Source organism: Plodia interpunctella, chromosome 7, assembly GCF_027563975.2.
Source record: "Plodia interpunctella isolate USDA-ARS_2022_Savannah chromosome 7, ilPloInte3.2, whole genome shotgun sequence".
Taxonomy (NCBI): Eukaryota; Metazoa; Arthropoda; class Insecta; order Lepidoptera; family Pyralidae; genus Plodia; species Plodia interpunctella.
In genome coordinates this window covers 1,010,121-1,586,836 of record NC_071300.1, presented here as the reverse complement: position 1 = coordinate 1,586,836, position 576,716 = coordinate 1,010,121, and the positions used below count along the sequence as shown (strand labels likewise).

The 576,716-nt window shown below is 35.3% G+C and overlaps 22 protein-coding genes, 2 long non-coding RNA genes and 1 other non-coding gene across 49 annotated transcripts in view; 13 read left to right on the top strand and 12 right to left on the bottom strand.

Moving 5' to 3' along the window:
* Positions 1–776, top strand: part of LOC128671199 (leucyl-cystinyl aminopeptidase-like) — a 26,882-nt gene extending 26,106 nt beyond the window's left edge. For all 4 annotated transcript variants that reach the window (XM_053747500.2, XM_053747498.1, XM_053747499.1 and 1 more), the window contains one exon: positions 1–776. This exon is cut by the window's left edge and continues 734 nt beyond it. The gene's annotated coding sequence lies outside the window, so the exon portion shown is untranslated.
* Positions 777–1,260: 484 nt separating this feature from the next.
* On the top strand, positions 1,261–11,200 carry LOC128671203 (uncharacterized protein). The gene is made up of 12 exons (XM_053747507.2): positions 1,261–1,791; positions 1,892–1,995; positions 2,550–2,705; positions 3,619–3,721; positions 4,470–4,623; positions 4,950–5,030; positions 5,201–5,300; positions 6,023–6,150; positions 6,914–7,060; positions 7,223–7,325; positions 9,601–9,825; positions 11,001–11,200. The coding sequence occupies exons 1-12, from the start codon at positions 1,643–1,645 to the stop codon at positions 11,132–11,134; spliced, it is 1,584 nt and encodes a 527-aa protein (XP_053603482.1). The 5' UTR covers positions 1,261–1,642; the 3' UTR covers positions 11,135–11,200.
* On the bottom strand, positions 9,600–14,851 carry ova (ovaries absent). Its single transcript, XM_053747508.2, has one exon. It carries the CDS (start codon positions 14,532–14,534, stop codon positions 13,071–13,073), a length of 1,464 nt encoding a protein of 487 aa, XP_053603483.1. The 5' UTR covers positions 14,535–14,851; the 3' UTR covers positions 9,600–13,070.
* Positions 14,852–15,711: 860 nt separating this feature from the next.
* TBC1D5 (TBC1 domain family member 5) lies at positions 15,712–39,301 on the top strand. 3 transcript variants are annotated; one of them, XM_053747503.2, is made up of 13 exons: positions 15,712–15,919; positions 16,006–16,076; positions 16,907–17,041; positions 17,273–17,372; positions 17,455–17,571; positions 18,650–18,777; positions 19,745–19,795; positions 20,484–20,586; positions 21,391–21,509; positions 22,402–22,544; positions 24,561–24,785; positions 25,411–25,544; positions 36,744–39,301. In XM_053747503.2, exons 1-13 carry the CDS (start codon positions 15,917–15,919, stop codon positions 36,999–37,001), a joined length of 1,587 nt encoding a protein of 528 aa, XP_053603478.1. In that variant the 5' UTR covers positions 15,712–15,916; the 3' UTR covers positions 37,002–39,301. The 3 variants fall into 3 exon arrangements, with proteins under 3 accessions (XP_053603478.1, XP_053603479.1, XP_053603481.1); XM_053747504.2 differs by having other exon boundaries at positions 25,401–25,544; positions 36,744–36,968; XM_053747506.2 differs by lacking the exon at positions 25,411–25,544 and having other exon boundaries at positions 36,744–36,968.
* A 133-nt stretch (positions 39,302–39,434) lies between these two features.
* On the top strand, positions 39,435–42,071 carry Vps51 (Vacuolar protein sorting 51). Its single transcript, XM_053747502.1, has one exon. The coding sequence runs from the start codon at positions 39,861–39,863 to the stop codon at positions 41,961–41,963; it is 2,103 nt and encodes a 700-aa protein (XP_053603477.1). The 5' UTR covers positions 39,435–39,860; the 3' UTR covers positions 41,964–42,071.
* A 224-nt stretch (positions 42,072–42,295) lies between these two features.
* On the bottom strand, positions 42,296–54,101 carry LOC128671198 (uncharacterized). 2 transcript variants are annotated; one of them, XM_053747496.2, is made up of 5 exons: positions 53,944–54,101; positions 53,069–53,716; positions 51,833–51,896; positions 45,666–51,507; positions 42,296–45,012 (listed from the first exon to the last, which is right to left on the bottom strand). In XM_053747496.2, exons 2-5 carry the CDS (start codon positions 53,701–53,703, stop codon positions 44,642–44,644), a joined length of 6,912 nt encoding a protein of 2,303 aa, XP_053603471.1. In that variant the 5' UTR covers positions 53,704–53,716; positions 53,944–54,101; the 3' UTR covers positions 42,296–44,641. The 2 variants fall into 2 exon arrangements, with proteins under 2 accessions (XP_053603471.1, XP_053603472.1); XM_053747497.1 differs by having other exon boundaries at positions 53,858–54,089.
* Positions 54,102–54,771: 670 nt separating this feature from the next.
* On the top strand, positions 54,772–57,159 carry LOC128671451 (uncharacterized). The gene is made up of 2 exons (XM_053747906.2): positions 54,772–55,046; positions 55,680–57,159. The coding sequence occupies exons 1-2, from the start codon at positions 54,902–54,904 to the stop codon at positions 55,910–55,912; spliced, it is 378 nt and encodes a 125-aa protein (XP_053603881.1). The 5' UTR covers positions 54,772–54,901; the 3' UTR covers positions 55,913–57,159.
* Positions 57,160–69,562: 12,403 nt separating this feature from the next.
* On the top strand, positions 69,563–77,785 carry CAH9 (Carbonic anhydrase 9). The gene is made up of 6 exons (XM_053747889.1): positions 69,563–69,696; positions 74,220–74,423; positions 74,888–74,989; positions 75,368–75,537; positions 75,957–76,187; positions 76,417–77,785. The coding sequence occupies exons 1-6, from the start codon at positions 69,651–69,653 to the stop codon at positions 76,627–76,629; spliced, it is 966 nt and encodes a 321-aa protein (XP_053603864.1). The 5' UTR covers positions 69,563–69,650; the 3' UTR covers positions 76,630–77,785.
* On the bottom strand, positions 76,809–79,396 carry Vha14-1 (Vacuolar H[+] ATPase 14kD subunit 1). The gene is made up of 5 exons (XM_053747891.2): positions 79,238–79,396; positions 79,043–79,124; positions 78,667–78,872; positions 78,025–78,048; positions 76,809–76,964 (listed from the first exon to the last, which is right to left on the bottom strand). Exons 1-5 carry the CDS (start codon positions 79,289–79,291, stop codon positions 76,932–76,934), a joined length of 399 nt encoding a protein of 132 aa, XP_053603866.1. The 5' UTR covers positions 79,292–79,396; the 3' UTR covers positions 76,809–76,931.
* A 276-nt stretch (positions 79,397–79,672) lies between these two features.
* LOC128671435 (uncharacterized protein) lies at positions 79,673–108,267 on the top strand. The gene is made up of 12 exons (XM_053747884.2): positions 79,673–79,981; positions 80,240–80,510; positions 80,717–80,876; positions 81,220–81,335; positions 81,944–82,047; positions 83,236–83,343; positions 84,671–84,779; positions 85,868–86,022; positions 86,495–86,628; positions 87,382–87,526; positions 88,846–88,922; positions 108,071–108,267. Exons 1-12 carry the CDS (start codon positions 79,811–79,813, stop codon positions 108,246–108,248), a joined length of 1,728 nt encoding a protein of 575 aa, XP_053603859.1. The 5' UTR covers positions 79,673–79,810; the 3' UTR covers positions 108,249–108,267.
* Alas (Aminolevulinate synthase) lies at positions 108,263–110,260 on the bottom strand. Its single transcript, XM_053747888.2, has one exon. It carries the CDS (start codon positions 109,917–109,919, stop codon positions 108,399–108,401), a length of 1,521 nt encoding a protein of 506 aa, XP_053603863.1. The 5' UTR covers positions 109,920–110,260; the 3' UTR covers positions 108,263–108,398.
* Positions 110,261–110,410: 150 nt separating this feature from the next.
* PIG-F (Phosphatidylinositol glycan anchor biosynthesis class F) lies at positions 110,411–112,662 on the top strand. Its single transcript, XM_053747890.1, has one exon. The coding sequence runs from the start codon at positions 110,493–110,495 to the stop codon at positions 111,207–111,209; it is 717 nt and encodes a 238-aa protein (XP_053603865.1). The 5' UTR covers positions 110,411–110,492; the 3' UTR covers positions 111,210–112,662.
* Positions 112,663–113,908: 1,246 nt separating this feature from the next.
* Gdap2 lies at positions 113,909–185,847 on the bottom strand. 3 transcript variants are annotated; one of them, XM_053747887.2, is made up of 12 exons: positions 185,694–185,847; positions 157,937–158,102; positions 154,831–154,973; positions 152,520–152,652; positions 151,648–151,757; positions 149,565–149,729; positions 141,367–141,523; positions 118,104–118,257; positions 116,201–116,340; positions 115,449–115,503; positions 115,187–115,330; positions 113,909–114,666 (listed from the first exon to the last, which is right to left on the bottom strand). In XM_053747887.2, the coding sequence occupies exons 2-12, from the start codon at positions 158,083–158,085 to the stop codon at positions 114,622–114,624; spliced, it is 1,395 nt and encodes a 464-aa protein (XP_053603862.1). In that variant the 5' UTR covers positions 158,086–158,102; positions 185,694–185,847; the 3' UTR covers positions 113,909–114,621. The 3 variants fall into 3 exon arrangements, with proteins under 3 accessions (XP_053603862.1, XP_053603861.1, XP_053603860.1); XM_053747886.1 differs by lacking the exon at positions 185,694–185,847 and adding an exon at positions 177,657–177,813; XM_053747885.1 differs by lacking the exon at positions 185,694–185,847 and adding an exon at positions 164,253–164,280.
* Positions 185,848–186,508: 661 nt separating this feature from the next.
* Positions 186,509–187,714, bottom strand: LOC128671320 (uncharacterized). Its single transcript, XR_008404834.1, has 2 exons — positions 187,601–187,714; positions 186,509–186,772 (listed from the first exon to the last, which is right to left on the bottom strand). It is a non-coding gene; the product is annotated as an uncharacterized LOC128671320 (long non-coding RNA).
* Positions 187,715–191,656: 3,942 nt separating this feature from the next.
* On the top strand, positions 191,657–194,080 carry LOC128671266 (uncharacterized). Its single transcript, XR_010369939.1, has 3 exons — positions 191,657–191,950; positions 193,008–193,124; positions 193,771–194,080. It is a non-coding gene; the product is annotated as an uncharacterized LOC128671266 (long non-coding RNA).
* A 624-nt stretch (positions 194,081–194,704) lies between these two features.
* Positions 194,705–196,464, top strand: LOC128671274 (uncharacterized). Its single transcript, XM_053747618.1, has 2 exons — positions 194,705–195,033; positions 195,706–196,464. The coding sequence occupies exons 1-2, from the start codon at positions 194,806–194,808 to the stop codon at positions 196,384–196,386; spliced, it is 909 nt and encodes a 302-aa protein (XP_053603593.1). The 5' UTR covers positions 194,705–194,805; the 3' UTR covers positions 196,387–196,464.
* An 8,227-nt stretch (positions 196,465–204,691) lies between these two features.
* Positions 204,692–411,180, bottom strand: LOC128671554 (terminal nucleotidyltransferase 5C-like). Of its 4 annotated transcripts, none has more exons than XM_053748137.1 (4): positions 411,046–411,180; positions 380,403–380,833; positions 211,399–212,348; positions 204,692–211,094 (listed from the first exon to the last, which is right to left on the bottom strand). In XM_053748137.1, exons 2-4 carry the CDS (start codon positions 380,760–380,762, stop codon positions 210,803–210,805), a joined length of 1,602 nt encoding a protein of 533 aa, XP_053604112.1. In that variant the 5' UTR covers positions 380,763–380,833; positions 411,046–411,180; the 3' UTR covers positions 204,692–210,802. The 4 variants fall into 4 exon arrangements, with proteins under 4 accessions (XP_053604112.1, XP_053604111.1, XP_053604113.1 ...); XM_053748136.2 differs by having other exon boundaries at positions 410,930–411,167; XM_053748138.1 differs by lacking the exon at positions 411,046–411,180 and adding an exon at positions 382,552–382,623.
* On the bottom strand, positions 314,661–314,732 carry TRNAD-GUC (transfer RNA aspartic acid (anticodon GUC)). The gene has a single exon. It is a non-coding gene; the product is annotated as a tRNA-Asp (tRNA).
* A 17,102-nt stretch (positions 411,181–428,282) lies between the features above and the next one.
* BckdhB (Branched chain keto acid dehydrogenase E1 subunit beta) lies at positions 428,283–433,347 on the top strand. The gene is made up of 8 exons (XM_053747532.2): positions 428,283–428,482; positions 428,877–429,013; positions 430,001–430,144; positions 430,556–430,711; positions 431,337–431,508; positions 431,854–431,999; positions 432,383–432,469; positions 432,945–433,347. The coding sequence occupies exons 1-8, from the start codon at positions 428,359–428,361 to the stop codon at positions 433,083–433,085; spliced, it is 1,107 nt and encodes a 368-aa protein (XP_053603507.1). The 5' UTR covers positions 428,283–428,358; the 3' UTR covers positions 433,086–433,347.
* Positions 433,348–433,426: 79 nt separating this feature from the next.
* On the bottom strand, positions 433,427–437,009 carry MAN1. Its single transcript, XM_053747531.1, has 2 exons — positions 436,897–437,009; positions 433,427–436,820 (listed from the first exon to the last, which is right to left on the bottom strand). Exon 2 carries the CDS (start codon positions 436,810–436,812, stop codon positions 434,473–434,475), a length of 2,340 nt encoding a protein of 779 aa, XP_053603506.1. The 5' UTR covers positions 436,813–436,820; positions 436,897–437,009; the 3' UTR covers positions 433,427–434,472.
* Positions 437,010–438,576: 1,567 nt separating this feature from the next.
* LOC128671356 (fatty-acid amide hydrolase 2-A-like) lies at positions 438,577–474,240 on the bottom strand. 6 transcript variants are annotated; one of them, XM_053747767.2, is made up of 13 exons: positions 474,024–474,201; positions 473,905–473,942; positions 473,734–473,785; positions 455,352–455,520; positions 452,297–452,522; positions 449,264–449,481; positions 446,863–446,974; positions 445,577–445,755; positions 443,339–443,461; positions 442,774–442,875; positions 441,620–441,787; positions 441,057–441,236; positions 438,577–440,542 (listed from the first exon to the last, which is right to left on the bottom strand). In XM_053747767.2, the coding sequence occupies exons 4-13, from the start codon at positions 455,517–455,519 to the stop codon at positions 440,447–440,449; spliced, it is 1,572 nt and encodes a 523-aa protein (XP_053603742.1). In that variant the 5' UTR covers position 455,520; positions 473,734–473,785; positions 473,905–473,942; positions 474,024–474,201; the 3' UTR covers positions 438,577–440,446. The 6 variants fall into 6 exon arrangements, with proteins under 6 accessions (XP_053603742.1, XP_053603744.1, XP_053603748.1 ...); XM_053747769.2 differs by lacking the exon at positions 473,905–473,942 and having other exon boundaries at positions 474,024–474,240; XM_053747773.2 differs by lacking the exon at positions 455,352–455,520 and having other exon boundaries at positions 474,024–474,196.
* Positions 474,241–474,737: 497 nt separating this feature from the next.
* Amph (Amphiphysin) lies at positions 474,738–523,760 on the bottom strand. Of its 6 annotated transcripts, none has more exons than XM_053747777.2 (10): positions 523,537–523,760; positions 485,266–485,401; positions 484,556–484,746; positions 483,852–483,956; positions 483,048–483,218; positions 482,406–482,547; positions 480,598–480,873; positions 479,480–479,632; positions 477,442–477,584; positions 474,738–476,836 (listed from the first exon to the last, which is right to left on the bottom strand). In XM_053747777.2, exons 1-10 carry the CDS (start codon positions 523,603–523,605, stop codon positions 476,756–476,758), a joined length of 1,467 nt encoding a protein of 488 aa, XP_053603752.1. In that variant the 5' UTR covers positions 523,606–523,760; the 3' UTR covers positions 474,738–476,755. The 6 variants fall into 6 exon arrangements, with proteins under 6 accessions (XP_053603752.1, XP_053603753.1, XP_053603754.1 ...); XM_053747778.2 differs by having other exon boundaries at positions 479,480–479,608; XM_053747779.2 differs by lacking the exon at positions 479,480–479,632 and having other exon boundaries at positions 523,537–523,759.
* An 812-nt stretch (positions 523,761–524,572) lies between these two features.
* Positions 524,573–530,235, top strand: LOC128671358 (meiosis-specific nuclear structural protein 1-like). The gene is made up of 9 exons (XM_053747776.2): positions 524,573–524,762; positions 524,936–525,112; positions 525,634–525,864; positions 526,636–526,865; positions 527,256–527,420; positions 527,953–528,031; positions 528,278–528,481; positions 528,766–528,950; positions 529,884–530,235. Exons 1-9 carry the CDS (start codon positions 524,760–524,762, stop codon positions 530,101–530,103), a joined length of 1,494 nt encoding a protein of 497 aa, XP_053603751.1. The 5' UTR covers positions 524,573–524,759; the 3' UTR covers positions 530,104–530,235.
* A 4,504-nt stretch (positions 530,236–534,739) lies between these two features.
* LOC128671354 (IQ and AAA domain-containing protein 1-like) lies at positions 534,740–548,397 on the bottom strand. Of its 3 annotated transcripts, none has more exons than XM_053747764.1 (19): positions 548,222–548,397; positions 547,310–547,476; positions 546,155–546,360; positions 545,553–545,721; positions 544,709–544,843; positions 544,017–544,128; positions 543,370–543,518; positions 543,001–543,160; positions 542,714–542,881; positions 542,498–542,646; positions 542,244–542,397; positions 542,051–542,154; positions 541,372–541,517; positions 540,466–540,623; positions 539,370–539,472; positions 538,218–538,341; positions 536,713–536,832; positions 536,170–536,242; positions 534,740–535,073 (listed from the first exon to the last, which is right to left on the bottom strand). In XM_053747764.1, exons 1-19 carry the CDS (start codon positions 548,303–548,305, stop codon positions 534,900–534,902), a joined length of 2,655 nt encoding a protein of 884 aa, XP_053603739.1. In that variant the 5' UTR covers positions 548,306–548,397; the 3' UTR covers positions 534,740–534,899. The 3 variants fall into 3 exon arrangements, with proteins under 3 accessions (XP_053603739.1, XP_053603740.1, XP_053603741.1); XM_053747765.1 differs by having other exon boundaries at positions 548,122–548,236; XM_053747766.2 differs by lacking the exons at positions 534,740–535,073; positions 536,170–536,242 and having other exon boundaries at positions 536,741–536,832; positions 538,201–538,341.
* Positions 548,398–569,211: 20,814 nt separating this feature from the next.
* LOC128671357 (solute carrier family 22 member 3-like) overlaps positions 569,212–576,716 on the top strand; it is a 19,834-nt gene continuing 12,329 nt past the window's right edge. The window contains exon 1 of one of the 2 annotated variants that reach the window (XM_053747774.1): positions 569,212–569,340. The gene's annotated coding sequence lies outside the window, so the exon portion shown is untranslated. The remainder of the gene's footprint in view (positions 569,341–576,716) is intronic. The other variant, XM_053747775.2, reaches the window with a different exon arrangement.

The following is a 576,716-nucleotide window of genomic DNA, read 5'->3' as shown; positions in this document are numbered from 1 at the left end:
ATTAAAAAAAAATTAATCTAATATAAGTAATATAGCGGATATTATTGAAATAAACACATATTTTTATCATATATATTTTTGTCACATTGTATTTATTTTTTGTTATTATGTTTATATATTTTTGAGTGAATTTTGAAGTACTTATACCAAATTTTAATTTTGTATTAAGAATTATTAAGTGTTTTCTGTCAGTATAATGTGTAATTTTATCCTGAACATTTATATGTTAGTTGCCAATCTCATTTAAAAATAATTGATAATTATTAGGGTTTAAATTTTAAAACCTTTGAATTTATACTTAATTTCTCTGTGCAATTTAATAATTTATACACTTTATTTATATAAAACTGAAGTTTGTATACTTTTCTGTGCTAAGCTTTTACATAATGTTAAAAAATTAAAATTTTACCTTGAATACATCGCATTAATTAAAGATCACAATCTCAAATATGCTATTTTATTAACTATACAGTAGAAAGTACGTGATATCAATGTATCAGTTCCTATTTTTAGTGTGTAACTTCAGTAAATGTATTGCAAAATGATTTCTCAAATTAAAATCTAAATTATTGGTTTGCTTAATACAATTCTAATCTAAAACTAAGCATTGGTACAAAACATTGTCAATATTAGAACATTGAGTTCTTAGTATACTATATTTTTAAGAGCAGATATATGTATAATTTTGACACCGTTTTGTAATAAGGCTGTTTATATTTAAACAAGTATGTTTTGTCCGTGTTCAATATTAGTGAAATAAATAATTTCTATTCTTATTTTTTCTTTCTTTTAATCCGTACAAGTAACAAATCTTAGTCGTATACCTTTCCAAAAAAAAAAATATATTTGTCAGCGATCAGACTGTATTTGTAATGTACGGTTTAGAGTCATGGATTTAGTAAGTACCTACTTCGCCTACTAATTCCATGTTACCTCTTGCATCTCACTCGACTGACTGAACTTTGGCAAAGTTTATATTCAATGTTGCCATCCTGCTATTTAAATTATGAATACCGCATTTTCATATATACCAATGTCGATGTTGCTAGGAACCTACTACCTATGCTTCAAACCTCACGCGAAACAAATTGCTAAAAATTAAATTAATATCCAAATAAACAAAAAATCTCCAGAAAACAAAAAATCTCCAGAAAACATTCAGATTTTCAGGCTAAACAAAAACGGAAAGTGGGGCAAAAAACATCCCCCGACCTTGAATAAAATCAATAAGCGCGAAAGAGACATTTGATATAACATTCGAAGCCTTTCGTAATCATGGCCGACTGAACTGACATGGCGGGAAAAAATCAAACTTCATTTCGTCAAGATCTGCAAACACTATTTCACATCTTATTGATATCTCTCATAATAAGTTAAATTTAATGTTTTTGGAGTTATTATGCAATGAAATAGAAATATTTAGCCTGCCACGTCGCGGCACCCCTCCCGATCGCGAAGCGACGGTCGTTGGCGTCCGTAAAATCAATAATCCACTTGTAAACAAGACTTCATGCGGAGCAAACAATTTCCTACGTAGAAACGTTTTATACATTGTTATTTTCCGTTTAATGTGTTTATTTCCTAATAACAATCAATTAAATTGTTGAAAAATCTAGATAGTCTATTAGAGTGTACGTGAACCATGGATTCGGCGAATGTGGGATATTCCTACCACTTGCCATCAGGCGGATGGAATTACAAAATACGTAATACGCTGTCACAGTTTAGCGATTTGTTTAGTGAATTCAATAAATATATTGCGCCGGCATATCACCACGATCGTTGTGAGAGGTAAGACCTTTCGTTAAGAAGTCAAGCAAGAAGTACTTAATATATTTTTTTGAAGAACTTAAGCAATTATTTAGATGTTCTAAATTATTTCCTATTACAGATCAGTCCAAATGAGGATATATTCGATGCACAAAGGAGAGTTTGTGATGGTTTTTATAGCATTTTTTGCTTGCTTTGGATTGGGTGTGTTCATAGGATTAGCAGGTTAGTTTATTATGCTTATATTGGGTGAGACAAATATTAGTTCGTTGACCCTTGTGTAATTTTCCGTGTGGATTTTGCCGGAACGTCATTTGATCTCAAAATAACTACCAGTATTTTCCGTTACCGTTCCGGCAAAATTCATATGTAGTATGATGTAGAGTACTACATTAGATTACGCAGAAAATAACGTATCTTTTTTAATTTTATTTAATTTGTATTTGTCGAATCGGTTGTTATAATCAATGCGTTTTAATTTTAATAATCTGCTGTTTTTTCTACATGTGTATTTGTAACAGTCGTATAAAGGATATTGAGATGTTGCCCGGGGATTCGCTCCCGTTGGAATTTTGAAAAAAAAATAGCCTATAGCATAATGTACCTACCTTTCTAATGGTGAAGGGTAATTTGAAATCGGTTTAGTAGCTTTGGAGATTACCCGCCTCAGACATACAAACTCACAAACGCTTACCTCTTTTTGATATTAGTATAGATTTATATATCTATTACATATAGATCTCCAAGTTAAAGATTATAATAACATTTGTCAACATCAGGGCCATCGCCAACAATGACGACGTCAGTCGCAGCGTCAACACTGATCACAAACAGTAGCGACATCTGTCGCGGTCCCTTCCACCTTCACAGCCCGCCGCTGGGCAGTGTGCAGCAGCTGTGGTTGCTCGCTGAGATTCTGACCAATAATAATGATGGTGAGACCCTGGCGTGTTTATTTATTTTTTCTTCAAACAATTTTACATTATTTTGACATATAAAATGTAAGACAAATAGTGTAAATTAAACGTTAAAACCAGCACCGTTAACCACAGTTTAAATAAAGAATGAGTTGAGAGAGTACACGCACAAATAAAAAAAAAGAAGTTTAAAGAATTACAAACATTTTTTAAGAATCACTAATAAGAGTACAGATATCAACATGATTTAGAATTAAGTAGGTTTTTTGTCATTTTTCGACAATCAATTTTTTGAAAGCACCTATGCGCAGTGAAAATATATCTATAAGTGGTTAAAATTTGCAGTAATAATAACTGTGAGAGTGTATACCAACTTTAACGACTTTATACAAACAAATATTCTGTTTATTTGTAAAAAATATAAGATTATGTAGTTTAGTAACTTGTGTTTTCCACCTTTCTAATATACTTACTATTCACATTACAAAAACAAAAATGCTTTATTTTAGTGCTAAAATAAACAATTAGTTTAATGAAAGTACTGTACGCAAAATAAACTGTATGCATTATTAATACAATCGTTAAATCATTTAATTTTAGTGATATCGAACTCGGTGCGTTTATATTGACGACTTCATCGCAACGTCAATTTTAATAGTAAAATTCTATCTGAATATTTAAAAAATCGTCAAAAAAGTTTTAGAGACATTCGAAATTTATTTTTATGCACATATTACCTAGATATGGTCGTTTCAGTTTAAATTGCTAGGATTTTTAAGTGAATGGAATACTGTACGAATTAAATGTTAAATATTTAATACAGCAAAATATATTTTTAAGTGATTTCTATAAATGAACTGTTATTGATATAATAAAATATTCGAATGTTGTCAATAATGGTCACACATTAATAAGTTTTTTTTTTATTCAGAGGAAATATTCGATAAGAGTTTTCAAATAAGTATATCAATAGATGGAGTTCTAAGTGACCATACATCAATTAATTTAATACCAGAAAGTTCAACCACAAATAGGTAAGTTTGCAGAAGATATGATATTTTTTTAATCTACATGTCTTGTTTTATTTATAACGAGCGGCCCGCCCAGCTTCGCTCGGGTAATACCATACCATAAAAAGCGATCCTGAAGGTTGAGTATCTCTGTGCCAAATTTCATCAAAATCGGCCCAGTAGTTTTTGAGTTTATTCATTACAAACAAAAATACAAATGTTTTCTCTTTATAATTTTACTATGGATGAAAAAGTTTGAACCCTACAAGTAATTTAATTGTGATCTAAAGGGTTTCAATCACATATTTCATTTCAACCCAATGGACTAAATAATATTGATTGATTTGTTATTTTTTAAATTCTTTATGGATATTATAATATCCATTAAGAATTTAGATTCTTTATGGATATTATAATATCCATAAAGAATTTAGATTTTATGTATGTATGTTCAGGTGGAATATTGTAACTTAGTTTTGAAGCAGATATTTTCAAACGACTTAGCTGAAATTTTGTACACATGTTTAGATTGGATGACAATGCATTATTATTATAGATTATGGCCTGATGGCCATGCTCATCATAATAATGCATTGTGTACCATCTGGTAGGTACACCCTGAAAAGGCTGCCGACGAGGGAACTCCTCAACCATTTACTATATGAACATGATTTTTTGTCAAACATTGAATGCAATAAGATCTCTCTGACAATAATAAAAGCTTGTGTCAAAAATGACATTTTTGTAAAAAAAAAAACTTATTTTATTACAGAACTCAGCATTTAAAATGTAAAAAGCAGGTGTGCGATGAAGTGATGGTGCTCCACCTAGGGTCCTTGGAATACACACATTATATCCTAAACATACACTTTTACGGTCTTAGAGAGTTCCACAAAAGATATTATATTAGAGAAATTATATTCTATGTAAGTTTAAAAGTTTAATAAAGTAGTTGTAAGTTTAAAAGTTTTATAATCTTATATTCGTTTTATAAGTTTAATAATCTTATGTTGAACATATTACAATAGCTAGCTACTTAATATTATATTATATATTAATGTGTTCGAAAACACGTGAAACAAATTTAAAAAGAGAAACCTTTTTATTTGTTTAATTTTAGAAGATTCGAATGCTTTACTTACTGGCACGCGTGATTTATTTGAAAGTGAAGAAACATATTTAAAAAATATATTTTTATAATGTTCCAGGCTGAATATACTGACGAACTCATTTTATTTTTTTTATTTTACAGTTTAAAATGTATAACCCAGCGTTTACGCAGATGGAGACGTGGTTCAGATTTATTTTTCTACTAACGACGTTTTCTATATCTGTAAGTAACGTTTTAATTTTAATGTTGGTAGTTAGCATACACAATTTTTTTTTTTCATTATATGATGATATATGGTCATTTTTAGAGGAAAATTTATAAACTTTTGAAATTACTTATTACAATAATTTAGTAAATGGTTTGTAATGATTCCAATTTTGATTTTATTTCAGTGTTGGTTCGCGCATTCTCTAAGAAAGTACTCGACCCACGATTGGGCGATAGAGCAGAAATGGCTGTCCATATTGTTACCGCTCTTGTTACTTTACAATGGTAACTCATGTCTCTAGTAACACATTTTTTTTAAAATTAATTTACGTTTTTGGGGCAAGCTTCAGTCTGGTATGTGTGTAAAATTTCCGAAGAAGAAAGAAATGTGTTCCTTTGATGTCTAATCTTAGGAGACACAGCCACAAAATCAAGAGCCACACTACTTTTAAAATTCATTTAGGATGGGGTACTTGGACCGTAATTAACTTGAACCGCGATCCCAGTCGCCCAAGCACTATTTCTGAATAGGTTCTTTTTTTTGTCTGGACTGCTCCCACAACTGCTATCCCAATAAACCCATTCAGGTTTAAAGATTTAGATCCATTAGATTTAGATTCAGAGTGGATAGAATGTTTGGGCAACTGCGGTCCCAACTTACTGCGGTGCCAGTAGCCCAACGTGTCCTATAACTTATTGATACGGCAATTTAAAAGTTCGTTATTTTTTTTTAATTTGTTGAAATCAATAAAAATATTTCATGAGAAAAAGAGCGAGAAACATGCTTATACTAACATGGTCTATTAATTTCTCAATAGGTTTGCCTGAACAAAAATATTTACAGCGATAAAGCCGCCATTTGCACAATTTATACTTTTTGTGATACATTTGTACTTACTATAAAGTACTAAGTACGTAGTAACTAATTAATGCAATATTTAACGTAATATTTTCTTGTTGTGGTAACCACAAATTTAAATTTCTTGGGACATAACGTTTACTTGCAGATCCGATATTCCCGCTACGCTTGGTGTCGGGCAGTTGTTTTGCGCCTCTCGTGGACACCATTTTCCAAACGCTGTTCCTAACATGTGTTCTGCTATCCTGGTTGGCCCAATACCATGGACTGAGACAGGTAATCTAATTACTATAGTAACTTTCCGTACATAAACATACAAAATTTTCTCTTCGATTCGTATAATAACTTTGGAACATCAACATTTTCTATTCAACCCGAATTTCATACGAACCCAATAGATTGGTTTATGCCTGAGTTTTTAAAAAATAAACTGGACGTAAAGCCATATAATAATGTTCCTAATTTTACATTTTATCCGTTGTCCAATAGTCGATTTGACAATATCTTGGTATATAAAAAAAAAAAACGAACTTGTCACTCCACTATAGCATGCGTGCCAATAGTCTGACAACTAGGTACTGCCGATGACTGAACTGAAGATGAAAAAGGAGGAAATGGTACCTACCCTGGGGTCCGACGCTCAACGGCTGAAGTAACCGGGAGACGCTGATGAGAGAGAGAGAGAGAGAGAATATAATCCGAATCATTTAGAATACCTACGGGCAAAGTTCAGAACCGTCGTCCTAAATTATTAGTATTATTCTATAGCGATGCTAGTAGTAGATTTGAATCCTAATCCTAAAATTATGAATGCGAAAGTAAGTTTGTTTGTTTGTCACCTCTTCACGCTTTATCCACTCAACCAATCTTCTTGAAATTTTGCATATATGTAGTTTGAACTATGGAGAAGGACCTACCTTTCATCCCGGAAAAATAACTGCTCCCGTGGGAAATTCACGCGGGCGAAGCCGCGGGCAAAAGCTAGTTTCTTATAATTATGAGTTTAGAGAGAGATAGATGATAAATATGTTTTTTACAGAATGAGAGAGGATTCATATCGTTTTACTTATCAAAAGTTATAGTGGTGGGGCTGGTGTGGATACCAGCCATGATCATCACAATTTGGCAAAAATATTACGCCTTTTACGACCCTACGTTCAACTACAACTTGAATCCCAATTATTCCGTAAGTATAATAAACAATTTATGAGAATATTTGTAATATTTATAAATTATGTTGTTAAGACTGAAACAATATAATATTTCATAGAGGACCTAGTACAGTGCCCTGAGGCCCTCCAAATTTTATAAGATGATGTATGAATCTTTGAAACACTTTTTTTTTCAGGTTGTTAAAGTGATGTTCTTCTGTGCTATTGTTGTATATTTCCTATATTTATTGATATTGATTATAAAAGCATACAGCGACTTGAGAAATATGCCGTTTTTTGGTAAGTCTGCTTTTATTCTTATCGAGTGTGTCCGATTTTATTCAAGTCGTCTAAAGGCATGTCACATGACTTTTACGACTACCTCCCGCCATCTAGTGGCAAGTAGTCCGATACACATGAACTGAACTGTCCAACAATGTGCTGGTTTCCTCACGATGTTTTCCTTTACCGGAAGCAAGTGGTGGTCTATGAAAACTACTATAATCTAGTCATATTGGTATACAAACTCATGTGGCACGAGTAGGATTCAAACTTGAACCTTTCGATCTCAGACGGACGTTCCTAACCACTGAGCCACCACAACTTCGTTTGCTATTCACAGTAATGTAATAATTTAGCTTACATTCGGGAAATATTTATAATTGCAATAACATATTGTCATGTACCGGTGAAGGAAAACATCGTGAGGAAACCTGAACACTGGTTGATTATTAACTTGTATGTGAAATGAAGAAGGCAATGGCAAACCACACTAATGCCAAGAAAGTTGTTGTGTGTGTTTAATTCCACGTAATGATCACGACCCTCAGCCATGAGGAATACGACTATGAAGAGAAGATTGTCATGTTCAAGATTATCACGTCACAAAAGGAAATAAAAACGCAAAAAAAATATTTATGCATGCTTTTTTTTTATTAAAAATGATAGATGAAATTAATGTAGGTATGTATATGTTTTTTATTTACATAGTTTTACACACTATTCTATAGCTGACTACTTGCGTTGTCGATTTATCACATAGCTTCTGAGAAAATTTCTCTTTCATTGTATAAATACAAATAATATCATGCATCTAAATAAAAAACTGTTGGAAAAAATATAATGAGTACTTGCTTAGCTTTAGCATTACAATTCGTTTTGTTGTGAACGTTATTTCCCACCATTTTGAGAAATAAATGCGCTAGAATTTAATCATTAAAAAATCATTACAAAGTCGCTTCACGCTGTCTGTGTCCTTATGTACGCTTAGATCTTTAAAACTACGCAACGGATTTTGATGCGGGTTTTTTTAATAGACAAAGTGATTCAAGAGGAAGGTCTATATATGACATGCATAATATTGCAGCCGTGTCGCTAATGTTTTAATAAAAAAATACTAAGCAAGGGATATTTTTTCCAGAAACGCAAGTACCCAACCATAGAAATTACAGTCTCAACGGTGAGCTTTAAAACTAGGGCATAACTTAACATAAATAAGTCAATACTGTGTAAAATCACAATAATAAAAAAATGCAGCCATGCTATTTAACAATGAAATGATATAAATTAAAATGATAACAGATTTAACTAGAAAGTAGGTTACTGTATCAGTCGAACATGACTTTGATGGTGATTTTTTATGTCTAACAAATGAAATAAATAAAATTTACTAATATTTTCGATTACCAACACGTGTAGTCATTTCTTTGACCAAAATATACAATCGATGGCAAAAGTGTTATAACGTAATTAAGTCAAATCACAGCAGTTGCAAAATACGCTGCATGATTACGTAGGTACTTCTGGTATCGATTGTACATAAATTACATAATTAACTTCCAATTGCTTTGAAAAAGATTTGTTGAGCATTTATCCCCTTTATAGTTAGATACGTATATTTTTTATTGTTCTAGTTATTCAAGCAGAAAAATGTATGCATTTCATTTCACTCTATGGCAAGTTATCCTAGATATAACAACGCTTGTTGCATATTTCCTGTAGTCAATTAGTGCTTACGTATTATTTGCGCAATGATATAGTTTTTTAGTGCCAGTTTACTTTGCCGCGTAATGAAATCAAGCAGTATGAACACTTTAGATGGTATACATTATATTCTATTCCTTACCTCAATCTAATTTAAATAAAATCGGGACCTGAACTGAGTAAAAAATAAAATCTCAGATAAAACGGGCCTAGTTTTGCTGAACTCTTAATTTTCGCGAAATCGATGTAGATGCCAGAGTTAATTTACAAAACAACCTTTATTGCAACAAGAGTTGCCATAAACATTCTAAACCCATTTTAAAAATTAACGGTATAACTACCTTCATAAGCTAATGATATGTAGTTATTTGTATACACCTTACGTCTCAGACAACAAAATGGCGCCCATATCCGCATAAATCTATTCCTCCCTGAAATGTTATCCCACATTCCGTCTGCCAAAATAAATGACCATTACGTATTTTATGCAAGCTCAACTAACGAAAGATTTGTCTGATAAATAATACAAAGGCAAAACGTCAAAAGTCACTATATTCGAATTAGCATCAATTGAAATGACTTTTTGTTCCAGATATAAGACTCCGATGCCTGTCCATAGTAGTGGCTACGGTAACGGTGATAACTACGCTGCTCGCGTTGCAAGGCTGGGGCCCCGCAGCTCTGCAGGATCACTGGGCTTCGCAGCCTAAAGTTCATTACGACACGTCCGCTCCGTTCATGGCTATGTACGGCCTGTTCAATTTCAAGATGTACATATTAGCCTATCTGTTCTCGCCTGGTGGTGGATCGGTACACGGTAAGACCCTTTTCTAATACGAGTAGTTCTAATGGTAGCTTTTTTGAGTAAATACTACATAAAATTTTACGTAAAAAAGAGCCAGTGCAGGCAGTCTAATTTCTGAAATGCGTTGTCTACCTCGGTTTTCAATTTCCAATGCTTTCTGTGTCTCACATATCACCAGAATCAGATCTTTCTAAAAAACTGTTTAAAGAAAAAGAAAATCTAGAGGTATCAGAATGTGATGCTGAAGAATATGAAACAACTGTTCATACTGTGACAATACGACTCTATGTCTCCAAAGACATACTAGCGTTTACATTGGCACGTGGAAAAAAACGCCCTTTGCATTAGAGAATTTCGTTTAGTGATTCAACACCTCCAACATTCCAGAATGTAAATACAAAATAATCCAAAAACCAAAGAAATTCTATAAACCAAAGAAATAGCTACTCATATGAAGAAAAAGTTCCATTCGAAACAAAAGACTATATACAAGCGAAACAATGACACAATCCAATGTAAGCATAAATATTACACCACAGTGGTTCTCTCGATACGAAAGAGTAATATTATATGTTTGGAGTCTGCAATTTTCTACAAAGTTCTAGATGATATAGGATTGCGTTCAAAAAGATTAATCAAATCGAACAATACAGCTATATCACGTATAATTACACTAAACTCCATTATTTCATTACCCATGTCGTGTCGATTAGAGAAACCTAATTGTTTTATTGATTGTATTCTCTCTCCTAAGATTATGAATGAATTTTGTAAGACATTGTTATTCTGACATCTAACTAATGTTGAACCAGTGATTATTACAGTCATTAATTCGATCAATTGTAAGATTTTATTTAGATAATATTTCACACACACAATTTGTTACGTATCAACCGTTAGTTTGTTGAGTAACCAAATCTTGTAGGTATAGAATATGTATTAGTTTTGCTAGCAGTTGCAATATTGCGCTTGCACCTACGTGACTTCGCCTACGTTTCCTCTGATAATACCTAATAAGATTTGCTGTATTGCATGACCTGACCTATTTATTTAAAAAGAGTATCACAGAACATGTATACGGATGAGCTTGTGTGGAAATTTCCAGACTCTACCACATAATATGTGGCTGAACTGTATAAGACATGACTTCTAGTGTTATTTAAGGATAACGATGAATTTCTTTACAGAAACGGCTATAACTAAAGATAACCCTGCGTTTTCTATGATCAACGATTCCGACGAAGAAGTTATTTATGGCTCAGATGAGGAAAGTCGACGGCCGCTCAACTCACACCACAGAATCAACAATGAGGACATATGATTCATTAGACAACTTATATTTTTCGTGTTTCAATGTTCTTTCTTATTATAATATTATTTAAGATTAGTGGAGTTTTATTATACTTGGGTTGTTAATAATTAATTAATTAATAATTCCAATGGGAGTAATATCAGTCGAGACACGTCAGAACGGAGTCTTTTCTGGTCGAGACACATCAGAACAGAGCAGGTTATCTGGGCTAAAGAAGATATATAAATTTGTTCCTTTTCAAACTATGCTGCGCATATATCGCGTTACTTTTGAGTTATGTTTAGTCGTATTATCCTTATCGAAGTCCGTACTGAAACGACGTCATTACAAGAGCTTGTTGATAATTCGAAAAAAAATGTTTTATTATGGAAAATACACTTAGTATCGTGTAGATGACAAGCGATATTATTCGCATTGCAAAGGCAACATGGAATAGAAATTCGCGTAGCAACTTTTTCACCGCCAAGTTTAACTGTATTCACTATTCTAAAACTCTTCTCATTTTCCCAAAATATCCATATATACCAACAATCATTGTACTAATATTTGGAATATCCACGACACATAGCCCGCACCGTCGAGGCAATTAATTTGTAGCACCAGTATAAATATATTTATTGATATATTCCACCTATACATTGCGTACTTGATTGCTTTTAAGTCTGGGAGAGAGAGATTGCTGTAACTATCGCGAAAAATTCGTTCTAAAGTTGTTACAATTTTTCCTGCTTTCAAATAATAAATTCAGTCTCATCCTGTAACAATTGGTGTCAGTAATAGTCACGTACCGTACCAATACTAAAAGTACTTCTTAAATATATACTCATTTATAAAAAGGCTTACAAAAACCACATTGTACAAAATGTAAACTCATGTTTTTGTAAATAAATAATCTTTGTCTTGTCTTTACAAATCTCGATACTATTTTAAAATAAAGATGGCTAATGATTAAGATGTCCGCTGCGTGACATGAACCAAACCGCGTTCAGTCTGTCTCAGTCTTACATATCGTGCGAATTGTCCATTCCTGTCGCTCAAGGCGTATTTCTTCACGATTTCTCAAAAACGTAGTTCAAACAGCTACGAATGTTACCGAAACAGACTAAATGAACGCTACGTTTACGCGTCACTCAGGGGATGCCCTTAAGATCAAGAGCAGAAAATTAGCTATTTAAAACAAAACGAATTTGTTACGAGAATATATCTTATAGATACTGCTCATGTTTCCTTAATTTGGCGGCAAAATTATCTTGGCAGCATGTTGGCAGCTATATTTAGGAAACAATATAAATTTTGCTCAGAATTTATCTCTTTCCTAATAATTAATAACAGTTTGTTAGGCAATAACAGTCAGTCGTCGCAAAAGATGGACAAGTAAATACAATAAAAACATTGTACATTAAACTGCTGCATGTAAATGTGCAACAATCCAGCGCCTTTTTCTTTAAAATAAATTATATAGTTCAAAATAGTAATGCCAAGCGCATGCGCATTTACAAGAATTTTGAAATTTAAACAACCTAGCATAGATTTATATCATCAGCTGTTAATGCGGAGGGCGCCATTTTGTCGTGCGCATTATCATTCACGCGGCTTGAATGTTGACCTCGATGGCATGTTAATCAATATTGTACCTTACAACATTCAGATAAAGATTATGCCTCATAAATAAAAGATACTGTTCCTATGGATCTTTCTATTTTGTATTCAAGCTTATAATGTTGAGCGAGAAACAGTGAGACATGTTTCTCAATGTCAAGGAAAAGTAGAGAAAACATCAATAACATAATAATTTAGCTTCCAATAACTAGTAAATTCACCAAAATTCCTAAGATCTATTTCAACAACTTTGATACTGTAATGAAAGATTGAAATGGAACATTAATTTTTTATTCATGAAGGAATAATAAATAATTCATAACTCACTAATATAAAATACACAAAGTCAATCTAGAGAAATTGTCTGTAAACTGTTCAATGAGTGGGTGATAAGGATTACGGGATGTGGCTGCAAAACAGCAGTGGAAAGAGGGCGCTGACGAGCTCCACAGGGCTGTGCAGGCTGTGCTAGAGGAGTAGCAGCCGTCCGTCTTAACACCGCTCCTCCACGCATCACACATGCCACCCCAGCAACCCCAGTCACTGATGTTAACCCCGCAATACTTGCTTGAGGATCACAGTTCTCATTCACTATTGAACTCTCATCATCTGAACACAGGTCAATCACTTCACAGTCACCCTCTGGCCGCTTTAAAGGATCACCATTTTTCTCAATTTCTGCTGGATTGTCACAGTCTAGTCCATCCACAAAAATGATATCTTTATCCTGAGAATATCTTAATTCCGCCTCCTCTCTCAAATTGTCTATATACTCTTTGATTTTCTTCTCTGACATTCTTTCTATATTGACAGAAATAGGTCTACACTTCAATAAAAGCAACTGACCATTCACATCGAGTATTTTTTTGTTCCTTTGATTAGGAAACACATGACTTCTATTCCAGTAGTCTATAGGTCTTCTGTATCTTACAGGAAACTGTTGATTTTTACTTTTGCTACCTACATTTTTACTAATTGGAATAGAAGTGCAGCAATACCGTTCCACTCTTTCTCTTGAATAACTTGTGTCTCTTGGAACACTTTGTTTGACATTCTTCAAATATGCAAGAGAAGAGAATGGGTAAGGAGGTCCTCTGTCAATATTTGCTGCTGTCCTAGAATTCCTTGGTCGAGTATCATCATCAACATCAATATCTTGAATTGTCTTAACACCAATAGGTTGTAACTTCAGTGCGGAGAGAAACTCTGGCAGGCTACTGCAAGGTGAACTTGAACTTTCCACTGGAGTAGAAGCAGTCTCACTATTGCAAAGCCTCTCGTGAGCTTTCAATATTTCCAAATTATCAAAATGGCTGTCACAGTTATCACACAAATATATGTCTGCAGATTTAACCTGTGGTTTCTCTACATTTGCTGCTGGTTTTATTGGCTTATCATAGAAAAGATTTTCGTTTCTAAATGTTACTAAAAGTCTGCCACTGGGCCTGTAATAGAGAGACGTTGTTTGATCACGGTTGTCGACATACCTGAGCCTTTTGCGAGGGTAACGTGCCAGCTGCGCGGAAAACACAAGCAGAAATGCGCTCTTGTGATAATCGTAGCATCTTTTCACCACATTCTTCAGTCTAGCCTCCCAATCTTTGGGTAACTGATGTTTTGGTCGAACAAAAGGGTGGGAAAATTTGACATCCTTCGGCCACCAAGGCGGCTGCCGTATCTCTTTGGCCGTGTCGTGGCCCCAGGAACATGTCACCATGAAAGTTATGAACTTCTCCAATTCGCTGGCGGTGATCTTTGAGAGCGCCGATGGAGCGCCACTCGCGAACAGAAGCGGCAGGTTGGCGATCATTGTTCCCGATGTCGCTTATGGTCATCGCTGTCTGAACGCAATCAGCGCTTGCGATGTCGTCCCGCGTATCAGGACCATAACGGTTAATAAGTAAGAGTCCATCGTAACCAGCCTACTCGATACCATTCGACACACATAAGAACCGACACTGAAGCTGAATTTATAACAGAACGATCCAAAACTTGATCCGGAGTCAAAAAAATCACAAAAATGCGAGAAGCGAGAGCATTCGTTGACTAAAAAGAGAAAGATCCATCCATAGATCCACAGACTACAACAATAGTTTTTGTGCAATGAAATCGTGCGTAGATCGGCTATACAAACTTAAATTTACAGTTAAGGATGGCGCTGTCGTCGCTATTAAAATAAAAGAAAATGAAAACATATGATCTAAAAATCATTTATATTTTTTAAAATATCGTTAATCAATATTTAAATTGCTATTTTTAATATAAAACTAACATTTAGGAAGCTAGAAAAAATATAAACTACTTATTAATTGCATATTCTAAGTGGCATCCACCGCAAAATAAAGTTTGCGACGCCATTTGCTTTTTATGCACTTGAAGCACAGCAGCACAGCCAAAATCAGCAAAAAAAACCATTTGGTTTAGTTTTTCCAATATGGTCGGCCAGCAATAAATTTGTTGTCGTAAACATGCATTGTTTGTTGTAAACAAACTAGTTAAATACTACTATTATAGTTACTACTTATGTTGGAAATGAATCATGCATGGCATGCATGATCCATGACTTTATCGGCCTTAGACGACTTCATGAAACGGGACGAAAATGTGTAACAGTCATCGAAAATCGGATGTTTGAAGTGAGAATGGTAGGTGTCTTGTCCGTGTCTTGTCACATGCTGAGCTGATACCTTTTTGAAAAAGTATTAAATTTATTCATAACATAACAATATACATTTTTATAGCTTTGTTGTTAGTAACATGTTATGTACGTACTTATTTTTATGCTACAAATTAATGTCTGTAGTACTTTTATTCTCGTGAGGAACTACTTCTCACACATTACCATTGTGACCGGTAAAAGAAAAACCGAGAACACGGGAGAGAATACCGAACGGAGAACAGAATAGACAAAGCTGGATATAAATGAGATTCTAAAATAGTAAAAAAAGTTTAAAAAAAAAACAGAAAATGACATGGATTCTAATGTCAGTCAGTTAAGTCAACGTCAGGTCCTGCACGGCACGCACAGCTGAGCTGGTTTTTGTGGCTCAAGCAAGAAAAATAGTTCTGTTGAATTGTAGCATGAAACTATTTAATTTATTGCAAGAAACTGAAACATATTAATCATGATTGATTATTAAAAATACAAACGTTGATTGCGTGTACACTTGTTTGTTTTTGTTACTGGGGAAAATGGTAGGGTAATCTATATGTAGTTGTTATCAGTGAATTTTATTTTATTTGAATGTTTCGGAGTAATTACCTATGTTTTTGTTTATCAGGACAACAACAATCACTCAGATCACTCGCCGAGTTCACCAACTAAGGAGAGAATAGAAATCCGCGATTACTAGTAAGTTTTTTCTTTGTTCAAGTTGAATAGCTTTTTTATTTTTTTGCCAGTATCATTTTCTGTTTGAACACTACTTAAGACTTTGTGTAAGTATTTTAATAGTATCTAAAAAAAACAGAGCCTACATTGTGTTGATAATTGTCCAGTTGGACTAGACTAATTAAGTTGAAATATAATAAATTACACATATGTGTAACCTGAATGAATAAGTTTAAATATGGAAATGAATTAGAAAATTAATGAATTTATTTCAATAATTGGATAGGTATTTAGTATAAGCCTCATCACACTGTTTTAAAGTTATTTACTCGTATGTAGAAATCTCAAAACATACAAAAACTTCCCTGACCTAGACTGATTATGATGATTGCGAGAAATTATTTAATTACTAGGATCTTGTCAAGCTGATAGTCAGGTGGTTCGACAATCCGTAATTTTTTTTGAGGAAGGGATCATTTCCAAAATCAATCATTCATAAAATTGACATTACTACAGTACAGAGTAATTAATATACAGTCATAAGGTAAAACTCATTCTTGTCTTGTTAAAATTTGAAAAATAATAATGACAACGCGACCGCAGCATTCGAAACACTCTGCAAACCACCGATGTGTATCTTGAAGTTTGGTGATTTTATCTGGTGATTTTATTTATATAATTTATTTATGCCTAGTTACTAAACATGTTTTTTAAAAGCTTGTGAAGTACAAAAGGTAGGAAAGCAAACCCTGCGTTCTGGCACTCAATAATTGAGGATGGAACCGGGAAAACACTTTAATGAGGGAGAGATTAAACTAAAATAAACTAGTGACCACTCTTTCTGTCCACAGTTTGCAACTGCCAGAATGGGGGTTGGAGAGTCTGAAGAATGCAGCAATACAGCAGCGGCTGCCGAGGCCCAGAAGCTTGGCGTGGGCAATCTTGTTGAATGCTGTGCCTCCACCTAACCAAGATATTGTATCTAGGTGTTTATCTTCGTCTTTTAGTCATATTCCCAACTAGCTGTAGCCTGAAGCTCTGCACAGAAGCCTATGCTTGTCTCTAGGTCATTAACTATATCTATTTCAAATTGCATCAAAATTAGCCCTGTGTTTTAACTGTGAGCCCAACACTGCTTGGGAGAATACCCATCTGTTGGCATTTCTACAATTTAATATTAAAATCAATTGCAATATTAAAAGCAATTTTTTTTTCAGTGTCCAAACTCACAGGAAATTCTACAATGACTTGAAGTTGAAGTTGTCTATGGACCCTCGCGCGGTCATCGGCGATGATCCTCTGTCACAAAATGATGAGGTAAAATTTATTAACAATTGTGTGTACATTGCACGTATCCACACATAATAATGTCTATCTGAATAGTACCTTTGTGTTTCAGAGTGCATGGAAGCAACATTTTTGCGACAATGAACTGAAAGCCCTGATCCTACAGGATGTTGTGAGGACTTTCCCTGACGAGTTGTACTTCAGAGAGAAGGATGTCCAGGATATTATGGTAATGCACAAGCATAAATACTAAAATTTTAATCCAAAACATTTACAAAGAATTGAAATTGAGATTTTTAAAGTATTAAAAAAATTTTTTAATGATCAGGAATATTTTACATGTAAAGCTAATTAAGTTTTTGATACATATAATTTGCACAAACAGTTTCAACAATTTTTTTTTTATAAATTTTACATATTTTTATTTATTTTTAAAATATTTTTTCTTTCCATATAATAGTCCATAGTGTGAAAAGTATGTATAATACTATATATTAAAGGGACGCAATACAATATTATAATGATGTACTTATTTAAATGATGTACTTATTTAGAAATTTACTACAAATATACAGGGTGATTTTTTATACATTGGCATTATTTTATCTACATGCTCAGTCAGTCATGGTATTGAACAACTTTTCGTATGGAAGTATCAAGCAACCTTGAAATCGCGAAACAAAATCAGCTGATTCATACATTTAGATTTCTTTTTTCGCGATTTCGGAGTTACTCCCATGGTCCCATGGTCTGAGCATGTAGACAAAATATTGCCAATGTATAAAAAGTCGCCCTGTATACCCTGAATAAATAGAAAATAAAATAAGATTTGTTCTAAACCGTTATGTAGATATTGTATTACTATTCTATTTAAGCGAATAAAATGATTTGATTTGAATAAAATACAGTTGTTAAGACAGGTCCAACGCTCAACCGACCACCAGCAATCTAGGAATTAACCCGTATCTTGCTTTTAAACAACTATAAATTGGTATGTAAACAATGTGTGTGTAAACAACGGCTGACTGAGCGGTATATTTTGACGACCTCAGTGGCGCAGTGGTAAAGTTCTTGCCACTGAACCGAGAGGTCCCGGGTTCGATCCCCGGTCGGGTACGTGATGGAAAATGATCTTTTTCTGATTGGCCCGGGTCTTGGATGTTTATCTATATATGTATTTGTTATAAAATATATATCTATCGTTGAGCTAGTATCCCATAACACAAGTCTCGAACTTACTTTGGGGCTAGCTCGACTGTGTGATTTGTCCTAATATAGTTATTTATTATTTATTTATTTATTGTCAGGTGGAAGTGCTATTCTTCTGGGCGCGGTCTCACTCTCACGTGGGGTATCGACAGGGCATGCACGAGATATTGGCTCCGGTGATGTTCGAACTCTATTTAGATAGGAAATTCGCTCCCAACAACCTGAGGTGAGGGAAATTTCTTCATCCTTACATTTTATAAAACAAAAAAAATATTTTAAAAAAATTTACAAAAAATACAGATTGACAAACGCATCAGGGAGTTTTTTGCCGCATCTGTCAATTCTGCTTGCGATAAATTCAATAACTACTGCACGGATTTTCATGCGGTTTTCCTCAATGATCCCTGAGGAAGGTTTATGTGTAAATTCGAATAAGTTTTTACACGAGCGAAGTCGGGACAGGCCGCTAACACTAAGTTAGTGAAGCGGGGGTGAAATGTCGCTTTACTGTCGAGGTGTATACTCTCTGGTTATATACTCTTTCTGCTTTTCACTTCGATTGCGAGGAAATAACAATATTATAATTAAGCGTTCTAATATAGATGGGTGTACGCACATGTGTTATCTTGGCTAATTCAATTCCTGGCCACTTCTAAGGTGACTAGCGGCTCGCCCCGGCTTTGCTCGGCCTATGTCACTCTTTGGTTTGCTTGGTTTCGCCTATATCTATGCCAAATTTCATCAAAGTCGGCCTAGTAGTTTTTTTTTTCATTACAAACAAAAATACAAATCATTCCTCTTTATAATATTTGTATGGATTAGACGAAGCCTTGAGTCATTTACTTTTGTGTGAAATTTTATTTTAAGCTCTTGATCAAAAGAATAAGTTTATAGATGAAGATTATATTTTATGAATTGTAGGTAAGGTATAGTCCAACCATAATGTCAAATTTTACGAGCATGAGAAGTAAATGATACTTAACGAAACATTTTTTAAAAATCTAGATCATCTTAGCCCAGTTCACATTTCGATCAGTGTTAAGTGCGAATGTAGGTCGGTGCACAGTCTAGACAGGCACTGATTAGAGCCGAGATCAAGTATAATTACTTAACACTTACACTGATTAAAATGCTAACCGGGCTTACATAAGTCCTCGCTAGGTCAACATAGTTTTTTTTCTTTTTTTTTTCAGTGACACACTAAAATACGTTTTGCAAGAAGAATATCTTGAACATGACAGTTAGTAAGTAATATTTATGTTATTATAATTTATTTTCATATAATTTAGTATAAAAAAGAATGCTTTTAAACAAATTTTATATCACAGGTGTGGATAGTGTTAAACGTCGTATCTTCTTCATAGTCGTATTCCTCATGGCTGAGGGTCGTGGTCATTACGTGGAATGAAGCACACACAACAACTTTCTTGGCATTATTAAAGGAGTGGTTTGCCATTGCATTCTCCATTTCACACACAAGTTGTCCTTCAACGGAAGCAAGTGGTGGTCTATGAAAACTACATGAGTCAGATTGGTATACAAACTCATGTGATACTAGTAGGATTCGAACCTGGGACCTTTCGATCCACAGGCGGGCGTCTTAACCATTACACCACCACCGCTTCGTCGTACGTCGTATAACCGACTCGTATATTTGCATGATTGTATTATAATGTACTATTATTTACTTTGTACAGTCAACAGCACATTAGCCTACCAAAATTCATTGCAAACTCGCCGCTATTACCACGCCATAGACGTTTGACTGTACCATGACGTGTTTTTCGGAATGTTTACGTTTGTCTTGTTTGAACTTTATTTAATCAAAACTATTAGCTACGCTGTGAAAGCGTTACACAGTACATATTTACATATATAATATTAGAAATGGAATCAATTTTCTTGTATTCAAATGACATGTTTTATTCACAGCATGTTATTCAACTCAGTAATGAAGGGATTGGAGAGGTTCTACACAACAGGCGACGTCGTGCCCACCTCCGAGGGGAGAATGCCCACTTCAAACGTAGTCCACGTGCGTATTGTGCAATCACGAGGATAATTACCGTCTATCCCACTAGTCCCATTGAGTTGTCCCATAATGGGACAGCTCGATTTCCTCCCAGTAATCAAAGGGGGCAAGTGACACTAATATTTTAGACGCAAAAGTCTTATTACCGTCGTCACTGTGTCAAGGAGGCTCTGTAGATGAAAAATAGGGTCACTTACGTGTGCTTATCGTCGAAAAAGTAGTACTTGTATAGTTTGGATCTAGTACCTAGTAGATTTTTTTCAAGAAGTATTCTTCTGATACCAATTTCAAGCAAAACCAAAAGGTTTAAGTCACCTTTTGGTTTAGCTTGAAATTGGTATTATTATCATTCCTCTAAAAAGTTGTGTGATACGCGGGGCTAAGACAGACGTTTGGGGAAACGATTTGCATTCTGCTGTCATTTGAACGTTCTTCAGCCGCAGAGCGTCCGGAGTTTGTATCGTCCAGCGCTGCGTTTGCTGGTACGTACGCCATTCTAGAATGTTTTAAATGAGATCGAAAACTATTGTACATTAAAATTATAAGGGCGTGTGACACACAAACGTACATACATAACAAGAAGGTAATTATATATTGGCGGACTTATCCCATGAACGGAGGGCGAAGTGATGTTTTGCATTTCACTTCTCACTATCGAATCGATTCGAAATGAGACGCAGCGAACCAATCGCATTGCGGTGTGGTTGTCGTTGCGTCGCGATGGCACGCTGTGATTGGTTAGCTGCGTCTCACTGCGAATCTCACGGCAAAGCCGATAGTTCGAGAGGATATTTATATTTGTTCCAGAATCCCAACGAAGTAGTGAGATATTTAGAGAAGATTAAGGACGAATACTTGGTGCCGCTCGACGCTGAGTTGGCCTCCCACTTGAACGACTGCAATATCTCCCTAGAATTGTTTGGAATGTAAGCGAGTCTTTTTTTAACCTTCTTTTCGAGTCGTCATGGCAATTTATATGTGAAATGGGTCTCTATCTATATGTATTAAAATTTAAGCCATAATGTAACATAGTATTATGACATAATGGTTTTTAAGCGTAACGTTCTTACTCTATTCGAAGCATAGCTAACCTAACCTAAAAGTTAATTATGTCAAATTTACCCTTATGCCAAAAATCAATTATGCCTTAGACCTATTTATTATTATGCCAAAATATTTTATGGCGGGATCGCCACATGATGATCCACGGAATATTTCAATTATAATATATTGTCTAGCATTCATACTCGTACGTAATTTAGTACGTCAATTGCACTGGCCACCAAAATTGCATTAGAGAAAGTTAAAACTGTTCGTTCTAATTTTAAATATTTTTTCATTTGTCAAAGTCATTCCCGCCGATTGTTGTGAGCTATTAGTTTTTTTTTTTTTACTTTGAAACGGCGGTGGTTAAGACGTCCGTCTATGGATTGAAAGGTCTCAGGTTCGTATCCTACTCGTGCGAATGGATTTGTATATCAATCTAAGTCATATGAGTCAGATTGGTTTACAAACTCATAGTTATTTTCATGGACCACCACTTGCTTCCGGTGAAGGAAAACATCGTGAGGAAACCTGCACATTGGTGGACAGTTTAGTTCCCTAGTGTGTATGCGACTACCTGCCACTAGATGGCGGAAAGTAGTCGTAAAAGTCATGTCAGACGCCTTTAGGCGACTTGAATAAAATCTGACACCAAGTGTTAGCAATAACGCACTCGATATGATGATGATGATGAGTATTTTTACTCATATTTTAATTGTCATTATACATTGTTTTATTTATTAGGACATATATTATAATATTAAACGTTTTCAGTCGTTGGCTACGTTTGCTGTTCGGCCGAGAGTTCCCTCGTTCGGAAATCCCGCATCTCTGGGGATTCCTGTTCGCGGACGGCCCCACACTGCCTCACATACATTTTGTTGTCATCGCCATGCTCATCTCTATTAGGAATATACGTAAGTGTATCATTTTTATTTATATACATATATATTAAGTGTGTACGTATGTGTATAAGTTTATATTATTTAACACTAGCAACCTTGCAGCACTACAAAGATGACATCATGAACAACATTTGTTGTACGACTTCTGATATAACTGAATACATTAAATAAAAATTATTTTCTAAGTTACTATTGTCCTTTGCTAATATCCGTACATATGTTTGCGATTTTGCGTTAGCGACGCCGTCCCACGTCACGCGCGATCCACGTCGCGCTTAGCATTGAAACTGATAAAGATTTATTTTTCTGTGAATTTATAATTTTACGAATTATCAAATTTTGTCGAACAAACATGATTGTTTATTAGGCCATCTATATAGTCCTGGGAGGTTGCTGGTGTTTTAAAAAGCTGGTGTTATAGTCTATTGCCACATTTACACTCAGCCCTATTGGGCAGGGAAGTCCTATTGGGCAGAATTGACGACCTCGGTGGCGCAGTGGTAAGGTTCTTGCCACTGAACTGAGAGGTTCCGGGTTCGATCCCCGGTCGGGTCATGATGGAAAATGATCTTTTTCTGATTGGCCCCGGTCTTTAATGTTTATCTATATATGTATTTGTTATAAAATATAGTATCGTTGAGTTAGTATCGCATAACACAGATCTCGAACTTTGGGGCTATTTCAATCTGTGTCATTTGTCCTAATATATTTATTTATATATTTTATTTAAGTAAGCACCCCAGTGCGCAGCGCGAGTATGGAAATAGTTTACTCGCACTGTCCCTGCTCGTGTCACTGCCGCTGCCCGGCGCACAGGAGTGGAGTAATAATTTTAGAACTTTATGAAATGGACAATACGACAAAACAAACTAGCGTTTTTTATTTTATTTTTTACGTACAGGAGAGTAAAATAAGCGACCCATATCTTTTAAATTTTTTATCCGACGTTTATTTACAAAGATATAATTTTTTGAATATTAAATTATTTTTCCGGCAGTGACGTAACTCTGAGACCAGTTTGTTAAACGATGTCAGTGCTTACTTTTCTTAATTTCCGGAAAAAAAATTGTATGACTGACATATATGTCAAACGTCAAACCAGTCCAGTACCTACTACCTACCTACCTACACATTTGATTTTAGAAACCAAAATTGTAAACGTATACAAAAGGCGAACGATGGAGCATTAACACAAGAAAAATACCTTCTACGAAAACAAACAGTACTTAAAAAAATTTCGCGTTCTTTTTTAACCACGCTTGCATATTCATTAACCGCCATTATAACATAATTTGTTTGGTTACTTTTATTATCTCATGATGAAGACCAGCGAGGGATTTGTACGCGCCGACGCGAAAGCCGAAATCTTCCAAAAGTAGATCTTCTGATGCTTCTGGAATATATGCACAATAATGAAATGTACAACGCTATCGAAATAAGAGGAGCGAAAGTACTCATGTTGCCTCGAGATTCCTACGTTGACTCTGCGATTTTATATATTATTAGAAAGAAAAAAAAAACATTTCATTTCTGGCATTTCTTCTCAGCAGTGGTCGTTCCGAAATGCCAGTAGTTTGTAGCTTGTGAGAAATAACTATAAATATAAAGATTGACGAGAAAAAGTGCCTGTGAAGGTCTAATTTCTGAATAAATGATTTGAATTTGAATTTGCGATTGGTTACGTAGAAAGAGGGATGGAAACAGCTGCATTATGAAAAGTGACTCCGGAGCGCAGGGTTTTATTCAAGATGTATTTTTTGTCGTATTGTCCATTGAGCACATAATATGGGATGACTTATACTGATCAGACATAATGCTTCGAACCAGCAACCTCGACGAGATCGACGTCAGAAACTTTTGCGAGTCGATAAATAAAGAAGAGAGACAGAGAGAATAAGACTATGAAGACTGAGTGTGAACGCTCACTCGCGTCGTTATCGCCGCAGAAGTATTTAGAGAAATATTTCCGGCAGCGGCAGGAGAAGTGGCAGCGGCTGAGTGTAAATGTGAGGTATGATATTCCTCCAGTGGTAGACCCCGACGCAGGCGTGGTGCTGTCGGCGCTGATGCGGCCGTCGCCCCTGTCCGCGGGCCACGTGAGCGCGCTGGCGCTGCACCTGCGGCGGCCGCTGGACCACCCGCGTCCGCCGCCGCCGCCGCCGCCGCCGAGACACGTGGCCGTCCCCGTCAATGGGGATTGGTCTTCGGAAATACCACCTGATGAAGATTCCGGCTCCGAAGGTGTGGCCGAAGGTAAGTGATTTTTATCACATGATTGAAAGTCTAAATGGTTCGATTAAATATCAAAATCTCATGTGGTATGTGTAAGATTCGAATCTGGAACATATTCGAATCTTACACATAGATGGAAGCTTATACACAGGTATCTTTACCATTGGATTATCATTGTTTTTAGAGAAAGAATAAGCAAAAAAATAAAAGTACTTTTTGATTAAGTCGAATTGAGTGAATTGAAGTAGTTTGGTTTTGGCAAGTAAGGATTTAGTAGCCATCGGCGTAGAGTTTTGGTTTTGCCATAGGGACGTTAAAAAAAAAGAAATAAATACATATCGGATACATACCGATATATGTATCGGAACAGAAAATAAAACTAGTTGTGATCGGCTTTCTAGCTAGACTGAGTCGACTGCCATAAAGAGCATCTAAAAAAGTTAAGTCAATCGGTTTTCTGCTGCAAAAGGAATCTAAGACGTCCGATGTGATGTCTGTCTGTTTGTTCGTTCGTTTGTTTGTTTGTTTGTTTGTTTGTTTGTTTGTTTGTTTGTTTGTTTGTTTGTTTGTTTGTTTGTTTGTTTGTTTGTTTGTTTGTTGATTTGACGTTCGAAAGAGACGAAACAAACGCTGTAGTGTGTGGCAGGCGCGGACGTGGCGCGGGAGCTGGCGACGCTGGCGCTGCTGCGCGCGCAGCTGCCGCGCGCCGCCGCCCGCCTCGCGCGCGCTCTCCCGCGCCCGCCCTCCGCCGCCGCGCAGCCGCTGCGCCACATACTGCAGGTCTGTCTTCAATATTGACTCGTGTTCGTACGAGCGTACAGGTCTACCACTTTTATAAGTTACACCGATGTACCTGCGTAGAAGTCTAATTTTTGTACGGCGCGAAAATATTTTAACTAATCAGAGCGCGCCATGTTTGTTTACCCGCTAACAGAGCTGTCCGCTATTGGCTGACGCGTACGCGCCATGTCTGAGTCCGCGCCGTCGCGTCGTACGCACGAATCATTAATATTGCCAGTGTAACTTATAAACGTGGTAGTACTGTAATAGGCTAGAATATGACAAAAATAAAATCACACTCCATACTAAATAAATGACATGAACGAGTGACGTAACAACTTGCTATAATAATAGAACCGTTTTTCCCCCAAAGGGTAGAAAACGGATATTTAGGTTTCAGCCGTAGCTTGAACCATTTGAGATGACGCTTACGTTAAATACATAATACACACTTGTTTCCCACGTCTTATCTGTACGAGTACAAGAGACGACGCATATCGCTATCTCGTTCCCCCGGTGTGAGCAGCGCGCGGCTGGCGGAGAGGGGACCGATTTGGTTTCAGTACCTCTCGAATGAGCCGGCAAGGTAATTGAAGGCATGGTTCAAGCTACGGCTGAAACCTAAATATCCGTTTTCTACCCTTTGGCGGAAAAACGGTTCTATTTAGGTGTTCGAGCCTATGCTTGAACCATTTGAGATGTGTTTATATTCTGCCGGCGCTGCTATAAGCGTACTGTGAATAAATGTAATGCTAATAGTTATTATGGGATGAAATAGTACCTAGTAAGGGGTTTGAATTGAAAGAGACTTAATAAAATATTTGTATGTATGTAACCAAATTATATATTATAAGTATAAACTTCTTCACTATTTTGATTATGAAAAATTAACAGAGATTATTAAACAGTAGAAAAATTTTTGCTTAAATTATCATTATTCATTTGAGATTCCGGAGGTAATTCTCGAAAATAATGTTTAAATATTGTATTTTTTTATTTCCAATTACCTTTCTTCATAATTTCGTCAATATCAAATCTATTATTTACCCAATTGTCAGATGCCACCACTGCTCTAAAGCTTCCGGCCGGACAGCCTGACATACCCGCTTGACGGAAGAGGGTTCGAATCCATCCAGCAATTACCGCTCGTGATGCATTCTTTATAGTGCCTCTTGTAGTGATAAAAAGGCTCTCCGTTGCTGATCCCCGGCGGCGCTCTTTTGAAGCATCAATGGATTTCCTAATCCACAATGGTACGTTGAGACGAGGGTCATCAAGGTCATTATTCTTTAAAACCCAACCACTGTCTATGTGTGGCAGAATCAGTTTTGGACCCGAACTGTGGTGTAAGAATAATTTCACTTCCGTTATCTACGAATGATTTTTGGTTGACACTTAACAACGTAAGGTCGTAAACTCTTCGTCCCGAGGCCAATAGGAGAAGGACACAGGTATGCCGAAAAACTTGAAAGAGACTACTTTCATCTAATTTGTAAGAAATCTAAGAGATCGCCCATTTTCCATGGTAGTGGTTTTTTGGTTGGCGGGTTTTTGGAAAATATTGCCTTAAGTGTATGCCTCACCAGATTGTGTGAGCTAAATTTCTCAGAACGTTCGGGATTAGCGAAGGTAGCTACTACTGATTTATGAAGAGCTATAGTGCGGGGAGCAAGTTTAACACGATAATATAAATGACAGAGATATTTCGCTAAATCGGATGGACTTGGGTCGTTGGTTGAAATGTTTTTCGATGTGGACCATTTTTTCCACTGTTCCATACAGGTGTATATGTTTTTATGGTTGATTTTCGCCAGGCTGTTTCTAATAAATTCACGTCATCGTGAGACCAGTGGCTTACTTGTTTCGACCAGCCTGTATCTTCCAGACCAATAAATTTAAGTTCTCTACATTCTGCGGTGGGCGATTTGTCCGTAAGTCTATGAGATTGGATTTCAGGTCTACTAGTTGAAGTGGTTGGTCCAGGGCTCGTCTTCTCAACTCTGGTTCCCAAAATGCTTTCTCCCATTTGGGAGCTACGATCAGATAGGTCCCTTCCGAGCCCTCCAGATGACGCAGTACTCTTGGAATCATTGATGGAGGGGGAAATACCCAACCTAACTTGAAGCGCCATGGGCGACTGAATGCGTCCGTGAAGTGACTTTGGGTGTCCTTTGCATCTTCGCTGACATACATTGGAAGTACTGCAGAAGTTGCTGATGCGAATAAGTCTATTTCTGGTGTCCCAAATTTTTGAAAGACTTTTGAAGTTATTTCTTTGCTCAGATGCCATTCTGGGAGACATTTTTCGCGTGATAGAACGTCTGCTAGTCCATTGTAGATTCCGGGAATATAGCGGGCTATTAAATAACATTCCGATTGTTGGCAGAATTCTAGTATTTTTGTGGCCGTGCTCAACAGTTTTTGGGATTTGGTTCCGCCTTGTTTCATTATGTACGCCACCGTCGTTTTGTTGTCGCATTGAAACATTATTGTTTTGTGCTTCAAATATCTGGAGCTCATTCTGATTAGTGTTTCGTACAAGGCGTGCAGTTCTTTCTGGTTGCTGTGCCAACTTCTTTGTGCTGTGGTCCATTGACCCGCGAGATGCCGTCCATTTATTACTGCACCCCAACCATTGCCTGCTGCATCTGTCGTTATGAATATGGACGGGTCTGGGATGTGTATTGGTGCTACATTGTGGATGTTTTTTCTCCACCACTTTATTTCTTCCAGCGCTTTGTGAGAAATCATCATTTTTGAATGTGGTTTGTCTAGTGGGAGATGCCTTGACTCCCTCTGGATAATTCGACAATGTAGGCGACCCAGTGGAACGACAAATGAGGCAAAGTTGAGTTTTCCTAGTATGCTTTTTGTACCACGCCAAGTCCAGCGGCCTTCCTTCAGCAGTTTGTCCAAGTGACGTACAATGCCCAACTTTTTTTCCTCTGACAGGGATTTGACATTTTCTTTGGTGTCCCAAATGATACCGAGGTATTCCATCCTCATTGATGCTGTTGTCGACGACTTGCTCCGATTTACGTTCCATCCAAGTTCTGTCAAGAAATTGGTGACGTAAGCAGCTTGATCTTGTAAAGTTTTTGAATCCTTGTGTATTAGCAGAAAATCGTCCAGGTAAACGACTACACGGATGCCTTTCATCCTGATCACATGGGCGATCCAATTTGTTATCTTGGTGAAAGCTGCTGGAGCGCTCGCCAGACCAAAGGGCAGGCATGTCATTTGGTAAACCATACCTTGGTAACTGAGAGATAAAAAACGGCGATGACTGGGGGTCACTGGTAAGTGGAAATAAGCCTGAGAAATATCCAATTTCATCACGAAGACTTCTTTGTCTAGCAATGACGGGAGTTTTAAATGGTTTAGAAGACGGAATTTGGGTGTTATTACGTGACGATTTAAACCTTTTAAATTGAATATAGGACGGAAAGACCCATCGTTCTTCTTTCTCAGGAACATTTCTGACAAAAATCCTCTTTTGTATGGGCTTTCTTCTAAGGCTCTCGATTTTAATAGGTCTTGAATTTGTCTTGACATTTCTGGATTTACCTTTGTCCGAAATCTCCTGATGTTTCGGAAAGTGAACTTTCTTAATGGAGGTATTGTTGAAAAAGGAATTCTGTAGCCTGCGATAAAGTTTTTTATAAGTCTTGGTGCAGATTTCCACTTTCGGACATAATATTGGAGGCATCCCGCCTTGAAATAGTCATTTCCTTTTGTTATCCCCCCCCCCCCATTTTTTCTTATACTGATGTTGTTGTTGCTGCTGTTGTTGCTGCTGTTGCTTAGGGTGGGGGTTATATTGTTTCGATGATGGTCCTCGTCCGGCTTCATTTCTTCCTGTTTTGTTGTATTTCTTGTAACCGTACGATTTCGACACGTGTAACGGTTGCGGACGCTCCCCATATTTATCTGTTCGACGTGTTTTTGTTGTCGCGTGTTTCTTGGTGAACGGAAAAAACTTCTTAATGTCTCCAGTGGAGCAATCTTTTATGGTTTGCGATAGAAGGTTATCGCAAAATAAGTGCGTTTCTGAAGGTGGGATGTTATGTAAGGCTTCATTAAGAGCTTTGTTCGGTACCTTATATACTGCCCTTCTTTGCTCAATTACTTCCGCCCTTCGACCACAGACGTACTGCAGGAGAGAGTCGGCATTAGCTTTATACTTTGATGTCCCAAAGTCTCGCGCCACTGTATTTTGGGCGTCGGGGGATAAACCGTTAACGAGATCGTGAAAATCTTTTCTCTGTTGTAGAAGGCCATGCGTAATTGCTCCCAATACCGTGTCGAACTTCTCAAGTGTCATTGTCGATTTCCAGGTACGAGGGGAGGTCAAAAAGTTCGCGGAATAAGGGGGAAGCGGGTTGAAATTAAACATTAAACTATTTTTCCTTTTCAATATATTCTCCCTTAACTCTAATACATTTTTCAGATCTCTCAAATAACTTATTTATACCATCGAAAAAAAATGATTTATCTTTGGTGTCAAAATAGGTCGAAATTGCCGACTTCACTTCTTCATCGTCGCCAATTTTTTTTCCACGCAGCTCTTTTTTCATTTTTGGAAATAGATAATAGTCACTGGGTGCCAGGTCTGGACTGTAGGGTGGGTGGTTCAATTGTTCGAAGCCGCATCGGTGAATGGCAGCCATCGTAACATGGCACGTGTGAACGGGTGCGTTGTCAAGCAGAAGGAGCACACCTTTTGACAACTTTCCTCTTCTTTTTTCCTTAATAGCTTCTTTTAATCTTTCCAGTAAAGAAGCGTAGTACTGTCCCGTTATAGTCACACCACGTTCTTTGTAATCGATCAATAAAATGCCTTCTGTATCCCAAAAGACAGTCGCCATGATCTTGCCAGACGATTGTGTCACTTTGTACTTCTTTGGAGGAGGTGTGCCTTTTTTATGCCACTGCATCGACTCTTGCTTCGACTCAGGTTCATAGTGGTGAACCCAGGTTTCATCACCAGTAACAATCCGGGCCATAATTTCTTCCTTTCTCTCCACAGAGCTCCAAAAACTGACGAGAACACTCGACACGTTCACGTTTTTGAAGTGGCGTGAGCATTCTCGGAACCCATCTTGCACTGACCTTAGTCATGCCAAGATGATCATGTAGAATATTCAAAATACTGGTTTCGGATACTCCATTACTGCAAGCTGCTTCTTCGTCAACCGGGCATCTTCCAATACAAGTTTTTCTACTTTTTGGACGATTTCCGAAGTGGTGGCCTCAATTGGCCGTCCGGAGCGTGGGTCATCTTCAATGGACTCTCTTCCTTGTTTGAAAAGACCATGCCACTTGTGTTTACAAGTGGCATGGTCTTCATGGTTTTTCCAGGGGCAGAGTCCCCGTAAACAGCCAACAGCTCTTGAAAAATAATCTGAGCGGATTTTCCTTGCTTTGTAAGGAACTTAATAACGGCGCGGTGTTCAATTTTCTCCATACTAGCTGATTTCTTCCGGATTCAGTTGTTTACAGGTCGATAACACAAAAGTTAATGACCCGATTCGTGGGCTTTCGTCTCATTCCGGTAAGGGGATGGGGAATCAGTGACGAGGCAACGGCCTCTTTACTGAGGTGTCGGTCGCTGTCTGTCAAAACAGACAGGTCGTTGGGTTGGGAAAGTGCCACAAGAATGGGGTCTGTCCTACTACCTATCTCAGGTCGCGATATCCGCTCAAGCCGGGAGAGGCCGGCGAGCGATCTCAGCGGGCGGGATAAGAAGAGACAAACCTATGTAATGGGGGGGGGGGTCACTGGGGGTCTGTTATGAGGTCTCTAGGGAACTGCTTGGAGTCGGGAGGACGGGCGTGGTACGGGGCCAACTCCTGTATGTGTGGCAGGGTCGACTCGTCTACACGCTTCAGTAGCCTCCTCGTTAGATGCCTAATATGGGCATCTAGGCTTTCCATCTGCAATCCTTTTTGGATCGTAGAGTTCCTCACGTAACGGGGGGCTTTCGTGATGACTCGGAGTGAAATCGATTGTTGGGCCTCCAGCTGATTTTTGCGCGTCTGGTTAGTGAGCGCGTACCACGCTGGGGCGGCGTATGTCAGTCGGGGCCGTATGTATGTTTTATACACACCGAGTTTCACTTTTAAGGGGAGAACTGAGTTTAAGACGGGACGCAAAACGGCTCGGGCAGCACGAGTAGAGTTGATAACGGCGTTAACTTGATCCTTCATCGTCAGGCGCCGATCGATTTGGACGCCCAGGTATTTAACCGGGCTAGTCCAAGCGATGTCTTGGTCCTGTAGACGGAGAGGAGGGGGCAAAGCGGTGCGGCTTACCACAATGGCTTGCGTTTTAGCTACATTGATCGACAGCCTCCAGCGGGATAACCATTCGGGGAGGGCATCGAGGGTTCTCTGGACTACCTTGGCGGCATGTATCGGACTGAGTGACGAAGCGTAGTACGCTGCGTCGTCGGCATACAGGGCTAGGTGAGAACCTTTTTCTAAAGGGATGTCATCGGTGTATCGCGCGTAGAGTACGGGAGAGAGGCAACTGCCTTGGGGAACGCCGGCCTCTATGGTGCGTACTGTAGAGGTGGCGTCTTCGACTGCTACTTGGAACTGTCTGTCTACGAGGAAGTTGGCCACGGTCTTGACGATTCGACGGGGAGTCGTAGAGGTGGACAATTTGTAGATCAGACCTGGGTGCCAGACACGGTCGAACGCTCCTTCCATGTCGAGAAAAACACCTACGGTTTTTTCCCCTTTATTGAAGGCTGTCGTCATATGGTGTAGTACCCTTGTGAGTTGGAGCGTGGTGGAGTGCTCGGCTCGAAAGCCGAATTGCTCGTTTCTGGGGGTCAAGTGAGGTGTGAGATGTAGTAATAACAATTTCTCGAACACCTTGGAGATGGTAGCGAGTAGCGTAATGGGGCGGTAACTCCCTGGATTCAAGACATTTTTGTGGGGCTTGGGAAGCATGATGACACGACCTAGTTTCCAAATGGAGGGGTAGTGGCCCGTGCGCAAGACTCCGTTATAGAGTCGCGTCAGAACTGCGATTGCTCGCGGAGGGAAGTGTCGCAGGGCTTCGTTGGGGATGCCATCGGGGCCTGGGGCTTTGCGTAGCTTCGTTTTCTTGACCATCCTAAGGACTTGACCCGGGGTAAAGACTATGGGGTCTTCGTCCGGGGGAATGGGACGACGGAAGTACTCGTCCAGGAGCTTCTGGATGTCTTCAGCTTGCTGAGGGTCATCAGAGGGGTTCGGTTTGAATCGCTGCTCTAAGTTATCCGCGAAGATTTCCGCTCTATCTTCCGCTCTGTACCGGGGGGTACCGTCGGAGGCGTTGAGGGGGCGAATAGGCTGAGGCTTATTGGAAACTTGCCTGCAGAGCCTGTGAATAGACGTCCAGTCGTCACTCGCCGACTCCATGGTCCGTAGCCAAGACTCGGAAGCCTCTGTTTCCAGAGCTTTCGCAATCTTTGCTGACATAGAGTTCACTCGAGTTTTGAGGGATGGGCATCTGGTTCGTTGCCAGCGTTTTCGCAGGGTTCTCTTTTCGGCTATCATCTCTAGAATGTAGAGGGGGGTAGGGCGTCTCTTGGGGGTACTAACGGTGTCAGAAGTAGCTTGTTTTAGGGCCTCTTGTGTTATTTCACAGATGTGGGAAGCTAACTGCTCTACGTCAGCCGCATTGCTGACCGGTGTCGAAGAGAGGTGCTGCTCTACATACGTGCTGAACTTAGCCCACTCAATTCGGGGTTTGGGGGGAGGGGTTGGCTTGGCAGTGTGGGACTCATCCACTGTTACGAGGACAGGCTGATGGTCGGAGTCCATGTTGTCGTTGAGCACTTCGGTGGTAACCTTTGACGCTGAAATGCCTTTGTACAGCGTGAGATCGATTACGTCCGGTAAGTAGGCGGCGGCTCCGGGGTAGTGAGTCGGTACTTCCGCGCCTCTCACCTCGTAACCCACTCTTTCAGAGTCGTCAAAGAGGCGGCGTCCATTTGGGCATATACGCGAGGAGTTCCAGGCGGTGTGTTTGCAGTTAAAGTCGCCGGCTACGATCGTTGGAAGGGACGAGTCCAGTAGGAGATGGATATCGGCCACTTTTAATTGATCGTTCGGTGGTTTATAAAGTGCGAACACACGAGTCGGAGTAGAGTCAATACATATCTCAACGCCTAGTGCGTAGATAGACTGAAGTTGCGCGCGTGGTATCGGTTGATGGATAATTTTCCTCTTGACCAAAACGGCGAGGCCTCTGTAAGCTGCGCCGTGGTCGGAGACTGCATCAAAACGATAGACATGATAATTTGGGAACTTCAGCTGATCCGATGCTCGCAAATGCGTTTCTGAGATCAGAATGATATCGGCGTTATGCTCGGTTACCAATGATTTCAGAAGGCTGCGTCTGACTTTGTTAAGTCCGTTGGCATTCCAGTGGATGATTTTAAGGGGTTTGTCACACACTGTTGGGCAGTAGTGAGGCCATTCCTCTGAGCACTATGGGGACGATGTCCTGGTCGGCTTGGTACGCAACCAGGATCTCGACTAGAAGGTCGATGACCGGCTGGACGTTCATCCTTCCCGTCTTGGTAGCGTCCTTTGCCTGTTCGGGACGTTGGGGCTCGGGTTGCTGAGGGGGGGTGGCCTTTCTAGGGGCGGGCTTCGGTTTGCCTCCTACAGCTGTGGGGCGCGGTTTGAGGGCGGGCTGCTCTGCCTGGGGCTGGGGTTGTTCGACTGGGGGGGAGCCCTTGGCTTTCCTACCTCGTCGCCTACGGCGCTTCGGTTTATCCGTGCGCTCAGTGGGGGCATTGGCCTCTGCCATGAGGGAGGTGGGCATCGTTTCTGCGGCGGGGGTTGTTGCAGCTTTTGGGGGGCGGCTGGGGGCGGCGGTCAGGAGGACCGTACCTGCCTTCTTATTGCGCATCTCCTTACGGAATACGGGGCAGGACACGTTGTTTGCCGTGTGCGAGCCCTTGCAGTTGGCGCAAGTTGCCGGTTCCTCTAGCGGGCGGGGGCATTCTCTAGCGAAATGCTCTTCGCCGCAGCGGACACAGGCGGGGCGGCGGTGGCAGTTGTGGGAGCTGTGCCGAAACTGCTGGCATCGGTGGCATTGGGCGGGGCCTTTTTTGCCACGCCAGGCTTCAATGGTGATCCCCGGCATGCATAGAAGTTCGCTGACTTCATAAATGGCGGGGATGGTCTCAGCATTCCGTTGGAGCTGCGCGAAAAATATGCAGCCCGGGCGGCCTTGACGCGCGCGTATGGGGCGCACGTATTCGGGCAGGAAGCCTAGGATGCGAAGTTCGTCCTCTATGTCGGACGGCTTCGTGTCGGCTGGTAGACCTCTAATGGCTACCTTTAGGCTGCGTTCTGCGGGGAGGGAGTAAGAGAACCAGGAAATACCTGCTTCCTTTTCTAGCTGCGTGAGGTACCGCTGGACTGCGCGGTACTCGTCCTCTTCGCGCGGCATAAAACGCACTCCTAATGACCCGATTACGTTCAAACTTGATATATATACTCTTAATGAGGTGCTCAACTAGTCACTACCTGGACGAGTAAACCTACCCCCACCAACACCTCCATTCCGCGAACTTATTGACCTCCCCTCGTAGGTGAAACGCTCGTCAGTATATTATTAACTTTAAGGGCATGGAAAGCTGGTGTGGCTTGATATTGTTTTTGTTTTTCACTATATCTTATGTTCTTCCAACCCTCCTGGCCAAACCGCTGGCACTGAATACACTGAGCAACAAAATATGGGTCGGCCTTGGTTATTTTTGGGTCGCCTTCTACGGTGTTTGGTTCGAAATTAAACGTTTCCACCTTTTCGTTTTGCAATTTAATCAATTCCCTCTGCGCTTCGCATATTCTTTGCCTCAAATCCGTTTCGCGCTTTGAAACAGACCCTGCTCCTAGGCTTGGGCTATCGATTAAATTAGTTGAGTAAATTTCTTCCACAGTTTCCTCGTCTGCCTGGGTGCTGTCTAGTACGGAATCGAACGAAGAATTGAGCATCTCCTGATCTGTGGGCTCGGGTCCTGTTCTTGGTGTTAAGTCGGTAGGATTTTTTCTTAATGCTAAAGCACAAACGTCATCGAGTTTTTTATTGTGGTCTTGTTGAGATCTAATCAACTGGTTGAACATTTCCATCTGTTGGTTAAGGACAGAGGCAAGAAGGTGTTCGCTATTATTTAAATCTCGCGAACTGGTCTTTTGTTTCGAAGGTGGAGCGTCCTCGTTAATTACAGACTTTCTTTTTCGCGAAGAATGTTCCCTATCCCCACGACCCTCATTATGTGAGGAATATGGCGATGTTAAAGATTCCACACTGGAGTCTCTTAACTCAGCGGATGCGTTTCGTCTGGTGGTTAATTTAGTTTTGATTTTATTAACAGCTTCTCTAAATCGTTTATAATTATCCCCTGATCCGTAGAGTCTTTCAGAGTAATGTTGAGGGGTGTATATTAAGGCTAAGTCTGTAGTCGGGATAGCAAACCTTATTTTGCTATCTAAACTTGTGAGGGAGTCTTCACCGAAGAGATCTTTAAAAGAGATATCAGCAATCTCCCATATGCGCCAATCCTCTGGGAAATTCTCATCAAGACATTTTATCACATCAGTAAATGCATCTTCATCACCGTTCGGGAAGGGCCTGACAGCTAACTCACCCAATGTCGTTTTGGCCATTTTCTGTAACCAACGGGAGTGATAAAGTTAATAAGTTGCCTTGGTGAATCGACCTTATCATCTTGATGAGATGACTGTGTCGTCTCGATGGAGCGACATCGTGTCGCCTTACGATTTACATGAATAATTATATATATATATATTACTTGTATACGTGTGCACTGTTCTAACGTTCAAAGCGTACTGAAACCAAATCGGTCCCCTCTCCGCCAGCCGCGCGCTGCTCACACCGAGGGAACGAGATAGCGATATGCGTCGTCTCTTGTACTCGTACAGATAAGACGTGGGAAACAAGTGTGTATTATGTATTTAACGTAAGCGTCATCTCAAATGGTTCAAGCATAGGCTCGAACACCTAAATCTTACTTTTAAATTAATAACATCGAAAATCCAGATAGTAAATATCATAAAGAGCATTGTTTCTTCTAAGAGTTTTTAAATAATTCATCAAATATATATTTTTTTTATCCTACAAGAAATATAAACAAGTATATTACTTTTACCTGTCACATTTCATCCACAGTTGGCAGCCCTAATCCAATGTCGGAACCACGCATTAATCGACGTCGAAACAGCCCTAGAAGCGGCCGAGGGTCAGTCTACAACACAAACTGACACCCGCAAACAAATAGTCCCAGTAGCTTTGCCCCTCCGAAGGGGAACTACCCAACGGCCGGTCGCGCCAAAACTGAAAGAAGTACAATTGAAAGTGTTCAACCAATCAGAGTGCAAACCCAGTAACTTACCATTCATGGACCCTTTGAGGTCCAGAACAGAGTGACTAAGAAGAAAATTTATGTTATATAGTTTTTATCATTAAGATTGTGATTTCATAAGCAAATGTTGAGCAAGAAGTCCTAAATTGCATTTTTAATTCACGTTTTTGTAAAATTTGGTGATTTTTAACACCTGTATCTGTGTATGTATTCCATAATAAGTAAAAATAAGAGCGGATCCAGTATTAAAATTGCCCTTAAAAATAATGAGAATATCTAGCTTCCTATAAGATCGAAGTTAAACCGTGTATAAAATACATTCCTCTTAAGCGTCTGTCGCTAAAATTAATGAATTTGGTTTGCTTCATAATTTTATATGGAAATTTGTTTTTTAAATGAAATGAAGAAGAAGAAGTAACAGAAATGAAGTTAAAACCTTTTTTGTGATTATCTGAAATATGAAACAAAATCGATCGACTCAAGAAAAACATACTTGTCCAGTATTAGAAACAACAAATTAAATTTATAGCAATAAAAATTAGTAAACATTTTACGTGTCAAGCAAGCTGTGTGTCGAGTTAATAACGTCTACCACATTTTTTAGTACCGCTCCCACAACGCAAATTGTCGTTCATTGGAAAGTGAGCTTTAAAGCGTGCACTGTAGACTTGTTTTACGTTGACAAATTAGCGGACTTCTCGCTGTCAGCTCTCAATTTGTTAATATAAGTATAGACGCTTTAAAGAACACTTTTCATTTAACATCATCTTGTCGGGTAGTTTGGGGCAGTGGTCCAACTGCTTCGTCCAACTAGTTGGACTATGGGTCTTTCTTTACCATGTAAATGCAGTTTTCCAACCCGCTATTTTATCTTTCCTTCAAACAACGAGACAAAACATATTTATACTAAAATGGTCTTAAAATATTCGTTAATTTTTCACGAGTAATTCTATTTACACATAATATTTTCGGTAATACGGAGAACAATAAAAATTTCACAAAACATAGATTTCTTTTGGAAACAAACTAAACATTTGGGAGATAAATATAAGTTGCTGTATTGAATACGCACGTCACGTAACTCCTCTATAGTTCCTAGTTGTAAGGAAACCAAGTAACCGTTATGTATAACATATAAAATAATTTCTGAATTAAGAACCAACATATCCAGATACGTGCAAAACAATACTTCAGTGTTTTTATAGTTTTTTTTTAATGTGTTTATAAAATTAGTAGTTCACAAACAGCAACTTACTCCGAAAGTCGAAGTACGAAATTAAAAATTTGTATATTTACTAAACGTATTACGCAGTCAGTTTAAGTGAGGGCGCTGTCTCCTGTTGGCAGCATTGGGTGGTTTATCAACCAATCTAAACTGTTATATTTGTTACTTTTGTTATTAAAGGTTCTCAAAAAGCCGGAAACGCATCGGTGACTCGTATAGAGTTTTTGGTATCATCAGGCAACGGCAAGCCATAGCTTTTTGCCCACTATACTATTTAAAATGTTGAATTTATAGTCCACGCCGCGGAAGAAGACCGCGGCAATATGTGTAACTGTCAATAACAGCTCGGCCACGTAGTTGTTGTTAGCGACTGCAGCGCCGCCTCCAGGAACTTGTTTTTAGCGCGGACTCTTGTTTTTTATGTTCATATGTTGAAGCATACCTACTTTAAGCTGAAATATGTACTATCACTATCACGATTTAGAATATTAGAAATAGAAAGAGACAAAACATACTTTATGTTTTGTCTCTTTCTACAGCCACAGATATGTTCTTATATCTGTGACTTTAGCTTAAAATGATTGAATTTATGATTATGGGGGTTAATAACTATATTTTGTGTCTATCGAAAAAAAGTTTGATTATGTATGGATTTTACACGGTAAACATTTTGTATGAAATACGATGTGATATTCCTTTTTGTGGTAGCATTTTTGTTTTCATTATCATTTCATTATCTTAGTTACCTTAGTTTATAAAAAAAATTGTGGCTGTTATGGTTGTGTTTGTACAAAGAACGGAACTGAAGTTCAAGTTTAAATTGTAAAAAATAATAAAACAAGGCCAGAACATAAAGCAACTTGTTCGTTTCGCAGACTTTAAATTGAATGAGCAGGACAGTACTCAAAACCAATGTGAAAGTGTCGCATGATTTTATGGGTATAGCTATCAGTTATTTCCGAAAAATGTGAAATTGGCCAAGAATTTAGTTTTAAGACCAAAGAACAATTATGATATATCAGAATTTATGTACTAAATATACTGCCTTTTCTTTATTTTGTTAAACATAATTAGTATAGCATATTATAATGTGAAAGTCTGCTTGGATATAGTTAGCAAAATTGTAATAAACTGGAGACATAAGAATGTTTATTTTTTATTTGTATCTACTTTTCTTATTTTTTCTAATGCTGATATAAACGATTTACCTATTCTGAACTTTGTTGGATACTCTGGATTATTAAACCACAAATATAGTTTGCGAAAACTGGCCATAGGCGATTGCCAGGTCAACCGGTGACTCAACAGCCTTAGCATTCATTCGCTTGTTCTAAATCAGCTGTGAATATTTATACAAGTTTGTGAGGATTTGTGTATGTTTGTGCCTATAGGGCGGAAAATAAATTTCAAAAGGTTATTCAAAAGGTCATTTGGGGCTGTAACTCAGCGAATCCCGGGATCAGCTATAAAAATAAATAATAGGACTCTTTGCCTTTTCATATATTAAAAAAGTGGTATTTGACATTGACACTAATAATAACATGACTTTGACAGCCAATCCAACACTACAAAAAAACATTTATTTTAGATTGGTTTTTGGTAAAATTATGAAAAATACGAAAAAATAATTAAGTACTGATTGGAAGTTTTTTGATTAATTAATTTAAATTTAAGCTGGAAATTTTGCCACCTAGAAAATATGGCAGAATCTCAAGCAAATGGAGATAATCCGCTGGATATCGACGGGAACAACTTTAACGCTGACTTATATCTTGAAAATGTCCTGAAACGAGCTACTCTGCGACAAATCATGGACAAGGAGGCCGAAGTGGTCACCCAGAGCCAGTTTCTCCAATCAGAAATGCAGACCTTAGTCTATGAGAACTACAACAAATTCATTTCGGCAACTGAGACTGTACGCAAAATGCGTTCAGATTTCAAGATAATGCAAGAAGAAATGAACAAGCTGAGTGAGAACATAAACAAAATTACTACCTTCAGCTCCCAGATCTCAGAATCCTTGAAGGACAGTGGCAACAATGTGAGTAGACTTTGTGGAACACGGCAATTGTTGGACAAACTTCAATTTCTTTTTTTATTGCCCACTCAGTTGAATAAAGCCATAGACGAAAACAGGTACGCTGATGCTGTCCACGACTATACCCATGCTCAAAGAGTGTTGCAAAAATATGGCAACCAACCTTCTTTTCAAAGCATCCAAACTGAATGTTCTGAGATTATTTATGGCTTAAAAAAAACTTTGAGAGATAGATTGTTAAGTCCAGAAACTTCGGCTTCTGAGTTAGCTGAGAGTGTGGGCTTATTGAGACAGCTTCAGGAAACTGATTCATCCCTGAAAGACATCTTCTTGAGCTGTGCTGAAAGTAGACTCGACAAACATCTACAGACATTAAGTGGCATGGTTGAAACAACAGACATTTTGGAATGGGTAGAGAAATGTAACAATACATTGCTAGCGGACTTGGGAATAGTTATATCCTGCTACCATGAAATGTTTCAAGACAAAGAGGACACAAATATCCCGGAGTTTGCTGATAAAATTGTGATGCAACTGTTCCATCTCTTTGAAGAAGTCGTTAAAAGACCAGAGAATGTTGGCACTGAAATTTTGATTAGAGGACTGGATAAATTCTTCAGGAAGTTACAGGCTATGACTGAAATAATTTCGAGTGATGCAATGTCCAATAAAGCTGTAGAGTTAGTAGTGCAGTGTATAGATCACAAAGCCACAATTCAGTACCAATCAATACAGTCACATTTCAAAGATAGCTTGATGAAAGTCCGACAATCTTTAGCCAGCAAAGGAACTGAAAATGCAGACTTGAAAGATATCCTCAACTCTTTGCAAGTGTATCTCATGCAGAAAGTCCAAGCTTCTCTTCTAGATCTGATGGCATTTTTGCAAAACAATCTGTCTTTTGGTCTCAAGCAATGGTGTGCCAAATCTGTGTCAGACGCTTGCTGGAAGATTGTCTCAGAAACCATGGTGAATCTGTCAGATATAGTCAAGACATCCTGTTTGCAGACTTCAAACAACAACATTCCATTTGAATTACTACTGATTCTTGCTAAGTTATGTTTAGAAATGCAAGACAGTGGAGTAACAACATTACATAGTCACTTGTTGAAGCTATTAGAAGAATCAGCACCTGGCTTGACAATAGAGAATAGAGATACCAACAGTATAATGGTACATTTATCGACAGCAGCACAAGCAGCATTAGATTCAGAGGTAGTATTTATAGGGCAGACTGCAGCTCAGATGCTGAGGGTGTCCGTTTTAGCGAGAGATTGGTTACGAGCACCTGAACCACGAGGGCCTAGAGCTGTTTGCCGAAGAGTCGTGGAAACATTAGCCAGTGCCGACAATGCTGCAGCTCAACTTTTCCCAACTAGTGTGAAACCATCCAGTGATTCAAGTAGGAGAACTATTTGGTCTCGCGCACCATCATCCTTCTCACCAATAAATAGGATTTTCTCTGAAAGAATTGAGGTTTTCAGTCCGGCTGGTGCGGATAGAGCGGCGTTGTCAAATGGAGCTTTAAAAGTCGCGTTAAAGGCCTTGGTGGAATGCGTACGGCTGCGAACATTTGGGAGGCACGGATTGCAGCAGTTGCAAGTTGATGTGCATTTCTTGCAACAACGCTTGTCGTGCATGGGCAATGACGAGCGATTGCTTAATGCACTATTAGAGGATGCTTTAGCCTCTGCTCAGTTGAGATGTGTGGACCCTCAGTTGATGGAGCCTAGTATTGTAGACATTATTTGTGAACGGGGTTGAAGTTTTTTTATTATTAAGTAAAATGATATATAAATATTTATTCTCAATACTTATATGTTAAAATTAAGAATGTAAATATATTTTAATAATAAAGCCGTTGTAATTTTACTTTTTTGTTTTTTCTTGATACAAAATTTAATTCAACATGAGAGAAACTCGAATAGGCATTCTTGGCATGACATTTTTATTACCTACCTACCAAGATAAAATCAATAAGCACCATAAATTATCACTCTCAGTCTCAAAAGTGCAATTCCCTACATTTCCGCGGCGCAAACTTTTCCTAATGTTATGACTTGGTTATGACATTCATAATTAAAGAAAAGAAGTCATTATTATTTATAGACAATTTATTTATAACCCATTAATGAAAATTGCATCATCATATTAAAAATAATGATATCATCTACATATATAAAATTTATTTTTTTTATGTTAAATGCTTCTAAAACATAAATCTCACGACACGGTCTACTTTTTATTTATTACATATACACTGTTAGTCTAGACAATAAACATCATTTAAAATTAAAAACAACATAATATAATCATTACAAACAGAATTGTTATAGATATATATTTTGGTCCTAGTTCTCTATTTCTGAGAGCATCATTCTATGAATACCCACACACTGCAATCAAAGATGGTTGCCAGCAAGACATTCGATTTTATGCTACAAACTTAATATACGCTGGATAACTATTAGAAAAATTACTAAAACATAGCCTAAGAGCAAGATCAAAAGATCATTAACTAAAGATGAGTACATCAATGCAGTATTTAATATTTTGCACTTTATTACCACATTTACAAAAATGTAGAATTCGGAAGGAAAGCAACAATGAGCATTTTCCTTCTGGATTCTACATGTGTAACAACTTTCGCAATGTTTGTGTATATCACGTCAAATGTGATTAGGCTTTATTTTTTAAATTAAGTGTGTCAATACAGAATAGCTTCAAAATCGATGTCGTTCTGATCAAATTCCGCTTACTATGTATGTTTATAGTAACAACAATTTCTATACCTACTAACTTACTCTCATCAGGGGCCGGATTTTAGACGTTATTTGAATGGCCGATTCTCAAAAGATCGGTGCAAGCATGCGCTTTGGTAAGTGTATGTGGATCTTGATGTGGATTTATCAAATACCTACGAAAGATATTTCTTTATTTTTTTTGCCAACTGAATCAATGCTGTGTAAAACGCATATGCTGTAGTTACCCAATCAATAAGATAAAACTATCCGGTCCCTGAAATTCTCATATTCCCAAAATGGAACTTAATTTTGTTCCATAACCACCACCACAGACCAATCCAGAGTACCAAAACAGATAAAATTTTGAAAACAGTTATATCTTGGTCTAATCCTACAATCTACATCAAAATTGTATCCGAATTGAGGTTTATCGTCATTTTTCATTGTGCGTCAGATGTCTGACAATAAATTTTCCTAATTCCTAGTCTCAAAACATACTATGAAGCACAAAACAAACACCAATAAATTGGGAAGCTCATATTATATAGCGTAATTATATTACTTTGAATTTCTCCAAATCAAAGTGGAATTATTTTTAAGTAAGCTCTTAAATTCCTTTCTTTATATTACATTACTGTAATGATGATAAAGATATGTATGGAAAATATCAACATATCCTGCGCCCCGATCGAAACGTGAAATTATGTCAATTTATTTATGGCATAGAAAAAAAGAATTATATTTTTCTATTTTCGGTTCTATAGGCCATTTTGTTTAGGCAAAATATTTTTACTAAAACAATATAAAACTTAAGATATACTTGTTTCTTGGGGCATAAGATATATTTATGACTAAAATATATTTCAACTCAAAGATTCGGTAACATTACCAACTAAATGTGTCAAACTATTACAAAATGGTGAACAATATTATGTATCAAATACAGTACTTAATAACAATTGCACTGTATGGAAAAAATATAATGCCGAAAATATTATCACTTAAAACTAATAAAATATTTAAATTATTATTTCAATCATGCATTTACTTAGAAACTAGAACAAATTGACAACATATCTATAATGTTAAGTTCCAATTTACACATTTAGACAAGATCAACGCTTTACAGATTAAAAATATTGTTTGACGTCGCGCATCATTTGTAAAAATATTTCATTTATACATGGTCCGCCTGTTGCTTGGGAGCGTTGAGACTAGCGAGGTGTCCCTGAGATATTTTCTGTTCTCGAAAATTTCCTCTCTTGAGATTTCACGCAGATTTCGGAAATATTACGGGAACGATCTGAGCGATCACATCGCTATTTGTGATGTATCTCATCTAGAAAGTCTAGCGCTTCGCCTATCTTACCTTATTCTACCATCCCGAAGTATCCCCGGGATTGTGGATTCAGTCCAATCGCTTTCAACAACTAGGGTTTGCCAAATTCTTCATTCCAGATACTTCAAACTAGTGATAGGATGAACAGATAATATTGTTGATAAATTCTTAACATAAGTTTTTGCCCGAAATCAAGGAAAAGTTCCTGCAGTTATCTATTTTGTCGGTATTTGATGCATTGATTCAAACCAGAACATTCCCAAGTTATGGTTGTACCACGAATATTGTGTTCAAAGTATCCGGGTTCCGCAATCCCTATATATATAACCCATTCACGAATTACATTACACAAAACATGACTATTTCATTTTCTCCATGAGTTTCCTCATCTTCTCCGGCACGGGCACGCCGCGATGGGCATTGGACCGCCTGACTTTCGTACTCGTCTTTTTCGTAGATTCCTCAACTTTAATCGACTTGCGCACTTCACTTTTAGCACTCGGTTTTTCACTGTTTCTTTCTTTGTTGGAGGTGTCGCTTCGGGTGCTGGACTTGCGGGATTCCGCGTGGGGTCGCGAGGCTGCGGCTGAGGCTGAGGCTGCGGCGGGCGGCGGCGAGCGGCGGCGGCGCACGCGCGGCGGCGTGTGGGCCAGCGAGGTGTGGCGGCACAGCAGCGCCGCGCTGCTGAACAGCTGGCCGCAGTCGCAACGGTGCTCAATCTCTGCTGTGCCTATTTCAAACACATTTTTGTTATCTAAATTACCATTGAATTAAATTTATTTAATCTAAAAATACTTTATTTCAAAATGCATTAGCGACTCCTCAACCACAGAAACCCTGCGAGGTTTATGCTTCAGTAACTGTTGTATTTGTGATGTTTTTAAATGTCAAAAGATTCGTATATTTCTAATGTAACAGAGCCACTGTACCAAGTAACATATTTTGTCGAACGAAATTTCGGGTGGCCGCTAGTTAAGAAAGAAAAAAAAAAGAAACAACACACAAACTGAGATCCAAATTATTATACAGGAATTAACTGTATAATAATTTAAATTTAGTTACTTATTATGCATTCTAACAAGAATATGAAATAAATGTATTTGCACAAAGCCACATTTATGAATTCGGGCTCAAAATAGCCAAAGAGATAAAAGTGTTATTTATGGGATTTTCCGTGGTTACCCGCGAAATTTGAAATACTCCTTTATATTTTCATAAATAATAACCACTAAATATCCTTTCCAATACTTTCATCTCTAATTAAACCTGAGCCGGCCGCCATTTTGGTTCAACTTACGTGCCGAGGATTGTAATCGATTTTGTTCTCAATATACTTTTAGCAGTTCAGAAAACATTGGACATAAGATTAAAAGTAATACTCACGTCTTTTAATCGTCTTCAAAGGCGAAGGTTTCACTTTGTGCTTCGCGATAATGGCCTTCCCCATAGACTTCCGCTTGGCTATGCCTCCGAGAGATTTCCTCTTGTCCGCCAACGATTTTCTTGGCGTGCTCTTAGCTTCTTTCGGTGTTTCTTGTGACGCGAGCTTTGCTTTCTCAACAGTTGGTTTTGGGAAAGAGTATTTGACGTCACTATCGTCAGAATCCGTGGAAGGCACTGGATCTAAATCAGGCTTGGATTTGACTGGTGCGACTGTACTAACAGGAACTTTAGGCACAATAGGTTTTGGCTTCAAACGAGGGATCTTGGGCGGATGTTGTAGTGATATTCGTCTTTTGACTAGATCTTTAGAATTGGGCCGTTCGATTTGTAGCGAGTTGCGTTTCTTTGCTTTAACTTTCATGAATATTTTGGCTTCAGCTGTTTCCTCCACTTTGAAGTCGGGGTTGAGCATGTATCTGACTTCGTCGTCGTCGCTCGATTCGGCTGCCTTCACCTCGGCGACGACTGGAAGCGGAGCACTTATAGATTTCTGACGTTTAGCAACGGTAGCAGATTTTTCTTTGGCCAATGTTTTCTTTTTCGCCGTCTTTCCAGTCTCTTTTTCATCTGTTTTCGGTATTTTCACAGGTATTTCTGAATCTACTTGCACTTTGGAAGCATTTTCTATCTGCTTAGTCTCTTTTAAAAGCTTTGTATCAGGTTCCTTCGATGTAGTTTCCTTTTCGCTTTCTTTTACCGTTATCGGTTCTGGTTTATCTACTTCTGGAGTGATTTGAGATTTTTGTTCAGAAGCACTATTGATATTAGATTCAGTCGATTTTCTTTCAGGCACAAATTTTGAAATTGGGATATCGCTGTTCTGTGTATCATCTGAAGCTATTTCCTCAATAGTCTTCAAATCTTCGTCTTGTTTAGTTGGTTCAGAAACTGTGTCTTCTTTCTGGTCTTTTGTGACTTCAGAACCGTCTTCAAGTTGCTTCAAAGCTTTGGTCGCAGATTGTTTCTTCTTTTTCTGGCATATAACTGTGTGTTTCGTAAGTGAATGTTCATTAGGGAACACCATATAACACAGGGAACATTCGTGGATGATATCTTTAGTAGACAAAGAACTCTTAACACTTTTGTCATCAGATTTTTCAGAACTAGTTTCCAAGTGTTGTTCTTTGTGTTCAATCAAATGATGCAGTTTCCTGAATGTTTTCTTGCAAACCTCGCACTGAGGCGGAGGAGGTAGTTTGTCATGTACTGGCGGTGCCGGTACAATCTTTTGCCGGTTGATTCCATCATGCGTTTCTCTGTGTTCAACAAGATGATGCAGTTTCCTAAATGACTTATCACAAGGTTCACAACGGAAGCCTGCGCTTGGATCTTCGCTTTGTTTAGAAACTTGGTCCTTATCAATTTTATTGTCCTTTTGTTCTAATGAACTTTTTCTCGATAATCTAGCGGGCATCGCATTAGGATTGTGTATTATACGGTGTTGAACTAAATGGTGGAGTTTTCTGAACTCTTTTTTGCAGACGTCGCAACTAAACACAGATTTAGATTGGTCTTGTGCAGGCTCGACCTTCTTTTGTTCATCTTTGCCATGTAGCAGCTTGTGACTCACTAAGTATGATAACTGTCTAAATGTCTTGCCACAAATTTCACAAACCAAGTTGTTGACTTTATTATCTTGTACTTTATTTTTGACAACTTTTTTTGTTTCATGAGTCTTAACTTCACGTTTTTCAATTCTTTCTTTTATAGGCGTGTCTTCAATAACAATGATGTCGTCTTTTTCTGTCGCGGGCTTGACAGGGCTTTCTTTGGACTTACGTTTTTTGGGTGCTATCTTTTCTATTTCAAAGTCCGTATCATCCGTTGTCTTGCTCTCTGTGGATTCGGATTCCTGCGAAAATCTTCCTCTCCTTGGACTTCTTTTGTCAGAGTCAGATCGGTTCGGCGAAGGACCTGTGCAATGTTTTACGTGTTTAAAAACAACGTTTTCCGACCTAAACAACTTGCTACAAATTGGACATACAATATTCTCGTTTATTTTTCCCATCGTCCAATTTTCCTTAATAACTTCATCTTCACTACTATCATCATCGGAAATGGGTTCGGGTTTCTTTATTTTGGCGTCTATCAACCGCGGTTTCTTTTGTGGACTAGGTGCTTTATTTTTGTCAGCTGCTCCTTCAGGAAGTGGATATTTTCGTGGCCGACCACGACCTCTTTTTGCGGGAGTAACAGTTGGTGAATCTGTGCTTGGAGTATCACAAACATTGTTTAATACATTTTCAGACTGAGTCTCAATTAAAGCTGCAGCTTTTACTAAACTGTCAATAGCTGAAGCAGCATTGTGCGTTTTAGGGGGTTCTTCTTTGTTCAATGACTCTTTGAAAGTGTTTTGAGATAAATCGACTGTCTTTGCCACTTTATCCTCTGTATTGCGTCCAAGCAAATATGACTTCTTTGGCACGAGAGCCCTGGGGCTTTTTTCATGTCTACTTTCTTCTGTCCGCCGCTTCTTTTTAGGTGATACAATATAACCGAGATCTTCAGGCTCGATTAGCTCCAAGTCGGGGTTGTCCACAGGCGTCAGAACTTGTTTTCTTTGATGTTTAGTTTTTGACCTTATTTCATCTTGTGACTTAGCATCATCAACTATACCAAGGTCAGAATCCAGTGAATCACAAGAGCTAGCAGTGTTAGCATCGATTTCTGGTATATGTATGCTTGGCGGTGTAAGTTCTTTTCCTTGGACATTTAGGGTATGAGGATTAAAGTCCATATTAGAATCCACATACATGACTTTCACAGGTTTATCTTCAATAATAGTAATTGGACGTTCTAGTTGTCTTTTAGCAGTCATTACAGATTGGTAAGCCATTTTAACTTTAGACGGATAGTGCTTATTTGGATCATTATCAGTAAACATTAGATTCTGTTTTTTGACTGGTTTTGTATTAATTAGATCTTTTTGAGCTGTTTTACTATCAGCAGATACTGTTTCAGTTTTGGGTCCAATTTTTAAATTATCTTTTTCTACAACAGTTTGAATTACGTTATGTGATTCGCTGCCATCAAAGTTGACTTTTAAGCAATTTTCATAAGTTTTAGAATTCCTCCTAGCAAATTTATCGAAATCATTTTCGGTTATAATTGCTTCTTTCTTTGATGAATCTGTAGTCGTAGAGGGTACATAAATTGGAGCATTTGAAGATTTAGTTGGTAGTTCTTTCTTGTTCATCTCTATGTCTCCTGTAATAGGCTCATGTTCTATAATCTCTTCTTCAGAATCAAGATCTATTGTACTATCTTTGATCATCTTTTGTTGAGCTTTATTAACGAAAGGTAATAATTTAGGAACTTTAACATTTTTATCTGTATCTTTCTCACTTTCAGCTTTGCTATAAGTTCTAAAAGGCTGTCTTTGAGAAACTTGCGGTAATTCGTGTTGAGGCCGTTCTACAAAAGGGATGCCGTGCAATTTATTCATTTCCATTTCAATATCATCTAGTAAAGTCATTCCGGTTTTTATCGCACCTTGTTTAACGACGGGTTTTGGTGGATCAACTGGTTTTGGTTTCTCAGTCGGTTTAGGTCTTTCAATAGGTTTGGGTCTATGAACAGGTAAACGCTTCTCAATTGCTTTTCTTTCATTTATTTTAGGTTTTTCTACTGGCCGAGGTTTCTCCTCTCGTTTTGATTTTGCAGCTGACTCCTTAACAGTGTTCTTTTCAGCGTTTGTATCATCCTGGTCCTTTACTGTAACCGCCTTCCCTATAATATCGTCGATGGTTTTGTCAATCAGATCTTGATTATTTATTTCTGTCCTCAATTCTTTTTTCACAGCATTAGCAGATGTTGCAGTGGCGGTTGTCATTTCTGGCACAGGATTTGGAACAGTTTCATGTTTAGCTGTCTTTCTACTAATTATTGCTGGCTTACTTTTTATATCCTGCGTCTCAGATTTCATAGGAATTTTAGTGTCGTGACTGACTGAAGATTTGTTAATAAATATAGGTGCCTCTTTTTTCACTCCTTGTCCTAATTTTGCTATGTTCGCGATTTCTTGAGCTTTCGCCGTAGCAATATTACTTCTTTGGCTGTCTATTTTCTTCAAAATATCTCTTCTATTTAAATCATTGGAATTCTTTATTTGTTTTCCATTAGAATGGTTAGTAGGAACCTTCGATTCTTTTATTTTGTTTAGAAATTCTTGTCTATTGGCTTCTGTCCATTTACCAAAAGGTACTGCAGCATGATTATTATTAATTGGTTTAATAGGTGCAGGTTTAGTTAGTTTAGGAATTTCTTTTTTATCTATATCGGCGCTTGGGGCTACAACTTTATTTATTTCTACAGGTTTAACGTCTTTACTTTTGTTACTATCGACAGGAGGCAAATTTGGTTTAACTTCATTAACCACTTTCATAGATTGTTCAGTTTCCTTGGATAATATGTCAGTTTTCATTTTCTCTAATATTTCAGGTTTCACATGATCTGAAAAAGTTTGTAACTCCGGTTTTTTACAATTTATATCTAAAATGGTATCTTGTTTATTATTTACATTGTCAACTTTTGCCATTTCATCCGCGGCTTTGGATTCTGCTGGCTTTTCAGAGGAAACAGTTGCCTGTGCGGTAACTACTTGAAGCGAAACAGGGCTCTCTTTAGAGGTATTCTGTTCAGGTCTCAAAATATCTGATTTGGCACATTCTTTTAAGTCTTCTGAAGTAGCTTTTTCTACATCCTTGACCTTCTCTTTTCTTTCAGGAGTTTCTGTGTTTAATTTGTCACTATCTTGATCAACATTATCGATAACTTCAACGTTTTCACTCTTAGTTTTCTCGGTAATATGTGCCTCTTGTGAAGAGGATACTTCACCAACTTTGACTTGCTGTGAGCCTCCAGTCTCCTTTTCAGGTTTTAGTAACTTAACATCCTTCATTGACTCTTTATGCAATGAACTTGCTTCTTTAGTTTCAGTAGAACTGCTTACAACATTTGAATTTTCATTAATTTTAGGCACAGATTCTTCAGTAATTTTGCATGAAATAATATTTGAAGGTTTAACCTCAGAGTTTCTTTTTTCTAAGTTACTTTGGGAAGGCAGGTTATCAGTAGGATTAGATTTAACTTCATTTTCAATGACTTTAATATCTTCTTTTGTATCATGTCTTTTTTCAGTGGTATGTAATTCTTTTGATATCTCAATACCAGGTCTAACAGCTTCAGTTTTTGGAGTATTAGTATCAGAACTTTTGTCTGCTTTATCTTCAATAGATGTCTGGTTTTCTGCTGAAACTTCAGACTCTTTGGTCTTTTGTTCACAAACAGTATTTTTTACTTCCGATTCTTTCAATTCAAACTTACTGTCAGGAGATTTGCTCTCATTGTCTTTTGCACTCTTGCTAGGAATTTCAGACGATTTTTGTTTTGAATTATCAGTATGTACTTCAATAGTTTTCTTCACATTATCAGAATGCCTGCTTGGATGTAGTTGAAGATCTACCATGGTTTTTGTCAATGGTTTACCTTCTTTGTTAGGTGTTGAATGATATGTCATTGGTGTGAAGCTCCCAATAACAGGTGACTTCCTTGCTTCACTCAATTTAATTTTCGTATTTAAATTGACTTCTTTAGATTCTGATTGTAAATCTTTATTTGAATCTGCTTCTAAATCTTTGGATGGAGTAGCGAAGACTTCTACTTGTGGTATTTTGGTTGCCTTATCTACAACATCGCTAGTTGGTTCACTTATCACCTTGTTTATGTCCTTGATGGGGAGATGTGAAATATTCTTATCAGTATTCTTTCCTCCTTTAGCAGGCTGGAAAAAAGAAAAAATAGATGACAAAATACAGTCAATAATTTTTCAGGTTTCCGAAGAAATAGTAATTTGATAACACATAGTCAAATATTGAGACAAGAGAGACTACATACAATGGTACTAACTAAAAAATTGGATTTTTAAAAATATATCTATATTTTTTCTATATCACACAAATTAAAAATTTTGATTACGGTACTGTTTTCTTAAATGATTTAGAAGTCAACAATCAAATTTGTATCTTCAAAAATGTATCTTTTAAGTAGGTAATCTAAGTTAATGTTACCTATTACAGTGCTCATAATATTATGTTAACATCACATACCAATTCTTTTGGAACTTCTATCTGTATTTCTTCATACACCTCCAGATTGCCTTCAGCATTTTCCCTGGAAAAGAAAACATTAAGTGATTACAACACAAGACTCAAAACTCAATTTGGAATTCACTAAATCTGTATGATTTGTTCCTATATAATAATTGCAAACATTTTGGTATGCTCATCTACACTAATATTATAAAGAGAAAGTCACTCTACAGGGCCATTTCTTTGACACAGATAAGCTACTTTTTATCTCAATATTCCTATAGGAGTGAAGCCCCAAAATACATCTACATACGATATTCCTATAGGAGTGAAGCCCCAAAATACATCTACATACGAATTTCCTATAGGAGTGAAGCCCCAAAATACATCTACATACGATATTCCTATAGGAGTGAAGCCCCAAAATACATCTACAAATATTTTAAACTAACAATGCCCTTGCATTACAATTTCAGAATAAAAAGTCAATGTGCTATTTTTTACATTTATTCTATCTGTGTACCAAATTTAATCAAAATCTATCCTGTAGAATTTGCATAATCGATCAAACATACTATAAACACACATACATTGAATCTTTCACATATTTATAATATTAGTTGGACATTTAAAACATTTGTGTAAAATAACTAGCTTGCTGCACGCTTTACTTAAATTAATTTAAATAATTATTGTTTTACTTGTGTAATTTTCACAAATCAACGTGTTAGAAAAATTACAAATCATAAAGTTGCTTCTAAAGATATCTTTAATGGCTTTTTACATATTAACTCATGCCACTGCAACTATATAATGAAAATAAAATTTTAACAACAAAAACATTGGTAACACACTGGTAAGTACTATTATTCTAGAAATGACAGCAAACATAAAACTGATTCAATAAAACAAGTAAAAAAAATTTGTGCAAAGGTGTTTCTTCGTGTAAACCTAATGCTTAATGCTGTGATAAATATGAAGAAATTCATTATTTCTTCACATTTATCATAGCATTTACTCACCCGTCATTCAAAAAATTTTTATTCTCTGATAAGGCCCGGAAATCTTTAATTTGTCTTGTGCTTTCAAAGTTAATACTGAAAAGATTGATAGATCAAAACAAAGAAACTAAAACTATTCTGAGGCTAATCAGATTATAACATTTTTATTTTATGGGTGTTAAAGCTTTTTCTTATTAATCTTTGGATCCTGGTATGACATAACATTATACAGGGCTTAAACAATTCAACTCACCGTACTTTCAGGAACTTGAAGCTGGGCTGATGCTGGTCATCGTCAATTATCTGAACCGCAGCCAGTTCTTCCTCCCCCTCCTTCCTATACAAATACAGTCCGTTGCCAATATCTATTGCATCTACATTTTTACCATCTATCTGCAGCACTACCTCAGTGTCCTTAATGGGTGTATCAGTCTCCGAAACATTCTCTAAAGTTTCTTCATCACCCTTGAACTCTGCAGTATCAACTAATATCAATTCATTAGATTTATCTTCATCAGCGTTATCATCAATTATCAGTTCATTGCCGTCATTAGAATTGTCATTATCCTCAAAAATATCTACCCCACCAGACAGTATATTAGCTGCTTCAATTTGCTTCCCAATTTTATAACTATCTAAGTCAGACTTCTTTCCAATAGGAGACAGGTTCGATATCAGATGGTCATCGGTTACAGTTGTTTCAGGATCCGGGGCCGCTAAAGACGTGTCTTTTATTGGAGAAATGTCGAATTCAGAGTCTTCCGACAGGGAAAAGTATTTGGAGCTCTCATTAGCCGTCATAAAGGCCTCGCTTGGAGGCGACGAGGTGTCCAAGGTGGAGTCCCGAGATCCACCCGCTTCACCTCTCAACTGGTTCAATCTATCCATTTGAACTCTTCATCTGTCGAACAATAAGAATATAGGTACTACGACATTACTAAAATCCACGATTTATTTCCGATAAATAAATGAGTGAAAATTTCGTACGTCGATTTATCGACAGTTAATGTAAACATGTGAAGGTTGTACAATTAATTAATACCTAGGTCAATAGCAAAGAATACAGTGAAACTTTTTTGTAGAACACGATAATCATACTGTGACACTTTTGATAAACACCATACATACTTGACTGTAACAAGTGGAGAATAGGTGGACGAGTAGGAGATTAATTTTCTTTTTACGTAATTTTTGGTTTTAATCTATGAAGAAGTTAATAATATTTTTGTAACAATTTTTGTTAACAACACAACACATCAAAGATTAAAAGATGGACGCCAAATAGCAATGTTGCCATTTTTTCAGTTGCGTGTCCTACTTTCGTAAAAAAAATATCAACCATATTCTATTTAAAATGAAATAATAGGTAGTTCGTTCTTAGTTACATTTACACATGATTTTCTGATATCACAAGTATTATTTCTGTTATCAATTTATAAATATTCCAATGTACATACGGAAAAGTTGCCAGGTCACCGCAGCATGCTCAAATCGAGATCTTCAACAGGTCAATCCTTCCGTCAAGTCGACGCGACTTGGCGTTTGGGTGACAAAATAATAAAATAACGAGAGTATAGAATGGAGTCGCATTTCATTTTTCACTATATATTTACCCCAGGGAATATATACACCTCGGTCTGCTCTGCATTCGGACGTGCGGAAATTCACATTTGAACATGAAGCTCGAATTTTTTGAGATGATGAAAACTTCACTTCCTCCGCCTGTGAGGCTCCAGGGGCCCGATTCTTGAGCAATAGAAAAAAGTTCACATTCGTATAAAACAAATATATTGTACATACACACATACATCCTAACAAACTTTCACATTACATACATTAAGTTGTACACACGGAGTACCTAGAAACAAAACGTTACTAACCTAAATAAAATACAATAGAGCAAAAGAGCAAATTACAAAATGCAGTTGACAATAATGTCTGGGTGACAGTGACAGACTCATAGACGTCAATCAAAATGACAATTACCGTTTCAGTTCAGATATAATTTGAAAACTGCGTTTATTGTTTTGTTTGTGTTTATCCATGTTTTTTCAGTTTGTCCCTGTTTTTCAAGTGTGAGAAAAAAATGGCTCCTCGAGAAACGCCTAAAGCTACACCGAAAGTGCAACGCACCATTGTAAAAACGGCATCAAAACTACGATCAACTCCAACTTCAACTGTTAAAAAGACCATGTCAACGAAAAAGACAGGGGATAAGATACCCCTAAAAGGTAATATTGTCATCTACTTATCAGATCCAAGAATTGTGAAACACGTAGGTCACATTTATTTATTTATTTAGGCATTAATATTAGAACAACCTAGTAATTACAACCTGTAATTACCAGGTTACTAGTCTGTCGCCTATGAGAAATATTCAGTTTATGGCTCTTTCAATTGATTTACTTTAGCCTTATGAATTCAGTGGGTATACCTACTTATTTAACATAGTAATGGAAACAAAAAATATGCTCCAGGTTTTCTATGTTACAAGAATAGTAACTATTCATATACACTAGGTACATAAATCGTATAAGTTTTATTTATTGTAGTTCTATTTGTATATAGATCTGCATGTGTACCGGAGATTAATAATTCTTCTATATTCTAATTCTCATATACTACTTTTTAGGAGAAAATACCTATATTGATGTAGTAAATAACATACTCTGCATGCTGTTCTGAATTGTCAATTTAAGCAACAGCCGAACACAGGTTGACTACATATTTAAAAATTATATTTGAACTAACATTAACAATAAAATGTGTACTGTAGAAAAATATTCATCTTCTATACATTTATTCTGAAAAAACATTGGGCTGAATATGGGCCTATATTTAAATACCCAATATTTGTTTTTCAGTTAGTAACATGACAGAAGTTAACATAAGACAAAGGACCAGCACAGTCCCGAAGGTATCCACTCCGAAACCAAAAGAGAACAAGTCAGTTCCTCTCCCAGGCAGCGTCGTGAAGAGTGCCAAGAAGGCGACCTGGAAACGGAGACCCAAACCGGCACATTCCGGAGTTCCCGTTCCTGAGAAAATGAAGAGGTTGTTCGAAAAACAGCTGCAAGATGCAGATTGTAGTCTTTGAGAAATTTATTGATTTTAAAATTCAATGTACAGTAATAGGGGCAGATAAAACTCACCAAATTCTTATTTTTATTTTCCTCATTGAGGATGCCAGCACAGTACATGCATGTTAATCTGAGTGTACAATTCACATTTATCATCTGATTACTTGAGACTTTGAATAGAAAATCTCTGAAGAGATAATCTTATTTTTAAAATGTCAATTTATTATGACTTAATTGATAAACTCCTTTGCCTAAAATAATTATTTCTGAGGTACTTAGTAATTATTTATCAGGCTAATTGTTAACATAACCAATTTCATTGAGGAGCACAAATAAAATTTACTTAGTTTGAAGCTGATCTAAATGTACTAAGTTTCTTAGTAATTGGTAGTCAGCCAGTATTTCTATTCCCTGCACTTTTCAAGGCTTTTTTCTAGGACTCATCTCAATTTGTCTTTCTTCATAATATGAAGAATTAATATATTATATGAGTAGTAATTACCCTGTGCCATCAAATTTGATTGTAAGATAAAGGCAGAAAAGTTGACAATCCCATTTCAATACTATAGTAGACTATTAACAGTAATACTTGAATATTTTTTGACATAAGTTTTTTCTGAAAGAAGGACATTACTTTCTTTTGAGAATTTTTTCCCATTTATGTAAAGAGAAAATAACAATAAGCAAAGCGGGATTTTGAGACCTAATGAGTAAAAAAGCGAGATTATTTCGTAAATCTCTGTCTCGAAATAATCTCGCTTTTAATAATTGAAATAATCGTATATTAATATCTATATGTTGTTTTCATATAATTTGTTTCATAAACACAATAAATACATTTTATTAAATGTTTGGACACAAAAAATCTGGACAAAGCTATATATAGCCCTACCCTGTGCCCATAAATCGGGACGTCCCGCCAGAATTGGGACGTCTGGCAACGCTGAGAGTAATGTATCTTATCAAAGAAGAATATTTTTGATGTGTTATCCTATCTGTCTCTCTTATCCTCGCATGTTTTTACTTTCACCCGGGGTCTACCTAAAAAAAACCTACAAACATTGAAGATTTTACAACCGGCCGCCTAACTGATGTTAACCCTCTTTAGGAATGCTATTGTTTCCAATTGTCCCTAATCGCCTTGGTCGATATCTACAAGATTAATTTGATACTTTAGTTGTATTTAGCATTTATTATAATTTTAATTAGATTTTGCATAACTATATTATCATGTAATTAGCCGATTAAAGATTTTATAATAATATGACTTGCTTGCTAACATTTCTGCAAATGCTTTTCCCGCCGGAGCTTCGTTTGTATATATTCTGTGTTGCATATAGGTACAGTCAACAGCACATTAAGGCCCTTTGTATACATCCTTTAGCAGCCCGTTCCAGCCTCGTTCGGGGTAAAAACAATAAATACCTAAACCTACCTCAGGAATCTCACTGAAAGCCGCACGAAAATTCGTGCAGTAGTTTTTGAGTTCATCGCGAACAGACAGACGCCGTAGAGGACTCTGTTTTATAATATGTAAGGATAACGATAAATGGACAACACTCAACGGTCCACACTAAGCACTAAGCTTGTATTGCGGGTCCAATGGACACAAACACAGAAACGGGCACAACACACCCAGAACCGCAGACAACGCGTTGTCCACGCTGGGCATCGAATCCAGGACCCCCAGATAGTAAACGGGCATGGTGACCATTACATATGCAAGGATAAGGATATAAAATGATGATGAATACAAATTTGTATGTTACTATAGTGATGCTGCATCTATTTAAATTAAAACTGCGTGCGTCATCCCGCGCATAAGGCTGTATGATTTATTGCAGTCGTAAAAATGTATCTGTAGACAGAACTACAGTACCTATTACATTTTGTAGACTAATAGTTAAGGGGAGTCCAACTTGTGCAGAAGATTTTCAATCGAAACGATATTTTCGAAAGTGAAAGAAGCCTTTACATATTGTCTTCATCATATGTATTTTCGGTGTGGCGGCGGCGTGTGGTCACGCCCGATTCTCCCCGTGTATAACGCACGAGGCGATTATAGGACATTATCATGGCAACCTATATATTTAAATTTGCATAGGTGCCCTTAGACGGTGAAACATGTAGGATTAAGGTTTTCTTTTAACACCACATTGTAACAAATGTCAACTCATGTTTTTTGCAAATTAATAATCTTTGTCGGCTCAAGGAAATGCTAGATGAATATTTCCAAATTCATTACTTTTGTAGTACAATATATTTATGTTATGTAATTACCTAGACAAGTACATAGGTATAGGTACATATCTACAGCTCTCCTGTGACGTGCAATTCCTTACCTTTTCGTAACTTTTCTGTATCTTTATCTAGAGTATTATTATATTTATCTATTTTTAGTAGCTACGTCGACTTTTCTGCGTGGTTGCATTCGACTTTTAGTTAGATACTCCTTTAATTTTTTAAAGTATGTACTTACTTACCAAGTTTTGATTAGTTGATGACATGTTAAAAGTATTTTTTACACGCCCTTAACCGATTCCTGTTTTAGATGCGCTGTTCGAGCCATTTAGGAACATTGTCTGGCTGGCGCTATGCGTGAGTCGAATCTTATCATGCTATTTCTTCTTGTTTCATTACTACAGACAGAGTGATTAGTGATCAGGGCTAGATTCGGCGGTGATTTATTTAATTTTAATTACTCATTCACCTAAGATTACTAAACACTATCCTAATCCGTTGTAACTAACATTATAAATGCGAAAGTATTTAAATTTGTTACCTCTGATAATAAATAGAATGAAGGGACTGTCCTCAAATAATCATGTGTAAATTGTTGTAGAAAAGGGACCCTGACCACAAGTAACTGTTACGAATACCAAGATAAACATAGTTCTTTTGGAGACACTGCCATTCTAGCTTGAATATGTTTTTCTACCAGCGGTTGCATGACGTTAATCCGTGTTGAAAATGCTGTTGTTTCCTATCGGCTGTTAAGGGTATTTATCTTTTAGTTGTATGATATGATATCCACGGGGGGAGAGCGAGTGATCCATATCAGAGTGGCATATCTGTACGTGTATATGGCTAGTATTTTAGAGCACAGGAAACAAAAGCATTTCTATTTAACATTTTTCCTTACTGGTACTTATCACACAATGATGATGATGTTCGTTTGTCTGTGCTAATATTACAAACAGGCGAACATTCATATAATATTAGTCAGTATGATGTAAGTATTGTCTAGGTTTCTGTTGTTTACAAATTCACGACTAACAGTCTTTTATAGATCGAGATTAGGTAGATCCTAAAATTATGCAGCTAGTGGTGGTTATATTCAATGCTCGGCGCCATTTCTCTTTTTGTTGCATTCATTAACAATTCATTTACTATATATATATTACTATATTCATTTACTATAGAATTAGAACCCTTATGGTTCAGTAGTATAAACCCTCAACCTACGGTTCTCGAGGATATAATAAATAATAAATAAATAAATATATTAGGACAAATTACACAGATTGAACTAGTCTCAAAGTAAGTTCTAGACTTGTGTTATGGGATACTAACTACTATATATTTTATAACATATACATATATAGATAAACATCCAAGACCCGGGCCAATCAGAAAAAAAACATTTCCCATCATGACCCGACCGGGGATCGAACCCGGGACCTCTCGGTTCAGTGGCAAGAACTTTACCACTGCGTCACCGAGGTCGTCAGAATGATTCTCGAGGATATAAATTCGGTTACTCCTCCATGTGACTCCACTGGGATAAGAAATTTCTATTTCTCATCCTTGCGTGTTCCTGGATGAGATCTTGGTCCTGAAGATTTAATTATTCTCCATTCTCTCCTCTCATCTGAGCGTTTCCCGGTTTCTTCCTCAGCCGGTGAGCGTCAGAGCAAAGGCAGTAGGTATGTGACGAAAGAGCGTAGGCAACAAAAAATCGACACCAATCTTTGCTAACACACCAATGGTTGTTGTAGCATTTTTCTTGCCTAAAGGCATCTGACATGACTTTTACAACTGCCTAGTTACCGCCATCCATATAGTACCAAGTAGTATACACACTAGTAAACTAAATAGACAACCAATGTGCAGGATTCCTCAAGATGTTTTCCTTCCACTGGAAGCAAGTAGGGGTCTAAAAAAACTACCATACATCATCTCTTGTTATCAAACTGCAACTACCCACGGTCAAGGTCCTAGAAATATTATTTTTCAATTAAAATGGGAATCGAACCCAAATAGATAAGCGAACTTATTACGCCGCAGAAGTTATGAGAAAAATCAAATTCTCTCATCGCCACGCCCCCGTCCATATACGGCCATAAATTATGTGTCTCACGTCGGCCGCGTCCACACAACCATTGACAATTAGCTTGGACACTAGAACATTATTTATGGCTGCCAAGCTCCGCCTGTCCGTGGATATATCTGATGGACGAGGTGCGAATAGAAATCAGGTCGCTGGTGTAATTTATTAACTTATTGCGATGTTATTTTGAGGTTTTAAAGGCTATAGTCACCGCAAAGTAACTAGGTATATACAAAGTGGCTTCCCGCTATCTGTATGGATGTTGATCTTTTTAATTGAAAGCGAAAGTAAGTTTGTTACCTTTTCACGCATTATCTACTGGACCGATTATTATGAAATTTAGTACACAGGTAGAAAATAACCTGGAATAAGACATAGAGTACTTTATATTACAAAATTCCAACGGGAGCGAAGCCCAAGGGCGCAGCTAGTAAGTAAGTATATAATTTCGAGCAAGCTTCGGGCCCGAGTTTACCACCTATCCTTATCGACGAACTGTTCGGCGAATTTTGCGCTTTTGACGTACATGGCTGGTTTTTCGTTGCGGCGATAAAAAGTTCATATACCAACTACACAATGTACCTTGATTCTCGTCGGCATAGTGTGTAGTCGACATTATCTGTTTTCTGCACGTTATTACCAAGAGTTCAGTATATACCAGTTATGTTTAAGTTTGTCGATAGATTTGGACTGTGTATTTAGTATAAGCATCCACTGAAAGTAAAGTCTAATCAGTGGTATAAGTATATTATGAGAAGGGTTTCAGGGGTGTAAGAAAAGGAGGTAGTCTCATATAAAATGTATTGTCTGTCACACACACACACACGGTGGAGGAGGTTACAAAATACAGAAGGGTTCGGAAAAATCCCTTAAAATTATAAAAGTCGCGATAGATATGGGAGCGCGCGGATCGCGGCACATCATTGCCGGTTAATGGCTGACTGCCGAGCAAATAGGCGTCGGGGCAAACGGCGCGCTATATGACGTAGTACGCATGCGCGATGTATCACGCGATGCGCGCGCAGGTGTTTGAAAGAGATAGCGATACATTGCTATTCTCTATATCGCGTCGGCAACCGACCGCGGGAGGCCCGAGTGGGAAGGTCAGATGTACGGTGGTTTACTATAATATTTATTTATTTATAAGTACACAAAACAGTAAGTTAGGTGGGCACATACGATATTTGAACATTACCTACATTGTTTCTACGAATTAACCAAACTGACCAACAATGTAAAGTGTACATAACATGTTAAATTTTGCTCACATTACAGTTAAGTGAAAACAATACAATACATATATAGGGAAAAAGAGGGATACAGTACAAAAATGATAATTTAATCTATTATAACATTACGGCACTTCCTTTTGAATGACATTAGTGCAGTGCAAAAAATGTCGGGTAGTTCTGTTTATGAGCAAAGGCATTTATAAAATCGACACATTCTCTTGTAAAGGATTATCGTGGCCAATTCTAATCACACAAGCGGGAATTAAAAACAGTATTATCTTAGTATAAGAGTGGGTGCCAGTGTGTTGTTTTCAGACGTTCACTGCATGGGATAGGGCCACCCCTGGCCCCCCCTGGCAAGTTTACGGCAAGTTGACTTCAGCTCTCATTGAACGTGATTCAGATACTTTGTACCTAGTTACTTTGGACTTTAATAGAAAGTAGTTTTCCTGTGTTCCATCCTATCCTTCTATAACTTATACCACGCTCTAAAGATGAGTTAATTTATCACTCAATAAAGAAGTAATAAATTCTGTTGAATAATCATACTTACCAACTTACAGCTACAAGTTGAGTGATTTTACTGTCGATCATGCACCGAGGCTTAATGGTTGTCCTGCTACGGAGGTCCTGGGTTCGATTTTGGACACAAGATTTTCTTATCTACAATATTTATATATATATATATATATTTTTTTCGAAATTAGTTTAGATATGTAGATTTTGCTAACATTTTTCAAGCAGAGGACTGGAGCAGACACAATGCATAGAATTGAGGCGAGTACGCGTACACGCATCCTAACTAATATTAATAAATGAGAAAGTAAGCTTGTTTGTTTGTTCATCTTCACGCTCTATCTACTCAACTAATCATCTTGAAATTTTGCATACATATAGTTTACAGTGTTGAAAAGTACATAAGGTACTTTTCATTCCGGAAAAATAACTGTTCCCGTTGAAAATTTACACGGGCGAAGTCACGGGCAACAACTAGTACTATATAAATTCCATATGCGCGAATGTCTGTTATGACAAATCGATGATAATGATAATATGAGTCTGGCCATAAATTACCTAATTTGTGCAAAATATGAAAAAAAATCATTATTTACAATCCAAGATTTTGATCGCTACCGACCGCGCTTGACGTCACATAACGTGAATGTCATTACTTGCCGATTGAACAATATCTGCAAAAAATGCCACGCCCACCTCGTTGTCCCATGCACCTCTATTTTTATCCCCCCCGACGCAAAAAGAGGGGTGTTATAAGTTTAACGTGGCTGTCTGTGGCATCGTAGCTCCCAAACGTATGAATCGATTTTCGTTTAGTTTTTTTTCGTGTCATAGATAATTTTATCCCGAGTGTTCTTAGCCATGTTTCATGAAAATCGGTACAGCCGTTCAAAAGTTGTAGCGAAATGAATATTAAAAGTCGGGGGTTTTTTTTTATTTGTCTAACAAATAAACTTGTCTGTGTCTGTTTTACATGCAAGGATTTAGTAAGTACTTCGACGGAGTACCTACTAATTCCATGTTTATATCATGTGACATTTTCGAGGTTAGAAAATTCGCCAGGTTAAAATGTACTTGATCAGAAGATAGCATAGATGGGTTTGCGTCTAGTGTTTGCCCAGTTTCTTCCTATAAAGTCGGGCAGGACTTTGTTAATTGAGTGGTTGAAAAATATTTGACAAGCATTTTTCAACTTCTCCTCTGAAGTGGTGGTGGTGTAATGGTTAAGCCTGTGGATCGAAAGGTCTAAGATTCAGATCCTACAGCCACACGAGTCTGTATACCAATCTGACTCATATGGTAATTTTCATCGATCACCACTTGCTTCCGGCGAAGGAAAACATCGTTAGGTAACCTACACACTGGTTGACAGTTTAGTTCCCTAGAGTATATGCGACTACCTGCCACTAGATGGAGGTAAGTAGTCATAAAGTCATGTCAGATGCCTTTAGGCGACTTGAATACGATTGTATTGACACCAGTGTTAGCAATAACACACTTGATATGATGATGATGATCACCTCACCTCTCCATTCTTTTGGTGCAACAGTACACACACTTTGTTATTGAAGAGCGGGAACATAGGTATTGTAACAATTTAACTATATTTATCTTATACTAGCGGCCAATCCCGGCTTCGCTCGGGTTAAAACATAGTAAAATTTTCACCTAAACCTTCCTCAAGAATCACTAACTGTCTGTACTATTATTAAAAAAAGATAAGCGTTTGTTTTTTAATCTCATTAATCTCGGAAACTATCGAACCGATTTCAAAAATTCTTTCACCATTAGAAAGGTACATTATCCAAGATTGATTAGGCTCTCTATTCTCTCACAATTCTCTCACAACTCTATTTTTATCTCACAATTCCCACGGGAGCGAAGCCCCGGGCAACATCTAGTTTAAAATAAAATACATCAAAATCCGTTGCGTAGTTTTAAAGAGCTAAGCATACATAGGTACAGACAGACTGCGGGAAGCGACTTTGTTTTATACTATCTAGTAATTATATGTTAGGTTTTATCATACTATAGAACACATGTAGGTACATACGTCTTAATTAACTGTATAAACGTCCTTTCTACTAGATCAGGAAGGTACAATCGCTTTAACAATTAAATAATATGACAATGTGAATTTGTCCAAACATTTAGATTAAGAAAGTAAGTTTGTAAACTAACGTCTTCAGAGACAGTGATGTTGGATACAGAAGGACTATCGCGGAACTTGCTAGCGTTCACACGCTGTCTCTTATTACCATACTAGCTTCTGCTCACGACTTCGTATGTGAGTAATAATCCGTTTCCCGTGGGAATTTCAGGAAATATTCTTAGTGCTCACCTACACTCCCCAGGGAACCTACATGCCAAATTTCAGCTTCCTACGCCCAACAGTTTCGGCTGCACGTTGTCCGTCAGTCAGTCACTGAGTAACGCAAGAGTTTTATATATAGATCGTGTACGCATCGTGGAAAGAAAGAGAATGTATGGACGCAATTGCGCGCTACGTGTTTTATTTTTCATGGAGCTGATGGGTTGGCGGTACAAAATAGGTGTGGTACAAGGAAACAAGGAAGCGGTGGTGGTGTAATGGTTAAGACCCCCGCCTGTGGATCGAAAGGTCCCAGGTTCGAATCCTACTCGTGCCACATGAGTTTGTATACCAATCTGACTCATGTATAGTAGTTTTCATCGACCACCACTAGCTTCCGGTGAAGGAAAAACATCGTGAGGAAACCTGTACACTTGTTGATTGTATTAACTTGTGTATGAAATGGAGAAGGCAATGGCAAACCACTCCATTAATAATGCCAAGAAAGTTGTTACGTGTGTTTCATTCCATGTAATGACCACGACCCTCAGTCATGAGGAATAGGCTATAAAGAACAAGGAAACAACAACTCTAACAAGCAGACTAGCTGCGCTCTTAGGCTTCGCTCCCGTGGGAATTTTGGGATAAAAAATACCTAATGTTTATTGCAGGTTATATTCTACCTGTGTACCAAAAAAATCCGTCTACTAGATTTTGCGTGAAAGAGAAACAATCATACACACATCCTCACACACTTTTGCATTAAGTAAATTAATAGGATTTGTTGATCGAATGACAACTGTAAAGTTGTCATTCGATCACTAGCATATTAAATATTCAGCGTTTAAAATACAACTGTCTGTAAAACCGCTCGCACGTTCTACTAATATTATTAATGCGAAAGTTTGGATGATTGTTACTCAATCACGCTAAATCTCATGAACGGATTCCTATGGTATTTGGTACAAAATTGTACGGAACCGTGATATAAATCACATCACATTTGTTTTACAACTAGGTACACTATTTATAATCAGGTACAATATTAACCCCGTAGGGTATTTGCAAAACAAGCAAGCGTAACAGCAAGGCGGTTTAAATAATAAAAGTTGAATTGTTAAGGTTAATATAAGTCTTTGGTTAAATTATACGCGTGCTAATTTTATTATTAGCGATTTATAGTCACGTATTGGTCATGGAATAAAACATATTCAATCTTTGTTAACATTGCCAGTTGTATTTCACAATAAAATATTTCAAATAATGATTTTATTTGAAATAATCTTAATCCAAAAGTAAATTTGTTTGTTACCTCTTCACGCTCTGTCTACTCAATCAATCCTCTTGAAATTTTGCGTACATGCACTTTGAAGAAGGACATTTAATACACTACAAGGGTACCTTTAATCCCGGAAAAATTACTGCTCCCGTGGGAAATTCAAACGGGCGAATTCGCGGGCAAAAGCTAGTTTATTATGAAATCAAATTAAATGTGAAAAAAAATAGCTAGGTTTAAAAAATTACCAAATTACAGTTCGAATACAAAATAGGATCGTAGTTCCTTCGAATGACTACGAGACGCGTGTCTACGATAATCGTAGGCTTTCGTAGCAGAGCCTCTACGCGCACGCTACGTGGCTACGAAGCATCTACGAATGAACTTAGTGTGGAGAGGCGATTAGTGTTTGTTTTCTCATTCGTTTATTTCACAATAGGTTGGTACTGTGTAATTTGTTATTGGTGTAGGTTACAATATTTATAAAAAAAATATATAACTAACCAAATACATTGATTATTAAAAATAACTGTTTAAAAAAAGAAAACAAAAAAGATTAGAATTATGTACATAATATACAAAAATGCCAGTCCCTGCAATTATTATTATTATTATTGTTTGTAATAACTTTATTGTACGATATAAATAAGTACATTAATCAAAATTAATACAAGAAATCTATTATTTTTAGTTATAATTTTGAAATTAAATTTTTAATTTCATGATTACTATCTACTGATGGTGTATTTCCAATAGATTATGAAAAATACATTATAAAAACAATTATAAAATGCTTTTTGATTTTTTTTCCACAAAAAAGAGAAAAGTTAAGTGAGTAGTTAACTTTGTTTCAATTTACTTTAATTTTACTCACAAAAATCACAGCATAATCTTCAAAATTTTGTTAGTACTTTGGTATTATTACATAACTTAGTATGCACATTTTATTTGCACCGGTAAATAGAAATATATTTATTTCTATTAACAAACGTTTATTTAACTTGCAATGTAAATATGATTTAAGTAATATGGCAATACATGTGGCCTTCGTTTCGTTGGCAATGCATTATTGTAAATCACTATCTGATGGATTGACCAGGATCGGCTCCCAACGAGGAAACACCTCAACACGCTGATTTTATTTGGCACGCGTTGGATGAAATTATTTGTATTACATTAGATGAATTTGAAGACAATTTCCAATCGTTTTTTATTTGCTATGTAATATCTATTTTACATTGAATTAGTAAAAAAAAATGCGGAAAAAAAAATCAAAATTCTTCATTCAATTTAGGATGATATACATCACTTATTGACGTCAAAAAACTAAACATCTTTGACAGAATGAAGACAAAAGCTTGTGACAAAATTGATATTTTTAATAAATAATATTAAAACGGATAGCCTAATCGCAACTTAGTAAATGTAATACAAATTAACTAATAATACACTAACTTACTATGAAGTTACCGTAATATTACGATCTACTAAATTCGAAATTAACATGTAAGGGACAGCGGAAAAAAAAATGTCTTTGACATTTATTTATTTAGCCTATAAACTGAGCGCAATTCAACTGGAAAGTTAAGACATGATTAGGCTAAAAAAAGTAACTCTGTACCAGCCAGGATACGCCGACCAAACGTGTCTTGTAAAGACCACTAATAAAACAAAACTGTCGAACAAAGATTCAAAAGCAAAACTGAAACTAAATGGACATTAACAATTGCTCAATTCTTACGTTGATGTTATAATATCTTTCTCATCCCATTTATTTTTTATTTATGCCCTAGAGAATGAATGTTTAGATGTAGCCCAAGTGATTTACATCATCGTGACACAATGTTATCATTCTATTGTTCGGGGCTCCGTCTACCCCGCGACTGAAGACGCAACCCGTCCAATGCCGATGCTTTCTTTTCGCCAATTGAAATATTTTGTTGGTACTTTTTGTCCATATGATTATACTAGCCGCTGTACTCTAATGGTGTTATCTGTGGTTTAACATTCGTTATAATTATATAAACGTTCGTATTATTTGTTTAAAAATAAGCTTTTAATTTTATGCACAGTAGCGCCATCTACTAACAGAGTTTTAGACCGAATCTTACGGGAATCACGTATTTTCGGGATAAAAAGTACCGTTTGTGTCCAATCCATGATATCAGCTACCTTAACACTAAATTCATAAAAAAATACCCGACCGTTTGAACGTGAACAAGCAATAATAATACACAAACATTCGCCTTTATAATATTAATGGGAAATAGTAGCCGTTTAGATTATTTCTTTCATCCTATGGTTCAATTATTTACCATAGAAAAATATTACACAGCTTATAACTATAGTCATGCGAACATGTAATCTCAGTTTACGTAGATATTATAAAATAGACGTTATAAAAATTATGTTAATAGGTATAGTAGAAATTGTAGAGCCAGAACGAGAAGAGCCAACCAAGAGATAAGAGAACAGGTAAGGAAGGAGAGTAGATAAGGACTGTCTAATATGAATTTCATACTATAAACAGTAATAATATTGGACATAAAAAGACTAACATAAATTTTAGACTCGAATTCGTAATAGTCAATGTTTTAGGCGACATGAATAAAATTTGTCCCCAGTGTCAGCACACATTTAATAAGAATATGAGCATATTGAGCATTGCTAGTAAAAATATAGCTAAGCTAATGTGAATTGTGTACTATTTGAGGAATATACTTTAAGTATTTTAATTTGATCGTGTTTTTTCAAGCTGGTATTATTCTATATAACGTTTGTATCCTCTCAAAATTTTTGATAATGACGGCAGTAAATTATTGTTTTTCGACAAATAATAAGGTATATTACAAATAATTAACCTACAACCATTTCACAAATATTGATTTATTTCATAATTTCGATAAATATAAACACTTTTTAATTAGTTATTCGACTGTGGTTCTTCATATAACATTTAATACTTATAAGGTTCTATAGAGGTATATATAGTCTGTGCTAAATAAATGAGGTTATGTATTCACTTTCCTGGCAACATTTTGTGTTTTTCAACCAATCACAGCCATTTAGATATGGCATTGCAATGTTAAAAAATGCACTTCGTCAAAAATCCGTTTTTAATTTTTATAGATAGAGTGTATTCGATACAAAAGAAACAGTATTGATTTAATGCAACAATATAGGAAAAGGTAACTAACTATTTATGCGTCACTATTACGAAATCAGGAAACACACATCTACGTCACAGCAATGGGTTAAGTAGTAGTAATATTCATATGATTAATTTTAGCGAGTAGCTATATTTCAATCAAATTTATATAAATTTTGATTATCAACAAATTTTCTTTGTATTGCATAGATTATCTCAGTTTTTTAATTGTTGAATAGGGAATATTCTTAACTTGATTTTAAAAAAATAAAACGACGTGTACTTGCACATATTTTTTTCTGGGCTAGGTATAAACATTGAAAAAATGTTGCTAGGTATTTTAATAGTTTACTGCCCATAAAACTATACATAAAGTCTCCTTAAAATGACATTCTTCCTATTAAAATTTAAATATGCCTTCACGTAGTTCACCCTAGTTTACATGACATCTGAGTTACTTAAGCTAATTTAGGATGTAACTTTAACTTTTGCCGTAGGCAGAGTCATGAGTAATAGCACTAGTATATTAATTTGTGTTTTAAAATGAATGTTATAATATAGCAGTTGGGTCTGAGGTAACATATATCGATTTGCGTCTGATCCAAGTAGTATACTCCAATTGAAAATAATAAATAGCGCGTGATTTATCATAATTTTTATGTTTAATTGTAAAAATGTCTGAGCCACGTGTCAAACAGATTTAAAAAAAGAATTAAATGATGAAACCAGAATATTTTGGCGGGTCGGGTAAGCCCAGCACCACGCGTCGTTCCGTCCGAATAGTCATCCAAAGGGTTGATGCTCACGTCATGGCGCGGCGTGGTAATGAAAACGATGTGGTCAAGAACTTCTGTTGTAGTATATAAACTGCCGCCGGCGCGGCAGGATCATCAGCCAGTTCTTGTTTCATTTATCATATAATTAAAAATAATTTAGTGAAAAATGAACGCGTCCATACTATTAGCTGCGGTGTTAATAGCGGCAAATGGTGAGTTAAAAAAAAAAAAGAAAAAAAAAAACATAAATTAATATATTGCAAACGTTTAGGATTAGTGGAAATTGATTTTAATTATAAATAAAGAGCCTTCTGTGTGCTATTTATTTTTAATACAACAAATATATAAATGAAAAAAAATATTACATTTTATCAAACACTCTTCAATATTTCGTTCCAAATGTCATAGGTATATATTGTATAAATAGAACGTTAGTTATTTTAAAAAATATTTTTATATTATAACATATCAGAAAGTATCTATTTCGAAATTAAAAGTTAATAATATTAAAAGATAATAAACTACAAAGTATTTAAATAGTTCTAAATGTTTAAATACTTTAAAAAAATAAAAACGGGCACTTTTAACTCTAATTTGTACTTTTATTTATTTTTGACCAGCATCCGACTGAGTCCAACAATAACAGTTAGAAAATAAAAATAATATTTTAAATTCACATATAAATTAATTTTAAAATTAATTTGAAAAACATTGACTTGAATGATGTATGTTTTGTTATCGAGTGTTATAGCTAACACGGGTATTTTTTATTATTATATTAATAAAGTTTGTATAATTTGATTATATAAGTACATACATAGTATTAACAATTCAAAAATAAATTGACCATTTAATTCTACTTTCCCATTTTTTCACAAAGCCTTACTTTAACGAATCACATCTAGTAAAGATCAATCAAAACTAAATCCATAAAAATTACCATTTAGATAAATAAAAACTGTATATAGTTTTCGAATTTAAACGAACATATGTGTCTTTCGCATAAGTTTGTTTTTTTTCAGTGCTATATCATAATCATACTTCACTGATGAGCGAAATCATCCCAAAATTAACATTCATCTTGAAACAAATTTATAAACGAGTAAACAAAACAACATCGAAGTAAACTTGCTTAGATCTATGTAACGTATGCGCATGCCTATGCATTTGATACAAACACACTTGTTTGCGCATGTGCGGATTGCGTAAACATCCGACTGCAGGCTTCCCTTGCCGCCACTTTTTATTGTTTACCGCATTTTCGTAAATCTGCTGTGGCAACAGAAGAAAGTATTATGTCAAAATATTATCGAATTCCGCAGTCGTGGAAGGAAAACTTTTGACATGTTTTTTTTTTCTCTATTCAAAATTGTTATTTACGATAAATTCAAAAGTTGAAAACGCAAACAAGATATTAAATAAATTTTGTTTGTATTTTCTACATAAATAATACGGAGCAGAATATAGTAATAGGTACTTATTTTAAAATCGGATATAGGATCGAAGTTTTGCGTGCTAATAGGCCAATACAAAAATCTGCTTCCGGTTTCGATAAAATATATTTCAGGAAATTAATATAAGATTTTATATCATTAACGCGTAGTTTGCGCCATTCCACGGGATTAGATTAATATTGCATACAGCTTTCAATAGTTTTCACAACTATCGCACGTAAAATTGGGAAATATTCGTTAGATAAAACTGCGTGTGTATACCTATACAAAAACCTGATCTATATTTTTTTAAATCGTACAAATATCTGCGAGGTCTAAAAAGTGGTACATTTATAAGCTATATAGGTACTTAATAGACATATACATAAGATATATCCCAGCAGCCTGCCATTATTTAAGAATCTCATCCACAAATAAGTTCGCTATCCAACCAACTAAACGTGGCCTCCGTGGCTCTGTCCACCCCGCATGGAATAAAGACGTGATACAGCATCACATTTAATTGTCATTTGAATCCTTGTTAGTGTTCCACCGCAAAAAATATTATCTTTCTATGTTGACAATTAATCAAATTGGAAACGCACACGCCGTAAAATCTTCGTCCGTATATTAAAAACATAAAACGATCCTTGTTACAAAAATCATGTTTGTTATACTCATATTAACACTAGCTGTATATTAGATATCAGCAACCTAAAAATGTCTTATCTCGCATATCCTATTTTAGAATCGGAACAGACCAAAATCTATGGCAAATTATGTAATAGAAAAATCTAGTTCATACTTAGTTGTTTATTAAACTTGGGCATCTAGAAAAGGGCTGACATGGCCCCTTCCTAGTTGGCAAAGATTCGCAATACACTCCCAACGCGGTCCCAACGCAGGCAAATATTTGTTCTAGTTTTCACAGATATTTTTGTCTGCAGTACTTTGTATGTTATATTAATTTCTATATCTGTGTCCATTGATGCCGCACATAAGCTTACTGCTTAATGAGTGTTGTCAATTTAGCCACGTGTCTGTTGAGTGTTGTCCATTTTTCTGTTAAGTGTTGTCCATTTTCCATGTCCGCATAGTGTATCAATTTCTTGCAATTTATAGTTTCATATATTACGAGTAAACTGTAATAGGATCATCACTTCCTTCCTAGTTATATTCATATCGTCTTTGATGACGTCCACTCAATTGGTTTGTAGATATCCTCAAACCCTACACTTTCATTGTGTATTCTCTCTAAACATACTCTTCTTACTCATTCGTCAATTCAAAAACAATTTCCTCAAATCGCAATTTTTTTTCTAGTTCTAACCCTAATTATAAAAAAATTAGATCTTCAATTTGGTAGTAATAAAAATACGAAATCTATCTTGTGCATGCGATGCACGTAATGCATGTTGCTTGGCCTTAAATGTCAGACGATCCTTCGTAACGATATATTTGCTTAATTTCTAAAATCACATACGTGAAGATATTTTATGAATGAAAATTTAAATTCCACGTCATTCTCGAAATATTTTTTAAAATATATCATTAGGTAATATTAATTTGAAGACGAGAGACCATGGACTCGCTTCTGATCGACTGGTCCATATGAGTTGGCAATACCAAATTGATTATTGTTTATTACACTGGTTGACATAGGTGACTGGCATAAAATCTGACACCAATATTTGTAACAATACACTAGATAAAACTATAATAATAATCCTTACTTGTAACCTGTTATTCAAAAATCTCAGTTCTCGATGCGAGTGCGTAATGACCATCAATTAACGTCAACATTGTAACGACAATACCGCGTAATAAAAAAGTCATAAATTCTTTTTCGCATATAATATGCATTATTATGCATATTCCTTGGCCAGTAGACGTATAATAAATGCTTGATTTTAAGTTGTGGGATCATCACGAGAATTGGTAATGTTTTTGAAATGTTAATCTTTGTTTTATGACTCCGATTTGAAATAGACACACGTATGATTCAATGGATGTTGTAAATTACTATTTTATTATGCATCTTGCGGTTAATTGGTTACTAAGTAGGCATTAGTTGTTATGAAGAGATTTTTAATTTAAATTAATGATTACGTTTTGTGGGATGACTCCCACAAAATGTTAACACATTTTGACGGCTGAAAATGCACGCTGCGTATATTCAGTCTTAGGAATTTATAGACAGCAGTCCACGTCTTTTAAATGTCACAAACGATGTCATAAATAGTATTAAAATTAAGTTAGTAGATTCAATGCTGTTTTTAAAAATAGTAAAACACGACTTTTGTGGCACTTAAAGTGAGTTTGGGCGTCGACTCATTTTTTGGCTGGTAAGTGTTTTGTCCAGCAGTGATGTGGGGAAAAGTCACCTCTTTCAGTTTGTCAGTATCAATGTCTTTCTATCAATCTTTCCCTAGTTGTATGCTTACAAAGGGCTGAACATTTGTCAGAGCGAACTCACTCTATGAGTAGCGCACCAAGTATTAGTTAATTAGTTAGTTGCCGTATCTAGTGGTTAGCCACTTCATAGCCAAGGACTAGGTGTGTCCCAGGCTTTAGGTTGTCTGATCCTGGCCTGAGGTAAAATCTTCGGTGCTTCGGTAGGTGGTTTATTCTCATCATATACGGTAAGATCCAATCCTCCGAGTTCTTCCCAAAATCGTTATTTTAAAGTAATAATCGTTATAAATGCTTTGTCGCGAATTGGGTATTTATCGACCATTTATAAATATTATCTGGGTAGATATATTTATACTAGCTTCCCGAGTACCAATGTTGAAACAGGGTGCATAGTAAATGAAAGACAATTACAATTATACAACGAACGCACAAAGTAAGTACGTGTTATGAAAATAAAGCAAAATGAAATTCATTGTTTTAATAACATTAATATCTTAAGAAAGTAAAACACCGCCGCCATGTCATTACAATCCATGGGAATGTTTTGAAACCTTAACAGCAACCCATTCATGAATACGTGAACAATTAGATAGATAGAAATGTCTCTATGAGAAAGCTAGATGATTATTTTTTGCACACATCGTGAGAGATTAAATTAAAATTACAAATACAGTACTTAATTCAAAATACACATCATATCCCTTACCGGGTAGACATAGTCAGGAGTTTAAAACTCCAAGAGCAAGTAACCTGCTTGCGATTTTGGCTCCAACCCAGTCAAATTTCATTTCCACATGGCGCGTATAGATACATCTGTTAGATGATATGGACCGGTGTTCTAATACGGGAACCACATGCCGCATATTCAATTGTTACTATAATTCCAGTGGCTCTAGTCGTCGGTTGGGGTTACCGAGCATCAGATCAGAGGCGATGGGCCGTGCTGCACCCAGCCTGCGGCGGCCGGCAACAGTCGCCCATCGCCATCGCAGCCCGACAGGCGATCCCCATATCTATCCCAGCCATGGAACTCATCGGATACCAGAATCCATTACCAGGGCCGCTGACCATCACTAACAATGGTCATTCAGGTGTGTGAACTAATAATCTCAAAATTTCTATACGTTTTCTTCTTACCACATGAATTCCTGAAAATAATACAAATGGACGCGGAGATATACGCGTGATTGCGTTTGACTCAATTCCAAAACACGCGACTCTATCACAGATTGTACCCATAGGTCCCTGTACTTGAAATTGATTTGAAAGGTATTTGTTTCTGTCATTATGAGATCATTCCACCCAGTTCTACATGACCTTTTCTAAGAGAGCGGGTTTGCGGGAAATCCTATATTTGTGGCAACGTAATTCTTAGCAGAACCTAATAATAACCAGACAAGACATCTGCTTTAAGCTGCAACACACGCAAGAGGCGAAAGCTGGTTTCCACTCCTTCCTCGTAGCTTGGAGAATGGGTCCAGTTTAGCTGACAGTGTCTTGAAGGACTGTCTCTGCCATACTTCATGTACTTACTAATGTAACGTTATGTTCACAGTTGCTCTGACTATCCCGAAATATAGTTCTGAAGAGGAAAAGAAGGGCTTCCGTTTGCCTTACATCTTCGGAGGTCCCCTTGACAACGAATACGAGATTGAAGGTGAGTTCATTTTGTAGAAATCACTACCAAAAGCTTTAAACAGTCATTTGTAGTTTGTATTAAAATTTGTGTATAGTAGCTAGCAATACGAGTAGGCCTACGAGTACTCATCTGTAGAAATAATATTAATTAAAAAAGAACGTGTAAAAATTCAACCGACTCTCCCGACATCATCCTACAATCGTACTGGAGGTACTTATATTCTATGGATGTGGATGTGATGAAAGCGGGATGTATATGCCACTTTGAATGATGGATAAACCAGATTTCGATTCGGTGCAAGAGAATATGACGTGGAATACTGCTTTTTTAACCCGACAACCAGGTGGTGCAGACATGATACCGTGGCGCGTTACCATAATTGTGTTTCTTTCGAAGGCCTACACTTCCACTGGGGAGACAAGAACAACCGCGGCTCGGAGCACACTCTCAACGACATGCGTCTTCCGCTGGAGATGCACATTATCCACAGAAACAAGAAGTACAGGAGCCTTGCTGAAGCACTGCAGCACCCTGATGGGCTTTGCGTGCTTGCTTTCTTCTATCAGGTAGTTATGGTCTTATAGGTAGTTTGTTATTGCTAGTGTCCGATTTCATTCAAGTAACCTAAAGGCGGATTAGTTTTAAAAATAAATACATCCTCTTGTTGCACGAGTATGTTTCGAACCTGGGATCTTTCGATCTCATGAAATAAACACTCGAACATCCCAAACTTAAATCCCAAAATATTAGTTCGTAATGGGTATTAAACTCAGGACGCTGCATGGCGCACGGGTTTGGTGACCACTACTCGTTTGCGAACAAAATACGCAAAATTTTAAGTGACCCTGGTATTGCAAGCATTCATTGGCTGCGGTGACCGGTTTCCATCCCGTGAGCCACACGTTTACCTACTTATTAGTATAGATACAATATAATCTACTACACACAAAGCAACTCGGTCCATCTAATTAACTTTTCTATTTAGGTGGTTGAATTTGACGCCAAGCTCCTCACACCGATAGTCAAGAACCTGTCAGCGATTGAGAACTACAACACCACCATGAAGCTCCCGCACACGTTCTCCCTGTCATCCATCCTCACCGGACTCGACACTGAGCGCTTCTACACCTACAAGGGATCCCTCACGACCCCGCCTTGCGCTGAAGCCGTCACATGGGCCGTCTTCTCCGACTACCTCCCGATCTCCGTGTTCCAGGTTTGAAATATTTCATTTATGTTATCAGCCAGCGATTTCGTCAAAAAAAGCTAAATTTTGTAAACTGCAGATGTTATAATATTCAGTCAACATTTCTGTTTAAAATTTAAATCTAGTTTTGCTTCAACTATAAAAAAAAATATATTTTCAGCCAGCTATTTTCTCAAATTCCATCAACTTTTCTTGATTGCAACAAGTTACTAAAACGTCTACCTAATTACTCTTTCAGATGGACAACTTCCGTGGCCTCCTGTCGAACCTGAACCTCCCACTTGTAGACAACTTCAGACAATTACAGCCGCTATTTGGTCGTCGAGTCTTCGTCCGCATCACATCGAAGAATCCCAAATTTAAGAAAACCAAGCTTCACTACTCCAAATGGGACTGGGTACATAGTGGCCACAAGAAGGTCGAAAATGAAGTAAACGAATTCGATGAATAAATCGTTCGCAATTCAAACTAACTAAATATTGTTCTCTATTACGGGTAAATGAATATCTCGTTGATACCAAATATTGTTACCATTTTTTTCTACTCTATGGTTGTGTGCACTCTACTTGTATATTTGTGTGAATATTAATTAGGTGAATAATTAAGAATTGTTATTACTAAAATAAATACTTATATAACATATGAGATTTTATTTCTATAATTTGTATACCACTTATAACATTATTAACACATATTTATAATATGACTAATGGATAAGTAAATATTATAACATTAATTGGATCTGTAACTTAGTTAATTACTGTAGTTGTCTGCTCCAAACATAGACTGAAAAATAAAATAAAAATATATTTAAAAAAAGAAAAACGAAAAAAAAAACAAGAAATAAATAAAATACTCCTACCTTTTAGGCCGACAAGTCAAAACCACAGCAATATTTAATTTTCTCAAATGCAAAACACCTCTAGCCAGAACCATAAACACACTGAAACTTGCTTTAATTGAAACAACAATTCAAAAACAAATATTTTACTCACAATCTGTACAATGTTAAATGGTCGTATTATTAATAATTAAAAAAAAAAAAACAAAAATCATTCACCATCGACTTCCTGAAAAACTTCACAAATACTACATGCACATTTAGAAAAACAAAAATAAAACAATTTAATTGGATGACATTTTATATTCTATTTTAATATTAACATCAACAAATCTATACAAGATTAATACTCTGTATTACATAATTAAATATTTTAATTAATTTATATCATATGGAGAATAAATGTTGTGTTCATAGCGGTTAACAGATTATAAAAAAAATTGGCTTTGGAATGTATTGTGAACTGCTTTAGTTTAAATTGCACACGGAAAACAGACTTATTGATTGGATTCTAGTATATTCCCATCTAAAAAAGTGTACAATTTTTCGACTTCATGTGCTAAAGCATATTTTTCGTTTTTTCACATTTTTTTTCTTCTACAGTTATATAGGTGACTTTTAATATATTAGCGATATTTTGTCTATATGCTCAGTCCATGATTCTGAACAAGTTTTAGTTGTAGATTAGAGTAAATTAAATACCTAACTTGTGGAAAATGTATGGATCAGTTGATTTGTTTTCGCGATTTCAAGGTTGCTTCCATACTTTCAAAGTTGTCCAGTTCAATGGACTGAGCATGTAGATAAAATAATGCCAATAATATAAGAAATCACCCTGGAAATATCTGTAGAAATAAAGAGTTACTAGAATGAAATGTGTGTACATATTTTTAGATGTGATTATATGTTAAATGGTTAGTTTTGGTTATATAGATTGGCGTATTTACAGAGCGCCAGGGCTGCAAATGCCAACAGAATCATGCAATATGACTAAATTTAGTGTACCAAGTCCTCGGGGTTGAACATGCCCTGGAAACAAAAGAAAAATTCATGTTTAAATTTAAAAAACATAATTTTTGAGTATATGTAATTACGAAAAATTGGAAATGAAACAAGCCTTTCCGTTTGCCAGCCAGTACACTTGATGCTACAATATAATTGGTCCATGACTATGCTGGGATTAAAAAATGTATACATACTATTATTGTAAAGAGGTAAGCATTTTTGAGTTTGTATGTTTGAGGCTTTGGTAGTTTCGGAGATTACCCAATCTCTGAAACTACCAAAGGGATTTAAAAAATTCTTTCACCATTACAAAGGTACATTATCCACGATAGCTATAGGCTATATTCTATCTCAAAATTCCAACAGGAGCGAAGCCCCATGCAACATCCAGTCTTCAATATTTTAAGATACATATATTTTTAAGAGAATCCCAGTATAGTCACATGAGAGAGAGGTATATTATATGAAATAAAAAAAATACAACCTATGAAGCATGTAAAAATGTATGATTTTCTTCGACATTTTGAGGAAATCTGCACTCTACTTGATGAGATTTTCTGAGATTGTCTGTAATATCTTAGACCATCTTTGCTTCCATCAAGCTAGATTGAGGTCAAACACTCAAATTATTAATAAAATCACCTTAGCGCGACGAAGAATAGAATCTTTGCTGGCATCATATGGGTGGTCTTTAGATGGGATCTCAAGGACTGCCGGTACTGGTGCAGAGTGTGCATCGATGACATGTCGGATCAGCTCGGCTACATTCTGATTGATCAGAATAATGTCAATGTCATCACGCTTGACGAATCTCTTGAAACACTCCTCGATTTCACTCACTGGTGTGTCTGTAAGGATATGTTTATGTATGAATTTATTGATTGAAGAGAAACACATTAGCAACAATTATGGGAAAAATGCGAGCATCTTTCAATCGATCTTTGTGGAAGTCATTGGGATAGACCAATGTCCTGCACTTGCGACTGAGATAATGATGATGATGTTGCAACAAACTTACTCTTGTCAACAACCATGAAGTTAGGATGTCTGTTCTTGTTGATTTCACCAATACCGCCCAATAGGAATCCTACGCAAGTATCCTGAAATTATACGAATCATGTTTTGATCAATATAATATTGAAAAGTAAGCATCATTCGTAGGATAAACAGAACAAAAATGTTGTATACAAATATCAGGTTTAGGAAAATTTACCTCATCGCCAATAACGCTGATTAATTTCCCCTTGATAGCTGCGTGGAGGGCCATTTTTATGAATTTTTGCAATTTATTTTTGGTGATTTTACAAACACAAGAACTGTCACAAGAACTCGTCACCTGACTATAGATTATTTGAAGAATGTTGGTAGCATTGCTTTTATGTCATTTGATTTATTTTTTACTATTGAATCGGTAAAATGTACTCGCTATATAAAAAAAATCATGTTTGATTTCATAATCACACGAGGACAAGTATATCAAAAGTAAAAGCAAAACTGGCTTACATTACAAATTAGGTACATATCAGCGGTGCATGCAACGAGTGAAGGCATAGCTTTATAAATATAAATTTGCTCAGTAGGTGCCTAAGTTCAGTACCTACAACTACAGTAGGCAGGTATGTCAATGTCATGTCTTTGTCATTTGACAATGTAAATGTATCACGTTCGACGTTGTTGTTGAGTCTATTGAACTGAATATGCGTGTTTGTTTTTTTAGTATTTTGGTTTATTTAAGTTCCTTTGTCACTAATAATAACAAGTTACGCAGTTGCTGGTAATTTCAAAGATGTTAAATATACAAAATTATGGCAGTAGTTCGGAAGACGAAAGCGATACTAACCCAAAAACTAGGGAACACAGCAATGAAACTTTGTTGACTCATTTAAAACCTGTTGATCCTAGTTTATCCGTGGCAAAAAGTATGCAAATATGTGCTGCTCCCGTAGTTATGCCCACAGTGAGTATATATATATATATATATGTTAAATATTATTATAACTTCATTGCAATAGGTACCCTATCATAACCTCAAGGCAGGACGATTTACCTTTATCAGCTCTTTCTCCAACGTATGTTCAATAAAATTAAAATATTTCAGCATTACATAATCACAAATACAATATAAAATATATAATTTGCTTATATAGTATAATTTGCTAATATAGTTTTACTATGTTAACATAGAATTTACATAAATTCGCTTTTACTGTTTTAGAATAATGACGATACAAGAGTTTTAATACCGAACAATGACGAACTTATGCATAATCCAAAATACGAGGAGTTATTTGCCCCAACATTTGGTCCAGAAAACCCATTTCAAACACAGCAGATGAAGGCAAACAGAAATATGTTGTCAGGATATGTGGAGAAGGCTCATATCAGTGACTTTCAGTTTGAGAACCAACGACGGACATTTACAAGTTACGGGTATGCTGTAGACCCATCAACAGAAGTAGACAGTGGGAGTGGGGATCCCATTGTTTGTAAGTATCTAAGATTTTTCTGAAATGCCATGTTGGAAAATTATTTAATTTGTTGGTATCCTTTAGCAAGAAAGTTTATTCCAATCATGAACACACTTGAGAATTACAAAGTGAATATGTCTTGTCTCTATCATAGTGTGATATGGAAGATAACATATCACAATTTTGGTGCCAAAAGCCCAGTTACTGATTACATTTTTTTCTAGTATCAGCAATGGTGGCACCCCCTGAAGAATCAGAAGGCAAATCAGTTTTCGAGAGCATAAAGAAAAGGCCTCTGGATAAGAAGAAACGGAATAAAAATGACAACCCAGAAGATGTTACTGGTTTCCTGGGGCCTTGGGGAGGGTATGAGGGGGAAAAAAGGTGGGTAGAATGGTGGTCAAACATCTATTGTAATATCTGATTTTTCTGATTTAATAGAATTTAAATAACTTAATCTGCAATCTCTACTATTTAATATTTCCCAGTATCTTCCTCAGCCATATAGCCCAGAGTAAAACATGTACCTATGAAATCTGCATAGTTAATAATATTAATCAGCGAACACATTTTTCATGTGGCCACGAGTAGAATTCGAATCTGGGACCTTTCAACTTAGAGGCAAGAGTCTCAATCATTACACCACAACTGCATGAACTACTTTTGTATATTCAAAATTTTTCACTTTATATATTTTGTGTACATTTTTATTTTATGGATTCTCCAGAATAATGAAGCCAGAGGGAGATGAAGCTAAAGAACTAGAAGAGATATTAGCCAAGAGACAGAAGAAGGGCAAAGTGGAGGAAGACAAACCATTGGAAGAGAAATCTATATTCCACAGTATGTATACATTATGCAACTTATTATACACATACAAGCATTGTATAGGGGTTATATTAAATGTTAATTTGTTTAAATAAATAGGACAAATCACACAGATTGAGCAAGCCTACAAGTAAGTTCTAGACTTGTGTTATGGGATACTAATTCAACGATACTATATTTTATAACATATATATATATATATATATATAGATAAACATCCAAGACACGAGCCAATCAGAAAAAGATCATTTTCCATCATGACCTGACCGGGGATCGAACCGGGACCTCTTGGTTTAGAGGCAAGCACTTTACCACTGCGCCACCGAGTTCGTCAAGATTAAAATATCATATTTCATCAGAAAATGTTTGGCATCGGATATAACTGCTTGGAAGGATTTGGAGAGACCTTTGCCCAGCAATGGGATAGATAATAAAAAAAAACAAAGTGATGAAACAGGCATGGATTTGGACCGAACAAGGAGCAGTTTATGCAATAAAAAGTAAAAAACGAAATCTATACTTGTGCATTTTACTTTTTGCCTAGTCAAGTAGACACAAACTCAACTTAGTGGTATATCAACATAAGTTTAATAAATACATGTAATAAATGTATTGTTGTCCAGTCGACAACGCTACAGACTACCAGGGCCGGGCGTGGACGAGCGCGCCGCGCGCGGAGCCGCGTCTGCGCAGTGACGCGCCGCCGGACAAGTGCTTCCTGCCCAAGGTTTCTCGTGTGTTCCCGGTATCATACCGGGCTGTCACTCTTCTCTTAGATAGATATAACATAAAAAAACCATACATTCCTTATTTAAAAATATAATTTAAAAAAAGAACAGATTTTTTTTGTGTTTATTGAATATTGACCGCAGGTCTATAAAATTTAATCTTATCTAGAACTAGCTTGGGGGCTTACCATCATCTCTTAATGCGATCCAGTTCAGGACCTAAACTGATCAATATAAACATAACGATCCATTATAGGTAGTCACCAAAACAATACGCCGTTTCGATTTCATTCACTAATTTTGCATACAATTCGGTACCATGATGTGCATTGAGAACGTAAACTGGATCGCGTATCTGTCAAAATTCGCGATTCAAAAAAAGTTCCAATTTCTGATTGATTACCACGAAAGAAGTCCCACAGACGTGGCGCTACTGTCGCTGAAAACAATGACGTGGTCTATCTGTTATTGATAGTTCCTAGTTTTGCCACCGAAACTCCATCGTGGTACAGTTTTATGTTCCGAAGTTTGTGTTTAGTGTTATGATTATGATCGACAAATTTGTTAGTCTAAATTATATTGCATTTATTGTAATTGAAATATACATTTTAATTTTAAGAAACAAAAAAATACATATTGTTTGCTCAAAATGGTAAGAATTTGATATCGGAACGCAAATCTTGAAACGAGATAAAATATATAGAGATCGTATAGCCTTATCTCTTTCTTTAATTTGGCTGCTGTCACTGGGGTTTACGATTCAGAGACAATTTTTACTTTTTTTATGAATTTCATTTACTCCTTACGATTCAAATGAGACTTTGTTAAGATAAGTTGGTGGTACCAAATAACGCGATTAATTTTAGGTTCCTAAACTGAACTGCCCTGCATTTGAATCATTGTGTATTAGTTGATGGTAGGCGCCCTGATGTCTCACGTCAACCCTCTTTGGCAATGCTATTGTTGCCTATCAAAGTCAAAGCGTCAAACCTCACATTCTGAATTAATTATGATGTAGACGAGTACAAATTAATGAGAATTTCGAAATAGAATCAGAAACACATTTAAGGACAAATGCACTATATCAAACTTTTTGCAGGCTTTCAATACAATTTTGCTGTGCACATGCCTTTAAACAGTTTGTAAAACATGAATTGTAAAATCTAACCCATAATATATACTTCCAGGCACACATCCACACATGGAAAGGGCACACAAAAGGCATTGCCACAGTGCGGTGGTTTCCCGGCACTGCACATCTCATGTTGTCTGCTGGCATGGATTGTAGGGTTAAGGCGAGTTGATTGTTATACTTTCTCTCTCTCTCTATTATCTGAGCGTATTCCCGGTTTCTTCTTCAGCCGTTGTGCGTCGGAGCCCACGGTCCGTTTGATTGTTATACCTTTTAACACATTTAAACACTGTTGGGTTATTAGTACAGTCAACGGCAAATTACCCTGCATGAACATCTATGGCGCGATAATAGCTCCGAGTATGCAATGAATATGGGTAGGTTGATGAGCTGTTGACTGTACTAGTTAATGGTCTAGGTGCTAACACAAGTAATTCATAATAATTAATTTATTTATTGTGAATTCATTGGAATAAGGTAGTTGACAAGGTCAGAGAATTGTTAAAAATATGTCTAGGTAAAATAGATATATTTATGATCATTGTGATAATTCATAGACTGTAACAATGCAGCGGGATCATTATACGAAGATTTAAACTTAGTTGGAAAGTCCATTCAGTCCAAAAAAAAAACTATATCACCATAAAAAACCAAAAAATGTTAACAACTTTTATTAAGAAGTCATCACCATAAACGTAATATTTAATGTGGCGATGTATGTCGAACAAACATATCTTTCTTCGCGAACATTTTCGCACGTTGTGACGTCACTAGTTCGTGTCATTTAGTATGGAGCGTTTGGACGAGTCTATGAAAAAATGTGTGATTTTATTTTTGTCATATCTTTGAAAGAATTGTCATTGTCACAGTATTTTACACAGTAATAATATAAGGGCGTTCGAATATAGTCATAAAAACAAAAAAAAAAACGTATATTTATTTATTTTCTTACAATTTATAGTCTTCTCTGTTCATGTTGTACGTTATTACTTCTGACTAGCCTGCTACTGTATACACGTCCTCTCAACCTATCACCGGTTGACTGTAAGAGATCCCTACATGGGATAAGTCCGCCGTTGTACATGTATCTTTCTTGTATGAATTTTGACTAATATACTTATTTTCGTGCAATAAAGTTATTACGGAACCTGAACGTGATGTGTTTGCAGATCGATGTAAGACGCTTTTCAGAAGTTGTTTGCGGTTTTGGAATGACGAATGCGAGTCGACTTGCTTGTATTAAAAATACAATAATGTTTTTTTTATGTTTATTTTTAATGTGATATTGATAGAAAATATTTTATTTTCTTTTATAAATACTGTAATAGGATACACGTGTACTGTTGAATTTAAATAAAAATAAATAAATTACAAAATAAATAAATATATTAGGATAAATCACAAAGAACAAACAAAATTTGTCAACTAGCCTATTATGTGCAACAAATGTTTAAATAAGTAAATAGGTAATAGTCCCACTGTCCCGTCAGATCTGGGAGGTGTACGGCGAGCGCCGCTGCGCGCGCACGTACTTCGGCCACCGCCAGGCCGTGCGCGACGTCAACTTCAACAACTCCGGCGCGCAATTCCTCTCCGCCGGTAACCGTTATATACTATTCTACTAATATTTAGTATGTTTTGATAGAAAGAAAAAAATGTTTATTTGGTACACAAGAACATTACAAAAAAACAGAAACATTGTTACTTTTTCACGCAAAGTCTACTGGACATCGGATTGTTATGAAATTTTGTACACGGGTGGAATATAACCTGGAATAACACGTAGGGTACTTTTTATCCCGAAATTCTCACGGGAGCGAAGCCCCGGGGCGCGGCTAGTAATATTATACATGCGAAAGTCTATTCCGCTTTTTAGGATAAACCACTGAACCGATTTTGATGAAATTTGGAATAGATATAGTTATGTCCCGAGGTCAAACATAAGTGGAGCCGAGACAACCGCTAGTTCAAGATACAAATATAAGAAAAAGGCGCAAAATATAGCCATGTCAGATGCCTTCAGGCGATATAAAATCTGACACCAGTGTTAGCAATAATACACTCAATAAAAAATAAGACTAAGGCGTAGAAACAGTAGCATTCAATAATTATGTTTCAACCATAGACAGAGATCTATAAATTCCATCATATCTTCCATTTCACTCATACGGCAAAGAAACACACATGAGAAGAAACGAGACACCTGACTTCTTTGTCTGTCATCACCCAATCTGCTACTTTGTATGAGATTCGTCGTAGACGGGGAAGTTGTATGGAAATCTTCTAATGTCATTTGTCTGTGACTCATCTACTGTCTGTACAGGGTTATTGGTATCAAATGCATAACCTCCTAAAGACTACTTGGGTACATCGAAATAAGCAACTTTTATTCTACGACTTTTCATGATTCGTAGTTTTTTTATCATATAAAAAAATACAATCTAATTTGCGATTCTTAACTCTATGTAATAGCCAAGCAACACGATTCAGTACAGTAGCGTTATGTAGCGGAATCGAACACATACTTAACGTTTTATAGAAACGACATTAAAACTAAAAAAAAAGGAAATATTTTGTATTTATTACGTTTAGTCGTAGAACAAAAGATGTTAGTCTCTATGTACTTTATGCGCCTTTGGAAGGTTATAACAGTAACCCTGTATAACATTCTTGGTCTTTGGTTTCAGCTTACGACCGCTACATAAAGCTGTGGGACACTGAGACCGGCGAGTGTATATCGCGGTTCACGTCCCGTAAAGTGCCGTATTGCGCTAAATTCCATCCCGACGAGGACAAGCAACATTTGTTTGTGGCCGGCACTTCGGATAAGAAGATTATCTGTGTAAGTTAAATACATTCAAGCAGATATGGACTGTTAACTAAGTGTATTAAAGGTCGTTTTACTTCGCAGCAAAATGGCTAACTTGCTTTTTAGATATAATATGATATAATGTTTGTTACTCTTTCACGCAATATCTACTGGAAGGATTGTTCTGATAAATTTGGTACACGTACTTCAAACTAGAAATAATCTATTGCTATTTGTGAGAATCTTTAATTGGCTCTGTATTTAGATATTTATATGTTTTACTAGATTTTGGCCGCGGCTGCGCACGCGTTAATTTCCCCACGGGAACATTTATTTTTCGCGATGAAAATGGTTTACTTTTACGTAGTTAAAACTACATGTATGCAAAATTTCACGAAGATAGGGTAGAAGCAGAATCAGAATCTTGAAGAAGCAGATAAAGCGTGAAGAGGTAACAAATAAATTTACTTTCGAATTTATGATATTATTTGGGATTTATTCTCAGTGGGACGTCCGGAGCGGGGAAATAGTACAGGAATACGACCGCCATCTTGGGGCCGTCAACACGATCACGTTCGTGGACGAAAATAGAAGATTCGTGACCACCTCGGACGACAAGAGTCTGAGGGTTTGGGAGTGGTAATATTTTTATTGCTTGCTACTACAATAACATATCAATTAATTCGTATCTCCATACTTATAAATGTGAAAGTATGTGAAAAATACTATATTAAGGTGGCGCTAGTGTGCAGTTATGTATCAATCTGAATACTAGCGCCACCATCGCATTTTGATCAATTTGTTTTTTTTATTAGCGAAAACTAAAAAAAAAAAACACTTTTCAAATTATTCTACATTAGATAATGGAATTGATTGCAAAGTATTATAGTTTTACATTACACATTGTAGTCACAGTCTACTAAATCCTCATAGTAGAACTTCATGCTTGGTAATTTGTCTGCGGCTTCGTCCGCGGCTTCGTCCGCGTGATTTCCCACGGGAGTAGTTATTTTTCCGGGATGAAAGGTACCCTATGTCTTTCTCCGTAATTCAAACTATAGGTATATGTATGTAACATTTCAAGAAGATTGGTTGCGTCTCTATCTACTCAAAGTGAGAAGAAGTGAAGATGTAACAAACAAACTTACTTTGGCATCCTAACTTAATATTATAAATGCGAAAGTAAGTTTGTTCCCTTTTCACGCATTATCTACTGGACCGATCGTTATGAAATTTGGTACACTGATAAAAAATAACCTGGAACAACACATAGGATAGTGTACTTTTTTTTATTCCGAAACTCCCACGGGAGCGAAGCCGCGGGGCGCGGCTAGTTTCTAATATTGGTTAGGACTAGGATAGGAATTGAATTGGATAGGAATTGGTCCGCAGGGATATCCCTGTAGACATGAAGTACATAGCGGAGCCGTCGATGCATTCGCTGCCGGCCGTGACGCCGGCGCCCAACGGCAAGTGGCTCGCGTGCCAGTCCATGGACAACAAGGTCGTGGTCTTCAGCGCGCTCAACCGGTTCAAGGTTTGTTTTTACAACTTTTACGTGTCTGTCTGTCTGTCTGTCTGTGTATCTGTGTATCGTAGCTCCCAAAGTAATATAATTTGAAAGTTCAAATAATTTATTCAGAAATTAGACCTTGGCAGGCACTTTTTCACGTTAATTTTTATATTAAACAGTTACTTCTCACACGCTAACACAAACTACTGGCATTTCGGAACGACCACTGCTGAGATGAAATGCCGAAAGAAACTCATTTGAACAGTGTTGGTCCCTATCATGCCAGAAGGGCTCACCATTATTGTACATGCATATATATATATATCGATAAATAATAAATAAATATATTAGGAGATACACAGATTGAGCTAGCCCCAAAGTAAGTTCGAGAATTGTGTTCTGTGATACTAACTCAACGATACTATATTTTATAACAAATACATATATAGATAAACATCCAAGACCGGGGCCAATCAGAAAAAGATCATTTTCCATCATGACCCGACCGGGGATCGAACCCGAGACCTCTCGGTTCAAAGGCAAGCACTTTACCACTGCGCCACCGAGGTCGTCAATCGATGTGAAACACAAAAAATATATGAGAAACGAGATGACCAGTTCCCGTTTAATTTAGAATATGACGTGAAAAAGTGCCTGTGAAGGTCTAATTTCTGAATAAATGATTTGATTTAGATTTTCAAACGGTTCATCCGATTTTCGTTTGGTTTTTTTTTTCTTGTGTCATAGATAATTTTATCCCGAGTGTTCTTAGCCATGTTTCATGAAAATCTGTTCGGCCGTTCAAAAGTTGTAGCAAAATGAGTATTGAAATCGGGGTTTTTTTTTAATTCGTCTAACAAATACTACTTGTCTACCCGTTCTATCGCATTCTATCTAATACATACATATATGGATGTTTATCTATATATGTATATGTTATATTATAACACAAATTTCGAACTTACTTTGGGGCTAACTCAATCTCTGTGATTTTTCTCTATATATTTATTTATTTAATATTATAAATGCGAAAGTTTGTGAGGATGTATATTTGTTACACTTTCACGCAAAATCTACTCGACGGATAATTATGAAAATTGGTGAACAGGTAGAATATAACCTGGAATAACACATTGGGTACTTTTTATCTAGAAATTCCCACGGGAGCGAAGCCCCGGGGCGCAGTTAATATTATAAATGTCAAAGTTTGTGATATGTGTGTGTGTGTATATAGTTTTTCCTCTTTCATGCAAAATCTACTGGACAGACACAAACGCGGGCCGTTGAGTGTAGTCCATTTTTTTTTTAAATTCCGAATAAACAAATATTCTTTGATTTTCTAGATGAACAGAAAGAAGACTTTCACTGGACACATGGTCGCTGGATACGCGTGTTCTGTCGACTATTCACCGGATATGAGGTATGTTTCTTTATTATATACATTTACACGCGGCTTTGTCCGCGTCCGCGGTGAAATTAGCCTTTTTTTGAAGATAAAAAAAAATCAAACATTCAAAACATAGAAAAGATCTAATGAAATAGGGTCTACCGTAAGAGATTTCGTTTGAAAGGTGGAGTAATGGTTCAGACGCCGGCCTGTGGATCGAAAGGTCCCAGGTTTGAATCCTACTCGTGCCACATGAATTTGTATAACAATCTGACTCATGTATAGTAGTTTTCATCGACCACCACTTGCTTCCGGTGAAGGAAAACATTAGGAGGACACACTGCACACTGGTTGATTATTAACTTGTGTGTGAAATGGAGAAGGCAATGGCAAACCACTCCATTACTAATGCCAAGAAAGTTGTGTGTGTTTGATTCCACGTAATGACCACGACCCTCAAGCCATGAGGAAGCCAGCGACTATGAAGAAGAATAGAACCCGTTGAGGGCGTATTTACCACTAGGCTGAGTATGCTGAAGCTTAGCGGCAAATTTGGACCTGTGGAAAGGTTATGCGGTCAAACCTAATAACATAAATTGTGGAATATGACGTTTATTTATACCACGAATTTGCGCATGTATATTTCTAATTATAAAAGGTATAAAATGTTTTAACTGTCTGACTTTAAAATAACTAGTTGTTCGCCGCGAACGTAGACGCTCGCGAACACTATTTTTTTTTTTTACAAAATTGTGACTATTTTGTCGCCCCACGAACTTAAAAATTCTATTGACAGATCCTATCGATACCTTTTAAATTTTATCAAAATCAGACCAACGGTTCGAAAGTCATCGCGTTACATTTTTTGTGTGAATGTTACATACAAAAAATTGTATTTTTGCCCCAAGTTGATTTGTAGACCTCGTTCCTTTCGCTCGCTCGGTCAATTACTCTGTAATGTAAATTTTATGAATGATTGATTTTGGAAATTGGATTCCTTCCTCAAGAAAATTGACGGATCGTAATGACAGCGCGGCCGCAGCAGTCGAAACGCTCTTGAGATCCACCCATTTATCGCTTCTACTGGAAATCGTCATAACTTCCATTTTTCTCATACATGTCAAACATATATGAAATATAAGAGCTAACTGGTTCTAACTATAGTTTTATTTGTCTTTGGTACCTACAATATTGGGATATGTATAGAACAAGTTTATTTGTTGGACAAATTAAAAATCCCGACTTTCAATATTCATTTCGCTACAACTTTTGAAGGGCTTAACCGATTTTGATCAAACATACCACTAAGGCAGGCTACTCACACACCTGCCGCAGGGGCAATCATGGGTCTAAAGAAGGAAATGCACGTATTTAATAGAAAAGGAAGGTCGTCTTACATCTCTTTCTTTTAAATACCTGCATCCCTTTCTGTAGTCCATTAAATCGGTGCGTGTGTAGCAATCAAATTAAAAAAAACGCATCTAAATCGGTTTACCCGTTGATGAGCTACGGTTCCTCGTACACAGACAGACATACACACTTAGAGGTCAAACTTATAACACCCCTCTTTTCGCGTCGGGGGGTTAAAAATATAATGCAGACTTGAGTGTGTAGACACATTTAGTACAATAAATCAAAATCAAATATTTTTTTATGAAATTAGGCCTTCACAGGCACTTTTTCACGTCATATTCTAAATTAAATGATGTTTACCAAAGCTACAAACTACTAGCATTTCGGAACGACCACTGCTGAGTAGAAATGTCGAAAGAAACTCATTCAAACAGTGTTGGTCCCTATTATGCCAGAAGGGCTTACCATTTTTTAAATATAAATTTATGTATAATTTTTTATCAGTAATATAACAATGTAAGTACACAATAAAATACATGGTCAAAAGGTATACTGAAACATATTATGATTGTGATCAAGTGCTGATGAAAGGAAAATATATATACCTATATAGGCGTTGTTTAGACTATCGTTTCGAATACAAGTTATATATATATATATATACATAATTAACCAAAAAAAATATTTAAACAAAGCCTGGCGTTGTTTAGACTATCGTTTCGAATACAAGTTCAATTGGAGGAGGTTTCAATTTGATAACATCCGATCGGCCGACCGGACGCAGATCTGCGACAAGACATGCACCAAAATATAGTAGGTATGTTGATAGTAGTATATGATTAACCAACTCTTCTTCATCTTCATAGTCGTATTCCTCATGGCTGAGGGTCGTGCTCATTACGTGAAATGAAACACACAACAACTTTCTTGGCATTATTAATGGAGTGGTTTGCCATTGCCTTCTCCATTTCACACACAAGTTAATAATAATCAACCAGTGTCCTCGCGATGTTTTCCTTCACCGGAAGCAAGTGCTGGACGATGAAAACTACTATACATGAGTCAGATTGGTATACAAACTCATGTGGCACGAGTAGGATTCGAACCGGGGACTTTTCGATCCACAGGCGGGGTTCTTAACCATTACACCACCACCGCTTCCTTGTTTCCTTGTACCACACCTATTTTGTACCACCAACCCATCAGTTCCATGAAAAATAAAACACGTAGCGCGCAATTGCGTCCATATATTCTCTTTCTTTCCACGATGCGTACACGATCTATATATAAAACTCTTGCGTTACTCAGTGACTGACAGACGGACAACGTGCAGCCGAAACTTTTGGGCGTAGGAAGCTGAAATTTGGCATGTAGGTTCCCTGGGGAGTGTAGGTGAGCACTAAGAATATTTCCTGAAATTCCCACGGGAAACGGATTATTACTCACATACGAAGTCGTGAGCAGAAGCTAGTATGGTAATAAGAGACAGCGTGTGAACGCTAGCATGTTCCGCGATAGTCCTTCTGTATCCAACATCACTGTCTCTGAAGACGTTACTTTACAAACTTACTTTCTTAATCTAAATGTTTGGACAAATTCACATTGTCATATTATTTAATTGTTAAAGCGATTGTACCTTCCTGATCTAGTGGAAAGGACGTTTATACAGTTAATTAAGACGTATGTACCTACATGTGTTCTATAGTATGATAAAACCTAACATATAATTACTAGATAGTATAAAACAAAGTCGCTTCCCGCAGTCTGTCTGTACCTATGTATGCTTAGGTCTTTAAAACTACGCAACGGATTTTGATGTATTTTATTTTAAACTAGATGTTGCCCGGGGCTTCGCTCCCGTGGGAATTGTGAGATAAAAATATAGCCTAAACAATCTTGGATAATGTTCCTTTCTAATGATTTTATAGAATTTTTGAAATCGGTTCGGTAATTTCCGAGATTAAAAAACAAACATACAAACTCACAAACGCATATCTCTTTATAATAATAGTATAGACAGTTAGTGATTCTTGAGGAAGGTTTAGGTGAAAATTTTACTATGTTTTAACCCGAGCGAAGCCGGGATTGGCCGCTAGTATAAGATAAATATAGTTAAATTGTTACAATACCTATGTTCCCGCTCTTCAATAACAAAATGTGTGTACTGTTGCTCCAAAAGAATGGAGAGGTGAGGTCATCATCCACATCATATCAAGTGTGTTATTGCTAACACTGGTGTCAATACAATCGTATTCAAGTCGCCTAAAGGCATCTGACATGACTTTACGACTACTTACCTCCATCTAGTGGCAGGTACTCGCATACACTCTAGGGAACTAAACTGTCAACCAGTGTGTAGGTTACCTAACGATGTTTTCCTTCGCCGGAAGCAAGCGGTGGTCGATGAAAACTACTTACTATACATGAGTCAGATTAGTATACAAACTCATATGGCACGAGTAGGTTTCAAACCTGGGACCTTTCGATCCACAGGCGGGCGTCTTAACCATTACACCACCACCGCTACCAACTCAATAAATATCAAAACAAAAAGGTATATGTTATTTATCTATATATATGTATGTATATGTTATAGAATATATCATCGTATTCGTTTCTTCATTGGACGTCGAATCGTATTCGGTTTTTTTCTCAGCCGCCGGGCGTCGGAGCCCAGGGTCCGCTTTCCTACTTTTTCGTCTGCACTTCGCGCACGGTTCTGTATACTTAGTTGTTAGACCGTTGTTGGCATATCATCACTATCATTATATAAGTATAGTATACAACAAAGTCGCTTCCCGCTGTCTGTCCCTACGTATGCTTAGATATTCAAAACTACGCAACGGATTTTGATGCGGGTTTTTTAAATAGACAGTGTGATTCTTGAGGGAGGTTTATGTGTATAATTTACTATGGTTTAACCCGAGTGAAGCCGGGACGGGCCGCTAGTCTTATATAAAAGTTAAAAAAACACTCACTCACTTACGTATCACGAAATCTCGAAAACTACTGAGCTCATGAAGATGAAATTTGGCAGGAAGGTAGATTGTGACTAGGAGACGTCCGCTAAGAAAGGATATTTCGAAATTCCATCCCTAAGGGGGTGAAATAGGGGTTGCCAGTTCGTAGTATCATAATACTTCGTAATTTTTGAAGTGAGCCACATGAGAACTGAAATTCACTGCAGCAGAAGCTAGTATTTGAAAACATTGTAACACACTGAATCGTTAAGTCATGGTGACGCAGAAATCACATACTGGGGGCTTACCATTATCTCTTAACGCGATCCACATTGCGACTAAACTGAACTGCATCGCAAATTCGTACCATCGACTTAATTTTTAGTATGAATGCCTTTCATTTTAGGTTCCTAAATCGAACTGAGTTGCATTGGAATCGTTATGTAAAAGTTGATGTTAAGACTGCTGTTAGTATATGTACATTACCGCTGACGCGAACGCTGCGCGTGCTTAATTTAGTGGCCGAGAAAATTGATATTTTCTCCTGTTCTCTGTATGAATTCACAATAACGTCTTTAAATATCATATGTTTTACATATATAATGTAACAGGTTAACCTGTCGTATTAGAATATGTTTTCTGTAATGGTAGGTTAAGTTTGGTGAAATAAATAAATATATGTCTACCATGATATTATACTATATAATGACAATGCAATATTTATTGACTACTGTAACGTGATTGTAGATTATTAGATCATGTAAATGGGGTAGAAGTGGCGTTGTCACGCCAATGTCGCAATAAAATATGTCAATATTATTGCTTTACCTAATAAACCTTTGTCATGGCGTGACTCTTAATATTTGTTGTACTTCAACTTTTATAGAGTTTATCGTCGTGTATCAGGGACACGTTCTAATCATACTTTTGCTTAGCTTTTGCCCACGGCTTCGCCCGCGTGAATTACATAGTAAAATCTCGGTCGTTCTTTAAGAAAAATGATGAAGAGTATGGTTTCTAATTTTCACCTTTTTATCTTGAAAATTGTATTAAGTCCCATACAATCTTTCACCCCCCTTTTGAAGGGGTTGAGGGTTTATTTTCAGAAAAATCTGAAACACGTATTCATTAACTTGTTGTAAACAACTAAAATCCAAATTTTCAAGTCACTAACTTCAACGGTGTTAGAACTTTCACATAAAAAAATTTCACCCCTAAAAATTTTCCCTGGGAACCAACATTCCAAATTTCAGCTTCCTAAGTACGCCTAGTAGTTAAGATATCGGAAAAAATTACTTGAAAGAAATATAGTTTTACTTTAATAGTTTAATTAACATTTTATTCATAACTAATAAATAAATTACAAGAAGTAATATAGGAAATTAAATAATGTGAAACAATTATTCATTGATTATTTCATATGATTTAAGTTAATTCCCGCATTTGTATACTTGTTTGTTACTAGTTATACTTTGACGACCTCGGTGGCGCAGTGGTAAAGTGCTTGGCTCCGAAACGAGGTCCCGGGTTCGATCCCCGGTCGGGTCGTGATGGAAAATGATCGTTTTTCTGATTGAAGACCCGGGTCTTGGATGTTTATCTATATATGTATTTGTTATAAAATATAGTATAGTTGAGTTAGTATCCCATAACACAAGTCTCGAACTTACTTTGGGGCTAGCTCAATCTGTGTGACTTGTCCTAATATATTTATTTATTTATTACTTATTTATACTTGTTTATCTATACTATTATTATAAAGATGCGTTTGTGAGTTTGTATGTTTGAGGCGGGTAATCTTCGAAACTACCGAACCGATTTAAAAAATTCTTTCGCTATTAGAAAGGTACACTATCTAAGATTGCTATAGGCTATATTTTATCTCAAAATTCCCACGGGAGTGAAGCCCCGGGAAACATCTACTTATATGCTTGTTTATTTTTCTTCACATCTCATCCCATACCATTAATATTATAAAAGCGAAAGTTGGTGAGTATGTCTTTGTTGTTATATCTTCACGCTCAAACGGCTGAGAATTTTTGAATAAAAGTCGGTATCGAATCCCGTAGGATTTGGTGAAAATATCTGATAGTCTATGGCGCTTTAAAAAGAAGATGGCGATACTGTGCATAAAAATGTAACATTTTTTAAAATAATTACTCGGGGTGCAGTTAGTAATATCTTTGAAAAGTTCAAAAATAGAATAGACCTCATCGCAGTATTAAGTATTAAGGCCGTATTTGTATGGATGTGAAACGGGACACCAAAAAAATATCACAGATTTATATCGTACTAGCTGCGCCCCGGGGCTTCGCTCCTGTGGGAATTTTGGGATAAGAAGTACCCTGTGAACACACAGGGTACGCGGGTAGAATATAACCTGGAATAACAATTCCAGGTTATATTCTACCCGCGTACCAAATTCCACAACAATCGGTCCAGTAGATTTCGCATGAAAGAGTAACAAACATATAATACATCCTCACAAACTTTCACATTTATAATATTAGTAGGAAGTATGCACTTATACAAGTCTTAAACATATAGTTCGTTTTTTCTTACAAGTTATATTATGTAAACAATCTTCCATGTTTTTATGATTTTACAGGAATGTAAATTAAAATAGACTTTTCGTTTTATTAGCATTTTTTTAACATAAAATATACGGTTTGTAGTACTTAATAGATTTTTTTTAACAAAATCCAACGAATCTGTGTAGATTGTTGACATGATTTTTTGTCGTAAGAAAAAACAGACTTTAGTTTGCCGTTGTTTTGTATTCGAACAACGGCAATAAAGACCTAAGTGCCGGCCGCCATAAAGTCCCTTTTTATTTGGACTACAACAATTTTTTGTATTCTATTTGAAAAAGGAAGAGAAAAAACATTACCATTTAAGAAGGAACTATTTATAGGCGTACGAGTATATGTGCAATAAGAACCAATTTGCAACGTATTCGGAGAGATTAATAATTTATTAAACCAGATATTGTAAAATACTGCGTATATTCATGCCAGATTGACTTAATTAAGCATTACTAAGCATATTTTTTTCCACCATATTTGAATATTTTAATATCAGCGAAAACAAATATCTAGTCATTGTATGTATATATTTGCGTGTTAAACTGGTTGTCACCGGTTTTTATAGTAACTAAGTTAAACACGTGTATTAGTTTGTATGAAAAATTTCTATACATATACGTAACGACTGTAAAGCTATAGATAATACGGGAGACATTTTGCGCAAGGGGCATTATGCGATCAGGGGACATTTTGCGCAAGGGGCATTATGCGATCAGGGGAAATTTTGCCCAAGGGGCATTATGCGATCAGGGGACATTTTGCGGAAGGGGTATTATGCGATCAGGGGACATTTTGCGGAAGGGGCATTTTGCGAAGAAGCGCCAAGAACTTTTCTATCGAAAGTACATGTATTGCTATCCCTTTCATCTGTAGCCCGACCTCTCCTTCTTGCGTTATAAAAGTTACATACAGTGATTATACGTTATACCTATGTGTATTGTGTATATATACCTATATAGTATAACCTCGCAAGACATAAAAATATATGGTCTGAATCAAAAAGTTCTTAGTACACATATACTTAGTATTGCTACCTATAGTTTTATAATAACGACTGAGTAGCTTTTGTCTTAGGTTACGCTCGTATTCATGTCAACAAGAGTCCTTTTTGTGTAAGAGAGGACGTGTCCTTTTAGTACTAGTAATAAAACAGAATATATCATACATATGTACATAAATTATTATTTATGTTTGACCTATTTACTGTTTTTATTTCTCGCGGTCACTGTATGCATAAGATATTTGAACGGTTATGTGTAAATCCAAACAAAAACTGTGGTTCTTGTTGAATCAATACATTTAAAAACAAACTATGAATTCATCTAAGTTACTAATTCGAATGCTGTTGTCAGTATTTAATATAATATTCATGTTGTTCGCCACGAACTTGACATAGCGAAAACAATAAATTTTGACGTAACGAACTTAAAATTTCTATTGACCGATCATCAAAATCAGACCAACGATTCGAAAGTTATCGCGTTACAAACATACATACAAAAAATGTGTTTAAGTAGAATTGTAGACCCCGCTCGCTAGAAATGCGAAAGTTTGTGAGAATATATGTGTATTTATTTATTACTCTTTCACGCAAATTCTACACATGAAATTTGGCACAACAACAAATAGGGTACTTTTTATCCCGAAATTCCCACGGGACCGAAGGCCTCCGACTCAGCTTATTTCCATGTTTTTAGGCCGCGACGCTGGTCTTCCGTGGGTGATTAGCACTTAATCACTTTGAAACTAAGGTTAACCTGTGTGTACCTGAGACATTCGCGAAACAAATGTCAATCTAAAAATTATTATCTAGTAAATGTTACGTTCGTTAGACGTTCGAACGTGAAGCCGAGGTTGATAGCCAAAGATAACTATCTGATTTACTTCAGAATCATCACGTAAAATATGTTATAGCATCAATTGATACGATCTTTTACTCGGTGAGTCTGTAATCAAATCTTTCTGACAAGTTCAAATTCACCCAATTCTGATTGTCTTACATAGTTGAAAATTTTCGCTTCAATTCCCTGATGAAGTAACCAGGATCGGCGTCCAACGAGGGAACTCTATGCATGGCCATGACACGCTTTTTGTCACGCGTTGAAAGTAACAAGATTGTGGCGACAACAAAAGCTTGTGTCAAAAAAAATGCTTAAAATCTATATTTTTTTTTAAATCTTAAAACCTAATTTATGGTTATTTATTCTTGTCTCTGTAACTATGACAACATGTTATAATTAGTAATCAGTGTGATAAATATAGGAAAAATATCTAATTATGTCGTTATCATCAAGGTAAATGATAGATAAAGTATAATATATTAGTTTCCATGCAGGATATAGGTTTTAAATTGTAGGAAAACTTTTCAGAAAATCAATTTGTCTTAAAATAAATAAGATAATCTTTTTAAATGTAGGTGTTAATTATAATACAATACAAAGTTGGCGAAAATTATTCTATCGCGAAAATTACTGATAATTAAATAAAATAAAATAATAAAGTTATATAATATGCACAGAAACGAGGTGGCATAATGGAAAATATTGAAATTTTGAAAGAGCACACCTTAAATTGCAAGTCCATGACTGACGAACCTACGTAATTAGTGGATTATAAATATTATTAGCTTTACTAAAGTATAAATAACTGACGGACCTACCAAATTACTGGAATATAAATATCATTAGCCGACGTGATGACATTTAAATTTATTACGTTTAAAACGTAATAAATTAAATATTGATCACGGTACGAAAGGATGATCTCTATGAAGACACGTGACAAAACAAAATGGCGCTGGTGGGTTGCAAAGCTATTTCGAAACTCCTCTCTGCTCACCTTGTGTTTTGTTTTGACTTTGTATGCCATATAGATTTGTTATACAACAATTTGACATTTGTTATCGTAAGACCATGGATTTAGTAAGTACTTCGTTGTACGGAGTACCTACTAATTCCATTGCGGGCGGGACGACATTGACAAATTTCTATCTGGATCGCCAGAACTTACTATGGAGATAGATGAGTGGAAAAATAAGAGGGAGGCCTTTGCCCAGCAGTGGGACACAATACCTACAGGCTAGATAAAAAAAAGACTTACCGAAGGTTGTCTACCTTTGGTAAATTATGTACGATATCTTAAGCACATAATTTAGAATACTAGTTTTTCTTAATTTAAGATCAAGAGGTAAATCTCGCTACAAAAGTCGTCTGCATGGGTACCTCTATCTCTATCTATTCGGTCGCCAAACAGCAGTGCTTGCTTTGTTGTATTCCGGTTTGAAGGGTGAGAGAAGCAGTGTAATTACAGGGTGCAAGAGATCCTAGGCCACGAAGTTATAGTGCGTGTGTCACGTAATGCATGATTGCCTGCTTGCCGGCTGTGTGGGCAGCACACGACTTTACTGCAAGGACCTGATGTTTTACCGGTCTCGAAATTTTCGCGAATGCGCGGAAACGCTTCGGAAATATTCTCGGAAATTCCCGAGAATTATCTTCAGGTCGATCCCGTGAAATTTCCAATCAGAATTTCTCTTGGAAACTTCGAGAACAGAGAATTTCTCAGTCCCATCGCTAGTTACAAATTTATTATTATCAGCTTTTTATAACTTTTTACGAGTAGTTATTAAACATATGTTTCGACAAAAGGACAAGGGCACACATTAAAAACAGATTAAGATCTAGAACATGTTGCTAAGTTGTCTATTGTATTTGTATGTCAATGAATATGCAGACAAAACCGGTGTGTGTGGTACAACTTTCTCTGTTACGTTGGCGACCTCCTGTCTCAATGGAACGTCAACAAGACTCATTGAACGGTTGTCGTGTCCATTACCTTCCTTACCGATTGCCAACGTGTAGGTACATATGTACAGAAATATAATATTAATAGCAGGAGTTACTAGCAGGCTTAGCTCCATGTTGGTAATTTCTTTATAAGTTATTTTCAAGTTATACCATTTTCGCGAAACAGCGACAATTATGTGTTCTAAACATAAATCTTATTTAAAAAAATAATTTGCTTTGAATTTAAAAAGGCGCACTGGCATGCTACCATTGACTTTTAAAAACATTTAAATTAAGATTTCGAATAAATCGCCATCACAAAGAGACTGGCCGGTCAGACCTTTATTTTTTTTTTTTCATTTCTTGGATGTTATCTAATTCTTGGATGTGAGCAAATTTATTCCATAAGTCCAAGAACATTGGACTATGAGCTGGACTAAATTACTGTGCGAAGACAATTCAGAGTAAATTGCATTACATCCTTATTCATTTCTATGAATAAGTAAAGCATTTTGTTTAATAAACATGGCTGGTTAGTTCCAAGGAATGCTGCACAATTTGCAATAAAGAAAATTTAAAATTTATAACAAAACATTTAGGTATATTTCAAAATGTTTAATAATTTTGTTCGACCTAATGTTTAATATGTAACTCAGGCCTAACATCAACTTTTACGGAACGATCCAAATGCAACCCAGTTAAATTTTGGAACCTGAAATTAATCGTATTAGTATGGTACGAATTTGCGATGTAGACCAGTTTAGGTCCTGAACTGGACCGCACTAAGAGACGATAGTAAGCCCCCTGGTCATTCAACTGTACAGTGCATGTGTTATTGACATTTGGCCTGGATAGATAACATTAATAGCCTCTGGCACCTTTTGTTATTAACCTACTTTCGGAAAAGGAGGTTGTGAGTTTGTGAGCTCATGGTTTACATTTTGTGCTGGTATTAATTATCAGTATTTGCTGTTGTTATATTTAGGGTGGGTTGCACCGTCAAATTTGACGTTAACTTTAACGTGCGCGGAAAAAGGCAAAACACGACATTTTGTCTGAACGTCAGTGGCGCGCTGCCGCGCCGGTTAAAATCGACGTCAAATTACTGTTGATTTTTGTAATAATACAATTTTTTTTTATATCTTTTTCTATTTTTTTTAAGAGTGTTAATATTTAGAACAATATTGTTTGTGCATTATGATCTTCAAAACTCTTCAATACTAGCTGCATCTTAGGCCTTTGTTCAGTTAGTAATATCAGAAATATTAATTTATGTACTGGAGAAAGAATTTTGGGAATTTTAGTAGTTGGAAAAATATTTTCATACCCCAATGTAGGCATTTCGGGGTTGATTTTTTTTTTTAAAGTAGCCTATGTTTGCACTTTCTTTAACTATGTACATGCATACCAATTTTCATCAAAATCGGTTCGGCTGTTTAACCGTGAAAGCGGAACAGACAGACATACTTTCGTATTTATAATATTAGTATGGATATAATGTTATTGCACACACAAATAAAAAAAGTGAACTTTAGATTTAATGCCAAACAGAAAATAACAAAAGGCGACATGTCCAAAACGGTCTAGATATCTAGAGAATTGAAAAACTGAACATATTACAGACAATAATATTTTCACAATGATATCTGAGTTTTAATTGGCTCATTAACGTAAACAGTCACGATGAGTTTGTCTGTAAAGAGTTATCGTTAAAATTGAACTTGACTGATAAAATGTGTATGTTATGTTTTTTTTTTTACAACAAACACATGGGTCAATCGTGAGTCCATGAATTATAAGCCAGAGAGATGCTTCAGCCTGTGATCAAAAAGTCCTACTCGCGCCACATGAGTTTGTATACCAATCTGACTCGTAGTTGTCATAGACCACGACTTGCTTCCGGTGATGGAAAGCATCGTGAGGAAACGTGCTCACAGAGCGACAGTTTAGTTCACTAGTGTGTATCCGACTAAATGCCACTAGATGGCGGGGTAGGTAGTCGAAGTCATATGATGATAAATGCTAAGTTTTGTAAAGTGACAAAACATAAGTATGCTTTATCTTTTTTATGAATAACAGCGTCTGTTCAGAAAAATATAGGTAATGATGAACGGACACAGACGGAACGAACCTGAACAGGTTTGACGTCAATAAGTGGTGTATATCATCCTATATTGAATAAAGAATTTTGAATTTGAATTTGAACCTCGAACGATTCCGTTCGAGGTTCAAATTCAAATTGCAAATGGAATGCAGCAAAAGGTCACACCGACCTTCGCTGACCTACAATACTGTAACCGTGAAGATAAAGGTTTAGCGATTAATTTGTTTATTTACAATGCGATTACGAAGCTAATGCTAGATATATGTATACAATAAAAACGACGACGAACCTTAATGTCAAATTGTAACATGAAAAGGCAAGTGTATTTAACTAAACATTTTAACTTTATTGCACGTAAATAAGTACATAAATTGAAAGTTACATGTCCAACGGCGGACTTACACCATGTGGGGATCTCGTACAGTCAACCGGCGACAGGTTGAGAGTACCTACTTCCATGTATGTAAGTGCGGCCCCCAAGTGCGGCTAGACTTAAGCCATGTAGCCTGCTTACGTTTGGATAAACCTAGATTTTGGCCTTTATCATTTCGGCTAGACTTAGGCCAAGGAAAACCGGCTGCACGGTTTTCCTTGGCTAAACCTATGTATGACAACAACATAAATATGAGTGCAAACGATTTTCGACCTTACTAAATAAATACGTATTAAATACATTATATAAATGGCTTCAAGTTAATGGTATATTCCCAACTTTATTAGTCCATTTTATAGTAAAACTGTAATTATTGGTGTATATCCGTACAGTCAACGCCACATTATCCTCCCCAATTTCATTGAAAATTCGCCTTTATTGCCGCCGCATAAAGGTACCATGGTTATTGGCGTGTTGTTATACGTGCACTTAACTACAGATCTAAACACCTACGTACATATCCTAACCGTTTTTATCTTAAGTTCGTGACCACCGCACGCAACTGAATATTTTATTTTTAGCGCCAAAATGGAACGGATCTTGAGGTATTGTGTTCCAAATGGTGCGCTAAGAGTATAGCATGCAAATCGGATTAAAGTGTGAATGAGTTATTTTTACTATTAATGATTTTAATTGTTTTTTTTTAATTAACGCGTCCCACTGCTGGGCAAAAGCATCCCCACTCTATTTCCATGTATTATATAGGGATTAATTGATTGAAAGTATATATTTTTTGAATGTGTTATGGAGAAGGTTATTATTGCCAAGAAAGTAGTTGTGTTTCATTCCACATAATAATTGCTACTCTCAATCATGATTTAAAATACAGGCGAAGGATTTTGTTATATCTATCATTTAATTATGCAAATTTAATTTTTATTCTACTGTGATTTTACGCCCGCCCGCCAGCCCTATGTCAATTCTCTTTGGTAATGCTGTTTGATGGTGTTTACGGGGGGCAAAAAATCGATTTAACTAGGTCCCAAGTCTGATTTTTTTTTAAATACAGTGTAGAGCTCGCGGTCACCTGGATATGTACTTTTAAACGTTCTAGTTTTTATTTGTCCAATCAATCAATACTGCGTTCGGGTTTTGAAATTATGACACTCAATTTTTTGTCTTGTGCTGTTGAAAAAAAAAAACAAATTGTCATTGAAATATTCATATTATTCCATAAATAAGCCACCTCCGTCAATCTATTTTCAAACAAAAACCATAAACACTGCACGCGATAAATGATTAGGCCAAGTTCGTAAAAATACCCAAATGACAATGCAGTTTATGCATTTTTTTTTTTAATATTTCTTTGTCATCGTAACGAAAATGCAAAGCAATGAACTTAGTGCCTATATTGATAATCTGGTATTTTTAACCCCCGACGCAAAAAGAGGGGTGTTATAAGTTTGAGCGATAAGTGTGTGTCTGTCCTGTCTGTGCACGTGGCTGAAGCTCATCAACGGGTGAACCGATTTGGATGCGGTTTTTTTTATTTGACAGCTAATTTTTTTGCGGTGGTTATTAGATTGATCAAAATCGGTTCAGCCGTTCAAAAGTTGTAGCGAAATAAATATTGAAAGTTTGTCTTAACAAACTATTGTACTGTTGGTAGTGTGGTAAGTAACTTGGCATTGTTTTGACATTTATATGAGTGCTTACATTCAGATAAGTTTTAATGACCTGTGTTCATGCATTGTTCGTAAATAACCTCATGTGTCATAATATTTAATTGACAGTTTTATGAACACTGAAAATTGACATCTTTTACGTTATAAGTACTTATAACAAACTTCCAAAATAGGTTAATTTTCATACGTCGCTTTTGTTTACATTATATAGTTATTTTGTATTAATTATTAATTTAAAAAGATGTAGATTTGTTACCTGGTATTAGATGGTACCTACCTACATAATTTTTTTCATGTCGAATTGACTTTTATGCCAAATGGACATACACACGTGTTTGTGTATGCCTTGAAACAGAAAATACTCTGGTATTTTTCGAAAAGGAAACAATTTAGATCGGCTAAACAATTTTATGTAATTATAATTATAATCTAAACACCAATCGTTTTGAGTACCTATACTTAATGATACGTTCTTTTGTAATTACTAATCGTGATTTTAAATTTACAAGTGTTTATCTGTTTTTAACGAACTAAATTTTTAACGAACTCATTTTTAAAATAAAAAAATAAAATAAAATGCGTTTATTTGACAAAAAAAAAAAGTACACAGTAAATATAAAACATCGACTCCCAAACTAGGAAAACCCTGTCTCTTGGGAACCTGGAGCACCGTTCCTGTAGAGGTTTATTGTGGCACAGTGATCATACTAGAGTATAATTGACTAGTAATACTATCAATATATCTTACATCAGTTATCATTTGTATACATCATTTTAATTTTATTTTATTCATTTATTTATTTTATTTATTACATACATACAATATTTTCAGTTTATTTTTAGTTTTTGCCATGGCATTACAGATCGCGCCAAACTTCTAGTACGCTCTGAAGTTGCTTCGCGCAGGTGTACAGTCGGTTTTGAGCTACTGCGACGCGACTCGCCTCGACTTCAGAGCGAACTAGAAGTTTGGCGCGATCTGTACCATGGTCGGAGTGGTCAATATTGGTGGATAAGCATCAAGTGTTGCCAGCCAACAGGCGCCCTCGTTTGTTTCTTTCACTTTCTTGACAGACTGTAACTTAAAATTGTATTTATACTTGTAAGACATTTGCAGATTATAGTAAATAGAAATAGAAATAAATTTATTCATAACATACTAATATACCTACATCACAGGAAATGATCAAAATGTTAATATTACAAAGGTACATGAAATATGCTACAATAGGGTACCCAAGGGTACTCTCAGCTTGTGCCATGACGAAGAGCCATGACGCTGATTGTCAGTCTATCTTGTTAAGTTAGGTGTGCTTTATTAATGCTTTGGTTGGTAATAAAGGTAAATTTACAATGATTTTGAGCGTATCGATATGCTGTTGACTTTCGATAATATATCTCAGATTATATTCGGTTTATCTTATCGGGAATCATAATACATACATTGTATTTATACTAAACATCGTTCTGAAGCGTGCCATTATTTTATATATGACTAGCGACCCGCTCCTGCTACACACGGGTCATATAAACCTTCCTATAAACCTACTTATATAACTCGTTATCTATAAAATCCGCATCAAAATCCGTTGCGTAGTTTTAAAAGCAAGCATACAAAAAGTAGCTTATATAACGGCACAGTATCACGGCTTCAAATAACATTAATTCATTGCGTGAAATATGAACAAACAAACACACATTCTCATTATTAATTTTGATGGATATTGTAGTCTGTCAAGAAAGCGAAGAAACGATGTCTTTTGTTGGCAGGCACTGGATTGTCGATCAACCAATGATGACCATTGTATTTGGTGTTGCAATCGTAAAAAATGTAGTTCGTCCGTCAAAAATCCGTTTTGTTCACATTCTTGGCAGAGTGAGGTTAGGAGTCTTGCCAGTGTTAGTATGTATGGATCGCTATTTCACTTGATTTGTTGATGATATGATGTCTTTAAATTAACTAACTTATCCTCTTACATATTATAAAGCAAAATCATCTGCTGCGTCTGTCTGTCTGTTCGCGATAAACTCAAAAACTACTGCACGGATTTTCATGCGATTTTCACCAATAGATAGTGTGGTTCCTGGGGAAGGTTTAGGTGTATAATTTTTACCCGAGCGAAGCCGCGACGGGCCGCTAGTGATGAAAATTTAATACTAATGATTTGGTAAAATAGTAATGATATTTACCGGTCCTGAAAGAACAAAAAAAAAACCTCTTAAGATATTTCATAAGAGCAATTCTTGTCTCCATGCCATAAAAATGTTATTACAGATTAATTAAAACTTTTTGTTCTATAACGTTTACATAAAAAAGACCATTAACTGAAAGTAACGGTTGAAGTTAAAGCTGCCGTTGTTACGCCGCGAAACGAATTTTCATTAAACGGATATTTTAATTAACAGTAAATTAACTGTGTTTTGCATTCTTCTATCTTCATTTAATTTGGCTTAAAATTGCTTTTCAGTGCTAGATGCTATATTTAAATTTCTTTATTGGTTTTATTATTAGGCAGTTTATATCAAGAACTTTGTACAGGATGTATCAAAATAACAAAGTAGTAAGATTGTTACCTTGTTGTAACATGTAATATTAGTACGATAATTAAAAGGAATGCATCTCTGGGAGAGCCATACATATTTATGCCTTTTGCTGTAGAGACCCTGGGATCTTGGGGTGCGGATGCAAAAACCCTTTACAAAGAAATTTCCGCACGCCTGGTCGATATCTCTGGGGACCCAAGGGCTGGACGTTTGAGTTTGGCCATATAAAGAGGAAATGTCGCCAGCCTTCTGGTAACTTTACCGCACGACGACGGCGATTTAGTATCAATTTTTTATTTAAATTTATTTAGTGTTTATTATTTAGTTTTAATTTTAACTTACCTATAGTACTTTATGTTGTAAATACTTTTCATCTTTTAGTAAGTATATATCGTTGTTTCTAATATCTATTAAAATTGTTAATGTATTGAATTTGAATTGTTTATCTGTAATGATAGATTTAAGTTAACGATTAAATAAATAAATAACCATATATCTGCTTAAACTCTAATCAAATTTAATAAAATCGCCAAATCAGTCTAAGCATTTTATTATCAATCGATCGAAGTTAGATTATATCTCCGCGCTTGCTCGTTCGTGATCGTCGGTCGACTTGTTCAGTGACTATTATTCAAATGAAAAACCTAACAAAAGTCGGACCAGCTAGCACAGACACAGTTTCTTTTAGCTGGACACGCAATTGAAAACCTAAATCTATGTCCGGTTTTATCCGCATGTCTGGCATCACTATTTCCACCGGTTGGTTTGGTTTTGCTCAAAGTTCGTAGTCATACCACATTACACTAGGTAGGTATATGTTAGCCTAGATAAAATTCTTATATATCTGCCCAATAATTGTATTCTATTGTATTGTAAATCGATTTATTACAACGATTTGATTTGATAACGTTACGTTACTATAGGCAGGTCGATGTTATTTTTATCAGTCTAGTAGCGAAGGTCGTGTAAAGTACCTTTGGACGTCCTCAAACTTGACACAGTAAAATTGATCTCTATTCTATAGCAGTAGGGTTTATATTATTTTTGCAATTTACTATGTTTGAAGAGTTAAAAGATGATAGATATGATTTTACACTTTACAAGAGGGAAATCACTAGGTATATGAGTTTAAAATAATTTTCCAATTCCTAAGTGTAGTTATTTATTGGAAAACGTTCCGGATATGTTCTGGGAAATTCCCAAGAATTTTCTTCAGATTGTTCCCATTCTGGTGAGAATTTCTCGTGGAAATCTCCAGGAATTCTCAATGGAGGAAAATTTCAAGAACAGTTAATTTCTCAGTGGCACATTACTACCTATTCATTATACCTTAGTGCTTTCTATTTATAAACTTAGCTCTTTGTGATCATCAAATTTGCATTTTATTATGTTCTATTCATCTTGAACGATGTCAAAGCGGATGCGATCTGTTTAGTTATGACTGACATTACTATAATGCGAGGTAGGGGACACATAGGATGTTATTATAAGGGGAGACTTTTATCACATAGACGTTCAAGACATGGGAATTTACACGAATTTTCTAATATAAATCTGAAGAATTGTAAATATATACAGTCATGTGTTTCATAATTATTATGTGTGTACGTTTTTGCCTGCGATCTATCATTACGTAAACTTTAGTTCAGCTCTCGCGTTTTAGGGTTATTAAAGAGCCGAATAATGAAACAGATGCCAAACGTTTTGTGCCAGCTAATTCTGTTCTGTTGTTAGTTTGTTATGTAATTTATCATGTGATCGGATTTTATAATTTTATCTAATTTTGTTGCAGTTATCTGGTGTCGGGGGACGCAGACGGGAAATGCTACATCTGGGATTGGAAGACGACGAAACTGTACAAGAAATGGAAAGCGCACGACGGCGTTTGCATCACATCCCTCTGGCACCCACACGAGCCCAGCAAACTGCTCACTGCGGGCTGGGACGGCGTCATCAAGTATTGGGACTGAATAAAACCACAGAATCATTTGCCACGAATTTAATTTAACCCCTACCAAGAACCACGAACCATAAAATAACTCAATAAACTATATAACACCGATTAACATATTTTTTAGCTTTTTCTCATGTTGCGCGCGATTGTCATGGTTTGGCCAAGGCTAAGCTACTTGCGCCGTGTACTGCACGTCGTCAAGGTTGAAATCAACCTTGTACTCCATGCTGCATTCACGACAGGTGCCATTTTTCATAAATTCGTTGAATCCTATATTATTTTCATGGAATGCTTCAGTGAGGGCAGTGATGAGGCTGTCGATCATGACAGGCGTGTGGTACGGCCCCGGCGCGAACCTCAGCCGCTCTTCCCCACGCGCCACTGTAGGGTAGTTTATCGCCTGTACGTAATGTCCTCTCTTCATGAGGGATTCGGCCACAAGTGCCACTTTATCTGCACCCACTATAGGAACAGGTACAATGTGACTCACTGAAGGCAACTGAGGTAGACCAGCTACCAGCAGAGACAACTTCAGATATCTTACTATAGACTGATGCTTGGCTCTCAAGTTTCTCCCTTCCTCGCTAGCAAGGAGTCTAATAGCAGCTAAAGAGCCAGCTAACACAGGTGGAGGCAGTGCAGTAGTAAATATAAACCCTGGGGCATAGCTTCTAATTGTATCCACAAGGAGGGATGATGCAGCAATGTAGCCGCCCACATTCCCATAGGCCTTCCCAAGTGTTCCAGACACTATATCTATCTTATCTTGGATCCCTCTCTCTTCTGCAATGCCAGCACCATGCTTCCCGTACAACCCAACTGCATGTACTTCATCAACAAAGGTTAAAGCTCCATACTCATGTGCAATATCACACATTTCCTTTAAAGGACAAATAGCTCCGCTCATAGAGTGGACAGTCTCAAACACGACTAGCTTCGGTACTCCAGCAGGGGACTCTGCCAATAATTGTCTAAGGTGGTTCGGATCGTTGTGCCTAAATATATGTTTAGGTGCTCTGCTGTTTCTTATGCCTTGTATCATTGAGGCATGGTTCCCAGCATCTGAGTAAACAATACAACCTGGTAGAATCTTGGCCAAAGTTGACAAAGTTGCATCATTCGCAACAAAACAAGAACTGAAGATCAAAGCCGCAGGTTTATTGTGAAGTTGAGCAATCTCTGCCTCAAGTTTTTCAGTCATTTGGGAGTTGCCAGCGATGTTACGCGTGCCACCTGCCCCAGTACCATAAGATTTTATTGCATTGATTGCAGCATCTTTGACTTCAGGATGTCGGGAAGCTCCGAGGTAGTCATTAGCACACCAAACTGTCACACGGCGGTTCTCAGCGCCCTCCAAAGCTTGGGGGTATACTCCATCAGCTGCTAAACGAGACACTTTCCTGAACACCCTGTATGAGTAATCCCTCTTCTTGGCACTGATTTGATCATGGAAGAACTTCTCGTACTTGTAAGGAGGAATGGTCTCCACAATGTCTTCGGACATCTCCTTGGGCGCCTCCGACACTATAGCGTTTTCCTGGATGAAGGGGCATTTCGTTTCGTCGTTGCCAAGAGAGCGGAATCCACGAGAGATCACAGGACAAAAATTCCCATACTGTTTCATCAGTGCAGCTCCATAGTTTCGAGTAAAAGCTTGATTCAATGACCCCAAAAACGGACAGGGCATCTTTATGTTATCCTGTATTAGCACTCAGGAAAACAAAAAATGTGAATAACACAACACAATGTATTGAAGAATTCGATGTTTTTCAACGTTGGCTCTCACTGTAGCCGAACGTTTCTCAAGATGGGTTCGGTCGTTTCAACTGGTGGCTCCAGCGACGGCACCTTTCATTTATAAAGTTCGTGTCGTCATATCGATTACGTTTGATTGTACTAACTTCACGCGTACAATTTATTCAGATTTCGCAACATGACGTTTTTGTTCAGTGTTGGCCTAAAATATTATGAGTTTAACATTTTTTTGTAGAAAAATTCCAAAATATTTTGAAAAATCTAAAAAGTTGACAAATTGACAGATTTCATAAGCACTATTTTTAATTTAAAAAAATATTAAATCGGTAAATTCTGATAAATATCGTAAAACATTTCTTTGTCAAGTTAAGGCTGCCAACACTACGGCAATTTCTTAGCTACAATGCCAATGTCAGATACGAATGACTTTGACAATGACATTTTAAAAATTGTTAAAGAAAGGAAAGGACAAAATAAAAGTAAAATAATTTCAATTCTGCATACAATGACAATGTTTTCTTTAAATAATCAATTGGAATTACGAAAAATTACTGTATCTAGTTTAATTACATGCATTTATTTACCTAGTATCGTCACATTTATTTCATACAAGGGCGTACTTTACTCGATTGGAGAAGGATCATCATTCTACATTTTAGTTCTAATATTTGTGGCAGAATGGCTAAAATCATTTTACTTAGCCAGTTCAAATGACTCGCAAGGGAAGAAGAATAAAGCTAACAAGAGCAGACTTAGTGATATATTGAAGTCCTTTGCATTTATGCTAGTAGTTCTATTTAGCTTTTTCGTGGGTATTATATTGTTCGGTGCGCCGGCTTTGGATTGCCACGAGCAGACATTGATGCTATCCGCTTTGATGACGCTCTTGACTGTGTTTCCCCTGATAGCTCATTCAGGAGTCGAATCGTCCATGCAGTTATTATTTGGAATAAAAAACTATGGAAGGAATACTATTATGGAGATGCTTGTGAATAATTCTATAGTGACGGTTTGCGGGGCATGGCTGGGCGCAGTGGTCATCCCCCTGGACTGGAATACTCCTTGGCAGCAGTGGCCCATACCATGCTATCTTGGAGCGATTGGAGGCTACCTATTATCTAACGTCTTCACAGTGTTTAAAGTGGCTATGTTGTCAGCAGTGCACAGATACCCAGTGTTGAAATGTATTGTAGACTTTATCAATGACCCACATAAGATGTAATACATTTTGTTATTCTAAATTCCAAGTAATGATTGTTTTGTTGTTGTTTTTGGCCTTAAATGTAGCAAAACATTGCTATTTATGAAATAACTGAATATACCATCCCAAGTTATAGAAAGATATTATATTCAATACTCACTGCCATGTTTCTTTCAAAAGATCTTTTGTTTTACTTGTATAATATTTTGCTATAAACTGGAGTTTGATGATAAAATTGATTAAGAAAGTATTTTACGTTTTAGCTAATAAATTATCATAATTTAAAGTTTTGAAAGTGAATGCTATTGCATAGTCTGTTATTCATGATTCAACTGGGTAAGCTGAACCAGAGTACCTTGGTATATTTTAACCAGTGATGTCAGAAAGAGGAATTTAGAAACCTGTTTATTAAAAAAATGGGATCATCCAAAGCGTGTCGTAATAGAAAAAATATGTAAGTGGTGAGTTTTATTGCCTCTGTCCACAAGCCCAGTAAAGCGAGACTGCATGGAACAGTCAATTCTGGGTTTAATAATCGGGACATCTGGCATAACTGGTTAATCCTACCAATATTTGCCTTATGTATGCAAAACATATTTGAGCCTTATCTTTATAATTTATCAGTATCTAAATATATTTGACTAACAAGAAAAATTAAAAAATGCTAGTTAGACTATGTATTGACTGTGTATTTAATTTATGATGAATTACTGTTATAATTTTGATAAAGAAAAGTAAATTTATAAATTTACTTTTGAATATAACATCAAATGAATGCCGTTGACATAATTTTTGAATGATGTCGAATTTCAACATTTATCTTTTATGATGCCATTGTTATATTTATCTATATTAAATATTATCAAAACGCTTCATTATCTCACCAGTATATAAGGAACTTACTTTTAAAATACCAGTATTTATGAATTTAACTTTAGCACATCTAACAAGTTTAGCACTTTGTATGTCCACGTATTGGGAGCGAGGTTTTATGCCCGACCGTCATAATGGGAAGACTTTCCCGCCATTATGCGGATGCTACCGGAAATTGTAAGGAAACATGTATTTACTTGTCTCCTTTCTGGGGATTCCTTTAATTAATTGTATAAAGAGAGATTTGATCTTTACGATTGAAATAGCAATAGGATCAATCATGAATGTCGTATGTCTAAACAGGGATCAAAATTTTCTAAAAAGGATGATAAAAATTCACTAAACGTTACTTTATGAATTACTAACGTTAAATTATGAATTACAACGCAATTCATATCCTTGTTGTCTGAATAAAAGCTTGTAAAACCATTTAATCCTATTTTCTCAGTTTTTTGGGTGATACGCCCATCTCTTTCACACGTAAAGGTGCCGATAAAAAAAAAACTGAATTAGTAAATTAATAATTTTATTTTTTTCTTTTTTAAATATTTACATAGCCTATTTATTTAACGCTCTATTTAATAAAAAATATGAAACTTAACTAACACTTTGCTTGATCACATTTTTCACGTAACTCCTAAATTAGCAACCTTAAAATATGTGGTGACCGATTTCTTTTAAACTACTTACAGAAGTACTGTCAACAGCAATATATTTGCAAAAACGAAGATGTTATAAACAACAATAGTTAACACATCTAAGGCCTTGTTGATATAGTTTAAAAGTTCTTCTAGTGCATTATTTCACAATGAAAAACGTACAATTTCAACTTGATTCTTATTAAATTCATTAAAATTATAAAATATAATATATAATTTAAAATATTAATTTGAAGCGATTTTTATTACATATGAACTTCAAAGTCGCGACAAAGTATTAACAATTAGCAATTACTATACACATCACACTAACAAATTGCTCTTAAAGACAAAGATCGTAATAACTGAATCTTGGAAAATCTTATATTTAGATCAGATTTAAATTACATACATACACATTGCTAGGCTCAATTTTGACACACACAACACACTTTGTATTGCAACTTCTACAAATATTTGAAAATTTTTCTTTTTAAAAGGTGGCACATTGTAGAAAAATGTAGTGGTTACATTAAAATGTCTAAGTATACATTGCAGAACTCTGTCTAACATCTTAGCAAGGGATATCCCATAACAACTATTAATGAAAATATATTTTATTTACCAGTTAGCGACTAATTTAAGGAGGTATTTTAATACACAACTGCATTGCGAGTAGTGGTCGCTTCATTTTAGCAATCGTGGCAGTGGTAATTGAAGATTTAAATTTGGCAACACTACTGAAATGCGAACATCTGTGTAAAAATTATTGAATTACTCTTTTTTTCAGACTTTAACGTTGCTTTGCTCACTTTTATCATTTGCTGTTCGTGCTCTTAAAAATGTGTAGAGAGGTGAAATAATGTTATTTGGCTGGATAATATGACGTTTGACATTTGGTGTTGCAGTAAGGTAGTTAGTGTTGAGGGCAAATGCCATAACATTGAAAATATTTAACAGCGTATATACATTTCTAAATATCTATACAATTTAGCCTATGCTCGAACAACTAATGTAAAAATAAAAATCTAATTTTCCGATTAATTAAGCACCTTTATTAAATTATTTTTCTACAAAAAAATTCTATGGCTCAATATAGATTTAAAAGTAATAAGTGTTATCTATGCGCTAAATAAATATGTCGTACGATTGTTTGGTACTATCGAAGGGGTTTATTGAAAAATGTCAGACTGCCGTTTTATTATCAAACAAAGTATTGATTGATATAGTGAACATTTCATATTAGTTACGTATATATAGAAAATTGAATGAGAGAACAAATTTCAAATTTATAAAAAGAGCAGTCCACTGCGGTTCTCCCAAATGTAATGTACCCACGTCTAAAAGAAAATGTATGTAGATAAACCACTGTAAAAGACTTATAAAATAATTAGAATACTTAGTGGGATATGTTGAAATATTTGGGGTTTACAAAAAGATGCAGACATCGATCGATTTAATCTTAATTTTACAATTATAATTAAAATAATATAAAAATGCACCTCTAATACTAAGTTACATGATATACTTTCAACAATTTAAAAAGTTTCTTTTGGGATTTTTATACAATTGAGTACATACAACAGTTTTAGCTGAGCGATTCGAAAAATGATATGCTAGCGATTAAATAGTCATTAACGTACACACAAATAGTAAATTAGTTATTATGCATAACAATTGGATATAAATCCCACCAAAAACCATAACAGTGACCATGGAAAATTACTTCAGGGTTGCCAGTTGTGAAAACTTCTACTATTTTGGTTGTTTTTACAAATGTCAATCTGAAAATACTTTGCCTTAACACCTTTGTAGCTTAGAGTTTAAATTTATAGAGAATGGATTTAAGCTACAAAGGGAATGGCATGAGGCCATACGAACGCGCAATAACAAGGAGCATTTTAACAAAACGCGGTGGCGATTTACGTATTGTTCGTGTCCGGTTGGAAGTAATGTAGACCATTTATCTGAAAGAGAAAGAAAAAGTTAAACATAAATATGTTAACAAAATAGCTGTATTATCTCATTTGGTTACGCTATGTCCCCTGTTGTCTTTAGTGTGTTGCCTTTGTCTTTGTGTGGTTCCGTCCTAGAACAGTACCGCTCCATATCAATATGGATGTGGTACGTGTCGATTAAGAGACACACATACGCAATAAACGTGTTCTCATAGAGGATTGATATCACCCAGCAGGCCGGTTGTAAAGTCACAGTCAAATCTTCAACACTTTAAGGTTATGTTTTTATATTGACTGGCAGGGCTTATAGGCGATATGGTTCTCGTCACAGCGCCGAATGAAAACAACACGCTCATGAAACACGCGTAGATGAAACAAAGAGAAAGATAATTTATTTGCAAAAACGAGTTTACATTTTACAATATTATGTTTAAAAAAATCTTCTATTTATTTTGGTGACGCTAGCTACTGTCCTGTACTGTGAGAGAGAGGGAGGGAGGGGGAGAGAGAGAGAGAGAGAGAGACCGACCGTCATGTCGTGTTCGGTGACGAAGGCGGGCAGCTCCAGCTGGTCGCGCGCCATGACGCTGTAGAGGAACTCCACGCCCGGGAGGCTGTGCACCTTCGCCTTGATCGCCGGCGCCATGAACGTCGTGAACCACCACGTCATCATCTGGCACAAATATTATAAAACTCGATTCAAGGTCAAATACTAAAGAAGATTTTTGTACCACCTACTGTAGTTAAATTCATAGTATTAGGTGCACAAGTGTCCTGAAAAAAATACTTACTTTTGTCCAAAACGTCGGGTGCACGATGTAAAACGCTTTCAAGTTTTTCTTGTATCTGGAAATAGAAACAATGGGAATTTTAGAGCACAGTTATTAATACTCAACAGGTTAAGGCAATCACGTAGGTACCTACAGTTACAGTGATTTCCATGAAATACTTTCGATAGGTAGTTTCTGTAAACGTCGCGTGCTCTGCAGATAATAAAATGAGACAAAATAGAACAAAAAGTTGTCTCCCTTTACGTAAGAAGTTGCATTGACGTAAATCCATAAATTTTAATTTATTTTACCTTGGTTTTGTGTAAAATGTACCTAAGCGTTGTCACTAGGTATTAGGTAAACTTAATAATTTAATTAGGTTAATTGTTTGATTTAGGTAAAAGATTTCTTGTCAAGTAAGGTCTTTGCTGGAACGAGTTATTCTATCTTATTTTATTTTAAGAATAATAATGTGCCTTATAGATCTTGGGTACTTTTTTACATAGATAGTTATTTACTAGAAAAATAATGAGTAGGGTACATCGTTTCACACTATCAGAAAGTCCTTTAGGCCTTTCCTGTCCTATAAACTATTAAAATGTTGTCGATGTCATACGGGGCCAGCAAATACAGTCGTGAACTCGTGACAAACCGATGGGAAGCAGTGGCACTCCGTAAAGCTACAGTCGATATTTCAATATATTTTTACGGCGTCAATTACGAATACAACCGAGAAGAGAGGGAGAGACAGAGATCTGAGTAACGATGCTTACTTGTAAGGCAGTACGGTATAGACCTCCTTCAGCCAGGAGAACGGCGGGTGGTTGGCGGAGGAGGCCAGCGTGTGGAAGTATGCGATCACGTAGTCCCCGCGGACTATCGGGTCCAGCAGCTTGATGAGGTACAGGAGAGCCTGGAATGGAAGACATTAGAGGTTAGTCGTGTAATCAGCCGTTGGCATGGTTGGGTTTACGCCCAGTAAGTATTTGACCAATTTTTATTTTTCTGTCTAAAAATCCGGGTGGGTAAATACTCCATCTATGGTAGTTATCGTGTGGTTCGTCCTAGAAGAGGACCACTCCATATCCTATTGTGAAATAAGGTAACTATGGGACACATAACCTTGGCAGCGGATAGATATATCTACAATTCCTATGGAGGGTGGACGTAAGGCTGGCGACCTGTTGTAAATCTTGTGGCTATCGAGAATTGCACATTTTGCGAAGTCGCTTATTTTGCGAAATGTCCGATCCTAGATAGGCACTTTGATTAATCGCCCATTTGTAATTTTGTTTGTAAGTATGCAATTGTAGAAATAATACGAACACAAATTATAATGCACAAAATGGTCTGGTGTTGGCAACGGAGGGATGCAAGATTGTAATATCGGTAATTATATCGAGGTAATGAAATTAACGATAATTGATAATACCTATCGATGATTTTGGTCGACAATATCGATTTTAATAAAAATATATGCAGTTAACTGAATGACTGCTTCTCACTTGATTTTTACATAACGTGCACACAACAATACTTCCTTCTTTTTGGAAGGAACTACTTCTTTTAGCTTCTACTTATACTTATTTTCATCTTAATACAAGGAAAGGCTAATGTTCAAAGTCCATACATCCATATCTAAGGCCGTCATATCGATTTTTTTTTCTTAAGATATGATATCGATATTATCGTATCGTTATAGCGCAAATATCGATATTTTAGCGCCGATATTATCGGTTTGCCGATATGTCGTTAAACCACAACGAGTGTCATTTATTCATATCTATAGTTTAATTTGTCTTTATACATTATACATCTATATGTTTCGTAGTTTGTTTTTGCAATTTTTTTCATTTGTGTACGTCATTTTAATAGTGTTTGAACGTTACACGATTCGCCAAGGGGCAGGAAATGACTGGGCGCTTGTTTTATAAACGGCCCACAATCGAGTTTACGTGTGAACATGTATTGTTATGGAGCACGCGACGCAGTGGCAGTGATCAGTTGTTTTATAGTATTTTAGTGTCCAGTAATTGTCGGTATCATGATTGGCGACAACACATTGTGTTGAGTTTCTTTGATATTGTTATGGTTTTGACTTGAATTTTGTTTTGTAGATTTTTCGGGATTTGCAGAATCAAGGATTTACTTACTTATTTACTACTTAAACTAAGATTGCCAAGTTTATATTGAAACAGAAGTGTTAAACTTTACCGTTTATTAGATCTATTAAATAGTTCTTTAATCGTTTTAATAAGAATTGATGCAAAATCGCACCAATCTAATAAGATTGGCGCGATTTGTGGCAATTGTTTAACTATTTACAGAAGACTTAAAGTTGTAGTAGGTAGGTACCTAGTTTTATAAAAACATAAAAGTTATACTACCTATCTAAGTACTTAGTTTTATACCAAATCATGTATATGAATGCTCAAACCAAAATAATCTTAAGTTATTTCTCTGTAAATGAAATGAAAATTTCTTTGAGAAAATACTTTAACCACAATCTATACTATTATTATAAAGAGGTAAGGTAATTCGAGGCAGGTATCTCCGAAACTACCGAACCTTTGACCATTAGAAAGATACATTATTCAAGATTGCTTTAGGCTATATTTATCTCAAAATTCCCACGGAAGCGAAGGCCCGGGCAGCTTCAATTTTTTATAAACTCACCTTATCCAAGTCAATGTCTCCAATCGGGAACCACTTCCCGATGAAGATGACCACAGGCCTGCCCAGCCGGTCCACGCCGCTCTGGTACAAGCAGCCGATGCCCGACACTTCGCTCAGGTCTTCAGTCCTCGCCCTCCGGAGGAGACGGTCGTATCTGGTGAAGAAGAGAAGACAGTGTTAAGGGATTCGAGAGGAAAAGTCATTTTAATGTGTGGCGACATCTACCACGCCACATGCACAACGGCGCAGATGTAAAAAGCCGACCAAACGCAACTAATAACAAGCCACACAAGTGATCCAGGACCCTACGGACAGATGGCACGACGGTCGACTCACTATGGACAGCTAACAAGCCTAGACCGCGCAGACAGTGCGTTTTCTATTGGAACCATAAATACAACCTCCGACATGACACCGTCGGAGCCGAGCGGTTCCCCAGGCGCAACACCTAGCCTGGCGGGAAGGTCTTCCCTTTGTGGCGGTCGAGCATAATCGCCTAGCTCCCGCTACAAATGTTTAGTATAGGCACATGCCGTCACGTACGTCGATCGCATGTCAAGTTGCCCATGATGGATCTTTACGCCACTGTTATAGGGGCGAATTTGTAATTGAATTTGAGTAGGTGATGTTGTGTCGGTTGTACATCGTTCTGTACATTTGTAAATAAAAAATTTTGTTTATATTTCATCATATAAAAAAAAACTGAAACGCATCAGTGGCACTTATTGTTGTTCGTGTTTAGTTAAAGACGCCAGTTCAAATATAGGCTCCTTTTTTTCAAATATCCACCCCCAAATGACTATAATGAGGGGTGAAAGTTGTATGAAATTCATGTCTGTTGTTGCTTTCGCAGAGAAGTTCACGCGGGCAAAGCCGCGGGTAAAACTCAGTATTTATGTTCAGATTTAAATGCGTTACGATAAATGTCGTCAAGAAAATAACAAGAAGGATATTTTAAAATACGCCAATCTATTATTAACGCAAATAAGTATATATACACAGTTACAGGTGATGTAAGTGCCCACAATACAATACGCAACGAGAAAGAGAACGTAAATGCATTAAAATTATAAGGTTTACAATATTATTTGCACATATTCAGGATGTTTGTGTGCGGATCTTGTGAACTAATACTTGTATATGTAACGTCTTTGTTTGAAATACTTAAATACTTTTTAAGGTAATGTCAACGTTTGTACGGTATAGAAAACAAAAGAACGTATAAATTATTACCACATTAATAACTAATACCTACTCAAACTTATTTAAAGAGGCAACATAACTTATTTATATAACAGAACTAGCGGTCCATCCCGGCTTTGCTCGGGTAAAAATATAATAAATTATACTTTCAAACCTTCCTCAGGTATCAGACTAAGTATTAGCAAAAAGCCGTGCTGTAGTTTTTGAGTTTATCGCGGACGAGACAGACAGATGCGGCTGAGGTCTATGTTTTATAGTATGTATGAGAAAAAGGGTAAAGATTAACGAGAGAATAACGTCTATTAGAATCTGGCAAATATGAGAAAAGTTTAGCCGTCATAACACGTATTAAGTATTACTCAAATACTTTTTTTTAATACAGTCTATCCCACATATTTACTACGTTTTAAACACGAAGGAATTTGCGTAGGATGTGTTTATAACTCATTACATTAATGTGATTTTTTATTAAATAATTTGCATTGCAGATGTGGTAGAATATTCTAAACATACTGGAACAAATTGAAAACATACTGGCCATAAACAATAGAGGTGCTTACTTCTTTATATACTTTGTCATTTTAATTGAAAATTAATAATTTAATTTTTTGTAAACTTAATATGAATCCATATCCATATACTTACATATTGTAAAAAGAAGTCACGTCTGTCTGTTTGTATATGAGCGCGATAAACACAAAAACTACTAAACTGATTTTTGAACAGTTTTCACCAATAGGTATTGTGATTCCTGTGGAAGATTTGGTGTACAATTTATTACGGTTTTACTAGAGCGACACATCAAGCACATCGTTTTTTGTATGGAAGTGTAAATTTGCAACGCAAGTTGACGTAATTAAAATATTATAGGTGAACAATAGGTACTGGGGCAAAATGGGGGCCCAGCCTAATTTTCCGTAGTTGGTAAAAAAAGCTATAAGGATAAATAATAATTTTTGATAATTATAATTGAAGCGGTGGTGGTGTAATGGTTAAGACGCTCGCCTGTGGATCGAAGGATCTTAGTTTCGTGTCCTACTCGTGCCATATGAGTTTTACACCAATCTGACTGATATAGTAGTTATCATAGATCACCACTAGTTTTCAGTGAAGGAAAACATCGTGAGGAAACCTGCACATTGGTTGCCAGTTTAGTTCACTAGTGTGTATGCGACTACCTGCCACTAGATGGCGGTAAGTAGTCGTAAAGTCATGTCAGATGCCTTTAGGTGATAAAATCAAGATGAATAAAATCTGCCATGGTTGTTAGCAATAACACACGCGATACGATGATGATAGGATTTCGATGAAGATAGGATTTTTTTTGTAGATAATAATGAAAAACATAAGAACAAAAATGGATCACATAGGACCCAACCGAAGCTCTTCGAGTTTTATTAATCAAAATGACAATTTGTGTCACAAAAGCAATAGTTTACGAAGAGCCTCTTTCGGTTGCCCAATAAATAAATAATAAATAAATGAGGACAAACCACACATATTGAGCTAGCCTCAAAGTAAGTTCGAGACTTGTGTTATGGGATACTAACACAACGATACTATATTTTATAACAAATACATATATGGATAAACATCCAAGACCCGGGCCAATCAGAAAAAGATCATTTTCCATCATGACCCGACCGGGGATCGAACCCGGGACCTCTCGGTTCAGTGGCAAGAACTTTACCACTGCGCCACCGAGGTCGTCAATGCATGCACCAACAGCTCCTTGATAAACAACGCCACATATTAATATAGTAATCTATAGTTCAGCACATAGAGAAAACTTTTAGGCCAAGGCCACCGCCGTCCGTCAGTCAAAATATGGATTATTAAGTAGTTATTCAGTGACGTGTCATTACACATAGTTTGTCGGCAATCGTCAATCAATCGTCAATATACGCTATTTGTATGTACATGTTGTAGTCTAGTTACGTATGTTAATTGTCTATGAATAAATATGTTATTATTTCTAGCAGTCGTGAAGCAAAATTCTATGAATTTAAAGAAGACCGAAAATCCGTACTTAGTATTTTAGTCTTCTTTATCAATATAAATATTGAGTGTACTTGTAATTTTGCCTGTTCAGTGATTTTGAAATGTGGTCGGTTAATGATGTAGCCATTTAGATACCCAGTCGTTTTGCTACTTTGTAAATTTTAGACAAAGACTTCTTACAGTCTTGGTCGTTTTCAGATGTAGTAATTCCAGCGATTAGGTGAATTTATGGACTTAGTCATGATGATACTAACCCGATTGAAGGGTTTATATAGTGAGAGCTAGGGTCTCGTGCCTTAACAGCCCTAAAATGTAAGGACCGGACTCAACATTTGATGGAGTTTAAAACAGCACACCAAGTTACTATCCAAGTTAACCAAGTTTATAAGATAATAGTAACGAAATAATCTATTTCCCAGAATAAATCTAATCAAAACCAGCCGTACACAGGCTTTGGCAAATTTACTAGGAGGCTGAGTAGGCTGGCGCCTCGGGCGGCAGGTTTAAAATGTAATTAATAGAATGACATGACCTTACAGATCTGACACGGCAAAATTGGAATATTATAAAGAAGAAGAATTCTATTATCGTGTTTTTCTTTTGAACGAATAAACTCAAAACAATTCCATCAATTTTAATTATATTTTACCACAATCATACACTAGTAGTAGTTTTTAAAAAACGAATGAAGCCGCAGGCTATATTGCTTCTCGTTTATAAAGTACTTAGAAGAAAACCATATAAAAAAATATATGTGTTATGTAATGTTGTGTTGTGCCTACTTTATCATAACCGCTGAAGGCTGACGTGAAGAAGATGGATGCACAGAATAAACAACTAATGGAGTTTTCATTAGCGATTCCTTGGCACTTTCCACGGTCTAATTAGAAAGTCTAGTCCTCAGACAATAACAAGGTCAGAGTAAAATCCTTGCACAATGTCTTTAGACATCGATCGTATTCTGAGATATTTCTAATGAAACATCGAATCATAAGACAGATACAACAATTGAAGAAGATGCTTATTTTAGATAAGTTTTAGAGTTCTTAAAATAGATTCATTTCATAATAACAAGAGACATGTTTATTTGAAAAAAATTCTTCTATGTGTGTCGATGTTCGAACAAGTGTTGTGTGTGAAGGAAATAGTAGAGGAACTATTAAGAACAAAGGGTTTCAGTGGTTACTTAGTCCTTTTGAATGAACTACATAAAAGTGTCTGTTAATCTTCTGAAGAGACTACTGAATGCGCTATTGAGAACTATCTGCCTTTAATACTCGCGTGTTCACGATGTCGAAGCTATCACACATTAAAAAATTAAAAGTAAAAATTTTGAACATACACTTGTGATTTTACAGTCGCCTGCCTGAAAACAACCCTCTTTAGGAATGGCAATTTTAGGCCATTGTGATCCTTGCAATCAATACATTTCGATGACATCCACAGGAGGATATGGAGTGCTCCTATTTTACATTTTTTGTGATAATTTGAGAAAGACAACAGACTGCAACATTTTCATTAGGAAGTTCTCAATGAACTAATTAAGGAAACAACAATCATTAATAACAAACTTGTGGTACGCGATTCCTATTTGAACGACTGACGCACGAGTCACCAGTCGTATTTATATCTCGGTTATTATTGGCAGTAAGGTCGCAGTGGGTCGAGGTGGTCGTTTCCAAGATGACCAAGGAAAGCATCATTGATATTTCATGTTGGTAATTACATCAAAAGGTTGTGTGATTATAGATCGGTTTACTGAACGATGAAAATGGTAAAGGTCACTGAAGCTATATATCTGTTGGTAAAATAATGATGGTGAAAGAAGTTCAAGCAAGAAAATTCGCTAGTGTGTATTAACATATGTGAAGAAGCCAGAGAGGCAGGTTGATTAGAAGTAAAGGAATAAAAAAGGCAGCTGTTGGAGGTAGAAGATATTAAACTTGAGATGTATAATAGCATCGATGCAATTTGTAGTCATGAATACAAATATCCTGATGTATTTATAATTGAAAGAATCATACCGATTCCTCGATACATAATAGATGAGCTGATTCATCTATCTGGATAAACATTTAAGAGTAGAAAAATGGCTTATTGTGTGGTAAATGCCTTAGGTGATGGGGGAAATTGCGCAGACTCCGATCGGGCATTGACCTCTGTACTTGTAAGGTTATTCGGCATCTAAGTAGGCTATATACTTATAGATAATTTTGTCTAGTCCGAGTACTATCTTATGGTTACAACGTGATTTTATTGTTCAAAATAAAAATAAAATCATTTATTCAGAAATTAGGCCTTCACAGGTACTTTTTCACGTCATATTCATATACCAAAGCTATAAACTACTAGCATTTCGGAACGACCACAAACCAACCACGACCAAATGCCGAAAGAAACTCATTCAAACAGTGTTGGTCCCTATTATGCCAGAAGGGCTTAACATTTTTTCAATATAAATTTATGTACGTATAATTTTATCAGTAATATAACAATGTAAATACACAATAAAGTACATGGTCAAAAGGTATACTGAAACATATTATGATTGTGATCAAGTGCTGATGAAAGGAAAAAATAAAAATTGAATTGTTTGAAAGAGGAGTCCGCAATATATCTGTCTTCTTCTTTGATAATTTCAACTCTGTGTTCATTGGTAGCATTAAGTCATGGTGTTTACATATAAAAAAATAAAATAAACAAAGAATAATTTTATTGATAAATGAGACAGAAAAGGCGGAACTGTAATTGAGAAAAATAATGGTCATGAAGCAACATAATTTCATAATACCTGACTACTTGATGTTAGTCATAGAATGAATAATGGTCTAGTGTTGACTGAACTGCAAAATGATGTCATTATTGTATTATTTTACGACGAAGCTAAGACAGAAGCTGAAAGTAATACGAATGAGTTAAATGCAAAGATGTTAGATATTTCAGAAATAAAATACTGCCTCTTACATTATTTTATATTCTTCATATTGCTAATTATATTCAAACTACATTTAACCGTAGTTTTCGTGATTGAGATTATTGTAAATCCGAAGAAAATTACAGAAAAATTCATTACGAAACAGTTCGCATTAAAACGACTGGGGAAAAAAGTGGGCGTAAATCATTTAAATCTCAAAGAAGTGGAAAATCTTGCGATGGTCCAAAGGATTCTTTCTTTGCAGAAGTGTTTACTCGAAAAGTCGATACCACCGACCGACATTGTATCGCGGTGGGTGCTGAGGGCCCTGGCGTCTCGCCGCGGCGCCGCCTCTCACTGACGTGTGACGTCACTGCATCTCCAACGGATGCAGTATGTACTGGACTTCTGGTGGTATGGGGTGAAGTTAGGAATCAAACAGGTCTAGTTTCAGCTATCTTACTCAATATTCCACACTATAGAACATTACAAGCAATTGGGATAAAAGTGTTTTTATTAACTAGTTGTTTTTAAAAAAATGAGAATATTTCAAAATGGCTTAACCAATTGTGTCGCCCCATGAACTTAAAAATTCTATACGCAGATAAATTTCATCACAATCGGACCAACGGTTCGAAAGTTATCGCGTTACAAACATACGTACATACAAAAAAGGAATTTTTGCCCCAAGTAGAATTGTAGATCTCGCTCGCAATTACTAGATGCTGTCCTCCTACGGCAAATAGTTGCTTGTGTGATTTCCAGCTCTAGAACTACACTCCACTCCAAAAATCACCTCAAGATTCTTCGTTTTGATGCAAATGATTGACTGACAAACAAACGTTCACAACACACTTTCGCTATATAATATAGTGGGGATAAATTACCATAGACTATAGCGTGACATAATAACTGTATGCGTTTATTTATTCTATACGAAGTTATTGAGTTAGGTACTTTATAGTACTATAATCTAGGTTAATCTAAAATAACTGATCTGATTTTTTCATTCGATACTTGCTTTAATAAGCTCAGAATATCTTAAAAATATAAAAAATATAATTGAGGAAAGTAACTCAAAATAGTTTTATATATTTATAAATTAGTATTCATAGAAAAAATTAAAGTCGATAAATGAATGAAAATTAATGGATAACATTCAGTTTGTTCACGGAGGAAGATGTGAGTATTATTGTTTTGACAGCACTCCCCTTGAAACCAATTAATCAGAATCACAATAAACGCAAAGCTATATCAACCTTGACCTTAAATAGCACGGGAAAGGTCACTACACATACCCTACGATGTCTCCCAAATGCGAGCAACAGATAGGTACCTAGTGTAGTCGTAAGATTTTTCAGACGATGCCAAAAAAATACTGCGTGAAATCCTACTTCCTACTAATATAAGAAATGCGAAAGTTTTTAAAGATATGTGTATGTATATTTGTTTCTCTTTCACACAAAATCTACTGGACTGATTGTTATGAAATACATGATACACGGGTAGAATATAATCTGGAATAAAACATAGTACCTACTTTTTATCCCGAAATTCCCACGAGAGCGAAGCGCCGGGGCGCAGCTAGTGAGTGTAGATAAATATTTCTCAAGAAATTTCCGCAAAAATATAATAGTAAAAATTCAAGAATTGAATAAAATAGATGTATAAAAAAAAAGAGTTACAGAAATTTATATTAATTCAACATAACTATTTATTTGTTTGGTAAGAAAATATTAATTAATATTGTATTTCTACAGGCTCGTGGAAATTACATAGGGTAGGTATTAATATATAGCGATGCCGCTTTTACTAGGCATATGGGACAAACCCTGTCGGCTTGATGTCTTCAAGGACGATATGACCGTGCGAAATGGAGAAGAAAAGGCAGAAAAAGCAGCCGGAGAAACGTTCAGATGAGACAGAGAGATTGTCACGTGCTCAAAATACCAAATATACGAAATAAACATTTGGTAATTTGTAACTGTTTAATTACTTTTGATAATCTTCTGAGTTGTATACGATTGAAATGAATAATGAAACGGGAGATACGAGAATGAAAGTGAATATTTAACGTAGGTATTTTCGTTAATAAAAGCCATACTTTTATTGAAATCAATAGCTATTTTCGAACGAAGGAGAGAGAAAGACAAAAACAACGTTGAAGGAAAAACGCTACACTATTCTCCAGAACGGCGAAATAAAATTATTAACCCACATCCCATTTCAAATACGTAAACAAAGTCGCGGTTTTAGAAATGTCCTATCGATTAAATTGTGGTTATCACCAGAAGGTCTATCACATGTAAACACATAGCACGTCACAACGTCCATAAGCAATCTCTCGTGTACGCATCGTGTGAAAAAACGGAGAACGCGTGGACGCAATGACGTGCATCGTGTCTAATGTTTCATGGTAGTTCCCCAGTTTTTAACTACGCACTAGATAGACGAAGGAAGCCATAGGAAGCATAGTACATTCTCTAATCAGCAAAAATAGATGGAACGCGCTGCGTGTACAGTTCGCAAAGAAAGTGTTGGTGTTGTATTCAATTTTCTACCTTACTGTGTAGACATAAGACGCATTTTTTTTAATTTAACTACTTCCTATAATGTTTTCTTGTCGCTTATACTATTTATGAATACTTTACTGTGTAGACATAAGAGGCAATTTTGTTATTTAACTACTTCCTATAATGTTTCCTTATCGCTAATACTACATATGAGCAATTGTCCTAACTAATATTATAAATGCGAAAGTAACTTTGTTAAGCGTTTGTTCACGCTCTATCTACTCAACATACATCTAGTTTGAAGTATGGAGAAGGACATAGGATACCTTTCATTCCGGAAAAATAATTGTACAATTAAGCGTGCGTAAAAGTTGTACAGCAGTTTTTTTAATGTCTCTTGTGCTGAAATAAAAACTACTTATTCAGCTTATTGACTTTTTACGATTACAACACTGCAACTGTGACTAAAACATTTTGGGTAATCAACATAATAAGAATCCAACATTTTGCAATAATTCAACCTTGTGGTTTAGAAGGGATAAGAATGCTAGAACATACGAAAAGGCGTTGAAGATCCCACGTGCTCAAATAAAATCTAGGTTCTGAGAAATATGATATTAAGTTGTTTACCACTATAAAACTGGCCTTAAAATGATCTAGATAAATTATAGTATTATTACCGCCGAGGTAACAGTGTAACTTAATGGTTCTGACTAACACGTCGGTGGGTATTTAGTTCAACATGTGTTCATTGAATAGGTACATTATATACCAACATACCTACAAGGTTTTGAAATAATGAAATATTTTTAATTGCAACTACTGCACTGTTATTTACTTACGTGTGTACCTACACTTTAAACAGTAAATATTTAAAATGTCATGGTTAAAGCTTAAAATGTTGCTTTAATCATAAATTATTATTAAGTATAACAAGTTTATTTGGACAAAAAAAATATACCCCGACTTTCAATTATTAATTTCGCTACAACTTTTCAACGGCTCAACCGATTTTGATCAAACATACCTAAGAACCACCGCATAAAAATTAACTATCAAATAAAAAAAAAACCGCGTCCAAATAGGTTCACCCGTTGATGGGCGTCTGCTCACAGACACACTTGGCGGTCAAACTTATAACACCCCTCTTATTGCGTCGGGGGTTAAAATTAAAAGTAATTATTTAATAATTATTTTAAAGAATCTTCTAATGGAACTGAATGCTCATGGGATCAGTTGTGCTTGTTTGTTAGTTCGTCTATAATTATTACGTAAGTGTATACAGGTGTTGGTTACAAGTGGATATAATCAATTATATACTCACTTTTCCTCTGGAGTTTCCTCGGCTGGGTGTTGCGGCGCATGCGTCGTGAGATCTGGCAACTCTACGGCCATTGTGTCCAATGTTGCCATTTTTTTTATTTTAATTCTACTGATTTTATTATAAACACATTGATTCTTCTAGTATTTCAGGGTGATTGAACGGTTGGTAACTAGGAGGGAAAAATTACAATGACTTTTTTGGAGAAGATTTTGTGGAAGTTCTTTGTTTTACGTGGAATGAAACACACACAAAGGAGTGGTTCCATTTCACACACAAGTTAATAATCATCCAGTGTGCAGGTTTCCTCACGATGTTTTCCTTCACCGGAACTAAGTGGTCTATGAAAACTACTATACATGAGTCAGATTGGTATACAAACTCATGTGGCACGAGTAGAATTCTAACCTGGGACTTTTCTATCCACAGGCGGGCCTTAACCATTACACCACCAACGTTTCCTTTCGTAAACTAGATTGAGCCTATGGAAATCATTCATGTTGAAGTGGCAAGAATCAGAAGGAAAGAAGGTGGTTAAAATGCGCGAACTTTTAATGAAAAGACGAACATCGCTGTTTATTTTCACGAGTCACCTTGGTTCGAGGTCGGCGCGCAGAGCCACACTCGCGCGCACTATCGTACACCCAATTTTCACGGTTCATTCATAAAACGGGACAATTCTGTATATTTTCACAAAAGTTCTCGTAAACATTGTGTGTTTACGCTACAGTTTTAAAGCGTTCATAGAATTTCTGTTTTCTCTTGAACACTTTACGGACAAAATTGGTTATTTGCCAAGAATTTCTTTTCTACTTAATCTTTTATAATAATTCATATCTTTCTGTACAGGAACAAAATTAATGTCTCATAATAATATGAAAAACTTTCTCATAATAATATGGATTTTTATAGCATAATGGGAAAAAGAGAATACGGGTTTCTGATGTTGAAATCACCGCAGCACTTGAACACCTGCGGGACTACCATGAAACATAAAACACGTAGCACGTACTTGCGTCCATGCGTTCTCTCTTTTGTTTTACACGATGCGTACACGTTATGGGGAAAAGAGACAGAATGTGGAGGTTAGTAACGTGCTACGAGTTTGTATGTTTCGTGATAGGCCTTCTGATACGAAACACCGATGGGTTGGCGACGTTTTTAATAAATCGACTTCGACTGGACTCTTGTTTATTAAAACTCTGTTTTTTACTTCTCTTATGCACAAACAAATACGAAATAAATTAATCGATATTTTAACCTGGATTTTTAGAAGGTCGTTTCATTGGAACAGAGTATAAACTAGATCATGATATAAAATTAGTGCGTCCAACAGAAAACGAAGAAACACCAAGGTTAATTAATAATTATATATACCTACATTGTTTATAGCCCTCTATAAGCATTGTAGGTTTGTTTAGTATAGTAACTAGATCGCAAATATAAAATATTTATTATAATTAATTGGGCAACAAGGAAGTTTGCAAATAGATCCGCTTCTACGGTCTGAAAGGTCCTTCTCCATACTTCAAACTACATGTATGCAAAATTTCCAGAAGATTGGTTGAGTAGATAGAACAAGAAGAGGTAACAACAAACTTACTTTCGCATTTATAATATTAGTTAGGAAACAAACACAAAACTCACTACCTATAAATGTCAATACAAATCGATTTTGACGTTGTGTACGTCAGTCAAATGGTCCGCCCCGAATTGAATTTGATGCAAATGTGCCCATGACGCTTGCGGCGTAGAAGTTTAATCGAGTCGATGTAGTGCGATGCATTCAAGACTCGGCAAACGACGCAAATATGCCAGAAATAGTATTCGAAGTAAGGAACAGTAGCATTAACAATGTTATCAGACATCTGCGATTGATAACAGCTGGTATTATTGTATGTATCGCGGTCGTTTGCTTGAGGAGCCCATTCAACTGTTTGCAAGGTGTCCGTACACTGGTCAAGGCCTGCACATCCTCAGATGAGGTGATCACAATCCTAACTATCCTGATTCTAAGTGATATTAAGCCCCTGGGTGGTTCCCAGAGCGTATCGAAACTGACCAAATCGGCCGCGCTGTCTGACCTTAAAATAATTAATCTGTGCTGTGGTAATGACGATTTTATAAATGATTTAAATTGAAAATGATTCCTTCCTTAAGAAAACGTAATGACAGTAACGGCCGGAACTCTTTGACGAAACATATTATTGTTTATGCTTATCCTTGTATGTCAAATTTGTGCAATAAATTATTATTTACAAACAATTATCCTATAACAATTATTACCCTAATATTATAAATGCGAAAGTAAGTTTGTTTATTATACCTCTTTATGCTTTTTCTACTCAATCTTCTTGAAATTTCGCATACATATAGTTTGAAGTATGTAAAAGAACATAGGGTACCTTTGTTGGAAATAGCAACATTTTAGTAAGAAATAAAGTCGTGCTGGACCGTTAGTGTATAACTGTCTACACTCGCGGAACCTCCCTTGTCGAAGGACCAATGTTAATGGATGACAATATTATTAGGACTGTAATTAAATAAGGCTGTTGTAATAAAAAGTCCAGAGGTGACAAAATGCGTGTATCGTCAAGAAAGAGAAGGGGAAGAGAGAGCGAGAGAGGGAGAGCACGCGGGAAATATATCCAAAGACAATGACATACACAATGCTAAAATGTCGCTATTTCCAACGCCCTTTCATCCCGGAAAAATAACTGTTCCCGTGGGAAATTGCCGCGGGCGAAGCCGCGGTCAAAAGCTAGTAATATTACGAACACGAAAGTAACTCCGATAATACGTCCGTAAATTTGTGCTCAAAACATTTACCTTGGGATCATAAACATTGACGGTAGTCACTAGTCAGGCAACTCATAAAACAAACAATGACAAATTTAAAAAATTCTAATTATTTATAAATCTATAATGTGAAAAACGTGAATAGTGAATTAATCAATTAAATATAAATGGTGATTTTTTTAAAACTTTTAAACTTATAAAATTAACTGGCTAGTTCGTGTTGGAATTTTGCATTTCTATTTTGAAGCAGATACGAGTAATATCTGTTCAACCGATTGACCTGAAATTTAGTATAACGTTTAGTTTGAATGACAATCCATTATTATGATATGCGTGACTTGATGGTGCACCTAGGAACGGTTACCGATGAGGGAACTCCTCAACGGTTTACTGCGCGGACATGATTATTTACATGCCGAATGCAATAGAATCTCTCAGACGACAATAAAAGCTTGTGTTTTAAAGACATTTTTATAAATAAATCTTGTTTATTATTAGATACCAAGTGTATCAATAAAAAAATTACTGGAAGATACTGAACAATTTAACTTAAAATATTCTTTACTAGCCAAACGTGTTCAACAGGTTTTGGTTACAAACTACAAGCGTTTAGAAACAAACAGTTCTGTGAAGAAACATTGCAAGAAACTCATTATGCCTACGTATTATTTAACTAAAATTACTCATACCCTAAAAAATATTTTTTAACAAAACACTAGATTAAAAAAGGAAGCGGTTGTGGTGTAATGGTTAAGACGCCCGCCTGTGAATAGAAAGATCCCAGGTTCGAATCCTACTCGTGCCACTGAGTTAGTATACCAATCTGACTCATGTATAGTAGTTTTCATCGACCGTCACTTGCTTCCGGTGAAGGAAAACATCGTTAGGAAACCTGCACACGGGTTGATTCTTATTAACTTGTGTGTGAAATAGAGATGGCAATGGCAAAGCACTCCATTACTAATGCCAAGAAAGTTGTTGTGTGTGTTTCATTCCACGTAATAACAACGACCCTCAGCCATGAGGAATACGACACGACTATGAAGAAGAAGATTAAAACATATATTCAGTTTAAAAATAAAATGCCCAGTAATTAGTGATGGCCGTTTTCACGCAATTAAATTGAACATCCATAAAAATAAACGAGTAACGCAACGTTGCAATTTGGATTGCAATTTCACAGCGCATGCGTCACGATTTGCAGTATTACACACGCAAACTAAACAAAGAACTGTCTTATTCATAAAATAATAACTACCAATTAACCTATATTTTAGCTTCAATATGTTTTGTCTCGTTTCAATATCGCGCGGGTACCTCGGATTGCTGCTAGATAAATATGAAATGTTACAAAATTATCTTAGAGATACTAATTAACTACCTCAAGATAGGAAGCGTATGTTTTTATGTAAGTATATAAATTTTAATGAGATGAATTGATATAGAAAGTAAACGTAGTTTTATAAACAATGATTTAAAAAAAGATTTCATCTGATAGGGCAAGAAATACATAAACTACTAAAATTAGGATAAAGAGCTTTTTCATTATATGTATTGATTATTAAAAAAAAAATTAATATTTAGGTAATTTAATTAGATTGTTAGAAAATAACCAAAGATATTTCGTGGATATTTCCACGCAATTGTGATAAATTTTGCGGGCAGAGTGATGCTAGTGCAGTAACAAATTTCGATTAATATTCCAGCCTCTAAAATCTCCCTTTTTTCGTGTAATATGCTGCAGTTACCACTTTCCCTCATGTGAGCCGCATGTCTGTATGCTTCCTCATTAGTATAAAAAAAAGATTGTTTTCTAACTGAAGTGCATCCTAAGGAAACATATTTCAATAATTGTTTATATCAATTTTAGCTTAGGATCCTTCATTTCTACCTAACCCATGGGTATGTTAGATAAGTTTTAATTAATGCATTCTCCTATTATGTAGCTACCTGTAAAATATGCCTCGGGTACAGCACTTTTCATAGATCGCCAGTTTGTTGAAAGAATCATTGTTTGAAAGAAAACATCGTGAGGAAACCTCTAGATGACGGTAGTCGTAAAGTGTTAGACCGGCTACACACGCACCGATTTAAGGGACTACAGAAAGGGATGCAGGTATTTAAAAGAAAGAGATGTAGGACGACCTTCCTTTTCTATTAAATACGTGCATTTCCTTCTTTAGACCCATGATTGCCCCTGCGGCAGGTGTGTGAGTAGCCTGCCTTAGATCTCTTTAGGTGACATGACTGAAATCGCGTTACTATAAGAATACTTACAGTGTTAATTACACAGACAATAACATGTAGCTACAGATAACAGGGTAAAAGCAACAATAATGAATAATCTTTGAATGATTTCAGAAGAATTGGACTATATGTGATTTGCTACAGATTACAATAGGCTCATTCTAACGCATTAGGTAATAACCTGTAATGTTAGATGTAAGAAATGTTAATAAATAAATAAAATTAAAAAAAAATAAAGGGTACACTTAGTTGACTTGCGCTTAACAGTTACGCGGTTACCGGAAAAGTCAATTTTAGTAACGTAGATGTTTTGGCAACAGCTGCGGGTAATGATCGTGTAACCATAACATGAGGCCGGCGTATGGTCAACTGTTATTTACATAAGAATCGAGTATGGGTGACAAACTGGTATGGATAGTAAATATATAGTATTTTATGATACCATGTTGAAGTTTGGGCTATTTGTTGGCAGACTTTTCTTAATGGTATTGGAATTATGATACTTTTAGGATAGTCTAAGGTTACATCATTATTTTTATATAAGTACCTATTTGTAAATAAATTTTTCTAGACTATATTTGTGACCCACAATGTTATTAAAAAAATTACTAAAAGAAAAATTTTATTCAAGAAAAAAAAAATCTTTTTATTTGTTTAATTTCAGTTTTTATTGTAAATATAAATTTTAATTATTTGTAATATTTTTTGTGTATTCAATACTTTAAATATTTCTGGAAAAATATTTTCATAAGGTAATACAAATAGAAATAATCTCGAGAAAGGAGTTTTTCTAAAAAACCCATGAAACGAACTTCCAATAAAACGTAAGGAATGTTCCATCCAGTAGCCGATGTCGGAAGCATACCATAAAAACCTTTCATTTTATATCAACATTTTCCATTATTTATGTACCTACAACATAAATTTAACAGTTTCATTCACTATTTAACTATTTCCGTTCAAATATAAATAGTAATTACCGAAAACTGTAGTTTCCACCGTTCAATTACCCATTAAAACACTGATAAAAACCACATTAAAGTTCACTGTTTTAGTTAAAATTTGAAGGAAAAATACACAAAACGTTCACAGTATTTGAATAGTGTCGTTTAAAATTGTTTGTTCGCGGTCGATATGCGGGACGTGTGCCTTGCGCAGTGTTCGGCGAGTTACTGGATGAGGGCAGAGGAGGCTACGACTCGACGCCGAGCAAGGCGTGACGTGACGCGGCGCCCTCCAATAGGGAGATTACCCTATAGTAGGGGTGTTAATATATTGTGCATTTTTGGGAAAATGTATATTGAAAACTTGCTGTTGTTCACAGCTGTGTTTGACCCTGGATCGTTTCTATTACTTTCGTTAAAATCTGCTCAACCACGGCCTAGTCGCGAATGCTGCCCAGAAGAGGTATGTCCATGTGACTGACGGACACACTTTGGCATATATAATTTTGGTTTGATATCAATACAAAACTGCTACAGGTAGGTATTCTACTAGCAGATTAGAGAAAACCAATTTTAACTAATACACAAGTTAAGGAAATCTTGTTAAAAAGAGAATATTTAAAAAAAGTTTAAAAATCTGAAAAAAATCTTGTTAAAAAGAGAATATTTAAAAAAAGCATTAATTTATCAATGATACTTAAATTCCATCATATACGGTATACTGTTACTGAGTGTCGCACAATTTATTTCAGATCTAAATTCATAGATGTTTTAAAATCAAACATAATAAACTTAAGATTTCCTTGTTTCCAATACCAAACGAGATTGTATTGTATTGAGAGTATCGGAGAGTCAATACTTAAGGCTGTGTTAGAGCTTTCTCTAAGCTCTCCCCGCCCAGTTGGGCGGCCGCGTGGGCAGTCGGTCGATAGGTCGGGCGACTGGTCGGCCGATAGTGACGTCCGCGTGACGTCATCATGACATATAGTGAGTGACATTGAAGTAGTGCTATAAGAGCTTTCAGGAGTTGATCGACGAGCATGTTAATATGTATATTATGTAATCTAACTCGATATTATGGCCCATATACTGAAGGCACATAGTCTAATTCAAACATTAAATGTATTTTCTTTACTATATTGTTAAATATAGGATAGAAATGTTACAAGAGATATAAAATAATAGTAATTTGACAATACTCAACGGCCCATATTAAATTTGTATCGCGGGTGCGATGGATGGAAACGAACATAACGAACAAATTATACACACAGAACCGCAGATGTGAAAACAGGTGCAACTATTGACCTGAGGACTTCTAAATGGCGTGACCTCTACGTCATTGAGGTCGTCAAAAAGGAATCCAGAAGTATAACTTTGCGCATATAGCATTATGAATGTTAAGTGTCACACCAACGCGGGTAGTTTCCGACCAGGATGCCATGTCAACCCTGGACAAACAAACAGAACATGACACTCACGTCATGTTCCGCGTCATGCTTCATGCCTCGTATTGTCTACATGTAAGTGACACTCGACACAGTTCTTCTGGTCGGGGCTTAGGGGATGATATTTAGCGGGTAACATGTGGCGCAAAGAAATTAAGATTTGAAAGAGAAATCACAATTTTTCTAAGTGAAGTTGTTCAATATGCTATGTAATCGAGCAAAACGTAAGCGTTAAAATATATTTCTTTTTAATTTTCGCTAAGAAATTGATACAAATATGATGGTAACATACGCAATAGCTGCTTTATATTTTGTGGAACGCGTCTCCATATTTGATTCCATTCTAAGGTTGACTGGAAGAATCGCTTTAGCGATAAGTCCGCGTTTGTGCCTTAATTTTTTTGTATTTGTTATGTACTTTCTATACTTTCCGTTGGGTGCAATAAAGAATATTGTATTGTATCGTTGGTTGGTAATTATACGTATCTCAACAGTCTTCTTGTCTAGTCTAAACTGTAGGCAATTGAAGGTTTGTTTGTTTTCTTTCTCTTAAACCTACTGTTCTCTTAATTTTGGAAATTTGGCACAACAGTGAAGCTACTATTTACACATACAGATACTTTATGATTAATAGTTTTCCATCTCGAGATTCTAAAGAAAACAAAGAAGAATCTAAAATTAATTTTTGTTTAACGTACATATTTGCAATTCAATTTTAAGTTTACGACGAAATTGACAGAAATTTCCCTGTGTCCCGCTCAACGACATCACAAAGACCAACCCCTATTTTCATCTCTAACTCATCCAATAAACAGAACTGGGCCACAGAAACAGGGCACCGTGTGGAAGTCAAAGTGATAACGGAAACTCGCCACTGGAGGTTTAATTAAAATTTGCTATAAAAGTGTAAATGGAACGGAACATGCTTTCTCCTATGTCGCTGTGAGATTTAATTGTTTACGTTTCAAAGGAAATGTTTTCAATCGCGTGCGAAATGTTTATTATTCTTTTATTACTTATTTATGAGAGTTTCTTTACTATAGAGGTCCATAGTGCCGCAACTATACCAGATATATGATGTACGATGGTTAACCCTTCACAGAATAGGCCGATTAAATTAAAAAGAGCCACATTTGTTAATTAGCGCCATTAACATTTTGAGCCACATTAACGTTCTTGGAGAATCGGCTGCGGTGAAGTTTGTTTAGCGCCGCTTCTTCTTCACCTGCCATTTTGAAATTTGCCAGTTTAAAATAATTTATTCAGAAGACCTTCACAGGCACTTTCATGTCAAATTTTATCGCTATGAAATGCCAAAATTATATTATTTAATAATTAGGAGTATTGGTACCAACATACTCCTGTAACAGTAACAATTGACACTATTATTAGACAACGCTGCTAATGTAACGATGCAGAGCCATGCAAACTTTGTAAAAATGACAATCCGAGTTTGGACTTATTTAATTCGTTTAGACAATAGCGATGGATCGTGGCAAACATTTTTTTTTAATCAGCTAATAGATAAATATGATTAATAGATAAATATTTGAATCACGGGACAGATTTAGCATAAACATTGATAAGCAGCATGCGGCAGGAAGCGAGATAGCGATGTTTGATCACATTGAAGTCGGTGAGATACTGAGGCATCAGTGTGAGTTTATAGTTCACTTTTCATCATTCTTTACGCAGTTCGCAGACAACCAATCAACAACGACAATAATATGTTGGCTTCGTTTTACTGCGAAATCTATTATATTGGTCGAAACTGCCTATAGATTCTCAATAGTCCAATTAGTTAAATCGACAAAAAGAAGCACTTATAATTGTATTCTTCGTTAATTGGACAAGAAGAATAATAATTGTATTCTGGGTTAATTATTTTTGTCATAAAATTTATATTACGGAATAATAATCCAGCGTTGTTTTGCTATTCGTATGGTTTCAAAATCTATTGATATCAGTATTTAAAATGATCGTAATTTCAAAACGCATATTACGTATTATTATGACGATAATCCGGTCAGAGTCCGGTGTAAAACTGGCACAGGCAAACAATATATATTTGTCCAAAAACAACAAGCTGAGGAAACCTTGATAAATAACTGACTGAAGCCACTGATTGCAAACTTCTGCTATAGTCAACAAAATCATCTGAGATACCAATGGTTTCGTCATAGAATAGCGACAGTTTATAACCTGTGGAAGTCGTAGGAGGCAATTAAGGAACAAAAATCGTTGACAGCTGATAGGCAACGGGTTGACGTCAGGCAGGAGGCAACAAATCGTAAAGTCGCAGCTGAATTTTCATAATACTTGACGTCTAGTCTTCGAGGTGACACTGGGAACACGCAAGGCTGATAGAGAGAGACACGTGACTTGAGACATTCTGATTGTGCATAAAATAGACGAGATTTTTGCTATGTGCTATCTAACTAAGTAGATAATCTAATAAAATTGCTAATGTATTTTAGTTAAGGAGATAACACATTGCCACACGAAGGCATTTTCGAATGTCGTTCTAACTAATGTTAAATTCGTAAGTTTATATGTTTATTTGCTCATATTATTTGCTGTTTATCTCGTCAAGTCTCTTATTCAACCAATCTTCTTAAAATTTTGCATACATTTACTTTAAAGTATGGCGAGGGACATTCGTCCCGGAAAAATAACTGTTCCCGTGGGAAATTTACGCGGGCTAAGCCGCGGACAGAAGAAGTTGTCATCTATAATATTTTTTTAGATTTCTGTGAACTCAGTAAAGTTTTCGTGACATACCTCTATCTGGAATTTCTGAAAATTTGCAATTATTCACCGAAAAACACAAGAAAAACGTGGAGTGTCTTCGTTTAACACGTCACGTTTTATAAACAGGATCTCGTTAAATATAGCATCCGAGAGTATTAATATACGGCATAAATCCACTGCCCACTTTAAAGAAAACATATTTGTTTCAAGTTTTATATTTAATCTTTCTTGGTGAGAGATCGAACCGAAATAATGCAGTCGAGAATCGTGAGTTATTCATCTTATGCATTCTCTTGTTGCAAGCCTTGTATAGGCATGAGAGAGAAATAGTTGGCGGATGCTGCCTACCTGATGGAAAGCGGTGACCGCAGCATATAAACGCCTGGAAGACCTTGAGGTATATTGATGGATAAATAAAATCTCATGTTGATTCAAACCAAACGACTAGTCAGTCGCATAAGAAAATATGAAGACAATTTCTTTCATTCATAACACTATTTATAGTACTGAATCAAAAATAAAATTCTAAAAACGTGACAAATCTCTCTCAAACTTTCAGAACGGTTAATGGACAATCATTTTAAGAGCTATAAAATATATAAATTATTTTCCCTACTGCTGAACGTGGCGTGAGAGGCTTTTTAATTTAAATCATATTTTTTGATTTAAATCGCGAACGTAGTCGCGGGCATCAGCTAGTAATAGCTGATGCCCGCGACTACGTTCGCGTGGCCGAACAATTAGGAGGTGAGGAGTCAAAATTATAAAGAGAAATTTAATTGAACAAACAAAGCGTAGCGATACCAATCTATACTATTATTATAAAGAGGTAAGCGTTTGTGAGTTTGTATGTTTGAGGCGGGTAATCTGCGAAACTACCGAACCGATTTCAAAAATTCTTTCACCATTAGAAAGGTACATTGTCCATGATTGCTATAGGCTATATTTTATCTCAAAATTCCCACGGGTGCGAAGCCCCGGTCATCGGAATGAAAAGCTATATTTCCTATAGTTTAGCTGGACAATTATGACTCTTCTTCAGGTGTTCCAGATGAAATAAGATCGATTACCACAATAACAGAAGTAACATCTATTAGTCATCCACTAATAGCTAATCAAACATTTTCTTTTGATCCAATATAGCTCATTCGGCCTAGTTCGTCCCAAGGCCAGATAATTCGGTGAATATTTATAAAATTAGATGATAAAACACGGTATTTCGGTGACCAAGATGATACTTCTTTCGGTATTTGTGCCGCGAGGAAAATTGATTGCGAATTGCCAAAAACATAATCCCGTTTCCAAGTACAATATAATCTTGAATTTCGGTGAATTTGTCAAAGGGAAGCAGGAAAAAACGCATTAAAAAGATATAAAATTCGTGAATTCATATAAAATATACGAAGAAAATGTAAAAATATGAAATGCTTTATGTTTATATATCCTTAAATATTATAAAACAAAGTCTTATGCCGCGTCAAACTCAAAAACCACTGCACGGATTTTCATGCGGTTTTCACCAATAGACAGCGTGATTCCTGAGTAAGGTTTAGGTGTATAATTTATTATGTTTTACCCGAGCGAAGTCGGGACGGGCGGCTAGTATCTTTTATCCAGAAATGTTGCTAGTTAGATTTCTCACATAGGGTACTTAATTGTGATAAAGACAATCAAAATATGATAGACAGACCCATTATCGAATAACAATTGTTGCAAATTCACATTAATAAACATTTTCTTCCCACATCGAATAGACTCGGTAACTTTCCTGTTTGACTGAACCAGCTGTTTGCCAAATTCATTGATTATAGATTACATTTGATGGCTCTGTTATCTAAACATTCTAATTCCACTTACCAATGCGGAAGTTGGTCGGGCTAACAGTAATACACAATTAACGTTAGTGCGGCCATTACTAGACGTAATGTTTCCGTTAAGCTATTTAGATTGACGCAATAAGAAATTTAATATCAGAAAAATACTTGCACTCGACTTTGGATAGGAATATTTGGCCTCATGTGGGGTGAAAACTGTTAAAAATATCCGTTTAGAAGTTTCATTACGGGCACGAAAAGTAAGTACAATACTATTTTCTCCATTACTAATCATAAATTTTATATTGGTTATGACTTTTGATACATAAGAACAGTTGCAAACATTTAGTTCTTTTAAGGCAATCTGAACAACACAAAAGCAGTAAAAAATATACTTAGGTATTTCATTATTAATTTTAAAAAACAAATAAAGAACTCGTCAAGCTTATTTCTTTTTAATTTTCCGTTCCGGCCAGTATTTACTTTGTCTATAGACTGTTTGCTTTTTAGATTCTTGCGAATGAAAATATTTGCAGGTTAGGATATGTTTGCTAATAGATTTTTAACCTCAATTTAATAACAAACATTTTACATAAAATTTAACTGATTATGTAAAAAATATGCAACAAAAAGATTTATAAACGATATGACGGGGACGGGTGCTGTTGACATTTTATTAGATTATATCTAATATCTATATAATCTGCAAATCAAAATCGATTCCGATAAAAAATAAAATCGTGAAATACGTCCAAAATCGAAGGCACCTGTAATGTATAAGGCTAAGTACTTTATCTTTTTTGTTTGTCCCACAGTTTGTCCATCTGTTTTCTATTCTCTTTTGTGTAGTGGTCTTTTTTATTTTGGCAATAAACGCTATTCTATTCTGTACTTACTGCTCATGGTCATCCAACAGCCGTTTGTCGATGTATATACATATTATATGTATGTACATCGACAAACGGCCCGAAGTAAGTTTGAGACCTGTGTACTAACTCAACGATACTATATTTTATAACGAATACATATATAGATAAACATCCAAGACCCGGGCCAATCAGAAAAATATCATTTTCCATCATAACCCGACCGGGGATCGAATCCGGGACCTCTCGGTTCAGAGGCAAGCCCTTTACCACTGCGCCATAGAAGTCGTCAAAGCGTTGCGACATTGCTGTGTATAGCGGTGGTCTATACACATATGCTATTATAATAACCGATGCTATTATAATGCGTGTCTGGATGACTTGTTAGAACGCAGCGGATGAACGTTGCGGGCGAAAGATTCTTAACAAATTAAATACTAACTGCTCATGGTTATCCAAAAGCCGCCTGTCGATGTATGGTGTTGGTCTGGACGCAGGCGCCAACAACCGCTGCGTGTCGGGCGCGACAGCGCGGGCGAACGCTGCCGCTGCTTCGACCGCCGCGTCTTCGTCGCATAGTGATGCGCTGTCGTCTTCCGCTGTGGACAAAAACATGGTTATATCAATATCATTATTCTAAAATCTTATTTGAAAGAGATTATGATTGTATTGAACGTCATCCTTCTCCGTTTTGTGCCTTACGAAACCTGTTCCAACTTGGAGAAATAAATCTGAAAGATGTACATATATTGTAAAATTGTTTGTATTGTGTGTATGAATAAAAACAATTAACGATAAGGCCGCAGGCTAGATTCTCACGGAATCGAAGTTAATTTCATCAATTTTTTATAAAGTTTTAACACAGTCTCTGCATTTGCAAAAAAAATCCCATTTGGGTTTTCCCATTTTCCAATTGGGATTTTCTGTCAAACGATCGAAATTAAAAGAAAAAATAATTATGACCAACTTTTATAAACATTTCTTAATTTTTAGAAATACTGAATATGCTACAAGTTATTAGCATCAATAAATATATTTTTTTGTCTAGCGTTCAATTTTATATAAATTAAATTAAATTTTTGGTTCTACCGAAATGTCGAAATCAAATCGCGAAATTAGTTTAACCCGTTGCTGCAAGATCTCAAAATGTAGAAAACAGACATTTATAGAGTTAAATCATAATAAAATTCTAAGCTGTCAACCTCAATGATAAAAAATTAAATTTAAATCTCTTGTTTGTTTGAAACAAATTATCACACGACGGCACATTTTTATGACACAAGTAAAGCCTGTTATCGTAATAATTATATATTTAACTAAGCGTCAAGTTATGAAAAATTTAGGAAGGTTTAAAAAAATCTGCATTGCAGTAGTGAATGACGTTGGAGCTATTGCCACACCCCTTGAGATATCATGAATATCATTTGCAACATTGTTGCGGGTACTAATACTGAGGCGTGCGGTTCCCGCCTTAGAATAGGACCACTCTATATAATAAAATCGTTCTTACAGGACAAATTTAATGGATTTCATATGAGGCGACTCTGATAGGCAACAAAAGTGTTCTCAAATAGGGTTGACGGCGGGCAGGCAATCGGTTGTAAAATCACAGCCGAATGTACCTAGTCGTTAGATTTATTTATTACTTCGTATATAGAGAAAAAATATGCATAAATTGCTTATTATAAAAATGGCAAAAAATTGTTGAAATTCTTGCATGATAGATCCAACACTGCTTGAATGAGTTTCTTTTGGCATTTCTTCACAGCAGTTATCGTTTCGAAATGTTAATAATCTGTAGCTTTGATAAGGCGTGAAGATATTATTTCATTTAGAATATGAAAAAGTGCCTGTAAAGGTCTAATTTGTGAATAAATTGTTTGATTTTGATTTATAATTTTAGATTCGCATTACATTATTCGGCATTACAGCCCCGAATGCAACCAAGAACACACGAATATTAAAAAAAAAAAAAAACAGAGAAATATAAATTTCCCCTGTGAATTTCAATAAAGCAAGTGAATTTTCAAAGAAATTACAACAAAAGCATAATTAAATAGTATATATTGCTAATTTTATATTGTAGTGTCCGTAATTTACGCAACTCTTGAAGTGGCATCAAAACTCCTCTAAATTAACGGTGTTATCTTATTTAAATAATGTCAATGGACATGCAAGACGACATTACAACAGACAACAAAGCACTGACAACAACGGCATCAATATAAGACGAACTCTATCTGATCTAAACAACATTATCACCTTAGCATTTAGACAACAATATATTCGAACTTACTGTCGTACTCAAAACCCTCGTTCAACATTTCACAACACTTGACAGTTTCTGAACTGAAACCATAGACAAAAGACGCTGTGTGACACACTTTGACAGTTGCGACGAAAACGGCGGGAAACGCGCAGTTCTGTGTAATTTTCACTGATATTTCTTACTGCAAATATTCAGGTATTTTGGCTGTATATAACGAAGTTTTCTTAACGTTTAGAGAACAGTCGTTAGTTTAATTATCGTCATTTGTGTTTGTGAAATCATCGCATCGCGTGCTTAAACGCAGCCATGGTCATTGAAATCCTTGTTGATTTTGTATTCTTTTTCTTGAATAATTTTTCACATCTTATATACCTCAATAGCATAGACCACTTTACATATAATTTACTTTGTTGTAATCCTAGTATATTTTAAATTTCTATGTTTCTTTTCCATCATTTTCTTACAGATTTCGCTCACTCGGTCACGGTCACATAATCAATCAAAATAAAGCATCGTTTTACAATTTTATTTTCAACACGTGATAATGGGATTTATTATCTTGATTTTAAGCTTAAACCCATATACCCAACAAAAATATTTTCTTTTTAAAATTTAACACTTTACATTTATATACTAAAATAATCTTCAGTTACCACTTAAGTCACACCAGTTATTCTCAATCTTAAATTCTTCAGTCCATTGTCTATTGAAATCTAACACTTTCTAGATGTTTTTCAAAACCAATATATTGAACCAGTCGTCCTATTTATTAAATACAATAACACAAACTATGTCATATCATTTAATCCTAAAAATTGTTTGATCTTATAAATATTATCGCGAGCGCAGTGGTTCTCTGCGCGTTGGACCAGGCACTGAGACCGGTATTGTCACGATAGTGATGGATGAATTCTGTTATATTATTTCTTATTAACAATTTTTTGCAGAAAAATAAAGTTTGTTGTATGTACAAGGTCTTCGGAGATCGATTATGTGTCGGTGGGTGTGCATTTTGCGTGGGAGGTATTGTATAATAAATAGACTTCTTTCTTTTCGAATATGTTAATTGCTAACACTGGTGTCAGATCTTATTCAAGTCTTCTAAAGGCATCAGACATTATGACTACCTACCACATACACATTTCTTATTTAAGAGCTGTACTCTTGTCGGTGGAGTATACGCCACACCTCTCTATCCTCGGCTTTGCTTTTAGCATACACACTAGTGAACTTTCAATTTCTAGTTAACTGTCAATTAGTGTGCAATAAGTTTTCTCACGATGTTTTCCTTCACTGGAAGCAAGTGGTGGTCTATGAAAACTACTATATATGAGTCAGATTGGTATACAAACTGATGTGGTATGAGTAAGATTCGAACCTGTGACCCTTCGATCACATGAGGACAAGACTGTCAGTTTTAACCACTGGACCACCTTCCGATTTAATAGATTAATTAATAAGTAGATATTAACGTATGTAGAAGGGGATAAGCTATTCAACTAATATAATAAACGCAAAATTATGTTTGCTTGTTTGTCTAACTCCTCAACCAACTCCATTCATCATTGCACAATACCAGTTCTTGAGATTTTAATATACCTACGAGGATGCGGTATCTGCGGATGGTGCGGAGGATGCGGTCAATTGGGAAAAATACTGTTCACGTAAGAAATTCACGAAGGTGAAGCCGCGGGCGAAAGCTAGAATTAGTAGAACAGTAATGTATGTACCTAAAAGTGGTTCAGGTCTATACCTAGGTACTTATATATGTATTTAATTAAAAATTATAATAAATATCCTACTATTTTGAAGATACGCGCCGAGATAAGCCATGCGAGGTAGAAAAGAGACAAGTTTTTTACAATAATGTCATATTTGCCACAAGCTTGCACAAGCTTGCGTCGACGCAGCACGTTGCGTCTCAGTTGTGCTCCGTTGTTTTCCATACGACGACGACGTGTGTTAACGTATATCAAAACACCATACAATTTCTGCGTTGTTCTTTGTCTGTCGACGGAATGCGACCGAGCAATGTGTGAGACGTGACTCTAAGACATTGCCACTTTATTATTGACTAGCTTTTGCTCGCGGCTTCGCCTGCGTTTACTTCGTGCGTCCGCTCATAACTGATTATTGTTAATATCTCGGGTTCTGAGCGACGTATCGCGATGAAAACTATACCAAATTTTAAGTTAGACCGCTAGATCCGCTATACAACTAAAAGACACATCACATCACACAGATGCGCGAAAAAATATACAGAAAGACAAAAATTATTTAAAAAAAATGGTTCGCGTCATAATATTTTTTTAAAATATCTTCTATGTAAATAGACATAGCCCACTTAAATTTTATTATTATATGTATAGATCAGTGTGTGATCAGTCGTTAAAAGTAGTTTTTTATCTATATTGTCGCAATGATGCGGGTTGCGTTGCTCGTTTACTGCTCATGAAATGACTCAGAGAAATACATATTTAATATTTCATAACAACAAAGTCTTTTGCCCAGCAGTGGGATGTTATAGCTACTGAAAAAAAAAAAACAACAAATAAATGTACATTAACAGCACATCAAGTTACTCTGCATGAACCTATACGGCGCGGTAATAGCGGCGAGTTTGCAATGAATTTGGGTAGGTTGATGTGCTATTGACTGTACATTATATTCTCAGTATTTCCAACCAGATGACAACTCAACTCAAAATATAACAGTTTAATAACATTTTTATTGCCCTCCTACAAAATCTCAGGGGCAGGGGTGTCTGAAATTCAGCGCTATCTCCGCTTTATTTCTATAAGCGGTGGTGGTGTAATGGTTAAGACGCCCGCCTGTGAATCGAAAGGTCTCAGGTTCGTATCCTACTTGTGCCATATGAGTTTGTATACCAATCTGACTCATTTAGAGCAGTTTCCATAGTGGTCTATGGAAACTGCTCTAATAGTTAAAACTGTTCGTTCTAATTTTAAATATTTTTTCATTTGTCAAAGTCATTCCCGCCGATTGTTGTGAGCTATTAGTTTTTTTTACTTTGAAACGGCGGTGATTAAGACGTCCGTCTATGGATTGAAAGGTCTCAGGTTCGTATCCTACTCGTGCGAATGGATTTGTATATCAATCTAACTCATATGAGTCAGATTGGTTTACAAACTCATAGTTATTTTCATGGACCACCACTTGCTTCCGGTGAAGGAAAACTACGTGAGGAAACCTGCACATTGGTGGACAGTTTAGTTCCCTAGTGTGTATGCGACTACCTGCCACTAGATGGCGGTAAGTAGTCGTAAAAGTCATGTCAGATGCCGTTAGGCGACTTGAATAAAATCTGACACCAGTGTTAGCAATAACACACTCGATATCAAATTATTTGTTGGTGATAACTGAAGCTGAGAAATTCCTTTGACACCTTGTTATGTGTCTCTAAAACTAATAGTAGATTAGTAGCCAAGGGCTGTAAGGCGTCAATCGCAGCCCGAGATATTTCGAGGGTGCAATTGATGCTTACACCCGAGCTAACTACTTTGCTTTACATCTCGATTGTGAGGTATGTAGAAAAAAACGTAATTATAAAAAAAAAACACAAACAAACAAAGTAAAAGTTTTCTATTCCCGCCTTTTTTCATTAAAAAGAACCAAGTAAATATTTTTTTAATTTTTTTTTTCACGAACGAAATTGAGCTTTGATGATTTGCCGTTCGATACCTATTTAAAATTGATAACTATTTATACGAAGACAAGGCTGAATAGCGAAGCCAACTCTTTGGTCATTGGGCTGAATGCATGATGTCTACTGCCAGTATGATGGTTAGAATGTACGCGAACTTTTTGAAAGAGTGAAGTGATTTTTTAAATTACTTACCGCCCTAGGGGTTTTCTAGTGACATTACCCTAGAGCGCTAATTGGTCAGCTACAAGCCCCATTTGGGGGTAATAAGGACCTACTTACCGAATATGTGAGATGTAAAATAAATATTAATATGTTACACTATTAAAATACTAAGTTTGGCAATAAAGTGTTTTTTTTTTTATAAGCAACGGTCAGGCAGGCCGTCGGTTGTAAAATCATAGCTAAATCTTCAAAATGTAATTGTTAATATATACGTGTACCTTGGGCTTTGGGCCGTCACAGCTTCGAATGTAACCGGGAACATGCGAAAGAGAAAGAGAGAGAGAGAGAGAGGCAAAAATTAACCAGTGTGCATGAAGTATATGCTTTTATTTAATATTTTGTTCGCTACTAAATTGACATTTTGTACACATACAAATTTAAAAATTACATTACTAAAGAACGATTTAAGAGCTTAATTTGTGTAAACTAGTCTATTGCATTAGTCGCTTAGTGGACCCTGGGCTCCGACGCTCACGGCAAGAAGAAAATAAAACGCTCAGAGTCTCATACATTACATGAATTTTGTTCAATAAATTCAAACTTAAGTCAATAAAATGTATTCAAAATATTTAGATAATATTGTTTCCGTCCGATCTTCATTATTGTTATCTATCGATTATAAATATTTAAGCATTTAGATTATAAAGAAAAGATCCTTATACTAATGCTTACCATGAGGCCTCGCCTGCAAATCCATGTCCAAACTAACACTTCTAGTTTGCACATCCATATTAATCACAAGTATACTAAGTACGCAAAAATATATCTGATTCAATAATTTTTTACACCACAATTAGTAACACGAACAATATAGAATAATGAGAAAAATCGTCTATAAAATTCAGTACACAGAATGTAGAATCTTCACTGGCGATCGTTGTCCAAAATTAAAAAAAAAAAGAACAAATCTATTTAAAAAAAGAAAATAAAGTATTGTTTTTATTTCACCTCACAACCGAAGTCGAATGACGAATCGATAAAACTAATGCGTCAACGCTAGATAACCTGTATTTTATCGTGGTATCGATAGGTTTTCGACGCGCGCGCCTACCATTAGTATATTGGTCAAAAGATAAGGGTTTTCGCTCGTAGAAAAGTCCAGATTTGTCGCATAATGTTGATTCATTGATGAGATGTAAATAAAAATATTATTATTATGGGATGAACACGTCTGACAGACACGTCAAATTAGACTTGGGTTTCAAAACTTTTTCATTTTACATTTCTGTGGTAAGAATGGTGCATGTTGTGTATGTAGGTACCGTTTTACCGCTTGCTGATAATGTATTTGATAACCAATATGTAACATGTCGAACGGATAGCGCTAAAATTGTGTTTCACAAGTGTTGGACATGTTCATCACATCAGGTAGATTTATCTAGCGGTTTATTTGTCAGTCGGATTACAATATATATATATATATATATTGTACTATTACAATATACTATATATATTACATCAGTACAATATACACAGGATTACTGGTATCTAACGCATAACTTTCCAAAGGCGCATAAGGTATATAGAGACTAACATCTTTTGTCTAAACGCAATAAATACAAGAATTCTCCTTTTTTATTTTTAATATCGTTTCTATAAAACGTTAACTCTATGTTCGATTCCGCTACATAACGCTACTCTACGTCTCGTGTTTCTCGATGTAATAACATATGGTTAAGATGTGTAGAATCGCAAACTAGATTGTATTTTTTTTTATACGAAGAAACATACGAATCACAAGTCGTAGAATAAAAGTTGCTTGTTTTGATGTACCTAAGTAGTATTTAGTAAACCTATTACCCGTACGGTTTGATACCCGTGTACGTTTACTGCCAATGAAATAACAAATAGAGGTCAGTATGCTTCCGAAATACCTCAGCATCCATCATATCATCTAATGAGCTGCAGAACTTTGTTGGAGCTATCTAACCCGTCGGAACATCTGACCTGACTTTTGCGAATGATGTTATGGAAATCAGCCTCGTCAGTATCCGCTAACATACCCTACACACAGCGGAATTGAGGAAGCTTCAATAAAGCCTTAAAAGTATATGAATTGAATCGTAAAGCATTAATTAATGCAAACTAACTAAAATAACTCTAATCTAAATTGAAAATGATGTTAAATTCCATAATGTCAAACACTGAACGGTGGTCAAAACAGTGTGGCAAAAAAAGGCTGATAAAGGAGTAGTCATTTATTATTTTAATGACAGGAGAAACGTAGTACTTATATTTATATATTCTTTTGTTTCTACCAATTTCCTTGTGGCAGAATTGACAGTGTTTATGGGAGAAGCAGTTCCCTGAGGTACTGGTTTTATTGGTAGTATCTTAGTGAAACAACACGTTCTTTTGGCACAATTTTGGCTTAGGGAAACAGTAATGGCTTACAGTGTAGCAGTCCGGCACTCCGGCGACCTAGGCCTGTAAAAGATCTGTTTCGCTATCTTAGAGAAATGAGCGCAAAGCAAGGACTCACCGCTGTCGGAGCTGTGCGAGTGCGGGTTGTGTATGATGCGGACGCGGGCGCGGGCGGCGGGGAAGTAGAGCGGCGCGCGCGCGGCGAGCGCACAGCTCGCGTCCGCGCTCGCCAGCAGCACGCGCCGCGGCCGCGCGCTCTGCTCCAGGTGGCGGCGCACCGCTCCTGTGCACACACACTTTCAAGTGAAAACTTCTTTACTCGCGTCAAGACACGTGACAACGTTACGTGCACAACGTTAATATTCAAGTTTTCACTTCTGCCGACACTCCCGGAGTACAACCAGGGTTTTTTTTTGTTATCTCTTCACCATCTATCTACTCGACCGATGTTCTTAAAATTTTGAATATATTAGGTCCTTACATATGAAATTGGCGTTTTGTTGTACTGACCACTTTAATCACAAATTTCTCCTCTTTGATTAGAAATTCGAATTCAAATTTATACAGCTATTCACACATGTATTTGTGTTTCGTTAGCCGTCATTCATTTGTTTTTTTCTTCTGATTTTTCTGTTTGCGTCACTCAGTTTACAAAATGGAAAACTTAAAATATCGCGTTATTTACGAGTACGAGTTCCACCATGGCACCAATGCTGCGGAAACGGCTCGAAGGGTTAATGATGTGTATGTCGGTCGTGTCACAAAAGAAAACACAATACGTTTTTGATTCCAACGTTTTCGGTCTGGAAATTTCGACCTGCAGAACAAGCCCCGTGGATGGCCGAAGACCCTAGTTGATAATGAAGAATTGAAGACTATTATGGAAACGGATCCATCGCAAATCACGTCCGAGTTAGCTTCAGGCTTCAGTGTTAGTGATAAAACTATTTTAATCCACTTGAACCAAATTGGGAAGATTAAAACACTTGAAAGGTGTACGAATTGAGTGAAGCAAACCGGCAAACGCGTATCGACTGCTGCGTTACATTACTTAACCGGCACAATAATGAAGGGTTTTTAAATCAAATCATTATCTGTGATGAAAAGTGGATTCTCTACGATAATCGGAAACCTTGATCGCAATGGCTGGACCCTGGCCAGCCAGCCAAATCCTGCCCCAAGCGAAAATTGACACAAAAAAAGTTACTTATAAGCGTTTGGTGGACTAGTGCCGGTGTCGTTCATTACAGTTTTCTCAAATCTGGCCAGACGATTACGTCAGTCGTCTATTGTCAGCAATTGCAAACTATGAGGGAAAAGCTAGCTGCTAAACAACCGAGGCTGGTCAATCGCTCCACGCCACTGCTGCTTCACGACAACGCTAGACCACACACTGCACAACAGACGGCTACCAAATTAGAGTAGCTTCAATTTGAATGTCTAAGACATTCACCGTACTCCCCGGACCTTGCTCCAACAGGTTACCATTTTTTTCGAAATTTGGATAACTTCTTCCAAGAGAAAAAACCGCTTTCAAAGATTATATTGATTCCCGTCCGAATGGTTTTTTAGTAAAGGGATCAATGAACCTATGAGATGATAAAAGTGCATAGATAATAATGGTTCTTACTTTGATTAAATAAATACGAGTATATTATATTAAAAAATATTCGACTTTTTGTTCTTCCTATACTAAACGCCAATTTCATATGTAAGATACGTAGATAGATAGCGTGCACCTAATTGTTACTGTGGGAAATTAACGCAGACGAAGCCGCCGGCAAAAGCTAGTATTACAAATGCGAAAGTAAATTTGTTTATTTGTTACTTCTTCAAGTTCTATCTACTCAACCAATCTTCTTGTAATTTTGCAAACATATAGTTTGAAGTACGGAGAAGGACATAGGATACCTTAAATCCCGGAAAAATAACTGCTGCTGTGGAAAATTACGCAGGTGAAACTGCGGACAAACGTTAGTATGTATAAATATGTATAAAAAATTATACAGATCAAGTTGGCCCGAAAATAAGTTCAAAATTGTGTTATGGGTTACTAATTCAACGGCACTACATTTCATAACAATACCTACAGATAAACATCCAAAAATCAGGTCGACATCGAATCGATCGCACTTCTCATTTTACATCCCATCCCATCACACAAGTTACAAACTACTAGCAATGAATTCAAGTATACTGACTTAAAACGACGTGAGCAGCGAGGTCGGGCGGGAAGTTGGCCCGCGGCGTGCTGACGACGCACAGCGCCAGCGCGCGCGCGCCCAGCTCCTCCGCCTTGCACAGAACGTTCCTGGAATTATAACATTATTCATTCATCTCTCTCTCTCTTTCTCTCATCGTCGCATCGCATTCGGATCTGTGACGCCGTAAAGCCCAGGGTTAACGTAACACTATTGCTGTGAAGATTCGGCTATGATTTTACAACCGGTCCCCCTTTACAACCGAATCGACAATGCGTAGTGCAAACTGTGGTATACACTTTTATGACACAATATAAGTATTGTGGGCTGCCATTCATTCCTTGTAATACGTCAACCCTATTTGGGAACGCTATCGTTGCCTATCCTTGTGTCCCTTAGTCGCTTCGTATGACATCCGTTCGTTCCGTGGTTTTACCTGTCTCTCTCCAAGTATCCCTAGAAATTTTGGAGCAATACACAAAGTTAACACCTCCTGACCTTTTAGTATTTTTTATACTACCAAACAGACATACAGACATGCGGATGATGAGAAGTGGTCTGGTCTAAGACGCCTGCTAATCCAGGGGTGGGGTACTTTGTTGCTTAATGTCTTTTGGCACAGTACCACATAATTACACTGTCTCTCCCACCCTTCAACCGGATCGCAACAATGCAAGCACTGCTGTTTGGTGGCTGATATAGATAATATGGTATCCAGTATAGACCTTTTATGTATGTATGTGAATCCTGACCGGGTAGCGAACGCGACTGAGCTATTCCGGCGAGCTAAATACAGCTTAGAAGAAGAACAATGATTCGATGACAACATCGCTCGTCACCAGAAAACAAATTATGTAGAAAAGTATACATACTTGTAACAATTATGTAACGAAGTCTCAGAAGCGGTATGGTACTTGGCGATGTACTTTGGGCTGACAGTGTGGATGATGTATCGACAACGGAGCGAGAATCCTGGCGTCACCACCACCTCGCCCGTTTGGCACTCTGCAAATGGGGATAGGTCTTCATCAGGTGTTTATCATAATCATAAAATTCGCTCAAAAACTTGGTGAGTACACAAGATGTTACAAATGCGTAAAGATGCAATGCAAAGATTTGTTTTAAAACACAAACTTGTTTATAGTTTTTAGTCGTAACTTTTTATTGTCGTCGGAAATATCTTGTTGCATTCACGTGACAAAAAAACTATTTTTGGCAGTAAATCGTTGAGGAGTATCCCAATTGGGAGCTGATCCTAGGTGTAATACAGGTCATACAAGGAAACTGAAGCGACGTGGAGCAACATTTCAACAATGTAGTACAAGCGATATGTGATATTTAACATGCAAGATTTGAGTATAGAACGAAACTAATTAAAATTTTGAAAAATGTCTGTAGGTTTCGGAATAAAAGGGGATGAACATTAACTGCGCCTTGAGTAGAATATGTAATGTATAAACTTGAGTCTCCATGAAGAAATGCAAATAAGAATGACATCAATTAATTATTGAACTTGATACTACTGAGTGAGTATTTTATAGGTTTACGTGTCTTATGCCATCAAACTCATAAACGACACGACTTCTGGTTTTTACATTTGATTTAAAAGCTTGGATTTCGCGACCTCATGTGTTTAAATTATACATTCCATTCATAAAAATATTGTTGGCGATAGGGTAATTTGTAATGGAGAGCAAATATTTAACAGTTTCTCAATACATTTCTTTGAATACCAAATCACCCAAAATTTTGAGAATATTTAGCTAGTTAAGTACTGATTCTAGCGGTTATTCGTACTTTGTAGCACGCATGATGACGCTTTCTTTATTAATGAGGTATTCTATTTCTAGACTGTTAATTAGGGAGTCATACAAGAAAGCTAAAAATAGATTACTCAAAAGACTATAAAACCATATATTCGGGTGACAGAATGGCCCAAGGTTGAATCAACAATGCGTAGTGCAAACTGTGGTATATACTTTTATGACACAATATAAGTATTGTGGGCTGCCATTCATTCCTTGTAAATATTTATTTACAGTCTAAAGATTTTCTCCTTGTCATCGACAAGTGTATTGTTGATACGTTAAACTTATATTTAGACAGGTGATAGTTATATTGCATCGATCGGTTTTCCTTATACCTAAATGACACGTGTAGTACGAATAGTCGGGATCGATTGAACCGAATGAACATATAATTTTTGAAATGAATTCAATAATTGATGACGATTTCATGGCCATATTAATACTAAATCAATTTGCAATAGAAGCCATCTTCAAGGATTGACAGACAACGATTTTTAAGTATGAAGCTAATACTATAATGATATGAAAGAAAAAATATGTGCATTTAACAACAAAAACAACTAGTGTATCATTGAACATCAACTCCAAATACTCAAGGTTTAGCAATCCATGTGAAAATCAGTTGTGTCTCTTTTGATCATACACAACGGCTATGTTTACATCACTCTAAACAATTGAGACAATACAAACAAATTCAATTGTTTTAGTATAAGGACAAGAATGCTAAACAGCATTATAAAAATTTCATGCGTCTCATAAATATTGTAGCTGTTGGCCATGGCGATAAATATGAGGTTATATTATGTTTAACTGTGCAACATAAATATGATCAACATAAATCATAAATGTAGTACACGTAACGCTAATTATCCACTTATATCTTCTAACATGGAGTTGATACTACAAAATAGATGCGATGGATGAGACTAGTAGCACCGGACTGTTGGAAGTGGCGCAAACAAACGAAGGTTTATATCAAGTAATGGCTGAAAATGATGATGCTGATTACAAACAAAAGACAATGTTTCTGTTTGCATAGGGGTTTGATAAAATAATACATTGAAGTATTGATCTACAACGAAGTAGGTTGTTGTGTGCTAGGGCTAAGCTTGTATTAGGTACATCGCTCGTTGAAAATGTGTATATTTCTCTTTTGATAGCCCTGAGCATACTTAATGTATCTTATCTTCTTCAATGCACTCTTTGTCATTCTTATTTCAAGCCTTTTTTAAAGGTTGGGTTGAAGTGACATCAGTGTAAAGGAAACTGAAGCGACGTGGAACATTTCAAGACTGTGGGACAAGCGGTGTGTGAAATTTAACATGCAAGATTTGAGTATAGAAAGGTGAAACTTATGTAGTGCTAGTTGACTCACCATAACCTCTAGTGATAATCTCCTCCTTGAGATCGGGGCCGGCAGCCATCATTATACGGTCACTGACCGCGTTGCTTTCCGTGAGGGTCTCGTCTGTTGTGTTCGTGATCGCGTCCACCTCCAACGTTGTGATGTCTCCTTGCCTGAAACGGAACGTTTTGAGTAATTTATTACGTGATTTGGAAGAAGCGTGTATTATATCTACTGCACAATTTATGTACAAAAGGTGGTCTTAACGCCATATGGCATTTTCTCTCTACCAGTCAACCATTAGACCAAACAAAGACAGCAACAAGCGTATGCCATAAAGCACATATTCATAACTAGTTATATCCCACGGTTCCGCTCGTTGTAAGAAGCACATGGTGTGTCAGCTGTAAGGGGCCACTTATTCTATTAGACTAAAAGAGATGTCTTATTTACTGAAGTTTCCAGATATCACAAAAATTATCTCTTATAGAGGGTCCAACTAAAAGAAGTCAAAACAATTCTCCAGTTATAGAGGTGTAAGATTCATAAAATAAAACTCTATATACAGTTTTAAGAAGAATTTATGTACTTTGTACCCTGTTAGAGTCAATTTTATAGCTAAATATTACACAAATAGAATTTGGAATATTTTTATGAAAAATATTATATATGTATATATATTTATTTATTTGTGAGTGATATGATAATTCACATCAAATTGATAAACTAAACATTGACTCAGATGCATTTCATCAGAATTATTTGTTTGCAATATTAAACAAATGTGGCCGTTCAAATCAAAAGGGACCTTATTGCGACTGGCACTTGGGTCTTTATTGCCGTTGTTCGAATACAAAACAACGGCAATAATGGCGCAAGTGCCGGGCGCCATAAGGTCCCTTTTGATTTGGACGACCACAAATGTATCCAAGTAATTATATGCAGAATATGTAAACGTTAAATATATAATACATATCTCAATCCAATCATCTAGTTTATTTTATTAGGCCACGAGGCATTTAAACTTTTATCTTATTTGTACTAAATTTCGGTGTCACGCAATATTGTTTGGGTACAGGGCCGGTCGGATCAGCCATGTTAATCCAAGTCTGTGTTATTTCTTCTTTCTTATCGAATGTGTTATTGTTAACACCGGTGTCAGATTTTATTCAAGTAGCCTAAAGGCATCTGACATGACTTTTAGGACTACCGACCAGTATCTAGTGGCATGTAATTGCATATACACAAGTGAATTAAACTGTCAATCCGTGTGCAGGTTTCCTCATGATGTTTTCCTTCACCGAAAGCAAGTGGTGGGTTTATACTATAACGTAAAGAAAATTACTGTAAATTAGTGAGATTAGTATATAGCTCATGAAGCATGTGTAGGATTCGAACCTGGAAACTTTCGACCACCTTCATTTTGGGTTTGTCAAAATTGCAATTCAAGGTCACTTTTTGCTTTGGAAATCCAAAAGTCTCTAGAATTTTAAACATTCCAATAGTATCACATAAAGGATATATTTTTTTCATTTGCAGCCATTTATTTAAAAAAATATCTATTTTTTTCAGTGCTGCCACTGCCACAGTTCGACCCTGCATGCATGTGAACGGTATTGTAACATTTTGCCTTGAATATGGTAAATCGGACGTTGGCATATATTTAAGTTGTGCTCAATACCATTCTTTGTCACACTTCATGCGTTTTGCTGTACCATTAAAATATTACTGAAATTAATCTTAATTAAAACAATGGTATAAGATGTTCTGTCGGTAACAGTAGGTTTGTATCACCTACCTCCAGGTAAAATGTTACAATGTACTTATAATATATTCATATATTAGCCACCGGGGCGGTTTGCTCTTGTGGGAATTCCGGGATGAAAGTACCCTGTGTTATTCCATATTATATTATACCCGTGTATCAAATTTCATAATAATCGGTCCAGTAGATTTTGCATGAAAGAGTATTATATATAATAGATCGGTGTCATCTTCACCCTTTAAGTTTTGTAGTAAGTAAGGGTTTTGTAGTCGTTGATATAGCGCTTACCAAAGCAAATTGAACGGGTTACAGCACCGAACGGCTTTCGAAAGCAAATCCATTCCAAAAACCCCTTCAAAACCCGTAAAGGGATAGCGGTCCGGTCCCTGCACCGAGCAGGAAACAATCGGATGAGTTATATCGATAATATCATTAGAAAATATTATTTGGTATCTTCATTTATAAAGATCCTATCACTAGCACTTGACATATACTGGATCATCGGAGGTTGTTAGTTAATTCAGCATCAGCACTAATTCTTACAAATTGTAATAACTTTCAAACCGCTAACGATAAGCCGTTGTTTTTAGGTTATGTAACAGAAAGTATGTTAAGCGCTAGGTTTTTCGACAAAGGAAGTGCGTGTTTTGATCATGAAGGTTTTTTCTATAGTGATTAAGATTAGGCAAAGAAATCGGTTCATTGTAGGGGTTCTTTTGTATAAGTTATAGAAACTAGATTGGAAACAGCAGATTAATTTTATGTATAGATACTTAAGACTTGGTGTACGAGATATAAACAAATATATATACAAATATATCTATAAAACGGTTTGTCTTCATATACCAGAATTTCCAACAAAATTTTCATACATTTGTCTTTTCGGCGACATCTTAATCTATGACGTCAAAAGTACTATATTTAAAAAAATACGTAATTACATGTGACCCAAAGAGGGTCTCCACTTAATCACCTTCAATATTAAATACATCCATTCTTCTTTATCCTGCGCAAGTCTTCATCAGTCCAATGGAATCTGTTATAGCAATTCCTCGGAAGTCTTCCAATCCAAGACTGCATGTTATTGTCTTGATTTTACTTAGGTTATTATTTACATAGTGAATATATAGAGTCGTTCAAATAACCCGTGAAATGATTCATTCGGACAATTTTAACTTTTAACAAAGACAAGAATTAGTTTTACTGTTTGACTTTAAAATATTTAATCTGTACTGTAGTAATCTCTATTATATGAATGATTAATTTTGGAAATGATTCCTTGCTCAAGAAAATTGACGGATCGTAATGACAGCGCGGCCGCAGCGTTCGAAACGCTCTGCGAACCACCCAAATAAGTCCTCTAGCACTTACCATATAGTGAATCTAGAGTTGATGTCCTCATCGTAGGGGTAGATAGGATGTTGGGTGGGAGCTGCGTGAGGGTAGTCGGCGTGGGTGGCCGGCGACTGCGACCAGCGCTCCACGGCGGTCAGGGACGCGCCGGGGGCGGGGGCGCGCATCACACCCCGCGATGTATCTGTGGAGGAGAAAATGAGATTGTTACTTTTGTAATACTAACTACTTCCCGGCTTCGCTCGGTTAATAACATAATAAATTATTCACCTAAACCTTAGTCAGGAACCACAATGCCTATTGGTGAAAACCGAATGAAAATCCGTGCAGTAGTTTTTGGGTTTATCGCGAACAGACGCTTTAGAGGACTTTGTTTTATAATATGTAAGGATATAATATATGTGAGGATACAACGTCAAAAAGTGAAGGTGTTTTACGAGAAGGTTCTCTATAAAGTGAAGATCTATTTTCTGATTAAATGCTCTGAATAAGCGTTCCTGTGATCGAAAGGTCCCAGGTTCGAATCCTACTCACGGATCGACTTTTTAATATGATAGAATTCTACTTGGGCCACGTGAGTTTTTAAACCAATCTGTCTCGTGTTAATTTTCATTGATCATTACTTTTTTCTGGTAAAGGAAAACTTAGTAAAGGTTAAGTCTATAATGAAATAAATATTTAATGACCTGATCGAGTTCTCGGAACTTGCAAATGAATAGGACAACGGGCTATTTCGAGACATCACATTTACATGAATCGATTCAGAGTATTATGTAACGGACATGCCCGATGGCAGGCCAAACAAACTGCGGTCTTTCATTGAAATGATGCCACTAGAAATTAAACTACTGATTGATAGGAATAAGAAAACCATTTTTTAATTATTGCCAGAAAGAAAATAGTTAGTTTAGGCAGACGACCAGCCACGTTGCTGAGCAACATGGATAAAAAGATCAAGGGATAATTTCACGAGCGTTTCGAACTCCGCCGCGAGCTGTCATTAGTGTTTATTAAATTGTACCATACACAGTAACCGATTTAATCTTATTTTATAAGTAAGTAAATTACTGGTACAATGTTCATTTTATAAATGATTAATTTAAAAGAAATGATTCTTTATTTAAAAAAAAAATGTGTGACACTAATAAAACGCTACACGCCGCGTTCAAATGGTCGTGAAATTCACCCTCCACAGACAGGCTCAATTCCAAGACAACTCGGAATAGATACCTCTGGCACAAATGTACGAGGAGACCCATTTTTAACTAAAGTGGGAGAAGGACGAAGTGGTGGAAGAAGAGAAAGACTGCCAGAAAGAATAAAGAGTGGTATCGCATCGCATTGCGTTTCGACCGATGCGACCGCGCTGTCATTACAACTTTACAAATTTTAACAAAAACATGAATTAATTTTACCATCTGACTTTAAAATCATTAATCATTGGTACTGTGGTAATGTCAATTTTATGAGTCATTGATTTTGGAAACGGTTCCTCAAGAAAATTGACGGATCGCAATGACAGCGGTCGAAACACTCAGAGAATCATAAAATACAATACTTAAAATACAATTCTGTATTAATTTCCTATTGTTTCTTTCTACGACTGTTTTGCCATCATGAAAATTTCAATGGAATGGAATTTATTTTTTAGCAATCACAAATCATATTTTAGTTATATTATATAACGTTATTCGTCACTTCAATAACTAACTACACGTTACCCATGCAGAAGAACGATTCGTTAAATATATATTTCAAAATAACATCTTCTAAAAAGGCTGATTCACATTTTATAAGGAAATTAAACCGACTTAAAACTCAAAATTGAAATATGCACTTCAAAATGCTCGTACAATTTTTTTAAATGTATTGGAGTTTGTAATTGGAACCAAACAGCCGTATTCGTGTCGTGTTTGCGGGCGTGGGTTGCGGGCGTTTTCGTATTGAATTATTTGTTCACAGAGCCTTGTCGTTTTAGTACAGTGGACATTTTGAAAAATGGACAGAGGGATACATACTACAATACTGTGGACATTTTAATATGGTGGAAATTGTGATATAGTGGACTTTTGCGACTAGGAGAGTCGCCTTATGGGAATGGCTGCACTGATTGAATTTAGTCAATCTCTGGGATTTATCCTCCTTGACGACCTCGGTGGCGCAGTGGTAAAGTGCTTGCTTCTGAACCGAGAGGTCCCGGGTTCGATCCCCGGTCGGGTCATGATGGAAAATGATCTTTTTCTGCTTGGCCCGGGTCTTGGAATTTTATTTATATATGAATATGTTATAAAATAAAGTATCGTTGAGTATCCCATAACACAAGTCTCAAACTTACTTTGGGGTTAGCTCAATCTGTGTGATTTGTCCTAAGTAATATATTTATTTATTTATCCTTATTTTTTATTTAAATTATGATATAATTATTGAGAGATAATAAAAATACGTAATACCTTTATTTTTTATTACCGACCTTTATCTTGCAGTCTAATTTGAGAACTTTTTTATCCTAACTGTCTATCGGTGACCTTGCAGTCAATTGATAGATTTCATAAAAACACAATGGAAATGTCTTAATGATTGCAAATAAATAGTGCTTCTTGATTGTGGCTTTGAAGTTTTTTATATTTAAAAAGAAGTAATTACTAAGGAAAGTAGAATATTTTAAAAACGCGAATGACCGCAATTATTATAATAATTGTTATTTGCTCATAGATATGCATGCAGTTTATTTTTTTAAATAAAAAAAATATGTAATAGATTTTATTAAAATGAAAAATTACAACTTCACTCATAATCTTAATGGATTATATTCGTTTCTTTTTAATTTATCTAGTACATAAATCTCTTTAAAATTTGCTTGTAATATTATATTACAGAGAAGGACATAGGGTACCTTTTCTTCCGGAAAAACGGTAACGTTGTTTTTTTTTTAGTACTTATTCAGTATTTTTTGTTATGTGTGATACATACTCGTAGATACCCACATTATATTTAAGATTCAATTGCATATTGCATCGGCGTTAGTAATTGTATTTTTAAATAAGGCAAGGTGTTTCAAGTTCAGTCGCCAAATCCATGGAAATAATATGGCGTTGAACCACTAAATTGTGGAACCTTGGCGCTAACTTGCCAGACCTCTGGATTATTTAGTAAGGTGTTATTTAGAGCAGAGATTGTATAGTTATTACGTGGTTGGGTCTGTATAGTTGGGGTTGTATAGTTATTACATGACTTGATCCGAAAATAAATGTATATTAACGCAAAAATACATTTCAATAAATTGTTCTTTTTGTTGAGGAAGACCGAAGAAACGATGCTAGGAATTCTATTAAAATCTTAAAGGTGAATTAAGTTGTGGTAGACAGTTGTGGAAGGAATATAAATTACGCGCTGATCCCATTTAGAATCAGATTTGGCAAGGGAAATGAAGAAGCCCATTGAATAATAATATATATTATATTAGTTAACTAATGTTTCCAAGTTATTGTACTATATTGTATTAAAAATTGTCATGCAACGAATCAAAAAAAAAAATTGGGATTGGTCGGGTCGTGTAAGCCGCATGGTGCCGAGAAAATGGACCGAAAGAGTGACTACTTGGGTCCTGACAGGATGGGAAAAAATCGCAAGGCAAGCCGACGATGCGACGGTCCGACGAACTGTCGGCCTTCGAAAAGGGACGGCTACAACTGATGAGGAATACAAGTGGTTGGAAACAAAAAGGGGAGGCATTTGTCGCGCAGTGGAACCTGACAGATAGTAAGAAAAAAAGTAAAAAAACATTTATTTTCTCCAACAATCGTAGTCAAGTAATACATAGGATATACTAGATAGATAAACAAATGTTTTTGATGAAAAAACTTGATCGATGATCTAAATAGAGTACCCATTAGAAGATTTAAATTGCTTGGTTTTCTTACGTTAGGATTTGTTTTTTTTGTTTGATCTTTCAATTAAATAGATAATTGGTGATCCTGTCTGGATCTAATCTTATGGAAATACAAAAACAAGCTAATTATTACGCCATTCAAAGACAAAACTGAAAAAAAAAAACATATAGTTACTACGAAAACTGACACACTAAAATGTGCTAATCTAATGACATCATATTTTATAGTATTATAGCATTACCTCACTGGCTTTCCCCATGATCAAATAGGTTCCAGTGAATGTACGCATATACATATATTATTTATACATATACTAGCGGTCCGCCCCGGCTTCGATCGGATAAAAACAGAATAAATGATATACCTAACCTAACCTCAACCTTCCTCGAGAATCACATATCTGTTGGTGAAATCCGCATGAAAATTAGTAGACAATATATAGAGATGTAACAAAAACAAATTATAAAATAGTATAGTAACAGTTTAATGGAAGTACCTATGTATGAATAGCACTTATAACAAAATATAACAATTTAGGTAGATTGTTAGATTGTATGTATGTATGTACTATTAGGTACGATGAATCTTACAGATCTCATCACAAAGATACTTCGACACGATGTTTACAAGAGGCCCTTTGTCCAACCAAGCAGAGAAATCGACCTACCTATCGACACAAGAACCAGGAAATATGGGAACCGATTACGTAGGTTTAGTAGTGATCACAGAATGAATGAATTGTCGGAAGGAAAAATTAACAATTGATTGTCTAGAAAAATGTTTTTTATGGTCTAGAAAAATGTCTATATGTTTCTTGTGTTATCTTGCAACCATAATTATTCCATATTTAATTAACGGTTCATATCATATGTAGAATGAATAGTGTTTAAAATACAAAAGCTTATAATCGATTTTTTAAAATCTATTTCTACAAAAAAAAGATCTTTATTAATTATAGTTATCTTGTCATAGATTAACGAAACGTTATTTATCAGATTCCATTGCAGATAATTACGATTGCACACTCAATGAAGCTATAAAACTAAACCAAGCGAAACTAGCTCATGGGATGTAGGTGATAAAGTCTGCAATAAGGCTATGAATTGGATATAGCTCGTTCACATGTAGGACATGACCCTATGACGTCATTGAATGCACTATCTCCATCTCGTGCATTCGAATGCGTAGAGAGAGACAGGGAATCCATTGAGGATAGAGGCAATGCATATCTGATTGGAACTAGAAAGAAGTAACTAAGCATACATTTTCACGTACGAAAAAATTATAAACTAATAATGAATTAACAATATTGTGCGGCAACTTTTCATGATCTATATTGTAAGTCTACTTACTATAGGCTGCGGTGAAGTTTGTTGCGCCGCTTCTTCTTCACCTGCGCTTTGGAAGCCGGCAGTAGACTTAGTTTAAGTAATTTTTGACGTCAATAAGTGATGTATATCATCCTAAATTGAATAAAGAATTTTGAATTTGAATTTGAATTATATGCATTGCTTCTATCCTCAATTCTATCTAGTTCTTTATCCTAATAAAGAAAGTCTTGCAAATATTAAAAATTAGAAAACTCGAATGTAGGTTTATTACTCAAACTCAATACGTGTATAGTAAAATGTATTGGGTCGATGTTTTTACATGGCCAGAATAAAATATGGAATAGCACGCATAACGATGTGCGGTATAGTCAACCGCACTTCAAGTTATTAACAATGCAGTGGTAAAAGAGGCGGATTTATATTCTAAATAGCTTGATATGCTGTTGACTGTACCAGATGAGAAATAATTAAAAATAGATTAGATATTATATTGTAATTTAAGTATTATTCAAATATAGTAATCAACGCAAAGAGGACTAAGCTGAGCGATGGATTAATATATATTAGGACAAATCACACAGATTGATCTAGCCCCAAAGTAAGTTCGAGACTTGTGTTATGCGATACTAACTCAACGATACTATATTTTATAACAAATACATATATAGATAAACATCCAAGACCCGGGCCAATCAGAAAAAGATCATTTTCCATCATGACCCGACCGGGGATCGAACCCGGGACCTCTCGGTTCAGAGGCAAGCACTTTACCACTCGTCGTCAATTTTTATTGGTGTGGATTTAAAACTATTATGAAGATTACTGAACAAGACAGAGCTGTCGCCATTATAATACATTGAGTATCCATTTCTGTATTACTGTGTTAAACAATTTTAGTTCATTGATCTAATACTATTCGTGAGCACTCTAACAAAGCCATAAATATAACAAAGGGTATATTTTAAAACATAGGCTTTTTGTGCAGTCGTATACAGTAGGTAATAGCCTAAAAGGCTTTTAAGAAAATATTTTAGTAACCTAACGACAGCCAAACAAGGTCGACGGTACCACGACACGACAAAAAGAAAATACCAAAAATATACAGAGACTTACCTAAAATTGTCATTTGTCTAACGCACGCAAACACAAAGGCTGCTATTAGAACAGATACGTCCGCGCAGGACGGGGAGCAAGTGGAATGTGGTATGACCTCGAGAAAAACACACCCCCGGCTGACGTGGTGGGGAGGGGAGGGGGCGAGTGGCCGTGACGTCATCGGTCGACGACCTCGGAAACTGGGTCACGTGATTTGGTCGATCTGCCAGGAAGAGCCTTGGTGACCTCGGGCGTGCAGACCGTCGTTAGATAATGTCTTGGATGATCAAGGCATAATCATAACCCTTCAGAAGCGGTGGCTTTGAGATCACTGGGAAACTTGATAACAATGTCGTTTGTGGGGAATGGGAGGACTTGACGCGCCTCTAAGGGAGGACAACGCTATTGATGCATAGAAAGGAGCTATCCCTTAACATTCATAGTCTTATCTTGTCCCTTCTCATGTAAAATTTGTATACATTTAACATGACTACAGTTATTATCCTTCATAAAGACAGTATCTTTACCAAACTCCAAAAATTGCACATTGGCGTTTTGGAGATATTAGCTCAATTTCGTTTAGAGCTAAGTGCACTTTATGTACAATATTGAGGATTCTTGATCCGCCATCCTTCTAGCCGATCTATAAGGATAAAATTGGATGCTGACTGGTTAGTAATTTTGTTGTGTCAATGCGATGTGAGATAGAACAACTAATCATAAGTAGAAATTCAGTATAAAGAGTAATGGAAATTCTGTAACTCGACTCGTGTATACGATACTTTTGGGCATGTGAACACAAAACACTTGAAACTGGGTTATGTGACTAGGTCAGTTCTACGGCCATAACTATTTTAATTGTTATTATTTAGATGCATGGTAATAAGTGCTCGGTAGACTAGCGATGCGAGAGTTAACGTCCTTTTAAGGTTCACTGCATTTAATATATGAAGCAAGCGAAACTATAGTTATTGAGAGAGATTTCTCATAATACGATTTTATATTTGAAAAAAAAATGTAAGTCCTTCTGGCATGATAGGGGACAACACTGTTTCAATTAGTTTCTTTCGGCATTTCTTCTCAGCAGTGGTCGTTCTGAAATGCTAGTAGGTAGTTTGTAGCTTTTGTAAATAATATAACATGAGAATGTGCCTGTGAAGGTCTAATTTCTGAATAATTATGATTTAATTTTGATTTTGAAGATTGCTAGATAGTAACTGGAATCTTCAACTATTGGTACCTTCCACAGAACAATAAAATCTTTAGACAATTAGAGTAGGTACTAAAAGCAAACTTTACAAAACGAAGATGTAAATTCTCTATGGATGTCAAACTATGTCCTCTGTTAAATATCTAATGCTCAGACTGTTAGATTACAAGTACAATAAAATAAAGGAAATAAAAATGCTCAGTGAACTATACACAAGAGTATTTCCGCATCCCGTACAAAAATACTGTTAACATATGTCAAAACCGAGCCAGACTTGTTTTGCTCCATTTTGCCGGAAAAACACGAGAGCGATATTTCAAATGAATAGAATATTTTTATGACACATCTCGGCTATATATAATAATATAATCAGTGTTAGACTTAGTTATCTTGCTAGAGGTTTGCTCTAGCTATCTAGCTAAGTCTCCTTGCAAATTCTATTGAATAGAATTAATACCAGCCGTTACGTTTTACAAGAATTTTGTAGGTGAAAAAAATTGACTGTGGAAAGTATATTTTGCGCCATCGCAAGTTACGAAGAGGGGTTAGGTCTAATTAAACGAGAAACAGGTAATAACAGAGATAATCTTATTGTTCTCGTTCATTAATATGTTTGTTCTGCTTTAGATTATTTTTATATGGCTATAAAGCGTTCTTAGAATTGAGATAATCAGAATAAACATTGTCATCTCTATTAGAGTCGAGCAAACCTACAATAATTTAAGTATCACGGTTTCTCTAGAAAACTTTAGTTGAATTATTTTCTAATAAAATTTATTTAATTATGAAAAATCAGCTCGGTAAATTGACGATCGATGTCAAAAAATTAAGAGTCTAAAAATGTTTTGATACTTTTTTGTTGCACTAATGCATGATCACAATATCTTCTATTATCAATATCCAATCAAATCAATACTTCATTTTGGACAATAATATAAAATAAATCGAACCGTTTCCGAAATCAAAAGCCATTTTTCAGTCACTGAGGCAACATTTAGTCAAAACAACGTTTACTATAAAATTACTCATTGAACCGAAAGTAGGTAATGTATATTCAGTACATTAAGGTCGGCAATTCAAAAGCCATTGATACATGGAGTACCAAAGTCTATCATTAGAAACCTAAAAATTACACATTATTTTTTTGTTTTAACAACAAACGACGAACATTTATCAAGCTAAAAATTATTACTATAGTTGAAAGTATATAAAAAACTACCTGTATTTAGACGGAAAAAATTGTTTACTTGGTATATTGTAACATAAATAAATTAAAATTTAAACTTAACGTTATAAAACACTTATGCACTAAAAAGACCTTGCTCAGTACGTGTCTAAAGCTGGATTTCTGCGGCTGAGTACCAATATATTATCGTGGGGAAGTACTTTTTTATTTATTCCTGTTTGATTTTTGATAGGTGTTCAGAAGTACATAACACGAATTAGCTGTGAACTGTGTGTTTCATTTGGAATTTTGAGTTGAAGAGCTAAAATATATCAATATATATATATCTCTTTGCATCTCTGGGAGAGCCATACATATTTATGCCTTTTGCTGTAGAGATCCTGGGATCTTGGGGTGCGGATGCAAAAACCCTTTACAAAGAAATTTCCGCACGCCTGGTCGATGTCTCTGGGGACCCAAGGGCTGGTAACCATTTTGCCCAACGTTTGAGTTTGGACATACAAAGAGGAAATGTCGCCAGCCTTCTGGGAACTTTACCGCACGGCGACGGCGATTTAGTGTATTTTTTTTATTTAAATTAATTTAATATTTTTTATTTTAGTTGTCATTTTTAATATCTAATAACAGTAAATTACAATATATACTCAAACATATAGAGGATATTATAATATTGATATGAATATTCTAGGTACTATGGTGCTTTGTGCAATGTTCAAGAACCTTCACCAATAAGATTGGCTACACAAGCCACATGCGAGCACACCAGCGAGTTCAATAATGTTGAAGCTGTCGCCGGGACCGAAATCTGTCGGACATCATCATCAGGCCGCTTTAGTATTATATATAGAAAAAGAACAAAAATAAATATAATTTTTCTTCCATTGCAATACAAAGATATGAGCGCCAATCATTGGGAAGCCAGTAGGTCGGTCAATATTGATGTAAAATTCATAAGTTTGGCAGCCGTGGACCTGTTATATTACAATGAATTGTAATAGTAAATCCCTGGTTTAGTTTACATTATAACATGAACGGAACTATTGGCTTGATGCCATCAAGGGGATTGTGTATGTCAATAGCCTGATAAATGAGAAGGATGACTGTGCAAAATAGAGAAAAATAGAAGAGTATGGAGAAGAATGTAGAATAGGTAGGTCCAGAGGGGAAGGTCTGAAAAAAATACTGTATCCCATGGGAAAGTCATTGGAGTAGTGGTTTGAGAAAAAGCCACACACATTGTAGTCGAAATTACTTAAAACTTCAATAAGATTGGATGTAGAAAAAAAAATTATTGTAAAAAAGTAGCTTTTTTTAAAACTTAAATTGTTACAAAATCTGTTGTATTAAAAAAAAAAAGTTGTGTTAGGACTATTAACGTGGTTATTTCCTGATGATTGTGGACATTTAAGTACGTGCTTTACTACGACTGCCTAAAGTAGATTAGCTATTGTTTTAACAAATAAAAGCTATTTCAGAACAATATAACAAATAATTTGTATTAGCATATGAAATGACACCGAATACTGTTCAAGTTGTGCGCCTGCGCAAACCAACTGGAAAGAAAACAAAGGCATGAGTAACGCCACAAAAAACGTTGTGGCCAATGACTCTGAGATCATAACAAGGCCAGGATTTTGCTGGCTTTTTGAAGGTAATTTACGCACTATTAAAGATGCTTTACGCAATTACATCTTAAACTCTTTATTAGACATTATAATGATTAGTTTTTGTTCTTTTTCTTTAAGATTACTTTAGATAAATATTTTTGATTTGGACGTCATAAATGAACATTTATGATTATATAACCTGTAACATGAACATGTTACAGGTTTGAGATTTGGGTCTACCGAAAAACCACAAATCAATGTAATGCAATCAGTGTTTGCTCACACTGTTAGTTGAGAATATACAACATATCTTTACGCATCACATAACTGAATTAGGTATAATTCAGAATTAAGAACAAAGGAATAAAGTATACACTCGTAAAAGCTAATGCAGGCTTTGTAATCGCATTTATGACGTTACTGCGAGGCGGAGGTAACTTCGTTTTATTTGCTGCCTACACTTTGCAGTAAAATCTTTGATATTATGCTTGATGTGAGGTACACATTTAGATATCCTTGTAGACATTTTGATATAGATATCCTAGTTTTTCATTACATGATTTCCAATATTACTTTTTTAGTACTCACAATACACACACACGACTTCAATAAAATCTGACAACGGAATTAGCAAGAACACTAGAAAAGAAGAAGTGCTTACAACAACATTATTATTGCAAAATTTCAAATTTCTACGTTCAACCGTTTTGGATGTACGTTGGTATCGCAATTAGTTAGTGTACAACTTTTGAACGATGTCGTTTTGGAGGATATGAAGGAGTTAGAGAGAGAAAGAGCAGCGTCGAATTTTTTTAATATACATTAATTTAATGTGACAGATCAGACCAGACCACGGTGACTGCAAAGTGGTGGTCCATGCAAAACAATGAACGAATTCAGCTTTAACGATTCCAATGCAGGTGACATCAATAAGCCTATACATATTGTGGAAAAAGTTATCTTGCAACAATTTAAATGAATCCATCAGACTAGGCCAATAAGGAAAGGAATATTATACATGGCGTGGGTTGGATTCGAGGTGAACAACAATCTCTTCACACAATTTATGACAAAACTGCAAGATTCTGCTTGATGTTACTTATTTTATTGGCATAAATAAATAATATTCTATGTTAATGTGTTGAGTATCCGTACTTTCATACTAATGTAATAAATTTGAAAATCTGTCTTTCTTATTGTCTGTCGGTCACTGTTTCACGGCTAAATCGCTAAAACGATTTTAATGAAATTTGGAAATTAAATTTTTTTAGAATAGATATAGATTAATGACCCGGGGTCAAATATAGGCGCCCGGGGTGGACCTTTGGGCAACAGTTAGTCTCGAGTAGTGCAATATTTTTTCCTGGACTTACATATAGTATAGTATTACATCTTAATCCGACCTTACAGGGAGAGAGAGTTCATGTTGGCCGTCGGGATGTAATATGAGACACATTCAATATGAGTATTAATTATTACGTATATTATGTCTGCCCAGTAACCACACAACGGAACTTGCCAAGTCGCAGAGGTCGTTGACATTTCGATCAGCTGGCCTGGGGTCAGAGACCCTGCATCGCGAGCTTTCTAGGATTGCATGTGACATAGTGGACGTATCAGATTTCGTGACCTGTTCCAATCAGACTAGACCTTCAATTGGTAGTACAGTCACTTGCATATCTTGTTACCCTCCACAAATGTTTACTGTGGTAATAGTGCCGCATTTTGGTAGATTGAATTTGGCACTGAAGAAGAAGAGCACTGTCCCGCATAGACAGGGGAGTGTACGTTCCCGCTTGATCAAGATTGAATATGGGTACAAAAATGTGTCTATGGGCATTTCTTTCTCTAACAGTACATCGAACATTAAAATCCGCAATAGTTTTTTGCAGGCTTTTTTGTGAGAACTTGTATCACATAGACCGGTCATTCCAGTCCCTACAACAACAACTTAACCGGACGGCGCCGCTTCAAGCGACCACCATAAGTACAGATGTTTGTACTGATTTTGACAGACATTAGCCGGGTCCTGACTGCGGATAGCATCGCGAGGCATAAATTGAAAGGTTATGTTTCGTCCGTGGACCAATTTTTGAGCAGTCCAATTGTCCTTTAACTCAGCTGCACGAGGAATTTGTCTCGTTTGGTCGTGCCTCCTCTGAGGCAATCACAAGCACACCCACTCCTCGTAAGACTTCTGGCTTAGTTAGGGCCTTCTTTTTTATGTGGTTAATCATTATAATGGCTAATTATTGCTTAATTTTAGCCGTCAGCTCTTTAAATCTAGTCTTATCCAGTGATGGCAGACCATCACTGGATAAGACTAGATTTTATTTAAACAACAGAGTTGTTAGACTGTTGTGACTTTCATCCTTTGAAGAACGTCTAATGTTTTTGAGCTGAGACATCTTGCTTCGGCACGACGATTTCTCTTTCCTTCGATTGATTTTTCTCTTCAATATAGTTTTATGGAGATGGTGCTGTGAGCTCCTCAGTTTGCGAATTATATAATTATGATCAATGTAAGTGACTTTTCTAAATTTGATGGTTCAAACAGGCTCCACCTTTTCGATCACGCGTCTAAGAACAACATTAGTAATAGTAATATATCTCTTTCTAGTTTCTATCAAAAGTAATTTTTTTTTAGGATATGTGTGCATGCAATTTGATTGTCAATTATTTACAACCAATTCTATTTTTGTAAACCCATTGTGTAGACCACAATGGGTTTATAGCACCCGTTTGATTCCAATTAATGTCATTACTGAATTAAGGATATCGTTTCGACTTCCCAAGGCTATCCTAGCTTAGATCTCCCAATAGAATAGCTAACAATTAGTGATCCAATCCCAGCTAATTCGACTTCTGACCATTGTTCCATTGCTAAGACAAAGAATAATCAATCTCGGATATTACCTACCATATTAATAAATCTTTTTGATTGATCATTATTTATTCCGTCATTTCAATGGAACATGCAATGTTGCATTGTTGCATTTTGCTAAAATTGTTGCAAGTTTTTGATTCATAGTTTTGGAATCTCACGACCAATTCGGTTAAATGTGATCTCTGTGTTTCGGGCTTGTCACTTTTATTATTTTGTAGGTACTACATAAGTGGTTATAAAATTAAAAATTTTTTGGTCAGTCCAAACAAATTAATTTTGGTTCTATCATAATAAATAGTATCAGCAATAATATTCATACCCAATGCACCATGAGTCTTTCCAATAATACCAAATATTGAAGCTCTGCAAATACACGTATATCTAAAAGTATGAATAAGTAATTAAGTATTAGTACATCAATATAAAAGGGCAAAGGTCAAGATGCTTGTTCAATCGTTGAATGGATGGTTTATTTAGACGTGACCTTGGCGTCAAACAAAGTGACGTCATCTTATAACTACAACACAACAAGTACAAAAATAAATTGACTGTACCCGCTGTGGTATTCTTGGAAATTGTGAATTACGTATTTTCAATAGAACTAAAGAGAAATATGATAAGTGCAATATATGTAGTCTGTCCTTAAAAACCTTAGATTAGAATGCAGAAAATGAAGTACATATTCGTATAAATCATTCACAACTGTAGCATCAACAGAAGCATGGTTTAATTATAACTATCGCTTTATCCTCAAAATTATGTCTTCTTCATATTTAAGAGCTATGCTCTTGTCGGTGGAGTATACGCCACGCCTGTCTATCCTCGGCTTTGCTTTTAAGGTCTCTATACGACACAACGCCTGCCTTCTGTTTTAGTTCCTCGGTCTCACTTCCTTTCACCTTTCCTTCAAAAATAGCTTTAGGTAAGGCGTTGTGTCATATCAAGTGGCCAATCGTTCTTCCCCTCCTATTGAGACAGACCCAAGAACATTTGTGACGCAATGTATTTTTTCCTCATACACGTCATCATACTTTCAAAGCAGCAAATACTATTCGCCAGGTATGGACAATATCAATTGACAAGTTTCCCAACCTTATGTCTTTATGTTTTTCCTTGAGTTACCTAGTCAATATGAATCGTGACTGAGTAATGACTCTATAGATAAAGAGAAGATAAATTCATGCTGCATATCTTTATTGCAATAGATTTTCCTTTGGATTGATTTACTGTAAAATTGATGTAAATTTTTGACTATATATTTGTGAACGAACACTCACCTACAGATGGAATTTTTGGTTTTAAAATTTTAGATTTCATTCCAACCAAGTGCAAAATTTCATAAACATCCAAACAGTACATTAGTTGTCCCATAAAATAGTAATATCATCCTCTCATTAGAACATTCTTACAAATTTTCTCTATTGTAAAATTGGTAGACTTCGAATTTTGTTACACAATCAGGTCTCCACTGAACAACCCTAGGTTGCTATGGTAGAGTACTTAATACAAGTACTCTACCATCTTTCCTTTCATAATTAGCTCGAGGACTCCGTGGCGTAGTGATTCGAGCACTCAACCTACGATTGTGGAGGTTAAACAACTTGCACAGTGGTAATTAGTTAGATGACCATGCAGTATCTAGAGCTCCAGCGAGTTTGAGAAGGCACGTTGTATGGTTGGTTCGATTTATAGTTTTAAACCCCACCAAAATGCGTGGACAATCTTCATGGCTCATGCCTTGTCCTTACCCATCGGTGCCCACTTATACAGAATGTCAGTTCCAGCAGTGGGTACATTATTTATCATAGAATTATATAAGGAAGGGGATAGATAAACCTGAGCATTAATTTAAATGGCTGATGATGAATTCAAGCCTTTGCCTGGCCTTTATTGACGTAACGTTCTTCAATTACGCAAAACAGAATCCCCATTAATCTGATCTGAACAGTTGTCTGGCTTCCGCGGTCAAGAGAAGCCGGACGGATTTGTCATATCCAATTGATGCACTGTGTATGTAGACCCAGTTGAGGTATTTGTTTATACGCTGAAATAATTTTTATCTTGAACTCTAACGGAACGTATTTTAGTTTGTTTGTTACTTCTTCACTTTTTATCTACTCAACCAAGCTTTATTTATTTTTGCTTAAGGACATTGGGTACCTATAATTGTACTGGAATCGATTCAAGTCGCCTAAAAGCAACAGATAAGATTTTCAAGACTACTATCATAGAACGATTGCAGTCATATACACCGTGATCGTGAAATGTTATCCTTTACCGGCATCAACTGTTTGTCTATAGAAATGAGCTTTTAACCGTGGATCCACCGCCGCCCTTTTTAAATCCTTAGCAAAAATTCACATTACAATTAGATATCGGAAGGTATTTAATAAATGGGACTACCAATAACATATTAATCAATTCAATTACAGCAGAATGTTGCCGATGTTAGACCGCACATAATGCTACAAAGAGGTGCATGGCTCACTGGGCTAGCACAAATGGGACTGATTCGCTGCACAAGTTGCACAAACTACACCTGTCTGTACTACTATTATTAATGTTCTTTGTAAGTATGCTTGTAATTATGAAATTCATAAAAATACAAGTAGTCCAATCATATTATAAGGACATATATAAAGGACTTGTATAGTGCGAGGAAGTAAACATATTCAAAACTCCACCGGTTCCAGAAAATTCTTAATTTTGGCTAAGAGAAAAGTGTTCTATTGCAGAACGAAAGTTAATGAAATTCTCTACAACTTTTATTCTATATAATTTTTCTCATTTCATCATTGGTAAAGTGCTTGCCTCTGAACCGAGAGGTTCCGGGTTTGATCCTCGGTCGGGTCATGACGGAAAATGATAATTTTCTGATTGGCCCGGGTCTTGGATGTTTATCTATTTATGTTTATGTTATAAAATATAGTATCGTAGAGTTAGTATCCCATAATACAAGTCTCGAACTTACTTTGGGACTAGCTCAATCTGTGTGATTTGTCCTAATATATTTATTTATTTTCATTTAACAATTTTTTACCTTTATGCTTCGGCAAAACTATAGTGATTTGTCGAGACATAGAGATACAACTCCATCTATATCTTCTATACTAATTTCTACTTCAATTTCTTGTATTTTTGTTTCTTTGTAAAACCTTTACCTATATTTTATAAAAAGTACATGTTTAAATGTAACGCAAATAAAAAATAAAAAAAAACAATGGCGGATTTGTCCCATGAATATGAACATGAACACTACATAATTTACATGAAAAATAATCTATGGTGAAAGTTCAAATTCACGAAGATCACGCGTTTCATAATTATTGTTCCATAAATGTGAGTAGAACTACTCACTTTTATGGATCAATAATTATCAAACACGTGATTAAGTATTTAGCATGATTATATCGATATTAATAACTAAAGGTGCAATGTGTTATCGGCCACTACACATAGATTGTGATCCTATTGATAGCTGTAACAGTGTGTATGTAACATATCTTTCTTATCGAGTGTGTTATTTACTAACACTGGTATCCGATTTTCTCAGATCTTTTCGCCTATAGGTATTCAAGATTACGGTCATCGACAGGTAATCTAGCCAACTGTGAAACCAAACTTATCGACGCGGAATTGGCTAGAGCTAGTGTTGTTTAAAATTTTTTGTATTTGTTAATTTCCCCCCAAAGTCAAAGCATTTATTCAAAAATACGATCTTCACGATAAATCTTAGATTATCCCACTTCACACCAATGTTATAAAGGCTGGTATTCAGGTCGCTGACATCCTGGATTAGTAGATAGGATAGGATTTAGTTAAGTCTGATATTTAATGACCCTTTAAAAAGTAGATGGCATTATTGTGCATAAAACGTTAGTACATATTTAAAAAAATAATTAAACGGTTAACACTGTTGCTGTAGTTAGTATACAATATTTCCCAAACCTACACTCAGTTATCAGATATGGATTCTTGGACCATTAGAAAACATCATTAAATATTTTGGGATTGTGTGAAACAAAATTTGATTTATATTTATTGGCTTAATGTCTGAATAAAATAAGCAACTTTAGTGACGACAAGACATTGTTTTCGCGGAGTTTATCATCATATGATAACATTAATGATGATGACCTACATACAAATTTGCATTATTAAAGTATTTGCATTATTATGCTACTCATGTTGACTGTAAATCATGAAAGATACAGAAACAACGCCTTACTTATTTCAACGCAGAACAATGTAGGAATAAAATAGAGTTTGTTTGTAAACTTTTTATTGTACAAAGGAAATATATGTAAAGAAAACAGCAAAAAAAGGATGGGTACAAAGGCGGACTTATCCCAGAATGGGATTTCTTCTAGTCATCCAAGTATTACATTTGAAAGGAAATTAATGCAAAAAGTATGGTAGCGTAAGATGAACGTGCAATGTGAAGAAAAACCGAAGTAAGTACACGAAAAACCAAGTAATATACAATAAATTTTTTAAACTTGTAAATGCACATCAATGTCTACAATGTAAAACAACGGAGCATAACGCGTTGTGTCGTCGGAACGGAGGATGACGCTGCAATTGGGTCGTGGCCTCAGAACCATGTTCCATTGGTCCGTGGTGCGAGGCAGCGTACCTTACTCAGGTATGTCTATTATATACTATCTTTTGGTGAAAAACCGCATGAAAATCCGTGCCGTCGTTTTTGAGTTTATCGCGAACAGACAGATGTATAGACAATCGCGGCAGAGGGTCTTGTTTTATAATATACAAGGCTAAGAATAGTTATATAGTATCTGGGGGCTTACTATGATCTCTTAACTCGATCCACTTTACGACCTAAACTGCATCGCAAATTCGTACCATCGAATTAATTTTTAGAATGAATGCGATACATTTTAGATGCCTAAATTGAACTGAGTTGTATTTAACCACCCTAATTCTAATTAGAATCGTTCTATAAAAGTTGATGGTAGGCCTGCAGGGGACTTACGATCATCTCTTAACGCGATCCACTTCGCGACCTAGACTGATCTGCATCGTAATTTCGTACCATCGAGTTAAATTTTAGTATGAATGAGTTTTAGGTTCCTAAATTGGACCGAGTTGCATTGGAATCGTTCCATAAATGTTAATGGGAGGCCTGCGACAATCCAGCATGTTGTGGGTCTGTCGTGGTCCGTTCGTTTTCTATAGGTTTTGAAACAGACGTGCGTTGACGTACATCGAGACTTCATACAATTTCTAGAACGTTTTACGTTGATCTATCGACGGATGTCAACGTGACGGAGGACGATGCAGCACAACTGAGCAATAGAACATGGGGACATGCTTTTCTCCACCCGCGTTCTGGAAGTTTGTTGTCTTCTAGTAAACACAGTTTTGACGTCAGTGAGAGATTTTACATTTGTTTAGAACTAGGAGCTAAGAGTTGCTAACTCAAAGTCACGTTTAGCAACTGATAGTCTCTACTGTATAGATGACTTATTGGTGGAATTTATGTTTTGAATCTAGTGACAAGATACTTTGTCAGTCTACCGGCTTTAGCACTAATACAGTCGAGGTGTTCTAAGAACAATGTTGTGACAAAAAACAATGTCGAGTTTTTTAGTGGACTCGATTCATTTAGTCTAATAGATCAATTCCTGAATATAATCCCATTTACTTTTGTCACTGACAGTCACAATAATATTAAGTATATACATGAATGCTTGGCGCTGGTGTTTATGGGAAGTTATTCATTATAATTCGAAACACGTGCTGAAATATAACGGAAACGGTATCATTGTGGTGTGATCGCACCTTTATGCATACAAAATTGGGTCCGGCCTTAGGTACTCTTAGACGAGGAAGACCAGTTAGTGTTCCATCAACGAATGGGAAAAAAAAACAAAACGTCAAGTATGTCTGTCCATACGATCGTTTGTCACAGTCATTTTATTCTGACACTAGTCAACACAGCTTGATCAGAACTTGTAGTTTGATAGATGTATTCTATGAGTCACTTTGCGATTATAAGCACAAAAATGAAGGGAAACTTCCCATATATGGAACTGAAAAAATATTGTTTTCATCAAACATTCACCCGCGGGATGTCAATAGAAATATATTTACAAAGCAGGTATGACGTAGCTAATAAAACCATTTAGATAAATAGGTCTTTAAAAAGCCACCTGAGGTTCCTCAAAAATTTTTTTTCCTCATAGCAAATTGTTTCAAACATAGTAAAATTCGGCTTTTATTTACAGGCAACATTTTTAACCGTTCATCATTGCTGCGTGAAAAATAGGGCAATTGTAAATCCAGTTAGATTATAATCTGACGTAATCTATTAGGTTAGTTTTGGAATATTTAATCTTCTACAACCGCAAGAATATTTATATTTTACATACAACGTAATCTTTTATAACATTACATGACTTTTATTTTGGTTAATACCAAAGCACCTTGAACAAGAGGTACCTGAACTTCACGGTCAAACCAATGGTCTAAAAAACAAGCAAAAAAAAAAGTTATCAAAACACAATTATACCGTCTGAGATATCCAGGATGACAAATTCACTGAACCTGCAGAAAGAGACCACTGAATCACTATTTCACTCGCACAGGAATTAAAAAGTTTATTGACACCGAACTAAGTTGTTACCAACAATAAAAAAAAAAACAAGCGAGGCGTCCGTTCTACACCACCACAGAATGATCACTGACGCATATTCACAGTCAAGATGCAAGCAAACATTGATACCTTTTTGTTTAAATAAAAATAAACCTTATCTGTTTGACAACAGAAACGATTTTCCGTCGTTCTGTAATTTGTGTAGGCTTAGATGCAGATTCCATGTTAAGCATTTGGTTTAAGCCTCTTTCAGTTACATTAGGTTGCAAACTGTGTTTGCAAAGTAAACTTTATTGGTTAAATGTATATATACAGCGCAGCTAACTGTTTGATATACAAATACACGTCTTTGTATCGTTGTAGCTTTACCTAGAAGCGAGAGAAAAGAGTTGGGCGGTTTGAAAAATTCAAATTTTCCCACTGGATATAAACTCGGATAAATTTACAATCTTCCCAAAAATCAAGAACGAAACCGAAGGTAAAAATCGGAGACATCCTTTTTTGCCTAGAGCAGTTCGTTTTAATACGATGATATCTTAAAAGCTTATAACTGATAGACAAATAAAACAGTTTCCCAAATACAATGAGAATATAAAATAAAATAAAATATAAAGAATCTGAAGATATCTCTAAGCACAGCCTCTAAGTAATTAACTATAGAGATACTAAAAAAAACCCTAAAATCAAACTCTTTTTGGGCCCAACATTGCGCACAACGTGGTCAGTTCCCATAAAGAGTGATTTTTGAGTTTTTTAGTATCTCTATATGACATTAATTAAACAAGTTAATGTTAGAAAGCTTGTCATTTCATCATAGTCATCAAAATTAACGATTTCCCTAAATTTTATAAACAGTAATAATGAAGCCATTAGTTAAACGCAGGCGGCACCAGCTGGATTAATTCCGTTTTGATGATAGCAATCAATAAACATCAAAAATAATTATTAACTAGTGTATTGATTAAGAAGAAACTAGTTATTTTACTTGTTATAGATGGGACCAATTCCCAAGAAGCGCGCTGTTCTTGGAATGTTAGAAAAGCTACTTCTGTCACTGAAAGAAAACGGCCAAGAAATAGAGAAATGTTTAGAGAAGTTCCAGGATTTTCATTAGAAGAAATTTCTGAGAGTAAAATGTCTCAGCAGCACATCACTAACCACTGAACCGAAGAAGTCGAAGTGTAGCGATGCACAACTAGTAAAAACATAATTTCGACAAACAAAGAATTTTATTGTTGTGTCTGATATGTTATCTTATCTTTCAAAAGATTTATATAATATATGTAATGTTTATTTTGTGTCTCGTAAATATTTAGTGAGAAGTTTCAACCTAAAACCAGATGTGATGAATGGCATTGGAATTGTTACTATGCACATAAATAGGGAGATTTTTCGAGATTAGGTACACACCTGATCACAAACGTGGTCAGTTCCCGTAATTTTTAGCCATGTAAGAGCATTAAACGATGGCTCATCTCCCAGGCGAGGAGATGAGCCATCGATTAATGCTATCCCGAGTGTCCAAACACCTGGTACTCGGACTTGATGGCACCTTCCGATGAAGCCATCGAAGTGGCTCGGCTCTGGCAAGAATATCTTTAGCACCCTATTGGGTGCTAAAGTAGCGTTGTAGATTTGTCATCGACACGCAGAGAAGAAGAAGCATTATTTACTCGCTTCAATCGATATTGGACAACGTAAAGAACCCAAAATACTGGCCGAAATCATAGAACAAAGACCAGCTGATTTACCTATTAGACCAAATGTGGTGGCTATACATGAGTCAGACAAACTCATTGTGGCATGAGTAGGATTCGATTCGACCTGGTACCTATCGATCACATGCGGACGGTCTTAACTACTTGACTACCACCGCTTCATATAACTATCATATGTCAACTTATGTTTCATTCAAGCGACTAAAAGTTGTATTTTGAACAGGCTCAAATATGAATGGTACTCCTAAATGCGCCAAGAACCGCCAATTGATTCACGTTGCATTTCACCTTCAATGAATGAAGTTGTGATCTAAAAATAGGACGACCGTGTGCTGCAGGGATTAAGCCTGAATGGTGCTGCCACCCCTTCCTGCAATATCCCCCTTCAATGCCTCCCCCTTTAAATAGGGCAGTGTGTCAGTTGTGACGTAGCTCTGACGTCACGGGCGCATCCTAACTGTATCTGGAACACTGGGACAACGTTTCTGGTTGTTGGGTGTTTGAATCTTAACATTTTAAAAATAAAGCTCACTTTTCTCCTATATTTTATAGTTGCTCGAGAGGTTTTAAAATCTGTTTGACATGTTTATTATTTTTAGATACATTTTTGACGGAGGGTTTTTGATGTGCTGAAGATAAGAAGCTGAATTTGTGTATATCTTTAGGGTGAATAATTACTACACAACGGCCCACATTAAAATTGTTAATTATATCAAGGGTCAGAACATCGAATACAGGTTTGTAACGTTACCATTTGGTATACAACCACGTCGGTTTCCCACGGGGGTAGACAGAAACTAAGGATTTTGATATACTTTGTTCGGCTTTTCTATAAGTGTTATTGATGCAAATACATCACCATCATCAGCCTACCTTTATTCCACTCTATGTGGAGTCGGTACAGCATGTCAGTCTCCTCCACTTCTCCCTGTCTGATAACCGATCTGTTACTTCTATTTAAGCCATATCCTGCCTAACGCACTCAATCCACCTCTTCTTCGGCCTGCTCCTATTTCTTTTCTTGTTCTTTTTATTGTTGCAAATACATTAGACACTTAATATTGGACTAAGAGGATGTTGGAAAACTTTGTTCGTACCTAGTTTGATGGATTTATATCATTACGCCAAGCAGTTTGCGGTCTCGATAATGGTGGTTCGCAGAGCTTTTCGACTGCTGCGGCCGCGCTGTCATTACGATCCGTCAATTTTCTTGAGGAAGGAATCCAATTTCCAAAATCAATCGATACTTCTATACTATTATTATAAAGATGTAAGCCTTTGTGAGTTTGTATGTTTGAGGCGAGTAATTTGAGAAACTACAGATCCGATTTAAACAATTATTTCACCATTAGAAAGGTAAATTATCCAAGATTAATTTACAACATTACAGATTAATTATTTTATAATTACTAATGCCTATCTTTGCTAAAGTATGACAAATTGTCATGACAGCGCGGCCGTCGCGGTCGAAACGCTCGGAGAATCACCCATAGAATTCATTTTGCTTCATTTCCTTCATATAGATATTAATTATAACGACTTTGCTCCAATGGCCATCGATACTCAAATCAAAGACAAACAGGAAAAGCGGTACTAATTACTTCTATTGTGTTACATTTAGATGTTCTTCAATACAGATTATTGCATAATCCATTGTCTGAAATTATGTCTCAATTTTCATATCGAAGATTGTAACACTGATATCAGTATCGAAAGAACGATTTGTATTTACGAGTATTGGCATTTGTATTAAGTCCCTTCTTCTTTACAGATCTTCCCCTTCATTAAAATAAAAATTATATATGACATACGTGTTAGCAACATAACACTCGATATGAAAGAGAAAAAGTATATTGTCTTATCTTTTTATTCCTTTGTCTTCTCACCACGACCCTTAGCCATGAGGAATACATAAGCTATGAGGAATTCTAGCCAAAAAACTTATTCTCTTTCATAGGATTTTAACGACAAGACCAGACCGCATCATACAAGAAGCTTCATTTCAAAAAAGAACATTTCAAAACGTCTCATTCCGAAACCTAAAAGAAAAATACGCCTTTTCCCATACTTCTAAAGTCAAGAGTGAAAGTATGGGTATGTTGGTTAGTCGAGGGTTCTTTCATAAAAGGTACTCAAAAGATGCTCGGATACATTCTAAGATGAGGGCGAAGCCTCGGTTAGTGAAGTGTTAGGGAGACTGCACAATGGCTTGCTAATTCTCGACGAAAATGCGAATTTTTGATAATACTGGAACTTTTTGTACTACCAGCAGGCGAACAGGTTATATGGTCCACTTAATGGTAAGTCGTCACCGCAGCCAGCACTATTAGGTGCCTTGTAAATTGTACTGCCTCATTCCCCTTCAACTCTTTCACCATTCAAACCGAAATAGAAAAATACAAATACTACTGTTTGGCAGCTGAAATTGATTATAGGAGGTACCCATATTATTTTTTCTTTCCTTGGTGGATAGAAGGCCAATATAATTGCATCTCTACACATAGTTGTGGCCAATCGACAATACTCTGCTTAGACTTTTTGTGCGTTGAGGTAAAATTCAAAATGAAAATCCCTAGTATCTGCCAACCCCCACATAGGAAACAAACATGTATTGTATGTCTGTTGTTGCAAAGTACACATTAAAATTAAGCATTGTATGGTCGGCTGCAAAAGTCACGTATAACTTTTAAATTTTATCACCTAGGAATAAGGTTCAAAAGTATGACCGCACTTTTGCAGTACGTTACAAGACTGCGATTTGTGTCTATGCAGAATTAAAATCAAGCTCAATGCTGTAGTCACTTTAACGCTGGCGTAAATAAGAATTCTTCATCAAAGATCTGGGTTACATGTCAGGTTGTACGCGTCGTTGTTGACAATGACGAAAATGGAGCAGTTTAGTTTGCGGTCAAAAGTGCAAAAGTCACTATGATCTCTTAACATCACTACTTCGTATTTCTCGTTCGTATGTTTATTTATTATTCATTGTTATTAAAACAAATTTTTTCCAGGTTTATAGTCTATGAAACCCGAGCCTGGTCGCTAGTTAAAAAATATATAAAATCAAAATCAAATCATTTATTCAGAAATTAGTACTTCACAGGCACTTTTTCACGTCATATTCTAAATTAAATGATATTTACCAAAGCTACAAACTACTAGCATTTCGGAACGACCATTGCTGAGAAGAAATGCCGAAAGAAACTTATACTAGCTTCTATACAATACTAGCGGCCCGTCCCGGCTTCTATAAAAAAAAAATATAAAAAAAATGGAAAAACAACATCAAAAAATCTTCTATAAAAATTGTAATAAATTATACACCTAAACCTTTCTCAGGAGTCACAATATCTATTAAAAATCGATACATAGTGTGATTCCCGTCGTCTCTTCCCGCTGTCTGTCCCTACGTATGCTTAGATCTTTAAAACTACGCAACGGATTTTGATGCGGGTTTCTTTAAATAGTCACCCATTACCAGTACCCAGTAGTTTACCATTATTCCTGAGGAAGGTTTACAAGTATAATTTACTAGATGCAACATCTATTATACTTGACCGCGGCTTCGCTCCCGTGGGAATTTCAAGACAAAATATAGCCTATAGCAATCTTTGATAATGTAACTTTTTAATGGTGAAAGAATTTTTGAAATCAGTAGTTTCGATGATTACCCTCCTCAAACATACAAACTCACAAATGATTACCTCTTTATAATAATAGTATAGATTATGGTTTTACCCGACCGATATATAAAACTTTGCCAACACTGTAAGGACTTATAATTGCATGTCTAGTGATCATAACAATTCACAATATCCTTTGTTCTACACAGAATCAATAAACGAAATGGTTCCGATGGTTTACCATTGTTTTAGTAATTGATAGTAATAGGCACTTGAATATAATATTACGATTTTAAAAGAAATTACACACCTATGTAAATAATTTATATAAACTTTGTCCTTTAATTTGAAAATAATGCTATATGCATTCCAACTTTTCTTGCCATTTCTTGTCAATTTAGTCGTGTAATCATTATCATAACGAGTGTGTTATTTAAACACTGGTAACAGATTTGATTCAAGTCGCCTAAAGCCACCTGACTTGACTGTACGACTTCTTACCGCCGTCTAGTGGCAACTAAACTGTCAACCAGTGTGCAAGTTTCCTCACGATGTTTTCCTTCACCGGATGCAAGTGGTGGTCTATGAAAACTTCTATATATGAGTCAAATTGGTATAAAAATCATATGGCACGAGAAGGATACGAATCTGAGACCTTTCGATCCACAGGCGGGCGTCTTAACCATTACACCACCACCGCTTCCATTTATTTAGTCATCTGACTAATGTAATTGAATGTGGATGGATGGAGAGGAAGAGAAAGATTGAAGAAAAGTTAGAAAGAGAGTATTAGGAGTTATACGAATGACATAAAAGTGATTTAACGTATAACAGGAAACAGACGTGGAAGGAAAAGACATTACGCATCGACCCCAATTAAAATGGCATTTGTTAAGGAGCATGGAATCATCTGGATTTTGCCCAGCAGTGGGTCTTATGTAGCTGGTAAAAAAACTTTCATTTCAGCGTGCATTGAACCGACGGTTGACCGATTTCTATATTGTGTACTTACATTGTTATGTTACTGATAAAAAGTTATACATAAATTTATATTTAAAAATATGGTAAGGCCTTATAATATATAATAATAGGGACCAACACTGTTTGAATGAGTTTCTTTCGGAATTTCTTCTCAGCAGTGGTCGTTCAGAAATTCTAGTAGTTTGCAGCTTTGGTAAACATAATTTAATTTAGAATATGAAGTGAAAAAGTGCCTGTGAAGGCCTAATTTCTGAATAAATGATTTGATTTTGATTTTGATTACAAATATTTCGTTAAATAAACATATTTATATTCTCCTATTCAATTGCAACTTCTTCAGCTGCACCGGGTGTCGTTCGACGTTATATGGTGAAAACAGCATAAAAAAGCATTATTTGCAGTAATTTTTTGATCTACCGAAATAAATGCAAATCTCTCTCTCATCTGCGCGTGTGCTGGTTTCGGAGCTGTGACGCAAATTCAAATCATTTATTCAGAAATTAGACCTTCACAGGCACTTTTTCTCGTAAATTTTTATATTTATAGTTATTTCTCACAAGCTACAAACTACTGGCATTTCGGAACGACCACTGCTGAGAAGAAATGCCGAAAGAAACTCATTTGAACAGTGTTGGTCCCTATCATGCCCGATTGGCTTACCGTTATTGTTTCTTACAATGTTTTTTTTTTTCTAATAATATATAAAAGTACATAATGTACATAGTCAAAAGGTATATCAAAACAGGTTATGATTGTGATCCGAGTGCTGATTATAATATATATATATATATATATATCGATGTGAAACACAATAAACTTACATGAAAATATATGAGAAACGAGATGACCAGTTCCCTCCGCCTCAAAGCCTAGGGTTCGCGTAAGAAATTCCGTAAAAATTTAAAGATCCGCTTACGATTTTATAACAGTCGTCAGCTGTGAGCCTCTTAGTCGTCTCGTACGACATCTACGGGAGGATATTGATTGGTCTTATTGTAGGTCGGAACCACACCACAAATAAATGCTAATGAGTCATTATTACAAATATGTTTAAGGGTTTTTAAACACAAAAGCTCCCACAGATACAGAAACAATATAAAACGCGTCTAATTCCTTACGGGGTAGATAGAGACAACGGTTGTGAAACACGAAGTTAACGTTTTTTATGTATATAGGTTGCTAGCAAGATGGCAAGAATCCCTAGTTTATAGCACTATCCCTTGATTGCCTTTTACACTCTGCACGGTGTAAGATCAATGTGTAAGAAGTATATTTAAATTACAAAAATATTGTTTATATAATGATACCATTAAGTCCGTTTGTGATTGTATTTGTGTATTGAACGTCACCTATGCTATTATTAATTGCAATAGTAATATTGCAATTGCCTAGTGAATTTTTTTATTTTCATTTCTATGTAATGATTATTCGTGTGTCTAATCTATACAGGAACAGGGGTGACTGATTCATCAACCTCCAGGTCGCCCAGCCTAATCCATATTAATTATAAGAGTACAGTATTATATTTGATCGGAACAATCGGCAGGTTGTATGACATTGGCCTTAGGAATACACAATCGATACCGTGGTAGGTACACACTATAACAGAGTAACTACAATTATATACTCACTCGTGGACAAAAGAAACAAGAAGAGAATGGACACTAACACTGAAACACTACAATAAAATTAAAAACAGAGATATTTCACTACAGAAATAGGAAAAACTACAACAAATAGTAACAAACTCAGCAACCGCCCATTTTGTTATGTTTCTGTCATTTTTTGTCACTAAATCAGTTTGTGTTGCCAGGTGAAAATATACGTCATCCGGCCGGAAAAGCGTTTTCCCATGTTTTTCCAATGGAGAAAAATTATAATCCTTTTTTTTAGAAATTTAACAAACGATTCTATATAGAGTTTTTATGATTAGAATTATGCACTATTAAAACGAATATATTTAACGAATATAATAATAAATACCAAAGCTAAGTAAAATTTAAGTTAATGTTTGTCGTGCTTACAATACTACTAACGCCCTCTCTGTATTTGTATAGAAAGCTATAGGTAACAATAATAGCAAAGAAAACGAGTTTTCCATTTGGAACCTCAACGTTTCATGTTTACGTGAAATCATCACAGATGTCGCCACAAGTATCAACTGCGTCTTACTTGTACATTTTATTATGCCGGCTCCACACTATTTTCGAAATCTAACACATGCCGACTCGAATGCGTGAACATTGCATAGTATGTAAACCAGCACGGCATTTCGCACGGCCTTTGGCATCCTTAGTCGTAAGGCAGCATATATCCTTCTTGACAACCTCAAGCCAGCCCTTTCTGAGTTCGCCCCTTTTGCCAGGCCGAGTGGGAACGACCAAGCATTTGTTTCCTACGCAACATGTCGGTCTAAAAGAAGCTAACTACCAAATAAAAAACAAAATTACCCATTAGGTTTTATAAATTTTCACGTATGTGATATTAGGGAAGAGGTACAATTTTTCGATGTCGAATCGTCTAGAGCAAATCGCGTCGTACTGCTCATAGATCAGCTTTGCTCCTAAAAAGGACACCATGAACAGCAGAGCTAGAACAAGGGCGCAGATAGTCGGGCATAGGATAGCACCTATCTTGCTCACTCTTGGCTGCTGTACGGAACCCGTCTCAGAGTCTGACGAGCTGTGCTTCTCGGAACCCTTAGACATTACTGCAAAAGATTTTTACAACATTACATTTAATTTGCCGCAAGATCGTTGTCGTCACAGATATGTTGTTTGCTCAATACGTGACAAAAAAAAATCATGTCATTTTGAGGAGTTTATGTATTCCCTCGTTGGGAGCCAATACTGAGTGCAATATAAGATCATACTTATATAAAAAATTAATTGTAATGGAAACTGAAGTGACGTGGAGATTTTCAAACCTGTACGACAAGCGAGTGTGAAATTTAACTTGCAAGATTCGATTACAAGCAAACAAATCGCGACAAGCGCAAACAAACGTTTTTTTTTTTTCTACGTTATTTGTATCATATGATTTTTTTACGATTAGGAAAAACTAGCAATGCAGGTACGTCGAAACCGTCACATTTGGTGAACTTTCGCCGCCGAGCCGGCATTAAGATTTCTGGATCCATCAGGTCATAAACATTTTTGAGCAAAACGCAAAACGAGGTGGTGAATTCTTCATATATAATATAGTTGACTGGTAGAGAATGGCGTTAAGCCATTTGCACAAACATTTTGTAATTTTGTGCAATAAAGTTTTGAAATAAATAAAAATAAATATTGCGAGAACTTTTTCTATAGTTTCAGATTCTTTTTGCTTTTTTCTGTTTTCACACAAAGTTTTTACCTCCATTGACACCCTTATGGTATGATTTAACCTCTTTAATTTATGTTTGACCTCGGGTTTTTAGCCATTTCTGTATCAAATTTTATCACAATCGGCTTAGCTGTAAAAGTGTAACTGATACTTGGTTTGTGACCGATATTTTTGATGAATTCATAGTATCCAGAAATCGTATTGTACTTACTTAAATTTATGCAAAATAATTGCGTAGTAATATTATAGGTAAATTGTTTAAAAATGTGCTCTATTGCGGATGACTAAAACTATAGGGTGAACGTCATCGTGATGACAGACTGACAGACTGTAGTGATAATATACTCTTTTCTGTGCTTTCGACATAGACAAAGAAAATGAAAGACGGTGAGTTTGTTGGCAGAGTGGCGCAGTTGAGTCGTGCTGGGCCCATAACCTCTTATAGTGAAATTAAGAATAGTGGAAAAGATTTAATAACACATTGATTAAACGCAGGGCGACATCACCTAGTTTATTCCATTTTGATAATAGCAATCAATAAACATCAATAACTTAGATATGATAAACTGACACTGTGTCAAGCAGAGGTGTCAAGTGACAAGTCAGAAAAATATAAACATGTTGTCGTGCAGCTAATTGCTTGAAATCAATTTCAATAGAGCTAGCTAGCGAAGCCAATGCGCAGATATTAGAACATTACATAATGTTCTAATTATCTGTGGCCAAATGCGATAAGATATTTTCATACAACTTCACGTCCCATCTCATACAAAACATAGCGGATTGGGCAATATGATACCAGGCACGCAATGAGCGACAAATTGTATTAGTTCTCCGTCCCGTTTCTTCTAATGCATTTCTAAAAACACGACGAAGCCTGTAGCATATATATATATATATGTATATATATGAGTATATATATATTTTTTCCTTTCATCAGCGCTTGATCAGTACTTATATGTTATATTACTGATATACATAAATTTACATTTAAAAAATGGTAAGCCCTTCTGGCATGATAGGGACCAACACTGTTTGAATGAGTTTCTTTCGGCATTTCTTCTCAGCAGTGGTCGTTCCGAAATGCTAGTAGTTTGTAGCTTTGGTAAACATCATTTAATTTAGAATATGACGTGAAAAAGTGCCTGTGAAGGCCTAATTTCTGAATAAATGATTTGATTTTGATTTTGATTGCATTCTCTGTCATCAGAAAGCGGTGCGCGTCGTTGCTGCCCCGCTTGCGGTTCAGCTCCAACATCATCCTCAACGCGCTGGTTGATCGATGAGAGTCCCCAATGCTGACGCACTGGATCCGCTTGCATACAGTGATGTAAGCGTACATCTGTGTCTCAGCATAGAATAGATGCAATTAATTTTAATTTGACTTGTTATTTATCTTATGTTATTTATAACTCGCATATGGATTTAAATCTGAAATAAATGATTATTATTATATTTCTGTCTATTTTTCCACGGCTCTCTATTTGTCTTACTTTATGGTCAGACTATTGTGATGACAGATAATGATTCTACATCTATGCCCAAGCCAACTTCAAGACAATATTAGAACTTAACGATTATTAAGATTAATATATAAAGATTAATAGTTGATCAAGATGAGGACGCCTCTATTTGTGTTGGCCACGATATTCCTGATAGTTGTTACATTCGAGGTGGTGTCGTACTTGAATTCTCTTATAGGTCCTAGTATACTGGAGTTCAGACAGAATGCCGAATTGGTAAAAAAACATTTGGAAGATCTTGACAAAGTGGAAATGAAGGATACATTGTTTCAGTAAGTAAGTATGTTCGTCGTAGACGGTTGACTATTTCCCGACCTAGAATATGTGTTACGAGGCAACTGGGATGTGAAGCCTTGACAGTTGTCAGCATTCCCAATAAGGGTTGGCGTCAAGAAACTGGCAAAATCATCGTTTTGGCGAACGATGGAGCCACGAAATTAAAAAATAAATAAATAAATGAAGTGTTCGCGTAAAAATAAATCTTTATATTTTGAAGATTCGGTTGTGATTTTCCGACCGACCGCCTGTGATATCAACACTCATTTTTAATATACAATCATGTACTTAGAATAAACATTCGGTATAATAAAAAAAGAAAAATATCTAGGTCGAAATGGTAAAAATAATAAGACAGGCCCAAATCCATGTAAAAATAAACCAAATTGATACATTTCTCGAAAATGGTAAATACTAAAAATTCAGGCTTCCTGTTTTATTCACAACAAAGTTATTGGGGTTCGAAATTGGCCTGAATTGCTTCGAAAAAAGAATGGTACGGTCGTGGGCCACTGCCGTGCCCCCAGAAACGTTTGGGCACTTTAATGGGGGTAAAAATTGGTTACCGTAACTAACACCCGGTTGAATTACCATTAAAATTGAATATTACAAACTGATGCAGTGTATAATAAATCCATGAGTATAATAATACTTTTTGAGCCCATACTGTGAGTGGAGAGAGATTCCCAATAAATTTTATTATTTATAATTTTAATTCTTAGCCAAACTATTTTTTGGGCCATTGCAGATATTATGGCAAATTCGAAGAAATGTACATCGACGAAGTGTATGATTAGTATGAAATAATATTATATAGAATCAAATACGTCTCTACGTTTACGTGCACAAAATGAAAATTGATTACTTTTTGAGAATATCTCAATAAAACCACCGTGGAAGATAGATTCATCTTTTATCTCAACAATTATATTTTACAAAATTACAAAAAGTTTTACATATTATATTTTTATATGTTTTATAATAATTTCAATAATATACACATTATATTAAATTTCTTTATTATTTTAATTGTTCATTGTCCTAATATATTTATTTATTATTCCGGCTTATCTATCCTTAATATCGCCAAATAACACGATACATTTCAACCAAAACAAATCCCTCCAAATGGAGAAATCATAGTACTAGGTGCACAAAATGGCTTCGCTCCCGTGGGAATTTCGGGATAAAAAGTGCCCTATGTGTTATTCCAGGCTGTATTCAACCCGCGTGCCCAATTTCATAACAATCTGTACAATAGATTTTGCGTGAAAGAGTAACAAATATATCTAAATACACACGTAATTATATCTTTTTATAATATTAGTGGGATTATAGATATAGTAACACCTTATTAAATAAAATAAATTTACTGCAACAGCTAGTTATTTAAACATCTAAACCATTATGAAGGTTAATTTTTATTTGTTTCAGTGAATTTGATGAATTTGATGAAGTTCCATATTATTAAAGCAGCTTTTAGCAGCTACTAGTTAGCTTTTTAAGGAAGAAAACGAACTGGTAGATAATTAAGTGAAGAATAATTCTAGGAGAATACGAAACGATCAATGAAAGATTTGTTTTTTTTTTTTTTAAATAAATCATCATTATTAATATTGTGTCTGTTTATTTCTCACGTCACTTTTCACTTGTAGGCATTTATTTTTGTACTTCAAATTCAAATTCGAAATTATTTAAGTTAGCATGATATACATCACTATGAAATTTAAATATGTGTTAAGTTTTGTAAAAATGTAGAATTATATTTAGATACTTGCATACGTGGAAGTTTTTATGAAACTTCATTATTTTTGAAGTGAGGTATATGAAATTATAATTTATATTACAGTTTAGTAAAGTATTGGACGGGACATGTCGTGGAAAATGCAACAGGGCACACTGCGAGAAACGGAATGGGACACGTTGCGGGAAGCAGGACGAGACATGTAAAGGGAAACGGGAAATTTAAAGGATATAATCTAGTCCCGTAGAATACGCGATATTCATTCTTCGCTTTCAAAATAATTACTTCCAATTATATTTTAGACTTTGTCTATCGCCTGTAGTCTATGTCGAGACCCCGCCACAGACGGTCACTTGGGAGGAGGAGGGGGTAAAAAGTTGTAAAAAATGGCTCACGTGGTACGTGGATACATTCTATTATCGATACAAATATCACAGAATATTAAATAAGTTCTTATATTTGCGAAGCTAGCATAGATATAAGAACATTACACAAAGATTTAGAAAGGGGCCACGGGATATTACATATAATGTTCTTCTAATCTGTGGATGCTAGTTATTACCATTGAATTAGAACAGTACTATGAACTAATAAGTACTTATTGAACAGTATCTACTAATTCCATTGTTATTACCCATATGGACACTACTAACACCCGCCATTTATCTCAAAACATTAAAAACTATTTCAAGAACAATAAAAAACAAATTTGACTGGAGTAATTCTTGACACGTTTCTTAACATTTGATACCCTATATTCTTTCGTACACGTTTAAGCTTGAATCAATTATCCACTATGCCGAAATTGATGACCTCCGTTGTAGTATTCTCGGCTATTGCAATGACTTTGTTCTTCATTTTGTCCGTACGTGTAACTCATCTTATAGCGTCGCTAACTTCTAAGGGCAATGACACAGATGGAGGTAATAGCACCAATGCATCAGAACCGGCACCCGAGGAACCAGAGGAGCCTGGGAGGAAACTCAAACGTCACCCCGGTCTTTACAATGAAGGCAGAGTAAGTAATTGTTGCTATCTCAAAACCAAAATCAAATCATTATTCAGAAATTAGGCCTACACAGGTACTTTTTCACGTCATATTATAAATTAAATGATGTTTACCAAAGCTACAAACTACTAGCATTTCGGAACTACCACTGCTGAGAAGAAATGCCGAAAGATACTCATTCAAACAGTGTTGATCCCTATTATGCCAGAAGGGCTTACCATTTTTTAAATATAAATTTATGTATAATTTTTTATCAGTAATATAACAATGTAAGTACACAATAAAGTACATGGTCAAAAGGTATACTGAAACATATTATGATTGTGATCAAGTGCTGATGAAAGGAAAAAGTAAAAATTGAATATATATATATATATATATATATATCCCCGGCAGCACCCGTTCACGAGTTGACGCGTGAGTCAGCCAGCTCATGGACTTCAGATAATATTGTTTGCTTCTATTTTAGGATGTATGCACAAAGACACTACGACTTGACATTCTAAACTAAGCAGACATACTTAGTAACTAGACTATTGATGTTAAAGACAATTAATCTTGATGAAGTAGAGAAAGAGAGAGAGAAGTTATGAAGAAGTCTTTCTTGAAGTAGACGGCAGCTAGTCAAAGTCATAATTGACCAGACAAGATACGAAAATTGTTAAAAATATGCAATTATAATACCTATATAAATGAATCAATCTTTACAAATTTCAGCTTGAATTTATATATATTTTTTTTATATTATAGGTTAATTCATTACTAGAGCTAAAACTTTAGTTCATTTCCTGTCGATGACGTCTTAAGGTTATGATAGTGTGGGGCGTTTTTACAAGTCCAAATATTCTCCAAAAATATGCATTGTTTTTCGTTATACCTTGAAATTGTTTATTTTACTGATGATTAAACTTGAGACAATTAGAGACACTACAATTGTTGAGATGTTGGTCATAATATCCTTGTAAGCACCGATTGTAAATCAGGAAAAAAACATGTCAACGTGTTACCTTCAATCTAACAGCTTCTCTAACTCTAATCTTTAAGGTTAATTGTGTATTTCTTTCAGATTAAATATGTGACATTGCCGGTGAAATCAGTAAATAATCGTAAAGTCAGAAAAGGGGTATTGGCCACTAAATCATACAGGAATGCAAATCATTCTAGTCTGGATCGTCAAGGCAGGGTAAATATACACACAGGGTATTTCTTATTTACTTCACAAATTTTCTCAATATGCTCAGGGCATATTTGAAGCGGTGGCGGTGATGGTGTATGGTTAAGACGTCCGTCTGTGAGTCGAAAGTTGCCGTGAAGGAAAACAACCTGCACACTGGTCTTGATTATTAACTTGTGTGCAAAATGGAGAAGGCAATGGTGTTTCATTCCACGTAACGAGCACGACCCTCAGCCATGAGGCAATACGACTATGAAGGACATAAAAGGCTCAGGGCATAAAAAACGACTTCGAAAATAAATTAATATGATGAACGTGAAATTTCGACTATGCTGGATTTCAGCTGATCCGCTGATCAGCCAAATTGTATGGTCAAACAATTTTTTAAGGGGTGGTGTTTTCTTTTTTAAGTGTGCAAGTATAAAACGCCTGAATCACTTTTGCATCTTACGTTGGGCAGCGTCGAAGAGTCTATTCACTTATCATTTATGTGCCTATTCATTACTACATGTTGGATAATTCACAACTGATATTGGTTGATAACTTAATTATAATTCAGTTTTTAAACAATAATGAAACATGGATTACTTCTATTCACTTAGTCTTTTCGATTTATACATTTGAAATTGATGTTAATTGTGTATTTATTTTCCAGGGTGATTACGTGAAAATTAACGAAACAATAAATATTAACCGAGCAATGGCTACCAGTACACCTGTTAAAACTTTCAAATCAGATAATATAAAAGGAACAAACACTAGTATATCACTAACTGAACCCGTTACGATTACAACCACTGGTCCTATTAAACCCATTCCTTCTAGTATTATTTAATCAATTGGAAGAAGCCGAAAGAAGAATACCTATATTACAATAAAAGTACTGATCTAGGATCTAAAGCAGTATTGGAAGAAAATTATGAAATTAAAGTATGAATTGAAATGTGATACATTTATTTAGATAATTTCTAATATACATTATTTTGTAATAAAATAATCTTGTTTTCATTAGATTGCGATAGCTCAGTCAATTAAGCTCACTAAACAGGGGTAATCACAGGTAATGTTACTGAAGAGCTAAAAATTGTACGGATGTTGAATTTAGTACAGAGCATTCTGCAACCTAGGTACCTGGACCGCCGCCGACTTCCACTCAAGCAGTAGGTAGCACGTCCCTTATCACGACTATGTTGGAATCATGTTGTATCCGTGATCCTACCTCATACCGATTGGAAGTTTGTAGAACTATCTATTCTATACGCTGTCTCGTATGTAATGAAAAAAAATGTATGTATGGAGAGCCCTCTTATTGTAGAACAATAGGACGAGTAACAGTTCTTGTGGTCCCGTCGATGGGATAAAATCATCGAAACACGAGGAAACTGCTCATTTTTGTATGAATATCTTATATAGATATAGTGGTTCACTTAATAGGTACATTTAAACACCTATAATTAACGAAATTTAGTTTTTGAGTTTATATAAATAAATTAAGTTATTATCTTTTCGATGAGTCTGCGAATTTTCAATTCGATTTAAATTATTGATACTTCGTACTGCAGCTTGTTTGCGTCAATATGTCACAGTGTCTGACGGTGACTGTAATTTTTAGAATTCGTGACAGAAGCCCTAATAGTATCCAAAATATTTTTGTAAGCTTTTATTTGTAAGTTATTACTTTATTTTAATAATGGGCAAAGGAATATTGATAGTTGTAGCGTGTTGTGGTATCCTTGTGGGTTTGTTCTGTACGTTCTCATACCTTATGACTACGGTCAATCCTGAACCCCTTGTGTATAGTTTGACGGACGCCTTAAATAGTGGAGTATCAGCAAATGATACGGATGCAATTGCAAAATCAATGGTAAACGGCACCATGCTCAGAGATCTATATGAGGACGAAAAATCCAGAGGCGAAGTAAGTTTAGATCAATTACAAATAGATTAGTAAGAGATTGCCTAGTAATAAGCCCGTCATCATTACATATACTACTATTAACAAATAAATAAACATATTAGGACAAATCACACAGATTGAGCTAGCCCCAAAGTAAGTTCGATACTTGTGTTATGGGATACTAACTCAACGATACTATATTTTATAACAAATACATATATAGATAAACATCCAAGACTCGGGCCAATCAGAAAAAGATCATTTTCCATCATGACCCGACCGGGGATCGAACCCGGGACCTCTCGGTTCAGTGGCAAGAACTTTACCACTGCGCCACCGAGGTCGTCAAACAAATGGTTGTTAATTGACGTCCTCGGAGAAAAGGCTGTTGTAAAGTTTGTTACGCCGCTTCTTCTTCACCCGCGAAGACATGGAAGTCTGCGTTAAACTTAGTTTTTAGTACACTTTTGACGTCAATAATGGATGTATCTATATCATTCTGTTGAATAAAATAATTTTCAATTAGAATTTGTAAATATTGTTGCATTATTTTGTACTGTTGTTGATTTAATGAGCAATAAAGATATTTAGTATTTGTATCAATGAGTTCGCTTATGTTTATGTTTCAAAAAAGTGTAGTTACATCATCATTATAAGCTTCAGTAGATATGTTAAAGAGGGTTTCTTTTGCAGGTGACATATTTAAAAGACTTCTTATCAAAGCAAATTGGAGCTTTACGATATGGCATGGAGAAAGTTGATCTCACGCTTAAAAATGACAAGCCTCCTAAAAAGGCAGAAACCACTCATTTCTTCTTCAAACGCCCACGACCGCAAACCATCGAACCAGTAAATACTAAACCCAATACAAGCAACAATATCGCAGTACCATTATTGAAAAAGGAGAGAGAAGAAAGAGAAAGGAGATCGGTAGATGAGCTTGAACCACATACAGGAGCTATAGTTTTGAAAATAGCCGATAATACTGGACGCATGATTACAATAATAGTTGAATCTGATGCATTTGAATATTCTAATGTTGTAAAAGAAAGTAAAGAAAAATATAACAAAACAAATAATCCAAACAGAAAAACTGATAAAGAAATAATTCAGAAAAGAAACACTGTTATTGAGATTTTTAATAATTCATTGAATATGGATACGAGTGGCCAGTCTTCGTTGTTTTTAGATTTATCTAGTAAAAATGAAGTTATGTTGAAAATTAATAAAAGGGCACTAGGCATCATGAGGAATGGGTCTTCCACGCGAGATACGATTCTTCAGACATTAAAAAATGATAAATTGGTGCTTTATGGTGTAGCAAACAGTACAGCAATATCCACTCATCCACCCAGAAATAAATTGAGTGTTTAAGTCAAACAAATGCACTTATTAAAATGTCATTGAAACAAAGAAACCAAGTTTGAGTTTAGTAAATATAGGTCAGTTCAATCCTTTTTTTCGGTTTAACAAAATACAAGATTTTCCCCTATTTCCTTTTACGTCTTCAAAGAAAATTTTGCCTTAACGCACATTATTTTTATACACTACTAGCGGCACGTCCCGGCTTCGCTCGGGTAAAAACATAATAAATTACACATCATATGAAAATCTCTGATTTTATCTCGAACACACAGACAGACGCGGCAGCGGACTTTGTATCATAATATTTAAGGATTTCTCAAAGCTACAAACTACTAGCCAAAACCGTGCGTGGCGTAGAAGAGTAAATAGAAAAATTGATCTAGAGCTCTACTGATTGACGGCCGGGAGGAAGTAACGCCGGGACAACGCAAAGATGACAAAGAGAGAGAGAGAGAAAACGAAAGAGAACGAGAGTTTATAGGAAGCAAAACCGGGCACACGATGACGGCTAAAATATATTAACGTTCTGTCTCGTTCTTTATCGCGTATTATCTTTATAAGAGAAACGAAAGATATGACAATGTCTATAGTGTTCTCTGTCTAAGTACGCAGAAACTAGTGACCGACAAGGTCGTCCAAGGCAAGCGAGCCACGTGGGACCACCGCTCTCTCGCCACATGAGCAAAGAAATAGCACAGAAGCTTCGCTTCATACAGTATATAGACGTACGTCTATATTCTTATGAAGAAGACAAAGCCATAAAACCAAGAGTTTAAGTGAAAAGGGTGGGTAGGCTGCGGTATTTGCTTACCATCAGGCAACACGCATGCTCGTTAGCCCACCACACCATTTATAAAAAACGTGTCTACGACTTTTTGGAGGGCCGGCAATACTCTTGCGTTGCCCCTGGTATTACAATAAAAAAAAATAAAAAAATGGTTGCCTGTAAAGTCGGTTTTACGGGCGAAGATTTTACGTGACAACGTCTTTTTACGCGCGCGGCAGACCGATCATAGTTGAGTGGGAGAGAGACGCAAGGCATTCGGCGGGCCTCTCTCTCGTTCGGTGACTCATCGTAACGTTACCGGGCGTTACACTTTTTCATAAGTGACTCCCAGCCGCAACCTAATTTAAGACGTTGTCACGTCAAAAAAAGTATATGAAAATATCTTCAGTTAATATCCCTTTCACTTGATCGACTTTTACAATGAGAGCGGTAGGACAAGTAGCTGGATCATTCTATGTTTTTTCTCACCCAGAACTCTTTTCATCAAGCAGACTCTATAGCTTGCTTGCGTACTATAAGAGTAGACGTTGTTATAAATAAAGATTTTAATTTAAAAAGATTGAGTTGTGAACCTATAATAGTTTCGTAACTATTATAGGTTCACAACTAGTTTTAAACTTTCGCGTTGCATAATTATAGGTATGCTAAATAAAAGTTTCGAAACGTCTGGGAAATAAAAAAAGTAAAGCGCGTTTAATACATGTTATTTAGAACATTATAATACACAAGTTACAAATTGCTGGGTGGATGGTACATTTCCAAAATTTCACTTATTTAAAAACAATATTGTCGTGGAATCGCAAATACCGTGCAATCGTTTCTCATAGAGACATTATAATTTTAACTCCTGTATCATGAGTTATAGTTTTACGCCTCTGGACTGTATCTTTACTCATGTGCTCTAATCACTCTAAAAAAACAGCACAGCTAAAAATCATTTGCTTTTATCCAATGACTACGACCTCTTTGGTAATGGTATTGTTGCATATCAGTTTTGAAGTCTTATATCCTCTATCCACGGGAAGTTTTGGAGCGGTCCTATTCTAGGGCGGGAACCACACGCTTCACGTTTGGATACGCATAGCAAACTTAAATCATAGCGTCATAGATATACTGCTAATGCCATTTGAAAGGAAAAATTGTTTATAATCCCAATCAAAAAGTCTAAGTATCAAAACGTCCAACAAAGCGAAACGTTTAACTTCCAATTCACACACCAGATTATAAAATTATCAACTAAAGTGCAGGTTACGATGCTCCCTTCAATGGAAGCAAGTGGAGGTCGATGAAATTTACTATAAGTCAGAATGGCATACAAACTTACGTGGCACGTTAGGATTCGAACCTGGGACTTTTCGTTTTACAGGCTAGTAGAATAGCACCGCTAAATAGAACTTACCCGTTGACCCACTGGTGGGTGAGGCTGGTAGACAGGTCGCAGCTGTCAAAAAGAAATTAAAGCAATGAAAAAGCCCGCATATACAAATCTTGATTCAACTTTTTATATTTTTCCTGGGAATTTAGTGACAGATTGACCTCACTCAAAACGCTATTTAAATGTAAGTTTAGCGTAGGCGTCATATAACAAGCGCGCGCGCAGACCAGTTTGCAAAAAAGGTTCTTTGTGCAATAGACATTCACCAGCTGATAAGAGCTTTGGGAATTTATTTATGTCCTGGCCCGATACGGCACACAGGCATGCGGCCGACTATCAATACGAGATAATTACTTTTTATGTAAAGCCACTGTACACATGCCCAATAGTTCGGCAGCGTTGAATGAAGCTGTACACATAACTAAGCAACGTAATACTCGTATTATTGGCAATTAGCACTTAATGAGAGGGTAAAAAAGAGCAATTGTATTGAAAAGCTAGATGTATTCGTTTTGTGTTAGATAATATCCTTAATATTTTCGTGCTATCAAACATTTTGATTGATATTTACTGATTACCTACTAAAACCTAACCTTGTATGTTTAACAAACGAACATGTGCTCGTATTTATAAATCCAAGACAAATACTCGCAATAATTTAATTCTAATCTATCTAAAAATTACCCAAGGTATGTTGTAATAAATTCTGGTACAACAAAACGGGCCATGATTTATATAAATTTTGTTACCCATTCAGCAAGTGCAACAAATCGAGTCAAGTTATAAACTTTTTTGTATGTAAGTTCAGGTATGTACTATACGAAAAACGGGCCATGGAATAAATAAAATATTGCAATAAGCTCAGCAATTGCACACGTGCAAACACCACGGGCTTTAAATCTAGTTGTTTTAGGGCTTTATCTGATAGCCTTAGGTTTGCAAGGACCTTATTAATATTGTAGATCAAACACTGGCTTCTAAGAAATACAATTGAGTCGAATAAGTGCGCTGTAGATTTATTAGAACAAACGGCTTTATAATAATAACTAGTAATTGTCGTTGTTGTATTAAGAAGTTGCAATTTTTAATAGTTTTTAACATTGCAATGACCTAATATTTATTTCAAATTAATTTAATAAAACGACTAGGGGGTCGTCGCTTAACATGCATAAGTCAAAACCTAAATTGACTATTCCATGCTTTACTATAGAAGTAGTCAAAGTTGTGATGTGCTGAGACTATAAAAACAGTCTATTTAGACGAATGAGGAAAACGAACGTCAAGATGAGAGTGTAACAACTTACCTTTTAAGTTATGATTTATCTATAGGTATACTAGCTTTTGTCGCGGCTTCGCCCGCGTGGGTTTCCCTTTCCGGTATAAAAGGTACCCTATGTCCACACTTCAAACTACATGTATGCAAAATCAAATCTTGCAAGTTAGATTTCTTCTACTTCCAGTTGACCAATGGATTTGTAATTTCCCACGTCGCTTTAGTTTCGATGACAATGCATTATTATCATAAGCATGACCTGATGGTGCAGCCCGGATCGGCTTCAAACGAGGGAACTCCACAACCGTTTACAGCACGGACGTGGGTTTTTTTCAGGTGTTAAATGCCATAAGATCTCTCTGACAACAATAAAAGCTTGTAGTAAAAATGACATTTTTGTAAAAAGCTTGTCACATTTGAGGTACAGAATAAATAGAATGGAAAGGAATGTAAGGATGTATGTATGTATAATATATTTATATACCTTTAAATACGACCTTTAAATTTGACGTTGGCAAAATCATCGTTTTGGCGAACGATGGGCCATGAAATTAAAAAAAAAGTATTAAAAACTGCGTAGTATCAGTAGTGGACACAATCTCTGCCTTGTATAAAACAATGGATAAAATGCGGTTATATAATATTTAATGCGGAAGCAGCAAGCTAATTAACTCTAATACAATACTTAGACAACAATAGAATTATTTTTGATTTAGTAATAAACAGAATAATAAATAATATAATAAATATATCAGGACAAATCACACAGATTGAGTTGGCCCCAAAGTAAGTTCGAGACTTGTGTTATGGGATACTAACTCAACGATACTATATTTTATAACAAATACATATATAGATAAACATCCAAGACCCGGGCCAATCAGAAAAAGATCATTTTCCATCATGACCCGACCGGGGATCGAACCCGGGACCTCTCGGTTCAGAGGCAAGCACTTTACCACTGCGCCACCGAGGTCGTCAAAATAAGAATGTTATAAGAACAAATATAAAGATATATATAGTTTATGATAGATGTTTCAGTCAAGCAGTGGTTTACCTGACTGCTACCTGGATGACTGAAAGGGTTGTAGCTTTGAAAATAATATTTACGAATTTTATTGCATGTGAAAATCTAATTTCTTTATTTTCTTAATATTTTTTTTAATTTTGCATTGTTTTGTTACTTACAAAATTCAAAATTAAGCTTTAAGTAACGTTTAAGTTTCACCTGGGCGCGACTAATTAATTCTGAAGTATTCAGGCTAAATTTGGATTTTCTGGATTACCTAGTAAGTACATTCTGAAACTTATAAGACTAAGTATTATCTGGGATAAACTAATTTGGCCTAATATCTATTTTAACCGTTAACATATACATCAACCCCGTAAACAGGATCGGAGGGTTTAGTGTGGGATTGCAATTAATTATTCACAATCGAGACTGCTTGCAGTGAGACTCAGTCAACCAATTACAGTACAAAATTGTGACGCAACGACAACCACACTTCAATGTGATTGGTTAGCTGCGTGACACTGCGAAAATACTGTTAGTGAGATGTGAATTGAAAACACAGAACGTATTAGAAGACTGCTCGCCCCAAAGTATCTCATCTAAATAGACTCGCTAAACGGGATTTTGGCCTAAATACAAGTCATTGAATTTTATTACCAACCAGTATATTCTGTGACAAAATTATTAAAAAAAAATAAAGATCTTGAAAGGCCATTCTTTGATACTAAATCAAAATTGGGATGGACATTTAAATTCGTTCCAAATTTATAATTTTGAGTAATTTAGCTAATTATATCTTGGCGCTCGTAGTAATAGTAATTTTCGTTACAATTTAAAATATCTGTACGGATATATTTATTTATTTAAATTTATTGCACTACTTCAAAAGCAAACAATACCCACGTGGACTTATGCTATATGTCATTATTTACTAATCTAACTGTTCAATTTTGTGTATCTAACTGATGGATTAATTTGTGTTACTGGCTCTGTCCAACCCGTAAAAAATGAAGACGTAATACTGTATTGTTTATCATTATTCTTATACTATTTGTTTGCTGTTTGTATTTGTTGCATTCCGTCTCAATACATAAGGAGTTGAAGTTTAAGTCACAAATGTGTCCCTAGATGGCGCTGTACCGATTTAAAACGCGGTATCGTTTCTTTTTTGTTAAACCTTATAGTAAAACTCTCACCTCTATAAGTGAGTTCAGTAGCAGTGTGTATTTTATTAAGTGACGTCTTTGATAGACATCTTTGGACAAAACAGAAAATGGCAATAGACATCTTTGGACAAAACAGAAAATGGCAAGGTGTTGCTATAAAAATTACTTTAATATTTACCCTAGCTACCTATATAAATTTACTAATTTTATGATATTTCACCTATTCCCTGATAGAAGAACTGAAGCGTAAGTAGATTTCATATTCACATTTCATATAGTTTTCACCGGAAACAAGTGATGTAAGATTCTAAAATCTATCTACAAAAAATCTGATTGGAAGACCAATCAGAATCTACTAAAATAGGATGATAGAAAACTGAGACCTTTCAAACGCAGCACGGCTTAACCACTACACCACTACTGCTAGTGTATATTGCATAAAATCAATTTGAATTTCATAGAACACAATTTCCTTTGAATACAGTTGTGGTCCAAATAAATAACACACGAGTCGAAGCGCGTCGAACCTGAACTAAAAACAAACAAGATTTTTAGTTTCAATTGTAGTATTATTCCATCATTTTTTTTTTATTAGCTGTTTGAGCCCCACTGCTGAGCAAAAGCCTCCCCTAACTTCTTCCACGCATTCCTGTCATTTGTGTTCTCTTGCCATGTGAACCTTTTGATGTCGTCCGACCATCTCGTCCCATCAATATTGTAAAGGCGAAAGTTTGTATGTTTGTTACAACTTCAAGCTAAAACGACAGCGCCATTATTTTATTGCATTTGGTATCGAGATAGCTAATATCTTGGATTAACATAAAAGAGGTACTTTTTATCCCGAAAATACGAGATTACCGTGATTTGGTCAAAAAGTCTGATTGTCAATGGCGCTTCATAAAGAGAATGGCGCCACTGTCCATGTAAACGTAAATTTTATAATTACGCGTGCAACATCGCAGTGTGTATTAATAAATAATGTTAAGAGTTTGTAAAAAATACCTATAACACATCTTACTTGAGATAAAACTTGGTACAAAAGTCACCTGGTACCTACCTCACTCTCTCGCATTGATCAGGACTAATAGACATCGTACTCAGGCAGCAAATAGTATTGCGTAATAGCACAACACTTTTCTGACAAATTAATCTAATAGATTTTTTCTCTGTTCTAATTTTAAATTACCCTACACTAAATTGTTTTTATGTCTCTTCCATTTGAAAGATCTTTAGCTAATGTCAATGTCAAACTATCTTCTATTTGGAAAGTACTAGGAATGTTCTTTTTTTATTTTTATTTCGGTTTGGCACGGTTCTTGAAAACTTGTTTTCTTGCTGATCAAATTATTGTGCGAATCTGTTTTTTATGTTATTAAATGAATAAATATTGCTAGGCCACAAAGAAGGCAACGCGCGTGACACCCATGTTGTTGGAGGCGTCTATAGGTGACCACTTACCATCAGATCTAATTTAATCGTTGCGGGCAACTGCAAATAGCAATAAATAATCAATGAACCTAAGAATAGCGATGAGGGAATTGAGAAAGGTAACAAAAGGTCTAACTATGATCTAATATGATTCTTGGCTTTCTTCTAAATCAATAATATTCATTACTTAACTAATATTCGGAGTTGGTCTACAGCTGGCAATTTGACACGACTTATTTTGTAATCCTCTTAAGACTGATCTCCTGCGCAGGGAATTTGTGTATACGCTTCATGGATCTTCATAGACATTTTTAACAATAAACTATTAAACACTAGCTGCGCCCCGCGGCTTCGCTTCCATGGGAATTTCGGGATAAAAGTACCGTATGTGTTATTACAGCTTATTTTCTACCCATGTACCGAATTTCATAACAATCGGTCCAGTAGATAATGCGTGAAGAGGTAACGAACTTATTTTCGCATTTATAAATATGGGATTAACGTTCAACACTTTACATGGGATGGGCTGTCATGATTAATTTTCAGAATTTTCGCATTAATCCGACGTTTGCGGTGAATTGCGGTGGTTAAAGATTTTTGATTTTTTTATGACATTAATACGTTTTGTACAATATATATATATATATATATATATATATATAATTCTTATTATAATTCTTAATTTTAATCTAATTTATATTTTAAATTGCAATGCCCGACAGGGTTTACATTGTGCCTAGATTATAATGACTGAGGTGACTAGTTACTTAATTACAATCCGAAATATAAAAAGCAATAAAATGATTTGAATTGAATTGATAACAAAATAAACTTTCACTTGAACGATGAAATAGTAAATAGATAAATTAGTATCAATTCAGTAATTTTAAAAATAAAATAAAGAGTTCATTAGCTTTTTTCTGTTTCAATTAATTTGTTTGTTGAATAGTTTGTGTGTATGTGTAAATACTATCTTAATTTGTAATTGAACTTATTATTTATCAGTTGTTAGTGCATCATTATTCTTGGGTAAATACGTAAATATAAGTAATATTGATGCACTCATGTATATGTCATAAAGGTAAAAATAAATTTATTTGCACAAAGCAAATAAATTTATTTTTACCTTTACCGTCAGTAAGTATTGTTTAAATTTTGTCCCGAAAAAGTTTGATCCTAAACTGTATGTATATTTGTCTTTTCTCAGGCGCCGAAAACTGAATAAAACATGAGATGATCATCTCAACAGGGACCTTCAAATAAAATACACAGATTCAATGTTTATCACTTTTTTATAATTTATTTTCACAACATTTTTATTTAATTTTCTGTAAAATTTACATAGCTTAAAACTCCTCACAAATATAATAGAAATGTAACGCAACAACTGCGCGTCGGCGCTCTGTGCTCGAAACAGGCTCTCGGAAGAGAAAAAATTACTACAATGTATATATTTGATAAACCTAACAGTAAGCTTATTTAACGTAAGGCGTTATGAACTAGCAACCCTTATATCTGCTAAAGAGAGTCGGGTGGCCGACAGCTCGCTTGTAACATATGAGCGAGACAGCCGACTAGCGTCGTCGCAGTCGTTCCGACGGTCACACAGAAGTTGCATGGAAAGCAGCATTCGTATACGCACATTTTAGCTACGCTTTTTAAAAATTCATCTTCAAAATTCAAATAAAGAAATATTTCAATTTTCTGTTTTGCATGTGGCCAGTATTTTGGCACAGATCACGCACACATATCTCAAAAATGCATTATTTCCTTGAGCATTGCAGTATCGTAAATGTGAGCGCTAACCTTAATTTTATGTGCTAAAACATTTTGAAACACTTTTAAATACAACATTGCAAATATTTCACCTTTTTAAAATCAAAGAAAATGAATGATTAGTTCATTGTTAATGCATTTTTCCATATGTTGGGAATAAGCAAAAATAATACCAAACAATGCCAAATAACATATTTTGAAAGGTATAAAAATGCCTGCACGGATTTGTCACACTTACATGACCTTGGGGATTTCTAAGTAATTTGAACGCTTCAAGGTTCCTGTACTAGGCCTGCTTTACGCATAAGCCCGGCAAATCGAACTACATTACTTAGTTTTTTCTGCATTGTTATAAAGCTCAAATTAAACACACGCAATGTATGTCCCAAGACTGCGATCGTGGCCGAGTTACGATCGAAATATGCAACACTTGTAAAAAAAAACTCATTAAATTGTGATTAGATTAGGTACTCTCGCCACGCCACAGATAAATTAGGACTTTGCCCCGTCACGGATGGATTACATTTTTTTTAAATTTAATTTTCTCCATGCAACTAATGTATGCTTTTTATAACGACGCCTTTTGGCGCTTGCGTACTACTCAGACTTAGCTTATTAATGACAATTTCATTGTGTAATAAATACCAATTATAACATTTCAAAATTAATATTTACTGTCATTTTAACTGCTAAAACTAAATAAGATATTAGATTTTTGACAATATAATTAAGACTGGCAACACAATGTTACAAATGCTTTTCAGTTGCGCAAAAATTTACCAAATCAAAATTACTTTTTACGGAGACTTCACATGAATACAATGTACATTGTAATTTGAAATTAATGCATTAAATTTCCGTAAATTTTATTTAAAATGCCATAATATTTTTTTCTTAGCTTATATATAAGAATATAAGAAAATATGTGCATATATTTTGTTACTTTAAATTAGCTTCTGAAAATTCAAATTGTAAAACCGCATTTGCATAAAAAAAATATAATATGTTCGATTTTTGAATTATTTGATCGAAACTAAAGAAAGTTTTTTTCTATGAAGAACACTGGCAGACAAATTTAGCATCAACCAGACGAAAATGAACATAATTGGCAAAGACGTAAAGATCAAAACAAACCATCATGTCTGAAATTCAATATATACATATACATGTACGCAAACGCCTTGACCAGTGCTCACTTAGTTAAAATTAACATTAACATTAAGGCTAGCTGAAACTGATGGTAACTTTAGAAAATAAACACTTAACTATATTGCAATGTCTCTCGTGACAACAACTGAACAAGTGAATACTCGCCCCCTTAGCGAATCGTACTGTAGTTGAAACGCCGATTGAAACACTCTATACAACCGCAGCGATGGAGTGGTAGAAATTAAAACGATGATTCAAGATAGAAGACAGAGATTGATGTCCTCTTAAATTCACTTATTGAAAAACTGGAGTCTTAAATTATCATTAAAAATACGTACAGTCAACAGCACATCAAATTACCCTGCATAAACCTCTATGGCGCGGCAATAGCGGCGAGATTGCTTTTGATTGATGCCGTTCACTGTACATGCCATCGCATCCATCATGCGTATTCCAATTTTATTCAATATTCATATTAATAATATGAATATTGAATAAAATTGCGCGGCAATTTTTGCCTCGGACTGTTCCTTAAGACTTCATGCCACAAACGCAGCTTAACTTCAGCCATTTTGCGATAACAACGATTTATTGTACCCTCTGGTGGTATCTGAAAACCAGTGCCCTGCTCTCTTTGTCGAGCACAATATGCGCTGAGATACTGCCCTTTTATATCGCTGCGGCACATGATTGTATAGTTATGTGGAATGTTTCTTGTGTATTTGTCCTTTATTTTAATAGTTCACTGTATCATAAATGTATATTGTGTGTCCTCGATATGAATAAACAGTTTATCTATCTATCTATCTTATTGAATATTCCCAATCAATAGGGCATTTCAATCTTCGCGTCAACTACAGTCGTCCACTTTGCTTCAGGGTCCACACACAATCCATAGGACATTGTCTATAAAGGTGTATGTATCGTATACATTAAATTAATATTGTATGTTAATAAATAAATATATAGGGACAAATCACACAGATTGAGCTAGCCCCAAAGTAAGTTCGAGACTTTTGTTATGGGATACTAACTCGAAGATGTTATAACATATACATATATAGATAAATATCCAATACATAAATATTGATAGAAATACCAATAATTCCGAATAATAATATAGATTCCATAAATATTTGAATTCTAAATTAATTTGGATTTCTAAACTGAGAATATTTAAAAAATATATTCAGAAATTCCAAAAAAAAAAACAATAAGCCCCAATAGACAATGCCTGTTATTATATAATTACATACATCAAAATATGGATTGACGTTCAATGTGACACTGGAATTGAGTAAAGACAATGTGTTTAAAGTATAAAAATGATTAGACCGTATGCCGGAAGCAATGTGTATTGTATGGAAGAACCATGTAGAAATTTAGGCCTATATGTTTCGATATTTCTTCTACCAAGTTTTAATATTGGTTTTGAGTGAATTCTGAAATGTATAACAGCTAAGGTATTAAACATTTGTAGATTAGTCGCGCATTCCGGCCTCGTCACGCGCGGCGCGGCGTGGTGGTTACTTCAATACAATCATATAGTTTTGAAAGCGTAGTGGAAGCCACACCACGCGTGACGGCGACCTAACATTGGAAGCAAAACGGACTTTTCTATCAAAAATTATTTCTTAGAAACAAATTTTTGAAAAAAAATAAAAAATACAAAGTTACCGGTGATCTCGAATTTACGCGAGGAGGTAGTTTTGCCAATAGATATTTTGATAGGTCCCATGAAAATTGCTAAAAATATATGAAAACACGATCTTGCATTTTCAAATATTATTCATCAAAATTGCAACAAATATAAATAGCTTTGTTAAACCACAGGGACCTATTAAAAATTATGTTTAAACAGATAACAATCACAGTTACAATAATTATGACAAGGACGATTAAAAACATTTTTCGAAAATACTACAAATCACAACTTACGTGTGTCGCGACGCGGGCACATACGCGGCAAAACACTAGTGATAACCCTTAAGTTCATTCTAAAAATGGAATATAGTTAAGTTTTCGTTAGATATTATGTACTTCATTTATTTCTAAGTACATATATACGACTGCGAACTATGTATAGTATGTCTGGTTAAGGAGTTCTGTTTATTTCACTTTAAGTTTTATTTGTTGACATATTATGAGTAATGTGGTAATGAGCATTGTTAAGTTTTTCAACTAAATGAAACATCAGATCTCCTTAATTCTTGCTGCTTTTGAGGCGTAGTCTCAACGTATATTCTGTCTGTCTCAAAACCCTACTTTACAAGGCAATTTCAATACTTTTTCTTGTGAAAAAATCATGAGATATGGAACGTGAAAGGAATTATTTTCGACTGCAAAAGAGTGATGTCACTTTGATATCATGAAAGCGAAGTCACTATTTTGCAATAAAAAATAATTTTAACTGAATTATCAAATTATGTAATTAATAAAATTGATAATTAAAATAAATTGTATACATGTGATCTAAGTTATAGGCTGTTCGCTCTTTTTTATTGCATTTGAGGTGTGTGAGTGAGAGAGGCTGAACACGCGCCAAGACCAGCCCGTAACGTGCGGACGCTAATAGTCCTATTAGTTTTTGAAGACAAAAAAAATGAGATCTTAAATTTTGGTTCAATAGTGAGCAAATGGAAAATTCGTTCAGAGTCGTTAAATCCCGAAGAATATTATTCTAAAGCTGATTGTACTTCACTACTTCGGATAATCTAATATAATAATATAGAACGCCCGCAAATGTACGCGTGGTCTTCGATATTATGGCCGGGGCACAAAAAAAAATGCTTTTTATGACAGTTACTATATTTACTTTTGACAGCTTATAACCCAATCAAATAAGAGGACGCAGAGCCTTCCAATTTTAAAAAATATTACTGGCTGTATAGCTTTCGCTATCACCTTCCTACCGAAGTCCAATCGTACACTTTGAGGGCGCCCCCTAACAGCTTATTCTGAGCTCTAAGAGAATCCAGTAAATATATTTAGTTCAATATACACTTTCAAAATATCTAAGACATTCATTTGGCCGGACATTGTTCACACGTCGTTCATAATCTACACGTTTATAATATACAACAATAATAACTCTCTATTGTATTTAAACTATATAATAATATAAGTAGTATATAATCTGTGACAACAGTATTATTCTACAACAATAAAATCACATTTTCCATATATTCTACTGTAGACTGAATGAGACGTAAAACAAATATTTTATAAGTATGCATCTAATATGACTGCTACTTGTAAATGTTCTTAAAATATTTATATAATGGATTTATTTATCATTAAAAAAGAGTGAACTTTAATATTGTACACACCTTAGTGTTAAAATATTTTTTTTTGTATTTTTATATTTTTTTTTTTGTGTTTATATTTATCTTAATTTGTTACTTCGTATGCCAAGCCGTATACAATACTAGAGCGATCACGTAATAGAGATACATGTATATACAATTTCGAGTTGATAAATACATAGTAAAATAGTTTACGCTTATAGCTATATGCTACAAGTTGGAGCATCGCATTTCTGGGAGTGAGTGTCTGTACACGAGTTCATCTCGACTGCAATGCCGGATTGCAATCGCAATTAAAAAAAATAGAACGGTATATCTCGCGTTAAGGCCAGCTACAACAAGACTGGACTTGTTTTTTTGTACGTCACTCGCAAATTACGCTGTTTCCAATAGAAACCTTCCTTCGCGAGCTCTAAAGCCAATTCTAACAATACTTTCAAACTTTCTGTCTTTATCTGAGAGACATGCTGTATGGAGACAATTTTACACACATATAATTATATAAAGCTTAAAAATAACTAACTAGTCTTTTTTATAGGCAGACCATCGATTTGGACTTACACCCTAAAGATTCGCGTGGTAAATAATTTTCGTACTGCTAACATATTAATGTATCAACACGAAAGGAGTACGACTAGAAATTATTTCACGTCGCCTGCGCCGCATTTCGTACCTTACAGCTATATAATGACGGTTCAAAATAATTGGCAATAGGCAAACGTGGGTATGTGCCCACGTTTTCTATGGAATATTACGTGAAATGCTGTGAGGCGGCCGAGGCCAGCCCCATTCGTGACAATTGACGTGCGAAAATTGATCGGTGTACATAAAGTGAGCAACTTTGAATTGACAGAGTAAATTGTCTCCAAAATATCGGTCCGTTTCCACAAGAGCACGTCAAGAAACGCGTAAGTCCACCGGCCGGTGTTTTCGCTTCGATATCTCCCATTTTATACTTTTTTTTTTGATTACAAATAAAAAAAATCAGCCTAGGATACGAAGCGTTATACACGACAATACAATCACACTCGCTAGGACAGGGAAAATCATACATATACATATATTTTTATCCGTATTATATACATTTGGCACTAAATTCATCGTCGATCGATAGAGGGTTAAGATTGACGTCCTATGGCGGCGGCCTAGAGGGGTCACGCGGGGCAGAGTGCGGGCCGATAGCAATCACAGCAGGGCGCGGGTGCGGGGGGCGGCGGCAGCGCGGGGGGGTGCTGCGCGGCCACCGCGCACGCCGGGCACGCCGCGCACGCCGCGCACGCCGCGCACACGCACACGTAGTACCCCGGCGGGGGCAGCAGCAGCGGCGCCCGCGCGCACAGCTCTCGGCACGCCAGAGCTTCGATCAGGGCTAGTGTTTGTCGCCGCTCGTGCCCCATAAGGCAGACTGTGGATTCTCGCACGACGGAGTGCAGCAGTGTTAGGTACCTGTGGAGTTGAAATATTTTTGTCAGTGTCTTAAATATGTGCAGAAGGTTGATATAATTTATTATCCTCATTAAAATACAGATGCAGTCAAATGTCAAGTTCTTATTGTCTTAGCTTAGTAGAAATCATTGCTTGTTTCTTGCATCGATTATAGTATATTTTCCATAGAAGCTGCATACATTGGACAACGTATGAGTTTATAGTGATTAATAGATCAGTTTCGCGATACAAATACCATATCTAAGTAACTAACTATATAACCAACAAAACTACCGTGATAACAGCCAGTTAAACATTTAATTACCTGTGTTTCAGCGCCTCCTCTTCCCGGCCGACGAAATGATTCCTCAGATAAGCCTCAAGCTTGGCCCTCTGCTGGCCCAGCTCTGGGAAATCGATAAAGAACCTCGAGCACATGTATCGCTCCAGCGTCTTTATTTTGTCCGGTCGCGCCGGTCGGTATCCTTTAGCGAGGAGGGCGCAGTATTTGAGCAGTCCTCCGCCACGGATCTCCTCAGGTTGCCGCGTCGCAATCAGCTTCTCGGCCAGGTGGAGTAGGGCTTCACTGAAGTCCCCATACACTGATTCCCCAACCACAGTTGGGTAAAAGTTCTCTCCGATCGGCAGCTGGGCGCATTCATGGAACGCCAACAGCGAGTCGAGAGCAATCTGGAACGAGTCCACCGAGAACTCGAACTGGCGACGCATCGTGTCCACGAATTTAAGTTCCACGGACTTGTGGCCGCGTGAGTTTCCAAGAGAGATCAGGGACCATCGGTCGCCGTCGGAGTTGACGCGGACCATTTTGGAGACGTAGGCTTCTTTCAGTCCTGCGGTTGATGCGCGCCGGCGTGGGGTAGCCGGTGGTAGTAAGGTGGCGAGGTGGCCTAAGACTGCTGCCTTGACGCGGTCGCAGTGACGCGCGGTGGGCAAATCTGCAGTGAAGATGAGGTCGATATCAGAGTAGGGTTGGGGGCGGTCGGCAAGGACGTGGCTGGCGGCGCCGCCGTTGAGCCGGACGTCGCGGACGGTGATGCCAGCTCCCCCAGCGCTCTGGGAAGTCTCCAGCCTGGCGCGGACACCGGCGACCAGCTCCCGCAGACGGACGTGCAGAGTGGGGAAGTTCCCGCGTCCGTGGATGGCCACGACCTCGTCCATGACATCGTTCAGGCGCCGCACTTGCTCGTAGCTGAGCACGGCGTGCCGCTCGCCTCCACCGCAGCCCTCTTCCGACGAGGTGTAGCTCGACTCGCTCTAGAACAAGAAAATAATCCCATTAGTTGCCTGAAGCATTTGAGGAAACAATCATTCATCTTAATGGAAACCGTCAAACAGCAACGGTGCTGTAACTTGTTCATTAGATTCAGACAATTAAAGTATGAAATATTGCGATTTTCTGACTTGTTTGAAGGCCGTTTGATGCGTATACCTATTGCATTAGGCATATATAAAGATGACCAATTAAATTACGATAAATTTTGAAAATATGTTAAATGTAATGCACGTATAATTGACGGGTAGTGTAATGAAGTATTGAAAGTTAGTATAGAGACAGTGTACAGTTTCAATATTCCAATACATAAGAATGTATGATTGGAAATATTTTTTAATTAAATTAACTTTACAATCAAATAATAACATCAAAACATGTTATAGTGTTTGTGTCGGCATGTTCGACAGATACAAGGTTGGTTCAATTGGCAAAAACAAATCAATTTATTGACAAAATATATTATCGGAATGCACTGCTGACCTTGTCTTATATGTCAAGATCTCATTCTACTATATTTTAGAGTTTATTCACACTTACATAAAGTTGGTAAAATTAGAATCGTTATTTTTATTTGTGAAACTTGGATTCGATCGAGGTTTTTTATTTATTTTGTTTGTTTGTATGTAATTGTATTTTTCTCTAAGTAGGGTAGGGTCCGCGCAATAATAGCTCATCAATTTTCGCCATTTTTTAAATGTTATAACACAGTTACAGCTTTCATTGAAAATCATCACCGAAAAGAACGCATCGATCGATCGAACATTTTGATTTATGACTTTCCATCAAAATTGGAAAACATTGAAGAAATTAATTTCGATTCGCTCTAGAATCATCGGGGCGATAAAGTTGAATTACTTTAATATTCGTAAGATGGTGATACATATCACCGTCATATATCTATGTCTAATCTAATCTTTTGCATGACAAATCAGCGAATCAACTTCCCCACTTCAAATTTATGTCAATTGATACATTTACAATATGTTGGTACACAAGTACCATAAGATAAGACCTAGGGTGGTCCCTGGGCGTAATTTTTTGCTTCCAATGCTTTAAATGAGCGCGATTTTACAAATTGATTCACAAAGAGCCATTGCAGATTTCGTGTGGACATCTCATAGTCTTACTTCAACGTTGGAGCTAAATTGATTATTTTTACAAGCTTTTATTTCACTTGCTGTGTAACTTGTGTTGTTTTTATAGTTAATGTCAATACGGAAATAGGTCGGTCGAATCGAATGGACCTTAGTAATTCGATCCCTTACCCCCCGCAGCGTTTACGATTTCCCCATAGTAGGAAGGGCTCTATTGAGTTAAGTGGACCTGAGATGTTACTTTTCGTGAGTTGTTCCCGTAAATATATTTCTTTTTGCTCGACTGGCTTCACAGATTTTATAATCAAACATTTTTTTATGGTCACAGCCATGTTAGATATCAGATAAAAAGTCAATGATATAACAATAAAATGTTGTCTGTCTGTCTGCAGTAGAAACAATAGCCGTATTGTCTTAATAGACAAATCTTTTAGGTTAGCGATTCCGCCGGCAATCAGGCGGAACTACAGATCAACAGATGTTCAGATTAGGAATTTTATAAATAAAAATACAACGAAGCAAAACAAAAGTAGCTCTCTGCCTCTCTTTTGAGTTGCATCGTCAAATTTTACGTTAATCTTAACTGACGCGTTTTTCTGCGCACGTTAAAGTTAACGTCGACGGTGCAAACCACCCTTAGCCATCTTATTTTAAACTATACAACGATACAAGCCACCACTTCTTGGGTTTGCCCCTTCTGCCAGACTGTGAGATAGTAATCAGCCAATTGTTTTTAATTTTCAAATGCGTGATTCAAACTCGCAAATGCGTGAATTCAAAAATTCACACAATTCGGGCCGGCGGCGTTCGTGTGTTCGGATGTACTCACCGGTTGCACGCTTACCAAAGTTCAAGAACATCGCGTGTTTATGTTTGGCGGAACTGAACGCAGCAGTGACGTCCGGATTTTCTAACGGCCCCGGAAAACTTGCATTCAAATCCAAATTTCTACAGATACAAATACTTCCAAACTTAATTAATTACTAGCGGCCCGTTCCGGCTTCGCTCGGGTAAAAGCGAAATACATTATACCTTCCACAGGAATCACAAATAATTTATTCAGAATTTAGACCTTCTCAGGCACTTTTTCACGTATTTTTTTTATATTATATGTAATTTCTCACAAGCTACAAACTACAGACAGACAGACACAGTAGAAGACTTCGTTTTATATTGAGTAAGGATGATAATAGGTATACTGGCAACCTGGCGACATTTTATACCCTCGGGTATAAAATGAAATAAACTGTTATTTAGACGATTTATATAGAACAATAAAAATTATAAAATGAAAATTATTAATTATTATTATTAGGTAATTAGTCTAAATTAAATTTGATAAGAAAAGTGGTGTTGTGTTATGTAACAAATAATGATCAATATAAATCACATTAGCGATTCATGTTAGAGGAATTTAGAGAGAAAAAATAACACAAGGTCCAATTTGATAACAAGGCTGATGGAAGAACGCAGTTTGGAAACTTATATTTATATAATTTTTTTTTTATTTCAAATTCCATTTAATTTATTCAAAAAACAAACACAAAACATTTATAAAAAATAAAACTAGGTAATAAAAATAAAAATAAAAACTTTATATTGTGCTCGCAATTTGAAAAGGAACCAGCTCAGCATATGTTGTTTACCCCGCGCGAGGTAAGCAACGCTGGTCATCCGCTGGGAGCCACGAGTAAAAACGCACGGACAGTTGCAACCTTATAAACTATAATGCGCATAACTAATACTAAATCGTCCTATATTTCTTGATTATTCATATTATCGTAAAGTTTTAAATTGTTATAATAGTTGTTATAAGTCTAGTAAGAAAAAAATGCAGTGTAGGTAATATGAATGACAAAAATGTGTTGTGTTCACTACATTGCCTAAATTTTATCTATAAGCAAAATATTTAACTCTAGTTAGTATACTTTTGAGGTAGACTCAATACCGAACTGAGAAAATTCCAATACCAAGAATACCAATACTCAATACCAAGAACTGATGATGTAAATCAATGTGAAAAAACGCTCTTTTACATCTTATTCTAATGCTGCATTCTGGAGCGATATAATCACAGTAATACCCCATTTTCCATTTGAAATGAGACACGGAAATGACGAATATCTTATAACGTATAACGTTATGCAATAATTTTCTATCCATATTGTATTACAACGTTAGTACAGTCGCACCCGGAATTGTTACGACTTTTCTCAAATAAATTACGCAAATAAAAAAGCCAGCGGAATACTAATGAATCAATTTATTGGTTATGCGTTCACCTTTGAAATAGCCGATGTTACTTGTGAAAGGATCGCGGGTTCAAATGTTGGTAATAAAACTCCACTCGTGTTAATGTGATTTTGTGTACAATCAGCATTTATATCTGTTCAAATTCAATGTAAACTCGCCGTATCTCGCGTCGATGGGCGAAAATGACAGAGCCAACGTAGCAAATATGACCTGGGGCCCGATTCTCGCTCAATCGAAGTTCACTTCGTCAATTTTCCCCAAATTTTCGATCGTTTTATGCAAATTTACAAACGAAAAACTTCGATCGATCGATGCGTTCGCTCGATCTTTTTAACGTTGATTTTTTGTTAATGCAGAAACACTAGCAGAACCTTCAGAAAAATATGAAGAAAACTGATGAAGTGAATTTCGATTGCGTAAGAATCGGGCCCCTGGCCCTTAAATACAGTCGATCTATCTTCGGTATTTTCTAAATATGAAGTACTTAATGACATTTTGGCTAATTTGAAGATTTACCCTGAGGCAGGTAAATCATAAGCCTGAGTTTACATTCATGTACAAAAATGTACTCTATGAAGTTTAACGTCAACCTACCTTCACCAATTTTTCGAATTATATTTTTTGTTAGTCTTATTTGGTCCATCCTAGCAAAAAAAATACAACAGTTTGTTTGTTTGTTTGTTTTTTTTTTTATTTAGTCTGTTGTACATATGTTGTATTTTTTAACGGTAAAAATATGGTTAAACGAATTATGTGTAATTCATAAAAATAAATATAATTTTCATTTTCTCCATCAACCTTCCTTTATCTAACCAGAAAACTAGAAATCTTCTATGTTCTATGTTGTCATTAGTGCGAAGCATAGATAAAAGTAATAGACAAAACCTATAATGTGCTAGCGATTCTTCTTCCCGCGTAGATTTCAAAACTCAGTCAAATGACGGTCCACTGATAAGCGATGGTTTGGTAGGATATCTTAGGGATACTATAGGGATTTCAATTCTACGAATAAACCGATATATCTATGCTGGTAAATTAAATTAACCTCAAAATGTGCATAAATACGCTATAAATGTAAAATATATTAAATATAAATTATTCACGGCTCTTACGGGTGTTATAATTAAATAGTATATAATGAGGTGTATATACGATTTATCGTTACCCTCCATAGTAATTTAAGAATACCACCTGAAATAACTCAAGGTACATTCAGTCTGAAAAATATTATGTTAATTACATATATTTTTATTAACATTATATTTATTTGAAAGTATACAATTATTATGTCCTTTCTTTTTAAATTTTTATTTTTAAAACACTTTAAGTGTTTAATTTGGCCAGTCTTGGCACTTTTAAAATTGCCATGATTAGAACTTGAATCACAAATTTATTAAAATAGAGAAATGATAAAAGAAACAAACACTTGTACTTACACTAAATTTACTGTTGTTAATTTTACTCAGTTTGTATTAAGGCCCTGTCTAGTGTGGCATAATGTCAAGTTTTTATATTTCATTAAAAAATAAAAGTTATTGATAAAAATTGTGGTAACCTACATTAAGTTGTTACACTGAATATATAAGTTAAAATGTGCTTTCAGCATTAAGTTCCACCTTTTGTATTATTCCAAATTTTATATTGTAAATAAGAAATTAAAATGATAATGTGTTTTGTAACCGACTGTACCACGTGTTGACGTGGTGGTTCGTTCACAAACACACAATATATACAATAATTTCATTATACACTCAGGTGGTGGGTTGACGTCTGTGTATTGTCATGATTATTTCTTTGTTCAACGTCTCTCAATTGTATGAATTGTAGATTGGCATGTTGTTTTTTAATGTGAAGAAAATTGCGCAAACCAACAGCGCAAAGAAAATTTAAACAAGATGAAAATATAATTCAAATATACTTCTGTTAAAAATGTGACATTTTTTTTTAAAAAAAAGCTACGCGTAAATATAACTCAAATTTACCATAAATATTATAACAACTCCATTGCCGCTCGTTATCTAAGAATTAGTTAAATTAATGTTGCAAGTACCTTGCGAGGAAAAATAAGGGATCTTATCACAACATGTGTGTTCGTCTTATCTGAGTTTGTCAATATGATTGTGCACTACCAAAATTACTTTTATAAAATACTACCTATTACCCGCGATTTATTTGATTTAGCGGTTTCCCACGGGAGCAGTTATTTTTCCGGGATGAAAAGTGCATGTATGCAAAAAAGAAGATTGGTGGAGTATATAGAACGTAGAGTTAACAAACTTACCTTCGCATTTATGATATTACAATAGCGAATTAAAATTATACTCTACATATAATCAATAAAGAATTAAAATGTACAATGTAAAAATCGTTAAAAGCATTCGCATTTGTTGATAAAGGTGTTGATTGGCTAATAATAGAGGCAATTTATTAAATTATATTCGAATACGAAAATCTGTGTAAATACAGCATATATCATGGAACATGTAAACATAGCATTGTCAACAGAAACTGAAGACGCGTATTCTGTATTTGAAATTAAAAAAAAATAAATTAAAAATGGATTTTGTTTTTTTTTTAAGGAATTACTGGCAATAACGGTTTAGGCTTAGGCGTTAAATCTGAAATGCCATAAATCACAATCATATATTTCACTTGTGGAACGATAAAGTGTGAATAAAATATAAATGAATCGATATAGTGACAGAGTCAAGGTCCGGATACAAAAGGGCGAAAATACAGCTGTTTATATACCTATTAGAAGGGCTACGTGAATGGAAGTTCCATGTCGTTTTGTTTTGTCCTTTCAAAACTAATAAACCCTAATATATTTTTCCTGAGTCACTAGGATTACGATTTCAATGCACTACGCCCGCTCATTCGGAACGACGTCATCCCAAAATTTTCATATCGCTCGTAGTCTTGACTGATAAATTTATACTATTATTAAAAAGAGGTACGCGTTAGTGAGTTTGTATGTTTGAGCCGTGTAATCTCCGAAACTACCGAACCGATTTCAATAATTCTTTCACCATTAGTAAGGTACATTGTCCAAGATTGATATAGGCTATATTTTATCTCAAAATTCCCACGGGAGCGAAGCCCCGGGCAACATCTAGTCTAAAATAAAGGAGCAATCTTTCGTAGCACTTTGGTGTAAAAACATATGAATTGTAAAACCCACTTTTAAATGTTGTTGTTTTAAAACAAACTTAGCTTAGATCTACTTAAAAAGAGCCACAGGAACGCAAGGTCGCCGCAGCCGTTTTGGTAATTACAGAATGTGTATTTCGAAAACTGGCAACAACAGGCGCACAGAGCGTGACCATCGCGATACGCGCATGATTTAACTCCTCATTAATAAATATTACCATAAATATTTTACCACAATTAAAGTACGTACAGACGGAATATTCCGTGCGTCATCTATACTATTATTATATATAGGTAAGAGTTTGTATGTTTGAGGCACGGTAGTCTCTGAGATTACCTAATCTCAGAGACTACCGAAACGATTTGAAAAATTCTTTGACCATTAGAATGGTACATTATCCAAGATTGCTATAGGAGCAGATTGCTAAAGGTACATTATGCAAGATTGCATTATCCAAAAGGCTATATTTAATTTCAAAATTCCCACGGAAGCGAAGCCCCGGACAACATCTAGTTTCATAAAATCTTGGGAATAAGTTTAGTTGTATAAAATCGGACATAAATTTATTAATTTGTTATTCGCGTGAATAGTTTAATTTTGAACTTATTTGAATACCTAGCACTACTACTTAATACCAAAAACACAGAATGTTTTCAAAAACAACGGAATAAATTTTAACTTTTCACATTTTCTTTTGAATAAGCAATAATAGACTTGTAAACTTTACCATTCCTATTCTCTCTTTCTTTCTTTTATGGGGGATCGGGTGAGAATATAAAATATTCAAAACTATACCTATATACCGGTATATACCGGTGTATACCTATCAGGATGTCAGTATAACAGAAGGTAAAGTAATTCATTTATTTTGAATTACTTTACCTCAAATTATCTACAAGAATCAGTTCGTCCAAATAAAACTCATTGAACGATGCCACTTCTGTATTGCTCAATATTTTTTTTTAGACAATGCGATTTCGTTTTCGTATATATAACGATAATGACCAAGAAATGCAAAAAGCGTGACGTCTCTTGTTCAATGTTAAGGCGGGTTTCATTCAGCCGATGTTGTAAAAAAAATGGTTGCCTGTAAAGTCGGTTTTACGGGCGAAGATTTTACGTGACAACGTCTTTTTACGCGCGCGGCAGACCGATCATAGTTGAGTGGGAGAGAGACGCAAGGCATTCGGCGGGCCTCTCTCTCGTTCGGTGACTCATCGTAACGTTACCGGGCGTTACACTTTTTCATAAGTGACTCCCAGCCGCAACCTAATTTAAGACGTTGTCACGTCAAAATGGAAGGGCAAAAACGCGCAGATCATTCATTCAGTTACAATAGCTAACTGGATTATTCATGATTACTGGTTATTTATGATGTTCCAGCTGGACCAGGCTGAAGGCGCAAACCCAAACAATACTCCTAGCCCTGATGTTATCACAGAGGTTACGCTTGCCAATGGCCCGACTTCTAGGGATGCTAGACCGTGCAAAGCGGAGAAAGGTAAGTAGGACAGCGGACAGCTGTGCACCGACGCCTTGTGGCTGAGGAAACAACCAGGAAAATATTGATATGGATGAAAGAGAGAGAACTGTGAGGTATTAGCATGATTTTGCGAGTACGTCTAAGTAAAAAAGAGAGTTTATTTACTAAATAAATGACGTTGAAATAAATGCAATTATAGTATCATAAACATTGAATTTAGGACCTTTTCTTTCTGGAATCTGCACAAATGCACAAGCGAGAGTATATATAGCCTAAGTTGGTAACATTTTTTTTCATAAAAGGATAGCATTGTTAATAATATTGTAAGTACATTTTTGCTAATTCTACAGGAGCTAAATCTTTCAACCCATAAATAGACATTTAAAAATGAATTACAGAAATAAAAATACTCAAAAATCCCGTAAGCCGGATATCGAAATAATTAAAAAAAATATAGACAGACATAATTCAAATCATGCAGAGACAAAGGAAAAAGGTTGTGACGAAACCAAACTCGATTCGAGCAATAGTACTTTCGATTTCAACATCGATTCATTAGTATACACTTTGATCTTGTCTTGAATAATAATGAGGACCGTCATTCATTACAGATGTAATAAAAACTTATTAAGATATTTCAATGAATTAATGAACGCGCTTTTGGAGAATTTCGGAATAAAATGATTGAAGCCTATCTGCAGTACGCGGAGAGAAGAATATAAAGAATATAATAGAATTCTTCTATTATTATTTACTAGCGGCCCGTCCCGGCTTGCAACCCACATCTAGACTGGAATACTTTCGATTTCGTGAGGTCAGTAATTAGCATGGCCTCGGATACGTGAGCGCTATGCGTAATACGAAACGGAACTGGCATATGGGATAGGTGCATTTTTGAACATAGAACGAGGGAATTTGGCTTTGCACTTTCTTTTTATTTGCAATCGATTGAAGACGTTCGTCTATTGTTTCGGCCAGTATTAAATCCGCTCATAGTTTTTGATTTCAGATATTTTTGCATTAATCGAGTCTTAGGTGATACGTGTTTGTTCAACCGCACATAAATTGCGATTTTAATAAACATTTTAAAACTTATATAAATGCTTTATCTCCTTTAAACATTTCATCTAAAAGATCATTATCTAAGATCAATCTGGTTTTGACGTACCTATAACATAAAAGTTACAAAATCACGTGTAATTAATATAATATATTAAATAAACATTTTAAAACTGGTCACTCAGTGATAAAATAAAGGATATGTCTCAAAGTAATAATAATTAATCACGTCTTATGATTTCAACATCAATTTATATTAATTACTAATAGATTAGGATGCCTGCCTATTTTAAATAGGTTAAAATTAAATATGACTTAAGGAGACATTGAGATAGAATAGAAATTATTTACGAATCAGCGACGACGTAAAACTTGAAAATCCTGTTATTTTAACGATTCGACCAGAAATTTATAGTAATAAATCAAACGAGTTTAAAAAAAAAAAATCAGCGCTGATGTTAATTTGCAATTTACGAAGCGAACTAGTTTCTTTTGTTTTTAATCGAAATGTCGGTAGGTCTATAATGACCGGTTGCTATCGCTCAGTCAACAATCTAAGGTCATTTCGTTGTGAGAACATTTTATCCTTCTTTGTTTGAATGAGACTAGATTTTTTACCGCCTATGTAGCTATGTAGCCATCAAAAAAATATAAAACCGTCGTTTTAAAAAGTATGACAACTTAACGAGACAAATTTAAAGTCCAACTTTACAAACTGTCAAAAATAATCTGTACAAAATAAATTGTTATAAAATACCGAAATGTAATTTGTGTCTGTCTCTTCGAGCGTCGAGCGTTACTTTATACTGAAAAAAAAGGGAACAAAGCGAAATTATCAGCCAGTGCTATCAGTAAAAAGTAGGCATAAATAAAAATTACAATTTAAAATTCGAATTCGGTTTTCGACTTCCTTTGTTTTCATTCGCGCGCTGGAGTCACTAACCGCCAAATTCACTCGAATGTAATTTTTTTAAACTTTGCTCGTGTCATGGCCAAACCGATTTTAGATGTCGGTTTTGATTTAACCGATTGTGCAAAAGTTTACATAATTCGAGTTAGCCTTTCCTTGATGTTTTAACACTGATAATAATTGTGATTTTGAAAACTTTACCACTGTATGTTCTTTTAAAAATGAAACACAAACAAACATACAAAAAAATGTCTGATTGTCAATATAAATTTGATGAGCTATAAAATTAAAAGGCAATTAAATAATAATGTCTTATTTGTGTTTAGACGGACGTTTTTTAATTGACATCGATTAACATTTTGATACGTCTTCCCATATATTTATGTTTGACTAGAATATAATTATTAATTCAAGAACAAGAATAGAAGACATTCCTGAACAGGCTAAGTTCGCTGTTGTGCTGTAGATACATACCTATATAAGCTTAATTTCTGTATGACTGAATTCAAAATAAACAAAAATCTAAAGCCAATATATATATATATCTCCACACTTATGTATTGGAATTATTAGGGCGTTTTTCTTAAATAATTTCTGACAGCAACAAAATTACATTTATGAAAATTGGGTTTAAAAAGATTACGATTCATTTTAACAGAGTTAGGTTCACGAATACGGTAATCAAGGTCGATAACTATAGATGGATGATGATTTTCCAGCTCCAGCTCTATATATATATATATATATATATATATATATATATATATATATATATATATATATATATATATATATATATATATATATATATATATATATATATATGCGAATGTTTGGATGTACGAGTAGGTGACTATGTTTGTCTCAATTGAGAAATCTACTAGATAGGTTTCTATAAAAGGTACACAATTTCATTTAATTTTATTTTCAAATAATTTATTTTACCAGCGTATGTTATAACCAGGAATATAACCTAAAATACTTCTTCTTCATAGTCGTATTCCTCATGGCTGAGGGTCGTGGTTATTACGTGGAATGAAACACACACAACAACTTTCTTAGCATTATTAATGGAGTGGTTTGCCATTGCCTTCTCCATTTCACATACAAGTTAATAAGAATCAACCAGTGTGCAGGTAACCTCACGATGTTTTCCTTCACCGGAAGCAAGTGGTGGACGATGAAAACTACTATACATGAGTCAGATTGCTATACAAACTATTGTGGCACGAGTTGGATTCGAACCTGGGACCTTTCGATCCACAGGCGGGGGTCTTAACCATTACACCACCATCGCTTCAACTAATATTCATTTCGAAATTATTACGAGAACAGAAGGCCCCGGGAGAATCTAATAATTATTTTAGTATAATATATATATTTTTTGCTTATATAAAAATATATAATTAATTAAATAACAATTGGTGCCAGTGTCCTCTCTTGGGAATGCTAGGACGCGTTTAGTATGTATGCAGTGTCCGTAAGTTATTCTACGAATTTTCCTTATAAGGCGCCCCTTGATCTACTCTTACGAAGGACGGTGTAGGAATACAAGGTGAGAATAGTTTTGGAGAATATTAATTAGATTAGTTTCCATGATCTCGTACCATGTAAAAGTTTTTGACTGCGTGTCAGTCAAAATACAACAAAACCGCGGGAAATAAGTCTGCATAATAAAAACTACCTGTGTCAGCTATTACAAAACTATTTTAGAATATGTATAATAAAAAAAAATACAAAAGATATTTTAAAACGCAAATTGTGTAAAAAAAAATTGCGTTTGCGCTTGAGCAGAAGTAATGTGACTACGCGGCGTCCTACATGAGCGACGGAGGTCTGCACCTCGCGATATACTATACAGCCTTCATTTGAGCACAAAGTCTACTGATACATACTTACTATTTGTAATGCGGCGTGGCGTTTCGTTATAGTGATCATAGTATTCTGTCAATAAACGAGATCAATTTTTTTATCTATATTTCGAATAAAATGGTTAAATAGAAAAAAAAAAAAAACAATTTAATAGAACAGTCCGTAAGGAACTGTATATACTCCTAGTGATATAGTCGATTAATTCCTTACGTAAACTGTACATGTCGCGGAATTTCTATAAATAAAACAATTTACGTGACATAAATGTAACTTTTTATCAGCTTTTATTCTAGGCCGAAGATTAACTAGACATTTCAGAAACACGTGCCACTTTTATTACGATGCCAACCATCTATCTATACTATTATTATAAAGAGGTAAGCGTTTGTGAGTTTGTATGTTTGAGGCGGGTAATCTCCAAAACTACCGAATCGATTTCAAAAATTCTTTCAGCATTAGAAAGGTGAATTATTCAAGATTGCTATATCTCAAAATTCCTACGCGAGTGAAGCCCCGGGCAACATCTAGTGTTAAATAAATTAGGTGATAGCGACTATTCTATGTTAGACTATCAAGGTCATTTTTCCTTATGTATGTCATAAAGGTGCGATGAATTCTATATATAAAATTCACGTGATACGATGTTTGTCCAATGTCTGTTAGCCGATCACGCCCATATCACATTTTTTTTGGACATAGCTTAAGGAAATTTTTTGACGAAAATCTTTATACGCGCAAATATATATAAAATCTGTATACTTAATGTAAAAAAAAATACATTTAACGAAGATTATCCTACACAAATAGGTCCTGGTTAATATTGTGACGATTTAATACAAAACTAACAAAAGGACGAGCTTTTAATACAAAACTAGGTATTCCATGTTATTATACCTATATTACTAGTAATTTATTATTTCGACGCCATTTTTTTTGAGTTGCTGGAAGGTTACAATAGCTCCTGTAAATCGAATACTCACTATACTCAGTCAACTAGTATTATGACATCTTTCGCAGACGAGTGAAAGTACCAATTTTGGCCTTGAGGCAATGTTGCTCGGCTTCGAATCCCGTCTCTGAATATTTTATTGTTTTATTTTTTTTTCCGTGATATTGACAGAATTAGGGTGTCCGGAGTTGTGTGTGTGTGTGTTGTGGGAATAAGAAATCGACACAGAATTTCTTGAGAATGTTATGAAGACCATTTTTTCATAAAAAATATACTCTTATGATTTTTGTTAGTGTTACTTAAGATATGTTATCGGTCATATAATAACAGACAATTTAAAATTAAACAAGATCAAAATTAAAACAACACATAAATTACAAATAAAAAACCTCCTCAAACGCGCCGCACCGAGGCAACGTGCCCAGAATGCTGGCAGCATTTCCTCTCTGTACTGCCAGACTTATATGCTGAGCAAAGAAAATGCCTGATCTCGGATCAACCAGTTGTCTCGATGAGACGCGTTAAAATCTCTTGAGATATGTAAAATTTTAACTTAAGTTATTAGTGGAAATATTATTTTTAAACATCATTGGCGAAAATGAGAACGATTTATATGTACAGCACACAATACAATACAATTTTTGATTAAAAAAAAACAAAACCATAACGATAATTAACATTTTCGTCCAGATGTTGGCATTGTAATCAGTATTTATAGGCACTATATGAATTGTAATTTTGCCCTTTCAAGATCTGATGTATGAATTTGAATACAAAAGGTCGACTGATTTAAAAACGGAAGGGTTTGTAATAAAACGCTTTTAGCAGATTTTTTTGGAAAGGGTAATTTTGTTACTTTGTTTTTGTACAATGGTTGTTTAACCGAAATCGAAAAACAATACTACGGCCTTTCTAAACATAAGAACTTGCTATAAATAACCAAATATTGCCATTTCATTATTCGGTCATAATCCCGTATTTATACATTTCAAATTCTATTTATTGCATGGAGATATTCGCCTCTGGATTTCGAATCGTATACATGAAATGTTATTTACATTGAAACTATATATGTACAAGTATTTGGCAGAATATAAACAGACATGATTGAGTAAGTACATACAGTTTAAAATGTTGATAACATCACGTTTGAAGCCAACGTGCTTTTGGCGAAAGGTCATGGCGTTTTAGCATTGACACTGATAATCATGTCATAACAACCATTAAAATGCTATGGACTTTTAAATCATTCTATAAATATGAGAAGAAAAACATATTTTATAATTATTCCTATGGTGTCACGGTGTCATCTCGTGATGAAAGATAAATAACATAAAAAAAAAAAAAAACATTTTTTCACTACGGCTGAGGGTCGTGGTAATTACGTGAACACACACCAACTTTTACAAACTCATGTGACACGAGTAGTATTCGAACCTGGGACATTTCGATCCGAATACGAACAACGTGAATTCAATGGTGTTTACCGCTGAGCTGTCTACTCATATCTTTAGTTGACGAAATTTTAAATGGGGTTATTCGTTATTTCTTTTCACCCTCATTTAACTACCCTAAAAGTCATATTAAAAAAAGATCCTGAAACACGGGTTTCATTATTTTTGTTGCACAGCATTTGTGCCAAGAGATCAATAAAAAATTTCGTTATTTTTCATACAAACTTTACCCCCTTAGGGGTCGAATTTTGAAAATTCCTGAGCACTACGTAATAGCCCAAATTTCGCGTTTATAGCTTCTATAATTTAGGCTGGGCGTTGATTAGTAACAAACGCTTGTTCTTTTATATATATAGATTACACCAGGAAAAGTCTAACAGCGTGTGTCAGTGAATCAGTGATCATTATATTGTTCTAGCTGCGCCCCGGGACTTCGCTCCCGAATCTCGGATAACAAGCTTGTGATCCACCTGATGGGAAGTGGTCACCGCAGCCTGTAGACGCCTGCAACACCAGGGGTGTCACACGAGCGTTGCCGGCTCTGAATAACACACCCTTTTCGAAGGACTACATCTACGTATGAGTATTGGAGCCATCCTAAAAAAATATACAAAAATAGACGACATCTTTCGACACAGCCTCACTTATCCAACTTTACAAGGCAGGGTGCGGTGGTCGTGATTGTGGTATCCTTCACAAGTGTGGCACATCTGAGTGCAGTATATACACGGATGCTCTGTATTTAGGACGCACGATGCGTTTTGTAACCTCCAATGTCAGGTAACAACCTCGCCGCTCGATTTACTTATAGGCTTTTGATCTGATTAAATTTACTTTATGTTTAACTACTAGACTCGATCATTTAATTTTGTCATAGCTATAGTCGTAGACTATACGCATTTCCAACGTTTTTATAATTACATTCAAATGAAGCCTGTAGCTTTTTTCCTTTTCTATATATCTGTTTACCCATACTAGATACCTAGGTGTTCTTATGAGAATTAAAGCAGATGTCCACCCGATGTAAATAATTCTTTTATTATGTAGCAAATGCTTGACCACGCGATTGCTATAATTAATCAAAATGTGGAAGTTTTTGGTATAAAAATTGTTGTTAAAATTAAATTAAAATTGCATCTCATTTATATTTTCGTTTTGATATTTTAGTAGCAGTGGTGGTTGTATTGGTTTAGATGGTCTGTGAACCGAAAGGTCCCAGGTTCGAATCCTACTCGTGCCACATGAAAAGTATACCAATCTGACTCATGTAATAATATAGTAGCTTTTATCGGCCACTACTTGCTTCCGGTGAAGGAAAACATCGTGAGGAAATCTGCACTTTGGTTGATTTATCAACTTGCGTTTGAATTGGAGAAGGCAATGGCAACACTCCATCGTTGTGTGTGTTTCATTCCACATAATGACCACGACCCTCAGCCATAAGGATACGACTATTAAAAGTGAGATAGATATTTTTTTGATTAAAAATAAATAGTTTTCGAAACAATACTTAAGAGCACGCAAACAATGTAGCATTGAATATAACTACTCTTTGTTCCTAAATTGAGTAATTATTTCAAGATAATTTTACGCGCATGCGCACAAGAAAATCAGTTATGTTATGATCGCCGAAATGGATACTGTTCAAGGTTGGAAACGTAAAAATAAAACTATGGATATCAATAGTTTTAAACAATATCCTGCAACTAATTGTTATTGTCCATCTGAATAAGTGCTTAGTGGACACACTGAGTTGAGTGTAGTGATTTTGTTTTTAAATTTAGAAAACAAACAGTTACATAGAATATTGGTTTTTGTAATAACAAAAACCATTTAAGTTTCCAGTTTTGTTATTTTTAATAAATATTATAAATATAATGTAGTGTGTGACGAACGAACGAATGTGAAGGTGTGGATGTGAGGATTTTTACAGTCAATCATGTAAAATTTACAAGACTATAATTTGGATGTCATTTTGAATCTACCCATGCAGATTATATTTTTTTTATCTCGCTCGTTAGTAATAAAGTAAAAAGTGTCTTCAAGTATGGAGGGTAGCGTGACAGTGAGTAACCTGATGGTAAGTGGTCACCGCTGCCCAGAAACAATTGCAATAGGAGGAGCACTGTAAACTATGTACATCTAAGATACAATAATCTTTATCGTTATGATTAATTCGGTTGGATGATTTTAGAAGGCGATAAAATTAGATGTAAACAAATTAATTTTTAACTTCACACAATTGTAAAATATTAGTTAGGAAGTTGGTTTTTTGACAGTCGTGTAGAATTTCCGCTTTAGAAATAAAAAAAAAAACGAATTATATCAGTGAATGTCAGCGTATCGATGCGCGAGCGACGATCGGTGCACTGAAGGAAATCGTGAGGCTAGGGTTGTCAATATTATTTATAATTGTGATGGATACATAAATTTTGTTATTGAATTACGCAAAATGTAATAGAATAATTTTATTGTGGTATCCGGATTAACTACACAAGAAATTATGTGACTATTTTTTTTTTCTAATTCTTCCTCGAGTTCTTGTAAATTTTGTCATAATTTATATTGGTAATAAAATTATTGATAATTCTTAGAACCTTCGCGAAGAAGAGGACCGACGGTTTAAAAAGTAAATGTCACAAAATCTGTATCGTGTCTGGGCAGTTTGCAAAGAAACAATTGAAATTGGAAATGAAACGGAGTATAGGACACTTCAAAACTAGGTTACCTTAATACATATTATATACTTAAAACATCGTGAAAAAACTGCTTTGCTATCATCATCAAGCAAAACGATCCAAAATCGAAATATGTACTGGGAGATTCGCCTTTTCACCGATATTGTATATGTAAAAAACTCTTATTTTGAAAAAAAAAGTTTGATAATGATAAATCCTCATGGCCACTGCGTTGGCAACCCTATACTAGGCATCCACGCATGCGCGCCGAGCGTGCTCGCAGCGAAACGAAAACGTCGTCGCGTGCGCGTCGAGGAATTCTCTCGGTTGCCATGCACCGGGTGCACTTAGTCATGGGACGGTAGAATTTGAAAAGAGAATTTATGAAAATGTTTATTTTTTTAATTTCTCGTTTCTAACTATTTCGTGCCAGTTGTATTACTTTGAAAAAGATACTAATATCAGCAGATTTCAATTTATGACTTCATTTTTGAGTTGATTGCTTCGTATGAATTAATTTGACCTTGATAAATGGTTCTATGGTATGCCCTTAGATCTCAAACCTATTACCTTTGGGCCTATACGTCGAATACTAAGACCATTTAGACATAGCAATGAAGATAATACGAATAGTTAAATGAATGTACTACGAATTTAAACTCATACTTTTGCTGTCTCTCTCTCTCTCTCTCTCATCTTTGTGTTCGGGGCTGTGACGTCGCGAAGCCCGGGGCCAGCACAATTATGAAGATTTAGTTGCGATTTTCTAACCAACCGAATGGCTACCGTCAACTCTCTTTGGGAATGCTATTTTTGCCTATGACATGCCTAGGATATGTGTCCCTTAGTCACCTTGAACATCCATAGTGGTTCTATTCTAGGGCGGAACCATATATTTTTAAATAGACTTTTTTAACTTAATGGTCACGGTGTAAAAATAAAAAGAAATGATAACTTTATCGCAGAATGTGCGTCACGATCATGAACGTACGAGTCGAAAAACCAAACAAAATGTAATTATATTGCGTCACGGCTGTGTACAGACCGACGCACAGACCTATGTATTAGTTTTATAGCGTGAATCATTATACGCGGGGTAATATGACGGAATTTTATTATGTAATTTAGAATATTCCACGAAAATTCCATATTTTCAAATTACTATTATATGTAGACTGTTTAACAGGTTAAGTTCACTAGTATGTATGCGACTGCTTGATCCTAGATGTCCCTAAGTAGTCTTAAAATTCAAGTCAGATGCTTTTAGGCGACTTGAATTAAATCTGTGTACAATAACACACTCGAAAAGATGAAGGCTTGACTAAGCTATGTCACGGATAATTGCCCAAAAATACTATATCTGTTATATAGTATTTTTGGAACACATTCTATTTTTATATGTATAATTATATTTATACTTTTTATATAACTAAAATCAACCACTATAGTACTAACGATCATTGGCTTCTATATATCTCTATCTATATATATATACAAGCTATAGTTTCTACAGGCAATATAGATAGACGTTTGGCCACACTCGACACGACATTCAGCAGACATTATGAAATTCTTGATTGCAGGAAAAGTCGAAGCTCGGAGAGGGAACGTAAAGCCACGACGGGCATTCATGGATCAGTTGAAGAAGACAGGAGTCGTGTAGGAGAAGACAGGGACGTAAAATCAATGGCAGAAGATAGATATATATATATATATATATATATAAATGGAGGCAGCTCCACCGACAAGAACATACTTGATGATGCCAGTGTCTTGCAACATACACTATCTTATTCACACACCACTATTAATAGGGGTCTATTCGATAAAACAAGACTCTTTCTCTCACTCATTTCTCTTGCTATTGACCTTGTTCCCAATTTATAAGACTTTCTATAACTTATTTGAGTGCTATACTTATTTTTCTATTTATTTCGTTATTTAACAGGATACAAAACAGATTGCAATCTTTGAATCTACTTAAAATGCTTATTTAAATTGTAATTCTAAAATATGTACGCCTAAATGCTTTAACAGTAGATTGGCAGACTAAAGAACAACATTTTAAAATACACGAAAACAGAAAAAACACATTGGGTTCAAACAATGTGAGGTAGTTCAAAAATTAATTTTAAAGTCAATTTTTGTATTATCACGCTTATTTTTTTTAAATCGTAAGTATAATAATTTATTTCTAAGAAGTTTATCAAAAGATAATTGAATTTATAATGTGCGGATTATTATTCCCGATTACTATTAATACGTGACAGACAGATTAATAGGTGATTTTAATATTTTAATGCTCCAGAAACTAGGCCAGGTTGTTGCAATCAATTTTTAATTTATATATAATTGGCAAATCAATCAAGTTTATAATAATAGTTTTGAGGTATTCATTACTTTATTTTTCCCACAATATACAACTTAATCAATGATATATAGATTGTAAAAATTACGATGTTAGGAGAAACAACTGAAGGGAAATCGACATTAGGAGGTACAAGACTTGGTCTCTGAAGAAATAATTGTATATTTTTTAAGAAATATTTATTAATTAAAATGTAATATTGCGTAATTTAAATAGCTTTTGTAACTTTGTATAAATTTATACCTAATTATGATGTTATCATTTTATAAGTATTCTTTATAACATACGATAGATTGTTTTATTTTATGAGAAAAATTTAAGTGCAATTGTAAAAAAAAAACAGTTGATTGTATTTTTTAACCAAAAAAGACCCAAATGTTGATAAATTCGTGCAATGATTTATCTAGTACCTAAGCGACCCAGCTTCGCTCATAAAAAAAAGAATTTTCAAAGACATGGGACCTAGCCAAATCAATTTTTGCCACCGCAATATTTAACATTCAAATTAATCGTTACTATCGTTTTCGAAATCACAACAGTACAAATATAGCTCGTATTTAACCCGTAATAGATATTTCAGATCATAGTGTAGAAAATTATAAATATTTGCGTCTTAATAAAGAGACAGTCGTTGACAGAAGTCAAGGAATAAATTAATTTCCGTTGCAACTGTGTCACAAACAACTGATAAGGGCACTACTTCCGTCGTCAGTTTTCACCTACGACACGCAAGAACGTGAAATACCAGCGCGTTCACTCACTACATCGTAGTAGTCGCATACTCGCTTTTTGCACTCTTTGGATACCCGCCATGTCAATTATCACATGATTTTTCTTACCTTCATATCGTCGAGCAAATCGCAAGCGGAGATTAAAGACGCGGTGTCCGGAGTCACTTTTATGACGCCCATGTTGAATGATTTTTATTTTATATCACAGTTTTCAGACACTTAGAACCGAATGGTGTTTAGTGTCTTTGTAAGAGTGACGCGTGATTCGGTAAGTTTGAGGAACACTCGCGCGAGACGTGCTCACGCTATAACCGAGCCGCACGGACTGAAGTTGGGGCCTCGATCAGTCGCGGACAGTGAAAGGGCCTGACGTCACACACACGATAACGCCGCGTCTCGCGACTTGTTGCTACACCTGCCGTCCTTGTCTCACCCGCTCACATTCCATATCGCCGTCCCTTTCTAATAACATGATATGTCGGTTGATTAAACGTGCGTTCCACACTATTTTATTAGCATTTGCATAGTATTTTAAGCTACTTTTATCTATGTTGAAAACCGGTCTAAAAGAAGAGTTAAGAAACACGATTGGAATATCCTGTTTAGTCCAGTAAAATGGGGCATTATATTGTGGGTAGACGCGTGCGTAGAGGGCCTACGACGCGTAGGCGTCGGGGTCCAGCTACGTGCGTAGCTCGTAGCTTTATCTACGTTGCTACGCGACGAGCAAAAAATGTTTTATGTGCCTTTGTTTTCTGTTCACTATTATTTTTCTTTGTATTTAACGTACTTTTTGTTAGAAACGAGAATGCCGAATGAACTTGATATTATTCAAATGCAGTTACGTCATTAATAAAAATTGTAGCAAGTTTCATGCATAATTCAATTAAGTAATAAGTGTTATACCTGCATATCTTAAAGTTTCCATTTAAAATATGTTAAAATACTAGTCTGCTTAATTTTATTACTTATATAGGCTATTGAATCGAACACTAATAGATTTTAGACGTACTTTTTTTCCTACTGAGATCATAATTAGGTTTAAAATTATGTAAAATATACTTGTTATAATGAAGAAAATGCTTTTAACAACCAATATGTTATCGATTTATTTATTTTTTCTTCTCGTCCGTCGACATTCCACATTACTCCGACCGATTGCCGTGTTTAAATAAAATTGTTATTAAAATTACAACCTCTAGTATACCAGAGGACACAGTAATACCTACAGAGACTGAAGAAAATGTAGAAATTCTAGCAAAAGCCAAATCATTTAAATGGTTTAGACATCATAGAGTTAAGAAACTGCGATTCGAAATGTGAAATAAATGAACTGTTGAAACAACTCGTAATAATGGTCCGATTCCTAATAGCGGTGTATAGTTCAGTCGGAGAGCGAAAGGGCTCTTCGCGCCCTTGAACTTATGCATAACTTTTTAACAGGCTTCGCGAGTGATTGATGTGTGTGGTTAAGACGGTGTCAATTATTTTAAATAACCAATGAATAAGTTCGCTGTGTAATATAAATTTATTGAAAGAAATTGTCGATTTGGTAAATTTTTCAGTTCAAAATTTATACGGGGAAATTTACGTATTGTTTCATTGAGTATTTGTAAATAGAACGTTGTAATTTTCTTCTTTAATATAATTACATTATAATTTTTCCCTATAACTTCAAGCTCAGTCTAAGTTAATGGGTATAGTGTTTATATAAATGTTGATTGTATTGCACATGACTGCTGTCTTTTATGAAAGAAAATAATATCTATCACGACACATAAAGTCTAACATATGCTAACGCAACTTAAAAAACTCTTTTTTTCTCCTAAAACTTGTCTCCATAAAATAGTTTTAGTCCCAAATCCGCGTCATTCCAAATCAGGTCCGCGCCGACGACCCGGAACGTCAACCCAAGGTCGAAAGACATTGTGACCTTCGCAGGAGGTGCCGCCATTGATTTGGTTAGATCTAGGTCTACAGACACAGAACTTCTAATAAAACAAAGGATCGTTTGCTGTTTTACTAAAAATAAGTTTTCTCTATTGACCGCTAGACTAAATTTCTGTTTAATGAGTGTCAAGGTCAAAGCAGATATTCTGAAATTAGACCTTTATTTTAAATTTTAAATAAGTAGTATTTCTCAAAATAGTAGGTACTACCACATAGTGACATTTCGAAACGACCACTCTGCTGAGAAGAAATCCCAAAACACAGAGGGACTTTTACGGCGAATCTCAATGTAAATTACTTTCGGAAATTAATCTTAATTTATGCCAAATTATTCGAGGCCAAAGTCAGTTCTTTTTTAGCCATTTTTTTAGACGGAAAGCAGTTTAGTGAGTATTTTCCCTGACCGTCGGTGGTATTGGGAGCCGCAATGGAAATACAATAAAATAACATACACTACCTTCTGAGTATGAGATAAGTTTGGCTCAAGAAAGTTTATGACTACAACAATTTCCCGTACTGACACACACAGGGCAAGTTAAATGACATGTGCAATGGTGACTTTGACATGTCAGCTACTCACTATACATGTGAGTATGCAATGTAGACTGAAACAAGTTTATTTGTTAGACAAATTAAAAAACCCCCGACTTTCAATATTCATTTCGCTAAAACTTTTGAACGGCTGAACCGATTTTGATCAAACATTTCTAAGAACAACCGCATAAAAATTAGCTGTGAAATAATAAAAAAAAAACTGCATCCAAATCGGTTCACCCGTTGATGAGCTACGATGCCACGTATACAGAGAGACAGACAGACAGACGGACGGACGGACCGACAGACAGACATACAGACAGACAGACAGACAGACAGTAGCGGTAAAACTTATAACGAGGGGTGTTATGTTATTTTTGCGTCGGGGGTTAAAAAGTATAGGCTTCATAATTTCTTACGTTTATAAGAACAAGAAAGAGAAACGCGATTGGGCCGGGAATTTGTATGGAAATATTATCTCATTTGATTACGCTAGACCGTCGTCTTCAGTTTTCTTTGTCTATGGTGTACAAGCTACTGACATACGTGTATTTCCGCCCTAAATTCCATAAGTTTGACACCAAGTGTATCAAAGTCTATTAGGTAATATGATGTTTACAATCTCGAAGCGGCGCTCGTGTCAACGCCTCCTAAAAATGTCAAGAGTGTGTCGCAATCTTAAATTATGGTTCGAGATATTAGTTAATCCACTTTATAATGACCGCTAATAAAATCTATTAATAGAAACGAAAGGATTGGATTTTTAAGCTCTATCTATTTCTAGATACACAACACAAACATATTAACAGCGTGCTATTTTATACTTAAAATTTTGTTAAAATAGTTATACTGGAGTGATTCAAACACAGTCAAATTAATAATAGTAATAAAAATCACAGACGAATCTTCAAAATGTTCAACACCCAATAAAACTCATTTTTGATTTTTGAAAAAATAAAACCCTATGTTTGAACCGGAGCCTTTAATTATATGCATACCAAATTTCTTCAAAATCAGTCTAGCGGTTTAGCCGTGAAAGCGGAATAGACAGATAGAACTTCGCATTTATTTTAGTTGGTTGGTTTTATAACATAATTTTGCACGTATGTGGATTGTTAAAATAAGATGCTTTTTATAATTTGTAACACGTGTACGTAACCTGTATTCACAGATAAATAAATTTTTTTTTTATTTTGGAAAGGAACCCCGAATATTAAGAGTATGCATGTCAATATCTATACGCGGCATCTCGCCTTGGCTCGACACTGACATACTTTGTAGCCCGTTCGTATTAGCTACATTCCTTTTCGTCGGTACAGGCGACCACACGTTAATAATGTACACTGCAGGAGTTTCTGTGCTGCGGTAATAGCGGGGAAATTAAAGTGCAATACCACGTATCTAATCTTTCAATAGCGTTGTGCCTACAGTTGCTGAACTTGATGTACATCGCGCTTGAATTATACGAATTTGTCAGTGAATAAAATAGTGGAAAAATACATTAATACGTGGTTTATTTGAAAAAATAAATATATTAGGACAAATCACACAGATCGAGCTAGCCCCAAATTAAGTTCGAGACTTGTGTTATGGGATACTAACTCAACGATACTATATTTTATAACAAATACATATATAGATAAACATCCATGGCCCGGGCGGCCAATCAGAAAAAGATCATTTTCCATCATGACCAGACCAGGATTCCCGGGACCTCACGTTTCAGAGGCAAGCACTTTACCACTGCGCCACCGAGATCGTCATTCTTTATATGAATCTGCACACTGGTTGATTCTTATTAACTCGTGTGTGAAATGGAGAAGGCAATGGCAAACCACTCCATTAATAATGCCAAGAAAGTTGTTATGTGTGTTTCATTCCATGTCCCTATAACGACGCTCAGACATACATACATATACATAAATTTATATTTCAAAAATGGTAAGCCCTTCTGGCATAATAGGGACCAACACTGTTTGAATGAGTTTCTTTCGGCATTTCTTCTCAGCAGTGGTCGTTCCGAAATGCTAGTGGTTTGTAGCTTTGATAAATATCATTTAATTTAGAATATGACGTGAAAAAGTGTCTGTGAAGGCCTAATTTCTGAATAAATGATTTGATTTGACCCTCAGCCATGAGGAATACAACTATGAAGAAGAATATGATAATATAAAATGCTAGGTTAAAACAGTTTTGTCTAAGCGGCGGCGGCGCACACATTAAAGTTAACATCAAATTTGACTGGTGTAAGTGCAATTAAGACTAAGTACATATTGAATCATTTTCACTTACAACTAATAACTGTCATTATGTTGTTAATTTGTATGCACAAATCTGAAACTAAAACATGTTTACGAAAACATCAGATAAAAATATAGGCCAATTATTTTCTAGATAAATAACGTACAATAAGGCACAATTTTAATAGCGCCAGCGTTTTGCCTTGATCCATTTAATATTTTATTATTATTGTACTAAATTAACACTGTCGGTGAAGTAAATTATGGATACGAAATGTTATTATTTTTCAAAGAATTTGCGAGTGAAATAAGTTAAAGATTCCTCCTATTCAAGATTCCTATACAAACATTCGAAACTAGCGTGAGTTTTTTGCGAGAACGTTATCGATTTGACAACATCAAAATTTATATGAAAAATGTACAGCGCCTCTATCGTATAAAAAGGAACTATTAATTATTAAAATAAATTATGAAGTTTTTGATACGATTATTATATTCTACGTGCTCAAAAAATCTCACGCCAACCCCACAGAATAATTCTTAGAAACCTAGTTCATAAACATAAAACTGAAATTAGAAAGAATATCCAGACATAATATATCTATAAATATTTACCTTTCATCAGCACTTGATCACAATCATAATATGTTTCAGTACCTTTTGACTTTATTGTGATATCACTGATAAAAAATTATACATAAATTTATATTTAAAAAATGGTAAGCCCTTCTGGCATAGGTAATAGGGACCTACAGTGTTTGAATGAGTTTTGACGGCATTTCTTCTCAGCGGTGGTCGTTCCGAAATGCTAGTAGTTTATAGCTTTGGTAAACATCATTTAATTTAGAATATGACGTGAAAAAGTGCCTATAAATGATTTGATTTTGATTTTACGTTAACAATTTTATTTCAGTGACCGATCTATTGGACATTAAGGACATTTTCCTGTTACAATTAGATCCGTGCCAATGGAATTGTGCCTTAATGGTCATTCTTCCATATTATTGATGTCGTTTAATCATGCGATGACCAAGGGATGTCGGGTACATTCATAAAGCTCTATAATCGATGGTTCCATAGCCATAGAGTAAGAGGAAAAGGGACCGACCCTTTTCTTGTAGCAATAGCGTATTCAATGGTTTAAAAGAGTTTTCTTGATGAATGGTGACGTATTGGTAAATATTCGTTTTTATGATAATTGAGAAAGCTTCATAAAGAGATCGAAACACCACCAATATATACAGGGTTACTGGTATCTAACGCATAACCTTCCAAAGGCGCATAAGGTACATAGAGACTAACATCTTTTGTTCTACGACTTTTGTCTTAACGTAATAAATACAAAATTTTTCCTTTTTTCCTTTTTAATGTTTTATATGAAAATAATAAACTACGAATCACGAAAAGTAGAATAAAAGTTGCTTGTTTTGATGTACCCAAGTACATAGTGTTTAACTCAACAATATTATATCTTATAACAAATACATATATAGATAAACATCCAAGACCCGGGCCAATCAGAACAAGATCATTTTCCATCATGATTCGACCGAGGATCGGTTCAGTGGCAAGAACTTTACCACTGCGCCACCGAGGTCATCAATATATATATAGCCATATATATATATATATATATATATAATCGATAACATTGATACACAATAAGTAACTGAAACAGTTGCAAAGTTTCAACGCCCTTTATCTATTAACCTCTGTTAATGGCTAACGGGCGTTGAAAGTTTTCGAAAATAATACAAAAAAAAAATTGCGAAAATTATTGTACCATATAAGGTTGAGATTTAAAAGAATTGAATTCTTTGTAATGCCTGCTAACCGCGCTTCTATGGATCAAGATGTATGTAGGAAATGTTACTTTATAGTGTGTTTAGTTATTTCCTATAGAGTGTATTAAAATATATTCCTTTGAGTGATATTATCCAGCAAGCAGCAAACAACATTGGGGTGTATTTCTACAACTATTAAGTGGTAATGGTGTATCAGTAGCTATTCAATAGTAGTACTACTTCTCGACAAGTTCAACAGGTTCGGCTCAGTATGTTTTCTATGACTTGTAATTTAGATTCATAGATACGAGATTTCCGAAGTGGTGGCTTCAATTGGCCGTCCGGAGCGTGGGTCATCTTCAATGGACTCTCTTCCTTGTTTGAAAAGACCAAGCGATTTGTAAACCATGGTTTTTCCAGGGGCAGAGTCCCCGTAAACAACCAACAGCTCTTGAAAAATAATCTGAGCGGATTTTCCTTGCTTGGTAAGGAACTTTATAACGGCGCGGTGTTCAATTTTCTCCATACTGGCTGATTCAGTTTCTTCCCGATTCAGTTGTTTACAGGTCGATAACACAAAAGTTAATGACCCGATTACGTTCAAACTTGATATATATACTCTTAATGAGGTGCTCAACTAGTAACTACCTGGACGAGTAAACCTACCCCCACCAACCCCTCCATTCCGCGAACTTATTGACCTCCCCTCGATAATGAATTTCGGTTCGGTTTCAATTCTTGCCTTTAGTACTAAGTACGTATTATGTATTAACAACTGTTTTTTCTTTCACGCAACTTTGAGAGTATAAATACGAACCAATATTTAAATATGTTTGGTACACTGATTTAACATTCGCAGAATCGACACTAAATGGAAAAAAAACATTGTTCAGTGGAAAAAAGACACGCAGATGTCTTCCAGAATGCAAAAAAGAAATATCAATAACAATGCACGTATTTCCCAAAGATATTGTGAAAGGATTATTTTCGTCGAATTATTGATAATTGTGGAAAAGCCGAATAACAGTATTAAATAATTAAGATAATGGTGATTGTATTGTTACTGTTAGTGTTAATTCTATAATGGCTTTGTGTTATTAAAAAACATCGAAATATTCTTTTAGCACACCATTAGTATGTTTCACGATTATAAAATCTTGATAATAACAATGTGTGTTCAATTATCAATTCTTTAATCTATATACAGAAATAGCTCTATACAGAAACAGCCCTATGTATTGACACAGATTGACATTCTAAACATACAAAAGCAGAACAAGTTTCTGTGCTTTTTTTTTCAACATTCATCGTGTGACATTAATATAATTAGTATAAAAATAAATTAGATACGCTGCATTTATGTCACCGCTGATAAATGGCGTTATTCGTTTTTTGCTTATTAGCATTATAAATATCATTTGGTTTTTTTGTGGGTGGTACAATTGTCCCTTATTGTTGTTATTAGCTTTTAAACGAATTTATTTTGTAAATAGCTTTACTGTTACTATTACTATTATCTTGGGTTCTAAGCGACGTATCGCGATGATATCTATAACAGATTTTAAGTTAGACTATTCGCTATACAACTGTGAAAACCGCATCAAATTTCATCGAATAGTTTTGGCGTGATGCGCGAACAAACATATAGACAGACGGAAAAAATTAAAAAAAATATATGTGTGGCTTCTATTAGTCCCGTAAAGATCGCCCTTAATTATTTTTCTTTAATTATACGTACAAACATAGTCCGTTGACAGTTTTATTATATGTATTGGAAGACTAAGATGTTGCCTCATTCTGGCAAATCAGCCAACATGTCACTCTTCTTCAGCTATCCAAAAATCATCTGAATCCAATAAATAAATATATTAATACAAATCACACTGATTCAGCTAGCCCCAAAGTAAGTTCGAGACTTGTGTTATTGGATACTAACTCAACGGTATTATATTCTTATAACAAATAGATATGTATATAGATAAACATCCGAGACCCGGGCCAATCAGAAAAAGATCATTTTCCATCATGACCCGACCGGGGATCGAACCCGGGTCCTCTCGGTGCAGAGGCAAGCACTTTACCATTGCGCCACCGAGGTCAATCCAAATCCAATGTCCCGTTTTAATGTGAAATAAGTACACACAAACACACTTTCGTATTTATAACCATCTTCAGAAATCACTTTAGTCATTTATATAATTAAAATGCATTATTTGTTTCATTTATTGAAAAAGAGTGTCCCTAAATTAAACTAGAATTTGAGCAGAGACGAGTTTACGGTGCGAAAAAATGTTCGCGCCCAATATAAAAATGTTTATCATTTATTGGATGCGTATACGCCGGGAAACATAATTAAATTCGTTTTATGTCCAGGCCTAAGGACCACATATTTTTTTTTGTATATCAAACAGTGCTTGTAAAACTTTATTGTTTAAAAAAGTGAATTCAAATCTCAGTGACCACAAATTATCATTAACCAATAATGACTATGAATACTACACGTTTAATGATAAATCCATATTGAGGTCAAATATCTTTTTATCGATCCACATTATAGTTGCGTTATAGTAACATTCATAACAATTAACAAGTTTACTTGTTAGACAAATTAAAAAAACTGCCGACTTTCAATATTCTTTTCGCTACAACTTTTGAGCGGCTGAACCGATTTTGATCAAACATATCTAAGAACCACCGCATAAAAAGTAGCTATCAAATAGAAAAAAACCTGATCCAAATCGGTTCTTCCATTGATGAGCTACGGTGCCACGTACACAGACAGACAATCAGACAGACACACTTAGCGATCAAACATATAAACGCAAAAAGAGGGGTGCTTTTTGCGTCGGGGTTTAAAAAACCCTAGGCTAAACTAGATAGGTATGATAATTTACTTTTGTTATTTTTAAGTGTGTCTATTTATAATTAAAACTGGCTAATTCATGTCATAAGCACACGTGATAGTTTCATCATAGTGACAGAAGATAGAGCATTTTGTATAGCAAGCAGTTTCGACAGCTGTGATAACAACGCGAGTGTTCACCTTTGTCTGATGTAATTAATTGGTTTTAAAATAATACCCTTTCAAAATATATTCTCGGTTAGACTTTGCCGACATTTGTTTTTTATTGTAACCTAGCTCTTGCCCGCGGCATCCACCGCGTAATTTTCCTATAGGAACAGCAAAATCCCGGAAAAATATATAGGTAATACATAGGTACCCTTTGTCCTTCTCCATATTTCAAACTGCAAAATTTCAAGAACAAAGACTATCAAAGATGTTCCTGACGCTTAAAAAAAATGTTTTTGCTTTGATTTTTATGCAAGAATACGAACCAGCTAGACTAATAACAGGCAGTACATGTCATTTTATTTAACAAAACTGTAGGATAATTTAATTATCATTGTAATGTATGAATCCATTTTAAATAATTAAATAAATAAATATATAAGGACAAATCACACAGATTGAGCTAGCCCCAAAGTAAGTTCGAGACTTATGTTATGGGATACTAACTCAACGATACTATATTTTATAATAAATATATATATAGATAAACATCCAAGACCCGGGCCAATCAGAAAAAGATCATTTTCCATCATGACCCAAATGGATTCATAAATTCACAAATTTCATATTTTCTAATCCCAAAAACTACTTTCTACAACATCTATTATCGTTGAACTCATATAGAGGCATTACATTGCGTAGGTTGCTTGTTATTTTTTTTATTACCGCAAGTAAAGACCGTTAATGTACAGCAAAACCGCGGAGTTCGGCGAACTGTTTGCCGATAGTCTATTGCCGGTATAATATTATTCAGATACATGAATACACAAATTAATTAGTGTTTATTATCAAAACAACCCATTTTATTGTTAGTTCCGGATTTTGCCTCATTTTCGTCTATCGCAGTAACGGATACACTTCGCCCTTGAAGGGCCGAGATTGGCATTCGGTAAATACGACCAGTAAGCGGATGTGAGGCGGCCCTTTAGGCTTAGTGTACACTATAAATGCTGTATTATGTTACGAATTTAGCATTTCGCACAGTCTCAATCAATAATTATTGATATTTATATCTATACTGTTATTATAAAGGGGTAAGCGTTTGTGTGTTTGTATGTTCGACTCGAGTAATCTCCGAAACTACCGGACTGATTTAAAAAATTCTTTCACCTTTACTAAGGTACATTATCCAAGATTGAAGCCCAGGGCAACATCTAGTCAGTTATATTTATATTACTGAGCTCGAAGTATTTATGGATATGTCAAAATCAAATCAGGTGATATAAATAAAGCACAAGTTACATGAGTCAGATTGGTATACAACTCTTGTGTACAAGTAGGATTCAAACCTGGGACGTTTCAATTCATAGGCGATAATTTCGGCCATTGGACAAGGTATCAAAGAGTAGCGGTTTTTTAAAAGTAACTTTTTCAAAACGTTAAAGCGCTTTTAAATAACTAGTTGTTCGCCGCGAACACAATAAATTTTTGATGAGTTTTTACAAAATCGTGAATATTTCAAAAACGACTTAACCGACTTTGGCGCCCCACGAATTCAAAAATTCTATTAACAGATTCTACATACCTTTTAAATTTCATGGAAATCAGACCAAGGTTTCGAAAGTTATCGCTTTACAAACATACATACATATATGTACAAAAAATGTATTGTTGCCCCAAGTTGATTTGTACACTTCGCTCGCTTCGCTCGCTCGCTCGGTCAACCAGCTATATTCCCACGATTCTAGTTATTTATAGAATAATAGTGTATTAATTATAGTGAAATTTAACGAGAACCTAGCAGAAACCAGAAGTAAGTAGGTATGTAGGTTTAATCTCAGCATAATCGTTTTCGTATAATTTCGAACCATTTCACACCTAAGCGATGCCTAGTAAATCGATTTAAATCGATTATTTGCTACACAATCTCGTTGTTAGTGGGGAAAAGCCTTTATAAATACCTTAAGGTGTTACACATTTGACGTGGTAAGTTTTTGTCATTAACCAGTTAAAGATAATTGGATTGATCAATTTAATGTACCACTTAATAGGCGTGGAAAAATAACAGAGGAATAAAAAAAAAACACCGTGGTAACTGTTATGTTGGGCTAAGTATTATTTAATCATTTACGTCCAATTATAAGTCATTATGTATTTATTTTACAATTAAGAGATATTTAGGTCGCATAATTTTTAAATTTTTTTTATTCGGCAAATCAAAATTGGACCTCCTGTTAATTTGCAATACAATATATATATTTGATTTGATTTGAAAAAGGAACGTCTTTTTATTATTTTTCTTTTTTATAATATCTCATGCGATTTTTTAAATAGATTTCTATTCTATTCTTGTTTTAAAGTTATACCTTCACCGTTTTATTCACTAAAAATGTCAAAAATATTTATCTCACGCTATTTCGATGGCAAATACCTTTTTACAATATAAATGATGAAAACATACAGGGATAAAACGTAAAATATATTGGATCGCCACGAATTGAGAATATACTTATTTTTCTGAAGTCGATTAAAATAGGTTGTTCATTTTTTTTTAATAAGAAAATTTCAACTTAGTTTTTAGGTTTAACCCTTCGATGCCGGAGATAATAAAAACAATTGAATAACATTAAGATGGCAGTCAAATCGGGCGGGGCGCAAAATCAATCCGAAATGCCAGTAGTTTGTAGCTGTGGTTAATACTATTTAATTTAGAACGTGACGTGGGAAAGTGAAGGCCTAATTTCTGAATAAATGATTTTATTTTTATTTCGATAGGCTTAACATTGTGTGAAAGTGCCTTTATATATATATTCTAATCGTAGCGTTAATAATCAGGAATTATACTTTGCATAATCAAATCGAACTTTAAACCCAAAACATATTGGCTGTAATTTATGTATTTGCCGTTGCTAAGGAATCATAGTTATATATTTCACTTAGTAATATTCATTTTTATGAGCCTATAGTGTTCCAATACAGGGCTTGGGATTTGCTCTCACTATTTTGTGATTAAAAAGTTATCTTGTTACTATTCAGATTATATGTCCAATACCAAATATTATCTACTGGTAAAAACTGATGTCAGACATATTATAAGATTTGGTATAAGCAAAAATGCTCGGGTAGATTTAAATATTGTTACTTGAACTTGAACAAAATGCAAATCTTTAGTCTATAAAAAGTTCAAGAGAACAAAAAGGGTTATTAATAAAAATTACACTAAAATAAAAAAATAAAAAAAATGTGTAACACGTTAGCGTTATCAAATGTGTCAATTGGTTGCATATTTTTCTTCTTATCAGTCACCACAGGTCCCGCTGATACGATAATATTATCAAATTGCAACCAAAAACATAGCGGGTATCTAACATATATGTTGACAGGATACCAATATGGTGATAAAAGATTCTCATTTCTGATAAAGTGTTATGGTGACTTGTAATAATTTTTTTTGTTCATCTATGCCTGCACTTCGATTCTCACATAATCGAAATTCATTTGAATGAATTTTCACCAAATCACAATCAAATCGTTTATTCTGAAATTAGGCTCTTCACGTCATATTCTAAATTAAATTATATTTATAAAGCTACAAACTACTATATTTTTTAAAGGCGTAACCCAGTTTTTTATTCAAAGAAATTGAATAGATATCGAAAAAATTTAATCGAACGCGCGCCGATCGAACTATTTCGACAGAGAATATGCTTGAAGTCTTCGAAAAAGTTTTTGAGAAACCTGATGAATATCGATTGCATGAGAATCGGGTCCCAGAACGACGGAAAATTGTCTCAGGGCCCCCACACTTTGCGGCTGAGAAGAAAACTGGTAAAATGCTCAGATTAGAGAAAGAATCCTACAATGAATAACGTTTGTTATATTTTAGGAGTATACACAGGTGAGTGCATTATATTGTTAGCTAGCAGCCCCTGTCGGCTTCGCTCGGGTAAAACTATAATAAATCATACAAATTTTACGGGAGTTACACGGGTAGTTTTTGAGTTTATCGCGTTCATACAGACAGACGCGACTGGGGGACTTCTTTATATATTAAATAGGTACAGATTTACATATCGTAAATACAATTATATAAGCATCAGTAACTTTTATCAACGTGCAAACACAATATGAAGTTAAACGATTATCTCATTCAAATTCAGGTTCAACACACTTTATCAGGTGTTTATATAGCAACTAAGTATTTAAAAAATAAATAATGTTTAACATAAAGGTTAAAGCAATTGCGATAATTAATCTTACCACTATCAAATTAAAAAAGATAAATTCAAATGGATTTTTTTTTTAATTTTCTTTGAAATTAGCTGTTGCCAAGAGCTTCTCATTCATGACGATTTCGTAATATAGTTATAAAATATTTATAATTCACTGACTCAAATCAGTTTCAATTTAAATATCACGGCGAACGAAAAATACAGTTGTCATAATTCGTATAATGCTTTTGTTTTTTATTTATATTATGTTATCAAGTAAAAAATAATCTCATTGTATTACAACTCTAGACCTTAGAAGAATTCCATGACATCTTTTTGTATAGCTTTTCCTGAAATACATTGATATCAAAATTTTATAAAATCTGACACCAGTGTAAGCAATGACACACTCGAAAAAAACTTAACTGACACGAAAAAAAATCTGTTGCTGCGTCAGAGCGATCTATCTCTCGAAAATGTATAGGTAATATTCACAGAATGAGTTTAATTAACCGCTATAATCACAAATATTAAACATTCCCCCTTGATAAGTAGTAAAGTAGACTATTTATACATAACTACTGCTATCGTGACATGCAGTCGAAGTGAATCAAAACAAGTAGGGACGTATTTTGTTATAGATAATATCAGTGTCAATAAAGTGTCTCCAATTAGTCCTCAAGCAAGCGTAAATATGACCCCTAGATAATGGTATTACACGGGTATAGTGCACTGACTTCGAATCAAGATTATTTTTATTTGCCCAGCAAAAGATACATTTTTCGTCAAAATATCCAGACATGATTTAATTTTAAAATTTCCATATTATTAATTAATAAAAATCCATATTGTAGAATTAAACTTATGGTAATAAATTAGTCAAAGATATTTGAGAACATACTGTGAAAAAGAGAATGTGTTCACTATCAAAGATTAGATATTTTGTTCAAGAAGATCTAAATCAACATAATTTGATAATATATTAGGTTTAATGATAAAAACATGAATTTTACCTTTGACACAATGATAACAAATAAATAAATAAATATAAAATAAATAAATGTATTAGGACAAATCACACAGATTGAGTTGGCCCCAAAGTAACTTCGAGACTTGTGTTATGGGATACTAACTCAACGATACTATATTTTATAACAAATACATAAATAGATAAACATCCAAGAAACGGGACAACAGAATATATGTAATACATCCCAGATTACACTTTAGATTTGTATATAGTATCAGCTGATTCGATATGTCAGTTTCATAACCCGTAGACATATGTTGAGTGAGATAGGAAGTTACTCTGTATTTTACCCGTTGGTAACCAATTTTAATCGTAATATTTACTGTCTATTATTACAACATTGATAGTATAACTAAGTTTATATCATATAGATATACATAATATAGAATATGTCACATTTTGGAGTCAAAAATATTCCTAATACATTAACATAACGTCATGGATGATATGCGTGCCAACGGTCTGACAACTAGGGATGCCGACGACCGTGCGAAGTGGAGAGTCCCTGGGCTCCGACATTCAATGGCTGCGGAAAAAACCAGTTAAACTATAAGATGAGAGAGAGTGGTCGATGATGTAAAGGAATTCCTATGGCAACAACTGGATAAGGATGGTTCAGGACAGAGATGGTTGGATTAGACGGGGCCTATGCCCAGCCCAGTGGTCCATCCGACGGGCAGTGATCACTGCAGTCTATATATACAAAAATAACGTATTTTCATTTATATAGGGAAAATTAAGCTGTAGGATATACAGCTAGTAAAAGTTGGTATAATCTTTGCTTGATGACGAGTTCGGTGGCACAGTGCTTGCCTCTGAACCGAGAGGTCTCGGTTCAGAGGCAAGCAGAGGTCCGGTCGGGTCATGATGGAAAATTACCTCTTTCCGATTGGCCCGGGTCTTGGATGTTTATCTATGTATCTATCTATATATGTATTTGTTATAAAATAGTAGTATCATTGAGTTAGTATCCCATAACACAAGCCTCGAACTTACTTTGGGGCTAGCTCAATCTGTGTGATTTGTCCTAATATATCAATTGCTAAACACACCATTTTGTCTGCGTTCATATTTGTTTCACAAAAATAAAATTTCCAACGGCCTTGGCTCGCATACAAAACTTTGTTTACCAAATACCCAGTATCGCGAGTGGTCCCTTATCAGCTCTTATCAAATCGTTACCTTATCTGGGCCACGTTTGAAAGTCATGGCGATATTTTCACCTATTTTCTTCTATTTTTATGTAATAGCAAAGCATACAAATCAATACATATAATAAAACAGTAGAAAAAAAACCTGTTCATTGAATATATTTACATAAAAACAAAATTAGGCGATAGAGCCATAGTAACAGAGAAATAATTTGAAAAAAAAAACTCTGTTTGTCTGTATGTCTGTTTGTTTGTTTGTCTGTTTCAGCGGTAGTCAGGTGGTGGTATCAGTGTGCGTAGGGCGACTTTGTTATGTAAATTTCACCATCGAGTCGCTCGCAGTGAGAAGCAGCTAACCTATCACAGTGCGCCATTGTGACGCAACGACAACCCACCGCAATGTGATTGGTTCGCCGCGTCTCGCAATCGAATGATAGTGCGAAGTGAAATGAAAATCCGCACTTCGCCCTCTGAAACCGCTTGCCAATGTGTTGCCACTCCCCAAATCGTGGCACACCTAGAGCCATGCCTCAATGCTCATTCGTGCTCCGTTGCGACGACGCAGCACTTTATAGTCTCTGCTGTGTTTTCTATAGGTTTTGTCACATCTTTATACAACTTCTACGTTTTCTGCGTGATCCGTCGACGGACGTCAACGTGATGGAGCGGCCCTGTGTCGGCCCTGCCACCTGAAGAAATAGGTCCTTCAGTATGCAGATACATAGGGTAATACATAACGCCACAGATAACACTTGATGGATGGGATTGTATTGGCTTGGCCCTCACAAATTAAATCGAGTCGACACGATAAGAAGATGCTCATGAATATGTCGTAGTCACCTGGTTGATTCTGCTATTTGATTGAATGACTAGCTCGTTCATTGAATGACGCTTTTAAATCATACAACATATCTTGGGACACCTCTATGACTTGATATGGTTTATCATTAATTTTTGCCCATCTAACTAAAGCGTACCACTGATCGGGTGTATAAATTATTTTTTACCCTTCGCAGATCGTTCAATAAGAGCATGGACGCTATTCTTATTCTTGCTGGGTATGACCAGACTCTAGAAATCTATGAATTGAATGACGATATTCAATTGATTAACTAAAGTCAACGAGTTGACTGTAACGTTCAACGTCTTGAATGAACGTCATTTAGCTAATTCGTTGGGATATAGCCGACTTTGTAATGTTTAGTTAGAGTCGCAACTTAAAAGTTAACCTAACTTAAAATAAAAATAAATGAATTATAAAGTGTCTCGTTAAATAGGATCTGTACGACTTTGAAATATTTGATTAGGGTGACCATAAGTTCGCAAATTAAAAAGGTAACCTTATTTAGATAACAAAAATGACGACATGACATGACACCCTTATTCTGATTTTATAATCCAGTTTTAATTAATCTCATTTGAACTAAATTTGAATCACCTGACCGATTTTACGTTAGACGTTAGACGTTTAGTGAGACTTGTTCAATCAACGTTTAGCCTATTCATTTAATTGAACACCGTCATTCAATTAACGAGCTAGTCATTCAATCAAATAGCAGATTCAACCAGATCACTGCGACAGTTATAATGTGATGGAAATAAACCGAGAAACCTCTCCACCACACCTATATTCTAACATGAATTCAATGCGAAATCCTTTCAAAGGATTTGCCGATCTCGTGCTCGTTTTGACGGCTTAATACCGATTAATGGTTTACGCCATTCGATCAATAAATCAGATAAAATCGATGATTTATTCGTGTCGTGAGTTGTAAGCTGCGTTAATTTACAAGTGTAGCATGAAAGCAATATTTCGAATGTACGCAAAATTTAATTTTGTTTCGCTATAGAAAACAAGAGTGGGATACATCAGACAATTTTGAGGTTAACTTTAATTTGCACGCCGCCGCCGATTAAATAAAATGGCGTACTTTCTTCCAGGTTAAAGTTAAGGTCAAAATAGACTGGTGCGAGCCACCCTAACGTTTATTCATTAAGATCTTGATTTAAATAAACTAGTTGTTCGCCGCGAACGTAGACCTCGCGAACACAATATTATTTTACAAAATTGTGAATATTTCAAAAACGACTGAACCGATTTTGATGCCCTACGAACTTAAAAATTCTATTGGCATACCTATAAGTTATCGCGTTACAAACATACATACAAAAAAATCTCCTTGGTGGACCATGGAGATGAATTTGTAAATAAATAAATAACGTTTGTAACTATCGAGCAATTATTATTATATATATATATATATATATATATATATATATATATATATATATATATATATATATATATATATATATATATATATATATATATATATATATATATATATATATATATATATATATATATATATATATATAATATTTTTTTTCTATTATTTCAAGTCTTACGATTTTAGCAGGCTCTGTGTATCCTGTCAGGGATTAAGCCGTGTTTCTGAATGACTTTATTTCCGAATCTAAATGTAGTTTATTATAGTTAGATTACATTTGTATATAATTGAATAGAGGCACATCCCGGCTTTGCCCGGGTAAAACCATAACTTAAAAAGTTGCCTATATTACTCCTAAAGGTGTCTGTGTCTCTGTGTCAAATTTATCGAGGTAGGTTTTGAGTTTATTAATAACAAAAAAAAAACTAATCCTTTCTCTTTATAATATCAGTATAGATAATCAAATTTTATAATGAAATACACTGACTTATGCTACATATAATGTTTTTATAATATAAAATAAAAAAAAACCATATCGTGCATAATGCAACTCGCACGCATTGACACTGACCCCCTTTTTCATACTTTCTTGCAATTACTGTACTAATTACGTCAAAGGTCGTTGACCGTAACACGTGGAATGAAACGATAGGCCGTGATCTTAAGATACTATGTGATCCGTGACATTGTATCTGGTAGTATTTATAGTTAGATTGTACTTATAAAGCAATATTCTATTCTATTTATATTGATTAACTAACTCAGCTCTTTTTGTCGTAAAAGACACATATAGCCTTACATAACAAACTTTAGGCATTATTGTATAAAAGGAAATGATATCTACCAATAAATATATTGGTGTTAAATTGTTTTTAAAACGTACACAGTGATTATTACCATTCTAATAGCTTGAACATAATGACAGCAATTTTAAGCCAATTTCAAACAAATCACCAATTTATCATGACCAACTATAAGATAAAACAATGTTTAGAAACAAGCAAGGCATAAAATAATGAGTATTCAGAAAGATTATACTTATATACCTATTAAAAACTTACGGGATTTATAGCTTGATAGGCTACAATGGCATTCCTAAAGATGTCAGGCAGGCAGTCATTGATAATTCATTCTTTCATGAGTCCCGCTTTTTCATTTTTTTTGCACGGTGTAACTATTGGTAATTTCACGTCTGTATCGTCACAAGCTCGGCAATGTTAGTGATAACCGTCTCCTTCATCCACACTCACCTAGGGCTCTCGTGACACTGTTGTAGTGACATAGGTTCCCATATGTAGTGTATGTACCTACATATAGGTACCTAAATCAAAAAGGGAAATTAAGGACTTAAGTAAATTAAAAGTATGTAAAATTGTTTGCTGTTGCATTTATTATTTTCAAATGGATTTTCTTATGAAACTAAAGAATTTTAGTTGAAAATATTACAGTTAGTATTGTAGTCTAGTATGGCACAGTTTCTTAATGTTTATTTTTGCTAAGAAATAAAAGAAAGTGAGAATGTGAGGTGGCGCTAGAGTGCGAGAGCAAAGCGTACAACAACAAGATGATATTAAATCTTGTTGGTACACAAACATTTCTATTTTTATCATATTGACTGTTAATAACTATTTAACAAACAATAATCTCGTTAATTCAAAGAAACAAATCAACAGAATAAAGTCAAGCAATAAACTTTATATAGTCTTTAATTTATAACCAAAGATTGTAATTTTCATTAAAACTCGACCTTCGTGTGGGCAGTCGGTTGATACGTTTATTGGCCAATCGGCAAATTGGACTTAAATACTTAGGAAATAAGATTTAATTTCGGTTTCATTGAAACAACCTTGGGCTGGACAACTGTGGTATGAAAGTTGATCTAAGGTAGCTTTCGACGAGTAACAAAAGGTGAACTGATACTAGCCTTTTTGTTAAGGTTTTCTGTTTTAATGTGGAAATCGTAATTTGTTTTACCTGACTTTTTACGTTCGAATATAATTTACTAAAACAACAGGTTTATATAAAACTGTTTAACTGTGTTTTTAAAATTCCATGGTCATTACGTTTATCACAGTTAAATCACTAAATTGGAATGTTATAATCGAGTGTGTACTATTTAAAATTAAAATCTAAAACGCTTAAACCCAGTATTACCAAGTTACGGTGTAAAATTACATTGTAATGCTATGTTTTGTGTTTCATGGTAGCCCCCAAGGACAGAGAGTGGCGTACGCTAAGAGAAGTTTATGCTCAGCGGAAGGCAGATAAACGCTAAAATAATAACGCTGATTGTCTTCGCCGACACACTGGAGCCAATGATACTCATTAATACGGAAATTAAAATACGTAATTATTTGTATTCATGGAATTACAAAAGTTTTAGATAGGTACATTGGAAAAACTCGTGGTAATCAAGACGTGCCAAATTTGGGCAAAGAGAATAATAAAAAAGATGACGTGACATTGACAGCTTTGACATTTGGCAAAATTAAAAAGTTAGCTAGTGACAATACAGCCATAGGCCTAAACAAACACTGAAAAAAATTAAATGACTTTTATGCACAAATAGACGCATATGTACTATATTTGGACAGCTTGATGATGACCATATACATATATGGAAAAAAGTGTCTAGTCGTGTGCAACTAGAATTCCAATCCGATCATTCACGTGACTGACAATAATAGACGTCTCACATTTTCCTGACTTTTCCTCGACGCTGTCAATCAATTTTCACACGTATTTCTTAACATGTACGGTTCTATTTACGTTGATTTATTAATAGAGTTACCTCGTTTTACATCTAGTTATAAGGTTGGACGATAGCCAAAATCTATAGATTAACGATTTTTTAGTTTGCGTTTTGGGTACAGGTGACTTGTAAAGTGATTCTTAGAAGAGCATTCAGAAAATTAGTGCAAATATATTTAACTATGCGGCTTATTTTGCCCACCAAATTGGATCTTATTTCCTGAGCAAAAAACAAAAAATGGGTCAGATGAGAGATAATAAGAGACTATTGATTTTTTTGCGAAAAGCAATCCATGTATTTTTCTATTAAATTTTAAAAAATGGCCTCAATTTATATCTCAATATAGCCTGTTGAAAATGACCAAAAAAATCGATTAAAACTTAAAAAAAAAATTAAAATACTAAACTAAACTTAGATATATATCCTTGATATTTGAACAGGATAGTGTATTGTATTAATTTTAATGTAATAACTAAATTGAAGACTTATATATTTCGAATAATTAAATAATCACTATGAATAAATAGAATTCATGTTATTTATTTATTCCGTAATAAAAGCCTTTACCAAATAGCTTTATTTCTATTACTATAAATACTTACTACTATAAATACTATAAATAAATATATCTAACGATTTAAATAAATATAAATACTCGCCAATAAGAGAAAATCATCGAGGTCAGTTAAAAATAGAAGTGTCCGGTGTAAATCTTGGCAGGTCAAACACTTTTTCTGCTAACAATACAACAGAATTGGATAAAAAAACGTAACCGATGTGGGTCACAAGGACGTTGCTGAGCGATGGTGTAGTTCGCCACGTAATAATAATCAACTGGATCTCTATTTGTAAGTAATACTACTGGTTTATAAATAGTACTTTGATCTGAGCATTTTCCCGGTTTCATACTCAATTGTTGATCTATGGAGTAGTTTGTAGCTTGTGAGAAATAACTATAAATATTGACGAGAAAAAGTGCCTGTTAAGGTCTAATTTCTAAAATTTCAGTCATTTTGACGACTATAAAAAAGGTACACGTTATAATATCTGGTAACTAGGAATGCCGACACCCCTGCGAAGTGGTGAAGAAGAAATAAGAAAATTGACCTTGGGCTCCAACGTTTTATGGCTAATCAAGGAACCAGGAATATGATAAAATGAGAGACAACTCAGTAAATGGTATCTGTAATAACAAATATATTTGTTAGAAAAATTAAAAAAACCCTCAGCTTTCAATATTCTATTTCGCTACAACTTTTGAATGACTGAACCGCATAAAAATTAGCTATCAACAAAAAAAATCGCTTTCAAATCGGTTCACCCGTTGATGAGCTATGGTGCCACGTACACAGACAGACAGACAGACACGCTTAGCGGTCAAACATCGCTCTTTTTGCGTCGGGGTTTGAAAACCACAAATGATTCAAATATGAAGTATTATACTATATATGAAGTATTATACTATATATGAAGTATTTTTTATTCATATGTATAATACATATGAATAAAAAATACTTCATAATAATGATATTTAATTAAAATGAAATCAATAAGGCTCGACGAGATTCAAATTAATTATATCGATGGTTGTTGATGATCATTTTATTATGGCCATCAATTCATTATACTTCACACATCTTATCAGCGAACGGGAGCAATTAAATATAACTTTTTATCCATCTCAATTATAAACTGATTTGAAAACATTCCATTAATCAATATTTATCAGTTACAGAAAATGATATTTTCAACTGGTATACTTTATAATGTTAAGTGTGGTTCCGCCCTAGTATAGGATTACTCCATATCCTTGTAAACGTACGACGCGACTAAGAGTCAATGTCATTCCCCAAGAGGGGTGACGTAAAATCACGGCCGAATATCCAAAATGTTTATGTTATTTTTACGCTAATCCCTGGCTTTAGGGGTGCTATCAGAGGAGCTATAAGACCGAAATCAATTGGGTGCATGTGCTGTGTAAATTTCCCTCTCTCTCTCTCATTCTTGAGTGTTCCTCAGACTCATTCAGAAAGCAAATTTAAATGTAGAGCACGCTATCATCCCACACAACAAAAACTTATATCGATACTTATCTGAGTTTATCGTAAAATAAATCGTTTAAACTATAGTGATATTTATTAATTAGTAACGACCTGAGATGCTATTTAGGTGAAAATATTTATATTGTCGTGGAATTTTGTTATAAATTTTACATGCCATACACACTATTTTGTTATAAATTTTACATGCCATACACACAATAGTGCGTATATAGAATTTAATACTAGCGCCCGTCCCGGCTTTGCACGTATAAAAAATTTATACACCTAAACCTATCTCAGGAATCGCCCTATCTGTTGGTTAAAGCCGCATGAAAATCCATGCATCAGTGTTTGAGTTTATCGCGAACAGACAGACAGACGCTACAGTGGACTTTGTTTTATAATAAGGATACACTATATGATACTACTAAACAATACTTTCACTGAGTAATATAATTTGAGAAGGCTATAAACATAGTATATAATTTATCCCGATGATTTCATAACACATCATAAAGACGTGGGAATAAATGAGAATTAGATTTAACGAATATTGCCACCTCAAGGGAGGATATAAAGTGGTCATATTCTAAGGCGGAACCACACACTATCAGCATTCCTTGTGGAAATATACTACTATATATACTTATATATATCGCGTTGTTAAGTGCAAATGCGGGCTCGTCTTTGGTAATAAACATAGTAATAAATTGTTTTTATCTACACACTACATATTTGCAATTAAAAGATAATAATTTATGGGTTAATGATAACAGAAGCCGTTACGTAAGAATTTTGAGTAATTAATAATTTCGATAAAAAATATACCGGAAATATATCAAACATATAACTTGGAAATTGACAATGAAGAAAATTTATATAATACATGTTAATAATTGTTTTTAACCTCCGACGACTCAGGTTAAAGCTACTCGTATAAGGTTAACGTGTATGTCTGTCCGTGGCAGCCAAACGGCTGTACCGATCTTGATCTAGTCTTTTTTGTTTGAAAGAGAATTTAATCGATAGTGTTCATAGCTAATTGGAAAATATTTGTTCAGTCGTTTGGTTGGTTTTTTGTTTTGTTTTTCATGGAGCTAAGAAAATTGTTTTGCTTCTATCGCATTTCGGTGTTTAGGGCTGTGTCACACACCAGATGCGTATGTTTACATGAGTATGTCCGGGTCGATTGACCGAGCTACTCGATAAAGAAATGACTGACAAACCTACCATTACTTGTTTACTACAAACTACAAGCGTCCAATAGTAATTTATAGATCATTGAGGCAATGTAATTAAGATATAATGTAAAAATAGTTTTTGTTCGAAATCAGTACCTTCAATAAATATATTTATATTAACTTGTTTTACTAAAATATATTTTTGCCTTAAGTTTATAAATAAAACGTGAAACATATTCTAGTATCAAATACACTACATATTCTAGTGTCAATTACACTAGAATATGTTTAATTTAACATTCCTACGATTGCTAAGTTGTCCTCCGTTTTTTCGACGTCCGTCGACGGACGACGCAGATAATGTATGGAAATTCGACGTACGTCTTTGTCAAAACTAATGGAAAACAAGAGAGCAAAACGAAGACGGGTGGAGAGTGTGATAGGTATAGGAATTTGACTATTAAGACAGATTATACTGTTCCTATCACTCTCTTGCGCGGTGGTGCTACTTGAGGCGGTGGTGGTGTAATGGTTAAGATGCCCGCCTGTGGATCGAAAGGTCCCAGATTCGAATCCTACTCGTGTCACATGAGTTTGTATACCAATCTGACTCATGTATAGTAGTTTTCAACGTCCACCACTGCTTCCGATGAAAGAAAACATCGTGACCTGCACACTGGTTGATTATTATTAACTTGTGTGTGAAATGGAGAAGGCAATAGCAAACCGCTCCATTAATAATGCCAAGAAAGTTGTTACGTGTGTTTCCGTCCATGTAATGACCACGACCCTCAGCCATGAGGCATACGACCATGAAGAAGAAGAATCACTCTCTTTGGACACCTATACATACCATTAGCATTTGCCCGCAGCTACGCCCGCTGTAATTTTCCACGGGAACAGTTATTTTTCCTAGATGAAAGGTATCTTACGTCCTTACTTCAAACTACATGTGTGTAAAAGATTGGTCGAGTAGATAGAGCGTGAAGGTGTAACAAACAACTTTCGCCTTTATAATGTTATTATAGTTAGGATGTTCTAAGTTCTGAGGAATATATCTAGATCCTATCTATCTAATATTTTCGTTAATATTTCATTATTATTCATATTAAGAAAAATATTTCTTGAATTTTTTACGATTATCGTAAACAAAATGTCTGTTAAATAAAACAAAATATTTCATAAATTTTCACCTTTGATGTAAAAACGGTAGACTGTTTTTTCTTTGAAATTATTCAATTTTCAAGTATTAATTTGGGGTAAGTTAATTGAAAATCGTATAATTGGATTGAAATTCGACGGAGGTATGATTAGAGACGATTTTATCTAATTTGCCGGGTCCCGGGCGGGCCTCGTTTTCGGGAATCGAATTTGCGACCTTCTCGAGGGTTACCTGAAACAAATAAACATAGGTGTTATAGAAAAGTTTGTTATTAACCATAATAATACTATTAAAATACCGGAGATAGACCTTGGTACAGTCAACAGCACATCAATGTATCCATGAACATCTATGAAGCGGTAATAGTTGCGAGTTTGCATTGAATTTGGGTAGGTCGATGAGCTGTTAACTGTACATAGATCGCCTGTACTTGTTTGTTTATTAAACTTTATTATTCCAAGTAAAAACACACTTATAAACAAACGAACTTAATGCTAAAATCAATCTCTCCCAAAATAATTATACTAGTACTAATAATCTTTACGGCTACTTCGCTCACATTAATTTCTGTCGAGGCAGTGTAATTACAGGATATTGTGGCAAAAGACCTTAGGGTATGTAACGTCATTGCATTGCATACTACCTACCTACCCCGACGTGTAAGCGATGCATTTTTGTATAGCTTACGGCCTAAACAGTAGTCCTTGTATCGTGACACTGCAAACTCGTATATTGCGAACATTTAGCGCTACTTTAAAATGCACACAGCGCCGTCTAGTGTTTTTATATTTTTTACAATAGTTTTATCCGGGTTGAAAGGTACCCTATGTCCTTCTCCATACTCTTAATTATATATATATTATGTGAAATTTCAAGAAGTTCGGTTCAGTAGACAACGCGTGAAGTGGTAACAAACAAAACTTACTTTCGCATTTATAATATTAGTTGGGATGTACGCTCCAAGGTCTCATATACTTGTCAAACGGAACTATACCTCAACATAATTCAATAAAGCGCTCACCTGGCCCCGTATCGCTCGGACCCATACAGAATTTAATTATTTAAATTAAATAACCCCAACTAGGCCCACGGATTAATTTTACCCGGGTCCAAATGAATATGGCACAGGATTATTGTAGGTAATTTTCGAGCACAGAAATCCTAATCATAAGATCGTAAATTGAAGTGTCAAAGCGTATTTTTATTTTTGAAGTTCATAGAATTATGATTAGTTAAACTTTTGAATTAGTTGTGCGTTTATTAGTATCATTTTTTTTTGTATGAGAACATAGTTATATATTTTCCAGAGGATTTGCATATCATTTCTAACTAATGAGTCACGTCTCACATTGTGGCGTGGTTGTCGTTCCTTCACAATGGCGCACTGTGATTGGTTAGCCGTGTCTCACTGCGAATCGACTCAATGATGAGATATAAACAGCAAAGCATTACGCACACAGTTGGTCCAAGTAATAAATACGCTTGGTGCATTTGAGTGTCATTCGTTATCATTAATTACAGACCACGAATTCCAATTCTAGTTGTTTTATTATTTCGATTTTAGTGCGATATTTGAATTAAAATTCGATTAAGGTTATCTATTTTATGATAGGTTACAAAACTTAATTTATAATCTAATAATTTAATAAATTATTTATTGTATAATAGTATGCTTTTGTGTTATGTTTCTTATTATCATTGCCTTCCTTATCGTAGAGACAAACCGTCCTCTTCATTGGTGTTTAAAAATAGAATCTTATGTTTCTTAAAATACTCTCTCATAAACAGCCGGCCAGTAATTTGTCAGTAATTAATTCAGAAGTTACATCAAGACGAACGCCAGTCATTTAACTTTCGAGACTCCATTTAGGAAGACTTCACAATTACTTGATTTAATTATGAAATTATTTATTCTGAATAAATATTTTTTTTAAATTGAGAGCGCTCATAAACTGGCCAGGTATAAACGTGTTTTGACCACACAATCATATTATAACGTTCAAAACCTGAATATTGAAAATATCCCAAGTAGAAATGGCACTTACTGAAACCCGCCAATCCGTAATGTGCCCACCACGGGACTATACTCCATTATCCATCCATAGGGAAGACTAGTGCCCCAGCAGTGAGGACGTAAAATGGCTGATGAGAATGGCATTTAGGCAAGCAATACTCAATTTATAGTAGGTTATTATTTAGGATCTAAGGATAGTAGCAATCGATCATTTTCGAAAACATTGTGTATTTGTTTGATACGAGAGACGAAACGATTTCGTACATATAGCTAGTATAGTATAGTAGATATGTGTTTATGATTGAAATAATTACGATTTTAAATTGATTAGCCGCTGTCTAACACGTGATGCATACTTACAGATACAAAGATATACAATCAAAGTCTGCTACAGTTAATTATCTTGTTTACATTGAAAATTACGTTTGCGCACACCGCCGTGACGTCACGCGCGCGTTATTAAACAACCACGCGGAAAAATGTATAATTTTCAAAGCAATAGAGTTTATTTTCGGACGTATCAGAAGTAAAGGACTCTATCCTGTTCTCTCCCTCTATAATGTTTTTTTTTATTGTTTCTGCGTTGTTCTCTGTCGAAATAACTTATTCACCAAAGAAAAAAGTACAATAATCGACAGAATCATTTTAGTAGTTAGATTTACAATTTATAAGTTGGACTGTGGACTCTGCACTAAGCGATGCTTGTGTCGCAGCGTCTAGAACATTTTCAATTTACATTACGATTTTTACATGTTCATCGTATATCATACATAATAATAAACACAATATATAACACATACATATATAATAAACACAATTTGAAGTAACAGAAGAAATACATTACTCAGCGACGCGTTTAGCACTAAAAGCTATACTTAAATACAATATTAATTACAATATTGCTTTAAAAATTATGTTGTAGTGAAGAAATATACAATGATACATTTTATTGGAAGACACAACCAGATATACGTTTGAGAAAACACTAAACATACTCGTGATTTGGTTAATACAAAATATTTTTAAATGCTAAATAAATTAAATTAAACTAAACACTGTGTTAAAATTCAATGGTTAATGATTTTTCACTCACTAGTTGTCGCCAATAATTCTCTCTCTGTCTCATTCTTGGCGTGTTACAATTTATATACGGGACTGTGACGCCGCAAAGCCCGGGTTCACAGTAAAAAATAAACTTTGAAATTTTTAAGATTCAGCTGTGATTTTAGTACCCGGCTGAATGACGTTAACCATCCTTTGCAATGCTATTGTTAATTAACAGTGGCCCAAGCTTCATATTACTAGTTAGCAAGGGTCTATTTATACAGCTGACATTTAATTTAAAATTTTTTATGACATTTTAATACATAGCGGTGAGTTTATTTTCTAAACAAGTCTAAATCAACGTTTTTTTTTTCAAGAATTAGGTCTTTACTTTTTTAAAAAAAATTTATAGCCTGTATTATGTGTTCCGCTGCTGGGCAAAGGCTTCCCCTTTTGTATTCCAAAGGTCTCTTGAACCGTTTGTTGCCAACCACAAATTTTAATTATACTTATAATATTTCGTAGCGGTGGTGGTGTAATGCATAAGACCCCCGCCTGTGGACCGAAAGGTCCCAGGTTCGAATCCTACTTGTGCCACATTAGTTTGTGCACCAATCTGACTCATGTATAGTAGTTTTCATCGACTACCACTTGCTTCCGATGAAGGAAAACATCGTGAGGAAACCTGCACACTGGTTGATTATTAACTTGTATGTGAAATGGCAAAGGCAATGGCAGATTACTCCATTAATAATGCCAAGAAAGTTGTAACGTGTGTTTCATTCCATGTAATGACCACGACCCTTAGCCATGAGGAATACAACTATGAAGATAATATTTCCCACAAATCTACTAATTCAAAATCATATCGGAACGAACACTTAAGAAATGCCGAAAGAAACTCTTATTCTATTGCTCCTTTAAACTTTAAACCATCATGCCTGAACAGACTGTTCACATTTTTATTAATAAATATTGTACAAAGTTATTGTGTTGTAGTAGGAGGGATTTGACCTTTGGCATTCGGATGTCCGTGGGCGGTGCTGCATATGCCACAAGGTGAAGGTCACCAAGGTCACTGCAATTGCGCAATACGTTCGGAGCACAGATGGGTTTGCGTCAGGTCAAATATTTTTATGCCCTCTATACGGGCGAAGACCACACTCTTTTCAAAGTTTGTAAAACTTTTATATATATGGTGGTAATCCTAACTAATATTATAAACGCGAAAGATTATGAGGATGTATGTATGTATGTTTGTTGTTCTTTTACGCAAAATCTACTTTAATTTAATAATATTTAATTTAATATATTAGGACAAATTACACAGATTGAGCTAGCCCCAAAGTAAGTTCTAGACTTGTGCTATGCGATACTAACTCAACGATACTATATTTTATAACCTATACATATATAGGTAAATATCCAAGACCCGGGCCAATCAGAAAAATATCATTTTCCATCATGACATTCATGACCCATCCGGGGATCGAACCCGGGACCCCTCGGTTCAGAGGCAAGCACTTTACTACTGAACTGATTATTATGAAATTTGGTACACGGGTAGAATATAACCTGGAATAATACAGAGGTTTCTTTTTATGCCGAAATTTCCGCGGGAGCGAAGCCCCGGGGCGCAGCTAGTGTTTGTATATGGTGGTAAATATGTTTGTTAGGGTGGATTATTGAAAATTAGTTTTGTTTGCATAACTTCAGCTGATTAAACTGAAACTTGGTACACACGTTTAGTTTGGATACCAATGCGTTATTATGATATTTTTGACCTTATCTAGGTACACCTAGATTTGGCTCCCTACGAGGAAACACCTCGACGGTTTCTCGACGGCAGAATTGATATTTTTGTTACGCGTTGCTAGTAACAAGATCTCTTTGATAAAAAACTTGTGTTAAATATTTTATTTTTGTATAAAGCAATTTATACATTGGTTTACGGGAAGTAAATACGTTTAAACGTTGAAACCCAGGCGTATACCCACTCATCTGTAATGTGTAGGGCTGCTGCGTAGAAGGTAGTATTGATTTTGTTTACTGTGTCATTCAACTCGCTCTATTTTGAATAGTGCTGCGTGTTTGAATAATTATGTTTCTGTGTTTATTTCCTTTTAGGGTTGACACATTTAAGTTTATTAATTAACAATTTTTCTGTTCATTTCAATGTAATCAATGGAGTTTTTTGTTAAGAAATAAATTTACGGAAGCATAATTTCATTCATGAAAGTAACACTGAAATCGATTGTAGTAATGATTATGGACTGTTCAATATTTTTTAATAAAAACTGTTACAGGATAGAAACATTTATTTGCATACTTTTAATAAATCGACATACAGCCAACTATACTTAAATTAAAAAGAAATTAAATTAAAAAAAAATGTTTAACTCGAGGTGGGAAACTGGTTTTCCTAAAGGCTGAGGAAAACTTACAGGAAACTATGATGAATGGAAAATGCTTGAGGCCTATCTCACAACACGAGGAAAACTATTTAATAACAGATTAAATAAAGAGTACTTTCTTAATTTTTGTTTTAGTAGCTACAATATATCTTATTTTAATTATTTAACAATTCCTGCAGGTGTGGACACGCTGACCTCGACAGAGATTTGTGGAAAAAGGAAGGGAGGCCTTGTCCTTGTCCAGCAGTGGCACACATCAACTTCTTCTTCATAGTCGTATTCCTCATGTCTGAGGGTCGTGGTCATAAATGAAATTAAAGATAATGAAATTAAAAGATTAGAAAAATGAGACTCATAGTATTCTTTTTTCTTTTTCTAATCAACTAAATCACCTGAGCGGAGGTGGTTTAAGTACACCGACTCAGTGGACTTAAATCACCTGGGTGAATTAGCCAGGTAATTTAAGTGGAATAATTCCTCCCCGTTTACATTATATACTTAACAAAAATAGCATGTAAATAGTCCAAGTGCCATAGAGTAAATAACTACATATTTAAGGCAATTTAGTCCGAGCAAACTCTTCGTATTATTGCGCAGAGAGAATCATAATACCGCACAATATTTGGGTCGTTTTCCTCAGAAATTCTATAGGTTAAGTAATACAATAGGCATATGAAAGGGCAGTACTCAAAGATTCAACCTTTTATCTGTTTGTTGATTATTTATCGAACAAATATGTAGTTTGGACAGGTACTTATCTCTCTCTCTCCCTCGAACCTGGTCTAGTCTGTTATCTCCATAGCCATCGGTTGGAATCAATACAGCCAATATATATGTGATCTATGGATGCATGCGGCAGACGTACCTAGGTAATGAAAGTTAACTTAGAGACACAATATCACTATTGCAAAATCAGTGCATTAAGTTATTTTTTTCGTGAAATCGACTATTCTAATTGCAACAGACCATTAATAAAATCCTTATCCTTACGTATTATAAATAACAGTCCACTGTCACGTCTGCCTGTTCGCGATAAACTCTAAAACAGCTGCACGGATTTTCATGCGGTTTTCACCAATACGTAGTATGCTCCTGACAAAGGTTTAGGTACATAATTTATTATGTTTTTACCCGAGTGAAGCCGGAACGGGCCGCTAGCTATACATAAAGTACTAGTACTTGTTAATACAATCAATTTTAAAATCACAAAAGGGAATCCCGATACATCACAGAGGTTGACGTTATAAAGCCGATCTATTAAGCAAAATCCCTTAGCATTTATCGCTTGTAACGTTATGTATCGATATATTTTATATTATATACGTTATAACTTCAACCAACCGTAGGGCACCCCTATCTTTGTGAATGAGGACGCGGTGCGGCGCTGCGTAGGCGTTCAATGAAAGCGTAGGCGGTAGAACAGTGACGCAGATACAGTTTGATGTTGTGAGTGAAAGAGATAGCTAAGCCCCCCTAGGGAGGCGAACGCCTATGTTTTCCTCAATGGAGGGTGAATGAGGGACGCCGTAGTTTTTCCTTCGTTTGAGTTAATGTTTATAGGTAATCGCTTTTGTTTTGTGAATATTACAAATTGGATGAGTTGCTAGTTACAAGTTTTTGTTTAACTTGCAATGTGTAATGTTACATTGCAACTTAAATAAAAGCAATGATTATAGGGACATAGTTGTCCCTATGTCTCGGGTGGAATCTTGCAACCCAATTTCGAAGCAGATATCTTCAACCGATTTAGCTAAAATTTTGTACACACGTTTACTTTGGATGGCAATGCATTATTATGCTAAGCACGACCTGACGGTGCACCCAGGAACGGCTATAGACGTGGGAACTCCTCAACGGTTTGCTGCATCGACATGATTTCTTTGTCACACACAAAGACTACAATAAAAGCTTGTGTCGAAAATTACATTTTTGTAAAAAAAATAATTGTAATAATAAAATTTCCTTTCTCGATCACGACCCTCAGCCATGGGGATACGACAATGACGATGATGGTTAAAAATTTATTGTTTATCAATTTGATATAACATTTTATGGAGAACATAATACACATACAAAAATACCACTTATATCAACCTGTATATACTATTGTTTATATACAATAAATGATACAATTGTATATGCTATAGTTGATACAAGGGGCGGCTATTTTTTGTATGGTTATAACCTTATACTACACGAACTATATCCCTAAAATCAAGTAGGTAATATAAAACTATACAGAGTCAAGTGATCCAACAGTTACTTAGCGTTTCAAACCAAAATAGCCTTAAAGATCAACACTTTAGTACCGTAAGCTGTTTGGCACATTCTTGGAAAAATCGCGCGCGACGCAATTCGGTGGACTGTGAAGGGTGGTTTTGACGTCACGACGAGCCCTCTGACGTCATAGAACCGTAAATGTCTTCTGATGGAGAAGTTATGACGTATCGCGTCATACTTTGAGGGTATAGTACGGTATGTATATGTCACTGGAGAAAATATGTAAAAATGAAAAAAAACATTACAAATTTTTACAATATGAATTTTGTATATAGAATTAGCTTTTTGCCCACTGCTTCGCCCGCGTGAATTTCCCACGGAAACATTTATTATTTCGGGATAAAAGGTAACCTATGTAATTCTCCATATTTCGAACTACGTGTATGCAAAATTTCACGACGCTAGTGTAAACAAATAAAGCGTGAAGAGGTAACAAACATACTTTCGCATTTGTAATATTAGTTAGGATACAACTTCCAAATAAAAAAGTTACATATTTAAACTTTCCACAAATTGCCCAATCAGATGAAAAAAACAGCAAAAAAAAACTTTGGTACGTTTTGCTGTAAATTTGTCTGTGGACTGCAGGATTACTCGTATCGACTCTTAACGAGATCCAGTTTAAAAGATAAACTTATCTGTGTCGCAAAATGCATCATTATTTTTAAAAATTCCTTGCAGGTTCAATTGACCACAGACTTAAATCATTCCGTAAGAGTTGATGCTACTCGTAACTCTCCTCCTCTATTTTGTCATCCAAAACTGCTATATGTACATTTGTTTTTTAAACGTATGATGGCGAATTTCTACGCATCCAGACACGAATTTCCAAGGACAAAACCATCCAGGGATTCCTACAACACAAGCGCGGCACATAAATAAAAATAAAATAAATATAATACGGACAAATGACACAGATTGAGCTAGCCCCAAAGTAAGTTCGAGACTTGTGTTATGGGATACTAACTCAACGATACTATATCCATACATGAAGTGTGATTTTTACGACACATAGAGATAAATGTAACCTGTTTTGCACACCATATGAAATAAATAAATAGGCTTCATAGTAATTGCATAATCTGATAATGTGACATCATCATTTCGAATTCAAATTCAAATCATTTATTCAGAAATTAGACCTTCACAGGCACTTTTTCTCGTCAATCTTTATATTTATAGTTATTTCTCACAAGCTACGCAGTGCCAGTAGTTTACTGGCATTTCGGAACGACCACTGCTGAGAAGAAATGCCGAAAGACACTCATTTGAACAGTGTTGGTCCCTATCGAGTGTGTTATTGCTAACACTGGTGTCAGATTTTATTCAAGTCGCCCAACGGCATCTGACATAACTTTTACGACTACTTACCGCCAATGTGACACTATAATGTAACGCTACAGTCTACAAGTTTGCGGCTGAAGAAGAAACTGCCCAAACGAGAAAGATACTTAAAAATCAAAAAAATTGTATCCCGTAGTTTTTCGAATGAACGGGTAATTGAATGAACGAATTGAATGTTATCGATCCGGTCTCATATGTTTTTCATTAGGGCTATTTCTTTCAATTTGCTTAGTATCGATTGAAAGCCTCGTATTCAGACAATTGACGCGCGTTATGTCGCTCTGTCTCGCTCACGCGGCGTCCTAGCTGAGTGAAAAAAGAGGAAAGGCAGCGCAAAGACTTGAATTATAATCGACAGTGCAATCTTATTGAAACTTCGGATACATTTCATATACAAATACCGAAAAAAATCATATAATATGTGTGAAATTTATGCGGGCGAAACCGAAGGCAAAAGCTAGAGTATATATATATATATATATATATAAGATTTGCCCGGGGCTTCGCTCCCGTGGAGATTTTGAGATAAAATATAGCCTATAGCAATCTTGGATACTTATAACGTACCTTTCTAATGGTGAAAGAATTTTTGAAATCGGTTCGGTAGTTTCGAAGATTACCCGCCTCAAACATACAAACTCACAAACGCTTACCTCTTTATAATATTTAGGATTAGAATTTACCATAAATTTCATCTATACTATGATGATATTTTTGAAATTTATGGTAAATCCTTTCATTGTCTAGGCTACAGAGAAAATATCTGTAATAATTATGCTATTACAATTTAATTTCTGATACACGTTTTGCACATATTTATATTTATTTACTAATAAATATAGGATCAATAAATATATATCAATAAATATATATAATATATTTCAATAAACGTTTAACTAGACAATAGTTACAGTGCAAAATAATTACAGTACTTAAACTACGCCTTAATGTAACTCAAGCTTAATATACACATGTTCTCATTTATATTTCAATTATTATCGGGTAATAAAAGTAGGCATCATGACAGGACCACATGAGTAAAGAAAAGGTACAGAGGCAACGTTTTATATTGTAATCAAATGAGTCCCTATTTCCGACACTAGCATCTATAGATACTAGGAAAAATACCCAAAGACATTGTGCACCTATTTGTAGAACAGCAATGAAAAGAAATAGTTTTATCTGTATGGCGCCAAAGTTATATAACAAATTGCCGCGGGATTTAAAAAATGAATATTTGAAAACCTTCAGGAAACGCTTGACTTCACTCCTAGTACAAAAATGTTACTACACCGTTGATGAATTTATAAATGACAAATGTTTAAAATAAATCTGACTGATGCACGTTAAATGATAATTAACAATATTTGTAAGTCTTTAAAGACAGAGCATAGTGATACTACCTACTAATTTATTTCAACTGTATTTTTAATGTACAGCTACCTATGTCACACAAATAAATATTCTTATTCTTATGCTGTCATACTAATGTAGGTAGGACTTAAAGTTATGCGCATTTATTTTTTGGTTCATCTTTTCTTCTTGTTTAACGTTAGCCGCGCTCGGTTAACATCAACGTGAAATTTGACAGTCCAACTCACCCTAAACCACCCTAAAACAGATACAATTTTCGATAAACATTTTAACCAGCCGTTAGGGGTGCCGATGCGCCGTAGGTCACGAAGAAAGTTATATATTGTACGGTTGACAACCCTATTTGCCGCCAACGCGGCCCTGGGCCCGTGGTGTGAGGTTCTATTTCGGTATCTCCTTGAATGACCCGCGATTTCAACGCTTCAGCGAAAAACGGCGTGTTGAATTTAAAACAGTATTTTTGTTTGTGGACAGCAGGATTTTCAAGAAAAATTATGTTTTTGCCATAAAGTTTTATTGACACACACAAAATAAATAAAATATATAAATATATTAGGAAATGGAATTGTAAACAAAAAAAAAACGTAATTTTTTTTGTCTTTCACTTTTACGTTATCTTCACACAAAATTCGACAACCAAAACAAACTTAACATAAAATATTAAACCAATTAAGCCTTAAAAGTTTTAAACAATAGGTGAAACACAAAGAGTTCCTAACAATCGTAAGGCATTGTAATCGAAAATCGATACTAGTACATACATACGTAACTCTTCCCATACAAAAGGATGGCGTAGCGTCGTCGTAGCGGCCACGGTTCTACGCCGTAGCTAATGACGTGCCGGAATGGGATGAGGTGCTAAATTCGTAGCACGTAGGCGTAGCATACAAAAAGTTAATTTTTGATCCTAAAGAGCACACACCTAAGGTTTATTTTTGAATATAGTTGAGAATAATTTCGTAGCGCACTGTACAACGGTTTTAGCGTTTCAAATTCTTTAACGACTTTAAAGGTACTAAGTTTATAACAGTACTAAGATTTTTATTAGATTTTAGACAAAGTCAAGAAGTGCTGGCTTTACGTCGTCAAGGATGATACTCGTGTAACTGAAAGCTAGGGATGCCGATGGCCGTGCGAAGGGGAGACGAACCCTGGGCTCCGAGGCTCAATGGCTAAGGAAGAAACCAGACAAACGCCCAAATAAGAGAGAGTATTGAAAAACAAATACGATTAAACAATCTTATTCAGCTATGTAGTAATAGCATCAGAAATTAATGACATTACATTTTTTTATTAAAAATCATTTGAATTAGGATTTCACCGGCAAAGAAAAGCACTTTGCAACTTAATTATACATATATAATAATTAAATATTATTATTATAATTACTTAATTAAATAAATATATAACGTGGGCGTTTACGAAAATATTAGGCACGGATACAAATATGTGTACGTTGTGTACGTAGCATACTTTATTGGTCCTAATTTACCTATGTAGTATTTTATTTATATAGTCAATGTTTATTGTATAAGTAATATAGAATTGGTAGTTATATATCTCCTTGCTCACTGTTAATATTATATTTAACACACACCATTCGCACACTGATTCAGGTCCCATCTGAAAATCAGTGTATCGCCCCTCTGGGTGAGATGTGTACTGAGATGGGCCTTTTTGTATTGCTGCAACACAGAACACTTACTTCAGTTGTGCTTTGTGAATACTATGTTTTATTTTGTGTTTTTATTCTGGTTGTGTATTGTGTTGTTATTCTACAAATAATGTTTTATCTATCTATAAATATAATTCAAATAAAGTTGTCATCCCACTAATGAGTGAGTATATTTGTTATTTCTTCATGCTCAAACAAATAGGTCAGTTCTTATGAAAGCTATTGAAGTAGCTGATATTTTGGATGAACATTGGTACTTTTTATCCCGAAACCACTCGGTTCCCGTAGGATACAGTCAAAAAGTCGGATAGCCAATGGCGCTTTTAAGTAGACTACTATTTATCATCAATAATTACGCAGGTAACGCCGTGGGGAGCAGCTAGTGTATATAATATGAGTCAGCCATCTTTTAGGCAATTTGAGTTATTTTAATGTCATTGTTTCGACGCCATTAAAACTTGTTCGTAAGTGTTCGCAACCACACGGCTCTGAAGTTCCAACCATACGTCTTAATTACTACGAAGAAGAGTTTTAATTAACAGTATAATTAATAAGAAATCTTGACGAGACGTGTGCGAATATTATACGCGTTTAACTTTCAATTTACGCGGGCATTCTCTATGGGACTTCGCTCAAGTAGCGTGTTATTCATTATATATTTATGTAACAGACTTTAACTGTCCGATTTAATTGTTTTAGCGAGTTTCCACATGTGCTTATTGTAAATTTTTATTACTTCTAATAAAAACATCACAAAATAGAATTAATAAAAAATTATAATAATTTAAACTAAAAACCATCTACTAGCCGTAACTACCCGTAAGCTGGAAAAGTGCCTCGCTTTATATAACAACTAGTTTTTCCCCAGTCACTACTAGTTACTATTCCGGGATGAAAGGTAGATGAAGTGTCCTCCATACTTCGAACTGCATGTATGGAATATTTTAAGAAGATTGGTTGAACATATAGAGCGTGAAGAGGTAACAAACAAACTTACTTTCGCATTTATAATATCAGTTCGAGCATTTATAAGAAATACCGGCGGAACGAATCATACTCGCGACATTTACAAGTAAAATACAAGTGAGTTTGTGTTTAACTTACACGATTAGATTACAGACCGGCCAGGTGGAATGAAATAAAAGCTTTTGTAAGGGCTGGAAATGTTAAGGGCAAACAGCGAAGGCTGGAACAAAATTTGGGTCGTATAATTAACTTGCCAGAAGTTTCGCAGGGGAATCCTAACACAAATTAAAGAGAGATTTATATACAACCATCGATATATAACTTAGATTTTTCTTGAACTTCGTACGCGCCATTTTTTACCGTTCCCGTGAGAATTTCGGGAAATTTTTACTTTGTGGTTTAGTAGGTGTGCATATACCAACGAGCGCTTCCCCAAATTTTGTGTCAATAATTGGTATTACAAAGCGGAAGACCAGATTCGGGGTCCATGACATGTTGAGCGGAAGCCAATTCAGCTGCTTTTTTAATTGTTTTGTGTGTTTTGATTGTAATGTCATTGTTTTGTTCTAACCAAAGCTTTTGATACGCGTAAAAAGAATGCCATCGAAGAAGAACATGCTGTACAAAACCCAAGTCTCGCAGCTGTAATACCAAGTCGATAAATTTTTTTATTCCCTACTTAAGGGACCTTCTGTCTTAAGTTATTACGTAAGTAATTATCATATCAATATTAAAAATCTTTTAGGTTTTAAATAAATAGATCGACTTGGCCATCGCATGATTAGATTGTTTAGTATGTTATACGTAAAAATAATAGAAACAAATGTAATAAAAAAGCAAAGACGTATCTAACACGTAAGTTCCTAATCTCATTTAGAGCTAAAACACACCAGGATGAAACAGCGGAACATAAACGGAACGCACTAGTGTTTGAGCCAGTAAAAATGGATAAACTAGGTAAGAGCGAGAGGACTAGATGCTGAGGGTTCCGTAGCAAAAATTCTTAATCGTAGTAAAAAGTCTTTTCTTCATAATGTCTGCACGTTTTCACGACGCGCAAAGACATGGTGTGACTAATAAGGAAGCCGACGACCGTGCGAGGTGGACAAAGGAAAAGTAACAAATCGGGCCCTGGGGTCTCACGCTCAATGGCTGAGGAAGAAAGCAGACAAATCCTTAAACAAGAGAGAGGTTCTTCTCTTCTTTTCGTGTTGTATTTGTCAATGAGAATAACTAAAGTATTTGCAGAATTATTTCTGACAACTTAAATTGCTTCATATGTGGCTGCCATCATGTCAACTCGAGTCGAGCTATTGTTTGCGGAGAGAATAAATTGAATGTGCGTATGGCATGGCGGAACCACACATCCCACTCGTCCGCCCCAGCCCTGCGTATTTTCGTTACACAAATTGTGTTAGAGAAATAGTAATAAGGTAGCTCTTTGTTTCTGTTTCGTGATAGCGACAAGGGTTACGATAGAAGCTTTAGCTTTATTAGGTACGGATCCCTAACAGGAGAAATTCGCTTCTTATAGCTTCCGACTCGCAATTAACTAAAAAGCCTCGGTACCTTACTTCTCTTTCTTATTCAATTAATCCAACATGGCGGAGATTTTTCTCAAGTGAGTTTTAATATAATGAGAGTTTTAATCTCTGAAATGAGTACTCAATATTTCAACCATTTAATTTTTCACGTGGAGTACTATTATATTTATTATTTCCCGTCCGACAGTTTGTGTAGATGTAGTATGTATGTTTGTTACTCTATCACGCAAAATCTACTGGGCGGATTGTTATGAAATTTGGTACACGGGTAGAATATAACCCGGAATAATAAGAGTACTTTTTATGCCGAAATTCCCACGGGAGCGACGCCCCGGAGCGCAGCTAGTATATATAATGATAGCTAGTATATATAATGAAAAAAATAATAATTAAAAATAGCTATGATTTTGTCATTGGAACCTTCGAAGATACCACATCGGCATACTTTTGGCTTTGTGTACACTGATTTTTATAGACCTCAAAGTAACCTTCTAGTTTGGTCAAAGCAAACAAACAAGTCGTAGTTCAGCGTGGGAAAGACCAGTGAATCACATATTAACATACAATGGCGTGTTGGACACTATATATAGGTGACAACAAACAGATTGACAAGTGGTTTCGGGTGCGGATACACTTGTAACTGATGTTTTTTTTATTGACTTGAGAAATATAGCAGTTTTAATTAATCACTACCATACATAGCATATAACAAAGTCGCTTCTTGCTGTCTGTTCCTGAATGCTTAGATCTTTGAAAGTATACAACGGAATTTGATGCGGATTTTTAATAAATAGATAGTGTGATTTCTGGGAAAGTTTTAGGAGTATATTTTATTATTGTTTTATCCGCGGGAATGCGATGCGTCAAATTTATAGTTGTAGTGGTATAATGTTTAAGACGCTTACCTGTGAACCGAAGGGTCCCAGTTTTAAATCCTACTTGTGCGACGTCAGTTTTCATACCAATGTCACTTATAGTACGTATAGTCGTTTCCATTGATCACTTGCGTCCGGTTAATGACAACATCATGAGGAAATATGCACAACATTGGTGTATGTTTGCCTTCTTTACGACAATGATAAACACTCAATTGATATTGCCTATAAAGTCTTTGAAACATAGCGTTTCATTCCACTTAATGACTGGATATTGGATTGGACTTGGATATTTTTTGTCGTTTCCTCCTCCGTGGGAAACGACAAAAAATATCCAAAATCTCCAAATTCTTAATTGGAATAAATAGAAAACTAAATAAATCCCGAAATGAAAATAACATCAAACAAGAGAAGCCATTTACAAAACCGAACAGTTTGCCGGGCCGATAACTTTCAAAGCTTCTGTTTCAAAGTTTTGATGGTTTGTTTGGTCGTTGTTTACTCCTAAATTATATTTCGACTATCCTTTAAAGACGGTTCGACAAATTAGTTTAGTTTTATTTGAAGATCGAACAGAAAATATTGCTATTAATCAAACAGGCATGCAGTCCACCTGATGGAAAGTGGTCACCGCAGCCTATGAACGCCTGCGAAACCAGGGGTGTCACACGCGCATTGCAGGCACTGAATTAATATTTTCACGGCCTGAAACTCCATGTTCTTGGCTCCTATGGAAAACTATGAACAATCGGTTAATTATCCATAAAAGATGACAATAGCAAAATTTTACGTACTGCCAAGATATCCTTGTACGACTTTTATACTGGGGTAATAAGGGTAAATTTCCAATAAATTTGGGTAGGTTAATATGCGGCTAACTATATGAAACTGAACTGTACTATATGAAAAATATAGCCAATAAAACATTTAATATAATCAAATAGCTTCTGAGATATAAATTCGAAATATATTTAGCTGACCCAACCATAAATGTATAATGATTAATTATTAATTATTGTCTGTGTGGGTCGTGATAGCAACACTATAATTATGACCGTAAAACCAGCCGAAATACGCCCTTTATTCTCTAGGGGAAGGTTGCACCATTAAACTTTGACGTTAACATTAACCTGCGCAGAAAAACGTAAAGTTTAACAAAACCTGTAAAGTTTATCAAAGCATCAAAGTAGAGTTTTATCAAAATTTTGACTGGTGCAGCCGACTGGCTTTGTTACCTAAGGGTTTTATATCGCGATAGAAGGACTGTATACTGTATATACTGATAAACTAGTTGTTTTCTGCGAACTTCGCGCGACCTCGCGAACACAACATTATTTACAACATTGTGAATATATCAAAAACTTACTTAACCGAATTTGATGGCCCATGAACTTAAAAATTCTATTCGCAGATCCTACATACCTTTTAAGTTTCATCAAAATCAGACCAACTGTTCGAAAGTTATCGCATACATATATACACACATTCATACATACAAAAAATGGATTTTTGCCACAAGTTGATTTGTAGACCTCGCTCGCTCGGTCGATTATGAAATTACATTGTACAACTTCATTATTTTGATATATATATATATATATATATATATATATATATATATATATATATATATATATTGTGCAATTTTATTATGCCTGCATGCATATATATATATATATATATATATATATATATATATATATGCATGCAGGCATAATAAAATTGCACAAGCATGATGCATGTATGCATAATCATACGTACATTGTTATGATAAATTGAAATGTCATTTTAAATGTAGATCAACTGTAACTGCGCCCTGGGGCTTGCTCGTGGAAATTTCGAGATAAAAAATATCCTATGTGTTATTCCAGATTATATTCTACCTGTGTACCATATTTCATAAAAATCCCCCCAGTAGATTACGCGTGAAAGAGTAACAAACATACACACACTCATACATCCTCACAAACTTTCGCTTTATAATATTAGTAGGATTGAAATCTTTTATAATTCATGTTAACCCTTTTCTTAAAATTTTTTTAGACAAAAATGACATTTGACACATGTATTAAATACGTGTCAAATATATGTAATAAACCCTAGAGGAGTTCCATCGCTGGGAGCTGAACCTGGGTATACCCATGTCTATCATAATAATCATGGAAACTGAAGCAACGTGAAAAATTATTCGTAGGGTAGGTAATTCACCTAGATTACATACAAACACACAACGAGACATTACAATAAAAACAAAGAGTTTATAAAAATACTAACAAAATAGCTTAAACTGAAATTTCCCACCGAACCAACCTTCAAGTCAACATTAATCTGATAAATGTTCATAAAATATTAACCCGAATTCTTGTAAAAAAGTCTCCTTTCTCGAGTCAGGGCCGCCTAGTTGTAACTGATAAGAACATATTTATCAGTGCAGTTCGGTTGTGCAACAGTGAGAGGTATGCGGCATGGCTTGCCTCAATGTGTAGAGAACAATATTATTAATAGTATTATTTATAAATTAGATATATTTATGCCATCAGAAACATGCTTTAAAAAACCCAATTCTCGCAGCTCAGTTTTTCTACCGTAAAAAGTTGTGAGATCCATGTAATACCAAGTCGATTAATTTATTTAGTCCCTACTTAAAGGACCTTCTGTCTAAAGTCATTACGTAAGTATATTTATTGCTTTATTTAGTAGCAGCACCCCGCGGTTTTATCCGATCACGTTTATGATTATATGTATTTTTTTGGATGCAAAGTCCGTCCTAGAAGAGTCATACGAAGCGACTAAAGGACACTAGCCTTAACAAGTGATAGGAAACAATAGCATTCTCAAAGATTGACGTGGTTGTAAATCATAGTCATATCTCCAAAATGTAATGGCAAGTCTTTTAAGCTAACGCTGGGCTTTGGGCCGTCACAGCTCCCGAATGTGACAGGGAATACGCGAAGGTGTGTAAGATAGATAGATAACTTTATTCACCACCATTTAGTAATGTAACTAAACCCATTACATGGTATGGTTAACAAAAAAAGTGCAAGACGATGCGCTGTAGTCATATCGTAGATTACTTGATGAACAATAATCTATGGTCATAATAAATGAAACTCTTGTGTAGTGACAAATAAAATGTAAACATATATTGGTAACCAAAAATACAACTCAACTATCGGCGGCAATTTTCTTGACAGCGAAAAATATTTGAAATTAGAATAACGTTGTCAACTTATTTCTCTAATACAATTTTGGTGGCCAGTGCAGTTATTTTATTGTTATTTAAATCCTGGACACTTGACGATAATAAATGTGCAAGTATAAAAGAAGGATGATGACGAGAGAGTCATGGGGCAGCCAGTAATTCATATTTTAAAGTGCGAAAGGTTTAAATAGACTTTAAGGTATTAGACTTCCACTTTCGCTATAAGATTCTTGAGTTTACCTCGACGACGTAATTACTCCTTGAAGGTAGCATTTCCTTTAACTAACGAAGCGAAGGAATTATATTAATTACATTGAAATGGTACGCACCTCGAGCGCTTAGCGAAACCCCGTAATAACTTTATTCTAAAGTATATAACAGATGGATAAGTACAAATTTTTAATTCTTTATTCTTCCATACTCAAAGGTCACTTTTGATGAAGATAATGGTGAGAATAAACATTTTTAGACATTAATTGCTGAATTATTAATTGGTTATTAGACGTGCGGAAGCGGTGATGGTGTAATGGTTAAGACCCCCGCCTGAGGATCGAAAGGTCCCAGGTTCGAATCCTACTTGTGCCACATGAGTTTGTATACCAATCTGACTCATGTATAGTAGTTTTTATAGATCACTTGCTTCCGGTGAAGGAAAAACATCGTGAGGAAACCTACACACTGGTTGATTGTGTGAAATGGAGAAGGCAAACCACTCAATTAATAATGCCAAGAAAGATGTTATGTGTGTTTCATTCCATGTAATGACCACGACCCTCTATCATGAGGAATACGACTATGAAGAAAAAGACGTGCGGTTAACCAAACATATAAACAGATACGCAAATAAACAAAGAAGTTGTTTATACAAAAAAATTCTGTAGAAAACAATACATCACCGTCTCTGACCATTGACTTAAATGTCACAACGATGCAAGGAACCGGATGTTTTTGCTATCATTCAATTGACATCTTTATTGATATGTCTTAAAGTTTATAATTGAATGGTTGATTTGTGAGATATGCCGTTGTGATGTTACAGATGTTGGACATCAATGAATGTCAAGGGTAGAGCCTACGCTGTATGAAAACAACATTTTGTTTGTCACATAAAATGGGTGTGTGTATGGTGAAGTGTTAAAATAATACTCGAAATAAATAAATATATAGGGCAAATCATACAGATTGAGTATAGGGACAAATCATACAGATTGAGTATAGGGACAAATCATACAGATTGAGTATAGGGACAAATCATACAGATTGAGTATAGGGACAAATCATACAGATTGAGTATAGGGACAAATCATACAGATTGAGTATAGGGACAAATCATACAGATTGAGTATAGGGACAAATCATACAGATTGAGTATAGGGACAAATCATACAGATTGAGTATAGGGACAAATCATACAGATTGAGTATAGGGGCAAATCATACAGATTGAGTATAGGGACAAATCATACAGATTGAGTATAGGGACAAATCATACAGATTGAGTATAGGGACAAATCATACAGATTGAGTATAGGGGCAAATCATACAGATTGAGTATAGGGACAAATCATACAGATTGAGTTGTCAAAGTAAGTTCGAAACTTGTGTTATGGGATAATAAACCAACGATACTATATTCTATAACATATACATATGTAGATGAAAATCCAAGACCCAGGTCAATCTGAAAAAGATCATTTTCCATGTTGACCTGACCGGGGATCCTCCAGTGTAGCAGCAGTCCGGCGTGATGACCATTAAGGCCACGGAGGTCGTCGAAATATTTACACTATCTATGTACTTTATGGGATAGAAGTGTCACAGTGGATATTTTCAAGCTGTGTATGTCCCACACCTGGGCAAAAGCCTGCTCCAACTTTATCCAGGAATTCCTTTCACTTACCATTGCTTGTCGACCGATCATCTTGTCCTAAGCCTTCGTCTTTTCCTGTATCCATCACTTGGAATCCACGAGTTCAATATGTATGTCTATAGTAAATATTTCCTACACGATCTTTAGTATTGAGCATTATGACAACGAATTATTTATTGAAGTTATGCGTCTCTTAGGTATATAAAAAAAATAAGAATCGCCTACTCTTAATACTGTGCAATAAGCATTACATGATAGTAAGTAGCATGTGGTAATCAGTTTAAATATAGCACATGTAAATTCGTTTTATTGCAAACAATTTAATTATAAAGTCGTCCAGGTATATAAATAGCAGAGAGTATTTTTAGTGAGTTATAAATGCGAACAGGCTGTATTGTAGTGCTTCCGACTTTGTTTTTGCGAGTTTATTTACAAAGCCAGATATTGCTTATATGTACGGTTTTAGTGTTACTGTAGTAGATAACCATCGTAAGGGCACGGATTAAGAAAGGAAGAGTCGCACGTGATAAATAAGTGTGTGCGTGTTAGGATGATATGAAAGTTACAAAATTTAATGAACGTTAGACAGGAAACAGACAGTTGTGGAAGGAAATCCTATTATGTGCCGGTGCCGACGCCATTTTGAACGAGATTTTAGTAAGGGACCAAAAGACGGTACGGACTTTGGTTTGCTCGATATCCTCATCTTCAACAATCATTAACAAAATGAAACTTAGGTAGGAAACAAATGTCTTGCTATTCCGTTCCAGTCCCGTCCTGATAGAAGGGATAAACCCAAGAAGTGCTGGCTTGATGTCGTCAAGAATGACATGCATGGTCTGACTGGATCTGACATGGATGAATAATGCTGAAGGCTGTCCAATTTGAAGAAAAAAAGTGATGTAAAAAGGAAATGTAACTCTTAGTTTTTATGATGATAGAAAAAGAAACATTGAAAAAGAATCATATTTTAAGTTTCAAAAACTAAAATCACAACCAAGATAAAGCTGTAGCTTTTATAGTGATACCATATATTTAAATCTATACTATAGATATAACCCAGTATTGTCAAAGCACTCCGTAGCTAAAGAGATAGGCTGAGCTTCGTGTGCCAACAGGGAATCTAATTAGGGCTCGATTGTCATTTGTTTGTTACACTTGCAAAGATCACACAAAGATAACTTAGATTGGTAAAATGGCCGGCGAAGGTGAGGACACTGAAATTTTGACAGGTTATTGTTATTATTAAAAATAATAACGTTTATTTTTGACGTGTATCATTGTTGATCGCCTGTTCAAATAAAAAAAAATATAAAAAGATATTTTTGGACAATATGAATCCATTGTGTAAGTATTATATATTATATATTCTACTAGGGATTTGGTAATTTTTGTTAAATGGCCAATTAGAGAACAATCCCCACTATCGACTATCCTAGGATAATATGTTACAGGTCTTGACAGCATATAAGCTAAATTGTGAACAGATGATACTTGACCTGGAGTCCAAAATAAAAGTCATTTTCTCGTCCACCAACCGAGACCATATACAAGTTTAGTCCCTTGTGTGGATTGTTATATATTTTACAATGATATACATATTCATTTTGATGTAATTTACTTACACACGTCCAATTTGTGGTCATTAAAAAAATAGCAATTCTCTATTATTTCCATTGTAGTACATAGACATTTATAGATAGATTATATTCAGTATTGTAAAAGCACTTCGTGGCTAACAAGACGGGCTACTTCGTCAGAGCCAATCTAATTAGGTAGCTTGTTTCTGCTAAACTACGGGCTTGTTTGATTCACTGAAATACGATTGGCCGGGAGACTTTTACAACTGCAAACGTATACTGTTGGATTGCAGTATTTTTTACTATTTTTAGAATAAATAATGGTACGTTCATATAGGAGTATATGTTATCGAATCCCGCGTTGATTACCCGATTAAATCTGGGATATGAGACAGACTGAAATATTAATCTTCTGTTAATGGTGATGTGGGATAACTCTCAACTGAGAAGAAAAATACAATAAATTCCCCGAACAGAATAGAATTTATCAGATAGATATTCAGTAATAACAACGTCTGTAATTATTTGCAACGTGTTAACTTTCAAAAACCATTCAAATTCCTGAACAGTTTGTTGTACGTATTTCAGATGACCTTATAAAGATTGCAGCTGATGCAACAAATTTAGAAACTTTTATTTTGACACATCGCTGTTAATTTTTATATGCACCTAACATTGTAATGCGAATATCGATATTTTTTACTCAATCTTGCGCACCACTTTAAAAAATATTTTTTGTCTATTTCCTACGGGAATAGTACGTTTTTTAGAGTTGGAATGGTAGCCTATATCTTTCTCTGTATGCAACTAAAAAATCCTTGTCAGAATACTTACTACTCCTGTAATTATTTCTGTTATTTCATCGCCCACTAGACTAGACAGATATTACATTAAATCATAGTATCAAATAGTTAATTTGCAACATATATCAGATCACCTACGTGTCCACACTATAGTGCACACTGCACTGCACAGTGCACCGGTCGTCCTTGCCACGCCTAAAGCAACCTATTTATCACACTAGTCACTATCTCCGGCTTCGCCCACTTTTCAAGTCCTGCTTTGGCGTCGATAGCGAGCGTATCTAAATCAAACTTGTCAGTTTATGTTACGATACAAGTATTTTTTATTTAAAATTAAATAGGAATTTTAAAGTTATTGAGGTTTTAGAACTGTAGATAGAATGAACCACTTATAACTCATAATTTTGGAACAATATTATTTTTGGCTCTGAAATCTAGTAGTTTTGACAAAAGCATGGCTCTTTGCTTTCGGCATATGTAATTTTTATATAAAAACTTTCTCCTTCCGTTGTAGCTCTTTGAGAGTAACTTAAAAAAAAACCTTGAGAATTTCCTTGATCGCTACTTTCAAATCAACCATATCTACACCAACATTTCATCAAAACCAGTGGAGAGGTTTAGCCTTGAAAGCAAACAAATACAAACAGACGTACGCTTGCTTAATTTTAATCTAAAAATCCAGAACAATGAAAACTAAAGCAGAAATAATGAAGCATAATTCTTACAACGTTGCATTTGTCGTGATTTCGCATGTAAATTTTGTTCCAAAAGCACAAATAAAATGAGGAGGTGTTTATTCATGAAGGAGGAGTAGAAATTTCTGACTGAACAAAATTTTTGAAAAGTTTTCAGTGCTCTAATTTAGAATTATTATTAAAGAATTATAATTCTCGCTTTGAAAACTGTGTACCTATATATCTTCTTCTTCTTCATAGTCGTATTCCTCATGGCTGTGAGTTGTGGTCATTACGTGGAATGAAACACACACAACAACTTTCTTGGCATAATTAATGGAGTGGTTTGCTATTGCCTTTTCCATTTCTCCCACAAGTTAATAATCAACCAGTGTGCAGGTTTCCTCACGATGTTTTCCTTCACCAGAAGCAAGTGGTGGTCGATGAAAACTACTATACATGAGTCAGATTGGGACATTTCGATCAGAGTGTGATCGCTTTTTTAAAATATAAAATGAAAACAACGAGACAAATGGAGACAATCTTACATCAAACATTTTTGCCGACCTCTGTGGCGCAGTGATAAAGTGCTTGCCTCTGAACCGAGAGGTTTCGGGTTCGATCCCGGGTCGGGTCATAATGGAAAATGATCTTTTTCTGATTGGCCCGGGTCTTGGATGTTAATCTATATATGTATATGTTATAAAATATAGTATCGTTGAATATCCCATAACACAAGTCTCAAACTTACTTTGGGCTAGCTAAATCTGTGTGATTTGTCCTAATATGTGAAGTAATATATAAGTATAAAATTTATGATATATTTTGTTCCGTTTTTGGGCGTTGCGGTTCTTATATTATGCTTTTTCTGTTCATGCACAATTGGAGCATGTCATAGTGATAATAAACGTTGTACATAAGTGTAAATTAAAACTTATCTGTCAGCCTTGTCGCAGCTATCTAAGTACCTGAAAAATAGATAAACATACGTATATTAGTCTTAAATACTTCCATTTAAAAACATTATAGCTAGTGCTACAGTCAAAACATTACAAATGCCGGTATATAATTTGTGTATAAACGATCATAATATATCAATATTATTCATAATTAACATAAACTCGTATTAATTTCCAAAAGTGAAAATATAAAAAGCTTTGTAAAATAGTAAATACAATATTTTTTCAGATAAAAGTGTCATACTTTAAAAAAGGCCCTTTAAAAAGGCTGCTTTCGGGATAAAACGTGCCCCATATATTCCAGTTTATATTCTACCCGTGAACCAAAATTCTATTTTATCCTCAATTATATCCTCACAAACTTTCGCATTTATAAAAATAGACTTAGAAAACGTTTCCTTCTATTTGACAAGCCATCATCTTCTGAGGGTCGTGACCACCGTAGCTGTTGCTCCTTTGACCCTTACAGGCAATACGTTCACAGGGACAGCCCTTTAAGGCCTGATAGACTTTGCTGCGTGTTAAAGTTGACATGTCTGTTTAATCTGTATATATACTTGATATTTCGATAAATTAATAACACTTTCCTTTGAATACAATTCGCGTAGGTACCCGAAATGAAAACAATCAATTTAAAGTCAAATATTATTCAGTCGTTATAAATAAGTCCGATTTATTCCGGTCAATTTGAAAATTAATTACGAAGATATGCAAAAAGTATGGCCACCCAAAACGATATACCGAATTAATGATTCCCATATTTCTCTTTTTGTACATTAAAGTGCCAAATCACACTGCAAACTGGTTTTAAACTCGAAAACATTTTTAACTACAAAATGAAATTAATACGTGTATGTTTTTAGTAGTCAAAATAATTAAAAAATATATTTAATTACACTTTTACTACTCACAAATATGTAGTGTACGGTACTTACATAGTAAAACAAAATAACTTCTGGCTGTCTGTCCTATGTATGCTTAGATATTAAAAACCTTACAATGGATTTTGGTTACAAGCGGTTTTTTTTCTATTAAGTAGTATGATTCCTGACGAAGGTAAGTATATTTAATCATGGATTTAGTAAGTACTTCGAGTACCTAACTAATTCCATGGGTTTAATATACCGCGGATTTTTAACTGTCACTAACAGATATTTGACTTTGACATTATCTTCTTCGTTCAAAAAATAAAAAATCCCAATATTATGAATGCGAAAGTAAGTTCGTTCGTTCGCTCGTTTGTTCGTGGACATTTGACAATAATATGAATTTAAGTGTTAAAACTTTCTCGTAACAACTTTTCACTTCAAACAATTTATTGTTTGTGATTTATGTGCGTGTAATTTGTGATTAACACTCGGAAAGAAGAAAAATACACACTTTATCAACTGAATAGATAAATTGATGCCTAACACCAATGCATACACGAGTGGACGAATTAAATTTTTAACATAACCTATTGCCAGCTCCACCGGAACAGTTTAGCGACTTTGACATACATTCGGTATACATTGCTGGTATTTCATTGCGGTAAATAAAATCACTCATACTAACTCGTAATGTTCACGTATTCGCGTCGGCATGTGTCCGAGTTCGGCGACACTGTGGTGCTAGCATATCACATCAATCCATCAATTCCCCTGTGAGACTTGGAGCACAATAAAATATAAGTAATTATATACCTACATTGGCACAATTACTAAGAACCATTAATTTACTTTTGCTACACAAATACTCGTAGGCGTCTGTCAACAGTCAATTTAATACTTCAAAACCAATAATAAAACGTTATTCGATGAATGATATTGACTATAAGACTGTTATTTTTCCAAATAAAAACGTTTATGGAAAATTATAACATTATAATTGACTGTTACTTAAGTTTTTCAATGCTGGACGAATGTTCCCGTCACATGTTTCGGTCGTGTTCATTGTTAACCCCCAACGCAAAAAGAGGGGTGTTATCATGTCGTACAACGTGGCCAAACATTTTTCCACGCCTCGACTTATGTTATTTTTTCGGTTACAAAATCTAGTACTTTTGCGCTTGTCTTCCTTTAACAGGGAGGTTTAAACGATGGGTTAGATAGAAAGAATAATATAAAAAGAAAGAATATATAATAAAGAAAGAATAATAAAGATAGAAAGATAGTGAGAGATGGAAATAACTCTGCCAACAATAAAATTGTTTTTTAATGTTGAATAAAACGAAACTCCATTTTGTACTAACGTTTAAAAATACGAAACAATTTTAAATCGCAATCCCTCATTTCGGTGCTCGGATATCAAACAGGTACAATCAACCTCACGTTAAGCTACCTTGCAATGACTTTTGTGTTGCGGGAATAAAGGCGAATTTCAAAAGGTGTTCGCAGTTGACTGTACCTTAGGGATCCAATTTGTCGAGGATTGTGACAGCTAAACCCAATCGAACGTAACCTTTCACCCAGTGTGCATCATTTACATGTAACCCGGCGTCCTAGGTAAGCGACAAAAGCGACAAGGCAGCATGGCGTTTATTTGTAGCATATATAGAACTTGAACGAGCCCAAAGTTGCCTATTGAATCTTATGTCTTTTAAACCTTATCGTTACCCAACTCATATATTGTATGCTAAAACTAATGTTCTTACTATAAGACAACTTTATATTTTGCATTCAATTCTCAGACTACATAAAACCCTTAGTTATGACCCCAGAAATACTACAAAAGGAAGAATAAACATAATTACTATAAAACCTTCTAAAACTGTTTTTCCATCCAAACAAAACCTGAAATTATCATAAATATCTCTATAACATTATAAACAATAAGATTAATATATATACTAAAACCTCTTATGAATGTAAAAGAGAATTAGCATCCTGGTTACAGAAGCTTTCGCACGACGACACTGAAGCCCTGCACCGGTTACTTAAATTATAAACACTAGCGATAAACAAATACGAACATAATATACTACCTAACTTATAATCATATTGCACAATTTGCTAAGTCACTGACACCTGTGTGTGAGGAAAATATGTAAAATCTACTTCTACTTAGTTATTTTGTAATTATAGCATACGTTAGTTTTTATTCTTTACTGCAAGGTCATTGTATCGAAGGAGCGGGACTCGCCAGATACAGGTTTTTTTCAAACTTAATTAGTGAGCCCCTGCAACCTACCTTTGTTATCCTACTGATAAAGAATAAAGAATTTTGAATTTGAATTTGTAGCATAAAATTATGTTAAACATTTACATAGGGATGAAATTGACCCTGATTTTTTCTCATTGCCTATGCTGTCGTTGAAATAAATCGTACGTCGATGCAATGCGTCGCGTAGCGTTACGTCACTCACCTACGACAATGTGTAGAGATTTGTAATGAATTCAAATTCAATCCCGAAAAGATTATGAATGTATAAATAATGTAGCAGTGCGGCACACAAAAGAGATTGATTTTATTATATCGAGAATCTGGTTGATTTGGTGTACCTTATTCGTGGTCTTATTCGACGACCATGGTGGCGCAGTGGTAAGGTGCTTGCACCCGAACCGAGAGTTCCCGGGTTCGATCCCCGATCGGGTCATGATGGAAAATGATCTTTTCCTGATTGGCCCGGGTCTTGGATGTTATATAAAATATAGTATTGTTGAGTCAGTATCTCATAACACAAGTCTCGAACTTACTTTCGGGTTAGCCTGAATATATGTGATTTGTCCTAATATATTTATTTTTTAGTGGTTAATACTAATACCCATTCACAATGCGCCCATACGCATAATAGCATTATTTGAATTTGACGTTTCTTGAGCTAGGAGCTAGATGTATCCGTGGAATTAGTAGCTACCATGGATTTAGTAAATACTTCGACGGAGTACCTACTAGTTCCATGGTAGGTATTCTGTGACACCACATATGTAAAAAACAAAAATTATTTGACAAATCTGACACTACCCTTTCACGGACATAACATTTTTCGTATTCTTCGCAAAATGCAACCGATAAAATATAGTATATCTGTTACGGTAAGAGTGATTAATTGAAAATTATGAATAATTGTGAACTATTATTAATAATTGCCGAAAGTCGTGATAAATGTGAAAAATTAATCACATTTGTCGGTGATTATTAATAATTTAACCATAGTACCAATAAATATAATAAATGTGTCTCTATTGGTTCCGCTAATTTAATATTTTAATAGTTTGAAGCTCCGCTTGCTTCGCTTGCTCCGCTTTGTTTGGTCACAATACTAACCTAACCGACACAGGTTTGTTCAGGGGCGCTGCGCCCCACTGCAGTGGGTGTCAGACATGCGGCGTCGCTGTCCTACTTGAATTTTTAACCTGTTGTACTAAAACCTTGGGTCTTCCTTTATTTATCACTTTTACCAATCTGTGTAGCCAATTATTAATAATAACTATTCAAAAGTAATTAATTTCAATTCAGTTATTATTAATAATGTTGTAAAATTATTAATAATTTTCAATTAATCAAACTTACCGTGACATATACATATGGAAAGGTAAACTGATCTAAGCCCATACACCTATGAATCTCATAAACATGCAACCGTACCTAACTGATATTCTCGTTTAAAAAGCAGTTTTTACTCTAATTTCTTTGTATTCACCCTTAAATGAATAATTCATTGCACCTTTCTAGAACTTATTAACCTAGTTTTACAAAACAATTTTGTAGTGTAACCTCGCTATTGTAACAGTTTCTAATGGGTCCAATCACGACATTATAATTAAGAAAATCAGTATTTATTACGATCGATTTGTATTAACTGTCAATGATAATTGACTTAATAGTGTTCCAGTTGACAATTAATCATTGTGTTTGCATAGTTAGATCTTCTAGAGATTAATTACTTACATAGAAGAATCTAGTCTAGTTACCACTGTACTGTCCCGAATTATAAAAAATGACCAAGTGCCAGTCGGACTCGCCCATTAAGTGTTCCGTATTGCGGTTTACGATTTATGACGTATATAGAAAAAAAACTGTTCATTAGATCTCGTTCAAACCAACTTTCGGTGGAAGTTTACATAGTAATGTACATCATATATTTTTTTGAGTTTTATCATTCTCTTATTTTAGAAATTTGGAATGTGTCTCGCGCAAACTATTCAGTTTAGAAAAAAAAATTAGACAACTTAATAACATTTTAGAAGACCTTATAGATACCCTACACGTATAGGTTTGATAAAAAAAAATTTTGTTTCAGTTCTAAGTATGGGGGGACCCCCAAAATGTATTGTTTTTTTTATGCGGTTCAACAATATAGTTCTAATAGTTTCGGAAAAAAGTGGATGTGACATACGAACGGATAGACAGACAGATATGACGAATCGTAAGACTTAGCTCTTACGGAACCCTTACAGAAGGGTACTGAACCCTAAAAATGAATACCAAATACTCACGGCTTGTCTGACCTTTCTAAAATCAATATCGAATATGCCCCTTGGGTCTCTTTTGGGATTAATCTGAGCTTTCATCATTAGGTCTAATCTTAGGACCTAAGTGAGAATTAAGTAGTACCTTTGTACTTAGTTTCTTATAGGCCTATATATTTTGTCCACCTCCAAGGTCTCATTGTCATCATACAGGAAAATTATTATTTCAGATTGATCTGGGTCCTGGATTTTTATCTATACTCTACTAATATTATAAATGCGAAAGTTTGTAACTGTTTGTTAGTTTATTCTCATCATTCACTTACAACACAGCCATACTTGGTTCATACAGTCTGTTAACTAAAACCTTTATATTTCGGACAAATTTGGGAGTCCAAGAGGTCCGGGTAAGGGGAGGGGACTTCAATCCCGACGTTCCATATCGAATATATTAAACAAATTTAATTTTTAGACATATTAAAAAACCCTATGCTACGATGCCACAAACAGATAGACAGACAGACAATGTTAAACTAATAACACCCCTCTTTTTGCGTCGGGGGTTAAAAACACAATGAGAATTCGAACTGAGTTGAGAATGAAATTAATTCTACGTTTAGTAAGATCCAGCCATATGCTAACAGTAAGTGGTGAAACTATTGCGAATGTATTGGGTTGTAATAGCTCGTTTATTGATGCATAAATGTGTGTATTTATGCAGATTTTTCGCAGGAACACACAAGCGGCAGTGGTCAAATTGTTGCTTTCGTGTAACATTTCCTGGAAAATAGCATTATCCTTCAGAATAAAGGTACTCGTTTTTCCGGGAAGTCTCTGGACGTCTCGCTTTAGTAATCTTCTTATTCTTCGTCGACTCGACCAATTGCAAACACTTAAAAGAATATTTTATTATGTTTTAAGTTTACTTATTGAGAGAAACATCCATGCAACACGTGTATTGGTTTCATTAATCCCTCTATCACACAATGATTCAATAAAATAATAATACTAATTGTATAGAATACAACTTTGCCACTTGTGCCTTTAATTAGATCTCCGTTGTTGTTCAAATAATTTGAAATTATTTAAAAGTGTACCTAATATTCGAGTCATATCCATTTTAAAAATGATTTTATGATAAGGTTGCAAAATATTTAAAAAATATATGATACAATATCAGAGAAAAAAAAAACATTCACAGCTTCAAGGTGTGTCTTTCAAGATTATGATATATATTATGTATATAACAATGCATATATTTTATGATTTGTATTTGTTTTTGACGATGCAGATTAGTCATAAAACGCACACTTTTTAATACAAAGTAAACAATAATGTCACATAGTTGGCTTCAACGCTTTACGGCTGAGGAAACAACCGGGAAAACGCGGAAATAAAGTCAAAATATTTTTAACAAAATTAATAATTAAACATAGGACCACACAAAAAGCCACAAGGACGGATCACGTGTACAACCGACTGCATATGAGATCATCCTATACATACCATTATGTGGCGGCAATAGTGGTGAAGTTGCAATAATTTTCACCAGCAGTATGTGCTGGTAATTGTACTCTAACACAGATTGCGGAGCGAGAGCACGTCCTGGGTATAAACAAGGGTTATAACTCGTAAAGCTGCAGCATTTCGCATTTAAATAAACACATAATCTGAACTACAAATACTTGCTAATATGTTACTGATAGCTTAACTCAGGGGCTCTCTGGGGAATTTCAGTACATGTAACAGCACAAACCACTATATTAATTGCAACTTCATCGCTATTACCGCGACATACATGTGTTTGAAGGATAATTTTGCGTGCATTCGATTGTATCGTCACACCCATCGATAGATAATTCGTTTATTCATACGTTTCTGTGAGAAAACATCAGAAAAACAAGTTACAATATATAATAACATTTAGTCGATTTGATTGTTTTCAGTTTGTGTATGTCAGACCCGCAATACAAACTTAGTGCTTAGGTTGGGCCGTTCAGTGTTGTTCATCTGGAGGCATGGCAGTGTCCCCGCCAAGTCGATCAAAAAAGCAGCAAGGCCATACCATCCTTTTCTCGAAGCAATTCCGGCCAATTTCGAACCCCAATAACTTTGTTGTGGATAAAACAGGAAGCCTGAATTTTCAGTAACTAGGAAGGTATTATATTAAAACTGTATATTTCAAATTTCATTCAATTTGAACCAGTAGTTTAAGAATTGTAACTTTCTTGATTTTGTCACTGATCATCAAAAGTCCAAGGCACTCCTAGCAGATATAGAAGCTTCAAATATAGAATACAATTAGTGTTTAGTGTCTAAATCAAGGGAAAACCTAATTCCCTAATATAGGCAATTACAAAGTTACATTTTTAGTAAGTAAGGACTAAAAATTTACCAACTTGATATTACATGGATCATTACATTTTTTTACTTTGTAGAAAAACTGAGATGCGAGACTTGGTTTTTTACAGCATGTTTTTGATGACATTCATTTATCAATAGCAGTGACGAGCGAGCATTTCAGAGAGCATTCAATTAATCATCTGATCTATAATATATCGATGAAATTGCCGCTACACGATTATTTCAGTTGCAAAGGATACAATAACCGGGACTAGTTAAGCAAATTAAGACATTATTGTAATGTTCCGTTCCGAATGGTGAATTAATATAATCGACTACCTACTAATTACAGCTAATGTATTCCTAGAAAGACATTTACATTTACTTGCAAGACTACAAAATGAGCAAGTGAGAACTGAAATTCTAACCAATAATACTAAATGCGAAGTAAGTTTGTGTGTTACTTTGTTTGTTACCTCTTCACTCTCTGTTTATTCAACCAATTCTATTTAAATTCTGTATACACGTATTTTGAAATATGAAGGACATACCTGTCATTCCGAAAAAATAACTGTTCCCGTGGGAAATTTACGCGGTGCGATGAACTATTTGTAATTTGGCAAATTTTTCGATGCTTGACTATATATACTTTTAACAGTAGGCCAGTTAACAAAATAAAAGAACACATTTTTTAAAAAAATATTTTTAATCGCGTGAGTTGCTTTATCATTATTTCATTAAAAGTAATAAAAAGAGCAGTGGTCTTTTCGGCCAGTTATTTAAGTTATTTATTTCGGTCAACGGTTAATCGACCAAAGGACTTTCGATGTCCAGTACAGGTCTCCTCAACGAGACACAAAATAAGTTTTATTGTTATATCTGCAATTAGCAGTAATACGTCTGCACTGTCGTTCGCATACCAGCTTGGAAGCAAATCATTAGCAAAGGATGATATTCTATATATCGAAAGATCTCATAAAATACCTATAGGTGTTCAATATTATTTATCATCATTCATAATTTCAGCCTCTTTGTGCCCAATTCTGAGCATATGCCTCTCTTCGCGTACGCCACCCTCCTCTGTTCTGTCCCTCTCTCATCCATGTACAACCTGCGACTTTATTTATATCGTCCGCTCATCTCATCACAGGTCGTCCGACACCTCTCTCGCCGGCCCTAGGCCACCATTCAGTCAGCACTTTACTCCACCTGCCATCACGCCGACCTGCCCAGTTCCACTTCAGGTTCATGACCGCGTCTCCCACGTCCCGTACTTCGGTATGCTGTCGGATCACGGTGTTTGAAACGTGATCCTGCAACCTGATGCCGATATATTAAACATGATAAATATTATCTAAGATCTGACAAATTAACTATCCTATAATGTATATTGCATACACAAGGCAAAGTAACCTCGCTTTCTTATCCGGCTGGTAATTATAATTTGCCGCCAATTAGCAGCCATTATATATGGTCAGATTGTAATAGGGATTTAGATGATAAAGTGCAATCGTTTGGAAAACTATACGCGAGGTACCGCGTTGGCAAAGTTGTAATAATTATTATAACTAGTTGTTCGCCGCGAACTTAGACCTCGTGAACACAACATTTTTTTTACAAAATTGTGAATATTTCAAAAACGACTGAACCGATTTTGATGCCCCACGAACTTAAAAATTCTATTGGCATATTCTACATACTTTTTAAATTTCATAAAAATCGGACCAACAACGGTTCGAAAGTTATCGCGTTACATACATATAAAAAAATATTTTTTCCTCAAGTAGAATGCTAGACTTAGAATTTTTGTCACACGCTTTGTCGTCACACAGATCTTGTTACATTTACTTGCGCTTGACAAAAAAATAACATCCGTGCAGTAGCCGTTGAGAAGTTCCCTTGTGACGAGCCAATCCTGGATGCACCATTAGTAGGGTCTTTAGAGGGAACCGATCGATAATCTCTCTGGAATCAATTTTAGGGCTAGATGGTTAAAAAGCTCAAAATGGCCCAAAGCATGGTGCAGTATCCTCATAACATATGTAATTGATTTATGACATTATTACGTAAGTACATTTAGCTTTTTATTTATTTATATATTTTTTTTTTTGTGTGACAATTATCAATAATTTTATTGGAAATACAACTTTTATTTTATTTATTCATTCAAATTTTGACATTTTTAATAATAATGTAAATTCGTCCTCCTAATTTTTAATATATGTATAAAACCTATATTTGTTAATTGACGTCCTTGGAGAAAAGGCTGCGGTGAAGTTTGTTGCGCCGCTTCTTCTTCACCTACGCTTTGGAAGCCGGCAGTAGACTTAGTTTAAGTATTTTTTTGTCGTCAATAAGTGATGTATATCATCCTAAATTGAATAAAGAATTTTGAATTTGAGTTTGCTCACAAAACTAAGCAATGTACCATTATTCGTATCCGTCTAAGTCAAAACTCTGGATAAGACTAAATTCAAGAAGTAAAATAATTGTCCTTTCTTCTTAATAGTTTGTTTTAATCCCCGGGTTCGTTCTCGGTCGGGTCATGATGGAAAATGATCTTTTTCTGATTGGCCCGGGTCTTGGATGTTTATCTATATATGTATATGTTATAAAATATAGTATCGTTGAGTTAGTATCGCATAACACAAGTCTCGAACTTACTTTGGGGCTAGCTCAATCTGTGTGATTTATCCTAATATTTATTAATTCGTTTTGATTTGGTTTCTTTTAGTTGTAATATAAAAAATATATATTAAGATTGTTGTGTACATAAACATATTCAAATAAAAAAATTAAAAGAAAATTCAGTGATATAGGTAGTTTAGAAACCATAAAATTCATCGCTCCGTAGAAGTACATAAGCATAGAAGCAATGAGCAAATCAGCGTATTACCGCAATTTGCAATGTGCGCCCGCGCACTAGACATGATTTGTAACTAACAATGGCACCTCATTAGTACAAAAAGTGCAATTACAGTTAATCACGGCACGTCATACGACATCACGTTGTCTTAATGTGTGATTATTTTCAAGTAAGTGATATCCTTGTTCCTTCTTACATATTATAAAACAGTCTTATTAACTAAAAAACGGACTTTCATACGGTTTTCATCAATGGATAGTGTGATTCCTAAGGAAGGTTTAGGTGTATAATTCATTATGTTTTTACTGGTGCGAAACCGGGACGGGATGCTAGTAATATCATAAAGTCGATGATAAATAAATAATAAATAAATAAATAAATAAATATATTAGGACAAATCACACAGATTGAGCTAGCCCCAAAGTAAGTTCGAGACTTGTGTTATGGGATACTAACTCAACGATACTATATTTTATAACATATACATATATAGATAAACATCCAAGACCCGGGCCAATCAGAAAAAGATCATTTTCCATCATGACCCGACCGGGGATTGAACCCGGGACCTCTCGGTTCAGTGGCAAGAACTTTACCACTGCGCCACCGAGGTCGTCATCATACGGATGGAGGAAACGTGGCAGACCAACAAAATTACGGAGTTGGGAGAGAACTTTGCCCAGTGGGGCGGAATAGTTTAAAAAATCACGGTTGTTATCATATCATTAGTGGTCTTTGTGCCCCAAACAGACAGCTGTATACGAACTAAGGTGAAAAGGTGTCCACTATTCAGGGCATACATGGAGGATTAAGAAACTGCAAGCAGACAACTTTAGAGTGTCATGATGTTGCATCGACAAGAGAAGAGTTCCTGGGAAATCCAGGGACCGTGAGCGAAGCCTGCCGTTCACCATCGGCGGTGCTCCGCTTCCTGAAGGAGCTGGGCTGGCTGGAGTGACCAGCGGCTCAGACTCCGCACGCAGACAGGGCTCAGACAAGAGGCCTAACTGCGGAAAATTGTCTTCGAGGGTATAAAAAGTAAATAGGTTAAAAAACAATAACTTCAGGTTTGGTGAACCTTAGTGGAAAATTATTTCACCGTAGTCCACCAAAGTAAACTAGGCAGACTATAGTTAGCCGAATAAAATATATCAACAACAATAAATTAAGAAAAAATATAAGAATAATATATTGTACAGAAAATCTATTTGCCGCAAAGTATCAGTAAACAAAAATAATAATATGAAACGTAAAAACCTTATGGAGAGTGATTGAAATTGGTTATATGTATGTCTAGTCAGTTGTCATAGAAATAAAACACCTAGAAGGACAAATTATTATTGTCTACAAGTTTAGAGTGGGTTTTTAAACGAACTTTTTTGCAGAAAAAAGTTAACTTGTGCAACACACCTTTAATCTGTCAGTAACTAAAAATATGTGATTATAAAAAAAAATATATAGGTAATTGACAAATATTTATGAAAAAAGGGTTTTTAACAAACGAAAACATTTGAACACATATTCTGAGAGGCTAAAAGGCAAGGCAATGAAAGATAATTAGATAAATAATAATCTTCCAACAAAACTATATTTACAAAGTCCAAATAAACGCGATTCATAGGAAAAACGGTGTTTTTACGTTTACATAACTAGATTCTAAAACCAATACATCTCGAAGTATTTCAATTTTCGTTCAGAAAAGCTCTTTCTGTATTTCTTTACTCTGTGAATATTTTTCTTTAACAATTTAGGGAATTTCTAATAAACTGACAGTCCCTCTTTACCTTTCTGTAACAATCCTATAAATTTGTACACGTCACGAGCTTCAAGACGATATAGATTGTGAATCCTAAAACAGAATTTCGTGCGTGAGTTTTTCTCTGCGATTATTTTTATGAAAGGCAAAATGTATTTGTTCTGCGCATTAATTTATTTTGTTTATGGTTTCGCTCGGGTAAAACCATATCAGATTAAACACCTAGAGCTTCCTCTTGAATATATCTATGAAAAAATGTGCCTCAAAACATTGCGTAGTTTTAAAGATCTAAGCAGACATATAGTGGTAAGCGACTTTTGTTACTATGTAGTGATAAAATGAGTGAACTATGTAGTGAACACTCTTATTTCTAATGTGAAAAACACTGAAATAATATTATGCTTGTATAAAATGATCTAGGTGATAATTTTTTTACATTTACCTATGTGTGCATAAGCCTAATGAAAAATATGGTAACCGCAAAACTAGCAACTTTCAAAATGAATTTAATATTGAGAAAAATGTTAGCAATAATATTTAGCATCTCGCGATTGCGAGCTCGCCGGGTATAATAAATCATCAGCTATTTTGCATAATACACCTTATACAAGCTGGGGCTGAAAGTCGACTTTGCGACCTTTTTATAGTTTCATATTTATGGAATTAAAAGACGCCTGCTGATACATTAGGTTACATGATTTAAGATAACATTTTCTCTCCAGTTTTACTTTATAAAACGAGCCTGAAAGATTCGCCGTTACACAATATTAAGGTTGTATAGTTTTAGTTTGCCTAAGATAAAGATTAATTATTTGCAAAAGCATTTACATTATCGTTAATTTTACATATATCATCGGCTATGAGAATTTCATTTGTGCGCCATGTGAAAGGGCTAAACTGGTGAAGGGTTTCCCGTAGCTGCTGCTGGTATTTATCTAAGTAATTAACGGTTAGGGTTCCTTTAGATATATACATGTATTTCGTTTATACTTAGGTATCAAGTCACCTACTGTACCCACGAGACAACTGCCGACAAACTGTCCCACAGCTTGGCAGGTTATGTAAATCTTTAACGTACTGTTTTGTAGAATAAATGAATCAATAATAAAAAAGCAAATTGTCTCTGTTACACTCAAAACAAGATTCCATTTCTTGTAACTATTATCTTAGTATATGCCTTCTATAGCAGTAGTTATTCTGTGTCTACGCGGTAAAAGTAATGTAATTGTTACCAGACATAAGACGGTATCTTAGATCAGTTGTCATTAAGGAGCTGCTAGTACTTTGTATGGAGTTGGGGAAACGTTGATTGATTGATTTTATGCAGATTCAATTGTGATTGTTGCCTTTATTACTATAAATAATTATTATTATAGTAAGAAAGAAATATATCATTTATTGGACAAAACAAAAAAATCCAAACATTAATTATTCCCAAGGTGGACTGAAGTCAGATAGGTTTTAAAATCATCGGAATTTTCAAAATATTAATGGTTTACTGTTACGCTGGCTTTGGGTTTCGTAACCTCACAGCTCCGAATGCAATCGAGAACACGCGAAGATGAGAAAGAAATATTTCAATACGGATACAAAACATATAAAAAATATTTCTCATCAGATATTAAAATAAATGCAAATTTAGGATTTAATTGTAATCTCAATGTAAATAATATTGTCGTGTGGTTCCGCCCTAGAATAGGACCATGTCGTACGAGGTGACTAAGGGAACAAAGCCTTAACAGCGGATATACAATAACAGCGCCCCAAAGAAGGTCGACGTCAGGCTGGTCGTAATATCATAGCCAAATGTTACAAATCAAATGGCCATTTTTTTAACAATAGGGGGTTTGCGGCATCACAGCTACGAGTGAAACCGGGAACACGCGATGGAGGGAAATGAGAGAATCAAAGTATATAATAATAACCTATTATTTAAGCAATTACTAGGCTCTTTTACATGTGATTGAGTGATTGACAAATAAGACACCACAATAAGTTATTTTCTTTTTTCTAAGAAAAATATTACATGCTTTGTATCCGGTGATAAGATACTATTTTCAGATCCTAGACTACAAGATATATTTATATCAAATGACATGTGATAATCTCAAAGAAAACTGATATTTAAGACTTCCGTTGCAATCTAGAGGGGTAACACACAGACAGACATTAATTCATATTTACCGAAGCTACACTACTGCTGAGAAGAATGAACCAAAGAGAGCGCAAACTAATAGAATAATATTATGTGGTATCAAAGCAAATCATTTATTCAGAAATTAGAATTTCACTCACTTTTTCACGTGAAATTTTATATTAAATAGTAATTTCTCACAAGCTACAAACTTAGTTTACATAGTACGTAAATAGAGTGATGTCCTATGTGCTAATCTGTTAATGATACCGAGAATCGTGTAAAGTGAAGAAGAATCAGTATGAAAGCGAACCCTGGGCTTCAACATTTTATATCTGAGGAAGTACAATGTTGCATAATACATGTTAAAAGGTAAATTGTGTTAGAAAATGAGAATTCCGAAACAATATTATCTTAAATAATGTAAATTATTTCTAATTAGTACTAATATTGTAAATGCTAAATGTTTTAAGGATTTTTATTGCATGTGTATTTTTTTTACTCTTTCACGCCAAATCTACTGGACGGATTGTTACAAAATTTGGTACACGGGTAGAATATAACTTGGAATAACACATGAGCGAAGGCCCGGGGCGCAGCTAGTAATATATAAATATGCTTACTTCTTAATATATAAATGTTCTCAAATGTCATAACACTCGCAACGTATAACAAGATAAAGGCAGCAACACGAGGAATTTGTTTAAAATTACTTTAATAGTGACCTTTGGCCTAGAAAGAGTTCCTAGCAAGATATATTTTACGACCACAGCAATCATGAGTTACGCAAAATATGTAATCAAGGAGAAGTGTAATCTATCCTTTCGGGGCGGGATGTCGGTTTACGATTATAAATGCGAAACTCCACTGAAGAATGCCTAAATGCGAAGCTTACTTAGCTGGAATAGCTAAACTATACTTTTTCAACATCAGCCAAATTTTTATAACAACTTCTTCTTCATAGTCGTATTCCTCATGGCTTTTTTGGCATTAGTAATGGAGTGGTTCTCCATTTCACATACGAGTTAATAATCAACCAGTGTGCAGGTTTCCTTCACCGGAATAACAACTTACAATAATCAAATTCACAATCAAACGATTATATTGATTTGTAATTTTCTGTGAATTCTGAAACTTTATTAAAACTTTAAAAAAATATAGATATAACTTAGATTTAAGTGATATGGTGCGTCGTTAATTGTGCAAGCTATGCTAAGTCAGGTTACTTTCTTATGGACGCCACGCTTTATACGTGTAAAATGAAGACTGACCACTTAGGAAACAATGTCGAAAATGTTACTAGTTTTCCATTTATTTGCTATTGCTTATTGGATTTTAAATCTTAAAGATTATTATCGAGTTGTAGAATTCATAGATTTGACATGGAGATAAGAATCTAGAATAAATATATTTATGAATAAATAACACAGACTGAGTTAGCCCTAAAGTATGTTCTATCTTCTTTTTTGCGTGTCGATGGCAAATCAACGCTCCATTGGTTGCTAAATATATTCTTTCCAGAATCGAGCCACTTGGATGGCTTCATCGGAAACTGCCATTAAGTCAGCCCGAGTGTCCAAACACCTGTGTGTTCACTCGGGACAGGCGAGGAGATGAGCCATCGATTGTGGGGAGAAGCCACAATCGCACATGTTCTGAGACTGGTCAAGAATACCCCACCTAGCCAGTTTGTGTTTGCACCGGCCCACTTGAGTGCGCAATCTGTTTAGGGACTTCCAAGTGGGCCAGGGCTGATCACGACCATATGGAAAATCCTCTCGCAGGGTAACGAAATCGGGCACTCTTGGAGTCTCTCCCATGACTCGAGTCTGGCGGTTTCTAAGTAATTTCTATGAAAATAAGTAGTAAATTTGTTCACATACTTTCATAGTTTCCTTTTACTTTCAAAGTGTCTTCATAATTAAATAAAGTTTGTTACATCATTATTTACTTAAATTATTTTAGTTTGAAACCAGGATAATCCAGCAGAAACGATTCCTACAAAGTTAAGATTAAATTAACAATTCAAATAACTTATTTATACTTACTTGGCAGGCAAGTGTTGCACCACGACGACTAATAACTTAAGTAACGCTTGCTACAGCCAAGTTTTTGCTAAGCAACAGTTAGTTATACTTAGTTTTGTTTTGTCTTATCCGTGGGACAATTGAATTGCGTGAGGTCACAGAACATGTTATGTTAAATTGACGTGTTAATTTCGAGGATACTCGTACTTACTCGAGACTGCTGATCGTCCTGCGGAGCGGTCTCGTCTTTTGGCAAGCTGTGAGCCAGAGTCAGGTTTTTGGTTGAACGCTATTCCTTCAGCTACTGTAGGTACGCGTACACTACTGGACAAGGCTGCCTTCGGTCTGGCAGTGAGCCTTCGATTGGGGGCCAGAACTAATGAACCACATCGCTGTCGTTTTGGGGAAGATGTCGACCACTTGGGTCACCACGGTTTGGCTTGTCGTCGTAGTGCCGCATCTCACGCCATGCTGCACTGAATGACGTCATCCGTCGCGCTCTTACCAGTGCCGGCGTGCCAGCAGTCCTAGAGCCTACTGGCATTTCAAGAGATGACGGTAAGAGGCCTGACGGCATGACACTCATTCCGTGGAAAAATGGGCGGTCGGATGTGGGATGCGACGTGCGTGGATACAGTAGCTCCATCCCACGTAACAGCGACTGCCTGTAAGGCTGGTGCGGCTGCGTTGGCGGCAGAGTCCGGCAAAAGGCGTAAATATGCATTTCTGGGAGAGCCATACATATTTATGCCTTTTGCTGTAGAGATCCTGGGACCTTGGGGGTGCGGACGCAAAGAAATTTCCGGTCGATGTCTCTGGGGACCCAAGGGCTGGTGACTATTTTGGCCAACGTTTGAGTTTGGCCATACAAAGAGGAAATATCGCCAGCCTTCTGGGAACTTTACCGCACGACAACGGCGATTTAGTGTCGATTTTTTATTTAAATTAATTTAATATTTATTATTTTAATTTTAATTTTTAACAATAATAAATTCATGTAAGTAATAAACAACATATCACATTTCGAGGATGTCGGTTTGAGGTCATTCTCATTGTATCTCAAATTTTACTTCACAGAAAAACATATTCCCACCTGCTTCTCTTCCTGCGCAGATTGCAAGAGTCAATCTAGGGAAATAGTTATAGATCGGAGATTCTTATCATTAATCTCTTCCAGCAATAACCTAGTCTGCATGTCTGTCTGTTTTTGTACGGCTCTTAACATCTACTTCAAGATAAGTTTCCTCTAATGCACTCTAGTCAATTCAGTATTTTTGCTTTCTCCTCCAAATCGGAACCGCAACCTTGGCGATGTGATCTATTGTCTGTCATCCAGCTAGCAGTTTTCCTCTATTCTATCTTTAGCCATACAATAGTGTAATATATACAGGGTTATTGGCATCAAACGTCATCAAAAACCTCCTAAAGACTACTGATGACCGTGATTCCTAGTTTTTTTATTTGTATATAAAAAAAAATACAATCTAATTTGCGATACACACATCACATCTTAACTCTATGTAATAGACAAGCAACACGAGACAGTACAGTAGCGTTATGTAGCGGAATCGAACATAGAGTTAACGTTTTATAGAAACGACATTAATACTAAAAATGCATTTTTTTATTTTATTTATTACGTTTAGACAAAAGTCGTAGAACAAAAGACTACTTACTTACTTACTTACTAATTCACATTTCTCTTTCTTTGTTTACCTCGTCCTTTTTGAGTCCAGCTTTTTTCGTTATTCTTACTCTTCTTCATTTTCTTACTTTGATTGTGAATCGTTCTAAAATCGGCTTGAGCTTTCGATACTAAATTTAACTTATTGACTTAAAAAGTTTCTAATGAAAGTTAAAAACTGGAAACCAATTAAAATTCTCCACAGATAGAAATTTTTCGTTGGCTACATAAGTATAACTTGAATTTTCAGTCACAGAAGCACAGCATTACAATCCCACAACGTAATTTTGGGCTAGTCACAAAATTTTATCAAGTATTGTTTTATTTTATTTATTTAGAAAACCAACAGGATACCAAATAAAATATAAATAAATAAATAAATATATTAGGACAAATCACACAGATTGAGCTAGCCCCAAAGTAAGTTCGAGACTTGTGTTATGGGATACTAACTCAACGATACTATATTTTATAACAAATACATAATATATAAATAAACATCCAAGACCCGGGCCAATCAGAAAAAGATCATTTTCCATCATGACCTGACCGATTAATTTAATTTAATTTGTTAGATATTGTTTAATTTGTGATGCTATTGGTATGGTAGTAGTTTTAACTGAATTTACAACACAATTGTACGCATTGTTATGAAATAAATTAATATGAATATGAATAATAAAGCCAACAACAGGTCTTTCCCTTGTTTTTACAGTAGTTTAATCGACAGTGGTGGACTAAATGCATCATCTGTCAATATAAACAAATGAATTCATATTATCATAGTCCCACCAATGCTAATTTCATCGATTAGGTTCAATGTACTCCTTTACCTCATTGTGTTGGGAAGTATTATGTGCAGCAACTCAAAGGCAACACTCATAAAGTATTAGCAAATAACGTAATTAATATTCGAACGGCAATATAAACTTAGAAATATTATGCTGATGTATTTAATATTCACATTATTAGAAGATGGCTATCGACCACCTATGACGTGTTGGGATATCAATTGACTATGCCATCACTATAAAAGGGATAATTTAAAACGAGCAACGGCTCAACTTTGACTCGATAAATACCATAACAGATTCTCACAGCGTGGAATTAATAGTATGAAATAAAAACGACGTAAAAGTATAACCTCATGTCGTAAGTATAAAAATTTGGAAGAAAATCGATTTGAAATTTGATTTTCTTAGGGCGAGTTGCAATCAACTTTAACGTTGCGCGCCGCTGACGTTTAAACAAAATGGCGACTAAGTTGTGTTTTTCTGGGCAGGTGAAACTCAAAGTCAAAGTTGACTGGTGCACCCACTCTTAATCAATACTTTTTTTACGCTTAGGACTAGGTAGAAGAACATTTTATGTGGTATAGGCAATATAGCATGCCTGGATTTTACTTAATCGATTCGTATTGATCATTCTTTCACAAGTGAATACTTCTGTGCGTTAAATGTTTTTCAGTAATAGGTTGAGCAACGCACGCACCGCCGCGCAAGTTGTAATTACCTTTGAATTTTAAGCGGGAACCATTTGCATGGCTTTCTCATGCATTACGACTTATCTCGGAAACATTATGTTTTTGGAATAATGTACAAGAGCACATGGTCTTTGCACATTGAAGTAAAGATACGAAAATATGAGTAAGAAGAGAATTCTAAACGAGAGGGAATAAAACCAATGCTGTGAAAATGTATTGGGATTTACGGAGCGACTGATTGATTCGCGTCGATTTCTCCCGAATACTACAATTTAAGGATCTTTCTACACCCACGTTGAGGCCCCATGTTGGTCGCCACTTTTTAGGTATTTTCCTACGCCTAGTGTCTATAATTCCTGTAAACACAGCCTCCCCTCAAACCGGAACACAACAATGCAAGCACTTCTGTTTGACAGAAATAGATAAGAGTGAGAAGATGCAGACGATGTTTGGACAAAGTCATACCTCTGGTAAATGAGAGCGTTATGCCTATGACTAAGAGTGACACAGAAATCGTATTACCAACTATTAACATCGATGTCAAAATTCAAATCGCCGAAAATGTATCTCAAATAACTCTTGAAAGCGTCCAATTTTAGCCGCCGAGCAATGTATAGTATGCTTATCTCTTCTCAGTTATCTCTTGATGTTCCCAGTTTGCGTTCGGGGTTGTGAAGCCACAAAGCCCGGGGTCAGCGTAAAAAAAAACAACAAATTTAAAAGATTCGGCTATGATTTTACAATCGTGACGTCCTTCCTTGAGAATGCTCTGTTGCCTATCAGCTGTCTAGGCTGTGTGTCCCTTAGTCGCCTCGTACGACCACCACACGCCACACATGGAATCATGTATAGTCTATATACCTATAGCAAGTATCCGATGTTCCATGCTATGCGATTCATTCGACATTCACGATATGAAAATAGTTCTGCAACAAGTTTGGTATCCAACCTCTTTAGAAATAACATTTCGCTGTGTATATATTACGTTATGTATTGGATTACGCAAAAATATTTATCAAGCAAATTAATAAAAATGTATGTGGAGAAGGCGATGGTAACCCACTCTAGAAATAGTGCCAAGACAGTTGTTGTGTGTGTTTAATTCCACATAATGACCACGACCCTCAGCCATGGGGAATACGACTATGAGGAGGGATATAGGTATATATGTATATGTTACTGTAAAAGTCCGTATACAGGTAGTCAGGTTTTTTCAGAAAATCTTAGGATTTACCGGTATGGGTTGGTAAATGTAAGGATTTTTAAATAATTGACGATTTTTTCGGGCTTTTGCCATTGGAATTTAGTATATGCTAGGTTAAGCTACTGACGGCTGGTAAATGTTGGTTTTGGGAAAAAAACAATTTTTTGTTAACAATTAATTCTTATTAATCATTTATTTTTCAGTCAAAACCTTATATATTTTTATGTATGTATCATAATTATGAGAGTAATTAATTAACTAAGTAATTAGTCAAATCCTTACCTATTTTAAATTATTTTCATTTGGTAAGTATTTTTGTTTATAAATGTTTTTAACTTTTAAAGGTAATATATTTTAAAGGTAAGTTATAACCTTTAAAATACTTCTTAAATAGTAAAAAATAACAAAAGTAAAATTATTTTCTCATCATTTACCGTGTCTTCGATGTAAATCTTAAGATTTACCAAGTGAATGGTGGTAAAAGTTCGAATCGCAAAATTGTTCGGAGTTTTACCATTAACAGTTGGTAAATCTTAGGTTTTACTGGAATATCTTAGGATTTACGGTAGTTCGTGTTTTTACAGTAACATATATACTACCTACGTATAATGTTTGTCATTTACATATATCTGAATATACAACAATGAGTGGTGAACATGAAAATATATCCACCAACATTCAACATATATTGTTGTTATGTCCAAATATATATAAATATATATAATAAATAATGTAGGAAAATCCCGCAGGAATTTTGTGATAAAATATAGCCTATATGAATCATGAATAATGTCCCTTTAAAATGGTGAAAGAATTTTTGAAATCGGTTCGGTAGTTTCGGAGATTACCCGCCTCAACAAACATACAAACCCGCTTATAATAATAGTAAATATATAGATAAAATTGGTTTCACACGGTTTATAAATTTGTATAAACAGCAACGCAATCCGGGGCGTGTCGCTTAGTATTTGTACGTGCCAGTGTATAGCAACTCGCAACAATCACTCTCATAGTTCGGGGGAATGCCAATAAATCATAGATACAGTCATCACTGCGCGAACAATGCGCTGGATCGCTTGCGCAAGGCTTGTAATTCTATGGATGAGAGGATCCAAGGAACATTTCGAGTTATTGAGCGATTGTGACCGCATTCACCTGGGACCACAACAGTGTAGGACCGCAACAAACTCGGACCGCGATAAGTTTATCGCGGTCCCAGTTTATAGCGAACCCAGTTGGGTTCGCTATAAACTGGGACCGCAATAAAAAGGGATCGCAACAAACCAGAAACAACAACGAACTGAGGCCGCAATAAAGTGGAACCACAATAATCTGGTACCGCAATAAACTGGGACCGTCTTAGTCGCCCAAGCTCTGAATGCGAATGGGTTACTCAGACCACAGGCCTCCGCCAACCATCTCTGTCCTGGGCCATCCCCATCCAGTGCCAGCCATTTCCTTTACATCATCGACCCATCTAGCTGCCGGACGGATTTTTTTTTAATTCTGCTCAAATAAATAGAAAAATCAGCGAAACACCTTCGCATTCTTTGTCATTGTATTCAATGAAACGGCTTCTATTGACAATAGATACATTTGAGTATAACAAATTGCGATTTGGGAAACAAGAGAAATCGAGGCAAAAAGCACCCAATAGGGAAATGGGATTGTGTACACTGAAAGCGATAACGCGATTTCAGACGAAACATTTGCAGCTATATTTCACGCGACTTCTTGGGCCTAAATCATATTTATTTATGTATATATTGCATTATACTACTCATTGACATAGACAGAATATATCCTGGCATACTCTTACATATCTTTGCGCAGAACTATATTTTAACATTAAAAATTTCTTTTAATAACAAAAGACTAACAAACATTTTAATATTTCTTGCCGTCCAAATCAAAAGGGACCTTACGGCGGCTGGCACTTAGGTCACTATTGCCGTTGTTCGAATACAAAACATAGGCAATAATGGCAATAAGTGCCGGGCGCCATCAGGTCTCTTTTGATTTGGACGGCCACATTTTATTTAGAAATGATTAATATTTTTCCTCGTTGTAGTCTAGATTGCGTAGTAAATATGTAATATAACCCAATAGAAATTGACGTCATGCATCTGTAGTAATAGTACAGACTGGACCAAAACTAGAAACAATATTAGCCCTTCGAGTCTGGAAATAATAAAGACATTAAACAAGAACAGGATCGCAGTCCGGACGGACCGGGAACTGAGGGCTAAATATTAGGTTTTGTTGTATGTTTTTTTTAGTTAAGGGATCAATGAGCTACCTATAAGATGTGCATAGATAATAATGGTTCTTACTTTGATTAAATAAATATATTATATTTTAAAATATTCGACTTTTTGTTCCCCCTATACGAAACGCCAATGTCATATGTAAAAACCTAATAGTACTATCTAAATATTATAATGATTGTTTATCTGTTATTATTATTCATCATCACCCTTACCTTATTTCTTTATCTGGGGTTGGCGCAATATGTATCTGTTCTTTCCATAATTCCCTATTTCTTGTTGTACTTAAATCCACCCCTAACATCCTCATAACAATATCTTCCCTGACACAATCCATCCATCTCCTTTAGGCCTTCCCCGGGATATAACCATCCATTTTCATTGTTATAAACAATAAATACTTTAAATAATATATTCAAATGATAAAATAGAATATCTTAGTTTGACGTAGCATATCTGCGTATGTGCTACAAGCTTTGCATCAAAGAAAGGCAATCTTCGTTAGAAGGTCACTTGCATAGGTATTTGCATCCGACCTTGCTTGCAATTTCAAAAAAAAGCATTAACAGATTTCTTCATACTTCTGACGGAGCCGTGCTTAGCCAATAAATTGTGATGATATTTTTAAACTTTTAGCGTTTTTATTCGGCATTTCTTCTCAGCAGTAGTCGCTGCGAAATGCCAGTAGTTTATAGCTTTTTAAAACGTGCCCGTGAAGGTCTAATTTTGTATAAACGCCTTTGAGTTTGCCCTTAAATTTCATTTCGTAATGAACAAGAATTTTTGCAGACAAATCCTCATAATATTATAAATGCGAAAGTTAGTGATGGGTAGAATATAAACTAGAATAACACATAGGGTACTTTTTATCACGAAATTCCCACAGCAGCGAAACCTTTGGGCGCAACTAGTATTGTAAATGCAAAATTTTGTGCGCGGTGATTACTACGCCACGGAGGTCGTCAATCAATTCCAATATTTTGATAGTTTCTCACTTAAATCATTATTATCCATTTTAACATGTAATTTATAACAATGCTCGTAGATGAGATTTCTCGGCAGACACGTGTCACGTGACGTCACGCACTCACTGATTTCCCCCGGGACCATGTAACATGATAGGCCGGCCACGTGTAAGATGACGGCCGCTATCCTATCACACACGGAGTATTAAGTTGTTACGGTAATTATAATATCCACGTCTTGTTATGACCTGGTTACGTGTATACCATAGTACCGTCCCATATATTTCCGTGCTTGTTGGTACGAGGCGACTAACAGACAAACCTTGGAAACTGATAGGCATTAATAACATTTCTTCATTGAAGCGGTGGTGGTGTAATGGTTAAGACGCCTGCCTGTGGATCGAGAGGTCTCAGGTTCGTATTCTATTCATTCGTGCCATGAGTTTGTATATCTATCTGCCTCATATATAATAGTTGTGAAGGAAAACATCGTGAGGAAACCTGCACACTGGTAGACAGTTCAGACCTGCCACTAGATGGCGGTAAATAGTCGTAAAAGTCATGTCAGATGTCTTGAGGCGACGAATAAAATCTGACACCAGTGTTAGCCCTACTAATAACACACACAACAATAGCATTTCCAAAGAGAGTTAACGTAAGGCGGCCAGTTGTAAATTTAGGAGCTAAGCTGAGAGGCGGCCTTACTGCTGTAAGCTTGTACTAGGTATTCAGCTCACAATATCATATTGACTCGTTCAACACTCAACGGGGAGCATCTGCGAGCGACGTGCGGTATTGATACTGGCAGTTGTGCAAAAATTGTAAATTAGCCCGCATACAGAAGAATCACTGTCCAATTTAAAATTTATTACACAAATCAAAAAGTTAGCTTCAGTTGTACCAGTCAACTTTGACATGAACTTTAACCGTCGCCGCCGATTAGACAAAATGAAGTATTTTGTATTGCGCAGGTTATAGTTAACGTCCAAGTTTATTGGTGCGTGCCTTAAGGCGATAGTGTGTTCTGTTTCCCGTCTTGCTTGTTCACACCGTGGTGTGGTGTGCACACCGTATATTTTGATAGTCGTGACAAAGAATTGGAAAATATCATAAAAGGAATATTGGAACCTTCAAACGAATATGCCTCTGGATTTGCAGTTGTTCTGAGCAACGGTGACCACTTATCATCAGGTGGCCAGCATGATATCAAAGAATTGTATTTCATTTATACCATAAAATAAACTCACTCCGGAATTTTGACAAATATGTATGAAATGACGTGCAAATTTGCATTTTGTAAGAAAAACGTCAAAAAACTTTCGACGTGAGTGAGTTTTTTGATAGATCCGCTAATGCTGGCCAAGTGATTGCGGGGCGAGGTGGGTTTTAAGACTGGAGTCCCAGGCTTTCTCAGTTTCATCAATTACACAAACACCCTGTCTCGTCCCAAGCAGCTGTTTCCAGCTGCGATCCCCTTGGCTGCTTGCGCAAGGACTCAGTCTGTTTGCCAACTTATTGGAACAGATAATTTTTATTGACATCGCATTGTCAATGTGCACAGATTGCATAATATTTAGAAGAACTGTTACATATCTGTAAGAAATTATTATTTGTTTTTTTTTTTTGGAGTTATATCGTATGAAATATCGACGTACCTAGTAAACTTTTTGTTAGGATATAATAATGTTCTTGATTTAATATACTTAGATGAACTATGGAAATACAAATGTTGATTAATGTTCTTGATTTGATATAGTTGGACTATGGAAAGAAATGTGTTTGTTCAATGAGTTCATAAATGGCAGAAAGAAGGACCGTTTAAATACATTTTAAATATACAAAAACACACAATTAACTTCCGTATTAGAATTACTAGGAGTATGTGTACTCATGATATATAAAAAAATATGCAATTTTGGAATTGACAAAAAAGTTTGGATGCGGTGAGAAGTATAAAGTTAAATAATCTTGCCAAATGTCCTGGACGTATTTAAAATAAATTTGGTACAATAAATACTGGCTGGAATCAGTCAATTAATATATTTTGGAATTAAATTAAATTCAAATTCAAAATCCTTTATTCAAGACATATATGTCACTTATGACGTCAAAAAATTACTAAAAACTAAGGTAAATGACACACGTAATTCTTGCAGCCAGTTTAGTAACTTTTAAGGCTTCTTAATTAAAATATTAAACACTAGCTCTTGCCCGCGGCTTTGCCCGCGTGAATTTATCTGCGAAAGCGGAATTGACAATTTTCATACAAACTTTCACCCCCCATCATAGTCATTTGGGGGTTGATTTTTAGGAAAAAAGTAGCCTATGTTTGAATGATTTTTCTTTAACTACATGCATACCAAATTCCATCAAAGTTTGTCCAGCAGCTTAGCCATGAATGCGGAACAGACAATTTCACATTCATAATGTTAGTATGGATAAACATTATGCTGGTATAGTTAATTGTGTCGTCCATTATTTTCCTCAGAATTTTCCTGTGACACGCACACGACCGTGGGTGTATTGAAGTTCGTTGACCCCATGCGGGCATTAGCTTCCCGTAGCGTAGAGATGCGACATCTAATGGGAATTGATTATCGATGGCGATAACAACTTTATTGCAAACTAAATTACACCAAAACCCAGTTTTGTTTCGTACAAATAGAATATTGACTGAATTAGAAAAATTTCTTAGTAGTTTTTAGCGCGCGGACTCAGTTCTTGTCGTGTGCATTCAGATAAGGTTCTAGGAGGTTATTATAATAATGTGATATGTGAAAATTGAAGTAAATAAATAAATATATTAGGACAAATCACACAGATTGAGCTAGCCCCAAAGTAAGTTTGAGACTTGTGTAATGGGATACTAACTCAACGTACTATATTTTATAACAAATACATAATATAGACAAACATCCAAGACACGGGCCATTCAGAAAAAGGTCATTTTTTCATCACGACCCGTCCGGGGATCGAACCCGGGACTCGGTTTAGAGGCAAGCACATTATCACTGCGCCCCAGAGCTCGTCTAATAATAATTAAGTACATTGTACCTTTATCAAAACTTTATCATATCCATACAGTAAATTAGGGCAGGCCTCGAATAAGATGGCGGAAAAGTTGGCGATAAAAGTCCAAAACATCATGTTTATTACTAACACTGGTGTCAGATTTTAGTAGTAGTCGCATACACACTAGTAAACTAAACTATCAACCAGTGTGAAGGTTTCCTCACGATATTTTCCTTCACCGGAAGCAACTACTACATATGAATCAGATTGTTATACAAACTCATGTGGCACGAGTAGGATTCAAACCTGGGATCTTTCGATCAGAGGCGGACGGTCTTACCCACTCGGCCACCACCGCTTCAATAATATTATTAATATAATATTATCATCAGAGCTAGTATCTAATAGTTCTATGCATATAGAGAGAGTAACAACTCAAAAATTTCGCATTAATTCATGCTTGTTGCCTGGAGTCAGCTGGTGACTGTCCTTGGGTATATTGTGCTGCACTTCAAAGGCTAATGTTATATTTCTAATTGATTATGGCATGGTCTAATCTTAGATCACTCACGCGTGAATTGAATTATGTTTCCATGGTGCAATCAACAGCACATCAAGTTACCCTTCATGAAACCCTATGGCGCGGTAATAGCGAAGAGTTTGCAATGAATTTGGGTAGGTTGATGTGCTCTTGACTGTACATTGTACATGGTACGCATAGCAAATACAGATTACGTGTAAATCGACTATATATACCTACAGTACAATTTTATATTCGGTGCACAAATTTTCACAATACGCTCAGTAAGTAAGTGTATATGGTGGTAAGTATTTGAAACAGCTTCCAAAAAGAAATTAACAGTGAAAGAAGAACGTGAATCCTAATTTTACAACGTGCGATTCGAAAATGACATTTATTGACATCGTTTTCCTTGGATACCGGTTCAGTTTCATTATCCAAATCAGCTCACAAAATATGTGCAGTGTAAAAAAGTTGTACCTATTTATTTATTTTATACTCACAGTACTAAAATGGAAACACGAATATTGAACAGGACAGTTATTCTGTACTCGATATGTGTGATGAAGAGAACAGGACCACTCCATATACTCCATTGGATGTCGTACAAGGCGACTAAGGGACACATAGCCCTAACAGTTGATAGGCAACAATACCGTTCCCAGAGAGGGTTGACGTCAAACGGACAGTTGTGAAAACAAAGCCAAATTTAAAAATATTAAATTTTTACGCGAATCTTGATCTTTGCTAAGATGAAAGAGAGAGACAGTTTCTGTGTCCAATCCCTAAGAAGCAAAAGTCTGAAGTTGCAACTACTAACTTGCAAGATTACTGTTTCAAAGCAAATTGACCTTTAGGGTTTATTATTGAGTGATCAATGTAGCCTGAATAAACTTGCACAGCGATTGCAAGTTCCGAGTAAACTTGTTAACAAGGTAGACCTCACCTCAACATCGGACCGTCGGATGAAGTAATTTACTGTCCTAGGTAAGAGACAAATACAGCAAGCGCGACGCGGGAAGGAGAGTCAGTATCGAAAATCAAAGTCAAGGCATTTATTTAGAAATTAAATCTATATAGGATTTTTCTTTCGGAAATCACAATTAAAATTTTATAGTAATTTTTAAAAAGCTACAAATTGCTAACAATCAAAATAACTTAAGGCCTATAACCTGTTGCCAGAACACGTCTCACATGGCCGACATATATGTCTATCAATTGACTCCAGACACAAGTTGGTTGAACCAAAGAAAACTTGTCCAGGACTAAAACTCACACCGTCTGTCAATATGACACCTCTCTCCAAACCATGGCTTACTGAATATCCTGTCCTGCGTGTTCTACACCTGAACACACAATGAAAGAACTGTATGATGCCACAGATCGTATTGGTCCTCACAAGCTGAGTCGACACGCGAAGCAGAAGATTGGCCTGTTTTGTAACCGTAATCACTCACACGCGCTACGTCATATCGCGTCGCGTCGTGAAGCGTTCTGTCGCTCGCCTATGACGTCGGGTTAGCTCTATCAACCCCGAAGTTAACTTTGAACCAAACAGTGTAATTAGAGAATCTTAGCTAACTTGTAATTAGAACATGTGAGAAAATGTATATAGTAGTTTAAAGAATAGCACAGGCAGGAAACTAGAATTAAGAGTTATTTACCTAGATTGTAATGATGTTAGTGTAAATTTTATTATATTAGTTTTGTTTTTTTTTTGTCTGAGAAAAAGTAGCCTAGATCACTGTTCACTCTTTGAACAACTTCCACACAAAAATCACAATAATTAATTACTTCGTTTTGGCGTGAAAGCAGGAGAAACAAACAAACACACATTCACATTACTGATGTTATTGTCAGCATAGTATAAAGCATCTTATTTTTCTTATTTACGACATCTCATCACATTCAAATATAAATACATCGTAGAAATTGAAAAATAAATTTGACATTCCGCCCACTGCCGGACGCCGGGGACGTGTCCGGTGATCCGGTCCGGATTTATTGGTGGTCCGGGAGTCACTTGACCCGGGAAAAGCAATCAACTTGCGAAAATTATTCATATTTATTTCGATTTGGGCTTATTTTTGGTATCGCTATTTTTGATCCCGTTGATATTTGATTTATTATATAAACGTTGACACGGAAGATAGGACAGGACGCTTTTGCCCAGCAGTGGGATCTAAATAGCATTCATATTTATTTCGATTTGGGCTTATTTTTGGTATCGCTATTTTTGATCTCGTTGATATTTGATTTATTATATACACGTTGACACGGAATATAGGACAGGACGCTTTTGCCCAGCAGTGGGATCTAAATAGCTAGAAAAAAATGAGTTTACATAAAAATAATAGTGAAAAGATTGTATAAAGGAGTAAAGATTTTGGTTAACAAGCCGCTCTAATATCATAAAAGACTGAAGAAAACTGTACACATATTATCGTAAAGCCCCAGATAGATCCGCGTCATAAATATCCGAAAACTCCGCGAAACGCATTAGTTGACATTGCATAGTATAACTTGAGGAATTGCCTAAATCTCCTGCTAACATCATATATGCGAAAGTAACTGAAGATGTATGTATGTGTGTAACTTTCACGCATTGTTATGAAATTTGGTTCACAGGTAATATAACCTGAAATAACACAAAATGTACTTTTTATCCCGAATTTCCCACGAGAGCGAAGCCCCGGGGCGCAGCTATCCATGCTGGTTTGGGAGCGAAGGAAAACAGAAAATATGCCACCTACTTACCTTTCCGTGCTGATTGTAAAAATCAGGAGAAAATCTTAGAAGAAAAAAATAATCTTAAAATAAAAAATCTTAGGAGAATCCTATAAACTAGAGATTCGTCTCATAGCAACCTATTGAATTTAAATCCCGCCTTACAGCTAAAGCAAAAGCAGCTAAATATGGCCTTAGACTTTTGCAAAACCTGGCTTTGTCTACCCCGTAAGGTATAAAGAAATAATACTGAATGTAAGATGACAAGATTTCATATTCCAGTCACGGGCTAAAATCACGATTTTCTCATCGAAATCAGGAAAAGTGACCACAATGAAAGCAATATGATTCCGGTCACGAGCAATGTTCAAAACAAAGGTTATAGAAAAAAACAATTGTCCCTAGGGCCTCTAACCGAAATCATTACGTTACTGTCTCATTTAACGTCAGTCAAACTTTACTAAACGCTTTTCTATTTGGCGCACGATTTCTCTCAAAGTTTCCGGAAAACTTTTTCGGTAATTACGAAAAATTGTCTTGTCGACTTGTTTATTACTAGCTTTCTTTTCTATAACTAGCTACTCCCCTGGGCTTCGCTCTCGTGAGAATTTCGGGATAAGAAGTACCCTATTCGTTTTTCCATGTTATATTCTACCCATGTACCAATTTTCATAAGAATTCGTCTAGTAGATTTTGCGTGAAAGAGACATACATACATCTTCATAAACTTTCGCAATTACGTACACACACATGGTCACAACACGACCATTATCTATTACCAAATGAGAGTACTGTAGTGTAGTAAATGTAGGTACATCATGTACCTATCCCATCACAACAATATGATAGTTAATTAAGGGCTAATACGCTACTTCGGGAGGCTTCACCGCACGGCCCTTGGGACCTACCCTACATTTGCCCTCAGGCTTCTATTACACATATTTGATTTATGTGTCATGTCTCGCTTTTTATATTATTACCAGTGACGCCCCGTGGTTTCGCTCCCGTGAGAATGTCGGGATGAAATTACTCTGTGTGTTATTCCAGGTTATATTCTATCAGTGTCTATCAGTATTCTACTAAAGTTTAATAAGAATCCGTCAAGTAGATTTTTCATGAAAGAGTAACAGACATACACATATACAACATCACAAACTTTCGCATTTATAATATTACTGGGATTAGTAAGATGTGTACAAGTTAGAACATTGTATACTTTAACGGGTTCCGTACTCGAAGTAAGGCCCTATGTATGTACTTGCACACTAGCGCCACTGCCGTTATCACTTGAAAAAGTTTACTCACGTGACTATATAGTTGTGGCAGTCGTAGAAAGCATGAACTTACCTGAAAAAAAAAATACATTTCAGTAAGTTTTGACCAAAAATAAGAAAGACATTAAAATATTATATTCACACAAACACACACTTACGTTAAACATATCTATTGTAACAATTAATTATTAAAAAATATTAATTTCCTTCAACATGTACCTTTCATACAGTAAAAATATATTTTCCCGTGGGAAATTCACGCGGGCTAAGCCGCGGGCAAGTACTTGTAAAACATAAATGCCTGAAGCAATATTAAGTTAATATTTTATATGAATATGTTGTTCTTGTAAACAAGATAATACTTAAGTATATGCTACGATAATCTGAACAGATGCAATTTGCCAATCACCGATGAATTTACATGAAATAGAACTTTAAATGTAAGAACTGGAATATATTAATTACTATTTAACATTATCCACAAGGCTGGTGGGTTGTCAGTTTGTAAGTAATGCGTATATTAATCGGTATGTTTTTTTACGATATATTGAAATGTATATTTATGCCCATAATAGCCTGTTTAACCGCGACTTCGTCAGCGTTACTGCTGACAGCATAATTATATTTTTGTGATTTATTTGTTTACCAATTCACGACTCTAATTTTGATATATAGGAAACGATAAGAGTGAGACCAAAAAATAAAATAAAAAGGAAAGAAAAAAATGCAAAAATGTATAATATTCTCTCCGGCGGGGAATCGAACCCCGGTCTCCCGCGTGACAGGCGGGGATACTGACCACTATACTACCGAAGACTTATCAACACTTGCGAAATTCTGGTATAAGAAATCATATCGCATATTTAGGTACAACTAGGTTACTACACTAATCATTATAAATGCGTCTGTCTTTATGTAAATTTGTGACGCTTTCCGCGAAAGCGTCACAAATTTCGTCGACTAGACAAAGCCGACAAGAAAAAAACAAGTCGACAAGACAATTTTTCGTATTAGTACGTTTGGACAGGAAAGCGTCACAAATTTACCAGTGATAGTCCACTGGTCAAGCTACGGGCAACAGCTAGTTTGATCTAAATAAAAGAATTTAAAAATATTTTTATATATTTACAGTATGCTTTGACTTGCCTCAATCAATTGAATATTTAAACTATAATTCGTCTTTTGGACGAATTAAGGACAAAATTTATTTTCTAATACGCACAACATGAGCAAACATTAGTGTTGTAATCTATTTACTTGAGCAAAATTATCGGCAACCCCAAGGTCGCTCAAAAAAATTAAATAACACTCTACAATGAGATTAATATATTCTACGTTTTATCATAATTATTCCTATATACTTATTAGGTCATATTTAAGAACGACTATTCCATTGATATATACTTTGAGAGCATAATGTATTTCTTCATTGCCCGCTTACAGTTTCATCATATAGTAATATGTCCGCGGCTTCGCCCACTTGTATTTCCCACGGGAACATTTATATTACTTTTACGGGATGAAAGGTAACCGATGTCCTTCTCCGTTCTTCAAACAACATGTACCTACTTATTATATTATATAATTTCATTTCATGAAGATTGATTGAGTAAATAGAGCGTAAAGAGATTCGAACAATTCGATTCAAACTTACTTTCGGTTTTACAATATTAGCTAGTGTAGCGACTTCTGCAAGCATGAGATGACGACTGCACGGCGCTATGAACAAGAGTTTCACGCCTGCGCCACAACACAGCCGTCACTGCATTTCTGCGAGCGTTGAGACAGTTCGAGTTTCATTTCTGCAGTATACTCTCCAACACTAAGTAGTATTAGTATAGATTATATAATTATTTTATCTACGGTATAGATATAGGTTTGATTTCAGTACAGTATGATATCTTTTGAATTGGCATCATTTAATGAAACTACAGACACGGCGAAAAATATTTTTAAATTATTTTTATGCACAGAATCACATACCACCACACAACTGTCTCTCATCTCCGCGTGTTCCCGGCTGCGTACGGTGCTATGACGCCGCGAAGCCAGGGTTCAGGGATCAAGAATAACGCATACTGAAGATTCAGCTGTCATTTTTCAACCACGTCAATCATAGGGAAAACTATTGTTGCTTATCGGCCGCCTAGAGGATATTACCCTTAGTCGCCTCTTATGACATCCACGGGAGGACGAATGGCCCTCTATAATTCTAAGACGGAACCACATGCCACAAAATCTCATCAATAAATTCTCAAAATTTACAAATTAATAGGTACACAAACTACAGTTAGATTGTAGGATTTGAACCTAACAAACATACATACAATGCAATTTAAGAAAATATATAAATGTCGAGTTTTGTTGTAGAGATACTTTATTGCAAACCCACTTAAAACCGACGTATATATACAAGTGAATTCTAGTTTTAATTTGTGCTAGGTCTGGCTACGACCTAGATAGAAAATTGCCAGTATGTATATGTTAATTTATAGATATGAAAGGCAGTAGTAATATACCCTAGGATTATGTCAAGATAGTGCGAAGTAATATTTCGAAATTATATATGATTGCTACCTACAAAGCGTGGCACACTATTTTCAATAATTGCAGGTTTTTGCTCGTAAGTTCATGCGTGCGTCGAAATATACATTTTCTGCAATCCCGTGGGATTCAGATAAAGATATTTAACCTGTGATTGTAATATTATTCGCACCATTTACGTGTTTTCATAAAAAAAAACGCCCAAGGGGTGACAAAAGGGATGAAAGTTGATAATTAACAAGTTTTTTTAACAAAATGTCAAATTTTGCCACAAGTTTTTTTTTGTCGTCGGAAAGATCTTGTGTTATTTAACGCCTGACAAAAAACCCATGTCCGTGCTGTAAACCGTTGAGGAGCCTCAAATGCACCCATCAAAAACTGCTTTACTCGGTAATAGCATAGTATGTATGGCACCGAAATTTACAACAAAATTCCAAATCAATATAAAAGCTTAAATTTAAATCTATTTAAAAAGCACCTCAAGTCTTTATTAACTGATAAATGTTATTATACTTTAAATGATTTCTTTAATGATAGACTCGGATAGAATTTAGGGCTAGTATACATTATAATTCTTTTTTGTTTTGGATTTGTAGTGGATAGCATGCTCCTCTTTATTTATTTATATTTGCATACCTACATTCGGTAAAACGTGTAGGTCTAATTCATTTTGACATCAATTTGTCTATTTGTACTCATGTTTTTGGCAAATAAATGTTTTCTTTCTTTCTTCCTCCTCCAGACAAACAAACATCGTGACAGGTGATATATAAAAGCTTGTAAAAAATCTTGGGCAGTGCCGCGGTCTACAGCTGGTAACTAATTAACATGTAAAACACTAAAGTCCTCCAACGGTCCAAATATTCTCGAAATTACTCCAACTTATTGAGACCTATATCGAATTTCCAAATTGCACCGAATATTCATCGACTTAGGCCGAGGGCCCGAATCCTTTTATTCCTTGCGACTAAATTATAATTATTTAAATCAACTCCTTTGTTAGACCCTATTACTATGGAAATGTATAACAGACTTCTGTAAATTAAACAGACTTAGATGCTATCCCAACCAATATTATATATGCGAAAGTAAGTTTGTTTGTTGGTTACCTCTTCACGCATTATGAGGTTTGTTTTTTAGGTCTTTTAGCACGTTACAATTATAATATCATTACGGTAATAAAACACCATACCGAAACTCGACCGTGGCGGTCGAATTTAGCCTACTTGACATAAAGAAAAAACAATTATAATGAACTGTATTTCATTCGACAGAAAATGAAAAAACCAATAAATGTTTTATGTTTAAACGAAGAAAGAGGGTAAAATTAAATTAATCATAAATAACTAAGGTAAAGCTAACCAAGAATGGTTACCTTAATCCCGCAGAACTCAAAAGCCCGCGGCGGCGATGAGGAAAAATAATAGGATTAATTATATTATGCCAACACTTGCCGTAAAAAGTAGGAGCATAAATTGGCTTTTGTTGCGTACGCTCTCTGGGGAAAAACGAGTTCGCTAGTAAAAATATAAAAACTAAATTAGAAATTTAAGAAACCCCTGACTCCGATGTCACTGGCAACATTTTATCTGCTTAATAAAATATGACATTTTTAAAACGGCTGGATGCAAATTTTCAAAACATAACTAAGAACATTCTCTTAAATTATCTTTCTTCATTAGCGACGGACAGACATACAGATACATAGACAAACACGTTAAACTTATACCTCATACTCATTCTCTTAAAAAAGCATCGTAAATATAAAAAAAAAACACGCAATATTGGACACAAGATGTTTCTGTTTTGTCATATTACTATAAAACGATAGTCATATAGGTACCTAATCAATTTTGACAGAAATGTCAAATGTCACTATCCTAAATTTTAATCACCAGCTATTGTATTATAATAAATCTAAAGTAACATACCTATTATAATTAATGATAGAAAATTGAAATATTACTATTTGATTATGTAAATGTTAAATGCACAATGGTATTTAAACACGTTAATTAAATGCCACTTTAGTTCATCAGTTTTATGAATTACGCGATTTACTATTTTTTGTTTTGATTATTGTTATTGTAAATGGCTTTGCTTTTTAACTTCAAAATTATGACGTAACAAGATATGCCACATAAGCTCCTTACAAATTATAGTTTTTGACGTTAGAAAATAATATGATTTGATCACTTGGAAAGTGGCCTATTAAAAATTTGTGGTTATAATTTTCCACCAACTACAATCTTCTTGTGTGTAGGCCGAAAATGATTATTATGTTCCAAATTAGCTATATTTATGCAAATGTTTGAGAAAAAAAAATGCGTTGAATGTTCGTTTATCTTTTAATATAATATACTCATATAAATATTAAATTGCGCAGTTATAAGTATAGATTTCAGGGTGACTTAGTCTCGATCACGTTTTTTAGTTTCGAATCTACTACTTCTGGCTAGAAGAACATCCAACCACTATCCGATAAAATTTGCTACTTAATAAACCCTGAGAACCATTTTGGTTCTACATGTGATTATACCGTGGGGCTGAAAAGGAAAGAAAGTTAAAATAAATTAAACAATTAAAAAATAATGAAAAGTTAAACAACCGTTCTTGTTGAATATTGCATTTATTGTTTTAATGAATCGTTTTAAAACCTCTTATCATGTTTCATATTATGAAACTGTTTTTATTTTTGAAATGCATGATCTAGTTAAAACACGCAAGTCCATTTAAAGTGTAAATTGAAAGCGACTTAAGACATAACCCCTAATCTCTGCTTAACTCCATGGGATACAGGTGCGACAATATGTATGTAGGTTATTCATTATTAACTTTAGTCTAAAATATTTATAAGTACATTGAATCAATATATTTCACAGTAACCCTTAGTATAATATACGTGACTCAGACATTATAGGCGTTTAATTGACAATGGGGTGTAATCAAGAGGCGACGACGCGGCGGCTCCACAGCCTCTGTGTATATTTGTAACGAAAACATGTGTGAAATAATATAAGCCACTTTATTTTTTAAACTACCTATGTACGTGTACCATGTCTTCTTGGCATTTGGACGAAATAATCGGCTAAAAAATCGTAGAAAATCAATATTTAAAAAATTCGATCGAAATATAGAACTTTGCAAATATCATGTGTATTATTTTCCATTGCGTGACGAAAATGGTAATAAAAATTGTCACTCAAATTATCATGTAAATATTCAAAGTATCATAATTATTCTGCACACTGAATTTACGTTCAGTATTTTTCTGATAAAAAATGGAAAATACTATGCGTTTATAACCATTTGTTTCACGAAAATCCGACGGAAATTCATTGAGATTCTAATTTTAATGAGAGAATTGAGATGCTAAAATAGGTACTTTTTAAAAAATCATACAAATGTATGTTTTTTATTATGGCCACGGCTTTATTTAAGAGTGATGTATAAAATCACTCTTAAGTAAAGCCTTAAGTACATCACTCTTAAGTAAAAACATTGTTTTTACATAAATTAAATTAACTTTATTTTTTATTTTATTTTAATAACATCACTGCATACTACGTAGTATAAAACAAAGTCGCATCGATATGTACACTTAGATCTTTAAAACTACGTAAAGGATTTTAACGCGGGTTTTATAATCAAAATCAAATCATTTATTCAGATATTAACCCTGCACAGGCACTTTTTCACGTCATGTTCTAAATTAAATTATATTTACCAAAGCTACAAACCACTAGCATTTCGGAACGACCACTGCTGAGAAGAAATGCCGAAACTCATTCAAACAAGTGTTGGTCCCTATCATGCCAGAAGGGCTTACCATTTTTTAATTATAAATTTATGTATAATTTTCTATCAGTAATATAACAATGTAAGTACACAATAAAGTACATGGTCAAAAGGTATACTGAAACATATTATGATTGTGATCAAGTGCTGATGAAAGGAAAAAAAAAACATTACAGATAGCGTGATTCCAGAGGAAGGTTTAGGAGTACAAATTCTAGTGACACATATAATAAAAACATGATATGAGCGTGGGTGAACATGGTAATTGATTTGCGTTATCAGCTGTCACCAAGTGGTTGTCATGACGTCAGTAGCTGACGTCCGACATCTAAAGGGTTCAGCCCACTTCTATTACACGAGTATGGCAAATTAATATCAGTATTTATGATTGAGCTACACTAGTTTTTTTGTTAGCTAGTTTTTATAGAAGCGGTGGTGTAATGGTTAAGACGCCCCCGCCTGTGGATCGAATGGTACCAGGATCAAATCCTACTCGTGCCACAGAGTTTGTTACCAATTTGACTCATTTATAATAGTTTTCATCGTCCACCACTTCCGATGAAGGAAAACATCGTGAGGAAACCTGCACACCGGTTGATTATTATTACCTTGTGTATGAAATGGAGAAGGCAATGGAAAACCACTCCATTAATAATGCCAAGAAAGTTGTTGTGTGTGTTTCATTCCACGTGATGACCACGACCCTCGGCCATGAGGAATACGACTATGAAGAAGAAGTATTTTTCGTTAAAAGTTTCAGTGAATATGTGAAAATAACAACTAACAACTCATCCGCTATAAGAGAGCTAACGGTTTTCAAACGGTTGAAAGCACATTTTCCAAATATAGCCAAAACATTTTCGATTAAATTAAATTATCTTTAAAAAAAAACCGTCGTATCGTCACGTAGATTTCACAGGCATTCGTTATCTTATTTCTAGAGTAAAGAAACGGCCAAGCCACACGTTTTAACTAGAATGTAGAGTATGTGAAGTTAGGTCTGGTAAAGTTAGGGCGCATATATCATCATATTAGCTCTACATGAGATCTTACTACTTTTTCATACATTTTGACTAAAGTGTAGAGTTTGTGAAGCAAACTAGACTCGGCAACATTTTTACATGAAAATGTTTTTAGTGGGCTTTGTTTTTCTATATTTTTTTAATAGATCGATCAGAGAGATTTCATGCCTCCGTAAGCAGATAATATACTATTTAAAATTGTAACAAAACAAACAACGAACAGCATTGTTTTAAAAACGCGAGCACATATTGATCTAACATATCTAATATAAGTTCTATATAGCTATAGTAAATGATAATATAGTATCGTCGTTTAGTATCCCATAACAAGTCTCAGACTAACGACACTGACACATTTTTCCACATTTTCGCGTCCATTACGGTTTTTTCTGCTCGGCACTTAATTTTACTGTCACCGCCCGCGGCTCTGGATGGAAAACTAATGGAAATATTAATATTACGTTTAATCAATTGGTCACTACATTACCGGGTTAGAAGATTATTAAACTGATACATATTTTCATCCGATTGGTACATACGGGACCTGCTCCCGGCGAGATAACTCCTCAAGGGTGAGTATGACTTTTTCACGCATTGAATGAAACTTCTGACGAAAAATAATGTTATATAAACTCTGAATTAGCTCATCAAGGGGTGAACCGATTTGGATGCGATTTTTATCTTTGATAGCTATTGTTTATGCCGTGGTTCTGAAATATGTTTGATCAAAATCGATTCAGCCGTTCAAAAGTTATAGCGAAATTAATATAGAAAGTTGGGAGTTCTTTAATTTGTCTAACAAATAAACTTGTATTCACAAAGTCCCCCGTACAGTCAACAGCACATCAACCTAGCCAAATGACTCTGAAACGGTTTTCCGACAATACCTTCGTCTACGAACGTTTCGTTGACAGAATGTCTCCTCTATTCTGTCGGCGAATCGTTCGTAGATGAAGGGTTCTGTCGTTCAAACGCCCGATGTTGAAACATTCTGTGGACGAAACGTTCGTAGAGGAAGCAATTGTCGGAGAACCGTTTCAGACTCTAGCCAAATTCATTACAAACTCGCCGCAATTCATTGTTGTTCATGCAGGGTACCATGATGTGCTGTTGACTGTACGATGACTGAAGATCTCCAGTTGCAGGTAATTTAAATATAATTTATTTTCCGAATACTTAAAAATGCGTGAATCTGAACGGCTCGTTATGTCTCTTCTCAGATGATTTTCTCTTCAAGCGAAATGCTAATTGGATTCTGGTTAAAATGTTTCTAAGATTTCACTTAATAAGTGAAATAGGGGAATACAATTTATATAGATATACAGGTACGGTCGGCTGAAAAGGTCCATACACATGTTTGAACCTTATTCCACGACCGTACAGTCGATTTTCTTAAACTCTCAGTATTTACGCGGAAGTTCGGTATTTCATAAATGGAAAAATAAGAATGTGATGTTGACGCGGGAACAAGCTAATTTAAAATAATGTGTATACAAAATCCTAACTAATATTATAAATGCGAAAGTAAGTTTGTTTGTTACCTCTTCACCAAATATCATTCATCCCGGAAAAATAACTGTGCCCGTGGAAAAACTTTGCGATCGAAGCCGCGTGCAACAGCTAGTTGTAAATATGTGTAAAACAGAAATAGGTGCGTATAAAATATCATACCCTTTGTCCTATTCGTATGTTTGAAACTAGTTTTTAGAATCGTGTTACAGGATGCTCGGCGGTAGAAAGTGTACCGTATTGTGTAAAACCGGCTGCGCTCAGTTTGTTATCTCGTTCTGTAAACTATATTTACACATCTAACTGGTATGTCGGTACATATCACCACAACTTGGGCTCCCGAAGGGCGCAGGCGTCGAAGCAGACCACGAGCAAGAAGGCGGGATGATTTAGACAAGTTTCAGCGTGGTTGACAACGAAAGGCTCAGGATAGAAGACAAAAGCCACCCGCCTATGCCCAGCAGTGGGACACATAATACAGGCTATTAAAAAAACTGTTATGTAATATTAGGAGCTTATGATTTTCAAACAACTGAAGAACCAGACGTCTCAAAGTTACAATAATAACTCATAATGCAATAATTCAGTAGATGTCGCAACATCTTAATCACACTTAACTTAATCACGCACTTAATCACGCATGATTAAGTGATAAGCATCCGATCCGGAAGGGATATAAATACTAAATCTTTACATATAAAAATCTTCTACTTCTATTTCTTACCATCTCACGCAGTTTATAATACGCAATGTTAATACTCGACACTGTTTGGTCTATTTTTCAGAAACTATACTATATAACTCCAGTCTGCGTCTGTTTGTATGAACGCGATAAACACAAAAAACTACCGGGCGTATTTTTACGGTTTTCACCAACAGACAATGTGATTTCTGAGGAAGGTTTTTGTAAGTATATCATGTATAATGGTTTTATTCGAGCAAAGCCGGGACGGGCTGCTAGTAACTAATAAATAAAAGGCTTGTGTATCCACAAACAAATACTAAGCTAACTATTTTGTATATGACATCCATTTTTCAGCACGGATTTACGCAAAGCCTTCTTTGTGTAATTCTATATAGAAAATCCTACATTCAAGAACTTGGAGGATTCAAATTTAAATTCAATTGAATTTGAAATTCGCTGGATTTAAAAACACATTTTCATTTATATGCCAAAACTCAAGCGGGTATGTCCTTAACCTGCCCGCATTAGTTCGCGTTATGAGTTCAAAATAGTAATTAATAGTAATGAACCGTTTTTAATGAATGAATTAATAGTAAAGTACCTAGATAATGTTATGAAGATTCGTGCACAATTGTCAGTTCGACTTTTCTACATTAGAAAGTAAATAAAAACTAAATTCAAAATTAAAGAAACCCCCGACTCCAGAGTCGGTATCATCTCATATGCTAGAAAAGATCTGCGGTATCTAAACGGCTGGAAACACATTTTCCAAACATTGCTAGAACATTCTCGATTAAATTCGCTTTTAAATAATAAAAAACTAGATCAAAATCGGTTCAGCCGGTTGACTTCATTGATGCCACGGACAGGCACGATACAGAAATACAGATACATTATTATAATTATCCCCCTTCTGTTGTCGGGGGTTAAAAATATGGATTCGACCTCAAAATTTACTTATTTAGTTTATAATGAACTAGAACGTAGTATCAGATTTAAAAAGGGCCAATTTGATTCATAAAATTGATGAGTTTAAATTAAATCAAAGGTAAAAATACAATTTTCTGTAACCATTCAACTCATCCAATTGGCAGCTTTGAAAGATTTTGTTTGGTATTAAATGTCACCAAGGCAAAACAAGGGATATAGGTTAAAGCTAAGTAAGTGGAAGTAACAGGTCGGTTAACATTATGACGACGCGAATGCGTGAACACAGCGTAATTTGTATGAGAGCTTTTATTTACCGCAATGAGAAACCAGCAATGTATACCGAAGCCGCCAATGTTTGGCGAACTGTTCGACGACAGCGTGGGGTCGGCATCAGACAGGCAGTAGTGCAGGAGACTATATGCTATTCCGACCTCATAAATTAAAATAAATAAATAAATAAATTAGGACAAATCACACAGATTGAGCTAGTCCCAAAGTAAGTTCTAGACTTGTTTTATGGGTAATATAGTATCGTTGAGTTAGTATAACTCAACGATACTATATTTTATAACATATACATATATAGATAAACATCCAAGACCCGGGCTAATCAGAAAAAGATCATTTTCCATCATGACCCGACCGGGGATCGAACCCGGGACCTCTCGGTTCAGAGGCTTTACCACTGCGCCACCGAGGTCGTCAAATAATAAATAAATAAATATAAATAATAAATAAATAAATTCCGATAAGGTAGGCGGAAGATTTTAATATTTTCTCTTTCGTTCAATCTGATTCTAATTATTTAACTTTATATTTCACTATATGTTGCCCGGGGCTTTGCTTCCGTTGGAATTTTGAACTAAAATATAGCCTATAGCAATCTTGGATAATGTACCTTTGTAATTGGTGGTAGAATTTTTGAAATCTGTTTGGTAGTTTCGGAGATTGCCAGCCTCAACATACAAATTTATAAACTCACAAATGCGTACCTCTTTATGATAATAGTATAGATTTCCTTTTATCTTAACTTTTTTGTTATTAGTTATAGCTTGTTTTGTATGTATTACCTTATATATAAGTATATATAGTTTTCGTCCAAACCTTCTCAAGCTGGAAATCAGTTGTTACTTGTGCCTTTTTGTTACTATGTTATTGTTAGCAAATTCAAATTTGAATAATTTATTCAGAAATTACACCTTCACAGCCGATTTTTCATGTCAAATTTGTTATTATATTAATTTCTCAAAAGGCTACAAACTACTGGCACTTCGGAACGATCACTGCTGAGAAGAAATGCCGAAATTCATTCAGAGTCAATCCCTATAGTGCCAGAAGGGCTTACCATTATTGATTCTTACAAAGTTTTTCATTTTGTTACTATTTTTTTAGTTATAATTATATATGTATTAAATGTCATCCTGTATATATGAGGATATATAGGTCCTGTAGACATTATAATAATTGCATATATATACATATATATTATACAGTGACATACTATTGCCCGGAAACCAAAGCAAACTAATGCTCCCATCACATCTCCAATTTGCCTTCGCCGTCGCGCCGCCCGCCCCACTGTCGCGCCGCCCGCCCACGCACCACATACAAAATCTTCCGTCTATTTGAATATTTCACGACTCAACACTTGATTTTGATGGCGTTTTGTATGCGAAAAACAACTGGCGATAATTTACATGCTAATTGTCCGACTGGTGAAAAAAGGAGTGTTCGTTTACAAAATTTTAAGTTACGAGACCCTGGTGCCACGCCTTTTCCGTGTTTCGTTCCCGACAATTTTTTATTTTATTTTTTATTAGACATTTATTCCGTCCAATATTTCTTTCATTCTTGTTTTTAGAATTTGTTGTTATACTTAGTGGCAACAGAACAGGTTATATATTTATATAACCTGTGGATATTCCAACTATCTAACTATACATGTCTAACGAATTGGCTGTATGGGCTAGTATCCTTTGCCTCCTCAATGAAACGAGGGAATAAACAAGAAAAAAATAGGATAGACTGACCGATGGATTGACAGCAATGTTTTCATAAGGTTCCTTTTTAACCCCCCGACGTAAAAAGACGGGTGTTATAAGTTTGACCGCAAAGTGTGTCTTTCTGTCTGTGTACGTGACACCGTAGCTCATCAATGGGTGAACAGATTTGGATACGGTTTCAAAATTTGATAGCAAATTTTTATGCGGTGGTTCTTAGATATGTTTGATCAAAATCGGTTCAGCCGTTTAAAAGTTGTAGCGAAATGAATATTGAAAGTCGGGAGGTTTTTAATTTGAAAGGTTTTTTAAAAAATAATTAGCCTTTAGATACGAAACCCTAAAATCTGTGCTAGAAGGTTAATCCGGTATCCAAATTAAATAATATTTGATAAACAAATAAACGAAAACATAAAATTATATAAAAACGTTTAACCTTTTATTTGCAAACCCTTAAACATTAATTTAGATCATGTATATTTAATATAAATAAGGGACGGAAAACCAAGGGATGAGAAAAAATATTTTGATACAGTACTTTTAAGTTACACTCCAAAAAATTATTTGGCGTGCCGTATGGCAAGAATTTAACAAATTTGTTTAGATAAATCAAAAATCACTTAATTAATTGCATTAACTAATTATTTACACTACATGCAACAAAACCTAAATTTTATTTCTGTTTACTTGAAATAATTTTATAGCACATAAAATAATACAAAATGTTACAAAAATTAAGGCGAATCCAACCGCTTGACCTAAATTGTCTTCTTCATAGTCGTATTCCTCATGGCTGAGGGTCGTGGTCATTACGTGGAATGAAACACACACAACAACTTTCTTGACATTATTAATAGAGTGGTTTGCCATTGCCTTCTCCATTTCACACGCATGTTAATAATAATCAACCAGTGTGTAGGTTTCCTCACGATGTTTTCCTTCACCGGAAGCAAGTGGTGGTCTATGAAAACTACTATACATAAGTCAGATTGGTATACAAAGTCATGTGGCACGAATAGGATTAGAACCTGGAAACCCACCACCGCTTCTGAAATTGTCTTAAATGAACTAAAAAAAGTGTCCACATTATTTCACGAAATTAGGTGTGAATTTAAAGGATATGAAAGATTTCACTAGTCGTGATTAATCTTATTCGCAGGCTACAACTACACGAGCCAGATGTTGTCTCACAATTTTATGTCAAAAATAGCACCCCTGGCCTCTCAAAATGAGGCGTGGGCGTTCCATTTTACGCAATATCACAAAATCAGTGGAACGTCCCATTTTACGCAAAATATGCCCGTGCAATTTCCCCCTTGTTTTGCCAAATAATTGCGTTTCAACAGACTTTCTTGCGGTCATTTGTCAGTGGGTACGTGAGCGACAATGCGAGGATTCTGTAATTAATGACGTGACAAAACGTCCCGTCTCAAAACGTCACGTTTCAGCCCAATGGATTTAAATAGATGAACGTATAAAACAGTGGAAAAAAATTCTGTACAATGAATATACAAGTTTATTTGTTAGAAAAACCCCGGACTTTCAATATTCATTTCGCTACAACTTTTGAACGGCTGAACAGATTTTCATGAAACATGCCCAAGAACACTCGGGATAAAATTATATGACACAAAAAAAAAACTAAACGAAAATCGGTTCATCCGTTTGGGAGCTACGATAACACAGACAGATACATAGATACACGTTAAACTTTTAACACCCCTCTTTTTACGTCAGGGGTTAAAAATTATTTTTGGTTATGCTGACGTCGAATAAGTTGCGATGACTGCTGCTCGTCGGACAGGCTGTATAGAAATAGATCCGAGTTCTATTAATATAGTTGTAGGTATGCCTCATTACCTCAACTCTACTCTCGATTTTCCCAGACTCTTCCGGAGTCCAGGGTCCGGGCAACAGAAATTAAAAAACTTCTCATACTTAGTAGTTAAAAAAATATCCATTGGGCTGAATCTTGGTCGATTTTCGCCCGGGAGTTTGCCCGTTAGATGTGACGATAAAAACATGGCGGTACGGCTTCGCCATACTAATTTAAGCTTTTGACGGCTCGTCAGCTTTGTATGGGGTGTGGGAGGATTTTCGCCAGAACTGACACAGTTTTTTGTGATAAATAATAAATATTGTACCTACATAAACGATATATATATATTTTGCATTTCATCAGTTTTATTGGTAAATTTATTATTGAGATGAGATAAGTTTGCAATCATTTTTTTTAAATAATTATATGCAAATTAGTCTAAAACAAAAATAGACCAAATCGAAAACAAAGGAAACCAGTTGATAAGATTTAATTTGTTTAAAACGTTAGTAAATAAAGTAATAACTTTAAAATAATTAATTGGATTTTAAGAATACTTCATCCCACCAAATAGTAGTACAGAAAAGTACCTACATCAAGTAATACGATCAAAAAAAACTGGAGTTTATTGTGTGCAGTCAAAAAGGCAAAAATATGTACAAGAACAAAATGCAATGATATTATAATATTCAATTAATAACTGTTTAAATGTATATTTAGATTCCAAGATCAAAACTTTACCTAACACAGATATCTCAAGCCAGACAACAACTCACGGACAGTTTTTTCTTCTAAAGTTTTCTTCTTAAACTTTCGACGTCGAGTTTCCTGCAGTTATCAATAGCAGTTAAATATAAGTGCATAAAAAAACGAACTGCAACATTATCAATTGCAGTTTTGATTTTAAATTTTGTTTCTGTTAAAAGAACCGCGGCTCGAGTTAATTTATCAACGTGAACAATTTATTTTTGGCATGAGTGGTACCTTTTTCTTTCTAGAGTTTCTTGACTCTTGACTACGTTTATTTCAAGAATATTGTTTGAGTAAATAAACTGCGATAAGGTAAAAAATTACTTTCACAATTTCCTTACCACGCCTCTAGTTAAAAAATCGCATGTACCATAGGAACTCAACAAAGAATGGCGTGTCGTATCTGTAATGGATTTCTGTTAAGTACTTTGACGGAACACCATGGAATTAGTAGGTACTCCGGAAGTATTTATGAAACCCATGCAGAGTGCCTACTAATTCCATGAATCTGTCATCTCAAATCAGTTGTCTCTCCTTCATTATCTTTAGGCATAGTATAAAACAATCAACATAAGTCATTATATAAAACTACGTAATAGATTTTGACGCTGCTCCATCTTTAAGCCATTAGGCTTATATAGATATTAATCTAAAAAATATATAATGTTCATTATATAATTTACACACAAACAATTTAACGAGTTCTACGAATTAATTTCGATTGTCCCAAATTAGATGAAGTTGATAGAGGCATTTGTTCAATTTCTACCCACATTCCGAAATCGGGGTCCGTTTGCCCCCAGAATTGCCAACTCGGTGTATTACGTTAACCCGTAGGCGGCGCGTGGGCCGAAAATACCCCGTCGTAATTTTCGGTATGACAGTCCATTACAAGGCATTAGGTTTTCATCAATCTACTGAGTTACGTATCAGAACATTTGAGTAGATAATTTCTTTTCTGATCCATTTAATTTCCATCAAATACCTATAAATCAACTCAAGTTACGTTTTAACAAATAAAATACAAGACTATTTATTGGAACTAAGTACATTCAATATTGTATTATACCTAAAAAACTTAACGTATACAAATAATGGATACTACTGAATCAGTTGTGCCGACTTAGAGTGGGTTGCACGCAGATTAAAGTTAACGTCAAAGTTGACCCACTAAACCCGCACAGATAAACGCAAAGTATGCTATTTTGTCTAAACGACGGGATGGCGCGCAGTTTTACGTGTATGTCGAAGTTGACCGGTGCATCACATGCAAGTTTTTATTTCAATGTATGTCTATTTATCACCAAAAATTAATTTTAAAAATATATTTTACTGCATTTTTCATATACATTTTAGCATCCGTAATATTTTTTTTCCATACCCGATTTTTAGGTCCGTTGATACTGCGGTTCCAATGGCCAATGGCCACATCCTTACTTGGGCGATTTGGACCGAAATTCGAATATCTCGCGGTCCCAATCGCGTAACAACTTTGGAAAATAAATTTACTACTATGAATTTAATACTAATGAGAAATAAATTTACAACTAATGAGAAAGTTTAAAGGTTACACGCAATTAGTTTTTTTAATAGTGAAATAATCCTGGAAAATTCCTCTCGCCATCTGCAGTGTTAATAATTGACAACATAATTCGCTAGTTTTCATATTATTTAATGAAGCGACGGACAGTGATTTTAATGATGTTAGTTGCAAATCCTACTCGTGTGGTATGTGGTTCCGCCTTAGAATAGGCCACTCCATGAATCCACAGAGTCAACATTTTATTTTCTACTAAACCCAAAAAAAAGACAACTCCAATAAGGTCTTACAAATTAAAATACGTGCCATCGCTTTTTCCTGGAGCCAAGGTTACAGGTAGACTGAACTGATTAATAAAAGTTAGCATTTTCCAAGTCTGAAACGTGACTGCTAAATTACTTAATGGGCTGCGATATAAAGAAATTATGTGTAGTTTTCTTGTAGGCATCGTGTGAGAGGATGCCAGCAACTTCGGAGTCCATACTATATTATAAGCTGAGCCATTGGGCTTCGCTCCCGTGGGAATTTCGAGATAAGAGTACCCTATATGTTATTGCAGGTTATATTCTACCCAATTACCAAATTTCTTAACAATCCGTCCAGAACAGTGCGTGAAAGAGTAACAAATATACACACGTATACGCCTCACAAACTTTCGCATTTATAATATTAGTTGGATAGGACATTTTTTGTTTAAGGAAGTTAGCGTATTTCATATACTTACTGATATAATTAATGTGAATTATGTTAGTTAATTCTAATATTATGTCCTCCACATTTCACAACGACCTATCGTTAGTATTCATTGGAGCGCTCTGAAATTCTTCGCAGTTTGATCAAAGACACGATTCTCAACTAAATTTAAACTTATTTGCCGTATTTTGTTCGCTGAAACGGAACAAAATTTTAATCAATACTTTTCGAATTAGCTCTTGGGAAAGTTTTATTACCTTCCTATTTAAATTCCATTTTGCTCGTGTTGCGGTCAATCGACAGCTTTAGGCGTGTGGTTCCCGTCTGACAATAGCACCACTATATTTCTCACTACACTTCCCATTCATTCATATTGAGTGGGATATTGCTAACACTGGTGTCAGATTTTATTCAAGTCGCCTAAAGGCATGACATGAGTTTTACGACTACCTACCGCCATCTAGTGGCAGGTAGTCGCATACACACATCTCTCCATTGATGTCGTAAGAGGCGATTAAAGTCACTTACCCTGCAAACGCGATGGTAATAGTGACAAATCTGCAAAGAGTTTTGGTAGCTTGTAAGCAATACATGCTCTGCTGTGGAATTGTTGAAACACTGATGAAAAAAATTAAATTAGTTTTTTTTACTTTCCCTAAAATTACGGCTACGCGAAGCCATTCCTTACTTATTGTTTCGCGCTATCTGATCAAAATCTCTATAGAGTGTAATATTGTTACATTCCTACAAGAAACCATCTGTCATCCTGCCATACATTTCTTTGAAGAAATTTTCTAAAAACCTACATCAGAGCATAGATACATGGAGGCTGCTCCATCGACAAGAACAATGTTATGAAATGGTCGATGTTGATTACTCAGATTTAAACTTGTGTCTTCTTCATCTTCATCATCAATCCTCATGACTGAGGGTCGTTGTCGTTACGTGTAATGAAACACACACAACAACTTTCCCCACTTCACACATATGTTAATCAACAATTGTGCAGGTTTCCTCACGATGTTTTTCTTTACTGGAGGCAAATGGTGGTCGATGAAAACTACTTGTGTCAGATTGGTATATAAACTCATGTGGCACGAGTAGGATTTGATTCAGGAAATTTTCGATTCACAGGGTCTTAACCATTACACCACCACCGCTTCATACCTTATGTCATAAAATCTTGAAAGTCGATACACATTAAAATTTACACATCAGAGGACCCAGTAGCAAAATCCCGAAAAAGCAACTCGATCACTGTCACTCGATATACTCGGTTGTTACTCGCCGTATCGACTTACACTTGTAACCTATTACCTGCAGCGGTTAACCAATATAACACCTTTCCAGCCTTCTAACATATATAAAGCTTATATAGAGACCAGAAGCGTTGGTGGCCCAGTGGTTAAGACCTTCCGCCTGTGATCTAAATCCATGGAATCCTACTCATGCCACATGAGTTTGTATACCAATCTGACTCGTGTATAATAGTTTTCATCGACCACGACTTGCTTCCGATGAAGGAAAATATCGTGAGGAAACCTGAACACTGGTGGACAGTACAATTCACTAGTGTGTGTGCGACTACCTGCTGCTAGATGGCGGCGGGTAGTCGTAAAAGTCATGTCAGATGCCTATAGATGACTTGAATAAATAAATAAATATATTAGGACTAGAGATGGGCATCTACCCGGTAAAAACCTGAGACTTGGTTAAATTCCCATTTATTACTATATTTACCCACCCGTTTTGAATTTATACCGGGTATAAATTAAAATCAGTTAAAAAAACGGGTTTCAACAGATAATTTGATATTTATGTTAAATAGAATTTGGTTTCCTATCAACTAAATAACCGAAATTGATAAATATATATATACTTCCAAAATACAGTATTTAAAAGAGTATTTATTATAAACATGTTGATGGAAAATTTCTTTTGACCTGCTTTTTCGAAACAATTTTGTATTTGTTTCCATGGAAAGTGAACAGAACCGTAATATAAAATGTCTATGAATAAAATTCCGGGGTAAAAATTTAAATCTATATATATGTAATTTAAAATATTGTATTTTGACAGATATATAGTTCTTATTAAATAAAGAAACCAAACGTTATACTGGTTTTTTGAGTAAAACCGTCATCGTTTAACATATCCAGACATTTCGTTATCAGTAGAACAAAAGAACATTAACAATAGTGCTGTCTCTGTCTCATCTCTTTGTCGGGTAAGTTGGAAAGTGGTGGGGATAGTTGAGTTGATGTTGTTAAGAAGTTACAGGTTCGCCATTTTGTTTTGCATGCACCACGCATCGGTTGTGTTATTATGTACCAGATACCTAATGTTTAAATAATATTTTTTAAATATATATCCAGTTATTATTATCAACGGAGTGCAATTTCATTCATTTTATATAATCAAAAGAGGTGAGTCACTTTTAATACATACTTTTTACAATATTTTAATAATATCTTATTATCGTGTGTGTTAGTGAGGTTGTTAGGTTTCCTTATCACGTTTTCCTTTACCAATAGCAAGTGGTAGATATGTGTGTTTTAGTTTAGTCAACAAACGACAGACTATCGTGCCAGGCGAGATTTGAACTAGCAACCTTTCACAGGCCGTACACATTGAATTTGTAGAATAGTTGAATGCGTAGAGTAATTGCTATTGGATCTATTAAATAGAATCATTCAACCATCGTGAAATGTACGTCACTTTTTTTAAAAATGATTTTTGTTCTTATTATAATGTAAAATTATTTTCTTTTGTTTAGATAATGGGAAAAGGCAGGAAGAAACGCGAAAACATTTGGAAGCACTATCGTGTGGGGCCTAATAAATCAGTGTTTTGCAAGCATTGCGACCACAAATATAAAATAGCAAATGTCAACAAAATGGGAAGTCATTTAATCAAATGTGATAAGTGTCCAGCAATTGTAAGAAATGAGCTGAAAAATAAAACCGCTGTTAATGACACCTGTGCTACTAACGATGCGGTTATAGCAACAACGTCATCGCACCCATTATCCTATATTTGTCATTCGTTGGAATCAGAAAATAGTGAACACTGTCTGAATCAGCCATCGTCGTCTTCGCAGAAGCAATTAAAAGGAGACGAAGACATGGAAAAACTGACGGTAAAATTTGCAAAAGCAATATTCATTTCTGGATCACCTCTGAGCCTAGTGGAACATCCATTATGGATAGACTTTTTTCAAGATCTACAGCCATTGTTTTCATTACCGTCCAGGAAGAACTTGTCAACAACACTTTTGGATAAAGTACACGCCGAAATAAAAACAGAAGTGACTGAATGTTTAAACACAACCAATTATTTGCATTTGCAGTGTGACGGATGGACTAATGTTAGTAATAAAGGAGTAATAAACTTTATAGTTTCAAATCCTGAACCTTATTTTGTGAAAAGTTTATCCACGGAAGACAACAGGCATACCAGTTTATACTTAAGCGAAGAAATCACAAAAATAATGCGGGCTTACGGTGAATCAAAATTTGTATCTTTGATTGGAGACAATGCCAGAAATATACAAAAAGCTTTCGAATTAGTTAAAAATAACATTACACAAATAGTGCCTCTTAATTGTGCGGCCCATACATTAAACTTATTAACGCATGATATCATCAAATGTGAAGTTATTAAAGGGTTTATCGAAATAGCAATAGATGTTGTAAAAACAATTAAAAAAAGCCAAATTTTGAACTCATTATTAAAGAAAAAAAATCCGGCGAAACCCTGAAATTGCCAATTAAAACAAGATGGGGTAGCCATGTAACTTCCCTAAAAAGTTTAAATAGAACAAAGTCAGCCTTGCTAGCACTGGCTATTCACGATAATACAGCGCTTCCTTCAGAAACTAAAAGTACTCTTCTAGATGATAGCTTTTGGGGTATGTTAGAACATTTAATCTCTATTTTGGAACCCATCACCAACCCAATTTTTAAACTAGAAGGAAACCAATGTAATATACACAATGTCTTTCCTATATTTAAAGACATGAAGTCAAAATTAGAGTTCATTTTACCGAAAGTTACAATAATTAGCAACGCAGACAAGCAAAAAATTTTTAATGCAGTCGATAAAAGAACGAACGACTGTATAAAACCTATACATTTAGCGGCTTATCTTTTGGACCCCAAAACTCAAGGGTTAATCTTGAATGACGACAAAGACCTGCAAGCAATGGAATTTATGGAGAAACAATGGCCCAAACCCAGAATATAAATGTTATGACAGATTTAGCCAATTACAAGGCCAGAGATGGATTTTGGAGAAAGCGATTTCTTTGGGAAAAAGTCGAAAATATAACTCCTATTACATGATGGAAGGGACTTTGTTCATCTAAAAACTTAAGTAAAATAGCAGTACGTATTTTAACTGCACCATGTACATCTGCGGCCACAGAGCGATCCTTTAGCAAGCATGGTCATATTAATTCTAAAAAAAGAAATCGCTTAACTACCGAAAGAACAGCTAAACTTACTTTCGCTTCTTATAACTGGGATCTGCTTCACAAATACAATGAAACCGTGCGATCTGAAGCCAGTGACTCTCCTGGTCCATGGACTCCAGATTATGATCAAAACACTGAACAAACAGGTAGTGAAGACGAAAGCTTGGACGAAAGTCACTATAACTCCACTAGAGTAGATAATGCCTTAATAATAAGATCACCAGAATATAATATAGAATTTTTTGACTGTGGTAGTAGTAATAGTAGCAGTAATGAAGACTGACATAGATATAATGGGTATTTTAAATTTGATTCAGATTTTATTTTATATGTCTAAAACAGTGCCATATCAACCTACTAAATTAGTTCTATTAGAAGAGATATATGTTAGTATTGTTGATATGTTGTTAATATTATTGATTATATTTTAAATGTCAAAAAGAAGACTGTGATTTGATTTTGATGTGTGTGATATTACAAGATTTATAGTAATTATGCGTATGTTTATGCGGTAAATGGATATTTGTGATTATTTGTTTTTATTATTACTATGTATATTGCATTTTTACTTTATAACTAAAATCGAAATATTTTTTATAGTAAACATTTACTTGCTTTAGATTGTTGGTATTGTGTTACATATACTTACTAATTTTTAAAGGCAATATTCAATTCTTACCCGGTATTTTTAATAAAAACCTGGTATGAATGGGTATTTTTTAATTTTTACCCTTTCTACTGGTATTTATCACTTTTTACCTACCCAATATTTACCCACCTGCCCATCTCTAATTAGGACAAATCACACAGATTGAGCTAGCCCCAAAGTAAGTTCAAGACTTGTGTTATGGGATACTAACTAAACGATACTATATTTTATAACAAATACATATATAGATAAACATCCAAGACCCGGGCCAATCAGAAAAATATCATTTTCCATCATGACCCTACCGGGGATCGAACCCGGGACCTCTCGGTTTAGTGGCTAGAACCTTACCACTGCGCCACCGAGGTCGTCAAAAATAAAATCTGACACCAGTGTTATCCATAGTGACCAACTTTTTAGACATGGAATTTTCTTTTTAGACATGGAATCGAGTAGCATTTTTTTATTTTATCGTATGAAACAACAGAAAAATATAGAGACTAACAGCAAAAGAAAGGGAAAATCCCTTTCTTGGATCCCTTTCTTCCTCCCTTAGCTGAAGATTAGCAACCTCTCACTATTAGAATAAAAGCTTTCCATTCTTCTACTCCATAATTATATTATAAAGAGAAAATATTTGTATTTTCATTTGAAATGACTAAACTCAAAAAAACTATTGAACACATTTTGTTAAAATTTGGCACAGAGATAGACGAACTCTTCATGGTAAGGTATTCTTTTATTACGGTGTCACCCGAGCGAAGCCAGGACGGATATTTAGTTGTTTTCAATTCATATTGGTCATCACTAATATGATTCACCGAGTCGCCACGTTAAAAAATAACTTTTCTAAAGGAATATTTTTGTACACAGACTCCGCTCACCTCGCATCCTTCAAGGATGTGAGAGAACTAAAAACGCAAGATAACTTTTTTCGGATATTTTAATTGATTGTTTTTCTAGCAGGCGCCCGACAGGGTCCTTAATTGTTCCTTTATTTTGTAAATTATGACCTGTATACTGTATATTAAGGATGCAATAAATAATTTGAATTGAATTGAATTGAATACCATATCGCTCTTAGTTCCAACTAAACGTGACCTAAAGGTAATAATATCCGTGCCACATCGCGTGACCGGAGTTCGTGGTAATGGCTGTGGAGTCATTGATGATTTTGTTGATTCTGTATAATCCGCACGCGTATAAGATCAATTTAAATAAATTACCTATTTAGTATCGATTTTTTTTTCAGTGAAACTCTTTAAACATTAACTTGAATGTGTATAATGTATGTTGGCTCTATGGATTTTTTCAAAAATATTCGGGAGAAAATAAAAATATTTAATGTGTTGACATGAGAAAACTATCGGACACGTTGGTACCCTAAAAAAGGGTATTACTAAATTAAAAGCACCTGTAAAAATGTTTCCGAACTATCGATAGTTTTCATTCAAAAAAGCCACAGTATTGATTGTACTATGGATAGTTTCGATAACATTGCACTCCTTCAATAGTATTGCTTTTAATGAATTGTCGATAGTATCTATGCTGTCGAAAATATCGATATAAATCAATAGTGCCATCGATAATTCTTCAATTGTTAAATAATTGATCGACAGTAGAATATGAAGCGGTAACAAGCTCGGCGTGCTCGTGTGTGTGAAGAAGGTGTGTGACTAAATACTAAATTGCTAGACCATAATCAATAATTAACAAAAAAACATTATGTTAAATTTGAAAAAAAAAAAATACCATTGACCTAATTTCCTAAAAAGAAGTGTACAAAAAATTCTTCTCCGTATTTTCTTGCTGACAGCAGATTAAGTAACATTAGTTAACACTTTTTTTTTGCAAGTATGGATATCTACTCGTAGCAAACATGTTTACGATGTAAAAACAAGTTTTTTACACAAATACTTTTGATTAAAAATATGTATAGTCTTACCTACAGTCTAAAATGATTTAATAGTGTAGATTTAAAACTTACCTATCTTCAATACATAGTGTAAATAAAGTCGCTTCCCGTTGTCTGTCTGTCAATATGTATGCTAAGATCTTTAAAACTAAGCAAGGGATTTTGATGCGGGTTTTTTTAAATAAATAGAGTAGTGATTCAACAGAAGATAATATTGCACTCGTGCGAAGCCGGAGTGGGTCGCTAGTACAGATAAAACCAATGTAATAGATATGCAATTCAATGGTGCATTTGACTGTAAATTAGGTTTATCAAACTTATACGTTACATATTCTAAATTTCTAAGATGTTAGCTAGATACACCTTGCGGTAGATGGCGCGTTAAAATGTAACGAAACGTAGGTTTTTTACAGTTCCCGTGATATTTACTGACTCCGAACCCGACACAAAACCGTGAATGTACGTTTGTTTGGTGGTTTGTACCTCTTCACACTTTGTCTACTCAACAAACCTTGAAATTTCGTATGAGTACGAGGAAGGGCAACCAAAAAGTATTCCTGTGGGATTTACTAGGAATGACTCTGCAATATTGCATTGCTTTATTTATCCATTCATACAGTCATGGATACAGAACAGAGCACTTGTAGCTTCCAGCCCAATAATTACAACTAATTTTCCATTGACAAACTCAGAAGGTTGCAGAAGTGGGCCTGTAGTATGTTTGCGCGTGTCCAGTGCTCAGAATTTGTTTGTTTAGTTTCCAATTGGAAAAAAGCAATTTTCTATACAACAAAGTCCTAAAATAAATTTCAGATTTGTTCAATCCTATTCCAGTTTTTCGATCTCAACTAATATCCTAATCCTATCCTATAATATTACAAATACGAAAGTAAGTTTATTTGTTACCTCTTCATACTCAACGAATCTTCTTGAAATTTTGCATACATATGGTTTGAAATATGAAGGACATAGGGTGCTTTTCATCACTGATATTAAAAGTTACCGTGGGTATTTTACACAGGCAAAGCCGCGGGCAAAAGCTAATTCTATAATAAAACTAGCCCGTTCCGGCTTTACTCGGGTAAATCATAATAATAACTTAGACAAATCATCCCCAACAATCACACAAACGATTGGCGAAAATCGTACGAAAATCCGTTTGACAGTTTTCGAGTTAATCGCGTTTACACAGACAAACGCGACAGAGGGGACTTCTTTTAATAATATGTAAAGATTTAATTCCAAAAGAGTATATTATTTAGACGTGAAATCGGCAGGGCATGACCGATCTGAAGTGAATTTTCACTTTTATTATTTTAACTAACCGCCCGTCCCGAATAAATTATATACCTAAAGCTTCCTCAGGATTCACACTTTCTATTGGTGAAAACCGCATGAAAATCCGTGCAGTCGTTTTTGAGTTTATCGCAAACAGACAGACAGACGCGGCAGAGGTCTTTGTTTTATAATTTATAAAATGTGTGTATGTAGCTTTACAAGATTAAATTTCTACAATGTTCTTATATTAAACACATATAGCGATTCATGTTTGTATAAAAATAAACAGAAAATGCCCACGGATTATTCTCAAAGCTTTGAATGGCGGTGAAAATATATTGTGAGGAATTTCTGTTCAGAAGCACATTCATGAAGCCTTTGAGGAAACAGTTTAATGCTCAAAAGGAATCTTATATTGTGTGGTTATTTTTTTTTTATGGTAAGCAAGCGGGTCACCAATGGTAAGTAATCACCGCGCTGCCAAGGAACGGCAATTCCAGGGTCATCACAAAAGCGTTGCCGGTTTTCAAGAAGTGGTATGTTCGTTTTTTGAATGTACCAATTTCTAATCAGTGGGCGAAGTTCGCTTCCCACCATCGAATCGATTCGATGTAAGAAGCAGCGAACCAATCACATTGCGCCATTGATAGACGCAACAACAACCACACTGCAATGTGATTGGTTCGTTGCGTCTCACTTCGAATCGATTCGATGGTGAGAAGTGACATGCAAACCAGCACTAACCCCTAAGACTGGAAACCGCCATAGAAAGTTGATTCCACAGTTTTTTGCAGAAGATTTTTTCAAACGTACAGGCGACAGTACATCGACCTATTGAAATTTATTGCCAATTGTCCGCTATTACCACAGCATGAAGGGTAACTTGACGTGAGGTTGACTGTTAATTAATCATGAAATATATATATTCCGGTGAAGGAAAACATAGTAAGGAAACACGCACACATATTGGTTATTTACTTAGTTCACTTCTTGCCACTAGATGTCGGTAGTTGTAAAAGTCACGTCAGATGCCTTTAGGCGACTTGAATATAATCTAATGTCATTACCATGAAATCCTTACCGTTACTTTTACACGCCGTAAAGTGAGATTTAAGCTTAAAATTGTAATTAATTCAATAAAAGGAACACCATAAAATCCACGCTATAAAATAACACAGCGGGCTAGCTCTCAGATTGCAAATATTGAATTAAGTTTAATAATTGAAAAACCTATGCTCCTACGAGTCTAGCACCTGAAAGTATCGGATGAAACTTTTCAATTAGGTATATTACCTACGTGGTACCTCAGACACAAGAGCAGAAATGCTGAAAATCTACAATAAACCCATTTTTACATCTTAATAAACTTAAACTTAACTCTAATTTAACTTAACTTATCTCGGGATCTAAGCAACATTAGCGATGAAACCAGATTTTAAGTTAGACCTTCCGCTATACAACTGTAAAAACCGCATCAAATTTCGTCCATTAATTTTTGCGTGAAGCGCGAGCGAACAAACATACATACAGACAAAAATTTAAACAAAAATGTTTTGGTTTCTATTAGTCCCAAAAAGACCCTCATTAAATTATTACGTAGTAAGTCGACATCAAGGCAAATGTCTGTCTTTAATCCACCCGTCTCGGTACAAAATCTGTCCATTAATTTAAAAGAAATAGAATATTAAAAACTTCTAAACAACTTGGATATAGAAAACTAGAGATCTATCGCGTCTCTACCCTTGGGTATTGGATAAATTTTCAATTTCCACCACACAGCTGCTGGACAGCTTAATTACCTATATACGAGTAGGTCCTAGAAAATATAATTTTCTACAAAGCCTTGCAATGTATTTTACGTAATATTTATTTGAACCACAGATAGTACTGAGGCGATTAGAAATATTTTTACTTAACTATTAATATAACTGGCCAGAAAGAAAAGAAAATAGTACTGGCACACTAAAACAATGCATAATACCTATTTAAAATTCGAACAAATCCAAAAATTAATTGTCATTCTGTGTAACCATTGTGCAGACGACCACAAGTCAAATTCTACATAGATCTTTATGTCGCGGTGATAGTGGCGAATTTGCAATGCATTGACGTAGCTTTATATACTGCTGACTGTACAGAAATATAGCCGATGACAAAATGAAGTTTATGTCGCTTCTATGTCTTTACTTGAAATTCCTTGCTTGATTTGTTGAATGTTCTTTACGAAATATTTTATTTGAACGCAAATTTTACACTGCACATTTATATAGGTATATGAAATCTTCGAGATCGTGATAATAATTATTTATTTATGTTTCGCCCACTTAACTAATTACCCATTTCAATTAATAAACATCATATTTATTTATAATTAGTTTCTAATTACACGATAATAGCATGTAAATATTGGAATAATGTATTGAATAAAGAGTAACTTTAACCAACATTGCACACATTAAACTTATTCTCCGCATGGACTTCTGTGTCATGGTAATAGAGGCGAATTTACGATGAATCTGTGTAACTCAATGGGTTGTTGACTGTACTTATTTATATTATTTCAAAATACAAGATTATGTGGTGTCGGAATTACCATCATAAATATTTTGAAACTACATTTTGCCCGCGGCTTCACTCACAAAAAATTCACACGGGAACTGTTATTTTTTCGGGACAAAATGTATCCTATGTCCTTCTCGATACTTCACACTACGTGTATGCAAAATTTCAAGAAGAATGGTCGAGTAGATAGAGCTTAACGAGGTAACAAACAAACTTACATTCGCATTTATAATATTAGTTAGGATTGATTTAAGAACATTTTTAATTAATACCAAAATACATGTTGGAATTATTTAATGCAAATAAAAAAATCAATCTTTGTATTGCATAGATCCAAAAAATATCCTGAGACAAAATATAATTACTATGACAACCCCGAGCAGAGTTCTTTGGCGCATGTGAAATGGGATAAAGTATAAATAAATAAATATATTAGGACAAATCACACAGATTGAGCTAGCCCCAAAGTAAGCTCGAGACTTGTGTTATGGGATAGTAACTCAACGATACTATATTTTATAACAAATACATACTATATAGATAGACATCCAAGACCCGGGCCAATTAGAAAAAAGATCATTTTCCATCATGACCCGACCGGGGATCGAACCTGGGACCTCTCGGTTCAGAGGCAAGTACTTTACCACTGCGCCACCGAGTCGTCGAGTATGAAGAAGAATAAAAAACTTGCACGATATAAAATTCTCCGTTTTTGGAAACCACCGTACATTCTCGGAAATTTTGACAACGGCACAACTCTGTGCACATGGTGACAACGAGATGACACTTGACACGACAGCAAAGCCCAATACCTGCGCGCACGCAGTTTGACCACACACAATACCGTCGCCGGCGCCGGCGCGCGCTACTTACTGCAACCAAACCTGTTGCTATCTTGATGATATAGTGGTAATTACATACATAATCTAATACTTAAGTATCATTGTAAAAGTCCTTCTCAAATTATGATTCAGGCACTCTCGTGGCCCTCTGCCCTAACACATGATCTAATGTTAGCCAAAAATTAGGCTTGTATATTTCCCCAAATAAATATACAAGCAAAAATATAAAAAAAAAAACCGGTTGCACTCCGGGAGTGCCGGCAGAAGTGAAAACTTGAATATTAACGTTGTGCATTTTTGACATCTTACGAATTTTCGATCAGGCTCACGTGTCCTGATGCGAGTTTAAAATTTTTCAACAACCAATCACAAAAAAAAGCTCAACCGCTAAAGAAGTTTTCACTTCAAAAAAAAAAAACAAAAAAAAGAAGCCTGCTTTGCAGTCCAATTTTATATTCTTAATGTAAGGATTCAAAAAATGTCCACGGGGTTGCACAGCCGCCATGTTTGTTTCCTTTTACGTCACCTATATATGAATATAAAATATCTATTCGTTGGAGAGCAAAGAAGACTACTGTGAAACGGTACAAAAACTATGTGATGAAAGAAGTTCCGCGCCACCAAAACCTAGAATAAGGAGACTATATGTTATAAATAAATAAATATATCAGGACAAATCACACAGATTGAGCTAGCCCCAAAGTAAGGTTGAGACTTGTGTTATGGGATACTAACTCAACGATACTATATTTTATAACAAATACATATATAGATAAACATCCAAGACCTGGGCCAATCAGAAAAATATCATTTTCCATCATGACCCGACAGGGGATCGAACCTGGGACCTCTCGGTTAAGATGCAAGCACTTTAACAGTGTTAAAGTGCTTGCACCCACCGAGGTCGTCGTTATATGGGTGGTTCTTTGTGTTTTCACTAGTAGTTTGTTAGAATGACGTGTGGTTTTCGCCCCTGAAAAGGACCACTGCATTTCGTACGGAGGCGACAAATTCAGTTATAAAAAACACAAGAGTTTACATAGTAATCTGAACTCGATGTATGATTTTTCATTGCCCACCACTCGTTTCTGGTGGAGATCATACATTTTTGTATGCGAAAAGTCATATTAATAACCAAGATCTCCCTCGTGTTATGTTGAGGAAAACACGTGATATATAGGACGCAATAACTGCAGTATTGAATCATGAGGAATCAGACTTTTCATTACAACGCAGAAACCACTCTCGTGCAATTTATATTTCTTTTCAAAACATTTTTCTTGAAAAGAATAAAGATTAGTCGCGTTTGTTTTTATGTAAAATTGAAATCTAATTTTTAACCTAGCTAAGTTTATTATATAACCTATATTGTTTGATTGTAAACACATATAATTACATAGCGACGGGTAATTAGCATTGTTTAAATGACAATAAAAATAAAATATTTTCTTTTATTTACTTTAAGATTAGCTTTGTGCGTTCGCTCGTAACATATTTTTGTCAATATCTCGGGATCTGTATATATATAACTGTGAGCTATACATAGGAGATATTAAAGGAAAATAAATTTGGCTGATCGTTATGAGACTAATAGAAGTCAAAATATATATTTTTTAATTTTTGTCTATCTATCCGTTTGTTTGTTTGTTCGAGCATCACGCAAAAACGACTAGATGGAATTTGATGCAGTTTTCACAGTTGTATAGCGCATGATCTAACTTATAATCTGGTATAGGTTTCATCGCGATACGTCGCTTGGACGTAATATAATGTATAGAATTTCATTTCAATTATCCAGCTAACAGCTAATAAAACTCACTACACTAATAAATAAAACCTTCGCTTATCAAAGATATTCTTTGATCAGCGAAGGTTTTTTTTATTGGTAGTGAGTTTTACTACTCTAGGTGCGTCCGATGTTATTTCAAAAACCATTTCTTGCACTATGAGAGAATATAAAACCTTCAATTTGTGCCATCAACGTGGTTTCTAAGAATTGCAATCTTCAATTGCAAGCCAATATTGTTCTCTCATTATTTTAATTACGGACGTAATTCACCAACCAAGGTACCTACAATACAGTTTGAATGAGTTTCTTTCGGCATTTCTTCTCAGCAGTGTTCGCTCCGCAATGCCAGTAGTTTGTAGCTTTTCGAGAAATTACTATGTAAAAAAAAATAGCGCTATGGCCACGTTACATTACATTACCTTGGTCCGACCTTTGCCTAATTACCACATGATTTAATTCAATAACAGGACTGCTCGTTTTAAAATTTACACGTCTTTTATCCGGCCTTTATTTTTATAATATTAATATATTTTTTAAATATTAATTTTATAATATTATAATATATATTTTTTTGTTTTAATTTAATCTGCATTTAAATGCCGAGAAGGAGAACCTTCTTTGTTAATCTATTAAAGTTACGTATGTTTGTATATAACTATCTATACAATAAAATATAACTAAGGGTACTTACATAAACCTCTGGTAGTAGAAATAATTTTACACATACCTGGAACAAAATAACAAAATACACATTGAAATTGTTTTTTTTTTTAACTACATAACTGTATGGAATAACGATAGAAACGAAACTCCAAAAAGGTAACGATTATTATTTTTATTGCCATTACAAAAACTTTTGAAGGTCAATTTCCTATAGATTATCATAACAAGATTTCGGATTATCCATAACTCAACTATGAATACAGTCAAAGATTTTTTTCTGGGAAGCACGAGATTGTGAGATTGTGTACAACGTTTTACTAATTTTTGCCTACACACGTTAGGAGCCCCTGTAGCTCAGGGGGCCCGTATCATTGATATGGCTGAAACGGCAGTAGCTACACCCCTGCAAACAGCCCACCCAATCATAGACAAAAGTGGGCAACGACAAATGACTGGCATAGACAATACGCAGACAATTGCCTCCTAAGTCTATCACAAATCCATTAGCGGAAATGATAGATGGTCATCAATTTTGATGCTACGTCGACGTAATACTGATATATTGCTAGGCAGAAAGTAGGTCAATGAATTTTACGTAAAATGACACGTGACAGAAAATGTCAAATCACGGATTCACCTGTAACGACTTACCATTAACTGCTTGGCAGTTTGGCAAAAACACATTTTTGTCATACTCAGTAAGTTTATGAATAAATAAATAAAAAAGGCTCATGACAGATTATTCCGTGATTTCCGTCATTTTTGAAAATATTCTATCTGTCTGTGTTTATACTAACAATAGTTTTTAAGGATTTTGTACCACTACTAACCCATGATCCTAGTTGGTCGAATAAATTTCTAATAAAAAAAAATTAAAAACTAAAATTATTATATTATTAACATATCAGAAATTATATACGAGTACGTGGAAACTACTCATCTATCGCAATAAATTATCTTTCTTTTCATTTTCCTGGTAGAGAATTCTTTTAGCATTAAGTCCACTGTATGAACTTTGTACCATATTGGTAAATATTTTTTTAATAAAAAAGGTTGCCAGACGGGCGCGGGCGCAGAGGGAGACCGAGCCCGAAAGAGATGGCGGGACGACACTGATGGGTTCCTGCGGGGCAACAGACTGACCTCGACAGAGATTTGTGGAAAAATGAAGGGGAGGCCTTTGCCCAGCAGTGGGACAAATCAACAGGCTAACAAACAAAAAAAACATATGTTTCATCCCATTCTCAGCTACCCAGTACTCAATCGTGTAGCTGAGACATGAGAATGACAAGAACAGACATTTTAGGTTTCAAGATGTTATATACGGTATCTCTCTCTCTCATCTGAGAGTTTTCTTGATTCCTTCCATTGCGCGTCGGAGCCCAGGGTCGCTTTACTTCTTTTTGGTGGGATACAGTCACTATACCCTTGACGGAGTAGACTGAATCGAGAGCGGAAACTTGATTGGTTTGATCAATATTTTTCTATAGTCTTTTAAAAATTCCATCAGAATTTTTCTTCTTTCCAAACAATGTCATCGGACCTTGAAACCCCTGTCAGTACGTGGCCGCCATTTCAGAGTTACAATCGCAGGCAGACAACGCAGGTATGCGCAATATCATGTTGCAATATTCGCATGCATTCGTGTTTAGATATCAGATGTCGGGCGGTATTTGGAGACATATTTTTATAGGAATTAACTTATCCTTACACAAGATATACCTCAATATATATACACCTCAGTGGCGCAGTGGTATAGTGCTTGCCTCGGAACCGAGAGGTCCACGGTCGGGTCATGATGGAAAATGATGTTTTTCTGATTAGCCCGGGTCTTGGATGTTTATCTATATATGTATATGTTATAAAATATAGTATTGCGTTCAGTTAGTATCTCATGACACAAATCTAGAACTTACTTTGGTGCTAGCTCAATCTGTGTGATTTGTCCTAATATATTTACTTATTTATATTCATAATTCTTGGACTTACTTTGGGGCTAACTTAATCTATTCGATTTGTCAATATAATTATTTATTAAATTTTTATTTATTTATTCAAATCTTTATTGCACAAAATTACAGAAAAAATATGTACAATGGAGTACTTAACGCCATGCTATTTACCAGCCAATTACAAGACAAACAGAAATAGCATTGTGGGATCCTATTCAACTTCTTTATAATGTGTTCCTTTCACAAAAGTCAATAAAAATAAGATAGTTATGAAGAGTACCCGTAATACCAGATGTTTTTCTGAATGTTTTGATGAATAAAATCTGTCACCAGTATTAGCAATAATAAACCCAATAAGAATTAAATACCAGCGGTATACAGAGTCACTTTGACCTCTCAACACACTCGGAGAGTCCAAAAATAACCGGGATATGATACAATGATCAAAAATTTCTCCGTATGGTATCTATAAGAGTTTCCTTATACCCAAAGAAGAAGCTTGTACACAACTTAAATTATTTCCTGTTATGATATATTGTTCGTTTGAATAATCCAATCATTTATCCAATTTCAGGACCGGACAGCAATTTGGTGGTTGTCAAATAAATGGTAACAATAATGTTTTTCAGGTGACTCATTTTAAGATTCAGTCGACTAGTTCATGAAGAAATAATTATATTTCCTTAAACTATGGAATACTTGGTGATTTTTACAGAAAGGAAAATTTTAAAAATAGGTTAATTTTCTAGAGGAGAGTTGTTTCATATTTTATATTAATTTAAATTTAATTAAAACAGAATGCCTAGTGTAATACATGCATAATACCTATGTATAATCCCTAGTCTCTGTCTACCTCCATGGGAAACAGGCGTGGTAGTAAGCATAGGCGGTACCTATAATGTTTCACTAAAGTCCAGTTTCTTTCCTAGTAATAAATTTAACATTGTCGAATTACATTCATCAAATTCTTTGAAATTATTAATTATGACAGTAAATTGACATTGACTGAAAATCTACATTCTTGACAAGTTAATTACTGCAAAACCAGTCCCGATGCCCGACTCAAATGTGAATATGATTCCACAATTACCAAGACAGTTTACAAATGCGTAACTCCTACGTCAGTTGACCTGGCCAAGGTCTGAAGTAAACTAGTTATACATCTTCCCCCCTCCCGGCGGCTCCTCACCCCCCATTCAACCCTCATTATGTAAGACTTCGCTGCACACGTCCCACCGCAACAAATGCACAGTGACTCATTTAATCCTCCACCAGACAGGTAACTAGATAAAGACGATGCAGAATAAATTGCAACGGAAAGTGTGACTCGAATTCTGAGAGTCATTTTAACCGTGGAGGAGATACCCAGTTACATGGCCCTAAAGGAGAGATTTATATATCGAGAACTCCAAACAATGAATTAGATAATATAGCATAAATAAACAAAAAAAATATGTTACAAAAAGGTACTGATTCATCGCTTGCTGATAAAGTATTAGAATATACGTAACATATCGAATAGGTAACGTTAATAAGTACTTTTTCCATAAACAATTATACCGGCTGCAATATTTGTAAGACTCAAAGTTGTGAAATAAAATCTATGAGCTGGTGTAATCCTAGAGGCAAAAATATATTGGCATTTACCTACGGCTTGAGTTGAACCACGTTTATCAAGTATATCAAAGACTACAAGGTCAGTCAGTCAGTTTGTATTCAAGTATAATTTAGTACCTTATTTTGTTCCGACTTCAGTCTAATATCAATGGACACGTTACTACGACATTTTCTTTATCATGTTTTCACTCGAGTTTGAGATTGTATAAAATAGTGCAATGTTCTTCATGGCCCAATTTGTCAAGAATTTCATTTATCTTTTCCATCACAACTAACATCTGTATCTTCTAAGATAGATTCTAAGGGCCTTACTGTCCTTCAAAGAACTACTTTCAATTTGTCTATAAAATATATCAAACAACGCCTAATATAATCGTGCTAAACATTACCTTGTCTGTACTAGTATCACATCTCATAGAATAACGATCAAGATAAACTGACAGATGCATGAAGCGTTTAACTGATTTTAACCTTAACTCTTGCTCATGTAAATGCAACTTTAACTTAACAACATGAGACTTACTTTACAGATAAGCTTAGCAATTTCCGTTAGCTGAATGCACGCGTGCACAAGATTGTACCACTCGATGCGTATAAAGATGTGAACTGGATACAGCAGATATGGAACTAGACAAATGTGGTTAATATGGTAGCAAAACTGTGTACGTATCCGTTATCTAGATTTAGTTTAGCCTTCATCATGTATAATAGTCGTAGAAGCTATTCACGACACATGCAGTCTTGGCACTAACAATATATATGCCACTTTGAATAAGTAAAGTCAAAAGAACATTAATCTATAATAATAAAATCTATGATCTGACAAAACAAGTGATAGTCTAAATCAAAATGAAATCATTTATTTCGAAATTAAACCCTCACAAGCACTTTTTCACGTCATATTCTAAAGTAAATGATATTTACCAAAGCCACAAACTACTAGCATTGCAGAACGACCCCTGCTAAGAAGCCGAAAGAAATTGAATCTTTTGAATCTTTGGAAACATGTTATAATTGTAATCGGGTGCTGATGAAAAAACTAAGAAAACTATGATTCATGACGCACTAGTAGAGATCCTTTCGACTACAACGGATAACTTCAACACAATCCCAATTCCATCTCTGAAGCTGGCAAAATCTAAATATTATGAAGTTATAACTTCGCAATATGAATGGACGTGTTCGGAAAATCCTCCGACAACAATCGAGCGGATATGACGTCGTCATTACTGTAGAATTGTTGGAACGTGACTACAGGCGTTTTCCTCCATGCCACGAAATTTTGTTCTTCCAAATGGCTAATTTATCTATGTTTTCCTGCATGGGTGATATAATATTGATAAGTCCATTTCTTTTATTCTTTATTTGTTGACTGTTCTTGAATGCCACAATAAAGCTTATCACGCACACAAAGGAAACAGATATTGCGCAAATTTTTAGTTAAAAAAATATTCAATTAGTTGCAATTAAAAGGCTGGACACGACGAAGAAAAATAACCGCCAGTGAATGTTACATTTTAAAGTATTTTCATCGGTGTCTTTGAGAATTTAAAAGTATTAAAGTTATTCGAATTAAAATGGCTTGTAGAACCATATATTCCACAGAAGTAAACGCAAACAAACAAATCAAGTGAATCATTGCAAGGCCAACCCATCTCGCGTCCCTTCACTGTCGAATTCTCTTCACATTTTACATTTAATGTTATACATATTTTGACATAGACTTGGAGACAGACAAAAGAATAAAATCCTGAGCTAAGTTTATATTACTCGTACAATTTTTGTTTTGAAATACAAGTTTATTTTAAAAATTATAATGAAATTAATAAAATCTGAAGATCGGGGATAGAACCCACGCGCTTGTCTCACAGACAGTTCGTTCAATTTTGTTTTTGTTATGAATTAGTATTTTCAAAATTATTTCAAAAACATGTGTCCAATCATGTCCAATAAACCTATTTAATTCGAGCTACTTAATTATCTGTTTCATTAAACGTGACTTTAGTACGCTGTCGTAGAAAAATTCAGAAAGAAAATTATCAGCAGGTTGATTGCTAGAATTTATAAGGAGAGTGTGGTCAAAGGAATGCAAAAATACTTATTACTTAAAGGGACGGGACGGTCGGAATTAGTTGCTCTTCTGAGGGGATCATAAAGGTCGTTGACCTTCGGGTTACTAAAAGGAAAATGTCAAGCGTCTCTTACATGGTTCTTTTCAAATATATTGAGGTGTTGAACGAAAATGTTTAGGAATAACTTGCGATCGTTCAGCGTTTTGTACCATTGTTGTCATTTCTTATTTAAATACTTATACTTACTCTCTTACCATCATTTTATTGTTCGTCAATTTATATCGTATATTTTAAGACTTGTAAGAATTCTTGTATTTCGTTTTAATGTCAAATAGCATATTTAATATTTTGTTACGTTTCATTCAAATTCTGATCGAAATGGATAATGCAATCTCACAAATTCAATCTGAATCAATCAATAACTATAAAATTAAAACTTTTGACCGAAGGTTAAATAATACAAAGCGTTGATTTAACAATCATAAGTTAAAAAATTGAAATAAAAACCTATTTTAATAAACAGCTTATTCAAAACAAATGGGTGTGGGCGTTTTGGAATTACGTTTGGAAGTCAATTATAGTCACTGCGTGTTCATTAAAACTGCATAAAATGTTGTATACTGTTGAAAACGCCGGCAACATTGTAGAATGCATATCTATAGATTGAATCGTGTCCAAAAACTAGTTGCAGGTATCTAAAGTGGTATTCACACACCTGTCACCCACTTCCCTTGTAAGTCAGTATGCACGAGTATCTAGATTTTAAAATTGGGTTTTTAATCAGATAATTATTAATATTAAATGTGATAGTTCTTTAATTTAAGATTCGATTTAAGTCTAAACTCACAATTATTGTATCAAATTGGGGTATCTATAACCATGATGACCACAAAATAAGTTACCTATATCGATAATAGACTAATGATACATTTTACCAGAGAAGATTTTCGACTCGCAAATAAAAATAAAATAAATAATTAGTACAAATCACACAGATTGAGCTAGCTCCAAAGTAAGTTCGAGACTTGTGTTATGGGATACTAACTCAACGATACTATATTCTATAGCATATGCATATATATATATATTTCTAAAAAAGATCTTTTTACATCTTGTCCTGACCGGGGATCGAACCCGGAACCTCCAGTGTAGCAGTCCAGCATGGTGACCATTAGGCCACGGAGGTCGTCAAAGAAGAAGAAGAAAACTCTATCGAACACCTAACGAGCATTCTTTTTAGAAATGTTAATAGTAGCTTCAACTACGCATAAAATATCAATAGTAGCTTCAACTTCGCATAAAATATCAATAGTAGCTTCAACTTCGCATAAAATATCAATAGTAGCTTCAACTTCGCATAAAATATCTATGTACCGTGTATTATTACTTCTAACAAAATTATAAATTATATTAGTATGTATTTTGTTAGACCTTATACGGGTGGGTATATGAATTTCCTCGCCTTCACATTCGTCAAGAAAATAAACTTAACACTATACGACTTTGTCACTAAATATCGAATCGATTATTCTAAATATCGAATTAATGAACGGACAAGTTTTTAATGAATATACGACAAGTGACATTTCGATTCTATTTTGACAAATTCTAGTGTTGTAACTAATAAATAAATAAATAAATTCGTTATTTCGGACATTATCCGTTTGCTCTGCTCGTTTTCGGATTGAGTCCGGTCTTGTGCTCTAAAAATGTGCTCCGTTGATCTTTGGCAAATCTTAAACTTGTACTTTTGAATTAAAATAATAAAAACTAAAAAGTAATAACCGATTTAAAAGGACAATAATAATAAAGGTTGGATATTTAAATACTATTTAACGACTGCAAATTATACAAGCGGGACCAACGGCTTTACGTGCCTTCCGCAGTATGGGTGGGTCATGGCCCATACTCCTTATCTATCCCTAAGGAAGGCCAGTGCCCCAGTAGTGGGGTAGTTTATATGGCTGTTGGTAATGATTGATGATGAGTTTATTTAATCATGTGGCACGAGGTAGGATTCAAACAGTACAAGTACCTAAATCCTTATTCTTCAGTTAACCTTCCGAAAGGAAATGGCATGAAGGCATGTGTTACCACGTGTTTTTTCTCGACACCAGTAATTATGGCCGTCACGGCGCAAAAAGGCGCAATTGTGATTGAATGCAAATCCAACGACCTTCACTCAGTGCCAAGGGCGAGGTAAATGATGGTGTTTTAGTTATACACTCGTTTCGCGATGGCTAACCCGTGCGTCAACATGAACAGATGATCCGTGAATGATGTTCGTTGTTGTCTCGTCATCCATGACGAAAAAAATTGTCGTCCCGGTTTTCTAGGGCGCACCCTGGGCAACACGGTCTGCGAGGACGGCAATTCGGTAACGCATATTAATCCATCCACCATAACTCAAATGAACACGAAGTGGACACGAAAAGTAGGAAAGAGGACCCAGGGCCCCAACGCTCAACGGCTGAGGAAGACCTGGGAAAACGCTGGGAAAACAGATGAGATATTGGACTGGAATTGCAAGCGTATCTGAACTGTTCCGCCATCTTGTCCTTCAAGGACTCTCCAATAGTTAGCCTTCGTAAGTTTGAAAATCGAACTTGAATGATGTATGTTTTCCCAGAGCAACACAAATATAGTATTTAATCAAGACAATAACTTGCTAGTAAATAAAATATCGTCAAGAGTTTCGCACACACTGTTATCAACTGTAACTTCTTCTCGTCATAGTCGAATTTCCTCATGGCTGAAGGAATTACGTGGAATTAAACACACACAACAACTTCTTGGCACTATTATTGGAGTGGTTAAGTACCATTGTCTTCTCCATTATTCTTCTCATTTTCTGGAAACAATTTGTGGTTTACAAAAACCACTGCACATGAGTCAGATTGTTATACAAACTCACGTGGCACGAGTAGGATTCGAACCAGGACCTTTCAACCCACACCGGCGGCATCTTAACCATTACCGCACCACCGCTTCAAACTTCAACAGTATCAAATCCCCATAAATATCAGCGTCTCCAAACAATCCAATAAATAACAGAAAGCATTGACATCTAGAAAATGTTTTCGCAAAAACATTACAACAACGTAGTCGCTGTATGTACGTTGTTGGTCGTTGCTTATTGGACGCTATTACACCGTTTCATAGTGAGTTATGTTACTCACAATTTGTTCGATTAAAAAAATAAAATAAATAAATATATTAGGACAAATCACACAGATTGAGCTAGCCCCAAAGTAAGTTCCAGACTTGTGTTATGGGATACTAACTCAACGATACTATATTTTATAACAAATACATATATAGATAGACATTCAAGAACCGGGCCAATCAGAAAAAGATCATTTTCCATCATGACCCGACCGGGGATCGAACCCGGGACCTCTCGGTTTAGAGGCAAGCACTTTACCACTGTGCCACCGAGGTCGTCAAATTTTATTATTGTTTGAAGATTGTTTTAATACTATAAAACATTAAATCGAGAAAAAAATTCAACCAATCTTTGGTAGTTAGACTTTTGATCGACCAGGATATATTTTTCTTAAATAATTTGTATACGTCACTTATCTTTGTGATGTACAGATTTCTTAATTCTGTTATTTTTTACGTAGTATTTCTGTTGTTGGTCAACAGCAGAATTTGCAATGATTTTGGACAGCTTTGTTAGGTATCTAAAATGTAATATTGAAAACTGCCTTTGCAAAGTTTCATGCAGGGTAACCTGTTAAGCAATTCACTATACTTACATACTGTACCGCAATGTAGCGTCGTAATAAAAATATAGGACAAAATATCACATTTTATAAGATATCAACTGATAAGCCATAATGTTCATAGGAATAATTCAATGTCCGTATTTATCTGCCCCATTTGCATGGCCTTTTAAATACAAAATATGGTTACTGTAAATTTAAACGTTGGTTTCCATAAAGGATCGAGTTGAATCTGCCAATAATTATCGTATCGTTTCACATACTTGCCAATCTTATCGTGTATTCTTCGTATGGCGGTAACATTTACTTTCGCTTTCACGTCCTTTCTATAATTATTCATTTTACCATAAAGACTGGCTGCTAACGCCTTTAACTAGTTGTCTAATCAGTCTATAAACACCATGCCAAGTCAAGAAATTGACATTTCTAATAGAAAAGTTATTTAAAAAAGGGTAGTTAGGAATGAGGCTTTTTAATCTACCAATCAGGCAAATAGGCATACGGCTCAAGTAATGGGAAGTGTTCATGACGTGGATTTGGCTGAAATGATTTAAATTTCCTTTGTTTTGGCTCATCAAGCCCATTTATTTCAAGATAAAATTCATTTAACGGTCGTGCGAACAAGAGCTCTCAGTCCTAGGTTTTAAGCTAATATATACACCTAGAACTAATTACATATATACCTAGAAATTAATTATATATATACCTAGAAATTAATTATATATATACCTAGAAATAATTTATCTATTACCTATTTACTATCGCTACCAGTTAAGCTGCGTCCAAAGAACTCAAAATTTCCAGCGAACTTTATATTACCGTAGCATCATTGTTACGCGTTGGTGTGACTGCAGCCAACGACAGTCGATAATGCATTAATGAAATTGCGTGCAATCATACGCATGCTTTCACCGCGAGTCGCTTGGCACACAGTTTTTACATGCCTGCGTTACGAAACGTCATTTCCTTCAATATTTGTATAGATTTGGACATTTGCGTCATCCGTATCATTAGTTTTGAACCTAACGAGGTACTTAGGTAGAAGCACTTTTACCTTGTTAAGATTTCGTACATCTTAAAGTTAAAATCGTCTTTCTCTCACCATAATCCAATCATTCCCGGTTACATCCGTCATAGAACATCGGAGTTCAGATTCCGGCTTGGTTAGAGCACTATTAATGACCTGGGATTATGTTTAAACTGAATTGACAACTTTGAAGTGAGCTTTGTACTTTGTCTATCCCTATCTTCTTATTTAATTTTCATAGTATATAAATATGTATAGTTTAATATGATTATATGTAATAAACCTTATTGTCATTGGCTTTTTAAAATCAACATTGTTAATCTGTGTGGAGCCTAGTGTGGAGCCAACTGGTAAATTATTTTTGTACATAACATTAGATTTCCTAATTTTTCTCCTCCACTTCACACTGTCTTCATCATCTTAGGGTAGGTTACACCAGTCAACCTGCGCAGAAAAAAGTAAAGTACGCCATTTTATCTAAGCGTCAGTGGCGCGCAGGTTAAAGTCAACGTCAAAGTTGACTGGTGCAACTCACCCTTAGTTGTCAGACGTCGCACGCGCATATCCTTCTTGATGACATCAAGCACCTCCTGGGTTTACAGCATACCCAGACATTTGTTCCCAGTAATTTGTCGGTTTACGTAAGACGTGCCTGTAACAGCGAAGACGGATCTCCTTTCCAAATAAGAATGAATGTTATTATATTTTTTGGTGTCTTTCATTCATCGTTCATCTCCGTCTGTCTGTAACAGCGAAGACGGATCTCCTTTCCAAATAAGAATGAATGTGTGATTATTATATTTTTTGGTGTCTTTCATTCATCGTTCATCTCCGTCTATTGGTGATCTTTAAAGATTTTGCGTTTGACAAAAGAATAATTTAGATTTAGAAGATAGGGACATTCCAATGACATCGTTGATATAACCGTTTTCTTCTTATCCAACATCACCGGTGATATTGACATTGTAGATAATTTTGCATTATTTTTATCCGTGTATGCATTCAAAACCTGTATCTCCAAGGTTTTATTATATCATCGGCATAACGAGTAAAAAAAACATTAAAGGACTTGACAGGCTCTCCGGCCAACGACCCCCGTTTAGCAATCTTGAGGATGCACTTTGCATAAATGCACATTTTAAGATGCGGTAACGGGTAAACTTCGTATTTTATAATGTTCTTTGTTCTTGGAAAATTGAATAGCAACGATATTTTTTTTCTGTTATGTCATTGGAAATCGTCACTTGCCAGTTAGAAATGAGAAAAGGAAATACCTTTCGATTGGCTACTTTCGAACTAGTCAAATCGGATACTTTTTTCTAATATCAAGAACAAAAAAAATTAATGGAGCTTGTATGGCGAAAATTTATCACGACATCATGATTTTTGGAATCAAAATGTACCTATTCCAAATAATTAACACTCTTTTGTCAAGAATATGTTTAAGAAAAGAGACAATAATATAATAATAAATAAATAAATATATTAGGAAAAATCATACAGATTGAGCTAGCCCCAAAGTAAGCTCGAGACTTGTGTTATGGGATACTAACTCAACTATACTATATTTTGTAACAAATACATAATATAGATAAACATCCAAGAATAAAAGTTTTGCAATATTTCGTAACACGCTGTGTCGAAGCACCTTTAACTTTGTTAATTCTAAAAAATACCCTACATCTCCCAGGAGTCGCTGGGGAATTTCGTGAAACTTTACTTAATTCAGTTGGATATTAACAGTTTAGTCCAATTAATTGGATATTTTTCAAATTCAATACAACTCAGGATGATTCTTCTTCATAGTCGTATTCCTCATGGCTGAGGGTCGTGGTCTTTATGTGGAATGAAACACACACTACAACTTTCTTGGCGCTATTAATGAACTGGTTTGCCATTGCCTTTTGCATTTCACACACAAGTTAATAAATATCATCTTCACCGAAACTTAGGATGATATACATCACTTATTGACGTAAAAAATTTACAAGTAAGTAATTTGTTATGCCAAATTTTCCCAACTAATTAACGGGGAAAGCCATATTATCAAAATCAAGAGCGGACAGACCAACACAATCCATTTATAATAATCTTGCCCATTTATAAAAAATAACATTATTAAAGTACGCTTTTATAAAACTGCAAAACAGCGGAAGGTCATTTAAGAAGTTGATAAGTGAGAAGTAAGAGCACAACTCACAAATAAAAAGGCTGTGAGGAAACAAAATAGAAAAACATGCGCCATATTCCTACAAGTTTTCCTCCAGACGTTATTTATCCGATAAGGCGACTATTGAAAAAAAATTCTATTTCTTACGCAGCAGAGTATAAAATTGGTTCGCGGTGTCGCCGAGATAATACGAAAGTGTTTCAGAGGAAAATGGCTTTTGTAACGAGGGGGTAGGGGTGAGTTTAGCGTGGAGGGTGCGTAATTTGAGGTCACTGGAACATCCCTGGCAGCAACAGGTTTATCGATTGTGGCGCCACCTAACTGAGAACTAACAATGCAAGTTTTAAGTTAGCAAACACTATTAGTGAAGATTAAGATCTCGCTTGTATCAAATTGCTGGATTATAAAGTAGCCAAAAGCTCTTACTATTAAGCTGTTCACTTTGTGTTTAATCGATGAAACTATATCAGTTTATTTTTAAATATTTAAATGAGTTGTAGCTTTTCAAGAAACGTTTAAGATGTCCGAAAGTCACAGACAGAAACAGAGACATCAAAAATTGGTGTCCAAAAATCAGAGACAGAAGCAGAGACATCAAAAATTGGTGTCCAAAAATCAGAGATAGAAGCAGAGATATCAAAAATTGGTGTCCAAAAATCAGAGACAGAAGCAGAGACATCAAAAATTGGTGTCCAAAAATCAGAGACAGAAGCAGAGATATCAAAAATTGGTGTCCAAAAATCAGAGACAGAAGCAGAGACATCAAAAATGTATGACACCAGGGGGGGTTATAAGATAACCAAAAACTATTTAAATTCCCGATATTCGTATAATCCTTTAGTAACACAGTGTTCATCCCTATAGAAACAAGGATACAGTAATGTTGTGGACGGTTGGCGCCGTCTGATGTCACAAGTATACACATTAATATATTCTGTGCCTGCGTGCGTTCACTTTGCAAGTTTATGTCGCCAAAATGTGTCAAGTGTTTATTTATTTGAACCGAGCAACAGATTGGGGTGTATGTAAACGTGTCACAGTATCTCTAATAATTAAAACTATACGTATAGTATAGAATGTAAATAATAAATAACTCTATTAGGACAAATCACACAGACTGAGCTGGCCCCAAGTTCGAGACTTGTGTTATGGGATTCTAACTCAACGATACTTTATTTTATAACAAATACATATATAGATAAACATCCAAGACCCGGGCCAATCCGAAAATGATCTATTTCCATCATGACCCGACCGGGGTTCGAACCCAGGACCTCTCGGTTCAGAGGCAAGCTCTTTAACACTGCGCCACCGAGGTCGTCAAAAAATAATATAAAAATAATAAGCATAGAGTAAAAATTGAATGTAAGTATAAAGTTATAAAATTTTCTCTTTTTTTTAAATATGTTCATATGACGATGATGCTCAGATTACAACAATGAACGTAGGTAATCAATGAAATCAATAAAAAAATCCTTTAAAAATGTGCAAAACCAATTTGAGAAAAAAAAAAAACAGAATACACTTTTCCTAATACATGATGTAAAACCAAACAAGGATCAATAAAAGGATGATCTCACAAAAAAAAAATAGAAACACACAGGTTATTTCGAGCGGGCATAACAGTTTAAACAAATAACTCACGACATGCATGCGACACAATTAAAAAATGTATAGAATAAAGAATGCAAGCCTTTGCCACGGGAATATTTATTTTTCCGGGATGAAAGGTGCTATGTACTTTTCCGAACTTCAAATTATATGTATGCAAAATCTCGAGAAGATTAGTTGAGCAGATAAAGAGTTGTTCCTCACAAACAAACTTGCTTTCACATTTTTCAGACTGAGACAGTGGCTTAGTTAGGGAAAATAAATTTATGACAATTAAACAATTAAATTTGACGACCTCCGTGGCGCACTGCTTGCCTCTGGGCCGAGAGGTCCCGTCTTCTATCCCCAGTTGGGTTATGATGGAAAATGATCTTTTTCTGATTGGCCCGGGTCTTGGATGTTTATTTATATATTATGTATTTGTTATAAAATATAGTATCGTTGAGTTAGTATCCCATAACACAAGTCTCGAACTTACTTTGGGGCTAGCTCAGTCTGTGTGATTTATCCTAATATATTCATTTATTTATTTGTTATAAAATATAGTATCGTTACCTGTTTCCCATAGGGGTAGGGTAGCGAGTGAGTATTTGCAGAGTGCCACGATCCTGACACATATCACTTACTTCATCTATACCCATTCAGTCTATGCTTGTTCTTCGGTTATGGGTGCTCCTAATATCTCTATTACAAAACTAAAAACTATCCTTACCTTAAACAAATATACTGGGTTTATACATTATGCATTATATCGATCGCTAAACTGCCAATTGTAATCGTAGATTTTTTCTCTAATATTTTCGACTGTCAAGCCACTATTTCTGCCACATACGTCACTCATTCAAGTTATCCTTCTGTACCTATTTCATTTCGCTCGATGTTTGCACTGACGTTTGTTATTATCACGTCGAGATTACTTTATTTGTATGTATAATAATTCATTTTATTCATTGTTGCCTTGACAATAATGAAATGATTAGTAAGTGCTGAAATGTGCTATTGTAATTAAAACTATTGTTGAAAGACTACTGGTTACAAATGGTTTAATATAAATCAGACATATAATAAGAATAAGAACAATGTTATTTGGAAAAACCTAAAGTTGTTTTTCTCAAGAAAAACGTGACTTTTGAGGTGAAACAATGACTACTGTATATTGTACTGTGTGTGTGTTTATGTGTTCTGTCCTAGAATAGCTCTACTCAATATCCCAGTAGATGTCACATAAGGCTACTAAGGGACACATTGCCGAAGCAGCCGATATGGGAACAGTAGCATTCCCAAGGAAGGTTGACGGCATGCAGTCAGCGGTTGTAAAATCAATAGAATCTTTTAAATTTTAAGGTGAAAGAGAAGCGAAGCCCTAATGAAAGCCCTTCTTGGCTTTCCTCTTCTATCTTTTATTTTTTATCACCTTCTCTCACAATTTACAAATTTTTAAGTGCAGTTTAGTTTTAAGGATACGCTGTAAAATTGTGCTGATATTTTTATTATTTTCCTTTGATTTTTTTTTTTTATTAGGGCCACAAGTCACGCAAAATTTTATGTATTTGCACAAAATTTTCGAGAAAAGAATAGGTACATGCCCAAAAAAAAAAATAGCTTTAGTTCCGCGCGAATCCTATTTAGATCGAGGCCAAAGTAGAGCTTAAGGTACATATTTTATTTGCTCTTCATTTATATTCCTTAGAAGTCTGCGAAAAAAAATATGAACGATACTCGTACTAGGCCCAAAAATGCGGAAAATCGAATATTTCTACTCAAATGAAATAGAAAATTTACCATTCAAAGTTCCTGAAATTACTGGCAAATATTGAAGGGGTGCAATTTTCAAATTCGTGCCACTCATAAAAACGATTTGAATGATGTTAATACATTCACAATTGTTTTTGAATGTTTCTTAAATCTCAAGCATATGTTGGTAGATTTTCAATTAGTGGGCCCTCAGACCACACGCACATAAATGGAAATTATCATGAATATTCTTGTTGACTTTTAATGCATAGTATGAAAGAGTTAAAACTTGAAGGATTAAGTTGTGTATGATTTACTCATTTTTTTGCAAAATAAAAACAGTATTTTACAAAGGCAGATATTGCTATTAGGTCTCCCTTTTTCGCGCCATTACTACAGTCCCGTGCCAGTCTCGTGCATCGCTTTTTCATGACCCAGACAATGTTATCTAACTTGAAGCTGTTGGTTTACCAACCGATTCTGTCTCGTTCGCCACCCCGTCACTAATTTATATAATAATATGACAATAAAAAAAACTCTTGGTGATAGAAACATAAATGACTAGGTCCATTCGACCTTGGCATTGTTCCGGTTGCGACCACAGTAACAGCGCATGCGCATTACCGGTAATGACATACCTCTTTTTTGTTATAAGGACAAAGTACATAGAAATTTTAATGATGTATTAGAGATTATCATATATATATAGCTTAAGTTATTACATGGGAAAACGATTATTCAGACTAAGTCTGGATAAAACTAAAAAAAGCTGATGACCGACATTCAGTAACGAAATAAATAATACAAAGATAAAGAAAATACATATTTTTCTGAAAAAGTGTACATACAGACATTGCTTTCACGAACAGAATTATCCAAAAAAAATATTTATATGCTATATAATTAAATATGCTAATAATAAATAATACGTAAAAAACTACTTTTGTGGAAATTTTCGAGTAAATAGGCCTATCCGACAAGATGGTATTAAATAGAAAACAGCCTTTGGCAAAAATTTAAGAAAAATATATTCTCTAGTAGTTACCTAATTAACTAAGTTTTTTGGTTATTTTTATTTTACTCCGAAGCTTTAGAAAAAATATCATCAAGATATTTACGAAATTAGTATTAGGATTGATAATACAAAATTACAAACTTAATTTCTCCAACTCTAAGACCTTGTAACTGAGTTTACAAACCCAAATATCTGTCTAAAAACCTAAATCTATCTAAAGGTCACATATTGTACGCAATTTGTCGTAGTACAAACAAAACAGGGTACGGAAACCGAGCGACCTTGTACATAGTTCCGGGAAAGGTTTTGTTTAATGTATACACTAGATTTGTTTGTATAGAGAAATACATTATTTACGTTTATTTATACTTGAGTGACTTGAAAAGGAAGAAGCTGTAGACTTCGAGTGGTTAAGTCGCTCTCTTGCGAGCTTGTGAGGTCCCAGGTTGGAATCCTACAAGCATCACAAGAGTTTTTAAACAATTTCCATTTTTATGGATTTGCTTCCGATGATTAAAAAAACTTTGTGATGAAAAATGCACTTTAATAATACGTTTTTCCATCAGTAAGTGAATTAGAAAAGACACAAAAGAATATTTAAAAAAGAGAAGAAAAAAAGGCGCAAGGTTACCACCCTGTGAAACACCAGCAGATAGGCTATTCCTATTAGGCAGCTCATGGATTATATAAATTAGGTGCTGTGGGTCATCAACATACCTTGATAACCGCTCGCTCCTGAATGAGAGAAACGTAGATAAATGAAGCCAGTAAATGAATAATAACATGGAGAATATCGTGATCAACCGTATTGAAAGCCTTAGAAAGATTGATTCGACATTCACCTGTCACAATGTCACAAAATCCAGCGACCTTGTCGGTCACTCCGCCGAAACGTACCGGCAATCGTAATCGTAATCGATCGTAATTACGTTAATGACAAACAGACGGATGTGACGATCGCAAGGACGGCGAGCTCTCTTGTAGCGTAGATTTGCAATTGCACGCTTTGTTATCTCATTTAGAACTTAAGACCGAAATAATTTCTTTAAACTGTATCTGTAGCAACATTCATTTAGTACAACGATTTTTCACTTACAAAAGATTCTTTGATTGATTTCTCATCCAACAGTGAAATTGTAGGGTGGTTAAGGAGTCAAAAAAAACTCAAGGAAAAATTGGATTTCCATAAAAATATTGAGATATATAACTTGAATAATCCAGTTCTATGAAAACTTAATCTTCTAAGCCCGATCAAGATAAATAAAATCGAAAATATTTTGTTTTCATAACACAAAATATTTATAACGACACTTCCCGTTTACATGGCGTGATTAAACGCAATAAAAATAATATTGATATAATCGTCACGGCGGCATGGTCAAACACAGATAATATAATGTTACATTTACCTTTATTCGACGTAGAATTTCACTATGTAGGTATTCACATTTGACTTTATTAGGAAAAACCGGTGAATTGGAAACAAACAGAAGCGGCGACGAGCGCCGGTGTCGTGTTAGCTTAGGATCGGAACTCCATTTGTTTCTATCAGCGTCACCGTGATTGAGCAAATGATCGTTTATTATAGGGTGCCCACCGCCGGCGAAACTCATTTCAGGATGTGTCAAGTGTGTCAAAATTAGCTTTAAATCATGAATGTAGATCTTTTCTTTTATTATCGTCGGGAAAGTCGAATATAGTTTCAGTCCAAGTGGGCGAAGTGCGGGTTAGCATTTTACTTCTCACCATCGAATCGATTCCAAATGAGACACAGCGAACCAATCACATTGCCTCATTGTGACGCAACAACAACCACACTGCAATGTGATTGGTTCGCTGCGTCTCACTTCGAATCGATTCGATGGTGAGAAGTGAAATATTAACTTTTCAAGACTAATCAAGACTCAATCAAGACTTTTCAAGACGAATCGGTAATCACACGTGAATGACCAGTTTTTCATTACAATGTTTATTTCTGACATACGAAAATCTATTTCTCACGTATGAAATAATTTCTGCCCCGATATTTATTTCTTCTAGAATATTTAATTAATCCTACAATCTGTGCATCATATTAGCGGTCGGGTTCTTTCTCTTTCCAAATAGCTACCATGTTTTCTTCGTCAATTTTTTAGTCAACAGCCGAAAAATAACCTAGACCACTCTCCACTCTTCCAACTATCTCCACACGACATGAAAAAGAATTAACAAGCAAACACATTTTCACATTTATAATATTAGTTAGTATAGATTTTTATGTGAGTTATATTGGAGTTATAAACTGGTGCGAGGATGCATACCTTTTTATCAAAATTGATTTTAGGTTAACTTCGTTTCTATATAATTTTTCTTTTAGGTTCTTCGACTTCCATACATTTGTCGATCACAGTATGGGTATCGCCATTATCAGAAAAAATATCTCAAACCAGAACGAATACATATTTTATACGTAAGTAGTCAATTGGTTTTTAACGCAAAGTTAACATAATTTTGTTAAGAATTCCGTAGGCACGTGTATGTAAATGTATGTGAGTGATTGTCCACTCGCACCTTTAAGTAGACTTTTCCAAACTTGATATCAACATGTCATTCACCTGTTTAACCTTGAAATAAATAACCACAAGTTATTTTAACTATGCAAAGATATAAGCTAAATTTATTCGCGTAGACTTATAAAGTATTTTTCATCAAAATATATTTGTTTTTCTGTTTCTTTTTTCATTGATTTCTATACTGTTTAGATTTAACATGAAAATGAGTTTAGTTTAGTCGTTTTAAGATTTTCTAAATATGCTGCAAGTGTGTAGATGTCGTTAATATTGATGTCAGTTCTTCTTTGCATTTTGGCATTAGTCTTAAGTATAATTTTAACGTCATTAACTTGCATGCTAAATTGGATTTTTTAATTTGAATAAGTTTTTTTATTGGCCTTGAAATATCTTTGCGTGTTTCCGTATACATTCTCGGCTTTGAGTACTTACACATAACACCAAAGTTGAATATCAAACATTCGTACTTTACGACCTGCCTGATTCGTGATCCCTTTTTGGAAATGCTGTTGTTGTCACTGAACTGTCAAGTCGCCTTGTATGACATGTAGAGGAGGATATGGATTGGTTCAATTCTACGGCGGGAGCCACACGCATATCGACATGATCAATTACTTGGGTTTGTATCCTTAATTTCTTGAGATTCTCTTGAATTATAGTCATAAAATATAACGCTATGAGGTATACACGTTGTGTCTGTAACTTCTGAGGTCAAGATCCACTTCTAGTCACTCTACCGACGGTGCAGAATAGGTGAGTTTGGTAATCTAACCTCAAATGTCAGGACGTAAAGTTCAAGTGGATTTCATTACTTTGCTGCGCCCAGCCAGGCCTAAATGCCAACATTTGAATAAAAATCGCCGAATCGTTAAATTTTACTTGAAAATTATATTATATTCCAAGGCCGTAGATCTTATTATTATTAGAAATCTAATAAATAGCCCACTTCTTTGATTCGTGTTTTATTTAATAACTTCAATGATAGCTTTTAAATATGTTCATACGTTTCTTTTTTGGCAATTGACGTCCTTGGAGAAAAGGCTGCGGTGAAGTTTATTGCGCCGCTTATAGCTGGGATTAAATTTATAACCAAAGTTGAGTATAGAATGTTAAATTTTAATTTTCTTTGTTTTACAAGGTTACTCTGACACCGTGGTAATGTCTTCAATCTAAATGATGGTTGTTGAGTTATACGCACACTTTCCGAAGAAAGATATTGAACAGGAAAACCGCGTTTATTATAATTTTTATTTTGTGTTGTATTGAAAGACTCTAATAATCTACCATAGATAGTTAACAATAAAAGCAAAGAAATACATTTTAAAAACCCATATGTCAAAGGCGAATTCTTTAAAAAAATGTTATATGCAATAATATTATTAATTTCCCGTTCGTGTACTTGACTGACATTTGATGTCAGTCAAGTACAAGTATTTTATATTATGACCTGTCTATTTCAATAGAATATCTATGTTCATATCTGTATACCAGCCTACGCTGCTCGTTTAAATATGTCACCCAGTTTAATGTAACAGGTTGGTAGTTGCAATATATTTATATCCTCCTAGCTTTTGCCCGCGTGAATTTCTCTGCTAAAGCGGAATAGACATGATTTTCACACAAACTCTCACCCCCTGGTCAAAAATCGAACCCTTAAATGGTAGTCAACAGTTGACTACCATTTAAGGGTTCGATTTTTGAAAAAAGTAGGCTATGTTTGAACGGGTTTCTTTAACTATATACATAACCAATTTGATCAAAATCTGTCTAGCGGTTTAGTCGTGAAATCGGAAAAGACAGACAGACTTTCGCTTTTATATCTGTGTGGATATCAATGTTAAAATAATAACACGGAAACCGTTTTTGAGGAAATCAACGTATTTGCCAATAATATGCAAAATAATGATGACTGTTAAGTGATTTTAGCAATTCAAGTAGGTATGATGTCGGGGTTCAGTAGCAATAAATAGGCTGTATATTTAGCGGTGGTGGTGTAATGGTTTCGACGCCCGCCTGTCGATCGAAAGATCCCAGGTTCGAATCCTACTCGTGCCATATGAGTTTGTATACCAATCTGACTCATGTAGGTATGTTTTCATCGACCACCACTTGCTTTCGGTGAAGGTAAACACCGTGAGGAAACCTGCACACTGGTTGATTATTATTAACTTGTGTTTGAAATGGAGGAGGCAATGGCAAACGACTCCATTAAAAATAACAAGAAAGTTGTTGTGTGTGTTTCATTCCACGTAATGACCACGGCCCTCAGCCATGAGGAATACGACTATGAAGAGACAATATTTAGCCTGAGACTCCGCGAAAGCTATTCTGTGCTGAGCGGGGCGTAGCAGTGTGACGAACCAATCGAATTTAGTTTGTCAAAAATTAAATTTGTTCAGTTCGTTAGGTGTTCCGTTTCATTGCAATAATTACAATAAATTGCAGACACTGGTGGACGCAAACATTTTTTAATCTAATTTAAAGTGCTAATTGTGTATTTTTGTTATTTTTATTCAGAAACGGTTGCTGTGAAGATTTTTGTGCTGCTTCTTCATTTCTGCGCTTTAAAAGTAAATGGAAGAGTGATCTATATAAGTAAATTTTACATAAATAAATATGTAATATATCACATATTCCATTGTTGGAAACAAATAATAAAAAACAATATACATATTATAACTTAAATTCTAATGCTAAAAATACATTATATAGTCCAGCTAAACTATAGGAAATAAATATTTTAGCCGAATGAGCATCTTCTGTATAGGTATCGTTACGCTTTGTCTGAACAGTTAAATTTCTCTAATAATTTTCACTCCTTACCAATAATTGTTCGGCCACGGGTACGAAGTCGCGGGCATCAGCTAGTTGTAGAATACGGCTAAAGTGTGTTTTGTCTCGTTCCGTCAATGTGCAATATTGTAAAGTTTTTCATCGCAGTTGGCAGTAATACAAAGTTCACATATAATCTACGCAACGCTACGGTACGCTGAAATTCAAAATTCAAATTCAAATCATTTATTCAGAAATTAGACCTTCACAGGCACTTTTTCTCGTCAATATTTATAGTTATTTCTCACAAGCTACAAACTACTGGCATTTCGGAACGACCACTGCTGAGAAGAAATGCCGAAAGAAACTCATTTGAACAGTGTTGGTCCCTATCATGCCAGATTCGTGACACTATCCGTCTCAATTCATCGATAGTATTAGCTTAATAATCGTAAGTAGGAATCCATCTATTACGAAAGTGCCCGTCACGGACCAATGGCACTTCAGCTATCACGATTATTCACGAGCCATCGTAATGTAATGCAAAATTCGTGATTCGCGCCAACCGATCCACACGTTCATATTATTTTAATATATAATCCACCATTACTTTAATAAGCGCTAAATCTTGCGCGACACAGTCTTGAAACAAAGCAATGTGACTCTTAAAACTTGAGCGATAAAACACAAAACAGATTGACGCGCGCATTTTTCCTTCAATGAATTTGCGCATATGCCGCGAGACATTTAAAATATTATTTGAAAATGGAACTTGAAACGTCAAAGAATAAAGACGATTTTCAAATAATATTTTCCGAAAGCCAAATTAATATTTTAATATAGGGCCTAAAAGATTAAGGAATAGAGACGAAAATAAGTCTCTCACATCGTAACGTTCGGGGTTGTGAAGCCCAGGATCAGCGTAAAAAAAACTTTAAAAGTTTGAAGATTCAGCTGTGATTTTACAACCGGCCGCTTGCTTGACGTCATTGGGACCTACTTGGGAATCCTAGTTGTTTATCAGTTGCCTAAGCTGTGTATCCCTTAGTCGCCTTGTACGTTATCTACAGAAGGTACATAGAATGGTCCTATGCTAAGGCGCAACCACAAGCCACAAGATAGATAAAACAAGAAACGCAAATAAGTATATCCGCAAATGCATGTTGATTTTTTCTTTGAATTATCCTTGGAGATGCTTTGTTATAAATAATTGACGCAAGTCAACCGCAAAACATATGTTTGTAACTTCACGTACTTACAAAGATTACCTTACAATTAATCATTTTATTGTAGACGTCATTTAAATTGTTGTTTTGCATACAAAATATCAATAAAGACAATTTTCATGTTAACAACATGCAAAATGTTAGGAGCACGGAGAAGGATATAGGTTATCAAAGAACAACGCACTGTTCCCGTGGGAAATTAACGCGGGAGAAACCACGGACAAAGGCTAGTTAACCACAACAATAAAACGAAAAAACTGCCACAACTTATAAATTAAATGTGAATGTATGTTCTTAAAATTAGTACTACATTTAAATTTTAAGTGTGTTTAGGCACACGTTATACGTATCATAAGTAGTAATAATTATGACTAGTAAAGTCGCAAAACAAATCGTACTTAATTAAGTATGTACTTGTACAATATAAGTGAAGCTAAGTGTGGTAAGCACTTATCGTAAAACTAATATCTCCTGTAAAACATTATAAAAATACATTAGGTAGGTGTTAACTAACACAAGTGCAAGTTCTTTATTAAGTATGTAACGTATTAGCAAATAAATTAACGAATAGTAGATTTCTGCATATAATTTTAAATTAAATTTCTGACGACCACGCTGTCGCAGTGGTAAATAAAATGCTTGCCTCTGAACCGAGAGGTTCCGGGTTCGATCCCCGGTCGGGTCATGATGGAAAATGATCTTTTTCTGATTGCCCCGGGTCTTGGATGTTTATCTATATATGTATTTGTTATAAAATATAGTATCGTTGAGTTAGTATCCCATAACACGAGTCTCGAACTTACTTTGGGGCTAGCTCAATCTGTGTGATCTGTCCTAATATATTTATTTATTATTATTATTTAATTTAGCTAATAATGACAAATTATAATAGATTTTGCCCGCGACTTCGCTCGCATTTATTATTTTTATCAATATCTCGGGTTCTGAACAACTTATCGCGATGAAACCTATACCAGATTTTAAGTTGGACCATATATGCTACCTGTGAAAGCCGCATTAAATTTCATTCAGTGGATTTTCCGTGATACGCGAACGTAGGTATATACACATACAGACAAGACAAAAATACTAAAAAAATGTTTTTGCTCCTATTAGTCCCATAAAGACATCCCGTAATTATTTTTCTCTTATTCAGACATAGTCTACTTACAGTTTTTTTTATTATATGACGTATATATCTGTAGATGTACTGTACAGTACTGCTACCTTCAGAAAAAGCTAACAGATTTTCGTAAAAAAAAATGCAGCAATGTTTGTAATTAAGTTTACTTGTTTGTTGTGTTGTGTTTCATTCCACGTAACGACCACGATCCTGAGGAATACGACTATTAAGTCTCTTCATTTTTATTTTTTGTACAACATTTTCTATCTATGAAGTGTTTGCTGAAGCATTTCCTGTGCCATCTACGTCCAATATAGATGACCTTTACTGCGCAAACATACTATATCGCTATCTTATCGGGACTGGAATAATCAATAAGTTGCTTTAATTACATATTATATTGGATAGTAGAACCAGCTTTTAATATCAATACAAAGCCTATCGTGTCTGCAACTGGATTCAGTGAGAGATTCAGTGGAATTTTCAAGAAGAAACTGCTTTGGCGTACCATTGCGACCTAATACACGAATTTATTTGATGCTATCAAGTTCACTGCACACCCTAGTAGTGGGCGTTATTTCAACTAACCGTTTTATTCAACTGTTATGCTAACTATGCTCAATGATCCAACTGGTTTAATCACAACTGCAAAAGTAGTTGGAATGCCCAACTGGTTTGCTTCGAATGTTGTGTGAAAGAAAAAAAGTGTTTTGCCTACGTGCAATGCGTTGAGCCAAAAACGATACGAATCAGATGAAAAAACAAAGCCACGTTGTTAAATATCAAACCGGTTGGCAACGCCAACTGGTTTAGTAACTAGTTGCTCGTTGAAAAAAAAAAAAACAGTTTGGCTTGAAAAACGTCAGCGATCCAACACTAGCACACCGCATATTCACTTCAGCCTCTTTCTACCCAAAGGTCGGTTGGAAAAAATAGCTTTAGCGATAATTTCGTTTCTGCGCTCATTTACGTTTGAATACCTAGTTATAACTTATATTGACGACCACGGTGGCGCAGTGGTAAGGTTCTAGCCACTGAACCGAGAGGTCCCGGGTTCGATCCCCGGTCGGGTCATGCTGGAAAATGATCATTTTCTGATTGGCCCGGGTCTTGGATGTTTATCTATATATGTATATGTTATAAAAATATAGTATCGTTGAGTTAGTATCCCATAACAAGTCTCGAACTTACTTTGGGGCTAGCTCAATCTGTGTGATTTGTCCTAATATATTTATTTATTTATTATTTATTTATTTATTCTATAAATATAATAATAAATAATGGTGCAATAAGGAGTTCATCTATCAATCTAATACATAAAAAATACTAAATCAGACCTGGCTGTGTGTCCAAACGTAAACAGATTAAATGCGACGCGACCCTCGTGTTAAGGAATCTCGGTCAGTACCAGAGGCCAGTGGAAGAAATATTCTTCCACTTTTCCTAAAATCCTCTTTAAAGACCTGCTTGGTTTCAAGCATCGATGGCGATATTTTGCATTTTCCGTCTGCATCGTGATGTTTTAAGTTAAACATTTGCTAATCGTAGTACATAGCCTGTGATTTAAAAAAAGATAAAGCATACCTTAAGCTTACAGTATGTTTTGTCTCGTTCTGTCAATGCCAAATTTTTAAAAATGCGATAGTTACTCAACATAATCTAGTATATATATTATTTATATATATGTATATTACTAAATTTGCCTGCGTGATTTCCCACCGGGACTACGTCCTTCTCCGTACTTTATAGTATATGTATGCAAATTTGCAAAAAGATTGATTAAGTAGATAGAGCGTGAAGAGGTAACAAACAAACACACTTTCACATTTATATATGTAAGTTGTATGCAATGTCACAGTCAATTATGTATTCCATGACACTACACGAGCAAGATTTCTTACAAATGTCATTTAAAATAACGAAGCATGTGTAGTTGAATTCAAGAAAATATTCTGAAAAGCAACATGGACGAACCGCTCAAATTGGACGAGTTACAGACAACCCTAACTAATTTGAAATTCATACAAAATACAGCCTCAAAGGATCCTTTTACCTCGTGGCATATTTAAGAAGTTATTACTTGTATTGTTTCATATAAAATACCATTACACGAATTTGGTTTTTGCTTCAGATCGCATCAGTTTTGTGGAAAACGAACAGTATCTCTATATAATGATAAATTCAATTATTTTTTAGTGGTAAAAATATTATTGCGCATCTTAAAAAAATACTAATTTAAAATATGTCTGTCCAAAGTAATATGCCTATTATTGCCCAAACAGATTAGCATTAACCGAAAGGGTTTTGTGTAAATAAAATCTGACATCAATTTGATAATTCTTCTTTATTAGAAAATGAAATGATGAAATAAAATTAAAAAGGAGTTCTAGAATGAAAGCCCATTTAAATTGAGAAATAAAAGCAGATCTTCCTTTTGGAGACCAACAAAATTGCTATGATACTGACGATTAATTCTTCGAAGAACTTTTTTTACGCGAAAAGCAACTAATATGTTTTATGAAGCGATTATTTTGAGAAATTTAACAAAGATTTGTATATCGAGATTTTGACATAAAATGATTTTTTATTATCATGAAACATTTGTCACTTGCCATAACGTAGCTAACACCAAACGTTAAGAATAAAAACTTTTTATCCTAGATTTCCTTCAGGAGCATAGCTTCTATATTTTACGAGTTTGAGTTCTATTGAAGTCTAAAACCAAATCAAGGTCACACATTTCTGAACACGGTCAAAACAAAAGCAGCTCAATGCAAATTTCCACGTCAATCCAAGTACTTAAATAAACGAAAACGCCCTTGAGTTAGCCGCTATACGCCAACGCAATATCGATTTGCTGTGTACATAGATTGTCTGCCATAAGGCTTCACTCTTCACAATCAACTAGCCACACAATCTCACTTAACACACGACTCGACAAACGCTAAAAACGACCATAAATCTATTTAATATAAAACAGAGAATCACTTGAGCAATCATGAGAGTTATGGTGATGTTATATCTTAAGAGGAATATGGTCAAATGCTTGTAATTAGGTATAGACTTTGTTTTGCACTGATGACCTTGAAAATGTTGACGTGGACTGAAGGAAACTTGATTGTAGGTATTTCCTAAATGAAATATTGGGCTGATTGATATGCAAATAGGTCGTTAAGTAACTTCGTTTTCCGAAGTTTCCTGATGTTTGGTCATTTATTAAAGTAATTCTTGACACTGAAGTTGTCTTTGTTTTTTGAATATTAACAATTGACTGTCAAATAAGCATAATAAAGAGATATATGCTTCCAAAAATTTACAAATTTTCCGCAATAACGCTTGTAATGAGTAAGATCAAGATGAGTTTTTATTGAATCGTTCCTATTCAATACAAAGTGATGAGTTCATAGATTTGAAAGGATGCGTTCCGCCCCTGTGGGACTTACAGTATAATAAATATTAGCATTTATATTAATAGTCATCAAGTATTTTTTCGAATATATTTTGCCTCAATCGTGAATTTCGAAATTGCACTCAATGGAATAGAATTGACAGTACTTATATTCGAATCCGAAAAAGACAAAATTGTTTTTTTCAACTTCTACGAGTACATTTTCAAATTTGGGAACGCAAAGGCGTGGGTATGGCTATCGACAACCCTGTGAAAAAAATTAATTAAGCTTTTGAAACTTTAAAGATCATATTTTCGCAACTTTTAAACGGAAAAGGTCAGGATAACTAGCTGAATTTCAAAAGTCAAAGGTGGCCTAAACCATTACCTTCTGATATAATAATACTTTGTTCTAAAAACGTTCAACTTTCTAATGGTTGTACTGGTGATATCAGTTAAAATTATTATTTTTATTATTCTCTTAATCACTAATTTCTTAATCTAATGCCCCAATTATTTTAGTTGAATTGAAAACCACTATTTTGAATCAAAGGTCTCTTTTTAAACCCCGACGAAATAAAGTCTTTATAAATTTAACGTGTCTGTCTATCCGTGGGATCATAGCAGCCAAACAGCTGAAACTAATTTTGATATATTTTTTTTGTAATTGGAAGGAAATTTAATCGAAAATGTTCATGGAAACCGTCACCTCTTTTCTAGCGGATAAATATATTAAAAGTCGTTTGTTTCTTATTAGTTTTGTTACTTTTATGCTACTGAATATAATAATTGTCTTCTGAATGCACCGATAAATCATTTTGTCAGATCAATCAATCCTTTCGCAAAATACGACATAAAAAACTGTTCAAAGATACAAAGTAACGTTTTTTAACAATCGAACTTAAATTAACTGATGGAGTTACAATAATATTGGCGGGTATATTGTGTAATACTAAAGTTGAAATGTCTTTGCACTCAAAATATATTTTAGTTAACTTTTATTTTTCCATACACGCTTTAACAGTTCTAAAACTTGGCTCCACAACAACAATTTTGGTGCACAAAATATATTTCATTCGATTCCAGGTTATGTTCTATCAAATGTTAATAATGTTGTTGTTAAGTGTCAAATTTCACTTAAATCTTAGATTTTGTACGAAGTAAGTAGTAGAACACTAGAGCGATGTGGGGGCTATTCTGCGTGTATTAGGAGCTGTCCACTGAAGAACACAGAACAGAAGACTATTGCTCTGTCGCGTAGAGACCAAGACGCACTTTGGATTCACTGAGCCAGAGAAGTATATAATAATGTGACTTTATAAAAACTAGTGCGAGTGGTATGATTGTCGAGAAATTGTATCAATCACCGCAACGTCACACCGCAAATACTCCAGTCTGGCTGCGACTACAAGGTCGTTATAACGTCAGCAACATAAAATAAAAAAGGTTGGTTCTAAGCCCCGTTAATAAAATTTATAAAGTTAGGTGTTCAGAGCGCGAACGTTCAAAAAATACTAAGTAAATAAGTAACAACAACACTTGCAAATCTTCTACGTATATATTAGTAAAATCCATGCATACGCTTGCATACAATTACGTTTAGTAATCACAAAAGTTAATAAATAACACGTTACAGCCAGAATATAAATCAATGGAGCCTATTGTTAAAATACCTCATCTTGGACAGTCTTAGAGTAGGTTGCCACAGACAAATTTAACGTTAACTTTAACCTGGTCACATTAACGCAAAAGACTCCAACTTTGCGCAGGTTAAAGTTAACGTCAAAGCTGATTGGTGCAGCTCACCCTTATAGTTACGTAAATACACTTACAAAACTGTTTTAGCTCGTACTTTCTCTGCCCACACTATGACTCCATGCGGCCAGTGGCGTACATTGCAAAGTTTCGCTGGTGTTTACGCATAGTTTGCAATAAAACTATGCATTGGACGTTGACCGGCACAGACGTTGTGCCATTCAAAGCATGTCTGGCTTAAAATTTGCTACTTGCACACATTTGTCTTGTTTATGGTAGAATATAGAGATAATTACACGGTAATATTTTCACATTGCTGATTTGTTGACTGCTAGCGATCGACTTTTGCGAATTTATTATATCACTAGCTTTTGCCTGCGGCTTCGCCTCCACTTCTCGGGTTCTAAGCTATATATCGCGATGAAACCTATAGATACACAAGATTTTAAGTTAGATCATCCGCTATACAACTAAGAAAACAGCATCAAATTCCACCCAGTTTTTACGTTTGGCCCGTACGCACTCACAGTTTTATTATATGTATAGACTAGCGGCCCGTCCCGGCTTCGTTTGGGTAAAACCATATTAAATTGTACTTAAACCTTAAACCATCACTGTATCTTTTAAAAACCGCATTAAAATCGTTTGCGTAGTTTTGAAGACGACATACAAAGGGACAGGCATTGGAAAGCGACTTTGTCGTTTAGTGGTCGTTGTTTTCAATATACTTACTTGCTCGTAACATTACAGCACTAGTGCCATATTTTATTGGACGTTTTATGTCATATTTGTCGACTTATGTACTGTCTGCAGTCTAAACTAATCCCGCCACACATTCAATGACCTACCACGTATCGGTTCTTCAAAATCTATTTTTCAACAAAAGAGACTAACGATAGTATACAATGATCCGTAGTCGGTAGCCATTGTTTGTGTTGCTTGCATTCGACAATATTGCCTTCTATTAGACTATTTAAAAGTCTATATGTTATTTGATTATTCAAGTTTGAATATCCACAGCACAAACAATTGATATCTCGGCAACAAATTAAGGCTTCAAGGATGAGCTTAATTTCCTTAAACATAAAGTTTGTCCACTATTCTAAATATCTCAGTTTGGACTTCCTAGGAAGTCGATGGCCATGCTGATATCATTGTAATGTGAACAGGCTATTATATTACAATAAACCATAAGAAATCTTCTTATCATTTTTCGGAGTGCCTGTCACTTTTAACCAATTTCAAAAATGAGGTTAATTAAACAGAGTAAGAGAGAAGTATTGAAGTAAAATAAAATTAACAATAAAAACATTTTTGAAGCCAATAGACTCGACTTGAGATTAAATAGACGATTCAGACTGCGTCAGACACTACTATAATGAATAATTTTCAATATCATCATTCATAAAGCCGCGATTTTGACTTTGATTTACTTCCTGTTGGTACATTTAATTATATTTTGGCTTCTCCATTATCGGACGATGCCAAACACTTTATCAAACTATGTCTTAACATTAATTGATACAATTTGTGTAGCAAACCTTACGGGGATGACATAGTCACTGCGTGACAAAACCTTTGAATCAATAAAGAAAAAAAAAACATTCATACAATTGACATTACCGCAGTACAGATTAATTATTTTAAAGTCAAAAAGCAAAACTAATCCTTGTCTTTGATAAAATTTGAAAAAGTGTATGACACCGCGACTGCAGCGGTCACAACGCTCTGAGATACACCCATCCACGTCATATTTGTGTCGAGGTGGTCAGTACCGGCGCGAAGCTGGCACAAGTCAGGAAATCTAATAAGCAACATGTGCGGGAAACCTTACATTTTGCGTACGCGTCGCGCAACGTAAATATGTTACATGTTGAGCTTAGGTGTGTGTCAGTCTACGCACGACTGGTTAGCACTTGAGTTCCGTTTAGAGCACCGGGCATTTGCGAAAAAAAAAATTGCAATTGCAAAAAAGCGAAACATATAACTATAGTATGCTAAAACGATCAAAATAAAAAATATATTTCCAATTTTTAATTTAATTAAATCGATGATTTAATAATTATTGGATAACCCGTTTGAGCAGGAAGAAGTAACAAACACACAAACTTTCGACTTCATAATATTAGCGGGTAGGACAAGACATATTTATATTATACACTGGAAATACACATTTTAAATTTAAAGCATGTGACATAAATATAATAATAATAGCATTTGCCCGCGGCTTCGCCCGCATGAGTTATTCTGCGAAAACAGAACATAAACTTTCACTCCTCATTATAGTCAAATCTACCCTAGGTTTGAACGGGAGCGTTTATCTATATGTATACCAAATTTCATCAAAATCGGTCCAGCGGTTTAGCCGTGAAAGCAAAACAGACAGACTTGCGCATTTATAATATGAGTGTGGATAGTACATAAAACACTTTAAGCCTAAGTTCCATACAAAGCATATAAGAATACTATTTGTTCATACCGACTCCTTTTCTGCCGTTCGACGTAATGATAGTTATTGTACCTTTTCATTTACAATAGTACATAGCACCATTACAACTTTCAATGGCATTCAAACAATATTTATAGTAGACATTACGCCTCCCAATCTTGCGTGAACATATTTTAGTATATTGTATATTGTAATTACGTACTTAGTAACATGAAATTGACTAATGTCAGTGAAGGGATTCTGTATCTTTCCTAATACGCACGATGCAAGTTAAAGCGCGTAAGATATATACACATTGAATTGGTAATACATATAATAAAATTTATCTATCCTTACATACTTGCGTCCTCTGCCGCGTCTGTCTGTTCGCGATAAACTCAAAAACAACTGCACGGATTTACGTCCGATTTTCACCAATTCTTAAGGAAGGTGTGTATAATTTATTCTGTTTTTACAAACAAGCGTTTTTAAAAACAATAAAATTAGTAGTTGTATTATAACTTAGAAGCACATGTTGAACACATTGATTAGCTACTAATAGAATTGAACTCTCTCATTTTCGCTTTCATTCGGGGTTGTGACGCCACGAAGCTAGGGGTTGGAGTAAAAAATCATGTGCCTCTTAAAACTCTATAAACACAAGCCGTCAGCCCGACTGATTTCAAACCTCCCCGGGAATCCGCTGCCAAGGTTATGTGTCGATTAATGTCTCGATATTTTTCAAACAAAAATAGCTTAAATCCACCCACATGTGTGAGTATTCTCTTTATGACAACAAACGGTCGACTGTTAGATAATGTTTTTATTATGAAGTCCGCCAATTGTCCTTTTACAAATTGTATTATTTTTAGCAATCGAACTTTAATACGTAAAGAAATAAATTAAATCATGGAGAAATACCTTCTAATTTCAACACACAATTTATATACATGTGTAATCAAAATTAAATAAATTTAACTGTATAGTTACGTGCTTCGAATTTAATTAAGAAATTTAAGAAATAAAGATTGCTTCCACTCATAAATATAAGCACACATGTAAATATGTTTGTTGTCAGAATATAAAGTAATGGTATGCAAAATATTTTCTAAATAATAATAAATAAACAACACTCAACGGTCCACACTAAACACTAAGCTTGTATCGCGGGTCCGATGGACACAAACACAGAAATTGGCACAACACACCCATAACCGCACACAAATATATTGTGATCACAGTATTTGTATCTTTGAATATTTTATTTCTGAACAAATTAATTAAAATAGTCTTTTTGACTAAGTTTCTAATATTGTATTGTAAAGTGTTTTGTGAATTAATATTGATTTATATCGAAAATATTACTTATTCAATAAATTATTTAAATAGTAAAATAATTTAAATTGAACAGTGTATTTCTATTTAGCCGTTGTTTTAATGAGTTTCTTCGGCATGTCTTCTCAGCAGTGGTCGTTTCGAAATGCCGATAGGTTTTTTGAAGAAATTAATATAAGTATTATCTAATATAAAATTTAAGGTGAAAAAGTACCTGTGAAGATCTAATTTCTAAATGAATGCTTTGACATTGCAAGATTTTTGCTGTTGGCTATACTAATTCTAAAAATTGGGTAACGCTGGGAGAGTCAGCAAAAAGAATATAAAAACACGTGTGACCTAGATTAAATGACATCAATGCATAAACCTAGAAATGTGTTTAAACCGTGTATATTATAGAATGTACGTAAATAGCCAAATCTTTAATTTTATACCACCTAATAAATCTTATGACTTGAACATAATAAATAAATAATAAATATATTAGGACAAATCACACAGATTGAGCTAGCCCCAAAGTAAGTTCCAGACTTGTGTTATGGCATACTAACTCAACGATACTATATTTTATAACAAATACATATATAGATAAACATCCAAGACACAGGCCAATCAGAAAAAGACCATTTTCCATCATGACCTAACCGGGGATCGAACCCGGGACCTCCCGGTTCGGAGGCAAGCACTTTACTACTGCGCCACCGAGGTCGTCAAATTACACACCTAAACCCCTTTCTCAAGAATCACATTGTCTACTTATAGTAAAAATACGTCCGGCGGATTTTGACTTTATCGCGTTCATATAGACAGACGCGCGGGTCTCCTTTTTTATAATATATACCCAAGGATTATACAATTGTGAGAAATCATATAAAACAGAGTTTTATTGTAAATATCATATAACTTTTGAATGAACGGTTTTCCCATTTAACAGACATAAACAATTTACGGCTAATGTCATTCTCGCATCACTGGTTCGATAGTTTTACAAATTATCACATTTTATATTACCTATATACTATATAAAATGTCATAATTTATAGAACTGTTAATACAAAAGAACTTTTTATTTTAAATTAATAACGGATTTACGTACTTAAGGTGAGTTGTACCGTCAAATTTGACGTTGATTTGAACAAACGCCCCGTTGATGTTTAGTCAAAATGGCATAAGTAGGTACTTTTCGTTTTCCTGCGCACGTTAAAGTTAACGTCAAAGTGAAATAAATCATTACATATTACATACATCAAAGTCGCTTCCCGCTGTCTAACTCTATGAATATAAAGATCTATATAACTATGCATCCGATTTTGATGCGGGTTTTTTTTTGATGTGATTAATTAATTATTGTGTTATGATTTTACCCGAGCAAAGCCGGGATGAGCCGCTAGTTGTAAATAAAATGGTCAAGTGCCAATGCCTAAAGAGTGCCCAATGCCTAAAAATGTTACTTATTCGAACCGCGCACGCAAGCGAAGTTTTTATTTTTTATTTATTAATAAATAAACAAAAGGAAACTCACCTGAGCTATAGCGTCCATCGCCATCCTCTCGATATCCACGTTATAGAAGTTAAGCTGCGGCACATATCTCCTCCTCGGGCGAATGTCATCGTAATAGGCCACTACATCGTTGATGGACACCACGGGGCAATCGTCAGCCGTACTACACCCGCTGCTGACGCCGTCCACCCCCGAATCCGAATCCCCCTCACCCCCGAACCCCTCCTTGCTGTCCCTCCGGTCGCCATAACTTTGCTCGGAACCTTCCTGGTAACCAGACTCGTTCATGTCATCAGGAGTGACGATTTCAGGGATCTTGGTCGTGTCGTAGTCGTAGCCGACGTCATCATCGACGGTCTCGATGTCGAAGTGGTCCGCCATCTTGGTTTTACACTTTTGTTGTTCACTGTCCACTACATACTGGTTCCCAAACTGTTTACACCGGTAGCTCCCTGGAACAAGAAAAACAAAAATAAATTTGAGGGAGTCATTTTAGGATATTGTAGTTCTCGGCCGAAGCGTTTGGCCGAGGTAAGACGACTAAAGGACACTTGGCAGCTGATAGGTTACAATAGCATTCCCAAAAAGGATCGACATCATAGCCTAATCTTTAAAATTTTAAGGTTTATTTTGTATGTTGATATTGGGGTTAGTTGCGTTATATATATTATGACAATACGTGAAAAAAATGAAGCTAAATAAAGAGCATAATGAGAAAAACAAGACATAGTTAAGAAAAATTGTAGGTGTTGTCATTTTTTTTATCCTGAAATATTTGATCGCTAGCGAAGCCTCAAGAAGAAATTCATTATCTTATTCTAACGTAATAAATAATATAAAACCAAAGAACATTTTATTTTAACATTTCCAACAAATTTGTGATAATGTTCGAAGGCGTTGGCTATTTTATCTGAATGAATTGAATTGACAAACTATTTTGTTCAAAACAAACCTTAAATCTAAAACATTTTATCAGCAATGGCCACAAAAACAATTGGAGTGCAAATTCCACAATCCGTTTGTTTCTGCGCAAAACTTCACAAAATCAAATCCACTCATCCATCACTGAGCAGGAAACGTGGCCATTAAACCACAGTTATAATTGTTGTGGATTTTCCTCTTACTTGATTAAACGCTGAATATGCTAACGGTACACGGCCTTGTTCGGGCGATATAACATTGTATAACATCTATTTTGTCCTAGATTTCACAAAAGTAACAATACCGTACACATATTTGTCTATCCATAGATACTTACTTTATACATATAGTACAAAACGTTGCAAGAAGACGAAAACAATATCCTAAACAAAACGCATTATCATGAAGACTCGATTTAAAAAAAATTGTTCCCTAAATGAAAACATAACCTCAAAAAACAATGTAATCCCAGCTTAGTCTGTCGCGCTAAAAAGCAATATTTTACTCTAAGTATATTTTTCGTCAATCCAGCGATTTCAGCAACGGAATATTAAATCTTTACAGATGTTAGGATACAAATAATAAAAACAAAAAACAAAAAATATATCAAGACAAATTACACAGATTGAGCTAGCCCCAAAGTAAGTTCGAGACTTGTGTTATGGCATACTAACTCAACGATACTATATTTTATAACATATACATATATAGATATACATCCAAGACCCAGGTCTTGGATGTCAAGCAGAAAAAGATCATTTTCCATCATGACCTGACCGGGGATCGAACCTGGGACCTCTCGGTTCAGGGGCAAGCACTTAACCACTGCGCCACCGAGGTCGTCAAACTTAAAACAGTACCTACATAACATAACGTTTTGGTTTTTAGATTCCCAATAAGTAACAAAAGTTTATTTTTGAGGTTAGGTTATACAAAACGTATGTATAACAAAACTGCATTGCTTCACTGCATTTCGACAAAAGAAATACAGTGGATAATATACATTTTGATAGACAGTTTACAAATAATATTGACCTAATAATTTTTTTCATTTCAATTATATGTGAAGATTTTTTTTTTATTCTGATGATGCAACAAGCAATTTAACTTTGTATCTCATCACAACAAATAGTAGTGAACACAGCATTTAAATAAAATACATTTTTCTTTTTTAGGTTAACACTATTAATGCAACATACAAAACGTTTTTATCCCGATATATAAATAGAAATAGAGCACAATACATTACACAATTCACTTTCCAACAGAATCTGCTACCGAACGTCACTATTCCGAATCCGGACGGACTTTCGCTATCGTTAGCATTATGGCACGGTGACCCCGCGCGGTCAACGTCGATTTTCGTTCTAAATTCAAATCTGTGAATGGATGTTGTTTTTTTCTTTTTTTTTTGGTATGCTGACCAGTTATGATTATGACAGTGCTGTGAAGACTTCACATGTAGACATTTTATTTTTTTAATTATGCAGCAAAATCAGTTTAATAAATGATAAATGATCTGTAAATAAATAAGTAATTCCAGAGATATAAATGTCCTGTAAAATGTGTCATAAAATACCTAATTAATTTAAAAAGCAAACAAGCAACCCAAGGCTAAGGAAAATGTAGCAGCCTTTTTTAATAAATTTCAGATAAAAAAAATGTCCCAAATTTTGTTATATTAAACTTTTTATTGCTTTTTCAATATAACTAACGAATAGTTATATGAAAAAGGCAAAAAAATTGAAATATTTTTTTCTAGATTATTTACAAATAATAAATCCTCAAACATGTTACTGTATTACTACAAACATTAAAATACTGAATAGTATCGAGAAATTGTCTACAATTATCACATAACTACAGAATATCATAGATAATTACAGCTTGGAAAATGCTTGACTTGGCACGTAAAATACAAATTCGCACATTACCCCATAGTGAATGTTCTAACTGCTGTCTGTAAACACTATTAGATAATCTATGCGATTTAAAATAGGTATACCGCAATATTCTCACATTGTTATAGAACTAAATTCAAATAAAATATTTCTCTCGAAATACGAAACTAATTCTCTCAATTTACAGAATAAGCAGTTATAAAAATATTTACAAAATCTTATGCAATTTGACTTATGTATCAGAAAATAAATAATAATTTGTGTACTTACTTTAAAACTTAAAAGAAAAATATTTTACATTTTTTTTATAAATATAGCATGTAAAGATATCAAGACAAATCACAACTAAACTTAAATTACTCGGTTTCATTTCAAAGAAAACTTAATTCCGACGTTTATTTATTGCAATTTTGTTGTCCATTTTAATATAAATACTTATCTTATTTTATTATTTATTTAAATGTACTCTTAACTACTTGGTACTCTGTCCGTTTCACTCGACCATTCAACTCGCCGAATGTAATTCTTTTTTAAAGAAACTTGTTCTAAAATAAAGTTTATAGCCTAATTCTGTTATGCAATTTAATTGAGCAGATGTGTTATCAAGATATATTTTGTATTCACTTGTACCACTTTCAAAATGTTTTGAAAAAACTAAAAAGTATTGAAAATAAATGCATTTTGCCAAACAGTTTGTTTCCGGTATGAGAAGATTTTTTTCAATGTGCTGACATCTTTGAATTGCTTTTTTTGTAGTCGGTATGATATTTTGAAAGGGGACGAAACTACGTAACATTTATGTGGAAAATATGTGATGTGATGTTTCGAATTAGATTCTGGAAACTTTGATGGTTATTACTTCAACTATACTTATGTGAATCATCTTCGCGAGTTGCCAGTTTCATTCACGGCTGTGGCGCCTTTAAATTACCGGAGGTTTGACTCTGAGTTTATGACAAACCGCCCGCCTCAACCTTCTTTGGGAATGCGGTTGTTGGCAAAGCTTTGCGGCTATCGCATTACGCATTACCTAAGAAAGGTATTCCACTCACCTTATGACATTACAAAGAAGGCATAAAGGATTTGAGAGGTGGAATAACGCCCTAAATGTTGTCCAATCGATTGCGAAATCAAAACATTACGAACCATCGATATTTCTACATAATAATGAACACTAAATCGTATACAAAGTAGCTTAGTAAATATAAAACATAAAATGGCGGCATAAAACGGGAAAATTATGTGATGGAACGTGCCATAAGTTCTTATTTTCCCGGCTCGGTGGGCCGCGTGGTATAAATCTCTGGCAACTTTGAATACAATGTTTTTTAGGTTATCAATACAGAATTCATAGGTATTCGTAGCACGATCTGCAGATTCAAGTCCCATCATAGTTCGCATTTTAATGGCATAATCACTAAATAAAAGCGAAAGTTCCGGTTGTTACGTATTAACATCTTATTAGGGCCAACTGGGCTTCAAAAACTCGATCTACAATTTTGTGCCCATTCTAACAAACACAAAGACGAAGATTATTTAATTGCAAAAATATGAGTTTACAGTTTTTTACAATGTGGTGTTAAAAGAAAAACTTAATCCTACATGTTTCACCGTCCACGGGTGTGCAAATTTAAATGGAGAGCACGCTATCATCCCACAAAACAAAATAGAATAAATAAAAGTGACTAAATTAACTAAATTTTTATCAGAGTTTATCATTAGAAATATCGTTCAAATTATAATAACATCAATCAGTAAGGATCTGAGGTGCTTTTTAAATAATTTTAAATTCTGATCTTTATTTTGTTATAAATTTTAGGTGCCATACATACAATACGTCACAAAATAACACTTCATATAAATAACAAAATAATAGGCTCAAATAAGAGAGAGAGACAGAAAAGCAGAAGAAGTTAACCTAAAAACCTGTCTCCTAGCTTTGATAACAAATATCAAAAATGTTTTACTTCATCCTGAAGAATTCGCATACATTTTATATTATTTCAGAGAACATAAATTAATTCAGTAACAATACAAAGTTTTAAATTTATTTCAGAGGTATTCCGTTTGTTGTTAATTAACTTCTATTAAAAGCAAAAGTTGATTTACGCCCGGATTTTTTTTGGGATACAAATGTATTTTTTGTAGAACTTTGTCACAGAGATGTTGTAATTTGCCTGCGCTCTCGGAGGATTTAAACAGACGAATCAAAAGCTTTTGATTAAAAGAGTTGATTTGCCATAACTGTCGAATTCTTTATAAAGAAAATATGTATAGGTAGCAAAATCACTTTCAATCTAAGAAAATTCAATTACATCGCAAATTGTCTATAGAAAACTGATACCAGTTTTCCATATGGATGACCAGACGGGAATCGATGGTTGGGAACTTTTCAATCGTTGCATCAAGTAACAGTTTATAGAAAGCAACTACTTGCTTGACTTAAATGTCCCCTAAATGTTATATATATATATATATATATATATATATATAATAGATTTTATCATTTATCATTTTTATTCGCACAAAATATGGCACAGAAAGATGTTAAAATTAAATAGTATCACATATTTTTCCAAACAATGGCATGCAAATGTAGGTACATAAATATCAATTAAACTCTACAATTGTTAATTTCCAAGATTATATTATGTCAACAATAATTCATTTTACAATTTAATTTCAAAATAAACACAATTTAATTTAGTCATTAGTTAGTCAAATATAAGTAGTACATTTAAAACATTAGTTGTCAAAATTTAAAATTTACTGTTTAAAAATTCCTGAATATTATAGAAACATTTGTCTACAAGCAAATCAAACAGTTTATTTAGATTCATTGATGCAACCTTACAAATAGGCGCAGATACTCGAGATTCAAGATCAAGATTTACTCAGAATGACGGTATATGAAAACACAACGTGGGTAGATTCTGATAAAACTCTTCTATGTATGTGCACAACTCCTGGGCACATAAATGTTGTTTGTTACGTCACACAATATTTGGTAGATAGGTACTTCCATTATGTTTTTGTAGCTAAGGTTAACAACATTTGAATCAACATTTCAACAACTCAAGAAACCACGAGTAGAATATTTCAACTATTTTTTTTTTCTATTTTTATCTGCCCTGCCGCATTCGTTGCTTACCTAGGACTGTTCGATATTATACCATTCGATAGATTACATGTGCAAATTGTCAGGAAAATGGATGATACGGTAAAAGTCCAGTTAACCTCTAACTTCTGCGGAAAGAACAAAGAACTTTGAAACTTATTAGTTCAATCGACCATTAAGTTCCTATCCCACATTGACCCACTTTCATAAATCACAGATTATCGTAAATCAATACGAAACTTCCAAAAACCCTACTCGTCTTTAGGAAGCATGTAGAAAATATAAAATAGGATTTGAAAACAATCTTAATTTTTTTCGAAGGTTTCAAAGTAAATTTACAATCGAAAAAGTTCGATCGATTCGATTGAAGAAAACCGCTTTTTTTAATGCATAAACTGTGTTAATGGGAATTAACTTGTATGAGATGCGATTACGTGAGAATCGGGGCACTGGATTTTACTATTAAAATAATAAAAAAAAAACTTAATAAAATAGCATCGTTTGTAATCAATATCATCCAAAAAAGTCCTTCATAAACAGCCAGACACGACCTCCCATCTGATCCCATACAACCGGGTGGGCAACAAGTGAGAGCGAACCCGATGGCCTACTTTCCGTGCCAAGGTCGCTGGCAACAAGTGTCCGTGCTCCGTCCCGAAAACAATGCAACTCTACGTGTTAGGGTTGGTTTTTATACTCCAGCTTACAAAGTAATTAAAGTAAGTAAGTATTAGAGTATAAAAACTGGCAGTTTGTCAATTAAATAGACATTTTTTTTAAAAGAACTTGTTTTAACTATTTTTCGAACATGTATTTACAACTTTGATAAATTACTGAAAAAAAAAACTACAAAAAAAAATTGTAAGCATTAATTGTGGCATGAGACCAAACCTGTCTAAATTAGTTGTTTTGGCATTTTCTCAACAGTAGTGGTCGTTCCGAAATGCTAGTCGATTTTAGATTTGAGAAAATTAAAAACATTTAAAATTTGATTTGACAATGCGTCTGCGAAATTTAATTAGTCGTAGTTTTAGTAACTTAATCCTGCAATCCACTACCATGAGTCTTTTGGGATAAAATGTGTTAATGATATATTTGCAATTCCAGAAGTAGACCTTGGTACAAAGGACGTTTACACTCTCACCCTTATCTATTTCAGCTGCCAAACAACAGAGAAAGGCAGTGTAATTAATTACAGGGCAAACTGTGGCAAAAGGTCCTAGGCCACATAGTAGGCAACGCGCGTGTGATGGTACAGGTGTTGACGGGCTGCGGAGACCACTTACCATCTGGTGGGCCGTAAGCGGTGGTAAATGAGTAACATCATGGTCTGCTAATATGCTTTCCCAGTTTTTAATATTAATTGATTGAGTGTTATCTAGCGCAGGCGAGATAATACTTTGATGGTTCCATATCGATATGACAAATCGCGAATATATTGATCCCCATTAGTCTGGCAACATTATCGATTTCGCTGAGCCAAATTATCTTTAGAAAAATAAGATTTATAGTGATCAAAATTTAGTTAAACTGGACGAAAATATCAGAGATCAACTCTTGAAAATAATTACGTTACGAAAATATGGAACCGAGCGGGAATTGAATCCACGGCTCTGTCTATCCGGGACAGTGCTTTTCATATCAACTTCTTTATTGCACTATTTACAGAAAATACATTATTTAAGTTGTAGTTGAATAATGTAATAGAAAAACATATTTTTAATACTACTAAGCGACTGCTTAGTAGTATTAAAAATATGTTTTGAGCAGCATTACTATGCTGCCCACCTGATGCAATGTGTTCACCGCAGCCAATGGACGCCTAGACCCCAGCCAAAGTACGCCTAGTTCCTCCCACCCTTCAAAAAGAATACAACGCAAGCAGAATGTTTGGTGGCTGAAAGAGATGACAGTGTATCTCTATCTACCCATACAAATGACGTCTACGAGGTCTACTTCAGGTATATAACATAAAATTAATACAAGTACTTTGAAGCTTTTTGAGTAAAATATTAGTGTAGTATAATTGCGAGGTTACGTGCCCCACCCTCGCACGTAACTGTGCATTACAGCCATATGACTGATGCTCCAACGTCTGAGCGCCTCGCCGTCTCGTAAACAACTGAGCGCTTGCTCGCAGCGCTATGACTTACAGTAGTGGGGAGGAAGTGAATATAGACATACACTACAATTAGTATCTTTTAAATTTATTGCATGTAAAGACCTAATTTCTCTGAATAAACGCATTGATTATGGCTTTGACAACGGTAGACTTATCGCAAACGCAATTACTTCCTTTGGATAACCCTAGTCTACCTACCTGGTGATCAGTTCAATGAACTTCAGTCGGTAGTACTACTCAATTGTACTATGTCATCCGAGGTACTGAAACAGAAATAAACAAACAAGTGTTTGTTCCAAGTTGGCACTAGTCCAACATTTTGTAGCACATTTACCACATAACCTAGATGTTAATTTGTCTTTTAACTATATTCTTCGGAAAATCCTTACATACATAAAATAATGTTCTCTGCCGCGGATGTCTGTTCGCGAAACTACTGCACGGATTTTCATGCGGATTTCACCAATAGATAATGTGATTCCTGAGGAAGGTTAGATGTATGATTTATTAGGTTTTTACCCGAGTGAAGCCGGGACGGGCTATTGATTGATATTAGTATTGAACTTACAAGAATGTAACTGGTTAAGCAATGGGCTAAAACGCTGGTTGGACGTGTCGTCAAGGAAGATATACGTGTCGTCAAAGATGATATACGTGTCGTCAAGGAGGATATACGTGTCAACTAAGGATGGTGAAGACCATGCAAACTCGAGAAGATAAAGTACGAAAGTGGATCCGAAACTGAGAAAACTATTAGTTAATAGATAAAATGACCTAGATTTATAAAGAGACGATAATATTTTTGCCAGTATTCAAGCAAATTCAGAAACTCTCGTGACTAACAGTTAGTCTTATGATAACGACGCAGTGCGATCTGGCACCGCGCCAGGACTCAGTGCATTTGGTAATAGAACGGCTTCCATGATATAACACACCTGAAACTCGTCTAGTTCTTTAAGTATTTTAATGCACAAGCATTTGCATTATACAGATCGTGCAAAAGTTGTAGCGTAGTAATGTAAAAACAAAGTGAAGACGAACAGAAGGAGTATTTGTTACATTGTAAGGGAGACTCATTGCGAATGCAATAGCAGTCGACAAGGTCAGGTAATTTTAAACAATATATACATAATCTGGATTAGATAAGATAATTCATATACTAACAATGCAGCTGGATCATTATACGAAGATTTAAGTTTCAAAAAGTATGAAATTATAAAAACAAACTAGATCATCATAAAAAGCTTAAATTTTATAATATTTTTTATTACAAAAGTCATCGTAATATTTAATGTAGCTGCCGAACAAAAACATCTACGTGTGTCGTTCGTCACATTTAGTATGGAGCGTTTAGACAAGTCCAAAAATGTGTGGTTTTATTTTTGTCATCACAACTTCTTAAGCATTGTCATTGTCACAGTAATGTTTTCACTGGTGTTTCTATAATAAGGGCCTTCGAATAGTCATCACAACAAAAATTTGTCAATTAGCCTGCAGTTGAGCAATGGTTTTATCGCTACTATCTCCTTCACCGACAACATGAAAAATTTTAGAAATGGGAACATATCGATTGCTTAGAAAACGTGCTATCAGCTGCTCCCAAGAAACCACAGACAAGTAACCATAAACTTACAAAGTTTGATATCAACATGAAACTCAAACAGTCTAACGAACTATTCTTTGAAGTACTTGTAAAGGGTTAAAACTCCTTTCTCCTTCAAACGTCCCTGATTATTAATAACATATGATCTTAAAAGGCCAATATAATGTGTCAACAATTTGGTGACAGATGTATAGATATTTGACGACCTCGGTGGCGCAGTGGTAAAGTTCTTGCCACTGAACCGAGAGGTCCCGGGTTCGATCCCCGGTCGGGTCATGATGGAAAATGATCTTTTTCTGATTGGCCCGGGTCTTGGATGTTTATCTATATATGTATTTGTTATGAAATATAGTATCGTTGAGTCAGTATCCCATAACACAAGTCTCAAACTTACTGTGGGGCTAGCTCAATCTGTGTGATTTGTTCCCAATATATTTATTTATTTATTTTTATTTATTTATTTAGTGTACCTATTTTTTGAAAATATGTTTTAATTTGTACATTTTTATTTAACTATTTATATCTATATTTATTTTTCCAAAAAACAATTTCTACAGTACTATAATGAGGAGTGATGGGGGTGAAGGGGATTTGTATGAAAATCAAGAATTGTAATCTGGCATGGGTAAAAACATTAATCACAAAAAAAAATATTATGCTGTCAGAAGTAACTATTCTACGATGACGAAGTCGCGGATTAACAGCTAGTGAAAATTAAATTAATTAAAAAACGAAACTAACACTTCTATTATCATGCAACACAATCAAAATTGATTTATTTTGTAATATGGCTGGAATGTATATTGGAACATTAAATAATATGGCGATGGTCTGTGCCATTAAATAGGAGTAAAAACTGAATAAAAAGCTCAAACAAGTTTCCCATTAAGCCTTTATAGAATTATGAAATAGCTGAGCGCCTTAAAGATAGACAATAATGAAATATTAGAAGAGACTAATTCGATCGTAACAGGACGAAAGGCTGAGATCGAAAGGTCCCAGGTTCGAATCTTACTCCTGCCTTAGTTTATATACCAATCTAAGGAAACCTGCACACTGCTAGACAATTTTGTTGATTAGTGTGTATTCGTCTACTACCACTAGATGGCAGTATTCGGGAAAGTTTGTTGAAGACAATCTGCTGGGTTTATTAGGGTTTACCAATAAAACATTTGATAAATATAATAAAACATAATAATAATAAAACATTCAGATGAGATGGAAAAAAATGAAATTAAAAGTAATATTTAACAAGTTTATTACAAACTATTTTTGACACAAGCTTTTATTATTGTCAGAAAGAGAGAGATATTATTGCATACAAATGATTTTTGGAGGAAAAAAAAGTCGGCCGTCTACCCCACTCTGTAACGGGGTGAATGAGATCCAAGATGGCGGTTGGCGAAGCGCCATGCCAGCAGGTGCAACGCAACAAGTGGCGACCTTGCGGTCGATTTTCGTTTCATTTCAAGTTCATGGTCTATGATGTTTACAACATGTTCGGATCAATTGTGGATACGGTAATCGTCGCGCGGTCGAAGCATAAAAATATTTGAAACAATCGTTTTAAAATCCAACTATATGACTGTAAAATAAATGTGATATTCATTAAATTAATAAAAATATCAATTACTGAATGATATAGGTATTCAACTTCAAGAATATAGGTACCTAACTTCTGTGGACCTCAAGTAAACCAATAATCTTATTACAAAATTTAATGATCATTAAGTACATCTAAAAAAGAAATATGAAAAGGTTGATTATATTAGCTATTATATTAAACATTTCAAAATTCTTTCAAATTTCACATAAGTTTGAAAAACCTGTGTCTAATGTAAATTTAATGATCCGTAATTAGGTACATAATTTCCAAAATTGCATGCACATTTTCAAAACACTTTCTATGCATGACAAAAAATTATCACCAGAGTGTGACATAGGCAATACACTGTTACTATTGTGTTGTGTGACTGTTGGACATGTTAATTTGAGTTACAAGTGTTGTCTAAATGTGTCATGATCTGTTATAACACTTGTGTTCCTTCCTACGTTTTATTGCTTTCATTATATTCTCTAGTATAGAGAGCTATAGAGCCCGAATAATAGAAAGTAAAGATTACAAGATTAAAAAAATCTGCAATCGGGAATCGAACCCACGCAAAATCTGCAATCGGGAATCGAACCCACGCAAAATCTGCAATCGGGAATCGAACCCACGCAAAATCTGCAATCGGGAATCGAACCCACGCCCTGTCTATCCGGGATAGTGATAACCTTATTGATAGCTTTACTAGTTAACGAACACGAGATTATTAAGTAATCCAGGCGTGCGTTAATAACTAGATTTAACTATATCCCCGTTGAAGCAATCACGTTCCTCTAATTACCGACATCACAGAGCATAATGCTAATCAATATCACTAGTTACGACCACAGATATATTTATAAGCATTATATTATACTAATTATACCTTTATCTTCGATATTTGTTAATTAACGTCTTAGGGTGAGTCGCCCGGCGCGGCGCTGACGTTTAGACAAAATGGCGTACTTCGCGTTTTTCTGCGCACGTTAGAGTCAAAGTTGACTGTACAACCCACCCTAGAGTGGGTTGCTGCTGTCAACTTTGACGTTAACTTCAATATGCGCAGAAAACTGCAAAGTAAGCTATTAATATCTAAATGACGGCGAAGTTTATCGCGTTCATACTGGCAGACGCAATGCTTATTTTTATAATATGTCCTTACATATTATAAAAATAAGCATTCTATTCTATTTGAAATCCTTATTTCAATGTCGAATTTAATAAATAAAATATCATTATAATTGAAAACGCCCACGAGATTTGAGCCTCAGAACAGAACCTAGTAATGTAGAAAAATAAATATTCTGAAAGACAAAAAGAAAATTTCGCTCAGAATATCCTATTACCATAACAATGTCTTGCGGATTCTGCGAGGAGTCGTCTCCAGTTATTATCCACGGCCGAAATGTGTCATTATATTGTCATATGACAGGAGACAAAGGCCACAGAACAGTAATAAAGAGTGGATTGACTGGCGAATCAGAGTTGACACGGGTCATCTGACAAATTTCAGTGACCGCTGGCCCGTGTAAAAAGAGCAGCTTCGTTTCAGATTTTCATCTAAAATGTAGCTGTTTCCGTTTCAGTGTCGTCATTTTGCGCTACGCGTTGTTGAAAATCTACAGTTAGTTTTTTCTTACAAGTCGCATTAGATATTACAGACACTGTCAGTGTGTATTGTGGCGGTACTTGGCGGAGAATTAATATGACGGTAGAAGAAGATTCTACCGGACAGACTGTAGCTGAACTGAACGCTGTATCTCGCCGAGTCAGTCGCCCAGTGACCAGTAACTAAATAACCTTCCAAAGGCGCATAGGATACACAGACAGTATATTTTCTTCTATGACTTTTATCTAAACGTAATAATTACAAAAAAATTATTTTCTTTTTGTTTTAATGTCGTTTCTATAAAACGTTAACTCTATGTTCGACTCCGCTACATAACGCTACTGTACTGTCTCGCGTTGCTTGGCTATTACATAGAGTTTAGTGTAGAATCGCAAATTAGATTGTATTTTTTTTATACGAAAAAAAAACTACGAATCACGAAAAGTCGTAGAATAAAAGTTGCTTGTTTTGGTGTACCCAAATAGTCCGCAAAACCTAAAGGTTTTGCGTTTACCATGTTTTACCATGCCTTTTTATGGTTTAACTTCTTATTTCGGAACTTATCCCTTTATTAGAAGTCGACCTTTTGACTTTTCTTTAGGCGTTAGGACGATCTGTTTATGATTTTAAAGCAATATCAATTAAAATAGATTTTATTTGAAAATCGTATTCAATAAATGTTTTACTTCAGCATGTATAGATCTGAAGTAATGTGTGCCTAACATATCAGTGTAGTGAAACGAAATCACTTCATTAATTTAATTACTAATTCATTCCATTAAAAAAAATACTAACCATCTATCATACCGATCAATGTTAAGTGTATCTGATTAACTTATCATAATAACAGGGTATAGTTTGATTGATTGTGATCACTATTACCTTACAACAATTTATGCAAATAGCGGCCTTTAAGTTTAGGTTAAGGCCTGCTTTAATTGGTTTTGAAATCATCCGACTAACTTTCACATCTGCAAGAGCCTCTCTTTCTGTCTCTTTCTAATCCCAATCCCAAATAATAGGAGATCATGCTACACTAGATAGAGTAAGTATTATAGTAGATCCATTATACAAATTGAAATCACAATTAACAAGGATTTTGTTGGTGACCGTTTTAGTTTTAGTAAATTGTGACAACTGTGTCCAATCGAAAACTGGTTGGCCAGTCTTAATAACAAGCAATAGTATTACAGGACACTGTCATCTAGACACACACTTGAAAGCGATAACGCAACGGACCATATGCGTCCAAAATTCCAGGAACAAGGGGAAACTGAAAACAGCCCTCACTTCGAAGCCGAGCGCCTTACTGCAGCTCGAAGAGATATCACCAAGGGCTCAGATATTTTATCTTTTGTTCTCAAAATATAGCGCATATAACAATAAGCCAGTTCCGTACCGTAGGTTTTGCATAAGTACTGGTCTTCACCCGAAAAAGAGATCTCGAGGAATTGGCTGAAATAAATGCGATTGGTCACCCGTCTGACGCTTGTGCTGGCGTCCCCAACCAGGTAATACTAGTAGTAGCTACGATGCACCAGAAAAGTAGCTGTAAAACAGTACTAGTGTAAGTAAGACTATAGATTGTGTAAAGATCAAGTCATAATGTAAGGAAAATTTCAAGATCTCACGCCATATCAAAGTTAGGTAAATCAAAATACAACCACATCGTACTCCGGTCGGCACGTGCGCATTCGCCATGCTCCGTCTAGTAGCCGCCATATTTAATCAACCGCCATTTTATAAACACACTAATCGCTGTCAGGGGCGAAACTTGTGCCGCGCGTATCAACTGATAACAACTCTAAAACCACTCAGGATTTTTTATTTAAATTTAGACATATTTTATTGAGTTTTATTAACCATTCTTTTTAACCGATGGAGGGGAGTTATTAGTTTAACGTATCTGTGTGTCTGTATGTCTAATGTATAATGCTGCGGATGTATAATGCTAAAATGTCGTAACAAAACCTTACGTTTTTTAGTTAAAAATCGAACTTGTTTTTAGATTTTCTCCGGATTTGAGCAATGGTCAAAATTGACTTTAAATGAGCCTGACACGTTTGTTTTAACAATCAATTATATATCCAATTCATAGGAATTACTATAATACTATATATCCAATTCATAGGTAATACATTCATTAAGATAAAATGTTATGCAGCTTGTGTACTACCATCTTTCAGCTTGTGTGCTTTAAGCAATTATATTACTGTAATTGTGGCCAGCGAAATCTCACAATTTTATACTGAATTCAATATTTATTTTAAAAATACAGATCGTAACATCACAATTGGTGGACTTTATATAACAATCAACCATCATACAGAGAATTTTATATAAGTATCAGAAGTACGCATATAATACTTTGTATTTATTTTAAAATAAAATTGAAAATCAACTGAAGTGGAAAAATCATTTTATTTGTTTTTAATTGTATTGTATTCAGCCTTGTTATTTTTTTCAATATTACATATTATTTTATCAATTTGGCAGGATCTGAAGCGCTATTAAAATATCTACTTATTTATTTCTTTAGTAAAAATGCAATAATAGAACTTTAAATAGAAATGCAATTTTAGATGATCCATAATGTAAAATTAACAGACATAAAAATTATTCATAAATATTATAAAAAATATATGTATGTATATCTAATAGCAGATTCATTCCGTACTCCATACACTACTATAACCTGAGACTCAATCCCAATATTATTAAGAGAAAAAATTGTATGTTTGCTTTTTTGTTTGTAATTAATAAATTCAAAAACTTGGTCAATTTTTTGACACAGAGACAAACGAAACCTTCAGGAGCAATACATAGACTAGATTTTTAAATCATGGTTTTACCCGAGCGAAGCCGGGACGAGCCTTTAGTCATAGATAAGTGTAATACTGAATGCGAAATATTTGAAACGAATACTTAGGTAAAATACAATATCTTCCTTAAATATTATAAATCAAAGTTCTCTGCCGCAACGTTAAACTTCATGTGGTAGTTAGCTCAATCTGTGATTTGTCCCAATATATTTATTTATTTATAGATAGTTTGATTCCTGAGGAAGGTTTAGGTGTTCAATTTATTATATTTTTCCGAGTGAAGCCGGGTTGAACCACTAGTATACTATATGTATAAATACAATTTTGTACTTTTTGAGTGTATTATTAGAGAATAAACCATGAATCACTTCATTTATGTACCTATCGGTATAAAACACACGGTTTCTGGTGATTGGGATTAATTAACCTACGACAGACCTACATGACAACTAATGTGACCACTTCTTGATTTGTATCAAGACATTTTTGTGAATTTGCTTTGTAAACATAATGACACTATGTTTAAGTCCATTTAAGTATATATTTATTAAGTGTAATACCTTTTCACAATAAATAAATATAAATATAGTATTTATAAATAATCAAGTTTATAAATACTATATTTATAAACTTGATTACAAAGTTGTTTAGTTATCGCAACAGCGCGGCGACGGTTAGACTTAAAAAATGACAACATGAATCATGTCGTCACAAAAATATTTAGATTTTTTTTTTTTCAGTACACATATATAAAGTTCTTCTACACTCACATATGTAAGTGACTGGCAGGCCAATTTGTAAACATTTGTTACAAATTTATAAGTCTTCCTATATAGTAATCTATACATATAATATACATATACAACATATAATAAAACTGTAAATGGTCTATGTCTGTACGTAGAAGAAATTACAGAGAAATAATTATCATCTTCTAGTCTTTATGGGACTAATATAAGCCAAAACGTTGTTTATTTAATTTTGCCTGTCTGACTGCATATTTGTTCGCGCATCACGCAAAAAATCACTAGATGGAATTTTTATACGGTTTTCACAGTTGAATAGCATATAATCTAACTTAAAATCAGGTATACGTGTCCAATATTAACAATGCCAACAGGATACTGTTGGGGCTGCCACGATTCTGCAGTGCCTCATCAATGTTCGCGGAGGCAGGAGTGGACAGCTTTTCTTCACTCCGCAGGAAACAATCAGCGTCCCTCCTAAGCAGAATTCGTGGTAGCTCAAACAGACTTCTGAAGGTCATCGCTGTGGATATGGGGTGTGCTGTGATGGGCCACCTTATTAAAATTACGTTATCTTTAGTTAAATATGTACACTAGAATAAGTTGTACTAACACGATGGATCTTGTTTGTCTGAATAAATGATTTTTCAAAAAACCCGAGATATTGACAAAAATAATTTATGAGATAATAAACGCGGGCTAAACCAAAAAAAAATACCTAGCAAATAAATTTAATACGAGGTCGTGGGCAAACTACAATTCAAAATAGAAGTTTTTGCTGTCACTGAATAAAGACTATCAATCAGTCATAAAACTAGAACGTACGGTCACCCTATTGATAATCACCACGCCGCGAGTCGACAATATTTTCAATATAGTTATTCTAACTAATTACGCCAAATCAAGAAATTAACCAAGCGCACATGGTTTTACTACGTTTTTTATTGCTCATATCGGGTACTTACTGGTCAAATACTCTCAAGGAATGTCCATTGCGCGATATATAGCCTATTCATGCGCCCAAATCGACTTTATTTATGTCTATTAATATCTTTAATTACAATTTTCCCAGTAAATGAACTCATTTGTACCTACATAAATGAATTCTAACGCGGGCTCTAAATTTAATTAGCTATAGGCACGTTTTATTGCTTCGTTTCACATTATTTAGTATTCTTTTATTCACATTTTCGCGTTTAAGGAACAGTCAATGAACTTTTTTGCCTATTATTATTTTTGTGTTTTTATATTTGTCGTGAATTTAAAAAAATGTGAGTCAAATAAATATATATAATATATGTTTATTTCTGTTGCATGCCAGAAATGACGTAACATGTGATACCATAATATTAATTATTTAATAAATTCATTCATTCATTCATTCATTCATTCATTCATTCATTTATTCATTCATTCATTCATTCATTCATTCATTCATTCATTCATTCATTCATTCATTCATTCATCCATACATACATTACAAAGATTAAACTTCTTTTGGTGACCTACAAAATAATAATTTCAATAAATACTTTCAATTCGCCATTTTGTATCGCTAAATATTTATATACTTAATGATTAAATGTGTAAGAATGAATAAATAAATTCATTAAAATTTAATGCAATAAATAAATTCATTCATTATTAGGTACATAAATTATAAAAATTAAATTGCTTTTTTGTCTTAAATAGCGACAGACTTTAATCTGTTGTCGCCATTTTTAAATGAAGTTAAATATTTATTAATTTAATTCTGTAAGAATAAACTATTGATTTTTGCTATTACGTTATTTTCATTAAATGAAAATAACATTAATTTTGACGACAACGAATTGTATTTATATCAATAACATTTAAATAATTAATAAGTAACACTTTTATTTACATTTATAATCTGGCTTGCTATGTTTTGGATAAAAATAAATATTTTTTTTGCATAAATTCCATTTTCGAAAGGACTACTTTTATTGTCGTGGATGTTTATCTATATATGTATTTGTTATAAAAATATAGTATCGTTGAGTTAGTATCCCATAACACAAGTGGCGAACTTACTTTGGGGCTAGCTCAATCTGTGTGACTTGTCCTAATATATTTATTTATTTATTTTAAAAAATCTAATAAAAGCTTGTAAACAATGCAAAAAAAATCACAGAATAAATTCTTACGTAGTTTAATTCTTAATCTTCTGTGTCAATTTTGTATACCTCAAACTGCCAGTAATATATAACTGTAATATAATTATATTACAGTCCCAAATCTTTTATTTTATAGCTAATGGATTTTATTCGCTGAGGTAAAACCATAATAAATTATATACAGATAAACCTTCCTCCGAATCAACATACAAGATCTATTTAATAACCCGCGATTGTTCGTACAAAGTCCGTTGCGTTGCGTAGTTTTAGAGATCTAAGCACGCATAGGGACAGACAGACAGCGGGAAGCGACTTTGCATATGTAGTGTATATAAGAATAATGTTAGAGTTCATCATGTCATATGATTTAGCACAACAAAATTGCGCAATATTGAACTTTCTGCACCAAGAAATAAGGCGTTTAGAAACGTACGAAGTATGTCGCAGTACCAATCATAATAAATAAATAAATAGTTGGTATAATACATAAAGTGAGTGTTCCAAGGTTCCAAGGCTGTTGGGTGGCCGCGTTGCTCTCCTATGCTCGAATTTATAGCGTCAATCTAAAATATTCTCTAAGTTATCATATTAATAGGGTCGATTTATGTTCGGTTTCTTGTTGGATTGTGTGTTTTTGTTAGATACCCGTGCATGGAAGTTGCTTTCCTTGCAAACTTTTAGTTGATTAAGAGCAGCGGTTACACAATGTTAAAATTGTAGTTGAAATATACCATACATTGAAATAATTAGGTGAATTAACACGCTTTAGCTGTATGAAATAATTAAATTATCAAGAGCAGACCCTGCTCAATGGCTGAGGAAGAAACCGGGAAAACAGAGAGAAAAATCTTTGGCTTCCATTGAATTTAAGGCACACTATTATTATAAATTCGAAAGTCTGTCTGTATCACTTCCACGGCTGGGTCGAATTTGATGAAATTTGGAATAGATATATAGCTATATGATAGTTGAATGTCCCGAGATCAAAAATATTCTAATAAAATAGGCAAGTGTACAGGTTTCACGATGTTTACCTTCACCGGAAGCAATTGGTGGTCTATGAAAACGACTATACATGAGTCAGATTGATATACAAACTCATATGGCACGAGTACGATTCGAACCTGGGACCTTTCGATCAACAGGCGGGCGTTTTAATCATTACACCACCACCGCTACAACTAAAAGCTTTACTAAAACGTTAAAAGCATAATTAGTAAAGAACATTGAGTCAGTAATGATTAAGGGTTAAGGAAGACATAACTCAAAATGCGTACTTAAAATCGGAGTAAATTAGCACAAAGGGCCGACACAGTCTAGAGCCAATCAGCTGTGCGTTACTTTCACTAGTGTTGCCAGTGTTGACGCAACCGATCGCCTATCGGATTTTTGTTCACTGTTATTTGCTACACTGTACTCTGTCTTAATAGCTGGTGGTCCAATGTTTTAGATACAAGAATTATTATATAATATGTAGTTCAGATGCCCGCCTGAGAACCGATCCGTTCCAGGTTCGAATCCTACTCGTGCCACGTGAATTTGTATGCTAAAGTGAGTGATGTACATATATAGTAATTTTCATCATCTACCATTTGCTACCGGTGGTGAAAACACGAGGAAACCTGCACTCTAGTTGATCATTTGCCAGCTAGTGTGTGACATGGAGAAGACAATGGCAAACCACACCATTAATGTGTGGCTTGCCATTGCCTTCTCCATTTTTTACCAAGAAAATAGTTGTGTGGCAAAATGTGAACGAGAGAAGTGTATGCATTCGGACGGCTCCACCATTATCCAAAATTTACCAGGATTCGATAACCTCAGAAGAGTGTTACCGCGTCCAGATCCAGGCTGACACCAATATGAAGTGATAAGTTACAACAGATTTGAGGATGGCAAATCTAAATTTTACACTCACATAACTTTGAAAAGATTAATAATATGTTGATGAAGTCATTGATACAAGTGTGGTAACAAGAGCTCTTAAAAAAACCACAACAAAACGTAAACTAAAATAGATATACTTAAGGAACAAGTACTAGAATCATCTTGCATAACTGGACAAAAAATCCATGCAAAATATTGGACGTTACTTGCAATGATGACATCATTACTGTCTGATGCTCAGCTGTGTTACGCGTGCATATACCAGCAATTCACTGTCAGTCGAGATAATCGACCAATCATCAAAAACATCATCCAATTTCATATGCTTCCCTACACGATCATGGGGCACAAGTTCACTAGTTTTAAAAATAATCAATTGATCAATGGTTTTTTACCATTGGTTCCAATAAATTTTCATGTTAATCTTTAGTATCATAACCTAATTTTATTTGACTAAGCAACACTTTGCTAAGTAAATTATCTCATCAAACTTTATGCCTATCATTCATTCAACTTTACTTTAACTATTTCCTTTATATAAATCGTAAATTTCGTAAATTTTAGATTATAAGATTATAAGATAAATCTAACATTTGGTTAAGATTACATTTATTAAAACTATCGGACCAAAGAGATCCTTTCACCACTAAACTATATGATACGAAGTTCACACTACACTAAGCACTAATAGTAACAATGGCAACTTCAATAGCAAGTGAGTGAAACTGTCACTCGTTGTTGTAAACTTGGACTTGGGGATATTTGAAATCCTAAACTTAAATAATTCCAAGAAGGTAACAGTTAATTATCTACTAAGATTTCTAAAATTTAAAGTTCATGGTGGTATTTAGCATCAACCTTTATAGGTAGGGAAGATTCCACAGGTCTGAGCTGTATGTTAGAAGAGGGAAGTTTTCATCTTTTAGCAGATGTATTGCATAAAGACATGGGCTTACCCCAAATATTTTCTTAATTTTTTTTCCCAAAAAATCCATCGAAGTAGGGTTTGCGCCGGACTTTTTTAAATGCATGTGTTACAGCTATCTGCAGATAAAGAGATTGTGGCCCTGGCGACCTATCTGAGAGCTAAGTGAGCATCGTCTGATTTTTGCATTGTGATCCCCGACTAGTGAAAAAGTTGGCCACAGATTCACAATTCTTTTGTCTTTGATCATTTTCTCTGTCATTATTTAACACTTACTCATCAATCATAGAGTGGGTTTGCTCGTGGGGGTGCTCAGACAAACCCAACTCTAAGACAACGCCAAAATTGAATGGTGCAACTCATACTCTTCTAAATCAAATTACATTTGAAGTAAAAAAAATACATAAACTGAAATCTTGTTCAAGATTAGTGACGTGACATTTTGTTAGCTGAAAGTGGAAATTTGTAAAAGTAACAGATTACTGAAACGTTTCGAGGCCTTATTTATTCCAGAGATGTACAACGATGAAAACAAATTTGAAAATTTTGAATATTATAATTTTGTTTCTGTGCATAACTAACTGGTGGGTTCCCTATTGCAGAGCAGAGGTTTGTGGCATGCAATGGCCACATATGTATACATTATGTATAATAATTAACACAAGAACAACTATCCAGACAATGTTACTGGTTCGCTTAATCCATTACACAATAGTGCGTAGCTTTGAGGAAAATCTACAGGACGAATTGTTATAAAACTTTGTACACGTCTTTATAACCTGGAATAAGATATAGGGTACTTTTTATCCCGAAATTCCATCGAGCTCCGGGACGTATAAATATATATTTTTTTATCATCTCGCAAGGATAGCGACATCTCTATACCATACATAAATGAATGGCCAATTTAGTCTGGAAAGCAGAATCAGCATTATCCAACATGCATAGGTACACGTTACATAAAAACTACGTTGAAATATCCATGCTGCTCCGTGAAACGCCAGCTCGTGATTAACTTTAAGTTTGATTTGTTGACAATGAGTATTTATAAAATACTTGAGCGAACCCGAAATACCCGAGCGAATCGCTCGGGTAAAACCATAATAAAAAGTAGTATATGTCATTCCTGAAGGTTTCGTCTGTGTCACTGTAAAATTTCATCAAAATTGGTCAAGTAGTTTTTGAGTTTATTCATTACAAACAAAAATACAAATATTTCTCTTTATAATATTAGTATCTAAACGGCTCAATAGTATCTAAAGGGCTCAATGGCGCGCTGTGATATTGGCGGTTATGTCAGTCTGACAATGGTCAATCTTTGAATAGGCGACCAAAAATTTATTTGAGCTCCTTCCTGCTTCGGAGGGCACGTTAAGCCTAACGTTAAGTTAAAAAATATGCAACAACTACGTCATTTAACTACTTGTACAACTTAAAACCTAATTTAAGTTTCGGTATTGAATTTGTCGATTTACTTTTTTGTAAATGATAGCCTAGATTCTGAAGTTAAAAGTGTGCGAACATTTAAAAGGTAAAATAAACTTTACATCTTACCAGAACGCATCATCTGAGCTTAACGACGCAACAATATAAAATCTAATTGTCATTGTCGTAGCATAGCAACTAAAGTTTACGACAACATGATCTTAGCATCTCGCACGAAATTATCTGTGATTTCATCTCGCTCGCACTTTGAAATTGCAGTAAAGTAGGACAGAGACGGAAGATATCCGTGAGAATCTTTGTCTAATGCGAATTCCGTGAATTTGCGTCATACTAATAATGTAACGGGATTGTAAGGCACTGGACAATAGAAATTATGAGGTCACAATTTTTTGTGCAATATAGTTAAGTATCTCAAACAAACAAACGTATTCTAGTTTTCCATATCTCGAACGGTGGATCATGTGGTTAGCCTAAAGGTTTCTTTATGGGACACTTGATCATTGGTAATATTGAAATGGATTATGTACGAAATATTATCCTAAAATGAAATATTTGATGGCAAATATTCAATGCACGATTGCATTGAATATCGCCCAAATTACTATTTAAATTTCCGTATTCTCAAGGTCATAACATTGTCCATAAACCATTTATTTAAATTAAGATAGTGGCTTCTCAAATAATACTTCAGAATCGAGCATACCTTTGTCGCTTTATAACTGTGATCACTATCATACCCGATTATATCACAGATTTTTTTAAAATCACAGAAGTTCGCTCGTATTACAAAATAACCTTTCAAACATCTTCATAAATGGAGACGAAAAAGTAGGAAAGCGGACCCTGGGCTCCCACAGTCTATGGGTGAGGAAGTAACCGGGGAAACGCTCGATGAGAGAAAGATAGAGATAGGGTATGTTATCTCTTCTTCTTCCGTGCCTTATAATTAATTTGGGTCGAGTCTCCTGGTACTTCAACGCTTGTCTGAGTGTCCAATCGAGCCAATTTTAAATCTTTGCCATGCGCTAAGGGTTGCCAGGCGTCCGGATAAAGCCGGACGGCTTTTTGACTGCGTGTCCGGCAAAAATAAACGGTGTATTGGTTTATTATGCTGGACCGGCTTTTGTTAGGCTTTTTCCATTGAAACATAGGCACTTCACAAGTCACCTGATGAAGATCGCGAGCACGAACGAGCGAGCGCCGAGCTTGAATTTAATTTTGGACTAATGACTCAATATCTTCTAATAATAAATTACTTAAATTGGCATTTTATATATATACTTATTTATTTGTAATTTAAGAAGATTATGTGGTAAATAATAATAAAAATATTGGATTTTGCATACAATATCTTCCATCTTTTCGTATTAATGACACGAAATCCACCAAATTAATATTCATTTTCAACACACTTATTTATTATTGTCACGAATGTTTTAATCGATGGTTTACATAACTTTATCGTTTAAATTTTCCATAATTTGGGCGAAAATGTCCGACGCCCGACATTTTCACCCTCATGTCCGGCCAAGCTATGATCTGTCCGGCTATTAAGTTTGGCGCCATGGTAACCCTACATGCGCTAACTAGTAAAGTATAAATCTCTACTCTATGGATACGTACCTACATTATTTTACGTGCAGTGTAGAAAATCGCATCGATAATGGTGTAATCAATTCATTCACGCATTTTACTTTATGATCCGATAATATATTCCATAGTAGCATTAATACTGAAGTTAACATTAACATTGGTATAAATCCAGGGCCATGGTTGGCACGATAAGAACGAAACATATGGGGATAAATTGAAGCTATTTAATAGTTAAGAAAAAATGTTTTCATGTTTTTATGTATTTTGTATTTAAATTGAACTTTATTATACATTATATACTGCTGCAATGGAGAGGTCATATTTAGGCTTACACGTCCTCTAAAGAAAGCTTTGCTTCACTTCGCTTTCGGAACAACCACTCGAAAGAAAAAAAAAATGTCGAAAGAAACTAATTTCCCTTTAAACCGTGACTATTACCATCGGAATGATTTTCTTCACGTTTAGTTTAGTATAGTTTGTTAGCTTGCTCTCTGTTATACTGAAAGTCTATGAATTTCCCAAATCCGCGCTCACTTGCGCTCTCATATCGCGCAATCTAGATCACGTTTGGACTAACAGTTGTTATCATGCCCTGCGTAGGTGCTACACGGGAATTGTACAACGTTTTATTAAATCTGATCCAAATCTAGCTTATGCTTTTAAGGCTGTCTCTCTCCCTTTTGTGCTGAGTATGTCCCCGGTTTTCTTTTCGGCTGTGATGCCCCAAAACCCGAGTCCACTTAGATCACTACATAACATAATATACAATAAAATAAAAATGCCCATTGCGTCTGGTTCTAATGTTTCTTCTTTTACTTAAACCACGCAACAGATTTTGACCCAGTCTTCACTGTTATTTAGACAAAGGTTTACACTCGTAGACCTCGTGCAAAGCCGGATCGGGTCGCCAGTTATTTATACATATTTAAAGGTTCGGCTAAGCTTTCCAAGTCTTATTAAGATGTAGTCGAAAAAGCTCTAAATGACGACCAGTTGTTTTTCTGATGTCAACCCTCGTTGCAAAATTGTAATGCGGCCACGTATGCAGTAATTATTATATAATTCATACTACCTATAATTGGCTTAAAAATTACTAAAATAAGCAAGTGAAAATACGACACGAACGACATCTATGGGAGGATATGGATGGTCCTATTCCAGGGCGGAAACCACCTTAATAAGTACATCATATAATGTAAATTAAGTCCACAAGCTGACCCTGAGTAAGCTAGGCTGCCAGCCCGAATTTACCTAAATATTATGCAAACTAATTGCTATGCTGTAATTTAAGTTACGTAAGCTAAGGTTATACAAAGAGAGCAGCGTTCTAGGGAAATGTGCAGCTTACTTATTACTAACTTGAAGATACAGTAAACTATACCACTACATATAACCCGTGCTTGCTTCGCTCGGGTAAATCCTTAATCTATACTAACATTATAAAGAGGTAAGCGTTTGTGAGTTTGTATGTTTGAGGCGGGTAAACACCGAAACTACCGTACCGTGTTCAAAAATTCTTTCACCATTAGAAAGGTACATTAGCCAAGATTGCTATAGGCTATATTTCGAAACTCAAAATTCCCACGGGAGCGAAGCCCCGGGCAACATCTAGTAAATTATACACAAATTAAATTATACTAGTACCTTTGTCAGGAACCACACAATTTGTAAAAAAGAATTTAAATCAATAACTTAATTTTAAATTCGAAAAAGTCGAAATAATAGAAGGCATACAAATTTAAGATATTTATAAAAAAGCGCTTTTACAGCAACAAGCCATTGTTTGGATTAGCAAAAAAAATTGCACAAATAGGGTGTACAGTCAGAGTCACGATAAACCTGACCGCCTGAATGGTTTAGTTCTATGTTGCTACAATAATAAAACGAAAACAAGACCGGATAAAAACCACCACAACTTTGTGTCTGTATCATGTGTGTTATGTGTTTAAAAGAAATAAAACTTTTAATGTTAAAAGGCCTAGTCCAATTTGTGCGCTCCCTTGACCGGTTAAAAGCTGGCTAGTCTAGATAAAATAACCTTGACATTCCTAACCAAGCCTGTCTATATTTATTGCCTCCTATAGCATTCTATGTCTTAAAAATGTATATGCGAATGTTACACTTAAACGCCGAACTAAAATTACTAGCCAGTAATTACATGATATTTTCATTAATTAAATAAAAATTGTTAAAATCTTATTGGGGGTAACACTAGTTGATACAGTTAGTTAGTGGCCTTATATTTTAGAATATTAAGGTAAGTCCATTATTAGAATAATTATGTTAAATATAAAAAACAAAAAATAAAGTTTTTTTGATGCTATGAACGTGAAATTTGGGCAGTAGCTTTAGGTTATTACGTATTACTCAGATAAGAAAGGAATTTTTAAAATTCGACTTCCCTAAACTTTACTGATCTACTTGAAACTTGGCACAAATGCTGTGCAACAAAAACAATGCAACCAGTGTTTCAGGATTTTTTTTAAATTTGACCTTTAGGGTAATTATATGAGGGTGAAAAGAAATAACGAATAATCCCATTCAATATTTCGTCAACTATATATATGAGTAGACAGCTCAGCGGTAAACACAATTGAATTCACGTTGTTACTGTTGATGGTTCGAATCCTGAAAATTTCTGAGAAAGATTTATTATGGTTTTATCCGAGCGAAATTGGAACGGGCTGGCTAGTATAAGTATACGAAAGAATAAGTAGACGAAAGACCATGGATGGAAAGAAAGTAAATAGGTAGCCGTTTCCTAAGATATTCCCAAGATATTTCACCAGATGTAGACTTTGGTATAAAGGTCATCTTCATAGGAATCCAAGGCCACAAAGCAGGCAGCGCTCGTGTGATACCCCCGGTGTTGCAGTGAGAATGTTGTGGCCATTTACTAGGTTAGGTATTAGGTGGCCGCATGCCTGTTTGCCTGCGTGATAGTACAAAAAAATCCAACTATTTAACACAAGCATAAAAAATAACCACACTCAACGGCTCACACTAAGCACTATACTTTTATTGTGGTGATGAAGTGGGAAATTAACCTCCAAATCACGAACAGAGGAGTGGCTAATACATTACTACGGTCGTTATAAAAATATCAAATGTTCACATCATCTCGAATTCACCAAAGGTTAGAAGTTGTAGCCGTAGGTAAAAAATGATCCGTTTAACAATCGATTTACACTTGATACATCCTTTTGAAACCAGACCATGTCTGCTCAGTACAAGAGACGCACCAATCATAAACGCAAAGGCCTTTGTCTCAAGATGTTTATTTTCAATATTTACTTGCCTTAGTTTAGCCGATTGTCTGCGCAAGTTCGCAATTTCTTTTATATTATTATCTCTTTTTGGTTCTATCATGCGAATACTTTTGATAATTGTGATTTATCAACGCCTTCCTTTTTCTGTTTAGGCCCTTCGTCAAGGGAGGAAGGAAGGCCTACTTCTTTCTACAGAACTATACAAACTCTTGTCCTAAGTCGTTATTGTTGTAACGAGCAAGTTCTTGTGAGGATTCTTGGTTTCTCCGTTTCACACACATGATAAATCAAAAATCCTAAATATTCAAATTTCTTATTTTTTTCCACACAATGTAAGAAAATAGATCAATTGAATTGAACTTAAAACATAAATTACAATACTATTTTGTTTGTTACAAAATCTATTAGACTGATTGTTATGAAACTTGGTACTCTTATAGAATAAACGTAGAATAACACATGGGGTACTTTTTATTCTGAAATTCCCACGGCAACGAAACCCGGAGGGGCAGATAATTATTTATATTAAGTTAAATCTCAAAAAGGTATGAGAAGATATCACTTCTTACAATAAGTCAAGTACACATCACACCTTAGTACCTACACTATTATCTGTCTTACAAAATATCTTACTTATTTTGTGCAAATATTAAATTCTCAGGACGAACACAGTAGAAACTTAAGACTAAATTAAGTGGGGTCAAGTGTACATCTAATGATTTGTTTTGGCTCTCCTAGGGCGAAACTTTGAAGACGATAAGCTTGTTTGGACAATAGATTATGACAACGCTAACTCGAGGAGTTTGGTTACATGGGCATTTGTTCAGAACAATTTAACAAATCGATATAGATTCTATAATATTTGGTGTCATTCGATTTATGACGTCGCGTTATCTATACTTATAATAAAACTATAAATGGACTATGTCTGTATATAGAAGATATTTACAAAAAAATAGGAGAGGACTTTTTAGGGTCACTAGTAGATGCCAAAACAATATGACAATAATAATAGGAAAAATACTTCGAAAACTACAAATGTTTGGGTTTAACCAATAGATACCTCACTCAGGTGATTTCACTATAATTCAAAAGGATTCCAGAACTTTTTTTTTTGTTCAATCGCTTGAGAAAATTAAGTCTAAATGGACAAAGTAAAAGAAATAAATTGATAAACTATATGCATACAACAAAAAATTAAGAACCGAAAATCCACTTGGAAAATCCTAAGCTACAACATCGAGACGATGATGATCCTATACCAAAGTAGAATTATACAAGATTGATAAAACAAATTGAGAAGTATGAAGGATGTATAAAATTGTAGCAGAAATAAAAACATTGTTACAAAGAAAGAATAACATAAAACCTGTTGTCCATCCATACAATGGTCACTATTCCCACGGTGAAAGGATGATTAAGGGATACTAGACTAGCCGTATGTAATCTCTCTGCGAGTTTCTTTATTCAACAATTTCAGTTTCAATGAAATGTTTGTTTTTCCGTGCCATCTTTGTTTTCTAACCTCTTCAATGAAATGGAAAGCCTGAGTGTTTGGTTTCTATTATACTCTCAAGGATCATTACATAAATGTGATAGTATTTACAATCTCGAAATTGAATTTATAAACTCCCCATTTATTTCTAAAATCCTTTTCTCCATTCAAGAAGGAAGGCAATATATAGCAATAAAATAAATGATTATGGACAAATCTATGGTATAGAATAGAACTTAACGATATTAAAAAAAAATATATTTAAAAAAACCGGTCAAGTGCGAGTTGAACTCGCGTGAAGAGGAGTACGTACAATTTATTGACTTCTTATTAGATTTTCCTGTGATCTACAAGCAATAAACTATATTTGGTATTTTTTACAAAATTTCAGGCTCGGTAGTTCGATGGGCGTCGCCAGCAACGACAGGGGTGTCACGCGCGTGTATTCCATATGAGTTTCTGTATGACAGTATTATTAAAATTTAAACATAGACAACACTTTCTTGAATATAAACAACAGCGCGCCAATTTAAATTTGATCGACTCGAGTTAAAGTCATAGTCAGTAAACCCAAATATGTCATAGTAAGAAGCATATTAATGTTAGAGCAATATTATGGATCTATTATGCAACTACAAGTAAGCGGCGGCAATCTCTAGCTACTCATAAAATTGTTTGTTTCTCCGAAACACAATAATCCTCTTGTACATCCTGTTTCTCAATCAAATCTTTGCTAACTTCGGTAGATATTATCTTGATAATTACTAGTATTTTCAAAATGTTTGTAATTTCTTTTCTACAGTCATTTTTAGATTATGTTGTCCCATATAAAAATGTTATTACTTTGACGTCAACTTCTACAACTTCAATCTTTAACCTCGATATTACTTGTTGCTTCATTCATTTGCTTTTCTATACGAATATTTTAACCGCAATCTCCGTCGGTATCAAATGATGACATTAATAAATTAGCAACCTTAACTGCATAGATTACTTACTACGATTCGCAAAAAGCCTACTATTTTTAATAATGCAGCAAAACAAGCGGGGGTATTCATAAAATAAGGACCGTTGCCATTTCAACAGAATTATCTTGCTCCATCGGTTGGAATGTTAATCGCAGCAAAATTGCCGTGAATGCCGAAAGAGCTGGAACATTAGACGATGTGTATCGCCGGCAAGCAGAATCAACAAGTGCACCACCACCACTCGAAACATCTTCGTCTCCGTAAACAAAGAAACGACATATCGAGTGGAATTCTCTCAAGTCGGAGGCAACGATCGTGAAAACTGGGCCGGACATGTGTGCCGCGGCCGTGGCCGCATTCACAATCACTTTTCAATTAATAAAGAACTAGCAAGCACCTGCAGAATGCAATGATTCCGACAGCAACTCTTCAAGCGTCTATACGCACGGGTGACCGTCGATCTCACTGCTTCACTTCTCACTGGTTAGTTAGTTAGCTATTTTGTTTACGTACTTTTTAGAGGTATAACACAGGTAGGCACGGGTACACAGGGTAGCACGAGTCGACTCGCGGACTACACGCAGTCAATGGACGTGCGATTGGCGCGGAGTTCAGCGCGGCACTGGCTCGCGGTGGGATTGTGTGACGGCGACGAGTCGCTGCGCTAGTCGGCTCAGGCGAACGGACAATTTGCAACTCTGAATACCTACGTAACGTAACTTAACTTCATAATATTTTATAGTTTCGTAACACTGTTACTCGATAGTGCGCCGTTCGAGTCTAATCGATGTCACGATTTCGGGAGCGCCAAATAGTCCTGTCTCTCGAAAGCTTTCGGCGGAGCTTTACGGCTGAATTCGGGGCTAAAAATGACGCCTGAAACTTATGAATATTCATTTTGTGGTAATGTAAAGTCGTTTCGCATTTTCTTCGATGACTGAGTTGTAATCAGCTGTTTTTGTCATAGTCTCGCTGTGAAATTGCTTGGTTCCAGGAAATACCTAGAGAATACGACATGTGGTGTGGTGCCCGGTTTGCGTCGTGGGACGTGCAAGACTAGAAATTCAATTTAACTTTGCCTCTCCCAGGAGATGTATTGTATCGAGAGCTCTTAGTATTTTCTGATACAAGAACGCAACATGCATAGGTATAAACATGATTTAGCGTTTCCTGGAAAGAATTTCATTTTGATACTACATATAACTTTATTCAAGCATCCGGTTAAAATGCACCGCAGTCAAGTCAAATATAATCTAAGACACGTAAATTAAGTAACTTTATCAGTCATTCAAATCTAGTTGGTGATAAAATAGGGGCAAAATACTTATTTCACTTCGTACCAATTTCAGTACACAATTTTACATTCTTCTTAGCGTGTCGACTCGAATGAATTATGAGGAGCAATACAAAGTCACCGAAGCAGAATTCTCTATGACGTCATAAAGGTCGTGCAGGTGATACGACATGACACATGGGGCAGGATAATAAGACACTGTGTGTGTTGGAGAAATTTTTACCTATTCCTAATGTAGGTATAACATGTGCCGAGTAAACAGAGGAAAATTCGCCTTTGGCGATCACTTAGTTGAAACTCTCGTAACGTTTTTACACACACACTAGTCAGGACATCGTCTTGCACGTTTACTAGATACGTGTGGTCAAGGCATTACAACCCTAGTGCCGTCAACAGCACATCAAGTTACTCTGCATGAACCTCTGTGGCGCGGTAATAGCGACGAGTTTGCAATGAATTTGGGAGTACTTTTCTAAACCGGAAATTACACATTACTCTGATAATACACATCTTTCTTATAAACAACATTTAAATTGATTGTACCTATATCATTAATTGAGTGAACAGGAAGTAGACACTCGACAATATATTAAAATACATGTTCAAATTACTGTTTCGTAAGTTGTATGTTGTATGTCTGTCTATGTTGTATTTGGTTTTGATAGCGAAAGTTGTTCATTATTATAAAACTCAAAATATTTCACGTCAATAATGGTTTTTGATAACGACCTCGGTGGCGTAGTGTTCACCACGCCCGCCTGCTGTTGCTGGTCCTGGATTCGAAAATATTTATACCTGTGAACACAGATATTTGTTTGCGGGTCTTGGTGTGTTGTACCCGTTTCTAGGTTTGTATCCATCGGACCCGCGATACACAATTTGTGTGGACCGTTGAGTGTTGTTCATTTGTTTATATATATTTCTAAAAATATACTACTCTTTCATTGTTCAGAAGGTGAAGCGGAATTGAGTAACAAACCAACAGACACCAATGAACATAAGGTGGGAAGGAAATTCTCACGCTGATGGCGCGCGCAGTCCCAAGTATTCCAAACTAATATTACACATGTGAATAAGTCTGTTACGTTTTCAGAACTAAACTTTTGATATATTATTGATGATAAAATTTCTGAATGGCTACCTATAATATTTAAATGAATTGAATGAAAACGGGAGGTAAAAGTTTGCATACAAAAAATACTTTGTGCTGCTGTTGCAACAACTGCTAATAACAATTAAACCACTGAATCGATTTTGATGATTTTCGGCGCGATGACGTGGAGATATTTGAAGACAAAAAATCAATATTTAGATGGAATTTGTTGACGAACTCCAGGACTGTCGCTATTGCTATACGACTGTGCACGTAAACAAATCTATAACACATGCAAACACCACCCATGTAAAAAATAAAAATTCTTTGACAAATCTGGCACGACTCTTTCATAGACATAATACCCTTTTTCATATTCTACGTGAAATGTAACACCGTCTTTTTGTCAATTTGATGTCACTGATTAATTTTTGTAGCAGAAAAGTGAGCAACGACGAGAGCTGGTACTCAATCATTCAATTGCTGATGTAACTAATACCATAACTATAAGAAGTGGTGGTGGTGTAATGGTTAAGACGCCCGCCTGTGGATCGTAAGGTCCCAGGTTCGAATCCTGCTCGTGCCACATTGTATACCAATCTGACTCATTTATAGTAGTATTTATAGTAGTTTCCACTTGCTTCCGGCGAAGGAAAACATCGTGAGGAAACCTGCACACTGGTTGATTATTAACTTGTGTGTGGAATGGAGAAGGCAATGGCAAACCACTCCATTACTAATGTCAAGAAAGTTGTTGTGTGTGTTTAATTCCACGTAATGACCACGTAATGACGTCCATGAGACCCTCAGCCATAATGAATACCAATATGAAGAAGAAGAAAAGCAGACCTATATACGTGAGATATGAGAGATATTTTTAATGCGAATGCAGCCACGGTCAACAGCTAGTGGTTCATAATTTTCCTCCTTTCTAAGCGCAAATCTCCTCAGTAAACAAGCGTAAGCGTGAGCAATAATGTTTACGTTACATGTTTCACTTAACGTTGTAATGTCTTTTGCGCTCACACAAGGTTAACGCCAAATGGTAACTGAGTATAAGGTAGGGTCAACAACACAACAAGTTAACCTGAACCTCTATGGCGCGGTAATAGCGGCGAGTTTGCATTGATTTTGTGTAGGTTGATATGATGTCGACTGTACTGCGTATATGGTACCGCCATGCGTAACTAAATATGTTTTTTTATACAGAGGAAAATTTGTTTATTTTTTTTTATTAACACGTGTAGCTTGTGGGTAAATTAAAAAAGGTAAGTATTAAAAAAGGTAAATTGGTGAGATCAAAGAAGCCCATAAAAAATATACAGGTTTTAAATTAAATTCCACAATGATAAAATTGCCGTGAAAACATTTTATAAACCTAAGTACTTTTCAATAGATATACTTACCAACAGCGGCGGCGAGGCCTGAGATTTTGTTTAACTGCGATTTTTCTATTTCAATAATGTAAAATTAAATTAAATCTATACTCTGGCTAAATCAAATACAATTATTTGTTTTGTTATAATTGAACTTTGAACGAAAAGTGGAATACATAATTATGTATTCGAGTTATCCAAAAATAAATATTTTGACACTTAGTCAAACATTACCGCGGGCATATCTGCAGGGAAACTACTAGTAAAAAGTACTCGTATAAGTAAGGCGTATCCATTGGATTCATGTAGACCCTTGTTTAAAAAATTAAACATACTAACGCTTACATCTTTATACATATTAGAAGCAGGAATATTTGCAAAAAAACACCCAATACTGTTTAGGAAAGCTAATGAGAACAGAAGGTATTTATCTAGAGATCCAACTAAACTTTATAATCCAATTACCCACTCAACATTATATAAAAAAAAATTGTTATGTTATGGTTATAAAAATATTCAACAAGATTCCAAAATTCATACGCGAATTGCCATTATCATCTTTAAAAATCAATTAAATAAATGGCTTCTTGATAAATGTTTTTAAACAATCAAAGACATTTTATCTTAATTTAATCTGATGTCATTTTATATTTTTTTTAAACACATTATTAACATTTGCATGGTGTTGACAACGGCTAAAAAGGCTTGTTCTAAACCATTATGTGAATATTGTGTTACCTACCCTATTTAAGCAAATAAAATGATTTGATTTAAAGTAAACTTAATAAAAATACATTTTCCGGCGACCTTCCAACACTGCCTTTCTCCCAACACTAAATGACGTCTGATTTATACAGATGTTTTTTTTTTTCCATTGGCAACCTTTTGTGTACATGCTCAATCCATGATAGTGAACAACTTTATAGCAGTTTATTTTTTCGTGATTTCAGAGTTGCTGCTATAATAATAGTTTTTCATTATCACGAGCTGAGATAAAATAAGGGCAATTAATAAAAAGTCACCCAGTATTTGTTTGAAATCCCAACACTAAATTTATCGATCTTAGTATAATTTTGCACATAGCAACACTACGCTAAGATTTTTTTTTAATGTTCACTTCCGTTATGTCTTTTGTGGTGACTAAAATTCTCCTGAAATGTTCTCGGAATTTATTTAAACAGCTCCAAAATAAAGCACCCACAGTCCACTGTCCAACGAGCAGTTTATATAATACTAGATGTTGCCCGGGGCTTCGCTCCCGTAGGAATTTTGAAATAAAATATAGCATATAGCAGTATTGGATAATGTACCTTTCCAATGGTAAAATAATTTTTGAAATTGGTTCGGTAGCTTCGGAGATTACCCGCCTCAAACATACAAACTCACAAAGTCACTAACAGACAAACGCTTACCTTTTTATAGTAATAGTAGACTTATAAAATAGTTCATTCAAAAATTAATGAAAATTATCCCTACACGTGTCGTGTTAAGAGTCAGGAATTGGGCCGTCCCACCCCGTATATTGCGAAACCGTGTTACGTTCGATACACGCGAAAGCTATATATGCAAATAGGCGTCGGGCGGGCGAGACACGATTGAAGCCTAATATTAAATCTATGGTTCACGTCACATGTATATCGGCAACTGAAGACGGATTAAATATAGTTAGACTGTAATTTATTTTAAAATATAGCCTTTTCTCGACTAATTTGCAGTAGGTACAAAAAACCGCATCACCTTAGATAAAAACCTTATAACATAAAAAGTAGTTATTACTATGGCAGTAAGTATTACTTATTACATAAAAAGTATGGCTCTGCCTACCCCGTAAGGGACATACGTAACACAGCATCTTTATAAAACTTTTATTCAAAATCAAAATCAAAAATCAAATCAAATCATTTATTCAGAAATTAGGCCTTCACAGGCACTTTTTCACGTCATAATCTAAATTAAATGATGTTTACCAAAGCTACAAACTACTAGCATTTCGGAACGACCACTGCTGAGAAGAAATGCCGAAAGAGTTTTATACCGATTATTCAAATAAGTTTTACACAAAAATAAATAATAATAATAATATAATAATAATAATCATCTTTATTTCAGACCATCAAAACAGTCCATAAATATTAGTAACAATTTATACTTACTTGCTATGTTAGTAATAAATACAAAATAAACAAATTTTTATTTTGCCACAATTTGGCGTCCTGTGATGCACAGTTTTACCCATGACATCAGCAAGGGCGAGTCATACCGGTTGGAAATGGTTTTCAGGATGGTGTTTGTACTGCTGCGAACTCTCTTGAGCATAGAGACAGCTCTTTTTCTCATGATTGCAAAGAAATCATCAGTATGCGCCTGAGCAAACATATCTGATGCACTACACCTGCGAGACAGCCCAAACATCATCCTAAAGCCATTATTGTATTGGACTCGCAGGTCGCTAATGGCCCGCTGCGTATAGTTAGCCCATAGGCTGCACGTGTAAAACACCTGACAGTAAGCTTTAAACAATGACGCTTTAACCTGCTGGCTACATCGTGCAAACCTACGTGCCAACATATTACACCGGACCGCCAGCGCCCTGCGCTCCCTTTCAATGTCGGCTTGATCCCTAAGACGGTCGTCGACAATATGCCCTAAGTACTTAAACGAGTACACCCGTTTTAGGCATTGTCCGTTCAACTTGATATCAGGCACAGAGACTGGGCACCTACCGCCGGCCGCCTTAAAGACCATAAACTCGCTTTTATTAATATTATATAGCAAACCGTGCTGCCGTGCATATTGCTCACATAAACCAAGCAGTTCCCGTAGCGCCCTGACAGTTGGACTAAGCAAAACCATATCATCAGCATAGCTGATATTGTTAATACTGATATCATCAATTCTGCAACCGATATGTCTGTTGCTGAGTCCAACTATCAGGTCATTAATATAGAGGTTGAACAACTTGGGTGAGGTGATTCCCCCCTGCCTGACCCCACATTTCAGACCATAGGACACAGATAGCTGGTTGGCCCATCTGACATTGTTAGATTGGTTCTGATACCAATACTGAAAAATACCCAACAACTCCGCAGGGATATTTCTTTCCCTGAGCTTCTCCCAGAGAATGTCATAAGACACAAGGTCAAATGCTCGTGAGAAGTCTAGAAAACAAGCATAGATAGGTGTATGTCGCTGTGTATAATAGTGTGCAGTATTCTTCAGTACCAGGATAGCACTCTCAGTGGACAGATTAGAACGAAAACCAAACTGGGCATCATGTAAGTTCAAGTAGCTTTCCAATTCAATATCCATCAAACTATCCAATACCTTTGCAATAATTGTTGCTAACGAAATGGGCCGGTAATTATTTTTGTCAGTTACATCCCCAGTTTTATTTTTAATGACTGGTACCACAATAGTTTTAATGAGGCTGTCGGGCAGGTAAGAATGACCAAAACACAAGGAGAAAAACATAGCCAATACTCTATTGAGGTGAAGGCCAGCATGCTGCAAGTGTTCTATGGAGAGCCCATCATGACCAGGGGACTTTCCCCGAGTCATTTTTTTAATGACATCATCTACCTGTTTAGCTGAAAAACGAATTTGATCAGAGTCACAACAGGTCCCATTATCAACCACCTTGCTAGACAAACCAAGTGGTGACTGGACTTGGAAGTGCCGGACAAACATATCGGCGATAGTACTAGGCTCGTTGGCATCACCCACAGTCACGGGAAGACTGGGTCTAATATCAAGTTTATTTGTAGATTTCCAAAACTTTTTGAAATTTTTATTTTTACGATGTTCAGCAATAATATCCAGCTTAATTTGTTCTTGGTGCTTTTGGCACCACTTTAGTTTGCTCTTAAATATCTTACGTGTAGCACGCATATCATTAAATATAGGACCTGTCAAAGGCTGATTATGCCAAAGCCAAATCTGATACTTAGACCTAGCCAACCCGTGTGCCTCCCTAACATGTCTGTTCCAGCCCACCATTTGGGCTTTATGCTTTATATGTTGACAATCCACATGAGTCTCTTCAGCAGCCTTAGTTAAAATTTTGACAATACTTTCATACATGACATCTAGTACAACCCTATGCTCAAAAATATTACAATTTCTGTTATTACAAAGGCCAAGTTCATGGGGATAGTCAACATCCTTGAGTGAATCGTTACATAGGTGATAGTACTCTCTAATTTGCTCAATATTTCTTTCACCCCAGATAGCTTTATTATGTAATGAATAAGGGGTTACAAACTTAGGTTTAATGACACTAAAATTACATTCTATAATCATTGGGAAATGATCAGACCATAAAACATTATTTGTTGTAATTAGTTATATCTTGTTACATTCAACGCCTGGCATAATAATTATGTTCGTGGAATGAACTGTTGGGGAGTAACCTCGTTAGGGGCAGATTCTGTGTGCACAATTGGGTCAGGCCTAAAAGGGCAATTACATTGTTCATTATGAGTACTGGAGTGAATGAACGAGTGTATGAATCGATCAAGTGCGATCGCGGATTGAATAAAAAATTTAAAAAATAAAAAATTATGTACCGTAGAATAATTCTTCTCGATAAATTTCTAGTTTCTAGATCACCACTTTTAACGCAAATAAACGTGTTGTTGTTTATTATTATTATTATTATAACGGGAAGTACCCTGTAGGTTTTATTAATGTATGTGAGACAATTTTTTTATTTATATATGTGAGACAAATGGTCATTTCTATTACTAACAAGTTTTGTCTTTTGACAGCTGAAAAAGGCCGTAGGCCCGCATATTAGATATTGTTCCAGAGAAAAAGGCTTTTAATAGACAAACAACATTTTTTTTTTTCAATAAGACGTTAGGAAAGTTATTAACTTCCACTCGTGCGAGGCCAGGTCATGTCACTAGTTAATAAATACAAGTTACTAATTATAACACAATAAATTAAATTATATTTACAACATGTGTATAGTCAGCGTCAAAATTATATGATCGTCTGGACAATAATACGTAAGTCTGTCTGTTCTGCTTTCACGGCTAAACCATGGATCGATTTTGATAAAAAATATTATTATAAAGATTGGTATGCAAGCTTAAAAACCTCCGTTCAAACATTATTATTTTGTTAACAGAGTGTGTTGACAACAATTTGATATGAATAAAAATAATATATCGATTTTTTTTTATATTTTACGCTGACTAAAGAACCTTTAGCTCAGCTATTTAGGATCATGCCGCACAGACCATAAATCATGCAATATATTTATCCTAATAATAAATTTATTTATCTATTTATCTACTCATTATAACTTAACATGTTTGTTGCAACTATACAAATCTAACATTGTTTTTTTGTAATTAGCCTCCATTAGCTTGGTAACCCAAATGTAAATTATAACACCGTCTCGTGTCCCAAAGATGAACATAGACAATTCACATTAATTACGATTACAATATCCGTGACGACCTCGCTGGCGCAGTGGTAAAGTGCTTCACTCTGAACCGAGAGGTCCCGGGTTCGGTCACCAGTCCGGATCATGATGGAAAATGATATTTTTCTGATTGGCCCGGGTCTTGGATGTTTATATATATATATATATATATATATATATATATATATAATAAAAAATATAGTACTAAAAAATATAGTAATAAAAAATATAGTATCGTTAAGTTAGTATCCCATGACACAAATCTCGAACTTACTTTGGGGCTAGCTCAATCTGTGTGATTTGTCCTAATATATTTATTTATAATCCATTAATAAAAAATCGCAATATGAGTATAGTTTATATTAATTAAGACTGAAGAATGGTTATACATATGTTTTTTTAAGTTAAATATTTTTAACTTATTACCTATTATTATTGGTTATTACCAATAATAAAATAGTATAGCATGTAGATACATCGGATATTAGTAAAAGTTGATTCTAGGAAAATTTACCGCTTTTATCTTTGCTGCTATTTTATTTCAAGGAATCAGCTTTGTCGTTCAATTACTTTTCTTTTATATTTTCCCCTTCGGAAGTCCCACTCCGACTTTCTTAGCACTGATATTAGGTGATCTTTTAACACACTCTGTGGCTTATAGAGTAGCAAAAAAGGATCTAGGTTCGAATCCTACTCGTGCCACATGAATTTACATACCAATCTGACTCATGTATAGTAGTTTCATAGAACTTGCTTCCGGTGAAGGAAAACATCGTGAGGAAACCTGCATACTGGTTGACAGTTGAAGTTCATAGTGTGTATATGATTACATGGCACTAGACGAGGTGGGTAGCCGTAAAATTCATGTCAAACACTTTTAGGCGACTGAAATACTAACAACTTTATTTCTTAGACAAATTAAAATCAATCATCATTATATTCATTACGCTATAACTTTTGAACGGCTGAACCGATTTTGATATCATATCATAAACATATCGAAAAACCACCGCATAACAATTAGCTACCTATCAAATAAAAAAAAACACCCGAAGACGAGCTACGGTACTACGTACACAGACACACTTCGCGTTCAAAGTTATAACACCCCTCTTTTTGCGTCGTGGGTTAAAAACTAACACCAGTGTTAGCAATCAACACACTCGAAAGGAAATAAAGAAGACTACAATTTACTTAGAAAGTCCGTCTTGTTCTAGATCCAAATGTTGCGTTCAAGAATTTGACCAGTGTACCTAATCTCACCACACCACTACCGTTACGTGGATGACCTCTAACCCTGTCGCAATCTAAGCAGGAAATTCCTTGCTAAATCGATAGTACTTATCTATACTATCAATTTACATTACAATTACGTATCGATTGTAGACATTTTCAAGTTTTGTGTGACAATTTTCAATAATTTTATTGGAAATACAACTTTTATTTTATTTATTCATTCAAATTTTGACATTATTAATAATGATGTAAATTCGTCCTCCTAATTTTTTATATATGTATAAGACCTATATTTGTTAATTGACGTCCTTGGAGAAAAGGCTGCGGTGAAGTTTGTTGCGCCGCTTCTTCTTCACCTGCGCTTTGGAAGCCGGCAGTTTAAGTATTTTTTTTGACGTCAATAAGCGATGTATATCATCCTAAATTGAATAAAGAATTTCGAATTTGAATTTGAAGTCACATCACCAGATTATGTAAATACTAGCTAAATATTACTAAAAAAAATCCGCCCGTGCAGCGCGGTAGGTAGAAAACATCGTGAGGAAACCTGCACTCTGGTTAATTATCAACTATGTGTGCAATGAAGAAGACAATGGCGAACACACATTAAAAGTGCCAAGAAAGTCGTTTTGTGTGTTTCATTCCGCTTAATGACCACGACTCTCAACCATGAGGAAATACAATTATAAAGAAGAATAATTATATTGCTCGCAATTTATATTTGAACATTTAATTATTCGTGACATAATGTCTTTTTTCGTATAAGTTTGTATGTAAAATGCAAGTGAGCTATATACCCAATTGCCTATTTAAGCTACTTGAATGTGTTGCTGGCAACACAAGTAGTTTTATTATTGTTTATTTTTTTTATAAGGTTGTTGTTATAAAAAGAGAAAATCTGCGGCTACGAACACTGTCATGTGTCCCAATTAATATAAAAATAAAATACAATATAAACAGCAGTTTTTTGGAATTTCACAAGATCCTAACAGAATGTAGCAATTAATCTTAGTTTAGCTTTCAACCACAAGACGGACATATTGCAAGTTGGTTTGCGCTAATCGCATTAATGACATAAAAACGAAGAATGGCCGGCGGCCTTGAAAACCGAAACTTGTCTGCCAAACTTGCTCCCTCGTCTGCTCTGAAGGCCTACCGTGAAACATACGGACACGTAGCATGTTACTAACGTCCAGAGAGAACTTCTAGACGCAATGCGGAGTGCTACGTGTGTTATGTTTCATGGTAGGCCCCCGGTTCGGGTGATAATTGTGTAGTATAGCTAAATGGTTCGTTTTTTTATGATAGTGTTCGAACGATAGAAAAATAATAAAAGCATATAATTAAAGTTTCAAGAGTCTAGAACTGTATCTATATTTGTAGGTATTATGTGTATATATGTTGTCCTGTTGCACAACAATAGTAAAACAGTCTTAACAGACGAACATACGGAGTTTACATTACAATAACCCTTAGGCAAACAGTAGGTACCAATACGATTAAAACAAAATCGAGGACCCAAAAATAAAACAATTAAATATTGGCCACCATTGAATTAGAGTTCACGACGTTATTGTCTAGAACCCAACCCGAAAAAATTATAACATTATCAGAGAACCCCTGGTGTTGCAAGTGTTGATAGGCTGTGGTAACCACTTGCCAGCGGTTAGACTGACAGAGACGGACACCTGCGAAGTAGACTTAATGTTTATTTGCCTGCTTATTAGTATAAATATAAATAATTTAATAGGACAAGTCACACAGACTGAGCTAGCCCCAAAGTAAGTTCGAGACTTGTGTTATGGGATTACTAACTCAACGATCCTATATTTTATAACAAATACATATATACATAAACATCCAAGACCCGGGCCAATCAGAAAAAGATCATTTTCCATCATGACCCGATCGAGGATCTAACCCTCTCCGAACTCCGGAGATCTCTCGGTTCAGAGGTAGCACTTTACCACTGCGCCACCGAGGACGTCAAAGTAATAGTACTTTAACGACCTCGGTGGCGCAGTGATACTTCAAATACTTTTTTTTTATAGAAAAAAGAAGGTACATCATAATGTAACAGACCCAGATACACAGAAGAACATTACATGTAATGTTTTCATATCTGTGCCATCCCTCTAGCAACAATCGTTCTCGAATTAACGCCATGAATTAGTACGTACTCCGCGAAGTACTTACTAAATCCATGGTTGACGCATAATCGCATCAGACTACGGTTGTCAGATTGATAGATTGATTTACATGACAGGCGGTGAGATCCTAACATTTTTCTGAAGCAATTCGACCGACCACTGCTTAGCAACGAGACATACCGCCATTTGCAAACGCGCCACATACATTACAAAATCAAAAGTAACATCTGATTGAGAAACTTATGAAAGGTGGGTTAAGTAACGTAAGATCGAGTCTTGTAGACGTATTAATTATATTTAATTAAATTGAGATGGATCGATATCTATGTATGTGCCAATATCAATATAATAATTAGCATGTTTTATTACTTTATTCGACGGCATTTGATATTGGTCGTCAATTTCATTTCATTCATAAACAATTTTCTCAAGTTTAGCTGCAGGTAATATAATGTCGTCAGGGAGAAGTCTGTTCGATACAAGTTCCGACACGGTAGTAGTTTGTAGCTTTGATAAATATTACGTTATATGAAATTTGACGTGAAAACCACTACTTACATCAAAAACTTGAAAAATACCAACATTCTACTGATATTATAAATGCGAAAGTTTGGGAAGATGTATGTATGTGTGTTTGTTACCCTTTCAAAATCAACTAGACCGATTGTTATACAATTTGGTACACGGGTAGAATAAAACCTGGAATGACACATTCAGTACTTTTCATCCCGAAATTGCTAAGTGAGTGAAGCTCCAGGGCGCAGCTAGTATTTACTGAAATTACAGTTTAACAACTACCTGCCACTAGATGGCGGTAAGTAGTCGTAAAACTTATGTCAGATGCCTTTAGGCGACATAAATAAAATCTGACAACAGTGTTAGCAATAACACACTCGATATGGTGATGACTGAAATTACAATTTGTACCCTTACAAGTCCTTAACTCGAAAATTCCGATACCATTTAGGTAAATGGTATCGGAATTTTCGTACGTAGGTACGTAGCAACATCGTAGAAATAATTTGCATTCATAAATCAAAAAATTTGATATTTCATCGACCACCACTTACTTCCGGCGGGGGAAAACATCGTAACACTGAAAACCTGTACACTGGTTGATTATTAACTTGTGTGTGAAATGGAGAAGGCAATGGCAAACCACTCTATTACTAATGCTAAGAAAGTTGTTGTGTGTGTTTAATTCCACGTAATGACCACGACCCTCAGCCATGGGGAATACGACTATGAAGAAGAAGGTCCATGATACTTAATGAAAACTTTTAGGGTACTTCTCATTGCCATAAAATCATGAAATTTACAATACAGATAAAGGAAAAAAATATGAACGCTGTGAATAAAGTTTTCACATTCCAGACACAAATCCAGTGTTAATTTGGTCGTGTAATTCTTCAAATACTTCCTAGTTTAATGCTATTTTAGGTGTACATCGTTGCCAAACTAAGTGCCTACAGACAAAAGTGTTTAATCGCAGTGTATAAAATATTTTCTCTTCATGTTATTATTTGCCGGGCACAAGTGATTGTAATAACAAACAAAGACAGTAGATCTACATACAATAACATTAATTTGTCTTCTGGTAAGTACAATTTTTGATGATTTAAAACTCTTAATAAGATCTTTACATTTTGCATCTTGTAAGTAATGTTTGTAATATTCTATACTAGTTGATGCCCACGTACGACATGACGGATGCGTATGATGATTACGGACCACCACAGACCATTTCCGACCACTCAAATGCAAAAATCTTTTTTTAACTTATATTAGGACGGTAACAATAAGTATACATGACATATTGACGTCAAAATTTTACTTAAAACTAGGTAATAAATCTATTGCCGTCTGTCTACTGTCAGTTCCATAAATTATGAATTTCATTAAAACTGTTAGTTTTATTAGAAACTAGATGCGCCCTGGGGCTTCGCTCCCGTGGGGATTTCAGGATATAATATATTTTTTTTTTTTTATTAAATAAAATATTTTTAAATATATACTTTATATTTATATATTAGGACAAATCACACAGATTGAGCTAGTCCCAAATTAAGTTCGAGACTTGTGTTATGGGATACTAACTCAACGATACTATATTTTTATAACAAATACATATACAGATAAACATCCAAGACCCGGACCAATCAGAAAAAGATCCTTTTCCATCATGACCCGACCGGGGATCGAAACCGGGACCTCTCGGTTTAGTGGCTAGCACTTTACCACTGCCCCACCGAGGTCGTCAATTCCAGGTTATTTTCTACCGGTGTACCAAATTTCATAACAAAAGGTCCAGTAGATAATGCGTGAAGAGGTAACAAACAAAGTTACTTTCGCATTTATAATATTAGTTAGGATATATTTAGTACCCACTTATGGATGCAAAAAGCCATGACTCAAGTAATCTCGACAGATTTTCGGGGCAGACACTCCGCGATTTTTATTAGTTCAAACATGTTTGTCATTGTGATTCTCAGAAGACGGGTTTAACAGCAAAATAAGAAAAATCGAATGTGGTTTTACTCGAACAATTCGATACTTTTACTTTCGTGAGGTGAGTGCAAGGCCCGCTCGTCCGATCTCAATCACAAAGGAATAATTGATAAGATTAGAGCAATAGACTGCGCTTTATTCATACTTTTGATATATCTATCCATATCCATAGGTACTTATATTATAAATGCGAAAGTCTGTCTCTCTGTTCCGCTTTCACGGTCAAACCGCTGGACCGATTTTGATGAAATTTGGTATGCATATGGTTAAAGGCTTCCTTTCGAACATAGGATAGATTTTTTTTCAAAAATCAACCCCCATTTGACTATAATGGGGCGTGAAAGTTTGTGTTCCGCTTTCGCATAATAACTCATGCGGGCGAAGCCGCGGACAAAGCTAGTAATCTATACATATAATACAACTGTAAATGGGCTATGTTTGTTCGCGCAAAACGAAAAAACTACTGGATGGAATACGATGCGGTTTTCTTACTTATATAGCGGATGGTCTAACTTAAAATAGGTTATGAACCACGAATTAAACGCAAGCGGAGTCGCAGGCAAGAGCTAGTAACTTATATAGTTATATTGAGTAAATAATATACCCTGAAACTGTCGCTGGTTGACTGGAAGATATCCCTTCGTGGGATTAGTCCGTAATTGTATAATTTACCTTCTTATTGTGCAATAAATAAAAATATGTGCAAACCAAATATTTGCTTTTCGTAACCTTTTTGCACAATCCTAATTAATATAAATAAATATAAATATATTAGGACAAATGACACAGATTCAGCAAGCCCCAAAGTAAGTTCGAGACTTGTGTTGTGTCTTCACAACGATAAGTACTATATTTTATAACAAATACATACTTATATACATAAACATCCAAGACCCGGGCCAATCAGAAAAATATCATTTTCCATTATGACCCGACCGGGGATCGAACCCGAGACCTCTCGGTTCAGTGGCAAGAACTTTACCACTGGTCCACCGTCGTCGTCGTTAATCCTAACTAATATTATGAATGCAAAAGTATGTAAGTACCTAAACTAAGTTTGTTACCTCTCCACGCTTTATCCACTTAACCAATCTTCTTGAAATTTTGCATACATATAGTTTGAAGTATAGGGAAGAACATAAGGAACCTTTCATCCCGGGAAAGTAACTGTTAGTAAGTAATATTAAGTAGGTACTATACCTACAATAATAGCGGATGTATCCCATGAAAGAATCTCTTCCAAATTATAATCAGATATAGAAACAAAAATTTCAACCCACCTCACCTTTGATAATATATCAAAGAATGCAATTAAAGTATTATTTTAAAGGGATCACCTGATATAACCTCCAAAGACCTGTTCGGTAAACCTGAACTTATGACATTCAACCCACGCATCGACCCGCTGACGTAATCGATCAAATTTTATACAAATGTTATGTATGCGATGCAAATATACGATAATAGGCATATATATTTTGGGGTTTTGTTACAAATATTATATTCACTTTATATACCGTATGCGAAACTTTATTACCTACCTATTTTTGAAGCGGGAAACGTGGAATTTAACTAAAGATGACAAAAGTACGAATTTGAATCATATTAATAAATAAATTTTACCGGTCTTTTCAATTACGCGACAAAGAACGAATAACTGAAATTTCACTTCGATTCCTTTTAAGAACTGAAATTCACGCGTGCGAAGTCGCTCAAGATACTTCAAAATCCTCTCTAATATTCCTATATAGGAAATAGACGCGGGTAAAGTCGCAAGCAAAAACTAGAACTTGATTATTGTCCGGTTGGATCTCCAAACTATTTTTGAACCTTTAAGTAAATCTAGCCATGCTACTGCTACTAACAATCTATCCAATTTACTTAGTGAGCTACGTACCCTTTCGCAAGTAGGTAAGTAAATTCATTGTTATTTCATTGGTCACGAAATCAGAGGGATGTTTCACAAGATCGTGTGACGTATCAGCCAGCCCACAGTATTTAGTCTAGGCGTAACTAGGTACTACAGATTATTAGGTACTAGATACAAAATAAAATCCGACAAAACGACTTTAATTGGATGCTAGTGTTCACGATCTCTTGAGAAATAAATTCAAACAATACAATACAATCTGTACAGAAAGTGAACAAATAAAATGACCTATATTTGGTATTACATTGGCAAAAATGAAGTTCACTTTCTGGACAAACTGTACATAGTTTTATGTGGAGAATACGTATTCCGCGACCGATTTACTTTTTATTTTTATGACCTCAGCTGTATACATAATTCTGAAATTCCCACGGGAGGGGAAGACGCCTAGTTATGCTCTGTATTGACATCCTTTAGTATATTTAGCACTTTTACCACTTTCTTTCACATAACAACATTTATTTTTGTTATCAACACAGTATACAGTAGGTATGCAGAATTATACATCAGTCAACTTTTTGGTCAAATAAAAAGACATGGTATTTACCGAATACCATAACGTCAAATGTCATTTGTCACTGCTGTCAGTCAGTTGAAATAGTTTTGTTTACATTTTATTCACTCGCTCCGAAATCGTTGAATGCGTTTGTGATAAGAATCAAAGTAAAAGAAAACATTTTTTACGTCACCATCGGCTTATCAAGGCGCGTCAGTTGAAGCAAACTCATTTTAATTGTAGATAACATGTATTATTCAAGTCATTCGCTGTTGGCGCTCATACCGTACACGCGATCGCGGTACCTTCACGATGGCGAATTTAGCGTTAAAAAATACTACGCTTTTTACCAAAGTGGCAAAATGTGTGAACGATTGTACAATAAGGTTTTCCTCCCATTTCATTTACTTTCCAGACATTACAAAACCCGTTGAAGGTGAGTTTTCCTTGCTGTAGTAATTTATGGCAATGTTCTTTCATCATATACCTACATAGTTGTTTGTAACTAATATGAATCTGATGTATTAAGTCGTTCATAAAGATTATTGACCATGTGTGGTAAGGTAGGTAGGAAGTGATAGGAGTTGATAAGATCAATATTAAACAATTAGCAGCCATATTCATTGATATGTGTAACATTAATTTATTAAGTCACCAAAGATTGACCAGACTCTGAAATGAAATCTTTGCTAGGATGCTTTTATTAGGAACTAGCTTTTGCTTTGTATTCATAATGATAGTTAGGATATATATACAAAGACATTTAAAAAACTTCAATGAGAATATAATATTACAAACATAATTTATTATTCGATTGTGTACATTTTCAGGAGAAACAACCAAAATGAACATGATGCAAGCCATTAATAATGCAATGGACCTGACTCTCAAGAATGACCCAACAGCTGTGCTGTTTGGGGAGGATGTCGGCTTTGGGGGAGTGTTCCGATGTACTTTGGGACTGCAGGTGACCATATCTATTTAATACTTATTATCACTGTTCAATTTAAATAATTGAAAGGCATACATGAAAGAATTTTATTTTTTTTTTAATTTGGTTTGTCAACAATTGTTACATTGATTATCGATACAACCTAACTCTTACTGACAAACACTTGAAAAATTTATAAATTCCCTATTTTGTAAGGTGTTGCCCATCAGAGGGACATAAATAATTAGAATTTGCTTTTATTTCAGTTTTGAGTCTTTTTAATTCTCTCACACAATAGCTAAAAATATTGACAACTAAATGCTCAAAACAAACTCTGGCAGAAAAGTCACAAGACATGTTCTTAAAAACTTAAATAACTCATTTGTATTCTATGATAATATTGCATATTCCTTGTCTTATTCGTGATTTGCAAGTTAAAAATTAAAACACATTGTATATATCATAAAGTAAACAGTTGTTTACATTATGATATCTACAATGTGTTTTATTTTTTTATCTAGCATTATTATTATATAATTATATATCACTTGTGGTCTGATTGCTGTTACCATGAATATAATCTATTAATTAGTGTCATTCAAATATTTTCTAATTATGACGAAACTTAACTAACCAAAAGTTTTAGAAACTTTTCAAAGCACGGGTTTTGAAACAATAAATCGTGAAATTTGTTTTTAATAGATTAATGAACAAAATCTATGAAGTCAATCTAGACAAGTTTCAGCGCGATTGGCATCAAACGTCAAAATATAAATCTATGGAAGACAAAAGGAAAGGCTTCGCCCAGCAGTGAGAGACATAAAACAGGTTATAAAAAAGGCATAAAATATTCACTGCAGCAAAACATGCCTAGCGTGTTGTACGAAAGGTTTGGTGCATTTTTATTATTTATAGGCGTATTTAAAATAAATATAAGCCTTACAGTTTTTCCAGGTTATAGTTCATTAAAGTCTTCAAAGAAATAGAACTGCGTCTTGTCGTAACTAAGTTATATAATTTCAGGAGAAATACGGCAAAGACAGAGTATTCAATACTCCGCTATGTGAGCAAGGAATCGCTGGGTTCGGCATCGGTTTAGCCACCGCTGGGGCCACCGCCATAGCCGAGATACAGTTCGCCGATTATATTTTCCCTGCTTTTGATCAGGTAAGGAAAACATAGGTATATAAAGGTAACTAATTAAATGTGCAACTTTAAATGAAACAGATCTGTTTGCAAAAACATTTATCAAAATATTTTATTAGTTAACGATATCACGAGCTTCGTTTACCTATATTTAAGTGAATAGAAGATCGTGTCAAATGACAAAACATGAGTCATTTGAGTTGTCAGATTCAAATACAAAATACCTAGGATGACTTTTACAATCAAGTCTACTGCAGCTTTCCAAGGTCTTTTCTGCTTTCGGTCAAGAAGAAGCGGCGCAACGAATTTCACTGCAGCCTGTTCTTCAATTAACAATCATCCTTTTTGTCAATTAATATTGGATCTTCACATCGTTGGGCACGGAAATAGAAGACACTCCTTAACTCGCATGCATGTACAATGTATTCGCAGATAGTGAACGAAGCAGCGAAAGCCCGCTACCGCTCGGGCGCTGAGTTCAGCAGCGGCGCGCTGACGCTGCGCGCGGCGGCCGGTGCGGTGGGTCACGGCGGGCTCTACCACTCGCAGAGTGTCGAGGCTTTCTTCGCCCATGTGCCGGGACTTAGGGTAAATATTAGTTACGCATCAACCAACACTTATACTGTGTTCTAATAGTAGCGCGTGTTTCTCCTATGTGTTGTGTATTGTGTTATGACCCTAGAAAAGGACCAGTCCATATTCTCCCAGGGTGACTAAGAGACATGGCCGAGATGGCTAGACGTCAGGCAAACGGCTGGCTGGAAAAACACAGCCGAATGTTCAAAATTTCAAGGTTATTTTTACGCTAACTAGAGTGAGTTAAGTGGAACTATGTAATACAATAATGCTAAGCTATGTATGTATTTTTTTAACGGTTCCGGTTTGATAAAATATCTCTGTTTATGATAAACGAGTTCTCACTTCTAACTCATGAAGAGTTAGAAGTGAGAACTCGAATATCCACGTGAAAGATGCAGCAGGATACAGACAGTAATATAATAACCACATGCAAGAATACAAGTTGTACATAGGTTGAAAAAACATATTATTCTGAATATGTGCTAATCTGTCATTATTTTCCCGGATCAACTCAAACTAACCACATAAGAAAAAAATGGTTTCTTTAAATTTATTTGCTCGTTAACAAACAAGTAGTTTAACTGACACGGCATCAATTAAATTCAGTTGTTATTATTATTCTTAATTTTCTCAGGTGGTAGTCCCCAGAGGTCCTATTTCTGCCAAAGGTCTCCTCCTGTCCTGCATTCGAGAGAAAGATCCCTGCATTTTCTTAGAACCCAAGATTTTGTACCGATCTGCTACTGAAGACGTCCCCATTGAGGATTACACATTACCCCTTGGGAAGGCACAAGTTTTGAGAGAAGGTAAGTTTAATACACTTAAGTTTAATCAGAATCACACATGTTAGACATGCATCAGATTTACAATAATAAATCGAGATTTGTGTTCTTCTATTCGAGTCAGAGGAAGAAAAGGATAATGTCATGTTAATACATTTATCTTTATTTTGCTGCTCAAATATTGAGTAAATTCATCTATGCTCATGCTATTTACTAATATTGATTTTATATGGATGTTTTGCTACCAAAAAAACACGTTTGAATCTTATCATTCAATATACAATTCATATAATACGCCTAGCGTGTTTTCCAACAGTGTACACTAGGAGTGTTTTCTGGCTGTGAATGTGAATATCTTTTTTTGTTCAGGTGACGCGGCGACCCTCATAGGCTGGGGCACACAGATACACGTGCTACTAGAAGTGGCGCAAATGGCCGAAGAAAAACTTGGAATCAAATGTGACGTCATTGATTTGCAATCCATACTGCCTTGGGATGAAGAAACTGTATGCAATGTAAGTGCATCTGTGTGGCCTTTAGTTTGTAGTGGTCCAGTAGTGAAGATGTCGGCATGATAATCTGATGATATCAATTCCCAATTATGTCTTAAATTAGGTTGTGGCTGGGAGTCACTTATGAAAAAGTGTAACGCCCGGTAACGTTACGATGAGTCACCGAACGAGAGAGAGGCCCGCCGAATGCCTTGCGTCTCTCTCCCACTCAACTATGATCGGTCTGCCGCGCGCGTAAAAAGACGTTGTCACGTAAAATCTTCGCCCGTAAAACCGACTTTACAGGCAACCATTTTTTTAATATTACTTTTATTTTTACATGGTTGCCCAAAATAAAGTGTTATTTTTTCAACGTTCATGTTTATATATTGATGAGTTTTTTTTAGTCTGTGAAAAAAACCGGTCGCTGTCTAGTGTCGCACGAGGCTCCGCTCACGTCGGGCTTCGGCGCCGAACTCGCTGCTACCATACAGGTATGGGAATTTTGGGAAATAAGGGAACTGCAAATAAATTTAACTGTGTAAAGCAAGTCTCACGTGTATACCACGATACCGCAATGTACTTTTAGAGTAGTGTTATTCTATGGTAGGACAATTCTATAAATGAGATGAAAACCTTACAAAGCCACAACAGCATTTCTAAAGAGGGTTGTTGTTTGGGAGACGCCCGGAAGACTAAGCGTCACGGCTGAGAATGTAACCGGTAACTCACCCAAATGAAAGAGATCTTAACATAATTCCTCAATATTTTTCCGCGAGACATGGGTAACTATCATAAAAATTACAAAAGCCAACTTTCATTTTGCTTTATGAACAATATTACGTAGTAAAATTACTTGTTTAACATTAACTTCATAACTGTAAAGTAAATCGAAGAAAATTAAAATATCTCAATAAGTAAGCAGATTTCATCTCCTTTTCAGTGACAAGTGTTTTTTTTATTTCTCAGGAGGAGTGTTTCCTGCATTTAGAAGCGGCCGTGTCCCGAGTGACGGGCTGGGACTCCCCCTTCCCGCACGTGTTCGAGCCCTTCTACATCCCCAACAAATGGCGTTGCTACCAGGCTCTCACTGAACTTATGGAATATTAAAAACACGCCTGGCGTTATCTGTAACACCTAAAGATTCATAATTGTGATGACACGCCATGCGTATATTCTTGCCCTAGGTGTGTAACCCATAGCAAGAAAACACGCATAGCGTGTCGTTGTACAAATTCATTGGTGTGGTGACCCCTGAAAATATAGTGAGAAAGTGTTAGGTGTATTTTGTAATGGGGTCGATGTAATTTTATATTGGTATGTTAATGAGCGAATCGTTTAAGGCTTGTGTTAATAAATTTTATTCAGAATATGTTTCGTACTTTACTATTATCCGGTTGTGGCATAGTGATAGGTAAACGAAGGGGAATTTGAACAAGTAATAAGACAGATTTACTTAAATCAATTTATTAAAAAAATTAAAATCAACCCATAGAAATGTTGCTAATAATTAAGAACAGGAGTTAGTAGAAATACAAATAAATGTCAACCTTACGAAAATAAAACACACATTTTGTATCATTACATTGTGCCATCAAACACTTTAAAATAAGAGAATATATTGTATGAATCGGAAATATCCTATGAAACTTACACTAACTTAGCACTACTTTTTAACAATTCGTTACAAAAACATTAGTAAATCCAGTAACAAAAGTTTTACATCTAAACTTAAGAAATTAAAGAAATAATTAAATTGAATATTGTGATGTCAGATATATACAGGTCAAAATGAGCAGAATTTTATTCCTCATAAGCGCAAGGATACAAAAAGGCATTCCATTCTCAACAGCACCTCGGAGAAATCAGATCATGACAACAAATTTTAGCAAAGTATCAAATTTTAGCAAAGCATCCTCTGAAGACTAATTGACGAGAATCCATATAAGAAAATTCAGGCTAAGCCTTTATTGCATTCCGCTAAAGCAGTGTAGAAAAGTACAGCACTAACCAACCATACAATTCTGTGTACTAATCTGGATTGTTTTGTACCTGCATATTCTTTACCAAAACATGCTTTGGTAAGAATACAAATACTGAAACTTAACATACGTAGATCTACAAATAGTCACATCAAAGGCAAGTCTACGAGCTGATAATGCTCTCAAATATCAAAAATAACAACTGAACAATGGTTTATCCATTACTGTCCAAATTATGTACCTGTATTAATTTTGTTCTTAAAAGATGAACATAACATCTATTTTACAAGAAAAGATTATGCTAAAAATAATGAAAATGCCACAGAAAATGACTTGAAAGGCAATGACTCATTTATATTAATTCAATTTGAACACAGAATATACTTAAAAATACGCTTGTTCTGAAATATTCTAATTCAAAACAGAATTATTACGTGCATTTTTATTAATTTGCAATAAATAATATGCAAGCAACTACTACATCTACAGTCGGTACAATTAAAACACAATGCTGCTCAAAATGCAGCGCCAAAGTTGTCGTCCCAATTGCGTCGGCCTTTTGAAGGTTTGAGGAAGGGACCAACAGATGGAGAATTAGGGAACCTTTGCATGTAGCGCTCCAAGCGTAAGTACTTGACTGTGATGAGTCTACCTTCATACCACCAGCCGTGCAAGCTGCGGTAGACAATACCAGCGTCAGTGGGACTCATACACTTCACATATACACAGCACGAGGACCTCTCAATATCAATATGTAAGATATTGCATCGTTCGCCGCATTTCTCCAAAATAGCATCCTGAATAACGTTCCTCAAGTTGGGGTTGGTATCATTTTTGTCAAACATGTAACGAATTTTCAGACAAGGAGTGGGAGAAACAGTCAAGTTGTTAACAGATCCTTCTTGGGTCTCGAAAGCTTGTCCTTGCCACGCGTCGCTTCGTTTCGGGCTGCTTCGCGGCGAAATCCATCTCCACACCCTGCAATCCTCACCGTCCACAGATTGAATCTCTAGTCGAACCCTGCTTTCGTTCTTCTGAATGAATTTCACTGCAGCATCCCACACTGAAGCCATTTTCTCTCTGTTCTGTGGGCTTATCAAGGTGTCTCTTACATGGTCCACAGAAATATAGGGTTCACCACTGTCCTCTGTCTCTTGAGAAATCACATCGATAATTTGCTCGACCATTGAATAGATGTCTTCACTCTTCCTCTTCTGATAGGACACATAATATTTGTAGGCTCTATGTAAAGCAAACATGATCACAGCAATTGTTGCCATTAGGATCAAGGTAGATCCTGCAGAGTACAGGGTGTTGACAATCAAACAGGTGAACGGTGTAGATGGGTCAGAGAGTGTTATAGCAACACTGCCCTTGTTGCGTTGCTCCACAATAATGTCAGTTGTAGAGATAGGGAAATATTCGGCATCTTTTGTGTAAAGGCTTTTTAGCTTGACCACACTGAGACCCCAACGTGGGTTGTGTAGCAACAATACTTGAAGATTATTGAGGTCTGTGCGACATTGACTGATATCCACTGTATCAGCTTTAGAACTAGCAATGTCCAAAATTTCTCGTTCAGTCAAATAGGGCAGAGCACCAGGCTTGCCACACTTGAATGCTGCGGCTCGGGTTGTCAATTCAGGATGTATTACCTTCAATAGGTCCTTGGCATAGCTAACCTGTTCTCGAGGTACACAGTTGATTCCTGGCCGGTTTCCTGGAATATTGAGCTGGCAGATAGGTATGACACTGTTCTGATCATCCACCACCGATGTTATATTGTTCATCTTAACTATATACATAAAAAATAAACAAAAAAAAAAAAGTGCCACCAACCCAACCAGGGCCAAAGATACAAGATTATTTTTAAGAAACTTCTTATCATTAGCTGTTTTGTAGTCCACAACATCAGATCTAGCAACTCCAGTGATATAAGACCGACGAGGTAAAAGAGTACTGCCATTATTTGTGTCTCGGTCAAGGAAAGAAGTTTTAGGAGGGTCTGCCTTCAAGGCAGACAAACGCCTGGTAAAATTACTTAAATATGGAGATTCCACTTCATCTATTGTAGAAGTTGATGGCTGGTACGTACTAGTAGTAAAGTTTGAGCTGTAGTTGCCTACTGATGGTCTGTCACCTAAAGATGTAGTCAGTCCAAGTCGAGATCTAATAGAATTTAACTGATCCGAAGAAGTCATAGTTGGGGTATAACCTGATGTTGATATGGACGGACGAGAAAATATTGACGATTTTGGGGGACTAGTAGACGCGTCAATAGTGGGGAGAGTACTGGATATATAGTCACTAGATCTAGAGTGACTGCGACTAAATGAGTTCTTCTTATCTGTGTCAACATCACTATCAGAGCCAGTTTCATAGTCCTCCTGGTCATTGGTAGCGTAGGTTTTCGTTACCCGCCTGGTTGTGACAGTTTCCACTTCCTCGTGAGTGCGTACTGGCGCCTTTTCTTCCTCAGATTCAGACCCCTTATCGGAGTCACGTTTTGCAGGCGAAATCTTTTTAGTGGGCGTGCGTCGAGATTTACTAGCAGTATTACTAACAGGCGGCAACATAGCACCTCCAGTTGTCGCTCTTCGGCCCCGCTTCTCCTTTGCATTGTTCGTCGTATCCAAGTCAGACTCCTCGCCGCTAGAATACCGCGCAAGCGAGCGTCTATTCTCCACCTTGCTATCAACACTATTCCTCGGCTTACTCTTGTTATCGAGCACCAATTTTAACTTTTTCACTAAAAGCTTCCTCGTGGATGCAGTAATCGGCATAATAGGGAACCCATGCTCGGCAAGTTTGGTTCGCAATTCTGCATCTGACATTGAATCAACTTGATCGGCCATTGTGAAATCTGCAACACAACTGTTAGTTATTAAAAAGTTCACGCACAATACATAAATATAAACATAATAAATAACATTTATCACCTTATTTTGAAGATATACTCAGACAAATTACGTCAATTTTAGAAAAATTCACCGGCGCGTCATGTCGCACGCATTTGCAAGATCGTCGTTACTCAATATTGCCAGCATCAAAATTAAGTATAAACAAAAAAAATGTTGTGCAATCTAATCGATTCAATGAATATAATGTCGACTAGATTTAACTAAAAATGTGTTTGTGGAAAATCTAAAAACCTTTTCAATTGGGAGTATTACTGCACATTTATCCCGCCAGAGTATAGCACTGTGTGTTAGGTACACAAAAGCGTTGCCGCCTTTTGCTATGTCGATTAAATCCTTTCATTATATAAGCATTCGTTTGTGAAAATATACAACAATGTAGAATATTCGGGTGCCAAATTATTGGGAACAATTGTTTTTCATAAGAAAAAAAAAACTTCGAAAACTATGGAATACGCCTGACGCTGTAATATTTACGACTCAGTAAACGATCGAAAAGAAGCTCGGAACACTTCACACGTGAAGACTTATTAAAATAGAGGTAAGATCTTCAGTCAAAATCATGTTTATATATCAGTTTATGAGCACATTTGACCAAATAATGCAGAACATAACCTAAAATAGTGTTATTATTTGCGGTATAATCCACTAAATCCTTCCTTTTTCCTTTAAACTCGCACCACGATTGCGTAGAAGGTATTTTTGGTCGTAAATCTACAACAATATTGAAAATTGGCGCTTTTTGCCTCGATTGGCAATGTTAATTTGTGAACCTTAGTTGTACCAGTAGCGCCGTCTACGCTGAGTTTTGTGTAATATGCTATTATTTGCTCATTATTAAATTGTGATTACCGCGCTAGCACGCGCGTGTCGTGTGTTGAAGATATTAACGGAACTTCCACATGCAATGGACTAACTTGTCATTATTTCGGAAGAAGGAATTAGTAGAAGTATTTACTAAATCCACGCGAAAGCCCACTATCTATACTAGATAAACGTGACTATTGAATTTAGAGTCTCTTGGCTCTGTCTAACCCCTAAGAAATAAAAACAAGACTATCTATATTATTGATAACAAGGTATATTAATTATGAATTTGTATTTAAGAGCATTAAGAAAATTAAGAATAATCAGTTCCGGAAATATTGAATAAAACGCACATTTCTTTTGGCAACACCAGAATACTTGCCGGGAAAATTGAATAGGTATTATTGCTTACCGCGGTTACCTATAGGTAGGTACCTACCTAGCTACTGAAAGTACCTACCTATTACCTAACCTACATACATACCTAATCTGTTCCACCCGCAGTTTAGCCTAAAAGAAATTAATATATTTTTTATTTACTTTTCTAATATTTTACGTTTTAAATACATATTAGGCGACATAGAAGAACCTCTCGTTTCCCGACCGTAAAAATAACACGAGTGTTATCTAGTTTGTAAAAACATTTTAAACTTTGTGATATGAGACGTATGCAGCCCTTAGTAGGTCACCAAGTAAGTAGGTATAGCAATAGGTATTTGAACATTTACCTTATAAAGTTATTGAGTCCGATCACGATCTGTCATAACAGAATATTAATAATAGTGTGAAACAAAAGGTCCCTGATGATAGTTTTAGAACAATGGCTGTGTCATTTCTCGTTTACTTATGTGCATATATATAATAATGGAAGTCAAAGTAAAAAAATAAAATACATTTAATAATACGACGTCGTTTATTTGCTCATTATAACAAATTACACTCTAGAACAGCACGTATATAAATAAAATCTACAAGAAGTAGGTAATAAAAATGTAATTTGATATACAACAAATTTGGATTTCTCAGGATCATAACGATTCCAGTTAGTTCCGTTCAGAATAATCTCGCTCTTCAATCCTTTAATACACATTGTTTATTGCAATATTGTTACGTATCAAAAGGTACGCGTTGTTTTTATTTAGGTAAATGGCATAATCCATTTCTTAAAAAGTACTTTTCATAAATCTAAAAAATTTTTGATTAAAGAAAATTAAGATTATGAGAAAATACTTTTCGAGAAAGGGACACACCGAAAATCATCGTAAATATCTTCCAAATATTCAGGAAACAGGGTCCTCATTTCGAGTGCAAACATCAGAATCACCAGGAAACGACAAGTAGAAATAAATACATAGAAAATACTCAGATTTCATCTCATCACATTATAGTTGGGCACTTTTAGCACGTGTAAGTTCTCAAAAACATACTGTAATAGAAATTTGATATTACGATTAAGATAATTATGTTTTAAGTTACTACTTTCCATACAAAATTTAACTACTGGTTAGTATGTAACCTTTTCTTTTATGTAAAAGTTTAACGTCCATAATGTCATATTGCAGAGTTCGGGCAGATTTTGTATGAAAACTAGCAACATTTGTTCTCACAATAGATTAGCCTACAAATTACGATTCTTAAGTAATTCAATGTTAGACAAACGGAGACCAATCTTATTGGTTTAACTTTATAACTACAGAGTGAGATTGTAATCATAGTTAAACTTACATTTCCAAGAGGAAGAAAATAATCGAGAAGCGGCATAAGGAGAATAATCGTAAGGGCTAAGGACGATGTTACCGTAGAAAAAAGTTTAACATTGTTAACGTTACGTTACCATAACGTTATGTTACCATAGAAAAAAAAATACAGAAATTTAATAGGAAACTTATTGACATACACATTATTTTCCACACCATTAACATGCAGCTAACAAATAAAATTGTACGGATTTTCGAAAATTAATCTCTGAAAAAAAATCTCAAACAAAAACTCTGGAAAAGTCTAAAGTCTAGTTTAAAATCTCACCCGGAATAACATTGACGTACAAAACGGTAAATCTATTGTACAAATCACCACGCCATAACTGTGGTTTGATATTAATATAAACATCACATTCGCCGAGTCGAAACTACAATAATAAAGTCATGATGATAAAATCTGCACATTGTGCGTTGTGGTCTAGGTTTAATTAGGGCTAATAAATAATATTAAATAACCCCACTAGACTAGATAATACAAAATAAAGTTTTGATTGAGATGCCTCATCGAAGAACCTTACAATTGCACAATGATCAGTGTAATGAATCACATTGATAATCAAATTATTTCTCAAGATATAACAAAAAATTATGCACACAATGAAAATATCAACATTTGTCCGAAGAAATTACGAGCATTGCAAAAAAAAAGTGATGTTTTTTGTCAACAATAGCTTTGTACCTAAGTACGATAGCTATTATTTGTCAAATATTGCTATTTATACGGACACTGCAAAAAAAAGTAATAAAAAAAATATATTGGACAAAGATTTGGATGAGCGTGAAGCCACGAATACACTTGGGAACATTTGAAGCGCAACATATCGTCCTTTTCCTTCTCATTACAATTTACATGAGTGAGATAGACGATATGCTGTTTCACTCGAGCAATGGTAATGAGTGAGAAAGAGCGATATTGCTGGTCAAATGTTGTCTAGTGTATACGTGGATTTATCGCCTTGTGTGAAATGTAGGTAATGTTTCAACTCGAGTAATGTGTCCACACCTCACGCCGGCAGCGGCGGCCGCCATCCTCCGAATGCTATCTCCAGTTGTTTGGCGACCGCTAGACATAATCTGTCTTGATTTGGAGCTGCTATCACCTGGAAAAGTATTTCACACCATATATATAAAATATTCAAAAAATTTAATTTTGTACTTTCTTTTTAAGGTTAGAAATAGTGAAAATACCTACAATTAAACAAAATTATGAAATAAGTAATTTTTTGACGTCAATAAGTGATGTATATCATCCTAAATTGAATAAAGAATTTTGAATTTGAATAGTTCTCTCTCTCATTATCGCATATCCTCAGCTTTATTCCTGGCTATGCCCAACGAAATCAAGGGCCCACATAAAAAAACAACTTTCAAATTTAAAAAAAATCTGTTGTGTTTTTATGACTGTTGTTGCCTATCAGCTGTCAAGGGTTTTATCCCTATCCTAAAATATCTACGAGAGAATAGAGTGATTTTAATATAGCTGGAAAACGTCACGCTACAAATTTAGACTTAACATTCCTAAATAGCAACAAAAATTATGAAGTGAAGCAAAAGTCCAAAAATTTCGCTTGCGCGGTTTAATTGTTTGCGCACAACGCCATCTGTCTATCTGACCTGGACGGCAACGGGCAGCCCGTCGTGCCAGCCGACGGGCACGCTGGTGGCGGGCATGCCCAGGATGTTGAACACCATGGTGTACAGGACGCCTGACGCTCGGAAGAACACCTGGTTGTGTCTGTGGGCGAGGCCGTTGAATACTGGATACAAAAGGACTCCGTCTGTGCCCAGTACCCTCTGAAACGAAGATATACGTGTCACAAGATATTGTATAGATTTTGTATAGGTTCATTTTTAATTTAACGAACATTATAATCCCTAGCTTACACATATAGTAGAAAACTACTTAATTCTATAAAAACATAGAAATATTTAAAAAAAAAAAACAAAAAATAATAATTCAATGACACGTTAAGTGAATCGATTTAATTAATTTGTTTTTAATTGTTACACACATAATTAATTTTTTTCTCTATCACGCAAAATCTACTGGACCGATTGTTATGAAATTTGGTACACGGGTAGAATATAACCTGGAATAACACAACAGGGTACTTTTTATCCTGTAATTCCCACGGGAGCGAAGCTCATGCGCAGCTAGGATAACATAAAACATTTACCGTCATTTCTTCCCTCAGCTTGTGCGCCTTATCGCTGTAATATTTATTCCTGGACTCGGGTATGAAAAGGTTGTTTCTGTGGATGAGAGTGAAGCCGAGCCCCTGCAGCGAGCGCGAGCCGCCGCCGAACATATACTTTATCAGCTCCACTGCCAGGCTCTTGTCGACCTACAAATTATTTCAATGTTACACATGTAACACATGCTTTTAAACTTATTTTTGAAAATTATGGAATCGAGCGGGAATTGAACCCGCGCCCCGTCTATCCGGGACAGTGCTCTTGATCACTGAGCTATCGAGACCAATGCCAGTTAGGCTGAATTAATTCATCTCTTTACGTCTTACGCCGACGTATATTCATTAGAGAGTAGCAGGTACACTTAACTAATCACATACCCCACTGTTACAAGAAATTATGTTTTTTTTTTTTTATTGGGTTCAATTCTCGTTCTATTCCAGAATTTTTACATCTCATTATTATATCTACAATTTATTTATTTATAACTTTTTGAAGTGAAAACTTATTTAGCGGCGTTGTGCAGTTTTTGTGATGAGTAGAAAATGTTAAACTCGCGTCAGAACCTGGATCGAAAATTCGTAAGATGTCAAAAATGCACAACGTCAATATTCAAGTTTTCACTTCTGCCTGCACTCCCGGTGTGCAACCCGTTTTAACCCGGCACGAGTAAAATTCGTACCTGGGACCTTTCGATCACAGGCTGACGGTCTTAACCACTGGACCACCATCGCTTGTCTATACTAATATTATAAAGACATTTGTATTTTTGTCTGTAATGAACAACTCAAAAACTACTGAACAGATTTTGATGAAATTCGGCACAAAGATAGGCGAAACCTTCAGGAGTGACATAGGCTATTTTTTTACGGTTTTACTCGACCGAAGCTGGGGCGGGCCGCCAGTAAATAACGAAATTCTTCGCAAATGTTGTGCTCGCTGTTTATTGGTGTTTATTTATTATAGTAAACATTTTAATGTACAGTCAACAGCACATCAATTTACCCAAATTCATTGCAAAGTCGTTATTTACCGCGCCATAGAGTTGTTGACTGTACCTTAATGTAAGATTTTATTATGTGAATACTCTATGCGTGCCTAAAATGAAACAAATAACAAATAATTCAAGTATGCTTACTTTCGGATTAGTGGGATCTTGTAACATGTTGGGAATATCCTTCATAGCGAAGAAGACCGACACGGATATCTCCACCGAATCTTCCAAGTCTTTGAATTTTTCCTGTTAAAAGGTAACAATATTTATACAATATAATAGTAACAGGTAATAAACAGAACAGAACAACAAATCTGTCTTTATCTTGAACACGCCAATGCGTGTCTTTTTTACAGTTTTCTTTCGCGTTTCTTTTGGTAGTACCCTTCTAATTAGTTTCCTATATGTAAGTTTTGTATTTACAATGTTATGTTGTGTACATCCATCCATACTAATATTATAAATGCGAAAGTCTTGTCTGTCTGTCTGTTCCGCTTTCACTAGATCAATTTCGATGAAGGTATGCATGTAGTTAAAGAACCCCGTTCAATTTTTTTTTTTCCAAAAATCAACCCCCAATGTCTATAGTGGGGGGTGAAAGTTTGTATGAAAATCGTCTGTTCTGCTATCGCTGATACAACAACGCGGGCGAAGGCGCGGTCCAGAGCTAGTATATAAATAAAAGCATGTAAAAAGACGAATATTCAACCTCGCATATTTTAGAGCCGCACTCCTTCTCGAGGTATTTGACTGCATTCAAGATCCCGTGCCTGATACTGTCGTCGACATTTAAAAGCGCTATCGACTCGCCCGCATCAGTCATGTAGTGCACCTGAAGAAGAATATAGTGATATAGACAAAGATATGAACTCCTACTAACAATATAAATACGAAAGTTTGTGAGGATGTGTGTGTGTGTGTATGTTTGTTACTCTTTCACGAAAATCTACTGGGACGGATTGTCATGAAATTTGGTACACGGATAGAAAATAATCTGGAATAACACATAGGGTACTCTTTATCCCGAAATTCTTACGGGAGCGAAGCCCCGCCGGAGAAGCTGTGAATAAAAGTGTACGGGCTTAGCTGAGCCGTATGAAATAGACTATCTAATACGCCTGCCTGACAGATCTAAGTAGGATAACATTTTAAAAGCAAGCAAACGATGAGATCAATCAATCAATCAATCAAAATATCCTAATCAATCAATCAAAATATCCTTATCAATCAAAATACCCTAAGAAATTTCAGCAGTTGGGTAATTTGTTGTAAATATGTGTCTATTTTTTGTACTGTACAATGATTTAAAATGAATCTAGATTTGTGAAAATAGGTTATCTAAAAAGTGTTACACAGATGTTACACAGAGACAAAGCATATTATTAAGTTGTTGTGTACATGTATTGTGACGCTGTTCATCTGCTAAATAAATAAAATAAACTATTACCGCTCTGTGTTGCTTCTCCCTTCCTCCTCTCTCATACTGTACACCAATCTGAACTCATGTACCATAGCATAGCAGTTTTAATATAACACCACTTGCATCCAGTGAAGGAAAACATCGTGAGGAAACCTGCACACTGGTTGACAGTTTAGTTCCCTAGTGTGTATGCGACTACCTGCCACTAGATGGAGGTAAGTATTCGTAAAAGTCATGTCAGATGCCTTTAGGCGACTTGAATAAAATCTGACAACAGCGTTAGCAATAACACACTCGATATGATGATCTACAAGCATATAAGTAGTGGGGAAAGCCATGGAAAACCACTCTATTAATATCGCCCAGGATGTACTTATGTGTGTGTGTTATATTCCACTCGGCCATGTGGAATGCGACTATAAGAAGACAAAACTATATTTTAAGACGCGTTTAAACATACTAGTGATGTCGAAACTCAATGTTTGCTCAATTGGCTTAATTGGCTTTTCTTTAACATCAATCACTAGTAAAGAAATAAACATAAAAACACATAACAATACACGATAAAATAATGTGAATTATTCGCTGTTCCATTGTACAAGGCTAAAATGCGAAGTTTCCCGGTAATTATGTTGTTAAATATCTGCTTAATTGATTTTTATTAGTTGCGAAGGGATGCCACTAGTAAACGTGTTAGTAATTACAAGAGAAAATACTTTAAAATTATGCTATGTCGGCACAAGGCTAAGTCGGTATTTTAAAAGAAATCTCAAAAGCAATTCAATGGTGTCAGTCGTACGATTCATTATAGTAATAAAACACTTTGTAGAATCGCACTAATAGTAGATTAGTAGCCAAGGGCTGTAAGGCATCAATTGCAGCTCGAGATATACGCACGAGCGCAGCGAAGGCGCCTATAGTTTGAGGGTGCAATTGATGCTTACACCCGAGCTAACTACTTACATCTCGATTGTGAGTGAGGTAAGTAGAAAAAAAAACACCGGCGTTACGTAAGAATTGTTTTTTCCTAATTAGCACGTAATTACATCGAATATAAGAGATGTAAAGTACATTACTGTAGCGTAGCGGTCGGCTTTCTTTTTCGATTATGATAAAGATAATAGAAAAGCATTGTCACACGAAAGTGAAAATTTTATGGTAATTTCTTTGAACAGTTTTTTTTTCTTAAATTTGTAGCTTTTTTGAGAAATCATTATCCTTTTTCCTTACATATTATTATAAAACAAAGCCCTCTACCGCGTCTGCCTGTCTGTTCGTGATAAATTTAAAAACTGATGCATAGTTTTTCATACGGTTTTCACCAACAGATAGTGTGTTACCAAAGGAAGGTTTAGTTATATAATTTATTTTGTTTTTACACGTGCGAAACCGGGATGGGCCACTAGTATATACAATACAAAATATGACGTGAAAAAGTGGCTGTGAAATTCGAATTTCTGAATAAATTACATGACTTTGACAGGTGACGTCAATGTCAATTATCAGCAAATAATGATCATAACTCACTCTAATATCCTCTATCCTCACTGGCTCGTCGAGATTCAGCTTGTGCCTATTTTCGCCAGCCATTATGTTCATCAAGAGCGGCAGGTCCTCAGCCTTGCGCGTCATCGGACCCACGGTCAGGAAGCGAGGGTAGTTCTCATCACTCAGCGTTGGTATGTGGCCCTCTATGGGAATTATACCTGGAAATTTGCCCGAATATTTAATAGATATAAAAAGTGACCCAGTGTTTTAGTGAATATCGCTTCCTTCCACCCCAAGGTTGACTGGAAGAGATCGCTTTAGCCATAAGTTTGCCTTTGTCCCTTTTTATTTTGTATGTTGATATTTCTTTTTTGTACATTTCAATTTTGGTGCAATGAAGAGTATTGTATTATTATTGCACCAAAGTCAAGACACGATTTGAAAAAGACAACTATAAATATGCACAATAGATGGACTTATGGTTAGTGCAATTTCTTGCAGTCCAGGTTGAAGCAGCCTACTGCTATATTGCAGGAAAGGAAAGGTGATATGAATACAAATGGTCTTTATATTTTTAATATTAATAAAGAGAGACGTGAGCCTTGTGGATCACAACATTTGCTTCCTTCTACTAATTACCACAGAAGGTTGACGCCAGACAGGAAGCCGGTCATCAAATCACAACAATCTTTAAAATTTCAAGGTTTTTTTCGCGAAATCCGGGTTTCAGGGGTCACTGACGCGAATGAAACGGGGCAAATGTGAAGGTGAAAGAGTGCCCTATTGTACATTTAGTTGGGAAATATATATGACTAGCTTTTGTTCGCCCGCGTGAATTTCACAGTAAAATCTCGGTCATTCCTTAAGAAAAATGATGAAGAGTATGTTTACCAATTTTCAGCTTTTTATCATGAAAATTGTATTAAGTCCCATACAATCTTTAAACCCCCCCCTTTTTGAAGGGGTTGAGGGTGAATTTTCAGAAAAACTTGAAATACGTGTTCTTTAATTTGTTGTAAACAACTAAAATTCAAATTTTCAAGTCACTATCTTCAACGGTGTAAAACTTTCATATAAAAGATTTTCACCCCTTTCACCCCCTTTTGGTGGAACTTCCAAAATGCCAATCTCTTAGTGTTCACCTACACTCCCCAGGGAACCTACATGCCAAATTTCAGCTTCCTACGTCCAGTAGTGTCGGCTGTACGTTGTCTGTCAGTCACTCAGTAACTTAAGAGTTTTATATGTATAGATGATTAATGATTAATATCAACACAAGTATATGGCCGATGAAAGAACCGGGAAAAGCGTAGTGAGATACGTACCTGGAGTGGGCTTATGTCCAAAAATACCGCAAAAGGCGGCTGGTATTCGAATAGAGCCAGCGATGTCTGAGGAGACGCTCAGGGGTGACGCGCCACATGCAAGCAATGCCGCCTACAACAAACATAACGTATATGAATAATCTTTTATGGATTTATACTGATACTAGCAGCGCTCCGGGGCTTCGCTCCAGTGGGAATTTCGGGATAAAAATTACCCTATGTGTTATTCCGGGTTATATTCTACGCGTGTACCAAATTGCATAACAACCGATGCTCTAGATTTTGCGTAAAAGAGGAACAAACATACACACGTATATCCCCACAAATTTTAACGCATTTATAACAGTTGGATATATTGGTTTTCCTGCTTGGTAGTATAAAAAAGGCATAGGAAGTGGTATCCGCTGTCTAACTAAAATCCAATTCTAAAATCGTTGGAGATCGTCGAAGAAGAATGTAGCGTATGGATGCCTACAATACCAGGGATATTATCATCATATCGAGTGCTTGCTAACACTGGTGTCAGATTTTATTCAGGTTGCTTAACATGACTTTTACGACTACTTACCGCCATCTAGCGGCAGGTAGTCGCATACACACTAGTGAAAACTGTCCACCGGTGTGCAGGTTTCCTCACGATGTTTTCTTTCACCGGAAGCAAGTGGAGGTCTATGAAAACTACAATATAACATCAGAAATACTAGGGATGAAGCGGTGGTGGTGTAATGGCTAAGACGCCCGCCTGTGGATCGAAAGGTCCCAGGTTCAATCCTACTCGTGCCACATTAGTTTGTATACCAATCTGACTCTGTATAGTAGTTTTCATCGTCCACCACTTGCTTCCGGTGAAGGAAAACATCGTGAGGAAACCTGCACACTGGTTGATTCTTATTAACTTGTTACTAATGGAAAACCACTCCATTAATAATGCCAAGAAAGTTGTTGTGTGTGTTTCATTCCAAGTAATGACCACGACCCTCTGCCATGAGGAATAAGACTATGAAGAAGATACCAGGGATATAACACGCTCTTTCCCTACACTGTGGCCTAGGGTCTTTTGCCACATTATTTGTTCATATAACTTTATGACAAAAAATAGGTAAAGGGCGGACTTAAAGCCTGAGGCTTTTTCTACCAGTTAACCAATAGGTAACACAGAACCCTGTAATTTGCACTGTCTCTCTCAACCTTCAAACCAGAACAAAACAGTGCAAGCATTGACAGTGAGGTACCCATTACACCAAGACAACGTTTTTATGTTTTTTTTTTCTCAAAAAATCTCGATATTTACCGAGCCCGCTTTCCGTCATAATTGAGATTATTGCAATGCCTAATTTTACGTATAGTTTATGCAAGACTTGTTCGAGTACATGATCTCTCCCATGTCGACTTACGCCATAGTCAACATCGACCGCGTGTGAAGTTGTGTGCAAACAGACAAACAGACGCGCGACCAGCTCACGACCACTTAGCTGTGCTAAGGACCAATCCACAGTAAGATTCAAAAACTTTTTATAAATATTTTTACTCTTTTTAGGGCTTCGTATCCCATAAAACGAGAACCTATTAGGCTGTTATTAAGAGCGTGCTGTCAGAATTTAAAATTTTAAATAGACGCCAATTTTTTATTTTTATTATTTACTAGCTTTTGCACGCGGCTTCGCCCGCGTGAATTTCCCACGGACAGTATTTTCTCCGATATGAAAAGTACCCTATGTCCTTCTCCACACTTCAAACTACATGCATGCAAAATTTCAACAAGACTGGTTGAGTAGATAGAGCGTGAAGATGTAACAAACAAACTTACTTTCGCATTTCTAATATTAGTTATGATTAGGATTAAGATTAGCGGCCTGTCCCGGCTTCGCTCGTGTAAAAAGATAATAAATTATACACCTAAACCTGCTTCAGGAATCACACTATCTACTGGTGAAAACCGCATGAAAATCCGTGCAGTATTTTTAAGTTTATCGCGAATAAACGCGTCAGATGACTTTGTTTTATAATATGAAGATAAGGATTAAGGATATATTGAAGTGTGAACCGTGCTTTGTATACAATCGAGACGAGACGAGATCTTGCATTCATCACGTGATAATTCCTAACACCTACTTTGTCAGAAAATATATTTTCTGACAAGGTAAGTATACCTATCGTTACATTTACTAGGTACACTCAATCGCGCATCGAGTTACCCTGTCGGGTCATAATGGAAAATGATCTTTTTCTGATTGGCCCGACTCTTGGATGTTTATGTATGTGTTATAAAATATAGTATCGTTGAGTTAGTATCCCATAACACAAGTCTCGAACTTACTCTGGGGCTAGCTCAATCTGTGTGTTTTGTCCTATATATATTTATATTTATTATTTATAAGTTAAGATATAACCAAAAACTTACTTCACCGCCCGACGACCCTCCAGGCGTCCTATTGAAATCGTAGGGATTGTTCGTGGCACCGCGAAGTAAATTAGTTGTCTCCCAGCCTAGACACAGTTCAGGGGTGTTCGAGACGAGGAGAGGAATAGCACCAGCCTCTTTGACTAGGCGTACTGCCTCTCCGTCTATGGTAGCGCGGCGGCCGGCGTTTTCTAGACAGCCTACGGCGTTTGACAGACCTGCGAAAACGTAATAATTCGGATTTTTTTAAAATTTAATTTGAAATTGGAACGTATAATAATTCGGATGTATGTAATTTTTTTTTAGTTCATTTGAAATTGGAATATGGCAGTTTTGTTTGCGGATCGGAAATCACTATCACTACATATAAAATGAAGTAGCTTCCAGCTGTATTTCCCTATGTTTTTTCTCTCTCTTTCTTTTGGAATGTCTCACTTTCTTACACAATGTATTACATTCTTAAGTAGTAGGAGGGAGAGATCTGTAGTACAGGCTGCGGCCTAGTTCAGACTCCAGACTCTCACAAGGACTAGATTGTTCGCTACTCAAATGATGTTGTCAATTAATTATAACCCTACATGTATCCATAACCTTGTGAGAAGTAAATAAACAAATTTATTATTATGTATGATGAAATCTTTAAAACTACGCAACGGATTTTGATGCGATTTTTTTTAATAGTAAAGTGATTCAAGAGGAAATTTTAATAGTTAGTAGGTTTAACTCGAGCGAAGTTATGACGGGCCGTTAGTTTTAAATAAAGAACACAGCATCCCTTCATATTTTGTTCTTCCTTAAAATATTCTTTTAATCAGCACTCTGATCACAATCATAACCTGTTTTGATATACATTTTACTTGTTAATATATCAAAATATATTATTAGTAAAAAAAATTGTAAGAAACAATAATGGTAAGCCCTACATACTGGCATGATAGGGACTAACACTGTTAAAATTAGTTTATTTCGGCATTTCTTCTCAGCAGTGGTTCTTAAATGCCAGTAGTTTGTAGCTTGTGTGAGAAATAACTATTTCTGAATAAATGATTTGATTTTGAATAAAAATGTACTTAATAAAAAAGGAATAAATACTATATATTTTTTTTAATTTACTATCAGATTCAAATTCAAATTCAAATAATTTATTCTGAAATTAGACCTTCACAGGCACATTTTCTCGTCAATCTTTATATTTATAGTTATTTCTCACAAGCTACAAACTACTGGCATTTCGGAACGACCACTGCTGAGAAGAAATGACGAAAGAAACTCATTTGAACAGTGTTGGTCCCTATCCAGATAAAAATATATTGTTGTTTTCATGTCAACCCTAGAATCTTCATGTCTAAATAGGTCTTGTTAATGTCCAGGTGTTATTATACCTTAATAAAACACAATTTAAATACTTCAACAATGTCTTCTGAAAACAGGGCAATATCTACGTCAAACGCTAAAACAGTGCTTTATTTAATGTTCACTACATCATTACTTACAAGTCGTACAAATTACATCACTGGTAAACAAAACTCTTCGAGGAATTCCACTATAGTTGTAGGTATTAGTAAACATCCTTCTACGTTAACTATATCATTTAGTTTTAAAAACGCAAACTCAAACAAAAATTTAATAAATCACAAACCTTTTTCAACAGAATAAAATATTACCATCATTAAGTATTGTGAGACTAGTGTATTCAGATCTTAAAAGATATAAAAATTCTGTACTGTGACGTTGGTGCTTGAAAATGGAAGCTACGGACGCCAGATAATTAAGAAGCTCATTATGATTCAAAGTACATTGTTTCGAATGATTAGCGATGCTTTTTAAAAGACGGAGATAAAATACTAGCCAGTAATAAATTAAAACTGTATAAAAATTACTCACTGGAGAAATAATTAAGAGTATTTTCTTTGGTAACTTTTTTCGTTAATAATACTTACATAATACGGGCGGTATTATTCAGAACACGTATTGAATAAGATAAAGTATAAAGTTCTTATAAAGTATGTCTACATTTTGTCATCAAATATTCCATATTAATATAATGAGTTTGTAAACTGGATCCATGAAGGAAAATTGTGCGCGGAAAACGATTTTCACGTGAAGCAACGGGTCTTCTTATTTAATAGCTACGCTCTTGTCGGTGGAATATAAGCAACGGGTAATGAAAAATATTAAACAAAGAAACTGTAAATAATTCTCGTTGGCGCCGGAGATTCTCGACTGGAAATTTATAATAAAACATGATCATTTTAAATGATTAATTTATTTGTGTCTATAATATAATTGATCTAAGATCAATATAACTTTTTTATTTATTTTATGTATACTAAAAGGTATATTCACATTAACTTTAAGATCGTAAATGGTAGTAGTAATATCTAGTTTATAAATTTTCATTGAAAAAATAAACACCTTTTCAACACAACTAAACTTGCTAGCAAGAGGGGCGCATCCAAGATTTTTTTCAAAGACCAGAACAAAAAAAAAACATAGAAAATGTTAAAAACGCAATTTTGAATAAGTTAAAACTAATAACAAGCTAAGAAAATGGGCGACCTATTTACAAGCGCTCATTACCGTTCTCGGAACAAAGAGTAATGTCCGTGCTCCGGGCATAATATATGTATAACTCCGGTCGCAGAGGTTTTTTTTTCTACAAAACAGTCGTTAAATGTCGTTAATTTAGACTTGTACAATTCTTGAGAGAAAAGGGTTAAAGGCTACATGCTACACACGAGCTGCACACGTGTGTCTATGTAGAATTTTAAAGCACATCATGCGTTTCAATTTCATACAATCGTGCTGCGATGTGGTTAATTTTTGGCGTTTGGCAATAATAACTGTTCGTTAATATTGACTTAAATAAGTTATAGCGACAAGGAATCCAATAAAGGCGATCTTCCTTTTGATCTCGCAATTACACGAAAATATTAATTAGTAATTATAACCCAACAAAGTCTACATCAAAATACTTGTTCCAAAGCGCCATTACTATTCTATTTAACTTGTCAATACATCCATAACACTTACCACTGAGAGAGCAACTCTCCTTGACAGTAAACGGCACGCCCAGAAGAGGTCTTCCTTCGAACAGTTGTTTCAAAGCGCCATTTCTCTTTGCTTCCTCAATCTTCCTGTCAACAGCCTTGGCGTCTTCCAAAGCCGCTCGGTACCGCTCCTCCACTACCGCGTTGAGCAACGGATTTACTGTCTTTATGTGGTCTATGTACGCGCTCACCAGGCCTTCGCTTGTGATCTGTTAAGAGATAAAATAATATAGTTGTACTAACTTTTGCCCGCGCGGTTTCGCCCGCGAATTCCCACGGGACCAGTTATATTTCCGGGATGTAAGGTATGTCCTATGTCATTCTCCGTGCTTCAAAATATATGTATGCAAAATTTCGAACGTTCATTCATATTAGATGAAATAGGTACTGTAATACAACGATTAGCATTAGCTTTCGATAATTACGTCATATATTTGACTCCTGTGACACCAAGGAAGACCCATACGACCTGTAGACCGAACTTTAATCATTTCGAAACTGGCAATACATGTGCCGCAAAATGTGAAGTAATACTGAATAATCTACAACTAAACGAGCCACCTGGGTGTAGGGATTTAGTAATAGAAACCAGAAATGAAATAGGTAATTAATAGCAACCAAATGTGAAATGGCATTCGAGGAACTTTGGAAAAAAGCGGTCGCTAGATTGCGAAAGGAATGTGGTTGTATCGGCATCTGAAATCGTGCTATAGTAAAAACATCTGTAGTCTATTGCAAAATGGGATTATTTGGTATGTTTCGCGGCTATGACATCCCGAAGACCGGGTAAAAATTTTGAAGATTTATCTGTGATATTACGACCAGCAGACCTTGTCAATCCTTTTTGGGAATGATGTGGACAAGTTATGAATTTTCGATGACAATCGTTTTAAAATAATAAAAAAAATTTAGATACTTATGATAGACTGTGACTTAAACTAATATTATTATACTACTAGAGTTTGTCTCTTTCCAGCTCTCTAATTATCTCCAAAAATCAACTAAAAGCTTCGAATTGACGACACAGAAGGGACAAACAAATACACTTCCACATTTACAATTTTGTGTATAGCGGTGGTGGTGTAATAGTAAGACGCCCGCCTGTGGATCGAAAGGTCCCAGGTTCGAATCCTACTCGTGTCCCATTAGTTTGTATACCAATATGACCCATGTATAGTCGTTTTCATCGACCAACCGGTGAAAGAAATCATCGTGAGGAAACCTGCACACTGATTGATTATTATTAACTTGTGTGTCAAATGGAGAAGGCAATGGCAAACCACTCCATAAATAATTCCAAGAAAGTTGTTGTCTGTGTTTCATTCCACGTAATGACCACGACCCACAGCCATGAGGAATACGGACCATGAAGAAGAAGAGTATGGACATTATCGGTGAAAGCAATCAGCAAATCGAGGCTCAGCAAAGTGTCAACTTAAGAAAATATTTTCTGAACTTTATGTCAAAGTTACAAGAACAGGAACAATGCAAGAACAGTTAAGTAGCAATTGACGCGTTCTAGTGTAACAATCACTCTAAAGGAGCCATCTCGCAAGTCCATGGTTTGTGACACAAGCGCCGCACAGACAATTAGCCGGCCCAAGGGCTAATTGGCTTGGGCGGGAAACTGTGGCGACCCGATTGGGCGGTCATGCAATGAATGTTGCAGAATCGGCCATTTTGATGTTTTACAAAAGTTATCTATACATATGTGGTAATATGTGTAGACATAAATAAACATCATCGTAATCGCACATTGGAAATTCATCTTCAAAGTAAATTCTTATGTAAAAAGACTATCAAAAAATACTATATTAGGTCTTGATTATAATTGTACAGAAAATTTGTTACAGCCTATTGCTTAATTTGAGCAATTACATAAATCATTTAAAAACTTTTCTTCTTGTGTTATATATTTGTTTATAGATTGCCTTTCGTTGTTTTATTGTTTTTCTTTATACTTTTACTTTTTAATAACAATATGACACTAATGTACACCAAGTGGGGAGAGGCTGGTGTACTGAGATACAAGCTCTACTTAGTTTAGGCACCAGTCTCTCACAATCTTAAATGTAATTCGCAACATATTGTTTACTTTCTTAATGTATTTATAGATTGTGGAGAAAAATAAAGAATTTTTGAATTTTGAATAAAACTGTGAGGGAAAGTTTATGTATACTGTAGCAACTTTTCTAAAGCCAAAGAATCATGTAAATATAAAAATATCTTATTTTTATTTATCATAGAATCAACAGCACTCTAAGCTATAGATAATATTGAAAAATATATAGAATACCCCATGTGTTATTCCAGGTTAAATTCAACCCGTGTACCAAATTTCATAACAATCAGTCCACTAGATTTTACGTGAAAAAAATACGTACATCCTCACAAACTTGCGCATTAGTAGGATACGTTCGTTGTTGATTCTCTACAAAATCACACAGAAAGCTGCGCTAACTGAACGACTATTGCCATACAAATAGGCCGTTCGGAAAAGCAGTACAGTTGCATTAAGTGCGTTGTAAATGCAATTCCTATTTGCCCACTCCATAAAGTCGGCATCGGCCTTATCTAGGTACTTGGGTTACTTAGATATATGTACTTACCGGTTCTAGAAATTCTTAGGCAAACCTACTGGCACATGAATAGAGTGAATTAATACATGAGATGAAGTGTGTCTAGTGGTTAAGACCTGTGATCGAAAGGTCCCAGATTCAAATCCTACAAGTGCTTAGTGAGTTTATATATCAATCTGACTAATGTGTAGTAACCGATATAGTTTACTACGTTTGTCGATGTGTGTGGTTTTAATAGACCACCACTTGTTTCCGGCGAAGGGAAACATCGTGAGGAAACCAGCACTCGATCTAGTTCGTTCACTAGCGTATACGCGTCTACTGCCACATATGGAAATAATCGTAACAGTCATGTCAGATGCCTTCAAGTGTTACCAAACACATAGGAAAGGAATAGCTCTCTTGAAACTTTACACCTCGAGTAAGTTCAAGAGAATAAGCAAGACAGAGCTATCTTACCTCACCACTCTTGACAGCCCCAGCTAAACTGGTAGCGCTCCTCAACAATAGCGGTTGAGGGGGACGGGGCAAGGGGCGGCGGTCGCGGGACATCAGCCAGAAGAATGGGGCAAAGAGTAAGTTCAGGATACGCAGGATTACTCCCAGAATCCGTACTCCCACTTCCATCCTGGAGAGAAGAGAACACGTTCAGAATGTCAGGCTAGAAAAACATGCGAAAATAATTTCGAGTATAGTAATTTTGCCTTCTTCAAATGTGATTTATTAAAGCATTAGTGTTCAGATATAGAAGGGTTCATTTATAGGTTAGTTTATTGCCAAACTAGCGACCTGACTCGGCTTCGCACGGGGTCATTTATGTGTTTAAACCTTCGGGAATAAATTGTCTAAATAATAATGAAAACTGCATCACAATCCGTTGTGTGGTTTAAAAGAAGCAAGCTTGGAAACAGACCGAGTGTTTAGTTTTATATTATGTAAGCGATTTAGTGATCAGATTTAATAATACTCAGTGAAGATACAGCCGTGGTTTTTTCACGATGGACAGTTTATAGATTCAGATCTATTTACCTAATTATCCTTGTCGCTACTATATTTATTTAATATGAAATACCCATTTTGAAAATCAAAACCTAATTTAAATAAAATAATAGATTTTACTCTGAATTTTGAATGATTTGCTGCAAGTTTATAGCTGTTACGTCAATATGATTTTGACGTTGTTATTCTTCTGGATAACAGGAGGCTAAGTCATAGAAGAGAAAAGCCAGAACATGATGGAGTTCTTAAAAAAGTATGTGAAATGATTATTTCATATTCGGCAATATGTAACATAGTTGCCGGCGTCCATGGGCACCACAGATTACTTGACCACGCGTCGTCAAGTGGGCCGCATTCCCGTTTGCCTGGATAGGTAATTGTTTATCCGTCATATCGAGTGTGTTATTGCTAACACTGGTGTCAGAATTTATTCAAGTCGCCTAAAGGCATCTGACATGACTTTTAAGACTACTTACCGCCATCTAGTGGCAGGTAGTCGCATACACACTAGCGAACTAAACTGTCCACCAGTGTGCAGGTTTCCTCACGATGTTTTCCTTCACAGAAGAAAGTGGTGGTCTATGAAAATAGACACACTTTTCTTACCGTTCTTGGGCACACCTGGGTTCACCCCATATTTATAGCATATTATGGAGAAGTGGAGAAGGCCGACCGACCCCACACGTGGGATAAGGGTAGGCGAATAATGATGATGATACGGAGCATTAGGTTAGGATAATTTAAATTAATTTAGATATATATATTTTTTCCATTTTGTCGCGTTTTTGTTTGTTTAATGTAACGATTTGTACTCGATGCCCACGACACAGGCTTGGTCTAGTGTGTTATTTTATATGCATGTAATTCTTTTCGGGAAATAAATAATTCTTATTCTTAATTTTTGGTGTAGATAAATTTGGAGCTGGAGAATAACAAGGCTACTTAATGCCACGAGTGGAGCCGAGGGCTACAGCTCATTGTACACTTGTATAAAAAAAGATTTTCTGCATAATAAACCCGTCACGCTCAAAGGTAGGAAAGCAGCGGGGGGGAAAATATTACCTCATTACACAGGGACACTTAGCAGCGTCGTGGGACATTAATCCTGCGAGCGGGTCAAGTAGAGCGAGTTTATTTCGGCAATTGCGGGACTCGCGGCCATGTTTATGTTCTGAATACGAATATTGATGATGATACGCTTTTGGTGATTGATTTGTGTGATTAGTAATTCTTGTAGCATTCTCCTGTTGATTTTCATCTAACAATTTTTTTTTGATAGGTGCAGTTCAGCGTAAATATTGCAATATCTTTGACAGAGCCATTAGTGTTGCCCTCAGACATTTAATTTTTCTAGAGGTGTGGCCACGTGGTGGTCAAATAGCTAATCCGACTTGACAAGAAGAAGCGAAAGTAAAGCGTTAAATTATTTTGATCATCGTCCCATCAATGGAATATCCAATGAGGGAAAAATTTACTGAACATAGATGACTGAATTTGCAGATACACGTTATCAGAAATACGTAGAATGTAGCGGTGTTGGCCGGCCTATGGCCGAAAGGTCCCAAGTTCGAATGCTATTCGTACCACATTAGTTTTAATCCCAATATGACTTACATTACAGTTTTCTTCGGACTCAATTTGCTTCCTGTGAAGGATAACATCGTGAGGAAACCTGTATGCTAGTAGATTATTTAATTCACTAGTGTGTATGCGACTGTGATGTTGGTAGGTGGGCCTAAAGTCAGTTATCATGAATTCAGGTGAAAGGTCATGAATAAAATCTGACACCAGTGTTAGCAGTGAAACAAAGAGAAAGAAGTGACAGCAGTTCCAGTGTTCTCAGTGTTACACAGTCACCAGTGTTCTCAGTGTTACACAGTCCCCAGTGTTCTCAGTGTTACACAGTCAATACTAAAGAAAGAAAGCCTAAAACCCCATGGGAACAGAAGGTGAACCAGTACAATATAAAAACATATTCCGTGGAACTCAATCATTCAGATATCTATGCTTTGATAGGTTTTCATCCGATACCGCATTTGTGAGATAGATTGCACATAACAAAGCCCTACACATGATCGACAGTTCAATTTCTATGCGGCTTACCGAAAATAACGCTGTTATTTCAACAGCGAATAGTCGATTTTTATTTCCAATTCGGTTCAGTCAAAATGTTTTTCAAGCGCTCTATTTGTATTCAAATTGTTGTGTTGTGTTTGTTGTGTTGAAATACTAACGATTAACTGGGTATTACGAATCAAATGTATATCCAGTGTATCAAATTGTACACAGCTACAATGAAAAGGATATATAGGCTACGTAAAGGGGCGGGGTTATTTTGTTTTCCGTTCAGAAAGAGGGAGCATGGCGGAACTGGTTCCCCACCCGTCTGCCTCTGCCCCCACGTGTCGCACAACTTTTAGAAGCAAACATTTGATAAAATTAAATTGAGTGTATTTTTTTCATCTTCAGCATTCTAATAGTCAGGTCATTACCACGCATATCATCAGGAAACCACAGTATAAGTTGGCCAAATCTAGAGAACAATTTTAAATTTGGAATACCCGGGTAAAACAGCTGTTAAGTACCCGTGGCACGAGAGATTAAGCAATGCGCTCACGCAATGGGCAACATCCCAAGAGACCACATGCAAGTAATCGAGGACAAGTGTTGTGAAACTAATAACCGATACTAAAGCAAATATAACCTAAGATCTACTGACCATAGTTACTTTACGGCTTCATCTACCTATTTATTTCTTGCTAATTAGGTACATAAATATTATCACTTGCTTCTGATGAAGGAAAACGTGAGGAAACCTGCACACTGGTTGACAGTTTAGTTCACTGCGTAAGCGACTACTGCGGTAAATGGTGGTAAGTCATGTCAGCTGCCTTTAAGATAGTTGAATAAAAAGTCTGACATAATAGTTAGCAATAACCTTATTCCATAAAAATAAAACTTCTTTTGGTGTAATCACAGGGTGTGTAATCTTGCAAATAAATGTTAATTGATTAATCGATTTTATGAAGATTCGAGTCAGTGCAAATTATCCTTTATTTATCAATCATGACATACCACAAAGATGGTTGTTGACTTTTACATCAAAGTGCTGTGTTTGCTCAGGTCCAATTTAGTTTTATTTGTATTAGTTTTGAGCTTTGTTAAATTACCGAGACTATTTTGGTTGTCGTTTCATGGATATTGATCCATATTAATATTATAGAGAAAAGATTTTATTTTTCATTCTTTGTTTTTTTTTTTTTGGTTTGTAATGAATATACTCAAAAACTACAGGGCCGATTTTATATTATGCACTAAGCCATATAATCATTGTTAATATAAGTTTTTTTGTTTTTATATTAGCTTTTGTTGTCGTCAGGGAAACATTGTTGTAATCAAATATTTATGCATTAACATTATTTCCATGGTGTATGCAGGTATTTAACTTGAAATATTTTTTACAGACATGACAATACAATTAAATAAAAACCTATATATATAAAAAGAGAAATCATAATGTGAAAGTGATGTTAGGCGAAACAACTTATATCGTCGATAGTGGGACATAGACAAAGCGAGGAAGCTCAATCGTATAACGCTGTTGTTGAAATGAAACGACTACTTTGTAACACTCATCGATATAAACCGAAATGCATGCAAACCGAATGTAACAATCTGAGTAATTTTCCAATTAACGCCAATAAACACGTACTCGTCTACAGACAATTGCATGTTAAGTATCCCATAGTGCTCTCTATGCTACAGCAATAGAGGCCGATTTGCACACGATTTGGGTTTGTTAATCTGCTGTTGATCGTACGTCGCACCCACCTTCTCGGCTTACTGACTCAGGTCATTTCCATTATTTGTTTGAGGCCTTCCGTTATTTCTGATTGATTTGCATCTAAGGATATTTGGGATTAGGTTTGTACAATAATATATGATTGTAGGCATTGCTATCAAGGATATACATCCGCTAATGGTCATGCATGTCGAAGACATGAGACTGTGCAAATGAAAGCGGACCTTGGGTTCCAACGCTCTTTGGCCATAGAAGCAACTACGCAATCATGAGACTGAAGAGTTAGTAGGCAGATACTAAGTCTACTAGCCTCTTTATTCAGATTTCTTTATTCAGTTTCTTTCGACATTTCTTCTCAGCAGTGGTCGTTCCGAAATGCCAGTAGTTTGTAGCTTGTGAGAAATAACTATAAATATAAAAATTGACGAGAAAAAGTGCCTGTGAAGGTATAATTTCTGAATAAATGATTTGAATTTGAATCAAAAAAGGAATTAGGGCGCATTCCCTTAAAGGTACCAGCTATTAACATTATACTCAGAAATATTGCTTTTCATCTCTTAACGAGGTCGCCAAAGAAATAAGTTATGGTAATATTAAAACTAATTCAATATTTTTTATAACAGGCAAAAACGTATCAGGCTCAAGGCAGAATCATTTGGAGAATTTTGTGGCAAAGGCGATGATTGTGGTCGTCATGTCCCTGAAGTGGACGTGAGTGAGATTTATCAAGATTGTGGCAAGTAGAAATCTCTAGTCTCTGGATATGGTCCATGAGAAATAGGCGTGATAATAATACATACATCCCTCAATCATGAGGACATGATCAAGAAGAAGCAGGAGTTTCGAAGAAAATGTAAGAAGAAACCCTACGTTTTCAGTCTGTTTGTCTCTTTTCTTATCGTGTGAATACCATCCAAATTCAAACAGTCAAATTATATTCCCATTACTTCGTATAATTGAAGTAAACTTAAACAAACACACGAGTAAGTAGTAAAAACAGTTCGCCCGTTTTGCCGGTTTTGACGTGCAATGCAAATTTTTCAAGGTTCTAAATAAAAGCTCCCATACAAATTAAACAATGCACGTTCGTTTGCGTCGGCAGCCGGCATTTAGTTTCACCTGTCTGTCTGTGAACAAATATTGCAAGTCAAATTGGACCCACTTTTCGGTTTCCGATTGAGCTGGTTTGCTCCAAATCGAATGACCAATGACAATGCAATATTATGACATGATTGACGAGGGAATCGGAAGGTGGCTAGGAGCCCAAAATGGCGTAGAAATTGAGCTCTTTTGAATTTTCTTGACATATAGACGTTTTCTGCTACGTAATGAACAAGGTTTCCTGACAATAAAACAGCTGACCAAATATTTACGAAACTAGCATGTTAAATGGATAATTAGATTAGAAGGACAGTGAAAAGTCTAATTGCTCCTTCATGGATATACCATTATCGCTTTCCGGTAAATGTATCAATATTGGTCTCGAAACTAGAAATAAATAAGCTGCACCTCTATACTTATACTTACTATTTACTGTATCTGTATTTTTATTGTATATCTGTGTACATAAATAAATAAATATATTAGGACAAATCACACAGATGGAGCTAGCCCCAAAATAAGTTCGAGACTTGTGTGGTGGGATACTAACTCAACGATACTATATTTTATAACAAATACATATATAGATAAACAACCAAGACCCGGGCCAATCAGAAAAAGATCATTTTCCATCATGAACCGCCCGGGGATCATACCTATCTGTTCAGTGGCAAGAACTTTACCACTGCGCCACCGAGGTCGTTAAATAAACTGTTAAATAAATAAATGAAAAAGAAAATATCATGACGCAACTATGTATTTAGTAAGTACTTCGTCGGAGTACCTACTAATTGCATGGACGCAACATAAAGACCATTATGTCGGAAAAATGAAAGATTCATACGTTTCTTCAAAGTATAAAGATCCATTGATATTGTCCAGTGACGGAAAATCAATAGCAATCAAGCCTACAATTGCATTCTTTTGTTTTTGTGAAATGCCGATAGCACCGTTATGATAGGGCACAAGGGATTCGGCGTTATGTAAATTTCGACCTTCAACTTCCAGCCAGGTACGGCCGACAGCACATTAGCTCACTAAAATTAATTGAATATTCGCCTGTACAGTCGTAGATTGGGCTCTTGTACGGCAGCCATATTGTTTCGTCGGGAAAGTTGATCAGATTACGCACAAATGGACTGAACACTAATAGCGCAGTATGTATTTCCAAGATTTCCCGTTTAATAAAAATTATTTTTATATTTTTGTACCTCAGGTCTAGTGCAATTTATTAACGTAGCTATATGTATTACTAGCTATATTAGAAAAAAAAAACATTTAATTTAATTGTATCACTATTAGCTGCAAGAGCCATTAAAAACCGGAGATACGATTGTATTCTGTGTCTTTTTGTCATAACTGAGTGATCCTTATAAGGGTTACGTTTTCTCTTTTTGAGGAACCCTAAATAGGTTCGGAATTCCTTATCTCAATATGGAGTTAAATTGTGTCCTTGTATTGTGTTGAATTTACAATTGCTTGTGAAAATGATGTTTATATACATTATTGAGTGATCACAAGAAATCGTTTATTTACAGAATAACAAGATGTCTTTATGTAGTCGTCTTTCGTATTGCTAACAGTGGTGTCAAATTCGCCTGAAGGCATCTGACACGAGTTTTACGATACTTGGCAGTTGTCGCATACAAACTAGTGAACATGACAGTCTTAAGACTGGATTCTTCACGATGTTTAACCTTTTCCGGAAGCAAGTGGCGATTTATGAAAACCGCTATTATACAAATTTTGATTATATTTGATATTATACGATTCGATTATTTTCAAAATTAGTTAAAAAGCACGTGTGTTAAATATATATACGAGTCAGATTGATATATAATATACTTATGTGGCCTGCTTCATGAATTTACTTCTTGGTATTCTGGTACCACTGGTCAACGTAACCTCTCTATAAATAGAAATATTATTTGCCCAAATAATATGCTAATAATGTATTACATAAGTACATTGCTTATCTAACAGTAGGGGCGTTATATATGCAGATATTTCAACTTTCACTCGCAGTTTGGAGCAATAAAAAATTAAATTTATCAGAATTAGAAAAACGAGACTTTATGTACGGTCGCCTGCAAAAGTCCAGTAATACTTTTGAATTCTATTTCCTAGGAATAAGGTTCGAAAGTATGACTGGACTATTGCAGGCGACGATAATAACGAAGACATCTAATTTGATGTTGAACTGTTATTTCCCACTAGTGGACTATGGGAATTTATTTTCCCACATTGGTGGATATCACTCTGGTATTCATCTTATTATTTATTAGTTATTTTATGTTATGAGGCCTTTTTATACATTATATACTCTTCATAGTCGTATTCCTCATGGCTGAGGGTCGTGGTAATTACGTGGACTTAAACACACGTAACAACTTTATTGGCATTAGTAATGGAGAGGTTTGCCATTGCCTTCTCCATTTCACACACAAGTTAATAATCAACCAGTGTGCAGGTTTCCTCAAGATGTTTTTCCTTTGTCGGAAGCAAGTGGTGGTCTATGAAAACTACTATACATGAGTCAGATTGGTATACAGACTCAGTGGCACGAGTAGGATTCGAACCTGGGACCTTTCGATCCACAGGCGGGCGTCTTAACCATTACACCACCACCACTTCATACATACATATTATACATACATACATTTAATTTCAGATCCAGTAGTTTCATCACAATGATATTGTTTGATGTTATGGTTGACTGGTAGAGAATGCCATATATCGTGAAGCCCAAGTATTATTTTGTAATGTTGCGCAATAAAATTAAAATAAAATAATTGAAATGTCACGAAAACCAAGTCAAATTGAATTTTTCCATTAACTTTGTGTTAGTGTGGTATTGTACAATCATGGGTTCACCTGTTCACTATCCTAACTGCCCCACGTCATGCACAACGGAGGCATTGAACAGGGCGAACGACAGAGCGATCAGCGTGGCCACATACTGATCGTACACCATTTTAATAGCCATTCGGACTCAGCGAGAAAAATAATCAAAACATCAAGTTACGCGAAAGAACACATCAAACTTAAACCACCCTTTTTAAACCGTTGTAAAAAACAGCCGATCATACTATGTAATCGATTAGAAGTATTAGTGGATTTACGCTCAGTGTTTTCCCAGTTTCTACCAAAAAGGCCGGCGCAAATAGAGTTAATATCCGAAATTAAGTCTTCCTGACAAAATCCCTGACATTATTGTCAGTGATATTTTATGATACATACGCCAGAATGCAGTATCCACCTATAAAAAATACGAAACTAATTAGATGAATGTAATCATTTAATAATTCTTTGTGATTACGACTAATTGATGTTGCCCGGGGCTTCGATCTAGTGTAAATTTTGAGATAAAATATAGCCTATAGCAATCATGGACAATATAATCTAATGGTGAAAGAATTTTTGAGATCGGATCGGTAGTTTCGGAGATTACCCGGCTCAAACATACAAACTCGCAACAATTCCAAATTTTCCGTTTCCATGGCAGAGAGCTAAAACTACTGACATGCCACCTGGGAACCCTAGGGGTACATATATCAATTCATGTGGTTAAAGCTAGACTTTTTGGGAAGAAACTAGGGAGTAAATCGTCTATGACTAGAGGTCGTTCCACCAGACGACGAAGTTCGTTGACTCCCATCAAAGCTCTCGGTCTGAGCTTATGAAAAGCACCTGCCCGGGAAAATGAAGTAAAGACCTATAGATGCAAGCTTTCACATAGATATTCATTCCTTTTTCCGCGTACCATTCAAAGGGATTGAAATGAGATAAAAACAGACTTTATGGTGACGACTTTTTTAAAGATAAGAACATTATATATCTTCAATATCTTAAAATAAAAGTCACAAATTCCATTTGATTGTAGAGGTATTGATCCAAGGGTAATTAGAAATAAAATGTTATGTCCGAAGTACTAAGTATTGTGAGATAATAGGACGCACTATGGTTTCCAGACAATCCGGAATCTTATCAAATCATTTTTCATTTTATCTTTTAATCTCTTAATGGACTTTAGTATTTATAAGTAAATAAGGTCAAATAACGTTTTTTAGACTAAAACTAACACAAAATCTAGAATAAAGAAAAATTTAAATTCAAGATTAACTTTTACTTTATTCATATAACATACAATAATCACTACATAGTCCCACAAACATTATAAATGCGAAAGTTTGTGACGATGTATTTATGTATGTTTGTTTGTTACTTTTTCACGCAAAATCTACCGGGCCGATTGTAATGAAATTTGGCACACGGGTAGAATATAACCTGGAATAACACATAGGGTACTTATTATCCCGAAATTCCAACGGAAGCGAAGCTCCGGAGCGCAGCTAGTATAAAATAAAGTGGCCCGCCGCGTCTATGCTGTTTCTAAATTTTCTTCTTTCAAACGTTGGTTTGATACAGTTTTCTATTGATACAGTTTTCACTGATATTTAGACAATTTATCAACGAAGGTTTAAACGTACAAAACAACCTGTTAGCATGCGAAGCCCGGCCGGGTACTACCTACTTCCATGACACTCAAAATCATGAAATAAATAACACAAAGAGACCTTAGATTGGAAAACCTAATCCTAAAAACTCTTCCGAGATACAAAAAATTCGTAGTTGCTAGCGGAAAGGATCGATTTATGGGTTAATAACTTAGTATATAAAGTTGACGCACTGTGAAAACTCCGGTCTCTTTGTAAAGATCTTCCGTCGGATATCTTTTACGTTTACAGAGCACTTCTACAGGACCGTACGCTGCGCTCTTTTCCTTCCTTACCTTACTAAGACATTTCAAGATTTTGAGTGGAATGAATGAAACTGCTTGAATAGAAGTCGGTGCCAAGTTCAGGGGGTAATTTCAATTGGTTATTCCCAAGTTTGAGAGTAAATAATAACAATTTAAACTATTCGATATACAAATATGGTTCACCAAAAGTGCGTGTTGAAACGTAACAAATTTCCAACGGCTTAGTACCAAATAAAGCAGTTAGATAAAGTTGTTTATGTTTTCTACTTAAAACACGCTTAGCTTAACTTACCTGAAGTATGTTTTTCACAACAAACGACACGAACGGAAATACAGAAGTTGAAGTTTCGATCGAAAAAATATTCAACAAGACGTCACAAGACTCACGAAATAAAATTAATTGAATGTGAATCGATAAAAGTGCGCGAATACATGGACGTAAAAGTGTAGATGCGTCGATAGCCGACAGTCGAGCGCTTCGCGTGGAGGTGGGACGGGCACTGAGCAGAATAGTGTTGAGTCGGAAAACTGAGAGGAAAATTGAAAGCTACGAGGCTCGATCCAGCAGGGTTGCCAATCGCCGTTTCAGTTTAAAGTCAAACATTTATCGAGAAACTAGACTTTCACAGGCATTTTTTGCATACGGAAGCCATTTACAAAAATGCATTACTATAAAATTCGCGAGATTTAGATCTACAAACAAATTTTCCACAATAACATACAAAGGGATACACATATTATGTTATGAGTTTTATAAAGTTTTAATAAATAATAATAAATAAATATTTCCTTCTTCTTCGTCCACACCGTTTTCAAGTTAATTTGGGATCTGGTCTTTTCGTAAATTTGCGTTATAAGCACAAACTTGATATAAGTCTGTGGTCTATACTATTATTATAAAGAGGTAAGCGTTTGTGAGTTTGTATGTTTGAGGCGGGTAATCTCAGAATCTACCGAACCGATTTAAAAAAAATCTTTCACCATTAGACAATGCACCTTACATTGTCTAAGATTGCTATAGGCTATATTTTATCTCATAAAGTCTAAGAATAAATCCTGTTACCCAAATTCTTTTTCCGCAGAAGTTAACTTAAAAAAATCCCGTGTCAAAGACACAAAAATTACTCTATCAGTTTACAGATATTAGCTTTTTAAAACATCTATTTCTATCTTCAAATAGATCGTGGCTCAATGTTTCTGTAACACCTAATGCTACTACAGTAGCAAAAGATTGCCTTCAAAAGCCACATGCGAGCACACCAACTAAAATTTCACATCAAATTTCATTTATACATTTGTCATAATCTAGCGGCCCGACCCGGCTTCACGCCTGTAAAAGCTTCCTCAGGAATCACACTATCTATTGCTGAAAACTGCATGAAAATCCGTGCATTAGTTTTTAATTTTATCGCCAACAGACAGACAGATGCGGCAGAGGATTTTGTTTTATAATATATAGTAAGGACAGTTAGTACTTTATATTCTTGTTTCAACCCTGCTATATGTAGGTTATCGTTCAATTCGTTATCTATTAAACTTTTATAAACTTCCAATAGTTATCGATCATAGTATGGCAGGTCTCACTGGATGTATAAACTATTCGTATCTACGTATACAACATCGGTGGTGTTAATTTTTAAGCTGCCTCAAGAATTCTATATCATCGACAAGTCGATAACCAGGGTTAAACCGTTTAATTAAGACTTTTCGGATATCCCCATTGCACCCCAAAAGTTACTTTATTATCTATATTATCACGCCTTACTCTACTCAACTAATCTTCTTGAAATTAATATACGATAACCTACAGCTGGTCGTTCTCAGAGCGTTTCGACAACTGCGGACGCAATGTCATTATAATTTTACAAATTTTAATAAAGACAAGAATTAGATTTACTATATGACTTTAAAATAATTAATCGGTACTGTGGTAATGCAAATTTTATGATTAATAATGATTTTGGAAATAATTCCTTCGTTAAGAAAATTGACGGATCGTAATGACAGCGCGGCCGTAGCGGTCGAAACGCTCTGAGATCCGCCCAGCTACGAGTACGAAAGGACAAGCTACCTTACAACCCGGAAAAAGTACTGTTTATTGCAACTTACAATAAGTACTTACAACCTTCAAACTACTTACATAAATTACTTCCAAAATACACCAGCACTATGTGCTTTAACTTGTCGAATCACAGCTAGATAAACAGTTACAGTGCAGCTGAGCCAAGATAGATTATCCAATAAGGCGGCTTGCCTTTGCACTATAGAGTATATATGATAATAGATGTTGCCCAGGGCTTCGCTTCCGTGGGAATTTTGAGATAAAATATAGCCTATAGCAATCTTGGATAATGTGACATTTCTAATGGTGAACGAATTTTTGAAATAGGTTCGGTAGTTTCGGAGATTACCCGCCTCAAACATACAAACTCACAAACACTATAATAATAGTATAGATATAATTGGACTGGCTCGTCACAAACTCACAAGGTGGCAAATTGGAGATTCTTCTCATAAGCATAAAGCACTTATTCTGTACAACTGTGCGTGTTTTAGTGGATTACAGATTGGTTCCTAATGGACTGAGCGAGAGAAGCGAGCGATCGAGAGGTCTAAAAATCATTTTGGGGCAAATTTTTTTTTTTTTGTATACATGTATGTAGTTTCTACAAGGATGGTCTTCTTCGTTGGTCAGATTTTGATGAAAGTTAAAAGGTAAAGGTTAAATAGGTTGAGTCCTTTTTGAAATATTCACAATTTTGTAAAAAAAAGTATTGCGTTCGTGAAGTCTACGTTTGCAGCGAAGAACTAGTTAAATAAATAATTATATATATAAGACACAGATATAACATATAACAAATCACACAGATTGAGCTAGCCCCAAAGTAAGTTCGAGACTTGTGTTATGGGATACTAACTCAACTATACTATAACAAATACATATATAGATAAACATCCAAGACCCGGGCCAATCAGAAAAAGATCATTTTCATCATGACCCGACCGGGGATCGAACCCGGGACCTCTCGGTTCAGAGGCAAGCCCTTTACCACTGCGCCACCGAGGTCGTCATAAGTTAATTTTAATTATGTTCTTTATTGTCTGTATTCTGTTTGTGTACCTAATGAATAAATTGCAGCAGGCTAGCAAACTATTACTACTTAATCTCAATTGCATTAATATGCATTCACGTAACTATAGGGTGGCAAGTCGGCAAATTTCTACGGGACCCTAAGCACTAGGGGCCTCCGCGCATGGGCGATGGGCTAGTCCAACTTTAGCTTAATCTCTCATAACTTGAATTTTCGCTATTGATAAAAAGAAATTGAAAATGTATGATTGTCTGTGGGTTAGCCCAGTCTTAATATACGTGATGTTGTAAGAGACATTGACAATCTTGGCTGCGGAATATCCGAGAATGGACCGGGATAGCGAGCGCAGCTGAGCTGTTCCGCCAAGCTAAGGACAAGAAGGACTTCACCATGCTAATCGCTGAACTTCACTAGTTGGAGAGGCACCCGTAGAAGAAGAAGAAGATATATTGAATGATGTCCCGTAGGTGGTTTATATCTCAAAACCCTAACCGATATTATAAATGCGAAAGTAAGTCATGTTTGTTTGTTAACAATTCACGCTCTATCTACTCAACCAATCTTCTTGAAATGTTGGATACATTAGTTTGAAGTATGGAGAACGACAAAGCTCATTTTCATATCGGGAAAATTATTGCTTCAGAAGTAAAATAACGCGGGCGAAGCCTCGCGAAAAAACTAGTAACTCCACCATACACCTCCCTCTTATTAGTGTCAGTTATTGTATCATTTAACGTTATAACTTAGTTGTATGTTTTAATTTGGTTAAAAACGTTTGGAAACTTGATTATGACTTGCCTTAGCCCAAGAGAAAACGGAATAACAGACACATTTGTTCAATTTAGATTTGGAAAATCCATGTCCATCCATTCTATAATTCAAAATGTGAAAGTGTGTATGTACGTCTGTAGCGGGAGCTAGGTGATTATTGCTCGACTGCCACAAAGGGAAGATCTTCCCGCCAGGCTAGGTGTTGCGCCTGGGGAACCGCTCGGCTCCGACGGTGTCATGTCGGAAGTTGTATTTATGCTTCCAATCGAAAACGCACTGTCTGCGCGGTCTAGGCTTGTTAGCTGTCCATAGTGAGTCGACCGTCGTGCCATCTGTCCGTAGTGTCCTGGATCACATGTGTGGCTTTGTTATTCGTTGCGTTTGGTCGGCTTTTTACATTTGCGCCGTTGTGCATGTGGCGTGGTAGATGTCGCTACACGTCCTTCTTTTACGTGAAAACAAAGTGATTTTTTGTTTGAACATAGTTGGCGAGCTAGAGAGTGACAGGCTACACTTTAGTTAGGCTAGTTAAAAATAAATTCTAAATTAAATTAAAGTCGTAATTTGGAGTCTAAATAAATTCTTATATAGACGCCTTTAAAACCCCTGCGATCTAACGCGAAATGTGTCTAAACTTGTCAAAATTGAACTGACTTCAGAAATGAGTTTATTATACATACGGGTCTGATTGAAGTCCACACATCTCCTGATATTATCATTCTGTTTTAATGCTGCAGTGTATAAAAGCTTAATAATCTCCTTTTGACGTCTGTTCACATTTTGAGAAGAGGACATCTTGTGCGAAGTGCTCAATTTACGATAACTCATTACATTACCGTGGGGGAAACGATTCTGCATGCCTTCTGAAGCATGGAGGAGTTTAACATAACAAACTTTTTGGTCACCCATCCCGAGAGAGCGAGCCACTGTGTCATAAGTCAGCTAAGCAAATGTGTGGGCTGTAACCTACCTCATTGGTAGGTTCATTCTTTTTCACTTTATTACAAAAACATAAACATGAAAAAGGCTGACTTAAAACATGAGGCATTTCTTTCCTTCCAGTCAACCCACAGAAATCAACCAATAGGTGATGCAGAGAGAAAATATCATTTCTGGGGTGAGTGCAAATTAAAGGAACAAAACAAACCACTTAAGTCTACAGCAGAATTTCAACATAAGGAATTTTCAATGAATCCAGTATTGTATTCTATTTGTTTACCCCGGGCCGCCAGGGCCTTGCGGGCGACGTCGCAGAAAAGGTATTTACTCCCGGAGTTTTGTTCTGAAATATACGAGTACTATATCGTTTAGTCTATAGGTACTTGGCGATTTATTTTATTTACTCAGTGAACAATCCGCAAGGAAATGCGGGAATTAATAAAGGCAGCGTTTTCTGTGTTCTTCGGTCTGAACAAAGGAAATTAAATTCAATATTTTTGTTATCGACTACCTACGTATTTTAGGTGAACTAATGGTTTGTTACTCCATCACGCAAACAGGTTGCAGCTGTTCATGATACAGGCACCAGTATAAAGGAAGACTGAAAATGCTTCTCCTAATGACCTGTACGTCGCTTGCGCAGCGACAAATGACAATACATAATCATTTCCTCGTGGTCAAGCAAGTTTGGCTAATAACTTCGGCCAGGAGGAAAGCGGTTTCTCTCTCTCTCTCTCTCTTATTTGAACATTATCCCGATTTCTTCCTTAACTATGATTAGAGCGTAGGAGCTTGATATCCGTTTTGGGTAAGAATAATCGGATGAGCGGATAGAAAGCATTGCCTCGCCGTGCTTTCCATACTTAGTTGACGAGACTACGTTTGGTCGTTTATGTTCAAACCCATTTTAAAAATCATACAGAAACACGGAACTTTTTACGTTTCATCAACAACGCTAATTTGGGGACAAGACGAATCGTAAAACCGGCAAATTCCACTTGATACCTTGAACTCACGTCAGGTAAATACAATAATATTGTTTTATCCTACGACTACGAAGCAAAGACAAACATACATTTTCTTATTTGCTGTCCATTTACGGTGTCAAATTCAATTTCAGACAGAGACCTTTTTTATGTGCCATTCATTACTGAATGTCAGCTCCTTAATTTTTTTCTTATCCAGAGCTAATCTGAAAAATTGATCGACTGTTAGTTAAGCTTTAAAGTGCCAGTTTTGACGACGACCTTGGTGGCGCAGTGGTAAAGTGCTTGCCTTTAAACCGAGAGGTCACGGGTTCGATCCCCGGTCGGGTCATGATGGAAAATGATCTTTTTCTGATTGGCCCGGGTCTTGGATGTTCATCTATATATGTATTTGTTATAAAATATAGTATCGTTGAGTTAGTATCCCATAATACAAGTCTCGAATTTACTTTGGGGCTAGCTTAATCTGTGTAATTTGTCCTAATATATATATTTATTTAGTTCTATCTACCAACGAAATGGTTGTTTTTATGAATTTAAACGTTACGACATTATAGTAGGTACTCTGAAGTATAACGTTCACACCTAAATTGGCTTTATATATTACGAGTAATAGCTGCCTCCTAATCCTAACTAATGAAAGAAGAAAGAAGAGAAGAAAAAGAGAAAGAAAAAAATATTTATTTGGTACATGCATATAAATAACACTTTACAATGTTTAAGATAAATACAAGTTGCACCGAAATGGATTTCGCTCAGCATTGTGTCCTGGCGTGAACCGAAAAGAAGAAAATAAAATTTCCCTTCTTTTTTTCTCCAAAAAGAAGAAAATAAAATTTTCCTTTAAAATTTTAACTATCAACTTATAACCTCATTATACACAAATTATATGACCATAAAAGCTTGTCGCGAGGTTTAATTGAGTAAAATACTTATAGGTACTTACGCAAACCTTACGCCTGCGCTTTTCTTAAAAAAGCTTTTTTCTTTTAATTTTTAGTTATCACCAAATAGGTTTCTAAATCTATATAAATAGAATGACGTCACATTATCTTTCGACTTAATAACAAGCCCTTTCATTTGATACCCATATTGTAGAAGTCCATAAAAATAACTATTCTGCCATCTTGGATGGTCCACCATCTTGGATTTAGAATGACGTCACACAGCTTATCGTGTATTGTCATCCAAACTAAACGTGTATACAAAATTTCAGCTCAATCGGTTGAAGATATCTGCTTCAAAATTGAGTAGCAAGATTCCACCCGAACAAACATACATACATTGTAAATTAAGTAAAAGCTTTTAAAAAATAGCCTATAGCAATCTTGTATAATGCACATTTCTAAGTTCTTTCTAGGTTCGGTAGTTTCGGTGATTACCCGCCTCAAACATACAAACTCACAAACACAAACGTCTTTATAATAATAGTATAGATTTACAGAGAACAAAGACTAACATGAAATTATTTCCTAGTAGATTCCTAGACAATTTTCTTTATAAAATGTATATAAGGAGTATCCCATGTCCCCTTATTTAGTACCTTTTAGTTTATATGTATGTTATGGACCAGGTGATTTGCAATGATGCATGTCAATGTCTTCACATGCAAATGTGATATTTATCCAACCTCTGCTAAACTATATTATTAACAACTACAATGAATGATTTGTATTGTCTTTGCAAATAATTATACAATGGAACACATTATGAATACATCTCTGTCTCTCTCTCTCTCTCTCTCTCTAGAGAGAGATAAATACATCTTAATGCTCTAATGTTGGCAGTTGAAATAAACTCTTTATAATTGGCTGCACTATGTTACAATAATGTTGGTCTAACTGATCAAATCAGATTTTTTTATGCCAAAAACAAAAATTTACGTTGGACTGTTCGAGGTATAGAGAAACTATATCATTAGTCATTTCAAGGCATCTGACATGTACCAACTATAGTGAGAAGTTGTCGCAAATACACTAGTGAACTTAAGCTGTCAACCAATGTGTGAATGATCGTTTTCCTTCACTGGAAGCAAGTGGTGGTACAATATCAAGAATAAGCTGTAAAATTGGATAAAATTAAAGTTGAATGTTTGTAATGTAAGTTACACCTTACTTTGAACTTACTTTGGGGCTAGCTCAATCTGTGTGATTTATAACCTCGAGCTCGAAGAATGGAGATACAATGAAAAAACAATTGTTATACAGCAGTTGGCCACCAGTCAGTATGCAACGGGTTAAACTATAATTATAGTAAGTACACTAAAAAGGCAATTTGTATCCCTAACACTTTTGCCCAGAAAAGCTTCATATAGAGACAAAAATAATATTAAAAAAAAATCACAGTGAAAACATCAAAATTTCCAAATGAAATGAAAAATAAAACTTACAGTAAAATAAAATTCAGACTGCTTCATTGTTAGGTCTTCCGACTGGGATATCCTGCCAAAGCAAAATCAAAATAAGGAACAAAACACAAAATCTAGAAGAACGTAACTAATGAAATCAAAACAAATCATAGAATATTTTATGGAAGCTGTGTCAGCTTCATAAATATTTACTTGTATCAGTGGCAGTTGAATCAAGGCTCGCTAATCACCTGTTAAACCAAAAAGTTATCAAATAAACAAAAAACCATCGTAAACAATAACAACAAAACATCTATGTATGTATTAGTTACCTGATTCAATTCAATAAATCCATGTCACTTATATATCAATTTTGGAGAGCATTTCACTGTCGAAAATAATAATTTCTATTTAATATTATCATAATTACAAACGATATTATTACTTTCGTTAAAACACGCACTTTACAAAAAATAAACAGCGATCAATCAACCAGGTTTAGTCGTTCTGTTTTCTTAAAATGTTTCCATAATTTGACAGTTCTTGACTAACATATTGATCTAAATGCGTAGAACGGAATGAAGTCTCACAGGTAGGGTTGCCAGGCGTCCGGATAAAGTCAAGACATGCTTTTTGATTGCGTGTGCGGCCATAATAGATGGCTTTACGGATTTTGTTAGGCTTTTTTCATTTGAATCAACCAGCGAGCGGCGAGTGGGGCGAAGTGCTGCTGTCGCCAACATACATACTACTTAATCGGCGTTATAATTTAAGTTTTTGTCGAACTCATCAATAAATGTACTATGTCCGGCCTTTTTACCCAAACGTCCGGCCAAGCTGGCTTGGATACACAGAATCAAAAACATCTGGATAGTAGTTACTTCTCATTCTTACAATGTGTATGGTAATGGTATATGTATTTAAAATTTAATTTTCAAAGCATGTGTGACATGCATATTCCATTATAAAACATTACATTTAGTTGTGTACTTTTATTTCTTGATCAACTTACATATTTTTTGAGGGCAAGAAAATAAAAGGCAAAATTGTGAGAAACATTTTATTTGCAGTTGTAAAAACTGTACAAGTCCTAACAAACTTAAAATTAATATTATATTATGGACCTTTCGCATGGCACTGCTGACAATGTAAGCCACAACTTCCAAAATGTCGGATTGTACTCCTACTCTATGTTGGAACTTACTCTCAATGTTTTCTACAAATCTTCAGTCAATATATGATGATTATGTATTGATTTTAATTAAAAGGATTTGATATCAAAATAATGATTGACATAAAATGTATATAATCGTTATGGCTTTAAAACTAATTTAATTAAAAACCACATATATATATACCACGTTTTTAAAAACAATCTTAAAAGTATGTTAACACCGCGTAAAACGGTAAAACGGGTCTTATTATAATATTCATTTATTTTTATATGATCATGTTGAAATATATTTTGTTAATAACAAATAAGAAAGTAAATAAAAACGTGATAAACTAAAATAGATAAATTGGAAAAATAGGTCACAATGTAAACTGGAACACATACATTCGAAACACAAATTACTCTAAAATCGGGTAAATTGTTAAATATTTTAATATATTGAACTATGTACATTTTATAAGCACCGTTTTTGACACAGGCGTTAATATCAATTAATTTAATTTGGCGGGAAATATTAAAAATACGATAAAGTTATGCAGAATTTGTGAAATTGGTACAAAAAGTTTTCAAAAGGTATGGTATAATTTTGTAGTAATAAGTATACAAATATTTTGGAATATCGCTTTTTCTTGCCTGTTAATCAAAAGCAACTCTAAATTACGGTTAGTAAAGTTTACTTGACAAGTTAAATTTAACAAAAGACAATATTCCCATAAAAGAAAATAATCTTTTAAAATATATTATATTCGAATCGATATATTATCTATTTTAATATTAATAATTAAACAAAACTGTAAAGAATATAATTTATATACATGAAAACTTATTCGAAACTATGACGATGGGGTTGGTATTTGGGTTGGGATTCAGTGAACGAATGAAATGAACTATAACTAGAAAACATTAGAAAATGCAACCACGCTTTAGGTAGAAAAATGAAATGCATTGCGTTGATGGAAATGTTGTTTTTGTCAAAATAATTTCCAATCTATCCTGAGCTCCAGTAAAGATATTCGTTTCGACTTTATGTAAATAGCATGACAATATCAGAAATTTCTTAATACTGAGAATGTAAGTAATATTGCGATAAAATTGTTCGTAAAAATTTAATATTTAACATAAGGTCACTTCCCATTTACAATATATAGAATAACGACTGAGCAATTTTCGAAAACATCATTGTAATGATTCATAATTATTGTCATAAACATGACTGCATCATTCACAAACCATATAGTTCGCCTCCGATTATTATTACTGGTTATACATAAGCTTGTTAGCATTATAAAATATATATTATATTTATTACTAACGCTTATTTAAAGTTACACTCCACTTTGCTCTTTCGAGACCAGCAGAAAAATATATTGGCTCGATTTACAATAACTTTTCAATATATCAGATTATACATTTCAACCCTGCACCTAACTGATAATGACTAAAAATCATCTACATACTTCTTATATACAAAAATTATATTAATACGCATCGGTGTCGTTAAATAAAGTAAACGGGTAATGCGTTATTTATAATTCGTTGCAATACAACACAAAAATAATAAATAATATATATCTATTAACGTTCAACAACTAAAATCTAAAACGAAGTGTTATGAGCATTCCGTGAGTCTCAATCGTTATTTCACGTGAAAACAACGATAGATGTAATGAATATAGCAACTGTATCAACTGAGAGACAAATTTTGATAAATCAAAATGAGAGTGAACGACTAAGTTTTCATTCGTCGAATGAATGAAAGAATGCGCACAACACTTCAGAAGGTTTATTCCGTAAAGTTCGAGTCACTGTCACCTTGGTCAGTGGGACAAGCGATGTTATTCCTTAGGACACAAGGCCCATTGTCCTGTGCTAGAGTGGCGGGCGGTCGACTCATATCGGCCGCGTGAAGTTCGCGGGGAACATGCCTTTCTCATTGGTCGACTCTTTGATGCCCATTAGCCAGCCTTCCTCCTGCAAACACGAAGAAGGGAATAAGGTTTTTATCGGGACTTCAGAAAATATCGAAACAAATGAAAAATTCAAATGTTTTCATTAACTGGACCCGTTTATCTAACTAGGAGCAGTCTTTCTCTAGAGAAGGAACCACTTCTCTGCAAAGCATATTTTGGGGCTCCATGAAAACATTGGTCATTATAATGAAAAGAAGTTCCTACACTACAATAAGTATTTACGTTAAGAATAGATAGGGCTAAACAACTTAAAAATTAAAACAACTTATAAGAGATCTGATCATTACGTACAATATAAAAAAACGAATTTGCTTCAATAGCCGCAGGCTAAACCCAACTAATTCGCCGCTAGGGGCGCTGGTGTTGTGAAAAGTACGTATGTACGCAGAACATGCGAACAAGTTGTTTGGTCAATGGTTTATAAAGCCGAAAATGGTAAATAGGTGATTCGGGTTCAGCAAACCAATCATAGTGCGCCATTGAAACTCAGCGAACCAATCACATTGCGGTGTGGCTGTCGTTGGGTCACAATGGCGCACTGAGATTTTTTTGCCTGCGTCTCACTTCGAATAGAGTCGATAGTGAGGAGTGAAATGCACACCATACCTGTTCCTCGGGGTCGTCGTACTCGACGACGCGGATGACGTCGCCGACGTCGAAGCTGAGCTCGTCGGAGTCCTCGCGCGTGTAGCGGTATGTGGCGCGCACGCGGTACAGCGTGCCGGCCGGCAGCCCCGACAGCGTCGCGCCTGCGGACAGCCGCGTGCTGTACTTAGCGATCACATGAGTTGCTAATCGCACTCTCTTTCGAGTGACGCGTAGTGCTTTACACTAATTACTACTATAATAGCTAATGCATAATTTTACGTCCATCAAATATTCACATTTGCAGTTTTTTTTTTTAAGAATCAAGTTTTCTGCCAGTCTACATTGAAAGTAAAAGAATACCGAATGAAGTTGTAAGTAAAAGAATACCGAATGAAATAAGAATCCGTCATGAAGTTTTCGATTTTTTGTTATTTTGAAAACAGGCAATCACAGACTGAGTTTTTACTTGATTGTAAAAATATGTTTTTAACACCATAAAAAATTACAAAATGCCATAGAATACCTACTCCCTATAACTCCGAACATGAAATTTTACAAAAAAATATCACAAATACTCTGATGGTGTAATTTATTCACATTGTTTCGACGACCTCGGTGGCGCAGTGGTAAAGTTCTTGCCACTGAACCGAGAGGTCCCAGGTTCGATCCCCGGTCGGGTCATGATGGAAAATGATCTTTTTCTGATTGGCCCGGGTCTTGGATGTTTATCTATATATGTATTTGTTATAAAATATAGTATCGTTGTGTTAGTATCCCATAACACAAGTCTCGAACTTACTTTGGGGCTAGCTCAATCTGTGTGATTTGTCCTAATATATTTATTTATTTATTTATTTATTATTTGTTTAGAGACTTCATTCCTTTATTGGAATTTTTCAAATCATAACAATGATAAGCTTTGGAAATCACTGCTGAGAAACATAGGTTTCTCAATAGTAGTCGCCAAAGATACGAATAAATGAATAACACAGCCAAATAGCAATTAGTTAAACACAACAATTATTATGAAGCAAACACAAACAACTATATACATAAATAATTAGATAACATATACATAAATACCGTTATAAAAAGTAGAATGATCAGGTGATACATTTATAAAATGAATTATGCAAAAAATAATAATAAGATAATAAAAGAAACCCCAAAATTATATTTTACTGAAAAATACTCTCGATAACTTTTATTCAGAGAAGCTTAATTCAGATATAATATATCGATTTATTCGAATGAGACCAATAATCCACAACTTAAATTATATGGTTCAAATACTTTATGTTCTTAAACTGAAAAGAAAGAATGATACTACCATCTTTCACACTGATTTAATACAAATAATCCAAAATAATCAAATATTAAAAATAGCATATATAGAAGTTATCCCAAACGCTGCGACAACATTTATTAAACTGTTAATATTTTATGATATGTAAATATATACATTAGAAGTTACGAGTGAGATGAAGCTTATGTTTTATACTTAATTACTTTAAATATGCCTCATTTTATATAACGAATACATAACAAAATTAACTGAAAGTTGGACAAAACTTAACGTCGAAACAAAAATGTATTCAAATTAAAAATTATTTATTCAACTTAGGACGATATATTATTGATATATTTTATTGACGACAAAAATATATATATAATATGTGAAATGATTTTTTTAAAATTTATTTTTCGGGCGTCTTTGGACGAGGGAAAAAGATATAACTATTAAATAAGTTGTGTTTAACTAAAATATAAATATTAAATACAATTCAAATTGTGGAATATCTCTAACTACGTGTTGCTTTGAGAAAAAAAAAACAGTACAGTGAGAAACCACAAGATATATAGACGCAAAAAATAAATACCTTATTTAATTAAAATACATAGCAGTTATATTTTAATCATAATAAATGTACTGTTACAACAGGCTCAGTTAATTATGTTATCCTTAATGTACCATTAAATATAAATAATATTAACAGTGCAAATAAATAAGTACCATAGAGTAATATACAGAACGGTCACCGTTCGCCTAACTTACCGACAGGAATGTCGTAAACCTCATCCCTTTGTTCACTGTGACTATCTTTCCTCTCTTTCTCACTTCCCAGTTCTACATCTATCTGTTTCTTTTCTTCTCCATGCGGTTTTTCAGGAGGCACCGGCGATCCTGAGAGAATTTCGCAGTTGTCCGCTGTAGATTATAAACCTATCTTTGACCCATGTTTTTTTATTTTTTTCCGCCCATGATAAGTATTAGCTGACGGTATTGTAATGTATATGAAGTATGAATAGTTTTTGGCGAAATAAATATAAAGAAGAATAGAGTTTATATTGTCAACACGACAACTGTCAGCGAGTAGTAAGCAAAGTTGTTGACAGTCTAAAGTATATCTACAGTCGATGGTGTAAAGCTTACTTTTCAATAAACATTCTTTGTGGGATACGACTATTATGATCTTGATGCTTGTAAAAGTGTCGTCTGAATGTTTCTCAATCAATATTCTCAGCATAGTTTTGGAACTTGAATTATTTGTTTCGCCAAAAACTAGTCAATTATGTAGGGGGAATATGTACATAGGAATAAGTACCAAACGCATGCATTTTACCAGGACAACAATGATAAAATTAGTATTTACAAAACCAATGTCGATATACTTTACCTTGTTACGGTATGACGTGCTCAATATCAGAGCTCTAATCACGAATGTATTACAACGACCTATGATTAATAAGATACCTTTTTATTTTTATTTAAATACTGATCAATTTTAACAAGAGTTTGTACTATCATAGAGGACAAATCATGAGTACACTTCAACGCAGTTAATTAAACGTATGTTGTCTTTCAAGTTCTATACAAACATTGTTCATCTTCTGTATAAATGCTGTGTAGCGATAAAAAGAGTGATGCGTGAAAATAGTGCCTTTATAGGCACTTAAATTTAAGGTAACTCGATAAAAAGGGAAGCAAACTACCAGGCGTCTATAACTTAACAAGAGCTAGAGATAATTGTGACTCAATCATTACAATTGCTTTCGTAGCTTATGAGCGAAAAGTACTAGGCGTCCATGAATGGCCAAGAAGTCATAGAGATATTATCTCTACGGCTACTTTCGTAGCTAACGAGCTAAATGTACCAGGCGGCCATAACTCACCTACAGGTATGTCGTATAGTTCCTCCACCTTCTTATCGCTGGCGTCTCCGTTAGTTTCTTTTTCCTTATCATTTTCCGCGTGCCTCGCGGGTGCAGATGGCGCCACCGCCAACGTGGCGGGGATTACGGGAGTTTCTTCCTTTATTTCATCTTTCTCTTCGGGTTTATCCTTCGTGGGCGAGTCTGAAGGGGTGACGTCATCGGGCGATGCGGGGGGGAGGCTGTCGGGGGGAGGGGAGGGCCGCGAGTTCCCGTTCAGAGCCGGCGAGGCGGCCGCTGATGCAAACAAACAAACACACACATGCCACTCTTACATATATGAAGTATATGATCCAAAAATACAAATTTTTATAACTCACAAAGGCAATGTATTTCAAAGACAAAATGTGAAATCTGAATCACGTGATTTTTTTATTGATAAATTGGTAGATAACTTTTTAATGTTTGACAAACAGAAACTTGCTTTATTTTTAGAAATGGACCATATATTCCAAATTAGAATATTAAAATATCTAATGGAAATAGTATTAAGAATTAGGTATCTATCACACATCATTACACATCTTTAATTTGTGGCATCTGACAATAAAAAGACATGAAACAAATGACATAATACAACTTATCAAATAATATAAATGAAAAATATATACATACTGGCCGAAAATATAAACTTCCGATAATTGTTTCTTTTTAAAGCTAGGTGCCACAGATTACGTTAGTTAAATCATCAAATTAACAGTCGAATGCTTCACAATCAAACAACACAATGGTTTACTAGCTATTAAGGCTCACACACACAACACATCAGAAAGCTGTCGTAAGTATTAGTACTAAAAGCTTTTGTTTCTCATAGATTAAAGTATGAGAAACATTCGAACATGTCTAATGTAGAGAAAATATCCATCATACAAGTTTAAATGATTCGAGTAGGAAAAGACTTAGGTGAAAACTACTAAGAACTTGATTTAATACTTTCGTGGGAATTTCACGCCGACGAAGCAACAGTTACTTATTAAGTATTAAATGCGTGAAATCAATTTTTCGATGTTAAATCAAATATTGTTTCGAAACTTTCTCTCTTTCTCTCTCACACAAACACGCAATAAATATTAGAAATGAAATTGAATAAGTTTATGACGTCTTAGTTTCGACTTATCACGGTTGTACAAATACCACTGGCGTTGTTACTCTCTTCACACATGCTCACCGATTATGAGTTCCTAATATCGCCCTAACCCCGCGTTCTCATTGAAACAAAGCTGCGCGATGGGAATATATCAAATGTATGGACGTGTATGGCCTGTGGCCTGTATCAGGCAATGGCATATCAATAGACAATTTGCTATTAGTTGATTAATAAAATTAGGTATCTTGCGCATAATTGTATGGACTCTTAAGATAGAAGTGATACACATCAGTGTAATACCCGGCACACAAGTAGAACCAAAATGGCCGTCAGCATATGTTCAATAAAATTAGAGACAAAAGTGTTATGAAGGAGTTTCGTGGTTATTTATTTATAAAAAAATAATCGAGAATTTTGAATTTTGCTAAAAATCCTTTATATAACACTTTTATCTGTAATTAAGCCCGCGCTAACGGCCGCCATTTTGGTTTATTTGAAATTGTATTAAGAATTACGTAACTATCACACATCGATACACATATTTAATCTGTGCATTCAACTCATGTGCCGGGGATTGTGCTTTGGTATTTTCGCGTCTTACATCGGGCCGGCAAGACCTGCAATATATTCGGGATATACAACACGCATGTATAGATACTGTATGTATATGTATAATACTCACGCTGCACCGCGTTGGCGCCGCCGTTGCCGTTGAGCGGCAGGTTGTTGTTGTGCGCCGTGTTGTTGAGCGCGGGCTTCTTGTAGCCGCCGCGCTGGCAGTCCGTCGCCAGCTTGTCCGTGATCGCCTCCAGCTCCAGGAACACCTGGGGGTTAATAATATGGTATCGAGTTCAAGAGAACGCAGGCGTCGCGTCAGGTTGTATCGAGACCTTAAAAACTGCTTAAAGACGAAGAATTCCGACATATTATACAAAATAAATGAAATCCATTTTTCATTTATTAGGCGAGAAATTAATGAGAAATGGCGAGAAATTCCACACGTATAGCACGCAAACCTTGAAATCTTTAACATATCGATATTTACGAGTTCATACAATAAGAAGTATCGTTCGTTCGAGGAAAGTTGGCTCGGGAAAAAACATTCTAACAAGAGATCAAACCAACTCTGCTCGGATATCAAGGTTAGAAGATACCTATTTTGAGATATTAAATGAGAAACTAAAGAGAAATTATGAGAAACCTATGTTGGCTAAAAGAAATATTTTCGCGGTCGCTCGGCGTGACATAAAATTTAACTTTTATAACTGCTATAGCAGGCGTGCGCTCGCCAAGTATAAGAGGAACAAATAAGTAGATGACTGACCTTGGAGCTCTCAGAGTGGAACAGTTGTTCAGCGCTGAACAGAGTCTGCAGATTGTTGACGTAGAACAGAACTCGCGAGTCGTAGAGCGCGGGCAGCTCGTCGTGGAGTTCCGAGTTGAGCACTTCGTACGTGCGTTTAGCCTCTTCTAGCTGTTCGCGACCTTTTGTCACCTGGAAATAAAGAATGAATATTTAGCTTTTTCAACTTGTGATCCTAGATATTTGTATGCGGTTCTGGGTGTTTTGGGGGCGTTTTTGTTAGTGTCCAATCGTAACTACAGCTTGACCATAAAGAGTAGAAACTGATTAAAGTGGAAAATTGTTGCCATACTTCAGCATTTTACGTCAAAAATGTGACAGCTACGCAGAATATAGCGTCCCCATTTTTGTCATCTCTTTATGGTCAAGTACGTAATCGTCAGTTTCGGAAACCGAATCTTTCGAAACGACAAAAGCCTTTGTTTATGTTGCATTGTCGTCACATTGAGTGTACTTACATACAAATGTAGATAACAATTAAGATTAATAAAAACACTGTTGAAGAAGTCAGTAAAAACAAAACAATAGAAATATTTCATCGTATATTAGATCTTTTATGGAACTACTACATGGAACTACAAGGCAAAACAATAATAAAACTTTGTGCTTTCGTCATGACTCTTAACTCAATTTTTCAGCTACAAATTTCGATGTTACTTGTGTAATTTTAATGTCGGATGCACACAAATGCCGATGTGTGCCGAATTCGCCAAAATCCGGCGAAATTTTTCGCGATAATGTATAGCTGATGACTGTTAGTGTTACCTTGACGTCATCTCGTCTTTTGGCCGCGTTGGCCTGAAGATTCTGGAAGCTATGCCTTTGGCTGTCGTAGTCCACCAATTTTCGACCTCGTTTCTCTACTTTTTTCTGAAAAAAAAAAAAAAAGTAAATCATTAATTTATATTTTGCCTTCATTAGTCTGTAAAATGATATGTGGGGTCGTGCGATTCAGTTCAGCGTTTCAATTTAAATTGTGTCAATGGTAATTAATGGGATGGAATTTCGTAAGACCATGACTATAATGGCAACATACATATTTATTTATTTCATACGCACACATATCTTCTTCTTCATAGTCGTATTCGTCATGGCTGAGGGTCGTGGTTATTACGTGGAATGAAACACACACAACAACTTTCTTGGCATTATTAATGGAGTGGTTTGACATTGCCTTCTCCATTTCACACACAAGTTAATAAGAATCAACCAATGTGCAGGTTTCCTCACGATGTTTTCCTTCACCGGAAGCAAGTGGTAATCGATGAAAACTATACATGAGTCAGATTGGTATACAAACTCATGTGGCACGAGTAGGATTCGAACCTGGGACCATTCGATCACAGGCTTCAAAGAAAAGGAATCGGAATAAAAATCCCTTTTACTTTATCCATTTCTTCAAAACTTAATCATTTGAAATTTCGTAAACTAGGTAATTAAATACGAGAAGAACCCTCCGTGCCACTTACCCTGACCTCCGGGAACTGGTTCGTGTAGGTGTTCAGCGGGATCAGCACCTGGTCCCCGAGCTTGTGCGAGAAGTCCTGCCACAACATCTCCATGTTCTGCGCCTGCACATACAGCAGGTCGTGGCCCGACCACCCGCTCTCGTACACTTCGGTGATCGCCTCCATCAGGGATTTGGACGCTGTCTGGACAGCTGGAATGAAGAATGATATCATTAAGTTATATTAATAATATTTTTTTTAATGTCAGGTCCGGCTTAAAAAAAAGCCGCGGCCCAGTTAATAATTTAATAAATAATTCAGGTTTTATCTGGTTCGAGTCCAGATTTGATCGTGGATAAGCAGTTAATTATTCTTATAATTAAAACTTTCAATAAAATCAATCAATTATAAATTAGCCCGAATATATTTTAAACTAGCTGCGCCCCGCCCTAGAATGGAACGGACACGAAGCGGGAAATAAAAAAGGGACACTTGTTGAAAAAACGGCACGATAAATGGGCCGGGACAAATAGCGTCCTGCAGAATATGAAATACGTGGCCAAAGCTGCGGCATCACAGTTCTGAACATGCGGAGATGAGAGAGCGAGAAAGTCATATACATTTTATCAATCCGGAGGATTAGGTATACACCTGATGTAGTACTTGAACTGTTTCTGTAACCTCATCACACATGAAGTTCACATTTATCAATCCAGAGGATTAGGTCTTACCTCGTATACACCTGATGTAGTTGTTGAACTCTTTCTGTAGCCGCATCGCTTGCTGGTGCTGCCGGTTGAAGTTCTGTAGGTGTTCCTCGAAGATGTCGTCCAGCGTGCGGTCCACCTTCCCCAGGTTTTGGAGGAACTGCAACAAAAACAAGTCAAATTCAAATTGCTTTATTCAATTTAGGATGATATACATCACTACGCTGACCAATTCCAATTAAATTTGCACACCCGTGGACGGTGAAACATGTAGGATTAAGTTTTTCTTTTAACACCACATTGTAAAAAACTGTAAACTCATGTTTTTGCAAATAAATAATCTTTGTCTTTGTCCAAAGCGCAGGTGAAGAAGAAGCGGCGCAACAAACTTCACCGCGCGGCCTGTTCTCCAAAGACGTCAATTACATATGTAGTATTATTATAAGGTACTTAAAACTTTATTATTTTATTAGTTTAATTAGTTTGTACATAATTTGAAAAATCTTATTTGCACATAATTTGTGTGTATCATGTTAATTACAAACTAGTTGTTTCCCGCGGCTTCGCCGGCGTGAGTTTATCTGCGAATAGCGGAATAGACATGATTTTCATACATACTTTTACACCCTATTACAGTCATGTGCGGGGTAATTTTTGGGGAAAAAATGTAGCCTATGTTTGAACGGGGGTCTTTAACTACATACATACCAAATTTCATCAAAATCAGTCCAGCAGTTTAGCCGTGAAAGCGGATAAATATAACCTAATATTTATTTATAGAGAATATAATAGTAAAAGGTTACTATTATATTCTCTATAAATAAATATTATTATTTTAAGGATTAGTGTTGTAAATATGTTTTTAAATACATCAAATCACCAATATAATAATGCGGTAAACCGTTGAGCAGTAACATCATCAGGACTAATCGGAACTAAAGCCACGTGTAAAATTTCATGATCGGGTATTAACTGTTGAGGAGTTCCCTCGTCGGCAGCCGACCCTGGGTTCACCAAGGTCATGCATATCATAATGCTGCCATATTCATGCAATGAAACTAAACGTGTATACAAAGTTTCAGCTCAATCGGTTGAATTGAATATTTAGTTGCCAGGAAACAAACTTAGAAAGTTGAGTAACTGTATTTGTGTATGCAGCTGTATTCATTAAAAACAACTTAAAAAATAACAATTAATAACACATCATTTACGACAGACTGCTTCCATTGACTACCAAAATATATTTCGAATCACACGCCAAGACCACTGAAACGTTCCACATAATTACCATATAGTTATTGGTTTCCATTACAAACGTTGATACCGCTAAATTCGTTTGCTCAACACAGAATTAGAGTTGCCGCTGGATCAACTATCGATAGCGTTTCGATAGACTATCGATAGTATAAGAAACAACAACACTATCGATAGTTTATGTAATATTGGCGGCCTGTCTTCGCTCGGGTAAAAGGAATCACACTATTTATTGGTAAAAACTGAATGAAAATCCATGCAGTAGTTGAACCGTGATTGAATAGATATAGTAATAAGTATATACTTGTAATAATAGAAACGTCTTAGTTTAATATAATATTAGGTTATGTCAAAAGTGAGTGCGTTTGTTTTTCGCCGACAAACTGGTTTACAGTTCGGCGTTTTTTTGTTTAGTGATACTCTTTAACTGTTTTTCTGGATAAATAAATTAAAAAAAAAAGTTTTTGGGTATATCGCGAACAGACAGAAGCGGCAGAGCACTTTGTTATATAACATGTAAGGATAAGGTCGATAGTCTAATTGTCACTGTTATTATACTATCAATAATGTTGTCATTTATCAACGGTATTGTTCCAAAATTGCTACGGATATTATCCTATCGCCAGTCAAACTCGATAGTTTGAATGTCGATAGGATAACGTAGTAACTATCGATATAGCTCGGCAACACTACACAGAATGCGGTTAACAATAAAACTGGACGTTACCACATGTACCGACGCGTCGGTCTGCTGGCCGTGTCGAACACAATAGCAATGTTGCAAGTATATGATACTGTCGAATGATAGCTGGCCTGTGCATTCGATGATTCTGGTGTCATGTTATCTGATGTTACTCTAACTAATTAGTTATTGGAATGCAAATAAACAATGATGTCACACATACGCGCGATAATTGTGACCTTATAATGTACTAGCGGCCCGTCCCTGCTTCGCTCGGGTAAAACCTAAACCTTCCTCAGGAATCAAACTATATATAAATAAAACCCGCATCAAAATCCGTTGCCTAGTTTGAAATATGTAAGCATACATAGGGATATAGGGACAGAGAAAGCGACTTTATTTTATACTTTATTAGTTTTACATTTCTGCATACACAATTGACGTATAAAATTACACATAAGTTATCTTTCTTTCCTTTTGACAAAATACATGTGTGATTTTATTATATTTATCCTTACATATTATGACGACCTCGGTGGCGCAGTGGTAAAGTTCCAACCACTGAACCGAGAGGTCCTGGGTTCGATCCCCGGTCGGGTCATGATGGAAAATGATCTTTTTCTGATTGATCCGGGTCTTGGATGTTTATCTATATATGTATTTGTTATAAAATATAGTATCGTTGAGTTGGTATCCCATAACACAAGTCTCGAACTTACTTTGGGGCTAGCTCAATCTGTGTGATTTGTCCTAATATATATATTTATTTATTTAAAACAAAGTCATCTACTGCGTTTGTCTGTTCGCGATAAACTCGAAAATTACTACGCGCATAAACATGCGGATTTCACCAATAGATAAAGTGAATTCTGAGGACGGTTTAGGGGTATAATTTATTATGGTTTTACGCGAGCGTAGATCGTTAGTTTTATTAATAAAACACAGCATAGTGGATACCTAAAACAATAGTATAGATTTGGATCTAGCCACACAACAGATAGACCAATTTTAGTGAATTTCGATAATGGATAAGTTCTTAAACGTTACATCACTTCACAAGAACGATTGTAAGGGAAATAATATTGTATTCGGTAATTTTCTTTTTCAATATTTTCCAGTTTTCTTATCATCTTTTATTCAGTCAGTGTTTAACATAATTTTATACAAAAGATTATGAAAACAAAAAGCCCAAGTTGTGAATTTTTATGTTCTGATTAGCATATCTCATTAGCCACTGAAATAATTAATGGTGCCACCTCTGCTTCATGTTAATCAATGAGTAGCTAAATTCCTGGCTAATTTGGTCGCGGAATTATATAGGTTGAAACATTTACACCCACACTTGTAAATTGACTATTATGAAACATTAAGAATCCAGTTTATCAACTTTAATTAGAATTAAAGTTTTGTATCCATCCGTTTCTATCATATCGTACTTTTACACAAAAGATTGAGTATATTATTGCAATGAATAAGTTTCCCGACCCGGCTTCGCTCGTATACCTTCCTCAGGAATCACACTGCTCATTGGTGAAAACCGTACCAAAATCCGTCGGTAGTTTTTAGTGTTTTTGAGTTTATCGCGTTCATACAGAAGCAAGACTTATTTTTATATGTAAGGATATAATATTCACAGTGTAAGCTTGCTTTTTCAATATGAGAATGATATCATCAATTGTTACTAGTGGACGAAAATGATAATATCCACTGTTATAAATATTTTAGGCGATTGGGGATTCAGACTGTGGACCCAAGCGGAGGGAGGACAAGGAATGTCTACAGACACAATCATGAATATTAGTTAGCATAAATCAGAATTAAAGAGAGACCGTAGAAAGATAATATACGCAGATTTTCATCTACTTTAACTGGCTAAGAGCTGAGTAAATATTTAGTTTGGATTTCCCCTTCTAAGTACACGTATAAAACGTTATCTAGTTCTTACGTAAAGCCCAAACTGCCAATATAAACACCTGAATCTATTTGCTTTCGACTAGCGTCATTTTGATGGTGACTAATTCAATTTAGATACTTTAAATCTAATCATCATTATTAAGTAATCAGTCATTATTATATATTAAGTCTCAAAAGAATCTCTTTAAGTCTAAAACATCTAATCCATTCACTATAGCTTATAGTTACTGCAGTATCTATAGGTCAATATCAAAAACCAAAACTGTGGAATATCTAGTATAATTATTTAGAAAATTCAGAGCAAGGTAGAGGATGAAGCTAAAATGATTTGCGAATAATGTTAGATGACATGTTTATCTGAACTACGCAGGTGCCTTACAGTACAGGCCGCGCATAGGTCGCTTTGCACACAATGCATTGTCTATCCAAGGTCGCAAATGACAGATAGTCTTACGAAAGATGTACCTACTGTTCTTGTACAACCGGTTTTGCATTATCTTAACATTTGTGATGTAATAGCTACTAGTTATGATTCATGAGATGCTAAAATTAAAAGGAAAGTATTTATTAACAACTTTATAAATGAGAATGAAATTCTTTCTGTAAATAAGACTAGACTAGAATCAAACGTTTGTTAATAATTTTTCTACCAACTATAAATTAGTTTATCCAATCACTACACCTAACCAAAAACTTAAATAATTTTGAGATTGTTCACACCAAAGCTTTAAAGCGGAGACTAATTTGAATAATATTGTAGGTGTTACCCATGACCAGAATCCAGATTTGGGGCGGATGATTGTCGACTAAAATAGCGAGTATATCAAAGGTTTATATGACGCGGACCAATCGGACGTTGTGTCCATGCTAATGTAGCTTTGTGTCATCGGCCGATGGCAGTCCATTGTTTTAATCCATATCATGTGGTGTGGAATGCTTGAACATAGTTCCTTTATAAAGAAAACTGCTCTTTGATGGTCAGGATTGCATAAACTTGTCGAAATGTCTTGGTTAGTCCTGGACTTCACTATGGTTCATTCTAGATCTAGGGTACATTATTAGAGGAAAAAAACATTTAATAAATATTGGATAAAGAGCAAGACTTTAATAAACTTCGGTTTAACACCAACAGGTGAATATAACACATACAAGCTAGGAGAAGACATAATCAAAACATTATCACAATGGTCAATTTAAACAGTCTCAACTGAAATTTATACACTTTTATTCTCTAAAAAGACAATATCTCAATCATGAAATTACCTATAGAATTTAGGTTAATCTAAACCAATTATAGATTCGATCGCAGACAAGCAGAAGGTTAGCTCCACAATTTTCCAAGACGTCTCCGTTTTCGGAAGTCGCAATCACCTGTTCATCATTGCAATGATTACGTCCACCATCGTCATTTCCGTCGGCGTTTCCTTTCGTTTTCGATTGACCGAGGCCTCGAATTACACCATTGTCTGTGCGCACGCGTCGCTCATTATCATCGCGGTTCATAAGACGGTTGACAACTTGTGTTAGCATGATTGCAAGATGAATGCTTCAATTTACTTTTAGTTCAAAACTGCGGACATTTTTTGCTAAATGGCAAATGACTAACATAATTCACTAACATTGCAAGAGAGAGATCTTCATTCATCCATCGTAAAGACATAGACATATAAACCTTTTATAATAAGATTACAGCTCTAATTAGGAAAAAGAAAAGGCAACACGAATCATGGAAATGTTAGATTTTTTTCGTGAATACTTACTGTAATTTATAAGTACATGCTAATGGAAATATTTTATGCAAATTACAAAAGAGAGTGTATTATAAAATGCACAATTCTGAACAAATATCGTGTGTTTCCATCTGATAACACCTTGAATATACGTTCATGCACTACAAGTTGTTTTATTGAGAGAATTCCAACCTTAAATGGTGTTAATCGATGTGAATCCGTCAATTAAGTGATTATTTTTTTCTCAGACGCAACAATGATTGCTGACAGCCGGGAAATGGTTGTTGTTAAACAATGCTGAATCATAGTTAATTACATCCGTAAATCAATTACTATGTTTCATATCCACTATGTATTGTATAAATAATTGTGTGTCCGAGTATAAAATAAACAGTAATCACCAACCAAGATTAATTCTGACTATCGTGATCTATAGATTTTACGTGGATTACATTATTAGGATAGGATAGAGAGAGATGGTATGCGTAAAAGAAGAGAGGCCTATAGTCATAGTAAGCCGTGGGCAGAAAATAGTTGAGGTGATGATCATGATCTATACAATAAAATGCGCAATGATAGAGTTTCACGTCAGCAGTATAAATTATTATAAAGCGTTTGTGAGTTTGTATGTTTGAGGCGGGTAATCACCGAAACTACCGAACCGATTTCAAAAACTCTGTCAATATTAGGAAGGTAGGTACATTATCCAAAATTGCTATAGGCTATATGGGTAATCACCGAAACTACCGAACCGATTTCAAAAACTCTGTCAATATTAGGAAGGTAGGTACATTATCCAAAATTGCTATAGGCTATATTTTATCTCAAAATTCACACGGGAACGAAGCCCCGGGCAACATCTAGTATTCAATAAATCTCATCGGCCAGTTTTATATCAAATCGTCTTGATTTTTTATTATTTAGAATTCTATGATACTCGTATTTGTAAACGTTCACAACTAAAACGGCAATTCATTGAATATTTAAATTAATTTCCTCTGATCAAGGCACGTCATATATTACAAAAACTTTTTTTTTATACTGATCATAAAATTCTTTGCGTCCTCATTATTATTTATATCATGCATATCTTGCACACAGCCGTTATTGACACCATATGCACCAATCTATAAATAGTTTCATGTTACACGCTTTGATTTTTTTATTTTTACTTATCTTGCTTATTATTTGTATGACAAAGCATCGTTATAAGTTTCTACATTATGGAATATTATATCATTGATATTTTACAAAACATATTTGATTTGCTTGTTGTTGTTGTAAGTAAATGTGCAAGATTTTAGATGTTGTGTACTTTTATGTAAATTTTTGACGTCAAATTTAAATTTATAATTCTATATAGAAACTCTCGAAATATACTACTATAATTTATTGTCGTCAAAAAATTACTTGAAACTAAGTCTACTGAACCTGAGCAAATAATTTTGAATTTGAATTGAATTTAGCTATAACGTGTACCTACTACATTTTGAGTACACTCGAACCATATATATACTTATCCCGTTAGTACATTTTATATGTTTGAAAACAGTTACTATTTTCAAATAGATAAAGTTCAAGAAGCCTAGATTAATAAACGCGGTCAAGTTTGAGTTGAACTTACTTATATTTACAAATTTCGGTTGTCTACCATTATTTGAATTGTAAGCGGTTACTATTTCATTAATGTAAGTCATGTCTGCCGCATGCATCCGGAGAGATGGACATACAGATTGACCTCATGGATTCCAACTGACGGATACTGGAAAGAGGAAGGCCTAGGACGAGATGGTCGGACGACATCAAAAGGTTCGACGAAGAATGGCAAGAGAACACAAAGGATAGGAATGCGTGGAAGAAGTTAGGGGAGGATTTTGACAAGCAAACAGCTAATAAAAATAAAAGTCAACGGGAAGTACCCTAAAGTTTTTATTTCCGTGTGAACTCGCAAAATAACTCTACGCGTTCCTGATAAAAAGTGTCTTGACAGTCGGACAACTTTTTTATCTATTGAAGTAACCTTAAAAAGCACCTATTACTTAAAAACTTTAATAACATGCGCATAAAAACTTACAAGTAGCCTTCGACTCGTATTAAAAGTAGGTGGTGTATAGTTGTTTAAATCTCTGTCGTAAGACCTTCAACACTTATGTATTGTCATTCGTAGTTCAACCTTGCCCTAAAACCTTTTCGCCTAAGACGCAACAATTTGTATGTTAATATACAATTAGTCAATTACTATTTTCGTACCAAAAGGTTAAATATAATCATCAGATATATTGCAATTGCGATTATTTCCCATCATTTGTGGATAAATAATAAGCTTTTACACGTGTCATTTTCCTCAGTCGATAAAATTATCTAAGGTATATACGATCCATCGACTTTTCGAAACAACACGAATTTAATACGTAATCGCGACATTAAAGCATATTTCCTTGACTGTTACGAACCTGAATCATGACCGTAGAAAGAGGTCATCTCTATTAGATAAACTACGTCCTCAAATACATAAACAAATGCAGTATACATATACAAATACAATAATAACATTTCCTTATATTCATACTGTGGATGATGGAAGCTCCTGTTCAGTAGTAGACAGTGAAAGGGTTGTGATTGATGATAATCTTGGTCTCACTTATTGTATTGTCAATGGCAAAATAAGAGAAGACAATACGCATGTTATAAATATTATGAATGACAGACACAGGGTCCGTCGTGTTCGTCTGGTTTCGTAATAATAAACACAGTTAACTTACATAATCTAAAATCTGAGAATTACATTTACTATCGTCACGTCGTCGATTTAATATTGTTGAGGATCTCTACTTAAGTGAACTTATTAATCGCGAATTAGATTTATCTGCAGTGTCAACAAACGTAGATACGGACAAACGAGAAAGCTGATCACAACGCAATACTGTTGCAATGACTGATTTCTAACACCAATCAAATTACAATACATTTTGACGACCTTAATACTATAATTGTTCTGGAAGGAAAACACTAAACGAACCGCGAGCAGTCGAGTGCGAAACCAACGACGTACGAAATCAAATGATTGCACTTCCTTAAAGCAGGGTCAAAGTTGCTTTCTCGCCAGTCGGAACGGAATAATTACTGTTCCCACGGTTTTATTGACCACTTTTTGTAATTAAGCCCACAGCGTTTATGGAAATCTGTGTTTTAGGTCAACAAGCGATGTTTTATATTCATATTTACATGACAGATTTACTAGATCACGGTTTGTAGAAAAACATAAAATGAATTTACATTTGTCTTGTTTGTAATTCCTTTCGAAATACAATATTTTCAACTATAGCTCCTGCGAATTAGATGTTTCGGTTTTCTTTTAAATCATTTGAATACAAAGATCCTGGCAGCACAGTTTTGGTAGGCTAAGACAGCAATCTTGTTCACAGCAAAGGTGAAGTCACAAAAATCTAACTGCCACTTACACGCCACGGTCCGTGCAACTATATAATTGGTCTAGTCAGTATACAGTGTGAGGACAATCATGTAATAAAAACCTGGACAATGAATAAAGATCTACGCAAGTCGCTGGCGAGATGCCAATGGTGCCAACCTGCTGAGACGGTGGAGAAAAATAAATTTGAATTGATATTTGGTTTGTGTCGTAGCGAAGGATCGGATCGAATAGCAAAAACCATGACGGAGGCGAAGAGCAATAAATCCATGATTACGGACGTGGTGCGCCGATCGCACTTGATTTTTATAAAAGCGATGCTAAAAACTAACTGTCCAATCTCCATTACGAATATATGTTTAACTAAAGGACACCAAGATGTTCAATTATTATTCAATGGGTAGAATATAGAAATGTGAAGACATTTTTCCGATGGAAATGAATTGTAAACATTTCCCGTGTCAAATATGATAAATGTTTCGGCGTAATTACATCAGGTTAAGCTCGTAATAATAGCTCTGTTATATGATGACGTACTATAAAAAAGACTTTAAAGAAAATAATAGTTATGGAGTACAATCTACAAGGCAAATTATGAACGTGAAAACGTGGTTCAATGATCAAAGGTCCGTTGAATGTCACTGTCGTTTACGTCAGGTGGCGCTACAAGATAAAGCCTTGTATATAAAATCCACTACATCAACAATAACTCGCCAAACATTATGCTGTCTCACACATTTTGGTCGACTCAAGTGAAATAATAAATATCGTGAATTTTGCTTATGTAAATTGTAGACAGAGATAGAGCGAAAAAGTTGCGCATCAATATCGCCAAGGGGATTGGAGGATTTTATTCTGCAACGTGAGATAGCTGTTGTCATTGTCAACATCGTTATGTACTTCGTACTTCAATTTTTTTCATGTCTTGTCATGCGTTTGCGATAATTTGGATATTTCATATGCAGCGTTTGTAATTGTTTGCGTTGTTAAACAGTTCATAAGGTTTATCGAAACTTGAAACAAAATATAACTTGACGGATATGTTTCTAGTAAAATTTCTTCCGATATTACCAATACACAAGCACACTCGATAAGATAGAAGCATTAATACCACCTAAGAAATATGCAAAAAGTAACACGGACAGTGTAATATACACAGCTTCCGAAACCATTTATACAGACCAGCGAACGACTGAAAACTCGATCGGTGCAGTACCTATGCACTGTATTGCACGTAATTCATCACTTCCCAGCTCACAAGGTCGGCGGTCCGTGTTTACACGAGCTAATCCCTTAAAGTGTCTATTAGTTTGACATTATTAATTATCATATTATTAGATATTAATTATGTTCTCGCAAATCAACATTATTTTATAGCAGAAGGTTTAAAAGTATACCAATTTTGATTAAGAAACTCAAAAATTTTTGAAAACACACCTTGTTTTTGTTCTTGAACATTAACAGTGAGATCTTTTTAAACCTATTTGTTCTAACGATGCGGTGAAGACAATAGCAACTAATGGAAAGATAAAGTGAACTAACGACATTATTCATTAGCCCACAGCGCATGTCAGATCTTACATTTAGTTTACATGGACTTAGCTATGTACTACAGGCAATCTAAGTATATTCAATAGATAAGATTAATTAGATAGAGCCTTCCGGCGAAGTACGACGTTTAATGTTGACATTATTGGTACTTGCTTTATAGCCACATGGTGCCTTGCCTCAAAATCTTCATGGTCTTTCAAGGTCCAGACCACGATGATCCGTTGATGTACATTTTCTGCTGAGTGACAGAAAAACAGTTTTCTTAATACATTGGACTACATAAAAGATTGCAGGAAATCTCAAAATCACGATGACAATAAGTCCTTATTAACTTATTATTAAAATATTTACAAAAAGTAATTAAATGTAACTACAGCGATACGCAATGGTAAATGCATTGGATGTAACACTAACTGTATGCTAGATGTATCCACGTGTGGAGTGCAGCGTTTGACCTTGTGAAGGCAGTAGATGTGCTAATTACCCACCACATGTGAGTGATGAAGTTAGAAAGGTACAATGAATTGATACGATATGTAATACGGCGTAAGGTAATATGATTCCTATGGAATAGAATCCAGCAATACTTATCCTAGAACATAATTCAATAAATTTCGCAATTATTATAACTAACGATACAACATCATTTAACCGCGTGCAAATGTAACGTGCAAGGAATTTGGTCGACTCGGAACTTTGCCAATATCAAAATCCTTGCTGACTTTTTTAAACTTGCCGTATTTCTAATTTATGTCTTGAGCCTCGGTCTATTGCAATCGCTTTAATATAACGTGCTAAATGTTTGGAATAATGGTTCACGTTCTGTTTCATAATGTCTGGACTGTGTGTAGCCCAGACAAGCATGCAAGATGCATCGGGACAAATTTATCTTGTCTATTAGTAGGTTCGTCACTATGCTTCTTCACATTTAAGTATACATCGTTGGATCCCATTTCCCTTTTCATTTGCTAAGTGGACGGTACTTTGTTTAGTAGTTTTGAAAGCCCAGAGTTGATTGGTGTTCGAAAAATAATAATATTAACTGAAACAACAAAAAATATAACTCTGAAAGTACTAGTACAATCGCTACGAACAAGAAAAACATGACAAGAATTCCGTAAAAAAATGTATAAATCTTTATAATTACGTCTTATCGCATAGTTAACTTAATGACGTCGGAATTATTGGTTAACATTGATAAACCTAATAACAAAAATAACGAGAGTATAATTTCAAAATTAAATCACTATACATAGTAAAACCAAGTCGCCATTAGCTTCTGTCCGTAAGCTTTCTTCTATATTATTATTATTATAATAAAGAGGTAAGCGTTTGTGAATTTGTATGTTTGAGGCGGGTAATCTGAACCGATTTCAAAAATTCCTTCACTATTAGAAAGGTACATTATTCAAGATTAAGCTAATTTATCTCAAAATTCCCACGGGAGCGAAGCTCTGGGTAACATCTAGCTAGATATAATGATACCGATATATTTGATGCAATTTTCATTGTTATTTAGACAATTTATTTGATCTCAAGCAAAGTCGGGTTCGGTAGCTAGTTTAACTATAAGTTAAATTTCTAAACATGACATTAAATCGTAAATTCCTTAAAAAGGCATCATTCCTTGGAAAGCCCCATTCCTCACAAATGCCACAAAAATATTCAAAAATATACTAGTAATCCTGATTTTTTAAAGAATTGTGGTTGAATGATTACTTCACATTCAGATATAGTGACCAAAACGTGATCTTGCACAATAAGATCCATCTTGTCTACCGCACAATTTTGACATGCGCAAGCGCAACCTAAGAGGTCTCATTCAGATTGATTGATGACAGTATTGTAGTCCAACAATTGTTGAAGCATCCGTGCCTACTTGGGTCCTTGGGTTTAGGGTTGCCTATTGCCGTGAAAGCGTTCAAAACTATACAAAACAAAGCAATATAAACTATACTGTAGCGAAAGGGGCATGTAATGTCTCTGGATGAAAAATGATTAAGAATGGCAATGAATTTCAGATGGTGTGTCAGAAATTAGACCTTCACACGTACTTTTTAACGTAAAATTTTATATTATACTAGATGTTGCCCGGGGTTTCGCTCCCGTGGGAATTTTAAGGTAAAATATAGCCATATTTTATCTTAAAATTCCCATTTCGAAATTTCTTTCACCATTGTAAAGGTACATTATTCAAGATTGCTATAGGCTTAAATGAAAGAATTTTTGAAATCTGTTCGGTAGTTTCCGAGATTACCCGCCTCAAACATAGAAACTCACGAACGCTTACCTCTTTATAATAATAGTATAGATGGTAATTTATCAAAAAGTTACAAACTACTGCCATTTTATTGACAGTGTAAAATTTATATTATAAACGTTTATGTACCAAACACTTTATTTTAATAATAATAAATATATTAAGACAAATCACACAGATTGAGCTAGCCTCAAAGTGAGTTCGAGACTTGTGTTATGGGATACTAACACAACGATACTATATTTTATAATAAATACATATACAAGCATCCAAGACCCGAGCCAATCAGAAAAAAAACATTTTCCATCATGGCCCGACCGGAGATCGAACCCGGGACCCGGGACTTTACCACTACGCCACCGAGGTCGTCTTTTGACACATGTAATCAAATTTACAGAAGTAGTAACCCTAATTGCAGGGGACAGTGTACGATTGTTTTGAATTGGCAGTGGCACCAAACATGAATAGCCTTTTACGCTGGTTTTTGAACACTTTCTACGTGTCAATCCGTGTACAATACAAGTGTATAGTCTAATTGCTTTGTATTGTTTACCCCTGTGTCCATTTGTATGTCACTTTCTTAATTTTTGTGGGCATTTACTTGTTCTAAAGTTTGGTGAAGAAGAGTTTCAACAATAGACATACGTAAGCTCATTATCGTAATATTTTCTCCTTTTTCATACCAGTTCTGCCAATTGTTGAGCGCAGGTCTCTCTTCTTGTATATCATTCTTTGCGCCTCTTATCTTACTTCATGTATATATTAGTTTTCGACGCCAAACCATTATCTTACTCAACTATTGGATATTTAATATCAACCGTGTTCTACAATCTAGTTGCTGCGGTTACACTTGTACCCCTAGATCTAGAAATATCTGTTATGAAACCGGACCGGGCTCCAGGCACGTATGTTCCTACAAATCGATTTCTGATGTTTATTTCTGAAAGTTATTGCAAACTGAATGTGTTAATATTAGATGAACAAAGGCTCATTGTAAGATTACATGTTCAGATCATGAGAATCTAATTTATATTGTACCTGATTATGTCAAATATGTAATAAGTATTGAATGAGGCGATAAGTTATAGAGAGAAAAATAGAAGTCTTCAAATGCTATACTTACATTAAAATTTATTTGATTCGGAAATACTAAATGTGACAACAAATTCATTGAAGTTAAAAAGAAAACAATAAATTATTTGAAGGAAAACATCTAAAGATCAATCTGCAGCCGACATTGAAGCGAGAGACATAAATATGACCTGATTTATATTTTCCTCTTAATGTTAATGTACATTTAATGGTAGCAAATATTAATGACAATAATCACACTATCATATCGAATAGTTTCCGTATCATAAACTTATTATTTGGATTTAAGTCAATGAAAAATATTTTGTCAATTCAACAGGGCTTTTCATAAAATAAATGACTAAAGTTTCCAATGCTTTAGGTAGCCATATAGTAAACTATTACAAGGACAAAAAGTAAAAGGAGTTAACTGAACGAATATAATATTTACACCTATATTCAATTAGTTTTATTATCGTGGCATAATCACCTACCAGAGTTCAAGTATTGATTAATATTAAAAGTGACACTAACAAAAATCAAGTATGTTTCATAAGATAAATCCAAAATTTACAAATAAACATGATTTGTACATGTTGAAAAATTATTACAAGAAACTAAAGATATAACTGAACTCTCTTTTGGTGTGTATTAATTGCTAACAATGGTGTCAGATTTCCTTCAAATCGCATAATCATCAGGCATCTGAAATGTCTTTTACGACTACCTACGGCGTCTAGTGGCAAATAATCGTGACATACGTACACAAGTGAACTTAAACTAACAAATAATAATATATAATATATATTATTAACATACCTACTATTATTCAACCAGTGTGCAGGTTTCAAGCACCGGAAGCAAGTGGTGAACTGAATCATTAGAAAATTAAGATCCTTTGCGCTGATTATAAAAGTTGGAATAGGTCATAAAGATAATGACGCAGATAATATAAATATCTTTGCTAAAGTTGATTCTGAAGAGCCCAAACTTTAGAAAGATTTTAAATTTTCCAACGAATACTAAGTTAAAAGTGATGCGGATAATATAAATATCTTTGCTAAAGTTGATTCTGAAGAGCCTAAACTTTAGAAAGATTTTTGGCATCGGCCGCATCGATTTTCAATATAAGAAAGTTTTGTACAAAGTCACATGACAATTCGCTGCAGACTTTCACTGTCGTTTAGTTAAGTATCCATAAAATTAACTACTAGTTTTCTGCAGAGTTCAATGACCGTCCTTTAAAATTAAGCACGTAACTATTGAATGATTGTACAAGTCAATATCTGCTTGTATAAAAGATACACGCTTATGCATTATACCAATATCCATATTTAAGAAATAATAAGTAAATATAAGTTACTTATGACTGCAAAACATCATTGCATCATGAAACAGAAGGTCCACCACGAAACATACAAATACGTAGCACGTTACACATGTTGTCTCTTCTTCTTATATCGTGTAAAAAAAGAATGTGTGAACGCAATAACATGCCACGTGTTTTATGTTTCATGGTAGCCCCCATTTTACATGACGGTACAGTGGACCACACATTACATCGCATGGACCTCTATGTAGAGGTGATAGCGGCGACATAACAATTAATTTGGTCAGCTTGTGTCCTGTTGACAATAATAAACCTGGTAAAGCAACCTACTTTACGTTAGGTACATTCATTTCATATCTCCGTTGCCAATACTTGTCTTATCCGCAAGGTTAGAAGACAAAACAGTTCGTGCTGACCGGGACGTTAACATGCTTGTGGAAATAGTTATGTTTTATTGTCGCCGTGGTTTATTGGTGTTGCATGAAAGGAAACATGGAAAATTATGTAGTACAATCTCTAATCGGGCACACTCGTGTTGATCATGTTACGATTGATTTGACTGAGCCAAAATTGGCATTATCAGAATTCCTAGTTTAAAGTAAATATTAGCTTTACGGTATTAATATTAGCTTGGCTATTGTTGTGTATATCAATGTATGTATGTGTGCGTGTGGCTGCGTCCACAATATTAGGTCCTTACTTGAGCCAATAAAGTTCAGTGTAATCTCAGCATCCGAGTATTTAACTTGTCCCCTCTCCCCGACATAACAGCTATAATGAGCGAATATACTGAAACTTGAAGGGTAGATAAATATTTTAAATCGATAACACTACTACTAACATTAATGTATCCTCTAAAAGCCCGTAAAATTTTTGCCTGATTTATAAAACTATTTTATGAATCTCGAATAATTTCAGTATTAAAAAAATGTGAGGACATAGACGTCGTTAAAGCATGCAATGAGAAGAAAAAGGGCAAAAACTATTATGAATGTAAAGCAATAGTCAGGACGAAAAAAGATGAAAGGATTGTGCTAAGAAGCCAATATAAAGTTGAGAAACGACATGGAATATGAGAAGTTAGTTTCAAGTACAATACGAGACGAATTTTCGATAATCACAGAGTAAACCAGTATAGTAATTGTAGTACCCAAACAAGGTAGGATCAAAGAAACTATTACTAATACATCATTACTACAATAAATAACTATCACGTAAACCATCCTTGACAGAGTATATTGGCATAGTGCATCCCTACAAATGCAGTGGCTATGCAATATGATACCGTTAAAGAGAAACTCACCACAAACTTGTTTACACCGGACTGCTATATTTGAAGAGATATTTTCAGACGAGACGTTGTAAACAAACTACGTGATAGAAAAGAGAAATTCTGTTTGCTAATATGTGTCATTGGTTCGCTGAGTCATAAGAATGTTAAGATGTCTGCAACTTCGAAGACTAGCTTTTATGATTATTTCTAGACCCCAGTCTACGCAAAGTTGCTGCATATTGTCAGTCTGCTAATTCAATATTATCTTGTGTCCATGAATAGAATACTAATCTTTACAATGTTCTCTATTAGCCCAAACTTTAGTCCAATATAGCAGGATTGTAATTAATTTGTTTAATTTAATTATGCAAAGATTGTTTATATAATTTTAAAAACCAATGTTGAATTCTTGTTTCATTTCGAAGAAGTTCAACAAGACTATTATAACAATATTAGCATACTTATTAATGAATTTGCACATTACACGAATCAACTTTTTCTAATTTGCACTATGATAACACGAAAGTATTACGTCTGCTGTAATTAAGACGAATTTATTCATATCACTTTTTATCTTTTACCAAGTCATATTTTAGATGGGATCAACGCAAATAATGCTTTTCAACCAGATCACTGATTTACAGTATTTATTTATTAAGTAGGCCGCGATATTAGACATAGCGTTTATTGGTTATTAAAAAGTCTGGACAATCCACACACAAAAGAGGGAGTGACACAACAAAAAATATCAAAAGAAGAAATTGAATAATCAAGTAAGGCAGGACTGTAAAATAAAAAGAAACAACAGATTAAAAACCCATTTACGTTTACCTGAAATATTCGTCATATTGCATCTCTGACAGGAGATCAAAGTCGACAGTTGATGCTTCTATGATCTATTCTGAGAGCTCTTAGAGGCTGAATGGTCTTTTCAAGCTGTAAGTGGTCACTTGCGACTAGAGTCAGTCAAGATAACTATGACGGATATGTTGACTTGTCACAATTCCAATTTAAATATTTTTTCTTCCTCTATCTCTTTATTTAGTTTCTGTTAGAGTTTGTTGTTATTGGTTACTTATTGTTAAAACGCTTTATTTCTCCCAAAGGCCTCATATCATTTGAAAAATTAGCTATTTCTAACTAGCGGCCCGTCCAGACTTTGCTCGGGTAAAAACATACACCTAAACCTTTATCAGGAATCACACTATTTATAGGTGACCGCTTGAAAATCCGTGCAGCAGTTTTTGAGTTTATCGCGAACAGACAGACAGACGCGGAAGAGGACTTTGTTTTGTAATATGTAAAGACGAAATGAAATATTTTTGAGACTATGTTTTATATATTTATCATTTCATGTCAAACAAAACAACACAAGCAGGTATACACTGAACGGCACGTCATTATTGGTCGCAGTTAAAATTAATTATCGCAACAACATGTTTATCTTCGCATAATTACCAATGTGGGATCGTGATCTCATAAAACCACCGAGTTAAGGGTTCACGTGTGACTATATTTATGACATGCCTACGGTATTGAATTTGTAGCCATGGCATAGGTAATAGAGAGTAAAGATGGGCCTTAATTTATAGAGAGTAAAATTAGTATTGGTGGAACATTCGAGAAATATAACCGTAGTATAGAAGCACCCAACTGCGCCAGTGCCATTGTTAAGCAAATAACTTTTGTTACTCAGCAGTGGTTAGTTGATAAATGCGAAGACATTTAAAGATTATTTGTTACACAAAGTATGCACTTGTAATTTTCCCTCATGCAAACAAAATCTACAGAATTTATGTAGATTTTATGATTTTTCTAGTTGTTTTGCTCGACCATTCACAATTCTACGAATACTACCGGTAGTGTTGAATGCTGGATTCGTGCTCGTTTCTGTTTATTTTCAGCTTCGGTACAGTCATCATGAATGCAACCTCTATGCATCGGTAATAGCGGCGATTATTCAATATATATTGGCTAATTTGGTGTGCTGCGTACTGTATTATTACGACTCATAGTTTACAATTTACAACACGGTCTTTATTGTTACCACTATTTAGAAATTATTTCGCAATAACTCATGTGCATTTCATCGTGTCCTACTGATTGATTTTACGATTACTGTTTCGGCTGCTGTTGTATATGTTGTATTATTTTTCAAATCCCAAGACTGTAATATCACTCCATTAATTGAGGCAAGAAATAAAACACTAGAGGCAAGAACCGGAAATGTTAAATAAAATAAAGAGTGTAATTTCAATCTATTACTCGAGACCAAAACTCCAAAGATTAGAGATGATATGTGAAGCTTCTATATTTACTATTGTACATGGTCCAATAGTGGTCGAATTCGATATAACAGTAATGTTATAAGTTATTGCTAAACAGACGTTCACCTGCCCTGAGATGACCTGAATGATGGCTCGACTGTAACTTGGTTACCTTCGCGTTCCAATCTAGGGCCCCGAGATAATTCACTACATAGAATGTAGTCCAGAATGTCACAGACAGTAAGATCTATTATTTGAAGAGAAGAAAATCCTATATAAACGTTAAGGTAAAGATAATTTGCATTAAACCTGAGCCTGAGAACCTGAGTTTTTTTTATATTAGACGATAATGAATTAAAATGAAGGTAAAAAACACTTATAAAAACAGAAAAAAGTCTGAATGATTTTAACAATAGAATTTTTTCAATACTGTAATAAATATAGAGGGAAAATATCAGTTTTCCTCAAAGAAACGTGATCTATGCTTAAATGTGATGTTTAGTCTGTGTCAGTGTTTATAGAGGTATATATAAGATGACCACAGAATAAAAAGCAGCAAAAAACTGTCTTGCTGCTTGCTTTGCTAAGCTTGTTGCATAAATACACATTCAAAAAACTGTCTAAATCTCTAATTTTATAATCCCAGTTCGTAGACAGCGAGGTCATCAGCCTGCATAATGTAAACACGACGGAAGACCAATCAAAATCGAATAAAAATCTAATTAGTCGAACTATAAACTACTTCATTAGAAAGGAATAATGAACGATCACACTCATGGGATATAAATGTAAACAGACGTGAACAATAGGTGTATAAAGTATGTGAAAAATCTGTAAAAGAAAACATCAATCAAAGACAATGGATGGTCATAAACTTGACTTTGGTCGGAGCATCAATTTATTCGATCCAACAGAGCTAGATATTCCGTATTGTAATTATAAATCATTCAGTTACAATTATAAAACGACGACCACGGTGGCGCAGTGGTAAGGTTCTAGCCACTGAACCGAGAGGTCCCGGGTTCGATCCCCGGTCGGGTCATGATGGAAAATGATCTTTTTCTGATTGGCCCGGGTCTTGGATGTTTATCTATATATGTATTTGTTATAAAATATAGTATCGTTTAGTTAGTATCCCATAACACAAGTCTCGAACTTACTTTGGGGCTAGCTCGATCTGTGTGATTTGTCCTAAAAAAAAAAACTACTTATGTAAAACTACTTGTAATCTTTCATGAAATCGAATGATAATTTAGAAGAGTTTAATGATGACACTCAAATTAAAAAACAAAACAAAAATGACAAAAGAGGATAAAACGAATCTTATATTCATTTGACTAGCAATATATGATAAGATGATACACGGAACAACAGATGTGGCGTCTATAGGCGAAAATAGAAAGCACTGGACGAAACAGATGTGTGTCGCTGGCGCAGGTGGATTTACGGTGAGGGAAACAAAACAGAAAGAGACGGCAACATGATCTCAAGTGGCCATGAAAGGGATAGGCCAGACGACTGCTGCCACAGAAATATCTTGCTTTCGAGATAACCAGATATGTATTAAACAGACAAGTCTTATGTTGTTAAAATAAGTAAGTAGTTATACAAATTATAAGAACGAAGACGCCTTTATAAGGACATACCTGGAATTTAGAAACTAAAAGAAAAGCTGTGTTTGAAACAGATAATTAAAAAATTTGCCTGCTCTTTAATCTGCTCAAAACAAATATTCATATCTAAAAACTTGAATATGTATACTTCGTATTATGTGCGATAATATTTTATCAGCTGAGCAAATAATTGGTTTTCGATGAGTCGATTGATTATCTACTTCGTTCTAATTTGCATAATCATTAACTAGCTGTAAATTACCGGCTAACTACACTTGAATAGTAGTTCATATTCAATTCGAAACTTTCTCAATGAAATTAACTTTACAATTGGTCACACATTTTACCCTCATTATATCAATGTTCATTGAACAAAAAATTTACCGTGTTATCTATACTTCTATACTATTATTATAAAGAGGTAAGCATTTGTGAGTTTGTGACTTTGTGAGTCTGTATGTTTGAGACGGGTAATCTCCGAAACTACCTAACCGATTTCAAAAATTCTTTCACCGTTAGATAGGTATATTATCCAAGATTGCTGTAGGCTATATTTTATATCAAAAGTCCCACGGGAGCGAAGCCCCGGGCAACATCTAGTTAGATATAATGCTACTGACATATACTACAAACAATTTTTAAAGTAAAGTTCGAAAAGGTATCTATTCAGCAAAACGTAATGAAGCCAGCAACGAGCGTATTTTAAAAGGTCCGGATTTCATCGCTTGAGGGCTTAAACAATTTATGTTGCATTCAAAACGACAATGGGCAGGCACACTGCTATTTTTAATGACCAAAAATTTCGGGAAAGCTATGAATATTATCGCGGAATCATGCGAGAATACAATGCTGTTCATCCGAAATTTACCAAAAGAAAATCATACTACTGGCGAGAATTGAATTGATCCATTGGCAATGATGAAGGACCTTTGGAAAATTCACAGCAATTTCGTCATCACCGTAGGCCGGCTTTGCCTCCGTGACATTTGGCATGGCAAAGGCAACGGGATGCCTCGGGCGTCTACATTCACTTGCCGCATTCCGCCGGCATTGTTGCGAAAACTCGAGACCTGTAGGGATAATCATTGCAATTTTGGTGGCACCAATTGGAAATTGTTTTAAAATGGACATTCCAGAAACGAAAAGTTTGTATTAATTAAAGCATGAGTTGAAAGAATATCATGAACATCAAGTAGAGCAGAACCAAACACATCATTACAAACAATACGCTAAAATTTGTGATACTAAATATCTCAAGTTGATAACGTTCGACAACATGTGCAATATAAAACAGCGATAGACAGCGGTAAAAACATCGATACGTTGTAATTTGTCATCGTAAAAATAAATGTAACCGTGACAAAATATAAAGAGAAGAGCTGGAAAAAGAACGTGTGAAAGTACCAGACAGCAACCAGCTAACCTTTAAGGTGTACCTTCTACCACATGTCTTTGACAAATGTAATCTAGTAACTTAGTGAAGAAAGAGCAGGGGTTCAGCTATGGAAGACGCTTCAAACATTGCCAGTTTGCATAGTTAGAAGACAAGGTAAGTACAAAATGACAAAATTTTTTTTTCTTTATTTCACAATAACTTAGCCTAGGTAAAAATATATGTTATATCTGCATTATACATTGGCTAGATGGGATGCTGACCTTTGGCTACTACTCTCCGTACTAGTATCAAACTGTATGACGGCAAGGTAGTGCGTCCGGTTCGCTGTCACCAACCACGCAAAGGTAGTGCGAGTTTACATGAGATATCTGTGCTAATAATTTGCAGCAAAAGTATAACCTATTTAATATAAGTATAGACATAAATATCAATCCCATAAATAGTACTTATTAGACGTTTGGGAAAATAGTCGGTCTATACATTGCAAGGTTGACAAAGACAAAGACAATTTTAAGTTGACTTTATCGTGATAAATAAACGAACATTTTATAAGTACTTAATAAATCAATGACAGAAAACGAAAGTACTTAATAAAATAGCTATTAAGTACGAGAAATTCTACAGTAGCATAAAATACCTTTATGCCTGAAAACACCTATTGTTCACTCTTTAGTTGCATTTTCTCAACTGAATTGTTGATAATAAACATTTGGAAATTATAGAGAAAAAACTATACAGGAACCAATTCACAAAATAATGTTTCAATGGTCTTAACGGCTATAAGATCTACGCTGAGATAGATGCATCTGTCCAGAAATAAACGAGCAAATAGTTCTTGAGACTTGACCCCGTTTTTTTTCTGGATCGTGAGTAATATCCGAGGATTGTCAATGATTTCGGCGACTTTAATTAAATCTGTCTCGTCTTTACCATAATCGTTGAGAGATTCAGAACGATTTAAGAAGAGAAGATGTTATATATCCTTCCCTCGTGCGAAAAATTCTCACGCTAGAAAGGAGAGGTAAGACAAAGAATGTAAATTGAAACATGTTTCATAATAACATGCGGCAAGACAATCAATGTGTACTGAAGTTTAAATACAATCTGATAAAGAGATTACTGAATACAATAAAAATAATAGAATTATGTCGCGCTATGAACATATGAAAGTTCCGAACCATCTATTAAAAATATATAGAATTATATGCTTTCATAACAATGATTAAAGTATAAAATCAAGAATTCTAGACATGACTTGACTATGGCAGGGAACAGAGTAAAATAGAAAATACATCATCGATAAGAACTTTTTCCCGCGTTTATTTTCCGCGGGAATTATTATTTTTTCCGGGATGAATAGTCAGTCATTCCCATGAAATTTTACACACACGTACTCTTGACGTACGTGTATGTAAAATTTCAGGAAGATTGCTTGATTGAGTAGATAAAAGTTAAAGAGGTAACAAACAAACTTACTTTCGCATTTATAATTTTAGTATTAATATAGGAATGTATCTTATTTGAAGAATCTTAAAACGCCTTCACACAGATTAATGTGGGAGGAGATAACTGGATTATCAGTGCTGTGATAGCCTAAATACTCAGCAGCCGTGGCGACCTTGTTTTCGATTTCATTCGGAACTGTAAAGTCTCTCAATAGTTACACTGGTAAGTGCCATAATGAACTATGGAAATGATGTAATTTACATCAGTGATTCGATTTGACATTTCACGCACCATTTGTTAAACATTAAACATTAGATTGCAACACAGGATGTCTGAGGAGAATTTCTGATATTCTGATATAGTCAACAATGTTACACCATTGAAATAATTCAGACCAGAGTAGCGTGATTTTTTTTAGAGTAATCGTGTCTGTTTTGTAAAGCCTATTATACTGAATAACCGAATCTTTTCACGCAACCTAACTCATGCGAACTATCGTAAAGTTTTCAGATTTAGATTTGTGTACATTTCAAGCAGCTACATGTAGGCGATTATATGCAGTATGATGAAAGTGGAACATACGAAGACGAGTCGAGATTATATTGCAATATTAAAGATATAACGCGAAGTAGGCGTGGAATAGCCGTTAAACCTACGGAATGAATTCACATTTGCAAGTTAACTAACCTAAAAATAGTCAGAAATACCATTTTTTAGTCAGCGTTAGCTTTACAACTTACAATTAAAAGACAAAGTTAATTGCTGAACGGGTTTAATTTTATTTTGTGGCAGCTCGTAATGTAATACAGATAGTAGCTTAGAAATGTTGAATACACGACGACCTCGGTGGCGCAGTGGTAAAGTGCTTGCCTCTGAACCGAGAGGTCCCGGGTTCGATCCTCGGTCGGGTCATGATGGAAAATGATCTTTTTCTGATTGGCCCGGGTCTTGGATGTTTATCTATATATGTATTTGTTATAAAATATAGTATCGTTGAGTTAGTATCCCATAACACAAGTCTCGAACTTACTTTGGGGCTAGCTCAATCTGTGTGATTTGTCCTAATATATTTATAATAATGCGAAAGTCTGTCTGTCTATCCGTTTGTCACGCTTTCACAACTTATTCGCTGGGGAGACTGATGAAATTTGGAATAGACCTAGTTAATGACCCGAGATCAAACATAGTCTTTTACTAGAGGAGCTGCGAGCAACACTTCGCTATAATGAACTAAGTGAATATATAAATATTAGGCAGTAGATGTAACTATAAAAAAATATTTGGCCAAATAAATCTAAAGACACGAATGCATCTAGAACCAGATTCCACGGGTCCAATCAAGTAGAATGCATTGGAAAACGCATTATACGTACGCACATAAATGGTATGCAACGAAACGAGTTTGGTTAGAACAGGGGACCGTATTGACTTGGAATATAGACAGGTTCCGAAGTACTTTTTGTTGGAACCCATGATATCAATAAACTTGTTTATCTTGGGAGAGATGGGGACCAAGGCCCTTTAATGGGTTTAGAGACATGAGAAAGAAAGGCTCCGATATGGTCAGTTAATGCTGATGCTTGAATATGAGATACTTTGCTGAACAAATTGCTTTGAGATGTAGAACAACATAAAAATTCTTGGAAATGTATCGTTCTAACTAATTACTGTAGAAGATCTCATTCCGATTTATGTATAATCCAGTTATAAAATATAGAAAGTATATCTGAAATTACTGAATAAGTGTGTTCCTAATAGAAATTCTAAATTTATTACGACTTTTGCAATAAACTAATTATCAAACGTAAAAGACCATTCAAATAATCTCGAAATGTCTAATACTTACTTGTACATAAATCAGTTTTTTTTTTACAAAAATGACATTTTCGATTTCAAAGTTTTATTGTTATTAGACAGATCTTATTACATTCAATGTGAGATAAAAATCATGTTCATGCAGTGAACGTTTGAAGAGTTTCCTCCTCGGGAGCTGTTCCTGGGTGCACCATCAGGTCATGCTTATCATAACAACGAATTGTCATCCCAACCAAACGTGTATACAAAATTACAGTTCAAACTACTGCAGACATCTGCTTAAAAATTGAGTTACAAGATTCCACGCGAACATAAGTAGTTACATTGCAAGTTAAATAAAACCATGTAAAAATGTTCCCAGAATTAAGCCCTAGTAAAATCAGCAAGTGAGGAAATTGTCAAAATATTACGTATCTTAGATTCAACCTGTATTAAAACACCAATTTATGACTTTAGCCGATCAATCAATTCATAGAAAAACAAAGTTATTAATAAAAATCCAGTAATTGATAGACCAATTAAATCAAAAGCACACAAAAAGATCCTAAATAGTTAATAGACATGTCATAAGGCAACAATGCCAAATTATATTCCTAATGACGCAATAGCAGGTAGCAATCACTGTTACCATACATGACAGTACAATGGTTGACAACATTTATACTGGTATCAGACCAGACGATAATACTTTTATGACGCAAGATTTTGAGTAAGTGCAAGAATATCATAGGAAAGTAAATAATTACCATCCTAATTTAAATTTAGCTCATTTTGCCTGTGTCACAGAAAATTTAGTAATGTGTATTTCGATATTTTACAATTGTGATAGAAGAGTGGAATAGTCTATACATCTGTACTAATAAGAGAAAGCAAAAATTTTGAAGAAGCCGGCAATGAAGCGGCGCTTGAAATTAATTACAAGTGCCAAAAAGAAGTTTGCGATCGGGTCGCAATACCGGTACCCAGTCTAACCGACGGGAATAGTCACATCCCGGCCTGGCTACAGTCCATGTTTCCCATCCCGATAAAAAGGTCCTAACATACCTCACGCTATAACTACAACTTTCAACCTAACTACCACAGCATACAGTTCATTTTCTCTTTAATCCTAATGAGACATAGGTAGAGAAAGGAAACTCGAGACCGATATAAGTTGCGTCTGCGCCGGTCCTTACGTAATTTTCGGTTGACGATGAACTCAATACGTCACCGACATGCTTCCGGATGACTGATGACCGATATTATGGCTATTGTGATAAATCAGATGCTAAACCTGCAAGGTTAATAGGACCTTGCGAATGGCTTGTAAATTTAGATAAAGCCATTAGGAAAACGTTGCGTGTGGCTCGAGATGCCACTTGAACTTCAGTTTGTCTATATTTAGGTGAATTCAGAACTATATCGTAATCACAATACTTATTTATATATAACCCATACTTTTTATTTCAAGGCCATTTATTTTCGATGATATCATGAATATTATCGCAGATTCAACTCGAGTGATGATAAAATTGGAAGACAAACTGTTGCTTCAGTGAGCTCTCAGGTTTTATTATATTTTCATTGAAAACGTGCGCGCATTATGAATATTAGGACAGCCATTGGCATATTTCTTGACGATTTAATATTTCCCACACTCTCAAACGTATGTTCTTTTATTTCATTCTCAATATGCAAGAGGATATAAGAATTCGAGCACGCTCACAATGCATGTTCACAAACTATGCATTTTATTACAATTCTTAGGTAATTTAAGTGCTAGAAAATTATATATTACTCCACAGAGCAAATATTTTGCGAACATTTCATACGCAACCCCAAAGGCAACCGCAGACCTAGATTTTACTTCAACGCACAAAAACTAATCCGCATCACGAAATGTTTTTCCTGCGTTTTCCAACGTTTCGTCATCCATCCGCTCCACATGTCCGAATTCACTGGAGCGTACATATTTTTGACCGCCATTAATGAGCATTTTTTTAAATGGATTAGTAATTAAAATATTATTCGAAAGCGGCAATAGAATAGAACCCCTTGGGTAACCGTGATGATGAGGTTAATTTCTACTTTTAGGTTGAAGTAAGTCAATAAAATTAGATGAACTAAACGTGACTTTGTATTTTTATCGTTTGCCAATTTCATTTATACTCATGGACATGACCAATATTACCTTACTTAAAAGGTTACAAGCTACTGCGTCGTTGTTCCTTGAAAAGTTACTTTTTTATTTTGTATCTTATCTAGTTTAAAAACAAGGCTTGCTCTTTTCTCAATGTGAAATCTGGACCGGACTGGAAACAAGCCTGTTCTAGTATTTTTTTTTTGTATTCCGAGGTTCTAAAGTATGATACAGGCGTGCTTCAGTCAGTGCCATGTTTCGTAAGGCGTTAGCGGGTACTATCTAAATGGCAATGTCCATTTTAGCAACTCCATCGTGATATCTCTATTAGGGATTGACGAGCATTTTGTACGCAACGTGTCGCAATCAAAAATAACTATTATATTCCTTGAGATTTTGCTTATTGAGATTACAAAATGTTTTTCTGTTACAACAATTGAAGTTTTCACTCTATTATCCTCGATATTGGTACATGAGTATGCTTCGACAATTTCTATCTCACCACAATAAGTTTCTAGAAAGTTACAATCAATTTAAACGATACCAGTAATACGGCTTAACATGTCCACGGCTCGTGTTACTGCCTACATATTACCTTGATCTTGAGCGGTTTTAATGCAATGGCCATAATAACCAAAACTCAGGTCCATATTTGTGAAATTGTGGTTTTCGCAAATCGCGTGGGCCAGGCCGTTCACCTGGCCCCTGACTAATCGACTCGCCTTTTGGATCCTATCCAAAAACAGTAACATGTTTCGTCCTCAGTGAACCCATATGTCTTGGACCAGTAATCAACTCAAATCATTAGCGGAATAAAATATTTATTGGAAAACGCTATGGAAATGAAATGAAGAAGTTCTTCAATTGATTGTTCTGCAAAACTTTGATTGAATGGACTTCGACGAAATTTGGTACACAAAAATTTTTAATCTGGAATAGCACATAGAGCACTTTTATCCCGGATTTCGGGATATTTGTTAGCAATATAATTTGGTTATAGTACAAGCAAATGTTTTTATTAAAAGGTTGTGAAATAACTGTTCCTGCATCGCATCCGCCACACATTTGTATGTAATCATAATATCAATCAAAATTTAGGAAATGCGAATTACCGTTGTGGTTTTGCAAACAGTAAAATTATATCCTGTGCGTTAATTTGAAACAAAGCAACGGACGTTCAATAGTTAATCTATTCTCCTAAAAAACGACTATAATTATAGAAATCCGGTTACTATACTGCCTTGACAGAGAATTTTGAAGCTTACGAAATTGTCAGCGATGTTCCGAAGACATCACAAACCAATACTGAGACGACCCAAAATGCATGGGGAAAATAAAATGTGAGTCAACCCTATTGAAATGGGATAATGCAAGGCAAATATATGTTAATTTAACATTTTAATATTACACAAATAAAAACAAAATCAGTCATTGAAATTATTCGAATTATTATAATATAGAATATAATGATTCTAATAGAAACAGATAAAAATGTGATAAAGCACGCCGGAGCTCTCACGGGAACCTAAAATACAAAAAGAACCTCATTCTAATCTAGATTTGCATTGTTCCTGTATACAAAATTTTATCCGTCCAGTAGTTTATAAGATTAGTAGGAATAGGATTCATTGTTCTGGTTAAGTATGGTAATGCATGCAATAAAACAATAAGTAACAAACTGAGACATGCGCGATAAGTTGACAAACGAACGAGTTGTTTCCGATAGCTATGAAGCCAAGGATGTAGATATGCAAAATTCCAAAGGAGATATTAGGAATTATGATAATTTGTAAAATCATTTCGTTGCGACTGATATACATATAGACAGAAAGATAAACGTATCTATTTTAGCTAAAAATATGAACAATTAATAGTAAACAGCGATTCTACATATAACAAAATCTAAATAAATAATAACATATTTAATAATTCAGGTCACATGATTAATATCGACAATAAGTACATGAACGGTATAGAATGTAAGTACTTACAATACAATACACTACATACTGATGTATTGTGTATTTCTATATACCGATACTAACTGAATACAAACCATTTTCAGACAATATGACAAAAGAGGATAAGAATGATACGGACGGCCATCGACATGTTATTGTACATCAATACATGTCCGATATCATCACTCATGAACCAAACGTCGCAATGATAACAAAATCGAAATTATCAGAAGAAAATTTTCTCATTATTATCAAAAAGTCTTTGTTTTCACGCCACACTTTGTTACCACGCCATTTCATGACATCAGTTATGCTGAGTGCAAATCATAGCTTCATCAAAAGTAATTGTTCTTCGTCTATATGAGATTTAGCAAGAAAAACGTTACACGTACAAACAACCTTGCACCTCTGGGCACCTCATCATTGAGGTGTCACATATATCTATCTTATCAGATAAAATTACAAGGAAAAACACAAAGAAGTGCCTACGTCAATAGAGCAAACTTACCGCCTCTTTTTACGCTACTATACCACAGTTTTATGGAAAATCTTTACACACACACAGTTTTATGGCCGTGACATACCTGCAAATAACAATAATATGATTAGCAAAAAAATGAACTTGAATCTACATACTACGTACAAAAAATACTCTGTTATTCCAAAAGTTGATTGATCTGCCCTTCAGTGAATAATGCTTTTGTGGTCCTTTTTGTGTCAAATAGATAATAAAGACCTCTCAATGAACCAGTTGTTTTCAAAACGAAGCATGAATAGAAGTACTATTACATAAAAATAGATCTTTAATGAAACTAAAAAACATGAATTAAAAATACTTAGTAATAGCGAACATAAAGAGGTTAAAGACCCTTTCGAACCGGAATCAAAAGCTGCATACAGAATTGACGTGATCAATGAAATCGTTTCAAGTATTCGAACGCAAGATATTGCGTCCGCAAGCCAAGGAAACGTTCCAAGATACGTTGTGACCAGATGAGAAAGTACAAGTATGAAAGTGCGTGAACTCAAACCAACAGCAAACCGTCGGAATTCAGCGCGAGTGGCGGCGGTCGTGTGAACGTGGCTTTTTTCACTTTTGAAGCTATCATGTGATGATGACGCTAATAAAAAAGCAAATGGTTTTTGCGGTTTTAAATTTCAATGCTCATGTATGTATAAATTACAACTTTAAATTCCATTAGCTGAACTAATATGCAGTACCTTCACTTTCATGACTTCAATGACACCAACATACTGGTTATGAATGATTTGAAACAGTCTAGTACTGTTTTGGAATGTTTCGACATACGCAATTGCCATTACGCATACATTCGTGTGTACTTAATTAAAATACTGCACAGTAAATAAGAGAAAATTAAAAGTTGATTGAGTTTAAATTAAATGTTCTGAGGCAAACTTACATTTAATAGTTACGACTCGGTAGATTTTATTGCAAATATTATATGTACTTTATGACAGTTTCTAAAATTATAATTCATAGAGTGGAGTTTAAAGAATGAAGAGAGGTATTGAATATGAAATAGGTGCTATGTGAGATCGATAACGTTTTGATCATAATAATAGACCATTACACGCTATATTGTACTATTTGACAAGAGCAAAATGAAGCGAGCTACCGATGACGAATCAAACGTTGCGGGATTATATTATCTTTATTTTTGTTGATAATAATTGTATTGTTACAGAAACGGATGAAGGTTATACTGAAGAGGAAGAAAAACTGGAAGTACAACAATACGTTGAAGTACTTTTAGATAACCTTGCCAAATTCATGATAACGCTGACTGATGATGGGACACAAAGATTAAGAGCCGGCTGTTAAAGTAAAAAGAAACCAGAAAAAAATATACTTTCTCGAGCTAATCTCTGCGACAATACTTTTAATTGTGGACGCATGGCCGTTCCCATGATTTGTTTAAAGATTTCCCTACATTTTGACTGTGTTGCAATCTGATTAAATGAAAGTTACTATTCCATAATCACAGTAGGTGTAGCGTGGGATATAAAAGCAGTTTTCATGTGGGTGCACTCAAGCAAGGACACCACCTACAATAGTAAACTTATAGGTATGTAAGAAAAAAGAACTCAAATGAGACTAATGATGTCACCGGTCGAAGACCTTTGAACCGCGCGAAGAAAATTTGCAAAAGAATATTATCTGCAGAAAGCAGTGGCAGTGAAAGATGTGAGGAGAGAGTATATTCTTTCAAGATTATCTCCGTGATAAAATCCACTGATTTAATTAAATCCACTGATTAAATCACTATTTAGAATATCATTTCGCATATTAAACGAATTATAAATATAACTAATATGTATTTATAAATTGATTAATGAAAGTTAATTTGCAACCACAATCTCACATTCGTTCCCAGAAACAAAACGAATGAGTGTGAAGAAGATTTATGGAGATGAGTATGGAGATAGCGAATGATTCACGGTCGATGGAAATAAAGTAGGTCAGATAAACAGACAATTATTATTGTTTCGAACACCTGTTCTTGGGGAAACAAACGTTATGTACACCATTCATAATATTATGTAGACGTGTAATATTGTCTTTTATTTATTTATTTATATTGTCTGACCTTGATTTATAGTTCTTAATATAGATGTTGCTATTTTGCATCGCCATGACGGACACTTTTAGGGCGCAGAAGTCGAGCAGACAAAAGGACACAGATTAGAAACGTCAGTACAATACAAAATACAATCTAAACAGTTCGCAATTAACATATGAGAAGTATTTGTTTGACCATTGTAAGTCGGGCCTCGTCGGAGCATCGAGGACGTAGAAAGTTTCTCATCTTGACAAAGCTAAAAATGACCATACACTGCCGGTTGTAGGTGTGGATTTGCATTACAAATAGTGCGATGGTATTGAATGGGCGCTTTCGACCTGTTTGGGACCTGTCCCAACATCGGAAGTCGTTTGCGGTTAAAAGCGAAGCGATTGAATGTACACTCATGAGTAATTAACTACTATGTTTAGAAACGGCTATTAAGTGCTTAATGTTGCCGAACTAATTAAGAAATAAACAAAATTTATATGAGAAAGTAAAAGGCGCAAAAAGGGAGGCCTAGAGTCTGTGGACTAAAAATGAATTAATATAGGTTAATTTCTATTATAATACTGTAAATTGTATGAATGTGAATAGTCTAAGAGATGCAACTGATATTGATATGATACGAGTTGAGAAATACCACCATAGACAGATAACTGCGAATTTAGTAGATATCTAAAGCCATAAATAAGCATTAAATATTATGAAACTCGATTTGAACAACGCAAAATATATGTGGTTTGCAGACAATGCCATTAAGCATGAGCGTCGTTGTCATTCATAGGCGTTCCCATGACGGCTTCACAGTTACAACTGTCTGCATCTACCATTGTAGGTGATTTTATCCTGGACTCTAGACTTTATGATAACGCAGCAAGAAGTGATGGGAAAGCAAAGATATGTGATAATGGCGGAGTTATTGGAATAGGAAGGGATTTGCGTCTCACTGATGATAGTTGTTTAGATTCCTGAGATAAGATTATAGTAAAACAATTAACAACTTCCTCCCCGATATGAGATTTTGCGCAGAATTAGAAGTAAAATCAAAATTTGTTGCCGGCAAGTGAGAAATACATTCACTTCTAAAGAAACTTAAAGAAAACATACCGTCTATAAGGTTGTGAAATTTGTTTCTATTTTAGTTAACAGAAACATTTTCTGACATCGGACACGTGATGGAAGTAATATAAATATTTGTGTGTATCAAAATAATATTGGTTTACTTTTACTTTAGGAAATCGTAAAGTAATTTCCGCCATTTTAAAAAATATCACGTCTGGTCAATAGGATTTTTAACATTTGAAAAAAAAATAAAACATGCTTTGCTGCTTAATTTTTCTAGTAATGAAAGGTGGTAACATATAAAAGTTTAAACACAAGATATTGGTGGCTTTGCGATAATATTAAAGGTGGGACGACGACGGTGAAAGTAAGGTCAACAAAAAATACATGTGTCGAATGAGAAAGACTCGCTTTTTACAACACCTGTCTGATATTTTGCTTTGCCTTTTTGGTTCCGGTAACCATTTTCACTTTAGTTTCCTCCCTAGTACTTCCATCGACATCGTGTTTCGTTAATAATTTTGTATTCATCTTGAAATTAACTGTAATGAATGGTATCTCTATATCTAACTAATCTAACAGACACAGTAATACTAACAATTTATGGAAACCAGTACATAAATCACAAGACCAAATTTAATCTAATTTAAGGAACTAAAATAACAATCAGTGGTGTCTACCATATGTTTGTAGCAAATGACATGGAATGTAGTCAAAGAAAATTATTCAAATAAAAGATTTTGAACCTATACAATGCGCAATGACATACAAATAATTAGACTTGAAGGTCAAGCAGCATATCTAAGGTATGCAAACCGGTTGTGAGGTCGGTACAGGTCAAAGAGTGGCTATCGATTGGGTTTTACTAAAGAAGCCGTGTGGTCAACACTTTCTTCGTATATCTGTACTGTTAGGCCGAGGCGGCCAATTTCACGGTTATTGTGTGCTTGATAATGTTTTTTCGCCATATTTTACGTGTGGGTGTGAGAGATCTCGATGTTTGCATGTAAAATTTATTTTGTGGTGCGTTTAAAAATGTCACTTCGGTTCTTTGAAAGCTAGAATTAATCGAAAACTTTTGTAGGTACATTTGTAGATTTATTTGTTGACGATTTTATAAAGCGAAAATTTTCTCACGTTAACTGGTATTAAATTTAAATGGAGAACTAAATAAAAAAAATCACCAGTTGTGTTTTTAAAAAATGGTCTCGTACTCATTATTGCTGCTAGAGGATGCTACACGAATGTTTTTTGAAACCTGGAAAATCATATTGCTTGTGGACCTCGTGCCCACACGGCTGACCTGGTTCCATCGAAGCCAAGGTGTCCAAAGGTCTAATAGCTGCTAATAAAAACAAACAAGCTGGTAACGCAGGCGTGATGGACAGCCCAAGGTCAGTACGGTCCAGCAAAATAAGAGTCACCAGTCTACAGCCTAAAAATACATAAATTTTATTCGCTGAGTGGACTGTTATGTGCTCCTCCGTCGCATTAGCTCGATCAATTCATTCCCCATAATCGACCCTATTACCGCGGCATAAACATTCATGCATAATTCGACTGTAACTTAAGATAGGAATGCAATGCTTATCTCATATAGTTCCGCAACACCACTAAACCTAAGCTGTGTGGGTTTATAGCAGTACGATCGCTCCAAATTGGAAAACTCCTACTTATATTGGCGACTGTACCAGACTAACGCAAACACATGTGCAAGTGCATATTTACGACGTTACGGTACATCTGCATAGTTCTATTTTCTGTTCTATTAAATACACTATCTTTATGTACAGTTCTCAATAATATCTACTTAAATGTAACAGTAAACATTGTAAAAGTATTATCAAACATACAATAATGTCATAACTTGGTGACTTGGTTAAAGAGTTGCCGAGTGAAGGGTTGGATTCCTCCGAATGGCAAAAGATGACTGGAAGCGGTTGTGGAGTAGCGTACTGAATAACTTTAATGCCAGCTCCACACTGTCGCCGTACTCAGACACATGCCGTCGCGAATGCGTGAACATTGCGTAGTTAGTATGAGTGCTTTCATTTACCGCAATGAAAAACCAGCAATGTATACAGAATCCATCAAAGTTTGGCAAACTGTTTAACGACAGTATGGAGCTGGCATAAGAAAGGATGGCGCGATATATCTCACTGGACTGATTGTCGTAGAAGAGCCTCTGCTTAATACTTGGAAATGAACGATTATTATTTTTATTTATAAAACTTTTTTGTTCGAACTAAAAACATACTTATAAACAAATGGCGAACTTAATGCTATAAGCATTCTCTCCCAACTAACCATTAGGAGAAAAGTTGTGCGGCGCAAAAATATCTTAAACACAAATAAGTACTACCATATACTAAAATAATTACATATATAAAATATAAATATAAATAGCAAGGCATATATACATAAGACTACATATATATCAATATATGAATACATACAAACCAAAATAATAAAAATTATGTCCAAGAAATACAGATACAACAGACAAACGCTAAATAGAAAAGAGAAAATCAGGAGGAAAAGGAGTCCAAAAGATGAGCATGAACTCTTTTCTTGAAAGAAAATTTGCTGTTTAAGATGGTAATGTCAGCGGGCAAAGCATTCCAGAGTCGTGAAGATTGGAGGGCGAAGGAATTGGCCATGAAACAGGTCCGGAAAAGGGGGATATAAAGGAGGCGCGAGTTGGAAGAACGAAGTTGCCGTTGGGAGTCAGAAATAAATAAATAAATAAATATATTAGGACAAATCACACAGATTGAGATGGCCCCAAAGTAAGTTCGAGACTTGTGTTATGGGATACTGACTCAACGATACTATATTTTATAACAAATACATATATAGATAAACATCCAAGACCCGGGCCAATCAGAAAAAGATCATTTTCCATCATGACCCGACCGGGGATCGAACCCGGGACCTCTCGGTTCAGAGGCAAGCACTTTACCACTGCGCCACCGAGGTCGTCAGAAAGATATTTGAAACAGCATTTAAGATAATTAGGAGCTTGAGAGTTCAAAAGAATTGAGAATAGAGTGCAGAGCAGCCGAAGCTGTCTACGTTGTATTAAATAACAAATGATTTTTTGGGTTCGGTAATCAAAGGGTGAAAAGGAACGCTATTAATATAGCTCTCCCATCTGTCACTGGGCATTTTTTAATTACTGTAGTTTTGCAAATAATCTATTATCAGCTGACTTATGTAGTATGGAGCATTGTTCCAAATACAGGCTTCTGATAAACAGACAATGTGGTTTGATAACAGCAATTAAATTGCTAATAGCTAGGCTATAGATCTATATATAAGCATGCGGTATAGCTATGTGTTTTAAGATTTGACCTTAGTACAAAGGTCGTCGACATGGGTATCACATTCTCATCTCAGTATCACCATGTTCTAAGGAATAAATGGTCTATCTATTTCTGCCGACAAAAAGCAGTGTTTGCATTGTATTCAGTTTGAAGGGTAAGAGAGGCAGCGTAATTATAGGGTATTGTGGCAAAAGACCTTAAGAAACATAGTCGGCAATGCGCGTGTGACAACCCTGGTGTTTCAGGCGCCCATAGGTTGTGAAGACAACTTGATTACTATGAGTTGGGCCAGATGCCTGTTTGCCTGCTTGGTACTGTATAAAAAAAAAATCATGCCTATTAAGAAGGATACAGGATGTAGACACAACTTATACTAATAATTGATTGAGAGAAAATAAGAATTATTTTTTTTAAAGCTTGATACATGTCCTCCAAAATGGAAGTAAGGAATTTTCATTTCAATTTCGAAAATGCAACGGAACCTTCTAAAAATCTGGACAAAATGATACAATGTGTTATTTATTCTGTGTTTAGGATACAACTGATTCTGAAGACAAACAAGTGAGTTGGCATTAAGATGACATTCCCTAAGCTGGGCTTAATGCCAGACTGGGTCAATAGCCCAGTGCACCTACTAGCCGCATAACAGGTCACTACGGATTTCGGTATACATAATTATAATACATGAGATTTTTTATCATAAATTGAATTTTAAAAATAATGAGCGGGATTACAGATTGTTTTCATCTCATTACTGATTTAAACCATCCATGTGCATGTGTGACATGTACCATATTATATTTTTTTGTACCAATAAATAAATATATATATATATATCAAACTATGGCATTGACATACATAGTTCGGCCTAAGTTTTAGGCTAGAGAAAGGTCAATAAAACCAATTTGCCACAACAAATAAATAATTTTCATGCGCTTTTAACACGAGAACACTAGACACGCAAGCCTGGCGCCTTATCGGCAAATTGGGGTAACTTTTCATTTAGAATAATTTTCGAGGGAAACAATTTACTTCAACTGGTAAAATGTATAATTAATTGTGGTGTCATACATTTTTGATTTTTATGTGTGTATCCCTTCTATGCAAAAATGTGCAGAAAAATTTGAATAGAAAAGAATTTCAAAATTCATGCAATTCCTCAGGTTCTTTTTTTAGAGTGAAAATTTCTTGCTGTAACATTACATGTGCAAACTACTTACACTTCTACTACAAAATTTATATTTTGACATACCCAATTTATTTTGAGAAAATTATTCAAAGTCAATGAATTTATTATAAACGCAATAACACAGATACTTTTTCACATTAAATTTTATATTAGTATTTCTCGAAAAGTGCTATTAAAAGCTAAAAACTATAGTACCATATTATATTTTTTTTTATTTACCCAGTGACTAAAACTTTACATAAATGAAAATAATAAAAACCAATACTATATAACTACCTCATTATATATTGCAGTAATTAATAAAACTTACATAAAATATTTTATATTATTTTAAGAAAAGAAACACTCTTCATTATATTGTGATTATATCAAGGAAAATGTTGTACTTTATTATGATTAGATTGTATATTCTACATCATACTCTGCACATATTTAATACCACAAAAATAGCTAGCTACAGACAAAGTACTAATAAAAATAGATCCATTGGAATAACCACATTATTCCTGCGAAACTAGAACAAGTGGACTGTCTCCGCTGCTAGCGACCATGTTATTTATAAATCACATCGCTTCCCTTGAAATATTCTCATAACATTATCAAGTATTTTAGACCAGACTTAGAGGTAATCACCTTTAATTTAGCATTTGAAATTGTGTAAATTGCAAAATCTGGTTGACAGTTCAATCCAAAATTAACTCGACTGGCACAGACTAAAAATAGGCATCAGCATTGCCCTGGAAAATGATAACATGCCCGCATGTTCATGTCGCTAATGTAATGAATAATATATTGACTTATTACGATATGTAAACATAATTATGGAATACCACAGGTGATTCAAATACTAGTGTCGAGCAACAGGTGAAACTTAATTCTCACAGAAACCGGCTAAAGACCGTGCCGCGAAACCCGATCCCTTCGAATAAGACCAACTTTCACGTCACTGTACTAGCAGCAGACTTGAGCACCATCACCTCAAAACACACGAAAGCACGTAAATAACATAAATGATAAATACCTTTTCCTTTGCTCGCCCGGCATGTTTTTGCACTGATTTCGCGATTAACGCACCTTTACTTTCAGCCATTTTTATCACTTTTTCATAACCCACTGTCTTTATTTCTATACACCACCAATCTGCAACCGAATTTGGCCGCAGCTGTTCTGCAAGCTGTCACACGTCAAAATCCAAATGCGTGCTACTGCCGTGCCGAACTTCGGCGAGTGAAGAAAATCTTGACTACACTAGCGCTCCCGTGGCTGAAGAACGACAAGTCTTTGATTTTGTAAATCAATGATAGATGGCAGGTTTCGTGCGTCGTAGTTATATATATTATTAATAGATGACGTTACTATCATAAAATCGGTGTTGCCAAGTTAGGTAGGTGTTCCCTCAGTTTGGTTTGTTTTGAACCTTCTGGGAAATAAAAATATTTGTTAGGTTAATAGGCTTCTCGCTCTACAAATACATCATCAATACACGAACATCTTAGATTGCATCTTTGCTTTCGATCAGACGATATCTGTGGGCAATATAGAATGAAAAAATATACCTTTCCAGCAAAGATTTTATACATTCAACACAAACACATACCTACTCAAAACATTAATGTTTCTTTACTTAAGCTGTGGACGGTAGCACAGAGTAGTCAAATAGTTGAACGTTCTCGTAAAGCAAAAACGCATTAATGTGTAGTCAAACAATATTTTTGTTTATGTCACTTTGGTGAATCTTAAAATGTTTTTATTTACTGCGTAGTTGCAAGCTCGTGCAGTGGTGCTGTTGATACGGTTTAGTAGTTTCATAAAATATAATTTTGTTCATGATGAATTGCGGAACTTGCGGGCAACATAAATAAATGTTAGGTATGTACATTTTACTGAATAGTTCTTCAGAAGCTTTCCGTGAGTCTCGTCAGTTGCTCGGAGTGGAAAAATGAGAAAAAAGAAGAAATTACAGATCTCCTAACACCAATCGCAAAACTAAAGTACGTTTTGCGATTGGGAGAACTGTACCTACAACCTGGGCAACTCTCTATACGTTAGTGTCAGCTGTGAAGCAGCTGTGGCAGTAACTAATGTTAAGTCAACAAGACGTATCGGAGTTGTTTTGTTTTTCTGTTTACAAGTTTTATTTGAATTTTTGCTTTTTATAATTTCCAAAGCGCTGTTAATTTATAAATAAATCATAACTATCTGCAACAACTTTTTATCCTTATGTGCCACAGTCGGTTGTGAAACATGGTTAGTACTAAAGAAACATTTTTAAATGTTTAATGTAGGGGCTGATAAGGAATATTTTCTATTTTGTTTTTTTCCTCTATATCAGAGTTCTAACCAAAGGAAAAACTACTCCCAAATTACAGTTCTGTTCCGTGTCCATACGAATAGCATAATATAATTTATGTACCTTTCAGGAGGCAAAAACGGAGCTAGAAAAGAATGCGGTCGCGACCGCCCGACGCAAAGATCTGGAGTTTATCCAGCGAGCAATGGACATCCAGTGGCTCAACAGCAGGATGGAGGACGGCAGAATGGGCCGCTGTCTCGCTCTCATCCAGCGAGAGGCCGAGATGGAGAAAGATTTTCAGGAGGTGAGCTTTTTACCTTTTCACTTTTTTTTTTTTTTCAAAACAAAGATTCAAAATTCTTTATTCAATTTACAATGATATACATCACTTATATACATTAAAATAACTAGTCTTAAGAATGTTTGGAATTTCTGGCAGAGTCATTGTGTTAATTCAAATTCTTGTCTTGAATTTTTCAAACTTAGTTGGCAAGGCAAATTCTATAATTGTTTGCCCTGCTTTTAATGTTTGGAATTTCTGGCAGAGTCATTGTGTTAATTCAAATTCTTGTCTTGAATTTTTCAAACTTAGTTGGCAAGGCAAATTCTATAATTGTTTGCCCTGCTTTTATACTAAAACTAGGTGTTGCCAGCAGGGGCTGAGAGATACCCATTTTTGACATCAGGTCATCTATTACAGATTTGAAAACTATAAAATACAAACTAATGCCAGCTAAAAATACTAATCTTTTATACACAGGCAGAGTAGCAAATGCCTCATGAACTCCTGTGGTCTTATAATGACATAATATTGTATCCTTACAGAGAACCGACCATGCTGCCATTGTTAATGCTCGTGCTGAGAAGGAGACCCGCCTTGGCATAGAAATAGCTAAAGTGGAACGAGAGGAAGCCAACAAGTTGCTGCGGAGACATTACCTCTGGGAGAGGGACCCGGGACTAAGGGAGTTGGTCCGGAAACTGCAAGCGGGTTATACATGCCGAGATCTGAAGCAGCAGATGTTACATAATGAGTATAAAAGGCTGCAAGAAAAGGTATTTTAATTTTATAAATGTGTAAAAATGATAATGTGGTAGAGAATTCAAAATTGAAATCATTTACATATTCCTTCAAATTCAAATATACAAAATGTTTATCTTTACTTTATTTAATAAAATTGAATGTTTTATTTTTTTCCCAATGCTTCCTGAAGGATTCAAAAGGTAATATTGTAATGTTAGTGTATAGCAACCAATAGGAGTTGTGTCCAGTGGTAACTGTTTTTCACAGAGAGAATACAAAAATAAATAAATATTATTCCCATGAATAGCATTCCCAAGGATAGACGTCAGGCTGGCAGTGGTTTGTAAGGCCACAGCTGAATCTTCAATAATGTATGGTCATTTCTTATGCTGACCCAGTTCTTTGAAGCGTTACAGTTTCGAATGCAACCAACGGGAACATGCAGAGGGATAAGAGCAGTCCTAGCCATATCTTAAGATGCTTTGGCATCACATTATTATCAATTTGTTCAATTTCTTAGTGAAAAATAAAGATAAAATTAACAAATTATGCCACACTAGATAACTGTGGCTGTGGCTTAACTGAATTTCAAGGTCAACCATCAGTAGTTCGTCATCTCTTAAGAGTCATTAATATACCATCAGGTTCCTCCCCTCCTTACATAACCCAGATAGATGCACGCAACTCTGTATCCAATAGCAAAGAAAGCGTGTATCTAAATTTTGTGACTTATGAAAAATTGGAGCCCAAATATAGCTTATTATTACTCCTAATATTAAAAAAAAATATATATATACCATCAGGCTGAAGAAAAATACGTGAACAGCGTCCTTTCCCACGCCATCGCCAGCGACGAGGTGGCTCGGGAAATGGCAGAAAAGCGGAAGATTGAGCAGAACACGAAGCACACGAAGGAGCTGCAGCAGCAGCTGGTGGACCGCCAGCGGGTGAAGCAGTGCCAGTACGAGGACACGCTCATTGAGAAGAAGATGCTGGACGACATCATGAGGACCATGGCTGATGAGGATCAGAAGTAAGGCGTGACTTTTAAAAATCTACCTAGAATAATTTTTTTTACAAAATATTGAAGGTTCTGGCGGATCATGGAAAACTAAATATTTTTTTAAAAGCTAAATTACCAACCTAGACTAAGTATGCTGAAACGATTGACACCAATATCAAAGAGATTCGACATTATTTCGACATTGAAATGAAAATATGAAAAACGTTTTCTCTCGAAACGCAAATATTGAAAAAGATATCATTTAAGCATAAGCTCTCTCGCTCTCTATCGCACTATCGGTGTTTGTCACTAGTGCAATGGCGATAGATTGTGTTTTTCTGAATACCTATTTCATACTAGTACTAAAATCGAATCGCGTAGTCTTGATGATGAAAGAATCAAATGATGATGAAACTCCAGAGAATTGCAACACAAACGCGAACAAACAGCGAAGCTGCGCCAGGAAATGTTTTCTTCGGCCGCGGCGCGACTCGCTTGGAGGGACAAGCAGAAGCAGATGGTCATCATCGAGGAGCGACAGATTGAGGAGCAGAAGAAAGCTGTTTCTGACCGCATGTCTTCTATGTAAGTGGAATTTTTATACATGTACACATTTCCCTCCTTTGTTTTGATATGAAATAGCGAAATTATAGCGAAAACGTGCCTAGCGTGTTCACATAAAATATCCATCGAGAAGCGACAAATTGAGGAACAGAGCAAAGCTGTTTCTACTCGCATGTTGCACTTGAAAATTTTCTCATGTAACACATTCAATGCGAGAAACAATCCTAGCGTGTTCGCGACACGCATGGTGCAAAATAATAAGAGTAAGTGTGAGTTGCTTTCCCTGCTCCCACATAGTCTTACTTCATTAGACAACAGTTGATGCTTTATTTCTCTCATTTTGATTTTAGATACATGTTGAAATAGGTTTAAAAATCTTTATTGACTCATAAAGAATAAATTCACTTACAATGAGTCTTATAAACTAATACAAATCATATTAAATAATTAGCTTTAAAACAGTGTTCAAATCAGGCACAGTTGTCACTTTAATAATTTTAAACTTGGTCGTAAATATGTTTCTTCAATCTTTATACGAACTTGGTATTTACAGTATTGAAGCACGAAATGAGAAGATGCGTCAAAAAGAGGAGCTGAACGCTAAAATCGCGGCTAAAATATTAGCTGACGAGGTAAGCCCACGAAAATATTGATATTGTAAGCTCAGTCATTTATTTTTACAGAAAAAATGTATCAAAATAACAACATGCAAAGTCTCTGATCACTTTTTCCCCTTTTTTTTTCGCGGGAAGTAATTTCTAAAGAAATATGTTTTAACTTTATACTCAGTATTAATAAAACTACCTACTGAAAATGTATATGTAAGCAAGCATAAATGAATGATTGGGACGAACTGAAGAGCCACATTACCACTCCAGGCGGAGCGTGCAGACCGCGAGAACATAATAAAACTTCTCCAAGAGCAAGAATATTTGGAGAAGAATTACCAAGACGACCTCGCCGAAGCGCGCAAACTGGAAAGAGTCCGCGAAGACACCAAGACTTCGCTCACGACGCAGATGGAGAATAAGAAGAAGACCGCGGCAGAGCAGAGGATCAGAGAGGCCGAGTTCAGGAAACAGGTTGGTTTCTCGTTTGTTTCTCGATTTCGTCTCGATGGTTGTAATGTATTTTTATTTATTCATGTTAGTACGCGTAATAGTAAATATCTAATTTTAAATCAATGATAATTTAAGTCTGTCTGCTTGACTGACTTGTGAGAAATATATATATAATGCTTCTACGATTGGAAAAAAGTGTATATTATGTGTATTTACTTACTTATTCTCTGGGACCTTTAGAACACAGCGTCCCACTTTCGCGTTGTGGACTCTAGATAGCCTTTTCTTACCTTATTTAATTCCAGTCTGAAGCGAAAATGGCGGCGGACGACGAGAAAGAGCGCGAAAAAGAACGCAAAAAGAAGGAGAAGAGTAAACAGTATTCACAAGAGTTGCTGAAGCAGATAGAAGAGAATGCTAGAAGGAGGAAGATTGAAGCGGAGTTAGAGCATCAACGAGCAGTGCATGTGTTTAAATGCCATGAAGAATGGTAAGATTTTGTATACATATATTTTTAAAATTGTATAGATTTATATATAGTTAATAATGTTCAAGTCTAAAGGCATCTGACATGAGTTTTAAGACTACATACCATAATAAGTAATCGCATACACATAAGTGAACTGAAACTGACAACTGGTGTGCAGTTTTCCTTCACCGGAAGCAAGTGGTCTTTGAAAACTACTAATACATGAGTAAGATTGGCATACAAACTCATGTGGTACTCATGCCATTTCGAATTCGAACCTATCGATCACAGGATACGAAAGAATGGTGGTCAATTGGTAAGACCGTCCATCTTACCAATTGACCACCATTCTTTCGTAAGAAATGAGATGTGAAATTTTTGTAACGTCGTGATTCCCTAAATACGTTATCTTAGATTCAGATTTTATTGCAAATCACAAATTAGATAGGTGTAAGGTTTACATACAAGTTGGGAGTATAAGTGATGCCTTGCAAGGGTACAGCGAACGTGGAGGGCAACTATTTGCCTATTTTTATGCCTCGACGCAAAAAGAGGGGTGTTATAAGTTTGTCTGTCTGTCTGTGTACGTGGTACCGTAGTTCATCAATGGGTGAACCGATTTGGATGCGGTTTTATTTAGACATAATTTTTATGCAGTTTCAGCCGTTCAAAATTTGTAGCGAAATTGATATTGAAAGTAGGGGTTTTTTTTATTTGTCTAACAAATAAACTTGTACTTATATCCTACTAAAATTATAAATTTTATGTTTGTTACTCTTTCACGCAAAAATCTACCCGACGGGTTTTTATGACATTTGGCACATGGACAGAATATAACCTGGAATAACACATAGGGTACTTTTTATCCCGAATAGTCGCAGCTGCAGTATTAAATAATATGTTAAATTTTTCCTACGGCACATATGTTTACAACGTGAAATGTCTGTCATCTAGGTCGAAAGAAGTCAAAGAAGAACGTAAAAAGATAATCGAAGAGCACGCCCCACATTTACTAGGCTATTTACAAGCTGGAGTTCTAAAGAAGGATGACTTGTCGGTCGTGAGCCGCGGCTGCGCGCAGCTCGGGCTGGACGCGCGCGCGCTCGCGCCCGCGCCCCGCGCACTGCAACGCTCCAAGTGCAACGCGCAGTGCATCGTTCTCAGGGAGTATTAGTTTGCATGTATACTTGTCATAAGTTTCTCGCTGATTTTCTATAAATTTTACGTATTTCCATTGACGTATTTTAGCGAGTTTACAAATGAATTTTATGAAAGATGATTGATTTGTGGCAAATGACACTCCAAGTACAACGCGCCGTGCCTCATTCTCAAAGAGTGTTAGTGTCGCTTGGGCGGGTGGTAATTATACTTGTCATATGTTTCTCACAGATTTTTGATAAATTTTAGGTATTTCCATCGATGTTAGTTTCGTATTTTGGCGACTTGAGATATGTTTGCATGATTTATTGAGGTTAACTAAAATAAATTACCTAGCAACTCTCTAAATGTAACACGCAGTGCCGCATTCTCAGAGAGTATTAGTGTTGCTTGGACAGGATGTGATGTATACTTGTCATAGGTTTCTCACAGATTTTTGATAAATTTTACGTATTTCCAACGATGTATTTTAGTCACTTTACTAATGAATTTTATGAAGGATGATTGATTTGTGGCAAGCGATATTCCAAGTGCAACGCGCAGTGCATCATTCTCAGGGAGTATTCGTTTGCATGTATATTTGTCATAGGTTTCTCTCTGATCTTTGATAAATTTTACGTATTTCCATCGATGTACTTGATGACTTTACTATTTAGTTGTGGAATAACTTAAGATGGATATGTTATGTGAGGTAATGCATAAAAGTCATAGGTTTCTCACAGATTTTTGATAAATTTGATGTCTTCACATCTACAGCTCGATATGACTAGTCCGCTTATAGTTTTATATTTTAGCTACTTTTTAGATTTTTAGAATTTTACGAAAGAATTGTGTAATATTTGTGGAATAACTTGAGATAGAATTGAATATATATCCGCTTGTTTTCTTACGGAAGTTAAATAAATTACACAGAATGGGGGCTAACGAATTCTGAACTGGCGAATTCGCCATTAGAGGCGATAAAGTAACGAAACGTTCGTTTTTAAACATAATTTTGACGAGTTCTTGCTTTGTTGGCGTTAGCCCTATTGAGAAGTCTGAATGCGGGAAGATTCATTGTGGATATATTTTTTTCAATTTAACACCGAGTATTGTCTCACTATTTTATGATAACTTCTCGGGGTTTAGATAGGTTTTTGTTATCAATGTTATTGATATAAGATATTTTGACGTTTGTTGACGATATTATCGTAGTCATTACTTGTAGTCTCTCTTGTCTCGCAACAATGTTACGAATCAAGCTATTTAAAGCACACAAATTTTCTTTATGAAAATGATATATTTGCAATAGCTTGTTTCCATACACGATGTGTTTTAATCTTGAAAACTGTTAAAATATTTCAAAGCAAACAGTCCTTGTTCGAAGGAAAGACTTTTGAGTAGAAGGGAAGTAACAATTGAGTTTAAACACTTTTCAATGATTTGCAGAAGTTTGAATTACCTGAATTGTACCTTATATATTATGTATGTTGTATATTTGTACCTTAATTGTTGGTTTTGCCTTAAGACTTCAGCGGACAATATACTGCTATAGTTATGTTGGTTAAAATTTGTTATTCTCTCTGTCTGTCTGTCTCTGTTATTCGCTAAATAGTTACTTAATGGAGTGCATCTGTAATATATATATATTTTTAATTTTAATAACATTATTCGCAAGTTTACAGATTTTTTTACACTGTGTTCAGGAAATGAAATCGTATTGTGTTAGAGTTCGTTTTCTGAAATACTGTCCTTTATTAATGATAGTTTAAAATAATTTTAATTTATTCCCTGTCTGTATATTTTCAATAAACTTTTTTTGATATTAATAATATTTTTTATTTAGTATTTCACAAAGTGCCGTATTATAAAAACTAGATGTTGCCCGGGGCTTCACACCCGTGGGAATTTTGAGATAAAATATAGCCTATTAGCAATCTTGGATAATGTACCTTTCTTGGATAATGTACATTTAATGGTGAAAGAATTTTTGAAATCGGTTCGGATGTTTCGGAAATTACCCGCCTCAAACATACAAACTCACAGACGCTTAGATACCTCTATATAATAATAGTGTAGATAATATTAAAAAACAAGTGAATAAAATACTAATTCATAACAGTGATAAAAAGCCTTGAAAATTGTAAGGGTTAAAACAGCATACCCAAAGAGGGTTGGTGGCATGCAAGCGACCGGTCCTAAAACTTTAGCAGAAGGTTTTATCTTTCAAGCAGACCTAGGGCTTTGAGGCATCACAGACGAGAATATAAATAGGAACACGCACAGATGAGAAAAAGAGGAAATAATAATGAGACAATATGGTTTTTTTGTTCCATGCGAATGTGATACTTGGCTACTTTTAAAAATATCAGCAAAATGTTACTGACAAACATTTGCCGAGATCTTGATAAGTGCCCAGGCGGTCGGAATATAATAATATTGGAAATTATGGTGCTTGCCAAGTCAAACAGTGATTAGGGTAGATATTTAAACGGGGAATTAATTTCAAATACTGCGCGGCGGTTATTAAAGGGTAGAGAGTAGGGTGACCATGCTGCAAAATATTGTAGGCAAAATTTTTTGTTGGAAGGGCAAATTGGGTTTTTAAAAATATGCATGTATGCAACGATATTTAACTGAATATTATATTACGAATCAACTATAATTGATAGGGTTTACATTTTTTTTTATAACTATCGGCCCGTCCCTGTTTTGCTCGGGTAAAACTATATAAATTATACGCCTAAACCTTTTTCCAAAATCACCCTATCTATTGGTACAAAAATTACAAAAATCATTCATACAGACAGAAGCGACAGGGGTATTTTTTATAATATGTAAAGGTGCTCCCACACACCGTGTTATATAGGTAACACTTGCTGTCTTTGACACTCTTTTGTCAAGGATGTGTTTATGAAATGACACAACATGTTCTATGACATTTCGTAACACGCTGTGTGGGAGCACCATAAGAATCATGGTGACCCTACAGGAGGCGGGATTTTAGCATTTTTTCGCAATAAAGAAATAAAGTCGCATGCTCAGCGTTCGCAAACACACGTTAGCATTCAGCCCCTCTGATAAAAATCTCAAAAATATCATTCCACCCTTCCACATAAAATCGGCACTTCATCCATTTTTATTTGTACGTTCGCCATTACGTAGGCTTATCTTTGGCTGCCGTATAAAAATCGTGTTTATTTAACATTGCAATTTAGTGTACTCAGAATCGTATGCTGACAACGGGCTTTGCGGTAATACTTTAATACCCTATTTTTGTTGTAGCTTGAGTTGGCATGAACAAACATTATGACGTAATATGACTTTATATTATACTTACTCGTTATTATTTCTTTTTTATTGAGTGGAATTCAAGATTCAAACGATTCGTACGTATAAACAATATTTTGTTGCTCTTCTTCTTTCTTTCTTCTTGACGACCTCGGTGGCGCAGTGATAAGGTTCTTGCCACTGAACCGAGAGGTCCCGGGTTCGATCCCCGGTCGGGTCATGATGGAAAATGATCTTTTTCTGATTGGCCCGGGTCTTGGATGTTTATCTATATATGTATTTGTTATAAAAATATAGTATCGTTGAGTTAGTATCCCATAACACAAGTCTCGAACTTACTTTGGGGCTAGCTCAATCTGTGTGATTTGTCCTAATATATTTCTTTATTTATTTATTCTTTGCGTGTCGATGGCAAACCAACGCTCTATTACGTGCTAAATATGTTCTTGCCAGAACCGAGTCACGTGCACTTGCGTCAAATGGCTTCATCGGAAGCTGTTAAGTCAGCCAATCCAACAAGACGTGTCATCGATTGTGGGGCCACAATCGCGCATGTTTTGAGCCTGGTCAAGCATACCCGGTGGGGTATCGGGCTAGGTGCAACCAGATTGTCTTTGCACCGCCGGTGCAAAGACAATCTGGTGCACCACTTGAGTGCGCAGTCTATTTAGGTTCACTCTAGGCACCTCTAGTTGATAATGGATCATCTAGTGTGTGAATTGGAGAAGGCAATGGAAAACCTTTCCATTAAGTTTGCCAGGAAAGTCGGTAGTGTGTGTTTCATTCCCATTAAGGTGATACATCACTGCACACTAGCGCCACCATCACATTTTTAGGGTTCCGTAGCCAAATGGCAGAAACAGAACCCTTATTCCCCTTATAACCCTTCGTCATGTCTGTCTCTCTGTTCTTCCGTCCGTATGTCACAGCTATTTTCCGAAACTATAGGAGCTATACTGTTGAAACTTGGTAAGTAGATGTATTATATGAACCGCATTGAGATTTTACATAAAATTAGAAAAAAAAACAATAAATTTTGGGGGTCCTCATACTTAGGACTGAAACTAAAAAAAATTTTTTTTTATCAAGCCCATACGTGTGGGGTATCTATGGATAGGTCTTCAAAAATGACATTGAGGTTTCTAATATATATTTTTTTCTAAACTGAACAGTTTGCGCGAGAGACCCTTCCAAAGTGGAACACATTTTACATATGTCCCCCCCCCCCGTAACATCTAAAATAAGAGAATGATAAAACTTAAAAAAATATATGATGCACAACATTTATTATGTAAACTTCCACCGAAAATTGGTTTAAACGAGATCTAGCAAGTAGTTTTCATATAGGTACGGGTTAAAGTAAAAATATCGCACTTGGCCGCATTTTTGTTTATTATCCAAAACTAATTTCGAGTGACAAGGTTTAATAATTAAAAGAAAATACAAAATTACCGTGGACCCACTGGTGGGCGAAGCTGAAGTAGACAGGCGGCTGGAAAATGTATCAATTTATTAAAATTTTATTTTGTTATATTATGTTCATCACTTCAAAGAAGCGGCACTGCTCGTGCCACTTTTTGTCTTCATCTTCTTCGCCGCAGCCTCTGCGTACTTGTCCAATGCTGCCTTGAACTCCAGCTGGTCCTCATAGTGTCTCATCTCTTTCTGACCCCAGGCAGTCTTGTCGAAGTACCACTTCAGGTACTTTTCATATTCCTGGAAGAGAATATCCCATGCGTCAGCTCGTTCCTCATATATATTTGTGTGATTAATTGTGTTTTACATCTATACATATGATATTTTATCAGCACTCCGATCACAATCATAACATGTTTTATATACGTTTTGACTATGTACTTTTACGTTGTAGCTACTATTAGAAAAAAAATATGTAAGAAACAATAATGGTAAGCCCTTCTGGCATGATAGGGATCAACACTGTTCAAATGAGTTTCGATCGACATACTGTTCAAATGAGTTTCTTTCGGCATTTCTTTTCAGCAATGATCGTTCCGAAATGCCAGTAGCTTGTAGCTTGTGACAAATTACTAACTTACATAATAAAAAAATTTACGTGAAAAAGTGTCTGAGATGGTCTAATTTCTGAATAAATAATTTTATCATGGGTTTAGTATAGTAAGTACTTCGTTGTACGGAGTACTTACTAATTCCATGGATTTGATATCTTTTGACACGTTGACGTGGCGTGTGGTTTCGTCTGTTGTGAATGCTATAAGTCCTCATTAAATCTAACCTCTGTGTCTTAGTCTTAACCTCATTGACTGTAATCTAAATTACACTCAATCTAGATACCTAACCATATCTAGATTGGTTTTCTTTTTGGGTGATTGGTGGATTGGAACTTCTTATTATGATCTATTTCCACATCATATTATCTCGTGGATATATATACGCTAGTGAGGGCATTCAATATCTTTTTAAATGAATTATACAAGTCACACATGCTTTTTAGCTTATTTTTGAAAATAATAATGACATGAAAAAATTCTGGAATCGAGTGGGAATTGAACTCGCGCCCCTGTCTGTCCGGGACAGTGCTCTTGGCCACTGAGCTATCGAGACCATGCCAGTTGGGCTGAATTAATTTATCTCTTTACTCAATATCTTGTCGTGGGTGTCGTACGAAACCAGATAGCTGATATGCAGCAATAGAATTCCCAAAGAGGGTTTGAACGACAGGCAAGTGGGTTGTACGATCACACGTGAATTTTCAAAATTTAATTTGTTCCGACGTCACAACCTCGAATACAATTGGGTAGACGAGACAGAGAGAAAGTTAGCTTTAACTTACAACTTTTATCTCCTCGTTGTCTTCCAGTATGAAATCGTAGACATCTTGGGGTTTCAATCCGTGTGATGCGATACTGTAATGTAATGTAAATATATTATTGCAAGCGCTCATGGACTGCCCGGGCCGACCCGGGCTGCAGGCATTTCCCTTCTTGCTATTGGTAGTATAAAAAATCAGAAACTGACTGGACAACAGAAGATCGATATTGCCCGGGGCTTCGCTTCCGTGGGAATTTTAAGATAAAATATAGCCTATAGCAATCTTGGATAGTGTACCTTTCTGAAGGTAAAATAATTTTTGAGATCGGTTCGGTAGCTTCGGAAATTACCCGCCTCAAACATACAAACTCACAAACGCTTACCTCTTTTTTATAAAAATAGAATAGACTAGCCTTCCTCTTGAATCAATGTACCTATTAAAAAAGCCGCATCAAAATCCGTTGCGTAGTTTTAAAGATCTAAGCATACATTTGTATATGTTTTATACTATGTAGTGATGATACAACTGGTAAAAGCTGCTAATGTTGACGAAACAATAGCTTACTGCACGATCCTCGCAGGAGTCAGGAAGTTCCTCAGACACTGTTGGATGTAGCCGAGACTGTAGCCCTTCAGCTCCCGGGCTAAACTCTGAATGTCCAGGTCGTTGGGTATGCTGTGTTCACTATAAAATTAAATGAAAATGTTCATTCAAATTACTAGGCGTCATATATCTATATAAAGACTCATATAACTATTATATGACATTTTCTTTTTTTTTTCTTTTTGTTGATCTATGTTTGACATTGTTAATGTTAATTAACGTTTTAGAAGAAAAACCTGCGGTGGGCTTGTTGCGCCACTTATTATTCAACTGCGCTTTGAAAATAGGCAATATAAAGTACACAGGGTCCGGCCCTTGACCAACTGAATGGTCTGACAACTAGAGATACCGTGCGAAGTGTTGATGCAAAAGTAGGAAAGCGGTCTTTGGGCTCCGACGCTCAATGGCTGAAAGGAAGAAACCGGGAAAACTCAGTTTTGGGCGAAGCGGTTTTGGGCGCTAAGCTGTGGAACTCGCTTTCTAAGGATATTAAGAGTGCTACCTGACGTGACGACCTCAGTGGCGCAGTGGTAAAGTTCTTGCCACTGAACCGAGAGGTCCCGGGTTCGATCCCCGGTCGGGTCAAGATGAAAAATGATCTTTTTCTGATTGGCCCGGGTCTTGGATGTTTATCTATATATGTATTTGTTATAAAATATAGTATCGTTGAGTTGGTATCTCGAAACTTACTTTGGGGCTAGCTCAATCTGTGATTTGTCCTAATATATATATATATATATATATATATATATATATATATATATATATATATATATATTATTTATTTATTTATTTATTTATTTATTATTTATTTATTGCTCCTTCCTTAAACTCGTTTAAGGAAAGACTTCTTAAGTCCTCTCTTGTCACGTCTAACATTTAGGCTATTATATTATGTATGTATGTTATTTCTAATACGTATTTATATCTTTTTATGTATTTTTGTTATTGTTATATATATTTATGTATTTATTTATTTAGATTTTAGTTTTCCTAAGTATATTTATTTATTTTCTTATAATTTATAGTCTTCTATGTTCATGTTATACGTTATTACTTCTGTCTGGCCTGCTGCTGTATACACGTCCTCTCAACCTATCGCCGGTTGACTGTAAGAGATCCCTACATGGGATGAGTCCGTCGTTGTACAATGTATCTTTCTTGTATTAATTTTGATTAATGTGCTTATTTTCATATGCAATAAAGTTATTACAAACAAACAAACAAACTCTCAGAAGAGAGAGAGAGGTGGTTTTATAGGTATCATTCTATTAATCTACACTACTCTTTTACGAACATGACGATTTTAATACCTATTTTTGATGAAGTCATTTCCCTGTTGCATTATCATTATTAGTGTAGCAATTAAAATTGCCACGAATTTGTTCTCGCCATTTGTAGGTAACTTCAGCAAACATGGTCATAACATTTGCATAAAACTAGATATACCTTAATAATTGTCTTACTTGGTGACCCACTCGTACAATATCTTGTAGACAGTTGAATAGCACGTGTCAGGAATGGGCACAACTACTGGAAACTGTTTCAGAAGCTTGGCAGCTTTGACCAGCCAGGGTTCTACGCAGGTGCCTGTCAACATAGTGAACTTACCATCTTGAGAGCGAATCAAGGAATCAATACATTTCAACAACACTGAAGTGGTTCACCTGATTGGACCAAGGGAAATTTTTCTAGCCGGTGGTTCACTTCAATTAATTTAGGTGAACCACCGGCACTTGAACCCGAGTGAGTGAAGCCCGAAAGGGCCAATGCCGTATACAGAACATGTCCTGTTAGTTCCTTTGAGGCGTGTGGTCCCGCCCTAAAATAGGACCACACCATATCTTCTCGTGGAGGTCGTTAGGCGACTAAGGAACATAATAACTTCGCAACTGATAGGCAACAATATCAATTCCAAGGAGGATTAACGTCAGGCGTGCGTTTGTAAAATCATAGTCAAATCTTCAAAATCTGGGCTACGCGGCGTCACAGCCTCGAATGAAAACGGGAATACGCGAAGTTGAGTGTGAGTGAGTGGATCCCTTGGGAAACTATGACATCAGTCCACAAGACATCTACCAATACATATTGAATTCAATTCAAATTATTTATTTCAGACAGAGTCGATCTGATGTTAGTAACAATATTAACTTACACTAGTGTTTAGTAAAAGCAAACAAAAACATATTACACAGCATGTAGCCGCAACCACCGCTGAACCAAAGGGTATCCCTAAATCTACCTATATAGTGAAAATGAATGAAGAGGAACCAGGTAAAACTATTAAATTATCTTCTAAATGCTTTCAGTTGTGCAATGATTTTGAAAATTCTTTGAATAGGTAGGTTATATATATACTACTATAGTACTTACTATAGTTTAGCGTTTACGAAATGTTAATATACCTAGTTTCTTTAGTTTACTAAATTTATTGAATTTATTCTAATATCGTTGTGAGTGAAAATTTCCAAAACGGTCTTTTTTTGCTGAGTTCCAAATTAAAATAATTTCTTCTTGTCGAATCGGTTCGGTTATTAATTACGTAATTATCGGAAAACTATTCAAGTACCTACCATCTAGATAATCTTGTACAAAATGTGTACAAGTTGAATACTCACCTATTATTGTCACTTTATCAGTTTTGTTGAATCTCTTAAACAACTTTTTAATGAAATAATAAGTCAGTAAATTAGTATTAACTTCGGCCATTTCTTTAGGTTTCTGTAATAAATGGAAATCTATGCTTAATTCTAAAACTAGTTGATCCTGAGGGTAATAAACATCCATTATGCCGGATCGACGTTGTCGTCGAACAGTTTACCAAACTTTGGCGGATTCGGTATTTAAACATTACTGATTTTTCATTGCGGTAAACGAAAACACTTATACTAACTACGCAATGCTCACGCAATCGCGTCGGTATGTGTCTGGGTATGACGACAGTGTGGAGCTGGCATTACCTATACAGAGGACAGACACTTGGCTATAGAGTCATAAACAATGGAAAACCAAAACCAAACTTTTGACTATGTACATTATGTACTTTTATATATTATTAGAAAAAAAAAAACATTGTAAGAAACAATAATGGTAAGCCGATCTGGCATGATAGGGACCAACACTGTTCAAATGAGTTTCTTTCGGCATTTCTTCTCAGCAGTGGTCGTTCCGAAATTGCCAGTAGTTTGTAGCTTGTGAGAAATAACTATAAATATAAAAATTGACGAGAAAAAGTGCCTGTGAAGGTCTAATTTCTGAATAAATGATTTCAATTTAAAAAGTTCAGCAAAAATTGCTATGTAATATATAAACGTTTTCAATAAGCTTCCAACACAGATAAAAATACTTCCTCTAAAGAAATTTAAATCTTGCTTACACAACTGGCCGCTGGAGAAATGTTTTTATTCTTTGGTTGAATTTTTAAACAATAGCGATTCATAGTTTAATTTTATGTAAATTTAATGACTAATTTTTTGCAAGCTGTTGTTAATGGCTAAATGGGTTAAGGATCTCTAAATTGTATTACTAGCACCGTAGTCAAGATAATTCTTTATTTGCATTAAATAGGGTACAGACCCTATTTAATGCAAATAAAGAATTATCTTGACATAGATGTTGTTTTATATATATGTATAGTTCCTACATTACTGTTGTTAGAAGTTTGTTGAGCATAGACCAACTGTGGATGAAAAAAGGGTTGAAAAATATAAATACCTTGCTATAGAAAAGCTTGTGAATATTCTTGATAAAGATAACGGACGGTTGACACACTTCGGCACATTTGCCAATGGCCGCCACCAGGGGCTGCAGGTAAACTGCCGATATCATAATACTTGGAATCTCACAGGGATCTACTTCGAATAGTACCGCATCTAAAATCATATTCTGAACACATGAGTGAGTAGGTACGATCCAGATTGGTACCTAGTTAGTGTTTTTTCTAGGAATATTATTTTGTAGACGAACTCGTTCGCATTGTTTGTGACAATTAAAACAAAAAAAAAATATTATTTGCAAACTACTTTCTACTCTTTCTCTGTTTCTCCCTTTTTAAATCTAAACACTTTTTAATGTATAAAGTGACATTCAATTGTTATCTTCTTGTATTGCTCCATTAATCGCTAAAATTATGTTTGGAACCGTGTATTTCCTTCGGGCAAAGTTCCTTATTCCGAATTAAATGACACTTGACTTTCTTCTCTGTACTCTCAACAAAATCTAACTAAATTTCAAGATTAGTTGAGCGATGACGACGATGATTTCCGATCGATTTCGGTCAAGGCGACAACTTTGATTTTGAACTCGTTGAGATATCGATAGGTTGAGTTGACAAAGCGTGAAGTAATCAACAACAAGAAAACGCGGCAAGCATTATGGGCACCATCGAGGCTTGTAATTTTGGCATTTTTGAATGATTTCAAACGTATATTTGCATGTATGTTTGGGTAATCTCCCAGGTTTTCCTGTTTCTGAGACCAAAAATCTATGTAGACGCACCCTCTGTCATATTTTACCATTCAACTACCAATTACTGAATAAAGATCATCTATTCTTATTATTATATTATTCTTCTGTTCATATAATACAATATTAGGTAGAAAATAGATTAAAAACAATCACCATTTAACGACGCCAGAGCGTGAACTAGCGTAGTCTTCCCGCTGCGTGGCGGCCCAACAATGAGCACCCTGTGGTTCCCGTGGACGACATCCCGACAGCGCTCCCACCACAAGCTTCGGGTTTCACCAGCGTACGCCAAGGCTTGACTGAGGACAAAAAGGAATACTTTAAAAGTTTACTATATAACATGATGTATATATATGTCTTGGGAAAAGTAAAAACCCTAGAGGAATATGTGTAACAAAACAGATGCGTTATGTCGTCAAACTGTTTTCCGAACTCTGATTATATATACATCACTGGTTTTTCATTGCGGTAAATAAAATAAGTTTCATACTAACTACGCAATGTTAACGAATTCACGTCGGTACGTGTCTGAGTACGGTGACAGTGTGGATTAGATGAGTTTACAATATGTAATGTCATGAGCATTAGCTCGGCCTATAGCAAAAACTAAGGGCACATACACTCAAGAGAGTCTCGCCACTTATTGTTAGGTCGTCCTGAATATTTGATGGTCACCGGAGCCTATGGATTTATTCAGGGCACTTTTTAACACCCCTGCTGTTGTCGGCCCTGAATAAATCTTTTCACGCCCATTTTGAAGAACTCCATGTTTTGTAGTTTTTGGGGAAAACTATGGCAATCAGCTCCCGATTTCACAACCGCAGATACTTACCCATAGTAGCAGCGGATATCGTCTCCAACTAAATTCTGATCCCCAAAGAAGTTTTCCAACGAAGTCCGAGGATACTGTTTAAGAATATCTTTCACAGCTAAGCCCTGTGAAGTAAAAAAGTTATATTATGCGGTACTTTTAGATTTTTTATTAAGTAAATAAATGAATGTAAGGTCGAAAAACATTATCTCACGTGAAGTTGCTCAGCAATATGTTCACTCATTGTAGCTTCGAGCTTCTTTTTCTTCTTTCCTTTCTTGTTCTTTGTTTTTAATGGTTCTAACATCTTTTCGCCCATGTTCGTGTAGTCAGTCTTCAAAGCTGCTCTCAGTAGTTTCAGCTCTTTTCTATAAAAGTAAATTGAGATTGGTCATTGGCTGATGTGAATTGTGATTCTCAATTTCAACGAGGAACATCTCGTATAGTCCTAGTACCATAGTAACTTACTTCATGTCCTCATCAACGTAATCGCAAACTTCTGTCTTAACCTCTTTGCAAGCATTAGAAATATCGAGATCCTTTATGTATCCTTTCTTAACAAGTTTTATTTCTGTTTCATCTAGCTCATCCCAATTTGTGTGATATATTTCCATTGCCTTAAATAAAGCGTTATCTCAATCGTAATTCTTAAAATTTATACAACTATGTTATTGTTTTTATTACCTCTACAATATAAGTCAATTTATCAGATTTTGGATAATTATACCCGGGATGTTGATTCGGGTTTTTCATTAGTTTCTTCATCATAAGAGCTTGCGCCTTTAATTTCATTTGTTCTTCCTTTTTCTGCATCATCTTCTCCCGTTTCGCTTGTTGAGCAGCAAATTTTTTCTATAAAATTTACTTTTACTATGAATATTTGTTGATCATTGAGATATATCATGATCAGATAGATAATAGCCTATTATAAGCCGATAGTCAAGAGTTTATTATTATTATTTTTTCTTTACCTCCTGAGAGCTCTTCCCTTTATCAGCCTTTTCTTTTTCAAGAGCTTTTTTGTACTCTTCAAGCCATTCACCAGGAGAGGTCATCTCGTCCTTTATTATAGCCACTATCCCGCCTTCGGTCTCTTCGGGTATGTCATGGATATACTGGATTTCACGAAACCTGAGTACAAATCATGGATTTTTAAGTTTTTTTATATCTACCTTTTTGTTGTCTGATTCAAAATCATGTTCATGAAAATCAGCGTTATGACCAACAAAATAATTTTGAAGCTAAGTCATTCCTCACAAACTCAAAATGTAAAGTAACTACTTGATTCTGAGGATCTATTGTTATTTATTTACATTAATAAAATAAATTTTGAAACTTACCACGAATAGAACCAGTCTCGTACAACGTCTCTGTAATATTCAGTTAGTTCTGCAGTTTGCTCTTTTAAGTAAATCTGTTTGAAAGTGTCAAATGAAACTCTCCAGTCTTTTGTATGTTTCTTCCGTGTGTCGGTCCAATACGATCTTAACTAAGGACAAAAACATTAATTTGGGTCTCACTTTTTATCTTTTATCTTCGTTGATCCTAGTTAGGTTCGGGTAAAAATTTGGAAGATTAAGCTATGATTTTGCAACTGACCGCTTGCCTGACATCAATATTTTCCTTGGAAATGCTATTATTAGCTATCAGCTGCTTGACCAACTTGATCCTAAGGCACCAAGAAGATAATATAGTCCCACTCTAGGTCGGATAACATTAAACGAAACATTATTTTAATAATAGGTAGTACATAAAATATTTCATTTCGAGTCAGAAAAGCGGAGTCGTGTTGCAGACGACTGTATAGGCCATGGAGTAGATATTGCATTTAATTAGAAGAAATGGACGATATCAAAAAGATAGCGGATGGAAACTGGATTTTAACTGCCCAAAACAGGGAATAGTAGAGGGAACTGAAGGAAGCCTACACCAAGTATAAAGGAAGAACAATATATTTTTAAATTCAAGTTCAAAATGACATACGTACCTTATCAGATTTAGGTTTGCTTGTCAAATGGGGTGGTAAACAGTACTGTATGTCCAGTAGCTTATCACGATTACAGTCATCGATTTTCTTCCTTTTAGCTTCGAAATATATTCTACAATAGAAATAAACTGCTTAAAACACATGTTTAACGAACGAAACCCACGATAATACACGATCCTATTCACGATCCTGGGTGCAACATTGCATATTATAATAATGCATTGTCATCCAAACAATTTTTTTTTTGATCTGGGTTTTGGATGTTTATATATATAATATATGTTATACAATACAGTATATTTGTGTTCCAGTATCCCTTAACATGAGTTTCGAACTCACTTTGGGGCTATCTCAATCTAATTTGTCGGTAAAAAGAAAAATATCATCTTATTAATTTAGTTAAGATGCATTTATCGTAATTGTAAAGTCATACAAAAGAAATGCTCATCCTGCTGGGTCATTCTTAGACGTCAAAGTCAAAGACCACGTATACAAGAGCGATACATGGACGTAAATGATAAGGATACATATCCTTGTCAAAGCAGCCATTGCTGCTTAATACAATCTTGTGCCTTTAAGGACATTTCCTTAAAGGCACAAGATTGTATTTCCTGGAGGCCCTAGTCAAGAGAGCCACAGTTACTATTGGTCACGACCCTCATCCATGAGAATATGATGAATATGAAGACTACCTTCCTGCCATCTGGATCAGTTTTGCCGCTCTATCTCTCAACTCCCATCGCGCTGGTGGCGGCATCTCTCCCTCCAACTCTTTCGCCCACCTCTCTCTTTGTTGTTTTGTTTTTGTGTTGTTGCGTATGACTTGTCTGTAAGGGATTTTGCATAATTAGAAACTGAAGATCTTTTTTCAGATCAGAAAAAAATCGAAATTTATTAAGTACACTGATATATATTATTGCATGTGTCTCCCCTAAAAGTTAATGTTGAGGTTTTTAATTCCTATTAATTTATTATTGGTAGGTCTCGATAATCTCGTCTCGTAATTCTTCTTATTCTTTGCGTGTCGACGCTCAGTATTGTGACAATGTAATTTAATTCGGTGCGAAGCGGTGTTGGTGTAATGGTTAAGACGCCCGCCTGTGGATCGAAAGGTCTCAGGTTCGAATCCTACTCGTGCCACATAAGTTTGTATACCAATCTGACTCATGTATAGTAGTTTTCATCGTCCACCACTTGCTTCCGGTGAAGGAAAACATCGTGAGGAAACCTGCACACTGGTTGATTCTTATTAACTTTTGTGTGAAATGGAGAAGGCAATGGCAAACCACTCCATTAATAATGCCAAGAAAGTTGTTGTGTATGTTTCATTCCACATAACAACCACGACCCTCAGCCATGAGCCTCAACTATGAAGAAAAATTTAATTCCATTTACTAACTAAATGAATCCCTGGCCACGGTTTATGGCCAGTCAGCCAGTTGGTTGGACAGCCAAGAAGTGATTGATAGAATTAGCATTCGCTCTAGACCAAACGAGCGAAGCCTTTAAGAGAATTAGCATTAAAATTATTCCGACCTGGATCTTTCATGTGCCTGAATCATAGCAGCCATTTCTATCGTTTTAAGTTGCTCTTCTGTTAATTTCTCTTTATCATCAACTTCCTTGTCTTTCTCTATCTCTTCAGCGTCCCACCAACATGCAGCCTCTTGACCTCCTTCCTTTTCATGCTCTTTTCTTTCTTGTTCTAAAATAATTTTAGATATATCTTTATTTACATTATTTGTAACGAAATTGTATTTAGAATTATTAGTGAGGCATATATATGTATTATTTACTAAATTACATCACGTGTGTCATATTCATTAAGCCAATGACAAAAAAATTCACAATAGTTATAAAACGTTAGCTTCACACCGTGAATCAGATCATCTATTACCTATAGTATAGCTGATGGATATAGAAAACAATTTCTAACATTCCATCTTGCTGCAAAAGCTTTTAAATAAAAATTTGCTACAGAATCAAAAGATATTTACTGTTAACTATAAAATGTAATTTTTAAAACGCGTGAAACGTATAAAAATAGAAAACGAGAGAAATGTTTAACTTTAGGTCTTCGTTTAAAATCTTTTTGTAATAAGATGGTAAGAGTTTATGACCTAATTGAATCTTCCTACCAAGTCGAATCCGTTCTCTCTCTTCCTTCGCAGCTCTGAATATTTCCTCTAGCTTGGCGTCCAACAGCTCTGATCTCGGCGCATCATCAGGTGTCCCACTGAACTCGGCCTCGTAAGGAGACATCTTGTGTGCTCGTGCGCCGTTAGCTAGGAACTGGTAGTTGCTCCCGTCTAGTTTACGCAGTTGTGTCTTGAGTTCTAGGATTCTTGTAAAAGGGAAACATTAACATTATCTGCTATCCCTATTTGGTCTAATGGTTGACTAGTAGATAATATCAAACAACACAACAACAATCAGTATATTTGTACCGAACAGATACGTATGGCGTCGTCGCCGGCCGCAGCTGCTAGCTGTGCCGCAAGGGAGAACCAACCTGGTGAAAGAGGCGCCGCTGACGCGGGCATTGCGCACAATTAATATCGTGGCTAATGATCTGGACCTATTTTGTTGCTCTTTGAATGATTTCAGAAGAATTGGACTATATGTGATTTGCTACAGATTACAATAGGCTCATTCTAACGCATTAGGTAATAACCTGTAATGTTAGATGTAAGAAATGTTAATAAATAAATAAATAAAAATATCATCTACCGTTTGTAAATTATTTTGGTAATTGTGGACGTTTTAAATAATTGAAATACCTAAATAAATATTTGCAAAATTATTGTGTACTTATGGTGTTTTAGACTTTTCTTTTAAAAGCTTTTTACATAACATGCCCCCAGTTTAGACCAATCGGGAAAGTAGACCATTTATACAAGATGACCAAATAGAGCAATAAGCAGACCATTGAGATAACTAGACTAATGAGGAAAGTTAGTAGACGGATTGGCAAAAAAATGTACAAATTGTGAAAGTAGATCAAACATTCAAAATGGATCAATGTGAAGTAGACTAATCATTCTGGAGAATGGAAGATGATTTCTATACATATTATGAGTACCTCATGCAAGTAAGTTTAAGATAAATTTAATAAAACCATTGGCAATCGTTTTGCGTCAAACAAATCGGAGAGCATGCATGAAGACAGTAGAAGTATAGAGGAAGCGAAAGATATTTGTCAGGATTGTGACAAGTCGATAAGCGTACTCTCTATCAATGTATGAGAAACAGACATGTTAATATTATGGAATGATAAAAAAATGTACACCTACCTCTGAGAAACAGCGTGGACAACGTTCTCCATGTAAAGTGTTTTCTGGACTTGCGCGTTGTGTTGCTTGCAGTCCAGTGCATCGTTGAAGGCTGCGATGTACAGGGCCAGCATTCCCGAGAGCCTCTCAGAGGCTTGGCAAAGAGTTTTATCGTTCACTTTTATCTCCTGTAAAGAAAAAACTAATAAAATATTCCAAAACATCGGTCCAACCAAAAAATTCTTAAGGTATTCTTTCTCGATTTAGGCGGTTAGGCTTTAAATTCCCTTCCACCTACGTTACGTAGGTACTCCTACCTAAGGTCGAAAGGTATATATTATTATTGGTATTTAGTATATTTTTAAGGTGTTTATTTATGTATTTATAATAATAATAATTGTGCGTAGGTATGTATTTTTTTCAGAGAACTGGGTGAAATAGTTTTCAAGAGTGGCAAGCACATGTGAACATGTTCGGTGCTTGCACTCCCAACCAGGAAATATTTTGTTTTTTATTTTAATTTTTTAAATTAAATGTGTTAAGTTTAGTGTATAGTGTAAGTTATATTACATACATAAGTGAAACCTATTTTCATTTGTTTGTATCTTTTTTTTTCTTTTTTTGTACTTATATCCAAATTTAACTAATGTTTCGCTAAAAATTATCTAAATTGCAATTTAAATTAAATTGGTATTTATCATCAAGATTTTTATCACAAAATTTGTATAGACCATCTAGCATAATTTAGTTAGGGTGAGTTGCACACGTCAATATTGGCGTTGACTTTAACCTGCATGCCGCAGACGATCGACGCGTTAGACAAAGTGGCGTACCTTGCGTTTTTCTGCGCATGTTAAAGTTAACGTCAAAATTGACTGGGGCATCCCACTAATAGTATTCTTCGAAGGTCTTCAATCACAAATAACGTGATACCTGATAAAAACTATCGATTTCCACTATATCATCCAAATGAGATAATGTGTCCTTCCATTTTCTAAAGAAATAATCACTCGACATTTTTAACAAAATTTATCTATTTTAATAGAAACATAAATATATTAACATAAAAAATATAATGGATCCGTTTGACATTAAGATAATCAGTTGCGAAAACGTCCAGTAGGCTGTGCTAATGACAGCTATTCGATACATAGATTATTATGGTTATCTGTGTGTTCCCTCTGTACGCTATAACTTAGGAATACGGATAAGGACATAGGTCACATTTTATGCCGCAAAGAGGTACTGTTACCATGATTACCATGGAAAATTCACGCAGACGAAGCCGCCGGCTGAGCTAAAAGCTAGTTAAGTATACTTGTCTTCCAAAAAAAATTGAATCGTACTAAAGCTAGATAAAAAAAAAATTAACCTGTTCCGTCCCACTGCTGGGCAAAGGTTCCAAGTCCTTTCGACCCATTCTATCCAATACCAATGCTAGATATATATTCAAAAGAAATTCAGAAATTCATACGCTCAATGGAAATTTTGACACAATCAATAATTCACACAAAGTCAAGTAGACTCCAAAGCCATGAAACGGAACGATTACTCTATCACACCCGTGTAATACATTTCAAAGCTGTTATCTACAGCATGCACTCAACCTTTATTTCAATAAGAGCGTTTCTGAAGTGAGCCAGTACCCATTTGGCCCGATGAAAGGGCGAAACGACGCAAAACGTGGGCTATTTCGTGTTATCATCGGGAGCGGAAAACTTTACATCATACTCGATGGGGGAAATAAATGATCCCACTTGACAAGAACGACTCTTATTGCTTTCCTTTAAAAGGCGAAACATAATATTTTTCACACAAATTCTGACCTTATTTGAAGTTCAAATAAAGTTGAAAATCGCTCAGTGAACAGAATAGGGTTGTCACAATTTAGGTGCGTGTTTTATCGTACAGCAGGGCCGTGCCGCAGTTTCCGGTGTACTGAATGAACGAATGAGCGGCCATCTTGTCAGCGGAAGTAGTAAAGCCTTCCGTAGCGTCTGCCATCCAAATGTCGCTGTTTTCGCTAGATTTTTTATTTTCTGTTTTGCGGTGTTTCTCAAAGTGGGGTGCGCGTCAAAATAAGTATAAGTTGTAAACAAAATGGCGAAGTTCAACGCTCTTCTCTCGTAGTGAAAGACACATATTTTTTACCAACTAATCTTATATCTCTTTAAACCCAAAATGTATAAGAGAGTTTAGAATAAGAAACCAATTTACGAATCAATATTGAATTGTAATTTTGCGTAAACAAAAACTCGATTTGGCTTCGATGCGAGTCTACTCGCACTCGTCTTAAAAATATAATCTAAAAGATCGAAACTATGATCGATTGCTCTGTGGGTATGGAACCATTTTGGGTAACACATTTGACGGAGACCAAAATTAAAACACTAGCTGACAATGACACTTCTGTTAGACTTTTAATTTTAAAAATAAAATGTTATAGTTATAAGTAAATAATGACTAGGGCTCCTCGGTGCACACTTTGAGAACCGCTGTCTTAATAAAAACAACATCATAAATACTGCTATTTTCAAGTAACTTTTATTAAATTAATAATTTGAGCGCGTTTGATCTCAATCTAGCCTTCTGGCGAGCAAAAAAATGAATTTTAACCCGGTAAAATGTTGGGAACCTCTGCCTTGTTGGATGTTAGCGCCACACCACGTGCCTTTTTTAGCTCCGTTGTCGTTCCGGCGGTTTATCAGCTGTCGCCTTTGTACGGTTTAAGTACTTTGAGTATTTTCCGAGATAAAGCTTAACAATTTGTTGTACACGATCGTGATTTAGTTTCCCTTGTCTGTGCCACTCGCTTGGATTTGTTGGGTCTTTTTCGTTCTAAATTATAGTATGATATTTGTATCTCACTATACCATTAGTATTATAAAAGCCAAAACCTTGTGAGGATGTTTGAACCTAAATCTTCCTAAATTTACTGGATGGATTTCAATAAAATTTGGTACACTTGTAGAATATCTTCACATACTTCTTTTTATTTGCGTGTCGATAGCATTGACAACGAGACCAAACCAAGATATATCCTGGATTACATATGGTTACTTTTTATCCCGAATATTTTAATTTTGTTTCAATTCGTCACTTTACACTAAAGCTAAGAAAACATTAGTTTACAAAGCTACACTAAAATTGTATATCATAAAAGAGAACACGAACAATTTACACCATCTGAAAATCAATCAAACGCTTCCTCAATAAAAAATTAACGTCGACAAAAAACAAACACATTTTCTCACTCTATTTTCACGTAATAAATATTCTATTAAGTTTAAAAATTTAAAAGTCTCCCTCAAGTATTGAGCATCTGACACTGTAATGGAAAGTTCCCCTCATAAGACGCCTAATAAAATTCAATACATCGCTTGGGGGCAAAACAAAGACGCAAAAAAATCTATTTTACATCAGACGTGAATATTTGGTGGTGACATGTGACAGCTAGGGTTAGATCAACCACAATATATCAAGTTTTAAAACTCGTATGATACACGAATTGACACCTTATTATTACTGTGATAAGGTATGGTTGTGTTTGACATTAGGTGAGGTAAGTTTTCATGACATAATATGATACAAAGTGACTGAATTGGTTTTGAAATTATTTCACATTTTGCTCGCGGGAGTGGGTTGAGACGACGTTTGGTTATTGTGTTATATTTGACAAAATACATGTTGTCAAGACGTATGTATATATTCAGCTATTTTCTTTTGATCCATCATAAAAATAATCGACTAAATTATCTATACTATTATTATAAAGAGGTAAGCGTTTGTTAGTTTGTATGTTTGAGGCGGGTTATCTTCGAAACTACCAAACCGATTTCAAAAATTCTTTCACCATTAGAATTGCACATTATCTAAGATCGCTATAGGCTATATTTTATCTCAAAATTCACACGGGAGCGAAGCCCCGGGCAACATCTAGTTTCTTTATAAAAAGTGAAAAGATTAAACTAATTCAATGCGTGATTTTTGAACGTCAGGCAGGCGATTGTTTGTAAACATCTTTAAAATTTTGAGGTTTGTTTTCACGCTGAACCCCAGCTTCACGGCATCACAGCTCCCAATGTAACAGGGACACTCAAAGATGAGAAAGAAAAAATATTTTCGAAACTGCACATTGGATATTTACCGCCAAAATTTGAAGTTAGAAAACAATTTCTGGTAGGTGTCCTGTATTTATTTCTCAAACTTAATTACCACCACAGTAAAACTTATTAGGTATACAGCAACAGTAGGGCATTTCCAGTAATATTTTTTTTACATTTTTCAGTCGTGGTAAAAACTGCGAGAGTGCATATCGTATTGCCTCTCTCCGGAGACCTTTACGCGATATTGCTCAGAAATATGTCGACGCGTAATGGGATCGCCCGCAAAATGTTGCCACATAAAAAAAAATGCGGCGTTTTAAAATTAATGCTGATGTTGGAGAATGAAAGGAAATTACTTAAAAAACTTTTGATGAATTAGCAAATACAAAAATTATGTATTTGCCAAACATTACACGACTTCACAGTATTGTATCAAAAATTATTAAACAGATTTTAATGCTAACTTAAAAAGGCAATATAAGTGAATCGTATTTTAAAGACAATATTCATGTGTTCATAAATAAGTCTTTTGACTTGTCATAATTGATTGATTTACAAATTATTTGACGTCATTTATATGAATAGATAGATAATTATTTTTTTTAAGTTTACCACTTAAAAGTTCAAATAACACAAGTACATTTTCCGTTAAACTAAAATTCTCACATATTTAAAGTCTCCTGGATAAGTAATAATTCTCAAACTTAGTAATAATCTCATTCGTGTGAGTATCAAAGTAGTTAATTTGGAAATTAACGCAACGAAGTCATTCGGTGAATTTATCGTCTCGCAAACAACTTGCAAATTGGCCGGGAGGAGAGACGTTTTCGCTAAATACCTATAAAAATGTCTGTTCACGGTGAAATATTGTAACTAGTGTCCTGGAGCGAGCCATAGGAGGCGGCGTTTTATGTATAAAAATACCGAGATAGTTGATAAATTGAGTTGGTATGGTCACGTCTTGCGAAAACACAAATTTCGTCCGGAACAAATGCCTAGCCACGTCGTTAAATCAAACTCAAAAAGTTCTGTCTTTACGTTATGAAGGAGGATTATGTGCTAAAGGTTCAACTACCAAGGATGCTGAAGACCATGTAAAGAAGACATTGTTAGAATGCGAACCTTGGGCTTCACCGCTAAATAGCGAATTATATCGAGAAAATTCTCATGTGAGAGTGAGATTCAGAGACGGCTGATTATCGATTGTTTTGCAAACTAAAGAAGTTCTCCACTGCCTTCGCGGTTGGCAGTTTAATAACACAGGTGAATCTTGAAAACTAAAGGTTACTCCTCATACAAAGACCCTTAAGAGCAGACTTTTAGAACAAGTATTATATGATATAAATGATTATGATATTATTTTGATTATGATACTAAAAAAACAATAAAAAACTCTTAAATTTAAAAACCATTTTTATGGTTATGTAAATTGAATTTTATTAATGGGATTATATTGATAATCTTGTTATTGAAAAATATTGCATGCCTGAAAGGGCAATCTGTTGAAACTCTCACATAAATTTACCATTCTTGTATGTATGTTCATGTCACTTTGACTTTGACAGGGCTTCATGTGATGGATGCGAGGACTACCATTATAAATAGGAATATCGCTCGCATCATGCACCAATCCATAAGTTAGGACTCTGAATAAATTGTAGCACTTTCCACGTCCGGATGGCTCATTTCGGGTGGTTTTCCTCGCTGCTTTACCGCTGCTGGAATGTAAAATATCGTCCTACCTTATCTACTTTATTAGCTGGGAATGAGAGTTCCATTTCAAAAGGAATATCGCGTGATAAACCATTCACAATGGTTGCTTTGTCTTCGTTAGTGACAGACTGTTGCGTCGGTTGAGCATTTTTAGTTTTTTTTTTTTTCTGATGGTCTCATCTTTCCGTAGATCAGCAAGAAAGAAAGATTTGTCCAAAATTCCCCATTTTTTTTACATGTTTACATATTATTGTCCACGCCAGCTTCCCGTGGAGTAGGCTAGGCAGAAACATTAAGAATTTTCACTTGCCACAATCCTGATAAATTTCACTCGCCACCTGTTTTCCCTTTTTGGAACACAATAACTTTCGACGACTTAAGTTGGGATATTTGGCCAGGGCATTTACCTGAACCTGGCAGATTGGAGAGCACACACGAGCCAATGGTCTGACAACTAGGATGGCGAAGACCGTGCGGAGAAAATGTAAGAAAGCAGTCCTCCAATCGAGAAAACCTTCAGACGAGAAAAACCATTTTTAACTCCCGACGCAAAAAGAGGGGTGTTATAAGTTTAACGTGTCTGTCTGTGGCATCGTAGCTCCCAAACGGACGAACCGATTTTCGTTTAGTTTTTTGTATTCATGTTTCATGAAAATCGGTTCGTTCAAAAATTGTAGCGAAATGAATATTGAATGTCGGGGGTTTTTCAATTTGTCTAACAAATAAACTTTTTGAATAAAAAACACGAAGTAGCAATGAAAACATTCTGTAAAGTCGATTCAAATGTGTGAAGTAACAAAACATAGTATTTTTATTAAATAATTCATATGTATTTAGTCGGCGGAGTCCCAAGTGAGGAGTATAATTATCTCTCAAGCCTTATTTCAAGGCTCTACGTAAAGTTCCTGAAAGTTTCCTCCATATTTTAGAGCAGTACAACTTAGTGCTTTAAGTTTGCTGTTAGGTGGCGGCACTGGTAGCTATAAACATGATTTAAGTATAATAATAGTATATAACTTTACCACTGCAACACGAACATAAAATTTCTTAAAGTATTCATCTATTTTCATTATGAAATTATGACGATTTAAAATGTCTTTCGTTAGTAGTTTTTCAAGATCTTCAATACCAATTCCTTTTTAACTTAGAGTATGCTAATTGTTAACACTGGTGTCAGATTTTGTTCAAGTCCCTTTAAGGCATCTGACAGGTCTTTTACGACTACCTGCCGCGTCCAGTGACAAGTAGTCGCATAATCCATTGCTATTCCATTTGTATACCTAAATACACTATTATTAGCAAATTAGACATATAAGACTTGACAAACAAAAATACAGGGATTCATGAAACAAAATCACCTTTGGTTGTCACTAAAAGATCCGATAGTGATTGGTTATAAATGATCTAGAAATTATTAGATCAGTATAAGCATAAATGTCATACCGATTGCCTGTCGATGCCCGGTTAGGTCATGATGGAAAATGATCTTTTTCAGATTGATATGTTATAAAATATACTATCATTATTATCATGTAGCACAAGTTTCGAACTTACTTTGGAGCTAACTCATACTACAAAATCTACTCAAAGTACAATGGCTGTTTTAGCAATATCCGTTACAAAATAAGCCATTCCCACCCATTCCCTTAAATCAATTCAAAGGGCTACCTTGTCAATTAGGGCAGAATTAACCTCACATAAACCTCATTAAATAACAAAAGCCCAAAGTCGTACATTACAAAAACAAGTACATTAGCAAGCTGCTAAATTCCGCTCTTAATCGCACTGCACAATCGTATATTTCTTGATTAAGAGCTCGTAAAAATGTCTTCTCTGTCTGATTTATGAGCGGCGAGCGAGAGAGCAGATTAGTGGTTCCATACTGCAAATAGAGAATAAACAATAGTACAGATGCGTAGAAGGTTTCCCGAATAAAAATTATGCGAAATTGAAACTTATCGACAAGAATTTTCTTTGGAATATCATGAAAAGTAGAAATATCACGTGCCACGAAAGCACTTTTTCCATTGACATTTCGAATTCTGATAACAATAAGTCTTAAAGTACCAATTTATCAGCCACGTCCAATTAATTAAGTACGACGATAATTCGCTGACATTATTAAAAGGGATCTAATTTTTTGAGCTGTCATTCGAGATGTTATTATGATCAGTTGAAAAACATATTAAGCAGTTATTTACTTACCAAAACTGCTATTTACAACTGCCTCTTTAAATCAGTGCCTTATTATAAATCATCATCATGATATGCCTACTAAGAAAACCACTGCTGGACACAACATCCCATAGATAGATCCACAGCACCCAGTTTCTACTAGACACTGAGTGCTGTGGCATGTTCGTAGTCATGTCATGTCGGCATGGTAGTTCTGGCCTGATAGGGACCAACACTGTTCAAATGAGTTTCTTTTGGCATTTCTTCTCAGCAGTGGTCGTTCCGAAATGCCAGTAGTTTGTAGCTTATGAGAAATAACTATAAATATAAAAATTGTCGAGAAAAAGTGCCTGTGAACGTCTAATTTCTGAATAAATGATTTGAATTTGAATTTGTGGATATCTAGTCTAGTCATCTATTACCAATTGTCATTGTTATATAATTAAAATTGGCTTTTGATGATAAAATTATGTAGTATTTCTTCACCACCGCGTTCTTAGAACAACAAGTTAAAAAATATTCAAAAAAGAAAATAACTGGTGTTGCCAGCAACACTCTCATCTGAACTGAACATATGCCCTGTTGATCCCACCATCTTCGTGAGAAAAAAATATAGACTGTCAATTCAAAGCCCAGAGAATTTGTTGTTTGTGACATTCGATGTAAAGTAGGTACATTAACTATTGCTGGCCTTCGACAAATTTGCAATGGCAACCCTACTGAGAAACGCCCCTCGTGGGGTCCGGCGGTCGATCGAACCTACCTTCGAAGTGACGCTCCCTAGTCCCATACTGCAAGTGATGAATGGTGATGGATTTAGCTTTGTGCTCCTGATTTTAGATACCAGTTCGGCTTTGTTTCAAGTGGATGTATGGCTGTCGAGATGTCTGGTTCGTGTGTGTGATGGATGCGGCTGTTTTAACTTGTTATGGATATTTCATGATTTAGAGGGCTCTTATAAAGGCTTACTTATAAATTTCATTATTTTTCGGTCTGTCATATGAAATGTTGTTTGTAAATTCTTTATTGCACAACAAAGAAAACTCATCAGAAAGTGAGTAAAAAAATGAGACGCGTATAAAGGGGCACTTATCCCAGAGAGGGTTCAGTCCAGTAAATCAATCAATATTTGTTAGGAAACAATTTAAAGCAAAAAGTTTATATTTTTTTCTTATAAGTTAACAGGAGAGTTAAAATTAATTTCATAGTTTATTTCTCGAAGCATTTACACCCATTATTTCCGTACGTCTAGTAAAATAGCTTGTCTAGTAAAAGTCTGTCGCTCTTATTTGCCCAATAGCTAAACTTTGATACACAAATCAACCCAATAACCTAATGGAGTCGGTACGACATGACAAAACCAAAAAACCACTCGCCAATCCCTCAACATCCTATAAAAATCACCTCATCAAGTTGAAATCTCCGCACATACTAAGGATGAAATCTTTGGCCGCGCCATCACTCCTGACAGATGACGTTTCCTCCCGGCATATTTCACCCCCGTTAGTGTCTGCGAAATTTATGAGCCCAGGAGAAAAAATGTAGACCATCCGAGAGAGGAAATTTCACTGGTTTTATTCAACTAATATATTTTATTCGCTGGATGCGGCTCAGTGACTCGATATTTATCTTGCGGATGAGTGAGGTTAGGTTGCTCTTTGATCTGGTGTTTTGAATGGAGGGAATTCCATTAATGTCGGACAGGCAAATTGATAATAGTTTCTTATGCATTATTACTATGTTTTTGTAATTAAAGATTTGTTTTTGAAGTTCTTGTCAGGTGTGATCTTTAACATATAGGTAAGGTATAAGACGATTGGTTGAGTAGATAATACGTGAAGAGGTATTAAACGAACAGTCTATTCTTAATTAGGATGATTGGACTGGATTCGATAACCATACCAAACATTACAAATTTTTGCTAAGAACCAAGTAGTAATGAAATTTATGAAAAATGACATAAAATGAGCCATGTTTCATCCGATTCCTGGCTACATAATTCTAAACAAAATTTTTAATTTATCTACAGACATACGCTTTCACAAGGCAAGGAGGAAGTAATTACTATGTCTTAGCTAAATTGGCTTCTGAGAATATGACCCCAGGTCCTTGATATATGGTTACATAAATCGCGTGGCTACCGTTTGCTGCAGGGTATATAGAATAATTTGTAGCCACTCACGTCTCTGCGTTGTGTTATTGTGTTATCTCTAGAGGTAGTTGCTATCAGTCATAATAACCGTCAGAATATACATGTCTACACCAGCCATTTACGGCCAGCTCCACACTGTCGTCGAACAGTTCGCCAAACTCTGGCGGATATGGTATACATTGCTGGTATTTCATTGCGGTAAATAAAAGCACTCACTCTGTCTTAGTTCGGTAGAAGTGTGGAGTGTGTTATTTTACCATTTCGATACAAAGTAGTTGTAGTGGATTGTATTGTTTTATGTGCTCGATACGTCCGCCCGCGTTGTGGTCTGTGTCTGCGAAGAAGTAGTAATATCGGTAAACTTCTACCTAATTAAAATGTCGAATATGTGCCTTGTAATGGTTGGCTCAGAAATTCCACTACTTACTTCCGATGAAGGTAAACATCGTAAGACCTGTACACTGTTAACAGTTTTAAGTTCAGTGTACCTATGCGATTACTTGTCACTAGACGCGGTGGAAAAGTCATGTTACTTTAGACGGAGGTGGTTCTAGTAGTAGTGATTTTTGATCTCTTCTTTTTTGCATCTAGCCATTGGCAGAAAATAAAATCAGAGTATATCATGATGACGTTTCTTCTAAGTATGATTGTAAGATTTATTTTCACGCTGCCCCCGGGATTTTCAGTCGCGAGTATACATTTTATATATTTGAAATTGATATAAAATTATTATATTGAATTGTATAACTGAATTGAAATGGAATGTGCACATTACTTGACTTATTATCTTACACTTAAAATTTGAATTTAATTTTTTATTAAAATTGTATTTCAGTATTGCATGCCGAAAGGTAAAATGTAGCGGTACTATTTCTATCTATATACTCGTAAAATCACTGTGTTACCTACATTTGCAATAAATATTTTGATTTGATTTGAGTAGGTATGAGAGAGAGTCACGATTGGCACAAGTAGGATTCGAACCTGGGACCTTACGGTCACAGGCGGGCATCTTAACCACTTCACCACCGCTCCAACGAAGCACTGTGACAGAATATAAAGAGGAGAACATCTACGCGCGTCGGCCCCGTGTTTTATGAAGGAAGTTGTTCATCACGCGATAAATCTCTCGGACGCCTCGGGCCGCAGCTCCGCGGTTCACGAAGAGATTGCTTGTTCAATTTATTTGAGGTTATACATTTTTTTTTTTACAAATTTGTCGTTCTTGTGCCCAGGCTATTATTGTCGTTCGTACCCTCCGGTCATGCTTATCAAAATTATGTTTTAATTTCAATAACTTAATTGCTCCACTGGATTTTCTAGTCACAGCTTAGTTTCTTTGGTAAGCCAAGGTCCAAGTCTCAAAATCTATCAAGTCAAGATCTCTTGAACGTTTACATTTCAATTATTTAACAATTATCTCACTAATATCAGCTCTATATCCATTCTTAGATTTTGTAGATTTTGTAGTGAAATTTCCATGTAAGTGGTGTTCTGCAAACTTACATGGAAATTTCACTACAAAATCTGAATTCCTCAAAACGTGAATCCCATAGTCGTTACGTTACCCCGGTGATATACGGACGGGCGCGCGGCGAAGAATCACAAGTTGACAAATTCATTCCCCACTCGACACCTTGCACTGCACCCGCCACCGGCGGGGAAGGGCAATCTTGCATTTCCTTATTTATTCCTTTAAATTTTTGTCGGTGTTTGAATGTCGACATTTTCCTTCACGGATAGCGCTATACACGCGCTTGATATTGAATCTCTACTGTGACGTCACTCACCAATTAATAGCCGTAGCTTTGACGTCCGTCAACGGACCAATGCGAAGCTGATGTCGTCGCACAACAATTGTCTGGGAAATCTAATTCTGATATCGTTGGTGAGCGTCGACACGCGAAGAAGAAGCTAAACGGTATTAAACAATATTTCTTCTTAGCGAGCTGACTCTGGCAATTTGGTAAACAATACTGAAGTTACTATTAGCGACCATATTATGTGAATATATAAAGCCAAAAGTTAGTACAGCTACGCAAGCTAGATCTCAGTTCTTTGCGACCACATGCACCTGGATGGATTTAGGTAGACACGTTCAGTTAATTATGAAAAAGCGTTGCCCCTGACTTTCTTCATCTACCCACAAGTTGGCTCAATAAACAACACGTAACAAGGTCTGTGAATCAGGTCTTGCTAGCATTAGATAGTAAAAATCTGCGAAACTAGCGAACTCCGCGCCGGTATGACCGCATAAATCGTGACCTCATGAATATTCAGAGCTCCTGACCGCACACCGCTCTTCTTTCACGCTGTGTCGGATTTATGTCTGTTTGGATACTTACATAATGTAGTAGAGGTAAAATACTGATATAAATAACACGGAAACAATTGATAAAAATATGGTGACATAAACATAGACATATTTAACGCCCTCATCGTACCAAAAATGTAATAAAAAATTATATATTCGGTTGTGATTTTACAACCGACGGCGTGCCTGGCGTCAATCCCCTTTGGAAATGCTATTGTTTGCGTATCAGCTGCCCAACTTCGTGTCACTTAGCCACGTTCGACATCCAAGGAATGATATTATAATAGAGTGGGCCAATTTTGAGGCGGGATCACACGCCACAAAATTTATTCTTGTAAATTCTAATATCACTACATGGTCTTACTTAAAATCACTAGAAACAGATAATCAAACTAAGTCTTTCGACAGTTCGTCATCAAAATTAGATAAACTCTTACCCGGGTTTTCACCAGGTAATAAATCTAGGGCTCCCGTGAAGTACGGGCGTGAGGGCGGGTCGCCGGGTCTCGGGCGCCATTCATCAGGCGCAGGATCACTCTCACATCGACTTTGGCTTGTTAATGCCTTAACTTTTGCACTCGGTTTGAGATGAAGATTTAATTCGTTCACGTTTTGATGATAGCTGTGATTTTTTGGAATTTATGGTTGTTTTATTGGCTTGTAATAGTTATGTCATTACTTAACTATGTAAAGTTCTATATTGTCTTATATCTAATAGCAATTTGGTTTTAATTAACTGGACATAAACCTTAATAATACTAGGGAAGTATAGACTGAAAACACGTCTATATTTTCGAGCGCCTGGTAAAATTAAAGAGCAATTTAGACGTTCTGTTTAATTGCGTGTTGTTGACATAGTTTTAGATTATTACTCATTGGACAATTTAGTGTCAGACATGTATTAACAAGGTATTAGCATGTATCACTATGATTAAAAAAAACTTTAAATTTTCCCGACAATCAAGATTTGAAAGCATCATTTTGCTAGATGACAACTAGCAGCAGTTTATTGATTTCAAAACGACCACCCACTTAAACCAAATAATAGATCCGTGTAATAGGTAGATAATGACAAATGACAGGGATAAGAAATAACTTAAATACAACTTGACGTGTATGTCAAGGGAAATAATTGATTTTTTAATAACAGCAGCTGCGATATTATATGGCACTGTGTGTTATTAAGTTATTATAAAATTGTCGATGGACAAATTAAGTTCTAACACGGAATGACGTGGCCGACATGAAAGCTGCCTATTTTCTTTGTAAGTAAACGGTTTCAGGGAAGAATTTTTAATAAGTTTCCCAGCGATTGGCAGTACTAGGTATATAATGTCTACGAATACTAGAATAATATAATATAGATAGTTTGCCTCTCTGATCTGTAATTTTTGAAGCAGACTTGATGAATTTCGATCTGGATTCAAGAAAAAACTTAATAAATATGTTGGTATAAGTACTATTTCATCTATACTGTGATTACATATTTTCTACTTAGCAGGTATTTATTTATAACCTACTTAAATGTAGCCATATTCTATATGTACCTAATACAATCACACAATAGCCACAGCAGATGGTATTTGTAAACGTGTAACCCGAAACACAATTATTGTATTTTAATGACAAAAACAATTTTAAGCCGAGCACACACCCGACTGTATGATCGGCTAATCTGTCACATCAAAAAGTAGACAAAAAATAGTGGCGACGACGTGACGTGCATGATCACTTGGGGTGTCTAGGTTCTGCATACTATGATTAATAATTATTAAAAACATTTCATTAAAACTGACAAGATATTTTTGTTCAATCATCAAATTGTAATTATTTATTCAACTGTTGAAGAAGAAGACGCAAACTCAAAGATTTTAACTTTGATTTGTATGGAATTTCAATTAAAATTAAATATCATTTAATTTACTTTTTAGAATAGTTATTGTTTTTACTTACTGGAAGGAGAAAAAAATTACCATTTATCTTGGCGTATATTTACTATGGATCGAGCGGTAGTTATTAATTAATATATAATTAATAATATATAATTATAAATAATGATGTAAATTACTACCTAAATTATAATGATGTAAATCAATAAAGAAATAATACATAATTATCTACTTAACATAAATACAAAGGTTTCTTTCCCACGACTGCCCAACTCTAAAACTGGTATAATTCCTGAGAGAATAAAATCTGACAGGTGTCAAATTAAATCGAATGAATGAACGAAATCCGGCCATTGTCCGATGTTTGTCAGTAAACCGAAGCTTGTATAATCTGTGACCGACGTTGTTATGCTATTGTCGATAAAGATCTGGCTACTTGAATTTGAAAAGGGCAGGAAATGTAACTCAATGGTAGGTTTGTTCATTGGGGTGGATTATTACATACTAGTTATAATATTTTTCGAAGTAAACATGGGGGTGGATAGTGAATGATAAAAGAGAGTGGTAATTTTTTGTTTAGCTCGCTTCCGAAATGCTTTGTTGGGTAACTATACTACTGTAAGAACTAAATTATGTATGAAAGGTTTTAAATAAAAATAAAGGTTAGCGTGAATTAAAAAATATATCGGTTTTGTGATAATTCTAATAAAAAACGATTAATTGATAAATAAAACAGCGTGCACAATTCAACTGCGGAACGGAAGAGAGATTTATTCAGTGTTGTCACATTCAATACATAGACAAAATGCAAAGGTAACTAATAGGCCATGACATCTATAATTATACTACTTAAGTTATTGTAGGTGGCGCTAGTTACTATTTTGAGCAATATACAACAGGTTTGATAAAGCCTTTTTTTTTGAAGTTGTTAAAAATAGCATCATTAATTTAACGATTTTTATTTAAGTAGACAATATTAATCTCAATAAGAGAAATGTCGGAGATAGAAAGAGTAATAACTCTATAGGCACTGATATAAAGTACCAAATTGTTATTCAAAGCCAAAGTAATCAGAAAACACAATCGAAATAAATATTTCAGTCATTGAAATTATGTTAAGCCCTCGCATGCAACTTACTAGTAATCCGATACCTTTAAAATCTGACGCAACGCATTCATCATTCATTCGTTCAATGCATTCACGTTCTATACACACTCAAAATCCGAGTTGTCAGTCAACAAAAAATCGGATTAGGCCCCCTATTCACAACACGGGGTATTGTCAACGGAATCATATATTGTCGGCTGACGGTCGCTAATTATAAGTGTGAATAGACGTGGTTTGACGGCTCTGTGACGCCGACATGACGGATCGCGGCTTTATAGGTCGCTGTGTAATACCGACCTTATTTTTACTGTCATCATCTTTGTAAAGTAGACTCTATTTTTTTGAGTTTAAGATTTAATTTCCAATGCATGTAACAACAACTTTATTTTTCTGCTGTCGACTTAATAAATTTGCCTCTATTGTGTTAGAAATAGGGTTGATTTTTTAATGGACGTTAATTAAATATTTGACATGAAATATGATTGCTTGTTTGATAATCGCAGGATCTGATATACTTAATCGTACTACTTCATAAGCATGATTTATTTTTCTATTGAAGCATTTTTTCTAACTTTGTGGTATAATTACGGTCGCATGTTAATATTCCTTGTTGATTTACAATTCTGTATGGGAATTTGAAAATTAAGCCTTCACATACTTTTATTCCAAATGTTCTGTGTTTAAGCTCAATTAACTGTGATATATTGAAGCTATATTTCGTGCATAACACTCACTTTTGCGTAATGCCTCGTAAATATAAACAATGTGACGTTTATTAATTCAAGTAAAAATTGTGACTTTGTTCTAATAAACAAGCTTGCGACTATCGCATTTAAAAATATTTACTTTTCAAATTGAAGTTCACCACTTATACTAACATTATAAATGTTAATGTCGATAGTTTGTCTGTTTGTTCCACTTAGATAGTTAACTGTCAAACCGATGTTAATGAAATTTGTTGTAACTTTAGTTAAACTTCAAACATAGGATAATTTTCGAATTTGGTTTTCGAATTTCTACGCACAGAGATATGAAATACAATTTGAAAATTTGTAATTAACAAATATAAACTTTATAGGTACAATTCAAAGAAGGTAAAGCTGTAGACAACAGCTAATATTAACATATTTCATAAGACAATACTGCTAGTAGATTAATTAATTTGGTAGCTAGGTAGATATTCGAAACACACAGGACACAAGGTAAACCCATTATTGTCGACGTCCAATATACCTACGGACGTCAGATCAAGTGTCAATGTGGCACACACACACGCATGTCGCAAATTGAATGAACGATGCAGAGTGGGCTGTATCGAATGATAAAGGTTGAGCACAGTAAAACATAGCTTAGCGTATTAAAGGAAATAAAACAAAAATCAAAAAATCAAATAAAAATAGTTTATTTTAGAGTCTTCATGGTCGTATTCCTCTTGGCTGAGGGTCGTGGTCATTACGTGTTATGAAACACACATTTCAAACAATGACTTTCTTGGCATTATTAATGGAGTGGTTTGCCATTGCCTTCTCCATTTCACACACAAGTTGATAATCAACCAAAGTGCAGGTTTCCTCACGATGTTTTCCTTCACCGGAAACAAGTGGTGGTCGTTAAAAACTACTTCACATGAGTTAGATTGGTATACAAACTCATCTGGCACGAGTAGGTTAAAAAGGTAATAAAGTTGAAAAATTTACAGTTTATGATACGCAAATTTAATTTTATTAATTTATATTATTCTATTATTAATTTATATATTCAGGGTTATTAATATAACTCTGAATGTATGATATGTGATTGATACAAAATTTTGTAAACGAACACACTATTTAGATTTTAATAGTTTTTCCTAAATTTAATAGCAAAGCTTCGCCCCTGGGCTTCACTCCTGTGGAAATTTCGGGATAAAAGGTATCGTATGTGTTATTCCAGGTTATATTCTACCCGTGTACCAAATTTCATAATAATCCGTCCAGTAGATTTTGCGTGAAAGATTGACAAACACACACATCTTCAAAAACTTTCGGATTTATAATATTAGTAGCATCATAATAGCATCGCTCTCGCTGGTCGCGGGGCAGATAGAATCAATTTTCGGCTGTATTATAATCTCACATTACGGCATCTGTCATCCCATTGTCTGTGTCCATTGTAACTGTAACGTTAGGATCATGTTTTTGTATATCACATTGGATGAGTTTGCTTTCATTTACGAGCAGAGTATGAAGAGGGACAAAAGTCACATGTTAAAATTAGTGATTTTTAACAAAGTGTTAAATAAACATAGACTAGCTCTGCTAGTAGCGTTCCGCGCTACCATGGGAATTTCGGGATATATAGTACCCTATATGTTATTCCAGACTATACCCGTGTACCAAATTTCATACAATACGTCCAGTACATTTCGCGTGGTAGAGTAACAAACATACATACACACTCACAAACGCATTTATAATATTAACAGTGAACAAATATATTAAAAAAAAATACACGACTCATCTCAATCGCCCTGTTCAATAATGACAATGATTAGATATATTGAAATTCCAAAACATAAATCGTAATTTTACATGTTAAAGACCATCGGCGGCAATCTTATCTGTCAATATTTGAAAAATATATGTAAATTAAGAACACATTGTAATTTATTCTTTTCTCAGTGGCCAGTGTTATTACTAACATATAACACGCCCAATCGACTCGCCAATCGACTCGCACAATCTGAAGCCATCTTGCAGTAATCTCGAGTGGTTTTCAACCAGCTTATTACGTTTTGCAACCGGAACCTCTTGTTTGACACCCTTTGTGGTTTTTCGTATTCATGCAAAATATCACAATGTAACTTGTGCCACTATTGTGATGGTTTTTTTTTTTTATTATTTTTCGCACGATTTGGTAAAATGTGGTTATGCGATAAATTTGGGATTATGCCTTTTGTGTGCCCTTTTGTTGTGTGGGGTAAACAAAAATGCTTTTCGAATCTTCAGTTACGCATTGAAATTATTATTATTATTAAGCTAGCTTTTGCCCACGTAAATTTCCGACGGGAATAGATATTTATCTGGAATGAAAGGTACCCTAAGTATTTTTCAATACTTCAGACTACATGTATGCAAAATTTCAAGAAGATTGGTTGAGTACATAAGAACATTATGCTTAAAAAGTATGCGTATAGTATATAGTAAGTATATATAATAATATTACATTATGGCTTAATTTTTTATGTATAGACTAACGGCCCTTCCTGGCTTCGCTCGGGTAAAAACATTAATACGTCTAAACTTTCCTCAAGAATCGCACTAAGTTCTAACTAATCGCACTAATCTATTGGTAAAAACCGCTTGACAATCCGTGCAATATGCTTTTGAGTTTATCGCGAACAGACAGACACGACAGAGGACTATGTTTTATAATATGTAAAGATATATTTATAAGTAAAGCCACTCTGCATCGTAAGGACTTACCTAATAACGCCTGAGTCATTCACCATCTATAACAAATTTATCAAAATTATTGGTATTTCAGCCTAAAGTAACGTCTACCCCATAATAATACACTTTTTATATGACTGGGTAGGCAAATTAACTGACCTGATACCATACATGTCCTACAAATTGGAAGCAATTATATTATAATAACATCCATCATAAGCCCTATGGTTTAGAGTGGTAATTTTGCATTACCTTAAACGCATGACGGCAACCCATCATAACCATTACGTGCTTGCCCTGTCTGATTGATAGCCGTCAGACTGCATCGATATATTAAAAAAATAAGTCTGACCAAGCGCGAGTCGGTTAGGATGTCGCGGGTCTCGTAGGTAAATGGGAATAGTTTAATAATACGAAAATATATGTATATTTTCGTATCTGCATTTTTTTTATATTTTTTGACTAACTGTACAAATAGTACAGTTTGATGTGGTTTTTATAATAACAACTTCCATTTGATGGCAAGTAGTCACCGCATATGGTCGTCATGTCACATGTCACCTGTTACACAGTTATCATCCTTACATAATATAAAAAAAAAGTCCATTGCCGCGTCTGTCTGTTTGCGATAAACTCAAAAACTGATTGGTGATTCCTGTAGAAGCTTTGTGTGTATTATTTATTATTACACGTGCGAAGCCGGGACGGGCCGCTAGTATTCTTGAAAATGTCTTTGATTGAGTGTTAAGTCATTAATTCAGCAAACTAGGTCTTCTTTAAAATTTTGTTTATTAAAACTGTGATAGGTATTTTTAAATTATAGAAAATGATATATAGGAACACTGCCATTAAAAGGCTGATGTTTTTAGATTAATAACTTAACATACCGTAGCTGAGAATGTAAGGTAAGGTAAGGGACATGAACACTATATATTATTATGAACACTATATAACTCTGCACTAAAATTTTACACTCAAATGTATAAAAGAGAAAAAAAGAGCAAACGTATAAAAAGAAAAAAGATAAATAGAAACAAACAAGCACAATGAGAGCAAACAATGTCTCTCTCTGAGGAACCCTAGAATCGCCACCAATTTGATATCTAACAAGGCATCAGGCGGACCAGTTCACGCGACCGATTCCGTACGAAATTAAAGGCCCTACCCCTCTATTACGGTTACGATATGTTATTTGGACCTACTTTAATTATATTTAATACTGGCCGTTTACAAATAATGTGTGGTTATGAGAAAAATGAAATTATAGGTCTTGAGCATCGGAAGTTGCTTGTGTATTTAGAATTGTTAAGTTCATGCAACGATATAGTCAAAATGTTATCTCTCCCTCATACTCATGTAATCCTGGTTGCATTCGAAGCTGTAACGCCGTAAAATCTCTGTAAAAACCTTTACCTATTTTCAAGATTGGCCCCATAGTTTTACCGTTAATGTTGTGTACCTATCAGTTACCAATATGTAACCTTAAGTCGCCTCGTATCATATGACAATCACGAGAGGATATAGAGTGATCTTATTTTAGGGCGGGACCACGGTATCTCCCCAAATATTCTAACAATATCAAAAATACCTGTCCCTGTTAATGTACCATGCCCTGCGACCTCAATTAAGGGACGGCGATTTGCGAATTAATGAAATGTTCGTTTGTTTTTCAAGCTAATTGTGTTTGCAATGGGTTAGTATTGTTTTTGTCTGCTGATGCGACCGTTTTCATAACGAGCTTCTGTGCTTGATGTCAATATTATTTATTTGGTGGTTGGTTTTTTTTTACAAGTTTATATTTAACTCATCATCATATCGAGGGTGTTATTGCAACACTGGCACAAGATTTCATTCAAGTCATTCAAATTCAAATCATTTATTCAGAAATTAGACCTTCACAGGCACTTTTTCTCGTAAATTTTTATATTTATAGTTATTTCTCTGAGAAGAAATGCCGAAAGAAACTCATTTGAACAGTGTTGGTCCCTATCATGCTAGATCGGCTTACCATTATTGTTTCTTACAATGTTTTTTTTTTCTAATAATATATAAAAGTACATAATGTATATAGTCAAAAGGTATATCAAAACAGGTTATGATTGTGATCCGAGTGCTGATTATAATATATAGATAGATGTGAAACACAATTAACTTACATGAAAATATATGAGAAACGAGATGACCAGTTCCCTCTGGCAGCACCCGTTCACGAGTTGACGCATGGGACAGCCATCGCGTAGCTCAACCATAATAGAGGGAACCTCACGACCCGGCCCACATAAAGGCATCTGACATGACTTTTACGACTACTTACCGCCATATAGTCGCAGGTAGTCGCATACACACTAGTGAACTAAAATGTGCAGGTTTCCTAACGATATTTTTCTTCACCGGAAGCAACTGGTGGTCTATGAAAACTACTACGTACCTAAGTATATGTGTTAGATTAGTATACAAATTCATATGGCACGAGTAGGATACGAACCTGAAACCTTTCGATCCACAGGCATAAACATTACACCACCACCGCTTCGTTTAACTAGCACTGTATGTAACTATTAATGAATGTTTAGGTGATTATATTATGATTCCAATCATGTAGTTCAGTTTGAAGCAGATGTCCTCAACCGATTGAGCTGAAAGATTGTAGACACATATTTTTAGTTTAGATGACAAATAAATCATCATAAGCATGACCTGATGGTGCAGGAATGGCTCTCGACGAGGATACAAAAGGACCTTTTGTGAATAAAACAATTAGTTAATTTAAACCCACATACATTTTATAATTTGTTGCCAGTAAAGAAGAGACATAACATTATTGATACGTGTGTATCAGTGAAAATACCGAAAGTAATCATTTAAAATTTTATATTTTCTTTTAAAAAAATACAAGTAATTATAATATAAAAATAACAAGCCTTACTTCAAGAATGTATAAATTGTACAACAAAAACAATTGACACAACTATACCGTGGATAATTAATTGACGTAGAAACATAATGACAAATCTACTTGGAAAGGTAACCTCAAAACAGTTGGCACTTGTACGGTCTATCAAGCAGCTGTTTATTTTTACTTTTTAATTACTTTTTTATTGGTGATATCGAAGGAGATTGTAACTGTGGAATGTATTTTTATTGATGGCCAGTATCTGTTCTTTGTAAGTTACATGTATTTTAAACATATTGACACTTTTTTTTAAACAGAATTTTCAATCATTCGGTCTATTTGAACAGTGCGATAATATGAAATATGTAGGTATGAAGTATATATATAATTCAACGTGGAATATGCACATATGTTTTTATTACCTTACTTTATTATCATGCAAAATCGGACGAATTGTTATGAAATTCGGTACACGGGTAGAATATAACTTTTCATCCTGAAATTCCCCGGGGCGCAGCTAGTGTAGTTCATAAAAATATAGACATAGTATAGATATAGATATATATATATATATATATATATATATATATATATATATATATATATATATATATATATATATATATAGAGAGAGAGAGAGAGAGAGAGAGAGATAGGTACCCTATTTTGATATAGGTACTTTTTGACTATGTCCATTATGTACTTTGAAATATTATCAGAAAAAAACATTGTAATAAATAATAATGGTAAGCCCTTCTGGCATGATAGGGACCAACACTGTTCAAATGAGTTTCTTTCGGCATTTCTTCTCAGCAGTGGTCGTTCCGAAATGCCAGTAGTTTGTGAGAAATAACTATTTAATATAAAAATTGACGTGAAAAAGTGCCTGTGAAAGTCTGGTTTCTGAATAAATGATTTGAATCTAAAATATGTAAACTTGTGATAAACACGTCATTATAGTAAAAATTATATATAACAGAGGGTTAAAAGCGCAGGCGAATCTACGAATTTTTTTACACAGATAATTGACTTGGCGGCTCCACAGCCTCGAATACCGCGCGGTGATGACAGACAGTCGTTTAAGTACAACTATGATTGTATTATTGTCTGGTTTCATTCAGCTCTTCTGGTTTCATATTTTATTCAGCACGTTTTCACGGATACCTCGAGGGATTTCGACCTCGTGTTACATTTAAATTGCATTTGCTTGCACTAGTATGTTTGTTTTTAAAAAAAATGCTGTGATATATTTCGCAGTGAAATTCCATTGAATCATTTGGTATTTTAGTTTTGAACATTTATTTGGTGTTTCAATAGTGTTTTAATCGTGTCTTTAATCATACATGTGTGTTTCTCAGAGCGTTTCGACTGTTTCGATCGTCATTACGATCCGTCCATTGTCTTGAACAAGAAATCATTTCCAAAATCAATCTATACTATTGTTATAAAGAGGCAAGCGTTTGTGAGTTTCTATGTTTGAGGCCGGTAATATCCGAAACTACCGAACTGATTTCAAAAATTCTCTCGCCATTAGAAAGGTAAGTACATTATCCGAGATTGCTATAGGCTAAAAATCTCAAAATTCCATAACGGTAGCGAAGAACATCTAGTAATTCATAAAATTACAGAATACACAGTACAGGTTAATGATTTTAAAGTCAGTATATATAGCAAACTAAACCTTGTCTTTGTTAAAATTAAAATTTCAATGTAGGCCGCAGCGTCGAAACACTCTGAGAATCACTTTCAAATTTCGACGGCATGGCGACCTAAAGAGTATTTATTTTTCTTTATATATTATTCTTTATATCTTCTAGTAGCTGTAGTTGGTAGCTCGGTAACTCCTGCTATAGCCTATGTTTAGCCTCGGGTCATAACTAAATCTATTTCAAATTCCACTAAAGTTAGCTTAGCTGTGAGCGCGTGACAAACAATCTCATTTTACTCCATGGGAATTTCCTTCACCACCAGCAATAGCAATTCTCTAACACAAACAAATAATAATTAAATTTCAAATCAAAGTTAAATAGGTTTATTACGATTAATTAATCTATGCTTAAATAGTCATTTTATCGTTTACAGCCAAGCCACGACTAGATCCAATAATAAACTTACGAACCTAACTTAAAAGGGCACTTCATTACTGGTCATTAAGTTGTTATCAGGTCGGCAAACATTAATTAATGGTGTTTTATGAAATCTGTCGCCGGCGGTAACTTACGCTAAATGGGCCGAGCGAGATATTTCTGAGTTATACCCGGTCGAGGTTGACTTATTACTCAGCTTTTCCTTTTAGAAATGAAGTGGTAGGCCACTAGGGTATGAAAAAAGAATTTTCTTTTTTCTCTCACTTTCCGAGTCGGAATGGCCATTCAGACGGTGTGGCCACATTGATCGCTCTGTCGTAGGGTTCGTTTTTAAATTTAGATTTGTGTTAGCTTAATGTCGCAGTGGTTAGCGCGCTTTGTGATGTGGCGGTCAAGACACTCTCACATTGGTCGGTCATTGGATGGGTGACCAAAAATGTATGTCGAGCTTCTTCGTGCTTCGGAATCCCGGTTGTTTTTGCAGTCGTTAAAACCCGTGATGGGCTCGCGTCACGCCCCATATTCCTTACCCATCCATAAGGGAGGCCTGTGCCTGTTGCCTGTTGATGATGAGCAAGCTCTTATTTTGTTCAATGTAATCAAATGTTGTATATTAAGCAACTACATTCGCCTGCCTTACAGATTTGAATTTTTGTGATTGATTCAAAACTTAAGCGTCTAAGCTTAATTTTTTTGTAACACAATAATCTGTCTTTTTAAGACGGGGGTAAAAAAACAAGTCCACATTAACTTGTAAAACGCACACCTAGCGAGCGTGCCTAACACCTACAACGCCTTAATATTTCTTGCGTGATGTATGGCGCGGCCAACCCTGCGTAGGGTCTCCAAACAACTTTAAAATAAAACCGGATTCTTTTACTATTACATAAGACGTTTAATTTCCTACTCCTTGGCTTGTCTTATACTTGTCATACTTTATTTGTTGTCGGTACAACAACTCTCTTGAAAATATTAATAGTTGCGCAGTTTCTTCAATCGTTACAAAAAAAAAAAGTTAATAACGTAATTAATAAAACTTATAAAGTGAAGTGTAAATTATCATTTTATTGATTATTTAAATAATTTTTACCCAGTTCCCTGTCAAATAGAAATAATAATAATAAATGTTTATTACCATAAAAGATTACATGTTACAGATTATTTGTATCGAAACTAACACGAAAGAATCTAAACAAGAAAGAGAACATGCAAATCCGATTGTTATTAACAAAGGTTCCCACACTAGGCTTAGCCTGTCTCGTGGATAACCTTATAATTAGAATTCACAACAAGAGTTAATGTGGACTAAAACGAACACGATGACAAGTTTGGATTGTATATTTTTATTCTTTCAAATAATTCAAATGATATTTTATGCTATATGAAATCCCCACGTTTAATCATGCCACCCCTACTGCAATAAGTTACAAATTTAACGACAAAGCTAGGCCATTTAACATGAAATACTGTGTCACAGACAGCGGGCGTTAAAGTTAACTGGCGGTTTATTTCGCGTCGTGACTTTACTTACATTTTGACCTTTTAGTAGAAAATTTTGTATAGTTCTATATTTTTTTTTGCTTTATATTTTTGCTATAGTCAATATAGTATATCATTCTGTGTGATTTGCCCTAATATATTTATTTATAGTAAGATGCTTGTATTTTTTTAAAATTTACTAAATTCCATGAAATACTGTGTCACAGACAGCGGACGTTAAAGTTAACTGGCGGTTTATTTCGCGTCGTGACTTTACTTACATTTTGACCTTTTAGTAGAAAATTTTGTATAGTTCTATATTTTTTTTTGCTTTATATTTTTGCTATAGTCAATATAGTATATCATTCTGTGTGATTTGCCCTAATATATTTATTTATAGTAAGATGCTTGTATTTTTTTAAAATTTACTAAATTCCATGAAATACTGTGTCACAGACAGCGGGCGTTAAAGTTAACTGGCGGTTTATTTCGCGTCGTGACTTTACTTACATTTTGACCTTTTAGTAGAAAATTTTGTATAGTTCTATATTTTTTTTTGCTTTATATTTTTGCTATAGTCAATATAGTATATCATTCTGTGTGATTTGCCCTAATATATTTATTTATAGTAAGATGCTTGTATTTTTTTAAAATTTACTAAATTCCATGAAATACTGTGTCACAGACAGCGGGCGTTAAAGTTAACTGGCGGTTTATTTCGCGTCGTGACTTTACTTACATTTTGACCTTTTAGTAGAAAATTTTGTATAGTTCTATATTTTTTTTTGCTTTATATTTTTGCTATAGTCAATATAGTATATCATTCTGTGTGATTTGCCCTAATATATTTATTTATAGTAAGATGCTTGTATTTTTTTAAAATTTACTAAATTCCATAAACTATTTACAACTTGTGAATTCAACCGAATAGATATCCTTACACATTATAAATGTAAGTCCTCCTGTCGCGTGTTTCTGTGTGAACACTACAAACTCACACAAAATGGATTTTTGTACGGTTTTCACCAATGCACAATATAATGGGTGGATTTTTGTACGGTTTTCACCAATATATAGTGCAATTCTTGAGGAAGGTGAAAATTAAGTTTATAAAAAAGATAACATAACAGAGATTCTTTATCTATACATACCTACTTCTTACAGAAACGAGGTCCTAAGTTACGATTGGTTTAAAATAGAATTCTTGAGATGACATTTCACAAGTAACCCCTACGTTTTAACACCACACTTATCTTTCAATAACCAAATTAAGTTTATCAGGTTCAGTCATAAATTTGCTTTATCTGCGCTATCGGCGTGAACTATGTCTGCGTATACAGTATGCCCTATCCGTTTTCATAAAATTATAAGATATGCTTGTTTATCCTAAAGATCTCTTTCTCTCTCTCTTCTCTGAGCGGTTTCCCGATTCCTTCCCAGCCGTCGAGTGTCGGAGCCCAAGGTCCGCTTTCCTACTTTTTCGTTTCCACTTCGCATGGTCGTCGGCATCCCTAGTTGTCAGACCATTGCACGCATATCATCCTTGACAACATCAAGACAGCATTTCTTGGGTTTACCCCTTCTGCCAGGGCCAGCCGGGAGCGGTATAGCCAGATATTAAAATTTGTTCCCCTACGTAATTTGCCGGTCTACGCAAGACATAGCCGCACCAGAGCAGGGGGCAGGAGTTTGTTTGCTATGTCACAGACATGAAGACTGCCACGAATGCGCGAGTTCAAGCGGCCGAGCCGCGTGATACCACGCGTCCAATGGAGCATTGTCATCTCCGTGACTCGCAACTCAACTCGTGAGAGGAGGCCTTTTTGGTATACATAAATATGGCCAAGTATCCTGTAAAATTAGATATAAGTTTTTTATACCAAATAAACATTTTTTCTTTCTTTAACTCCCTTTTGCGAGCCACGGAGATCGAGCGCCGGCCGCGTTTTTCCCAATGATATTTACGCACTATATTTTGGCATAGGTATTTAAGCCTAAAATACTCGTTTCACTATAAAACTTGTGAAAACAACACGCGGCAGGAGGTAAAAGTTTCCATGAAAAGTTTGTACTTTTCTAATAGGTATTTCATGTTTATTTTTTAAATAATTTAGTACAGCTGTATGTGGCCTTTGTTGCCGTCGAGTTTCGTAACGATGTGATACTGTATGTATATGTACAGAAAAAATCAAGCAAATTTCATGCATCTATCAAGTATCAAGTTGTATACCCTCAAATATCAAAATTTTCAGGCAAGACAATCTAAAAACGGAACTAGTTTTTTTTTTTCAAATTTTAATACAAGTGTTAGTATGTTCATCAAAGTTTTCTAGCGTTGGTCGAAATGGAACATTTCTAGGTATTCCTCTTAGCGCACCTAATGAAACGCACTACTGTTAACAACTAAAAGGTGCGCTTGGAGCAACCAAAAGGTGATTTTTTGAGGAATAGCTAAGAGCGTTTCATTAGGTATGTTTCAAAATACACTTCGACCTCAAAATTTCTCACCTCTCGGAAATTTTTTGAAAAGGCAAAACCATTCCCGGCCACGTTAAATTTGGAACACGCTGTGTACAGCCATCCACAATATTTATGGTGTCGGACAAATAAAATAGTTTTTCCGTTGTTATCGCCGAGTTATGATACAGCGTGATTTGTGGCCTGTGTTACTGGCAATATGGATATTTATGTTTGTTTATATTACTTTGTAAACTAACACTTTTAACTCTACTAAAAATGTTATAGCAATATATATATGTATATACAATAACGTTATATTTTAGGGCGTAGGACGTTATTAAGTGAAAAAGTGCTGAAGAAGGCCTACTTAATATCTGAATAAATGATTTGATTTTGATTTTAATTTTACGAGCAAAATATATATATATTTTATATTATATATATATATTAGGACAAATCACACAGATTGAGCTAGCCCCAAAGTAAGTTCGAGACTTGTGTTATGGGATACTAACTCAACGATACTATATTTTATAACAAATACATATATAGACACACATCCAAGACCCGGGCCAATCAGAAAAAGATCATTTTCCATAATGACCCGACCGGGGTTCGAACCCGGGACCTCTCGGTTCAGTGGCAAGAACCTTACCACTGCGCCACCGAGGTCGTCAAAATATTTCATATTTTCAAAATATTTCATATTTTTATATACTTATTCATATGTGGTTTGGTCATATTATTCCTGTCTATTCGATATCCTAAATCAGTTTAGATATAAACAAACATCAAACTTCATATCTGATGAGACATAATATTTAAAGGGAAATCGAACAGTTTTGAACTCAGTTAAGAAAGAAAGATAAACTTTTCACCTAAAAAGTTTAAGTGCTTAATTTTGAAAATTACTTTGCACTTACTAGCAAGGAGCAATTTATAAGATTGAGCGCACAGAGGGTCACAAACATCGCTAAAACGTGACTTAAAAAAAACAATGTGTACAATTAATCAGTGTTTATTTGCATTAGACGGAGCACCCCCTAATTTGTTTCCAGATGAAAAGTTAAGCTATTAACGCCCTTTCTACTTTTTTTTAGCTCTTAATCTTGCAGTCGTAAGACAAATAGCTACCCTCAAGAATTAATTTCATTGAATTTTCTAGTAAACAAAGACGCCGCGCGTCAAAATATTAATTTTTCCAATCATTAATATAAAATACTTTTATGAAGTATACAAATTTATTTATATCTGAATTATAATTAAATTTTTGTTAATACCGAATGTTTCAATTAACCAAAATATTCTTCATTAATTTATAGCGTTATTCTATGAATATAAAACATATGAATACGGTTGCGGAACTTTAGTACTTTTTAGTCTACATAACGCACCCTAAACAAAAGAGATCTCCTTTGTACTTCAGAAGGTACATTAGGTCCATTGGCCTAATGTACCTTGCTGATACCATTGTACCGGCTGTATGTAAGTACAGTCTTTAAGAGCTACCAATTTTGGCATTGGGTATGCGTGGGTCACGATTTGGAATGATATTACCCCAACAGCGGAGTCGAATGTTCGTATGATGATGAATGAAAAATAATTGTTTTGAACGCCACTA

Bases quoted from the DNA above. Each gene is read 5' to 3' on its own strand.
- Amph (XM_053747777.2), bottom strand. From the start codon at position 523,605: ATGGCTGAAAGTAAAGGTGCGTTAATCGCGAAATCAGTGCAAAAACAT. The intron at 482,548-483,047 runs GTCAGTCATCTA...ATTAACCCCCAG, and splicing joins TCCACTCTGAGAGCTCCAAG to GTGTTCCTGGAGCTGGAGGC. The intron at 480,874-482,405 runs GTGAGTATTATA...TGTTTGCATCAG, and splicing joins CGGCGCCAACGCGGTGCAGC to CGGCCGCCTCGCCGGCTCTG.
- LOC128671203 (XM_053747507.2), top strand. From the start codon at position 1,643: ATGGATTCGGCGAATGTGGGATATTCCTACCACTTGCCATCAGGCGGA. The intron at 4,624-4,949 runs GTAAGTTTAAAA...TTTATTTTACAG, and splicing joins TTAGAGAAATTATATTCTAT to TTTAAAATGTATAACCCAGC. The intron at 9,826-11,000 runs GTAAGACCCTTT...ATTTCTTTACAG, and splicing joins TGGTGGTGGATCGGTACACG to AAACGGCTATAACTAAAGAT.
- Gdap2 (XM_053747885.1), bottom strand. The intron at 151,758-152,519 runs GTATGTATACTT...TTATAATTCCAG, and splicing joins TCGTTACATAATTGTTACAA to GAACGTTCTGTGCAAGGCGG. The intron at 141,524-149,564 runs GTGAGTCCTTGC...TTTTGTCCACAG, and splicing joins CTCGCACAGCTCCGACAGCG to CGGAAGACGACAGCGCATCA.
- Vps51 (XM_053747502.1), top strand. From the start codon at position 39,861: ATGGCAGAATCTCAAGCAAATGGAGATAATCCGCTGGATATCGACGGG.
- TBC1D5 (XM_053747503.2), top strand. The intron at 17,042-17,272 runs GTGTTTATCTTC...TTTTTTTTTCAG, and splicing joins AACCAAGATATTGTATCTAG to TGTCCAAACTCACAGGAAAT. The intron at 25,545-36,743 runs GTCTGTCTTCAA...TTTCATCCACAG, and splicing joins CGCTGCGCCACATACTGCAG to TTGGCAGCCCTAATCCAATG.
- CAH9 (XM_053747889.1), top strand. From the start codon at position 69,651: ATGAACGCGTCCATACTATTAGCTGCGGTGTTAATAGCGGCAAATG. The intron at 69,697-74,219 runs GTGAGTTAAAAA...CTATAATTCCAG, and splicing joins GGTGTTAATAGCGGCAAATG to TGGCTCTAGTCGTCGGTTGG. The intron at 75,538-75,956 runs GTAGTTATGGTC...TTTTCTATTTAG, and splicing joins TGCTTGCTTTCTTCTATCAG to GTGGTTGAATTTGACGCCAA.
- LOC128671358 (XM_053747776.2), top strand. The intron at 528,482-528,765 runs GTTGGTTTCTCG...ATTTAATTCCAG, and splicing joins AGGCCGAGTTCAGGAAACAG to TCTGAAGCGAAAATGGCGGC. The intron at 528,951-529,883 runs GTAAGATTTTGT...TCTGTCATCTAG, and splicing joins TTTAAATGCCATGAAGAATG to GTCGAAAGAAGTCAAAGAAG.
- LOC128671554 (XM_053748137.1), bottom strand. From the start codon at position 380,762: ATGGCGGACCACTTCGACATCGAGACCGTCGATGATGACGTCGGCTAC. The intron at 212,349-380,402 runs GTGAGTTTCCTT...TTCTTGTTCTAG, and splicing joins CGATGGACGCTATAGCTCAG to AGCGAGTCGAGCTACACCTC. The intron at 211,095-211,398 runs GTAATTAAATGT...TCAACTCCACAG, and splicing joins GAGGAGGCGCTGAAACACAG to GTACCTAACACTGCTGCACT.
- MAN1 (XM_053747531.1), bottom strand. From the start codon at position 436,812: ATGGCCGATCAAGTTGATTCAATGTCAGATGCAGAATTGCGAACCAAA.
- LOC128671435 (XM_053747884.2), top strand. From the start codon at position 79,811: ATGTTAAATATACAAAATTATGGCAGTAGTTCGGAAGACGAAAGCGAT. The intron at 80,877-81,219 runs GTGGGTAGAATG...TGGATTCTCCAG, and splicing joins GGGTATGAGGGGGAAAAAAG to AATAATGAAGCCAGAGGGAG. The intron at 83,344-84,670 runs GCGAGTTGATTG...CTGTCCCGTCAG, and splicing joins GCATGGATTGTAGGGTTAAG to ATCTGGGAGGTGTACGGCGA.
- LOC128671451 (XM_053747906.2), top strand. From the start codon at position 54,902: ATGGCTCCTCGAGAAACGCCTAAAGCTACACCGAAAGTGCAACGCACC. The intron at 55,047-55,679 runs GTAATATTGTCA...TTTGTTTTTCAG, and splicing joins GGATAAGATACCCCTAAAAG to TTAGTAACATGACAGAAGTT.
- LOC128671274 (XM_053747618.1), top strand. From the start codon at position 194,806: ATGGGCAAAGGAATATTGATAGTTGTAGCGTGTTGTGGTATCCTTGTG. The intron at 195,034-195,705 runs GTAAGTTTAGAT...TTTCTTTTGCAG, and splicing joins ACGAAAAATCCAGAGGCGAA to GTGACATATTTAAAAGACTT.
- ova (XM_053747508.2), bottom strand. From the start codon at position 14,534: ATGATCGCCAACCTGCCGCTTCTGTTCGCGAGTGGCGCTCCATCGGCG.
- LOC128671356 (XM_053747769.2), bottom strand. From the start codon at position 455,519: ATGGAAGTGGGAGTACGGATTCTGGGAGTAATCCTGCGTATCCTGAAC. The intron at 449,482-452,296 runs GTAAGTGTTATG...ACGTTTTCGCAG, and splicing joins GGAGAGTTGCTCTCTCAGTG to GTCTGTCAAACGCCGTAGGC. The intron at 446,975-449,263 runs GTAAGTTTTTGG...TGTTTGTTGTAG, and splicing joins GAGGGTCGTCGGGCGGTGAA to GCGGCATTGCTTGCATGTGG.
- Vha14-1 (XM_053747891.2), bottom strand. From the start codon at position 79,291: ATGGCCCTCCACGCAGCTATCAAGGGGAAATTAATCAGCGTTATTGGC. The intron at 79,125-79,237 runs GTAAATTTTCCT...GTATAATTTCAG, and splicing joins TCAGCGTTATTGGCGATGAG to GATACTTGCGTAGGATTCCT. The intron at 78,049-78,666 runs GTGATTTTATTA...TTTTGTTTCCAG, and splicing joins CTATTCTTCGTCGCGCTAAG to GGCATGTTCAACCCCGAGGA.
- LOC128671198 (XM_053747496.2), bottom strand. From the start codon at position 53,703: ATGGATAGATTGAACCAGTTGAGAGGTGAAGCGGGTGGATCTCGGGAC. The intron at 51,897-53,068 runs GTGAGTTGAATT...TTTCTTTTCCAG, and splicing joins TTCAAGTTCCTGAAAGTACG to GGAAAATGCTGAAGGCAATC. The intron at 51,508-51,832 runs GTATGTGATGTT...TCTTTTTTCCAG, and splicing joins TAGAAGTTCCAAAAGAATTG to CCTGCTAAAGGAGGAAAGAA.
- PIG-F (XM_053747890.1), top strand. From the start codon at position 110,493: ATGACAATGTTTTCTTTAAATAATCAATTGGAATTACGAAAAATTACT.
- BckdhB (XM_053747532.2), top strand. From the start codon at position 428,359: ATGGCGAATTTAGCGTTAAAAAATACTACGCTTTTTACCAAAGTGGCA. The intron at 430,712-431,336 runs GTAAATATTAGT...TAATTTTCTCAG, and splicing joins CCCATGTGCCGGGACTTAGG to GTGGTAGTCCCCAGAGGTCC. The intron at 432,470-432,944 runs GTATGGGAATTT...TTTATTTCTCAG, and splicing joins AACTCGCTGCTACCATACAG to GAGGAGTGTTTCCTGCATTT.
- Alas (XM_053747888.2), bottom strand. From the start codon at position 109,919: ATGCCCTGTCCGTTTTTGGGGTCATTGAATCAAGCTTTTACTCGAAAC.
- LOC128671354 (XM_053747764.1), bottom strand. From the start codon at position 548,305: ATGTCGAGTGATTATTTCTTTAGAAAATGGAAGGACACATTATCTCAT. The intron at 543,161-543,369 runs GTAAGTTTCAAA...ATTTGTACTCAG, and splicing joins CGAGACTGGTTCTATTCGTG to GTTTCGTGAAATCCAGTATA. The intron at 542,155-542,243 runs GTGAGATAATGT...TTTACTTCACAG, and splicing joins ATATTGCTGAGCAACTTCAC to GGCTTAGCTGTGAAAGATAT.